Below are 576716 nucleotides of genomic sequence, written 5' to 3'. Positions count from 1 at the left end.
TCCAGAACATGTATTGCCAATACCAGCGGTGCGTTTGTCATAAACCTGAAGTTTCAGGTGTTGGTGGGGTGAACCCAGGATCTGGGCGTCCCCGCTGTAGGTGTTTCCCTTATGAGGAGTGGTCTTGAGGGTCCAGAGGCCCCTCATTAAGGAGGGGGTACTGTCATGATCCAAGGTGGATCTGACAAGTAAATGGACAAAGTGAACTTTTTTTCCCTTTGGCTTGGTGCCAAAGTGGGTTGATTGCCCCCGGTGGCCATTAGAATTATTACACATGGTGTCATTTGTTCTTAGTTGCCCCGGTGGGGGTGAGTGGTATTACACTTTAATTTTAATGTGCACGTATTACAAATCAGGTATGAGGCTCTATAAAAGAGTTTCAGGTGTGTTTGATGATTGTTTAGTAATATTGATAGTTTGTCATTTGGGAAGCAAGCCTGGGTGATGAAAGAGCTGAATGAGAGTCCTGGGCAGCCCAGCCAGAGGGGTTGAGTCAGCTATGGAGTCTGTTATGAGTTCATTTTCTCCTTCACCTCTGATGTCTGATGAACTCCCTCTGCTGGTAAAAGGAGGTAGTGAAATTGATCTGGATGGGAAGAACCTGTCATCCGAACAGGTGGAGTGTGATTGGACATCCGGAATTTCTGAGTGGATATAAGGCAGCCGACGCCCTGCAGGGCTGCTGGTGATCCTTTCTGCTCTGAGCTCTGGCATCCAGTTTAGGTCCTGTCTACTAAAAGCTAAGTTTTTGCTCTGCTATTTTTCCATGAGATTTTGTCTGTTTACTTAGTGTTTGTGTTCAGCCTGCCCTGGTTGGGACGGACTGAACTCCATTTTTGTCTCTGATCAGTTGATCTCTTTGCTCTGTCTTCAGAATATACCTGAGTGCTGATAAAGTGATTTTGAAGTCTAGTGACATCAGGGCCTTTTCTATGAGACGTGTTGGACATTATTTTTGGCAGGGTTTTTTTTTGTGATTGCAGCCAGCATTTTTTCTGTCCTTTCCTATCTAGTTAGTTGGGCCCCATCATTTGCTCAGCCTGTCTTTCTGTCTGTGTTTGTGTTTTCATCTGTTTTTCACTGACAATACATGTTGGGGGCTGTCTATTGCTTTGGGGTCTGCTCTGGGGCAGTTTAGATTTCCCCTTTCTTTCTTTAGGTTTACTAAGCTCTCCGGCTGTGACGAGGGGTCTAGGGCACCGTAGGAACCCCCCACGGCTACTGTTAGTTGTGGTGAATAGGATCAGGGGTCTGCAATCCGCTAGCTACCAACCTCTCCAGTTTTCTGGACTTAGCTTGTGTTTTGTTTTTTCCTCCTCCGGTGACTCATTCATAACAGGAGTCTGCATGGAGTGATGGCATGGATTGGTGGAGTCCAACGATGGGGTCTGCAAGAAGGGCTGGCATGGCGTGGTGGAGTCACAGCTTATGGTGTCTGCAGGAAGTGCTTGCATGGCTTGGTGGAGTGGCGACTATGGTGAGAGTTGCACTCAGCATGCTGGACTTGGTTGCTGAAAGCTGGACTCAAGCATGCTTGACTTCTTGGCAGAAAAGTTGGACTCAAGCATGCTGGACTTATTGGCAGAAGCTGGACTCATCTTTGGGACTCTGTCTACTGGGCAGCTGCAGCTAGGGTGGACTAGGGTGATGGATCTGGTTATGGTGATGGATCCGGTTGGAGGAGAAGATGCACGCAGGTGGTGGGCTCTGTTGCTAGGAGCGTACGCAACAGAGCAAAGCTAAGTGGTGCTCCCCCTGTATTGTCATTATCCCTTATGTGTGTTTAGTTCAGTGGTGGCATTAGTTTCCGCACTGACCAATTCCCTAGTGAGGATTTAGGTGCAGGGCGAGTCAGGGTTTGAGGTACGCGTGCATCACCCGGTGCGGAACCGGCATAGGGAACGTTAGGAGTGCAAGGACATTGGCTCAGGGGAGTACAGGAGGTCTTCACATCCCTATTTCCTATCGCAGGGCCCGCCATTGTTATTGTTACCCAGGTTTCCCCTTTATTATTTAAATTCACCTTACTGAAGGCGGGGTTTCCAGACTACTGTATATATATATATAACGTGTATTACCTAAATTCGCCAGTTGGAGGTGGTGTATCCAGCTGCACGTATTATTATTTAAATTCGCCCTACTGGAGGCGGTGTATCCAGGGTCACGCGTGTCATGGGTTCGCCTTGCGGTACTCGCTGTGTCCAGACACACGTGACCGTGACACTATATCAACATGGTTTGAAAGGCCAGGAAGAAGCCATTACTCCAAAATAAACATAAAAAAGCCAGATTAATGTTTGCAAGTCCACACAGGAGCACAGACATTAATTTTTGGAGACATGTCCCGTGATCTGATGAAACTAAAATTGAACTTTTTGGGTATAATGATCGTTACGTTTAAAGGAAAAAAAAAAGGAGAAACTTGGAAGCCTAAGAACACAATCCCAGCTGTGAAACATGGGGGTGGCAGCATCATGTTTTGGCTAGTTTTGCTGTAGGAGGGATTGTTACACTTCACAAAATAGATGGCACCATGAGAAAAGAAGATTATGTGGCAATGCTGAAGCAAAATCTCAAGATATCAGTCAGGAAGTTAAAGCCTTGGCAGAAATGGGTCTTCCAAATGGACAATGACCTGAAGTGGCTTAAGGATAACAAAGTCAATGTTTTGGAGTGGCCATCACAAAGCCCTGATCTCAATCCTATTGAAAATTTATGGACAAAGCTGAAAAGGCAGGTGCGAGTAAGGCAACCTAAAAACCTGGATCAGTTACACCAATTTTTTCAGGAGGAATGGGTCCAAATTCCAACCAACTATTGTGTGAAGCTTGTGAAAGGATATCCCAAACGTTTGACCCAAGTCATTCAGTTTAAGGGCAATGGTACCAAATAGTTAATGAAATGTATGTAAACTTTTTACTTTGCAGTAAGTAATAAAAATGCCTTGAAACATTCTCTCTCTCTCATTATTCTGGCATTTGGCAAATATTAATAATTATGGTAATCCTAATTGACCTAAAACGGGAAAAGTTTTTTCTGATTTAATGTCAGATATTGAGAAAAACATGCATGGGTGTCTTTTTATATAGTGTATGGAAACTTCTGGTTTCAACCGTATATAACATGCAAGGCGGGAATATTTACCTTTAGGGAATATAATGGGGTGAGGGTTTATTTAACCTTGATGAGATTCCCAGTAACACTGACGCTTACTGGCTTTGTGTAACCCCATCAAGGTATAGTTGCAGCTTAACACATTTTCATTACAAAGTTTCAGATGCTGCCAACTGCACTATGGCACATCCTCATATTTCCATGAATGAATATGCAATGAGGCTGCAATAATTTAAAGCACATATTTAAAATGTGTGCTAAGTCCATTTGGCACAATGTGTTGGCTTCCTTTTGTTGAAGATGTCTTCATAAAACTGTGCAGAACATAATGAGTAAAATCCAACATTCTAGGCCAAAACCTCTTACAGACGCAGATAATAACTACTCAAGAGAGATCTCCTGGCACACGGCATTGAGGAAAATGCTACAAAGGCTTTCTCTCATTGTTATTTATAAATACAATAATAGGAATATTTCCATTTATTGAAGGCAAACTGCACCTTTACCATGGGGATACTCTAATCCTGCAAGCAATTTTTATGTTCACTTATTGGTGTTTTGTAACACAGCAGCACAACTTTATGTGTTCTTTTTGTTGTTCTATATCATGTCCTAAAATAATAGCACAAAAGCAAAGTTGTAAATCTCTAAAGTCGCCACCAGAGTCTGGCTAAAGTATACTAGCCCACCAAATAATTTTGAGAGCCCACATTTAGTGGCATAACTTCAACTTTGGACTTTATTGCAAAATCTGTAATACATGTATAATACACAGCAATGGTTTCTAAAAAGGAGAAACACTTTGAAGACCCCATTAAGCTTTGAGCCCTTTGTTCCTGCCAGTACTTCAGATGCACAAAACTCTTACTTTAGAAAGTTCATGGAAATGTATTAAATTATATATTTATTATTTTTCAGCAATTTCGTATATTGTGTCCCCAATTAGCTCATAAAATACTTTGAGGGATATTTCAATATAAAAATTCCTTTTTTATTTTAACTGATTTTTCCTGTAACTGGAGCTGGTATTTTATTCCCAGTTGAAGTGGAAATACAGCCTCCTACAGTGCCTTGCGAAGGTAGTCGGCTCCCTGGAACATTTCAACCTTTTTCCACATATCATGCTTCAAACATAAAGAGGCCAAATGTAAATTTTTGGTGAAGAATCAACAACAAATGGGACACAATTGTGAAGTTGAATGAAATTTATTGGTTATTTTAAATTTTTGGGGAAATTCAAAAACTGAAAAGTGGGGCATGCAATATTATTCAACCTCTTTAACATAATACTTTGTTGCGCCACCTTTTGCTGCGATTATAGCTGCAAGTTGCTTGGGGTATGTCTCTATCAGTTTTGTACATCGAGAGACTGAAATTCTTGCACATTCTTCCTTTGTAAACAGTTCGATCCAACAGGTTTGATGGATATCGTTTCTAAACAGTAGTTTTCAGCTCTTTCCACAGATTCTCAATTGTATTCAGGTCTGGACTTTGACTTGGCCATTCTAACACCTGGATACGTTTATTTGTGAACCATTCCATTGTAGATTTTGCTTTAAGCTTGGGATCATTGTCTTGTTGGAAGACAAATCTCCATCCCAGTCTCAGGTCTTTTGCAGACTCTAGGTTTTCTTCAAGAATGGTCCTGTATTTGGCTCCATCCATCTTCCCATCAATTTTAGCCATCTTCCCTGTCCCTGCTGAAGAAAATCAGGCGCAAACCATGATGCTGCCACCACCATGTATGACAGTGGGAATGGTGTGTTCAGGGTGATGAGCTGTGTTGCCCTTACGCCAAACATATCATTTGGCATTGTTGCCAAAAAGTTCGATTTTGGTTTCATCTGACCAGAGCACCTTCTTCCACATGTTTGGTGTGTCTCCCAGGTGGCTTGCTGCAAACTTTAAATGGCACTTTTTATGGATATCTTTGAGAAATGGCATTCTTCTTGCCACTCTTCCATAAAGGCCAGATTTGTGCTGACTGTCCCACCTCAGCTGTAGATCTCTGCAGTTCATCCAGAGTGATCATGGGCCTCTTGGCTACATCTCTGATCAGTCTTTTCCTTGTTTGAGATGAAAGTCTAGAGGGATGGCCGGGTCTTGGTAGATTTGCAGTGGTGTAATACTCCTTCCATTTCAATATGATCGCATGCACAGTGCTCCTTGGGATGTTTAAAGTTTTGGAATTCATTTTGTATCCAAATTCGGCTTTAAACTTCTCCACAACAGTATCACGGATCTACCTGTTGTATACCTTTAGTCTTCATGATGCTCTCTGTGCTTCAAACAGAACCCTGAGACTATCACAGAGCAGGTGCAGTTATACGGAGACTTGATTACACACAGGTGGATTATATTTATCATCATTAGCCATTTAGGACAACATTGGATCATTCAGAGATCCACAATGAACTTCTGGAGTGAGTTTGCTGCACTGAATGTAAAGGGGCCGAATAATATTGCACACCCCACTTTTCAGTTTTTGAATTTCCACAAAAATTTAAAATAACCAATAAATTTCGTTTAACTTCACAATTGTGTCCCACTTGCTGTTGATTCTTCACCAAAAATTTACATTTGGTATCTTTATGTTTGAAGCATGATATGTGGGAAAAGGTTGAAAAGTTCCAGGGAGCCGAATTCTTTCGCAAGGCACTGTATACATGTCATTGAGACACATACAGTATTATATATATTTATATTTCATAGAGTTCTATATAGCATAATAGCTGCTACATCAACTGTGTAAGAGAGTTGACTGGGTCTTCTTGACTAGAACCCAGCAGCTCCTTCTCGCTCCGTATACCCAGCAATCACATGACTGACCACTAACTTAGAAAATGGAAACACCATTAGTGTTTCCTATATGCTGTATACAAAGCAAGAGAAGGCAGAGACAGTAAGGCTAGGTTCACATTGTGTTAGGGCAATCCGTTTAACGGATTCGTTTGTAAGCAGCACTTATGCAATGTAACAGACATGTTAACGCACCCATAGACTTCGTTTAGTGTAACGGATCATAACGCATGTCCAAAATTGGCATGCGTTTGCAATGGTCCATTAGTTTGTGACACACCTTCCAACACAGACTACCTCGTTTTCGGGTCCGGTACGGCGAACACACAGTGAACGGAAGCATTCATTCTGCCATAGAACTCTATTGCAAACGCAGGCAGGCGCATATTGACCTAACGCAGCCACATGCGTTAACGCATGCGTTAACGCGATGGCAAAACTACACCACAAAAAGAATTTGGGGCTCATTTTTAGCGCATCCGTTTAACGTGGAGCTCGACTGTATTTGAAAATCATTGTAGCGCAGAATGTGGATGCCTGGATGTTCAAAGTTTATGGGCTTTTGGGAAAGAGTTGTAGGGGTTTTTCCACGAACAAAAGCACATTTTAATAAATACAGGGTGGGCAATTTATATGGATACACCTAAATTAAATGGGAATGGTTGGTGATATCAACTTCCTGTTTGTGGCATATTAGTATATGGGAGGGAGAAAACTTTTCAAGATGGGTGTTGACCATTTCGCCCATTTTGAAGTCGGCCCACCCAGGTGTATCCATAGAAATGGCCCACCCTGTGTTCTTGGAATAATAATAATTAACACAATTAGATGTGTTTAAATAAAATGTTCCTGTGCTGAGATACTCTGATAAATGTGGCCCTGCTGTGTACTGTGTAATGGATGTGTCTCACCGCACAAGAACAAGGTCTGATCATACCACAACTACTGGGCAGGTGCAAAGGGGGACAGGTATACAAACATTACAGCATGGGATCACAAAAAAATTATTTTTTTGAAATAAAACATTGTTTAAAAATATGCATGAAATTGTTTTACCTCACAAAAAGAATCAGCTGCAATCCCCTGCTGTAATGTATATATACTCATTTTGCATCTTCCCCTGCCTAGGAGCTGTGGTACGATCAGACCATGTTCCTTTATTATTGTTCCAAAATCTATTGATCAAAATGAACTTTTATTCATGGGAAAACCTCAAACCCCTTCCAATCATTTGCAGTATATTAACGTCATGGTGGGGAAGTACTTCCCGACCGATGCAGTATATATACATCATGGCGATCTCTTGCTCACAGGTGATTATGCACAGTCAATCATCCTGGGTGTCAGCTGATTCTGACCGCAACTCAGAGCCGGTAGGCACTTTAACCCACTAAATACTCCAAACGACATCGATCGCAGCCTTTAGTAGTCATGCAGAGGGAGGGAGCCCCCTCTGCTCTCCGATTTCCCATCGACGCCCCAGCAAGGGGCCGATCGCTGTCATGGTGACTCGATTTTGTCATCTGGGTCACCTGAGCTGGCATACTTGCTAGATCATATTCGGAGCATGGTGTAGTAAGTTTGTCTGTCAATGAAGCGCTGACAGTTTGTAAAGCATGACAAAGTTTCTGTGATCAGACTGTAAAAAGTGAAAGAGCCATAATGGAAAAAAAGTTAAAAAAGTAAAAAAAAGTGAGAATTTTTTTTAAATATTTAAAAAAAAAAAAAAAAAAAAAATCACAAAATAATGGTATAAAATTCTGTGACCCACTTTTGTCAATATGATCACTGCACCCCTAGATGGGAGGTGTTGGGAGGAGGAGTTTGTAAAATTGGGTCACTTATGAGGGGGGGGTTCTGCTGTTCTGGCACCTCAGGGGCTCTGCCAATGTGACATGGCACCCTCAACCCATTCCAGTAAAATCTGAACTCGAATATGGCGCCTCTTCCCTTCTGAGCTTTGTACTGTGCCTCAAAAGTAGTATTTCCCCACATATAGGGTATCAGCATACACAGGACAAATTGCACAATAACTTTTGGGGTCCAATTTCTCCTGTTACACTTGGTAAAATAAAACATTGGGGGCGATAAGATCATTTTTGTGGAACAAATATGATTTTTTTATTTTTACGGCTCTACGTTATAAACTTCTGTAAAGCACTTGGTGGTTCAAAGTGCTCACCACACATCTAGATAAGTTCCTTTGGGGGTCAAATTTCCTATATGGTGTCACTTGTGGGGAGTTTCCACTGTTTAGGCACATCAGGGGGTCGCCAAACGCGGCATGGCGTCTGATCTCAATTCCAGCCAATTTTGCGATGAAAAAGTAAAATGGCGCTCCTTCCCTTCCGAGCTAAGCCAAACAGTGGTTTACTCCCACGTATGGGGTATCAGCGTACTCAGGACAAATTCCTCAACTTTTGGGGTCCACTTTCTCCTGTTTCCCTTGGTAAAATAAAACATTGGGAGTGAAAAGACAATTTTTGTGGAAAAAATATAATTTTTTTATTTTTACGGCTCTACATTATAAACTTCTGTGAAGCACTTGGGGGTTCAAAGTGCTTACCACACATCTACTGTAGATAAGTTCCTTTGGGGGTCTAGTTTCTTAAATGGTGTCACTCGTGGGGAGTTTCCACTGTTTAGGCACATTGAAACTCTCCAAACGCAACATGACATCCAGTCTCAATTCCAGCCAATTTTGTGTTGAAAAAGTAATACGCAAATGCTACTTCCAATAGGTGGCACTAGGGTTCTAGTCCTTTTCCTCTCTGAAGAGATAATTTGCATATTTCCAAGAGGAGCATTGCGGCTTTAAGTCTCCTCATCTTGGCATGCTTAGCTTGTCAATCTCCGCAAGGAGAAACGATACTTCTTGGACATTTTTTTTTTCAAACAGTCCAAAAATTCCTGTGAAGCACTACTTATTGAATGTGGTTTTGACCACTGTAAAGGGCGCAGTTTTTAGAATGGTGTCACTTTTGGGTATTTTCTATCATATAGACCCATCAAAGTGACTTCAAATGTGATGTGGTCCCTAAAAAAAACGGTGTTGCAAAAATGAGACATCGCTGTTTAACTTTTAACCCTTATAATTTCCAAAAAAATGTGGTTGCAAAATTGTGCTGATGTAAAGTATACATGTGGTAAATGTTACTTATTAAGTATTTTGCGTGACATGCAGTATCTCTATGATTTAACCCCTTCCCAACCTGTGACACAGCGTATGCGTCATGAAAGTCGGTGCCAATCTGACCCATGACACATATGCTGTGTCATGACTTCAAAGCCCCCCTGCAGGTCGGGTGACCAGGGTTACTGAAAGGTCACCGACCTGCAGTGACAGGAGGCTTTGTGCTTTACCCCAAGGGGGGTGGCTTAGCCCCTCCGTGCCTACGATCGCTCTGATTGGCTGTTTCACTTTCAACAGCCAATCAGAGCAATAGTAATATTTCATCAATGACAATTGGTGAAATATTACAATCCAGCCATGGCCGATGCTGAAATAGCATCTGTTATGGCTGGAGACAGTAATTTAACCCCTTCATGACCAAGCCTATTTTGACCTTAATGACCAGGCCATTTTTTGCAATTCTGACCAGTGTCCCTTTATGAGGTAATAACTCAGGAACGCTTCAACGGATCCTAGCGATTCTGGGATTGTTTTTTCGTGACATATTGAGCTTCATGTTAGTGGTAAATTTAGGTTGATAATTTTTGCGTTTGTCAAAAAATCAGAAATTTGTTGAAAATTTAGAAAATTTTGCAATTTTCAAATTTTGAATTTTTATTCTGTTAAACCAGAGAGTTATGTGACACAAAATAGTTAATAAATAACATTTCCCATATGTCTACTTTACATCAGCACAATTTTGGAAACAAAATATTTTTTTGTTAGGAAGTTATAAGGGTTAAAAGTTGACCAGCGATTTCTCATTTTTACAATAAAATTTACAAAACCATTTTTTTTAGGGACCACCTCACATTTGAAGTCACTTTGAGGGGTCTATATGGCAGAAAATACCCAAAAGTTACACCATTTTAAAAACTGCACCCCTCAAGCTACTCAAAACTACATTCAAGAAGATTATTAACCCTTCAGGTGTTTCACAGGAACTAAAGCAATGTGGAAAGAAAAAATGGACATTTTAATTTTTCCAACAAAAATTTTCTTTTAGCATCAATTTTTTCATTTTCACATTGGAAACAGGATAAAATGGATCCTAAAATTTGTTGGGCAATTTCTCCTGAGTACAACGATACCTCATATGTGGTCATAAACCACTGTTTGGGCGCACGGCACGGCTCAGAAGGGAAGGAGCGCCATTTGACTTTTTGAATGGAAAATATGCTGGAATATTTAGCGGTTGCCATGTCGTGTTTGGAGAGCCCCTGTGTGCATAAACATTGGAGCTCCTCCACAAGTGACCCCATTTTGGAAACTAGACCCCCCAAGGAACTTATCTAGATGCACAGTGATCACTTTGAACCCCCAGGTACTTCACAAATTGATCTGTAAAAAAAAAAAAATACTTTTTTTTCACAAAAATTTTCTTTTAGCCTCAGTTTTTTCATTTTCACATGGGCAACAGGATAAAATGGATCCTAAAATTTGTTGAGCAATTTCTCTTGAGTGCACAGATACCTCATATGTGGTCATAAACCACTGTTTGGGTGCACGGCATGGCCCGGAAGGCAAGGAGCACCATTTGACTTTTTGAATGGAAAATTAGCTCCAATCGTTATCGGACACCATGTCGCATTTGGAGAGCCCCTGTGCACCTAAACATTGGAGCTCCCCCACAAGTGACACCATTTTGGAAACTAGACCCCCTATGGAACTTATCTAGACGTGTAGGGAGCACTTTGAACCCCCAAGTGCTTCACAAAAGTTTATAACACAGAGCAGTGAAAATAAAAAATAATCTTTTTCCCTCAAAAATGATTTTTAGCACACTATTTTTAATTTTCACAAGGCTAACAGGAGAAATTGGACCACAAATCTTGTTGTCCAGTTTGTCCTGAGTATGCTGGTACCCCATATGTGGGGGTGAACCACTGTTTGGGCACACGGCAGGGCTCAGAAGGGAAGGAGCGCCATTTGACTTTTTGAAATGCAAATTACTTCCAATCGTTAGCGGACACCATGTTGTGTTTGGAGAGCCCCTGTGTGCCTAAACATTGGAGCTCCCCCACAAATGACCCCATTTTGGAAACTAGACCCCCTAAGGAACTTATCTAGATGTGTAGTGAGCACCTTGAACCCTCAAGTGCTTCACAAAAGTTTATGACGCAGAGCCGTGAAAATAAAAAAAAAAAATTTTCCCTCAAAAAATTATATTTTAGTGCGCAATTTTTTATTTTCACAAGGGTACCAAGATAAATTAGACCCCAAAATTTGTTGTCCAGTTTGTCCTGAGTACTCTGGTACCCCACATGTGGGGGGGAACCACTGTTTGGGCACACGTCGGGGCTCGGAAGGGAAGTAGTGACATTTTGAAATGCTGACTTTGATGGAATGGTCTGCGCAGGGGTGGATTAAGGGTAGCCAGGGCCCGGGGCAGTTCAGACTCTGTGGGCCCCCCTCGTCACGTGACTGGGGTCACGAATCGTAGAGCCACACTCTACATAGAGAATAATGGGGCCTCCAGCACCGACCTCCACCCGCAGAGCCGCACTCCACAGAGAATAATGGAGCCTCCAGCACCGACCTCCACCCGCAGAGCCGCACTCCACAGAGAATAATGGAGCCTCCAGCACAGACCTCCACCCGCAGAGCCGCACTCCACATAGAGAATAATGGAGCCTCCAGCACCGACCTCCACCCGCAGAGCCTCACTCCACATAGAGAATAATGGAGCCTCCAGCACCGACCTCCACCCGCAGAGCCTCACTCCACATAGAGAATAATGGAGCCTCCAGCACCGACCTCCACCCGCAGAGCCCCACTCCACACAGAGAATAATGGAGCCTCCAGCACCTACCTCCACCCGCACTCCACATAGAGAATAATGGAGCCTCCAGCACCGACCTCCACCCGCAGAGCCCCACTCCACATAGAGAATAATGGAGCCTCCAGCACCTACCTCCACCCGCACTCCACATAGAGAATAATGGAGCCTCCAGCACCGACCTCCACCCGCAGAGCCACACTCCACACAGAGAATAATGGAGCCTCCAGCACCTACCTCCACCCGCACTCCACATAGAGAATAATGGAGCCTCCAGCACCGACCTCCACCCGCAGAGCCACACTCCACATAGAGAATAATGGAGCCTCCAGCACCGACCTCCACCCGCAGAGCCCCACTCCACATAGAGAATAATGGAGCCTCCAGCACCTACCTCCACCCGCACTCCACATAGAGAATAATGGAGCCTCCAGCACCGACCTCCACCCGCAGAGCCGCACTCCACACAGAGAATAATGGAGCCTCCAGCACCTACCTCCACCCGCACTCCACATAGAGAATAATGGAGCCTCCAGCACCGACCTCCACCCGCAGAGCCACACTCCACATAGAGAATAATGGAGCCTCCAGCACCGACCTCCACCCGCAGAGCCGCACTCCACATAGAGAATAATGGGGCCTCCAGCACCGACCTCCACCCGCAGAGCCACACTCCACATAGAGAATAATGGGGCCTCCAGCACCGACCTCCACCCGCAGAGCCCCACTCCACATAGAGAATAATGGGGCCTCCAGCACTGACCTCCACCCGCAGAGCCGCACTCCACATAGAGAATAATGGGGCCTCCAGCACTGACCTCCACCCGCAGAGCCCCACTCCACATAGAGAATAATGGGGCCTCCAGCACCGACCTCCACCCGCAGAGCCCCACTCCACATAGAGAATAATGGGGCCTCCAGCACTGACCTCCACCCGCAGAGCCACACTCCACATAGAGAATAATGGGGCCTCCAGCACCTACCTCCACCCGCACTCCACATAGAGAATAATGGGGCCTCCAGCACCTACCTCCACCCGCAGAGCCACACTCCACATAGAGAATAATGGGGCCTCCAGCACCGACCTCCACCCGCAGAGCCGCACTCCACATAGAGAATAATGGAGCCTCCAGCACCGACCTCCACCCGCAGAGCCCCACTCCACATAGAGAATAATGGGGCCTCCAGCACCGACCTCCACCCGCAGAGCCACACTCCACATAGAGAATAATGGGGCCTCCAGCACCGACCTCCACCCGCAGAGCCCCACTCCACATAGAGAATAATGGGGCCTCCAGCACCTACCTCCACCCGCAGAGCCACACTCCACATAGAGAATAATGGGGCCTCCAGCACCGACCTCCACCCGCAGAGCCGCACTCCACATAGAGAATAATGGAGCCTCCAGCACCGACCTCCACCCGCACTCCACATAGAGAATAATGGAGCCTCCAGCACCGACCTCCACCCGCAGAGCCCCACTCCACATAGGGAATAATGGAGCCTTCAGCACTGACCTCCACCCGCAGAGCCGCACTCCACATAGAGAATAATGGGGCCTCCAGCACTGACCTCCACCCGCAGAGCCACACTCCACATAGAGAATAATGGGGCCTCCAGCACTGACCTCCACCCGCAGAGCCACACTCCACATAGAGAATAATGGGGCCTCCAGCACCTACCTCCACCCGCACTCCACATAAAGAATAATGGGGCCTCCAGCACCTACCTCCACCCGCACTCCACATAGAGAATAATGGGGCCTCCAGCACCAACCTCCACCCGCAGAGCCGCACTCCACATACAGAATAATGGAGCCTCCAGCACCGACCTCCACCCGCAGAGTCACACTCCACATAGAGAATAATGGGGCCTCCAGCACCGACCTCCACTCGCAGAGTCACACTCCACATAGAGAATAATGGGGCCTCCAGCACCTACCTCCACCCGCACTCCACATAGAGAATAATGGGGCCTCCAGCACCAACCTCCACCCGCAGAGCCGCACTCCACATACAGAATAATGGAGCCTCCAGCACCGACCTCCACCCGCAGAGTCACACTCCACATAGAGAATAATGGGGCCTCCAGCACCGACCTCCACCCGCAGAGCCGCACTCCACAGAGAATAATGGAGCCTCCAGCACCGACCTCCACCCGCAGAGCCGCACTCCACATAGAGAATAATGGAGCCTCCAGCACTGACCTCCACCCGCAGAGCCACACTCCACATAGAGAATAATGGAGCCTCCAGCACCGACCTCCACCCGCAGAGCCGCACTCCACATACAGAATAATGGAGCCTCCAGCACCGACCTCCACCCGCAGAGCCACACTCCACATAGAGAATAATGGAGCCTCCAGCACCGACCTCCACCCGCAGAGCCCCACTCCACATACAGAATAATGGGGCCTCCAGCACCTACCTCCACCCGCAGAGCCGCACTCCACATAGAGAATAATGGAGCCTCCAGCACCGACCTCCACCCGCAGAGCCCCACTCCACATACAGAATAATGGGGCCTCCAGCACCTACCTCCACCCGCAGAGCCGCACTCCACATAGAGAATAATGGAGCCTCCAGCACCGACCTCCACCCGCAGAGCCGCACTCCACATAGAGAATAATGGGGCCTCCAGCACCTACCGCCACCCGCAGAGCCACACTCCACATAGAGAATAATGGAGCCTCCAGCACCGACCTCCACCCGCAGAGCCACACTCTACATAGAGAATAATGGGGCCTCCAGCACCGACCTCCACCCGCAGAGCCTCACTCCACATAGAGAATAATGGAGCCTCCGGCACCGACCTCCACCCGCAGAGCCACACTCCACATAGAGAATAATGGGGCCTCCAGCACCGACCTCCACCCGCAGAGCCGCACTCCACATAGAGAATAATGGGGCCTCCAGCACCTACCTCCACCCGCAGAGCCGCACTCCACATAGAGAATAATGGAGCCTCCAGCACCGACCTCCACCCGCAGAGCCACACTCTACATAGAGAATAATGGGGCCTCCAGCACCGACCTCCACCCGCAGAGCCGCACTCCACATAGAGAATAATGGAGCCTCCAGCACCGACCTCCACCCGCAGAGCCGCACTCCACATAGAGAATAATGGAGCCTCCAGCACCTACCTCCACCCGCAGAGCCCCACTCCACATAGAGAATAATGGAGCCTCCAGCACCGACCTCCACCCGCAGAGCCCCACTCCACATAGAGAATAATGGGGCCTCCAGCACCGACCTCCACCCGCAGAGCCACACTCCACATAGAGAATAATGGGGCCTCCAGCACCGACCTCCACCCGCAGAGCCCCACTCCACATAGAGAATAATGGGGCCTCCAGCACCGACCTCCACCCGCAGAGCCGCACTCCACAGAGAATAATGGGGCCTCCAGCACCTACCTCCACCCGCAGAGCCACACTCCACATAGAGAATAATGGGGCCTCCAGCACCGACCTCCACCCGCAGAGCCACACTCCACATAGAGAATAATGGAGCCTCCAGCACCGACCTCCACCCGCAATCCACATAGAGAATAATGGAGCCTCCAGCACCGACCTCCACCCGCAGAGCCCCACTCCACATAGGGAATAATGGAGCCTTCAGCACCGACCTCCACCCGCAGAGCCACACTCCACATAGAGAATAATGGGGCCTCCAGCACCTACCGCCACCCGCAGAGCCACACTCCACATAGAGAATAATGGAGCCTCCAGCACCGACCTCCACCCGCAGAGCCACACTCTACATAGAGAATAATGGGGCCTCCAGCACCGACCTCCACCCGCAGAGCCTCACTCCACATAGAGAATAATGGAGCCTCCGGCACCGACCTCCACCCGCAGAGCCACACTCCACATAGAGAATAATGGGGCCTCCAGCACCGACCTCCACCCGCAGAGCCGCACTCCACATAGAGAATAATGGGGCCTCCAGCACCTACCTCCACCCGCAGAGCCACACTCCACATAGAGAATAATGGGGCCTCCAGCACCGACCTCCACCCGCAGAGCCGCACTCCACATAGAGAATAATGGAGCCTCCAGCACCGACCTCCACCCGCAGAGCCGCACTCCACATAGAGAAGAATGGAGCCTCCAGCACCTACCTCCACCCGCAGAGCCCCACTCCACATAGAGAATAATGGAGCCTCCAGCACCGACCTCCACCCGCAGAGCCCCACTCCACATAGAGAATAATGGGGCCTCCAGCACCGACCTCCACCCGCAGAGCCACACTCCACATAGAGAATAATGGGGCCTCCAGCACCGACCTCCACCCGCAGAGCCACACTCCACATAGAGAATAATGGGGCCTCCAGCACCGACCTCCACCCGCAGAGCCGCACTCCACAGAGAATAATGGGGCCTCCAGCACCTACCTCCACCCGCAGAGCCACACTCCACATAGAGAATAATGGGGCCTCCAGCACCGACCTCCACCCGCAGAGCCGCACTCCACATAGAGAATAATGGAGCCTCCAGCACCGACCTCCACCCGCAATCCACATAGAGAATAATGGAGCCTCCAGCACCGACCTCCACCCGCAGAGCCCCACTCCACATAGGGAATAATGGAGCCTTCAGCACCGACCTCCACCCGCAGAGCCGCACTCCACATAGAGAATAATGGGGCCTCCAGCACTGACCTCCACCCGCAGAGCCACACTCCACATAGAGAATAATGGGGCCTCCAGCACTGACCTCCACCCGCACTCCACATAAAGAATAATGGGGCCTCCAGCACCGACCTCCATCCGCAGAGCCGCACTCCACATAGAGAATAATGGGGCCTCCAGCACCGACCTCCACCCGCAGAGCCGCACTCCACATACAGAATAATGGGGCCTCCAGCACCGACCTCCACCCGCAGAGCCGCACTCCACATACATGGCTGCTCTCAGTGCTCTGTGCTGTGCGCACAGGACCTGTGATGAGGTCACAGGAGGGGAGGAGACAGGGGTCACATGATCGGGGGCCCTGACACCTTACCTCCTGTGATCTCATCACAAGCCTTTGCACGCTACCAGCAGCATCAGCGTTCACGCTACTTGTAGATGCTGCTGGTAGCAGAGCACATAATGCCGCCCCCACGGTCACTCACTTTTAGGTGGGGAGAAGATGGAGTGCCATTGCAGCAGCCAGCAGGAATGTGGTGGGGGCCCCCTTAGAAGCTATTGTGGTGGGGGCCCCGGGGCTGAAGCCCCGCCTGCCCTGCCTTTAATCCGGCCCTGCACGGTGGCGGATTATAATGGGGCAATTTACTGGCCTGGGCTGTGGGCCCCTTAACCCCACTGGGCCCGGGGCAACTGCCCAAATTGACCTCATTATAATCCGCCACTGGGTCTGCGGGTGTCATGTTACATTTGCAGAGCCCCTGATGTACCTAAACTGTGGAACCCCCCCACAAGTGACCCCATTTTGGAGACTAGACCCCCCAAGGAACTTATCTAGATGTGTGGTGAGCACCTTGAACCCCCAAGTGCTTCACAGAAGTTTATAACGCAGAGCCGTGAAAATAAAAAATATTTTTTTTTTCCACAAAAAAAAAATGATTTTTAGCCAGCAATTTTTTTTTCACAGGGGTAGCAGGATAAATTGGCCCCAAAAGTTGTTGTCCAGTTTGTCCTGAGTACGCTGATACCTCATATGTGGGTGGGGACCACTGTTTGGGTACACGTCGGGGCTCGGAAGGGAAGTAGTGACATTATGAAATGCTGACTTTGATGGAATGGTCTGCGGGCATCATGTTACATTTGCAGAGCCCCTGATGTACCTAAACTGTGGAACCCCCCCACAAGTGACCCCATTTTGGAAACTAGACCCCCCAAGGAACTTATCTAGATGTGTGGTGAGCACCTTGAACCACCAAGTGCTTCACAGAAGTTTATAACGCAGAGCCGTGAAAATAAAAAATATTTTTTTTTCCTCAAAAAAAATGATTTTAAGCTAGCAATTTTTTTTTTCACAAGGGTAGCAGGATAAATTGGACCCCAAAAGTTGTTGTACAGTTTGTCCTGAGTACGCTGGTGCCCCATATATGGGGGGGGAACTATTGTTTGGGCACACGTAAGGGCTCGGAATGGAAGTAGTGGCGTTTTGAAATGCAGACTGATGGAATGGTCTGCGGTCGTCATTACGTTTGCAGAGCCCCTGATGTGCCTAAACAATAGAAACCCCCCACAAGTGACCCCATTTTGGAAACTAGACCTCCCAAGTAACTTATCTAGATGCCTGGTGAGCACTTTGGACCCCCAAGTGCTTCACAGAAGTTTATAACGCAGAGACGTGAAAATTAAAAAAAAAAAAATTTTTCCACAAAAATATTTTTTAGCCCCCAATTTTTTATTTTCCCAAGGGTACCAGGAGAAATTAGACCACCAAAGTTGTTGTGCAATTTTTCCTGAGTACGCTGATACCCCATATGTTGGGGTGAACCACTGTTTGGGCACACGTCGGGGCTTGGAAGGGAGGAAGCACCGTTTAACTTTTTGAACGCAAAATTGGCTGGAATCAATGGTTGCACCATGTCACGTTTGGTGACCCCCTGATGTGCCTAAACAGTGGAAACCCCTCAATTCTAACTCCAGCCCTAACCCCAACACACCCCTAACCACAGCCCTAACCCCAACACATCCCTAACCCTAATTCCAACCCTAACCATAACCCTAACCCCAACAGACCCCGAACCCTAATCCCAACCCTAACCATAACCCTAACCACAAGCCTAACCCTAATTCCAACCCTAACCCCAACCCTAACCCTCTTTCCAACCCTAACCCTCTTTCCAACCCTAACCCTCTTTCCAACCCTAACCCTCTTTCCAATCCTAACCCTAACCCTCTTTCCAACCCTAACCCTCTTTCCAACCCTAACCCTAACCCTCTTTTCAACCCTAACCCTCTTTTCAACCCTAACCCTAACCCTCTTTTTAACCCTAACCCTAACCCTCTTTTTAACCCTAACCCTAGCCCTCTTTTCAACCCTAACCCTAACCCTAACCCTCTTTTCAACCCTAACCCTAATGGAAAAATAAAAATAAAAATATTTTCTTTATTTTATTAGTTCTGCCTACCTATGGGGGTGATAATCGGGGGGTTTATTTACTTTTTCTTTCATTTTGATCACTGTGAGAGTGATCAAAATGAAAGAATGGAATCTGCAGCCGGCAGATTCGGGCGGGCGCACTGCGCATGCGCCCGCCATTTTCAAAGATGGCGGCGCCCATCATTCGGACCCGAGGGACACCGGGAGGGACGGGGGGACTCAAGAGGTACCGGGGGGGTGAGGGGGGGATCGGAGGCTGGCGGGGAGCAGAGGGAATGGGAGGGCGGCAGATGATGACAGCGGCGGCAGATCGCCGCTGTCATTCAGTTGCGGTGGGCGATCGCCGGTGGGGGGGTGGAATCGGTGTCTCCAGCCATGTCCGATGCTACAGCAGCGTCGGACATGGCTGGATTGTAATATTTCATCAATTTTCATTGATGAAATATTACTATCGCTCTGATTGGCTGTTTCACTTTTAACAGCCAATCAGAGCGATCGTAGCCACGTGGGGGTGAAGCCACGCCCCCTGTGGTGAATTACAAAGCCCCCTGTATCTGCGGGTCGGGTGACCTTTCAGTGACCCCGGTCACCCGACCCGCAGGGGGGCTTTGAAGTCATGACGCCACATAGGCGTCACTGGTCAGATTTGAACCAGGTTTCATGACGCCTATGTGGCGTCATTGGTCGTGAAGGGGTTAAGTCCCCAAACACAGATTGACGGTGCCGAACGACAGCGATCGGCCGCCGCTGTCATAGTCTGCCCCCCTCCCCCTTCCCTCCGCTCCCCCATCTTCCGATCCCCCCTCACCCCCCACGATACTTACAAAGCCCCCTGGCCGTCCTGGTGTCCCACCGTCCCGCTTCATGGGCGCCGCCATCTTGGAAAATGGTGGGCGCATGCGCAGTGTGCTCTCCGGCATTTCCCGGCTGCAGATTCATTTTTTTTTTTATTTTGATCACTGTGATAAACTCTCACAGTGATCAAAATAAAAAAAGTAAATCACCACCCCCCTTATCACCCCCCATAGGGACAAATAATAAAATAAATAAAATATTTTTATTTTTCAATTAGGGTTAGGGTTAGAAATAGGGTTAGGGTTAGAGCTAGGGTTAGGGCTAGGGATACGGTTAGGGTTGGAATTAGGGTTAAGATTAGGGTAAGGCTTGAGGTTAGGGTTAGAGTTGGGATTAGGGTTAGGGGTGTGTTGGGGTTAGGGTTATGATTAGGGTTGGGATTAGGGTTAGGGGTGTGTTGGGGTTAGGTTTGGACTTAGAATTGAGGGGTTTCCACTGTTTAGGCACATCACGGGGTCTCCAAACACGACATGGCGCCACCATTTATTCCAGCCAATTTTGCGTTCAAAAAGTCGAACAGTGCTCCCTCCATTCCGAGCCCCGATGTGTGCCCAAACAGTGGTTTACCCCCACATATGGGGTATCAGCGTACTCAGGAAAAATTGCACAACAACTTTGGGGGTCTAATTTCTCCTGTTACCCTTGGAAAAATTAAAAATTGGGGGCTAAAATAATTATTTTTGTGGGAAAAAAATTATTTTTTATTTTCCCGGCTCTGCGTTATAAATTTCTGTGAAGCACTTGGAGGTTCAACGTGCTCACCACACATCTAGATTAGTTCCTTGGGTGGTCTAGTTTCCAAAATGGGGTCACTTGTTTAGGTACATCAGGGGCTCTGCAAACGTAACATGATGCCCGCAGACCATTCCATCAAGTCGGCATTTCAAAACATCACTACTTCCCTTCCGAGCCCCAACGTGTGCCCAAACAGTGGTCCCCCCACATATGGGGTACCAGCGTACTCAGGACAAACTGGACAACAACTTTTGGCATCCAATTTATCCTGTTACCCTTGTGAAAATAAAAAATAGTGGGATAAAATTCATTTTTTTAGGGGAAAAAACTATTTTTTAATTTCACGGTTCTGCATTATAAACTTCTGTGAAGCACTTGGGGGTTCAACGTGCTCATGACACATCTAGATAAGTTCCTTGGGGGGGACTAGTTTCCAAAATGGGGTCATTTGTGGGGGAGCTCCAAAGTTTAGGCACACAGGGGCTCTCCAAACACGACATGGTGTCCGCTAACGATTGGAGCTAATTTTCCATTCAAAAAGTCAAATGGCGCTCCTTCCCTTCCGGGCCCTGCCGTGCACCCAAACAGTGGTTTATGACCACATATGAAGTATCAGTGCAGTCAGGAGAAATTGCCCAACAAATGTTATGATCCATTTTATCCATGTGAAAATGAAAAAACTGAGGCTAAAAGAAAATTTTTGTAAAAAAAATGTACTTTTTTTTTTTTACGGATCAATTTGTGAAGCACCAGGAGGTTCAAATTGCTCATTATGCATCTAGATAAGTTCCTTGGCGGGTCTAGTTTCCAAAATGGGGTCACTTGTGGGGGAGCTCCAATGTTTAGGCACACAGAGGCTCTCCAAAAGCGACATGGCAACTGCTAAACATTCCAGCATATTTTCCATTCAAAAAGTCAATCTCCGGTGATCACTGCATCCAAGACAAAAGTAGGATTTTTTGCTGAAAAGGGTAGACCTCCAGTCTTGCCTCCATTTCAGTCTTGCTCTGCACCATGATAACCTTTAAGAGAAGTGGTGTCAGATCATTGGAACACAGGTAGCTGGACATCTGGTCTGTAGCTCAATAGAGTTCAAACACCTTCTGATGGTTTGTGTAGACACTGTTTTACAACTTATGCTTTGTAAGTGACTTCTAATTGCACTAGCAGTACACAATGGAACAATCCTCAAATTTAGTTTTACAGCCAATTGGCCAAAGTGTTTAAGGAGCCAACTCAACATGACAATTCCAGGCCACATGTTGTTCCTGCTACTGTGAGAAGTCCACATGGTCCAATCGTGCTATTATGGCCTGCAGCGTCTTCAGACTTGTCTCCTATCGAGCACATCTATGACGCCATTGGATGGTGAATGCAGAGGGAGCTGCCAGCAGTAGATCTTGAGGATTTACTTGTTCATGTGTATTCAACATGGCAGAACATCTCTAAGACAACCTCATTGATAGCAGCCAAGGCATTTATGTGTTTGTCAATAGTCAGTCAAAAAAAAAGCACTGTCCCTGAGAAAGAAATACCCGCAAAGTCACTTATAACCGCTATCAGTGTGACACCTGTAACCCTTGCTGAACGGGTGCTCTATCCATGTGAAGAAAAAACATGAAATATCATAGTAGAAAAAGACAGCAGGATGGCACTCACCGTTCTCTTGAAATGATTCACTTTATTTCATATTAATAAAGCATAGGCAATGGCACGGGAGAAATGCAAAAAGACGGACGACAGCCGTTTCATGCACAATGCACTTCAACAGGTCCCATGCTCAGGCTCAAGGAAACACTAATTTATACCACATGTGTGAACAAAAGAAACTCCACCCTTTACCTGAATGTGTCTTAAAAAAAACCCAAAATAAAAAATAAAAATAAAAACAAGCATAATTTACATACACCATATGCAATAAAACTAGCAATCATAACCGCTTCAGAGAAATACGGATATATCCACTTTTTCATTTAGACCCAAAGGACCTGTGGCTTTTGTACGGAGGATCCATTTAGCCTCTATTTGTAAAAGATGTTTTTTATGACTCCCTCCATGCTGCGGTGCAGACACCCTTTCAATGCCAGTAAACCGTAATGCTTCCGCATTCCCTCCATGTACCTTCCTCATGTGTTCTATAAGTCTAGGGACACCCTTTCCTGTGCTGATAGAATTGAAATGTTCCCTGAATCTTACACAGAGGGGCCGGATCATTTTCCCAATGTAGAAAAAACCACATGGGCAAAACAATGCATACACTACAAAGGAGGTCCTGCAAGTAATGAGTTTCGTGACTTCATGAAATATAGGTCCCATTTTTAAAGTTTTGCCACTTAATTTAAATGGGCACAAGAACAGTTTTTACATATATAATTTCCCTTTGGGGCACTAGATTCCAACCAATTATTTCGTTTGTTTTGAAATCTGTTCTTGACTAATAAATCTCGAAGGTTAGTACTTATTTTACTCGCAAATAAGGGACCCCTACTGACCACATCTGTGAGGTCTCTGTCACTTTCCAGTAGGTGCCAATTCTGTCTGAAGACTGTTCGAATGTGTCCATTCTTTTAAGTGAAGAAATTTCAAAAGGGAGAACACAAAATCACGACACAATAAAAGGGATTATTTGACTACTGATTCAGACTCTAGCGCTAATGAGGACATTATTCTGTCTGCATGTCCAGGTGATAGGAAGAATATTGCAGAGTCTACGTCATTCCCTTTAGACATAGAATCCGCAGAGGAAAGAGGAGGCCCAAGCTGCAATTAACGAAAAAGGAAACAGGTGTCTTGGAAAACATAGAGGAGACTGATTCCATGCAAAATTTGGTCATCAATTTAACAGACCGTGTCCTGGAAAAGAGACATTTAGATGTATTGTCCAAGGGTCTTAATTATTGCATTCCTCAGGACTTTAATATGGTTGATTTCCAAATAGATCTTTTCAAAGCACTGAGAAAAATCCATTTGCATAAATCTTTTGCATCTAATAATGCTTCCTCTGAAATCAGTAGTTACCCTGGAGAGATTCCATGCACCATTGGCCCTTTGGGGTTTATGACTGGACATGGATCGCTAGCGGATATTAGAGATGACGCATTAATTCTGATGGATATTGATCCTGTAACTCAGTCTAATGTAACCACCGCACATAGTTATGTTCCTTTTTTGGGAGGTTGTAATTCCTCATACATGCCTCCCATTTCCCCTGGAAATGTGGTAGATGTATTTGGAACAAAGGTAGTGAAGGATTTAGAGGCATTGATACATTCAAAACAGACCGCAAATCTAACTTTGGAGGAAAGACAGGCCATTAAAGAAATTCAGGGCTGGTCAGATGTAATCCTGCGTTCAGCAGATAAAGGAGGTAACGTGGTTCTACTAAATAAGGACAGTTATGTTGCTGAGGCGAATAGGCAGTTATCCGTTTCTTCAACTTACTGTGTCTTAAAAAGTGATCCCACCAATAGATACAAAGAAGAACTGCGGTCTCTTTTAAGACAACAGGTCCAGAATAATGTACTTTCAAAACGTAAAGCTGAGAAATTGTTTCCAGAATTTCCGACAAAGCCTCATTGGTATCATATACCTAAAATACTACAAGTCCATTAATAATCCTCCAGGCCGCCCTATAGTGTCTGGGATAGGGTCTCTCATGGAGCCCCTATCCCAGTACATAGACTGGCTTCTGCGTCCTCTCCTCAAGGAGATTCCTTCGTACATAAAAGATTCGAAAGATTTTGTGACAGTTCTAAAAGAAATTGATTGTCAGGATAATTTCCAGATGACATCCATAGATGTGGAAAATCTATACACCAGAATTCCACATGAGGGTGGAGCAGACGCAATTAGACAAGTGCTTTTGAGTTCTGATAGAGATCTGGGAACCATCAATTTCATCATAGATGGTCTTGATTTTATTCTTACGCATAACGCGTTCCAATTTGACAATGTCTGGTATAGGCAAACGGAGGGTACAGCGATGGGTACGCCCGTCGCGTGCACCCTCACTAACCTGTTTTTGGCAGTTTTGGAGGAGAAAGTAGTTTATGCGGTCACCAATCCTTTTTTGAAGTATATAAAATTATTTATTCGCTATGTGGATGACATTTTCATTGTGTGGGACGGGTCAAAAGAGGATTTCAATTTATTTGTGGAGTTTCTTAATTCACATAATATGAATATGAAGTTTACTTCGCAATTTGGAGGCTCAGAAATAGATTTTTTGGATGTCAGATTAAAGTTAACCAATGGAGTTTTGTATACAGAAATTTTTCGTAAATCTTCATCCACAAACTCCCTCTTACATTATAATAGTGCACACCCCCATTATGTAAAGAATTCTTTGCCTTATGGCCAATTTTTGAGATTAAAGAAATTTAATAGTCATAATGAAGGTTTTCAGAGACAAGCGAATGAATTGCATAGCAGATTCAAAAAAGAGGGTATCCTGATTCTGTTCTAGATTCCGCCTTACAGAGGGTTAATAGTGAACCAGTTATTACCAAGCAGATCAAAAAAGGAAAAGAGAAGCGGTTTGTTTTTAGTTTTACATATAATTCTATGGATAGACACATTAGAACAGTCATCAGACAGAATTGGCACCTACTGGAAAGTGACAGAGACCTCACAGATGTGGTCAGTAGGGGTCCCTTATTTGCGAGTAAAAGAAGTTCTAGCCTTCGAGATTTATTAGTCAAGAACAGATTTCAAAACAAACGAAATAATTGGTTGGAATCTAGCGCCCCAAAGGGAAATTATATATGTAAAAACTGTTCTTGTGCCCATTTAAATTAAGTGGCAAAACTGTAAAAATTGGATCTATATTTCATGAAGTCACGGAATTCATTACTTGCAGGACCTCCTTTGTAGTGTATGCATTGTTTTGCCCATGTGGTTTTTTTCTACATTGGGAAAATGATCCGGCCCCTCTGTGTAAGATTCAGGGAACATTTCAATTCCATCAGCACAGGAAAGGGTGTCCCTAGACTTATAGAACACATGAGGAAGGTACATGGAGGGAATGCGGAAGCATTACAGTTTACTGGCATTGAAAGGGGGTCTGCACCGCAGTATGGAGGGAGTCATAAAAAACATCTTTTACAAATAAAGGCTAAATGGATCCTCCGTACAAAAGCCACAGGTCCTTTGGGTCTAAATGAAAAAGTGGATATGTCCGTATTTCTCTGAAGCGGTTATGATTGCTAGTTTTATTGCATATGGTGTATGAAAATTATGCTTGTTTTTATTTTTATTTTTTATTTTGGGGTTTTTTTAAGACACGTTCAGGTAAAGGGTGGAGTTTCTTTTGTTCACACATGTGGTATAAATTAGTGTTTCCTTGAGCCTGAGCATGGGACCTGTTGAAGTGCATTGTGCACGAAACGGCTGTCGTCCGTCTTTTTGCATTTCTCCCGTGCCATTGCCTATGCTTTATTAATATGAAGTAAAGTGACTCATTTCAAGAGAACGGTGAGTGCCATCCTGCTGTATTTTTCTACTATGATATTTACGTGTTTGTATTTGTGCAAGTGGTACTCATACCCGTTACAGGATAAATCAAGTTGTTTTGAAAATTTTGTATTCATTTTTTTCCATAATTTACATATCATTAACATGTCTATCCACCCTGTCACTTCTATAATTCCACAACATTTCCTTTTTGGTATTAAAGGGGCACATCATTCACAACCACAACGCATCCAGTTACCTCTTACAAATAGGAAAAAATAGTTTATTTCACAGCAGAAGACCAGGAGAATCACCCCTGACACCCCTGCAATTCTGTCAGATAATACTCAGTTTCTTCCTGAAAATGATTGCAAACACAAATTCTTTGGTATTATTATCTTCATTTAATTTGTCTTAAATGGAAAAAACACAAAAGAGAATGACGCAAAAAGCAAAACATTGATCATTTCACACAAATCTCCAAAAATGGGCCAGACAAAAGTATTGGCACCCTCAGCCTAATACTTGGTTGCACAATCTTTAGCCAAAATAACTGCGACCAACCGCTTCCGGTAACCATCAATGAGTTTCTTACATTGCTCTGCTGGAATTTTAGACCATTCTTCTTTGCAAACTGCTCCAGGTCCCTGATATTTGAAGGGTGCCTTCTCCAAACTGCCATTTTTAGATCTCTCCACAGGTGTTCTATGGGATTCAGGTCTGGACTCATTGCTGGCCACCTTAGAAGTCTCCAGTGCTTTCTCTCAAACCATTTTCTAGTGCTTTTTGAAGTGTGTTTTGCATAATTGTCCTGCTGGAAGACCCATGACCTCTGAGGGAGACCCAGCTTTCTCACACTGGGCCCTACATTATGCTGCAAAATTTGTTGGTAGTCTTCAGACTTCATAATGCCATGAACATGGTCAAGCAGACCAGTGCCAGAGGCAGCAAAGCAACCCCAAAACATCAGGGAACCTCCGCCATGTTTGACTGTTGGGACCGTGTTCTTTTCTTTGAATGCCTCTTTTTTTCTCCTGTAAACTCTATGTTGATGCCTTTGCCCAAAAAGCTCTACTTTTGTATCATCTGACCAGAGAACATTCTTCCAAAATGTTTTAGGCTTTTTCAGGTAAGTTTTGGCAAACTCCAGCCTGGCTTTTTATGTCTCGGGGTAAGAAGTGGGGTCTTCCTGGGTCTCCTACCATACAGTCCCTTTTCATTCAGATGCCGACGGATAGTACGGGTTGACACTTTTGTACCCTCGGACTGCAGGGCAGCTTGAACTTGTTTGGATGTTAGTCGAGGTTCTTTATCCAACATCCGCACAATCTTGCGCTGAAATCTCTTGTCAATTTTTCTTTTCCGTCTACATCTATGGAGGTTAGCCACAGTACCATGGGCTTTAAACTTCTTGATGACACTGCGCACGGTAGACACAGGAACATTCAGGTCTTTGGAGATGGACTTGTAGCCTTGAGATTGCTCATGCTTCCTCACAAATTGGTTTCTCAAGTCCTCAGACAGTTCTTTGGTCTTTTTTCTTTTCTCCATGCTCAATGTGGTACACACAAGGACACAGGACAGAGGTTGAGTCGACTTTAATCCATGACAAATGACTGCAAGTGTGATTTAGTTATTGCCAACACCTGTTAGGTGCCACAGGTAAGTTACAGGTGCTGTTAATTACACAAATTAGAGAAGCATCACATGATTTTTCGAACAGTGCCAATACTTTTGTCCACCCTCTTTTTTTTGTTTGGTGTGGAATTATATCCAATTTGGCTTTAGGACAATTCTTTTTGTGTTTTTTCATTTAAGACAAATTAAATGAAGATAATAATACTAAAGAATTTGTGTTTGCAATCATTTTCAGGATGAAACTGAGTATTATCTGACAGAATTGCAGGGGTGTCAATACTTTTGGCCACAACTGTAAAATCAGTGATGGAGCCAGTTATCTACAACTGTAACCCCTAACCAGATCCTTGTTGGTTCACAGAATTCAGATCTTACTAATAAATAAATTGAGTACGGGCATACAGTGGGGGAAATAATTATTTGATCCCTTGCTGATTTTGTAAGTTTGCCCATTGACAAAGACATGAACAGTCTATAATTTTAAGGGTAGGTTAATTTTAACATTGAGAGATAGAATATCAAAAATAAAATCCAGAAAATCACATTATATAAATTATAAAAATTTATTTGAATTTTACCGTGAGAAATAAGTATTTGATCCCCTACCAACCATTAAGAGTTCTGGCTCCAACAGACCAGTTAGACGCTCCTAATCAACTCGGTACCTGCATTACATAGTCACCTTTATAAACACTCCTGTCCACAGACTCAATTAATCAGTCAGACTCTAACCTCTACAACATGAGCAAGAACAAACAGCTTTCTAAGGATGTCAGAGACAAGATAATAGACCTGCAGAAATCTGGAATGGGCTACAAAACCATAAGTAAGACGCTGGGTGAGAAGGAGACAACTGTTGGTGCAATAGTAAGAAAATGGAAGAAATACAAAATGACTGTCAATTGACATCGATCTGGGGCACCATGTAAAATCTCACCTTGTGGGGGTATCCTTGATCATGAGGAAGGTGAGAGATCAGCCTAAAACTACAAGGGGGAACTTGTTAATGATCTCAAGGCAGCTGGGACCACAGTCACCAAGAAAACCATTGGTACCATATTACATCGTAAAGGTTTATAATTCTGCAGTGCCAGCAAGATCCCCCTGCTCAAGAAGGCACATGTGCAGGCCCATCTGAAGTTTGCCAATGAACACCTGGATGATTCTGTGAGTGATTGGGAGAAGGTGCTGTGGTCAGATGAGACAAATTTGAGCTCTTTGGCATTAACTCAACTCACCATGTTTGGTGGAAGAGAAATGCTGCCTATGACCCAAAGAACACCATCCCCATTGTCAAGCATGGAGGTGGAAACATTATGTTTTGGGGGTGTTTCTCTGCTAAGGGCACAGGACTACTTCACCGCATCAATGGGAGAATGGATTGAGCCATGTACCGTAAAATCCTGAGTGACAACCTCCTTCCCTCCGCCAGGTGATTAAAAATGGGTCGTGGCTGAGTATTCCAGCAAGACAATGACCCAAAACATACAGCCAAGGCAACAAAGGAGTAGCCCAAAAAGAAGCACATTAAGGTCATGGAGTGGCCTAGCCACTCTCCAGACCTTAATCCCATAGAAAACTTATGGAGGGAGTTGAAGCTCTGATTTGCCAAGCGACAGTCTCAAAATCTTAATGATTTAGAGATTATCTGCAAAGAGGAGTGGACCAAAATTCCTCCTGACATGTGTGCAAATTTCATCATAAACTACAAAAAAGTCTGACTGCTGTGCTTGCCAACAAGAGTTTTGCTACCAAGTATTAAGTCTTGTTTGCCAGAGGGATCAAATACTTATTTCTCACTGCAAAATACAAATAAATTTATATAATTTATACAATGTGTTTTTTTATATTTTATATTCTGTCAATGTTAAAATTAACCTATTCTTAAAATAATAGACTTATAGACTGTTCATGTCTTAGTCAGTGTGCAAACTTACAAAATCCACAAGGGATCAAATACTTATTTCCGTCACTGTAACTTAGAAAAGGTTATTACTTTCTACAGTTGAAATAATCCTTTGCAACATCCATTAAAAGGAACCTGTCACCAGGTTTTTGCCACTTAATCTGAGATGAGCATACTGTATGTAGAGAAAGAGCGATTCCAGCTATGAGTCACTTACTGGGTTGCTTGCTGTAGTTTTGATAAAATGACTGATCTATAAGCAGGAGATTATCACTAGAGAACTAGGAACCCTGCTGCCATGTAGTCCTTTATAGTCATGATTTCTGTATAACCCCATCCTCCACACTGATTGGCAGTTTTCTGCTTTTGCACAGTGTACACAGAAAGCTGCCAATCAGTGTCGCAGGCGGCGCTATGCATAGTTCAGCATTCAGAGAACTGGTAGATCTACAGCAGATAACACAGAGATTGAATCAATAAGCAGCCCAGTAAGTGATATATCACTGGAATCGGGGTCACTGTCTCTGCATCATGCTGCTGACAGATGGGGTAGGTAAGACTTGGTTACCAATTTCTTTTTAAATTTCTGGTATCGTATAAAGGTACTTGCATATAAACCTACATCGCACCTTCAGCCTTCTATACCATTAAACACTGATGTTACTGTAGTAATGGAGACTTAGACCCAATTCTACTTACATAACACATTGGCATCTCTGATACTTAGTAGCTTAAAAGTTTATTCCAAAAATAAAAATAAATTATCCTTTTTCCCCGACTCCAGTCCTCAAGAACCTCCAACAGATCATGTTTTGGGGACTTCCTTAGTCCTGTGTTGTCCAGATGATAGAATTATCACCAGGGCAATTCTATAGAAATCCTGAGAGCATGATGTGTTGGTGGCTCTTGAGGACTGGAGTTGGGGAACAACTAGTACAAGGAATAACTTGCTGATTGCTGGGAGGCCCAGTGATCAGACACTTCAGACCCTCTGCGATCAACAAGTTATCTCCTGTCTCTTGGAAAGGGGAAAATGACCTGTTTTTTTTTCAGAATATTCCTTTAATATTATGACCCTCTACTGTATGAGACAAAATGAATCAGTCTGATTGAAGGACACCAAGGGCAACATCTGCAAGGAGTTTGTATGTTCTCCTTGTTTTTGTGTGGGTTTCCTCCGGGTTCTCCGGTTTCCTCCCACATTCCAAAGACATACTGATAGGGAATTTAGATTGTGAGCCCCATCGGGGACAGCGATGATGATGTGTGCGAACTGTCAAGCGCTGCGGAATATGTTTGCGCTATATTAAAAAAAAATAAAAATAAATAAATTGAATTGAAGCGTTATAAAAATGAATTGTTTTACGTATTGTCACTGATCATAAATAATATATTAATATTGACATATTAATATTGCTTATCTACAGATAAAACTCATTTATGAAGTTATAAATTAAAGCTCTAAATTAATTGGCTCTTTTTGGTATATTTTTAGAATTACTAAAACGCAGCCATATATTTTTTTCATTGTGTGAGCAGCTCATTGTTACCTTCAAGCTATTGTGGATCACATGAGAAGTGTTGCTGGAAGTTCTGCAGGAACACAGTGCAATGAAATAATGGGCGATGGTCACAACACTGCCACCGTCTGGACATTCCTATGAAAACCTCAGTATTTAGGATGGAATTCTTCAACCATCAGGTTATTCAACATATTTTCTGCCAGTTTTTCTCTACCCAGAACTCTCTCTTTCTCTACTTACAGTTTTATCTTTATCTAGAAGCGCATAGAAAATATACAGGATGGCATACATTTCAATAACTGCAAAAAAAAAAGTAATAATACCACTTCCAAAGGAAAAATACAAGGGAATAATGCATACATATTGTCCATGTTCCCATATATTTTTTTCGCTGCATATTTGTATGCAGGAAATCTGTTGCATTTACCTGTCCAAAAAAAAAAAAGGTATGAGCTGAGATATAAATTGGTGTGCATGCAGCATGTAAGCGCACGTTCACACTAGCCACTAAACAAAAAAAAGCAAAGACAGCAATAGACAACGATTAACCCCTTAGTGACAGAGCCAATTTGCAGCTTAATGACCGGGCCAATTTTTACAATTCTGACCACTGTCACTTTATGAGGTTATAAATCTGGAACGCTTTACCAGAACCCACTGATTCTGAGACTGTTTTTTCATGACATATTTTACTGCATGTTAGTGGTAAAATTTCTTCGCTATGACTTGCGTTTCTTTATGAAAAAAATGGAAAAAAAATTTAAAAATTTTGCAATTTTCAAACTTTTAACTTTTATGCCCTTAAATTAGAGAGATATGTCACAAAAAATACTTAATAAATAACATTTCCCACATGTCTGCTTTACATCAGCACAATTTTGGAACCCAATTTTTTTTGTTAGGAAGTTAAGGGTTAAAAGTTGACCAGTGATTTCTCATTTTTGCAACACCATTTTATTTTTACGGACCACATAACATTTGAAGTCACTTTGAGGGGACTATATGATAGAAAATACCCAAAAAGTGACACCATTCTAAAAACTGCACCCCTCAAGGTGCTCAAAATCACATTCAAGAAGTTTATTAACCCTTTACGTGCTTCACAGGAACTGAAGCAATGGGAAGGAAAAAATTAACATTTAACTTTTTTTTTTTTTACAAACATTTTACTTCAGAACCATTTTTTTTTATTTTCACAAGTGTAAAAAGAGAAAATGAACCACAAAATTTGTTGTGCAATTTCTCCTGAATACGCCGATTCCCCGTATGTGGGGATAAACCTTTGTTTGGGAGAAAGACAGAGCTCAGAAGGGAAGGAGCACCATTTACAGAATTGGCTGGAATTGAGATCGGATGCCATTTTGCGTTTGGAGAGCCCCTGATGTGTCCAAACAGTGGAAACCCCCAACGAGTGACACCATTTAGGAAACTAGACCCCTTAAGGAACTTATCTAGATGTGTGGTGAGAACTTTGAACCTCCAAGTGCGTCACAGAAGTTTATAACGTAGAGCCATGAAAATAAAAGATCATATTTTTTCCACAAAAATGATCTTTTCGCCCCCAAATTTTTTATTTTTACAAGGGTAACAGGAGAAATTAGACTCCCAGAGTTGTTGTGCAATTTGTCCTGAGTATGCCCATACCCCATGTGTGGGGATAAACCACTGTTTGGGCGCACTGCAGAGCTCAGAAGGGAAGGAGCGCCGTTTTACTTTTTCAATGCAGAATTGGCTGGAATTGAGAGTGGATGCCATGTTGCGTTTGGAGAGCCCCTGATGTGTAAAAAAAAAAAAAAACCACAAGTTACACCATTTTGGAAACTAGACTCCTTAAGGAGCTTATCTACAGTAGATGTGTGGTGAGCACTTTGGACCCCCAAGTGTTTCACAGAAGTTTATAACACAGAGCAGCGAAAATAAAAAATCTTTTTTTTTCCTCAAAAATGATTTTTTAGCCCACTATTTTTTATTTTCACATGGATAACAGGAGAATTTGGAAACCAAAAATTGTTGTGCAATTTGTCCTGAGTACACCGATTCCCCATATGTGGGGGGGGAGGGGGACAACTGTTTGGGCCCACGGGAAAGCTCGGAAGGGAAGGAGCACCATTTTGGAATGCAGACTTTGATGGAATGTTCAGCGGGCGTCATGTTGCGTTTGCAGAGCCCCTGATGTGCCTAAACAGTAGAACCCCCCACAAGTGAACTCATTTTGGAAACTACACCCCCCAAGGAGCTTATCTAGATGTGTGGTGAGCACTTTGAACCCCCAGGTGCTTCACAGAAGTTCATAACGCAGAGCCGTGAAAATAAAAAGTATTTTTTTCCACAAAAATGATTTTTTAGCCCCTTATTTTTTTTTATTTTCCCAAGGGCAACAGGAGAAATTAGACCCCCAAAGTTGTGCAATTTGTTCTGAGTACGCTGATGCCTCATATGTTGGGGTAAACCACTGTTTGGGCACATGTCTGGGGTCAGAAGGGAGAGCGCACCATTTGACTTTTTGAAAGCAAAATTGGCTGGAATCAATGGTCGCACCAAGTCACGTTTGGAGACCCCATGATGTGCTTAAATAGTGGAAACCCCTCAATTGTAGCTACAACCCTAACCCCAACATACCCCAACCCTAATCTCAACCCTAACCCTAATCCCAACCCTAACCCCTAATCCTAACCCTAATTCCAAACCCTAACCCTAGTTCCAACCCTATTCCCAACCCAAACCCTAATGGAAAAATGAAAATATATTTTCTTTATTTCATTATATTTCCCTAACTAAGGGGGTGATAAAGGGGGGGGTTATTTACTTTTTTTATTTTGATCACTGTGATAGGGTTTATCACAGTGATCAATATGTACATTGAATGAAATCTGCCGGCCGATCTCGGCGGGCGTACTGCTCATGCGTCCGCCATTTTCTAACCGGAAGAAGATGGCGGCGCCCATGGAGGTGGGAGCACACGGGCCGATGACCGCCAGGAGGTATCGGGGGAGGATCGGGGACCCTATTTCTCTCTCCTCTGATGTGCGATCACATCAGAGGAGAGAGGAATTAAATGGCACATCAGACTTTTTTTCCGTGGTCGCCGTTATACAGTTAATAACGGCGATCGCAAAAGCGGGGTCGGTAAAAAACGAACAGAATCATGTTCTCTGGGGTCTCGACTACCCCCAGGAACCGAGACCCTGGAGAAAATATGACTCTTGGGGGTGCTATACACTTTTTCCACAGCGCCGTTAAGTACCCTAAACTACCGCCGTTAAAAGGCCTATCGGCAGTCGTTAAGGGGTTAAATACCCTGCAGTAAAAAAATAGCATAGTGCATAAAAAATAATATACGATACTTAGCATGTTTTTTGATTAAAAAAAATGTGAAAGCCATCCCACCTCGTCACGGCGGCCGTAATTGGGACAGTCTAAACACTAATATTAAAAACCTTACCGTTTGTCAAGTGAAATGCATGTAGATAAGGGCTGAGACGGACTGAGCCCAACTAGTGGACACACATCCATGGGAGACCACATCAATAATGCCCAGCTCAAAGTAAAGGCAGGGTATTTAATCATTATATTTACCTGTCCAAGCAAAGTGGATATGATTAATTGAAAACTCTGACCACTGTGCACTGTCCATAGGCGCTGATGAATTGTGCGTTTTGTTGCTGTGTTTTTTAATCTATTGGCTTCTAATGGAAAGCAGAATAAAACATAAAAAAATAAAATAACTCATTTGTGTTTTTAATAACAGAATCTATATATATATATATATATATATATATATTACACACATACATACATCAGAATGTATTGTCTTTTTTTTTTTTTTATAAAACTTCCATATCTCTGGTATGGCAACACTCAAGATTAAGGTGTTAGCGTGGCTGGTCTGAGCCGGAATCTCCAGGAGTGGACCCTCTGGACCGTGGCACTGAGGGGCCCCGGGCGAGCTGCCAGGTGGAACCGACCCCTATACAGGGACCGTTAAGAGCAGGCCCAGGGGTTCGAGTACCACGGTAGCCGGTACCAAGAGGGGCGGCTCAGGATGGACTGGAGTAGGACTATGGGACTGAAGTGTAGATGACAGAACAGGGCTGGAACACAGGAGACAGGAATGGAGTAGGACTATAGACTGGAACATGGAGGAACTGAAGTGTAGATGACAGGACGGAGTTGTAACACAGGAGACAGGAATAAAGGTGGATGGAAGGACTGGAGTAGGATGGAACTGGAACACCGGAGGCAGGAATGGAGTAGAATGGCAGGACTGGAGCAGGATGGAACAGGGACACCAGAGGCAGGACTGGAGTAGGACGGCAGGACTGGAGCAGGATGGAACAGGAACACCGGAGGCAGGAGATGGAGGAAACAGGAACACTGGAGCAGGACTGAGAACACGGAAGACAGGCTGCGAGGCTGCTGCAGGAAACACCGAGGACGGCACTGAAAGGCTCCAGAGAGCACAGGAGGAAGCAGGGCCCAGTGTGCAAGGTAACAACGATCAGGAGCCTCCCTCAGGGGGAAGCAGCCTGATATGGCCCCGTCTGGTCTGCCATTGGTCTGAAGGTGCTTCCGGGTCAGGGCACAGCCGGAACACAAGAAGCAGAAGGGAGGCCGCGGCCTATGGCGCATGCGCATTGCATGCAGAGATGGCGTAGGCCACGAGCCTGTCAGAGGTGACCGCCGTCGGTGTCGGGTGGCGAGAGGCTGCGGCGTGGGAGCGGAGGCCGGGTGAGTATGCAAAGACGGCGTGGGAGCGGAGGCCGGGTGAGTATGTCGGAGTGGTGTAACATAAGGGTTTTGCTATATACAAAATTACTTGGCACTCAAAATCGGAGAAGCAATTTTTTCTTTATTGTGCATCCAGACAAAAAGACTCATATCATATGAACATTTTCGGTCCAACAACGGACCTTCATCAGAAAGGTCTTTTTGTTCCTTTAGTGTAGACTGAAAGAGATACAGTAGGGTAAAAGATATCCTAAGGCAGGAATTAAATCCTGTTTATTTTGTAATGACTGGAGCTCGAGTCTATCAAAACTTTCATATGATATGAGTCTATTTTTGTCTGGATGCACAATAAAGAAAAAATTGCTTCTCCGATTTTGAGTGCCAAGTAATTTTGTATATGTCTATGGGTTGGAAACCTTACTTGAGCACCAATTCTCCTCTGTTTTTCTCTGGAGTGCCGTGTTTTTTTGTATAAGGCTGGAGTCACACTAACCTGCGCAAAATACGGTCCGTAGTTTACTTGCGTAATACGGATGAATGACCACTAAATAGTGCTCCGTAGGTCATCCGTAAGCAAGGTGAGGTCGCATATTTTGCGCATGTGTGCAACCGTATGTAATCCGTGTGGCATCCGCATGCAATCCGTATGGCGAGATTTTCTCGCAGCCTTGCAAAATGGACATTTAACGGTTTTGAGGCCTGCAAACAATTTAAATCATTAACCTGCACCCTATTTAGACACTCAGAAACAGGTGGATGCCTACATTCTGTACATTTGTCACCTTGCTTTCACGAGGTGTGTTGGTGTTCTTTGTGCAGCATGGCAGAGGGTCTGCGATTCAATACAACTGAGCAGGTTCTCTGTACCTGGCTTTTGTCACGGCGCTTTGGGCAACCATATCCTGTTATAGTGGATCCGCGGAGGAGGAGACGCATGTGGGTCCATCCACTTTTGAGGCAACGATTCACAAGCGGTCATTTTCACCGCCTCTATTCTTCTCTGCGGGAGCATCCGGAGAAATTTTACCAGTACTGTCGCATGAGCATTTCCACATTTGATCGACTCTTGGAGACAGTGCGCCCTGGGATAACCTTTCAGGACACAAGGATGCACAAAGCCATATCTGCAGAGGAGCGACTTCTACTCACAATACGGTATGTACTACCCAACCACATTCTCTATGTTCATAATGTGTGTGCTAATTTAAGTTTTTTGGCCTTCTTGGACAAAGTTTAATGCCCTCATCTTACTCAAAATATGTTTCACCGGACACAGCAGAATGTTAGATGTAATATGTCCTGCATATCACTTAGTCATTGTGCCACCAAATATGTGTGTGTTCTTCACTATCATTTCCTAACAAGTTTGGTCGGCATGTAACTGATTTTTTTACTTTAGACATTCTAAACTTTACTATTTCTGTTGTTCTACAGCTTCCTGTCCACTGGCCTGTCTTATGCCGCCCTCCACCATGAGCTTCTCATTGGAAAGTCAACCATTTCAGGCATAGTGAGGTCTACATGTGCACAAATCTGGACAAGACTCCATCAAGTGGTCATGCCCGAGCCAAGGGTGGAAGACTGGTTAAGGATATCAAGGGACTTTGAGGAGGACTGCCAGTTTCCAAATTGTATTGGGGCCCTGGATGGCAAACATATCAGGGTGTGTAAACCGGCGAACTCTGGCTCCCAATTCTTCAATTATAAACAATACTTTTCTGTTGTATTGTTGGCTCTGGTAGACCCTCAATACAAGTTTCTAATTGTTGACATTGGGGCCTATGGAAGGACGGGAGACTCTAGAGTCTTCAATACTTCCATAATGGCTCGGCGGCTACGCACCAACCAGTTGGATCTACCACCGCCACGCCAGCTACCAGGCTCCCCCGAACAATCAGTCCCTTATGTCCTTGTGGCAGATGAGGCTTTTCAGTTATCGCTCAATGTCATGAGGCCATATCCCCGGCGCAACCTTGACCACAGGCGCAGAATTTTTAACTTGTGCATATCACGTGCTAGGCGACTGGTGGAGTGTTCCTTTGGGATTCTTTCTGCCAAATGGCAGGTACTCCAGTCTGCCATTCAGTTGAGTGAGCAAAATGTGAATGAAGTTGTGAAAGCCTGTGTTGTTCTGCATAACTTCACCAGGATACATGATTGCTCCTCCTCTGATGGTGTTGTGCGTAGGCCGGACAATGTGTGCAGGGTGAGACCACCTATGAACCCTCAACGTACACCGCTCTCTGGCCTAAAAGTGCGTGATATTTTCACTAATTACTTTATCTCACCTGAGGGGGCAACTTCTTGGCAAGAGCATGCTGTGTCTATGTTATAATTTGTTGCTTTAAGTGTGTCTATATATATATATTACTCAAGCCTTTATGATTCTATGAGTGTTACATTGCATTGGTTGGTGTCTGTTAGTATGTTGTGAGGGATTGTGAAAAATCACACAGAGATGTTAACTATAGTAGACAAATTTTTAGTTTTGCTTTTTTTTTTTTTTTTTTTGCTTAAAGGCAAACATAATTTTGCCATAAGACAAATTTGGCAATGGCCAAAATGACCCTTTGTGCCTTCTTTAACTTGTTGTAAAATGAACATTACATAACAAAACAGCAACAAACATTAGGCAAAAACAACATTGCTGCATGACTAGATTAACCGAGATTTGGCAACAAAAGGTGAGCTCCATCACCAAAATAAAGGCAACAAGATAACACTCACATTTCCTCATAATGTTATCCAATCATAGAAAGATTCCACCATGACAGGCAAGGCTACCTCACAGCTTTCACACAGATATTACCTGTCTGTAGAACAGACAATATTTAAGCATGCTATACTGGAAAGGATGAAAATACAAAACTCACTTGTTAAGACATAGAGAGAGCGTGATATTCTGAATGCTGGTCGCCTCGAAATTTTGTACTAGAGATTGCTAACAAAAAAGGTGACTACTTAACTAAGGCGAGCACGCCTTTCCTAGGCGTTAGCAAGTGAGTAGTGTATTTTCATCCTTTCATTTTACAGCATAGCGCATTTAAATATTCTCTTTTCTACACACATGTAATATCTGTCTGAAAGGCGGGAGGTAGCGTTGCCTGTCATGATGGATTGTTTCATGTGTTTGGAAAACATAGTTTAAAAATGTGAATGTTAAATTATGTTCTAAATGTTGGTGAAGGAGAACACCTGTTTTTTCATTTATATTAGGAGCACCAGTTACATCTCACTGGACATCTCCACCCATCAGAATCATAAATCCTCATATGTTGGGGATGGGGAACGTGGAAGAACAGCCTGTGGGTGCTGCTGGACATTGTGGCCAACATCGCCCTGTGTGGGGCCATACTGTTGCCCATAATGCTGGAATTGTCCAGCCTCCTGGGACTGTTGGGGATACTGGCCAGAGTAATGATGATGGTGAGGGGCTTCTTGTTGGCTCTGGTAGGCCCGTGGCTCATACCCACCAAGATAGCCAGATCGTCCCCAACCAGGTTGGGACCAGCCTCCAACACTGGGTGGTTACAAGTGGCCATATTGGTGGGGTTGGCTTGAGGAAGACATTTGGGGCTGCGGAATAGACGGTTGGGTAGGGGGAGGAAGGGGTTGAGGTGTTAGCCCACGTATTAGGGGCTGTTCAGACCCTGCTTGAGCAAGCATCTGTGTGGATGGTCTCATGCGCATTAAATTTCATGGTGAGAGCTGCCACCTCTCCAGAAATTCAAAAACCTCATATGGGGTATTGGGGGGGGTGCTTGCATCAAGCAGGATCTGAATACATCCTTTAATACGGAGCCTGACCTCACGGGTAAGGGCACGGAGATAAAGGGTGAGGCTACGTGCATAGGCCTCCTCCCCATCATCTGTAGTTATTCTGGACAAATAATTGAGCACCCCTGTGTCCACATTGGTCCTGCTCTCTTGAATAGTGACCTGGCGCCTTCTTCTTGTTCGCCATGATGCTAGAGCAGCCTGTGGGGAGGACCTGATCTGGGCAGTTGGGCTGCTGCTCAAGTTGCCCGGCTCTTCCAGGATGGGTGAGGTGGCAGCAGCAGACCGTCCTGGTGGTGTGGTGTGTAGGCCAGCCATTGTGTGGTCTTGTGATGCCTCATCTTCAGCCATCCTTCTTGTAGGGGGAGAAGATGGGCCAGCCACCTCTTCCCCTACAGGATCTATAATGGGCTTTGCCTCTGAGGCCGTTCCTCGATCCGTAAGGTTGGATTGAGTTCTGCTATGAAATAGAACAGAGGCAAAAATACATAAATATTTTTGTCCCTGTAAAGTATTTGTGTAATGTATTTGTGTAATGTGGTGTGAGGTATGTACCAGAATTGGGGCGAGGAAGTTCAGCCGGTCATAGTATATATTTTCTTTTCACATGTCCAGCATCCCCACTCCTGGACCGCTGCTGGCGTTCCCGGCGGAACTGGTCCCGGATGCTTCGCCAGCGTTTCATCACATCTTCCACTGCAATGTGACAGGAAAGATTGTCAAAATCACATATTTGAAAGGTCACATTTTCTAACAGTAGTCTAGGCATGGGGCCTTCTGGGGTGTGCTTTCTACCCATGGTGGCATATGTAATAGGGCCGATACACAGGGTCTCATTAGCTACACTTAAACTAATTTTATTGGCTAGGAGGATGAGGAGCTTGTGGCCTAACCCCTAATTATGGCTGTGTGAAGCCACGTGTCACATCCAAATTTAACGGCCTCATGAGGCTAATAAAATTACATGCCCAGGAAGGGGGGTGCTGATTGTAGAATCATTTTTTAGCGTGCGCTAAGGTTAATTATGTTTTTATGGCTGCACTTACGAATTTTATGCTGCTCATCACGTGGTCTGTCACCAAAGTCATGGTACATCTGGCGACAGATGCGCCTCCATGACGCCTCCTTTCTTGTCCGGTTCACATAATTTGCATCGCGTGGGTCCCATATTTCGGGACGCTCCTGCACCAGCACAATTAGCATCTCAACATTAATGTATGTGGACGCCATGCTGCTGCTGTACTCCGTGGAGGCGTACTTCCTGGATGTATGGAGCGGTTTTTGAGCTCATTTGCATGTCTAGGCTTCCTGATGATGGATTGGCCCATTTCCTGTCACCAGCCAAAAGACCTGCGTATTGCTCGCAGGTCACACGTGTGTTCCGTGTGTAATCCGTATTTTTTGCGCACCCATTGACTTGCATTGGCGTACTACGGGCGTAGTACGCTGACAATCGCAGCATGCTGCGATTGGCACGGCGCATAGGATACGGATGAAAAATATACGCCTGGTGCGAGTGACCCCATAGAAAGTCATTTGTCCGTGTCTAATGCGTGCTTTTTGTGACTCTCTCGCCCGTATTCCTCGCCAGTGTGACTCTGGCCTTAGGGTTTTGCTAAGCATCCTAATCTGAAGGACATGAACCATATGGATCATTTGTTGCAACCAAAAAGCTAATCATCTTAGAACACTTGAGGATATGTCATGTTTTAAATAAAATTACTTTGTTTTGATACTTCCTGAAATTTGGCTTTGACAAAACATAAATGATAAGGTTTTGCGTGGATTAGAAGTATTAAGAGAATTTCCACAGCGGAAACACACTAAATATGTGTAGAGGTGGGCCGAGCTGGGGGGGGTGGTCCCTCTTTATACCGCGCAGAGATGTAACAGAGACACGATGGAGGCAAATGTTGGGTACAACAGGTCCAAGCTTTATTCTCTGGCTGCCCACTTGACGGCCTCCGCAGTACACTGCACTTCAAAGCAATACACTTTACTTCGCTTTACTTGTCGGCCCTCCGTTTCCAGAGCCGCTTCCCACACACCGTACTTCACACTGGGGACGTATGTATACACCGTTCCCTCTTCACTCGTTGACACTCCTGTCAGGTCCGTCACTGTGGCCGCCCTAGGCCTATAACCAACAGTGCTCTCACTGAACAGTAGTCTCTTTCAGTACGGTGTGCTTTACCTCATCGCCTCGTCTATTCTGCGGTACTTTCCTGTCAGGACCACCCCCCTGACGTTCTCTCTCCTCAGTCACCCTGGTTTAGTTTTCCTCAGAGTGCACAGACTGACGTAGTCCTCCTGTCATTTGGGCTCCCCCTGGGGACTGGAACCTTCCCTCAGTATTTATATCTCCCCGGTCCCCTGTCACTGTAGCTCCGCCCCCCCATGACCAACGGTTTCTAAAGCCCTAAGATGATGTCAAGTCCTTTGCTCACACTCCTCCCTGCCATCTAATGGTCAACCCAAGGTACTGCACGTCCACTACACTTTCCTAGCTGTTTCCCCACTGTAATAACTGACACCTGTCTAAACTGTGCAAACCTATCTTTCTCTATTCTGACACGTCCGTCCGGTCACCTTCCCTACACTCCCCCTTCCTTTGTCTATTGTTGTCCTCGACAATTCGTAATCCCTGCCTTCGTCGTTCTGAAGCTTCACCTACATTCTGTTGTCGGACCAGCTGTTGGGCCATACCCACATCCTGCGGGGGCTGAACCATACTGGGAGCACCATGCTCTGAGCAGCCTACTGCCACGCGCAAGCACGCATGCCACATGACAACGTCTTTCAAATTGGGCTAGGTACACTCATATTCTCTCTATGGCGTGTACCTTCCCCTACTGTCACCTTCCACTATTTGGTACGCCATGATCGAGGTCTCACATCTACCAGATCATTACCAGCGCCCGCCTTCCTCCTTCAGGGGTGTCCGTGGTGTTGGGGACCTGACCTAGGACGGCTGTCTCTCTCACGTCTTCCATCTCTTTTACCTTTCTTTCAGTTACATGTCATGGTCGGCGTCTCGGGCTCCAAGACCTTCTCCAGACATAGACCCCTCTCGGATCTCACGCTTCCCTTTGGTCCCTCAGACCTTCTTTTGCCCGGACCTGTTGCATTAACTTGTGCATATCATACAACAAAATAACTTTACAATATCACAATTACCCCATTTTTTTATAGATTTTTTTTTCATTTTGTTTTGCTTTAAAACTCAACATATAACAGTATAACATCCCAAGTTCTCCTCCCCCCCTTCCTTGGACCTGGACACTCTTCCGCTTCTTCGTACCCCCGCTCTGTCAAGCAAACATTTTTTCTTTTCCACATTTTCCTTTAAAAGACATACATAGGAGAGAAAGAAAGAAAAACGACATAACACATTAAACCAACAAAATTCTCTCTCTCCACGTCGCTGTCCATAGGACCTGCACAACGGTGCATCATACTCTTAACAGCTTTTTTTTTCTTTTCACTCTCAGTGGTCAGAGGTGAGGGCTCCACAGCCGTGGAACTCCTGGGGGAACCGAGAGAGTCCATACCAGTTCTTTTTCACGGGGGTCTGCTTTCCTTAGACTCCGCCAGTACTGCCACCGCATAATACCCGCGGGGGCAGTAGTCTATATAATAGGAGACAAAGTCCCCTACTTCCAGGGCCCGGCCGTGGCGTATGGAGGCTACGTTTACATACACCTTTTGGCCAGTCTGATCGCGGATAAAACCATACCCCCTGTCCACGTTGGTGTACACCAGCCGCCCCCGGGATCTTTCCACTGCCATGCCAGCCTCCCCTTTGAGAGAAGCAGGCTCCATACCTCCTGCTCTCGATCCTTCTTCTGTTTTATCACCTTCGCAATCCAAACGGAGGGTGCCGCGCCAGTCCCAGAGTCCGGTGGGCGGGACCTTGTCGAGAAAGGGCGTGGGGCAGAGGTGGCCGATGGTTTCTGCGGCCCAGCAGCCGCTGGGGCCAGGTGGCGTATGGGAGCAGCCGTGTTTCTGGAGGGCTGGTCCACAGGGCCTGTCAAACAGGCCGCAGCCGGTTCTAACGTTGGCATAGCCGCGGTCGCAGGGTAGGCCGCATCCAAAACCTCCAGCAGAGCCGGAGTGACGGCCGTTTCTGGTGATGGAGCTGTTACTGGCCGAGGGAGCGCAGCCGCATCTTCTGTAAACGAGCTCCGCACTGGTGACTCCAGGCGGGATGGCTCAGGGACGGGGACAGGGGCCTCGCTCAACTCCGCATATACCATAGGGCCCTCTGCAGCCAGGCCTTCCGGTATTCAGGAGGCTGCGTGCTGTGGCAGACTGATAGGGGCCGCTTGTGAAGCCACCGGCAGAGCCGGGGGAACTGTCACCTTCTCCAGCGCCGCGGCCTCCGTCACGTCACCACGCAGCTCCTCCCGCAGCCTCCGCTCTCCAACCCGCTGCTCAGCGGGCCTAGCCTCCTGGCTCAGGGGCTCCGCGGGGAAGCTCTCCGCCGGTACCAATGGCGGCCACTCCTTCTGGCTCCGTCAGCACGGGCTCCGCACAGGCTGCACTCCTTGCCCATGGACCTGAGGATGGCGTCTTCCGGCTCAGTTCGTTCTCCTGCCGCCACTGCCACTCCAGGCAGCCGATGCCCCGACACCTGCAGCGTCTCATACCGACCGGTGGGCAGCAATCGAATGGCGCCAAGCAGCCGCACCCAGCTTTTCTTCTGTGTCACTCCCTCTGTGGGGTGGGGTGTCAGCATATGGAAACGTTGGTCCCTGGGCACATACTGCTTCCTTTTGGGGTATGTTGGAGGGGGTCCCAGTCCATTCTGAACACCTTCAAACACCCGGACCTCTCCTCTGCGCTGAAGCAACACCGCCATACTGCACAGTACCTGGTACCGCCCTGGATCCTCTGCTGGCAACACAGATCCATCACAACGCTTCCAATTCATATTCCACAGGCAAGTTATTTGTAATCCACAGGTGTTTTTATTCCAAGCAGCATAGTCCAAGTTCTTTTCCATTATTTGAGGCAGGCCTGCCGCAGAAGATGAGGTATTAGCGGCAGCGATCCTGCTGACTACGCCAAATGCAGAGGTGGGCCGAGCTGGGGGGGGTGGTCCCTCTTTATACCGTGCAGAGATGTAACAGACACGATGGAGGCAAATGTCGGGTACAACAGGTCCAAGCTTTATTCTCTGGCCGCCCACTTGACGGCCTCCGCAGTACACCGCACTTCAATGCAATACACTTTACTTCGCTTTACTTGTCGGCCCTCCGTTTCCAGAGCCGCTTCCCGCACACCGTACTTCACACTGGGGACGTGTATGTATACACCGTCCCCTCTTCACTCGTTGACACTCCTGTCAGGTCCGTCACTGTGGCCGCCCTAGGCCTGTAACCAACAGTACTCTCACTGAACAGTAGTGTCTTTCAGTACGGTATGCTTTACCTCGTCGCCCCGTCTATTCTGCGGTACTTTCCTGTCAGGACCACCCCCCTGATGTTCTCTCTCCTCAATCCCCCTGGTTTAGTTTTCCTCAGAGTGCACAGACTGTCGTAGTCCTCCTGTCACTTGGGCTCCCCCTGGGGACTGGAACCTTCTGGAACCCTCCCCCAGTATTTATATCTCTCCAGGTCCCCTGTCACTGTAGCTCCGCCCCCATGACCAACGGTTTCTAAAGCCCTAAGCTGATGTCAAGTCCTTTGCTCACACTCCTCCCTGCCATCTAATGGTCAACCCAGGGTACTTCACGTCCACTACACTTTCCCCACTGTAATAACTGACACCTGTCTAAACTGTGCAAACCTATCTTTCTCTATTCTGACAGGTCCGTCCAGTCACCTTCCCTACATATGCATATAGGTTTTTTCCCTGTCCCTGCTGCTGAAAATCATCCCCAGAGCATGATGCTGCCACCAGCAAGTTTCAGTGGTAGCTGGCATTCTTGGGGTGATGACCTGTGTTGGTTTGGCACCAGACATAGCTTTTTCCTTGGAGGCAAAAAAGTTCAGTTTTGGTCTCATCTGACCACAGCATCTTCCTCTATACATTTGTGGAGTCTCCCATATGTCTTTTGGCAAACTCAAAGCAAGCCTTAAAATTTTTATGTGTAAATAAAGGCTTTTTTCTTTCACTCTTATGTAAAGGCCACCTTTATGGTGTGTCCGGCTTATTGTGGTCATATGGATAGATGTTCCAGTCTCTGTTTCGGGACTCCGCAGCTCCTTCAAGGTAACTTTTGGTCTGCGTTCCCTCTCAGATTAATGCCCTCCTTGCCCGTGCTGAGAGTTTTGGTGGGTGGCCTGCTCTTGGCAGGTTTGTTGTGGTATCATGTTATTTCCATTTGATGATAATGGATTTTATGGTGCTCCGGAGGATCATCAGATATTGGGATTTTTTTTTTTTATAACCAAAATCTGACTTGCACTTCTCAACAACTTTGTCCCTGACTTGTTCGTAGATCTCCTTGGTCTTCATGGTGGTGTTTGGTTGGTGGTGCCTCTTGCTTAATGGTGTTGCAGCCTATGTGACCTTTCAGAAAAGGTGTGTATATACTGACAGACATGTGACACTTAGATAGCACACAGATGGACTTCCTTTCACTAAGCATGTGACTTATAAAGGTAATTGCTTGCAAAAATTTTTTAGAGGCTTCATCGCAAAAGGGGTGAATATATATGCACATGTCAATTTATAGCTATTTATCTCATAAATTTAGTTTATGCCTATATTTTTCTCATTTCACTTCACCAACTTAGACTATGTAGTGCTGATGAATCACACACAAATCGGATTTCAAAAATATTTTAACACAGGTTGTAATGTAAGAAAAGAGGTAAAAAGCCAAGAGGGAGAACACTTTCACAAGTCACTGTGCAACAGCCCTGGTATGGGGCCATTCCGTTCACTGTTATCCACCCCCACGCAGTGTCCACAGCCGATAGAATAACCACAGACAACAGGTCTCAGGGATAGCAGCTGCTTTACTTCAGCAGAACGGGGTGATATAACATGGAGTAATGGTAACAGTTCATGTGGGGAATCCACGACCAATACAGTTCAAGATTGGATTCTGACACAGAATTGAGGTTCTGGAGCTTTAAGAACCTGTATTAGTTAGGGGCAGTACTTGCAGGTAATTATGAGAGAGTTCAAAGTCTCTTGGTGGCATAAGGCAGAAGAGGGAATATTTGGCAATATTTATAGACCTGAAATCCCGTATTCACTTCCTTAGCTGGTCACGGTACGTGCAGAAATATACTTGAAGTAAATAACAGATAATTTGCGGTGAGGCTGGGGACCCTCAATTTCCTCAACACGCAGAGCAATAGGTTATTCTGTACACATTTAGTGCGACCTAATGCTGGAGAAGCACGCCTTAAACCGGACAGCGGGGATCCAGGGTTAAAAAAAAGGTTAAAAGTCTTCAGCCATCTTGACTGTAGAAGTCAGATGAAGATCCAAGGCACTAGGCCTGACTGTGTAAGTCTTGAGATGAAGAGAAGGATGAACCTCCAGGCTTAGAGCCTGGAGAGGGTCAGGAGACCCCTCACATGAGGTCTGCTCTGGGTCACATCTTGAACCAGACTCCTCAGGGAGCTTTCCAGAACCCTGTCTTGTCTCCACAGAGACTGGAGGTAGCTCCTCCCATTGAGCCTTGGTGACAGGGTCACCGACCAATAGGATAACTCTCAATTCTTGTGTCAGACTTCACAGTGTGAGATTAATATATAAGTCATGAATATATGAGATTAGTGAGTAATGGATTCATTTAACCCATATAACACTAAAAGGATAACTTAGGGGTGACTTGAAGTGCACAAAAGCTACTCACAGTCCAGGGTTACTTAAAGGGATACACCCAGTCTGGATAGGGTCACTACAACTGTATCTATGCGCAATTTATGTGGTTTATGTAAATTCACCATTTTATTTCATTTTTTACATTTTAGTTTGAAAAATTAAAACCTTTGTGAAAAAAAATAGAAAAATGATATACCCACAATCTACTGTGATTGAAATAACCACAACAGAAGAAAAAACATTTGATAAAAACTTAAGAAATATCTGGCTTCAAATATGTGAAAAAGACTCAAAAACAACAATAAATGTGGCTAAATCTGTCTGCAGCTAGCATTAGGCCTCGTAACGACAGTGTACACAACTATATACAGTATGTCATATACGCGACTGTACGCAACTAAACATGGATCAAAACATACTTCCTTGACCTCATACTGACAATGCTGATTTTTTTCTTTTATCTATTAAACTAATTTTCCAAATGCCTTCTGTTGCCATTCAGACTGTGACAACTAATACATCAAGGCAAAGCTGATTTTGCTTATAGTATTAAAAACACTTCCTTACTTTGAATAGTTCACATAAATTGACTTTATCCTAGAAATTGGTGAATACACCCTATAACCTCATCACACAAAGCTTTGATTCTTTTTATTACATTATGTTAAACTTTCACATAATTCATGAAATTGCTAATGATAATCGACATGAACCTCAGCAAAAATGAGTCTCACTTAGAGATGATTAGTGCACATTTGAAGCTACATTGTATCTTTATACCATTAACCTTGGAGCTTTATTTAAAAGGTGTGAGGCAGTGTCTGGTGTTATTTGCGAGGGTTGTTATGTGTCCCCCTGGATGCGCTCAGAAGCGTATTAGATCCGCTGGAGTGCCTTGTGGTCACAGCAGGACGCCTGTGAGTCACAAGGCAAAATAAAAGTAAGCATGAACCTGGTCAAATTATTAGGCCAAGGAATTGTTCAGGAAAACTCGGTATGGGCTTTTATTTTTGAAATGGACTGCAGGAAGGTAGTGGGGCTGATCCGTTTCCGCCAGGCCGGATCTTGCAAGTGGCTCATGGCCACAGATTCTAGTTTAGAGAAAATCCCTGCAGAAAGGGTTTGGGTGTGTCAGTGAGGAGTCTGCAACAAGCAGAGCGGATAGCCCTGCAAAAGCTCAACCTGTGTAAGGGAACACAAAGCCTAGAAGAGCGAACTCCTGGCTCCCCGCAGCAGGATATGGTGGTGAAAGTGCCCTTGGCGACTGGTCAAATTTATGGACTGTCTCGATTCCCAGCTGGGATCTGGAGGATATCGGGTGCTGTGCATTGTGCGAGTTTGGACATTAAACACGTTTTGCTGTGAACTTTCCTGTGGCCCATGCCTGTTTGTCACACTGCACAAACCCTACTGCACTACAAGGGCTATTCCCAAAATATTTATCCACTATAAATAGGGGAGAAAAATGTTATGCTGCATTGTCATCAATGGTGAGAAGATGTTTGATTTCTGCTTCAGTCATTGCTTATGGGACTTCTTCAGAAAATTGAGCACTATTCATGGCTATTTCTGGATGTCCCATTGATAATAAATGAAGGGGTCAGGAATTTGAACTTCTCTCTCATTCAAGCCCCATTTTGGGTGACTGAAACCCTGACTCAGATGGATTTTCCACATGTACGTATATAAACTATACATATGCATTGCAATTAATTTAACCAGTTAAAGAACCTGATAGCTATCAAATTAACAAACTTGAATTTGTCAAGTCCAACAAATTAAAAAAAATTCTAGAAAGTCAATTCAGCATGATAAATCCCAATACTGAAAAGCCTCCAGTAATGATAAAAGGACATGTATAACACTCTGAGGTCTCCTTGGACTATATACAACCCCTTGAAAGTTCTTTACCAAACACAGTCTGTGTAAAATCAAAATGACCTTACAATATAAACAGATTGTAACCAGTAATAACCAACAGCCCATTTATTAATGCAGATTTTTCATGTTTTGGTAAAGTTAAAAATGGGTACAAAAAGGATTCCTCTTAGTCATTTGTATTCTTTACAGACTACTGACTAACTGATTATGTTCGGGCTCATTCCCAATTGCGATGAAATTGGATGAAATCATTTACATAAAAAAATCGGAGTGAATTCGGACCAATGTTAATCTATGATTGTGTCTTCATCTGCGGTTTTTTTCCTGCTCGGATCAGATCATGATCGGCCTGGAAAAGGAAAAAAAAAAAAAAGCTGCAATTGCAATCAGAAATCGGATCGCAACCCACAATAGAAGTCAATGTGTGCAGGAAAAAAAAACAAAAAAAAACAACAGCACTAGCACCAGTTTATTTTCCCAGGCTCCAGAGTTCAGTGTGGGTCGGGTTGTGAGGCAGCGCAGCATCAGTGACATCATATAATTGACACCTATCCATTGCTAAGCCTTGGGCATGATGTCACTTTGCAATACAAAGGTGACATCAACCCCACAACTATTACCCCACTTGCCACCTCTACAGGGCAAGTGAGAGGCTACAGGGAAGAGAGAGGCTAAGTGCTGGAATTGGCGCATCTTAGAGATGCGCCATTTCTGGGGTGGCTGGGGGCAGATGTTTTTAGCTAGAGGGGGGCCAATAACCATGGTCCCTTCCTAGGTTTTTAATATCTGCCCCCAGTCGCTGGCTTTCCCTTTTCTGTTTTTTAAAATTGGACGGGAGCCCACACCATTTTTTCCCCCAAAAACAATCTTTTATTAATTACATACATGTCCCCAAATTTGCACACACATACACTACTAATTGTATTGGACATATATATATCTAACTATTATGCATCTATTTAGTGTATGTAATCCATGTCTTCTATCCTGTCGGCTCCTGCATTGATTTTATAGACGCGGACAAATGAAGTACCGCCTAATCTTCTCTCTATGAAATATAAATACATGTATATATACACATATTGTATATGGCTCAAAAATAAAGGGAACACTAGGCACTCTTACTGAGCAGACAATGGATGTTAGTGACCTACCTATCATTTCCACCTGTTTATTTCATTGGCACAACAGCAGGAGAAATCGAATCACAATCAGTGTTGGTTTCACAGAATTGTGACAGACTTGGAGTTACATTTTGTTGTTTAAGTGTTCCCTTTATTTATTTGAGCAGTATATATATATATATATATATATATATATATAATACACACACACACACACATCTATTCTGTGTGTATATATCATAGTGCTGCCGTAGCACCGTCCGCAGTGAAGAGGCAGTGACCCACAAAATTCAAACACAAAAGTCTCTTAAATGTATTTCCTCACAGCATTAAAAGTCCAATCCACACAAGTGCATATAACTTCAGTTCATATAATTAGTATCCATTTCACCATTTGCAGAATATATATTATACGGCATCCTTCATTTTACAGACAATAAACATGCCAATCTTCCTCTGACTAGTTCCTGTGGGTGTCTGTGTGCTGTATCCAAGACTCTATTCACACAGCATTACATCTTGCAGGCACTACACACACTAGTCCTCCTCTGACTAGTTCCCGTGGGTGTCCTGCACTGCTCCATCACAGTCCCTTTACTCACACAGCTGTATACAGTCCAGGATATCCTCCAGAACGCAGCTGGGCACCATATCCACCTGTTTTGCAATCGTTACACACCCCAGTCCTCTTTCGGACACAGGCCATCCACCTCCGGGAACAGGACTGTCCACATCCATGACCAGTTACCGTGGACAACTTGCATCACTGTGTACACTGCGGGTGCAAGGCTATTCAGCTGCCCTGGCTGCTGGCTCCACTGGCCTGCGCTGTTTCACACACACAGCCAGCGCTTTGCAGGCCTCTGCTCTGCACATCAGCACACACCAGACTGATTCTGCACCTGACACACCCATACCCCTTACTACAGGGATTTTAACCCAGAACCTGTGACCTTCAGCCACAAGGAAAACCCGGACCAGAAATGAAATGGACTGCACCACTAACATACTGCAATCAGTTTCAAAACACCCATTCCAGAGCAGGTTTTCTCTACATCTGTCTTGGACAATAGGATGTCCAAGACTACACTTGGTTTTTTTTATTATTAAACTGCATTACAGTCACTGCTAAGCCCATGACTGCCATGCACACCTATGGACTTCAAACGTCTCCATGGACAATCTGGGGAGAACACACACAGTGACCCCTACCTGTGACATTGGTCACTGCTTCACCATTGCAATCCCAGCTACACCTATGACCGCAATCATGCCCCATAGGTTCAATATGCCTCCATGCGTATCCTGGGGAGAACATACAGCACCCCCTAGCTGTAACAGGGGTCACTGCCTCACAGTATCTATTCTATCTTTTCTTTTGTAACCTGTCACTCTGTGATTATACTGTACACGGCAGATCATTTGCCACCTTTTAATCTATCTATCTATAAAAAAGGCACAGCAGCACTCTGTGAATGTCAAGACATATAATGTCAATGGAAATAACAACATCCAAATACTTTGTCCCTAAGCAAGATGTACTTATAAAAAGTGTGACACCATTGTTCTCAGCAGCGATCTGGGAGTCAGAGATGCTGCCAGGGGTCTTCCTCATGCTGTTCTCCTTCCATTCAGCACTTTTTCTATCCATTTCAACATTTTCACTGCCCCACAGACCTCCTTATAGGGTCTGCCAGAAAAATACTCAGATTTCCCATTGACTGTCATTCTATTCGTTACTCGTTACATTAGGAATTGCTCGATTCGAGTAATGAGCATCCAAGCATTTAGAGCTTGCTCGTCACTAGTGTATATGTATTAGAAAAAAATATTATAGACAATAAGAAATTGGATTTTAGACTTGAAGTCTGTTGCTTCATTTCTTTCTTTGACTATAGATGAGCGAATTTGTTCGGATTTGGTTCCGAATACGATCGGAATTGAATATTGTTTTTGCAATATTCATCGAACACAGCCGAACATCATTAGAGTCAAAGGGAGTAGAAATTACCGAATATGTTCGGAACCGATCATAAGACATACATTCGGCACAAATGGTGTTCGAATATGGCCCAAATATGTCAAAATCAGATTCAGGGCCAAAATCCGAACAAATTCGCTCATTTCTACCTGTGACCCAGAGTTACTTCCAGACATGTTCTCAGAGATGCTGTCATATTTCTGGATGTTTCTGTTTCCCTTTGTCAGATGCCAGCATGGCTTGTACATTGATACGTTATCTCACTGAGCGCACATTGCATACAGAGAAAATGTAAATATATGAGAAGTGAGTCAGCAGGTTGACATCAAACAAGAAGTAGCATGTCAAATGATCTAATTGTGATAACATCAAAATAAGGACCAAGGCAGGATCCACATTTCAGAAATTCTTGTTATTAATTTGATTGCTTTTGATTGCTAACATGGACCTGAGTTATTTTTGCAGATTACATCAGTAGGGGTCTGCTGGCTGTGACTTTCCCAATGCAACACACAGAGTTGTGAAGGGACTATAGTGATAGTCTTCACTTCAGTGCAGGGGGAGGACACAGACTGCAGAGGGCCCCTGTGCAAGAAATCTTCCCGGGCCCCCTCCCCATAATACCGCAACAAAGTTAAGTAAACATATACAATAGATTGTGTGAGCACGGGACTATGGGATGGAGGATAATCATTATAATTTGTTATAGCTAACCACAGTTAGTTATAACAAATTAGTTAGTTACTATATGTCTATGGGTGCGAGTGACAGCGCACATCACTCGGATATCATCCGAGTGCTGTGCACTATATGCCGACGCCGGCAATGGAGGAGATGGAGAAATTAGTTTCTCTGCTTCCTCCGCATCTGTGCTCCGATCCGCTCTGTGTGAGAGGATCCGGAGCACAGTAGCGTGACACTTGGCTCCCGTATGCAGCAGAGCAGGAGCCGAGAGTCATTAGGATATCGCATCGGATGTTCTTGCATCAGATGCCATACGCAAGTGTGACTCCAGCCTAACAGGTTCACTGAAATATATGAAGCAGTCACTCTCAAGCTGCGAGATCCACAGCCAGTCAGTGTATTGCTGTCCAATCTTGGAGCAATTTGAATGGACGCCTGAATGCGCCCAAAGAAATACGAACTGAAATAATCATGCAGCTTTCACCTTTATTACTTGGGAGCTCCTGCACTTATTAAGGATATTTTTGTACCATCTTTGCAAATAACCACACCATTGTAAATCTGCTATTACTATTGTTAGGCCATGTGTACACATTGAGTATTTGGTGAGTTTTTTACCCCAGTATTTGTAAGCCAAAACCAGGAGTGGAACGGTCAGAGGAAAAGCATAATAGAAACATTTGCACCACTTCTGTATTTTTCACCCACTCCTAGTTTTGGCTTACAGATACTGAGGTAAAAAAATCACCAAATACTGAATGTGTGCATGTGGCCTTACTGTGCTTTCAAGAGTATTACATCTGCATTACATTTTTGAAAAACTGAGGTATTTAAAGGGAACTTCTATAAAAAAAAACTTAACCTTCAGATATGGGGTATCAGCGTACTCATAACAAATTGCACAACAACTTTTGGGGTCCAATTTCTCCTGTTACCCTTGCGAAATTAAAAAATTGGGGGTGAGAAGATCATTTTTGTGGAAAAATTATGATTTTTTATTTTTACGCCTCTACATTATAAACTTCTGTGAAGCACTTGGGGGTTCAAAGTGCTCACCACACATCTAGATAAGTTCCTTAGGGGTCTACTTTCAAAAATGGTGTCACTTTTGGGGGGTTTCCACTGTTTAGGCGCATCAGGGACTCTCCAAACGCGACATGGCGTCCGATCTCAATTCCAGCCAATTCTGCATTGAAAAAGTCAAAGCGGTGATCCTTCCCTTCCGAGCTCTGCCATGCGCCCAAACAGTGGTTCTCCCCTATATATGAGGTAGAATCTCCTCCACCACCCCATCATCATTTCTTTTCCCCCACTGCCCCATCATTGCCCTTTCCACCACCTCCATCATTGCCTTCTCCCCTACCACCCCATCATTGTCCTCTCCATCACCCCATCATGGCCTTCTCCCCATCATTCCCATCATTGCCTTCTCCATCACCCCATCATTGCCTTCTCCCCATCACTCCCATCATTGCCTTCTCCATCACTCCATCATTAGCCCTCTCCCCATCACTCCCCTCTCCCCATCACTCCCATCATTGCATTCTCCATCACCCCATCATTGCCTTCTCCATCACTCCCATCTTTGCATTCTCCATCACCCCATCATTGCCTTCTCCATCACTCCCATCATTGCATTCTCCATCACCCCATCATTGCCTTCTCCATCACTCCCATCATTGCATGCTCCCCATCACTCCCATCATGGCTTTCTCCCCATCACCTTATCATGGCCTTCTCCCATAACCCCATCATTGCCTTCTCCCCATCACTCCCATCATTGCATTCTCCAAATCACTCCCATCATTGCCTTCTCCATCACCCCATCATTATCCCTCTCCCCATCACCCCATCATGGCCTTCTCCATCACTCCCATCAATGCCTTCTCACCATCACTCCCATGATACCATTAATGCCTTCACTCCATCACCCCATCATGGCCTTCTCCCCATCACCCCATGATGGCCTTCTCCCCATCACCCCATCATGGCCTTCTCCCCATCACCCCATCATGGCCTTCTCAATCACTCCCATCATTGCCTTTTCACCATCACTCCCATGATACCATTAATGCCTTCACTCCATCACCCCATCATGGCCTTCTCCCCATCACCCCATCATGGCCTTCTCCCCATCACCCCATCATGGCCTTCTCCCCATCACCCCATCATGGCCTTCTCCCCATCACCCCATCATGGCCTTCTCCCCATCACCCCATTCATGGCCTTCTCCCATCACCCCATCATGGCCTTCTCCCATCACCCCATCATGGCCTTCTCCCCATCACCCCACCATGGCCTTCTCCCCTTCATGGCCTTCTCCCCATCACCCCATCATAGGCTTCTCCCATCACCCCATCATGGCCTTCTCCCATCACCCCATCATGGCCTTCTCCCCATCACCCCCATCATTGCCTTCTCCCATCACCCCAGGGCCCAGGTTTCATGGCCTTCTCTCCCCATCACTGCCTTCTCCTCATGCCCCCATCATTGACGGTTGACCTTCTCCTCCAGGGCCAGGCAGCTCCACCTACACACTCACACAGACACACACAGACATACACTGACACATACACAGTCACACTCACACAGACACACGCAGATACACAGACATACACACACACACTCACATTGACACACACACTGACACACACACACTCACACACACACACTCACACAGACACCACGCCACCTCTCTCCGCTCTCACCTGTCCACCGCCCACGGTTCCTCGCTCTGGCACAGCAACGGCCGCTGAATGATGATGTCATTCAGCAGCACGCTCCTCTCTGTGTCAGAGACGGCAGGCAGGAAGCAGGATGGATACTTGCAGCTCCGCTCCTGCAATTTTCTCTTGCAGGCAGCGGAGCTGCTTGGATCGCTCCTTGCCCATCGCTGCAAGCCTGCTGCACATGAGGCCCTCCTCATTAGCCACCTTTCAGGGCCCCCTGGAGGCTCTGGGCCCCTGTGCAGGCGCACAGATTGAACCGGCGGTATGTCCGTCCGTGCTTCAGTGCTACATGACAACAATGTTTTGATGTTATCAATGCCTATAAATTAGTTTGTCAGGCTACATTTTCTTCTCTCACTAGGAATCAAGCTTAAAGGAGTTATCCAGTGTCAGAATACCACTGTCACAAGGCACAGTTTGTTTAAATAAACAAAACCCTCTGTCTGGGTCCAGCAATGAATCTCCACAAGGGATTAGTGTGGTGCCCCTGAGGCTTCAGTTGCCACAGAGGTACTGCACCTTCTCCTAAGGTGTAGTACCCCACCATCCAGGTAAGGTGGGAACTACTTTCCACACTCCAACAGCTTCATGCTGGGGGTTAGCAGAGCACCCCTCGTGGAACCCTGCTTCGTAACACGAGATGTGCTGGGAGGTGGGTGGAGTTAGTATAAAAGAAGGTGAAGGTCAGGAAGAAAGGGGAGAAAGGGAGAGAGAGAAGGAGAGAAGATGGATGTCTGAAGGACGTGCTGCAGCAGGTCCCAGTGATCTGGGCTGCTGGCACGAGAAAGACAGAGAAAGATTGATAAGATTGATAGCCTAACCTTCCAGAAGAGGGAAAGAACAGATCGGAACAAAGGAGAATAGAAGGACGGTGGGAAGTAGGTTGAGAAAGAGAAAGAACCCTTCCAGTCCAGAGCGCAAAGGCCGGGGCCCGGTCCCCGAGGTTGAACAGATCTTTATGTCCAGCAACAGACACCGGTGGAGCAGTGAGCCGCTAACGCCTTGTTCCCATCAAAGACTTGGGACACAACAGCACTTGGATAGTGAGCCATGACACAGTGGAGTTCCCAAAGCAGGCTACAGCTGTCTGTCATACAAGTAGAGACTAGGAACACCTAGAGAGAGGCATTCCAGGGTAACTAAGTACTGGAGTGCTTCACACCTAAAGGCGCATTTGAGGAGTCGTTCAGACAGGTACATGTTGGCAGAGTGTTGGAGAGGAGAGCCTACCTTGCTTGGAGGTTGGCTGGAGTCTGGACCTGGAGAACACAGTGCGGAGGCCGGCGTGTGTGTGAACTGCAAACAGTGAGTAAAGCCTTGGAACCGCACACCCTGGTGTCCTCCAGTTATTCCGCACCGCTACATCTGAGTACCTGTACTTACACCATCTACGCCTCCCCGCCATCATTCCATCTACACTGCCCTGGGACTACAGCTCCACCTGTGGGGAGCTTCACCATCTATGCTGCACATACCATCAGTCCCAGTGGATCTGCCTGCAGCGTCGGCCCAACACCCCACTTGCCGAGCACCACAGGTGGCGTCATGAACTTTCCTTATAAACTATTCTGCCAGTAATTACATCTCCCCATTACTTGGGCGCCCAGGGCCACGGACCGGGTCACTGCTGCTGTGACACATTCCCCTGACACCGGCCCAGTACCGAGTACCCCACCGCCCTGGGAGGGCGACCCAATTTTGGCGTCACGAACAGGATGATGAGACCCGACACTATCGGGTTCAGTGCGCCTATAATTTGCTGAACTTTGAACTTTTGAAAATGTGTAGAAGACCAAGTTTAATAGACTGTGACATGAATCCTAAAAATGGCCGCGGGCGTGGAGAAGAAGGGCGTGAAGAGATGGGAGGTCCTGAGAAAAGAACGCGAAGAGTATTGGGCCTTCCCCGCCTGAATTATTACGTGACAGATGCATGGCCCACCCCCCGAGGGGTTCGTCTGCTGGCTTGGTATGGAGGCGCTGGAAGAAGGCGCCACCCCCAGAAGGAGGGGCAGAGGAAGCCAGAGGCGAGCAGAAGGGCAGAGCAAGAAGAAGAACGCCAGAACACCATTTTGGGAAGCAAGGGAAGGAGGCCTGTGGAGCGCGGGGAAGTGCAAACCCCCGGCGCCATGGCTGAAGGCTCCAACCCTGATTCCGGAACAATATGCCAGCGGTTGCAAGACGACATCATAGCGTTGACCACCCGTCTGCAGCTGAAGAGGGAAGCGTTGGAGAAGCTGAGACGGCAGTGCGCCCCGGAGGGGCCTACACCTGTGGTACCCTCTTCACCGGTACCTGCCACCACTGCACTGGACTGTCCTCCAGCAGCGTTGGTTTTCACTTCCACGCTGTCTGTGCAGCTGAGTGCCGCTCGCCCTAAGAAGTTACCTGAGGCCCGGGAGCTGAGATGGTGATCCCGCCCGGACCTGTTGCGGCTGCGCAGGTCCCGACTGAAGCCCCCGCGGACCCGGAGCCGCCACTGGCTACACCACCACCGGCACCCGGACCGCACCACCGGGAAGCCTCAGGTACGTCCGACAACCCTTCACCCGAGAAGGCCCTGGGGTGCCCCACCGTTGCAGCGGCCGGCCAGGTTGTGCTGGACCTGGTGTGGGACCGGGAAGCCAGTCCCCGGGGGGAGACACCGGAACCCCCAACCATGGTACCGCAGGCCCCAACAGGCAGCAGTAGATCCCGGGAGGAGGAGGAGAGTGAGGCCTATTGCCGAGCCACTATCAAGAAGCTGGCAGCTGAGTATCGGGAGAGGGACCAGCGGAGGCTGGCTGTAGTGGGCCCAGATATGGACAGAAAAGAGAGGGCCCGTGCTGGGCATTACGGTCCCCGGGAAGCAGCTGGATGGGGACAGGTTCTCAATGTGAACCAGGAGAAGGGGTTCGGTTTTATAGCGGACCCCAAGAGGATCAGCGACCTTTTCTTCAGTCAGCGGGATGTTGAATCCCACCTGCACAAGGGACACCCCGACAGAAACCTGCAGCCTGGAGAGTATGTGACTTTTACCCGCCATGAGAGGCTCATGGGATGGTACGCCTTGAATGTACGACGTATCCCTACAGAGTTCATCGAGAGGTACCTGCCATCGAGGCCTGTCAATACTCCCCCATCTACAGTTACCACCCAAGCTGCTCAAGTACCTACGCCCAGGAATCCGACCACTATCACATCTACTCCAACCCGGCAGCCTAAGAAAATCTCTGGCTTGACACCGTGGGAAAAAGACTACTTGAAAATGGCCAATGAATACTTTGAATCTGGTTCCAGTACCAGTTCCAGAAACCCAGGAGGGAATCACCATCACCAGCACTAAAGAAAATTTCCAAATATCGTTATCCAGGAGGGTCTTGTTGCACTAGTTGTGCCTTTCCTATTTTTGCATCATGTTGCCTAGTTTTTGATTGGCAGCATTATTTTTTAAATTAAACTGTGGAGACCATAGGCGCTGATTGGTCCAAAACTTTGCTTGTAAATAGTTTGCACCCCTTTGGGTGCTCTCTCTTGGTTTTACATACAGAAGCCTTTGTGAAGATATCCTTTACATATAGACACTTTGCGAAGATGATGTTTTTGAATGGACACTTTTCGAAGAATGATGTCTACCTCAACGGACACTGCAAGAAATCCCGGCTGGGAGCAGTGTTCAGCACTTTGCAAGAATCTTTGAATGTTTTATGATAAAGTATTTGATAATGTTGTGTTTTATGAAAAGTAAATGTCTTTTATGGAATGTTTGATACAGAGAATTAGGAAAATTTTGAGATAGAATGTGAAACTTGAATAAAGAGTAAAGAATTGAAAGTGACAGGTGACAGACCAAATGTAGATGGTCAGTGTCTTGCGTCCAGTAGAAAGAGAGTAACTAAAAGAAGAAACATAATAAAGAAAATGTGTTGAGTATAGCACTTTGAATTAAGAATTGCACTTAAGGTAAAAAATTTTGATATTCAGATAGGAAGTAAGCCTGTTTGTAACGTTTAAGAAATGTGCCTCCTATGTTCGAGGCCCCCGAGCAGATTCTCAGGGACCGCATTCTTGGGCAGGGAGCTGTATTTTGATTGCCACAATCTCATTAATTTCTTCTTGCTCTGTTAGCACACACACGCAGTGTTCACTACTGAACATTGAAGGGCATGCAATGAAAGATTAAGTCATGAAACCAGTGCCAGAGTCAGGATGTACTTTGTGGGCGGAGTTTGTACGGCCCCCGAAGGATGGTATAAATATCCAAATGGCCCTTGGCAGAAAAAAGATTCCCCACCCCTGGTCTTAGTAGTGGACAACCCCTTTAACAAAACTAAAAATAACAGTCTAGAACCAGGAGGCATAGGTCCAAGTGGAGGAGGAGGTGGATGTGGTGATATAGGTGGAAGAGGAAAGGGAGCAGTAATTCAACACTATTTTTGTTGGTTTTTGTATTTTTTTTTCTTTTAGAGTTTTTTCTCTATTTTTTTTCTTTTATGGAATTGACTTAAAACAACCTACAATTAACAAAACTAAAATAGCAATCTAGAATCAGGAGCCATAGGTCCAATTGGAGGAGGAGATTTACGTGCGGTGTAGATGGAAAATACAAGGGAGGAATAATCCATCACTGATTGAGTTTTTTGGATTTTTTTCTTGCTTTTTTGTGGTGGGGGTTTAGCAATCTAGAAAAAGGAGGCGTACGTTAAAGTGGAGGTGGATGTGGACACGGTGGTGTAGGTGGAAGAGGCAAGGGAGAACTAATTGAATATTGTTTTTTGAAGTTTTTTGTATTTTTAGTGTTTTTTATGGAACTGACTTAAAACAACCTGAGGGTACGCACGCCGCACGCCGATGGAGGAGGAGCTGATGGGAGGAGGTGCGGCCATGGGCTGAGCTTCACGGAGGAAGTCTGCATCCCTCCACAGCTCCTCCCTACTGTGACGTCCATCTGTGGTTCTGGGCTGCAGCCAGACAACACCCGAGAAACACTGATACCCTTTACCCCTATACAGGGATCTGGATTAACAACAGAGCCCAGAAGGTAGCTGTCTGAATATGAGCAGCGGCCAGAGCAGGATGGTCGTCAGAGAGGGGTTATAAAACGGGACCAAAAGCGTAGTCGGGAATCCGAGTCTTAACCGGGCAGACAGCAGAAGTACAAGAAACGGCAGGCAATAGCAGAGTCAAATTCAGGCCAAGGTCAGAGTCAAAAACCAGGAGGACGGCAGAAGTACAGAATCGTTAGGCAGTAGCAGAGTCAGAATATCCAGGCCAAGGTCACAAACAGGGAGAATAGCAGAAGTACAAAATCGTCAGGCAATAGAGGGGTCAGAAATCCAGGCTGAGGTCAGAGTCAAACAATAGTCAATCACCAAGTAGCGCACAGGGGAACCAAGAATATATCCGGCGGCTTGCAAGACCAGTCCCAAGGTATTTGAGGGATCAGGTCGCCCCTCACAGGTTCCTGGACTGATGATGTCATCAGTACCGCCCCCAGGACCAGGCCAGATGATGATGCAGTAACCTTCTGATGACTGACAGAGGGGCGGAGCCTGCGTCCACCAGATGCCTGCGCAGGTGCCCTTACTCTGTCAGCACCATAACTCATGGGCGAGCCATGGCGCCTCCTAGTGACCGCGACCGGAACAGCAGACCCCAAATTTAAAGACAACGTGACAGACCGGCGCCTCCTAGAGGCTAAAGCCGGGACAGTAGACCCTGAGTCTGATGTGACGGAACCATGGCCCCTCCCAGTGGCCGAGGCAGGAACAGCCGTCCCTGAGTCTGACGACGAAGTGGCGGTCCGGCGCCTCCTAGTGGCCGCGACCGGAACAGCAGGCCCCAAGTCTGGCGGCGACGTGACAACTACACTACTGTGAAACTAGCCTTAGAGTATAGCTCCGCTGCATGTCTGCAACTCCTGTGGATGTCAGCGTATCGGCCCTGGCTGATATTGCGACCAATTGTGGCAGATTAACCCCTTAAACTCCGCTGTCAATAGCGACAGCGGTATTTAAGTTGCTACAAAAGGGTCACAAGACCCCCTTGGTAACAATTAGACTCCCGTGATGAGAATCCAAATAGTTACCATGGTATCTTGTGTTCATGTGAAGACACCATGGTACGGTGAGTCACTGACACAGCAGTGTGTAGGGAAGGTGACCTGACGAACGGACTGACTGGTCAGATTTCAGAAGGGAAAACAGCTAGGAAAGTGTAGGTGATGTGCAGTACCCTGGGTTAACCACTAGATGGCAGGGAGGAGTGTAAGTTCAGGACTTGACATGACCTTAGGGCTTTAGAAACTGTTGGTCATGGGGGGCGGAGTCACAGGGAACTGGGAAAGTTATAAATTTGACAGGAGGGTTCCAGAAAGTTCCAGTCCCCAGGGGGAGCTCAAGTGACAGGAAGACTATGACAGTTGGTGCACTGTGAGGAAAACCTAACCAGGGGACTGAGAAGAGAGAAAGTTAGGGGGGGTGGTTCTGACACGGAGTACCGAAATACAGACGAGGACCCGGGGGCATACAATTACGTTTCTGGTGAAAAGTACGGTGTGTGTGTAATGGGGCCTGGAAAGGGAGGGCCGAGAAAAGGGATTGCGGTGTATCGTGAGGGCCATCAGTCGGACAGCGGAGAATAAACTTGGACCTGTTGCACCTGAAACCTGCCTCCATCTTGTGTCTGTATGTCACTGCGCGGTATACAGAGGGATCACCCCCCAACCTGGCCTACGACCCTACAAGTGCATGAGACAAGTGATCAAAATAAAAGCTATACATGTCCAACAGTAAAAAAGTGAAAAAAAAAGTAAAATGAAATATGTAAAAAAGTTAAAAAAACATCAAAAAGAGCACACAAATAACTAAAATCCATTTTGCTACTCAAAACGTAGTTTGTGATAAAGCAAAAATAAACAAAAAAGTACCACATATAATTGGTATTGCTGCATTCTGAATGACCCCCTCTATAAAACTGGCACATTATTTATTCCGCTTGTCGAATGCCATAAAAAATGATAAAAAACATGCCAAAAATGTCCCTTTTCATCAAAGTGGCTCACAAAAAAGTGAATAAAAAGCGATCAAAAAGTCTTACAGAAAATAAAATTGTATGAATGAAAGCGCCAAACCATTCCCGAAAAAACAAGCTCTTATATGGCAAAAGAAAAGTTGCAGCTCTCAGAATATTATGATGCAAAAAGAATTTCATTTTGATAAAATATTGCTTTTAGTGTGTAATAATAGTAAAGCATAAAAAAGAAATATATCTGGTATCGCTGTAAACATACTGACTGGAATAACAAATCGGTCTAATCAATTTTAATGCAAGGTGAACGTCGCAAAAAAATAAAATAAAAACAATAACTGAAATGCTGGGTTTTGTTCATTCTGTGTCTTCTGACTCAAAAAAAATATTATGTGCCAAAATGGTACCAAAAATATCTATAACTCGTCCCACAAAAAATAAGCCATCATACAGCTCTGTTTGCGGAAAAATAAAAAATGTCCAACTCTCGGAACATGGCGTCAAAAAAACAACTTTTTTATAAAAAAAAGCATTTTTACTGTGTGACAGCAGCAAACCCGAAAAAAAACTTGATATACCATATTTTTCGGATTATAAGACGCACTTTATTCACCTTACTGGCCGTGGTGGAGCAGGGTCCCAGGGTCGCAGCTGGAGGAGAAAAGAGTGGAGCGTTGCTGCAGGCTGGGATGAGGGGGTGTTCGGATGTGCGGCGCACCGCTGCGGGTATTCGGTGCTGCTGCGGGTGTCCAGTGCTGCTGCGGGTGTCCGGTGCTGCTATGGGGGGGCTCTGCCGACATTTTGTGAAAGGCCAGAGCCCCCGCAGTTCCATGGTTTCCTCTACGGTGGACTCCGGGAAAACGGCTGCCGGGGGCGGCGCATGCGCAGATACAGATCTCAGTGCTCACTATACCCCTGGATAAAATCCTTGAAGAGTGTAATTTCCAAAATGAGGTCCCTAAAAAAATAGGTTTCTAAATTTTGTTTAAAAAATGAGAAATTGCTGATCAACTTTTAACTGTTGTAGCTTCCTAACAAAAAAAAATTTAAACAATTATGGAGATATAAAGTAGACATGTGGGAATTGCTATCTATCAACTTTTTTGTTGAACATAACTTTATGATTTAAGGGCATAAGAATTAAAAAATTAAAAATTGCAAAATTTTCAACATTTTCGCCAAATTTCCAATATTTTCACAAATAAACGCAAGTCATATCGAACAAATTTTACCACTATCATGAAGTACGATATGTCACAAAAAAGTCTCAGAATCACTGGGATCTGTTGAAGGGTTCCAGAGTTATAACCACATAAAGTGACAATGGTCAGGTTTCAAAAATGTGGTCTGGTCATTAAGGTAAAAATTGTCTCGGTCACTAAGGAGTTATATTTATCCTTGTTATTTTTTCTGTTTTATATGACGTTTTGTTTTGTAATTATATTTACCCTTGTAGTAACTGAAGAAGGTCACATTGACCGAAACGTCTTTTTTCGTGTACTACAATAAACCGCCTTACAAATACCTTTAAGTTGAGTGCTAGGTTCATATTTGTTGCTGTACCGGAGACACTGACACACGTAGACACATTTGAATTAATGTGTCTATGCAGATGTCAGCGTGTTTTCACGGACCGTGTGTCCGTGTGCAAAACACGCTGACATGTCCGTTTTTGTGCAACAGCACGGATCACACGGACCCATACAAGTCAATGGGTCTGTGTAAACACGTACCGCACACGGATGCTGTCCGTGTGCGATCCGTGTGCGTTTTTAAAAGTCAAAGGGTTAACATTGAAAATAATTTTTCAAAGACACGGACACACGGACAGCACACGGACAGCACACGGACAGCACACGGATGGTACACACGGACATACAGATAGCACACGGACACACGAACACGGATAGCTCCGGTATCGTTTTTTCCGGTACCGGAATTATCTGGACGTGTGAAACTGCCCTTAGGTAGCTATTTTTTGTTTTGTTAATTCTAGGTTACTTTAAGCCAGTTCCATAAAAAAAACACTAAAGAAAGAAAAAAAACAGCAAAAACAATGTTGAATTACTCCTCCCTTGCCTCTTCCACCTCGACTGCCACGTCCACCTCCACCTCCACTTGAACTTACGCCTCCTGGTTCTAGATTGCAATTTTTAGTTTTGTTAATTGTAGGTTGTTTTAAGTCAGTTCCATAAAAGAAAATAAAAGCACTAAAAAAAAACAAAAAAAAAAACAGTGTTGAACTACAACTCCTTTGCCTTTTCCACCAACACCACCACCACTTGGAATGACGCCTACCACTTAGAACTACACCTCCTGGTTCTAGATTAGTATTTTTAGCTTTGTTAAAGGGGTTGTTCACTACTTGGACAAACAGTTGATGTGACATGTGACCCAATCAGCGACAGCGTCACTGTCCCTGCCTATGAACATGAAGGGGAAGTTCAGGCTGCAGCAGCTCTCTCACTTCCTCTTTACGTTTAATTCGAAAGGAGGTGGGTACAGTGACACCAGCGCGAATTGGGAGCCGGGGTCACATGTCACAACAATAGCACAGATGCCCAAGGAGAGCGAATTCTGACACTGTGAGAACAGTGCTGGCACAGGAGCTGAGTATAAGCTTTTTTATTTTATCAGGGCCAAGTGGGGGTATGAGAAGACATTATCCAAGTAGTGGACAGCTTCTTTCATTCTAGGTTGTTTAACCCCTTAGTGACCAGTCCCAGGGACCATTGTCTGCTCACTCCCACCCCATTCAATGTATCTCTTGAATTCTGCTTTCCAATCTCCCTACCAACAATATATAGCATCCCCACACATAACCGCTATTATTAGCATGTGTTTCTCCACATTTTGAGCTGGCATTATGTCTTTCTTCTGGTGGAAAGCAAGCTCTCTGTACTGTGGAACACACGGCCATATTCTTCCTGTTAGTCACTTCCTGTTTACTGGAGCTTACAGCTCCCATTGGCCGCCCACTACTAAGTATCCCTCCCCCTCCCCTTTTTAAACCTGCATGTCTGCATGCAGGATCAGATGGCCGGTGGACACCGCATCTGGAGGCACGGTTGCCCCTCTCCTATATACTGACAAGGTAAATACTTAGTGCTGATATGTACCTAGTAACAGGGGAGGTGATACTATTTATGCACACATTGCAATAATGCTCCCCCTTGCTATATCCTCCACAGCTCATTACCTTAGAGAGATCATTCTCCTCAGGAAGTACTCTTTTTTTTTTTTTCTTTTTCCTGCTATATGATTCACAACTACTATCATACGCTCCATTTCACCGCATCTTGTTTTTTAGATGCCTAAAGCACCATCGTCCTTTCTGATAGATGCCTCTAAGCTCTACACAATCTATATACCACACGGTATGTTTGACATTCTTATGGATTGCTTCTATATATTTTCTATGGCTCTTTTTAAATTATTTGGCATGATATGGGCAGTGTGGGATACCTGGCGTTATCTGCGACCAATTTATCCTATTTTTGTATGACCATTTTGACTATTGTATGTATATACTTCTGTTTTCCTTTGTTTTTTTCCTTTTTGTTTTTCCTTTGTTATTTTTTCTGTTTTATATGACGTTTTGTTTTGTAATTATATTTACCTTTGTAGTAACTGAAGAAGGTCACATTGACCGAAACGTCTTTTTTCGTGTACTACAATAAACCGCCTTACAAATACCTTTAAGTTGAGTGCTAGGTTCATATTTGTTGCTTTAATGGTTTGGCAACCTAACCTTAGCACCATCTTGAGTTGTGCTCACGGTGTTCTTTCTATAAGTGTCTCCGGTACGTGAGAAAACTGTCACTACGCGTACCGGAGACACTGACGTGTGAAACTTCCCTAAAACCAGGAAGCGTAGTTCCAAATGAAAGAGGAGGTACATGTGGCAGTACAGGTGGAGGAGGCAAGGGAGGAGTAATTCAACATGGTTTTTGTTGTTTTTTTAGGGTTTTATGTATTTCTTTTTTAAGGGTTAAACTCCGATGTACTCATCTACCAACCTAACAAGTGGTTGAGCATTAGTGCACTCAGTCTCTTCCACTTCTGGGGAAGGACCAGGTGGATGAGCCCCAGCCAGCAGTGTCATCAAAAAGCAGAAGAGATTCCTGCATGAATTGGGACTCAGAATGCTTGGTTGATTTGCAAGGTGGTGAGTGGAAGCAGTGTACCGGGTGGAAGAAAATGTAAGCCATCCAATCTAACACCCACTTAACATGTTCTAGCCTCACCATTCGCATAGCGGTACTTGGCCCTATTAAATTATGCAAAACATACTGTCGCACCAGAGGAAGGTGTTTCATTTGGGCACTTAGCAGGCACAGAATGACCACATGATCTTCCTGCTACACCAACAGCAGTAGCTACGACGGCCACGTCCACGTCCCCTATTTGATGCTCTCTTCATTTTCGGAAGTGGTTTTTAAGCACACTTCTTGAACAAAGATGGGGGCATAGTATACATTTTTTATGCCCATAATTGGCACTGACAGAGTGGAATTATTTTTTTGCAACATTACTCGCAAAGAGACAGAAGAAGAGTATAATTATTTTTAGGCACACTACTCATACAGACACAGCAGTAAAGCAAAATTATTTTTTTAGGCCCGGACACAACTTGTACAGACACAGCAGTAGAGTAAAATTAGTTTTTAGGCACAGCCACAATTCGTACAGACTCAGCAATAGAGTAAAATTATTTTTTAAACCTAGCCACCACTTGTACAGACACATTGGTAGAGTAAAATAATGTTTTTAGGCAGAGCCACAACTCATACAGACACAGCGGTGGAGTAAAATTAATTTTTTAGACCCGGTTTACAACTTGTATGTACACAGCGTTAGAGCAAAATTATTTTTAGGCCCAGAAATGGCATAGACACAGCAGCAGAATAGAATTATTTTTTATGCACACTACTCACAAAAAGACGGCTGCAGATTATAATTATTTTTTTAAAAAGAGTGCAGAGTACAAACACAGGCATAGCACTCCAACAGATATGTGTGCAGAGTACACACAGCAGTTGTTTGGCACAGTACTCCCTGTCACGATCCAGTCCAGAGTTTGTTTTCTGCTGTCCTCTCTCTGGACTGGTCATGCGGGGGTTGAATCTCCTCTGCCTTGTTTTGGAGCTGGCTGGGCTATTTCAGTCTTCTACAGTCTGAGGACCAGTGTCAGCTATAGTCCAAGCTTCCAGGCTAGAGCCGCTGACCTGTATACTTAAGTGATCCTTAGTGATCCTTAGTGAACCTATGCAGGTGGGGGGATGACTCGTTTTATCGGTCATCTTGCAGTTCGGTGAAAAGAGGGACTATGTTTTTTCTGTGGTAAGAAGGGTCATTTTGTGGGTACTTGTCCATCCATATGTAACTGTAAACATCTGCCGGAAAACTAAGAAGCCTGGGTTGCGGGGAGGATATCCACCCTGGTGTACATATTTCCTCTATGGGTAGGTCATAAATCTTTTTACTGACCGAGATTCATTTTGGCAAAAGTAAGGTGATTATTAGTAATGAGCAAGCATGCTCATAATTGACTGCTTGTCACTCACCCGAGCATCAAAGTGCTCGAGATGCTTGTTACTCGGCGAGTATTTTTGAATGCTTGCTCACAAACTCAAGTCCATGCCCTGCATGATTGATGCTTCTTAGACAGCCAATAAACATGCAGGGATTATCTGCCAGTCACTGTAATGCCGTAGTCATCTTGGCTGTGGCATTACTGTGATTGGCTGTCCGCATAGTGCCATCGGATCTATATAAGACCCATGATGCAATGCTCGCCACAATGTACCAACGGACACAGGCAGAATAGTGAGAGGTGCAGCGCTGCTAGAGATAGGATTATTGCTGCATATAGGCAGGGATTACACATGTAGTCAACAGCCCTAATTAAGGCTAATTATAATCAATATTCATACTGCGATAGCAGCACTTAAGAAGAAATTGTCCAAAAGAGATAACATAGGAGAGGATAAAGCTAATTGCATGTCCTTTCAGCTGCAACTCATACCAAAAGCCCTTCAAGTTCTCAGGGTTCTAATAATATTATTTTGCAAAGCAAAGATGGACAAATACAGGAACATACAAAATTTTTATAATGCTAATTAAACAGTTCTTATCTAAACTTCCCAATGTGGGAGGCACTGAGTCTTGAACGTTACAAACATTTTAACTACCTATCTATATCTTACTACGATTCCTAATTCAAAGTGCTATTAGCAGTAAACACACTACCACTTTCAAATATTATCATCATCACATTTCTTCATCATCTCCTCTTTCACATTTTCTACTTTCTTTTATTAACCTTAAGTGACAACCACTGATGCCTGGTTCGTCACCTGCATTTTTCAAATCTTTATCTTTATTCAAATCCTTCATCTCTTTATTAAAACATTCCTATTATTCATTGCTATTAACTAGATTCTATATAAAAGCTGTTCTCTAACTATTAAGACTTTCATAAGGTACATTATAAAATACTTCACATCAAAACTTCAATAATTCTTGTAAGTGCTGGTCACCGCTCCCAGCCGGGATCTCTTGCAGTGTCCTTTTGGTAGGAGCCATGCTCCAAGTGAGGTAGTCCTTATTCCAAAAAGGGCTATGTAAAACCAAGAGAGGGCACCTAAAGAGGTGCAACTATATACATTAAAGTTCTGGATCATTCAGTGTCCATGATCTCCACAGTTCAGTAAGAAAAACTCTGCCAATAAAACTGGGCAACAAAACGGGAAAAACATGATGAATAAACAAAAATAACTTTAAGGCACAACGGTGCAAATACACTCCTGGGTAACAAAGTTCGTTAGTTATCTTTAGTGTTAGTGGTCCCCTCCTGGGGTACTGGAAGCTGAGGACTTGGGCTGCTTCCAGGGGAGAACTTGTGAGCATCCTCTTCCTGCTGACTGGCCACAAATTGCCGATACTCCTTTTCTCCTGGAGTAATATTGGCATCTGTCTGTGTAGGTAGCACATCAACTGCTGCTGGTGATATCTCTGCTGCCTGTACTTCTGCAGAAGTTGCAGCTGGCACCAATGGTTGTGGTCCCTCAATTTCAGGCGGTTCTGCAGTTAGCGGCACTACTATCTATTGCTGCCGGTATAGCGCCATTTTGGTGCTGTCGCTTAATGCCGGTGCAATCATTGGACCATTTCTGTCCACAGGCACCGTCCCTAACATCAGGATCATGGTCGGGGCCTCGACCGTACCTGGTGCTTCTCGATGAAGCTCCGGTTCCTGCGCGGGTACAGGGTGGCGAATGATGGCAGCCATATCCCCTGAGGCTGCCTGGTAGACGGATGGCAGCGGGGCCTGTACTGGGGCAGGGTTGACGTCTGCCAAGACCTCCAGGGTGGACATGCGCGGCCGCGCCAGGTCCGGGTAGGGCCTCAGCCCCTGCTCCACCGCTTGCTCCGGAACTCGCATGTATCTCCTTCTGGCAGGTCGCATCCAGTGGCAGCACCGGTTTGGAGGTGGAGGTGGACGCTGTAGATGGTATCGCAGCTGTCGTATGCCCCGCAGGGGCTGCCTGGGAGCAAATGATTTTTCTACATCGCGTTCTCCATCGTGTCCTCCCATCTTCCATGATGGCGTTCTCTCTTCCTTGTTCTTGTCTAGACTCTTTTCCCACACCGGCCCTCACTCCTCCTTCTGAGGGCCGCGTCTTCTTCCTACTCCTCCATACCAGGCCAGTATACGAACCCCTCAGGGGGTGGGCCATGTTGCAGTTGCATAGAAGTTCAGGCAGGGGAGGCCCAGGACAGTTCACAGTCTTTTCTTAGGACCACCCATATTGTCACGCCCCTCTTCTCCGTGCCGGCGGCCATTTTTAGAGTCCATTTTACAGTCTATGAATTTGATTATTCTGCACATTTTCAACAATGTTTAAGTCCAATAAATCCTAGGCACACAGAACCCGGTGGCACCGGGCTTTGTCATCCTATTCATGACGCCAAGTTGGGTCACCCTCCCAGGGCCGTGGGGTACTCGGTACTGGGCCCGATGAGCTTCAATGGGAGATGTCACGGCAGCTGGGACCCGGCCCGTGGCCCTGGGCTCCCATTGTAAAAGGGGGGAATGTTCAGTGTGAATGAGTCGTGACGCCATCTGTGGTGTTCGGCAATGAAGGTGTTAAGCCAACGCTGCAGACAGATCCTCTGGGACAGATGGTGTGGTGCAGCAATGATGTTATAGCCCTCCACAGGCAGGGCTTTAGCCCCAGGGCAGAGTAGGTGAAGTGACACTTAGATGGTGTAGTGTCGGGCGCAGGGGATGTAGCAGTGCCGGACAGGTTGACACAGGAATAAGTGGAGGACACCAGGGCATGTAGTTCCAAAGCTTTACTCACAGTCTGTTGTGGCACAAGAGCCTGCATCCGTGCCGTATCCTTCGGGTCAAGAGCTCAGCCAACTTCCAGGCAAGATGAAGTACTCCCTTCCAACACTCCGCCAACTTCTGTGCCTTTTCTGAACGTCTCCCTCATAGCACCTTTAGTGAAGTACTCACAGTACTGAGTTACACTGGAGTTCCTCCTGTCCGATGTTCCTATGAACTCTACTTGTATGGCAGACAGCTGTAGCCTGCTTTGGGGACTAATTACTACCTAATCCCGGCTCACTATAGATGCTGCTGTGCCCCCCAATCTTGTGTGGGAATAAAGTAGTGACAACTTCTATTCCTCCGGTGTCTACTGCAGGACCATTAGTATCCATACAACCTTGGGGACCGGACCCCGGCCATGCGTTCAGACCTTGGGAAGGGTTCTCCTCTAACCCTAATCCTTAGTTCTCTTCTTCTCCTCACGTTCCGTACTATTCCTTTCCTTCTTATGGAGAGTCAGGATTTCTATCAAAGTTCCTTTCCTGTGCCAGCGGACCCAGGTCACTGAGGTCAGCAGCAGCACTTCCTTCATCCATCCCACTCAGGGGATCTTCTCTCACAGACTGACCTCGTGAGACTCCTGTGACAAACTGACTAAATCCTAAACTCTTCCCGCTCTTTTAGTGCAGACTAAACTCCACCCGCCTCCCAGCACGCTTTGTGTTCCAAGCAGAGAGCCACCAAAGGGTGCTTTGCTACACTACTTTGTTGTGTGGGATGCAGGTGTTGGAGTGTGGTCAGGTGTCTCCATCTTACCTGAATGGTGGAGTACCACACCTCAGGAGGAGGTGCAGTACCTCTGTGGCGACTGAACCCTCAGGGGCACCACACTTACATTTGGCATAGTCGGCAGGATGTCACACGAAGGCGTGGATGGAGCGGACCAAGCAGTCAGGGACTGCCCCAAGACTAGCATTTCCCTGGGAGCCATGTTAAATAATCTGCTGAGGTTTATGGGGAACAATGTGATGCTGTGGAACTGGACTGAGAGAATTCAGGGGTTACTGCGGATGCACCCCTTGGCGCCAGCACTTGAGGCAGAGATAGCATTGATGGCCCTAGAGGGGAAGGCACAGGACTCTGTCATGCATAGACCCCCCCCTCGGGAAAGAAATTCCCTGGACAAGGTGTTGCGCATTCTAGAGGAAACACATGGGGACCCCACTGACGTAGGGGAACTCCGTATGTGACTGTTCCATCGGGTGCAAAGAGAGGGGGAGACAGTGACTCAGTTTATGAATGCCCTACAAGAGCTCCACACTGCTATTAAACGGAAGGACGGGGTAGGCATAGGGTCAGTGGACGTGGTGCTCAGGGATCAGATGGTGACGGAGCTGCATGACGGAATGATGAAGCAGGCTATGCGGGTAAAGCCAGACATGACCTTCTCTGAAGTTGGTAGTGAGGCGCGCTAGAACAGGACGTGACAGGGTCAGTGGGGAAGGTGCGGAGCGGGGAGGCAACCACCACTGCAGACAAAGTCCCCCAATAGGTAGAAGACCTGAGAATGGAGATCAGTCAGTTCCGCAAAGAGATGGCGGCTTCAAGGAGGACTCGTTCACTGGGGCAAGATAAAGGAGATTTTCCCCAAAGAGAAGTGGCAGCCACACAGTGGAGGCGTCACTTCACCTGCTATACTTGTGTAGAGCCCGATCACATTGCCCGGTGGTGTCCCCAGCGGAGCCAACCATCCCCACGGCCTCCGTTAAACTAGGTGGCTCCAAGCACGAGGGACACCGCCCGGAGTGTGAAGAGCAGAGGAGGAGTGAAAAGAGTCCCACCAACCTTGTTTCTATGTGCCCCTTGGACTGGGCCGAAATCAACGGGAGAGCTGTGCGGTGCCTGATAGACACTGGCTCGCAAGTGACCACCATGCCCGAAAATTTTTTTCGTAGACACGTCACGGAGGCGCTGCGGCCTGAATGGGGCCCAGTCATTAGGCTTACGGCTAACACCTGGCTATCCCGGTCGCAGGGGTGGTGTGGCTGAACATAGAAGTCTGTGGAAAAGAAGTGGGGAGAAAAGGAGTAGTGTTGGTAGATGGAGAAGCCGCCAGGGATCATACTGTAACCCTGGGCATGACCGTGATTAAAGACCTCGGGAGTATACTTCTCAATGAGTTCTCAGACCAATTCCTTCGACAATGGAGCGACCAGGCCCCACAGAAGAGGGTTTTTCAACAGCTGATTCAGACAGCCCAGGTCCGGGAAATATGCAGCAGCGGAAGAGAACTAGGCAAGATCATCGTCCCCGCTTCTTTGAATCGAGTGTTGCCCCTGGACAGACCGTGCTTCCCCTGCCTGTGCAGGCGGGTGTCCCTCTAGAGGGAGTGGAGGTACAAGTGGAGCCCAGCAAAGAGGATCAATTGTCGTCAGGGATACTGGTCAGACGGACCTTGGCAACTGTGACTTGGCACCGTTCTCGTGTGCTGTGTGAATTTGAGAGAGACTGACGTGACTCTGCCCCCCAAAGGTGAAGTGGCCCACATCCTAGGTGTACCAGATGAGCTGGTGCCCTCCGAAACAGTACATTTGACTTCAAAGCCGGAAGACCCGTGGCTGGTGACTGTAAAGGCAGAGACTACCCCAGATCCAAGGTTGCTGCAAGAAAGCCGACGGATTCTAGAACAAATGCGGGCAGAACTCTCAGAACTGCCTTCTCATCAAGTTCCTCAGGTGGAGACCTTGTTAGGAAAGTACCAGGAGGTGTTCGCAAAAGATGAAGATGATTTTGGGCACACGACGGCCATCACCCACGAGATACCCACTGGGGATGCGACATCGATACGAGAGAGATATTGCCAGATATCCCCACAAATGTATCAAGAGGTAAAGGGAATGCTGTTGCAGATGCTGAAGGGAGTGATCCGTGAGAGCCAGAGCCCGTGGGCTGCTCCCATCTTCTTGATGCGGAAGAAGGATGGAACTTTACGCTTCTGTGTGGATTACCGCCGGCTCAACGCTTGCACGGTGCGAGATTCATATCCACTGCCATGGATAGAGGAGTCTCTGTCGGCGCTGGGAAATGCCCGGTATTTTTCCACGCTGGACCTGGCCAGCTGGTACTGGTAAGTACCCATGTCTGAACAAGATCGAGCCAAGACAGCTTTCATTCTTCTGATGGGATTATATGAATTCGACCGCATGCCTTTTGGGCTAGCCAACGCCACGGGAACATTTCAGCGTCTCATGGCAAGCAACTCTGATTTACTTAGACGATATCATCATCTTCGCTCCCACCATTGAAGAACATCTCTGGAGACTGGAGCAAGTTCTGAGTCGGCTACAAAAGTACAGGTTGAAAGTGAAACCCAGAAGTGCCACCTCCTCCGGACTCAAATCGATTATCTGGGGCATGTTGTCTCTGCCAAAGGAGTGAGACCCTCTCAAGAGAAAATCGTTGCGGTGCAGGAGTGGCCGACCACCAAAAACCGTGAAGGATGTGCGAGCATTCCTGGGACTCACGGGATACTTCCGGTGCTTTGTCAAAGATTTTACCCGCATCGCAAACTCCCTCCTGGAATTGTTGAAAGGAGTACCCTCATCTGCGAAGAACAGGAACATACACTGAGGAGAGAAACAGGAGAAAGCATTTCAGGCCCTGAAGAAAGCCCTGACCGAGGCCCCTGTGTTGGCCTATGTCGACTTCACGCAGCGATTTATCTTACATACTGATGGAAGTCTACAAGGACTCGGGGCAGTACTCTTGCAGATGCAGGATGGAAAGGAGCATGTCATTGGATATGCCAGTCGCTCCTTACATGACTCGGAAAGAAATCCAGATAATTACAGCTCATTCAAGCTGGAGTTGTTAGCGCTGGTGTTGGCAATGACTGAGAAGTATGCAGAGTATCTGGCCGGCTCGGAAGTCCACGTGCGGACAGATAACAGTCTGTTGGCTCACCTCGAAACAGCAAAGCTGGGGGCCCTAGAGCAACATTTGGTGGCCCGAATGGCAAAATTTCAGTACAAGATCTCCTACAGGAGGGGAGTGTAGAATACCCATGCTGATGCCCTTTCCCGAGAAAATTACCGTCCACCAGCGCCCAGTCAGGATGAAGAGTTGGAGGCTGTAGAGATCCCAGAGTTTGGAGGAACTGCCAGGATGGTGGCAGCGACGCAGAAAACAGTTCAAGAAAGGACACAGGAGAATTTGTTGGAGCAACCCTGTGATGAGTGGGTCCGAATACAGCAGGAAGATCGAGCGATAGCTCAGCTGAGACGGCGGCTCGTAGTCGAACAAGTGACTGGAAAGAGTGCGAGGACAGCTATGTCCCCTGAGATGTTACGGATGCTGCACCAGTGGGAGCGGCTACAGATGCGGGATGGTACCCTGTACAGGAAAGTGTACCTACAATCCGAACTGAGTGTCGTTTGGCAGACAATCATCCCCTCATCCCTGGTGGAACAGGTGGCTAAGGAGGCGCATGAGAAAGGAGCACACTTCGGGCCAGAAAAAACATTCCAGTGGCTGCAATGTTTATTCCATCATCCCCTCTTGAGAAACATCGTGGAGAGAGTATGTCAGCAATGCCGGAATTGTGAACTAGTCAAACCGCCAGAACAGCGAGCCCCCACAGAGACAGTGAGATCCTCTGCTTCCATGGAGCTACTGGCCATAGACTACTTGACGATTGGGCCAGCGCATCAGGGCTGTGAGCATTGCCTAGTGATGATCGACCACTATTCCAAATTTGCTGTGGTCACGCCCACTCGGGACCAGACTGCTGAGTCTGCGGCCTATGCTATCTGTAAACATTTCATCCAAGTGTACGGGTGTCCCAAGCAAATCCATTCTGATCAAGGAGACTGCTTCCTTGGGAAGGTGATGGAAGAGTTACATCAGCTGTACAAAATCGATAAGTCTCAGACCACCCTTACCATCCACAGGGGAACGGAGCTTGTGAGAGATTTAACCGTACCCTGATTCAGATGCTAAAGACACAAGAAGAAAATCAGAAAGCGCGCTGGACTGAGTCTGTCCCCGAATTAGTGTGGGCATACAACAACCGTAGGCACAGTACCACAGGATTCACAACCTATTCACTGTTCTTCAGCCGGCCTGGAGAGGGACTGACTGAATTGGCGCTGGAGCCTGAGGAGGACTACCCGCGGACGGGGGTGTACTCCTGGGTTTGAGAACATCGTCGTCAGCTACGGACCATTCAACAGCGGGTGCAAAACCGACTCCGTGAATTGGAACACCCTCAGGTCACTCCCCAGAAGGGGACAGCCCTACGACCGGGGGATCGAGTCTTAGTAAGGGAGAAGCGCCCCCACAACAATTTGGAGTTTCGGTGGGAGAAGAGCCCGTACAGGGTGAAGCGACGACTCGGTGGACGGGGACCCGTCTATGAGATTCAACCTGAAACAGGTGAAGAGCTTCCCACCCGTACACTACATCGGAATATGCTGCGACCCTGCTTGTCTCGAGACCCTCCAGTGGTACCATCTGCCCCGGTATCCCCGGCAGCTAAACCAGTGATCACTGCTGATGACGAAGATGAGGGAGACTCTCTACCCCTTCAGGGAAACCCGGACACAGAGTTGGTGCCTGAGACTATGGAAGTAACCGAGGAAACCTCAGCTTCCACTTTCCCAGTGGCTGATTCCACAACCTCTACTGATCTAAGACGCTCTGAACGGTCAACGGAAGGTGTACCCCCCATACGCTACAACCAGGACGAATTCATCTGGCAGCAAATTGTACAAGGTCTGGAAGATTGTCAACAGGAGCTCCAGAAACTCTCACACATGGAATGGCGAGCTCACAGAGAGGGAGAATGTAAGGGGGTGAAGCACAGAAGGAGACGAGGGAGGGTTGTCTCCTGTGCTCCATGCCCGGAACCATTGAGCAGGGCAGCAGGTTTGCCAGGGGACATTTTAGCAGTCTGTTCAGCAGCCAGGAACAGGATGAGAGGAGAGCTGAGAGCGGGAAAACAGCATGCGCTTGGCTCAGATGAGCGCGGATATCAGACAGGGGAGGACGCTGACGCAGGCGGGGAGAGAACTCTGGTACAGCCGCCAGAGTTAGAGAGACCGTGGACAAACACTGCAGACTGTGAGTACGAGAAGTCTGGGACTGCAGTGTCAGGAAGGTTGCGCACTCCCCCCTGTGACAGGATGCTGCCCCGCAGAGAGACTGTGTTCCATGACAAGACGCTGCTCCGCAGGGAGACTGTGTTCTGTGACAAGACGCCCCCTTACAGAGAGACTGTGTTATGTGGTGTAAAGCAGCAGTATCCATGCTGTACAGTTATGAGGCAGTGACCCAGCAAGTTCAAAACAGAAAGGTTTTTAATGTCCAACAAAGCTCACTCAGTGCACAGCATGCTGTATCTTCCGGATCGCAGCTGGGTAAACAAAACGCCAGTCCAGGGCAGTTTCCGTGAGCACCTTTGGCTCCACTGGCCCTGTGTTAACTTACACAGGGCGTGCTCTGCAGATCACCTGCTCTGTTTCCTCACCAGAGCAACACTGACTAAATCAACCCTCCCAGCAGGGTTTTTTTACCTTTTCCAACCAGTGGCCATAGGCCACTCATAAGACCTGGGCTGGAGGAAACGGACCGGACCCCACTACCTTCCTGCAGTCCATTTCAAAAATAAAAGCCCATACCGGGTTTTCCTAAATAAACTCCTTGGTCCAAATAGCTTGCACAAAGCACTCCAGCGGATCTAATACATTTCAGAGCACATCCTGGGGGACACATAGTGACCCTCACATATGACACCAGTCACTGCCTCACAGTGGCAAGATGCTTCCCTGCAAAGAGGCTGCATCCAGTAATGGAACTGTGACCTGTATAAAGAGACTGAGCCACGTACAAGGTTGCGGTGACTTATGTGTTAAGGCAGAGCCCCTGATTGTGGTGAGAGAGCACTGCTGCAGAGTAAAAGGACTTGGAGCAAAGAGGATATTGTCAGTCTGGTACCCCTCTGGCTCCCGTGTTAACCCTCGTACCCCGGTTGGACAACGTTAAAGACTCAGGACACAGAGTACTACGGACTACAAGCGCCGCTGGTGATTCGTTGCCAACGTTGGAGAAGAGTGACCCCTTCAATCAAGATCCCTGCAGACTGATAAGTTTTCACCATAGGAAAATAACTCTTATTGCCGTTGAATACTGTTTATGCTTTTCTCTGCTGTTTGCTAAACCCGTTCACATTATATTCGTATTTTAAACTGTTAACTTCACCATTATTAGTCCCTGTAAATAAACCTCCCCTTTAACTCCGTCTGCATCGTGATGACATACCTATTCCTGCACGCTTCTTACAGCTGCATAGGCAAACACTATGGGAGACCCACTTCCAAATAATGGGAACATTTTTTCATGATGCCCTCCTCTACGTCTCTTCAAAGGAGCTTTGAAGTACCTCCAAGTTTTTGACAGCCCTTGCATTCACTGCATTGACAAACAGTATGGGAGACCCACTTCCTAATAATGTGAACATTATTTTCAGGAGACCCTCCTGTACGTCTCTTCAAAGGGGTATTGGGGTACGTCCAAATTTCGAGCAGCCGTGCCACTCACTGCATACGCAATAACAGTATGGGAGACTCACTGTTTAATAATGGAAACAACAAAGCATAGCCGGCTGATGGCTCTCTAAGAATAGTGAGGGTTGACTGCTGGCCCTTTAAGAATAGTAAAGGCTGCCTGATGGCCCTATAAAAATAGGCTTTGCAAATTTCAGAGTCCCTCCTTCATAAATGAAACAAGATGAGTCTGATGATGTGTCACACACCACATGGCCAGATAAGGTTGTAAAATGTTAAAATGACATTTCCCAGTGAATGCATTTGTCTTGGTTGAAAGGAATGCTAAAGTTCAAAAACGCATCAAAAACGCTCCATGTGAACATAGCTCAAGGTGTAGAGGAGAATTTTTGTTTATGGTTATTTATTTTGCCTTATATACAAGTCATTACCCTGAAAAGGATGTTCCTTAACATATTTCCCAGGAAAATCCATTTTGGTTTCGTTTTTGTATGTTTAATTGTGAGTCTGTAAAACTGGCGTAAAACTATTATTATTATTATTATTATTATTATTATTATTATTATTATGCATTTATATAGCGCCATTTATTCCATGGCGCTTTACATGTGAAAAGGGGAAATATAGACAAGTGTAATATAAACAAGAGTAATAAACAAGTGTAAGACAAGGGACACACAAGTACATAAGGAGAGGGGACCCTGCCTGCGAGGGCTCACAGTCTACAGGGATGGGTGAGGATACAGTAGGAGAGGGTAGAGCAGGTCGTGCGGCGGTTCAGTAGACCGAGGATCATTGCAGGCTGTAGGCTTGTCACAACAGGTGGGTCTTCAGGTTCTTCTTGAAGGTTTCCGTTGATGGTGAGAGTCTGATGTGTTGCGGTAGGGAGTTCCAGAGTATGGGGGAAGCACGGGAGAAGTCTTGTATGCGGTTGTGGGAAGAAGAGATAAGGGGGGAGTAGAGAAGGAGATCTTGGGACGATCGAAGGTTGTGTGAGGGTAGGTACCTAGAGACCATGTCACAGATGTATGGAGGAGACAGGTTGTGGATGGCTTTGTAGGTCATGGTTAGGGTTTTGAATTGGATCCTCTGGGCAATAGGAAGCCAGTGAAGGGCCTGGCATAGGGGGGAGGCTGGGGAATAGCGGGGAGACAGGTGGATTAGTCGGGCAGCAGAGTGTAGGATGGACTGGAGCGGTGCTAGAGTGCTAGAGGGGAGGCCAGAGAGTAGGAGGTTGCAGTAGTCGAGGCGGGAGCTGATAAGAGCGTGCACTAGTGTTTTTGTGGTTTCGTGGTTGAGGAATGAGCGGATCCGGGAAATATTTTTGAGTTTGAGGCGGCAGGAGGAGTCGAGGGCTTGGATATGTGGTTTGAAAGAGAGCACAGAGTCGAGGATCACCCCAAGGCACTGGGCATGCGAGAATGGGGAAAGAGAGCAGCCGTTGACATTGATGGATAGGTCTGGTGGAGGGGTAGAGTGAGATGGGGGAAAGATGATGAATTCTGTTTTGTCCATGTTCAGTTTGAGAAAGTGAGCAGAGAAGAAGGCTGAGATAGCAGACAGACATTGTGGGATGTCAGTCAGTAAGGAGGTGAGGTCGGGTCCAGATAGGTAGATCTGCGTGTCATCGGCATAGAGGTGATACTGCAAACCGTGGGATTCTATGAGCTGTCCCAAGCTGAATGTATAGATGGAGAATAGTAGGGGTCCTAGGACAGAGCTTTGGGGAACACCGACAGACAGGGGGCGAGGTGAGGAGGTGGTGTGTGAGAGGGAGACAGTGAATGTACGGTCCGTTAGGTATGATGAGATCCAGAATAGGGCCAAGTCTGTGATGCCAAGAGATGAGAGAATCTGTAGCAGGAGGGAATGGTCTATGGTGTCGAAGGCAGAGGACAGGTCCAGGAGAAGGAGGACAGAGTAGTGTCGCTTGCTCTTGGCGGTTAGTAAGTCGTTAGTGACTTTAGTTAGGGCAGTTTCAGTTGAATGATGCGGTCGGAAGCCAGATTGTAACTGTGACAACATTGTTCACAGCAGTGACCTGGGAGTCAGAAATGCTTCCAGGGGTCTTCCCCATGCTGTTCCCATGTCATTTGAGCACTATTCCCATCGATTTCCGCACTGTCGTGTCCCTCTGCAGATCGCTGGGGGGGCTGCCGGAAAAATGCTTGAGAGTCCCATAGACTTACATTTGGCTCGCTGTTCGGGTCGAACACCCGAGCATTCCAATTTGCTCGACCAGAGCAACGAGCACTCGAGCATTTTAGCGCTCGCCCATCACTAAATGTGAGGTTATACAGCAGCGCCATGGTACAGGCAGTTCCGATCACATGTAAGGAGGAAGACCGGGCTGTGGGTACCTGGTTCATGCCGGGTCTGGAACTGTCGAGGCTGCATCCAGTGTTGCCGGGGGGGAAAGAATGGGGAACCGGACAGGTCCCATGACCCAGGGACAAGGGGCATGGCTAGGCCGGGCTGTGAGCAGGAATCACGGGAAAGAGACAGAGTTTTCCCGCCGGCAGCGAGAGCGGGAGCAAGTGTGCGATGCGCTTCACAGCGTGAGAGACAGCGTGGATTCGTGCCCAAGCAGAGCTTACGCAAATGCCCCAGTAAGTCAGTGAGTGTGCAGAGCGCCGTATGCCCAGTTAAGCAGAGTTCAGTATTTGCACGGAGGAGTAGGTGGCAGATGCAGAATCCTGAGGTGCGTTCCCAATTGTTGACAAACACGCAGCACCACAATTGTTGGACAAAGACTCCTGCAGCGCTCCCCACTTTTGCTGCACAAAGTTATGGACTAGGGGCTCAGCGGGCAAAACCGGTGACCGTCCGTTGCCGCCACAAGCTGTACTGTGATTTGTGAATTTCACCTGAGAACACCGCGCTGGCCGTTGCCGGTACTCCAACGCCCATAACACTGTGTGTGGATGAGGACCAAAGAAGACTATGTGGCGCCCCTGAGGCTCAGTCGCCACAGAGGTACTGCACCTTTTCCTCTTGAGGTGTGGTACCCCACCATGCAGGTAACGTGGGAACTCCTTTCCACACTCCAACACTCACACCCCACACAACAGGGTAGTTCTGCACAACCACATTGCGGCTCAGTGCTTAGAGAGTAGCACAGCACCTTTGGTGGCTCCCTGCTTGGAACACTGGACGTGCTGGGAGGTGGGTGGAGTTGAGATACGTAAAAGAATGGGGAAATGGGGAAGTGTAGGAGTCAGTCAGTTGAGTTCAGACCGGGAGGTCAGGCAGTCAGAGTGGTCTGACCGCAGGTTGGAGAGATAGAAGCCACTCAGAGAGAGGAGTGGGGATCCCTGGAAGAAGGGATGGAGAAAGGAGTGCTGCAGCTGCCTCAGTGATCTGAGTCAGCTGGCACGGGAAAGGAAAGAAGGAAGAAGGACACTGATCTGTAACCTAAGCATCCATAAGAGAGAGAGAGACAAGTACGGAACGAAGGAGAATAGAACAGAGAGGACATGGGTTGGAAGGAAGCACCCTGCCTATAGGTTCTAAGCGCAAGGCCGGGGCCCGGTCCCCGAGGTTGTATGGACACTTATGGTTCTGCAGCAGACACCGGTGGAGTAGTTGGCTGTAAATGCACTACTCCCATCTAAGACTTGGAGCACAACAGCGACTGTATAGACAGCCGGGACTCAGGAGAAGGGAGTCCCTGAAGCAAGCTACAGCTGTCTCCCATACAAGTAGAGTTCTTAGGAACATCTGTCAGGAGGAACTCCAGTGTAACTCAGTACTAGGAGATCTTCACACTTAAAGGCGCTATAGAGGAGACGTTCAGAAAGGTACATGTTGGTGGAGTGTTGGAAGGGAGCATCCTATCTTGCCTGGAGGTTGACTGAGTCCCTGACCCGGAGGACACGGCCCAGAGGCAGGCACCTGTGTGTGCTATAGACTGTGAGTAAAGCTTTGGAACTGCAAGCCCTGGTGTCCTCCATTCATTCTGCGCCTTTCTGCATCCATTGCACCTACACTGCCCTGGGAATAATGCTCCGCCTGTGGGGAGCTACACCATCTTTGCTGCACCACACCATCAGTCCCAGCGGATCTGCATGCAGCGTCGGCTTAACACCTCCCTTGCCAAATACCACAGGTGGCGTCACAAACTATTCACATTCCATTAACTATAACTACAATTTGGGCGCCCAGGGCCACGGACCGGCTCACCACTGCTGTGACTCATCCCACTGACACCGGCCCGGTACCGAGTACCCCACAACCCTGGGAGGGCGACCCAATTTTTGGCGTCACGAACAGGATGACGAGACCCGATGCCATCGGGTTCTGTGTGCCTGAGATTTGTTGGACTTTACACTTTTGAAAATGTGCAGAAGACCTAATTTGATAGACTGTAAAATGGACATTAGAAATGGCCACTGGCGTGGAGAAGAAGGGCGTGAAGAGATGGGAGGTCCTAGGAAAAGACCGCAAAGAGTCTTGGGCCTCCCCTGCCTGAATTACTATGTGACAGCAACATGGCCCACCCCCCGAGGGGTTTGTATACTGGCTTGGTATGGAGGCGCTGGAAGAAGACGCCGCCCCTGGAAGTAGGGGCAGGAGAAGCCAGTGGCGGGAAAGGGGCCGAGGCACGAAGAAGAACGCCAGAACGCCATTTTGGAAAGAGCCTGTGGGGAGCTACACCATCTTTGCTGCACCACACCATCAGTCCCAGCGGATCTGCATGCAGCGTCGGCTTAACATCTCCCTTGCCGAATACCACAGGTGGCGTCACGAACTATTCACATTCCATTAACTATAACTACAATCCCCCATTGATTTGGGTGCCCAGGGTCACGGACCGGGTCACCGCTGCTGTGACACATCCCACTGACACCGGCCCGGTACCGAGTACCCCACAGCCCTGGGAGGGCGACCCAACTACTATAAGTGCCGTTTAAATACCAGACTGTCACGTTAACCCTTTACTTCCCTTGTTTACTGTTTATTGTTTACTATCTCCCTGTGAGGAGACCATTGCCATTCTTTTTGTTAAAAATTAATAACATTGTTATACAGCATTGTTCTGCAATCCCTGCGTTACTGTATTCTTGTACCTGCTTACATTTGGCATATTCGGCAGGATGCAGTCTATGAACGCAGAAGCAGCAGAACAATCTGTCGTGGGTGCCCCGCAGTTCAGCATGGTGCTGGCGGCCATGCTCAGCAATCTCCCTAAATTCACGGGGGATAATCTATTGTTGTAGTACTGGGCAAAGCGGGTTAAAGGCATGCTGAGGATGCACCCTATGACTCCTGCTATGCAAGCGGAGAGTGCTCTGATGGTCCTAGATGTTGAGGCTAGATGTTCTGTAGTGTTTCGTCCCCTTCATGAACGGGACACGTTAGCCAAGGTGTTAAAGATTCTGGAAGAGATGCTTGGAGACCCCACTAATGATGGGGAATTGCGGATGTGCTTGTTCAGCCGTGTCCAAAGGGAGGGTGAGTCAGTGACGCAATACATTAATGCGCTACAAGAGGTGCACACACATATCGCCTGATGGGATGATGTGGAGGTAATAGGAGTGGGGCCCCCTGATGTGATATTGAGGGACCAGTTTTTTGCATGCCTCAGGGATGCGTTGCTTAAGCAAGCTTTACAGGAGCTCCTGTGTGCTAAGCCATGTATGACTTTCTTAGAAATTAGGGCAGAAGCACACGTAAGAGAACAAGAGCAGGGGTCAACAGCCTTGGCAGGGATGGTACCCGCCCCGTCCGAGGCTGAACCAAAGTGGGCCCAAGAGATTCGGAAGGAAATTCGGGAAATGCTGGAAGAGTGGTCCAGCCTTATATGAGTGCCCACTTCAGCCCAACATATATCAAGAGAAAGCAGTGAGTCAGAGTCCCGCTTATTTAATGAGCCCCATGCTGAGTGGAATCCAACTTGTTTCAAGTGTGGGCACACTGGACACTACGCCCGAGGGTGTGCGAGACGGGGACGGTCCCTACCTCAGCAGTCGATTAAACTAGTTGGCTCTGTGGATGGGGGACGCCGCCCGGAGCCAGAGAGACTAAGGAGGAGAGAAGGCAGTCCTGAAAGTTAAATTTCTACGAGTCACCTCGTATGGGCTGAGAAGAATGGGTGCACAGTTCGCTGCCTAGTTGATACCGGATCGCAGGTAACCACCACCATGCTGGAAACTTATTTTAGACGTTATTTTCCTAAGGTGGCGCGGTGTTGTGAATTCGCTTTCTGACCTACCTATGGTTACTAGTGAAGGTAGTGGAGCTGGTTGTATTGACAGAGGGGCCGCGAGTTCTCTTTCCTCGCTCCCTCTGGTGGTTTCTGGAGGTAGTGGAGCTGATCTAATTAACAGAGGCCTGCCACCTGATAATGAGGAGGATGACTGGAGATCTGCAGTTTCAGACTGGATTTAAGACAGCCTACTCCCTCTATCCCTGCTGGTAATATTTGCCTGCCTCCTGAGGTCTTAGTTTCCAGCTCAATCCCTGCATGCTCAGCTAAGTGTTCTTTTGCTATTGTTCACATTTGATCTGGTTTTGTCTATTTCAGTTTTGAGTGGTCAGCCAGCTCCGGCTGGGGCTGTGCTGAATTTCATCCTTATTTTACTGCTTGTGCCAGTTTGTTATTGTCCCTTACATTGGCCTCTTTTGGCTCTGCTTTCAGAATATACCAGAGTGCTGATATAGTGGGTGAAGTCTAGTGACTTCAGTATTTTTCTATCAGACGTGTTGGGCATTTTTTGCAGGGTTTTTTGCGTGATTACAGACAGTCTTTCCTTTCCTGTCCTGTCTAGTTAGTGTGGGCCCCATCGTTTGCTCAGTCTATTTTCCTACCTGCATTTGTGTTTTCATCTTGTCTCACCGACAATATGTTTGGGGGCTGTCTATTCCTTTGGGGTCTGCTCTGGGGCAGTTTAGATTTCCCCTTTCTTGCTTTAGGCTTATTTAGTTCTCTGGCTGTGTCGAGGCATCTAGGATCATTGTAGGTACGCTCCACGGCTACTGCTAGTTGTGTGGATAGGATCAGGGGTCTGCAATCCGCTTAGTTACCAACCTCTCTGGTTTCCTGTGGCTTAGCATGGTCTTGCTTTCCTCCTCGGTGACCCAATCATAACAGCGCGGCCAGAATGGGGCCCAGTAATCAAGATGATAGCAGCCAATCAGTTGCCCATCCCAGTCGCAGAGTGGTCAGGATGCAGATTACGGTGTGTGGCAAGGATGTAGGCCGGAAAGGAGTCGTGTTGGTCGCTGGAGACACTGGCAACGGTCCAGCGGTGACTCTGGGGATGAATGTGCTAAAGGAACTTGGATCCCTTCTCATTAGTGAGTCACAAGATGCTTTTCTTGACTGGTGGAGCCCATGAAACCCCCAGAGGAAGGTGTTTCAATAATTGATATGGGTTGCCCAGTCCAAGGAAACATCAAGCGGAGGGAAGGTTCTAGGAACGGTGATAGTCCTTGCCACTGCTAAACTCATTCTACCGCCTGGTCAGACTGTGCTCATTGGGCTTGTATGCCTCTCGAAGGAGTGGAAGTGCACATAGAGCCAACCATAATGGATCAGATACCCTCAGGTCTGCTTGTCGCTCGGACATTAGCCACAGTCGATGGTAATGTGGTGGTGCGGTGCATTAATCTGGCAGAAGAAGACCTCACCATCTCGCATAAGAATGAAGTGGCTCATATTCTGGGAATGCCTGAAGAGCTAGTACAACCGGAGGTCACACAGTTGACCCCTGGACCCTAGCCATCACAATGACACCGGAACAACCGCCTGGAGGCCTGAAGGAGGGTCGTCGAATTCTGGAACAGATGAGGGCCGAACTGGCGGAACAGGTGCAACAGGTGGATGCTGTACTGGAGCGCTACCAGGAGGTCTTCGCTCGTCATGAAGATTTTGATCTTTGGGTGCACCACTGCTATAACCCACGAAATTCCTACAGGAAGTGCTGCCCCAGTCCGGGAAAGATATCAGCAGACACCGTGTCAGATGTACAAGGAAGTAAAGGAGTTGCTGGCTCACATGCTGCAGAGTGGAGTCATATGGGAGAGTCAGAGCTTGTGGGCGGCTCCCATTGTTTTAGTCCGGAAAAAGGACGGAACCCTGCGCTTTTGTGTTGATTACAGACGACTGAATGCTTGTACGGTGCTGGACTCCTATCCATTGCCCAGAATCGAGGAGTCGTTATCTGCCTTAGGAAAGGTGAAGTATTTTTCGTCCCTGGATCTGGCCCGCGGGTACTGGCAGGTGCCCATGGCTGAACATGATCGGCCGAAAACAAAGCTCATACTGCCCATGGGGTTGTTTGAATTTAATCAGATGCCCTCCGGGCTGACTAACGCTCCTGGAAAGTTTCAGCTATTGATGTAAAGATGCCTGGGGGACCTGAACTTCAAAGCAACACTCATCTATCCGGGTGATATCATTGTCTATGCAGCCACCTTTGAAGAACATCTTTAGTGGCTGGAGCTAGTATTCTGTCGACTGCAGAAACACGGCCTGAAGGTGAAGCCCGAAAAATGTCACCTTTTCCACAAACAAATTGAATACTTGGGACACATCGTATCCACTGAGGGAGTGAGACTTGATAGATAGCGGCAGTACAGGACTGGCCCACCCCGAAGACAGTGAAAAACATTCGGGCCTTTCTGGGGTTTACGGGTTACTACCAAAAGTTTGTGAAGAATTTCACCCATATTGCTAATCCGCTGCTGGAACTACTAAAGGGAGTGCCATCTGGCTCAAAGAATCAAACTATCCAATGGGGAAGTAGCCAGGAAGAAGCCTTCAGAGCCTTGAAGATGGCCTTGACTGAGGCCTCTATACTCGCTTATGCGGATTTCTTGCAGGCCTTCATCCTTCACACCGATGGAAGCTTACATGGCCTGGGGGCCATTCTATCGCAAATGCAGGAAGGGAAGGAACAAGTGATTGCCTATGCGAGCCATACTCTTCATGACTCGGAACGGAACCCGGACAATTACAGCTCCTTCAAGTTGGAATTGCTGGCGTTGGTGTGGGCGATGACCGAAAAGTTCGCAGAATACTTGCGGGGTCCTAAGTCTTGGTGCGCACCGATAACAATCCCCTAGCCCACCTGAAAAATGCAAAATTGGGGGCCTTGGAACAACGATGGGTGGCCCGCTTGGCAAAATATTGGTACAAGATCGCGTATCGGGCCAGAGCCAAGAACACGCATGCTGATGCCCTGTCTAGAGTCACCCGTGAGCAGCCGGAACATGATCGAGATGAAGAGTTAGAAGCAGAAGAGATTCATGGTTTTCGGGACCTCGTTATGTCGTTGGTGGCTATGCAGGGACAGATCGGAGAGGCATCTGGAGAACAGGTACTCGGATGACCTCGGGATGACTGGGTGCGACTCCAGCAAGAAGATAAGGAACTTGCCCAGTTGAGACAGTGGGTGGCTCTGAAGTGACTTCCCAGCTGGTACGAAAGAGACAATCTGTCTCCGGGGACTCTGCAGATTCTGAGGCAGTGGGAGAGACTTCAGTTGGAGAACAACTTGCTGTAAAGAAAAGTGCAGTTGGTGTGGGAGTTGGGGGTCACCTGGCAAGTGGTGCTTCCAGAGAGGTTGATCCGTGTAGTGGCTATGGAGGCCCATGAGAGAGGTGCTCACTTTGGTCCAGAAAAGACATTCCAGTGGTTACTGAAGCTGGTATATCACCCCCGATTGAAGAATGCAGTAGGGGTCTGTCAGTGATGTCGGAGATGTGAACTAGCCAGACAACCCCGACGCAGACCATCGTGACTTCTGCCCCCTTAGAGTTATTGATGATCAATTACTTAACCATGGGCCCAGCTCATCTCGGGTATGAGCATTGTCTGGTGATGACTGACCAAGTTCGCTGTGGTGACTCCAGGCCATTTGCCGAGACTTCATCTGGATGTATGGTTGCCCAAAGAGGATCCATTCTGACCAAGGCGCTTGTTTCCAAGATCGAGTGATGGAGGCATTACATTGTCTGTACCGGATTGAGAAGTCAAGGACAACGCCCTATCATCCTTAGGGGAATGGAGCCTGTGAATGCTTCAATCGGATGCTAATTCAGATGCTCCAAACATTGGAGGAAGATACAGTGGCCTGAGTACGTGGTTGAATTAGTCTGGGTGTACAACAATCGAGCGCACAGTGCAACAGGATACACTCCGTATACCCTGCTATTCAGGCGAAAGGAGCGGGAATTTACAGAGCTGGAGTTGGATCTGGAAGAAGACTATCCACGGACAGGAGTGTCTTCCTGGGTCGAAGAACATCGACATCGGCTGCAGACTCTTCATTGGCTGGTGCAGACAAAACACGAAGAAATGACGCCTAGTCAAGTAGTCACGTGGTACCCGCTCATTAAATATGCGCATATTTAATGAGCGGGTGCCATTTGACAGCTGAAGCAGGAAGAGAGCAGCGCCGACAAACATGGAACAAGCAGGGGAGCTGCAGAGAAGGGTGAGTATGATCTGACACCCCCGCTCCCCCTTCCCCGGCCGACACCCGGTATATGACTCGTGCATAAGCCGAGAGGGGGACTTTCAGCCCAAAAAAATGGGCTGAAAATCTCGGCTTATACACGAGTATATACGGTATCTTTTACTTCTTTCTCCCATATGTTCAATTGGGCATCTATCTCCTTGTTAAAGGTTTCCACCTCTGATCCTGATTTTTCAAGTAATTTAATTCGAATCTGTTCAATCTCAGAATCTATTTTATCCAGACTCTTTTTGTTGTTACTGATAACTAATTCTATGAGGGATCTTGAGCATATATTGCAGACATCTTCCCATCTTGTACGAAAAGTGGAATCCTCCACTGGATATGATGGCATAATCCTAACCCTTAAACCTCGAGGTATAAGATTTTTCGCCAAGTAATTCTCTAATGATGCCTTTGTCCACCACATCCTGGTTCTTTTCTTTAACAGAATTTTTATAGAACTTTTGAGGTCTGACCTTTGCCCACTCTCTGTAGTGCTATTGGATATACCATCTCCATTAAAAACAGTATCCATAGAGGTTAACCAGCATTGATCTCTAGCTTTAGTATCCATAGTGGCCACACAGCACTGTAACAAAGTACAGGAACCAATTACAAATATATTTCCACAATTTGGGCCTGAAGAAAATGGCACTTCCCAACGAATATATGTACCAAACAGATCAAGGAAGCATATTGCCATAAAATACACATTGCTTTATTGAAATACGTACAAAAGACACAGACAATTGTAAAAAGAGATGGATATCCAAATAGATATCACAGGTACATATGTCTTCATAAAGTATTAAACATACACCAAGGGGTACAGATCATGTATGAAAAAGTCATAGTATAGTACACCTAGTATAGGACATAAGGGGCACAAAAAACATATAACCTATGCAATGTGTGCACTGCAACAAATATCACCAACATGTGTGTCACCAGCATGGAGATATATAAGTAAATGAATCATAGGCAGAGAGGATATAATGCACTGCATTGGCAATGATGCTAGGCCAAAGTGCTCTAATGGCATCAAAAGTATAAAACTGTGTTTTAAAAGTTAAATTTGGCCAGAGCAATAAACATTGAAATAAAGATAGGAAGACTCTCTGCAATCTACGTAAGCATGTCACTAGATTCAGTCTGTATAACTAAATAGATTATGAGCACAGAGCATATAGTACAATACACTATACACAGAAGAGGACCTTCTTAGCTTCCTGAACATACTTAATAACAACTCTATCAATGTCAGGCTCACGTGCAAGTACAGTCAGTCTGACATTGATTTTTTGGATATCAAAATTTTCAAAGGACCAGATGGGTTTTTACACACTGATATGTATCGGAAGGAAACAGCGGTAAATTCTATTCTGCACTCTGCTTCCTCACATCCTAAACCCTTGGTGGAAGGAATTCCAACTGGACAATTCCTTAGGGCAAAACGCATATGTTCAAGTGAAGAAGCATATCGGGGGCAAGTGGAGGATTTAACCCTAAGATTTGCATCTAGAGGTTACTCTAGACGCAGTATCAACAGAGGAATGAGAAAAGCCAGTCGGGCTAAGCGGGTAGATTTACTCGTTCAAAAGAAGAAGCCAATAGAAACACAAAAAGTGAGATTTATCTCTTCGTTTATTGATAAGGCTGAGTTCACATATTGCATTTTTTTCGCGCTTCCGCGCCAGTTTTAACCACGCGATTTTGCCGCGAAAACGCGAAAATAAGCATCCCATGCATTCCTATGGGATTCCGCAATGCTGTGCTAATGCTGCGGTTTTTACCGTGGTGGAATCGCTTCGCTGTAAAAACCGCAGCATGCTCATTAATTTTGTGGAATCGCGGCGATCCCGCACCCATAGAAATGCATTGTTCCGCTTACTTCCCGCATGTGGCTGTGCCCACCATGCGAAAAGTAAGCAGAACATTTGCGGATGGTACCCACTGTCTGGAGGAGAGGAGACTGTCCTCCGGGCTTTGGGTACCATATCCCTGTAAAAAATAGAATTTAAAATAAAAAATATTGTTATTCTCACCTTCCGACGTCCCGCGCAGCCTTCCCGCCTCTCTCCACGCTCCCGGTCCCAGTAAGCCTTTGCGAGTGATGACGTCCGTTCTCGCGGGATCGCGAAGTGTCGCGGTCATTCGCGCGACATCATCGCGAATGACCGCGAGACGTCGCGATCCCGCGAGAACAGACGTCATCGCGGTAATTCGCTCAAAGGATTACTGGGACTGCGAGCGTGGAGAGAGGCAGGAAGGCTGCGCGGGACGTCGGAAGGTGAGAATAACAATATTTTTATTTTTTTTATTATTTTTTACATGCTATCTTTACTATTAATGCCGCATAGGCGGCCTCAATAGTAAAAAGTTGGTCACACTCGTCAAACACTGTGTTTGACGAGTGTGACCAACCTGTCAATCAGTTCTCCAAGCGATGCTCCAGATTGCTTGGAAAACGCTAGCAATTCTGAAAGCTAATTACGCTTGCAAAATGCTAGTTTTTCCGCGGGAAAATCACGGGAATTTAAAATGCGACTTTCCCGCGGAATGGAATTCCGGAATTCTCGCAGTAATTTCCGCGAGAGTTCCGGTACGTGTGAACTTAGTCTAAGTGGCATGAAATGAGGCAGGCCTTGGAAAAATATTGGCCAATCCTCATGACCAATAGAACTTTGGAAAAATATGTCCCCAGACATCCCCCCATCACATATAGGAGATCAAGCAACCTCCAGGACAAGTTAGTGCACAGCTAACATGGTGGCCAAAGGCCTGAGAAAATATTTGGGTCTAAGGGTCCCAAGTGGGGATTTTTTCCCTGCAAAGAATGTATCGCATGTCCTAACATGACCCAGGCATTTTCCTTTCTGTCCAGCGATGGTTGCAAAACATACAACATCATGCAGCACATTACTTGCAACTCTATCGGTGTAGTGTACTATGCCGTGTGCCCGTGTGAAAAAATATATGTTGTCATGACCTCTAGACCCCTAAAAACTAGAGTAAGAGAACATTACAGGGACATTAAAAATGCCTCTGAAACTGAGGATAATACCACTCTCAAACCAGTTCCGAGACATTTTAAGTTGTTCCATGAGAGTAATCCTAAATTACTTATGGTCTGTGGTATAGATAAGGTCCATATTGACCAGCGTGGTGGAAATTGGAGGAAAAAACTGGCCCAAATAGAAGCTGAATGGATATACAAGTTGGGAACAGTTCAACCAAAAGGACTCAATGAGGTTTTGAGCTTTGCCCCGTTTCTGTAAGAAGTCTGTAATTGTATGTTTTTGGTCTACATGTTTTTAACTTTTTTATTTGTAGTTTCATTTTAGTGTATCGTCTTTTATCATTCTGTAATGTGGAGTTATACCGCAGGACCATGGCACAGGCAGCTCCGATCACATACATGTAGTGTGGGGTTATACTGCAAGACCATGGCACAGGCAGCTCCGGTCACATACATGTAATGTGGGGTTATACCATATGCCATGGTACAGGCAGCTCCGGTCACATACATGTAATGTGGCATTATACCATGTGCCATGGCACAGGCAGCAGGAGTCACATACATGTAATGTGGGGTTATACCATATGCCATGGCACAGGCAGCACCGGTCACATACATGCAATGTGGGGTTATAAAATATGCCATGGCACAGACAGCACCGGTCACATACATGTAATGTGGGGTTATATCATGAGCCATGGCACAGGCAGCACCGGTCACATACATGTAATGTGGGGTTATACCATGAGCCATGGTACAGGCAGCACCGGTCACATACATGTAATGTGGGGTTATACCATGAGCCATGGCACAGGCAGCACCGGTCACATACATGTAATGTGGGGTTATACCATGAGCCATGGTAAAGGCAGCACCGGTCACATACATGTAATGTGGGGTTATACCATGTGCCATGGTACAGGCAGCACCGGTCACATACATGTAATGTGGGGTTATACCATGAGCCATGGTACAGGCAGCACCAGTCACATACATGTAATGTGGGGTTATACCATATGTCATGGCACAGGCAGCACCGGTCACATACATGTAGTGTGGGGTTATACCATGAACCATGGTACAGGCAGCACCGGTCACATACATGTAGTGTGGGGTTATACCATATGCCATGGCACAGGCAGCACCGGTCACATACATGCAATGTGGGGTTATACCATATGCAATGGCACAGGCAGCACCGGTCACATACATGCAATGTGGGGTTATACCATATGCCATGGCACAGGCAGCTCCGGTCACATACATGTAATGTGGGGTTATACCATATACCATGGCACAGGCAGCTCCGGTCACATACATGTAATGTGGGGATATACCATATGCCATGGCACAGGCAGCTCCGGTCACAGACATGTAATGTGGGGTTATACCATATGCCATGGCACAGGCAGCACCGGTCACATACATGTAATGTGGGGTTATACCATATGCCATGGTACAGGCAGCACCGGTCACAGACATGTAATGTGGGGTTATACCATATGCCATGGTACAGGCAGCTCCGGTCACATATATGTAATGTGGGGTTATACCATATACCATGGCACAGACAGTACCGGTCACATACATGTAATGTGGGGTTATACCATGTGCCATGGCACAGGTAGCTCCGGTCACAGACATGTAATGTGGGGTTATACCATATGCCATGGTACAGGCAGCTCCGGTCACATACATGTAGTGTGGGGTTATACCATATGCCATGGTACAGGCAGCTCCGGTCACATACATGTAATGTGGGGTTATACCATATGCCATGGTACAGGAAGCTCCGGTCACATACATGTATTGTGGGGTTATACCATATGCCATGGCACAGGCAGCTCCGGTCACATACATGTAATGTGGGGTTTTACCATATACCATGGTACAGGCAGCTCCGGTCACATACATGTAATGTGGGGTTATACCATATGCCATGGTACAGGCAGCTCCGGTCACATACATGTTATGTGGGGTTATACCATATGCCATGGTACAGGTAGCTCCGGTCACATACATGTAGTATGGGGTTATACCATGTGCCATGGTACAGGTAGCTCCGGTCACATAAATGTAGTGTGGGGTTTTACCATATGCCATGGTGCAGGCAGCTGCGGTCACATACATGTAGTGTGGGGTTTTACCATATGCCATGGTGCAGGCAGCTCCGGTCACATACATGTAGTGTGGGGTTATACCATATGCCATGGTACAGGCAGTACCGGTCACATACATGTTATGTGGGGTTATACCATATGCCATGGCACAGGCAGCTCCGGTCACATACATGTAATGTGGGGTTATACCATATGCCATGGTACAGTTAGCTCCGATCACATCCATGTAGTATGGAGTTATACCATGTGCCATGGTGCAGGCAGCTCCGGTCACATACATGTAATGTGGGGTTATTACATATGCCATGGTACAGGTAGCTCCGGTCACATACATGTAGTATGGGGTTATAACATGTGCCATGGTGCAGGCAGCTCCGGTCACATACATGTAATGTGGGATTTTACCATATGCCATGGTGCAGGCAGCTCCGGACACATACATGTAATGTGGGGTTATACCATATACCATGGCACAGGCAGCACCGGTCACATACATGTAGTGTGGGGTTATACCATATGCCATGGTGCAGGCAGCTCCGGTCACATACATGTAATTTGGGGTTATACTATATACCATGGCACAGGCAGCACCGGTCACATACATGTAGTGTGGGGTTATACCATATGCCATGGTGCAGGCAGCACCGGTCACATACATGTAGTGTGGGGTTATACCATATGCCATGGTGCAGGCAGCACCGGTCACATACATGTAATGTGGGGTTATACAATATACCATGGTGCAGGCAGCTCCGGTCACATACATGTAATGTGGGGTTACACCATATGCCATGGTGCATGCAGCTCCGGTCACATACATGTAATGTGGGGTTATACCATATACCATGGCACAGGCAGCTCCGGTCACATACATGTAATGTGGAGTTATACCATATGCCATGGCACAGGCAGCACCGGTCACATACATGTAATGTGGAGTTATACCAAATGCCATGGCACAGGCAGCACCGGTCACATACATGTAATGTGGAGTTATACCATATGCCATGGCACAGGCAGCACCGGTCACATACATGTAATGTGGAGTTATACCATATGCCATGGCACAGGCAGCTCCGGTCACATACATGTAATGTGGAGTTATACCATATGCCATGGTAGAGGCAGCACCGGTCACATACATGTAATGTGGGGTTATACCATATGCCATGGTACAGGCAGCACCGGTCACATACATGTAATGTGGGGTTATACCATATGCCATGGTACAGGCAGCTCCGGTCACATATATGTGATGTGGGGTTATACCATATGCCATGGTACAGGCAGCACCGGTCACATACATGTAGTGTGGGGTTATACCATATGCCATGGTACAGGCAGCACCGGTCACATACATGTAATGTGGGGTTATACCATATGCCATGGTACAGGCAGCACCGGTCACAGACATGTAATGTGGAGTTATACCATGTACCATGGCACAGGCAGCACCGGTCACATACATGTAGTGTGGGGTTATACCATATACCATGGCACAGGCAGCTCCGGTCACATACATGTAGTGTGGGGTTATACCATATGCCATGGTACAGACAGCACCGGTCACATACATGTAGTGTGGAGTTATACCATATGCCATGGCACAGGCAGCACCGGTCACATACATGTAGTGTGGGGATATACCATATGCCATGGTGCAGGCAGCACCGGTCACATACATGTAGTGTGGGGTTATACCATATGCCATGGTGCAGGCAGCACCGGTCACATACATGTAATGTGGGGTTATACAATATACCATGGTGCAGGCAGCTCCGGTCACATACATGTAATGTGGGGTTACACCATATGCCATGGTGCAGGCAGCTCCGGTCACATACATGTAATGTGGGGTTATACCATATGCCATGGCACAGGCAGCACCGGTCACATACATGTAGTGTGGGGTTATACCATATGCCATGGTGCAGGCAGCACCGGTCACATACAGGTAGTGTGGGGTTATACCATATGCCATGGTGCAGGCAGCACCGGTCACATACATGTAATGTGGGGTTATACAATATACCATGGTGCAGGCAGCTCCGGTCACATACATGTAATGTGGGGTTACACCATATGCCATGGTGCAGGCAGCTCCGGACACATACATATAATGTGGGGTTATACCATATGCCATGGTACAGGCAGCTCCGGTCACATACATGTGATGTGGGGTTACACCATATGCCATGGCACAGGCAGCACCGGTCACATACATGTAGTGTGCGGTTATACCATATGCCATGGTGCAGGCAGCACCGGTCAAATACATGTAGTGTGGGGTTATACCATATGCCATGGTGCAGGCAGCACCGGTCACATAAATGTAATGTGGGGTTATACAATATACCATGGTGCAGGCAGATCCGGTCACATACATGTAATGTGGGGTTACACCATATGCCATGGTGCAGGCAGCTCAGGACACATACATGTAATGTGGGGTTATACCATATGCCATGGTGCAGGCAGCTCCGGACACATACATGTAATGTGGGGTTATACCATATGCCATGGCACAGGCAGCACCGGTCACATACATGTAATGTGGGGTTATACCATATGCCATGGCACAGGCAGCACCGGTCACATACATGTAATGTGGGGTTTTACCATATGCCATGGTGCAGGCAGCTCCGGACACATACATGTAATGTGGCGTTATACCATATGCCATGGTGCAGGCAGCTCCGGACACATACATGTAATGTGGGGTTATACCATATGCCATGACACAGGCAGCTCCGGTCACATACATGTAATGTGGGGTTATACCATATGCCATGGCACAGGCAGCACCGGTCACATACATGTAATGTGGGGTTATACCATATGCCATGGTGCAGGCAGCTCCGGACACATACATGTAATGTGGGGTTATACCATATGCCATGGCACAGGCAGCTCTGGTCACATACATGTAATGTGGGGTTATACCATATGCCATGGCACAGGCAGCACCGGTCACATACATGTAATGTGGGGTTATACCATATGCCATGGTACAGGTAGTTCCGGTCACATACATGAAATGTGGGGTTATACCATATACCATGGTGCAGGCAGCACCGGTCACATACATGTAGTGTGGAGTTATACCATATGCCATGGTACAGGCAGCACCGGTCACATACATGTAATGTGGGGTTATACCATATGCCATGGTACAGGCAGCTCCGGTCACATACATGTGATGTGGGGTTATACCATATACCATGGTACAGGCAGCTCCGGACACATACATGTAATGTGGGGTTATACCATATGCCATGGTGCAGGCAGCTCCGGACACATACATGTAATGTGGGGTTATACCATATGCCATGGCACAGGCAGCTCCGGTCACATACATGTAATGTGGAGTTATACCATATGCCATGGTACAGGCAGCACCGGTCACATACATGTAATGTGGGGTTATACCATATGCCATGGCACAGGCAGCACCGGTCACATACATGTAATGTGGGGTTATACCATATGCCATGGCACAGGCAGCTCCGGTCACATACATGTAATGTGGGGTTATACCATATGCCATGGCACAGGCAGCACCGGTCACATACATGTAATGTGGGGTTATACCATATGCCATGGTACAGGCAGCTCCGGTCACATACATGTAATGTGGGGTTATACCATATACCATGGTGCAGGCAGCACCGGTCACATACATGTAATGTGGGGTTATACCATATGCCATGGCACAGGCAGCTCCGGTCACATACATGTAATGTGGAGTTATACCATATGACATGGCACAGGCAGCTCCGGTCACATACATGTAATGTGGAGTTATACCATATGCCATGGTAGAGGCAGCACCGGTCACATACATGTAATGTGGGTTTATACCATATGCCATGGTACAGGCAGCACAGGTCACATACATGTAATGTGGGGTTATACCATATGCCATGGTACAGGCAGCTCCGGTCACATACATGTGATGTGGGGTTATACCATATGCCATGGTACAGGCAGCACCGGTCACATACATGTAGTGTGGGGTTATACCATATGCCATGGTACAGGCAGCACCGGTCACATACATGTAATGTGGGGTTATACCATATGCCATGGTACAGGCAGCACCGGTCACATACATCTAATGTGGGGTTATACCATATGCCATGGTACAGGCAGCACCGGTCACATACATGTAATGTGGGGTTATATCATATGCCATGGTACAGGCAGCTCCGGTCACATACATGTAGTGTGGGGTTATACCATATACCATGGTGCAGGCAGCTCCGGTCACATACATGTAATGTGGGGTTATACCATATGCCATGGTACAGGCAGCACCGGTCACATACATGTAATGTGGGGTTATACCATATGCCATGGTACAGGCAGCACCGGTCACATACATGTAATGTGGGGTTATACCATATGCCATGGTACAGGCAGCTCCGGTCACATACATGTAATATGGGGTTATACCATATACCATGGTGCAGGCAGCTCCGGTCACATACATGTAATGTGGGGTTATACCATATGCCATGGTACAGGCAGCTCCGGTCACAGACATGTAATGTGGAGTTATACCATGTACCATGGCACAGGCAGCACCGGTCACATACATGTAGTGTGGGGTTATACCATATACCATGGCACAGGCAGCACCGGTCACATACATGTATTGTGGGGTTATACCATATGCCATGGTACAGACAGCACCGGTCACATACATGTAGTGTGGAGTTATACCATATGCCATGGCACAGGCAGCACCTGTCACATACATGTAGTGTGGGGTTATACCATATGCCATGGTGCAGGCAGCAGCGGTCACATACATGTAGTGTGGGGTTATACCATATGCCATGGTGCAGGCAGCACCGGTCAAATACATGTAATGTGGGGTTATACAATATACCATGGTGCAGGCAGCTCCGGTCACATACAAGTAATGTGGGGTTACACCATATGCCATGGTTCAGGCAGCTCCAGTCACATACATGTAATGTGGGGTTATACCATATGCCATGGTGCAGGCAGCTCCGGACACATACATGTAATGTGGGGTTATACCATATGCCATGGTGCAGGCAGCTCCGGTCACATACATGTAGTATGGAGTTATACCATATGCCATGGCACAGGCAGCACCGGTCACATACATGTAATGTGGGGTTATACCATATGCCATGGCACAGGCAGCACCGGTCACATACATGTAATGTGGGGTTTTACCATATGCCATGGTGCAGGCAGCTCCGGACACATACATGTAATGTGGGGTTATACCATATGCCATGGTGCAGGCAGCTCCGGACACATACATGTAATGTGGGGTTATACCATATACCATGGTGCAGGCAGCACCGGTCACATACATGTAATGTGGGGTTATACCATATGCCATGGCACAGGCAGCACCGGACACATACATGTAATGTGGGGTTTTACCATATGCCATGGTGCAGGCAGCTCCGGACACATACATGTAATGTGGGGTTATACCATATGCCATGGTGCAGGCAGCTCCGGTCACATACATGTAATGTGGGGTTATACCATATGCCATGGTACAGGCAGCTCCGGTCACATACATGTAGTGTGGGGTTATACCATATACCATGGTACAGGCAGCACCGGTCACATACATGTAATGTGGGGTTATACCATATACCATGGTACAGGCAGCACCGGTCACATACATGTAATCTGGGGTTATACCATATGCCATGGTACAGACAGCACCGGTCACATACATGTAGTGTGGGGTTATACCATATACCATGGTGCAGGCAGCTCCGGTCACATACATGTAATGTGGGGTTATACCATATGCCATGGTACAGGCAGCACCGGTCACATACATGTAATGTGGGGTTATACCATATGCCATGGTACAGGCAGCACCGGTCACATACATGTAATGTGGGGTTATACCATATACCATGGTACAGGCAGCACCGGTCACATACATGTAATGTGGGGTTATACCATATACCATGGCACAGGCAGCTCCGGTCACATACATGTAATGTGGGGTTATACCATATACCATGGTAAAGGCAGCACCGGTCACATACATGTAATGTGGGGTTATACCATATACCATGGTACAGGCAGCACCGATCACATACATGTAATGTGGGGTTATACCATATACCATGGTACAGGCAGCACCGGTCACATACATGTAATGTGGGGTTATACCATATACCATGGTACAGGCAGCACCGGTCACATACATGTAATGTGGGGTTATACCATATACCATGGCACAGGCAGCACCGGTCACATACATGTAATGTGGGGTTATACCATATGCCATGGTACAGACAGCACCGGTCACATACATGTAGTGTGGGGTTATACCATATACCATGGTGCAGGCAGCTTCGGTCACAAACATGTAATGTGGGGTTATACCATATGCCATGGTACAGGCAGCACCGGTCACATACATGTAATGTGGGGTTATACCATATACCATGGCACAGGCAGCACCGGTCACATACATGTAATGTGGGGTTATACCATATACCATGGTACAGGCAGCACCGGTCACATACATGTAATGTGGGGTTATACCATATGCCATGGTACAGGCAGCACCGGTCACATACATGTAATGTGGGGTTATACCATATACCATGGTGCAGGCAGCACCGGTCACATACATGTAATGTGGGGTTATACCATATACCATGGTACAGGCAGCTCCGGTCACATACATGTAATGTGGGGTTATACCATATGCCATGGTACAGGCAGCTCCGGTCACATACATGTAGTGTGGGGTTATACCATATACCATGGTACAGGCAGCACCGGTCACATACATGTAATGTGGGGTTATACCATATACCATGGCACAGGCAGCACCGGTCACATACATGTAATGTGGGGTTATACCATATGCCATGGCACAGGCAGCTCCGGTCACATACATGTAATGTGGGGTTATACCATATGCCATGGCACAGGCAGCTCCGGTCACATACATGTAATGTGGGGTTATACCATATGCCATGGCACAGGCAGCACCGGTCACATACATGTAATGTGGGGTTATACCATATGCCATGGTACAGGCAGCTCCGGTCACATACATGTAATGTGGGGTTATACCATATACCATGGTGCAGGCAGCACCGGTCACATACATGTAATGTGGGGTTATACCATATGCCATGGCACAGGCAGCTCCGGTCACATACATGTAATGTGGAGTTATACCATATGCCATGGCACAGGCAGCTCCGGTCACATACATGTAATGTGGAGTTATACCATATGCCATGGTAGAGGCAGCACCGGTCACATACATGTAATGTGGGTTTATACCATATGCCATGGTACAGGCAGCACAGGTCACATACATGTAATGTGGGGTTATACCATATGCCATGGTACAGGCAGCTCCGGTCACATACATGTGATGTGGGGTTATACCATATGCCATGGTACAGGCAGCACCGGTCACATACATGTAGTGTGGGGTTATACCATATGCCATGGTACAGGCAGCACCGGTCACATACATGTAATGTGGGGTTATACCATATGCCATGGTACAGGCAGCACCGGTCACATACATCTAATGTGGGGTTATACCATATGCCATGGTACAGGCAGCACCGGTCACATACATGTAATGTGGGGTTATATCATATGCCATGGTACAGGCAGCTCCGGTCACATACATGTAGTGTGGGGTTATACCATATACCATGGTGCAGGCAGCTCCGGTCACATACATGTAATGTGGGGTTATACCATATGCCATGGTACAGGCAGCACCGGTCACATACATGTAATGTGGGGTTATACCATATGCCATGGTACAGGCAGCACCGGTCACATACATGTAATGTGGGGTTATACCATATGCCATGGTACAGGCAGCTCCGGTCACATACATGTAGTTTGGGGTTATATCATATACCATGGTGCAGGCAGCTCCGGTCACATACATGTAATGTGGGGTTATACCATATGCCATGGTACAGGCAGCTCCGGTCACAGACATGTAATGTGGAGTTATACCATGTACCATGGCACAGGCAGCACCGGTCACATACATGTAGTGTGGGGTTATACCATATACCATGGCACAGGCAGCACCGGTCACATACATGTATTGTGGGGTTATACCATATGCCATGGTACAGACAGCACCGGTCACATACATGTAGTGTGGAGTTATACCATATGCCATGGCACAGGCAGCACCTGTCACATACATGTAGTGTGGGGTTATACCATATGCCATGGTGCAGGCAGCAGCGGTCACATACATGTAGTGTGGGGTTATACCATATGCCATGGTGCAGGCAGCACCGGTCAAATACATGTAATGTGGGGTTATACAATATACCATGGTACAGGCAGCTCCGGTCACATACATGTAATGTGGGGTTACACCATATGCCATGGTGCAGGCAGCTCCGGTCACATACATGTAATGTGGGGTTATACCATATACCATGGTACAGACAGCTCCGGTCACATACATGTAATGTGGGGTTACACCATATGCCATGGTGCAGGCAGCACCGGTCAAATACATGTAATGTGGGGTTATACCATATACCATGGTACAGACAGCTCCGGTCACATACATGTAATGTGGGGTTACACCATATGCCATGGTGCAGGCAGCACCGGTCAAATACATGTAATGTGGGGTTATACAATATACCATGGTGCAGGCAGCTCCGGTCACATACATGTAATGTGGGGTTATACCATATGCCATGGTGCAGGCAGCTCCGGACACATACATGTAATGTGGGGTTATACCATATGCCATGGTGCAGGCAGCTCCGGTCACATACATGTAGTATGGAGTTATACCATATGCCATGGCACAGGCAGCACCGGTCACATACATGTAATGTGGGGTTATACCATATGCCATGGCACAGGCAGCACCGGTCACATACATGTAATGTGGGGTTTTACCATATGCCATGGTGCAGGCAGCTCCGGACACATACATGTAATGTGGGGTTATACCATATGCCATGGTGCAGGCAGCTCCGGACACATACATGTAATGTGGGGTTATACCATATACCATGGTGCAGGCAGCACCGGTCACATACATGTAATGTGGGTTTATACCATATACCATGGTACAGGCAGCTCCGGTCACATACATGTAATCTGGGGTTATACCATATGCCATGGTACAGACAGCACCGGTCACATACATGTAGTGTGGGGTTATACCATATACCATGGTACAGGCAGCACCGGTCACATACATGTAATGTGGGGTTATACCATATGCCATGGTACAGGCAGCACCGGTCACATACATGTAATGTGGGGTTATACCATATGCCATGGTACAGGCAGCACCGGTCACATACATGTAATGTGGGGTTATACCATATACCATGGTACAGGCAGCACCGGTCACATACATGTAATGTGGGGTTATACCATATACCATGGCACAGGCAGCTCCGGTCACATACATGTAATGTGGGGTTATACCATATACCATGGTACAGGCAGCACCGGTCACATACATGTAATGTGGGGTTATACCATATACCATGGTACAGGCAGCACCGATCACATACATGTAATGTGGGGTTATACCATATACCATGGTACAGGCAGCACCGGTCACATACATGTAATGTGGGGTTATACCATATACCATGGTACAGGCAGCACCGGTCACATACATGTAATGTGGGGTTATACCATATACCATGGCACAGGCAGCACCGGTCACATACATGTAATGTGGGGTTATACCATATGCCATGGTACAGACAGCACCGGTCACATACATGTAGTGTGGGGTTATACCATATACCATGGTGCAGGCAGCTCCGGTCACATACATGTAATGTGGGGTTATACCATATGCCATGGTACAGGCAGCACCGGTCACATACATGTAATGTGGGGTTATACCATATACCATGGCACAGGCAGCATCGGTCACATACATGTAATGTGGGGTTATACCATATACCATGGCACAGGCAGCACCGGTCACATACATGTAATGTGGGGTTATACCATATACCATGGTACAGGCAGCACCGGTCACATACATGTAATGTGGGGTTATACCATATGCCATGGTACAGGCAGCACCGGTCACATACATGTAATGTGGGGTTATACCATATACCATGGCACAGGCAGCATCGGTCACATACATGTAATGTGGGGTTATACCATATACCATGGTACAGACAGCTCCGGTCACATACATGTAATGTGGGGTTACACCATATGCCATGGTGCAGGCAGCACCGGTCAAATACATGTAATGTTGGGTTATACCATATACCATGGTACAGACAGCTCCGGTCACATACATGTAATGTGGGGTTACACCATATGCCATGGTGCAGGCAGCACCGGTCAAATACATGTAATGTGGGGTTATACAATATACCATGGTGCAGGCAGCTCCGGTCACATACATGTAATGTGGGGTTATACCATATGCCATGGTGCAGGCAGCTCCGGACACATACATGTAATGTGGGGTTATACCATATGCCATGGTGCAGGCAGCTCCGGTCACATACATGTAGTATGGAGTTATACCATATGCCATGGCACAGGCAGCACCGGTCACATACATGTAATGTGGGGTTATACCATATGCCATGGCACAGGCAGCACCGGTCACATACATGTAATGTGGGGTTTTACCATATGCCATGGTGCAGGCAGCTTCGGACACATACATGTAATGTGGGGTTATACCATATGCCATGGTGCAGGCAGCTCCGGACACATACATGTAATGTGGGGTTATACCATATACCATGGTGCAGGCAGCACCGGTCACATACATGTAATGTGGGTTTATACCATATACCATGGTACAGGCAGCTCCGGTCACATACATGTAATCTGGGGTTATACCATATGCCATGGTACAGACAGCACCGGTCACATACATGTAGTGTGGGGTTATACCATATACCATGGTACAGGCAGCACCGGTCACATACATGTAATGTGGGGTTATACCATATGCCATGGTACAGGCAGCACCGGTCACATACATGTAATGTGGGGTTATACCATATGCCATGGTACAGGCAGCACCGGTCACATACATGTAATGTGGGGTTATACCATATACCATGGTACAGGCAGCACCGGTCACATACATGTAATGTGGGGTTATACCATATACCATGGCACAGGCAGCTCCGGTCACATACATGTAATGTGGGGTTATACCATATACCATGGTACAGGCAGCACCGGTCACATACATGTAATGTGGGGTTATACCATATACCATGGTACAGGCAGCACCGATCACATACATGTAATGTGGGGTTATACCATATACCATGGTACAGGCAGCACCGGTCACATACATGTAATGTGGGGTTATACCATATACCATGGTACAGGCAGCACCGGTCACATACATGTAATGTGGGGTTATACCATATACCATGGCACAGGCAGCACCGGTCACATACATGTAATGTGGGGTTATACCATATGCCATGGTACAGACAGCACCGGTCACATACATGTAGTGTGGGGTTATACCATATACCATGGTGCAGGCAGCTCCGGTCACATACATGTAATGTGGGGTTATACCATATGCCATGGTACAGGCAGCACCGGTCACATACATGTAATGTGGGGTTATACCATATACCATGGCACAGGCAGCATCGGTCACATACATGTAATGTGGGGTTATACCATATACCATGGCACAGGCAGCACCGGTCACATACATGTAATGTGGGGTTATACCATATACCATGGTACAGGCAGCACCGGTCACATACATGTAATGTGGGGTTATACCATATGCCATGGTACAGGCAGCACCGGTCACATACATGTAATGTGGGGTTATACCATATACCATGGCACAGGCAGCATCGGTCACATACATGTAATGTGGGGTTATACCATATACCATGGCACAGGCAGCACCGGTCACATACATGTAATGTGGGGTTATACCATATGCCATGGCACAGGCAGCACCGGTCACATACATGTAATGTGGGGTTATACCATATACCATGGCACAGGCAGCATCGGTCACATACATGTAATGTGGGGTTATACCATATACCATGGCACAGGCAGCTCCGGTCACATACATGTAATGTGGGGTTATACCATATACCATGGTGCAGGCAGCTCCGGTCACATACATGTAATGTGGGGTTATACCATATGCCATGGTACAGACAGCACCGGTCACATACATGTAATGTGGGGTTATACCATATACCATGGTGCAGGCAGCTCCGGTCACATACATGTAGTGTGGGGTTATACCATATGCCATGGTACAGACAGCACCGGTCACATACATGTAGTGTGGGGTTATACCATATACCATGGCACAGGCAGCACCGGTCACATACATGTAATGTGGGGTTATACCATATGCCATGGCACAGGCAGCACCGGTCACATACATGTAATGTGGGGTTATACCATATACCATGGCACAGGCAGCATCGGTCACATACATGTAATGTGGGGTTATACCATATACCATGGAACAGGCAGCTCCGGTCACATACATGTAATGTGGGGTTATACCATATACCATGGTGCAGGCAGCTCCGGTCACATACATGTAATGTGGGGTTATACCATATGCCATGGTACAGACAGCACCGGTCACATACATGTAGTGTGGGGTTATACCATATACCATGGTGCAGGCAGCTCCGGTCACATACATGTAATGTGGGGTTATACCATATGCCATGGTACAGGCAGCACCGGTCACATACATGTAATGTGGGATTATACCATATACCATGGCACAGGCAGCATCGGTCACATACATGTAATGTGGGGTTATACCATATACCATGGCACAGGCAGCACCGGTCACATACATGTAATGTGGGGTTATACCATATACCATGGCACAGGCAGCACCGGTCACATACATGTAATGTGGGGTTATACCATATACCATGGTGCAGGCAGCTCCGGTCACATACATGTAATGTGGGGTTATACCATATACCATGGTGCAGGCAGCTCCGGTCACATACATGTAATGTGGGGTTATACCATATACCATGGCACAGGCAGCATCGGTCACATACATGTAATGTGGGGTTATACCATATACCATGGCACAGGCAGCACCGGTCACATACATGTAATGTGGGGTTATACCATATACCATGGTGCAGGCAGCTCCGGTCACATACATGTAATGTGGGGTTATACCATATACCATGGTGCAGGCAGCTCCGGTCACATACATGTAATGTGGGGTTATACCATATACCATGGCACAGGCAGCATCGGTCACATACATGTAATGTGGGGTTATACCATATACCATGGCACAGGCAGCACCGGTCACATACATGTAATGTGGGGTTATACCATATGCCATGGCACAGGCAGCACCGGTCACATACATGTAATGTGGGGTTATACCATATGCCATGGCACAGGCAGCACCGGTCACATACATGTAATGTGGGGTTATACCATATGCCATGGTACAGGCAGCTCCGGACACATACATGTAGTGTGGGGTTATACCATATACCATGGTACAGGCAGCACCGGTCACATACATGTAATGTGGGGTTATACCATATGCCATGGTACAGGCAGCTCCGGACACATACATGTAGTGTGGGGTTATACCATATGCCATGGTACAGACAGCACCGGTCACATACATGTAATGTGGGGTTATACCATATACCATGGTACAGGCAGCTCCGGTCACATACATGTAATTTGGGGTTATACCATATACCATGGCACAGGCAGCACCGGTCACATACATGTAATGTGGGGTTATACCATATGCCATGGCACAGGCAGCACCGGTCACATACATGTAATGTGGGGTTATACCATATGCCATGGCACAGGCAGCACCGGTCACATACATGTAATGTGGGGATATACCATATACCATGGCACAGGCAGCTCCGGTCACACACATGTAATGTGGGGTTATACCATATGCCATGGTGCAGGCAGCACCGGTCACATACATGTAATGTGGGTTTATACCATATACCATGGTACAGGCAGCTCCGGTCACATATATGTAATGTGGGGTTATACCATATGCCATGGTACAGGCAGCTCCGGTCACATACATGTAGTGTGGGGTTATACCATATACCATGGTACAGGCAGCACCGGTCACATACATGTAATGTGGGGTTATACCATATACCATGGTACAGGCAGCACCGGTCACATACATGTAATGTGGGGTTATACCATATGCCATGGTACACGCAGCACCGGTCACATACATGTAATGTGGGGTTATACCATATGCCATGGTACAGGCAGCTCAGGTCACATACATGTAATGTGGGGTTATACCATATACCATGGTACAGGCAGCACCGGTCACATACATGTAATGTGGGGTTATACCATATGCCATGGTACAGGCAGCACCGGTCACATACATGTAATGTGGGGTTATACCATATGCCATGGTACAGGCAGCACCGGTCACATACATGTAATGTGGGGTTATACCATATGCCATATCACAGGCAGCACCGGTCACATACATGTAATGTGGGGTTATACCATATGCCATGGTACAGGCATCACCGGTCACATACATGTAATGTGGGGTTATACCATATACCATGGTACAGGCAGCACCGGTCACATACATGTAGTGTGGGGTTATACCATATACCATGGTACAGGCAGCACCGGTCACATACATGTAATGTGGGGTTATACCATATGCCATGGTACAGGCAGCACCGGTCACATACATGTAGTGTGGGGTTATACCATATGCCATGGTACAGGCAGCACCGGTCACATACATGTAATGTGGGGTTATACCATATACCATGGTACAGGCAGCACCGGTCACATACATGTAATGTGGGGTTATACCATATGCCATGGTGCAGGCAGCACCGGTCACATACATGTGATGTGGGGTTATACCATATACCATGGTACAGGCAGCACCGGTCACATACATGTAATGTGGGGTTATACCATATACCATGGCACAGGCAGCTCCGGTCACATACATGTAATGTGGGGTTATACCATATACCATGGTACAGGCAGCACCGGTCACATACATGTAATGTGGGGTTATACCATATGCCATGGTACAGGCAGCACCGGTCACATACATGTAATGTGGGGTTATACCATATGCCATGGCACAGGCAGCTCCGGTCACATACATGTAATGTGGGGTTATACCATATACCATGGTACAGGCAGCACCGGTCACATACATGTGATGTGGGGTTATACCATATACCATGGTACAGGCAGCACCGGTCACATACATGTAATGTGGGGTTATACCATATACCATGGCACAGGCAGCTCCGGTCACATACATGTAATGTGGGGTTATACCATATACCATGGTACAGGCAGCACCGGTCACATACATGTAATGTGGGGTTATACCATATGCCATGGTACAGGCAGCACCGGTCACATACATGTAATGTGGGGTTATACCATATACCATGGTGCAGGCAGCTCCGATCACATACATGTGATGTGGGGTTATACCATATACCATGGTACAGGCAGCACCGGTCACATACATGTAATGTGGGGTTATACCATATACCATGGTGCAGGCAGCACCGGTCACATACATGTAATGTGGGGTTATACCATATACCATGGTGCAGGCATCTCCGGTCACATACATGTAATGTGGGGTTATACCATATACCATGGCACAGGCAGCTCCGGTCACATACATGTAATGTGGGGTTATACCATATACCATGGTGCAGGCAGCACCGGTCACATACATGTGATGTGGGGTTATACCATATACCATGGTGCAGGCAGCTCCGGTCACATACATGTAGTGTGGAGTTATACCATATGCCATGGTACAGGCAGCACCGGTCACATACATGTAATGTGGGGTTATACCATATGCCATGGCACAGGCAGCACCGGTCACATACATGTAATGTGGGGTTATACCATATGCCATGGTACAGGCAGCACCGGTCACATACATGTAATGTGGGGTTATACCATATGCCATGGTACAGGCAGCACCGGTCACATACATGTAATGTGGGGTTATACCATATGCCATGGCACAGGCAGCACCGGTCACATACATGTAATGTGGGGTTATACCATATACCATGGTACAGGCAGCACCGGTCACATACATGTAATGTGGGGTTATACCATATGCCATGGTGCAGGCAGCACCGGTCACATACATGTGATGTGGGGTTATACCATATACCATGGTACAGGCAGCACCGGTCACATACATGTAATGTGGGGTTATACCATATACCATGGCACAGGCAGCTCCGGTCACATACATGTAATGTGGGGTTATACCATATACCATGGTACAGGCAGCACCGGTCACATACATGTAATGTGGGGTTATACCATATACCATGGTGCAGGCAGCACCGGTCACATACATGTAATGTGGGGTTATACCATATACCATGGTGCAGGCATCTCCGGTCACATACATGTAATGTGGGGTTATACCATATACCATGGCACAGGCAGCTCCGGTCACATACATGTAATGTGGGGTTATACCATATACCATGGTGCAGGCAGCACCGGTCACATACATGTGATGTGGGGTTATACCATATACCATGGTGCAGGCAGCTCCGGTCACATACATGTAGTGTGGAGTTATACCATATGCCATGGTACAGGCAGCACCGGTCACATACATGTAATGTGGGGTTATACCATATGCCATGGCACAGGCAGCACCGGTCACATACATGTAATGTGGGGTTATACCATATGCCATGGTACAGGCAGCACCGGTCACATACATGTAATGTGGGGTTATACCATATGCCATGGTACAGGCAGCACCGGTCACATACATGTAATGTGGGGTTATACCATATGCCATGGCACAGGCAGCACCGGTCACATACATGTAATGTGGGGTTATACCATATACCATGGTACAGGCAGCACCGGTCACATACATGTAATGTGGGGTTATACCATATGCCATGGTGCAGGCAGCACCGGTCACATACATGTGATGTGGGGTTATACCATATACCATGGTACAGGCAGCACCGGTCACATACATGTAATGTGGGGTTATACCATATACCATGGCACAGGCAGCTCCGGTCACATACATGTAATGTGGGGTTATACCATATACCATGGTACAGGCAGCACCGGTCACATACATGTAATGTGGGGTTATACCATATGCCATGGTACAGGCAGCACCGGTCACATACATGTAATGTGGGGTTATACCATATGCCATGGCACAGGCAGCTCCGGTCACATACATGTAATGTGGGGTTATACCATATACCATGGTACAGGCAGCACCGGTCACATACATGTGATGTGGGGTTATACCATATACCATGGTACAGGCAGCACCGGTCACATACATGTAATGTGGGGTTATACCATATACCATGGCACAGGCAGCTCCGGTCACATACATGTAATGTGGGGTTATACCATATACCATGGTACAGGCAGCACCGGTCACATACATGTAATGTGGGGTTATACCATATGCCATGGTACAGGCAGCACCGGTCACATACATGTAATGTGGGGTTATACCATATACCATGGCACAGGCAGCTCCGGTCACATACATGTAGTGTGGGGTTATACCATATACCATGGTACAGGCAGCACCGGTCACATACATGTAATGTGGGGTTATACCATATACCATGGTGCAGGCAGCTCCGGTCACATACATGTAATGTGGGGTTATACCATATGCCATGGTACAGACAGCACCGGTCACATACATGTAGTGTGGGGTTATACCATATACCATGGTGCAGGCAGCTCCGGTCACATACATGTAGTGTGGGGTTATACCATATGCCATGGTACAGGCAGCACCGGTCACATACATGTAATGTGGGGTTATACCATATACCATGGAGAAGGCAGCTCCGGTCACATACATGTAGTGTGGGGTTATACCATATACCATGGTGCAGGCAGCTCCGGTCACATACATGTAGTGTGGGGTTACACCATATGCCATGGTGCAGGCAGCTCCGGTCACATACATGTAATGTGGGGTTATACCATATACCATGGTGCAGGCAGCTCCGGTCACATACATGTGATGTGGGGTTATACCATATACCATGGTACAGACAGCACCGGTCACATACATGTAGTGTGGGGTTATACCATATACCATGGTACAGGCAGCACCGGTCACATACATGTAATGTGGGGTTATACCATATACCATGGTACAGGCAGCTCCGGACACATACATGTAATGTGGGGTTATACCATATACCATGGCACAGGCAGCTCCGGTCACATACATGTGATGTGGGGTTATACCATATGCCATGGTACAGACAGCACCGGTCACATACATGTAATGTGGGGTTATACCATATACCATGGTGCAGGCAGCACCGGTCACATACATGTAATGTGGGGTTATACCATATACCATGGCACAGGCAGCTCCGGTCACATACATGTAATGTGGGGTTATACCATATACCATGGTACAGGCAGCACCGGTCACATACATGTAGTGTGGGGATATACCATATACCATGGTACAGGCAGCACCGGTCACATACATGTAATGTGGGGTTATACCATATACCATGGCACAGGCAGCTCCGGTCACATACATGTAATGTGGGGTTATACCATATACCATGGTGCAGGCAGCACCGGTCACATACATGTGATGTGGGGGTTATACCATATACCATGGTGCAGGCAGCTCTGGTCACATACATGTAGTGTGGAGTTATACCATATGCCATGGCACAGGCAGCACCGGTCACATACATGTAATGTGGGGTTATACCATATGCCATGGTACAGGCAGCACCGGTCACATACATGTAATGTGGGGTTATACCATATGCCATGGCACAGGCAGCACCGGTCACATACATGTAATGTGGGGTTATACCATATGCCATGGTACAGGCAGCACCGGTCACATACATGTAATGTGGGGTTATACCATATGCCATGGTACAGGCAGCACCGGTCACATACGTGTAATGTGGGGTTATACCATATGCCATGGCACAGGCAGCACCGGTCACATACATGTAATGTGGGGTTATACCATATACCATGGTACAGGCAGCACCGGTCACATACATGTAATGTGGGGTTATACCATATGCCATGGTGCAGGCAGCACCGGTCACATACATGTGATATGGGGTTATACCATATCCCATGGTATAGGCAGCACCGGTCACATACATGTAATGTGGAGTTATACCATATACCATGGCACAGGCAGCTCCGGTCACATACATGTAATGTGGGGTTATACCATATGCCATGGTACAGGCAGCACCGGTCACATACATGTAATGTGGGGTTATACCATATGCCATGGCACAGGCAGCTCCGGTCACATACATGTAATGTGGGGTTATACCATATACCATGGTACAGGCAGCACCGGTCACATACGTGTGATGTGGGGTTATACCATATACCATGGTACAGGCAGCACCGGTCACATACATGTAATGTGGGGTTATACCATATACCATGGCACAGGCAGCTCCGGTCACATACATGTAATGTGGGGTTATACCATATACCATGGTACAGGCAGCACCGGTCACATACATGTAATGTGGGGTTATACCATATACCATGGTACAGGCAGCACCGGTCACATACATGTAATGTGGGGTTATACCATATACCATGGCACAGGCAGCTCCGGTCACATACATGTAATGTGGGGTTATACCATATGCCATGGTACAGACAGCACCGGTCACATACATGTAGTGTGGGGTTATACCATATACCATGGTACAGGTAGCACCGGTCACATACATGTAATGTGGGGTTATACCATATACCATGGTACAGGCAGCTCCGGACACATACATGTAATGTGGGGTTATACAATATACCATGGCACAGGCAGCTCCGGTCACATACATGTGATGTGGGGTTATACCATATGCCATGGTACAGGCAGCACCGGTCGCATACATGTAATGTGGGGTTATACCATATACCATGGTGCAGGCAGCACCGGTCACATACATGTAATGTGGAGTTATACCATATACCATGGCACAGGCAGCTCCGGTCACATACATGTGATGTGGGGTTATACCATATGCCATGGTACAGACAGCACCGGTCACATACATGTAGTGTGGGGTTATACCACATACCATGGTACAGGCAGCACCGGTCACATACATGTAATGTGGGGTTATACCATATACCATGGTGCAGGCAGCACCGGTCACATACATGTAATGTGGAGTTATACCATATACCATGGCACAGGCAGCTCCGGTCACATACATGTGATGTGGGGTTATACCATATGCCATGGTACAGACAGCACCGGTCACATACATGTAGTGTGGGGTTATACCATATACCATGGTACAGGCAGCACCGGTCACATACATGTAATGTGGGGTTATACCATATACCATGGTACAGGCAGCTCCGGACACATACATGTAATGTGGGGTTATACCATATACCATGGCGCAGGCAGCTCCGGTCACATACATGTGATGTGGGGTTATACCATATGCCATGGTACAGACAGCACCGGTCACATACATGTAATGTGGGGTTATACCATATACCATGGCACAGGCAGCTCCTGTCACATACATGTAATGTGGAGTTATACCATATACCATGGCACAGGCAGCTCCGGTCACATACATGTGATGTGGGGTTATACCATATACCATGGCACAGGCAGCTCCGGTCACATACATGTAATGTGGAGTTATACCATATACCATGGCACAGGCAGCTCCGGTCACATACATGTGATGTGGGGTTATACCATATACCATGGCACAGGCAGCTCCGGTCACATACATGTAATGTGGGGTTATACCATATACCATGGCAAAGGCAGTACCGGTCACATACATGTAATGTGGGGTTATACCATATACCATGGTACAGGCAGCTCCGGTCACATACATGTAATGTGGGGTTATACCATATGCCATGGTGCAGGCAGCTCCGGTCACATACATGTAATGTGGGGTTATACCATATGCCATGGTGCAGGCAGCTCCGGACACATACATGTAATGTGGGGTTATACCATATACCATGGTACAGGCAGCACCGGTCACATACATGTAATGTGGGGTTATACCATATGCCATGGTACAGGCAGCACCGGTCAAATACATGTAATGTGGGGTTATACCATATACCATGGCACAGGCAGTACCGGTCACATACATGTAATGTGGGGTTATACCATATACCATGGTACAGGCAGCTCCGGTCACATACATGTAATGTGGGGTTATACCATATACCATGGCACAGGCAGCTCCGGTCACATACATGTAATGTGGAGTTATACCATATACCATGGCACAGGCAGCTCCGGTCACATACATGTAATGTGGGGTTATACCATATGCCATGGTGCAGGCAGCTCCGGTCACATACATGTAATGTGGGGTTATACCATATGCCATGGTGCAGGCAGCTCCGGTCACATACATGTAATGTGGGGTTATACCATATACCATGGTACAGGCAGCACCGGTCACATACATGTAATGTGGGGTTATACCATATGCCATGGTACAGGCAGCACCGGTCACATACATGTAATGTGGGGTTATACCATATACCATGGCACAGGCAGTACCGGTCACATACATGTAATGTGGGGTTATACCATATACCATGGTACAGGCAGCTCCGGTCACATACATGTAATGTGGGGTTATACCATATACCATGGCACAGGCAGCTCCGGTCACATACATGTAATGTGGAGTTATACCATATACCATGGCACAGGCAGCTCCGGTCACATACATGTAATGTGGGGTTATACCATATGCCATGGTGCAGGCAGCTCCGGTCACATACATGTAATGTGGGGTTATACCATATGCCATGGTGCAGGCAGCTCCGGTCACATACATGTAATGTGGGGTTATACCATATGCCATGGCACAGGCAGCTCCGGTCACATACATGTGATGTGGGGTTATACCATATACCATGGCACAGGCAGCTCCGGTCACATACATGTAATGTGGGGTTATACCATATACCATGGTACAGACAGCACCGGTCACATACATGTAATGTGGGGTTATACCATATGCCATGGTGCAGGCAGCACCGGTCACATACATGTAGTGTGGGGTTATACTATATACCATGGTACAGGCAGCTCCGGTCACATACATGTAATGTGGGGTTATACCATATACCATGGTACAGACAGCTCCGGTCACATACATGTAATGTGGGGTTATACCATATACCATGGTACAGGCAGCACCGGTCACATACATGTAATGTGGGGTTATACCATATACCATGGTACAGGCAGCACCGGTCACATACATGTAATGTGGGGTTATACCATATACCATGGTGCAGGCAGCACCGGTCACAGACATGTAGTGTGGGGTTATACCATATACCATGGCACAGGCAGCACCGGTCACATACATGTAATGTGGGGTTATACCATATACCATGGTACAGACAGCTCCGGTCACATACATGTAATGTGGGGTTATACCATATACCATGGCACAGACAGCTCCGGTCACATACATGTAATGTGGGGTTATACCATATACCATGGCACAGGCAGCACCGGTCACATACATGTAATGTGGGGTTATACCATATACCATGGTACAGACAGCTCCGGTCACATACATGTAATGTGGGGTTATACCATATACCATGGTACAGACAGCACCGGTCACATACATGTAATGTGGGGTTATACCATATGCCATGGTGCAGGCAGCACCGGTCACATACATGTAGTGTGGGGTTATACTATATACCATGGTACAGGCAGCTCCGGTCACATACATGTAATGTGGGGTTATACCATATACCATGGTACAGACAGCTCCGGTCACATACATGTAATGTGGGGTTATACCATATACCATGGTACAGGCAGCACCGGTCACATACATGTAATGTGGGGTTATACCATATACCATGGTACAGGCAGCACCGGTCACATACATGTAATGTGGGGTTATACCATATACCATGGTGCAGGCAGCACCGGTCACAGACATGTAGTGTGGGGTTATACCATATACCATGGCACAGGCAGCACCGGTCACATACATGTAATGTGGGGTTATACCATATACCATGGTACAGGCAGCACCGGTCACATACATGTAATGTGGGGTTATACCATATACCATGGTACAGACAGCTCCGGTCACATACATGTAATGTGGGGTTATACCATATACCATGTTACAGACAGCTCCGGTCACATACATGTAATGTGGGGTTATACCATATACCATGGCACAGGCAGCACCGGTCACATACATGTAATGTGGGGTTATACCATATACCATGGTACAGGCAGCACCGGTCACATACATGTAATGTGGGGTTATACCATATACCATGGTGCAGGCAGCACCGGTCACATACATGTAATGTGGGGTTATACCATATACCATGGTGCAGGCAGCACCGGTCACATACATGTAATGTGGGGTTATACCATATACCATGGTGCAGGCAGCACCGGTCACATACATGTAATGTGGGGTTATACCATATACCATGGTGCAGGCAGCACCGGTCACATACATGTAATGTGGGGTTATACCATATGCCATGGTACAGGCAGCTCCTTACACATACATGTAGTGTGGGGTTATACCATATACCATGGTACAGGCAGCACCGGTCACATACATGTAATGTGGGGTTATACCATATACCATGGTGCAGGCAGCACCGGTCACATACATGTAATGTGGGGTTATACCATATACCATGGTGCAGGCAGCACCGGTCACATACATGTAATGTGGGGTTATACCATATACCATGGTACAGGCAGCTCCTTACACATACATGTAGTGTGGGGTTATACCATATACCATGGTACAGGCAGCACCGGTCACATACATGTAATGTGGAGTTATACCATATACCATGGTACAGGCAGCACCGGTCACATACATGTGATGTGGGGTTATACCATATACCATGGTGCAGGCAGCACCGGTCACATACATGTAATGTGGGGTTATACCATATACCATGGTACAGGCAGCACCGGTCACATACATGTAATGTGGGGTTATACCATATACCATGGTGCAGGCAGCACCGGTCACATACATGTAATGTGGGGTTATACCATATGCCATGGTACAGGCAGCACCGGTCACATACATGTAATGTGGGGTTATACCATATACCATGGTGCAGGCAGCACCGGTCACATACATGTAATGTGGGGTTATACCATATACCATGGTACAGGCAGCTCCGGTCACATACATGTAATGTGGGGTTATACCATATACCATGGTGCAGGCAGCACCGGTCACAGACATGTAGTGTGGGGTTATACCATATACTATGGTACAGGCAGCTCCGGTCACATACATGTGATGTGGGGTTATACCATATACCATGGTACAGGCAGCTCCGGTCACATACATGTAATGTGGGGTTATACCATATGCCATGGTACAGGCAGCACCGGTCACATACATGTAATGTGGGGTTATACCATATGCCATGGTACAGGCAGCTCCGGTCACATACATGTAGTGTGGGGTTATACCATATGCCATGGTACAGACAGCTCCGGTCACATACATGTGATGTGGGGTTATACCATATACCATGGCACAGACAGCTCCGGTCACATACATGTAATGTGGGGTTATACCATATGCCATGGTACAGGCAGCACCGGTCACATACATGTAATGTGGGGTTATACCATATACCATGGTGCAGGCAGCTCCGGTCACATACATGTAATGTGGGGTTATACCATATGCCATGGTACAGGCAGCACCGGTCACATACATGTAATGTGGGGTTATACCATATGCCATGGTGCAGGCAGCACCGGTCACATACATGTAGTGTGGGGTTATACTATATACCATGGTACAGGCAGCTCCGGTCACATACATGTAATGTGGGGTTATACCATATACCATGGTACAGACAGCTCCGGTCACATACATGTAATGTGGGGTTATACCATATACCATGGTACAGGCAGCACCGGTCACATACATGTAATGTGGGGTTATACCATATACCATGGTACAGGCAGCACCGGTCACATACATGTAATGTGGGGTTATACCATATACCATGGTGCAGGCAGCACCGGTCACATACATGTAATGTGGGGTTATACCATATACCATGGTGCAGGCAGCACCGGTCACATACATGTAATGTGGGGTTATACCATATGCCATGGTACAGGCAGCTCCTTACACATACATGTAGTGTGGGGTTATACCATATACCATGGTACAGGCAGCACCGGTCACATACATGTAATGTGGGGTTATACCATATACCATGGTGCAGGCAGCACCGGTCACATACATGTAATGTGGGGTTATACCATATACCATGGTGCAGGCAGCACCGGTCACATACATGTAATGTGGGGTTATACCATATACCATGGTACAGGCAGCTCCTTACACATACATGTAGTGTGGGGTTATACCATATACCATGGTACAGGCAGCACCGGTCACATACATGTAATGTGGAGTTATACCATATACCATGGTACAGGCAGCACCGGTCACATACATGTGATGTGGGGTTATACCATATACCATGGTGCAGGCAGCACCGGTCACATACATGTAATGTGGGGTTATACCATATACCATGGTACAGGCAGCACCGGTCACATACATGTAATGTGGGGTTATACCATATACCATGGTGCAGGCAGCACCGGTCACATACATGTAATGTGGGGTTATACCATATGCCATGGTACAGGCAGCACCGGTCACATACATGTAATGTGGGGTTATACCATATACCATGGTGCAGGCAGCACCGGTCACATACATGTAATGTGGGGTTATACCATATACCATGGTACAGGCAGCTCCGGTCACATACATGTAATGTGGGGTTATACCATATACCATGGTGCAGGCAGCACCGGTCACAGACATGTAGTGTGGGGTTATACCATATACTATGGTACAGGCAGCTCCGGTCACATACATGTGATGTGGGGTTATAGCATATACCATGGTACAGGCAGCTCCGGTCACATACATGTAATGTGGGGTTATACCATATGCCATGGTACAGGCAGCACCGGTCACATACATGTAATGTGGGGTTATACCATATGCCATGGTACAGGCAGCTCCGGTCACATACATGTAGTGTGGGGTTATACCATATGCCATGGTACAGACAGCTCCGGTCACATACATGTGATGTGGGGTTATACCATATACCATGGCACAGACAGCTCCGGTCACATACATGTAATGTGGGGTTATACCATATGCCATGGTACAGGCAGCACCGGTCACATACATGTAATGTGGGGTTATACCATATACCATGGTGCAGGCAGCTCCGGTCACATACATGTAATGTGGGGTTATACCATATGCCATGGTACAGGCAGCACCGGTCACATACATGTAATGTGGGGTTATACCATATGCCATGGTACAGGCAGCTCCGGTCACATACATGTAGTGTGGGGTTATACCATATGCCATGGTACAGACAGCTCCGGTCACATACATGTAATGTGGGGTTATACCATATGCCATGGTACAGGCAGCACCGGTCACATACATGTAATGTGGGGTTATACCATATGCCATGGTACAGACAGCTCCGGTCACATACATGTGATGTGGGGTTATACCATATACCATGGCACAGACAGCTCCGGTCACATACATGTAATGTGGGGTTATACCATATGCCATGGTACAGGCAGCACCGGTCACATACATGTAATGTGGGGTTATACCATATACCATGGTGCAGGCAGCTCCGGTCACATACATGTAATGTGGGGTTATACCATATGCCATGGTACAGGCAGAAGCGGTCACATACATGTAATGTGGGGTTATACCATATGCCATGGTACAGGCAGCTCCGGTCACATACATGTAGTGTGGGGTTATACCATATACCATGGTGCAGGCAGCACCGGTGACATACATGTAATGTGGGGTTATACCATATGCCATGGTACAGACAGCTCCGGTCACATACATGTAGTGTGGGGTTATACCATATGCCATGGTACAGACAGCTCCTGTCACATACATGTAATGTGGGGTTATACCATATGCCATGGTGCAGGCAGCTCCGGTCACATACATGTAGTGTGGGGTTATACCATATGCCATGGTACAGACAGCTCCGGTCACATACATGTAATGTGGGGTTATACCATATACCATGGCACAGGCAGCTCCGGTCACATACATGTAGTGTGGGGTTATACCATATGCCATGGTACAGACAGCTCCGGTCACATACATGTAATGTGGGGTTATACCATATACCATGGCACAGGCAGCTCCGGTCACATACATGTAGTGTGGGGTTATACCATATGCCATGGTACAGACAGCTCCGGTCACATACATGTAATGTGGGGTTATACCATATGCCATGGTACAGACAGCACCGGTCACATACATGTAATGTGGGGTTATACCATATGCCATGGTACAGGCAGCACCGGTCACATACATGTAATGTGGGGTTATACCATATGCCATGGTACAGGCAGCACCGGTCACATACATGTAGTGTGGGGTTATACCATATGCCATGGTACAGGCAGCACCGGTCACATACATGTAATGTGGGGTTATACCATATGCCATGGTACAGGCAGCACCGGTCACATACATGTAGTGTGGGGTTATACCATATACCATGGTACAGGCAGCACCGGTCACATACATGTAGTGTGGGGTTATACCATATGCCATGGTACAGGCAGCACCGGTCACATACATGTAATGTGGGGTTATACCATATGCCATGGTACAGGCAGCACCGGTCACATACATGTAATGTGGGGTTATACCATATGCCATGGTACAGGCAGCACCGGTCACATACATGTAATGTGGGGTTATACCATATACCATGGTGCAGGCAGCACCGGTCACATACATGTAATGTGGGGTTATACCATATGCCATGGTACAGGCAGCACCGGTCACATACATGTAATGTGGGGTTATACCATATACCATGGTGCAGGCAGCACCGGTCACATACATGTAATGTGGGGTTATACCATATACCATGGTACAGGCAGCACCGGTCACATACATGTAATGTGGGGTTATACCATATACCATGGTACAGACAGCTCCGGTCACATACATGTAATGTGGGGATATACCATATACCATGGTACAGGCAGCACCGGTCACATACATGTAATGTGGGGTTATACCATATGCCATGGTACAGGCAGCATCGGTCACATACATGTAATGTGGGGTTATACCATATGCCATGGTACAGGCAGCACCGGTCACATACATGTAATGTGGGGTTATACCATATACCATGGTGCAGGCAGCTCCGGTCACATACATGTAATGTGGGGTTATACCATATGCCATGGTACAGGCAGCACCGGTCACATACATGTAATGTGGGGTTATACCATATGCCATGGTACAGGCAGCTCCGGTCACATACATGTAGTGTGGGGTTATACCATATGCCATGGTACAGACAGCTCCGGTCACATACATGTAATGTGGGGTTATACCATATGCCATGGTACAGGCAGCACCGGTCACATACATGTAATGTGGGGTTATACCATATGCCATGGTACAGACAGCTCCGGTCACATACATGTGATGTGGGGTTATACCATATACCATGGCACAGACAGCTCCGGTCACATACATGTAATGTGGGGTTATACCATATGCCATGGTACAGGCAGCACCGGTCACATACATGTAATGTGGGGTTATACCATATACCATGGTGCAGGCAGCTCCGGTCACATACATGTAATGTGGGGTTATACCATATGCCATGGTACAGGCAGCACCGGTCACATACATGTAATGTGGGGTTATACCATATGCCATGGTACAGGCAGCTCCGGTCACATACATGTAGTGTGGGGTTATACCATATACCATGGTGCAGGCAGCACCGGTCACATACATGTAATGTGGGGTTATACCATATGCCATGGTACAGACAGCTCCGGTCACATACATGTAATGTGGGGTTATACCATATACCATGGCACAGGCAGCTCCGGTCACATACATGTAGTGTGGGGTTATACCATATGCCATGGTACAGACAGCTCCGGTCACATACATGTAATGTGGGGTTATACCATATACCATGGCACAGGCAGCTCCGGTCACATACATGTAGTGTGGGGTTATACCATATGCCATGGTGCAGGAAGCACCGGTCACATACATGTAGTGTGGGGTTATACCATATGCCATGGTACAGGCAGCACCGGTCACATACATGTAATGTGGGGTTATACCATATACCATGGTACAGGCAGCACCGGTCACATACATGTAGTGTGGGGTTATACCATATACCATGGTACAGGCAGCACCGGTCACATACATGTAGTGTGGGGTTATACCATATGCCATGGTACAGGCAGCTCCGGTCACATACATGTAATGTGGGGTTATACCATATGCCATGGTACAGACAGCTCCGGTCACATACATGTAGTGTGGGGTTATACCATATGCCATGGTACAGGCAGCACCGGTCACATACATGTAGTGTGGGGTTATACCATATACCATGGTACAGGCAGCACCGGTCACATACATGTAATGTGGGGTTATACCATATGCCATGGTACAGACAGCTCCGGTCACATACATGTAATGTGGGGTTGTACCATATGCCATGGTGCAGGCAGCTCCGGTCACATACATGTAGTGTGGGGTTATACCATATGCCATGGTACAGACAGCTCCGGTCACATACATGTAATGTGGGGTTATACCATATGCCATGGTGCAGGCAGCACCGGTCACATACATGTAATGTGGGGTTATACCATATACCATGGTACAGGCAGCACCGGTCACATACATGTAATGTGGGGTTATACCATATACCATGGTACAGGCAGCTCCGGTCACATACATGTAGTGTGGGGTTATACCATATGCCATGGTACAGGCAGCACCGGTCACATACATGTAGTGTGGGGTTATACCATATACCATGGTACAGGCAGCTCCGGTCACATACATGTAGTGTGGGGTTATACCATATGCCATGGTACAGGCAGCACCGGTCACATACATGTAGTGTGGGGTTATACCATATACCATGGTACAGGCAGCACCGGTCACATACATGTAATGTGGGGTTATACCATATACCATGGTACAGGCAGCACCGGTCACATACATGTAATGTGGGGTTATACCATATACCATGGTACAGGCAGCTCCGGTCACATACATGTAGTGTGGGGTTATACCATATACCATGGTACAGACAGCACCGGTCACATACATGTAATGTGGGGTTATACCATATACCATGGTACAGGCAGCACCGGTCACATACATGTAGTGTGGGGTTATACCATATGCCATGGTACAGGCAGCACCGGTCACATACATGTAGTGTGGGGTTATACCATATACCATGGTACAGGCAGCTCCGGTCACATACATGTAATGTGGGGTTATACCATATACCATGGTACAGGCAGCTCCGGTCACATACATGTAGTGTGGGGTTATACCATATGCCATGGTACAGGCAGCACCGGTCACATACATGTAGTGTGGGGTTATACCATATACCATGGTACAGGCAGCTCCGGTCACATACATGTAATGTGGGGTTATACCATATACCATGGTACAGGCAGCACCGGTCACATACATGTAGTGTGGGGTTATACCATATGCCATGGTACAGGCAGCACCGGTCACATACATGTAATGTGGGGTTATACCATATACCATGGCACAGGCAGCACCGGTCACATACATGTAGTGTGGGGTTATACCATATGCCATGGTACAGGCAGCTCCGGTCACATACATGTAGTGTGGGGTTATACCATATGCCATGGTACAGGCAGCACCGGTCACATACATGTAATGTGGGGTTATACCATATACCATGGTACAGGCAGCACCGGTCACATACATGTAGTGTGGGGTTATACCATATGCCATGGTACAGGCAGCACCGGTCACATACATGTAATGTGGGGTTATACCATATACCATGGCACAGGCAGCACCGGTCACATACATGTAGTGTGGGGTTATACCATATGCCATGGTACAGGCAGCTCCGGTCACATACATGTAGTGTGGGGTTATACCATATGCCATGGTACAGGCAGCACCGGTCACATACATGTAGTGTGGGGTTATACCATATACCATGGTACAGGCAGCTCCGGTCACATACATGTAATGTGGGGTTATACCATATGCCATGGTGCAGGCAGCTCCGGTCACATACATGTAGTGTGGGGTTATACCATATGCCATGGTACAGGCAGCACCGGTCACATACATGTAGTGTGGGGTTATACCATATACCATGGTACAGGCAGCACCGGTCACATACATGTAATGTGGGGTTATACCATATGCCATGGTACAGGCAGCTCCGGTCACATACATGTAGTGTGGGGTTATACCATATACCATGGTACAGGCAGCACCGGTCACATACATGTAATGTGGGGTTATACCATATACCATGGTACAGGCAGCTCCGGTCACATACATGTAATGTGGGGTTATACCATATGCCATGGTACAGGCAGCTCCGGTCACATACATGTAGTGTGGGGTTATACCATATGCCATGGTACAGGCAGCACCGGTCACATACATGTAGTGTGGGGTTATACCATATACCATGGTACAGGCAGCACCGGTCACATACATGTAATGTGGGGTTATACCATATACCATGGTACAGGCAGCACCGGTCACATACATGTAATGTGGGGTTATACCATATACCATGGTACAGGCAGCTCCGGTCACATACATGTAGTGTGGGGTTATACCATATGCCATGGTACAGGCAGCACCGGTCACATACATGTAGTGTGGGGTTATACCATATACCATGGTACAGGCAGCACCGGTCACATACATGTAATGTGGGGTTATACCATATACCATGGTACAGGCAGCTCCGGTCACATACATGTAATGTGGGGTTATACCATATGCCATGGTACAGGCAGCTCCGGTCACATACATGTAGTGTGGGGTTATACCATATGCCATGGTACAGGCAGCACCGGTCACATACATGTAGTGTGGGGTTATACCATATACCATGGTACAGGCAGCACCGGTCACATACATGTAATGTGGGGTTATACCATATACCATGGTACAGGCAGCACCGGTCACATACATGTAATGTGGGGTTATACCATATACCATGGTACAGGCAGCTCCGGTCACATACATTTAGTGTGGGGTTATACCATATACCATGGTACAGACAGCACCGGTCACATACATGTAATGTGGGGTTATACCATATACCATGGTACAGGCAGCACCGGTCACATACATGTAATGTGGGGTTATACCATATACCATGGTACAGGCAGCACCGGTCACATACATGTAGTGTGGGGTTATACCATATACCATGGTACAGGCAGCACCGGTCACATACATGTAATGTGGGGTTATACCATATACCATGGTACAGGCAGCACCGGTCACATACATGTAATGTGGGGTTATACCATATACCATGGTACAGGCAGCTCCGGTCACATACATGTAGTGTGGGGTTATACCATATACCATGGTACAGACAGCACCGGTCACATACATGTAATGTGGGGTTATACCATATACCATGGTACAGGCAGCACCGGTCACATACATGTAGTGTGGGGTTATACCATATGCCATGGTACAGGCAGCACCGGTCACATACATGTAGTGTGGGGTTATACCATATACCATGGTACAGGCAGCTCCGGTCACATACATGTAATGTGGGGTTATACCATATACCATGGTACAGGCAGCTCCGGTCACATACATGTAGTGTGGGGTTATACCATATACCATGGTACAGGCAGCACCGGTCACATACATGTAGTGTGGGGTTATACCATATACCATGGTACAGGCAGCACCGGTCACATACATGTAGTGTGGGGTTATACCATATGCCATGGTACAGGCAGCACCGGTCACATACATGTAATGTGGGGTTATACCATATACCATGGCACAGGCAGCACCGGTCACATACATGTAGTGTGGGGTTATACCATATGCCATGGTACAGGCAGCACCGGTCACATACATGTAGTGTGGGGTTATACCATATACCATGGTACAGGCAGCACCGGTCACATACATGTAATGTGGGGTTATACCATATACCATGGTACAGGCAGCACCGGTCACATACATGTAATGTGGGGTTATACCATATACCATGGTACAGGCAGCTCCGGTCACATACATGTAATGTGGGGTTATACCATATACCATGGCACAGGCAGCACCGGTCACATACATGTAATGTGGGGTTATACCATATGCCATGGTACAGGCAGCACCGGTCACATACATGTAGTGTGGGGTTATACCATATACCATGGTGCAGGCAGCACCGGTCACATACATGTAATGTGGGGTTATACCATATGCCATGGTGCAGGCAGCTCCGGTCACATACATGTAGTGTGGGGTTATACCATATGCCATGGTGCAGGCAGCACCAGTCACATACATGTAATGTGGGGTTATACCATATGCCATGGTACAGGCAGCACCGGTCACATACATGTAGTGTGGGGTTATACCATATGCCATGGTGCAGGCAGCACCAGTCACATACATGTAGTGTGGGGTTATACCATATACCATGGCACAGGCAGCACCGGTCACATACATGTAATGTGGGGTTATACCATATACCATGGTACAGGCAGCACCGGTCACATACATGTAGTGTGGGGTTATACCATATACCATGGTACAGGCAGCACCGGTCACATACATGTAATGTGGGGTTATACCATATACCATGGTACAGGCAGCACCGGTCACATACATGTAATGTGGGGATATACCATATACCATGGTACAGGCAGCTCCGGTCACATACATGTAATGTGGGGTTATACCATATACCATGGCACAGGCAGCACCGGTCACATACATGTAATGTGGGGTTATACCATATGCCATGGTACAGGCAGCACCGGTCACATACATGTAGTGTGGGGTTATACCATATGCCATGGTGCAGGCAGCACCGGTCACATACATGTAATGTGGGGTTATACCATATGCCATGGTGCAGGCAGCTCCGGTCACATACATGTAGTGTGGGGTTATACCATATGCCATGGTGCAGGCAGCACCAGTCACATACATGTAATGTGGGGTTATACCATATACCATGGTACAGGCAGCACCGGTCACATACATGTAGTGTGGGGTTATACCATATGCCATGGTACAGACAGCACCGGTCACATACATGTAATGTGGGGTTATACCATATACCATGGTACAGACAGCTCCGGTCACATACATGTAATGTGGGGTTATACCATATGCCATGGTACAGACAGCACCGGTCACATACATGTAATGTGGGGTTATACCATATACCATGGTGCAGGCAGCACCGGTCACATACATGTAATGTGGGGTTATACCATATACCATGGCACAGACAGCACCGGTCACATACATGTAATGTGGGGTTATACCATATCCCATGGTACAGACAGCACCGGTCACATACATGTAATGTGGGGTTATACCATATACCATGGTACAGACAGCACCGGTCACATACATGTAGTGTGGGGTTATACCATATACCATGGTACAGACAGCACCGGTCACATACATGTAGTGTGGGGTTATACCATATGCCATGGTACAGGCAGCACCGGTCACATACATGTAATGTGGGGTTATACCATATGCCATGGTACAGACAGCTCCGGTCACATACATGTAATGTGGGGTTATACCATATGCCATGGTGCAGACAGCTCCGGTCACATACATGTAATGTGGGGTTATACCATATGCCATGGTGCAGGCAGCTTAATCGTCCCCTGCCAGTGTGCTCAGCATGGCAACATGCTCCATGCCCGACCTGCACACTGGCAGAACAGCTGTTCATCGTTGCGGTCCTGAGACTTTCCCTAATTCCAGCCCCTGCAACTGACAAGAGGGAGGAGATGAGGAGTGAGCAGGAGGAGACGAGCACTTGCAATGCGGGATGAGGGGGAGGAGTAGTGAGCGCAGCCTCCTCCCCCACCGCACTCTGCCTCAGACCTGCTGCCATCCCTGCATGCTTCTCATTATCACCCCCTGCTCATGCCGACCACTGCTGTGTCCTGATGCCAGGCAGCGCTGCCCCCCTCGCACGCAGGTCCCCATGCTGGCATTACACCCGGCAGCACGACTAGATTGCAGCGAGCTCCTCGGATGTGCGACCTCCTGAGACAACTTTCTGCTGCTCCTTGGCCACCTTTGCTGGGAAGAGGCTGATGCTGAGGGACTTGCTGCACTGAGTGAGGGATCACTGGAGCTCGCTGTGCCCAAAACCAGGAGCTGAGCCACAGTCCGGACTGGAAAATGCACTTGCTGGAAGTCGCGCTCCTCTTCCTATACACAGCGCTCATCCAGGGGGACGTCGCGTATGAGTCGGGACAGGGCTACTACGACGAGCCGGAATTTGGCGACTTCAAGGTAAGAACTGGCTTGGAGACTGTGTCCAGTGTGGGGGGATGCTGGGTGCCAGCTGTGCCAGCCCAGGGCACCCAAACCCGGCTGACAGCACAGTGGCACTCACTGACAGGGCACCATAAGCAGCTGTGCCACCCCAGGGCACCCAGCCTCCTCTGACACCACATTAACGCTCACTGTCAGGGCACCAGATGTAGCTGTGCCACCCCAGGGCACCCAAACCCGGCTGACAGCACAGTGGCACTCACTGACAGGGCACCATAAGCAGCTGTGCCACCCCAGGGCACCCAGCCTCCTCTGACACCACATTAACGCTCACTGTCAGGGCACCAGATGTAGCTGTGCCACCCCAGGGCACCCAGCCTCCTCTGACAGCACATTAACGCTCACTGACAGGGCACCAGATGTAGCTGTGCCACCCCAGGGCACCCAGCCTCCTCTGACAGCACATTAACGCTCACTGACAGGGCACCAGATGTAGCTGTGCCACCCCAGGGCACCCAGCCTACTCTGACAGCACATTAACGCTCACTGACAGGGCACCAGATGCTGCTGTGCCACCCCAGGGCACCCAGCCTCCTCTGACAGCACTCTGGCACTCACTGACAGGGCACCAGATGCTGCTGTGCCATCTCAGGGCACTGAGACCGAGCTTATAACATATTGTCACTTACTGACAAGGCACCAAATGTTGCTGTGCCAGCCAAGGGCATCGAGACTCCTTTGACAGCACAGTGGTACTCACTGACAACACTAAATGCTGCTGTGCCACCCCAGGGCACCCAGCCTCCTCTGACAGCACAATGGCACTCACTGACAGGGCACCAGATGCTGCTGTGGCACTCCATGGCACTTAGCCCCAACTGACAGCAGAATGGCGCTCACTGACAGGGCACCATAAGCAGCTGTGCCACCCCAGGGCACCCAGCTTCCTCTGACAGCACAGTGGCACTCACTGACAGGGCACCAGATGAATCTGTGCCACCCCAGGGCACCCAGCCTCTTCTAACAGCACAGTGGCGCTCACTGACAGGGCACCAGATGCTGCTGTGCCACCCCAGGACATCCAACCTCCTCTGAAAGCCCAGTGACAGGGCACCAGGTGCTGCTGTGCCACTGCAGGGCACTGAGACTCAGCTTATAACACAGTGGCACTTACTGACAAGGCACCAGATGCTGCTGTGCCATCCAGGGCACCTAGGCTCCTCTAACAGCACAATGGCACTTACTGAGTGGGCACCAGATGCTGATGTGGCACTCCAGGGCACTTAGCCCCAACTGACAGCACAGTGGCGCTCACTGACAGGGCACCATAAGCAGCTGTGCCACCCCAGGGCACTGAGACTCCTCTAACAGCACAGTGGCGCTCACTGACAGGGCACCAGATGCTGCTGTGCCATCCCAGGGCACCCAGCCTCCTTTGACAGCACAGTGGCGCTCACTGACAGGGCACCCAGCCTCCTCTGACAGCACTCTGGCATTCAATGACAGGGCACCAGATGCAACTGTGCCACCTCAGGGCACCCGTCCTCCTCTGACAGGACAGTGGCGCTCACTGACAGGGCACCATAAGCAGCTGTGCCAGCCCAGGACACCCAGCCTCCTCTGACAGCACTCTGGCACTCAATGACAGGGCACCTGATGTAGCTGTGCCACCCCAGGTCACCCGCCCTCCTCTGACAGCACAGTAGCGCTCACTGACGGCACCATAAGCAGCTGGTACAGACAGTAGGAGCTGAATTCGGAGTCTCAGGGCAGAACTTTTGGGTTTTTCTGGATTCAAAGACATTACAAAAGAAACGAAGCTCAGAAATTGCAGTTTGGCCTGATGCCATAAACTGAGCAGCTGTTATTTGTTTGTTTGCTTGTTGATGTAGCATTAGGTTTATTTGTTTATTTACTTGTTGCTTTTTATTAGCAAAATATCTGCAGCTCCTCTAATGGCTGAGTTCACACAATCGTTCATCGTTCTAGTTTTCTTTTCGTTTATAGGAACCATAAAAACATTCTGTAACTCTCGCCAAAGTGCGTCCTTTTTATGGATACAAATGGCTGCATGCGGAGCCCGTTCACTACAAGAGGCTTCTGTTTGGTTGTCACCCTGATGGCCGTCATTTTACCGGGGAAAAAGCACAAAGAAAAGGACAGTAACAAAAGGCCAAAATAACGTAAAAGAATTAAGTCAGAGGAGATGGAAGAACGGTGTGAGATGTGTGGGTCGTTGATGGCCATGACGCTGGTGGAGGTGTTTGATGGGCCGTGTTCATTTGGGGCACATCTGGTAGCGCACAGTTTATTGACAATGGCGCTCTTTTGTACTTTGTAGTAAATGGAGCAGAATGACGTTTAATAATTTGGAAAGATTCGCTAATCTCTCTCTATAGTAAGTGGCTATTTTACTAGGGAGTGCAGAATCCCGATCACTCTTAGGCCTCATGCAGACGTCCGTGTTTCATTTAGAATTTCTGTGTTTTTAGTAGATAGAACATGTAACCCTTTACAGTTTCTGTGGCTGTTCACACATTTGTGTTTTTTTGTGACCGCATAATCCACAAAAAAAGATCAAAAGCGTGCATGCCCATGTTTTATCTAAGTCACTGATCCAAATCACCATATACTGTAAGTCAATGGGTTACATACGGGAATATAACTGATGGTAAAAGCCGATCCATGGACCAAACGCTGATGGAAATCGAGGTGTTTTTTGTGCATGAGAAAACTCACTGACGTCTGAATGAGGCTTATAGTATTTTAGTACGGTGTCGTTCTCACAGCCGATGCATCAATTTAGTCCAAAGTGTTTTTGAAGAAAATGATAATAATTATGTTTTCCGGTACACTGTAATTAATAGGAGATATCCTTTCTTTGCACAGCATGTGCTTTTTGGATGTAATGGACCATGGCTGCACTAGTGATACTCAATACAAGCAGCAGGCTCAATTAGAATTTAAAGGGATTCTCCAATTTGTTATTTCATGGCTTATTTACAATGTTAGTGTATGTGCCCACAGTACTCATATCCAACAGATTTTCCATCCCAGTTTCTGAGTCTGGAAATCGGCTGCGTGTTATAGTTGCAGCACTGAGGATGAGATTTTATGAAAATTTACAACATAAATGGTCGAGAGCTGCAGATTCGAAATATTAAAAAAGTCGATTTATGCTGCAGATTTTCCCTTTAGTAACATAAATGGTGTAAATATACTATATGTCAAGTCAGCTGCATTTTCCACAACTGTATCTGCAGAGGTTTTTGATGGCTGTGTATTTCTTACTGATTGGTGCCTCAGTAATGTCCTTACACGTTGGCATGGCTTTCAGGAGTGTACTGTACTTTCGGATTGGCGTGTGTGTAAGTATGCCTGTGTGGAATAAGGGGATTAGATTCGGAGTCCCACCAGGGACAGGGACTGATGTGAGTGATGACAATCTCCATACATCCTAGCTGGGTCCAAAGGCCATTATGTCAGGGCATCAGTGGGGGTCCGAGCTGGGGGGGAACCTCCGCTATATCATTTTCTGACATTCCATGAGCAGCGAGCTAGCAGCGTGCCTCCATACACAGTGCATCCATTTGTCCACACACAGGTTAACAGGCATTTTATGACATGCTAAGAATTCCTCGCACTATAGCAGCACGTGTTTTCACTCACTTCAGCCTTTCAGACACAATTTGTTTCCATAATATGAAAAGCTTTTATGTTTTTTTTTGTGAACTGCTCAGTAAATGAAGTAGGACCGGTTGCCCGAATCTACAATGTGCCTTGGTGGGGTGGTGCGCCTTGTGAGGTTGATGTGCATGTTATATTGTGGAGATCTAGCTCCCAGACCAGGGGGCACAGTATTACTATTTCCTAATGCTAAGTAAACATAGACATCATAGACATCAGGAGATAACAGTATTTATTCTTCAGTAGCTACAAAGGTGTAGACACAGAGCTCACCTTCCTCCTATAAGGTCTGACTTGTTTTTTTGGGGGATTGATATTTTCCTTTATGTTTTCCGTATTATATGTGGTGTTGATTCACTTTGTGGTGCATTTTATGGACAAATGGATTTGTGCTATAAGGTTATTGCCTCTTTTGTAGAAATGTTGCACAAATTCTCGATTCGTTACATCATCGTATCGTAAACAGAATGATGATTTCTATGTGACAGTAAACTATGGCTTAGGCCCCTTTCACACATCAGCTTTTTGCCGTCAGTCACAATCCGTTGGCTCGACGGATCAAGTATTGTACCTTGTTACCCCAAGTATTGTACCTTGTTACCCCAAGTATTGTACCTTGTTGCCCCAAGTATTGGACCTTGTTGCCCCAAGTACTGGACCTTGTTACCCCAAGTACTGGACCTTGTTGCCCCAAGTATTGGACCTTGTTGCCCCAAGTATTGTACCTTGTTGCCCCAAGTATTGTACCTTGTTGCCCCAAGTATTGTACCTTGTTGCCCCAAGTATTGTACCTTGTTGCCCCAAGTATTGTACCTTGTTACCCCAAGTATTGTACCTTGTTACCCCAAGTATTGTACCTTGTTACCCCAAGTATTGTACCTTGTTACCCCAAGTATTGTACCTTGTTACCCCAAGTATTGGACCTTGTTGCCCCAAGTACTGGACCTTGTTATCCCAAGTATTGGACCTTGTTACCCCAAGTACTGGACCTTGTTACCCCAAGTACTGGACCTTGTTACCCCAAGTATTGGACCTTGTTACCCCAAGTACTGGACCTTGTTACCCCAAGTATTGGACCTTGTTACCCCAAGTATTGGACCTTGTTACCCCAAGTATTGTACCTTGTTACCCCAAGTATTGTACCTTGTTACCCCAAGTATTGTACCTTGTTATCCCAAGTATTGTACCTTGTTACCCCAAGTATTGTACCTTGTTACCCCAAGTATTGTACCTTGTTACCCCAAGTATTGTACCTTGTTGCCCCAAGTATTGGACCTTGTTGCCCCAAGTACTGGACCTTGTTATCCCAAGTATTGGACCTTGTTACCCCAAGTACTGGACCTTGTTACCCCAAGTATTGGACCTTGTTACCCCAAGTATTGGACCTTGTTACCCCAAGTACTGGACCTTGTTACCCCAAGTATTGGACCTTGTTACCCCAAGTATTGGACCTTGTTACCCCAAGTACTGGACCTTGTTACCCCAAGTATTGTACCTTGTTACCCCAAGTATTGTACCTTGTTACCCCAAGTATTGTACCTTGTTACCACGAGTATTGTACCTTGTTACCCCAAGTATTGGACCTTGTTACCCAAAGTATTGTACCTTACACGGTGATGGTGGCACATGTAGCAGGTTGTGCTGTGGTTTCCCAGTTTAGGATGTAAAACGTTGTATATGGCATCCCTGGTGTTTATCTGTGGTATGTGAGGAAACAGAGCTATCAAACAGTGGATTAAAGAATTCATAGGAAATCCCAATGTGAAGAATAGTCTTTCACCGCCTGTTTACAAACAGATTACTTCATTCTCCCATTCCAAACATTGCATGTATGAGTAACTAGCTAGCAGCAAACAGCAGTGACAGCATGTAGGAATGGCCTCCGGACCTGTCAAACCGCACCAGTTGCTTGTACCATACACTCGCTAGGAATCACGAACTTGAGGAGACTGGGATTACAGTGCTTATTATACAGTACCACAAAGCTAGAGGAATAATCCAAGGCTTCACGTCTTTAGTAACGCTTACACTCCTCTTCCAAAAAAAAGCATTTTGACATTTTGCAACTTTTATTTTTTCATTTTGGATTTTTGGCAGCTTTTTACATCCCCGATCTCCCAATGCCGCGGGTTTGTGTGTCATTTGGCATTATTAAGATTTCATACAATTATTGTCCCAAATTAATCATTGACTTTCGAAAACAAAACTACTTTAAGATTTATTTTTATTTTTTTTAGAAAAATGTAAATTCCATTTTCCTATCACTCTCACATCCTTGTACTGCTGACACTTCATTCTCTACTGCACAGGCATGAAATGTATCCCGGTCCCCTATCTGTATTAGTCAACTTAACTCGGATGACTTCACATAACTGGGAGTGCCAGTTGGGTTCCAGCTCGGGATTGTCTCTCTTTTTTTTATTCCTTGGAGAGTAAAGCCAATTAAGACGTTGAAAAAGTCATCCAATTGCAGTAAAGTAGTTGGCCAGAAAGGAATGCCGAATGCGATTAAGGAATAGTTGCAGACAAAAGTCAGATGCGTGTCACGCAGCGTATGGAACCTGCTCTCCTCCCGAGCAGAAATGTAGCAAAAGATCAGCGACTACATTATAGACATTCAGACAGAACAGATACGTGACCCACGGATATCAGTGTTCTTCACGGTTAGCATATTATATTCTGCTGGGCTCTTCACATGTCCGTGTACCCATAAATCATGGGGACATATCTGTTTTTGATTCTGAAGAAAATGACTCATACAAGTCTATGGTTCCGGGGAAATGATGGACTGCACGTGATGGTACCAATGCACAGTCCATGTGCTGTCAGTCACTAACATTGTACTGGGTAGGAAAAGCTTTCAGGATTTATTTTTGGTCAGAAAAAAATACCAATGGGGAAAAAAGTAACACAGTGACCAATCACTGATGATTAGAGATGGCAGACCCCAAACTGTAAAGTCGCAGCTGAACTCCGAACACGAGATTCTGCTGGAAGTCCGGAAAGAGAGAGAGTTTCCTCATTGGGGTTCGGGTTCAGTTTCAAGTTCTGGTACCCGAACCAAACTGTGGACTAAAGTTCGGTGGGGTACTAAATCCAGAACTTCCACAGATCTGTTCATCTCTACTGATCCAATTCACTGGATTAAAAACACATGTGACATGTACAAATGTGAACAAGTCTGTGGGACAATGTTCACACCACCCACTGACTGAAACACAAACAAAGCACAGAATGAAAAATGTGCAAAAATACCTTACAGTAAGACATATAATAGTAGTCAGCAAGTGCTGATAAAAAGATGACAACAAATACAGGGTATTTAGTCGATACTTTTTTGCAAAAAAATGTATGCCAAGCTGCTCCACCACGTCAAGGTAACCCCTGCTTCAATAGTGGTTACCTTGATACCCTGATACCCTGTACTTGTTGTCATCTTTTTATCAGCACTTGCTGACTACTATTATATGTCTTACTGCAAGGTATTTTTGCACATTTTTCATTCTCTGCTTTGTTTGATTCAATTCACTACAGAATCACGTGCCCTGTTTTTACGCGCGAGAAAACATGGCAGACGTGCGAATAAGGCCTTGATTGTAGCTTTATCGGGATATTATTTCTGTGATATACAAATAACAAAAATCATAACTTTCAGAGGTACCTAGGTCTACTTGTGTCTAGGTGTGCATAGTCACAATGTCACAGTGATATTTAATTGCTCTATTAAATTATTTTGCAGTAGATATGTTCATTTTAATTTCTTTCCATAATATACCCTGTATTAAATTATTCATATTTTTTACCATGTTCGTTTTAAATACTGAAAACAATTACCAAATCTTATCCTTTAAATGTTATTCCCTCATCACCCATCAAACCCAATCCCACCTGCTATCAGAAGAGAAGGGAAAAAAAGATCCCAGATATTTAATGCAACATGTCGCTCATGAAGTTCTTTATACAATGGAATACCGTACATTATATTGATACTATATAATATACTGTGTCGGGCAGTGGCGGATTAAGTGGACTATGGGCCCGGGGCTGTTCATAAAACCTGGGCCCCTGTACCCCCCTTCCCACCTGAGCGCTGCGGTCCCCGTGCGGGAATTGACAGCCGTACGGACCGCAGCACTTGGTTTGCTGCGGGTCCATACGGAAAACCCGCCACCATTCCACCACGTGTGGACATGGCCTAAAAAGACGTTGCACATAAGCTGTAGGCCTACGGCCAATACGCACAAAATCGCCCAACGTGATTCTGGCCATAGGGGATCCACTTTAATGTCCCCACTTTAATTTGAAGTCCCCTTACTTCATCCATTGCAGTCCCCTATCACCCACTCACTTCATCTGCAGTGCCGCTTCATCATTTGCAGCCCCTTATCCCCCCTTCCATTTCATCATGTGCAGTCCCCTTCCCCCCCAACTTCATGTGCAGCCCCACTCCCCCATCATCATGTGCAGTTAATTTTACCCCCACATCATGTGCAGTCCCCCTTACCCCCACTTCATGTGCAGTGCCCCTTACCCCCAATTCATCATGTGCAGTCCCCCTTATCCCCCACTTCATCATGTGCAGCCCCACTTATCCCCCACTTCATCATGTACAGCCCCACTCACCCCCCCTTCATCATATGCAGCCCCACTCACCCCCCTTCATCATATGCAGCCCCACTCACCCCCCCTTCATCATGTGCAGCCCCACTCACCCCCCTTCATCATGTGAAGCCCCCACTCATCCCCCCTTCATCCTGTGAAGCCCCCAGTCACCCCCCTTCATCATATACAGCCCCCAGTCACCCCCCCTTCATCATATACAGCCCCCAGTCACCCCCCGTCATCATACACAGCCCCCAGTCACCCCCCCGTCATCATATACAGCCCCCAGTCACCCCCCTTCATCATATACAGGCCCCAGTCACCCCCCGTCATCATATACAGCCCCCAGTCACCCCCCCGTCATCATATACAGCCCCCAGTCACCCCCCGTCATCATATACAGCCCCCAGTCACCCCCCTTCATCATATACAGCCCCCAGTCACCCCCCGTCATCATATACAGCCCTCAGTCACCCCCCCGTCATCATATACAGCCCTCAGTCACCCCCCCGTCATCATATACAGGCTCCAGTCACCCCCCCTTCATCATATACAGGCTCCAGTCACCCCCCCTTCATCATATACAGCCCTCAGTCACCCCCCCCGTCATCATATACAGCCCTCAGTCACCCCCCTTCATCATATACAGGCTCCAGTCACCCCCCCTTCATCATATACAGGCCCCAGTCACCCCCCCTTCATCATATACAGGCCCCAGTCACCCCCCCTTCATCATATACAGGCCCCAGTCACCCCCCCTTCATTGTGTACAGCCCCCACTCACCCCCTCCCCCATTTAATTCATTTTATAAATAAAAAAAAATAAAAAAGGTTCCCCATACTTACCTCACAGCCGGCTCGCTCCCCAGCAGCGCCTCTGCTTTCAGCATCCTCCGGGACATGTCGGCGCGTGCACGATGACGTCATCGCGCACGCCCGACATCTGACCCGGAAGTACAGCCAGAGGGAGCCGGCGCTGAGCAGCCGTCAAGGTGACGGCCGTGCACAGCTCCCGGCCCCTCATAGAATGTGACGCGGGCGGCTGTCTGCTGCCGGCGGCGTCACAGCACAGGGCACGGCCGGCCCTGTACAGGTGCTGGGGGAGCGGTCCGGGGGGCATTTGCCTCTGCCACCCGGCCCAGCCCGCCCCTGCCCCTGGGCCCCCAAAAAACCTTGGGCCCGGGGCGACCGCCCCATCCGCCCCTATTAAGATCCGCCATTGGTGTCGGGCACTTGCTGTGGACTGAGCTCCATCCCACATATTGGCATTACAAACAGTGTAGAGCAGGGAAGCAGAAGTGTCGCAGACAAAAGAACTAAATATGTGGCTAATTAGTGGTCTGTGTGTATAAGGAGCTAAGAAAGCGCAATAAATTGCTAATAATCATTTATGAACGGTAAACAGATGTCCACAAATGTTTAGCTATTAAAGGGTATTTTAGCTAAAACATTCATCATTTATTTGCAGGCTAAATAAAAGAAAAGAGACCCCCATCATATGGTAGAATGAAGGAAGTGGAGAATGAATCTCTGGGACTGATGAAAGCATAATTTGTTGTGAAGCTTTTTCTGCCTTTTTTTAAAGAAATAAAAAGTCCCAGAAATATAAGAAAAGTCCACAGCACTATAGAGAAAAGCAGCTGTATAACTTAGGCCTCATTCAGACATCAGTGAATTTTCTGGTACACATCAGTATTTTGGATAAGATTTTACCATTAGATTTTCATCATTGATTTTCTATAAGCGTCTCTCACCCATTGCAAAGTTGTGCTGGACTTGGATGAGAATGCGCGCTGTCAGTCATTCTTCACCTGCCCACAGACTTACAGGTGCTTCTCTCAAAATTAGAATATCGTCAAAAAGTTAATATATTTCAGTTCTTCAATACAAAAAGTGAAACTCATATATTATATAGAGTCATTGCAGAGTGATCTACTTCAAGTGTTTATTTCTGTTAATGTTGATGATTATGGCTTACAGCCAATGAAAGCCCAAAAGTCATTATCTCAGTAAAGTAGAATAATTGACAAAAAAAACCTGCAAAGGCTTCCTCAGCATTTAAAAAGGTCCCTTAGTCTGTTTCAGTAGGCTCCACAATCATGGGAAGACTGCTAACCTGACAGATGTCCAGAAGGCATCATTGACACACTCCACAAGGAGAGTACATTTTGCATTTCATTTGGAAATCAAGGTCCCAGAGTCTGGAGAAAGAGTGGAGAGGCACACAATTCAAGCTGCTTGAGGTCCAGTGCAGTGTGAAGTCTCCACAATCAGTGATGGTTTTGGGAGCCATGTCCTCTGCTGGTGTAGGTCCACTGTGTATTATCAAGACCAAAGTCAGTGCATCCGTCTACCAGGAAATTTTATAGCACTTCATGCTTCCCTCTGCCGACAAGTTTTTTGTAGATGGAAATGTCATTCTCCAGCAGAACTTGGCACTTGTCCACACTGCCAAAAGTGCCAGAGGGGTTGGTATATTCTCTAACTGGGTCGCTGTGACCAGTGGGGTACCGCAGGGGTCGGTGTTGGGACCTATTCTCTTCAACATATTTATTAACGATCTGGTAGAAGGTTTACACAGTAAAATATCAATGTTTGCAGATGATAAAAAACTATGTAAAGCAGTCAATACAAGAGAAGATAGTATTCTGCTACAGATGGATCTGGATAAGTTGGAAACTTGTACCGAAAGGTGGGAGATGCGGTTTAACAATGATAAATGTAAGGTTATACACATGGGAAGAAGGAATCAATATCACCATTACACACTGAACGGGAAACCACTGGGTAAATCTGACATGAAGAAGGAATTGGGGATCCTAGTTAATGATAAACTTACCTGGAGCAGCCAGTGCCAGGCAGCAGCTGCCAAGGTAAACAGGATCATGGGGTGCATTAAAAGAGGCCTCAATACACATAATGAGAGCATTATACTGCCTCTGTACAAATCCCTGGTTAGACTGCACATGGAGTACTGTGTACAGTTTTGGGCACCGGTGCGCAGGAAGGATATAATGGAACTAGAGTGAGTACAAAGGAAGGCAACAAAATTAATAAAGGGACTAAGGGAACTACAATACCCAGAGAGATTAGCAAAATTAGGATTATTTAGTCTAGAAAAAAGACGACTGAGGGGCGATCTAATAACCATGTATAAGTATATAAGGGGACAATACAAATATCTCTCCAGGATCTGTTTATACCAAGGAATGTGATGATCACAAGGGGGCATCCTCTGCGTCTGAAGGAGAGAAGGTTTTTCCACCAACATAGAAGAGGATTCTTTACTGTTAGGGCAGTGAGAATCTGGAATTCCTTGCCTGAGGAGGTGGTGATGGCGAACTCAGTCGAGGGGTTCAAGAGAGGCCTGGATGTCTTCCTGGAGCGTAACAATATTGTATTTTACAGTTATTAGGTTCTTTAGAAGGACGTCGATCTAGGGATCTATTCTGACGGAATATAGGCTGAACTGGGTGGACAAATGTCTTTTTTTGGCCTTTCTAAATATGTTACTATGTTACCTGGTTTAAAAACAATAGTATCACTGTTCTTGATTGGCCAGAAAACTCACATGACCTTAACCCCATAGAGAATCTATGGGGCATTGTCAAGAGGAAGACGAGAGACACCAGACCCAACAATGCAGATGAGCTGAAGGCTGCTATCAAAGCAACCTGGGCTTCCATAACACCTCAGCAGCGCCACAGGCTGATCGCCTCCATGCCACACCGCATTGATGCAGTAATTGATGCAAAAGGAGCCCCGATAAAGTACTGAGTGCATTTTTTGAACATGCATTTCAGTAGGCCAACAATTCGAATTTTAAAATCATTTTTCAAGCTGGTGTTATAAAGTATTCTAATTTACTGAGATAATGATTTTTGGGTTTTCATTGGCTGTAAGCAATAATCATCAACATTAACAGAAATAAACACTTTAAACAGATCCCTCTGTTTGTAATGACTCTATCTAATACACGAGTTTCACTTTTTGTATTGAAGAAATGAAATTAACTAACTTTTTGATTATATTCTAATTTTGTGAGAAGCACTTGTATATGAGTAATTTTGATTACCGTACATTCCTGCTTTTTTCCCTAGAACACTTGGCCCACAAGAAAAGGGATTATGATGAGTACATGTTCTATCCTTCAACAGCCCAGATCGAATACATGCATGAAAAACGGATGTCTGAAAAAGGCTTAAAAATACTGCCCAAGACTCTAGATCCATTTCTCAGCTTTTACTTTATTGCAGACACATATACCTACAGTGTAGGACACATATGACAATAGATTAGCCTTTTTCAAGACGAGTAACAACCAGATACTGTGGGTATATGCATTTAGACCATAAAAAGGGAATCTGTCGCCAGATTTTTGCTAACCTAATCTGAGAGCAGTGTTATGTTGGGGCAGATACCCTGATTCCAGTGATGTATCACTTACTGGGCTGTTGGTGCAGTTTTGATCCAATAACCGTTTTATCTACTGCAGATCTACCAGTTCTCTGAATCTTGAGCTCTGCATAACCCCGCCCGCACCACTGATTGGCAGCTTTCTCTGTGCTCTGCATAGGCAGAAAGCTTCCAAACAGCAGTGGAGGAGGGTTATGCAGAAAACATTAATGGGAAGAACTACATGGCAGCAGGTTTACTAGTTTTCTAGTGATAATCTGCTGCAAATAAAACTTTTTTAAAATTACAGCAAACAGCCCAGTAACTGAAACATAACTGGAATGAGGGTCGGGTCTGTAATCAATATTATCCTGCTCTTAAATTAGGTGGCAAAAACCTGGCAACACTTTCTCTTTAATGACCACTAGTCATTCACCATGCTTTACTCACTAGTGTATGGCCATGTTTTCTTCAGGAGCCACGTACACAAGACCCCTGAAAAACAGGTTAATTTTTGTAGTAGCCAAGCAGTAAAATTCCACTGACAGCAAATTTCTGTGCATTTTGGCTACCTGAGGCTGGTTTCATACTAGCGTTTGACCACGCAGCGCATCGTGCGCTATCGGGCGCACGCGCAATGTTCCCCTATCTTTAACATGGTGATCGCAGGGTCTTGCGAATGTACGCGCTCATCAGCGTTTAGCGTGCGCTGCGCATTTTACAGGTGTGCGCCCACACGCGCCGTACGCTACATGTTGCATTTTTTGTTCCGCCTACATACTTAAAAAAATTGCGCGCGCACGTGTGCGCTCGATGTGTGCCCAAAAATAGCATTACAGTCTATGTGATCGCTGACGAGCGCTTGGCACCGTGCACGTCAGCGCCTTGTGCGCGCACGCGCTTTGAGTAAACAATGTCTAGACACTTGTCTAAAACTCCCCCTAAACAAGCAACATTGTTTGGGAGGAGTGTAGATAAAAGAAGGTATCTTCAGGGTCAGACAATTACTCTACAGACAGCCTTGCAGAGAGCAGACAAAAGCCCAGAAGAGCCTTCCAAGTGTGGATTCAAGCTTCAGGAGCCAAAATGTGAGTATTCTTCAACATAATGTCTGTGTGTCCTGTACAATTTTATAAAGTACTAATGTTTAATTTGTTTTCATTTCAGCATGTCTTCTTCTGGATCGGTCTATTCGTCATCTCGGCAAGAACAGGCCCAAGCTGATCGTGAGGTGACAATCTTGCTGCCTTTGGGTAAGTATAGCTGCCTCTAGAAATGTGTTTTAATTTTTTATTTCTTTACAGACATCGGACACGGGCAGTGAAGATGGAGTGCGGGAGCAGTCTGAGCGAGAGCGTTCTGAGCAGGAGCAGTCTGAGCGGGAGGATTCAGAGCGGGAGCAGCGTAGTCAAGTTGTGGCGAGGAGACCCAATGTGAATATATAATGTGCCTTTTTTTTTCTGTTTTTATATTCATCTTTTAGCTTGCTTCTTTGTTTCTTTTTCTATCTTTTTCATTCTCTAAAATTACAAACATTCTAATATATTTCTTTTTTTCTAGGTTCCACAACGGGATGACAAAGAAGTCTACATCGACAACGAGCACCTGATCCACCTTGTTGAGGAGCGTATCCCGTTGTGGGACAGCCGTGACCAGCAGTACAAAGACACAGTGGTGACCCGGCAGCTCTGGAATGAGGTGGCCACAGCGATGATGGATGGCTGGGACAGTGCCTCTGCATCTTCCAAAAGGGCGTTCAGTAAGTATAAAGATGCTCTGTGATACTGCATTGATTTTTTGTCCTGATCGTGCTGGTGTTTTTTTGGCAAGATGTATTCTTGCATTAAAAACACCAATGCCATGTGGCACACTGTGATTGATTTTGGTCTTCAACTGCTGCATTGATTTTTGGTCCTGATGGTGCTGGTGTTTTTTTGGCAAGATATATTCTTGCATTAAAAGCACCAATGCCATATGGCACACTGTGATTGATTTTGGTCTTCAACTGCTGCATTGATTTATGGTCCTGATGGTGCTGGTGTTGTTTTGGCAAGATATATTCTTGCATTAAAAACACCAATGCCATGTGGCACACTGTGATTGATTTTGGTCTTCAACTGCTGCATTGATTTTTGATCCTGATGGTGCTGGTGTTGTTTTGGCAAGATATATTCTTGCATTAAAAACACCAATGCCATGTGGCACACTGTGATTGATTTGGTCTTCAACTGCTGCATTGATTTCTGGTCCTCATGGTGCTGGTGCTTTTATGGCAAGATATATTGTATTGAAAAGTTCAATCTGTTGTCTGTGCTGATATTTAAGTTGCCATAAGTGCATTTTATAATTTTATTTTGTTTTTGTTTTTTGTTTTTTCCCAACAGTGAACAAAATACGCACACATTGGCGCTCGATGAAGGACCGCTTCAACACTGATGTTCGTACTGAGGGGCAGGTTCAGAGTGGTTCAGCGGCAAGGCGCAGAAGAAAGTACCGCTACTATCGAGAGTTGGCTTTCCTGAGACCGGTCCTTGCCAGCAGAGCGTAAGTTTTTTTTTTTTTGTTTTGTTATTACTACGTGCTTTTCAATTCAACAGGTGATGCTTCTTGTAAATACATGATACTAATGTTTTCCCTTTCTTTCCACAGCACTTGGAGCAGCACCCTGCAACCTGTCCCGGGAGCGGTTCTTCATCGATCGACCTCGGACCCGTCCCAGCCATCCGACAGCCAGGAAGCATCTTGCAGGTCAGCAACACAGACAGCTGGTGACCAGGAAGCTGGTCCATCAAGTGTTCCCCTGTCCCAGGTCTCTGTCACTGGTTATGCGGGCACTACCCGCCAGCAGCAGAGGACCTCGGACAGGCCTGTCATGCCCGAGTTCATGCACTTGAGTGAGGCCTTTCAGGCCAGCCTCAAGGCGCTGTCCGCCAGAACGGAAAGCGGTTTTGCCCTGATGGAACGTGGTTTTAACCACATGGAACACCGCTTCCACTCTGTCGACCAGCGCCTTGACCATCTGGAGGCCGACCTCAACAGACCGGCGCACCATTATGTCAGTAAAATTGAACAGGGCATGGCAGGCTATGCAGCAAAATCGGTATGTTCAGCAGTCAGTGGTGTCATTTATAACAGTTCCACTGCTGACTCGCTTTACCACACTTCCGACTTCTGCTGCATACCACTGCACGGCCACCTGCATTCCCAGCGAAGCCGGACACCACTACTCCACCCCAAGTCTGAGTGCTGCTGGACACTCCTCCGCCACCACCACTATGTCAAGCGCTGCTCCTGTATGGAGCACCACCACCTCCAAAGCACCACCAACTTGGAGCCAAACCACCACAGAACCTGCTTGGGCCACTGACACCACCAGTCAACACCAAAGGAGCACCGCCAGCACTCCTCAGCAACAGAGCACCGCCAGCACTCCTCAGCAACAGAGCACCGCCAGCACTCCTCAGCAACAGAGCACCGCCAGCACTCCTCAGCAACAGAGCACCGCCAGCACTCCTAAGCAACAGAGCACCGCCAGCACTCCTCAGCAACAGAGCACCGCCAGCACTCCTAAGCAACAGAGCACCTCCAGCACTCATCAGCAAAAGAGCACCACCAGCACTCATCAGCAAAAGAGCACCGCCAGCACTCCTCATCAAAAGGAGCACCAGCAGCACTCCGCATCAAAGCACCACCACCACTCCTCATCAAAGGAGCACCACCACCACTCCTCATCGAAAGATAACCGCCACCAATTCTCCTCCTCGGAGTCCCCAAAGAGCTTTGGCTGAGATCCCAGACAGGCAGCCTCCTGCTTGGAGCACCGACCCAACTTTCTCCCCTTCTAGGAGCACCGCCACTGCCACTTGCAGCAGCACCGACACCGCCACCACAGAGCAGCAAAGTGGGGATCCGCATTCCCTTTTTTACAGGGCAACGCCACAGTCCACCGTCACCAGGCGGTCAACAAAAGTAAGGCGTTCACAGGCTGCCAGTCGGTCCGGGCAGGATATTCCTGCGCCAAAGAAAAAAAACAAAAAACTTTGTTCGTCCATCCACCCTCTCCTCCTAATGTCTCTCAACATGCCTCCTTGTCCATTCCAGAGCTCCCTTCCCCAAGTACTTTCATCGCCCCTTCTCCTAGAACCCCTTCCTCAACCTCCAGTCGTTCCTCGTCTCTCCACACACCCAAAGTATCCCAAACTTCCCCCAAGCGTCATTCCTAATAAAATATATATATATTTTTTTGGTACAAAATAAATGTGGACTTGTGCTTTCACAAAATCTGGATTGGTTACTGTGTCGATCGCCAACTACACACACTGCTCCGTACACACACTGCACCGTACACTTAGCGTTTTTGCCACCAGATATCTCCATTACTGACATGTTTCTTGTGTCAGTCTTGGAGATATGTGTTGTCAACACAACAAATCTACATGACTTGTCTTTTCCACAGCAATCTCTACATTCTTGTAATATTGCACGGTTCTCCAACTCCAGTCCTCATGGGCCACCAACAGATCATGTTGTATGGAATCCTCTTTTTATTTCATTACAACCTGATCTGTTGGTGGACCTTGAAGAGTGGAGTTGGGGAACCCTGGTGGATCCAGTCTGTGCAATATACAAGAATGTAGAGACTGCTGTGGAAAAGACAAATTATAGATTGGTTTAAAAAAACCAAACCAATCTACATGACTTGTCTTTTCCACAGCAATCTCTACATTCTTGTAATATTGCACGGTTCCCCAACTCCAGTCCTCATGGGCCACCAACAAATCATGTTGTAAGGAATCCTCTTTTTATATCATTACAACATGATCTGTTGGTGGACCTTGAGGACTGAAATTGGGGAACCTTGCTGTATCCAGTCTGTGCAATATTATACAAATGTAGAGAGTTACCTACTCAGGAGTATTAGTGAATTCATGATGCACAAAACACAGCATCATAAATTCACTGATACACCTGGCTACTTGCTAATGGTATTGGGAGTGTAAAAACTGAGAATGCACTCAGTACAGGTATCAAAACAGTTTTTTTTATTAACATACCAACAACATGCAATAACATTTTTTTACACCATTTGCTCTTGCCATACCACCGGTCCTATATCTGAGTTGAAGTAGGCCGCAAATTGGTCCCTCATTTGGCCAACTTCAACGGATGACCTGAGAGGGTGCTGAGTAAGTTCTGGCAAAGGATTAGGAGCAACATCATCAAGATCAAAGTTCAGGTGCTCTCGAGAAATTACAAAATTATGTAGAGCAACACAGGCCTTGACTACCTCATCCACTGTTTCCAGTTTAAGATTAATAGCTGTGCCAAGAATGCGCCATCGCGATACAAGTATACCAAAAGCACACTCTACTGTTCTCCTGGCCTTGGTCAGCCTGTAATTAAAAATTCTTTTTTGTCGGTCCAAGTCCCGGCTGGAGTATGGTTTGAGGAGGTTTTGGCACATATGAAACGCTTCATCACCAACCATTACAAATGGCTGTGGCGGACCTTCGGTGTTGGGAAGAGGACGTGGCATGGGGAAATCGAAGTTGTTGCCATACAACCTCCTGCCCATGTCCGATGTTTTAAAAGCCTGGGGGTCATTCCCACGGCCAAATGCACCAATGTCCACTGCAATAAACTTACAGTCTGCATCCGCAATGGCCATCAGTACAGTAGAAAAGTACTTTTTGAAGTTATAGAACTCAGAGCAAGTTCTTTTGGGCTTGATAATCCGGATGTGTTTCCCATCCACCGCTCCTAAACAGTTTGGAAAATTGCATACAGTCCAGAATCTTTCGGCGATTTCCAACCACTTTGCTGCAGTGGGCATGGGCATGAATTCGGGACAAAGAACGTTCCAGAGAGCCCGGCAGGTGTCCGCTACAATTCCAGACAACATAGAGATTCCAATCCAGTACTGGAAGTGCAGTGACGAGAGGGTCTCTCCAGTAGCCAGGAATCTGTAACACAAAGAAAACAATAATTAATATTTGTGTATACGTAATTTTTTTACACATGTTTAATTAAAAAAACAACAAAAAAAAATTCTGCAGCCTTTGGTTTATGAAAACTACGTATCTTAATGTGACCAGGAGCCGTTCCTCAGGAGTAATCGCACGCCGGAGCTGCGTGTCCTGTCTCCGGATGACTTCTTTTACCCGACCAAGCAAATAGTGAAAGGTTTCTTTGGTCATCCGGGTATAATCTGTAAATTTCTCCGGGTTTGCCTGGAGCTCGCTGTAGAGGGTGTGGTATGCTCCACGGCTTTCCCGGAGTTCAATAATGGGATGTATCCACATACGCCGCTGCTGCTGTCTTCGCTGCCTCTTTCTCTCTCCCTCTGTTCATGGCAAGCAGCTGCATAAGCCTGAGCCATCCTCATGTCCAGATCCAAGTCAAAGTGAAAGCTCTTCCAGCGCAGATCCATGTTTCTCAAGTCAAATTCAAGCAAATGTGAAGAATTCAGCTGTAAAAAGGGGCTATATAAAGAATTTCCATAAGACACGCCCACTGCTTTCCCATTGGTGGAGTGTGTTGCAAGAATTTTCCAAGGATTTTTTCTCTAGTTTATTGCGCATAAAAAATGCAAACGCATGAAAAACGCTTACAAACGCATAAAAATGCTGCGATTTTTGTCGTTATGCGCACAATAATGCTACAAAAAAAGCAGCGTTTACAAGCGTTTGTATGCGCTTTTCATATGCGTTTCATGTGCGCTCCTAACGCAGCGCAATAAAACGCTAGTGTGAAACTAGCCTGATTCCTCGGATTCTTCCTTCCCTGACTGTTTTTTCTCTTTCCTTTTACTCTTCCAAGCATAATTGACTTTTGCAGTGAACCGCGTCCTCTGTATATCCAAGAAATATTGCTTCAATGTTGTCATTTTAACTTCAAGTGTTTTCGTGAAAGATTCATTTGTTAGTTTTCCTTGTAGTTCTTGGTGCTGTCAGTTGTCCTTGCCAGCATTAAAGCTGTTACATCTTTAAATAGACACATCAAATACCATCACGAAAACATATTCTTAAAGGGATATTCCAGGGAATAAAAACAGCTTCTATACTGACAGGAAATGTTAGAAGAGCAATCTATGTAATGTACAGCTAATAAAATGTCTGAATTATATTTCTGGCTCCTCACTTTACAGAGGATTGGTGCCTATCTACTGTGACGAAGTCACTGACAAAGTACTGTAGATGTGTATCACTGATGTTCTTAGCCTCAGTTATATGTACCTAGGAAAATTCTCCAGCACACTAAGCGCTGAGAGGGGTTAATCAGCCATGTTTAAGGGCTTGGTTTAGTGAACAGCTGTAAAGTGGGTGGGAGGCTGCTCACCATATCTCCACCCCAAGGTGGAGTTCAGAGGATGAATACACAGCCTACAGGCTCAGTCAGTGTTCGGTGTCTCTGTAGACGAGATCTCCAGAGCTGAACCTTGTGTTTGTTTTTTTCTTCTTCCTTTTATATGACACTTTGCTTGAGTAACCCAGTGCATGCTGGGATGCTGAAAAGGAGCGTCATCAAGGGGCAGTGACCTCACTTTCAGAGGCTGGGCTAGTCCCTGCTCTGTCACTGTGTGTTGTACACAATGTCACTGCGCTCTTTCACCAGCTCTGATTAGCAGTAACAAGCCGACAACAGAGCGCACTGTCAGTCACTGTCAAAATACCTGGCGTGCAGAGACTTGTAAAATAATTCAGAATTTTTAATAGATGTATAGTACAAATATTATTGTTTTAATAATTTCTGTCAGTTTTAAAAACATATATTCCTTGAAACACAACTTTATATTAAAGGAACACTTAAGTCCTTGTGTGATATTATTCCTATGTAAGTAAGTGTATGACTTTCCTAGTGGCACACATTGAAGATGGTAGGTTTTAGGCTGAGTTCACACGTGGCGTTTTTTTCGCATTTCCGCGGCAGTTTTAACCGTGCGATTTTGCCGCGAAAACGCGAAAAATAAGCATCCCATGCATTCCTATGGGATTCCGCAATGCTGTGCTAATGCTGCGGTTTTTACCGCGGCGGAATCGCTTCGCGGTAAAAACCGCAGCATGCTCATTATTTTGCGGAATCGCGGCGATCCCGCACCCATAGGAATGCATTGTTCCGCTTATTTCCCGCATGTGGCTGTGCACACCATGCGGAAAGTAAGCAGAACAATTGCGGATGGTACCCACGGTCCGGAGGAGAGGAGACTGTCCTCCGGGCTTTGGGTACCATATCCCTGTAAAAAATAGAATTTAAAATAAAAAATATTGTTATTCTCACCCTCCGGCGTCCCGCGCAGCCTTCCCGCTTCTCTTCACGCTCACGTTCCCAGTAGTCCTTTGCGAAAATGCCCGCGATGGCGTCCGATCTCGCGGGATCGCGAAGTCTCGCGGTAATTCGCGCGACGTCATCGCGAATTACCGCGAGACGTCGCGATCCCGCGAGAACTGATGTCATCGCGGGAATTTTCGCAAAGGACTACTGGGAACGGATGCGCGGGACGTCGGAGGGTGAGAATAACACCGTTTTTTATTTTTTTTTTTACATTCTATCTTTTACTATTGAAGCCGCATAGGCGGCCTCAGTAGTAAAAAGTTGGTCACACTCGTCAAACACTATGTTTGACGAGTGTGACCAACCTGTCAATCAGTTCTCCAAGCGATGCTACAGATCGCTTGGAGAACGCTAGCATTTTGCAAGCTAATTACGCTTGCAAAATGCTAGTTTTTCCGCGGGAAAATCGCGGGAATTTAAAATGCGATTTTCCCGCGGACTGGAATTCCGGAATTCTCGCGGTAATTTCCGCGAGAGTTCCGGTACGTGTGCACTTAGCCTTACACTCTCCCTACCCCTCCTTATCTATAAATTACACGTTGCCCATTTCATCTTATGTTTTTTTTTCTTGTACTAAAATGATATAAGGTCTGGTTTCTGGCATACATGTCTAGCTAACTATCCATAGCCAGAGGATGGGCGCTTTCCAGTATCACAGAGCACGCTCCTAAATACCTGTAGAACACGTATATGTTTATTATGCTAGCCACATTTACAGTGACACAATGGACATATCACATTCTTTCTTGAAAACATTCTGCAATTAATTTGCCTTGAAACATAATTCGAGGAGCTTTAGCCTGTGCCTGCTTTGACTTTAGAGGACTTTGAAGTGGTACAGTAGTTTCTTACATCATGATCATCAGGTACCACGTAAGGAAAACAGACAATACGTTCTTGGTGGCTGTTTCTAATCAGATCCGAGTGATCAGTTTATGTGGGTTCCCATGAGGATTGGATAGTAAATCAGCTGTAAAATCTAAACCTAGGCCTTAGTGCACATGGGGTTTTCTGTATCTTCTGTAGCAACCCTCATACAGTAGATTTGTAAGACCTACTCAAAGACTAAGACTAATCTTATTTAGTAACAAATGTGCTAAAAAAGGAAATGTGCAAATAACTTTTTTTCATTCAAATTGTGTCCCCCCCAAAAAAAACAAACTAAAATAAAGTCACTCCAAAGTACCAATTATTAGGTGTCCTCCTTCTGCCTCACTTGCTATCCACTGCCTGTTGTCAAGTGTAATCCATTTCCAGTAGAGGAGGCACCGAGTCGGATTACAGGAATTGTGAGTGAGTCTATGTCTGCCCTCCTAGAAAGTTCTAGCTCCTACAGTGCTGGCAGGATTCTGAAGAGGTGTGACCCACTCAAACAAAGTGGATGGCGAGTTTAAGTGCAGGAGAATTGGGCCAGTTTCTGTAAATATTAGAATGTCTTGTTTTGTATGAACGGACAGGCAGGCTTTAATGATAGCGTGTGATCTCTACATTACCAATTTGCATAGTAGCTAATAGGTTGAGTATATTAGTACTATTTCTGCTCTAGAGTAAGGCTGTTTGCACATGTTGCGTATTGTTTTTTTTTCTGCGCAGTTTTATCACGAAGCTTGAAGGGTTTCATGATGATGCAGATGTAAATCCTCAGCATGTCAAGTCTTACAGCGTTTTTGCAGCAGATTTCACTTATACTAATGAGTGGGCAAACATCTGCAACAAAAACTGGCTGCAGCCGCCACATGATATAATCAGTGGCCTCTGATCATCTGCAGCCTTTTTAGTATTCAGTGAGAGCGGATGTGACAGGAGCGGCGCCAATGCGGGAGGTAAGTATATGTTGTTTTTTTAATTTTATTACTGCTACTTAGCTGTTATAAAGTGATTTCCATTAATGGACAACCCCTTTAAATGACCAACTCATCTTTCATTCTAATCACATTTCCCACCTCAGTGGAGCTACAGCGCGTGCTTCCTGAATATAATGCTCCATATTGGATATACACAGGGTATCAGAGCAGAAAGTGGTCGCAGTTACATGTGAGAGGTAACGCGGGGCTGGCTGTGTTAGTAAGAGGGGAATAAGGCTGTGATTACATTACCATGACAGTGCCGCTATTTGTTGGAAAGCAAGTCATGGCTGTGTACGAGACCATCCCATCATGTAAGGGTGGTACAGCGAGGAATGGAACAGTGAGGGTATGTACCCACGTATGCAGAAAATTCCTGACTGAAAACCAGACTCCTTCCCAGAAAATGAGCCTTTTTTTCCTGCGCGTTTTTTATGCGTTTTTTTCCAGAGCGTCCCCAGTCTCATAGAAAATAGTTAGAAATGCGGATTTTTCTGCAAAATTAATGAGCATGCTGAGTTTTTTTATCGCGATGCGTTTTTTTCTCGGAAAAAAACGCATCAATATGCACGAATAGTGCGGAATTCATTAAAATGAATGGGATGCCTCTTGTAAGCGTTTTTTAAGTTTTTTTGCCGGTAAAAACGCTTAAAAAACACGAAAAACACTTACATGTAAACATACCCTAAGTCTGCATGTGAGGAAAACTTACAGATCGGCCATAAACATTTCTACAATTATTACCTTAAAAAAAGGTAAAAGTCAGAGGAAGAACCGGACACAGCAGCCATCATGGACACTCTCCACCCCCAGGAAAAGTGGAACCACAAATACTCGGCTTGTCCATCACATCATATGATGAAGAACTAATAGAGGGATTATGAGTGATAGCTAATTAATAAACAGTGGGCACCTTAAAGTGGTTGTCCCATTTGGGTTCACCGCACACTTTAACGACTCTGCAAAGCTGGCCGGGAGAGCAAGAGCAAGATGTCACTTGACTGCAAGTATATGATTTGCATACATACGGGTCACATGCCGACTAGACGTGCCTGGCCTCACTTGTATGGAACGAGGCCGGTCAGGTCAAGTCGGAATATAGTTGGATATAATAGTATTCTTGCGGTCATGTGATTGTCCGATCTCGGCGTCAGCCTAGGAGATTCCTGACAGAGTTCATTCTGGAAGGATTCAGAACAGACTTATATCCCAAACTTGGACAACACCTTTTAAATTATTTTTTCGATGCATTTGTTTGAATACTGTTGGTTTAACATGCCATGCAGATTGTCTCATCGCAGGATTTGGCTGCTCAGTTATATTTGACACTTCTGCTTATACCGATAACTGGAATATCGTCATCAGATGATCAGACCTGGTTAGATAACGCACCAGTGCCCCCTACCTGGATGACATACCTGTCCGGGGATCCCACCTCTGTAAATTTATTTTAAATCAACCAGTTGGGATGAGCCAACTTTAGTCTAATATGTATGGGGGCCTTTACTACATTTTGGAAAGATTAAATTTATCAACACTAGCGTGTCTCACTAGGAGATGGGATCTACAGTGAGACATGTGGAAAGACTGACCAGCATCATTTATTGGACTATTCCCGGCAGTGAATCTCTGCATACGGTGGAGCGTGTATAGATGTCACGTGGCCCTTTTATAGCTAATTGTTCTCAAACATATTCTGCCTATTTTTAAGATTTTGTGGTAGCAATATCCCATGAGATGAAAGTCCTTCCAGTAAGCAGCTAATTGGTCCTGAATAGTGTTGAGCATTCCGATACCGCAAGTATCGGGTATCGGCCGATACTTGCTGTATCGGAATTCCGATACCGACTTCCGATATTTTTTCAATATCGGAATTCGGCATCGGAATCGGAAGTTCAAAGTTGATTGACAGACTGACGTCATCATGATGCGCGGTGTGTGCGCATCATGATGCGCCGTCATTTCGGGCCTGCCGGGGGTCTCTGCCGGCCTGCCGGGGGGCTGTGCCGGCCTGCCGGGGGGCTGTGTGGACTGCCCGGGGTCTGTACCGGCCTGCCGGGGGGGCTGTGCCGGCCTGCCGGTGGTCTGTGCACCCTGTGGGGGTCTGTACCGGCCTGCCGGGGGGCTGTGCCGGCCTGCCGGTGGTCTGTGCACCCTGTGGGGGTCTGTACCGGCCTGCCGGGGGGCTGTGCCGGCCTGCCGGTGGTCTGTGCACCCTGTGGGGGTCTGTACCGGCCTGCCGGGGGGCTGTGCCGGCCTGCCGGGGGGCTGTGCTGATGTCCGGGGGTCTGTGCAAGCATCGTCCGATGGGACTACAAGTCCCATCGGGCGATGCCTGCTACCATGACAGTGATTGACACATTAGCCAATGATGGGACAGTAGTAGTCCCATCATCCGGCTAATGTGTTAAATGTTAAAAAAAAAAAAAAAAAATACTACATGCATGCTACATACATACTACATATATACTACATACATACTACATACATGCTACATACATACTACATGCATGCTACATACATACTACATGCTACATACATACTACATGCTACATACATACTGCATGCTACATACATACTACATACATACTACATACATACTACATACATACTACATGCATGCTACATACATACTACATGCATGCTACATACATACTACATGCATGCTACATGCATGCTACATACATACTACATGCTACATACATACCACATACATACTACATACATACTACATACTACATATATACTACATGCATGCTACATACATACTACATGCTACATACATACCACATACATACTACATACATACTACATACATACTACATGCTACATACATACTACATATATACTACATGCATGCTACATACATACTACATGCTACATACATACCACATACATACTACATACATGCTACATATATACTACATGCATGCTACATACATACTACATATATACTACATGCATGCTACATACATACTACATGCTACATGCATGCTACATACATACTACATACATACTACATGCTACATACATACCACATATATACTACATACATACAATACATTCATACAATACATACATAGACATACAGTACATATAACATAGAGTAACATACTTACCAATACTTGTCACATTGTTCCCCGAAGCCATTGTCTTTTCCGGAATAAATATTAACATAACAAACCACAAAAATACTCACCCACGATCCGAAGCAGTCCACGAGTGTGTCCCATGACGATCTTGGGTAGAGAACTGCAGCATCAGATGATGCTGCCGTTCTCTACGGGCTGCAGGAATCCAATGACGGAAGGTAGGTATCCTTCCGCACTGTATTCCTCCGCCACTTAAAAAAAAAAAAGTCCCTAGTCTCACTTTATGCCATTGCTGCGTGGGAATTTCCCACACAGCAATGGCATAAAGTGAGACTAGGGACTTTTTTTTTTTTCAAGTGGCGGAGGAATACAGTGCGGAAGGATACCTACCTTCCGTCATTGGATTCCTGCAGCCCGTAGAGAACGGCAGCAACAGCTGATGCTGCAGTTCTCTACCCAAGATCGTCGTGGGACACACTCGTGGACTGCTTCGGATCGTGGGTGAGTATTTTTGTGGTTTGTTATGTTAATATTTATTCCGGAAAAGACAATGGCTTCGGGGAACAATGTGACAAGTATTGGTAAGTATGTTACTCTATGTTATATGTACTGTATGTCTATGTATGTATTGTATGAATGTATTGTATGTATGTAGTATATATGTGGTATGTATGTAGCATGTAGTATGTATGTAGTATGTATGTAGCATGCATGTAGCATGCAGTATGTATGTAGCATGCATGTAGTATATATGTAGTATGTATGTGGTATGTATGTAGCATGTAGTATGTATGTAGCATGCATGTAGTATGTATGTAGCATGCATGTAGTATATATGTAGTATGTATGTAGCATGTAGTATGTAGCATGCATGTAGTATATATGTAGTATGTATGTAGCATGTAGTATGTATGTAGCATGCATGTAGTATATATGTAGTATGTATGTAGCATGTAGTATGTATGTAGCATGTAGTATGTATGTAGCATGCATGTAGTATGTATATGGTATGTATGTAGCATGTAGTATGTATGTAGCATGCATGTAGTATATATGTGGTATGTATGTAGCATGCATGTAGCATGTATGTAGTATGTATGTAGTATGTATGTAGCATGTAGTATGTATGTAGTATGTATGTAGCATGCATGTAGCATGCAGTATGTATGTAGCATGCATGTAGTATATATGTAGTATGTATGTAGCATGTAGTATGTAGCATGCATGTAGTATATATGTAGTATGTAGCATGTAGTATGTATGTAGCATGCATGTAGTATATATGTTATGTATGTAGCATGTAGCATGCATGTAGCATGCATGTAGTATGTATGTAGTATATATGTGGTATGTATGTAGCATGCAGTATGTATGTAGCATGCATGTAGTATATATGTAGTATGTATGTTGCATGTAGTATTTATGTAGTATGAATGTAGCATGTATGTAGTATGTAGTATGAATGTAGCATGTATGTAGTATGCATGTTGTATGTATGTAGCATGTAATTTTTTTTTTTTTTTTTTTTTTTTTACATTTAACACATTAGCCGGATGATGGGACTACTACTGTCCCATCATTGGCTAATGTGTCAATCACTGTCATGGTAGCAGGCATCGCCCGATGGGACTTGTAGTCCCATCGGACGATGCCTGCACAGACCCCCGGAGCCTGCACAGACCACCGGCAGGCCGGCACAGCCCCCCGGCAGGCCGGCACAGCCCCCCGGAGCCTGCACAGCCCCCCGGCAGGCCGGCACAGCCCCCCGGCAGGCCGGCACAGCCCCCCGGCAGGCCGGCACAGACCACCGGCAGGCCGGCACAGACCACCGGAGCCTGCACAGACCCCCTGGCAGGCCGGCACAGCCCCCCGAAAGGCCCGTACAGACCCCAGAGAGGCTGTACAAGGGCAGGAAAGGGTTTTTCTTATTCCGATACCGGAAGTCCCATAGACTTGAATGGGACTTCCGGTATCGGAATCGGCGATACCGATACTTTTTTTAAAGATCGGCCGATACCATCCGATACGATACTTTGAAGTATCGGACGGTATCGCTCAACTCTAGTCCTGAATGAAATGGGACTTCCTTCATTTAAGGTTTGTCATTATTTACTCAGGAAGCACAAGTGTGAAAAAAGAGGAAATGACTCACAAAAAACTTGGGGAAATGCACAGAACCCAGTGTGGTGTAGTGCTGCCGTAAAGCGCTGCTGTCTTCAGAAGTAAAATCTTGTGTTGTAACATTTATATGCAGATACTAATGCACATAATCATATTTGGGATTTGGACAAATTCTGTGTGTTGCAGATCCATAATATACATAGTGCTATTATTGTGTGGAGATTTCCGTAACTCGCTGTGACACTTGGTCAAAGACGGCATTGTTTTTTTTCTGCTGTCTGTCGTCCTCAGGTGCTAGACTGGAGCTCATTGCAGACTCAAAGTCGGTCACTCAGTTTTCCTGACCTGTAAGGCTGTGTGCACACGCTGCGGATTTTGCTGCGGTTTTGGCCGCTGCGGACCCGCAGCAGTTTCTGCTGCGGTGTACAGTACCATGATTCCCTATGGGAATCAAAAACCGCAGTGCAGACGGTGCGGAATTTTCCGCGCGGATTATCTGCGGTTTTCAATCCGCAGAAAGAATTGACATGTCAATTCTTTCTGCGGATTCTCCTGCGGTTTGCCATCTCTTCTATTGAGGAGATGAAAAACCGCAGGACAAAACCGCAGAGCAATCCGCAGGTAAAACCGCATGTCTTTTGACCTGCGGTTTCACCTGCGGATTTTTCAGAATCCGCACCTAATCCGCAGCGTGTGCACACAGCCTTAGGCTAGTTTCACAGTAGCGTTTTTTAGCGCTGCACTTCGTGCGCAATAGAATCGCATACAAAAAACGCATCCTGCGTTTTGTATGCATTTGCTTTTTTTAGGCGCATGCGGTTTAACCAGTTTGTAGCCATGTTAACTCTTAAAACGCATGCGATTTTAAACGCAGGCATGCGTATGTCCATGCGCACACCTGCGTTCCCATAGACTGTAATGTGATTTTTTTTGCGCATTCCGTGCGCAAGCGTGCGCATGCGTTTTTTTGAGACAGGTCAGATGGACCAAAAATGCAACAGGTTGCGTCCGGCGCGCCTAATCGCACACTACAAAAAACGCATGCACACGAAAACGGATACGAACGCGTGCATACGCTAGACCATACGCCCCCATGATAAAGATAGGGGCGCAGGACGCATGCGCATGGACGCACACAAAGTGCAGCGCTAAAAAACGCTAGTGTGAAACCAGCCTAATATCTAAGAAATTCTTGCATTCGTCATGAAATAGTATTTCTCGAGCATATTTTCTTTTAACACTGTTTTGCAATCTTCCTCTATCATTCCTCCTGGAAATTATTCATAAATTGCAATAATTACACATGCTGAGTCTGCTGGCTCATGGACATTTCACAAGAAGAATGATAGGACTCTGTTGCCAATGTATTTCTACATTTTGCAAAGGAATAAATGAGGAATTACACAATGCATGTATTATGAGATAAGATGCTCCAGAAATGTGACTTGTGAGGAACTCAGAAGAGACATATGAGCTGGTGACAGATTTTATTTAAATATTTTGAAAGCTGTTGTGTGACTAGATGCTAACTCATGTTTCCTTAGAACAGGAGTAGGAATTTTATTTCAAATATTAGAACAGAAAGACCTGGTGGACAGCAGTGTGAGCAGCCTCTTCTTACCTCAGTTCCCTTGAATCGCAATTGTTAGATCAGATAGAATCTTCACTGTTAGATCAGATAGACAGGGTGGACAGCAGTTTGTGCAGTCTCGTCTTTCCTCAGTTCCCTGGAATCTCCACTGTTAGAACAGATAGACAGGGTGGACAGCAGAGTGTGCAGCCTCTTCTTACCTCAGCACTCTGGAATCTCCACTGATAGCTAAGATAGACAGGGTGGATAACAGTTTGTGCAGCCTCTTCTTACCTCAATACCCTCGAATCTTAGATCAGATAGAATCTTCACTGTTAGATCAGATAGACAGGGTGGACAGCAGTTTGTGCAGTCTCGTCTTTCCTCAGTTCCCTGGAATCTCCACTGTTAGAACAGATAGACAGGGTGGACAGCAGAGTGTGCAGCCTCTTCTTACCTCAGCACTCTGGAATCTCCACTGATAGCTAAGATAGACAGGGTGGATAACAGTTTGTGCAGCCTCTTCTTACCTCAATACCCTCGAATCTCCATTGTTAGCTCAAATAGAATCTCCATTGTTAGATCAGATAGAAAGGGTGAAGAGCAGTATGTGCAGCCTTGTCATTCCTCAGTACCCTGGAATCTCCACTGTTAGTTCAGATAGAAAGGGTGGACAGCAGTGTACGCAGCCTCGTCTTACTTCAGTACCCTGGAATCTCTACTGTTAGAACAGATAGTGTGGACAGCAGTGTTTGCAGCCTCTTCTTACCTCAGCACCCTGAAATCTCCAGTTTTAGATTAGGTAGAAAGGGTGGACAGCAGAGTGAGCAGCCTCTTCTTAGACTGGGTTCATATATCATTTTTTCCTATGTTCAGTGACCCATTCGGGGATTGCTTCCAATGACCCTTACAAATCGGGATTTGGGAGTATGTGCTGATTGGGCCATTTACTGTAATGATGCAGATGGAGTCCCCATGTACTCTGTTGTCGTCATTTTTGCTTATATATACCTTTTGGAGACAGGCACTAAGATGTAGCTTACTATGTCTTGCTGTCTGCCTCCAATAGGCTTATAAGGCCGAAAATAATGCACGACAGAGCACATGGTTACTCCATCTGCATCATTATAGTTAATGGCCCCATCGGCGCATATGCCCAAATACTGTTTTGCGGGGATTTCAAACATAAGTTCTGACGGCGCCACTGAATGTAAGAAAAAAGTGCTATGTGAACTTAGCCTTACATTGGTATACCTAGTTATCTCCAGTATTAATACAAAAAGACAAGGTGGACAGCAGTATGAGCAGCCTCTTCTTACCTAAGCATTTCTAGTTTCTCATGTTCTAGATAAGAATGACATGGTGGAGATCAGTGTGTGCATCCTCGTCTTACCTCATTACCCTGGTATGTCCAGTATTAGATCAGACATACCGGGTGGACAGCAGTGTGAGCAGCATCTTCTTACCTCTGTACCCTGGAATCTCCATTGTTAGATCAGATATACAGGGTGGACAGCAGTATGAGCATTCTCTTCTTATCTCAGCATACCTAGTATCCCCAGTATTATTACCTCTTAGATCAAAATATCCATCTGGAGAACATTTTCCTGCACATGAACAGGGCGGCAGAGTTTTTCACATGCACTGGTCATACTAATATTCTAGAACAGGTTTCTGTCTTAGTAACAAGCCAGTGGCCATTTTAATGTACTAGTGATTACTAGACAAAACAAATGGTTTTTTGGGGGGGAATTCTCGATATTTAGGAATTTATTAGTAATTCCATTTTCTTGCTTTCTTTTTTTTTTATTTCCAGGAAACCATTTTAATCATTGACCGTTCAACAGTTACCATATTGAGCTGTAAGTTACAAGAGAGGGGTGCATTCTTATTGCACCGACTTGGGTACAAAGACGGCTTGTCCAATCCTTCTTTTTGCGATTATTTTTCATTTTTCTGCTTCCACACTTTCTTTGAATATACAACTTTATAGGGGAACTATATGATGAGCAGTCTCCTTTTATGTTCACCAAGAGCTGTTGTATGTCTTATTTTGGACATCTTTTGCATTGGTAACTTTCCCCGCAGTCCAAGGAAGTAGAGGTTTATATGGAAAGAAACCCAAACCGCTACTATACCATTCTTTTGCCTGTGAGAGGTTTGAGTGAAAAATTTCCATAGCAGATTGTTAGTAAGTGAGCCAAGTTCAGTGACTGCAGGAAGATTTATGGAGTAAAAGGGGAAGTGGTCATGTACTGAGAAATTTGTTGTGGCCTAAAGGAGAAACCAGCTAAAGTCATTGTGTGACGGGACTTGGTAGATTGCCAGAAGTGTTGTATGGTAGAATTAGAGATAAAGCAGCCTCAGAGCAGGTAGAATTACTCCATAAGTGAGAGGACCTCACCTTCACCAACCAGCGGAACAGGTCAGCAGATGAAGGGAGATTGGGGGCCTTCAAGATAAATTGCAGTGCTATTCACTGGTTAAATGGACCATGGAAACATTTAACTCAATATCTCATCAAGTATTTATGGCTTCTTTATGTTTAGAATTTAAGAAGAAATGTCCTATGTGCTACTTGTGTTAGGCAAGGAATAACATTGAAGCATTATGGCATTTGGTGAATTTTTACAAATGGTTGCACGTCTCCATATCAAATGATGAATACATGTTGTGATGAAGCAAATTGTTTTTTGGATTGTCTTGACAATCATAAAGAATTACCAAAAGTTGCAATATATTCTTTTAGCTAATGCTAATATTTTGTGACAAGCAATTGTGTATCAATCACAGTTAAAATATTTGTAATATGTCAGTGAGCTGAAATGTGGTCAGCCACTCAAGTCTTGCAACGATCATCAATCGTAAAAGGATTCTGTCAGCAGGTTTTTGCTATATAATCTGAGAGTAGCACTATGTAGGGGCAGATGCCCTGATTCCAGTGATGTATGATTTACTGGACTGCCTGGTGCAGTTTTGATAGAATCCTTGTTTTTCTGCTATAAATATAGCAGTGCTCTGAATGCTGAGCTATGTATAACCCCACCCACACATCTGAATGGCAGCTTCCTGTTGACACAGTACATTCAGATATCAACATGAGCAAAGTCCAAAAATATATGGTTCAATTAAGAATACTCAAATCAACAAGTGTGAACATGGACATATCAACATTGTCCAGTGCACAACATAAGAACCAGAATATCAATTAAGTTCGTTAAAAAGTCATATTTATTAATATATTTTAAAATAAATGAACCAATTTCATACACAATTATATATAAGGTGCCTCACAAAATGGAAAGCCACCAAAGCACAAAAAAAAATAAACATTAAGAGAAATATCCCAATTTAGACCACGGGTAGGATTGCAATGTGCCTGCTATAACAATCATTTTGGCATATACATAGGAAACTACTTCTATTCTAATATGACATATACGTAGGGAAGGAGGTACCAGTGACTTAATCACAAATCCCATATGACTATCTATTAGATATATATTAATTATGAAAATAAGGTATATTGCACATTACCTATATTAAGATCGAATTCCCAGTGGTACAAAGGGGTCCAATAAAGTGCTGCAGTGCTGGTAGCGTTTCTCCCACCCCAACGCACGTTTCGTTATTCCTTCCTCAGGTGGCGTGTATAGGTATGGGGAATCACATGATATAAAATAGGGGTATGTAGTCATTTGCGTGCCAGTATAATAATTAGCCACAATGAACAGCTACGTCGGGAAGCCAGCCGTCCGGGTATGTGCGGCACACCATCTGTTGTGCACATGACCAAATAGGCACATTATTATATTACAATCGGTATAATAATAAACCAAATATAATATATTAATTAACATAGAATCATAGAATCGTAGAGTTGGAAGGGAGCTCCTGCGTCATCTGGTCCAACCCCGTGCTCAAAGCAGTATTCACTAAATCATCCCAGACTGATGTCTGTCCAGCCTCTGTTTGAAGACTTCTATTGAAGGAGAACTCACCTGAAAGCTATGACTGGTCAGTTAACTTACAGGGTTACAGTCTGTTTAGAAAGGATCGTAAAAATCGGAGAGGAGGAGGGGTTTGTCTTTATGAACAGTCTTGTCTAAAGTCCACTTTAAGGGAAGATATTAGCGAAGGGAATGAGGATTTCGAGTCCATATGGGTCAAAATACATGGAGGGAAAAATATTAACAAAATTCTCATTGGGATCTGTTACAAACCCCCAAATATAACAGAAATCATGGAAAGTTTACTACTAAGGCAGATAGTGAAGCTGCAACCCATAATGAGGTCCTTGTTATGGGGGACTTTAACTACCGGGATATTAACTGGGAAACAGAGACCATAAAGGCAACAGGTTTCTGCTAATAACCAATAATAATTATCTTTCACAATTGGCGCAGAGTCCAACCAGAGGAGCAGCACTTTTAGACCTAATACTATCTAACAGACCTGACAGAATAACAAATCTGAAGGTTGTAGGGCATCTAGGAAATAGCGACCACAATATTGTACAGTTTCACTTGACTTTCGCTAGGAGGACATGTCAGGGAGTCACAAAAACACTGAACTTTAGGAAGGCAACGTTTGACCAGCTTAGAGATGCCCTTAATCTGGTTGACTGGGACAATGTCCTCAGAAATAAGAATACAGAAAATAAATGGGAAATGTTTAAGAACATCATTAATAGGCATTGTAAGCGGTTTATACCTTGTGGGAATTAAAGGACAAGAAACAGGAAAAACCCAATGTGGCTAAACAAAGAAGTAAGAGGGGCAATTAACAGTAAAAAGAAAGCATTTAAACTACAGTACTAAAGCAGGATGGCACCGTTGAAGCTCTAAAAACCTATAAGGAGAAAAATACTTTATCTAAAAAAATAATTAAAGCTGCCAAAAAGGAAACAGAGAAGCACATTGGTAAGGAGAGTAAAACTAATCCCAAGCTGTTCTTCAACTATATCAATAGTAAAAGAATCAAAAGTGAAAGTGTAGGATCATTAAAAATTGTGAGGAAAGTATGGTTGTAGATGATGAGGAAAAAGCTAATATATTAAACACCTTCTTCTCCACGGTATTCACGGTGGAAAATGAAATGCTAGGTGAAATGCCGAGAGACAAAGAAAACCATATATTAAGTGTCACCAGTATAGCCCAAGAAGAGGTGCAAAACCGGCTAAGTAAGATTAAAATAGATAAATCTCCAGGTCCGGATGGCACACACCCACGAGTACTAAGAGAACTAAGTAATGTAATAGACAAACCATTGTTTCTTATATTTAGAGACTCTATAGCGACAGGCTCTGTTCCACAGGACTGGCGCATAGCAAATGTGGTACCAATATTCAAAAAGGGCTCTAAAAGTGATCCTGGAAATTATAGGCCATTAAGTCTAACCTCTATTGTTGGTAAAATTTTTGAAGGGTTTCTGAGGGATGTTATTCTGGATTATCTCAATGAGAATAACTGTTTAACGCCATATCAGCATGGGTTTATGAGGAATCGCTCCTGTCAAACCAATCTAATCAGTTTTTATGAAGAGGTAAGCTATAGACTGGACCAAGGTGAGTCATTGGATGTGGTATATCTTGATTTTTCTAAAGCGTTTGATACCGTGCCACACAAGAGGTTGGTACACAAAATGAGAATGCTGGGTCTGGGGGAAAATGTGTGTAAATGGGTAAGTAACTGGCTTAGTGATAGATCTGGGTCACTGTGACCAGTGGGGTACCGCAGGGGTCGGTGTTGGGACCTATTCTCTTCAACATATTTATTAACGATCTGGTAGAAGGTTTGCACAGTAAAATATCGATATTTGCAGATGATACAAAACTATGTAAAGCAGTCAATGCAAGAGAAGTTAGTATTCTGCTACAGATGGATCTGGATAAGTTGGGAACTTGGGCCGAAAGGTGGCAGATGCAGTTTAACAATGATATATGTAAGGATATACACATGGGAAGAAGGAATCAATATCACCATTACACACTGAACGGTAAACCACTGGGTAAATCTGACATGGAGAAGGACTTGGGGATCCTAGTTAATGATAAACTTACCTGGAGCAGCCAGTGTCAGGCAGCGGCTGCCAAGGCAAACAGGATCATGGGTTGCATTAAAAGAGGTCTGGATACACATGATGAGAGCATTATACTGCCTCTGTTCAAATCTCTGGTTAGACTGCACATGGAGTACTGTGTACAGTTTTGGGCACCGGTGCTCAGGAAGGATATAATGGAACTAGAGCGGTTACAAAGGAGGGCAACAAAATTAATAAAGGGAATGGGGGAACTACAATACCCAGAGAGATTAGCAAAATTAGGATTATTTAGTCTAGAAAAAGACGACTGAGGGGCGATTTAATAACCATGTATAAGTATATAAGGGGACAATACAAATATCTCTCCGAGGATTTGTTTATACCAAGGAAGGTGACGGTCACAAGGGGGCATTCTCTGCGTCTGGAGGAGAAAAGGTTTTTCCACCAACATAGAAGAGGATTTTTTACTGTTAGGGCAGTGAGAATCTGGAATTCCCTGCCTGAGGAGGTGGTGATGGCGAACTCAGTCGAAGGGTTCAAGAGAGGCCTGGATGTCTTCCTGGAGCGTAACAATATTGTATCTTACAGTTATTGTTAGGTTCTTTAGAAGGACGTAGATCTGGGGATTTATTCTGACAGAATTTTATAGGCTGAACTGGATGGACTAATGTCTTTTTTCAGCCTTACTAACTATGTTACTATGTTACCACCTCTCGTAGCAGTCTGTTCCACTCATTGATCACTCTAACTGTCAAAAAGTTTTTTCGAATATCTAATCTGTGTCTCCTCCCATTCAGTTTCATCCCATTGCTTCTTGTCCTTCCTTGTGCAAATGAGAATAAAGATGATCCTTCTACAATGTGACAGCCCTTGAGATATTTGTAGACGGCTATTTAGTCTCCTCTCAATTTTCTCTTCTGCAAGCTAAACATTCCCAAATCCTGCAACCTTTCCTCATAAGACAGGGTTTGCAGACCGATCACCATTCTGGTCGCTCTTTTCTGAACTTGCTCCAGTTTGTTGATGTATTTTTTAAAATGTGGCGCCCAAAACTGGACACAGTATTCGAGATGAGGTCTGACCAAAGAGGAGTAGAGGGCAATAATGCCTTCACGTGATCTAGACTGTATGCTTCTGTTAATACATCCTAGAATTACATTTGCCTTTTTTACTGCTGCATCACACTGTTGACTCATATTCAGTCTGTGATCTATTAGTATACCCAAGTCTTTTTTACATGTGCTGTTGCTGATGCAGCTTATCAAATAAGAGCTAAAGTGCACATAAGTGCATGAATATAATATCGCATATTCAATCATATATAAACATAACAATTATAAACATGTGTTTTAAGAAAAAATGTTTTTGTTTTTATATTGTTGAATTATATGGTGCAGAATTATATATATATATATATATATATATATATATATATATATATATAAATCTTTATGTAGGGCAAATATAATAGTGCATATCATAAAAAAACAGGATGCAAGACATAAATTGATAAAATCATCAGAAAGGCTACAGCATATACTGATGTGATAATGTCCATATTATTTAATTATCATCTTCAGCCTCCTGGCCATATAGAAGAGGACCCTCCAGAAAAACCATTCAAAGATGTATGATGCATGAGAACATCACCCTCTGTATATTGGCAGTATATATCTATAGAGTAAAAACAATATCAATTAGGTTAAAAAAAACCTCACAGACAGTGGTAAAAAATGATTAAAATAAACCCAAGATGAACCTCACCCATAAAAAGAAAGATGCTACTGAAGGATTATACATAAACAGTATATATACACATCAAAGAAATGCACTAAAGCCAAAATTCTCATTCAAACCTATAGGGGCCAGGGTACCTAACCTAAAAATCCATTCACTCTCCATTTGGGCAAGATTTTTGCCCAAATCTCCCCCCCTCGAACCCAGAGAAACTATGTCAATACCTTTTACCTTAAGTAGGCTAGAGTTGCTCTGGTGATGGGTAAAAATAGTGTCTTGGGAGTGTTTTAAGACCAGAAGGATCTTCTACGGATGCACTTTTGTCAATTCAATTCAAAGAAAGCCCATATTAACGGCACCGAGGCTCTAATCCACCAGCAACAAGTCGAGGATCAGTCACAGGCACAGTGTATAAAACACTGCTGGGAATAACGGTGCTCAGCATCAGAAGAAACATGCTAAATTTGTAAAAGAAGGAAAAAGATGCGGCACTCACCCAGATTTGCAGTGCAGTGTTTCTTTATTCAACCATTAAAGGTCACACAATAAAGGACGGGCAGATAACATGAGGCATGCGGGGAAAAAGACGGACATCTTTTTCCCCGCATGCCTCATGTTATCTGCCCGTCCTTTATTGTGTGACCTTTAATGGTTGAATAAAGAAACACTGCACTGCAAATCTGGGTGAGTGCTGCATCTTTTTCCTTCTTTTACAAATTTAGCACTTTTGTCAATGTCTCTCACGTGTTCTCTGGTCCTTATGCGCAGTTCTCTTTTGGTCAGGCCGATGTATATTTTGCAACAAGGACATTGTGCATAATATATTACTCCCTTAGAGTAGCAAAATAGGTGGTGTCTGATATTGAAGACCCTGTCCCCTTTAGCATTTGTAAAGGTTTTGCTCTTCTCCATATTATTACAGGCATTACAATGGCCGCACGGAAAAAAGCCTTTAACCGCCAACCAATTGCGATCTTCATTGCTTTTAGATGGCTCGTAGTGACTTCTCACCAACAAGTCCTTTAAATTTTTTGAACGTCTAGCAGTTAGTGGTTTCTCCGGAAGGCATTTTCTCAAAATGGGGTCAGACCAATACAGGCCAGTGTTTATGAACAATACTGACCAGATCGAACCACTGGGTGTTGTATGTAGTTATCAATCTGATGTCCTAACACTGTGTGCAGAATTATTAGGCAAATGAGTATTTTGATCACATCATCCTTTTTATACATGTTGTCCTACTCCAAGCTGTATAGGCTTGAAATCCAACTGCCAATTATGTAAATCAGGTGATTTGTATCTCTGTAATGAAGAGGGGTGTGGTCTAATGACATCAACAACCTATATAAGGTGTGCTTAATTATTAGGCAACCTCCTTTCCTTTGGCAAAATAGGTCTGAAGAAAGATTTGACGGACTCTGAAAAGTCAAAAATTGTGAGATGTCTTGCAGAGGGATGCAGCAGTCTTGAAATTGCCAAACTTTTGGAGCGTGATCACCGAACAATCAAACGTTTCATGGCAAATAGCCAACAGGGTCGCAAGAAGCGTGTTGATAAAAAAAGGCGCAAAATAACTGCCCATGAATTGAGGAAAATCAAGCATGGAGCTGCCAAGATGCCATTTGCCACCAGTTTTGCCATATTTCAGAGCTGCAACGTTACTGGAGTATCAAAAAGCACAAAGTCTGCCATACTCAGGGACATGGCCAAGGTAAGGAAGGCTGGAAAACGACCACCTTTGAACAAGAAACAGATAAAACGTCAAGACTGGGCCAAGAAATATCTTAAGACTAATTCTTCTAAGGTTTTATTGACTGATGAAATGAGAGTGACTTTTGGTGGGCCAGATGGATGTTCCCGAGGCTGGATCAGTAAAGCCAGAGAGCTCCACTCCGGCTCAGATGCCAGCAAGGTGAAGGTGGGGTACTGGTATGGGCTGGTATCGTCAAAGATGAACTTGTGGGACCTTTTCGGGTTGAGGATGGAGTGAAGCTCAACTCCCAGGCCTACTGACAGTTTCTGGAAGACACCTTCTTCAAGCAGTGGTACAGGAAGAAGTCGGTATCGTTCAAGAAAAACATGATTTTCATGCAGGACAATGCTCCATCGCATGCATCCAAATACTCCACAGCGTGGCTGGCCAGTAAAGGTCTAAAAGAAGAAAAAATAATGACATGGCCCCCTTGTTCACCTGCTCTGAACCCCATAGAGAACCAGTGGTCCCTCATAAATTGTGAGATCTACAGGGAGGGAAAACATTACACCTCTCCGAAGTGTCTGGGAGGCTGTGGTGGCTGCTGCACGCAATGTTGATCGTAAACAGATCAAGCAACTGACAGAATCTATGGATAAAAGGCTTTTGAGTGTCATTGTAAAGAAAGGTGGATATATTGGTCACTGATTTTTTTTGTTTGTTTTTGAATGTCAGAAATGTTGTGTTATATTGGTTTACCTGGTGAAAATAAACAAGTGAGATGGGTATATATTTGTTTTTTATTAAGTTGCTTAATAATTCTGCACAGTAATAGTTACCTGCACAAACAGATATCCTCCTAAGATAGCCAAATCTAAAAAAAAAACCCACTCCAACTTCCAAAAATATTAAGCTTTGATATTTATGAGTCTTTTGGGTTGATTGAGAACATAGTTGTTGTTCAATAATAAAAAACATCCTCTCAAATACAACTTGCCTAATAATTCTGCACACAGTGTAGATTTTTCCTTACACGGATTGTTATTGTATAGGAGCTCTTCACGTGTCGTGTTTTTGGCTCGATTATAGCCATTTTGGATCGAGCGACTCGAATATCCCCTATTTTGAAACCGCTATCGGAGATCTGATGCTTGACTTTCAAAAAGCTCATTATTGGAACATATCCGTTTGGCATGCAAAAATTGCCCAATAGGAAGTCCTCTTATGGTAGAGGGAAGATGAGAGGATGAGGCCTCCAATAGAGAGTTGGTGGCCGTAGGTTTTCGGTACATATCTGTTGTGAGTTCACCACCAGATGTAGTACCAATCAGAACATCCAAAAACAACGTTGCGTTTGGCTCAAGTCGGCGCACCATCAAAAGGATGCATGTGGCGGCAAAAGCATACCTGCGTACCCAATGCTAAAGATAGGGTACGCAGGTCGCATGCAGCGGCATGCGCCCATAGGTGGAGCTGACAGGAGGAGGCACGGCAGGGGGCAGAGCTTCACGGCGAACATCTGCTGCGCCTCCAAAAGCTAGTGTGAAACTAGCCTTATTTTGCCCATGGATGGCATTGTTTTGATCATATGTTGTATAGTGCACCTTATAAGTAAGCATTAGGTGTAATCGATTATTTGTATATTCTAAGACACTACACCAAAGGATTGAGAGAAGAGAGCTGATAAAGTACCACATAAAGCATTACTCAGTGTCAGACACGATATAACAATTGCTTTGTTATTGTATCAGCAGCATCTGATAGCATCAATTCGTCTTTATTCACACATCAGTATTTTTTATCAGTATTTCATCAGTATTTCTTTGCCAAAATCAGGAGCATCTCCAAATCACAGCACACATGTCAGTGTTTTATTTTAAGCTTTCCTCTGAAAGTTCCACTCCTGGTTTTGGCATATAAACATTGATGAAAATACTGACCTAAAAAAAGCCCTAAATCTGCAGCTGCTCAGTGATTCTGGCCACGAAACAGGTTGGTCACGTGGCCAAAAAACACTATGCCTCTGCAGCATCACAGCAGGGGAATGGGGTCACATGGCACCGATGTTTTGTAACTTGGTTGTTATTGTCACGGTACCCTAGCGGTTGCAATGTGATCCCATTCACCTGCATTATGATGTGATATAGCACAACAGAGCGATCTTTGACATTATAACCTGATAAGTGTGCGTTTACACTGGAATGCTAGTTTCCCAGGAATCACAGTGCCAAGAACGCACCCTAAGTGGATGTGACCATGATCAGTAAACGCTGTGGGTTGGGTGCTGTGTACTTGCGTAATGTCCAACCTGCAGTGTCCAGATGTTACAGGATAGTGGATGGGATTTCAAGAAATCCCATGTCCACTATGCGTGCATCAGTATCTGCGGCCTAGCTGCGGAGACGATCATGTGGCGCGTCTTTCCAGACCGCAGCATGTCCAGGCTCAGACTGGCCCACAGGAGAACAGGAGAATCCTCTGGTGGGCCACCACCCTCTTACTGTATATGAGCAGTATTTTGTACAATATACTTAAATCACTATGTACAGACAAAGGCAGAATCTTCATTTATCAATCTACCCTGGTCATTGTTATATAAATTAATAATTGAGGATCATGTCACGTTTGCATGTAGTTGAAAAGTGGGGCCGTGGAGTTGGTTACTGGTGGACCCTTGGCATCCCAGTCTGACAATGAGCATGTATATTTCTCTGCAAGAGATATTTCACTAAGGGTATGTGCACACGCTGCGGATTCCGCTGCGTTTCCGCAGCGGTTTTGGCCGCTGCGGACCCGCAGCAGCTATAGCTGCGGTGTACAGTACCATTCAAATGAATGGTAAAAAAAAAACGCTGTGTAGACGTTGCGGAAAAATCCGCGCGGATTTGCTGCGGTTTTGAAACCGCAGAAAGAATTGACATGTCAATTCTTTCTGCGGAATCCGCAGCGGGTTCCTATCTCCACCATTGTGGAGATGGTGAATCCACAGGACCAAACCGCAGGCAAAACCGCAGATAATCCGCAGGTCTTTTGACCTGCGGATTATCTGCGGTTTTTGCAAAATCCGTGCAGATTAATCCGCAGCGGATTCCGCAGCGTCTGCACACACCCTAATAGAATGTATTGGATGCAGTAAATCAGCATGGTTCAGTGATCACATGTGGATTCACGTGCGTTCAGTAGACGGTAGCGCTTTGGAAGTGACGAACATGCACTGCATCCAAAGCGCTGCCACTTCCACATTGTGGGCACCCGGAGTAAGAAGTAAAATACAAATCTTTAATAATACCAACCACATATGTGCTACTTTTATCGGTGCAGCCAATACTCAGTGCAGACATTATTCTATACGGCCACGTCTACATCTTATTTTGACATCTGGTCAAATGTATTCAACTTATTAAAAAAAGTAGATTTGTATGTGTAGCTGATACTTCATGTAAGCTGGAAACATGAAAAGTGACCTTCCCCAGTACATTAGAGCCTTCTAGTGCATTTGAACTAATTTTAGCACTTCGCTGTTGTAAATTCTTCTTTTCTGTGCGTATTATTCCAGCACTTGACTCATTACTGCCTGTACGCTCTGGTTCCTGCTGTAAGCGAGCCAGATCATTTTATATAGTGAGCCAAACCATGTAATATTGAGTGTACGAAAAAGACTGGAAAATGCAATGCAACAATTTGTATTGTGTGCCCACTAAGAGGAATTGGACAATATATGATTGCCTAATGAAACGATTGTATTTTGTGACCCAGCCGTTGGATTTGATGAGAGCTGAAGATACTCCAAAATCATCCATACGCACCCTGATCACAAGGGACAATTAGACAAATCATCCCTTTCTAGACCTTTTTTTTGCTCTTCCACTCTGCATTTTTACATTTGCTCTTTTCAAATCAATTTTGTTTTTTTGTAGCATTTGACGAGCTGCTGATTAACCACTGATGATGCTAAATACTTTTTTTCCCTTTCTCTTAAATATAACATCCACATTGTAACTCCAAACCAGACTGTGTTGTTATTGAACATTATTATTATTTATTATTATCATTATTATTTATTATAGTGCCATTTATTCTATGGCGCTTTACATGTAAGGAGGGTATACATAATAAAAAGTACAGTAATCTTAAACAATACAAGTCATGACTGGTACAGGAGGAGAGAGGACCCTGCCCGAGAGGGCTCACAATCTACAAGGGATAGGTGAGGATACAGTAGGTGAGGGTAGAGCTGGTCGTGCAGTGGTTTAGTGGATCGGTGGTTACTGCAGGTTGTAGGCTTGTTGAAAGAGGTAGGTCTTTAAGTTCTTTTTGAAGGTTTCCATGGTAGGCAAGAGTTTGATATGTTGTGGTAGAGAGTTCCAGAGTAGGGGGGATGCGCGTGAAAAATTATGTATGCGATTGTGGGAAGAGGAGATAAGAGGGGAGTAGAGAAGGAGATCTTGTGAGGATCAGAGGTTGCATGCAGGTAAGTACCAGGAGATGAGGTTGCAGATGTATGGGGGTGCAAAGGTTGTGGATGGCTTTGTATGCCCATGGTTAGAGTTTTGAACTGTAGTCTTTGGGTAATGGGGAGCCAGTGCAGGGATTGACAGAGGGGAGAGGCTGGGGAATAGCGGGAGGACAGGTGGATTAGTCGTGCAGCAGAGTTTAGAATAGATTGGAGGGGTGCGAGAGGGTTAGAAGGGAGGCCACAGAGCAGGAGGTTGCGGTAGTCAAGGTGGGAGATGATGAGGGCATGGACTAGGGTTTTTGCAGATTCTTGTTTGAGGAATGTACGGATCCATGAAATATTTTTGAGTTGAAGTCGGCAGGAAGTGCAAAGGGCTTGGATATGTGCTTTGAAGGAGAGATCAGTGTCAAGGATTACCCCGAGGCAGCGAGCTTGTGGGACTAGGGAGAGTAGGCACCATTTACTTTAATGGATAGGTCCGTTGGGGGGGTTGAGTAAGATACGGGAAACATGATGAATTCTGTTTTGTCCATATTAAGCTTTAGAAATCTAGCGGAGAAGAAGGTTGAAATAGCAGACAGACACTGTGGGATTCTGGTTAGTAGAGAGGTGATATTTGGTCCAGAGATGTAGATCTGTGTGTCATCAGCATAGAGGTGATACTGAAAGTCGTGAAATTCTATGAGCTGTCCCAGGCTGAAGGTGTAAATGGAGAAGAGCAGGGGCCCTAGGACTGAACCTTGCGGGACTCCGACAGATAGGGGGTGAGATGAGGAGGTGGTGTGCGAGTGGGAGACGCTGAATGTCCAATCTGTTAGGTTTGACGAGATCCAAGATAGGGCCAAGTCTGTGCTACATGTTAAAATGTATATAAATATGCAAAACTAGGACATTTTTGTGACAATTCTAGTTTCAGTTGCCTTTTTCCTAAGCACTAAAAGGCTGCATACACATCAGATGACTGAAAGCTTCATCTCTTTGCATGCCTTCATAAACAATCACACTCCACTTGGCCGGTGGTGCCTGCATTTTTCTATTGGTTGAAGAAAGTTAGTTGTGGTGAAGACTTATTAAAGGGAATCTGTCTACAACTTTTTGCTTTGTATTCTGAAGACAGCATGCTGAAGAGGTTAAATCACAGATTTTAGCATGCCTCTCTTTTCGTCCTCCATGTTTTTGTTTGCTTACAATGGGACTAGTGCCTTCTGGTCTGACGCACCCCCTCCTGTGATAGGCCGCTCACTGTCTATAGCCCTTGTATATACAGAGGTGTGGCTGGTGTTAGCTTTTTCAGCTCTGCTTCAAGCTTAATCTAAAAAATTTGATTGCATCTGAACAGCTAAACTCAGTAATCTAAGTTATTGTGACGGACTCAGCTCCTGCTGAGCCCATTTATTGAGTGGACCCTCTGGGTCGTGGCACCCACCCACCGAGGGCGAGCTGACCTTGTGAGAATCCACCCCCTATTCAGGGAGTGTCAGGGGCAAGACCATGGGGGTGAGCCACCACGACTGCTGGGACCAGACGGCCGGCTCAGGGGGACACTATGGGAGTGTCTGACGACCAGAGACAAGCAGGAAACAAGACAAGAGGTAAGTGCAAGGTATCTTCATTAAGATCTTCAGGATCACATTCAGTGCAAAAGTGAAAACAAGCAAAACGTGCAAAGTGCGTGCGTGGGCACGCCAAGGTCCATAGCATGGTACGTGCTAGGTGGCACGCCTAGGTACAGGTAAAGGCACAATGGCATCGGACTCCGGACCGCTGGCGACGATCGACATGATCAAGGCATCAGGCTGCGGACATCAGCTCCGGACATCAGGCCGCAGTCATCCAGCTTACGATCTCTGGCAGCGATCGGCAGGTTCCGGGCATCCGGCAGGCAAAGCAGGGTTCAGGCAAAGAGGCACGACAGATATCCAGGCATGGTGCGTGTTAGGGAACACACCAAGGTCCAAGGCTAGGTGCAAGACAAGGTGCGTGTGTAGGGGACACGCCAGGGTTCAAGGCTAGGTGCGTGTGTAGGGGACACACCAGGGTTCAAAGCGAGGTGCAAAGCAAGGTGCGTGTGTAGGGGACACGCCAGGGTTCAAAGCGAGGTGCAAAGCAAGGTACGTGTGTAGGGGACACGCCAGGGTTCACAAAACGAGACAGGGTGCGTGTGTAGAGACACGCCAAAGCACAAGGTACAAGACAAAGTGCGTGTGAGACACGGCAAAGCACAAGGTACAAGACAGAGTGCGTGTGAGACACGCCAAAGCACAAGGTACAAGTCAGAGTACGTGTGTAGAGACACGCCAAGGCACAAGGTACAAGACAGAGTGCGTGTGTAGAGACACGCCAGGGTCAGGGTTCAAGGCAGGGTGCGTGCTAAGAGCCACGCCAGGGTTCAAGGCAGGGCTGCGTGCTAGGAGCCACGCAGGGACGCACACCTCACTGGCCAATGCACACGGCTGTAACGCCAGCACGAGGCACGACTAAGGCAAAGGAACCTTCGTTCTAGGAGCCACGCCAGGTTCAGGGCAGGGTGCGTGCTAGGAGCCACGCCAGGGTTCAAGGCAGGGTGCGTGCTAGGAGCCACGCCAGGGTTCAAGGAAGGGCTGCGTGCTAGGAGCCACGCAGGAGGCACGCCTCACTGGCCAGTGCACGCGGCTGTACACAAACATGAGGCACTTACCACGGCACAGGAGACGGCCAAGGGGAACCTACGCCGGGGTTCAAGGCAAGGAACAAGGCAAGACTAGGCAAGAAACAAGGTACGGAACACGGAGCGGAACATAGGCAGAAACAGAGCCAGGTCAGAGCGAGGACAGAGTCTAGCAGCGGAGCGTAGGCCGAAACCCAGAGCCGGGCCAAGGGAGAACCTTGGGACTAGACTTGGAAATGTGCAAGAGAGCACCAGGGGACAGAGCTCGTAAAACCAGGCTGAGACAAGAACATGAGAAGTACTACAAGGCTCAGAATAGCAAAGACCAGACATGGCGAAACAGGCAAGGCAGAGAACAGAGGAAGGACTACAAGTCAAAGAATAGCTAAGGTGAGACATAGCAAAACAGACTAAGACAGAGACCAGCAGAAGGACTACAAGGCAAAGCAAGGCAAAGACAAACATGGCACGAGAGACAACACAAGACATGACACAAGACAAGAGACGGAATACGAGCACGGAGCGTGTGCAGAGAAGCACTACAGAGCAAAGTGTAAGGGCACAGAATAGAGGGAGCAACCCCACAGACCAAGAGCCGTGCAGGGAAGCAACACAATAATCAGGCCCTGAGCAAAGGAAGGGGTGGTCTGATATAGGGCACAGCACCTCCTCTTCCGGGTCAGGACCAGGGGAGAACTTCCTAGTTCAGATGCTCCAGGATCACAGAGCGCAGTCACATGATCAGGGTTTCAGACATGACGAGATGATCACCGAACCAGACAGTGCAGGATCCTAGGAAGAACACATGATCAGGGATTCTAGACATGAGATGATTGCAGAACTAGACAGTGCAGGATCCTAGGAAACGTCACATGATCAGGGATTCTAGACATGACGAGAAGATCACAGAAAGCAAAGCCGAAACGCAGGCATCTTGCAGCTCAGCAGACATGAGGTGAGTGTGCACACTGCTGTAAGGAACAAGCAGGATAGCAGACACAAGGTGCGCGTGCACACCGCTTCAGGGGTTCATGAGGCAAAACAGACATGGCAGACGTGACAGTTATACATCATTAGATTTAGCTTCTTTTTGTCTACATCATCCTGCCCTCAGAAGAGATAGCAAAACCTTGCTGACAAATTCATTTTACTTGTTGTTTGCGAAGTTAGGAGGTGCTGAAATACATTACATGATCAACTGGTCACAAAATTGTCAACTGATTTTACTTAAGGTACAGCTATATTCAGAAAATAACCTATAGTTTAAAGACTACTTAACAGCTGATCCAATCTGCCTGATCCACGGACAGCATGTATGAGACACTCTGCATTATTTCAGCAAGGCATTTTTGACTCTGAAAACACTAAAGGTACTGTCACACTTAGCGATGTACCAGCGATCCCGACCAGCGATATGACGCGGTCAGGATCGCTGGTACATGGCTAAGTGGTCGCTAGTGTGCTGCCACACAGGCAGATCTCACCAGCGACATCGCAACGACCCCCGTCGCTACTTACCTGTCACACTAGGCGATCCTGCGTCCTCCCGCCCGGCTCCACGCTCGTCTCTCCACAGGAAGCGCCGCAGGAAGCTGACGACGAGAAACAGTCCAGGACGTTCTCGCGCGATCAGCGATAATCAGCGGGGGAGCGGTCGCAAGTAAGTATCACACACAGCGATATCGCTAGCAATATCGCTATAATGTCACAAGTTATAGCGATATTGCTAGAGATATCACTTAGTGTGACAGGCCCTTAAGACGCTTCAGAGAAAAGCATTTTTATATGTCCGCTGGAGACCAAGTCGTACAGCAAAATTGCTGCCCTCTTCCAGTGATTGACAGATTTCTTTCTGTCTCGTATAGGAAGAGGCCTCCTAGTCTTTGGTAACGGGCTGGGAGAAGCCGCTGGTGACCCACTTGTCTGACTAGTCTCCTGTGCAACTTGGTCACCAAGCAGATTTTAATGTATGTTTTCTATGAAATGTTATAGCATACCTGGCTGAAATAATGCAGCTAGTGTCTGATACATGCTGCCTGTGGATCGGGCAACATGTATCAGCAGTCAGGTTCCCTTTAAATTAGATATTTGGATTGCATGTACAGTATTTTTCAACATTTTTGGCAATGTTTGTTATTCATATCACAATCTTGAAAAAAAAAAAAGTAATCTTACAATTTTCACACTGGTCACTGGGGTGCTTTTTAGACTTGTACTTCTGGTTCTTTCAGGAAACAATTTCAGGAACGTTCCTTATTATCAGAGGCAGGATTACAATAACAGGTAACTTCCTTCACAGTGAACTTTGCACAGACTCATTAGATTCTTCAATACATAAGATAAGGTCGGCTATGTACATGTGTTGTTTCCTGACAAAAATCATGATATAAAAAAATAAAATAAAAAATATTGTCTCTCCTTCCTCTCAAAATGAAAAATACATGGAACCGAAAAACCCTATTTAACCAACAGGTCATCTTCTGATGATAGCTCGTTTCCCTTTAGGGCCGGATGCACACTCTGTGGATTGAATACAGTATTAGGGCATACATTGTAACCCTTATGGGGTTTTCTATCCCTTCAATCTGTTACATATTATCTTTATGCTTGAATGAATCTCTTTTTTAACTTGTTAATTATGTAATATAGTAACATAGTTAGCAAGGCCGAAAAAAGACATTTGTCCATCCAGTTCAGCCTATATTCCGTCAGAATAAATCCCCAGATCTACGTCCTTCTAAAGAGCCTAATCTGTAAGATACAATATTGTTACGCTCCAGGAAGACAATCAGGCCTCTCTTGAAATATGTTGAAAAGAATAGGTCCCAACACCGACCCCTGCAGTACCCCTCTGGTCACAGAGCCCCAGTTAAGAGAATTTACCATTTATAACCACCCTCTGCTTTCTATCACACAGCCAGTTACCCATTTACACACATTTTCCCTCAGACCCAGCATTCTCATTTTGTGTACCAACCTCTTATGTGGCACGTTATTAAGCGCTTTGGAAAAATCAAGATATACCATGTCCAATGACTCACCTTGGTCCAGTCTATAGCTTACCTCTTCATAAAAACTCATTAGATTGGTTTGACAGGAGCGATTCCTCATAAACCCATGCTGATATGGAGTTAAACTGTTATTCTCATTGAGATAATCCAGAATAACATCGCTCAGAAACCCTTCAAATATTTTACCAACGATAGAGGTTAGACTTAATGGCCTATAATTTCCAGGTTCACTATTAGAGCCCTTTATGAATATTGGTACCACATTTGCTATGCACCAGTCCTGTGGAATAGACCCCGTCGCTATAAAGTCTCTAAATATAAGAAATAATGGTTTGTCTATTACATTACTTAGTTCTCTTAGTACTCGTGGGTGTATGCCATCTGGACCCCGAGATTTATGTATTTTAATTTTATTTAGCTGGTTTCGCACCTCTTCTTGGGTTAGATTGGTCACTCTTAATATAGGGATTTCTTTGTTTCTTGGCATTTCACCTAGCATTTCATTTTCCACCGTGAATACCGTGGAGATGAAGGTGTTTAATATATTAGCTTTTTCCTCGTCATATACAACCATTCTTTCCTCACAATTATTTAAGGGGCCTACATTTTCACTATTGATTCTTTTACTATTAATATAATTGAAGAACAGTTTGGGATTAGTTATACTCTCCTTAGCAATGTGCTTCTCTGCTTCCTTTTTGGCAGCTTTAATTACTTTTTTAGATAAAGTATTTTACTCCCTATAGTTTTTTAGAGCTTAATCGGTGCCATCCTGCTTTAGTGGTTTAAATGCTTTCTTTTTACTGTTAATTGCCCCTCTTAGGGTGTGCTTCTATGGTCCGGATTACATCAGGATTAGCTGCGGATTGAACGCTGCGTACAGCCGCAGTGTTTAATCCGCAGCGTCCAGATGTTACAGCATAGTGGAGGGGATTTTTAAAAATCCCAACTCCACGATGCATACTAAAATGGGGTGACACACCCACGAATCCGGACATGCGGCGCATCTTTATAGAACGCAGCATGTCTATTTATCTTGCGGAGACGCTCCGTCTCCGCAAAATAAATAATACAGTCTATGGATATAATGTGGTGATTCCGCATGTGTTCAATGAACACTTGCGGAATCACCGCGCGTAGAAAGGGGGCTTTGCACTGCGTCCAAAGTGCCGGCAATCTGGACCGTGGAAACACACCTTTACTTCTTTGTTTAGCCACATTGGGGTTTTCCTATTTCTTGTCCTTTTATTCCCACAAGGTTTAAACCACTTACAGTGCCTATTTAGGATGTTCTTAAACATTTCCCACTTATTATCTGTATTATTTCTGAGGAAATAATTTGTCACAGTCAACCAGATTAAAGGCATCTCTAAGCTGGTCAAACTTTGCCTTCCTAAAGTTCAGTGTTTTTGTGACTCCTTGACAAGTCCCCCGTATTACTTTCATACCTGAATTAATTATTTTTACCTACCAGTCATATGAATTATTTATATACAGTATCATTCGTGCATAATTAGTTGCTATAATGATGGGACATTACTTTGTGGTGCCTCTTGCTTTTTAGGGGAATTTTTGTTTGTGGCTTATATTTATCTCTGTGTCCGTCATGTTGGATATATATTTGTCCTTTTAAGCTATCTAATAGAAATATATTTTTAGCCTTTATATTCAAAATACAGTATTAACTAAATTAATGAGCTTTTAAAACTCTCCTTTACACGTTGCTGAAAGTTTCCTAACATAAATTGATACGCCGCTCTGATTCTAAAATCCGCAGCATGTCAATTCTTTGTGTGGATTTTATTGTGGTCTTTGCTCTGGTGATACATAGTGTGAAATTCCCCTCAAAGTCAGCAGGTGACACGTGCAGATTTTTCTGCACAAAATGCTGTGGAAACGCTGCAAATAGGCAGTGGAAAGTCCACATCTAATCCACAATATATGTATGTAGCGTAAGTCTAACAGAGGTGTAATGCTCCTTTTTCATCTTTAGTGTCAAATTCCATTTTTTCCCCAAAAATATCAATTGATATAACTTATTTTTCATTGTTTCCTGTGTAACGGCACTTGTATACAACCACCTAGTAAATTGTGCCTCTTGATGAGTGATGTGTTCAGTGTGTTTTGAGCTGTGAGGATAGTAGAAATGTAGCCTCTTTGCATGCAGGGCTGTGGTGTTGGAGTCATAGAGTCGGAGTCGGTGTCCATTTTGGAGGAGTCGGAGTCGGTGTTGGTGTCAGTATAAAATGGACAGACTCCATCTCCTAAAATGTATAATTAATTGGGTACACTAGCGCAATGCAGGATGTGCTTGTAAATGTTTTCATAAGTATTTGAGAAAGTTATGAAATGTGCTTTAACCCCTTCACCCCCAAGGGTGGTTTGCACGTTCGTGACCGGGCCAATTTTTACAATTCTGACCACTGTACCTTTATGAGGTCATAACTCTGGAACGCTTCCATGGATCCCGGTGATTCTGACATTGTTTTCTGGTGACATATTGTACTTCATGTTAGTGGTAAAATTTCATTCAAATAACTTGCGTTTATTTGTGAGAAAAATGGAAATTTGGCGAAAATTTTGAAAATTTCGCAATTTTCCAACTTTGAATTTTTATGCCCTTAAATCACAGAGATACGGCACACAAAAAACTTGATAACTAACATTTCCCACATGTTTACTTTACATCAGCACAATTTTGGAACCAAATTTTTTTTTTGTTAGGAAGTTATAAGGGTTAAAAGTTGACCAGCGATTTCTCATTTTTACAACACCATTTTATTTTTAGGACCACATCACATTTGAAGCCACTTTGAGGGGTCTATATGATAGAAAATACCCAAAAGTGACACCATTCTAAAAACTTCACCCCTTAAGGTGCTCAAAACCACATTCAAGAAGTTTATTAACCCTTTAGGTGCGTCACAGGAATTTTTTTGAATATTTAAAAAAAATGAACATCTATCTTTTCATAAAAAAAATAATTCAGGTTCAATTTTTTTTATTTTACCAAGGGTAACAGGAGAAATTGGACTGCAAAAGTTATTGTGCAATTTGTCCTGAGTACGCAGATACCTGATATGTGGGGGGGAACGACTGTTTCGGCGCATGGCAGAGCTCAGAATGGAAGGAGCGCCGTTTGACTTTTTCAATGCAAAATTGGCTGGAATTCAGATTGGACGCCATGTCACGTTTGGAGAGTCCCTGATGTACCTAAACAGTAGAAACCCCCTACAAGTGACCCCATTTTGGAAACTAGACCCCCCAAGGAACTTATCTAGATATGTGGTGAGAACTTTGAACCCACAAGGGCTTTACAAAAGTTTATAACGTACAGCGGTACAATTAAAAAATCATATTTTTTCCACAAAAATGATCTTTTCACCCCAATTTTTATTTTCCCAAGGGTAACAGGACCCTAAAAGTTATTGTGCAATTTGTCCTGAGTACGCTGATACCCCACATGTGGGGGTAAACCACTATTTGGGCGAATGGCAGAGCTCGGAAGGGAAGCAGCGCCATTTGACGTTTTTGGCTGGAATTGAGATCGGACACCATGTCGCGTTTGGAAAACCCCTGATGTACCAAAACAGTGGAAACCCCCCACAAATGACACCATTTTGGAAACTAGACCCCCTAAGGAACTTATCTAGATGTGTGGTGAGAACTTTGAACCCCCATGGGCTTCACAGAAGTTTATAACATAGAGCCATACAATTAAAAAATCATATTTTTTCCACAAAAATGATCTTTTCACCCTCAATTCTTATTTTTCCAAGGGTAACAGGACCCTAAAAATTATTGTGCAATTTGTCCGGAGTACGCTGATACCCCACATGTGGGGGTAAACCACTATTTGGGCGCATGGCAGAGCTCGGAAGGGAAGCAGCGCCATTGACGTTTTTGGCTGGAATTGAGATCGGACACCATGTCGCGTTTGGAAAACTCCTGATGTACCAAAACAGTGGAAACCCCCCACAAATGACACCATTTTGGAAACTAGACCCCCTAAGGAACTTATCTAGATGTGTGGTGAGCACTTTGACCCCCCCAGTGCTTCACAGAAGTTTATAACGCCCGGGCGTGAAAATAAAAAATTCGTATTTTTTCCACAAACATGATCTTTTAGTCACCATTTTTTTATTTTCCCAAGGGTACCAGGAGAAATTGGACCCCAAAAGTTGTTGTCCAATTTGTCCTGAGTATGCTGATACCCCATATGTGGGAGAAAACTACTGTATGGGCACACATCGGGGCTCGGAAGGGAAGTAGTGATGTTTTGGAATGCAGACTTTGATGGAATGGTCTGCGGGTGTCATGTTGCCTTTGGAGAGCCCCTAATGTACCTAAACAGTGGAAACCCCCCACAAATGACATCATTTTGTAAACTAGACCCCCCACGGAACTTATCTAGATGTGTGGTGAGCACTTTGAACCCCCCAGTGCTTCACAGAAGTTTATAACGCCCGGGCGTGAAAATAAAAAATTTGTATTTTTTTCCACAAACATGATCTTTTAGTCACCATTTTTTTATTTTCCTAAGGGTAACAGGAGAAATTGGACCCCAAAAATTGTTTTGCAATTTGTCCTGAGTAGGCTGATACCCTACATGTGGGGGTAAAACACTGTTTGGGCGCATGGCAGAGCTTGGAAGGGAAGGAGCACCATTTGACTTTTTCAACTCAGAATTGGCTGGAATTGAGATCAGACGCTATGTTGCATTTGGAGAGCCCCTGATGTGCCCAAACAGTGGAAACCCGCAATTCTAACTCCAACCCGAGCCCTAACCCGAGCCCTAGCCCTAACCCTAACCCTACCCTAACCCTAGCCCTAACCCTACCCCAACACACCCCTAGCCCTAACCCTAGCCCTAACCCTAATGGAAAAAAGGAAATAAATACATTTTTTTTATTTTATTATTTTTCCCTAACTAAGGGGGTGATAACGGGGGGTTTGATTTACTATTTATGGCGGTTTTTATTTTTGGCAGCTGTCGCACGCTAAAAGACGCTTTTTATTGTAAAAATAGTTTTTGTATCACCACATATTGAGAGCTATAATTTTTCCGTATTTTGACCCACCGGGTCATTTGAGGTCTTATTTTTTGCGGGACGAGTTGACGTTTTTATTGGTACCATTTTCGGGCACGTGAAATTTTTTGATCGCTTTTTATTCTGATTTTTGGGACGCAGAATGAAGAAAAACCAGCGTTTCATGAATTTCTTTTGGGTGGGTGCGTTTACACCGTTCCGCGTGCGGTAAAATTGATAAAGTGGTTTTATTCTTCGGGTCAGTATGGTTACAGCGATACCTCATTTAGGTCGTTTTTTTATGTTTTTGTCGGTTTTATGCAATGAAAACTATTTTATATAAAAAATAATTATTTTTGCATCACTTTATTCTTCGAGCTATAACTTTTTTATTTTTTCGCTGATGATGCTGTGTGGCGGCTCGTTTTTTGCGGGACAAGATGACGTTTTCAGCGGTACCATGGATATTTATATGCGTCTTTTTGATCACGCGTTATTACACTTTTTGTTTGGCAGTATGATAATAAATCATTATTTTTTGCTTCGTTTTTTATTTTTATTTTTTAAGGGGTTCGCTAAAGGGGTTAACTAATGGGACAGTTTTATAGGGCGGGTCGTTACGGACGTGGCGATACCTAATATGTGTACTTTTATTGTTTTTTTTTTTATTATTTCCAAAAAATGGATTTATTGGGGAATATTTTTTTTTTTTTCTAATTTATTTGGCGATTTTTTTTTTAAATTATTTTTACACTTTTTTTTATTTATTTTTTTACTTTATTGAATAGTCCCAGGTGGGACATCACTGTCCTGTGACAGATCGCTGATCTGTCACATCACAGATCACTGTGACAGATCAGCGATCTGACACAGGCACTGCAAGCCAGCTTCCTCAGGCCCCCGAAGGCCCCCGTCGCCATCTTGGATTCGGGGGCCTGGAGGAAAGGAGTCCCCCGCAGCAGCGCTGCACATTGCGCTGCCGTGGGGGACTCAGGGAAGCACGGAGGGAGCCCCCTCCCTGCCGATGCTTCCCTTTAACTCCCGGTACACCGCGATCATGTTTGATCGCGGTGTGCAAGGGGTTAACGTGTCGGGGGCGGTCCGTGACCGCCCCTGACACATTGTGCCTGGTGTCAGCTGTGATAATCAGCTGACACCCGGCCGCGATCAGCGGCGCTCACCACGTGGGCGCCGCTGATCGCGCCCGACGTACTATCCCGTCCATGGGCATAGGGGCCCAGGTCCCATGGATGGGATATACCGTCGGATGTCAGGAAGGGGTTAAATGGCTTCTGTTTCTGATTTCAATATCTTGGTTTTTAGTTCAGATAAATCTGTGTTGCACTTTATGTACATGCTCAGTAGTGACCAGTGCTGTGGAGTCAGAGCTGAGATGAATCTGCTGCACTTTATGTACATGCTCAGTAGTGAGGCAGTGCTGTGGAGTTGGAGCTGAGATTAATCTGTGCTGCACTTTATGTACATGCTCAGTAGTGACCAGTGCTGTGGAGTCAGAGCTGAGATGAATCTGTGCTGCACTTTATGTACATGCTCAGTAGTGAGGCAGTGCTGGGGAGTCTGAGCTGAGATTAATCTGTGCTGCTCTTTATGTACATGCTCAGTAGTGAGGCAGTGCTGTGGAGTCTGAGCTGAGATGAACCTGTGCTGCACTTTATGTACATGATCAGTAGTGAGGCAGTGCTGTGGAGTCGTAGCTGAGATGAATCTGTGCTGCACTTTATGTACATGCTCAGTAGTGAGGCAGTGCTGTGGAGTTGGAGCTGAGATTAATCTGTGCTGCACTTTATGTACATGCTCAGTAGTGACCAGTGCTGTGGAGTCTGAGCTGAGATGAATCTGTGCTGCACTTTATGTACATGCTCAGTAGTGAGGCAGGGCTGTGGAGTTATAGCTGAGATAAATCTGTGCTGCACTTTATGTATATGCTCTGTAGTGAGGCAGTGCTGTGGAGTCGTAGCTGAGATGAATCTGTGCTGCACTTTATGTATATGCTCAGTAGGGACCAGTGTTGTGGGTCGTAGATGAGATGAATCTGTGCTGCACTTAATGTACATGCTCAGTAGTGACCAGTGCTGTGGAGTCAGAGCTGAGATGAATCTGTGCTGCACTTTATGTACATGCTCAGTAGTGAGGCAGTGCTGTGGAGTTGGAGCTGAGATTAATCTGTGCTGCACTTTATGTACATGCTCAGTAGTGAGGCAGTGCTGTGGACTTGGAGCTGAGATTAATCTGTGCTGCACTTTATGTACATGCTCAGTAGTGACCAGCGCTGTGGAGTCTGAGCTGAGATTAATCTGTGCTGCACTTTATGTACATGCTCAGTAGTGAGGCAGTGCTGCGGAGTTGGAGCTGAGATTAATCTGTGCTGCACTTTATGTACATGCTCAGTAGTGAGGCAGTGCTGCGGAGTTGGAGCTGAGATTAATCTGTGCTGCACTTTATGTACATGCTCAGTAGTGACCAGTGTTGTGGGGTCATAGATGAGATGAATCTGTGCTGCACTTTATGTACATGCTCAGTAGTGACCAGTGCTGTGGAGTCAGAGCTGAGATGAATCTGTGCTGCACTTTATATATATATATGCTCTGTAGTGAGGCAGTGCTGTGGAGTCGTAGCTGAGATGAATCTGTGCTGCACTTTATGTACATGCTCAGTAGTGAGGCAGGGCTGTGGAGTCATAGCTGAGATGAATCTGTGCTGCACTTTATATACACTCACTGGCCACTTTATTAGGTACACCATGCTAGTAAGGGGTTGGACCCCCTTTTGCCTTCAGAACTGCCTCAATTCTTCGTGGCAGAGATTCAACAAGGTGCTGGAAGCATTCCTCAGAGATTTTGGACCATATTGACATGATGGCATCACACAGTTGGCGCAGATTTGTCGGCTGCACATCCCTGATGCGAATCTCCCGTTCCACCACATCCCAAAGATGCTCTATTGGATTGAGATCTGGTGACTGAGGAGGCCATTTGAGTACAGTAAACTCATTGTCATGTTCAAGAAACCAATCTGAGATGATTCGAGCTTTATGACATGGCGCATTATCCTGCTGAAAGTAGCCATCAGATGTTGGGTACATTGTGGTCATAAAGGGATGGACATGGTCAGCAACAATACTCAGGTAGGCTGTGGCGTTGCAACGATGCTCAATTGGTACCAAGGGGCCCAAAGAGTGCCCAGAAAAAATTCCCCACACCATGACACCACCACCACCAGCCTGAACCGTTGATACAAGGCAGGATGGATCCATGCTTTCATGTTGTTTACGCCAAATTCTGACCCTACCATCTGAATGTCGCAGCAGAAATCGAGACTCATCAGACCAGGCAACGTTTTTCCAATCTTCTACTGTCCAATTTCGATGAGCTTGTGCAAATTTTAGCCTCAGTTTCCTGTTCTTAGCTGAGAGGAGTGGTACCCAGTGTGGTCTTCTGCTGCTGTAGCCCATCTGCCTCAAAGTTCTACGCACTGTGCGTTCAGAGATGCTCTTCTGCCTACCTTGGTTGTAACGGGTGGCAATTTGAGTCACTGTTGCCTTTCTATCAGCTCGAACCAGTCTGCCCATTCTCCTCTGACCTCTGGCATCAACATGGCATTTCCGGCCACAGAACTGCCGCTCACTGGATTTTTTTTCTTTTTCGGACCATTCTCTGTAAACCCTAGAGATGGTTGTGCGTGAAAATCCCAGTAGATCAGCAGTTTCTGAAATTCTCAGACCAGCCCTTCTGGCACCAACAATCATGCCACGTTCAAAGGCACTCAAATCACCTTTCTTCCCCATACTGATGCTCGGTTTGAACTGCAGGAGATTGTCTTGACCATGTCTACATGCCTAAATGCACTGAGTTGCCGCCATGTGATTGGCTGATTAGAAATTAAGTCTTAACACACAGTTGGACAGGTGTACCTAATAAAGTGGCCAGTGAGTGTATATGCTCTGTAGTGAGGCAGTGCTGTGGAGTCGTAGCTGAGATTAATCTGTGCTGCACTTTATGTACATGCTCAGAAGGGACCAGTGTTGTGGGGTCGTAGATGAGATGAATCTGTGCTGCACTTTATGTACATGCTCAGTAGTGACCAGTGCTGTGGAGTCTGAGCTGAGATGAACCTGTGCTGCACTTTATGTACATGCTCAGTAGTGAGGCAGTGCTGTGGAGTTGTAGCTGAGATGAATCTGTGCTGCACTTTATGTACATGCTCAGTAGTGACCAGTGCTGTGGAGTCAGAGCTGAGATGAATCTGTGCTGCACTTTATGTACATGCTCAGTAGTGAGGCAGGGCTGTGGAGTCATAGCTGAGATGAATCTGTGCTGCACTTTATGTATATGCTCTATAGTGAGGCAGTGCTGTGGAGTCGTAGCTGAGATGAATCTGTGCTGCACTTTATGTACATGCTCAGTAGGGACCAGTGTTGTGGGGTCATAGATGAGATGAATCTGTGCTGCACTTTATGTACATGCTCAGTAGTGAGGCAGGGCTGTGGAGTTGTAGCTGAGATGAATCTGTGCTGCACTTTATGTACATGCACAGTAGAGAGGCAGTGTTGTGGAGTCGGAACTGAGATGAATCTGTGCTGCACTTTATGTACATGCTCAGTAGTGAGGCAGTGCTGTGGAGTCGTAGCTGAGATGAATCTGTGCTGCACTTTATGTACATGCTCAGTAGTGAGCAGTGCTGTGGAATCGTAGCTGAGATGAATCTGTGCTGCACTTTATGTACATGCACAGTAGTGAGGCAGTGCTGTGGAGTCGTAGCTGAGATGAATCTGTGCTGCACTTTATGTACATGCTCAGTAGTGAGCAGTGCTGTGGAGCCGTAGCTTAGATGAATCTGTGCTGCACTTTATGTATATGCTCTATAGTGAGGCAGTGCTGTGGAGTCGTAGCTGAGATGAATCTGTGCTGCACTTTATGTACATGCTCAGTAGGGACCAGTGTTGTGGGGTCATAGATGAGATGAATCTGTGCTGCACTTTATGTACATGCTCAGTAGTGAGGCAGGGCTGTGGAGTTGTAGCTGAGATGAATCTGTGCTGCACTTTATGTACATGCACAGTAGAGAGGCAGTGTTGTGGAGTCGGAACTGAGATGAATCTGTGCTGCACTTTATGTACATGCTCAGTAGTGAGGCAGTGCTGTGGAGTCGTAGCTGAGATGAATCTGTGCTGCACTTTATGTACATGCTCAGTAGTGAGCAGTGCTGTGGAATCGTAGCTGAGATGAATCTGTGCTGCACTTTATGTACATGCACAGTAGTGAGGCAGTGCTGTGGAGTCGTAGCTGAGATGAATCTGTGCTGCACTTTATGTACATGCTCAGTAGTGAGCAGTGCTGTGGAGCCGTAGCTTAGATGAATCTGTGCTGCACTTTATGTATATGCTCTGTAGTGAGGCAGTGCTGTGGAATCGTAGCTGAGATGAATCTGTGCTGCAGTTTATGTACATGCACAGTAGATAGGCAGTGTTGTGGAGTCGGAACTGAGATGAATCTGTGCTGCACTTTATGTACATGCTCAGTATTGAGGCAGTGCTGTGGAGTCGTAGTTGAGATGAATCTGTGCGCACTTTATGTACATGCTCAGTAGTGAGTTTGAGTCAGTGGGTGGTATGAACAGTGTCCTACCGACTTGTTCATATGTGTGCATGTCACATGTGTTTTTTATCCAGTTTTTTCCATGCCTATGCATGATTTGAGAGACCCCACCCCTCTTTTGTGTGACATGCACATAAAGAGCTGGCTTACACCACGTGCCCATACCAGGAAGCGCCTGTCTTCATCCTGTTCATTTAGACACTGTTCACATGTTCAGGTTTTAAATACATTAGATAAGGACTGCTTCAATAGGGGTTACCTTGACGTGGTGGAGCAGCTTCGTATACATTTTTTTGCAAAAATTCGTATCGACTAAATACCCTGTATTTGTTATCATCTTTTTATCAGCACTTGCTGACTACTGGTATATGTTTTACTGCAGGTTATTTCTGCACAATTGTCATTCTGTGCTCTCTGTTTGTGTATGCTCAGTAGTGAGGCAGTGTTATGGAGTTGGAGTATGATGGCGCTCAGCAATTCTCCCAAGTGAATCTCACTGAACTTTATATCCAATGATATAGCAGTTTGTGGGTGTACTTACTTATGTTTATTTATATCACGTATGGTTCTTTCGAGTTTATAGAACAGTATCTAATTTTATAATGTTACCAAAAGCAGATCTGTTTAAGTGAAACGTACTGAAGTAAGATACATTTTAGACTTATGAACCTTCCATACATTGTCCATCCCTGTGACTTACAATCTAATCATGTGCTAGCCTGGAACTTTCCTATAAATTTTGATTTAGTGAGAATTGCTCCATGTGCCACATGTCATGTAAGAGTAATGAGGTGTATATTACACAAGAAAGCCTTGGCGTCCCTCACTCCTCTGTATTGTATTCTCTTTTGGATGTACACATAATGGCAAAACTTGCAAAAAATTAAACTAATGAAAATAAGTATCTAGTTACCATGGATTGTGACTTATTTATCCCTTTTTCCACAATAAGCTTTAACTAGCTACAGAATCCTTTTACTAAGCTATTTATTATGGATTTCTAGGTCATATGTTTAAAGCGGATCTGTCTGCATATTTCACAATATAAATTGCATGCATTATTTAATAGGTCTCTTAGACCTGATGTCCATGGTGTACTTATTTTAAAAAATTCTTGTTCCAGTGACTGTATAATCCTCTGTGAAAGTTTATCTTGATCTTTGCACACCCAGCCTAAGTAACGAGATGGAAGGAGATGGAATATCCCTGTATTTAATAAGATGCACAGTTTGTCTTGTTATATCTGGTGACAGATCCACCTTAAATACAATATTGAGAGGGAGATTGTGCCTGATGTAGAAGACTCCATACTTGTACTGACGGCACCTCACATCTCTTATAAAAATTAGCATCTACAATATTTTTTCTTTCTTGTCCAGGTAAGCAATTTTCACAGCAGCAAACATTTTTGAATGTGTATCAATATCAAATGCTCATTTGCACTTTTCAATAATTGGCAAAAGAGTATTCATAATAATTTTCATTCGGGATTTCTGACAGGGCTGGTATCAGCACCTGACGCACCCCCTAACTGCCAGGACCATAAGCAGGCAAGGGGGCCCACTAGCCGTCGGAGACACCGGCACACTATGAAGGGACCTGGTGCCAATGCCCGCAAGAGGCCCCCCACTTGCTCAGGGCCTTGGTACTTGCAATACTTACCTCTCCCAATTCCTGAGCTGCGGCGTCTTCCGTGTCTCCTGACTCTGACGTTTCAGGTCAGAGTGCGCAAAGACGTCACATCTGTGCGCCCTCTGCCTTAGCAGTCAGGACAGAGAGCCAGAAGAGGCAGACGCTGAAGAGTCTGGAGCAGAGCAGCGGCCAGCGAGGAGAGGTATTTCATTTTTTTCATGTTTGAAGCATTATATGGGGCCTATCATATACTGGAGCATCATATAGGGCTGGTGTTATTAGCTTGGCAAGGGGCAAATATCCATGGCCCTTACCAGCCTCTTAACCCCTTTACCACCCAAGCGAGATTTCACCTTCATGACCAGGCAAAAATTTTACAATTCTGACCAGTGTCCCTTTATGTGATAATAACCAGTGGTTCTGAGTCTGTTTTCATGCGACATATTATATTTAATTCTAGTGGTAAAATTTGTTCAATATGACTTGCGTTTATTTTTGAAAATATCTGAAATGTTGCAATTTTAAACCTTTTAATTCTTATGCCCTTAAACCAGAGTGCAGGTCATGCACTTCATGCACTTGGGTCATGCACTTGGGTAGAACGAACAAGTTGTATAATTATGTGCTTAATTGTAAAACACTGGGCAAAACAGTCACTGAAAAAGACCTGGGTGTATGGGTGGACGACAAACTCACATTTAGTGGCCAGAGTCAAGCAGCTGCTGCAAAGGCAAATAAAATAATGGGATGCATTAAAAGAGGCATAGATGCTCATGAGGAGAACATAATTTTACCTCTATATAAGTCACTAGTGCGACCACACTTAGAATACTGTGTACAGTTCTGGTCTCCGGTGTATAAGAAAGACATAGCTGAACTGGAGCGGGTGCAGAGAAGAGCGACCAAGGTTATTAGGTAACTAGGGGGTCTGCAATACCAAGACAGGTTATTACACTTGGGGTTATTTAGTTTGGAGAATCGAAGGCTTAGGGGTGATCTTATTACAATGTATAAATATATGTGGGGACAATACAAAGACCTTTCTAATGATCTTTTTACTCTTAGACCTGTGACGGGGACAAGGGGGCATCCTCTACGTCTGGAGGAAAGAAGGTTTAAGCATACTCACAGACGCAGATTCTTTACTGTAAGAGCAGTGAGACTATGGAACTCTCTGCCATATGATGTTGTAATGAGTGATTCACTACTAAAATTTAAGAAGGGACTGGATGCCTTTCTTGAAAAGTATAATATTACAGGGTATATACACTAGTCTCGTTAATATTGCGTTGATCCAGGGAGCTAGTCTGATTGCCGTATGTGGAGTCGGGAAGGAATTTTTTTCCCCAATGTGAAGCTTACTGTTGCCACATGGGTTTTTTTTTGCCTTCCTCTGGATCAACATGTTAGGGCAAGTTAGGATAGGATATGGGTTGAATTAGATGGACTTAAAGTCTCCCTTCAACCTTAATAACTATGTTACTATGTTACTATGTTACTATGTTACTATGTTACTTATGTCACACAAATTAGTTAATAAAGAAAATTAACCAGATGCCTACTTTACTTCTACATCATATTTTTTTTAAGACTTTAGAAGGGTTAAAAGTTGATCATCAATTTCTCATTTTTCCAACAAAATATACAGAACTATTATTTAGGGACCACATCACATTTGAAGTGACATTGGGGGCCTATATAACAGAAACTACACAAACGTGACACAATTCTAAAACCTGCACCCCTCATGTTGCTCAGAACTTCATTCAAACAGTTTATGAACTCTTCAGGTGCTTCACAGTAATTAATGCAATGTCGAAGGAAAAAATGAACATTTAACTTTTCTTTTATTAAAATATTTAGCCCCAATTTCTTTTTATTTTCACAAGGGTAACAGTAGAAAATGGACCTGAAAATTTGTTGTGCAATTTCTCCTGAGTACACCAATACCGCATATGTGGAGGAAAATTATTGTTTTAGTTTACAACTTTTGACTTTTGGAGCACAAAATTTGCTGGAATCATTAGCAGACACCATGTCCCATTTGGAGAGCCTCTGATGTGCCTAAACAGTGGAAACTCCCCACAAGTGACCCCATTTTGGAAACTACACCTCTCAAGGAACTTATCTAAATATGTGGTAAACACTTTGAACTTCCCGGTGCTTTACAGAAGTTTATAACATAGAGCTGTGAAAACAACTTTAGCCCCAATTTTTCTTTCACAAGGGTGACAGAAGAAGATGTACCCCAAAATTTGTTGTGCAATTTCTCCTGAGTATGCTGATACCCCATATTATTGAGAAAATTATTGTTTGTGCGCCTTGCAGGGCTCGAATGGGAAGGAGCACTGTTTGACTTTTTGAAGGCAAAATTGGCAGGAATCAAGCGATACCACATTTATATCACTTTTTATGTTTTGTCGCTTTTACACAATAAAAACTACCGTATACACTTCTGTATAAGCTGAGTTTTTCAGCAAATTTTTTTGTACTGAAAACACACCCTCAGCTTATACATGAGTCATTGTCCCAGAAAGACGGCAGGGGAGGGGGAGCGGCGGAGCAGCAGATCACAGGAGACAGGAGCTGGCGGCTGCTGCTGAAACTGTGCTCGCTGCTAAAGAGAAATGCGCTGGCAGTGAATATATTATTTCTCTTATAGCGCGCACAGTTACAGCCACGGCTGCTGGCTTCCAGCACACATCCTACTTACCTTCCTGCGCACCCACGCTGCATCTCGTTAGTTCCGGCACCAGCAGCTCTTCTGGCCCCGCTCATTAAGGTAATGAATATTCACGCCTCTCCACTCCCATAGGCATGAAGTTAATATTCATTACCTTAATGAGTGGGGCCACGTGATCACTCGGCAGGAATAGCTGCTAGCGCCGAAACAAGATGCAGCGAGGGTGCGTAGGAAGGTGTAGGATGTGTTGTTTTTTTTTTCTTATAGGAACCATGCATACAAGGATAGGGGATAAGGACCCATGCATACAAGGACGGGGATAAGGAGCCATGCACACAAGGACAGGAATAAGGAGCCATGCATACAAGGATAGGGGATAAGGAGCCATGCATACAAGGACAGGAATGAGGAGCCATGCATACAAGGATGGGGATAAGGAGCCATGCATAGAAGGATAGGGGATAAGGAGCCATGCAGACAAGGACAGGGATGGGGGAACCATACCTACCAGGATAAGGATCAGGTGACAATGCATTCCCGGCTTATACTCGAGTCAATAAGTTTATCCAGTTTTTTGTGGCAAAATTAGGTGCCTCGGCTTATACTCAGGTTGACTTATACTCGAGTATATACGGTATTCTACAGAAAAAATAATTATTTTTGCATCGCTTTATTCTGAGAGCTATAACTTTTTAATTTTTCCACTGATAGAGCTGTATGGCGGCTTGTATTTTTGCATCGATACCCTTTTTATGTACATTTGTCTTTTTATTTGCATTTTATCCTACTTTTTGTTCAGCAGTATGATGACAAAGCAGTTTTTTGCCCTTTTTTCAATGATTTTCACTGAAGGAGTTAACTAATGTGACCATTTTATGGGGTGGGTCCTTATGGACGCAGCTATAACAAGCGTGTACTTTTTTGTTTTTTTAATTTATTTTTGTAACATAAAATTACATATTTATGGGTGCAATATATTTTTATTTTTTATTAAATATTTTTACACTTTAAAAAAAATTTTTTTAAGCTTTTTTACTTAGTCCCTTTATGGGACTTTCACTTTTTACAGTGTGATTGCTGGTATAAAGCACTAGCAATGCATTGCTATATAAGGCTTGTGTCACACTGCGAGAGCATCGGATGCGATATGCTAATGACTCTCGGCTCCTTCTCTGCAGCGAGTGGGAGCCGAGTGTCAGTGCTCTATGCCCCGATCCCCTCGTATGAGAGAATCACAGCACAGTTGTGGAGGAGACGGAGAAATTAATTTCTCCATCTGCTCTGCTGCTGGCATCGGCCGGAATGGCACTGCATGCAGGTGATATCCGAGTGCAGTGTGATATTTCACACGCACTCATAGACTTATATGGGTGCATGCAATCCGAAATTTGCATGCAATCGCAGCATGCTGCATTTTCTTTTTCTGTCCGATCCTGATCCGATCAGTGTAGGGAAAAAAAGAACCCCATTGAGAACAGAAGCATAGGATTCAATTGGTAAAAATCGGATTGCATTTGTCCAATTTAATTGCAAGTGGGAGCGAGCTCTAATGGTCAGTTCTGCACTGGCAAGCAAGCTTGTTAGACCAACCCTGAGTATGGTCTAGCAAGCTTACTAGCCTGGTGATCTGAGACTCATCATGATGACCTCGGAGCACCATGGCAACGGTCAGACCCTCGCTATGTGATCGCATGGGTGCCGATCAGAGGGCAGAGGGAGCCCCATTTAGGGGGTTCAACTGCCAGGAGAAGTGCGATGTGTGACTGTCCATGTAATAAAGAGAAAGAAGGGTGGCACTCACCGTTTCTAAAATCCAATCTTTATTGTAGCAAGTTAAAACATCTTCAGCTGGGGGGTAAAACGGGAAGAAAAAGTCGGGCGACGGCCGTTTCGTGCTCCCTTTGCGCCTTTACGGTATGACTTGTTTTGGTGGCCAGGAGGTTTCTGGCTGTGAACTTCCTGTGTTTGGCTGATGCAATTTACTGTTTCTCTTCAGATGTCTACGTATAAATTGGACACTATACGGATGGTCCTTATGACATCTGTTTCCTTTCTCGAACACAATGACTTATATTGGTGAGTCTTGGCCGATTTACGCATCCACTCACAGCATGCTGCAAGTTTTTATCATTTCGAATACCCTAACAATCTTCATGACCATGCTCCACAATGTTTCAGAGTCAAAAGTACATGGCTGAGTTGGTACAGCCAGTGCCTGACACATGCTGTCTGTGTATATGGCAGCAGGTACTGGCTGTCAGGTTCCCTTTCACTTACGGTATGTCTATTGCAAACATTGGACACACAGCTCCAAATAATATGCAGTATATTTATGTTGGTCAAACGTTCACTGTAAAGATATATTGAGGAATTAATTGACAACAATTTAAAAACTAAAAACAACTTTTTTTTTTACCTGCCCGGGCCTTTCTATAGTAATAGTTGGTCTCGCCATAAATTCTTTGCATTCTGTCAATGAGACAAATGACTAAAACTGGAAATGTTATTTACATTCAGTTCATTAAAATCTTGTTAATCTACGGTAACTTTCCTTTTCCAAAAATGTAATCTTTCTAAAATGAAGGCGATGAAACAATGTGAAATGTATACCGTACTTTTTCCATTTCCCTGTTTGCCATTTGTATTTTCCACTTGTATTAAAGTACCGGTTCCACGCAGTAATATTTCACTAGATTAATGAAGTCCATGCTACTTCCGAGGAAATAGCACAGGGTTATGTTTACTATCTGGGATGGGATCTATAACCCGACATCACTCATATGTATATAAAAATGTTGGAAAAATCATTAGCTCACTAGGATGCATCGATCATTGTAACAAACACTGTGTTTTCCTTGGTGAAACTGCAGCTTGCCATTTGTCATGTAAAGGAACTCCTGCTTCTTTCAACACATATTTTTCTTTCCATTTATTTTCCTAATTACATTTTTTTATGTGTTAAAACCATGGACCCATATGTAGATGCAAATAATATTCAAATAGTATTCAAATTTGTCTATTTTATATACAATATTTTATGCTTTTTATTCTGAAAACGTTCCAGTTTGGCATCATCAATTATGCCCAAAAAGAATATAGCAATCCAATAAAATATGAAAATATGGAGTATACAGAGTCCATGCTACTTAACAACATGTAAATTTTATTAATCAAATACTGTGAAATAGTGTATACTATGCTAAACTATATATACTATAAATAATTTATAGTATTGATTTAAGAAAATTTACTTTTACTCACACATCTGTTCTGGAAGTTACATTCCGAGCTTTTGGCACCACTTCCAATAGAAGAGAGCGGCCTACATGTCTATCGTCAGAATGATTGCTCCCCAACGGATCTTCTCATAAGCGCCATTAGGATCTGTCCTAAACTTTATCCAGAACAATATTGGGCCTTCTGTTGTGACTGAAACCACCGATCCAGATGTGAACATAGCCCAATATTTTACCCAACAGATTATACTGTACGTTGGATTTCAGGCCATACAACGCAATAACGTGTATGAAGTAGCACATAGAATGAATAGTTCACACTGGGTTTAGTGTACTGCACCCCACTATGATGAAATGCGTGTTACTATCTAAATTCAGGTTTTAATAGTAGTTTTTAAGTGCTGACATTTTTTTTTCCTGAAAGACCCAGTTCCAGAAAGTTAGGCTTCTTTAAAGGCTGTTGTCTCAATATCAACAGTTGGGTCCTGTAAAAATTTGCAACTTTTCAATTTTATTCTTATTACAAAAACATCTCCACTCTATTTAATGTTCATAGGTTTCTGGCAGTCTAGGAACATGGTCGAGCATGCGCAGTGCTTACAAATTCTAGTAGCGCTTGTAAGCACTGATCAGATGTAGTGTCTCTTTGCTGCAGCATTGGAGAACACATAGTTTGTATTAATGCAATGATGCCACTGGTCCAGACCGTCCGTGTTCTGCAGCGCACTTCGCCCGCAAACAGGAAGCTCGGAGGCAGTGGAGCTGTGCTTTCCCGAGGATGAAACTTTAGAACAACCCTTTAAAATCAATGTAATGTCTCCGCATTTAGCGTCCGTATTACAGTGTCCATGGCCAGGTCTGCAGTGATTCTGCAGATGCAGACTTTGGTCACCATAGAGCTCAATTTTACTTCAGAATTGGGGACATATTAAAGTGTCTCTACTGTTGGAAATGCCATTATCTCACAAACTGCAGTATATGTGTGGCACTACTATCCTGCTGGCTCACGCTGTATGCTGTGATGATCAGGTGTGGATGGCAGCTCTTTTGAAAGCTGACACGCTGCAGGAACATCCACGATTGGTGCTAGCACCGATCGCGGATGTTTAACCCATCTAATGCCACTGCCAATAGTGACAGCGACATCGAGGAGATTCGCACAGGGAGTGAGCTCCCTGTCTGCTCCCATCAGCACAATGCAATCCATAGTGACCCCCCAGTTACAAGATCACCACAGGGTCCTCAGGGTCCTGCAGGTAAGGTGACTTGAGAGTGACTGCTGAGAGCAGGAGCAGACATACCCTCTCCCCTACATGTCAGACACTGCTCTGATGCCCTGCAGTGCAGAAGCATTGCAGAGTATCATATCAGGCATCTGTCAGTATAAGGATGATGTCCTATAGGGGGACAGTGTAAAAAAAGTCACTAAAAAGTGTAAAATTCTAAAAAGAAAAATCACTAAATAAAGAGCAAAAAAAGAGAAAATATTCCAATAAATATATTGATTTATGTAAAAAAAAAAAGTTCACTATTTTGATGTCACCGCGTCCAGAACTTCTCGCTCTGTAAAACTGTCCCACTAGTTAACCCCTTCAGTGAACGGTATAAAAAAATAAATGAAAAAATAGTCAAAAAACTATGCTTTATCATCCCAATAAAAGTTTCAACTCAATCCACTAAAAAAGCAAGTCGCCACTCAGGTCAGTCATCTGTTAACGGAAATATTGGAGGCTTCCACGTTACTAGTAGCAAAAAGGCTGTGGAAAAGCTAAATGGCTCCTCGCCCCTCAGAAGAAATTCAGCAAATTCTGCGCTCCCAAATCCAATATCCTCCCCTTCTGATAGTGAAGAGAGCCCACCTAATATATGGGTGCGTGTCTCCAGAAGTGCAAGCTGGGGATAATGTACTGGTCACTACAATGTACTGTTCACTTCAACATACCGGTCACTACAATGGCAGTTTGCAATTTTCATTCAGCGACATCCACTGCTGCTTGTTTCTGGAAAACACCCATGGAGCCAAAATCATCACTACATCTGTAGATAAATTCCCAAAGGGGTATAATTTCCAAAATGGGGTCACTTGAGGAGGGATTCTGCTTTTCTACCACTTAGGAGCACTTAGTAGCTCTGTATATGGAGTCCGTAAACTATTCTAAGAAAATCTGGGCTCCAAGAGGCACATAGCGCTCCGTTCCTCCCGAGTTTCTCTGTGTGGCTAAGCAGTACTGTCTCGTGGGACAAATTTTGGTGCCATTTTTACCCATTTCCCAGTATGAAAAGGTTAAATTTAGGGCTAACACAATCTTGATGGTAAAAATGTACATTTTTTTCTTCACTGCCCAATGGTATAAAATTTTGTGGCCCACCTGTGGTGTCAATATGATTACTTCACCCCTAGATGATTTCATTGAGAGGTTTAGTTTGCAAAATAGAGTCACTTATGGGGGATTCTGCTGCTCTGGCACCTCAGGGGCTTTGCCAATGTGACATGGCACCCTCAAACCAGTCCAGCAAAATCTGCACTGAATATAGTGCTCCTTCCCTTCCAAGCCCTGCCGTGAGCTCAAACAGTAGTTTTCTGTTACATATTGGGTATCAGCGTACTCAGAAGAAATTGCACAACAAATTGTATGGTGCAGTTTTTCTTGCTACTCTTATGAAAATGTAAAAAATTTGAAGCTAATAAAACATTTCTGTGGGAAAAATTTTATTTTTTTTGTTTTCACGGCTCAACATTATACGCTTCTGTGAAGCACCTGTGGGTTCAAGGTGCTCAATACACATCTAGATAAGTTCCCTGAGGGGTCTACTTTCAAAAATGGTCTCACTTGTGGGGGATTTCTACTGTTTAGGCACATCAGGTGCTCTCCAAACGCAACATGGCGTCCGCTAATTATGTCAGCAAATTTTACATTCAAAAAGTCAAATGGCGCTCCTTCCCTTTCGAGCCCTGCCCTGTGCCCAACAAATTTTATGGTCCATTTTATCCTGTTACCCTTGTAAAAGTAAAAAAAAAAAAATGGGTCCACAGGAACATTTTTGTGAAAAAAAGTTACATTTTTATTATTTCCTTCCATACTCAATTAATTCCTGTGAAGCACCTGAAGTGTTAATAAACTTCTTGACTGTGATTTTGAGCACCTGGAGGGGTGAAGTTTTTAGATTGGTGTCACTTTTGGGTATTTTTAAAGTCGCTTCAAATGTGGTGTGGGCCTAAAAAAAATGGTTTTGTATATTTTGTTGTAAAAATGAGAAATCGCTGGTCAACTTGTAACCGCTGGAACTTCCAAAGAAAAAAATATATGTTTAAAAAATTGTGCTGATGTAAAGTTGACTTGTGGGAAATGTTATGTATTAACTATTTTGTGTGACATAACTCTCATTTAAGGACATAAAAAATTAAAAGTTTGAAAATAACAAAATTTTCTAAATTTTCACCGAATTTCTGATTTTTTTCACAATTAAACATAGGACATATAAAATAAATGTTCCTACTGTCATGAAGTACAATATGTAATGAGAAAAACGTTCTCAGAATCAACAGGATCCATGAAAGCGTTCCAGAATTATTACCTCAAAAAGTGACAGTGGTCAGAATTGAAAAAATTGGCCTGGTCTGGAAGGTGAAAACAGGCTTCAGAGTAAAGGGGTTAATATTGAACAACTCTTCTACAATACATTGATTATATTTTCTGTGAATGTCACAGCTCTTATCTGCATCCCAAAAATGCAGTAAAGTCATATGTAATTTCCTAACATTTTCTTAACTGGTCCTGAACATGGGGAATTTTTATGTAATCCTTGGAGACAATTCTCGCTCACTTGGGGATATAGTAATACACTGTCTCATGCCTCAGACTTGCATGGAGTCTTACAAAAACAAGCAGTTGACAAGTGTTTTGTTTTATGTCAGACTCTTGTTGTTTTAAACGTCCCTTTGTTCTTTTTATGGAACACAAATATTTTTTTGAAAACCACAAACTATTTGGCTGTTATATGTGATCTTTCAGAAATATCAGCAGTGTGTCTCATAAAATATTTTTTTTTTTCTAATATATGAGACCACATTAGTAATGTGTGGGACGTTTGTGAGATGTGGTGGGACATTTTAATTGTATTCTTCGGAATAAAATATTACACCCCGGCTAGGGGTAATTTTAGGTCATGTGTTTTACAATATATATTTACTTTTACAAAAGGGATGCAAACTGTTTTGCTGTGTTGATTCTTTTCTAAAATGGATCATATTAGATTCTATTTTCCAGTCTTATTCTATGCCGCCTAGCGCTGTCCTATGCCAATAGCTGCCAGTTTTATTTAAAATCATCTTGCATCATGATGTTTCATAGGCTTGGTCCATTTATTGGGAAGAATGATGTGTTGTGTTTCGGAATCCTTCTAGTAAGGTAAAGGTGATGAACACATACTGTACACAGCCATTTTCTTTTACTGTCCTGATGTATTTAAAATGTATGATATGAAGAAACTTTTCAATGAGTGTTTCAAAATTTTCTAACGCCTATGAAAACCTATGCATTCCAGTGGTAACATTACCTGAGAGATGGAGGGAAGTATGGCTGCAGGATGGGACCCCAAAGGGTTTGTTGTGTTACCATGGCTAAACAAACTGTAAGGGCTGAAGAAACAAAACAATAGGACTTTTGAACACTCATTCTATTACCAATTTTTTTCTTTTTTTTTTTTTTAGCAACTTCCAGGCCACTCATAATCGCTGATTCATTAAGATGTGTGTATTCCAGAATTCAGGCGTAAATCATCTTAATACATTGCTATACTTTTGTGCATATCAGAAGTGAATGATATTCTCCTTTTTGTCAATTTTCTATTTTTTGCTAACATGTTTGATCGATTTAGATGTATTAAAGGATCAGTGGATAATTTTTAGACACATTGTTAATGGGCCCGGGATGAGTCAAAAGTAAAAAAAACACCATACCAACCAGACAAGCTGTGATCCTCTGCTCTGCTGTCAGCGTGTCAAACCAGGCTTCACATGACCTCTGGAGCCAATCAACAGCTGCTTTTACATTGTGTTAAAAAATGAAGAAATACTGACCCCAAATCCATGAAGACTGGTAATTTTGTTGCCATTCTTCATGTGGGGACAAGCTGGAGTCCAACCATCCTGATTCATGAAGAGGTTCACGCCTCTTAATGAATCGGGAACGTATGATGAGTGGCGTATGGCTCTGTGTGCTATGCCAAAATTCTAAGATTTGAGGTGTAGGAAAACCACAGCTGATCGTGAATTAGAGGAGCGGTGGTGTCGTGCCCCTGCTGTGCCCCTGTCCCCTCCTTCCATGCCCCAACTCTACCTGTTTTGATGGAGCTTGGAGAAGTTGGCATGAAAATGATAAAAGTGGCAAAATGTTTGTGCACCTCTGGGTTGCGCAAAAAATTTGCCACTTTTCAAAGCAAACACACTGCGATATCGCTAGCAATATCGCTGTAAAGTCTCCGATTTTGTGACGTAGCAGCGATATTGCTAGCGATATCACTGCATGTGATACTTACCACCAACCGGTTCCCCCGCTGGTTATCGCTGATCGCGCGAGAAGCTCCTGGACCATTCCTCGTCGGCCACTTCCTGCTGGGGCTTCCTGTGGTGCCGGGCGGGAGGACGCAGGATCGCTGCGTCTGACAGGTAAGTAGCGACCCCCGACCCCAGCGATGTCGCTGGTGAGATCTTCCTGTGTGGCAGTTCACTAGCGACCACCTAGCGATGCACCAGCGATCCTGACCGCGTCATATCGCTGGTCGGGATCGCTGGTGCATCGCTAGGTGTAACGGTACCCTTACACCAGAATTCTGGAAACATTACTTTGATGCATCGGAGCCACTGTTTCTTCTCTCAGAGTGCAGACACCAATGTTACTTCCATTGTGAAGCTGACATACAGTTACGTTCTAAGCCTAATATTCACAACATATCACACATTTGGTATTAACGCAGATTTAGATTTCTTAGCAGATAATCATAGATTAGTATTTATTTGTGTGAATTTATTCAGGTTTGCATTTAGACAATTTTCTACATCCTAAACTGGCAGTAATAATGTAACTTTTCATTTTATTTCTATTTGCATTTTTCTGTTAATGCTTTAAGCATAGAATTCAAATGGGACTAAAGAAACAGAATGGAAATACACAATATCATTCCGACCTGACCTCTATGATCTGACCTCTAATTATTAAAAACGAAAAACCAACTCTCTTACCCTTTCTAAACAAATCAATCTAGTAATATTATACTTTTCTAAAAAGCATTGAATTGTTTGTCCACCTCGTCAATTTCCAATCTAAATGGTCATTATGCGGAATGACTAACCATAATCCATATAAAAATAATTTATTTCTATAAGAAGACAAAAAATGGACAAATTTATTTTATACTTCCTAGCAATTAACAAATGTGCAGCTGCCAAAATTCTCCAAACTACCCACCAAATATAAAGGACCAATGAAGCAACTGCAGTATGGAATCCAAGTTCTGGTTTAGGCAGTACGCAATGCTGGACAATCGCTGAGATTATTCACTTTACGTTCTGCATAGGCCCAATCCCACCACATACAGTATGTAATCATTTTTTTTTTTTTTTGAAGGCAGATTCTAAAACTCTGGGTATATCATAATGGTGAAAATAATGCAGATTTTGTTTAAGGGTGATTCCAAAACAATTATATATTATGTATATTGTTAACACAAAATGCGTACATTTCATGGGATATAACTTGATGCCAAGCATTTTTAGTGGAAGCCGCATTCCAATTTCTCCTCAAGTTCCAAATAGATTTTTTTATTTTTATGTTTCACAGTCCTTATATCAACGCTTTACCATTTAATGACTATAGTATGAATGCTGCACTATATAACACTACATACGAATCTCCTAAGGTGAAGATACTAACAAAAAAGTTCTTATTTTTAAGATTCCCTTTTCCAGGTCAGAAGGCTCCCTCTACCGTTTCCACCAGAACTTAGAAATAAAGATATACGGCTCAGAACACCCGATATTAAAGGGAACCTGTTGCCAGGTTTCTCCTACTCCATCTATGAGCAGCATTATACAGGGACAGAGGCCCTGATTCCAGTAGTGTCACTTACTGGGCTGCTTAGTGTAGTTTTGATAAAATCATTGTTTTATCAGCAGGCGATTATCACTAGATGACTATAAAACCTGCTGCCAGGTAGTCAAGCATATTCATGAGCTCTGTGTAACCCCGCCCACACCATTGATTGCCTGCTTCCTGTGTAAACTGTGCATAGGCAGAAAGCTGCCAATCAGTCATGCGGTTATACAGGGCTCAGCATTTAGGAAACTGCTAGATCTGCAGCAGATAAACAGGGATTGCATCAAAATGACAGCAAGCAGCCCAGCTGGAATCAGGATCTCTACCCCTATATTATGTTGCACTCAGGTGGGGTAGCAAAAACCGAGAAGTGACAGATCTCCTTTAACACTATCATTGTAATCCTCTTAATGCTAGAGATCTTGTCTGCCATTAGATTTGCCTGATGACACATGTTGCCTATATCCTGCCCATATTCTGCCAGCCTGATGCAATTTCCACAAACAAATATGGCGGAGATCAGCGCTTTTGGCCGTTCTCTAGCAGCATTGGAAGAATTTTATTATACATTGTCTATGGTAATGTTTACCAGGTAGAAACCATAAAATGGCATTGTAACATGTGTTTGTATAAAATATACGCTGGAGGTCAAAAGGCTTTAAATAGATTTTCTGCAAATCTGTGGCATTGATCATTGCCTTTTACTCAATCCAGGGAAATGTGATGGCTAGTTTGAGGAGCACTGAGCATAGTCACTGGGTTTTGTCTGGGCTCAACACCTTGGTAGCTGCATGTGATAGTATGAGCTTCCAGTAATGAAGTGACACTGGCAAGGGAGACTAAAAGCAGTGAAGTGGTCAAAATGATGTTAAGATGGTCAAACTTTTAAATGTCTATTTTGAATCTGTGTTCTCTAAGAAAGCAATTGTAACATTAACTGATCTTTGTGGTGTCATCAAAGGAATAAAAGAATCCCCACTATCTATACAGTTGTGGCCAAAAGTATTGACACCCCTGCAATTCTGTCAGATAATACTCAGTTTCTTCCTGAAAATGATTGCAATCACAAATTCTTTGGTATTATTATCTTCATTTAATTTGTCTTAAATGAAAAAACACAAAAGAGAATGAAGCAAAATGCAAAACATTGATCATTTCACACAAAACTCCAAAAATGGGCCAGACAAAAGTATTGGCACCCTCAGCCTAATACTTGGTTGCACAACCTTTCGCCAAATTAACTGCGACCAACCACTTCCGGTAACCATCAATGAGTTTCTTACAATGCTCTGCTGGAATTTTAGACCATTCTTCTTTGGCAAACTGCTCCAGGTCCCTGATATTTGAAGGGTGCCTTCTCCAAACTGCCATTTTTAGATCTCTCCACAGGTGTTCTATGGGATTCAGGTCTGGACTCATTGCTGGCCACCTTAGAAGTCTCCAGTGCTTTCTCTCAAACCATTTTCTAGTGCTTTTTGAAGTGTGTTTTGGGTCATTGTCATGCTGGAAGACCCATGACCTCTGAGGGAGACCCAGCTTTCTCACACTGGGCCCTACATTATGCTGCAAAATTTGTTGGTAGTCTTCAGACTTCATAATGCCATGCAAACGGTCAAGCAGTCCAGTGCCAGAGGCAGCAAAGCAACCCCAAAACATCAGGGAACCTCCGCCATGTTTGATTGTAGGGACCGTGTTCTTTTCTTTGAATGCCTCTTTTTTTCTCCTGTAAACTCTATGTTGATGCCTTTGCCCAAAAAGCTCTACTTTTGTCTCATCTGACCAGAGAACATTCTTCCAAAACGTTAGGCTTTTTCAGGTAAGTTTTGGCAAACTCCAGCCTGGCTTTTTTATGTCTCAGGGTAAGAAGTGGGGTCTTCCTGGGTTTCCTACCATACAGTCCCTTTTCATTCAGACGCCGACGGATAGTACGGGTTGACACTGTTGTACCCTCGGACTGCAGGGCAGCATGAACTTGTTTGGATGTTAGTTGAGGTTCTTTATCCAACATCTGCACAATCTTGCGTTGAAATCTCTTGTCAATTTGAGGTTAGCCACAGTGCCATGGGCTTTAAACTTCTTGATGACACTGCGCACGGTAGACACAGGAACATTCAGGTCTTTGGAGATGGACTTGTAGCCTTGAGATTGCTCATGCTTCCTCACAATTTGGTTTCTCAAGTCCTCAGACAGTTCTTTGGTCTTCTTTCTTTTCTCCATGCTCAATGTGGTACACACAAGGACACAGGACAGAGGTTGAGCCAACTTTAATCCATGTCAGCTGGCTGCAAGTGTGATTTAGTTATTGCCAACACCTGTTAGGTGCCACAGGTAAGTTACAGGTGCTGTTAATTACACAAATTAGAGAAGCATCACATGATTTTTCGAACAGTGCCAATACTTTTGACCACCCTCTTTTTTATGTTTGGTGTGGAATTATATCCAATTTGGCTTTAGGACAATTCTTTTTGTGTTTTTTTCATTTAAGACAAATTAAATGAATACAGTAATTAGCCAGAGCCAGCTTGAGTTGGTAGCAAACAAGTCATGCCAGACTAATTTAATTTCCTTCTATGAAGTAATCACTGACTGGGTGGATCAGGGAAAAGCGGTAGATATAGTATATCTCAACTTCAGCAAAGCATCTGATAAAGTATCTCATGCTTGGGCATTATTTCAATAAATATAGTATGGGAATGACAAGGCTACAGTTAGGTGGATTCATAACTGGCTCAGTGATCATATTCAAAGAGTGGTAATAAATGGTTGCACATGCAATTGAAAGAGTGTTTTAAGTGGGGCACCACAAAGCTCTGTCCTGGTCCCTGTATTGTTCAAAATTTTTATATATGATTTAGATAAGGGAACTGAAGGTAAACTGACAAATTTGCAGATAATGCAAAACTAGGAGAACACTAGAGAAGACAGATAAAGGATTCTGAAGGATCAAGATAAGCTTTAACAATGGGCAGTTACTAATAGAATGGTATTTAACAGGGAGAAATGCAATATTCTACATCTGGGCAAGAAAAGCACAAATTACATCTACAGAATGGGAGGAATAGAACTAAGCAGCAGCACATGTGAAAAAGACTTGTTTATACTAATAGATCACAGGCTTTAAATCAGTCAACAGTGTGATGCAGCAGCAGCAAAAAAAAAAGCAAACACAGATCTAGGATGTATTAAGAGAAGCATAGAGTCTAGATCATGTGAAGTAACTATTCCCCTCTACTCCTCCTTGGTGAGGCCTCACTTGAAATGCTGTGTCCATTTCTGGGTTCCACATTTTAAAAAAGACATTTAAAAACTAGAGCAAGTTCAAAGAAGAGCTACCAGGATGGTGAGCAGATTGCAAAGTATGTCCTACGAGGAACGGTTAAAGGATCTGGGAATGTTTAGCTTGCAAAAAAGAAGGCTAAGAGGAGACTAAATAGCTGTCTACAAATATCTGAAGGGTTGTCACAGATCATTATTTTCATTTGCACATATAATTTCGAGAAACAATGGATTGAAACTGAAAGGGAGAAGATGCAGATTAGATATTAAAAAAAACTTTGATAGTGAGGATGATCAATGAGTGGAACAGGCTGCCAAGAGAGGTGGTGAGTTCTCCTTCAATGGAAGTCTTCAAACAGAGGCTGGACAGAAATCTGTCTGGGATGATTTAGTGAATCCTGCATTGAGTAGGGGGTTGGACATGATGACCCTTGATGTCCCATCCAACTCTAATATTCTATGAATGTATGACATTTGGCATTTCATGCCTATTTCTCCCAGCTTTGACAAAACGGTTGGAATGAGATGGGGTAGGACCCCACAACTTGTTTAACTTCTGAGCTTTAACTGGAGTAAGTTTTCAGACTTGTTGAACCTCTTCATGAATCATCACACCCCAGTGATTTTCTTCCCAATATTGATGAATCGGGGCCCTAATGTCTCTAAAATTGCATCTAAAGGATCAAGGTAACTTAGAACGGTAGATTGCTGACAAGACATAGGAAGGATTTTCTCTGCTGAGCCAATTGAGAGCAAGGAGCCCATTTACTGCTCAGACACAGGGACCTCCCAGTGTCTACACCACCTCCCCCAATACATGCAAAGCTATAGTAAAATAATGGATATGTTTGGTCTATTTGCAGATTAAAGCATTAATTTCAAAGGTCATTTGGCTGATTAGTTCTTTTGCAAATTGTGTATTTTTTGGAAAATTATGACTTTTAGAAATGTAATTTGCAGGGTTCTTCTCATTCTCTGTGTTCAGGAGTTCATTGTTCCCCAGGCTTTCTGCCTTCTGTGTGCTGGAGCAGCGTGCTTATGATTAATCAACTCCTCAAACCAGTGGCAATGTTGGGGCGCAGTCAGACGGCCGAATAAGCGGGACTGTGATCAGACCGCCGTGCTCGGACTGGCCACGGCTCTCCTGACCCGAGAGTGAAAGCTACATATATTTCTATGCAGCAGTCAATCTTGGGGTGGAAAAGCCGCCCAGCAGTTTGTGCATTGTGGTCAGTCCTCGATCCGATTTATTCCACCATTATATTGCCATCTGTTTGCGTCCTTACACCACTAAGCCGAACTGTGCTCTTTGCATCATGCTAGACTAGAATAGCCGGTATCCTATCACCTAGTTAAGGTGGCTAAATTATGGAATGCTTGAGCAATAAAAAATAAAAGTAAAAATCCCTTCATTCATTCTTGGGAATGAAGCCCCTGACCCTGGATGTAGATTACAAAGTTGTTTTGTGGTTTTACCCTTTTAATACACTAGGAATAACCACTAGCTAAAGTATGTTTTGTTGTTTTCTAAATCCAGCATACAATTCCATGGATAAAGACCTTTTTGCTTAGTATTGATTTCTCTTGTCTTTACAAAGAGGGCGTAACTCATAGGGTAATAATGCAGTGCAGCCTAAAGTCACGCCCCAGGGAATAATGTGAGCCACGCCCCCTTGTCAAAGGCCATAAAAAATTGTATTACATATAAAGGATAATATCCCTGAAACTGTAAGGTGAATTTAGGAAAATCAGAGCAGAAAAACACCCCAGGAAACTTGGGAGCAGCAGATGTAAAATAAGAGCAAAAACTGATCACTTGTGACGTAGCCCCTAATGTTACAATGTTTAGCAAAATTCCTATACTAAGTGCCACCTTTCATGCACATTTTTAAGCTCTTCCCTTTGTGTATACAATGAGTGTATACAATATACTTGCCCGCGGAGGGTTACTGTTACAATCTGACCTCTAATCTAAAGAGCTGATGGTGAACCTCTTTAATAAGCTCTTACCTCTTGTACTTGTTACTTAATGGAAGAACACCAATGTTATGTCTCAACAGTATCACAAGTGCCGAGCAAATACCATGTAGCAGCGTAATAAAGTCTTTAATATGAAAGACTTTGACTTTCTTTCTTGGTGATAAGGACTTCCTTCCTTCCTTTATTTGTCACTAGCAGGGGTCACAGTTACTTAAAGAGCAGTCAATAGAAGTCAGACTTTTTCTAGAACATTCATTATTGTGTCTAATACTTCTAAAAGCTGCAAAAAACTATTCAAAAACTACAGAATTTGCCTTCAGCATTTTAATGATAATTTACATTTACAGTGTTAGACCTTGATTCGGTTTCCGTGTTGGAAAATAACACTTCAATAATGTATTGTCCTGACATGTCCAAAAGTTACAAACCTTGTATGAAATCATTAGAGAAAGTGTGTTATCAAAAAATGAGCTGTTTGTTTAAATCAGTTCCTTGCTTTAAATGTATCCTCTAAAACTTGTTGGCAATGTTTTTTTCTACGTCACACTCTTATGTATGTTAGCCGCAATAGTGCCATTGCTCAGACTCTAACTTTTGTACTGAAGCATCCAGTGAGCGTGTGAGAAGGTCCTTCTGAAGGGAAGGGGAGCTGGGTCAGTTGTGACATCACCTACTGTGATTGGTGGATTCTGTGTTATCAGCTGTACTGCATGGAGAGTTGTTACCTGTCATTGTAATCCTGTCTCTGCTGATAATGAGCTGCAACAGAGAGGATGATAGGTCCGTCACTCGTGTCAAAAGGAATCTATAGGTGGTAGATCGTGGACGTGTGGTCCATGACCTGAGGTGATCCAGTCTTGAGCCGATGAATTCTCGCAGAAACAAATGTTTGTCCTCCCATTGCATACTATAGAGGTCAATAGAGGCTAAAAATATCCATCTCCCCCCAAAAAATCACTATCTCATAGTACAATAAAAGGAAAAACTCTGGAAACCTCTGCGGCGAATAAGCCTCCTTACCTTGACAAGCCAGAGCTGGTATGTCACTCTCCACAAGGAGAAACCTTACCCCATAGATCTCAGTCCAGAACCTCTCACCTAGCCAAATCAGTTCTCATACTTTGCACTGACGAGGGCCAATAGCCTGAAACACTGTGTCTGCAAATTGAGATTCTGATTTGGCTTTTATCCTAGGTCATATTGCAAGACTCGTTAAAGGGTTGATTGTGACTTGTAGGATCGCTACTACCAACAGGTGGCACTATAGAGTTCAAGTCCTCTTTTTCTCTCAAGAGGCAATTTGCATATGTGATAACCATGATGAGGGAAAGTGCTTCTTTCTGAAACTTGTAGGACATTTTTGGTCTCTCCTGACCTCCATAGATTACTGTGACGTCACTTATGCCACTCGAAAATTTGTTTTTTGAGAGATGCCACCCGCCAGGGAACTCTCAGTGTTGGATCCCATCATGGTGTTTGACCACACAACCACCCTCTACTAGTTCGTACCTATATACATTATGTATTCTTGGCGTATCACTGGAGCAGTGATATAGAGCGTGGATTGCCTGATACTTCTGTAGAGTGCGGGGCACACATTGAGTTAGTCTAAACTTTTATACTATTGATAATAATTTTTAAGTAAGTAGATACTCTCTTATTGCCCGCTTCTACCTGAGAGAGTGTGGATCCCTATCGTACACTCACACCCAGCATTTCTATTGTTAGTGTGTTGACTTATGACCATGAGGGATGGTGATACGGGGCTTCTTGTATAAAACTGGTCAAAGAATCGGTTGGCAACGGACAATTATTCTTACAGCAGTTTGCATGTACGAGTCCCATTACTTTATATCACTTTATACTGACTCAAACCATGTGTGCTATGAATTTCTATATTTATAGTCCTTGAAGCCAATCTGATTAGCGATTTTTTCCTAGTATGCCGACTTTAGGTGTTATCTATAACCAGCATAATTTACCATTTCCCAGAAATGGCACCTTTGTGAATCAGGCAAAGGAATGCCGCTGCCTCTATATCAAGCGCTGCACAATGTCACAAAAGCCAGATGTTTTTCACATCACAAAGCAGACAAAGCTGATACTAGAAATGATTGATAAAAAGTGATTGCATCCTCTACCCTTACATTGCACCTCTCCAGACCTATGGATTTCATTATTAGGTTTAGCACAACAAGCTGTGCTCAGTGCAAAAGTTCTTATATTATGGGGAATAATAAGCTGGGAGACACCTCAGTAGATTAAATAAGATAATGGTGCACTTTAGTATGGAATTTTATCTTTAGGCTGAATATATCAATGTAAAATAACATACTTGAATAGTAACTAAAGTTTAAAAAAATGTTGTAGCCACCCTTTGTAGATTTTATCAATGGAAATCCACATCCTTAGTGGTGACAAGTCACTCAAAAGATGCGGTGGAAGTGCTTAGAAGAGTCGTATGGGCAAAAAATGCTGTTACTTAGTGGTTGGATTTTGTAAAAATAACAAAATAAATTATATTCACGTGCAGTCACCCTCCAGGTTCCAACTCAGGCCGCTCCATGATCGGTGTCAGAATCTTTAACCTCACATTTCAACCAGCCACAGGACCACTATGTCACGTAATAAGCAGCAGTGGTCAGGTGACATGAACTGCTTGTCATTGGATGCTTTTCTGGTGACATGCGCTCAGATGACCTTACCGCAGCAGCCTATCACAAGCTGCATTGGTTCTGTGGCTAGTTGAACGGCATAGTCATCGCCTCAGTTGCTTGTGCAGACTACGGAGTGGCTTGCATTGGATCCAGGAGAGTGGCAGCAGGTAAGTATCATTTTTTTTTAAATTATTTTTACAGAATCCAATTCCTTAGGTATTAAGCATCTTTACCTTATACTTGAACAGTGGAAAAAAACATATCAAAACTTTTTTAAAACTTTAGCTCCTCTTCTAATTATGGAAACCGCTGGTGTTCCAAGAAAATTATTATTATTTGGCTGTCTATTTTATACTTATAGGGGTTGTTCATTGAGGACATATCTTTTCCCTATGCCTTATTAGGGAATTGGATTTTATAGGAGAGGAGGTCCCCTTTATTTCATGGAAAGCCTCTAATAAAGAGCATCTCCTACTATAGCAGACCTAGCCTGTCTCTGTATTTTACCTGGTATGTATTTCTATATTACCATTTCTGCTGTCCCGGTGTATAATTGGCCTCTGTTTCCCCTGGGCATAACAGCTGATGACCAAGATTTCTGAAGGTAGACCCATGAAGAACAACTAGTAACTAGGATTCAATGTGAATAGGGCAAGTTTTAGGGACAAGAGTGAAGACAGTTTCTTGTACAGTGCCCCATCAGTCCATGTGAGTTGGTCTATTCAAGTCTCCAGGAGCAGAAGGTTTAGTTTCCACCTTGTTGTTGGGGGATTATAGTCTGAGGCTAATCTCTTTTAAAATGAAGGTTTTCCATTGTTTGGCTCATAGAATACTATAATAATTTATACATTATCCTTTCCTATTTCCTAATCAAATTGTTTTTTTTTCAAAGTCATAAAATCTCTGCATCTAAACTCCATTCACTTCCTCCGAACAGTGATCTCAGTTTTGGATGCCATTGGATGTATCTGTTGGGAATTGCACATTAGAAACCTTTTATTATTGAGTAGAAAGATGTATTTATATCACAGAGCTCTGATCTAGTTATGGCCTTCTGAAATGAAAACAATACTTATCCTAAAAATTCTGGCAAGCGGACTTACAAAAGATTACAAGAATGAAGGGTATGATTTCTGTAAACAGAAGATTACAGTAGTACAAACTGGATAAAATCTCGGTTCAAAACTTCAGTGAAAGAAAACGCCGTATGCTGTAGGCTGCCTGCAAAATGACGATAAGAAGCAAAAGCGCCAGAAAAATTCTAGGCAGATTGTAGTAAATATCACACATATTCAATGGGCAAATGTAGGAAAATTGAACTTGTCAGTGCAACTTCAGGTTTTGGGTCTATAACTTTAAGAAATCATTTCTCAGCCAAATTCCCAATCTGGTTCTAGCAAATTGCCTAAAGAGGTTGTTCCAGTTGCAAGTCTTAGGGTTCTTTAAAGTTTTATCCACCTCTGAAAAACACACACTTATATCTAAGGTACACAGCGGGTAACTAAGTGACCCGCTCACTTAGTTACCCGATATTTACCCTGGATACCAGCGTCCTCGCTGGTCCTGATCGCTGGTGAGTCTGCCTGTTTGACAGGTCACCAGCGATCATGTAGCAAGGCACCAGCGATCCTGACAAGGTCGTATCATTGACGGGATCGCTGGTGCATCATTTAGTGTGACGGGGCCTTTAAACACACAAAGCTGTCAATCACTGATAGGACTTATCACTATCATGATTCCTCCCCTCAGCGTGTCATGGGCACAGCTCAGTTATCCAATCTGGTGCAGAGGTGTGCTGAGCTGTCGATACTTTGATATACAGCTTGGATGTCCAATCAGAGACTGGGAGGTGCTGAGCTTCTTGCAGGTGCTCCCTGTTTCTAATTAATTCCTTGCTACTTAGCTCAGCCAGCTCTCTGCCAATCGAATGATGCTGTTTGCCTGCTTTCTGTGCTCTGTTAATTGATGTATTGCTGCCTGATTTGCACCTAGTTCTGACTATCCACTTGCTCAACCGCTTTGCTCCACTATCCTCCTGGTATTCTGACTTTGGACCGTAACCTGACTTTATCTTTTCCCCTTTGCTTATTACATGCTCTCTTGGTATCTGACCCTGGAACATTTGACTATCCTGCCTCACGGCACTCGCTACACCAGAAGTCCCAGACAAAGCTTAAAAACGGTTTACATGATTAAAGGACAGGTTTTACTGAATCTTTTATTGCAATTCTATATATCAATCTACTCTACTTCCCTTGCTCCATGACATGGGGCCTGCAAACTGTCCTGTATTTTCATGGTGAGAGGTTCCATAATGGTTCCAGTAAGGTGGAAAAGTACAAAATAAAGATAATCAATGCTCATCAAATTTCAGTACCACTACTTCATACTCAGCGCTTTATTCCTCCAGTCTCTTGAGCTAAACATCTAGCGGAAAAGTCACATGAACACTGCAGCCAGTCAGCAGCCACTGATTGGCTGCAGTACTCACATGATACCACCCTACTGTCCTCGTTTTTTTTATACCATGATCCAGACATTAGCCATCATTTAGATTGTAACGTTGAGTCACAGCAAACACTCGCACCACAAACAAAAACCAATAAGTTTATATATTTTACACCATGCCTACATATTCTCTGCAAGAACTTTAGTCTGAAAAATGCAGCTCTCTTCTCTAATAGTACTCGTTACACACTATAGGCATAGCAATAATGATTATCACTAGGGAAGAATACCTGGATATTTTATGATGGACAATCAGTTTGGTCATTTTTTATAGGCACGCACCTGTGGACATGTGTGGAATGCGTGCACTCCTCACATCTTATTATCTCTTCCAGATGGTTTTTTTTGTATATTTATATTGAATTTCACTGAGTTTGCAATTTAGCCCCAAATAAAAATTTTTGTACAATTCTTAGTTACAACAACTTTACGATGTTTGTGTGTAACAATTCTTTAGTTATATTTTTGTACGTTATGTTCTACACTCTCGGAAAATGTTGATTTTGGTATAATAGGTTCGATTGGCAGTGAACAGTGTCAATTGTAAAACATTTTGATTGCATGGCCCTGCTTTAGTATTTTTAAGAGTGCAAACTCTCGATGGTGTAGATAATTGAGCTATTATAGCTTTTGTGTGTATACCTTGGCTTGTTTGTGAATTTTAGGTGTAAATATACATTTAGAGAAAGGGAGACAAGCTGATTAACAACAATCATCAGATTTGGGTATTGGGCTGCACTTTGTTTTCAAGGTGTATAATTTCTGTGTCCAAAGTAAAACCAGATTTATTATCCCTAGCGTTCTGATAATTTTATAAAAATATGCATATATACTGTAGACATACCCCCATATGTTTGGATTTTATACTTATTGAAGTTTTATTTTTAAGTGTGGTTATATCTAATTTTAAGTTACAAATAATACTTTTTGTCTCTAATATCAAAATGTATGCTTTTTTAAAACCAAATTGCCTCTTCAGTGGAAGAGGACTAGAACTCTAGTGCCACATATTGGATGTAGCGATCCTAAAGGGGGTTTTACACATAACGATATCGCTAGCAATATCGCTAAAGCACCACCGATTTTGTGACGCAGCAGCGATATTGCTAGCGATATCGCTATGTGTGATACTTACCTCCGACCTGTTCCCCCGCTGTCTGTCGATGATCGCGCGAGACCGTGCAGCTCCATTTCTCGTCAGGCGCTTCCTGCTGGGCTTCCTGCTGGCGCCGACGAGCGACACGTGGACGCAGGCGGGAGGACGTCAGGATTGCCGCGTCTCATAGGTAAGTAATGACCGCTGCTGCGTCGCTACATCGCTGTGAGATCTGCCTGTGTGGCAGCTCCCTAGCGACCATTTAGCATTGCACCAGCGATCCTGACCGGGTCGTATCGTGGTCGGGATCGCTGGTGCATCGCTAAATGTAAAGGGGCCTTAAAAGTCAGTGTCGACCCTTTAATCAGCCTTTTCACATGATTTAGGATTAAAACCAAAACCAAAATCTCAACTTGCAGACATGGGGTTTCGGGGTATTGGCCCTCATTAAATTTTTGCTATTATTCAAATTGCAGGAATTTGTGGAGTGGCATTTTGACAATGTACCAGGTTTCTACTTTCAGAAAATAGATGAACATGGAGATTAATGTCATTCATTATTTTATAATTTAGGTATTATATATACATATCAAAAATGTGAAGAATATTCTGCCTTCCAAAGCTGCAAATGTACAAAAATCTCTGGTAGCTAACATTTTTTTAAGAGCACCTATCAGTATGCACTAAACATAAGAAATTATAGGAGAGCCAAAAATAAAAAAAAAGACTTTTCTCACATTAAATTATTTATTTCACCAGATTTCTCAAAATCTCAACTGTAAAGTGGGGTGCTGATTCTTTACAGCATCTGGATGATAATAATGAGCCCAGTGCACACAACTGGCAGGATTTGGCTGGCAGGGTTAATCTGGGCCTCTCACCATTACAGTGGATCCAGTGCCTGAGCACTGACTCTCCAGTGCTTTAATTTTTGTACATTTTAGTTAACGAATATTTTATATAACTAGCTCTACTTAACTGCGTCATCAAGCCGACATCTCAATTCATGTGTGCCAAGGGCAGTCTGGGTTGGCTCACCAGAAGCTGTTGGGTATTCTAGATAACGTATTAATAATGATGGTTCAGCACTAAAATGCTCGGGTGCTCGTTACTCGAATCAAGCAAATCGTAATGCTAGAGCATTTTTGTTGCAGACCCTACCAGGAGGTCTTGGGGTGGCGGAAATGGAAGGAAATACTTCTGAAATGGAATTTGAACAGCATGGTGAATACCCCAGGACACATCTCTGATTCCCAATATTACGTCACTTTACAGACTGACAATAAAGAAAAAAAAAGCAAACAAACCGCCATCTCTCAATGCATTTCCCTTTAGCAATAAATAAATCATTTTAAAAAATGACGTGTTGTTTCCACTATTTTTTAATTAACCAGCTAAGGTAAAGCAGACAGCTGAAGGCTGATATTATCAGACTGGGAAGGGCCATGGTTATTGGCCCCTTTCCCAGCTTTAAAATACTAGCCCTCAGCTACCCCAGAACTGACATATCATATTACAGTTGTGGCCAAAAGTATTGACACCCCTGCAATTCTGTCAGATAATACTCAGTTTCTTCCTGAAAATTATTGCAAACACAAATTCTTTGTTATTATTATCTTCATTTAATTTGTCTTAAATGAAAAAACACAAAAAGAATTGTCCTAAAGCCAAATTGGATATAATTCAACACCAAACATAAAAAAGAGGGTGGACAAAAGTATTGGCACTGTTCGAAAAATCATGTGATGCTTCTCTAATTTGTGTAATTAACAGCACCTGTAACTTACCTGTGGCACCTAACAGGTGTTGGCAATAACTAAATCACACTTGCAGCCAGTTGACATGGATTAAAGTTGACTCAACCTCTGTCCTGTGTCCTTGTGTGCACCACATTGAGCATGGAGAAAAGAAAGAAGACCAAAGAACTGTCTGAGGACTTGAGAAACCAAATTGTGAGGAAGCATTAGCAATCTCAAGGCTACAAGTCCATCTCCAAAGACCTGAATGTTCCTGTATCTACCGTACGCAGTGTCATCAAGAAGTTTAAAGCCCATGGCACTGTGCCTAACCTCCATAGATGTGGACAGAAAAGAAAAATTGACAAGAGATTTCAACGCAAGATTGTGCAGATGTTGGATAAAGAACCTCGACTAACATCCAAACAAGTTCAAGCTGCCCTGCTGTCCAAGGGTACAACAGTGTCAACCCGTACTATCCGTCGGCGTCTGAATGAAAAGGGACTGTATGGTAAGAGACCCAGGAAGACGCCACTTCTTACCCCAAGACATAAAAAAGCCAGGCTGGAGTTTGCCAAAACTTACCTGAAAAAGCCTAAAACGTTTTGGAAGAATGTTCTCTGGTCAGATGAGACAAAAGTATAGCTTTTTGGACAAAGGCATCAACATAGAGTTTACAGGAGAAAAAAAGAGGCATTCAAAGAAAAAAACACTGTCCCTACAGTCAAACATGGCGGAGGTTCCCTGATGTTTTGGGGTTGCTTTGCTGCCTCTGTCACTGGACTGCTTGACCGTGTGCATGGCATTATGAAGTCTGAAGACTACCAACAAATTTTGCAGCATAATGTAGGGCCCAGTGTGAGAAAGCTGGGTCTCCCTCAGAGGTCATGGATCTTCCAGCAGGACAATGACCCAAAACACACTTCAAAAAGCACTAGAAAATGGTTTGAGAGAAAGTACTGGAGACTTCTAAGGTGGCCAGCAATGAGTCCAGACCTGAATCCCATAGAACACCTGTGGAGAGATCTAAAAATGGCAGTTTGGAGAAGGCACCCTTCTAATATCAGGGACCTGGAGCAGTTTGCCAAAGAAGAATGGTCTAAAATTCCAGCAGAGCATTGTAAGAAACTCATTGATGGTTACCGGAAACGGTTGGTCGCAGTTATTTTGGCTAAAGGTTGTGCAACCAAGTATTAGACTGAGGGTGCCAATACTTTTGTCTGGCCCATTTTTGGAGTTTTGTGTGAAATGATCAATGTTTTGCTTTTTGCTTCGTTCTCTTTTGTGTTTTTTCATTTAAGACAAATTAAATGAAGATAATAATACCAAAGAATTTGTGTTTGCAATCATTTTCAGGAAGAAACTGAGTATTATCTGACAAAATTGCAGGGGTGGCAATACTTTTGGCCACAACTGTAGATGTACCAATTTTGGTGCCCTTTCTCAGCTCTTCCCACTTGCCTTGGTGCGGTGACAATTAGGGTAATGGGATTAGGGATGGATGTTAGCAGCTGGAGCTGACACCAAGCCCTAGGTTAAGAAATAGAGAGGTGTCAGTCAGACACCCCATTACTAACCCTGTAAATAAGAATCAATAAATACACACACACACAGAAAAATCCTTTATTTTGTAAAAAAAATACCCAGACACCCTCTTTTGCCAATTTATTTCCCCCAAAGATCCAGCGCCAGTCCGTTGTAGTACAATAGATATGCCATAGTCAACATCAATGTCTAACAATGAACCCCATCCAAAATTCCAGTATATGGACCCCCGTTCTCATCTGGGCTTCATAGGCTGTCACACCAGCACACACTGCCGGATCTTGTAGTGCTCTGCAATAGCCGGCTGTATCTTTGACTGGCAGTGATGCTGTCAAGCAGCGTCTATGACTAGCAGTAACCTTCCTGACATCACAGTGGCAGGCTCATGTGCTACCCCCAGCGTGAGAACCGGTATCAACTGCTACAGCATATAAAGCTTTGTTCTGTGAATGAGGCTTCATATGCTGCGAACGTTCAAATGGTGGTCGTGGTGCCTTGAACTACATCAGACTCGCGCGAGACCTATACTTTCTAATGAATGGGTAAATAAGGGGTATTATCTGGGAATGTTTTTTAAATAAAGAATTCTTGTGTGTTTATTTGTTTTTTAATAACTCATCTGCCAGTTAAGCAGATGTAAGCTGCAGATGTTAAGATGCTTAATGAATATTCACTGGTTACCCCCCCATCTCTCGGCACCAAGAGATGGACAGAGGAAGCAGCGAATATTCATTTTATTCTCTGATTTCAGAGGTCAGTGGGCCGAGCATCCAGTCCCTCCGTTCTTAGATAGACCCAATGACGTGATGCGGCCTGACAATCACAGTTACGCCAATAGCCAACATAGCTACTTGATTATGGTATATACTGTGGAAAGAGATTGCGTGGCACTCTGAAAGAGTGGGGTTCACGAATAGGATACCACTCCTAATCAGTATAAAAGAAAATTCGGCATTCCCAATTATGATGCAAAAAATCAAAGATTCAGATTTTATTATTGATCTTCTGTAGACAAAAAATAGTTGACGTTTCAGCCAATACCTAGGCCTTCCTCAGAACTATTTGTCTTCAGTGTACATGGACCGCAAGAACAAATTTTAGAGCTAATGGCGTCGCATGCTGGTGCGCTTAGAGTGAAAGGCACAGAAGTGCAGGAGGAGGTAGCGACCACAGCAGTCACAGCAATGTAGACGTCACTAATCTTGGTGTGGAAAATCCTGGATAGTCTTACAGGGTTTTCCACACCAAGTCTTACACATACACAGACAAGACCTATAATCAAGCCGGAGCATTACTATCGTTAATTTCCATGTTTGTATTTCTAGTGTAATTTAACATTTTTTTATATTGAGTATTTCTTTCAAGTAACCAGTCTCCGAGTAAGTACTGGATGAGCAGCTTTCTTTTCAACATATCTCTCATACCTGATTAATGGTGAAGCCTGCAAAACATGTAAAATGGAAAGAAAGTACAAAAAAATTATATAGGAAAGACAATATAGACAAAGTAACCACCATGGAGCAACTCCTTGTTCTCTGCCAGGCATTAAACATTTATTTTCTGTCCAAAATCTCAAATTAATTGTACAATTTCATTTCAAACCAAACGTAATGTATTAGAATGAGGTTGTTTGTTGCTGAAGTGGAAAATAAGTAGTAGATAATGATACATATTCATCACAATTTAGTGCGAAGTTCATCGCTCTTCACTGTATACCCAAATGTAGAGACATGGATTGAAAGCAATGTCTGGATCTGCTGACTGTGCCAAGTAATACAATAGGTGGAATTCAGAGGAAGATGTAAAAGCGTTACATAATGACAGGATGAGGGATGGGGGCGATATATAGCATATTAAACAAAATCGAGATAAATGATTTGCAATGCACCAGGGTACCTAAAAAGGATATTTTTCAGGAGATTCTGGATTAATATATTGGAGAACGAAAATGTTTGAATCATGCCAAGCAGACTTGATGAATGCTAGTGTGATTGAAATATGGTGAAAAGTATCATGTCGCCGTCCGCAGAACATATAAATCCTCTCTCTGAACAGAAACAGACTGTTATGATAATCATTACCTTTAGAGAATACCCAATTCCCTCCGGATCCCTTACAGAAAGTGTATTGTGAGGATAAGACACACAAGTATTTCTGAATATATTACCATATCAGATTTTTGTGTACAGTCAATCCTTAGAAATTGAAAGAGAACTATACCGGTACTTCCAAGGCTGGTATTGTGCACGCCAGTCATAATGAACGTGAGGGGTGGAGTTAAAGGCACTTGATTCATTAAAAGACATATGCCACTTTATGAAAAGTGACAGCACTAAATCAAAATGATTGGCACTCCATGTGTTAGGGTAGTGCACGTGGAAAGCCAGAAAGTAAAATTCCAAAAGTGTCTCGGCACTCACTGTGTACCACAAATTTGTTTGACTTTTTTTACGTGACTGCAGACTTTTGAATCCTTACAGTGTACACACTGCATGCTGTCTGGATTATCCAGTGATTTGTATACTTCCGGCCACATTCTGACTAGCATGCTCGGTCTCACTTCACGTGTATTGAGTGAGGCTGAGCATGTCTAGTTGGGATGTAGTCACACACTTGCAAGCCGCATACTTGCAGTTACGTGAATGCTTGCTTTCACCGTGAACACCTGAGAATCCTGACAGCCTCTCGGTTCTCTACTCTCTTAGAGATAAAGAGCCATAGGTTTGTGTCAAGTCACAATAGCGCGTAAATTGTTTTCTCACTGCACCCAGTGTGTTTCTGTGGATTGCAGCGGTTATACCATCGTATGTACCGCCACTGAGGATTGATCTTTGGAATGTCTTCATGATTACTCCAAAATGTCTCATTAGATCACGGCAAGGAATTCTGTTAACATGGCTTTACTATATATCATAGCTTCTTACTCTAGTGAAAGTCTTGTTAAACTGTCTATTCTCCTTAAATGTCTTCTTTTGTGAAACCCCAATTAACCTTGCATTTGGCAAGTGCTGGAAAATTGACTGTGAGTAATTGTATCACATTTTTTTTCCTACAGAGTCCAACTAAGGTTATTTCCCCCGTCAGAGATTCTTGTAATTCTGCTTAGCTAATCTTCACACCCTTAGGCTGCTTCAGCTTTGTGAGATGGTTTATGTGCAGCGCACGTTACTAGAGCTATGGGAGAATTGGTAGGGGTAATGGCTGAATTTCTGTAATACTGTTCGCACTACGGAGGAAGGGACAACTTTATTCAAAAACATTCCAGATGATAACATTGGTAGGTGACACTCACCGATTACGAGAACCAAGTGGAATCAATAGCTAGAAAATGTATCCCATGCCCAACTCCCTTTGGACAACTGTTCAGAAATGGCAAATGTGTCAGAATCTAAGGATGCGCCCCCTTCAGTTGGCCTCCTTACTTGTACAATTATATCTATAGAACAAATAGTCGTTACATATAATGATTACCCATTAATCGTGGGCTGCACTTCTTTGAAACAATATATACATATATAATATATAATTATAACAGTATACCTATGTATGTTGGATAAAGAATAACATTGTAATAAACTTATTTATTAAAAGGTTCTTCCATCTCAGCTGTTCATGGCTGAATGGCGAAGCTGTTTCTATAACTTGGGATGACAAATAACCCTTTAAAGAGTCTAATAAGGAGTGTAATCTTGGTTAGTGACATACAGAGCTGTATTAAAGCCTTATTGCATGTCTATGGGTGCCCTCTTACCGCTATGTGAAAGGAGCCTTAACATTATGATCTGGGTGAGGTTTTCCGCTCTTACAGTGGGTGAAATATTCTTATATTCCTAGGAGCGTTGAGGTCTGATATTGTCACGTTTTTGCAGGTGTGCCTAGCTACCCACCCATCATTAATTCAAATTAACTATAGGATCTATCTACAAAATTTACTTTTACGCCTCCTCTGAAAAAAGATAAACACATTTATGTATTCTCATTTGTTCATTAAAAATATCGTAACAGACTGATATTCTTTAATGAACTCTAATACTTATAATCCAGCACTAGGGACCATATAACCTGCATTTCTTGTAAATGTGTTGGTAACAAAAATCAACACCATTAGCCATTATTTGCTCCTAGGTGACATCTCTATAAGGGTGTAGAGACTTACCCGTGTGGTAGTTTGGAGGACTTTGTTGCTTATTAAGGCACCGCCTAACTGCTGATACTGCAGGGATGTGCACTTTCACTGAATTCTGTCAAGGATGCAATGGGTAGAGCTGGGATGGTGCCTGAGGGAAGGTGCTCTGGACTGTGAACCACCACCCATGGTGAACCAAGCACCTAAATTGTATACATTAGGCTCTCTTTATATCTATAAAAAGGACTTGGGGATAAAAGATATAATTATTCTTAGGAGAAGGTACTCTATATTGCGATGTGCGTCATTAAATTGGTTGTCCACTTCACTACTTTAACATTGATGGCCTATCCTTAGAATAGGTCATCAATGTCTGACTGGTGGTAGTGCAGCACCATCAATAGGAGGTGAATGTGCAGTACAAGGCCAGGGCCACGATACAGAAGACAGAGCTGCGCTGCGCTGCTCCATAACTGGTCAGTTCTGGCCAACACTGAGAACAGCTGATCAGTGGGAGTTCCGGGTGATCCACTCACACCAATCAGACATTGGGGGCATATCCGAAGGATAAGTTAGTGAAAAACCTCTTTAAAAAAGTCATTTTGACATGATAGATTGTATTGAAGCTTTATTCATGTTTATTCAGGAAACCTCATTATTCATTTATTAACTGATCTATTTTTGGCCTTTAAATCTGATTTTTTTTTTTTAATTAGGGCATCTCAAGGGTTTAACTGTCGTTGAAACATAGGATTTTTTTATCACAATGTGTAGCATAATGGACTGATAGAGGAGCCCCATTCCCTCTGCCAAGATGCATAGTCTCTATTATCCATGGTTTCTAAGGTCAATCAAGGTGATCTGTTTCCCCCTTCCGGCTCACTCTTCACTAATGTGTTTGTACTTGTGAAAATAAGGGTGATTGGTTAGATGAATCCCAGAACTAGAAGACGTCTAGTCATGTTCTAATGATAATTGGGACTTTCTATAAGGATGCATTTAAGTTTTTTTCATTATTGTTGGCAATTTTTTTTTAAATTCCAATTTTCTTTAAGAATAGCTTTAGCAGTAACTTCTCATATAACACAGCAAAGCAGATGTTTAAGTTTACTTACTATTGCAAAAAATTTATATGCAAAAAAAAGTTTGGTACTATATTAGTTTAGTTAGTTGACAAAAGAGTGTACATGATTCTATGATTCTACATATACATACATGGGGAAAAAAAGTTCTGTTAAACAGCAAGTTTTCCATAATGTCTAGGAGTCCAGAAGGTGTGGTATAAAAATATATCTAAAGAACTATATTATACATACTGTATATAGTACTGTGCAATTGGACATGTGTGGAAAAAATGCTGCAAATTTATAATAATTCTTAAAAAATAGAAGTGTTAAGAGTTTATTTTGTATTACTTAGGTGAATGAATAAAAGAGAAGTATAAATAAATGAATATTTGGTATGACCGGACTTGCCTTCAAAACAGCATTAATTCTTCTAGGTACACTTGTACACACTTTTTTGAAAGAACTCTTGTAGAATTATGGTAACCACTGATCTGTGGATGTAGGCTTGTCCAATTCCTTCTGTCTATTCATGTAATCACAGACTCAATGATGTAAACGGGAACTTTGTCAGCAGGTTTGGCAGCTATAAGATGCGGCCACTGCCTTTCAGGGCTTATCACAGCATTCTATAATGCTGTAGCTAAACCCCCTTATCTTTCATTGGGGACTGCCGTAATTATTGAGTATTGTACTCTCATTGTTTCTTTGTTCTAGGCTTGCAATAGACATGAGATGATTACTACACTATAGGGTAGACATCACTATAAGATGCGCCCCATGTTTAAACAGCAGAAAATAGGAAAAACATATTTCCTACTAAATAAAACATCTGTGGTGGTGTAAGAAAATGGAGGGATCAGTACCACTACACTTAATGTACTATTGTAGAATAAGGAGGTAATAACTCTCTTATAAGTGTTTCTCTGCAGCATGTGTATTATACACACTCCAATTGTGTATAAATAGAAAATAACCAGATCACCCGGGCTCCTGGCGTCCTGAAGCACAGAACTCAAGGGACCACTGGCAATAGAATACGGAAAAGAAAGGAAGTTCCAGCTTCTTCAATGTGCAAAAAAATGTGTTATAACTAGGGATGAGCGAGTAGTGAAATACTCGGACTCGCTGTACTCGTTACAAGTAGCTCCTAATATTTGGGTACTCGTAACGAGTAGCGAGTCCAATGTAAATCTATGGGAAATGCGAGTTATGGGCAGAGAATGTGTGTGGGCGGAGACTATGTTTGCGTGGAGAATGAGTGCGGAGAATGTGTGCGGGGAACTGTGGGGCTGTGTGTGTTTATGCCGGGCTCTGCCGGACCTGTGCAGGGCTGTACCAACCTCAGCCGGTGCTGTGTGGGGCTGTGCGGCATCATCAGATGGGACTTCTTGTCCCATCCGGCTATTCCCGCTACAGTGACAGCATTAGCGGATGATTGGAAAGTAGTATTCCCATCATCCGGCTAATGTGAATGTAAAAAAATAAAAGACATACAGAACATACAACATATAACATACAGTACATAAACATAACATAGAGTACATACACACCTAATTTCTTGAAGCAATCGATCACCTGTAAAAAAATTAAAATAATAAAGCAACCTATACTCACTTTTCCACCATAGTCCAATTAATAACGAGGGTTCCATGTCGATCTCCTGTGGAGAGCAGCCGCATCAGCTGATGCGACCACTCTCCAGGGACTCCAGCGATACAGTGACGCTGCACGGCCAGCCAATCACAGTAATGCCACAACAAAGAAGGCGGCGTCTTTACTGTGATTGTCTAACACATGCCGGGCGGGAAATCTGAATATTGCGAGGCGAGTAGTGAAATTTACTTGCTAGGATTCGAGTACCGCGAGTACCTCATTACTTGCCGAGTACCAAATCCTAACGAGTATTCTCGCTCAACCATAGTTAGAACATTAATAGGATTTCATAATCAGGATAGTCATTACATTGTCTAGCCTGATTATGTAATTCTTTAAAGTTCTAATAATTTTTTTGCACATTGAAGAAGCTGGAACCTCCTTCCTTTCCTTACTGTATTATACACACACTACTAAGTACACTCTCTGCAGCGAGCACATATGCACAATGCTGCATGCAAAGTACATGCACACTCAGCCCAGCTATATATTTACACAGCTCTGTTCCTTACACACACAGCTCTGCTACATAAAATACAGCTGTTACCTACACTCAAACACATAGCTTTGATACACACGACTCTGCTATACTGTCACAACTTTGCTTCACCTACACAGCTCTGCACACTCCGCTACACTCACACACAGACACAGCTCTGTACACTCAGCTCTCCTACACTCACACAGACACAGCTCTGTACACTCTGCTCTCTTACACTCACACACAGACACAGCTCTGTACGCTCAGCTCTCCTACACTCACACACAGACACAGCTCTGTACACTCAGCTCTCCTACACTCACACACAGACACAGCTCTGTACACTCAGCTCTCCTACACTCACACACAGACACAGCTCTGTACACTCAGCTCTCCTACATTCACACACAGACACAGCTCTGTACACTCAGCTCTCCTACACTCACACACAGACACAGCTCTGTACGCTCAGCTCTCCTACACTCACACACAGACACAGCTCTGTACACTCAGCTCTCCTACAGTCACACACAGACACAGCTCTGTACACTCAGCTCTCCTGCATTCACACACAGACACAGCTCTGTACACTCAGCTCTCCTACACTCACACAGACACAGCTCTGTACACTCAGCTCTCCTACACTCACACAGACACAGCTCTGTACACTCGGCTCTCCTACACTCACACACAGACACAGCTCTGCACACTCAGCTCTCCTACACTCACACACAGACACAGCTCTGCACACTCAGCTCTCCTACACTCACACACAGACATAGCCCTGCACACTCAGCTCTCCTACACTCACACACTGACAACTCTGCACACTCCGCTCTCCTACACCTACACACAGACACAGCTCTGCACACTCAGCTCTCCTACACTCACACAGACACAGCTCTGCACACTCAGCTCTCCTACACTCACACACAGACATAGCCCTGCACACTCAGCTCTCCTACACTCACACACTGACAACTCTGCACACTCCGCTCTCCTACACCTACACACAGACACAGCTCTGTACACTCAGCTCTCCTACACTCACACAGACACAGCTCTGTACACTCAGCTCTCCTACACTCACACACAGACACAGCTCTGTACACTCAGCTCTCCTACACTCACACGCAGACACAGCTCTGTACACTCAGCTCTCTTACACTCACACACAGACACAGCTCTGTACACTCAGCTCTCCTACACTCACACGCAGACACAGCTCTGCACACTCAGCTCTCCTACACTCACACACAGACACAGCTCTGCACACTCAGCTCTCCTACACTCACACACAGACATAGCCCTGCACACTCAGCTCTCCTACACTCACACACTGACAACTCTGCACACTCCGCTCTCCTACACCTACACACAGACACAGCTCTGCACACTCAGCTCTCCTACTCTCACACACAGACACAGCTCTGTACACTCAGCTCTCCTACACTCACACACAGCTCTTCTGCACACTCAGCTCTCCTACACAGAGACACAGCTCTGCACACTCAGCTCTCCTACACTCACACACAGACACAGCTCTGATATATGGACTCATTGCTTCAGTTCTGTGGGTTTTTTGCCCTACAACCTGCAGCCTGTTGTCATTCAACATTTACCTATTTTAGCTATGTACAGTCGAGAAAACTAATCCTCGCTGCAGGGATTATTTGTAAGTGCATAAAATATTTCTGTAATTCTTTCTAAATAACAATTGCACTTTTGTTCATGGCTAAACTGGCAATATCAAGTGTCCTTTGCTGTAAAAACTCATTATAGTATCAGCAGTAACAAGCATTTAACTGAAAAGAATGAAAGCAACAAGTGGACCTTCAGTGTCACCTGTGTTATCTTAGGAAATGGGGTTTAATACATTTAGTACCCCTAAGGGTACCATTACACCTAGCGACTCACCAGCGATCCCGACCAGCAATATGATCGCTAGGTGGTCGCTAGTGAGCTGCCACACAGGCAGATCTCACCAGCGACATCGCTAGGGACGGGGATCGCTACTTACCTGTCAGACGCGGCGATCCTGCGTCCTCCCGCCCAGCTCCACGCGTCGCTCGTCGGCGCCACAGGAAGCGCAGCAGGAAGTGAGCGACGAGAAATGATCCAGGAGCTTCTCGCGCGATCAGCGATAACCAGCGGGGGAGCCGGTCGGAGGTAAGCATCACATGCAGCGATATCGCTAGCAATATCACTGCAACGTCACAAAATCGGTGACTTTACAGCGATATTGCTAGCGATATTGCAGTGTGTAACGGGGGCTTAAGAATTGCTATACGTTAAAACCTGCACAGATGGCCACATTAAAACTCCGGCACCCTATTACTTATCCCAAAGCATACTGGCTGAACAATGTAGGCTCTAAATGTGTATATAAAACATCATACTAAAATCGACCAGAACTAGTTCGAGAATAATCTGTATCTTTCCTTTTGTCAAATAAAAGCATAGGGACTTAACAAGAGTAAAATCTCATTCAGACATTCGTGAAACACGGTTGGGAGCATTGATCGCAATGCACATACTGGCCATAGGTGTCCTTACCCGAACTTGGCATCCTCATAGGCATATTCAACGGGTGAAATAAATATTGAACGCGTCACCAAATACATTTCTACAGGTGCTCTTGGCATTAAATTCTCACCAGATGTCGGTAACAACCCATACAATCCACACAGACAAAGAAATCAAACCACAGATGTCCATAAATTAAGTCATGCATAATAATGAAAAATGACCAGGGAATAAGTATTGAACACGCTTACTGAAATGTCATTAATACTTCATACCAAACCCTTTGTTGGTGGTGGCAATTTCAAGATGGAGATGGAGAAACCATTACTCAGGTGTGATTTTGGCCTATTTTTCCACACATAAACTCTTCAAATCCTGAAGATTCCACGGGCTCCTTTTATGAACTCTTGAGCTTTAGTTCCTTCCATACATTTTCTATTGGATTCAGGTTAGGTGATTGGCTGGGCCATTCTAGCAGTTTTATTTTCTTTTTCTGAAACCAGTCTAAAGTTTCTTTGGCTGTGTATTTGGGACCATTGTCCACCCTCATTTCATCATCCTGGTAGATGGTAGCAGATTTTTATCAAGAATGTCATGTTGCATATGTCTATTCATCCTTCCTTCAATCATTGGAAGTTTGCCAGTGCCATAAGCTGAAAAACAACCCACACAATGATCTTTCAACCTCCAAACTTCATTGTTGAGATGTTGTTTTTGGGAGGATATGCAGGGCCTTTTGGTCTGCAAACATGGTGTTTATTGTGGCATCCAAAGAGTTCCATTTTGGTCTCATCTGACCAGACTATATTCTCCCAGTATTTCACAGGCTTGTCTAAATCTTGTGGAGGAAACTTAAAACGCGCTTGAACATGCTTTTTGTTGAACAGTGAAGTCTTATGTGGTAAATGTGCATACAGGCCATGGAGGATGAGTGAATTACTTATTTTTTTCTTTGAAATAACTCGTTGGCCCATGCAACATTTTCACACATTGGTGTTCAGGGGCGCAGGCAATTTCAGAAAAAGCAAGCTGGTCAAATGTAAATGTATTTCATGAGATGATGAACACAGACAGGTTTTTATATATGTATATTGGTAATACAATAAATTGGTTTGATAAGTAGAGGCCATAAAATGTCTTCCGGTTGAGATGCCACCTGCAGGTCATTGTGTCTTTCTGCAGGCTTATGAAATTGAATGTTTAAACTGTATTTAGTGATAAAATTGTGAATGTGTGATTTGGTTGGCTCTTTTTTTGCGGAAGGGGGCAAGTTTACCTTTCAAATGGTGTATCATTTGTGTGTGGGGCGAAGTAATCACTGATAAAGCAGTGCATGTATACAAATGTTTGCATATGTGACTCACCTGCAGTGAAGTGTGCAATCCTCCAATGTGCCTGAAATAGACTGGGCAAGCACTTGAACAAGCTGAAAAGACCCCAAGGCAAATGTTTGGATTTGTTTGTAATTTCTGTAAGCAGCTTTGTGGTAGTGTGCTTTGGGGTAGTGTGCTGCCACTTGCAGTTAATTTGACCTTTCAGACGGTGTATCATTTTTTTGTGTGGGTGGAGTATGAGCGGAACAAGTGTGCAATTCAATAGGCAGTGCATGTTTACAAATGTGTTTTGCATATGTGCCTCACCTGCAATGATGTGTGCAATCCTCCAATTTGTCTAAAATAGGCTGGGCAAGCTGTTCAGCCAGCTGGAAATCCCTCAAGGCAAATGTTTAGATTTGTTTGTGATGTCTGTAAGCAGCTTTGTGGTAGTGTGCTTTGGGGTACTGTGGTGCCACCTGCAGGTCATTTTTCCTTACTGCAGGTTTATGAAAATTAATGTTTAAACTGTATTTTGTGATCAAATCGTGGATGTGTGGTTTGTTTAGCTATTTTCTTGCAGAAGGGGGAAAGTTTCAAATGGTGTATTATTTGTGTGTGTGGGTGCAGTATGAACGGAGATACAAAGTAATCACCGAAAAACTGTTTAGAAATAATAGAATAGATTGTACCTGCTGATTCCATGTCTTTCTGTAGCTCTCCACTGGTGGTCCTTGGCTCTTATACAACTTTTATGATAATTATTTTCTCTCCTCTGTCTGAAATCTTGCAGGGAGCACCTGGTCATTGCTGGTTTATGGTGAAATTATATTTTTTCCACGTCCAGATTTTGGCCCCAACAGTGCTCACTGGAGCCCTCAGTAGTCTAGAATTCTTCTGTAACCAATTCCATCAGTATGTTTTGCAATAAAAAGTTGCAAAGGTCTTGAGACACCTCCCTGGCTTTGCCCATTATGAGTGTTTCTTCTGTGACACCTTGTTAATAAGACACCTTTTATAGGTCATCTGTCACGATCCATTTTTAGATCTGTGTCAGAGTCTGAACTCTCTTATATAAAATCTTATATAAACCTTTTTCCTTTCTGGTCCCCGGGGGTTAATATGGGTTTTTGCCCCCAGTGGCCACTGGTGTTACTTCAAGTTTAATGAGTTTGCTGCTGGGTTCCCCCCTCCAGTGGCCGCTGGTGTTACTGCATGTTTAGCCAGTCAGCAGGTGTGACCACTCCCTCCTCCCTATAAAGGGTCATCAGGTGCTGCACTCACTGTTGGTGGTATTATTCATTTGGAGACCAACCAAGCTGGACTCAGGAGCAGGCTGTGTTGCAGTGGATCTCCAGCTATCCCCTTGTTCTGGTGCCTTACTCTGCTGCTCGGAGCATTAGCAGCAGAGAGAAGCTAAGTCTTGTTTTTTAGTTTATTTTACTCTTAGGTGTCTGTCGTATCTTTCCTTGTTTGTTATTTAGTGCAGTACACGTTTTCCCTGTCTCACCTCCTGGGGAGGGGGTTGGGGTTCAGCTCAAGGCTAAACAGGAGATAGGGACAGGTCAGGGACTTGGCCTCACTACCATCAAGTGTACCCCCAAGTTAAGGAGAGTCAGGGCCCCCCCTTAGCCTGAGGGGCAGTTCAGGGGCCCAGGTTCCATGTCTCCTGTTTTCTCCCTACTGCCCCGTGACATTATCACCAACCACACTTTTTTTTTCTGGTGAGCCATGGCCCAAATGCAGGCCTTTGCCACTCTGCTTCAGTCCCTCGCTGATGAGCTTAGGGTTCTGCGTGGTGAGGTGGTGCAGCAGCAGTTGTTGGGGTTTGGGGCCTTGGTACAGGTGCAGGTTCAACGAGAACCCAAAATATCTCTCCCTGACAGGTTTTCTGGAGGGAGAGATAAGTTTTTGTTTTTTCAGGAGGCCTGTAAGTTATACTTCAGGCTCAGTCCCCCAATGGGTGGGAATCATTAAGTCCCTTCTTAAAGGTGATCCCCAATCCTGGGTCTTCTCCCTGCCAGTCAATTCACCATCTTTACGATCAGTGGACGAGTTTTTTGCGGCGTTGGCGCTGGTGTATGGAGATCCTGATGGTGTCTCCCTGGCAAAAACCTGACTCCGTAAGATCAAGCAGGGGGGCCGGCCTGCTGAGGAGTACTGCACAGAGTTTAGGAGGTGGGCCACTGACACACAGTGGAATGACCCTGCCCTTAGGCGTCATTTTGTGCAGGGTCTGTCCCCAAAGTTGCAGGATACTCTGGTGCAGTACGTTGCCCCCAGGTTGTTGGAGCCTGCCATGTCCCTTGCCATCCGGGTGGATAGACGCCTCAGGGAGAGGCATACACCAAATGTGCCCCCTGTTGTCCTTGCTATGGAGGAGGACACACCAGTGCGGACAGATGAACCCATGCAAGTGGGAGGAGCCCAACCGGTGTTACCTGCAGTTCGCCGTGGTGGAGGGGCATGTTTTTACTGTGGGCAGACTGGTCATTTCATCGGAGTCTGCCCATTGCGTGCCAAATCTTCTGTACCAGCTAAGAAGCCATGTCCCCCTGGTCGTGTGGAGGTAGGCAACCAGGGAGTGTATGTTTCCTCCATTTCTTCCCCTCAGTGTAACCTGACTGCGGAGGTGGTGCTGGGCGGGGAGACTAAGGGACTACCAGTGCTTATGGACAGTGGAGCAGGAGTCCATCTGGTCGAAGCTCACTTTGTCCGCACCCATGACCTGAGGTGTAGGATGCTAGCCAAATCTCTAAGTGTCCAGGCCATTGACTCTGTCCTCTGAATGAGTATGTATGGGTGTCCACCAAACACATCCGATGGAAGTGTGCTGCAGGGGTCTGGAGTTCTCGGGTGATCGGGCCGTATCGGGTGTCGACCATTCCCGGCCCGGGGACTTATCAGCTGGAGTTGCCCCCAGTAATGCCCATACACAACTCATTCCCCAGGTCGGCGCTCTGGAGATTCATGGCGCCTCTGGAGCATACGTTGCCACCTCCATCAGCCCACATTTGCCATGAACCAGAAAGTCAGGTGGTCGCTGAGGTGAACGCTGGTGGACCTAGGCTTCCTCACCGTAGGTGTTTTTCTGGTGAGGTGCAGTGTTTTGAGGGTCCAGAGGCCCCTCATTGAAGGAGGGGTACTGTCACGATCCATTTTTGGATCTGTGTCAGTCTGGACTCTCTTATATAAACCTTTTTCCCTTCTGGCCCTCGGGGGTTAATATGGGTTTTTGCCCCCAGTGGCTGCTGGTGTTACTACAAGTTTAGTGAGTCTGCTGCTGTTTTTCCCCTCCCAGTGGCCGCTGGTGTTACTACATGTTTAGCCAGTCAGCAGGTGTGACCACTCCCTCCTTCCTATAAAGGGTCATCAGGTGCTGCACTCACTGTTGGTGATATTATTAATTTGGAGACCAACCAAGCTGGACTCAGGAGCAGGCTGTGTTGCAGTGGATCTCCAGCTATCCCCTTGTTCTGGTGCCTTACTCTGCTGCTCGGAGCATTAGCAGCAGAGAGAAGCTAAGTCTTGTTTTTTAGTTTATTTTACCCTTAGATGTCTGTCGTATCTTTCCTTGTTTGGTATTTGGTGCAGTACACATTTTCCCTGTCTCACCTCCTGGGGAGGGGGTTGGGGGTTCAGCTCAAGGCTAATCAGGCGATAGGGACAGGTCGGGGACTTGGGCCTCACTACCATCAAGTGTACCCCCAAGTTAAGGAGAGTCAGGGCCCCCCTTTAGCCTGAGGGGCAGTTCAGGGGCCCAGGTTCCACATCTCCTGTTTTCCCCCTACTGCCTCGTGACACCATCAGTTGAACCAGCTGATATTTTTCACTAAGTGACATAATTTTTTTCTAATTACTGCACCTCTCTTTCTTCATGTGTTCAATACTTTTATCCTGTCATTTCTCATTATTACACATAACTTAATTTATGGACATCTGTGTTTATATTTCTTTGCTTTTGTCAATTTGAAAGGGTTATTACCAAAATCTGGTGAGAATTTCATGTCAATGGCACATTAGAAATATGTTTACTTAGAAAATAGGTGTTGTGTTCAATACTTATTTCACCTGCTGTATAAAGCTATCAGGTTAGGTTCAGGAGTCCGACTACTAGTCTGTGCATTGCAGTCTTTGCTCAAATTGTGTTTCATGGACATCTGAATGATGCTTAAAAGCAATGTCTTTCTGTCATCATGCATCACAAACCAGTCTAATATGTCCAGGAACTCATCTCATTATCATGCTTTATAATTTTCCATTCCTTCTGTTTCAGTTTCTCAGTCAGATTCTCTTAATGAGCATTCTGTCAGCTTTTTATGTGTTGGAACTTCCTTTCCGTAGCTTTTCTATATTAATCGTGATTGCTACAGTTCAATGGATACTTTTCTGTTATCAACTGGAAAGGAGAAAAAAGGTAGATATCGTCCTGGTGCTGTGAGGTAGGACTCAACTAGGTGAAGGAGAAAATGACGTTTATTGACACTACGCGTTTCAGGGACGGTCCCTCTCTTTCCTCAGGTGCGAACAGATGGAAACCTCTCTCAGCATTTTACACAGATCAGCTGTGACGTAGATTTACAGTTAAAAACAATGTGATATGTTAGACAACAAAAAACACGTGTTATTAGTACGGTACTTAATCTTATACCCAGTAAGTCAAGACACGTTAAAAATGAATTATAATAATAAGACTTGATAAAAACATGCATAACACTTATACCTGCATTCTTTGACTATTTAACCATTTAGATACTAAACAAAGAACACGTCCAACCAAATAAATGTTATAACTTGTATCAAAAATTACAAATTGCACATGTACAGTTGTGGCCAAAAGTATTGACACCCCTGCAATTCTGTCAGATAATACTCAGTTTCTTCCTGAAAATGATTGCAAACACAAATTCTTTGGTATTATTATCTTCATTTAATTTGTCTTAAATGAAAAAACACAAAAAGAATTGTCCTAAAGCCAAATTGGATATAATTCCACACCAAACATAAAAAAGAGGGTGGACAAAAGTATTGGCACTGTTCGAAAAATCATGTGATGCTTCTCTAATTTGTGTAATTAACAGCACCTGTAGCTTACCTGTGGCACCTAACAGGTGTTGGCAATAACGAAATCACACTTGCAGCCAGTTGACATGGATTAAAGTTGACTCAACCTCTGTCCTGTGTCCTTGTGTGTACCACATTGAGCATGGAGAAAAGAAAGAAGACCAAAGAACTGTCTGAGGACTTGAGAAACCAAATTGTGAGGAAGCATGAGCAATCTCAAGGCTACAAGTCCATCTCCAAAGACCTGAATGTTCCTGTGTCTACTGTGCACAGTGTCATCAAGAAGTTTAAAGCCCATGGCACTGTGGCTAACCTCCCTAGATGTGGACGGAAAAGAAAAATTGACAAGAGGTTTCAACGCAAGATTGTGCGGATGTTGGATAAAGAACCTCGACTAACATCCAAACAAGTTCAAGCTGCCCTGCAGTCCGAGGGTACAACAGTGTCAACCCGTACTATCCATCAGCGTCTGAATGAAAAGGGACTGTATGGTAGGAGACCCAGGAAGACCCCACTTCTTACCCCGAGACATAAAAAAGCCAGTCTGGAGTTTGCCAAAACTTACCTGAAAAAGCCTAAAACGTTTTGGAGGAATGTTCTCTGGTCAGATGAGACAAAAGTAGAGCTTTTTGGGCAAAGGCATCAACATAGAGTTTACAGGAGAAATAAAGAGGCATTCAAAGAAAAGAACACAGTCCCTACAGTCAAACATGGCGGAGGTTCCCTGATGTTTTGGGGTTGCTTTGCTGCCTCTGGCACTGGACTGCTTGACCGTGTGCATGGCATTATGAAGTCATAAGACTACCAACAAATTTTGCAGCATAATGTAGGGCCCAGTGTGAGAAAGCTGGGTCTCCCACAGAGGTCATAGGTCTTCCAGCAGGACAATGACCCAAACACACTTCAAAAAGCACTAGAAAATGGTTTAAGAGAAAGCACTGGAGACTTCTAAGGTGGCCAGCAATGAGTCCAGACCTGAATCCCATAGAACACCTGTGGAGAGATCTAAAAATGGCAGTTTGGAGAAGGCACCCTTCAAATATCAGGGACCTGGAGCAGTTTGCCAAAGAAGAATGGTCTAAAATTCCAGAAGAGCATTGTAAGAAACTCATTGCTGGTTACCGGAAGCAGTTGGTCGCAGTTATTTTGGCTAAAGGTTGTGCAACCAAGTATTAGGCTGAGGGTGCCAATACTTTTGTCTGGCCCAGTTTTGGAGTTTTGTGTGAAATGATCAATGTTTTGCTTTTTGCTTCATTCTCTTTTGTGTTTTTCCATTTAAGACAAATTAAATGAAGATAATAATACCAAAGAATTTGTGTTTGCAATCATTTTCAGGAAGAAACTGAGTATTATCTGTCAGAATTGCAGGGGTGTCAATACTTTTGGCCTCAACTGTATACACAGAGAATCCACACGTAAATCAGAGCGCATGTTCAATATTTACGCCCTCCGGAGACAGCGTTGCCAGTTTAAAAATCCAGAAGGATTCTCTGTTAATTACCGTATTTTTCGGACCATAAGACGCACTTTTTTCCCCCAAAATTTTGGGGGAAAGTGGGGGGTGCGTCTTATGGTCGCAATGCACGGTACCTGGTGCGTTGGTGGCAGCGGGCGAGGCTCTGCGGTGCGGTGGAGGCAGCGGGCGGCGCTCTGCGGTGCGGTGGTGGCAGCGGGCTGTGCTCCGGTGCAGGGGCGGCGGCTCCGCCGGCGTTTCTTCGCAGCCCGGAGGCCCCCCACACACCCCTTGCTGGGCGCCGCCATGTTGCGGTGGCCTCCGGGAGCATGGACGCCGGGAGATTTTAATCTCGTCCCCCGAGATCTCGGCACGAGATCTGAAGCTGCGCATGCGCCGTCCCCGGACCGGCGGCCATCTTGCCGGCGTCCATGTTCCCAGAGGCCACCGCAACATGGCGGCGCCCAGCAAGGGGTGTGCGGGGGGCCTCCGGGCTGCGAAGAAACGCCGGCGGAGCCGCCGCCCCTGCACCGGAGCACAGCCCGCTGCCACCAACGCACCGCAGAGCGCCGCCCGCTGCCACCACCGCAGAGCCCACCTGCCCCAGCACAGCTGCCCCAGCCCACCTGCCCCAGCACAGCTGCCCCAGCCCACCTGCCCCAGCACAGCTGCCCCTGCCCCAGCCCAGCTGCCCCTGCCCCAGCCCAGCTGCCCCTGCCCCAGCACAGCTGCCCCAGCACAGCCCACCCGCCCCAGCACAGAGCCGCCGCCACCGCACGAGCCTGGACCACTGAATGACCCCTGTGACTACTTCTCCTCCTGTGCCGGATTCCTTCCCAGGTAAGCTGAATTCGGACTGTAAGATGGACCCCCATTTGACACATTATTATTTTTTTCCCTATTTTCCTTCTAAAAATTGGGGTGCGTCTTATGGTCCGGTGCGTCTTATAGTCCGAAAAATACGGTAACCAATGAAAACGATTAGGAATATTTTCAGGTGTTTGCTCTAAACTGGTAAGGAGAAAACACTCAGGACTTTTTGGGGATCTATAAGAAAATGTTTTGAGACGCTGTGATTCAATACCCCATTCCTAATACTGTGTCTGTGTTTATTCATTCTGTTGTGGACAGGTTAAATAGTCTGACCAAAATATTGAAAACCTCAGCTGCATTCTAATAAATAGACTACAAAACGTGTGTTGTAGTTTAACAGTTGTTTAACAGGAAATATTTCCCCAGTTGTCTTTGACCGAAAACTATTACAACCTTGCTCAAATATAGGGACATTTGGGGTCCCCAATACGAAAAACCCTGCTCAATTAAAAAAAAAAAAAGAAGTAACTGTGATTGCGGAACTTATTGGACACCTAATTTTGTTAATCTGACTGGGTGCAATATAATTTTTTTAAATTTCTATTCCACCTGAATTGGATATTGGGTATTTTTGGTAAGTTATATGCCGGAACAAGATTATTCCCTAAAATTAACCAATATTTATTCAATAGCCGTCTGTCCACAACAGAATGAATTCACACAGCACACAGACACGGTATTAGAAATGGGCTATTGAATCACAGCGTATCAAAACATTTTTTAATAGACCACCATAAAATTCAGAGTGTTTTCACCTTACCATTTTAGAAGAAATACCTGAAAATATTCCCAATCATTTTCATTAATTAACAGAGAATTCTTCTGGATTTCTAAACTGGCAACTCTGACTCCAGAGGGCCTGAATGTAAATATTGAATATACGCTCAGGTTTATGTGTGGATTCTCTCATTGGGGGGAGCACTAATAGCTTGGGGCCACTGTGCAAGAAATGTGTCTGGGCCCTGAGCCCTGTTCGGTACACTGCTTATGTTGAGTGCAATCTGGCAATGGGACCCCTGGATCCTCGGGCTCCGAGAAACAAGGCAGATCGCCCTCATTATTACTGTCCTGTAAACAGGGACATACATAGGAATCACAGGGCCCTGTACCAAGAGTTCTATTTGTGCCCACACACCTCTAAAAAATATATTTACCGTATTTTGCGGTTTATAAGACGCACCGGATTATAAGACGGACCCCAAATTTTGAGAAAACTAGGGAAAAAACCTTTTTAATAAAATGGTGCTTCTTACAATCCGGACGTCTTATTGCTTACCGGGGGTGGTGGCTGCGGTGAAGCGGGGTCCAAGGGTCGCTGCTGGTGGAGGCAGGAGTGGGTCGATGCTGCGGATCCCAGACTGGGAGAAAGGGGTGTTCGGATGTGCGACACTGTGGGTGTTCGGTGGTGCGGGGGCTCTGCTGACATTTTGTGAAAGCCCCCGCATTTCCATGGTTTACTATTTTGTGGACTCTTGGAAAATGGCTACCGGGGTAGGCGCATGCGCAGATCGAGATCTTGGCAATGAGATCTCATCTCCTGAGATCTTCGTGCCGAGATCTCCATCTGCACATGCACCGCCCCTGGCAGCTATTTTCGCCGGAGTCCACCGCATAATAAACCATGGAAGTACGGGGGCTTCAGACATTCACAAAATGTCGGCGGAGCCCCCCGCACGACCGAACACCCGCAGCGTCGCACATCCGAACACAACCTCATCCCCTCCTGCGGTCTGCAGCAACACACCACTCTTGCCTCCTCCAGCAGTGACTCTGGAACCCTGCTCCACCGTGGCTGGTAAGGTATATTCGCATTATAAGATGCACCCCCATTTCCCCAAAAAATTTTGGGGAAAAAAGTGTGTCTTATAATCCGAAAAATATGGTATTTATATTTTTTCACTGTATGTGTAAAATTACATTTTGGCCATTTTTCAGGGAGTATGAATGATATCACCAAAATCTTTTCTCCACTCTTGGTTAGTGGTTGGGTGAAGCCATTTATTGTCAAATTACTATGTTTTCTCCTTTTAAATCATAATGACATCCCAAAACATCCAAATGACCCTGATCAAAAGTTCACATACCCCATTTCTTAATACCGGGTATTGCCCCCCTAACATCAATGGCAGCTTGAAGTCTTTTGTGGTAGTTGTGGATGAGGTTCTTTATTTCCTCAAATGGTAAAGCTGTCCACTCTTCTTCGCAAAAGGCCCCCAGTTCCTGTAAATTCCTGGGCTGTGTAGCATGAACTGCGTGCTGGAGGTCTCCGCAGAGTGGTCAGGAGACTGAGATGGCCACTCCAGAACCTTCACTTTGTTCTGCTGTAGCCAATGACAGGTCAACTTGGCCTTGTGTTTTGGATCGTTGTCATGTTAGAACGTCCAAGTACGTCCCATGCGCAGCTTCCGGGCTGATGATTGCAAATTTGCCTCCAGTATTTGCTGACAACATGCTGCATTCATCTTTCCTTTTCTGTTTTTTGTGCCTCTGTAGCTAACGCATCCCCAAAACATCAGCGATCCACCTCCGTGCTTTGCAGTAGGAATGGGGATCCTTTCATCATAAGCATTTTTTACCTCTCTCCAAATGTAACATTTATGGTTGTGGCCAAAAAGTTCAATTTTGGTCTCATCACTCTAAATTACCTTGTTCCAGAAGTTTTGAGGAATTTCTGTGCTGTTTTGTGTATTGTAGGCAAGATATTTTGTGGCCTTTGCACAGTAAAGGCTTTCTACTTGCGACTCGACAATGTAGCCCTTTTTTCTTCAAGTGCCTACTTATTGTGCAGCCACACCACTAGTTTTCAGAGAGGCCAGTTTTTCAGCTGATGTTATTTGTGGGTTTTTCTTTGCATCCTGAACAATTTTCCTGGCAATTTTTTTTGGTGTACCTGACCTTGGTTTTGTTTTTACACAGCCCCTGTTTTTCTATTTGTTAATCACAGTTTAAATGCTGCTGACTGGCATTATCAATTCCTTGGATATCTTTCTGTATCCCTTTCCTGATTTATACAGTTCAACTACCTTTTCCCATAGATCCGTTGACAATTCTTTTGCTTTCCCCATGACTCACAATCCAGAAAGATGAAAGAAACTCTGGATCCCAGAAACTCACTCAGCTTTTATGCACACACACTGATTACAAGCATTAGGTCACAGGAAAGGATGTTTTTACCTTTAGTAGTCGTTCAAAACCATTTGTGTCAATTTCTGTGCATGTTATCAGGCCAAAATCACCAGGGTATGTGATCTTTTGATCAAGTTATTTGGATGTTTTGGGTTGTCATGATTTAAAAAGAGAAAACACAATAGCTTGACAATAAATAACTTCACCCAACCTCTAACCATGAGTGGAGAAAAAGTTTTGGTGTTATCATTCATATTCTCTGAAAAAGGCCAAGAAAGTAAAAATTCTGCCGTGATATGTAAACTTTTGAGCACAACTATATATATATATATATATATATATAATATATATATCACACAAAAAAAACCTTCCTTCTCACCTCCCAACGGGGGTGGTCTTTTTTGTCCTTTTTCATTCTCGGGTCCAATACCAGAGGCCTACAGTTTGAGGGTTTTGCGCAGGATCTTAGTTGTCCACAGCATTGCGCTTTTCTGGACAGAGAGTTAAGATGTTGCTCCTGGGACCTGGGATCTGTTGTAGTCATTTTCCCAACTTAGGAGTCACTGCCCCAAGTGCTCCCATCACCACTGGAATCACTGTTGCCTTCACCTTCCACATCTTATTCAGTTCTCCTTTGAAGCCCTGGTATTTCTCCAGTTTCTCATATTCCTTTCTGATGTTGCTGTTACTTGGCACTGCCACATCTATTTTCATTGCTGTCTTCTGATTCTTGTCTACTATCACAATGTCTGGTTGATTAGCCAACACCTGCTTATCCTTATGGATCTTGAAGTCCCACAGGATTTTAGCCCTTTCATTCTCCACTACTTTCTCTGGGGTCTCCCACCTGGATTTAGGAGGACTTAGCACATATGCTGCACAGATGTTCCTGAATACAATTCCCGCTACTTGGTTGTGACATTCAGTATACACTGTTCCTGCATTTTGCAACCTGCCACTATGTGTTGGACTGTTTCTGAGGGTTTTTTGCATAGTCTGCACCTTGGGTCTTGTCTTGTGTGGTAGATTCCTGCTTCTGGATCTGGTACTTAGTGCTTGCTCTTATGCATCTATGATTAGAGCCTCTGTTGTCTGGGAGTCCAGCTTTCTCAAGCCATTGGTAGAGTCAGACAGAAGGCAGTCAAAACCTCCAATAGTAAACTGGTCAGGTTTGTTACTAGTGTTTACTATTGGTGGCTTTGACTGCCTCCTGTCTGACTCTTCACTCCTCCCATTAACCCATTGGTGATTTTAATCAGTTCAACTTGCCCATTTAAATTGTAGGCTTATGCTCAAGAGAGACATGTTTGTCCATGTAATTATAGGCATTTTAGCCTGAGAGTGGCATGTTCAGTAGGTTAGGAAAGTGGCATGTCCAGTAGGATAAGACCCACCAGAGAAGTGTCACCTTGCTGAGGTTGATGGACACACATGAATTGGCCAATTAATGCTCTAAGAACCTTCATTTTTGTAAGTATTTCTTATTGAGTAACAATACAGCTTAGATTTAATGCTACCAGTGTTTCCACATATCTTGGCCCTTACAGAGTGCTGCTGTGTTTTCTTTTTATGTATCATGCAGTCATTGCAGCTTGCACTTGTTTACATTAAGGAGGTGCTGGTCAGGTTCTTTTTTTTACTATAGATAGATAAAACACTCTCTTGGCATTTTCACATAAATTAAATAATATTATTCCAATGTGAGCTCATTTGTTTGGGAGCACATACTTTGGATATGACAATGCATTGTGGGGAAGCTTTCCAAATAGAATAATCTAATTCATTGTTTATTGTAAGGCAGTAAAATGTAGTAATAAATATTTCCAGCGCTAATGATTTATTTGTGTTATTCTTATTGTCATGTTTCAGTCTCAGGAAAAACAACACTTTTCCTTATTTTCCGACTCTTGCGGAATGGTTGGCTGTAATTGACTTCAGATCAGTATTTCGACCTTTGCTCCACTCCATTTGCAGCTTTCCGCACGTCTTGACAAAATTCAGATTGTTGTTTTAATTATTGAAATGTTCAAGGCGTACATGTGCTGGAACGCAGGCATCAGACAGCAATAATTACCACATTTATTTAACTGTGAATTGACTCCGCTTTAATGTGCACATCCTAGTAGGAAAATTGTCGTTCCAGTCAAAGATAAACAGGAAAAAGTATTTATATTGTGATGTTTTATGGAAATGTACCAGACAATTTATTGGATAAACTGAGTGATGTCAATTTAGAGTGGACATTCCAAAATGAACGCAGGAGGACAGCACCAGCACCGGTAAACAGACACTGTATGAAAGTGCTTCATTCTCCGATGACAGCTGTAAACACATTACATGGTGAATTGTGCAATGATGCATCACCATCCAGATACAGTTCAGCTTCTTGTGCCTGCAACATTTCATTCTGAAGATACTTTACATAACTTGCAAGACCTATTTCCTTTATGTGAAGCAGTATGTTTCTTTCGCCTGGGCCCAGATGAGATATTGTGGGGCAATAGGCAGACCAGGCAAATTGACCTCCACTGCACACACACTCCACTCCTAGAATCAACTCGAAACAACCTTACTTATGTAAAACCTGCTGTATAAAATCTGAAAATAATTCTGTTCATGAATAGTCATTTAAATTGCTAAAATAATGCCTGCCGACACTACCTTAAAGGGAACCTGTGATCTTAAAAACTCTATTAACTTGCAGATACCGTATGGGGTTAATCTGCAGGTTAAAAGCGTTCTAACGCCATGCGGCACCAGCACTGAGAGCCCCGCTGCCAGGAGGAAATGAACTTTATTCCTCCCGGCAGTGTTAGACTTTACTATTTAAGGACCAGGCTCATTTGGGTCATAACCATTTCCTTCCATTGAATGTGCAGGTACATCCAATGTCAGGGTTCTTGTGTATGATGCAGGCTTAGTAGCTAAGCAGACACTGATGTGTTATATAGCCAACATCTGCCTCTAACAGCATCTCACTCCTGTTAACCTCTTAAACCTCTGAAATCTCTGAAAGCTGTTCCACGTGCACAGAGCTTCCCACTATGCATTTTTGGAGTGCTGATGAATTTCCACATGCAAATAGATTCTTCAGACGTGATGTCTAGTGCAACCTTTTGGATGTAGCATTTCTAAAAGTCAATTTAACGAGCCTTACCCCATGACTTGTGATAAGAAACAAAACTAGAAACTCCATTTGCAGATGTGTTTTGGAGTTTTCAGTGCAAAACTCTTGGCTAGGTGAGAGGCTTCTGACTGGAGGAGGAACGCTGGATGGGTTTTCTTAGCAGCCAGGGCCTGTTGAAGGCCTCATATGCCTGCCATAATTGTGCTCCTTTGAAGAATCGCCTTTTCCTCTAATAAAAAATAAAAACAAACAAATATTTGATATCTTTGCATTTCTAAAGCTTAATCTATCAAAATCTGAAGTTAAAGAAGCACTCGTCCCATCGATATTTGTATCCTTTTAATATATTGCAGTCATCATATTATATAACACTGTGTACTTACAATTGCTCATTTTGCCTTTCTACCCGGCTAATTCTTCTCTTTTCCATAAGTTCAATGACATCCCATGATTAAAAACTGACTAGCTGAAACCTTCTAAGCTCTAAATAGAAACAGGAGGTCAATTTTCCCTGTATGAGTCACAAGACACTGCAAAAGTCCCTGATGGGGAGGAGGGAGCCGCTGGGCCAAGAGCTGAAGAGGGGAATGATAAATGCAGGGACAAGAGACTTCTTGTTTTTACATAGAGCAGAGGAAAGAGAAGAATTACCTCGATACAAAGATAAAATGAGCAATTGTAAGTACACAGTAATATATAATATGATGACTGCAATATATTAAGAAGATAAACACACAACTCCCTTGAAATAGAAATGAGGGACACTGTAAAACCAGACCCCTGAAAATCATAACGGAATTGCATTTTTTTTAATTAATTTTACCATAGTTGGAGTTTTTTTTTTCCTGTTTTCCAACCCATTTTACTTTAAAATGAATGGTGTCTTTCAGAACTATAACTTGTTCCACAATAAAACCAAAAGAAAAATTAAGGCTCTTGGAAAATGTCAAGGAAAAAATGAAAGTCTTTGACTGGAGGAGAAGCATTACTGGTGTAGAGCACAAAGGTTTATGCCACTTACTGGAGGCCCTAAATTCATTGTGGCGGGTGCCTTTTAATGAAATTGGTGTGGTATACTCTGTCAAGACTGGTGTAGCGTGAGCTTGCATTATGCTAGTCGTGATCAATTGGCGCAAAGGTTACGTGTTTCACCCACTTACTGGATCTATAGACATAACTGCTAGCTACACATTATGTGGTATGCTGTATGTGCTACCAATATCAAGAGCACATGGTAGACATGCACCACTTACACTTAGAGCACAAAATGCACAAGTGACATTAACACGCAGGACATATACCATAAAATGGCCACTCACAGTACACATTAATCAAACATACTTCCAGTTCTATTATTTCCAAATTCTAATCCTTAGTACAACCCTAGGATTCAACAACACCCCACCTCCAAGTTTGTAAGTCCCATCCACTTTCTGATTAAACCATGCCTCCTTTGACTTTTGTTAAAGGGATTGTCTCATCTCGGTGAATGGGTAAAATTGCAAAGTACATATTTTATCTCTTATTAAAAATCCTCTCCATTTGCAAAAGATGAAGAGATTTTTTATTCTGTTATGTACTGCTCATTACCTAGGTTGTCAGCCGCCTCTGTATTGTATTAGAAGTGGCTTGCTTTATAGGCAAAGAGCACATGGTTGCCAGCTACTTGTATTCTAAGCCATCAATCAAGATGGAGCCCACTGCAACCTGGCAGCACTCCTGAAGAAAGAATATGAGACAAGCCCTTTAAACTGACTGCTAATTGTATCAAGACTCTTACTTAGTGACAGAATCCCTCCTTAAAGTGGACTTGGGCTGTCTGTATGAGATATTCCTTCTGAAGATAGTCTAGGAAAGGTGCCAGTAGTTGATCACCCTCTATAGTGAGAACCGAGTACTGCACTGAGAGCCCCAACAAGAAGCCACGTGACAGGGTAAATTTTATCATAGCTGTTTATTCAGTCTCCTCCAACATAAGGCACTTAACTGTTTTAACATAAACATTTACTGTTTTTTTACATGACTGATAGCTGCACCCTGGCAAACTGGAAGACGTTAAGTTCATGGCACATACAGAGGCCACTTTAGTGTACACCAGACTTGCATCCCCTCTTATGGAAATTCAGCACTCTGAAAACCTCTCAGCAGAACTCTGAACATCTCTTAATTGCACCTTAGGCTCTTGTTACTGCAGTGACTTTTTCATTCCTCATCGTGCTGTCCTCCCCCTGCAGTCTTCCAAACTTGGGCTTTGTTTCCCTGCTAATTACAGTGGTCGTCAATCTTTTGTGGCATGGCGATTGGTCATGTGATTGATGGACAGTATGTATTGCAGAGGTGGGTAGCCCTGTGATGGAAGCCTGGATGTGTTTTGCTCAGCAGATCTACTGCTGAGGGTTTTTGCTATACATTGGGAGGCTTCCAGGTGACTTGGAGAGATGGGTGGGTCCAGTCACTTACATATCCACCCAAGGGGTGTGTGTCTGAATAACCAAGATGAAGCCTGTATGTGGTTGTGTATGTTTAAGGACCTGTGGTGATGTCATGATCACCTGACCAGTGCATGTGATGTTACCTCACCTGTGGGTGTGGTTATGGCTACCTAATGGATCCTGTGTGTTTGAGCACATGTTGCAATGCTGGCTAGGCTGAGCCATAGGAAGGAGGCCTGTGAAACACCTCCGGAGTGGACGGTCTGAAACCGTGAGTGATACTGACCGGGGTCAGTGAGAGACATTGTGGGATACCTCTGAGGAAAGGAGGCATCCGGGAACCTGTGTGGCCGATGCTAACAGGTAATGGACAGGGATCCCTGTTATGCTGACCGGGGTCAGAAAGAGACTGTGTTTATTGGATACCTCTGAGGAAAATAGGCATCCGGGAACCTGTGTGGTCGATGCTAACAGGTAACGGAGAGGAATCCGTGTTATTCTGACCGGGGTCAGTGAAAGACTGTGTTTAGGCTACAGAGCCAGATGGTTGTCCTGTGGCATTGGGCAGCATTTTTAGGGTGGTAAGAAATGTTACAGTTTACCACATTTGTTTTACAAATTGTTCTAATGTTGAATCTTTCTTCACGTAACTTACTGAATCCTGCATTTGTAATCTGACAAATCACTCTGCCTGGCTCATAATACATATCATATTGTTTGTGTTTTAAGGACATCATTGTTCTCTTGAGGCCATAAAGTGGCCATTAATCGTACAGTTTCACATAAAGTCATATCACCGTTTTGTCAATGATGGTATAATGTTTATTGATATCTTATATATCATTTGTAGCTTGTCACAATATAATTATAATAAATGAGGGGTAATTTAAAGTTAAGCTTTACATGTGTAGCCTATTAGCTGAACATTATTCAAAAATCACATTCATCCATCTCATAGACAGGTCTGGTGAGCAATACAATGATGTATAAGCTGTAAAAGACTCTTCAAGCAAAAAAGAGTAAAGTTTGAATACCTTCTTAAAGGGACACTTAGGCTATGTGCATACGTCCGGAATTCCCGTGGAAATTTCCGCTGCAATTCCACAACTCCCTGCCACTGGAAATCCGCGAGAAATCCGCATGTGTAATTCCCGCATATATCCCTCGAAAAACTAGGGTTTTGCAAGCGTAATTAGCTTGCAGAATACTAGCGTTTTCCAAGCGATCTGTAGCATCGCTTGGAAAACTGATTGACAGGTTGGTCACACTTGTCAAACAGAATTTGACTAGTGTGACCAACTTTTTACTACTGAGGCTGCCTATGCAGCCTCAGTAGTGAAAAAAATATAAAGTTAAAAATAATGAAAAAAATAAAAAATAGTGTTAGTCTCACCTTCTGGCATCCCTAGCAGCGTCCCCAGGCCTCAGCAATGCTCCCGGCAAGTCCCATTCCCAGCGACGCCTTGCGACAATGACCCCAGATGATGTAGAGGTCTCGCGATTCCGCTACATAATCAAAGGTCATTGTCGCAAGGCATCGCTGGGAACGGGACTTGGTGGGAGCACATGGAGGCCTGGGGACGCTGCTTGGGATGCCGGAAGGTGAGAATAACACGATTTTTTATTTTTATTCTTTTTTTAACAGGGATATGGTACCCAGAGCCTGGAGGAGAATCTCCTCTCCTCCAGGCCCTGGGTACCATCCGCACATTTTCCGCTTACTTTGCGCATGGTGGGCATAGCCACATGCGGAAAGTAAGCGGAACAATGCATTCCTATTTGTGCAGAATTCCCGCGATTCCGCAAAAAGAATGAGCATGCTGCGTATTTTTCCGCGATGCGATTCCGCCGTGGAAAAATACGCAGCATTAGCTCAGCATGTGCGGATTGCCATTGAATTCAATGGGTTGCTTATTTTATGCGTTTTTGCAGCGATTTTGCGGCAAAAACGCATAAAATCCGCGGGAATTCCGGACGTGTGCACATAGTCTTAAACTAGAAATAAATTATAAAAGTAAACAGGAAACCCCTGCGGAGAACCCAGGGGATGGGGTCTTCTGAGTTTAGTGGTGAAACATTGTAATTGCACTGGCGCGTCGTAATCAAATCTATCCCCAGTTGTGTGATCTTCCCATAGCACCATTTGGTTTATAGATTTTTGTTAATATGTCTTCTGATCTCTTCTATGTTTAGCTAGCAGAATGATTAGAGGTATGTCTTATCTAAAAGCTTCAACTTTTGTGGTTAGGAAATGCAAACCTATCTAATAATTAACTTCTTAATGGTACTTGACGTTCATATCTGCCATGATCACATGTCACTTAGAGTTCCTTGATGGATATAGATGTCATGTGATGTCCCAATACAGCTTCTGTACTGAAGTGATCAACTGCAGAAGCCCAACTGCAATACACATCTGGGCTCCTGCTGTAACTGATAAGATCAGCATTCTCACAGTTTCCAGCAGGACTGTACTGGAACAAAAATGTAGGCCTGGCCCACATACTATTACAATCTCCACCCCACTCAGTGAATTTTGCTTTACTCAATCATAGAATCATAGAATGTTAGACTTGGAAAGGACCTTGAGGGTAATCATGTCCAACCCCTGCTCAATGCAGGATTCCCTAAACAGATGTCTGTCCAGCCTCTGTTTGAAGACTTCCATTGAATGAGAACTCACCACCTGTCGTGGCAGCCTGTTCCACTCATTGATCACCCTCACTGTCAAAATTTTTTTGCTAATATCTAATCTGTATCTTCTCCCTTTCAGTTTCATTCCATTGTTTCTCATGTTTTCATGTGCAAATGAGAATAATGATGATCCCTAGTCAACACTGAGACAACCCTTCAGATATTTGTAGACAGCTATTAAGTCACCTCTTAGCCTTCTTTTTTGCAAACTAAACATTCCCAGATCTTTTAACCGTTCCTTGTAGGACATAGTTTGCAGTTCACTCACCATCCTGAAAGCTCTTTTCTAAACTTACTCCAGTTTTTCAGTGTCTTTTTTTTGTTATGTCCAGAACTGGACACAGTATTCCAGATGAGGCCTGATCAAGTATAATTACTTCACTTGAACTATACTCTTTGCTTCACTTAATATTTTCCAGAACTACTTTTACCTTTTTCTGCTGTTTAATCATACGGTCTTATGACTCATGTACAGTCTGGTATCTATTAGTATACCCAAGTCTTTTTCACAAGTGCTGTTGCTTAGTTCTGTTCCTCTGATTCTGTAGATGTCATTTTCGTTTTTCTTGCCCAGATATAGAATCTTGCATTTCTCCCTATTTAATACCATTCTATTAGTCACTGCCCATTGTTCAAGCATATCTATATACTTCTGAGTCCGTTCTCTGTCTTCTATAGTGTTTAGGCCCCGTCACACACAGCGAGATCACCAGCAAGATTGCTGATTTTGTGGCGCCACAGCGATCTCGCCAGCGACATCGCTGTGTTTGACATGTATTAGCGACCGGCCCCCCTGCCGGGTATCGCTGATCGCGCTCGAACGTCCTGGGCTATTTTTTGAACGTTGGTCTCCTGCTGGCCAGTTCGTATCGCTGCGTGTGACAGCGAGAGACCAACGATCAGCGACGCTGGGAGCTGGTTTCCAGGGTAAACAGTGGGTATCTAAGAGCCGCGCGGCTCTTAGATACCTGCTGTTTACCTTGGATACCAGCTTGCTCGCTGGTCCTGATCGCTGGTGGGTCTGTCTATGTGACAACTCACCAGTGATCAGCTAACTATGTCCCAGCGATCCCATCCACGTCGGATCGTTGGTGGGATCGCTGGGACATTGATGCGTGTAACGAGGCCTTTAGCTATCCTGCCTAGCTTTGCATTGTCTGCAAATTCAATTACCGTAGTTTACCTTCAGTTTCCTTATCAAGCTCATTCATGATAATGTTGAACAACACTGGGGCAAGGACAGAGCCTTCTGGTATTCCATTTGAAACATCCTTCTAATTGGATGTGCAACCATTTATCACCAGTCTTTGAGTAAGATCACTCAGCCATTTATGAATCCACCTAAATGTAGCCTTGACAATCCCATACTTAAGGCCCCTTTACATTTAGCGATGCACCAGCGATCCCGACCATGATACGACCCTGTCAGGATCGCTGGTGCATCGCTAAATGGTCGCTAGTGAGCTGCCACACAGGCAGATCTCACAGCGATACAGCAGCGATACAGCGGTCGTTACTTACCTTTCAGACGAGGCGATCCTGACGTCCTCCCGTCCGCATCCACGCGTCACTCGTCGGCGCCAGCAGGAAGCCCAACAGGAAGCGCCCGACGAGAAATGGAGCTGCGCTATCTCGCGCGATCAGTGACAGACAGCGGGGGAGTCGGTCGGAGGTAAGTATCACACATAGCGATATCGCTAGCAATATCGCTGCTGCGTCACCAAATTGCTTTAGCGATATTGCTAGCGATATCGCTATGTGTAAAACCCCTTTTAGTCATTTTTTCAGTAAGGATAGTATGAGTCTAATATGAGTCTTGGTCCTGTCTCTCAACACTCTCTAATGGTGCAGCAGCATCAGTGCATATTTACTGTATATTTATATGGTGCTCTTCAGAACTGCAGTTCTTGGGATTGTGGTGGTCCAAGCAGTCGGATCCCCATCGATTGGATAACTTCCAAACTTGGAATAATCTATTTAAACAGGTTTTCTAAGATTATTTTTTATTTTCCCATAGGAATATTGAAATTAATAAACCAACCTGGATACTCCCGAAGTTCAATGCTGCCTCTGCACCCACATGACAGGAAAATAAATACTGAGAGTTATACCCAGTATATGGGACAGGAAAAGTGGTACTCTGCAATGTATATGTACATAATAAAATAAATATTGAGAATTACACCCAGTATACAGGACAGGAGAATTAGTACTGTGCGGCGTATATTATGGAGACTGAGAATTACACTCAGTATAAGACAGGAGAAGTGATATTGTGAAGTGCATAGAAATATGCATAGACCATGAGGAAGGCACATAGTGCTGAAACATGTAGTCCCTTGCTGGAATGCTACTAATTGATTGGAGTTCCTCATACTTTTTATGACATAATGGATTAATAAAGAAGAAGTTTTTACAAATCTGGTGAACTTTCATCCTTTTGCTGGATCCCAATTTCCTCATATTTCTATTTGTTGGGGCATACTCCCTGCCTGGATCCGTGCAAAGCATAGGGTGAACACCGATTACTGCATCAAGAGGAATTCCTTTATGGTGAGCTGGCTATATGTTTTTCACATTGTTTGAATATTGTGAAGTGCATATATACAGAATAAAGGCTCGCTCATATGACCTAATAACACGGGCAAGTATTATCCAATTTTTTATCGGCTAGCACTCAGTCCAATCTTAGACTGTGGGGCAGTGCACGCCACAACTTTTCAGAGCACCATAGAACAATGGGACCAAAAGTAGCTATGTCTCATCGACGCCTGTGCGCAAGAAAATTGAAGTCACAGCCGTAAAAAGGGCAGAACAGTGCACAGAAGAGATGGCAGGCAAAATACACAGGTGCAGGATTTCTGGCCATTCACCTGACGTCAAAGGCAAGCAGGAAAAAATGGTTAGAAGTCTAGTATTAAAAGAGAGGAGGCACTCTTATCTTCCGGGCAGCATACGCCCCATAGCCTGGAAGATCAAAATGAAAAAAGTTTATTTTTAATGAACAAAGCATCACCAAGGAGGCATACAGATATGACTGGTTTCAGCTTTATACAACTTATATGCCAATATTATTAGCTAAAAACACTCAAATGGGGTGACAGATACCCTTTAACTTCTTCATCCCCCAAGCCAGATTTCACATTCATGGCCAAGCCAAATTATGCAATTCTGAGCAGTGTCCCTTTATGTGGTAATAACTCTAGAGCACTTCAACGGACCCCAGTGATTCTGAGAAGGTTTTCTTGTGATATATTGTACTTCATGATAGTGGTAAAGATTGCTCAATAAGACATGCATTTATTTGTGAAAATATCAAAAATTTGTAGAAAATGAAGAAAATTTTGCAATTTTCAAATTTTAATTTTTATGCCCTTAAACCAGAAACTTAAACCAGAAAATAGTTAATAGATAACATTTACCACATGGCTGCTTTACATTTGCATCATTTTTAAACATACGGTATATTTTTTTTATTTGGACGTTAAAAGGGTTAAAAATTGATCAGCAATTTCTCATTTTTCCCAAAAAATTTACATTACCATGTTTTTAAGGCCCACATCAAATTTGAAGTGACTTTGGGGGCTATATGACAGAAAATTCTAACAACTGCACTCCTCAAAGTCCTCAAAACTACATTCAAGAAGTTTATTAACTTAATAGGTGCTTCACTTGAATTAATGCAATGTGAAATTTTACTTTTTTCACCAAAATTTTACTTTAGCCACTTTTTTTTATTTTTACAAGAGTAACAGGAGAAAACGGATGCAAAATTTGTTGGGCATGTTCTCCTGAGCTCGCCCATATGTGGTGAAAAACTATTGTTTGGGCACATAGCAGAGCTCGAAGCATTGGTTGACTTTTTGAACGCAAAAATAGCTGGAATTGAGAACGAACACCGTGTTGCATTTTGAGGGCCCCTGATTTGCCTGTACAGAGCAAACTAGGAATTTTATCTAGATGTGTGGTGAGCACCTTGACCCCCAGGTGTTTCACAGAAATTTATAGTGTTGAACCGAGAAAATGAAAAATCAAATTATAACGTCAAAAATGTTGTTTTAACCCAAAGTTTTGCATATTCACAAGGGTAACAGGAGAAAATACACTATACAATTTGTTGTGCGGTTTCTTCTGAGTACGCTGATGCCCAATAAGTGGAGGAAAACTACTGTTTGGGCGCACGGCAGGGCTCCGAAGGGAAGGATCCCAATTTGACTTTTGGAGCACAAATTTGGCTGGAACGGATGCCATGTCATTTTTGGAGAACCACTGATGTGCCTACACAGGGAAAATCCCCACAAGTGACCCCATTTTGGAAACAACATCCCTCAAGGAATTTATCTAGACATGTGGTGAACAACTTGAACCCACAATATTGAACTGTGAAAATAAAATATCTAATTTTTCTTATTTTGACAAGGGTAACATTCATTGCTGTGAAGCAGTGGCCTCCGGGAAAATAGCCGCCAGGTCGGTGCATGTGCAGATTGAGATCTCGGCATCAAGATCTCATCTCCCGTTGCCTAGATCTCAATCTGCGCATGCGCCGCTTCTGGCAGCCATTTTCCCGGAGGCCACTCATCACAGCAATGGAAGTGCAGGGGGTCCAGGCTTTCAGAAAATCTCGGCACAGCCCCGCACCACTGCGCACCGCCAAATACTGCTGCATCAACCTGGGAAGGGAGTGTGATCATTGCCCTGCAGCTTCGGACCGCTGCAGAATCGCCCGACTCCTGCTGCTGCCACACTACTTGTAAGTATAGGCCAACTATAAGATTCACCACCAATTTCCCCCAAAAATTTTTGGGGAAAAAGTGCATCTTATAGTCCGAAAAATACTGTACATTTTTCCTGCTAAAATGTTTTTTAACCTCAATTTTTTTAATTTTTATAAGGGCTAATAGGGAAAAAGTATTTCTCGTTAACATGTAGGGAAAAATGTACCTCTCAGATTGCTGTGCAATTTCTCCTGAGTGTGCCAATACCCTACATGTTAACGAAAAATACTTTTCAGGCACATTGGAAAGCACAGAAGTGAAGTATCACCATATTATAATGCAGATTTTGCTGTTATGGCTTGCAGTTGCCATGACCCACTGGAAGAGCCCCTGAGGTGCCAGAACAGCAGAACGCCCCCCCCCATAAGTGAACCCATTTTGCAAACAACACCTCTACATTAGTTAATCTAGGGGTGCAGTGATCATATTAACACCACAGGTGTGTGTTGGCACCACGCCGGATCCCTGTTCTGACAGGCAGGGTCTCTGGAGTGTCACTTCACTCACCCATGCTGCGGTCGGTTCCTTCCTTCCCCATGCTCTGCATGCATCCACAGAGCTTCCAGCCAGGCTCCCAACCATGTCCTTACGGCACGCGCGCTCTCCCGCCCTCTTAAAGGTCCATGCGTGCTCTTGCTATTTCCTCCCCAGTCAATGGCTCTGGGGTATTATGTATACATTGCTTCCTCCTCACTGGGGAGGTGCCTGAGCAAACTTCCTGTTCTGCTGTCTAAGTTGCGTACGAGTACCTGCTGCACTCTGGTGCAGATCCTGCCTGCTGCACTCTGATGCAAACTCTGCCTGCTGCACCATCCAGTCTGTCCTACTGGGTCCAGCTGCTGCGCGTCCATTGGTCTGTCCTGGAGTAGCACCTGGCGTTCATCGGGAGCCATGTCTAACCTCACTATCAGAGGCTGTAGTGAACAGTCCAGTGCTCACTTAGTCACGCCCTTCCAGGCTTTCCGCGGTCTGAGGCACAGTGGTTCCACAAACCACGTCCGTGACAGTGTGTCACAAAATTGTATACCATTGGACAGTGAAGAAAAAATAATTACATTTTTACCACAACATTTTGCTTTAGCCCCAGATTTTACATTTTTTACACAGGGAAATGGGTAAAAAAGGTACTGAAATTTGTCTCACATTTTCTCCTGAACATGGAAATATTGCATATGTGGCTGTACGGCACTGCTTAGCCACACGGCAAAGACTCGGGAGGGACAGAGTGCTATTTGACTCCTGGAGCAAAGAATTTCCTAGAATAATTTGCAGACCCCATAAATGGAGCCTGTAAGTGCCTGAAGAGCAGAATACCCCCTCAAGTGACCCCATTTTTAAAATGATACCCTTTTGGGAATTTATCTACAGGTGTAGTGATGATTTTGTTTCCGTAGGTGTTTTCCAGAAACAATCAGCAGTAAATGTTGCTGAGTGAAAATTGCAAATCTGCCAGTGTAGTGCCCGTACATTATAGTATCCATACATTGTTGTGCCCACTATGTTGTAGTGCCCAGTACATTTTGCCCAGTTCATGCTTCTGGAGATATGTATCCATAAATTAGGGGGGCTCTCATCACTACAGAAATTACAAAGATGTAGATGCTAAATGTGGCTTAGGGGCTCAGAAGGGAAAGGGACATTTGGATTTAGAATTTGCTGTATTTCTTTTGAGGGATGAGGAGCAATAGCGCTTTTCCAGAGTCTTTGTACTACCAACACCCTGAAAGCTCCCTATATTTCCATTGACATAACATTTACATAACATTTACATAACATTTTGGATCACATCTATCCTGAGATAAACTTAACTGAGAACTTAAATCGGGGTTCCCATCTAAATCTTAAAGTGACATGATTCAGATGAAACTCCAGAAGGATCCATTCACTATAATGAGGCAGCAGAATTACTCTGGAGGACTTCATCTGGCTTCTTTTCAGTGGTGTCTTTCTTCTCAGAAGTGCATAAACTGTGGCAGAACACATTTTTATGCATGCTTAAAAAGACAGAAACTGCCGAACCACATGCTAGTCGAGGTCCGCAGTTCCTCCAACTGCCTCATTATACGGAATCTTCCAACGGGTGTTCCATCTGAATCATGTAATTCATAGATTTAAATGGAAAACCAGGTGTAAGTGCTCAGCATAGATCGCAGGATAAATGTGAGCCGAGCCTTTCTGTTATCTTTGGAAGGCAGAATAAACAAAGCACTCTTTCTCGTGCTGTATAAGTAATTATTTCACTTTATTCTTCGGGTCGGTGCGATAACAGCGATACCAGATTTATACCGGGTTTTTTTGTTTGGCTGCTGTCACACACTAAGGCTGCTTTTACACTTACCATGTTTTTGCTGGCCGATTTTGCGGCTCCAATAAATTCCTATGGGCCAGCAAAAATTACACGGTGCGCCGTGTGCTGTACGGGCATGGGGGCCGTTTTTGCGACCGTGATAAAAAATCGAGCTTGCTTGATCTTTTTTACGGCGTACGGACACTGCCCCCATTGAAAAACAATGTGGCCACAAAAGCAAACGAAGTTGTTTTTGCGGAGCACCGTGACTTCAGGTTTTGCGGAACGCCGTTTTTTTCCAATACTATTTCAATAGTATTGGAAAAATTAAAAACTGCGATCCGCAAGCTTTTCTGCGGCCTGTTATTGCGGTGGCCCGTAAAAATTGCGGCGATACGGCCGCAATAATGGGCCTCAAAAAATGCGGTAAGTGTGAAAGTAGCCTAAAAGACTTTTTTTTCCCCAAAAACTAGTTTTTGCATCGCCATATTTTGTGAGCTATAATTTTTCCATATTTCTGCCGACAGTCATGTGAGGCGTTTTTTTTTACGGGACGAGTTAACATTTTTATTGGAACCATTTTCAAGCACATGAAATTTTTTGACCACTTTCTACTCCGATTTTTAGGTGGCAGAATGAACAAAAAACAGTATTTCGAGTATTGTTTTTTTTCCTTATGCCATTCCACGTGTAGTAAAATACAAAAGGCAGCTTGAGGCTATGTGCACACGTGCGGAAATGCCGTGGAAATTTCCGCGGCAATTCCGCAACTCTCTGCCGCGGGAAATACGCATGCGGAATTCCCGCGAAAAACTAGCGTTTTGCAAGGGTAATTAGCTTGTAGAATGCTAGTGTTTTCCAAGCGATCTGTAGCATCGCTTGGAAAACTGATTGACAGGTTGGTCACACTTGTCAAACATAGTGTTTGACAAGTTTGACCAACTTTTTACTATTGATGCTGCCTATGCGGCATCAATAGTAAAAGATATAATGTTAAAAATATTTAAAAAAAAAATAAAAATCGTCATATTCTCACCTTCCGGCGGCCCCCGCAGCCTTCCCGATCCTCGAGATGCGCCCGGCAAATCCCATTCCCAGCAATGCCTTGCGACAATAACCCCAGATGACGAAGCATCACGTGAGACCGCTACGTCATCAGAGGTCATTGTCGCAAGGCATCGCTGGGACCGGAAGATGCTGGCAGCGTGGTGAGAGGCGGGAAGGACTCTGGAGGACGCCGGAAGGAGAGAATATCGCGATGTTTTATTTTAATTCTTTTTTTAACAGAGACATGGTACCCAGGGCTTGGAGGATAGTCTCCTCTCCTCCAGGCCCTGGGTACCATTCACAAATGATCTGCTTACTTTGCGCATGGTGTGCATAGCCACATGTGGAAAGTGAGCGGATTAATGCAATCCTATGTGTGCAGAATCCCCACGATTCCGCACAAAGAATGAGCATGTGGAAAAATACGCAGCATTAGCATAGCATGTGCGGAATGCCATTGAATTTAATGGGTTGCGTTTTGTATGCGTTTTCGCAGCTTGAAAACGCGGCAAAAACGCTTAGGCTATGTGCACACGTAGATTTTGGTCCTGCGGATTTTTCCGTGAGGATTTGGAAAAATCCGCAGGTAAATCCGCAGGTCAAGAGACCTGCGGTTTACCTGCGGATTAGCCTGCGGTTTAGCCCTGCGGTTTCACACCTCTACAATGGAGAAGGTGTGAAACTGCTGCGGATTCCGCACAAAGAATTGACATGCTACGGATTTGAACCCACAGCAAATCCGCACGGAAAAATCCGCAGCATGTGCACAGCGTTTTTCAGATTACCATTGAAAACAATGGTACTGTACAACGCAGCTAATTCTGCTGCGGTTCCGCAGAGCCAAAAACGCTGCGGATCCGCAGCAGAATCCGCAATGTGTGCACATAGCCTTGCAATCCGCAACATGTTTGCATACAGCCTTATTCTTTGGTTCTGTACGGTTACAGTTATACCACTTTTATATAATTTTTTCATGTTTTCACACTTTTCAAAACTAAAAACTATTTTATAGAAAAAAATAATTATTTTTGCATCACTCCATTCTGAGAGCTATAATTTTTTTATGCAAATTTTATCCTAATGGAGCTGTATTGAAACTTATTTTTTGTAGGACAAGATGATGTTTTCAGCGATACCATTAATTTTTACATATGTCTTTTTGATCACTTTTTATTCCACTTTTTGTTTTGCGGTCTGATAAAAAAAGCATAGTTTTTTGTTCTTTTTTTTTACTATGTTCACCGAAAGGGTTAACTAGTGTGACAGTTTTATAGGATGAGCTATTCCTGACATAGCGATACTAAATATGTGTACTTTTTTTGTTTATTTTTTTTTTTTTTTTACATATAAACAGAAAAGTGGAACAGCACAATGCTCAATAGTGGGTGCCAGGCATCCCAGGCAAAAAAGTCCAATACTTGCCCAAAATCAGACAGAAAAATAAAAAGGAAGGCAGCGCTCCATAATCTTCTAGATGAAAAGGTGATAGAGTTTATTCGGACTCACATGTCTGGGCGACGTTTCGGCTCAGGGCAGAGACACACTGGCGTATTTCTCGTGCGAGAATCGCATGGTAAACCTTTTCCTGGCCGGCACCTCTCCTGACCTGAGCTTGACAGCTGCATAGTAATCCATCATGCTGTCATGCTCAGGTCAGGAGAGGTGCCGGCCAGTCCGTGGAGTGCGATGCGATTATAGCAGGAGAAATTCGGCAGTGTGACTCCAGCCTCACACTGAGCCTTTCTCAAGCCTTCCTCGAGACTTTTTAAAATATTTTTACAATTTATTTTTACTTTTTTAACTCTTTTTACTTAGTCTCTCTATGAGACTTTAAGACTTTAATTTTTAGCAGTCTGATTGTTGTTGCAAAGCTTTGCCATGCAGGAGCATTAGGGGATCAGCATTTAGTGGGTTAAACTGCAGGGACCGGTTTCTCCTTGCAGTGGGAGCCAGGTGTCAGCTGTTATGTTCGCTGAACACATGGCGACGATCATGTGCGCACAGCTTCTGTGCTCGCAAAAATCACCAGGACAAATCCAAACATCCAAGGTTGACAAAAGCAACTCATCCTGTTGAATCAAGCCCACATAATGCTGCATCGACTAAAAATGGCTCCTGGAATGTGACAATGAAGAAATGAAAAAAAAAAAATGTTTGTCCTAAAGGCCCAAAGTAGGCAAGTCACTTGGGGTATGTGCACATGTTAAATATTTGCTGCAGAAATCTATGCATCAAAACTGTGTCTTTTGCAGGAGAAATTCTGCAAAAAATGCACTTTTTGTTGCGATTTTGAATATTTTTTTTCCATGTGTTTTTTCCCATTCATTAAAATTGGTGAAAAGCCCGTCAGAAATGTGTAAAAAATTGTCATGCCTCAGATTCAAATCTGCAATGAGAAAATAAGCAACCAGTGCATGAAAAACGGGGAAAACTCAGTACAAATCTGGCAAAAACATGGCATGTAAACATACTCTTAAGAGGCTACATTAAGTGTTTTTGTTACCGTACATGTATTTTTTTTCAATATATTCCTTCCATATGACAACCTTAGTTAAAATAACAAAATGAATAATCATACAATCTTCACACTGGCCGCTAGGACTACTTATGCTATTTAAGGCAATAAGTACCGTTATTTTTCGGACTATAAGAGGTACTTTTTCCCAAAAAATATTGGGGGAAAATGGGGGTGCATCTTATAATCAGAATATACTTGCAAATGCTGCGTCAGCAGTTCTCTGTGCGGCGCTCTGTGCTGGGGCGGCGGTGGCGCCGCCCCAGCACAGAGCGCTGTCCCTACAGCACAGAGCACCATCACCCCAACACAGAGCGCCACTGCCGCACCAGCCTGGGATTTCCCGGAGGCCACCGCACCAGCCCCGACCACCGAACAAACTGCTTAATTCGGACTGAAAGACGGACCCCCATTTGACACATAATTTTTTTTTCCTATTTTCTTTTTGAAAATTTGGGGTGCGTCTTATGGTCCGAAAAATACGGTATTTGTTGAGTTTTTGATGTTGCAGATTTTCTGCAACTATTAGTTCTTATAAGTTTTATTTTTTCATTACTTTTTTAGAGAATTTTTACATGAGTTTATATCATGTTTTTGACACTGTGTTTTTTCGCTCTTTTGGTATGTAAAGTTTTAAATAAAGCTGATTTTGTTTTTGATAACATTTACTGATACACTCGTGTGTGGTTAACAAGCATGTGCCTTTTTTACTTGCAGATTTTCTGCATCTAATGCAAGTCTATGGGAAAATTTGTACATAAAACTCAAGAGCACTTGCAAGAGAAATTGACATGTTGTGGATTTCAAACATGCACCGCAGGTCAGTTTATGCTCAGGGTTGGCAACCATCCAAAAATTCCTGGACTGTCCATAAAATAGGGAACTTTTTCCTGCCCCTAAAAAAATGATATGTCCGTAATTTTCTGCAAACTTGAGAAGCTTGTTCAGATTTGATATGACTGGAATTATCAACATTGTACAGTTCACAGTATATGCAGCTGATGTCTTCAGATCATAATTATGGGCTTTAGACATACTCTATATCACTTACAATTAGAGTTGAGCGATACCGTCCGATACTTCAAAGTATCGTATCGGATGGTATCGGCCGATCTTTAAAAAAAGTATCGGTATCGCCGATTCCGATACCGGAAGTCCCATTCAAGTCTATGGGACTTCCGGTATCGGAATAAGAAAAACCCTTTCCTGCCCTTGTACAGCCTCTCTGGGGTCTGTACGGGCCTTTCGGGGGGCTGTGCCGGCCTGCCAGGGGGTCTGTGCAGGCTCCGGTGGTCTGTGCCGGCCTGCCGGTGGTCTGTGCAGGCTCCGGGGGGCTGTGCCGGCCTGCCGGGGGGCTGTGCCGGCCTGCCGGGGGGCTGTGCAGGCTCCGGGGGGCTGTGCCGGCCTGCCGGGGGGCTGTGCCGGCCTGCCGGGGGGCTGTGCCGGCCTGCCGGTGGTCTGTGCAGGCATCGTCCGATGGGACTACAAGTCCCATCGGGCGATGCCTGCTACCATGACAGTGATTGACACATTAGCCAATGATGGGACAGTAGTAGTCCCATCATCCGGCTAATGTGTTAAATGTAAAAAAAAAAAAAAAAAAAAAATTACATGCTACATACATACAACATGCATACTACATACATGCTACATTCATACTACATACTACATACATGCTACATACATACTACATATATACTACATGCATGCTACATACATACTGCATGCTACATACATACCACATACATACTACATACATACTACATGCTACATACATACCACATACATGCTACATATATACTACATGCATGCTACATACATACTACATATATACTACATGCATGCTACATACATACTGCATGCTACATGCATGCTACATACATACTACATACATACTACATGCTACATACATACCACATATATACTACATACATACAATACATTCATACAATACATACATAGACATACAGTACATATAACATAGAGTAACATACTTACCAATACTTGTCACATTGTTCCCCGAAGCCATTGTCGTCTACGGAATAAATATTAACATAACAAACCACAAAAATACTCACCCACGATCCGAAGCAGTCCTCGAGTGTGTCCCACGACGATCTTGGGTAGAGAACTGCAGCATCAGCTGTTGCTGCCGTTCTCTACGGGCTGCAGGAATCCAATGACGGAAGGTAGGTATCCTTCCGCACTGTATTCCTCCGCCACTTAAAAAAAAAAAGTCCCTAGTCTCACTTTATGCCATTGCTGTGTGGGAATTTCCCACGCAGCAATGGCATAAAGTGAGACTAGGGACTTTTTTTTTTTTAAGTGGCGGAGGAATACAGTGCGGAAGGATACCTACCTTCCGTCATTGGATTCCTGCAGCCCGTAGAGAACGGCAGCATCATCTGATGCTGCAGTTCTCTACCCAAGATCGTCGTGGGACACACTCGTGGACTGCTTCGGATCGTGGGTGAGTATTTTTGTGGTTTGTTATGTTAATATTTATTCCGTAGACGACAATGGCTTCGGGGAACAATGTGACAAGTATTGGTAAGTATGTTACTCTATGTTATATGTACTGTATGTCTATGTATGTATTGTATGAATGTATTGTATGTATGTAGTATATATGTGGTATGTATGTAGCATGTAGTATGTATGTAGTATGTATGTAGCATGCATGTAGTATATATGTAGTATGTATGTAGCATGCATGTAGTATATATGTAGTATGTATGTAGCATGTAGTATGTATGTAGCATGTAGTATGTATGTAGTATGTATGTAGTATGTATGTAGTATGTATGTAGTATGTATGTAGCATGTAGTATGTATGTAGCATGCATGTAGTATATATGTAGTATGTATGTAGCATGTAGTATGTATGTAGTATGTATTGTATGTATGTAGTATATATGTGGTATGTATGTAGCATGTAGTATGTATGTAGCATGCATGTAATATATATGTAGTATGTAGTATGTATGTGGTATGTATTGTATGTATGTAGTATATATGTGGTATGTATGTAGCATGTATGTAGCATGTATGTAGTATATATGTAGTATGTATGTAGCATGTAGTATGTATGTAGCATGCATGTAGTATGTATGTAGTATTTTTTTTTTTTTTTTAACATTTAACACATTAGCCGGATGATGGGACTACTACTGTCCCATCATTGGCTAATGTGTCAATCACTGTCATGGTAGCAGGCATCGCCAGATGGGACTTGTAGTCCCATCGGACGATGCTTGCACAGACCCCCGGACATCAGCACAGCCCCCCGGCAGGCCGGCACAGCCCCCCGGCAGGCCGGTACAGACCCCCACAGGGTGCACAGACCACCGGCAGGCCGGCACAGCCCCCCGGCAGGCCGGTACAGACCCCGGGCAGTCCACACAGCCCCCCGGCAGGCCGGCACAGCCCCCCGGCAGGCCGGCAGAGACCCCCGGAAGGCCCGAAATGACGGCGCATCATGATGCGCACACACCGCGCATCATGATGACGTCAGGCCGTCAATCAACTGAACTTCCGATTCCGATGCCGAATTCCGATATTGAAAAAATATCGGAAGTCGGTATCGGAATTCCGATACAGCAAGTATCGGCCGATACCCGATACTTGCGGTATCGGAATGCTCAACACTACTTACAATATAAATGATTTATTATGTTTTCCAATGTATCGATAAAAAATGTTGGCTGATTTTTTGATAATCTTTTAAGAAAAGCAAAGTGGGCTTGAGGTTTCTATAAATTCCACCACTTTGCTTGAACTGTAAGGTGCTGCATTTTTTGTGTAGCCAAAACATGCAGCGTAAAAACACACCAATAACTCATTGTAGGAACTTAACCTTAGACTCCTACTTCCCGTCCTTTATGGGACAGTATATGGTAGTTTCCTCAGCATCAGAGGCAGGATTACAATGACTGATAACTAATTATGGGCGAACGTGCTTGGATAACGTGTTATCCGAGCATGCTCAGGTATTATCCGAGTATCTTGGGCATGCTCGTGTAGAGGTCAGGGCAGGGCTGAGGGAGATGTGGCGATGATGCGGTGGTACTGCTGCTGATAGGCGGGAGTGGTGTGCTGGTCCAACAGAACGGGGGGGTGACCCACTTCTTAGCGCAAACAGACTGGAGACTGAGACAGTGCTGTAGTTCAACAGGTCTAATTTTATTCACCAACTTTGCCGATGTCCACACTTTAATACAGGACTGTTCACTTTTCCTCCTCACACAGACCCGGGTACCTTAGATGCCTCGTTGACACTGTAGTGGTGTCCTCTGTGGTTCTCCTCACTGTAGCTGCCCTAGGCACTTCCACCACAGCGCTTCCCCGTTCAAAGTACACCGGTACCTATTCCGTTCAGACTGTCTCCGTCTGATGCTCCTGTATTCCTGAGTCACCCCACGTGACCGTCTGTACTGTCTGGTGCTCTCTGAGGGCTCTCCACTGCGCATCAGACCCTCCTTTCTTAGTGAGCTCCCCTGGCTGACTGACCCTTCCGGAAACTTGCCTCAGCCTTTATACTGCCAACCTGGGTAGCCCAGCCCACCGTCACCTGACAGTCTCCTTTGACCAATGAGAGTGACCTTGACCTATGGCAGTTACATAACAACTTTGTCCTGTGCTCCCCACTGCCCTGGTCACTCTCATTACGGCACCCTTTTCTCCTCATCTCAGTGTTTCTATTCCTACACTGAGCTATTCCCTCTACCTCTCACTACAGGCAGATCCCTACGTCAGGTCAACCTCCCCACACTCGGATAATATATTTGAGTCCTTAATAATAATAATAAATTTTATTTCTATAGCGCCGACATATTCCGCAGGACTTTACATTTCAGAGGGGACTTGTACAGACAATAGACATTACAGCATAACAATAATCACATAGCTTATAACAAATACCAAGAGGAATGAGGGCCCTGCTCACACGATTACAATCTATGAGGGAAAAAGGGAGACACGAAAGGTATGTGGTAACAGTTGCCCTGATTGTATGGACCAGCCATAATGTTTAGTGTGTAACAGTACAGACACAGAGGGCTAATAGATGTATAAAGCATGTGGGAACATGATGTGGGGAACCTGGTTATGGTAAAAACTTTTGGCTGTGCCACACAGGGATAGATTAGGTTAATGTGTTGAGGTGGTAGGCCAGTCAGAATAAATGAGTTTTAATTTCACGCTTAAAATTGTGGGGATTGGGGACTAATCGTATTGACCTGGGAAGTGCATTCCAAAGAATTGGCGCAGCACGTGTATAGTCTTGGAGGCGGGAGTGGGAGGTTCTGATTATTGTGGATGCTAACCTCAGGTCATCAGCAGAATGGAGGTCACGGGTAGGGTGGTATACTGAAACAAGGCAGGAGATGTAGGGTGGTGCTGAGCCATGAAGAGCTTTGTGGGTGAGGGTAATAAGTTTGTACTGGATTCTGGAGTGTATGGGTAGCCAGTGTAATGACTGGCAAAAGGTAGAGGCATTGATGTAACGATTGGCGAGGAATATGATCCTGGCAGCAGCATTCAAGACAGATTGGAGGGGGGAGAGTTTGGTAAGAAGGAGACCGATTAGAAGAGAGTTACAATAGTCAAGACGAGAATGAATAAGAGAAATAGTAAGAGTTTTTGCGGAGTCAAAAGTAAGAAAAGGTCGAATTTTAGAAATGTTTTTGAGGTGCAGATAACAAGAGCGAGGAAGTGATCATATGTGGGGGACAATGGAAAGCTCGGAGTCAAGTATGACCCCAAGACAACGGGCATGTTGCTGGGGAGTAATAGTGGAACCACACACGGAAATGGCAATGTCGGGTATAGGTACATTAGTAGCGGGAGGAAACACAAGGAGTTCAGTCTTTGACAGGTTCAGTTTCAGATATAGTGAGGACATGATGTTAGACACAGCGTTTAGACAATCGCTGGTGTTTTCTAGAAAGGCAGGCGTGATGTCAGGAGAAGTGTATAATTGGGTGTCATCAGCATAGAGATGGTAGTGGAAACCAAATCTACTGATTGCCTGATCAATAGGGGCAGTGTACAAAGAGAAGAGGAGGGGGCCTAGGACTGATCCTTGAGGAACCCCAACATTAAGGGGAAGATGAGAGGAGGAGGAGCCAGCAAAAGATACAGTAAAGGAGCGGTCAGAGAGATAGGAGGAGAACCAGGAGAGAACGGTGTCCTTGATGCCAATGGAATGGAGCATAGTGAGGAGGAGCTGATGATCCACAGTGTCGAATGCTGCAGAGAGATCCAAGAGAATTAGCATGGAGTAATGACCATTTGATTTAGCTGTTAGTTGATCATTAGATACTTTAGTGAGGCCAGTTTCAGTAGAGTGTAAAGAGCGGAAACTGGATTGGAGAGGGTCGAGAAGAGAGTTATCAAAGAGATAGCGGATAAAACGGGAGTGGACCAGGCGTTCCAGGAGTTTAGGGATGAAGGGAAGATTAGAGACAGGTCTATAGTTAGCGGCACAGTTTTGGTCGAGGGATGGTTTTTTAAGTAGTGGATGTATGATGGCATGCTTAAATGAGGAGAGAAAGATACCAAAAGAGAGACAGAAATTAAATATTTTAGTTAGGTGAGGGGTGACAGCAGGGGAAAGGGACTGGAGTAGATGTGACGGAAATGGGTCACTGTTGCAAGTGGTTGGGCGAGAAGATGCAAGGAGCCTGCTTACTTCTTCTTCTGCGACTGGTTCAAAATCAGAGAGTGAGCTAGATGCAGTGGGGGAGGGAGGACAGTGCATGGCATGAGGTGATTGGGAGATAATTTCCTGTCGGATCTGGTCAATTTTTTCTTTGAAGTAATTGGCCAGATCGTCAGCTCGAAGCTCCGTGGTTGGGGCCTGTACTCTTGGGTTGAGTAGAGAATGAAAAGTGTCAAAGAGACGTTTAGGGTTATTGGACAGTGAGGTGATGAGGGTGTTGAAATAGGTTTGTTTTGAGAGGTGAAGGGCAGTGTTGTATGTTCGAAGCATAAACTTATAATGGATGAAATCTTTGGGTAGGTTGGATTTTCTCCACAGACGTTCGGCGCACCTGGAGCACCGCTGCAGGAAACGTGTTTGCAGGGTGTTCCAGGGTTGTCGCCGTCTGTGTTGTGGTGTTCTATGTATAGGAGGTGCAAATTCATCCAGGGCACTTTGGAGTGTTTCATTGTAATGCTTCAATGCAGAATCAGGACATGAGAGGGAGGAGATAGGGGCCAATGAAGACTGCAAGTTCTTCATAACTTTCTGGGTGTTACTGGCCTGTATGTTTCTATAAATATGGACAGTGGGGGTGATCTGAGCAGCCTGGCAGTTCTTGATAGAGAATGAAAGAAGGTTGTGGTCAGAGAGCGGGAGAGGGGAGTTTGCAAAATCATCCACTGCACAAAGCCGAGAGAAGATCAAGTCGAGGGAGTTTCCGTCTTCATGCGTTGGAGAATTAGTAAGCTGCAAAAGGCCAAACGAGGAGGTTAGAGATAAAAGGTGAGTAGCAGATGGGGAGAGGGGAAGAACAATTTGGATGTTGAAATCGCCCATGATGAGGGTAGGGATGTCACAGAAGAGAAAATGTGGAAGCCAAGTAGCAAAATGATCCAGGAACTGATGGGAGGGGCCGGGAGGACGATATACCACCGCCACTTGCATGGAGAAGGGGGTGTAGAGTCTGATGACATGGACCTCAAAAGAAGGGAAGACAAGTGAGGGTACTTGAGGGATAACCTGAAAGGTACATTTTAGTGATAGGAGCAGACCAACGCCTCCACCTGCTCTATTGTCTAATCTTGGGGTATGAGAGAAGTGTAGTCCACCATATGAAAGAGCAGCTGCAGCGGTAGTGTCTGACTGCTGGATCCAGGTTTCAGTAAGAGCCAGAAGGTTAAGAGAATTAGAAAGGAAAAAGTCATGAATGAAGGAGAGTTTGTTACACACTGAGCGAGAATTCCAAAGGGCACAATTAAGAGAGACAGCTGGCATGCAGGGATTATTAATAAGATTAGAGGGGTTTCTGAGTGTAGCAGTTGGGGGGTTTGACTTTCTATAACATGGGGGACCAGGGTTGGGAGCAATGTCTCCTGCGACTAGGAGAAGGAGGATAGAAAGAGTGAGCAGATGGTTAAGTGATTTGTGAGAGCGTCTCTGATGTTGAATGGTGGGACTGAATGGATCTCTGCTGTGTAGCAATGTGAAAAGAGTGTGAGTGCTATACATAGGAGAGGAAAGGAGTGAGGGGCCAATATGGATGGAGTGTAGAGAGTTAATGCTAGCAGGGCAGTGGATGTGTGTGAATGCAGCGGCCAGGATATAAATTATACAAATGCATATGGTAGATATTTGTGGTAGTCCAAATGTACAGGGAGTAGATTTATTTATTTGTCTTACCTGTCTCCTGCCCTGTCTAAGGGTACCGTTACACCCAGCGACTCACCAGCGATCCCGACCAGCGATATGACGCGGTCAGGATCGCTGGTGAATCGCAAGGTGGTCGCTAGTGAGCTCACCAGATCTCACCAGCGACATCGCAGGGGACGGGGATCGCTACTTACCTGTCACACCAGGCGATCCTGCGTCCTCCCGCCCGGCTCCACGCGTCGCTCGTCGGCGCCACAGGAAGCGCCGCAGGAAGTGAACGACGAGAAACGGTCCAGCAGCTTCTCACACGATCAGCGATAACCAGCGGGGGAGCCGGTCAGAGGTAAGTATCAGACACAGCGATGTGGCTAACAATATCGCTGCAACGTCACAAAATCGGTGACTTTACAGCGATATTGCTAGCGATATCGCAGTGTGTAACGGGGGCTTAACTGCCATGTTATAACTGCCAGCGTACTTTGATATATGTACTTAGATTACATGTCCTTGTGGCTGATTTTTTTGTGGTGGTGGACAGACGCAACACATACAGGGATTTCCTGTTTGTTTAGCTATCCCCGCATGTGTTGCTGCTGTCTACCAATGCAAAACATGCAGCAGCAGGAACTCGAATATATTATCTGAGCACTCCCGAGATACTTGGATCATGCTCGAATAACATTTTATCTGAGCCCGTTTGCTCATCACTACTAATAACATCTAAATACATAGCTGATAACACAGGATCCACCAATCACAATAGATTTTTCACTGCTCCCACAATTTACTCTCCCTTCACAATGACTACGGTGCACATGCACATTCATCAGATGATTCAATGCAAGCGATATGTTCTGAGACTGTTCATTGTGTCTTTGTACATGTGTTGTTTCCTTAAACATCATGAAATTAGAATTTAAGAAAGCCCCAGTAGTCATTGTAAAAATAGTAAGACTTCTCATTTTTATTTGTAACAAAAATCAAGATATGGGGGGACAAACACTGACAAAAATGTATAAAAATACATTAAAGACAAAACCTGATTTAAACAATAGGTAATTTTCTGATAAAACATTTCCCTAAAAGTACCCATAGACATTAGATAGCTGTTGGCTGAAGTATCGAGAAATATAGCTGATGGACAAATGAGCTAATGTGTATGCCGAGTATGTTGTAAATTCGTGGTATATTTGCCTCCTGTAAATCCTATACTTGTGAAGATCATTTGTGGCAGAAATCCACAGCAGAAACTCAGATTTCTTCCTTGTATTAGCACGCAAATTTGAGAGATTTGTTGCATTGTAGGTTGTTGGAGATAATAAGCAGCTTTTCAGCGTCTGTGACAATAATGATTATGTTGATGATTATGTTTATAATTCCACGTTATTAAAGCATGTGATTGGCGAGAAGTATTTTGACTGAATCCATCATGTGTGTACTAAGCCTACAGTCAGACACGTTTATAGAAGAACTGGATAGCGGCTGCTCTCTTGGCACATCAATAGAAGAGTGTGTGGTGGTAGTTCATTAGATTGCAGTATTAAATCCCTTTTACATGGGACTATGGTTGGTCGCACCAATAGGATCATTATTTAGTGAACAGCCAACAAAGAAGCAAATATTTGCTTGTCAGCTTATCATCACATCTTTTATGCAAGCATAAAAATCATTGATTGTTGGCAGCACACACCCAGTGTAAAGCGTGATGCTAACAACAATGACAATGTGGATAAAAGAATCATTCAAACCTATCTCCCAGACATTGCTAGGTTAAAGGGGTTCTTTTTTTCTTTTAAACTTCTTTTTATTAACAGTTTTAACACAGATACAACACAAAATATCCATGTAGAAATATAATAATAAACGTCAAGACATAAAACGATTGGGATATCAAAACATGGAAATAACGATGCAAAGCATAATCTGATATGAGGGGATAAGAACCCAAACAAGATAACAGTCTAAATCAGACAGTAATCAGCGTATTTTGTTTGAGGAAGAAAGGAAAATTGGGACTGAAAGCATAGAACATTAGAGAGGAGGGATGGAAGAAGGGGGGTGGAAAGGAAAATCTGACAAGTACTGAAACAGGAAGATGGTCCACTAAAGCGGATCGTAATATGGAGGGTAAAACTAAGGTATAGATTATCATGATCCAGACATTAGACCGTTCCAGAGAGTCGACCTAAAAGTGAGGTTTGCATATTGTGCTAGGGAGACAATGTGTCTATGAAGCTCAAGTGTTTTCTATGTTCCCAACTTGAGAGCTCTTCCATTTTGTAGATCTGTTCAACTTTAGTTATCCAGTGATGGATAGTGGGAGGGGATTCAGATTTCCACAAGGTGGGATTCAGAATTCTAGTTGAGGCAAGAAGGTGTCTGAGGAGGGTTAGCTTATCTTTTGGGATTTGGGCTGGGAAAAGATGCAAGAGGCAAATTTCTGGAGATGCAGTCAAATGTGTTTTAAGGATTTGATTTATGATGTGAATCACCTCTAGCCAATATGGCACAATTTTTGAGCAAGTTCACCACATACAGTGGGGAAAAAAGTATTTAGTCAGCCACAAATTGTACAAGTTCGCCCACTTAAAAAGATGAGAGAGGCCTGTAATTGACATCATAGGTAGACAACAACTATGAGAGTCAAAACGAGAAAAGAAATCCAGACAATCACCTTGTCTGATTTGGCAATATTTATTTTTTAAATTATGCTGGAAAATAAGTGTTTGGTCACCTAAAAACATGCAAGGTTTCTGGCTCTCACATACCTGTAACTTCTTTAAGAGGCTCCTCTGTCCTCCACTCATTACCTGTAGTTGTGGGGAGGTGGACCTGACAGAGAGATCTTCTTTTAGTGAGAGGCAGAGGAATAGCTCAGTGTAAGAACGGAAAACACTGAGATAAAGAAAAAGGGGTGTCGTAGTGAGTGTGGCCATTAGAGGGCAGTGATGAGCTCAGGAGAGAGTGGTTACATAACTGCCAGGGGTCAAGGTCACCGTGATTGGTCAGAGGTGTCTGTCAGGTGATAGTGGGCGGAGCTACCTGGGCTGATAGTATAAAGGCTGAGGGAAGTTTCCAGAAGCTTCAGTCAGCCAGGGGAGCTCACAAGAAAGGAGGGTCTGCTGTTAAGAGGGAGGCAGCAGAGAGCCCTCAGAGAGAGCCTGACAGTGAAAACGTTCACGGGGGTGACCCAATAGATGGTGGCAGCAGACAGTGACACCCTGAAGGTGAGGACAACGGTGTACTCTGGGTGGTGAAGCGCTGTGGTGAAGCCACAGTGAAGAGAACCACAGGGGACACCACGACGGTGACACACAGAAAAAGAAGGTACCCGGGTCTGCTTAAAAAGCAATTGTCAAAAGTCCTGTCAGGGTTTGTGGAAGTTGACAAGGAAGTTGATGAATAAAGCACAGACCTGTTGAATACGCTTTCCTGTCTCAGTCTCCAGTCTGTCCGCGCTAAGAAGTGGTCACCCCCCCTCCAGTTCGGTTGGATCAGCAAACCTCCCCCGCCTATCAGCCTCAGCAGCACCACCTAAGTTACCCTTTCCTCGCCACCCCTACATAGTAATGGCACCTGTTTGAACTTGTTATCAGTATGAAAGACACCTGTCCACAATCTCAATCAGTCACACTCCAAACTACACTATGGTGAACACCAAAGAGCTGCCAAAGGACACCAGAAACAAAATTGTAGCCTTGCAACAGGCTGAGAAGACTGAATCTGCAATAGGAAAGCAGCTTGGTGTGATGAAATCAACTGTGGGAGCAATAATAAGAATATGGAAGACATACAAGACCACCGATAATCTCCCTTGATCTGGGACTCCATGCAAGATCTCACCCCGTGGGGTCAAAATGATCACAAGTACGGTGAGCAAAAATCCCATAAACACACGGGGGACCTAGTGAAGGACCTGCATAGAGCTGGGACCACCGTAACAAAGGCTATCATCAGTAATACACTACGGCGCCAGGGAATCAAATCCTGCAGTGCCAGACGTGTCCCCCTGCTTAAGCCAGTACATGTCCGGACCCGTCTGAAGTTCGCTAGAGAACATTTGGATTATCGAGAAGAGTATTGGGAGAATGTCATATGGTCTGATGAAACCAAAATAAAACTGTTTGGTAGAAACAAACTTGTGTTTGGAGGAGACAGAATGCTGTGTTACATCCAAAAAACACCTTACCTACTGTGAAGCATGGAGGTGGCATCATCATGCTTTGGGGCTGTTTCTCTGCAAAGGGATCAGGACGACTGATTCGTGTACATGAAAAAATGAATGGGACCATGTATTGTGAGATTTTGAGTGCAAACCTCCTTCTATCAGCAAGGGCATTGATGAAACGTGGATTGGTCTTTCAGCATGATAATGATCCCAAGCACATCGCCAGTGCAGCGAAGTGGCTTCATAAGAAGCATATTAAGGTCCTGGAGTGGCCTAGTCAGTCACCAGATCTCAAACCCATAGAAAACCTTTAAAGGGATTTGAAAATCCGTTTTGCCCAGCAACAGGCCCAAAACATCACTGCTCTAAAGGAGGTCTGCATGGAGGAATGGGCCAACATACCACCAACAGTGTGTGCCATCCTTGTGAAGACTTACAGAAAACGTTTGACCTCTGTCATTGCCAAAAAAGGACATATAACAAAATATTGAGATGAACTTTTGTTAACCTCCTTCTCTCTCACCACTACCGGAGATATCATCTCAACCAACACCGGAACTGCTTCAACCCACCAACCTACTGTCTCCTTCCCCACCATCCTGTAGCATGTAAGCCCAAAAAGGCAGGGTCCTCTCCCCTCTGTATCAGTCTGTCATTGTTATTTTATTTACTGTAAGTGATATCTGTAATTTGTATGTAACCCCTTCTCATGTACAGCACCATGGAATCAATGGCGCTATATAAATAAATAATAATAATAATAATAATGACCAAATACTTATTTTCTACCAAAATTTGAAAAATAAATCTTGCCAAATCAAACAAGGTGATTTTCTGGATTTGTTTTCTCATTTTGACTCTCATAGTTGTGGTCTACCTATGATGTTAATTACAGGCCTCTCTCATCTTTTTAAGTGTGAGAACTTGCACAATTGGTGGCTGACTAAATACTTTTTTCCCCACTGTATGATAAAAGGTGCCAGCTGTTGGCACGTGCAACAATTAGGGCTGTAATATTTATCAAAGTGATGCAGACCTGCTGGAGTGAAGTGCCATCTTGAGAGAATTTTATAACCACTTTCTTGTACTCAAATACACTTAGAAGAAAGTTTGAGAAAGGTGTGAGAAGGATATTATCAATTCCCGAGGATGAGAAGGATCTGTTGAGATCCTCTTCCCACTTGATCAGAAAAGGAAGTTTACTGGATAAACTACATGGCACGGTGGCTCAGTGGTAGCATTGCAGTGCTGGGGTCCTGGGTTCAAGTCCCACCTAGGACAACATCTGCAAGGGGTTTGTATGTTCTCCCTGTGTTTGTGTGGGTTTCCTCCCGTTTCCTCCCACACTCCAAAAGACATACTGATAGGGAATCTAGATTGTGAGCCCCATCGGGGATAGTGATGATAATGTGTTCAAACTGTAAAGCGCTGTGAAATATGTTACCGCTACAATATAAAGATTATTATTATTATACAAAGTTGCAACAACTTCTGGGGCTTGGTCAAAGCCATTAAGGTTTCAAATTTTGTTAGCTGTCTATTTAAGTCTGGATCCATGGCAATCGTTTTAAAGAAAAGTGAGAATTTATGAAAGTGGAGAGGATTGAGTGTAGAGACATATAATATTATCCCTAATTTATCTCTGGAGGGAACAAAACCTTTCTCCAGTAAATCATGTAAAAGTACACTTATGTTACCTAAGGCCTCTTTCACACATCAGGTTTTCGCCGTCAGGCGCGATCCGGCACTTTTGACAGAAACCGGATCCGGCGAAATGCAATGCCGGATCCGGTTTCCCCCCCCATTGACTTGCATTTGCGCCGGATCGGGCCGGATGGCCATGCGTTTCATCCGGTTTTCGCCGGATCCGGCAATGTGTCTCGATCCGGCGTCTGGAAAAAACGGCTACTGTAACGTTTTTTGTCTCCGGCGAAAAAGCCGGACACGCCGGATCCGGCACGTCCGGCTTTTTCACACAATGAAAGCCTATGAGCGCCGCAATGCGCCTGATCCGGCGAAAGCCGGATCCAGTGGCCAGATCCGGTTTTTTGGTCTGAGCATGCTCAGTAGCTCTGCCCACAAGACATATATAAAAGCAAGACAGTGGGACCCACAGCCACACCCAACATGCCACCCAAGAAAGCAACCAAGCGCAGCAGGAGAAGGCAGGAGACCACTGCAGCACCATCAGCACCCCCAAATGGAGCAGCAAATGGAACATGCTGAGGAGGGGAGGCCAGCAGCAGATGAGAGACGGTAATTGTCAAATCCCCCATTCCTCCAAACTAGGGCTATTGAATATCAAGATATTCATTGGCCCTTTGTTTCTCTTTATTCAACAGCCGCCCAATAGATGCAGCAGCAGCAGCAGCAGCAATGGCAGCAGCTGGAACACCACCCACAGCCATGGAGTCTGGCCATCAGGAAGACAGCACATCTTCTTCTGGGAGCCCTCCCTCGCATCGTCAGCGTTTGACGGTAAGTTTTTATTTCCAAAATCCATCATCTCTGTAATATATGTCTATTCATTGCCTTTTATTTCAAAACAGGATTCACAAGATGAAGAGGAGCTCCCAGAAGAAGAAGGAAGGGGTGGACAGACACTTGGAGTGGGCTCACAATTGGTAAGTTTTTTGCATCAAACGCAGAAACACAACATCACACTACACACAACACATAGAAAACAATGTTCTGCAGACCACACACAGCAAACAAATGCCTACATCCAAAGACATAACATTTTTTGTTTTCTTCTCTAGTCTTCCCAATCTGGTGCTCGGCCAAGAGGTCCTCGCAGTGCCTCCCAGGGTCGTCGGCGACAGCAACGCGGCGGTCACCAGCGTGTAAGTATAAATATTTTTGCTTTGTTTTTTTGCACTTTTTATTTCATTTCTTTTGTGGAGGCTAATTATGTTATTTTTGTCTTTTTCTTTAACAGCCTTCACAGCGTGCTCCCGACTCTGACGGTGAGGATGGAGGACTCGATGTGGACCACCTCATCGATCTCGTCAGAGAAAGGGAGCCGCTCTGGAATATGGCTGACCGCCGCCATGCTGACCTTATCGTTACCTGACGACTCTGGGAGGAAATCTTTTCGCTCCTTGTGGGCCGCTGGGAGGACCTCGATGTTCGGGCCCAAATTAAAGAGCGTAAGTATATACAGTACCGGTTGCTTGATGTAAACCAGTGTTTCCTGAACTCCAGTCCTCGTGGTCCCCACGGATCATGTGTTCAGGATTTCTATTTACTATGGAAATCCTGAAAACATGACCCCTGGGGACCATGAGGACTGGAGTTTGTGAAACACTGATGTTGTATACTAACCACTCCTTTCTCGTTTCAGGGAACAGAATTGTGAATCGGTGGCGGTCTGTGAGGGATCGTTTCAAGAAGGAGTTCAATAAAGAGATGCGGGCCCCGAGTGGATCTGGAGGACGCAGGAGCAAGTACAAGTACGCACAAGCCCTGTCGTTCCTCCGGGAAACAATGGTCACTAGAAGGTAAATATTACACACCACATGTGAAAAAAATGTAACTTTTTTTTTCAGCCAGGGCCATACCATGTCAGTATTTTAATTGTTTTTTTTTCGATTTATTCCACAGCACGGTGAGCAGCACTCAGGAGCCTGCACGATTGGACCCTTCTGAGGCGATCCCTGAGGAGACCGGCACCGAGGGACACTTCGACCGCCCCGGTACATCTGCACCTTCCCAGCCTTCCCACACATTCGACCCATCTGTCCCATCCACCAGCACAGGAGCATCGTGGCCGCCTACATTACATGAAGCTGCTGGTGAGGAGATCGCTTTCCCTTTACCCCACCCTTCTGCCCCTGCCACCTCTAGTACACCTGCGGGTACTGGGCGGCAGCGGCAGAGGGGTCAGGAAAAGAGTTATGCGCCAGAGTTCTTGCATCTGAATGCATCTTTCCAGAACTGTCTAAAAGTCTTGTCAGAGCAAATCTCCGCAGGCTTTCAGCAGATCAACTCCAGCATTCTGGAGGTGAAGACACTTCTGCAAACCATGCATTCAGAAGCAAGATCTTCGCCAAACCACACCTTTTTCAGGTCTGTTGTGGAGCGCATGGCAACACTATCTCCTACCCAGCAGATGCATGTAATGCATTCGTGCCACGGTGCTCTACAGCAGGTTACCTCCCAACCTCCACCTCCCACCACTGTAGTTCCTCCACCTGCACCCCCTCCAGCCACTTTCCATCCTCCCCCTCCTATTACATCTGCACCCCCTCCAGCCACTTTCCATCCTCCCCCTCCTATTACATACCAGCAACCTCACCAGTACCAGCAACCTTCCCAGTACCAGCAACCTCCCCAGTACCAGACATCTCCCCACTTCCAGCAACCTGCCCCGTACCAAACTCCTTCCCCGTACCAAACTCCTTCCCCATACAACTTTCCATCAACATCATCTGCTCCTACAGTCCCTGCCCAACCCTCCACTCCACCGCCCACCACCTCTTCTGCCTCCCACATGTCCACCCATTCTGTAGCTTTTTCCACACCATCACCTCTAACTGTTCCTTCCCCACCACGATCCCAGTCCTCTCTCCACACTCCCATTGTCGAAGTGTCCCGCAGCCCCTCCAGCAGTATTTCCACCCCACACTACACAGATTTATGATGTGTTTTGTAATAAAAATGCCCTGTTGGTTTCAAACCTTTATTAAAAAAGTTTTTTTTAACTTTAAAAACAGTTTACAAAAAAAAAATATTTTAAATAAAAGTTAAATTATTGTTTAAACTGGTTGTCTGTCATTTCTTTCTGCGGCGAAATATGTTTAAAAAAAAGGTTAAATACAGGGTATTTAAAAGGTATTCAAAACCAGGTATATAACTGTGGGTAAATTTTAGCTTTTTGCCACAGTTGTGTTCCTGGTTGTGTTTGAAGCAAAGTATTTCACCTAAAAAGTTGTGTTTATTGTTGGTGATTTCCTAACAATGTACACAACTTTTGTTAAAAGGTGAAATACTTTGCATAAAACACAACCAGGTACACACCTGTGGCCTAAAGCTAAAAATAGTAAGACCATGACAAGATAGCCAACTTTGGTTGGCAAAGGTATATACTGTTGGTCTAAAAGGTACACAAGTTTTAGGGCACAAATCTTTCACACTCTGTCATCCTGCCAGTGTACTCTGCCTTGAGGTGACATAAAGTATAGTGCAAAATTGTCCCTCATTACTGAAACCGTCACAGAACTTCTAGTGGTAATATTTCCAATGACAACATCCATCTTCGCCAGTAACTTGCTCTTCTCTCCAACCTGCACTTTCTTCTCTACAACCTGTCAAAGAAGGGCTGTAGGAACATGCTATATATAGTTTTCCAGTAGCCAATCCCGTTCGGAAGGCCACAAGGGTCAATTTTAAAAACCAGATCCGGCGTAATCCGTCGAAAAACGGATAGAAAAACGGATGAACCGGATGAGACGGATCCGGTTTTGTCTGTCAAGAACAAGACGGATCCGGCAGAAAACCGGATCCGGCACATCAGGTTTTACTAAACATTTGCCGGATCCGGCATTCCGGCACGACGCCGGATCGCGCCTGACGACGAAAACCTGATGTGTGAAAGTAGCCTAAGGCACTATGAATCGTAGTATTATGTATTTGTGATGGAGAAAGGAAAAGGTCTCTTATTTGTAGGAGGAGATGGAAAAGGGGAGCAATGTCTCCCGATGTGGGGTAATGACCATATTTTGTAAGTGATTGTGGTGAAATGGCTTTTAATATGTTTAGGGTTCACGACATTGGCAGGAGGAAAAATAAGCTGAAATCCCAAACTATTTTCTTCGATCTGGACCCAAGTTTTGTGTGCAGGGCACCTAATACAGTCAGAAATTCTCTGTAGATGGATAGTTTGTTGAAAAAGACATGGATTGGGAAGGTCAATACCAGGTAAAAGGGGTTCTTAAAGGGTTTCTTATCATAGAAACCTGTTCAAATCGAGTACAGAGGCTCTGAACACCCATGGCGTGGTCACACATTTAAGTGCACCTTCCCACCTACATGTGTTCCATCTATTTCCACCATTCTTCTATGACTGACAGCTCTGGCTACATATAAGGCCTGTTTCACACATCAGTTTTTTGCTTCAGTTAAAATCCGCTAAAATGGCGGACAACGGATCCGTTCTTGGACTGATGACAACGTTTGTTACCGGACCGTTATTTTAACAGATCCGTCGAAGGAAGAATTTTTAAAGGAACCACTGCCTGGGGAGGAGAAGGAGGGAGAGAGAGAGAGAGAGAGAGAATTTTTTCACCACCAGAACAGAGTTTAGGGTTAAATTTCCGAGCGAGCCAAATCCTCTGGGCATGCGCAATGTCAAATGCGGATCCGGCCGCCGAAAAAACGTTGCATGGTCCGTTCAGGCATGTCGGCGGACGCAAAATTTTTTTGGCGGATCCGCAAAAAAACGGATTGAACGGATGGCCATCCGTCAATGCAACTCAATGGGAAAAAACGGATACGCCAAGCAAAATGGCAGATCCGTTTTTTTGCACAACGGCGGATTTTGACGGATTACAAAAAACTGATGTGTGAAACAGGCCTAACCTGAAAAGGGTGAAATGTTTGGTCACACCAAGGGTGCAATGAGCACCTGTACTTGGTTTTAACGGTCATTCTGTGTTCACAGACTCTCCTTAATGAGTTTCGATTGAGTTCCTATATCATTGAATGACACTCATTATGAACAGTTTATTTGATGATGGTGTAAAAGGTCCATATGAGAGAAGAAGCCAGTCAGGATGTAAACATTCACATGTGTTCTGTAAATAACTTTCTTGTAAAATGTTCAGTTCAGACATACAATGTGACAAAGAAGTGTTGGCATGCTGTGGATTGTCTGCATAATTATCTGCAGCTGAGGCTACTTTCACACTTGCTTTTTTTTGCAGCGCGTTTTTCCCGCAAAAAAACGCATTGAAAAAACGCATACAAATGCATACAAATGCTGCGTTTTTTTCAAGCATTTTTATGAGCATGCATGAAAAAAACGCAGCGTTTTTATGCGTTTGTATGCGTTTTTAGTGCGTTTTTACCGCGTTTGCGTTTTTTTCCAACATTAGGTGGCCCCTCACACTAACCCAAACCATGACTTTACTAACCCTAACCATAACCCTAACCCTTAACCAAACCATACCCTGATCCTAACCCTAATCCTAACCCTTAACCAAACCATACTAACCCTAACCCTTAACCAAACCTAACCCAAACCCTAACCCTAAACCCTAGCTAACCCTAAACCCCCTTAACTAACCCTAACTCTAACCCAAATCCCTAAATTCCATTGTCTAAGGCTGGTTTCACACTTGCGTTTTTTTGCGCTGGATTTTAGCGCTAAAAAACGCATGCGTTTTTTTTCCCCTATATTTTGCATGGGATGCGCTTAAGTGCGCATACACATGCGTTTGTATGCGTTTTTCCGCGCATGCGTTTTTTTGCGGTATGCGCTCGGGCGCACAAAATGCATCCTGTTGCATTTTTTGGGCGTCCGACTTGCCTCAAAAAAACGCATGTGCGCGCAATGCGTTTTTTTTACAGCAAGACACCCATTATAAGTCTATGGGTGCGCATATGTGCGCATTGGCATGCTTATGTATGCGTTTTTTTGCGCATGCGTTTTTTTTTTTTACCATTAGTTAGACAATGGAATTTAGGGGTTTGGGTTAGAGTTAGGGTTAGTTAAGGGGGGTTAGGGTTAGCTAGGGTTTAGGGTTAGGGTTTGCGTTAGGGTTAGGTTTGGTTAAGGGTTAGGGTTAGTATGGTTTGGTTAAGGGTTAGGGTTAGGATCAGGGTATGGTTTGGTTAAGGGTTAGGGTTAGGGTTAGTAAAGTCATGGTTTGGGTTAGTGTGAGGGGCCACCTAAACGCACTAAAAACGCATACAAACGCATAAAAACGCTGCATTTTTTTCATGCATGCTCATAAAAATGCTTGAAAAAAACGCAGCATTTGTATGCGTTTTTTCAATGCGTATTTTTGCGGGAAAAATGCGCTGCAAAAAAAGCAAGTGTGAAAGTAGCCTAACTAATGGTAAAAAAAAAAACGCATGCGCAAAAAAAGCATACATAAGCATGCCAATGCGCACATATGCGCACCCATAGACTTATAATGGGTGTCTTGCTGTAAAAAAACGCATTGCGCGCACATGCGTTTTTTTGAGGCAAGTCGGACACCCAAAAAATGCAACAGGATGCATTTTGTGCGCCCGAGCGCATACCGAAAAAAAACGCATGCACGGAAAAACGCATACAAACGCATGTGTATGCGCACATAAGAGCATCCCATGCAAAATATAGGGGGAAAAAACGCATGCGTTTTTTAGCGCTAAAATCCAGCGCAAAAAAACGCAAGTGTGAAACCAGCCTGACTAATGCGTATTACACTGTGCTGTGACTCACTTCTGTGCTAGGGGCAAGAAGATCTGCTTTCTTCAACATTTGTTTACCTGGCACACGCTGAGTCACAGAAAACACTGATGAATTAAAAGGAAAAGCTGATCAAAATAGTCTGTTTTCTTACAAATTACAAGAATGGACATCTTAAAATCTTTAGACCAGAGATGAATTTAGGAAAACGTATGTATTTGAATTACCAGTACAGTGCTAGTTTATTATAATGAATAGTTATCACTAAATAATTGTTGTTAATTTCTCATGAGTGGTGTAAACATTTGGTAATAGTATTCTGCATGTGTATAAGGAAGATATACCTTTGCAAAGAAAAAAATAGCAGTGTATCCTATAGGAACCGAGTCCTGTTTTCATCTTTATTATGCGAGTTTAAAAAAATAATGAACATTTATTTGGTTTCTGACATACTTTTTTACATAAATGCATCATAGTTTATAACAGTCACAATAGTGTATAACAGTTAGTAACACTCTAAGAAAAAATAAGGTGATTTATGTTGGAAAAGTAAAAGTGCTCACTTGGTTGTGAGGAAGGATACTTTATTGGTTGAAAGGAAACTGGACATGTCAGAAAATACTATTTAACTATTTATATAGGGTTAGTGTCATGGTTTCATAACTGACTGTGGCCTATGGATGCTGTGAGTGACAGCTCAGCTGCCCCATGGAATCTGGAGTGTGCTGGACTGTCGGTTTTGTACGTGAAAGTCCAGTCATCCAATCTGATCCTGGGGCATGCTGGGTTGTCAGCATTTTGATTGACAGCTCTGCTGCTCAATCTGGTCCTCTAATGATTTGCTAGGTATTTAGCTGGCTTGCTGTGAGCAGGAGATTTTCTGTTGTAGTTTGGCTTTAATTAGGTGTGTGTGTTTTCTCTGTGTCAGACTTCTGATCTTGTTTATGACCTAGGATCTAAGTGACAATTCTCGTGGATTATTCCTTCTGGCTTTTGACACTTTTTGACTTTAGGTATCTGACCCCAGACTTGGCCTCTGACTAACCGTTTGTTTCACTCCCTGGTTTTGACGTACTCTTCTGGCATTTGACCACAGACTGTTTCCTGACCACGCATTTGACTTACCCCTCTGTACTATGAGCCCTTATGGCATCTGATCTCAGACCTCCTGACTTTGCTGCCTGTTTATCTTACTGAGAGTATGGCTACTGGGAGAAAATAGATTTATTGTGAGCCACCACGTTTCAGTCATAGCTGAATGCAGGGTGCAATTACACTTACCAGTCACAGCATGGCTCAATTTACTGGTGTGCTACAGAGCAAGCTGTCAATCAAAGTGCTGGGGCGTGTTTATAGTTGTTGTTTACAGCACATAGTGTGGTGCTGTGAGTGTTGACTGAAATCACTCCTTGCACCTGCCCCTATGACTATCAGCCAGCGTGTCCCGGGAGGAAATAAGTTCATTTTCTCCCAGTAGCCTTTCAGTAAGGCAGTCAGGCAACAGAACTGAGGTGACAGTTTCCATTTAAGTGGTTACTCTTATCTTTAGAAGTTATCACCTATCCATACAGATGGCAGTCTGATCCCCACCAATCCCGAGAGCAGGGTTAGGAAATGCTCTGCCTCAATGGTGAGTCGGTTGGACATGCACAGCATGGATCCTTTGTACTGCCAGAAATAGCAAATAACATAATTATTATTTTTCCAGCAGCTCCATAGAGGATTAATGGAGCCCAGGTTTTCATCTTACATTTTAGGACGATTCATTATTCATGTGAAAAATAAACTTCATAAAACTTTAATGATTATTTTTTTTAGTACCAGTAATATAGATGATCCTTATGGTAGATGTGTGTTTATGTATGAAAGCAGGATAATGCACTGTACCAAAGAGAAGGTGCAACGTATCCATAACAGATATCAGACAAACACTCCACATCAGGGGATGTCATAAAGTGTAGAGCCTCTTTTTCCCCTTGAGAGAGCTCAGATGTCTCCATTTGGCTGGTGGCATTATTAAAAATAGTTCTCCAGACCTTACCCTCTCATAAAAGCTGCAATATTTATGTTGTAAATATATTATGGAATTGCTAAGAATGACTGGATCAATAAATCAAATGTATCTCCACATCGGACCGGACGGCGGCGATTTACATACATCTCAACCAAGATAAAAAAGTTATTTTTGCATCAAAGGTGCGAGGTCAGGGGGAATCAAAAGTCCTAATAGAATCCTTATGTGACATACAATTAAATGATATCTTTACATATCACTAAAAATGGGTGACAGATTCCCTTTAAGTGGATCAATAGTTTCTTTTTCCCAAGTGGTGCACTATCCATGATGGGAGGTAGGAACTTTGAAAATCCAGCAGAAAAAAAGCAAAGATGTTTACCTGCCCAGGCTTCCAAACAAATGCACTAACCGGATGCAGTGGACCCTTTTAAAACAGGTGCAAAAATGCTGATAAGACAACCACTCACAGCCTGCCAATCCATGAAGGGGGTGGTTGTTTGGCATATTAATGCACAAAATAAGTCTGTATGCAGCGCTGTTCACACACAGGCGATGCAGAGCATCTGACTTACAGCCTATTGGTGACGCCCATACTTTTAGATTAGGCGGGCTGCCCAGTGCTATCCAAAATGCAGTTGGTCCCATTTGGCTCTGTAAACTGTGGGGGGGTCTGTTCACCTGGGATGCATTTTGGATAGCACTGGGCAGCCGCCTAATCTAAAGGCCCCGTCACACATAGAGATCTCGCTAGCGAGATCGCTGCTGAGTCACAAGTTTTGTGACACAACAGCGATCTCACCAGCGAGATCGCTGTGTGTGACAGCGATCAGCGACTGGCCCCCCTGCCGGTATCGCTGATCGCTGCAAGAAACCTCTGGACATTTCTTTCGTCACTGATCTCCCGCTGGCCAGCACGCATCGCTGCGTGTGACAGGCGGGAGACCAGCGATTAGCTGGTAACTAACGTACACATCGGGTATCCAAGGGACGTGCGTCCCTTAGATACCCGATGTGTACGTTAGTTACCAGCGCGCTGATGCAGGGAGCTGGTAACTAACGTACACATCGGGTATCCAAGGGACGTGCGTCCCTTGGCTACCCGATGTGTACGTTAGTTACCAGCTCCCTGCATCAGCGCGCTGGTAACTAACGAACACCGCGCGCTCGGCGTCGCTGTGCTGATCGCTGGTGAAGCTGTCTGTGTGACGGCTCACCAGGGATCACATAGCGACTTACCAGCGATCGTGACACATTGATATCGTTGTCAGGATTGCTGGTAAGTCGCTATATGTGACTCAAGCTTAATAGTATGGGCGTCACCAATAGGCTGTAAGCTAAGCCAGGTGCTCTACATCGCCTGTGTGTGAACAGCGTCGCATACAGACTTTTTTTGTGCATTAATATGCCAAACAACCACCCCTTCCATGGATTGGCAGGCTGTAAGTGGTTGTCTCATCGGCATTTTTGCACTTGTGTTAAATGGGTACACTGCATCCTGTTAGCGCATTTGTTTGGAGGCCTGGGCAGGTAAACATCTTTGCCTTTTTTCTGCTGGTTTTTCAATTTTTTGGAGGATCTTCAAGTCCTCTTTTTGCTGCTTAGCGATAGAGATAGGAACTTTGAATCGGGGACCTCCACTCCATAACTGTGGGCATAGCATCTTCTATTTAGGCAATGACGGAAACAATTCTCTTTATATTATTACAATTACAGTATAATTAGAGAATAAGCTCTAAGCATCAAACTATCCAATTATGTTTTTGGGCAACTGCCACACATGTAGTAAACTAAATGAACTCCAGTGAGAGGAAGACACAAGTACTTTATTTTATGAAGCTGTGAGTCTACATAATTGAAAACAGTGTTATATAGTTACTTGTAGAGTTGAGCGAAACGGGTCGAAAAATTTCAAAAGTCGCCGACTTTTGGCAAAGTCGGGTTTCATGAAACGAAACCCGACCCTAGGATGAGGTCGGCCACGAGGTCGGCGACTTACGCGCCAAAGTCGCGTTTCAAAAGTTTGTTTTGCGCTCTTTTTCAGCCAATCAGGATCCACGGACACTGTGGGCAACGTGATGACATAGGCACGGGTCACCACCATCTTTCAGAAGGGCATGCAAGTGATTGGCTTGCTTTGGGGGGCGTCACAGGGGGTATAAAAGGGCGTGCACGCCGACCACCATGTTACTCATGCTGATCTCAGAATAGAGAGAGCTGCTGCTGCTGCTGCTGATTTTGTAGGGAGAGCGTTAGGCAGGGAAGAAGACACCAAAAACTGCTTCTGCTGCTAGCGATTTTGCCTGTACAACACATCAGTCACTGTGTGTGCAGTGCAAGGGGAGGCTATATAGTGGTGTATCAGTGGTGTTGGTTGTTGGGCTGCCTTCTAAGGCTTCCTGACATTCCTGCATTGCTGTTTACCCACTGCTCCGCAAACTGCTTTTTTAAAAGCAATCCCAATTTTTTTTTTGTCCTGCTGAGGTACTAAGCGTGCATTTTTTCACACCATACAGCGGTGTACGCTCCTCACACAGTACCGTGTAACGGCTGTTATCACAGCCACAGTGAAGCTATCAGTGTGTCACTCTGTGAGAATAAAACGAGGACATGTTCCGTTCTTACAGACCTGCACTCTAGGGAGATTCCTATTCTGCCCAATTCTACATACACCTTGTAGTTTGTGATACACTAGCCAATTTCTGCCTGTGACATAGCGCTGTGATATTCAGTGGGCCTCACACAATCCATAAGTGTCCAGTGTCCACAAGTGTGTGCAGAAATTCAAAATCTCCCTTATCCTCTAGTCACTTTGGTCACAGCTGTGCCATCGAGCCTGTGACAGAGCGCTCAGATATTCAGTGGGCCTCACACAATCCACAAGTGTCCAGTGTCCACAAGTGTGTGCAGAAATTCAAAATCTCCCTTATCCTCTAGTCACTTTTGTCACAGCTGTGCCATCGAGCCTGTGACATAGCGCTCAGATATCAGTGGGCCTCACACAATCCAAAAGTGTCCAGTGTCCACAAGTGTCTGCTGAAATTCAAAATCTCCCTTATCCTCTAGTCACTTTGGTCACAGCTGTGCCATCTAGCCTGTCACATAGCGCTCAGATATCAGTGGGCCTCACACAATCCAAAAGTGTCCAGTGTCCACAAGTGTCTGCAGAAATTCAAAATCTCCCTTATCCTCTCGTCACTTTGGTCACAGCTGTGCCATCGAGCCTGTCACATAGCACTCAGATATTCATTGGGCCTCACACAATCCAAAAGTGTCCAGTGTCCACAAGTGTCTGCTGAAATTCAAAATCTCACTTATCCTCTAGTCACTTTGGTCACAGCTGTGCCATCGAGCCTGTCACATAGCGCTCAGATATTCATTGGGCCTCACACAATCCAAAAGTGTCCAGTGTCCACAAGTGTCTGCTGAAATTCACAATCTCCCTTATCCTCTAGTCACTTTTGTCACAGCTGTGCCATCGAGCCTGTCACATAGCGCTCAGATATTCATTGGGCCTCACACAATCCAAAAGTGTCCAGTGTCCACAAGTGTCTGCTGAAATTCAAAATCTCACTTATCCTCTAGTCACTTTGGTCACAGCTGTGCCATCGAGCCTGTCACATAGCGCTCAGATATTCATTGGGCCTCACACAATCCAAAAGTGTCCAGTGTCCACTAGTGTGAGCAGAAATTCAAAATCTCCCCTGTCCTATAGACACCTTGTACCTTGTTTTACATTACTATATAGTTTGTTGGATTTTGTCTACATTTTTACCAAAAATGAGGAAGGCTGGTGGAAGAGGCCGTGGAATTGGGCGGGGGTTGGCAGCTGGTAATGATGGTGTTGGTGGTGGATCTGATGGTAGTGGCAAGAGCAAAATAGGACCAAATGCAGGAGGTGTTGAGCCTGCGTCATCGTCTGGCTCCATAAGGCTTCGAAGGCTTAGTTTTCTAGGAGTTGGCAAACCGCTTTTAAAGCCAGAGCATCAGGAAAAAGTTTTGTCTTACATTGCTGACTCAGCCTCCAGCTCTATCGCCTCTTCTTCAGTTGTAAAAAGTAAAAGCACTGAGTCGTCATTGGAGGCTCATGTTCATGAACCACACCTTTCCTTGTGTCCTTCACCCCAACCAAGATTGAAGGATGACGCAGGCCATACTACTGATTACTCCATGGAGCTGTTTTCACATACCATGCCTGGATTATCAAGTGAAATGGTGAATTACCCAGGCCAAGATGAATCTGACATGGAGTGCACTGATGCACAGCCGCTGATGGATGATTCTGCTGGTACATTCACTCAGAGCACTACATTGTCCTCGCAGTGTACAGAGCCAGATTCTGACCCTGATGAGACTCAGGTGCCCCTTCCCGCACACTATACCACCATACACGGTGACACAGAGGAAGGTGCACATGACATTGAAGAGGAGGTGATGGATGACCCAGGTGTTGACCCAGATTGGCATCCATTGGGGGAAGAGGGTGCCGCTGCCAATAGCTCAGAAGAGGAGGAGGAGCATCCGTCGCAGGCATCGACATCGCAACAGCTGTTATCTGGCAGGCACGGAGCAGTCCAAAAACGGGTTACAAAAAGCCGAAAAGTTGCTGGACTGCTTGGCCAAACGGTCAAAATAGCACAGACGCAAGGACGCAAAATGTCTTCCATAGTAGAAAGAGTGCAGTGTGGCACTTTTTTTAACAAAATCCTAATGACCAGGCCAAGGTTATCTGTAAGAAGTGCGCAAAGACCTTTAGCCGAGGGAAAAATCTGAAAAATTTGAATACCAGTTGCATGCTTAGACATTTAACCACCATGCACTTGCAAGCGTGGACACAACACCAAACCTCATGTGCAACTGATCACAACGAAGGTAGTCAGCAACGCTACATTGTTTCCCCCACTGTAAGCCCACCGGTTAGCACAGCAGCAAATGTTGAGGTGTCGTTGCAAGGCCACAGCAGTCAGGGAATCCCACTGTTATATCAACGAAAGACTGATTCTAGGCCATCAGAAAGAACACCAACTCCATCACCATCATCAACCCTCTCTCAGTCCGCCCTGTCCACCGCTACTTCCACCATATGCAGCTCTCAAGTCCAGCTCACCCTCCCAGACACTATGAGTAGGTCAAGAAAGTACTCAGTCTCTCATCCGCGTACACTGGGTTTGAACGCCCACATTGCCAAACTAATCTCGTTTGAGATGATGCCCTTTCGGTTGGTGGAAAGCGCAGCTTTCCGCGAACTCATGGCCTATGCAGTACCACGCTATGACCTACCCAGTTGCCACTTCTTCTCTCGCAAAGCCATCCCAGCCCTCCACCATCATGTGAAAGACCGCATTGTCCATGCACTCAAGCAGTCAGTGAGCGGAAAGGTGCACCTCACAACTGATGCATGGTTCAGTCGGCATGGCCAGGGCCGTTACGTGTCCATCACTGCGCACTGGGTTAATGTGGTGGATGCAGGGTCCACAGGGGACAGCGGTGGTGGGACAGTGCTGCCTAGCCCACGGTATAGGAAACAGTTGGCTGTAGGCGTTCGACCCTCCTCCTCCTCCTCCAGAAGCGAAAGCTCGTCCACAGAGCGCAGTCGTACGAGCACTCCATCTGCAGCTGCCACTGTTGCACACGAGGTGTCCCCCTATCGAGCAGCTAGTGGAAAGCGTCAGCAGGCAGTGTTGCAGATGATGTGTTTGGGCGACAGACACACCGCCGAGGTGCTGGCCGAGTACTTTCAGCGACAAACTGAGTCATGGCTGGGCAGTGTACATCTTGAGTCAGGCAAGTTAGTTAGTGATAACGGGCGTAATTTTGTGGCAGCCATAGCCCTTTCAAAACTCAGCCACATACCTTGCTTGGCTCACACCTTGAACCTGGTGGTGCAGTGCTTCCTCAAAAATTATCCGGAGTTAACAGCCCTGCTCCAGAAGGTGCTAAGACTGTGCGCGCACATCCGCCGGTCGCCTGTACACTCCGTATGCAAAAGCTGCAGCGATTGCTCCACCTTCCCAACCACCGCCTCATTATCGACATTGCAACAAGGTGGAACTCCACCCTGCACATGGTGGAGCGGCTGTGCGAGCAGAGGCAGGCCATAATGCATTTGTGGGAGGATACACGGCCAGGCACTTTGAGAGCAGACATGGAGTTGACCGGTGTGCAGTGGTCGAAGCTGAAAGACCTCTGTAAAGTCCTTCAGTGTTTTGAGGAATGCACACGGCTGGTAAGTGCAGACGACGCCATCCTAAGCATGAGCATCCCACTTATGCGTCTGCTCATGCAAACTTTGACGCACCTTAAGGAGCAGGCTTCTGCAGCCAATGTTGATGAGGAGGAAGAGGAGGAGGGAATCCTTGATGACATTCAGCCATTGTCTGCTCAGGGACCTCTCCTGGACGAGGTGGAGGAAGAGGAGGAGGAGGAGGAGGATGATGGGGATGATTACTTAGGGGAGGAGGATGCATCTCGTGGGGCAAGTGAAAATGTTGGCGTGGCAAGGTCTGGTACAGGGTTTGTGCGTGACTGGAGGGATGTGGATTTGCCAGAAAGTGCTCCTCCAACCAGCACTCGCAGTGCATCATTGACACCGGGAACATTGGCCCACATGTCAGATTATGCCTTGCAGATCCTAAAAAGGGACCCCCGCATTGCCAAAATGATGAACGATGACGACTACTGGTTGGCCAGCATCCTGGATCCACGCTATAAAGGCAAATTACAAAACATCATGCCACAGGAGAACCTTGACCTAATATTGGCTAATAAACAAGCAACTCTGGTAAATCGGTTGCTTGAGGCATTCCCAGCACACAGCAGCGGTGATGGTTCTCACACGAGCCGTACGGGCCGGGGGCAGCTTGGCAGAGGTGTTCGTGGTGCACACAGCAGAAGTGGCGTTGGAGACAGGGGTTTCATGACAATGTTGTGGACTGATTTTTCAAGTACCGCTCACACAACTGGTAATACTGCATCGATGGAAAGTGACAGGAGACAGCAGTTGTCAACTATGGTTACAAACTACTTTTCCTCCCATATCGATGTTCTCCCACACAGGTCATTCCCCTTTGACTATTAGGCCGCTAAACTGGACACCTGGCCTGAATTGGCCCAATATGCCTTACAGGAGCTCACTTGCCCAGCTGCAAGTGTGCTATCGGAAAGAGTCTTCAGTGCAGCTGGATCAATCCTGACAGAAAAAAGGACCCGTCTGTCAACCCAAAATGTGGATGATCTAATCTTCATTAAAATGAACTACGCATGGGTTTCCAAGGATTTTGTCCCACCTTCCCCTGATGACACATAGGGTGACAGAAAAATGGCTTGCTTTGGTCCACCTCTTCCTGTGACTTGACCTATTTCACCTTTTGCATCAGCTGAATGTCCAACATCAACATATGCCACTTTCTAAAACTCCCTAACTGTGCTGCCTCCCCCCCCATGGCCGGGGTCACCACCTAGCGCACGACACCGTGCGAGTGCCGTTGCCCTGGACAGGTGGGTAGGCCGAATCTTGGGCGCGGGCACTGGCACAGGGTCCTTCATAGTGCAATCAAGTGTCTCTGACGGTGGTGGTGCACACCCGCCATCAGACACACCGCCGTACTATGAGGGGCCCAGTGCCAGTACCGACGCCCACGAGTGGGCCCCCCTTGCTTGGGCAGGGCCCCAGCATTTGCAATCTTTACCTCTCCCTGCTCCTCCGCTGTGTAGTCTGGGCTGTCAAATCCATACTGTGCCTGACACCGTCTGAGCCTGCCTCCTGATGTATAGACATATATTTTGAATGTGTACGCTATCCATACATGTTATCCGGGGATACGGTACCCTTTCTAACCTTTGTGCAATCACGTGCAATCCATACTGGGCCTAACACCGTCTGAGCCTGCCTCCTGATGTATAGACATATATTTTGAATGTGTACGCTATCCATACATGTTATCTGGGGATACGGTACCCTTTCTCACCTTTGTGCAATCACGTGTAATCCATACTGGGCGTGAGAACGGCTGGCGAGCTGTTAAGCAAGCTACAGCACCTGTGGTTTGCACACGTAAGTTTTTCATTTTTTCAGGAATGACGGTTAGGTCTAATTCCGGAACTGCGGTTGACCTGCACTTACTGGGAAATCATTGTTCGCGGGTAATAATTGTAATCAGTGATCCCCATCACTAATGTTGTTCAGCGGGTTATCTGCACCTGTAAGCAACAAACGCTGGCCTTTTCAGTGTAGCGCACATGCAGCCACGGACATGTAAGGGCATGACACACCAGTTATTGGCCAATCTCATGTGCCAGAGCCTCACGTGTCCCTCTAGTAAGCCGGACTCGGACCGCGGGGCATGATGGAGTCTCGTTCGTTAACGGAATTAAGCTTGCAATGTGTGCATCTGTTCTGTAGCTGGCATGGTTGAGGTTTCCCTGGTGGAGTCGAATTTAACCGTAGGCTCCACTCCTGGTGGTGCCCTTCTGGACATTCCTTTAAGGTTCAGCTTTGCAACCATACTGCCCACGTAAAACAAACACTTTGCCTTCATGAACGCTGTTTGGAGGGTCATGACTCGTGGGAATAACGCCGCCCAATCAGTTAACCTGCTAGAGAGATCGTTCGTTGCTCCCAAGCATGACATCACAATCCCTAGGAAGAAGGTAATGCCACTGTGGCGACCATACTCCTGGGGGTGACACAAGTGCACTGATGCCCAGCCACTGCTCGATGAATCTGCTGGTACATTGACCCAGACCACTACATTCCCCTTGCACGCTACACGACCTGAATCTGACCCTGATGAAACTCAGGTTACCCTTCCCATATACAGTTCCATCTTACACGGTGACAAAGAGGAAGCTGCAGATGAAAGTGCAGGTTCGGCCCACCCGCCATCAGACACACCACCGTACTATCAGGGGCCCTGTGCCAGTGCCATCGCCAACGAGTGGGCCCCCCCTGCTTGCTCAGGATCACAGCACTTGCAAAGTTGAAATACTGTGCAGTGAGATGGAAGATGGGGACGACGAGGAGTCCAGACAAGTACAGGGATTCCCTAGCGAGGAGACTTATTTGATTGTTTTCAATGTTGGGACAGCAATTTTTGGGGAGCACTATACTCTGGAGAATGATAGATGGGGCCCACCATACACTGGAACATTCCAAAGGTGGACATCAGACACTGGAGCAGCATTTACAGGGCCCATTATACACTAGAGCATTAGAAATGGGGCCCATTATGTTTGGAGCATTATTTGGGCCCATAAGACAGTGGAGCTTCATCCATGGGGACCAACATATACTGTAGCATTATGTGGAGCTCATCATATACTGTTTCAAACATTATATGGGACCAATGATTCTGTATGGAGAAATAGATGGGCCTCGTCATGAGATGTAAAAAGTGAAGTATTTTTCATTGTACTATACCGCTATTTCTCTGCCATATCGGAGCATGATGAGTTGTGGTATGTGTTAAAGGGGCGCTCTTTCGCCCAGGGCACATGAAAACCTGCAGCCAGCCCTCCCCCCCACAACTTTAGCCAAATAACCCCCATTTTTCAGTGCGTAACTTGTATTATGAAGTTAATTAAGGTTGACAAGCTTAAGTAAGAAGAATTGATGCTTTTGGCATTCAAATGGGCACTGTAGGTGTGTTTCCTGTCCTCCTCTCACTGCCGACTTTTATTCCCCATTGACTTACATTGGGTTTCGTGTTTCGGGACGACCCCGACTTTTCCCTATAATCGGACGATCTTGCTCGACCCGACTTTTGGAAAAGTCGGGTTTCACGAAACGAAACTCGACCCTAAAAAACCAAAAGTCGCTCAACTCTAGTTACTTGTGTTAATGTCTCCATTTAAAGGTTAATTTTTGCTATGAGTCATTTTATCTTATTGATGTTGTGCTAGTAGTCGGGGATTCCATTTTCTCAAAAATTAAAGTATAAAAGTTATGTTATGTTCTTGGCATAATAAGGATTTTTTTCTTCTTTGCAGGTATTCTGCCCTGAGCAATTAGCCCATGCATTTATGTAATGCTAATCATCATCAAATGCAATCAGTCCTACTGGGACATTGCACTAAAGAACATTAAATGAAGGTGCCACTTCATAACCTTGTGCTCTTATAATTATATGGGCCACATTTGATCAATTTATTTATCCATCTTTTATCTATGAAATTCTAAAAAAATGCAGCACTGCAAATGTTTAGTGTCAAAGAGGTGGATCCTTTGCTAATTTTATGTAATGTTTCAACTATCTTATCTGAGGTTTTTCTTATCTATCTATATTTGACTATATAAGAGCTACTAAAACAAAAGAGGATTGCCTGAAAAATCACTTTTTTTTTACAAGACGCTGTATTAGGCTGGGGTCACACTTGCGAGAAACTCACACTAGTCTCGCGTCTCAATACTTGGCACTGCTGCCGGCGGTTCGGACCGGAACGTTCAGCTGCATAGAAACACATGCAGTCGCACACTCCGGTCCCGAGTGCCGGCTGCAGTGCCGGGTATTGAGACGCGAGACTCACGCAAGTTTCTTGCAAGTGTGACCCTGACCTTAACGTGACAGTTCAAAAGTTGTGATTGATATGGGTGTAGCCATATCAGTCACCAATCCTGGTTAATTTTTTTCTGAGTTTTTATCAAGCATGTAGACATCTCTTCTCTGATGTCTGATACCTGCAACAGTTTTTTCTAAGGTTCAGACTTTGGTTGGGGCCAGACAAACATATGAATATTCGTCTGATTTTCATCCAGAAATCTGGGAAGATTTTCTTCCACCACTGTTATCTATATGACATCCAGCTGACTGTATTTGCCATCCATGTAACATCCATGTGGCATCCATACTTAAACATCAACTTTTAAAATATACATGAACAACTAGTTTCCTAGGTTAATAGTTGCAATGTATCCATAAAAATCCGGTGCTACACAGATGTTCAATTGGGGATCAAATTAAAGATGAGCAGATCAGGAAAAATTCTAATTTCCCTGTTCATATTTTTTTCCAAAAAATGTAATCTCCCTTATTATGCTTTGGGATCTTGTTAGACTTGAGAATATAATAAAAAAATATGTAAAAAAAATGAAAAAATACTTATACTAACCTTACCTCTCTGGCCTGTCCACTGCTCACAACCACCCATCTGGTCTTTGCCATCTGATGACCCTTTATAGTTCAAAAAAATTTGGCCAGCAGCCACCATTTTGCTGAATCTGCATGAAAGAGAATTTAAAAAATAAATCAGCGTTTTGGCGAATGCAGATTTTTAGAAAACAGACTAGAATTAAATTCCACGCCCATTTATTCACTCAATTCTTGAACACCCATAGACTGAAATGGACAAGTCTCATCCAATATACAGTGGCATGTAAAAGTTTGAGAACCCCTGGTCAAAATTACTCTTATTGTGAACATTTGAACAAGTTGAAGATGAAATGATTTCTAAAAGAGCTAAAGTTAAAGATGACATACTGTATTTCCTTTGTATTTTTGGCAATATACAGTATATATATTGTGAGGCAGTGACCGGAGTCATATATGAGGGTCGCTATGTGTCCCCCAGGATGCGCTCAGAAGCGTATTAGATCCGCTGGAGTGCCTTGTGGTCACAGCAGTGTGCCTGTGAGTCACAAGGCAGAATAAAAGTAAGTTTGAACCTGGTCAAGTTATTTTTGACCAAGGAGCTTGTGCAGGAAAACCCGGTATGGGCATTTTTTTTTTTTTAAACAGACTGCAGGAAGGTAGTGGGGTCCAGTCTGTTTCCTCCAGCCCAGATCTTATAAGTGGCCTATGGCCACAGAGTGGAGAAAAAAAACCCTGCAGGAAGAGTTTGGGTGTGTCAGTTTTGGGTCTTGCAAGCAGACAGCAGTTGGTCAGCAGAGCGGAGCTAAAAGGTCTGGCACCCCCTGCATACATGGCAGTGCGGTCGCTCACAGCAACTAGCCCCGGACTGTCTTTTTGTTTTCCCGGCTGCGATCTGGAGAATACAGCGTGCTGTGCACTGTGTGAGTTTTTGGACATAAAACACGTTTTGTTTTGAACTTGCTTGGGTCTATACAGGGTATATACACTAGTTTCCTTACTATTGCGTTGATCCAGGTAGCTAGTCTGATTGCCGTATGTGGAGTCAGGAAGGATTTTTTTCCCCAATGTGATGCTTACTGTTTTCCACATAGGTTTTTTTGCCTTCCTCTGGATCAACATGTTAGGGGAAGTTAGGATAGATATGGGTTGAACTAGATGGACTTAAAGTCTTCCTTCAACCTTAATAACTATGTTACTATGTTATTGCCTCATCACTGGACAGCGTGGACACCGCTGCTTTACAAAATATATACAGTGTGTATATATATATATATATATATATATATATTCATCTTTTACACTTTAAAAATTGCCAAAAGGAAGATTGGCCAATGCAAAAGTTTGGCCCCCCTGCATGGTTAGTACCTACTAGCACCCCTTTTTGCAAGTGTCACAGCTTGTAAACACTTTTTGTAGCCAGACAAGAGTCTTTCAATTCTTGTTTGAGGGATTTTCATCCAGTTTTCCTTGGAAAACTCTTCCAGTTATGTAAGATTGGTTTTGCATGCACTGCTATTTTGAGTTTAGCCATAGATTTTCAATGATCAGATTTGGGGACTGTGAGGACCATTGTAAAATTTCAGCTTGCGCCTTTTAATCCCTTAGTGATAGAGCCAATTTGGTACTTTGGTGCCAAGTCTATTTTTACAATTCTGACCACTGTCACTTTATGAGGATATAACTCTGGATCCCACCGATTCTGAAAATGTTTTTTGTGACATATTGTGCACCATGTTAGTGGTAAAATTTCTTTGATATGACTTGTGTTTATTTATGAAAAAAATTTAAATTTAGAAAAAATTTTGAAAATTTTGCCATTTTCAAACTTTTTATTTTTCTGCCTTTAAATCAGAGAGTCATATCGCACAAAATAGTTAATAAATAACATTTCCCACATTTCTACATTACATCTGCACAATTTTGGAAATATAATTTTTTTTTAGGTAGGACGTTATTAGGGTTAAAAGTTGACCAGTGATTTCTTATTTTTCCAACAAAATTTACAAAACCATTTTTTTAGGGACCACCTAAAATGAGTTTGGGGGGTCAGTATTACAGCAAATACCTAAAAATAAAACCATCCTAAAAACTGCACCTCTCAAGGTGCGCAAAACCACATTCAAAAAGTTTGTTAACCCTTCAGGTGCTTGACGAGAACTAAAGCAAAGTGGAAGGAAAAAATGAACACTTTACTTTTTTCACGAAAAATTTACTTTGGAACCATTATTATTGGTTTTCACAAGGGAATCAGGAGAAAATGGACTACAAAATTTGTTGTGCAATTTTGACTGAGTACACCGATATGTGGGAAAAACCCACTGTTTGGGTGCATGGCAGGGCTCAGATGGGAGGGAGCACCATTTGACTTTTTGAACGCAAAATTGGCTGGAATCAGTGGTGGTGCCATGTTGCGTTTGGAGACCCCCTGATGTACTTAAACAGTGGAAACCCCCCAATTCTAACTCCAACCCTAACCTCAACACACCCCTAAACCTATTCCCAACCCTAACATAACCCTATCCACAAACCTAACACACCCCTAACCCTAATCCCAATCCTAACCGTAATCCCAACTATAACCCTAGCCCAACCCTAACTTTAGCTCAACCCTAACCCTAGCCCCAACCCTAACCTAGCCCAACCCTAACCCTAACTTTTGCCCAACCCTAACCCTAACTTTAGCTCAACTCATTTTAGCCCAAATCACTTTAGCCCAACTGTAACCCTAATGGAAAAATGGAAATAAATATATGTTTTTTAATTTATTATTTTAGCTAACTAAGGGGGTGATAAAGGAGGGTTTGATTTACAATTTTTTTTAAAATTTTGATCACTGTAATAGGATCTATCACAGTGATCAAAATGAACCAATAGGAAAAATTTCCTTTTGGTGCTGGGTGCCGGCCGGCAGATCTCGGCGGGTGCATTGCGCATACGCCGACCATTTTCTCCTGGAAGAAGATGCTGTTGGCCCGGGAGACCTCATGGGGGGTTGGAGGGACAACGGAGGTACCGGGTGGATCGGAAGACCCTATAGCTCTCTCCTCTGATGTGTGATCACACATCGGGGTTGGTAATAACTGACCTGAATCATGTTCTCTGGGGTCTCAGCTACCCCCGTTAGCTGAGACCCCAGAGAAATTCCGACTCTGGGGGGTGCTATACCCTTATTCCTTAGCACTGTTAAAAAGTGGTGCTGTGGCATAAGTACCCTTAGCTGCCGCCGTTAAAAGGCGCATCGGCAGTTGTTTAGGGGTTAAGGTAGTTTACTGTGGATTTTGACATGTGTTTAGGATCATTATCCAATTGTAGAAGCCATCCTCTTTTCACCTTTAGCTTTTTTACACATGGTGTTATGTTTGCATCAAGAATTTGTTGAAATTTCATTGAAGCCATTCTTCCCTTTAATTATGAAATGTTCCTCTTGCCATTGGCTATAACACAACCCCAAAGCTGATTGATCCACTCCCATGCTTAATGGCGAGATGTTCTTTCCTGAAATTCTTTCCTTTTTTCTTCACACATATACATGTGGTAAAAATTATTGGCACCCCTCATTTAATGACAGAAAATCTCACAATGGTCACAGAAATAACTTGAATCTGACAAAAGTAATAATAAATAAAAAATCTATGAAAATGAGCAAATGAAAGTAAGACATTGCTTTTCAACCATGCTTCCACAGAATTTTGTAAAAAAAAATAAAACTCATGAAATAGACCTGGACAGAAATGATGGTACCCTTAACTTAATATTTTGTTGCACAACCTTTTGAGGCAATCAGTGCAATCAAATGATTCCTGTAACTGTCAGTGAGACTTCTGCACCTCTCGATAGGTATTTTGGCCCATTCCTTAGCAAACTTTTCAGTTGTCTCGTGTTTGAAGGTTGCCTTTTCCAGACGGCATGTTTCAGCTCTTTCCAAAGATGCTTAATAGGATTTAGGTCAGGGCTCATAGAAGGCCACTTCAGAATAGTCCAATGTTTTCCTCTTAGCCATTCTTGGGTGTTATTAGCTGTGTGTTTTGGGTCATTATCCTGTTGCAAGACCCATGACCTGCGACTGAGGCCAAGCTTTCTGACACTGGGCAGCACGTTTCTCTCTAGAATCCCTTGATAGTTTTGAGATTTCATTGTACCCTGCACAGATTCTAGACACTCTGTGCCAGATGCAGCAAAGCATCCCCAGAACATCACAGAGCCTCCTCCATGTTTCACAGTAGGGACAGTGTTCTTTTCTTGATATGCTTCATTTTTCCATCTGTGAATATAGAGCTAATGTGCCTTGTCATCAAAAAGTTCCATTTTTGTCTCATCTGTCCATATGACATTCTCCCAGAAGCTTTGTGGCTTATCAACATGTAGTTTGGCAAATTCCAGTCTGGCTTTTTTATGATTTTTTTTTCAACAATGGTGTCCTCCTTGGTTGTCTCCCATGATGTCCACTTTGGCTCATACAACAACGGATGGTGCAATCTGACACTTATGTTCCTTGAGCTTGAATTTCACCTTTTATCGGTTTACAAGTTTTTCGGGGCTCTTTTGTTATCATTCGTATTATCCGTCTCTTTGATTTGTTATCAATTTTCCTCCTGCGGCGACCTCCAGGGAGGTTGGCTACAGTCCCATGGAGCTTAAATTTCTGAATAATATGTGGAACTGAAGTCACAAGAACATCAAGCTGCTTGGAGATGGTCTTATAACTTTTACCTTTTAACATGTTTGTCTATAATTTTCTTTCTAATCTCCCGAGACAACTCTTTCCTTTGTTTCCTCTGGTCCATGTTGAGTGTGATCTGCACCATGTCTCCAAACAGCACAGTGAGTATCTGTAGCCCTCTATACAGGCCCACTCACTGATTCCAAGATTGTAGACACCTGTGATCATCAGAGGGACGCCTACTAACACTAAACTGGGGCTAAACCTGTCACTTTAGCCTTTCCGTAGCGCCCATTAAGTGTAATGGAGAATCCCCATATAATCATAGACATCCTAAATAGTGATTTTTGTGATTATTTATCTAATCGTTTCATTCTTAGACCATAGTTTTGGTCGTCATCGCAATTACATAGATTGGTTGGTCCTCAATCTGGATTACTAGATCAGTTTATGTGCCGATAGATATACAATACATTATCAATCATAAGATAAACCATTACATTGATATTTTAAGAACAAGACATGACATTTTTCAAAATGCTCAAAAGTAATGTCATCTATGCCAGATGAGCGGATGTGTCACATTCAGAACGCTTGCAAGGTATCTAACAGGTTATCAGTATATTATTACTCATGTCAAAAATGAGAACTTTATGTATTCCCAAATTTATCAGTTCATTCAAAGACCTAAATGTCTGTGGGAGGAAACATGCTAAATCATTTCAAAATGATTTCTTTTCTGATGAGTGAAACAAATGTGGTTACATCTTGTGTGACTAAACCAATATGCAATTGGATGAAAAATTCTCTTTTGCTATAAAAAAAATCCTGTAAGAATTTCCTGTGGGAGGATGTGGTTCATTGCTGAACTCCTTAGTAATTTGCTTGTAAGTACAGTAAATGAACACAAGGGATGCATGACACACCAGCCTTACTGCAAGTCATAAAAGTAAGGAACTGTAGAGGTGACCGAATGTAAATTCCTACATTCACACAACTTTTAGTGACCTTGTTAAAACTTCATGTTAGATATTGTTATTCCTAGCTTATGTTTCTCAAATACTTCTCAGGGTTGTTCATCAACCATGTAATGATCTGGTAACCCAGTACTGGTGTGAGATAAGGATGTGGATATAGTGTGTTGAGGTGAACTCAAACAATGCTTTGCATTAAAAGGGCTGTCCAGACTGAGTCAGTGAATCTAATTCATCATTTTCAAGGGGTTTTAAGTCACTTTCGTTTTCTGTCAGGTGGTATCAGTTGTTGTTTTTTTTTTTTTTTAATTCTTCAATTTGGTGCTTTCATTCATGAATTTGATGCAAAATCAAAAATGTTTTTTTTGTCCTGAACTGTTTTCACAACTTCAAATCTCAAAAAGACCCTGGTTTCACAAAACAGCGCCAAAATACTCGTGTACTCAAAATCGACCAGGGAGACTGGAGTGGATTTGCACCAAATTTAGCCACTTTTTAAAAGTGGCAATTGATGAATCATGTGAAAGCATCTGGAATTGCTAGACTCCGCTCATAAAGCGGAAAAAAGGCAAGTGCATCTAAAATACTGTAGACTTCAAAAAAGCCTGAAATAGTGATTAGATACTTCATCCCCAGTGTTTCCTATTTGATGTAAATGCTGCAGCCCCAATATCTCCTATATGATGTACATGCTCCTGCCCCAGTGTCTCCTATGTGCTATATATGCTGCAGCCCCAGTGTCTACTATATGATGTATATGCTCCATCTCCAGTGTTGAGGTATATTCTCTAGCCCTAATGTCTCCTATGTGATGTGTATGCCCCAGCCCCAGTGTATCTTATGTGATGTTTATGGTAGAGCCCAGTGTCTCCTATATGATATATATGCTCCAGCCTCAGTGTCTCCCATGTGATGTATATTTTCTAGCCCTAATGTCACCTATGTGATGTGTAGGCTGCAGCCCCAGCGCATCCTATGTGATGTATATGCCAAAGCCCAGTGTCTCCTTCTCCTATCTGATGTATATGCTCCAACCTCGGTGTCTCCCACGTGATGTATATTCTAAAAACATATTAAGGATAAACAACCCATAAGAATGGAAATTGATGACATAGGATACATACATAAGTAACAATATATAATATGGGATTAACTTGATAGGATCAATGGGGACAATCGCATATTACATATAAATATCCACCAGAAAAAGAAGCGATCGAAAAAGTCCAAGAGACTCAGTATTGGAAAAGATAATATAAACACTTTATTGAAATGTGAACAGGGACAAGGAAAAAGGAGGAAACGGAGTCAAGATTGACCATAGCAGCACAAAGGCAAACACCTGGGGCATACATGGGATGAAGGGAATGAAAAGGGATAAGGCATAACCAAAGCAATATTGCAATATAGTAATAGATGATACATTGCGCCAATCCCGAATGGTAAAAAATGCCCAAACAGGTTATGTTGATATAGACATTATCATTATGTATAAATAGACAATGGTAAAACTTTACCTGTTGGGACAGCATGTAGAGGTCCACCCATGTACATACATGGGGGTACATACATGGGTAGACCTCTACATGCTGTCCCAACAGGTAAAGTTTTACCATTGTCTATTTATACATAATGATAATGTCTAAATCAACATAACCTGTTTGGGCATTTTTTACCATTCGGGATTGGTGCAATGTATCATCTATTACTATATTGCAATATTGCTTTGGTTATGCCTTATCCCTTTTCAGTCCCTTCATCCCATGTATGCCCCAGGTGTTTGCCTTTGTGCTGCTATGGTCAATCTTGACTCAATTTCCCCCTTTTTCCTTGTCCCTGTTCACATTTCAATAAAGTGTTTATATTATCTTTTCCAATACTGAGTCTCTAGGACTTTTTCGATCGCTTCTTTTTCTGGTGGATATTGTGATGTATATTCTGTAGCCCTAATGTCACCTATGTGATGTGTATGCCCCAGTGTATCCTATGTGATGTATATGCTAGAGCCCAGTGTCTCCTATGTGATGTGTATGCTTCGGCCTCAGTGTCTCCTATGTAATGTATATGGTCCAGCCTGTGTATCTGATGTGATTTTAATACTGCAGATGTCATATTGCTTGTGTTCTATAAATGTTATGTGAGCAGTGATTAATTTCCCTTTGTGAGGAAATATTCAGTTATTTACAAAAGTTATCATCACAAAGAGTTCACTGCACACAAGACTGATGCAAACCTGGAGAAGCAGTTGCAATCAATACACCTATCTTCACACGTCTCACCAAAAAGAAGTAGTTCCATCACATTACTGGTGAGTTAATTAATTGTTTAACCAAATATAGCAGGTAATGTTCAAGTTGCTAAGTTTTTGCGGCACCCGAATGATTATATGAATATCAACATGGCCCTTGGTCAGAAAAAAGGTTCACGACCCCTGACCTATTAATGTCCTTTAGCTTTTCTTATCTGTTTCAACTCCCTTCACAAATTTGTTGTCTGAAATTTCAATTTGAACACCTGCTTTATATAATCCATGTGATATCTGTTAATATTATGGTTATTAAATAGTAAGAATTTTATTGATATAGCGCCAACATATTCCAAAGCACTTTACAATTACACTTTACAATTTGTCTATGTTATACATACTAGCTATTGATAACAGGAAAATGGACATTACTTCAACATTACAACAGTTCAACTTTTTTTCGTCTCTGAAAGAAAGAAAAACATTTCATTACAGCATAAAAACCTCATGCAGTCTGTGAAACACACTGGTGGTGGTGGTCAGGGCCGCCATCAGGGCATTACTGCCCATACTGGTGTATGCCTCAGATTGGTCCCCCCTATGCGCACCAGGCCCTAGGGGCAGGAGGATCCTGCCAGTTCAGTAGCTAAAAGTGCGTCCTCTGACCCACGTTCAGTTGAAATCCGCCACCCAATCACAGGCCAATAGCTGACACTGGTGCACACATCGCTGGCGTATGACATCACTGTCATGCGCCAGCAAGTCCGCTGCTCAAATGGATGGGGCGTCAACGCCACTGGACTGCGACCAGGTAAGGAGAAAGGTTTTTTTCTTTTTACTGAAAGCGGCAAGCTGCAATATATAGACTAATGGGGCCGGATCATGGAACACATGGGTGTCCATATTTATTTTGTCACTGCCCCAAAAATGCACTGATGGCAACCATGACAAAAGAAAATTTTTGCAAGCATATTATGGTAGTTTTTATATGATATACGCAACTTATAAAAGAGCCTTTTTATTATTCTGCTATTTCTGCCAATATTATTTAATTCATATTTTATCAAATTGTAAATATGATTTGATTCGGCCTGTGTGGTAATGTGAGAAAAACAGCTATTTTCTGGTATTTATACTGTAAGTTAGTATTACGCTTGAGTACAACTTTTTCACAATCTTAAAGAATTCATATCCAAGAATTATTATTACATGCATTATGTTACAGCTAACCGTAAAGGAACAAATTAGTGCAGAAAATTTTTGCACACATTAAACTTTTGCAAGCTTTTCCTAAGAAAATATTAGTTTTAGGAATTTGAAAGGTTTTGAGGAGCTAAGTCAATTATTATTCTTCATCTTTCTTAATGGAGAAAAGGACATTCAGTTATTAAGCCAGAAACCAAGTATATTCTGTATTTGTTAAATAAGATTGTTTAGTCTAGCTAAACAGGGTTGTCGTCCATCACATCTAGCCACCGGCAAAGGGTACAGATGTTTGTCGGAGGTGCCAGGTGTCACAGCCCCACCAATCTGATATCGATGACCTATCCTAAGGATAGGCCAACAGGACTGGACAACCTCTTTGAAGTGATACCTCTCTAATGATACAGTTAATCATGGTAATGGTACCACATGTAGAATAATAGGTGTGAATGTTTTCACTGTAGTTTTTTTCTGGGTTGATTGCACTCATGATTTTGGTTTTTAAATATGACTGTGTGATAGAAGGACTTCAAGAAGTTAGACTGACTCTCAGGAAATCATGGTCTCTTGTGAGCAAATTCTCTGGGGAGTGGACTATATCAGCTCTAGAAAAACAGAGGATACTAGATAAAAAAGTGTAGAAAACTTCGCAGTGATTTCTATAGCTGATGGCCGACAGAGTAGAGTATTGTTTAAATAATTTTTACCCAGAAATGTGCTCAAACTAATTGTCAATCCTTCTTGGTTATACAGGGTGCAGGTAAGTCACTGAGCTAATTAGGATGATCCCCCATGTTTTAGCTAGCTGTCTTACACTCAGAGCCATGATCGAAGTAATTTTGGATTTTTTTTTCTAAAAACTATGGTTCTACTATCTGTCATTCAGAAGCCGTGTTTTTCAGTACGTGTGGCATCTGTCTTTTTCACGGATACCACATGTGCACATTATAACCTTTGCTACTATGCACATCTGTGTTTTTTCAAGGACTATGTATCCGTGCAAAACATACAGATATGTCCATTTTTTCTGTCAGCCAATACAAGTTTATGGGTCCTTAAAGTGGTTGTCTGGTCTAAATTCGAAAAGTCTGCAATCATTTGTATTGAGCAAGGCTGCGCCGCGACTCATGATGTGGCTGTCCAATGGGTGGGAATGACTAGCGGGTGCGGCCTCACTAAATACAAGTGTATGGAGCGAGGCCGCCCTCACTGGATGGACTTTGGCCATGAGTATGTATAATTCATACATACTCTCCGTCCCCAGCTCAGAAACCGGTGAATCCTCACAACACACAGTGCGATCGCTGGGGGGATTCATAAGTCTCCAGTCTCATGACTGCAAACTTATTGATTTGGACTGGACAACCCCTTTAACATTGCAAAGCAGAGGAGAAGCATTGTAATTTCTTTCTTTCTGTGTCCACACCGGAAAAACAATGATGACACACTGATGGTAAAAACGAACACACCTGCCAAACACTGATGTCACTGATGGAAAACACTTTTGACACCGGTACCATTTTTTCACATAAATGTTTTATATGAATATGTAAAGGAAGCCTAAGGTTGGTTTCACACTTGCGTTTTTTTGCGCTGTTTTTTAGCGCAAAAAAAGCATGCGTTTTTTTCCCTATCTTTTACATGGGTGCGCATAGGTGCGCATACTCATGCGTTTGTACGCGTTTGTATGCGCATGCGATTTTTTGTAGTGTGCGCTCGGGCGCACAAAATGCATCCTGTTGCATTTTTTGTGCGTCCGACTCGCCCCAAAAAACCGCATGCGCACGCAATGTGTTTTTTTTACAGCAAACACCCATTATAGTCTATGGGTGCGCATACGTGCGCATGGTAATGCGCACGTATGCACAAAAAAAGCGGGTTTTTTTTAAACGCACCAAAAACTCGCAAAAAACGAACACAAACGCATGATGCGTTTTTTATGTGCGTTTGCACTGCACACGGTGCACAGCGCAAAAAAACGCAAGTGTGAAAGTAGCCTAAAACAGAATTTTTTTTTACAAATATCATTAATGCAAATGAATAAGGTAATTGGAGTTGCACTCTAAAAGTGATTAGAAATTCCACAAGTAAAATAAAAAATCAGGTAGGTATTTTGCTCATAATGTGCAATTAGTAACATCAGGTTATTAGTTGTGTACAGATTATACCCATGACAAAGGATAATTTCTTTCTTTCTTGTTAATATTCTGTCGTCTGCTGTTTTCCCCGTGGAGTTTAGGTTTCGCTTGCCAGTTATCCCCTGTTGTGCCTCTGTTAGGAATTATTTTAGGACAACATTTTTGGTTCTGTTTTCCAACTTGCTGTAGAAAGTTTTATTTTTAGAAAACGCCTCCTTGATTTTGCATAACAATAACTGTTACTTTCATTATTTATATGTGCAAGCCACAAAAGTCAGCAGTTCTGGAACACACATGGTTTGCATTCTCTGCCACATTACAAAACATAAACTAATCTGATCCACATTAAATCCCACTTAGTTAAGTGTCGGTGGTCAGATCTATCTCAAGTAATGAATGCTAAGTGCTCATTAGGAAATGAATGCTTAGTGCTTGCAGACTGTGGGCTAGCATTTCTCCAACTTCATTTGCTCTATGCCCAAAGGTAAATAGCTGAACACTTAACACAATTAAAATCTTACTTTTATCACTAACCAGACATTTAGAAATAACATTACAGTCAAAAAGTATTTATGCCTTGATGCAATTAGTGTCCATACATGAATACAGCACTGGGACAATTAAAAGAATACTTCAAAATATTATAGTCATAGATTGGGTCACCCCAGGACATATAATGCAGCTTATCATTTTCTTAAAGGGGTGAGTCACTTATTAATGGCCTATCCATTGTAGAAGCTATCAATATCTAATTGGTGGGGTTTGACTCCTGGCTTCCCCGCCAATCAGCTGTTAGAGGCACCAGACGGAGGTTCACAATGCTGCCGAAAAACACAACAGCTCTGTCATTTCTATAGTGGTCATGGCCATATCCTGCAGATCTACCATATTTCTAGATTCAAGTCTGTAGTACCGGGGCCGAGGCTACTATGGTTTTGACAGAGCTCCTTTGCATCCTAGAATTTCCAGCCGCCGCCGGTAAAAGCTAATTGGGTGGGTTGCAAGGAGTTGAATCCTCACCGATCTGATATTGATGGCCTAAACCAAGGCCTTCAATAATCAAGTAGTGACCAAACTCTTTAAAGCGAACCTGTCAGCTGTTTTGGCCATTATAAGATGCGGCCACTGCCTTTCAGGGCTTATCTACAGCATTCTATAATGCTGTAGATAAGCCCCCGATCCGACCTGCAAGATAAGAAGATAAACTTTTATTATACTCACTGGGGGGTGCCAGTGCGGTCTGGTCCGATGGGTGTCGCAGGTCCGGGTCCCCGGCATCGTGCTCCTGCGCAGGTGCAATGATCTGCCCTGTTGAGGGCAGAGCAAAGTACTGCAGTGTGCAACCGGGCAGAGAAATACACCTGCGCAGGAGCGTGATGCCGGGGAGCCATGAATCCAGCAGGAGGGCGGCATCGCAAGAAGATGGGAGGTGCCAGATCTGGAACTGCAACACCCAGAGGACCGGACCGCACTGGACCACCCCCCCGGGTCAGTATAATAAAACTTATTTTTATTATCTTTCAGGTCGGATTGGGAGCTTATCTACAGCATTATAGAATGCTGTAGATAAACCCTGAAAGGTAGTGGCCGTATCTTATATCGACCAAAACAGCTGACAGGTTCCCTTTAATGGTTAAAAGCTCTGTCTTCTCCATTCTTACCCCAATGCTATAACTGCTCACAGCTATAGCATCTTTTTAGCCAAAGTCCAGTGAAAACTAAACTACAATTCTAGTGAATGTCCACTTAGAAAGTGAAAATCTGGCTTTGCTATTTAATTACAGAACGTTCAAATAAAAGTATTTATGAACATATTTTCAATATATTATAATATTTTTATCACTTAAAGAGATTTGCAAAATTTACGACAGCTTAACATCAGCCATACTGGCATTATGTAGTACCTAAATAATAGCAACACAAACACTCAAGATAACAGTTTCATACAGTGCATAAATTAAAGAAAAGGAACTATATACTAATACTGTCCGACTCTGCGGGGGGTAGGGGTTGCCATCATACAGGTGTCTGAAGGGGCCCAAAGGTCTTAAAAAGACATCTGTAATGTAAATTATACAACACACGGTAGGTGGGGGGTCTTCGTACAGGTTTTTCATTGCGTCCATAAAGCTTTAGGTTACACATCTGTGCTAGACAGTAGACTGACAAATTAACAATTGACAATATTTAAGATGTGATACTTGTTTGAGTCTTGTCATGTCACTTAAAAGGTATCACATGGAAATAATCCTTAATTTTATCTCTGTATCTCACTGGTTTACAGGCCTTTAAGCTGCTCTTAGTTCACATTTACCAGAATTTCACAATAGATTGGCCAGCAGATTAGCATATAGACAAACCCCAGTGTACCTGGAGCTAATCCATGAGTTTTACTGCACAATTCTATAGCACTAATTAAAGTGGATGTATAGTGGAGATATGTGTGGGTCTGACCTCTGGAACCAGCACCGATCACTAGCATGGCGCTCCTTTATCCTTATTAGAATACAGCTGCAGTGCACATGCTCGACCACCGATCTATTCAGAAGAAGAAACTATAGATTAGTTATTAGAAAAAACTTTTTGACAGTGAGGGTGATCAGTGAGTGGAACAGGTGTAACAGGCTGCCACAAGAGGTGGTGAGTTCTCCTTCAATAGTCTTCAGACAGAGGCTGGACAGACATATGTTTGAGATGGTTTAGTGAATCGCATTAAGCAGGGGGTTGGACACGATCACCCTGGAGGTCCTATCCGACTCTAACATTCTAGGATTCTATGATTTCCTATGGGGCTGACAAGTGCTGTACTCGGCTGTTTTTTGCAGCCCCATAGAGAATGAATGGCATGCACGCTGCTGCTCCATTTTTTAGGGATAAACGTGCCCCATTCTGCTGATTAGTGCTGGTCCAAGTGGTCGGACCTTACTGATCTATCAGTTATCACCTATCCTATAAACAAGTGATAAATTACTTTCATCAGACAATCCCTGTAAGAATAAAATAATACAAAAAATAATGAGTTAATATTAAATAATGAAATTCATTGTGTGGTTACAGATATTTTCCTGAGCATGTGTCTGGATATTGGCAGATTTGGTCTGGATTTCGGTACATATTCCAACAATTAGGCTCTTTCATCCTTCTTCATTCTTCTGTTTTACTCTGCAATAGGAGCTGAATAATGAAAATGAAGGTAGCACCTAATGTGTCAGATGACAAAATAGGCACCTGATGATTCCTGTTGACCATAATGGGTCCGTCTGGTTTCTGTCATTGTGTCCATCTTTTTACCAGAAAAAATAACCTAGTATGCCAGCAGAGTAGACTGAACCGAAGCCTAAACTGCTCTTTCTATTAAATACATCCACAATCTAAACATCTGTACGTCACAGAGTCATGCTATATCTTCAAACCTGTTGTAGACACCTAAGGATATTATCGGTCTACCACAGAAGTCTATAGGAGAAAGGGATAATCCTTAAATCTCTGACCATAGAATAAGGAATTTGTGGCATCAGGTTTTATCCCCTGTGATAAGTAGTATTTTGGTTATCTTATACTTGACCTTTGCACTATGAAGGTCAAATATGTCTTAAGGTGACCAGTAGGGCATCGATAAGTAAAATGTCAATGTCAGCATGTTTGGATTTCTTGTCATGATTAAAATACTTTTTAATTACACAGGGAAACATTTGGATTTCATGTGCAAGGAACAGCGTGTAGTCAACAAGTCGAGCACATGGAGATAAGTGCCCAGAGACATGCTTATAATTCCTGATGATATAATGTTAGCATTTGCATATGTAAGGTACTGAGAGAAATATTAGTCCTGATTTTAGAATATTTTAAGTAGCAGTGATTGAACATTTCACAGCTTGCTCTTCATGTAGCGGTGGCATTACTGAACCTGACAGACGCTATTACACAGTGTCAACATCCGTCCAGCGTGTCGTGGACCACTGCCAGGAAGCTAAGCATTTTAACCTTACAGTACTTGTTGAGAGGTCATCAAGAAGAAAAGTGAGACTGCAGCTATTGAAACAAATAGCATCTACATCAGGATGTCAGATTTTTTTCTTTCTCCAAGCAAATTCATTTTTCAGAATCTAAGTTCTGGGTTTAAACGTCCAGCTCAATTTGTTGGGACATTACATCTGGAACCTACCAACAACCATGCTAATTTTACAGTGAATAGCACACTGTGTAACTTTTTATTTTTTTGGCATCTCCTCTCCTTATGTTTAACACATTTTGGCATAGTCTGAATATGCACCAACAATATAAGGAGAATTAATTCCAGCATGTGTGGTAAACGCGCAAAGCCAACATCTCAGTCTTTTCTGGAGATCCAGCCCTTTGTGTGCAGAGACGTGACTAAACTGAGATTTCATGCAGACATTTCCAATCCTCTCTGGAATAAACTCTCCAAATGACTGTGCACTTCTGAGATGAGGCAACCACATGAAGACACATACTGGTAGCGCAAATGTCAAGAACTAGCAAGAGTGTATTGCGGGATATCCCAATCATCTCTGTCCTAAGTATCCTACAGAGTGTTCATGTTCTTTTATTAGACTATCCTCTACGGTGAGTTTGGTTGCGGGAGCTTTACTATTGCAGCCAGAAGGAAAATTCAAGTTAGATCTGCCATGACTTCTATCTGATGGCATTGAATCATATTCTTCTATGGTTTGATTCATTATTTTCCTGTAAAAAAAATGTTTTCATTCTGCCACGGCACATGAAAGCCTGAGAAAGCTACATATGCTCGAGCTCAGCGATTTCCCTTCTGTCCTAGTCTGTCTGTGAATAGGATAGACCAGGAGGCAGATCCATGTTATGGTATACCTTATATATCAGTGGGGCCGCTATAGAAGGTGCAGAGAACCGCAGAGCACAGCAGTGCTGTGGTTGTGCTCAGTGGTGTGAGGCATGATGACTTATCGTGATCACTGATAGCAATACAGATTTAATTCAAGGTTCAATCACAGGAAAACTGGCTGATTATCGTGAATACAGTTGTGGCCAAAAGTATTGACACCCCTGCAATTTTGTCAGATAACACTCAGTTTCTTCCTGAAAATGATTGCAAACACAAATTCTTTGGTATTATTAACTTCATTTAATTTGTCTTAAATGAAAAAACACAAAAAGAATTGTCCTAAAGCCAAATTGGATATAATTCCACACAAAACATAAAAAAGAGGGTGGACAAAAGTATTGGCACTGGTTGAAAAATCGTGTGATGCTTCTCTAATTTGTGTAATTAACAGCACCTGTAACTTACCTGTGGCACCTAACAGGTGTTGGCAATAACTAAATCACACTTGCAGCCAGTTGACATGGATTAAAATTGACTCAACCTATGTCCTTGTGTGTACCACATTGAGCATGGAGAAAAGAAAGAAGACCAAAGAACTGTCTGAGGACTTGAGAAACCAAATTGTGAGGAAGCATGAGCAATCTCAAGGCTACAAGTCCATCTCCAAAGACCTGAATGTTCCTGTGTCTACCGTGCGCAGTGTCATCAAGAAGTTTAAAGCCCATGGCACTGTGGCTAACCTCCCTAGATGTGGACGGAAAAGGAAAATTGACAAGAGGTTTCAACACAAGATTGTGCGGATGTTGAATAAAGAACCTCGACTAACATCCAAACAAGTTCAAGCTGCCTTGCAGTCCGAGGGTACAACAGTGTCAACCCGTACTATCCGCCGGCGTCTGAATGAAAAGGGACTGTAAGGTAGGAGACCCAGGAAGACCCCACTTCTTACCCCAAGACATAAAAAAGGCAGGCTGGAGTTTGCCAAAACTTACCTGAAAAAGCCTAAAACGTTTTGGAAGAATGTTCTCTGGTCAGATGAGACAACAGTAGAGCTTTTTGGGCAAAGGCATTAACATAGAGTTTACACGAGAAAAAAAGAGTCATTCAAAGAAAAAAACACGGTCCCTACAGTCAAACATGGCGGAGGTTCCCTGATGTTTTGGGGTTGCTTTGCTGCCTCTGGCACTGGACTGCTTGACTGTGTGCATGGTATTATGAAGTCTGAAGACTACCAACAAATTTTGCAGCATAATGTAGGGCCCAGTGTGAGAAAGCTGGGTCTCCCTCAGAGGTCATGGGTCTTCCAGCAGGACAATGACCCAAAACACACTTCAAAAAGCACTAGAAAATAGTTTGAGAGAAAGCACTGGAGACTCCTAAGGTGGCCAACAATGAGTCCAGACCTGAATCCCATAGAACACCTGTGGAGAGATCTAAAAATGGCAGTTTGGAGAAGGCAACCTTCTAATATCAGGGACCTGGAGCTGTTTGCCAAAGAAGAATGGTCTAAAATTCCAGCAGAGCATTGTAAGAAACTCATTGATTGTTACCGGAAACGGTTGGTCGCAGTTATTTTGGTTAAAGGTTGTGCAACCAAGTATTAGGCTGAGGGTGGCAATAATTTTGTCTGGCCCATTTTTGGAGTTTTGTGTGAAATGATCAATGTTTTGCTTTTTGCTTCATTCTCTTTTGTGTTTTTTCATTTAAGACAAATTAAATGAAGATAATAATACCAAAGAATTTGTGTTTGCAATCATTTTCAGGAAGAAACTGAGTATTATCTGACAAAATTGCAGGGGTGTCAATACTTTTGGCCACAACTGTAAGTGTTCAAAGCCTTTTCATGATAAGGTGTTAACAGTCTGTCAATCACCTGACAAATGAGAAAAACACTTATTCATGGGGTGTAATGATTTTTAGGCAAGGTAAAATATCATCTTTCTCATCAGCACATTTTGTGCTGCCAATAACAACGACAACCTTTGCACATGGAAAAATCCTTTAGTGATCATTATGTGTGTGATGCGCCTCAGAGGCTATGGGGGGTACTCGGTGACGGGCCCATTGACTTCAATGGGAAATGTCACAGTGGCAGTGACCCGGTCCGTGGCCTCAGGCGGTCATGTAAAAGGGGTTGAATTGAATGGGGATAGAGTTTATGAAGTGATTCATGACGCCACCTGTGGTTTCTGGTCAGATTGACCAGCGCTGCAGTGTTGCTTCTCTGGGACAGATGTTGGGTGCAGCTGAGATGTTGAAGCCCTCCACAGGTAGAGCTGTAGTCCCAGAGCAGTTGAAAAGAGTTAGTAGATGGTAAGATGTTGTGGAGTGGAGGATGTAGCAGAGCCGGGTGAGAGGCGCAGGAAGAAAGTGGAGGACACAATGGCATGTAGTTCAATGGGCTTTACTCACAGTTCTGGCATGCACAGAGGCCCGCTTCGGTGCTGTGTCCTCCAGGTGAGGGGTCCAGCCAACTTCCAGATAAGATGAAGTGCACCTTTCCAGCCTTTCCTGTCAGTGTGTTCCTTTCCTGGCCGTCTCCAAACTATACGCTGCTTAAACTCGTTCTTCCACTCCAGCGCTTCACAATTATCGTTCTGGGCCAGCCGCTGCGAATCCTGTTCAGACAGCGCCTCACCATTTCTGTGACTCTATATAGCTGCCTTTCCAGTCGGACTAACTGTGGTAGGGGCGATGGTCCATAAAGTAACCAAAGCTGTCGGCTTGCTAGTGGCACCCAAAGGAATGCGATCTAGGCTAAGGGTCGTTCCTTTTGTGACCAGTCCAGTTCCTTCCTCCACCTGACGGCGGTTAGCGTGGAACGGACCCATGGGATAACTTTCCATCCGTGTCCCTCGAAGAACCGATCTTCCCTGTGAAGAATCTCCTGTTTTAGTCCAAACGTCTGGCAACTCAAGTCTGGAGCTGCTCCAGACACGTCCTTCACCTTCCCTCCCTCTGAGGGGACTCCACCTACTTCTGCCTAGATTCTCCCTCTTAAACTGTGCTCTGCCCACCTCCCAGCACTCTTTGTGTTCCAAACAGGGAGCCATAAAGGGTGCTCTGCTACACTACTGGTGTGTGTGGGGTGTGGGTGTTGGAGTCTGGTCGGGTGCACCCACCTTACCTGGTCGTGGGGTACCACACCTCTGGGTGAGGTGCAGTACCTCTGTGGCGACTGGACCCTCAGGGGCGCCACATGTGCATATTATTATGCGGGCTGCCTGCCTGACCAGGCTATTAAACAACCACTGGTCAGCTGTTACTTAACACCCCAAGTTGGTGGCGTAAACCCACCCTAGCACTGTACTGTTGTGTATTTCAGGGAATTTGTAGTGAGCATTTAGTAAAGGACATTGTGAAATATTTATATAGGTTGAGAAAAATCACTGATGTCCCACATTTGCTGTAGCAAACAGTCATAATCTACATTTCAACTTTTAGGCTTGGCTGAACTGCAACTTTGGCCACAACACAAGTTGCACAGCCAAAAATTTCCATCTGCCGCTGCTACAACTTTTTTCTCTCTTCATGCAATTCACAAGGTAATGCAACAAGCAAATCTCAGAAAATTGACTTTTTGTGACTTGCTTACATCTTGCGGGTAAAGGTGCGACCCCCATTACTGTTATATGTTGTAGCTGCACCATACAGCAATTTTTGCCCATGACTTGTGTCGTGGCTACATAGCCACAAGGCCACAAGTGTCACATGGCACAGATTGCTCTGTCGCATTGCGCCATCACAGATAATGATTCTATATGGTGTCATATTGTGACTTGGAACCAAATGTTTACAAATTTGCTTTATTTTCTGTGTTTAGTCGCAAATCATATACAAGTCACTTGCCACAGACTTCAGTGTAAGTCATTTGTGACTGCGATTTGTCGGTGATTGGCTGTCATGTTAGGCAAAAATGTAGCTGTAAAATAGCCACATGTCAACATGTTGCATTAATATCTTTAGTCGCGAAACTTATATGCAGAAATACCAATTTTCTACTATAATACTTATCTAAAACACTTTGATCAAAAACAGGACCATGTGTTCTTCACTTTGTGTGTATGAGCTTTCAAAAATAAGGCTAAAAGTTATTACAGTATATAGAATATGTACAGCTCTGGCAAAAATTAAGAGACCACTTCCAAATGTTTAGTTTGTCTGATTTTTCTCTTTATAGGTATATTTTTGAGTAAAATGTAAATTGTTCTTTTAGTCTACAAACTTCTGACAACATGTCTCCAAATTTCCAAGCAATAAATTTTGTATTTTTTTTTTCTGAAAAGGAGAAATGGTGAAAATTAACAAAGCAAAAATAAAACAGTGCTTTCAGACCTAAAATATTGCAAAGAAAACAAGTTCATAATCATTTAGAAACAACAATACTAATTTTGTAACTTAGGAAGAGTTCAGAAATCAATAATTTGTGGAATAACCATGATTTTTAAAAACAGCTTTCATGTGTACTGGCATGCTTGCCACCAGTCTTTCACACTGCTTCTGGTGCAAAAATGTAAGCAGTTTTGTTTGATGCCTTGTGACTATCCATCTTCCTCTTGATTACATCCCAGAGGTTTTCAATGGGGTTCAGCTCTGAGGAATGGGCTGCCCATGACAGGGATTTGATGTGGTGGTCTCTTAATTTTTGCCAGAGCTATATAATCCCTGCTATATAAACTTTATTTTCATCATTTCCAAGAACTCCTTAATGTGGTCATATGAGGCAGAACCTCCTTTTCTTCTATTTTTTATTGGTGATCAGCTGATTGAGCAGGATCATCAGCTGACACTGCTATTTCCGACCCCACATTTTTCTCTTTTACCCACTACTGTGCTATATAATACATCTCCAGGCCAAACCTTCCAGAGCAGGACATCGTTTAGATCTTTGCTGATCATCCAAAACACATTCAACCATTCATCAGATCCCCACCATCATTTATGATAGCACACCACTTCCGTGATACAAAATAACTTAGTTTTGTCGTTTCTCTTTACAGGATCATCCAGACAAAGAGCTGGAAGAGCAACTCCGATCTGTATCCAGTGTGGATGAACTAATGACATTACTCTACCCTGAATCCTGGAAAATGTTCAAGTGTCAGTTAAGACAAGGACAGTCCAGCTTTGACACCAGGAGAGATGGCAATCTTAAATTTGCAGCTGCACATTCCAATTACAATGCTGAAATCTGGAAAAGTGAGTGAACCCAAAACTCCGTTTCACCCATTTTGTCAGGCAGTTTCTGATTAGAGGACAAATAATCATTCCAAAATCCAAAAATTGAGCCATTATATGAAAATTACTGTTACATTAAAATAAAATATTTTTGAAGCCAATCTAAAATACTAATATGTTTGTATTAGTTGACTATTCAGTTCTTTAAAGCTGCATTACCGTCTGGAAGCAGAAAATACAATGTACAAATTAGAAAATTACATGCTGAGATATTTTTCATTCGTGCCTGTTTTAGGATTTAAATTCCCTTCAGTATGTTGTCTGATCTCCATGGAAAATGCTCCTCACTGCAGGAACCCCTATGAACTTGGCTCTGCTTGCCTCTACCTCGCCATGCATACACCGGATGGTGGAAGGCTCATGAATGTATGTGCATTATTCCACTGACTGCCGAGGAGATTGTGACAGCATCCTGACTGACTTACTAGTAATAAAGAGCAGAATTGTCAAATATATATATGGGAAAAAGGAAACACTGCAATGAAGGTAGAAGGTCTATACTGTCCTTGATGACTTTCCCAGACAGCAATGCTGGTTTAAGGTTTGAATTTGTATGACGTTGTATGGTCTGAGTTGTTGTATGTAAAGCAAAAGGGTTAACCTACCTCACGCTAGTTTAACAGTGGAAATGCTTAGTGTGATGAGATGGGGTATAATAGTATTTTTTTATTTATTTATTTTCTGAAGACACGGGGCACAATGATATATATGGCATCAGCTCGTTAACAGTTCTCCTAAGACTGGCACGATGCAGTATGGCAATTATTGTGCCCCCCAAAATTGGCAGGCATCTTTTTCTACTATATCTTAAATAAACTACCTTGTGAACTGATGCTACAGGCCCCCATACACATTACACTAATGTCATCTGAAACTGTCAATATTGGCGGAATCAGCCAGAAGACCAATGTGTATGGGGACTTTGTGACTCTGCCCCGACCGCCTGTTGGGTTTCGCAGAACATGCGTGTTTCACCAAGCTAAGCATTCTTACGTATGCAGGAATCGAAGGAGATATGTGTCGACCCATCGATTGTTTGGCTGGCAACTGTCGAATGTGCATAGGGCACTTTATACCTCCAGTTAATCTGAGGACTTGTTACTTACCTTAAATTCAGATATTTAATTACATTTCTAATGTGCGTATTTCATGGCTAATTCCTGTTCTCTCTAGCAACCAGAGGATTAACATGAGATCAAACCACATACAAGCTTTGCATGGCAACCTTAATGCAATCAATCCACCCTGAATCAGTTAAAGTCTCGTTCCACAGTTGTACTTTTAAAACACTCTATAATTCAGTCATAAAAGAATATTTCACTTTTTCTGTAGATAATTAGATATTTTGATTAATACACATAATATGTAAGAAACATAATCTCCAGAAGTCAAAATCAAGCTATCAGCACTTCATAATACGGTATTATGCATATTTTCATGCCTCTTTCTTTGCTGTGTTCTTGATGGAAATTCATTCTGGCAGGTTGCCTTCACACTATGATATTGATATTCTGCTGTCCCAGAACTTCTGATCAGAAAACCTCTGGATGAATTGGCATAAGCTTGTCCATCATATCTGTGAGGTCAATATTCTGAAATCTGGATATAGGGTAGGAACAACCTGTGCTGTTGTACTAAAGTCATTGGCGCAGGCAGGATTTAAACTATTTGTTTGGTCCCACTACTATAAAGGGAGATTGTCTAGATGGGTAAGACCATATTGAAAAGTTTCTTCCCATCTTTGTTTTTGCTCATAAAACTGAAAATATTTGTCTTTTTATTTTAGAAAGTATTTTCTTATTATTCTATGCATTATTGATCCCCTCAATCTATCAATTGCTGTAACTTTTACTGAAACAAAGTCCCCGGCTAGATGAAATTGACTCAGGAAGACAAAACATATGTATGATGACTGCTAATGAGGTATTTGACATCCCGTCACCATGGACAATGTGATTATCACTCCCAATTTTTATGTAGTAATATTGTTATGAATTCAAAATTATATTTCATATTGTACCATTGAGTATATGGACTGTGTACACCATACATTATACGGACAGTATTAACCACTTTGGGACCTGCCAATCTTTCATTTTTGCAATTTTTGTTTTTTTCTTCTTCTTCCAAAAGCCATAACTTTTTTTATTTTTCAATGAATATAGCCATATAAGGGCTTTATTTTTGCAGAACCAATTTTAGTTTTGGATAAACTATTAATTTTAATGTACTATATACTGAAAAACCAGAAAAAAATTCCAAGTGGGATGAAATTGTGAAAAAAAGGCAATTCTGACATGATACTTTTCCACTGATGGAGCTGTGTGAGGACTTCTTTGATATAATTTTAGTGTTCATAACATATTTTTTCTATTTTTAACGGCCTTCAACTTGATCTTGAGGTATGGTGACTTGATAGATGAAAGCTCTGTAGGAAGATTGATCTTGTGCAAGGCTAGATAGGTCCACCAATGTGTCCTCCGCCATTATCTTGATAGTGTCATGCCATCGGATTACTGGTCTTCCTCTTTGCCTTGTTCCTACTAGTCTTCCAAACAAGATGTTCTTCTCCAGTGATTTATGTCTGAAGTGTCCAAATAGGCAAGTCGTTGCTTGGTGATCCTTGCTTCGAGTGTCTGCTTTGATTTATTCCAAAATTGATTTGTTTGTTTTTCTTGCCATCTATGGTATTTTTAAGGTATCATTTCTTCTTCTGTCTTGTTTCATTATCGTCCAGGTTTCACATCCATATGTTACCACTGAAAAGACCAAACTATGTACAAGCCGTGTCTTCGTCACCAGTGAAGTGTTCCTCAGTTTGAAGTCCTTGTCCAGTGACTTTATTGTTGATTTGACTATAGCTCTATTGACTTCCAGTATCGTTGCTGCATCTTGAGTTATCATCGATTTGAGTAGGTTGAAGTCCATTACACTTCTAGTTCCTTGCTGTCCATCTCAAACTTGATTTCGGTCTCACCTGGCAATAGTCAACATCTTTGTTTTCTTTGTGTTAAGTAGTAGTCCCATGTTTGAGCTTTTCATCTTGACACTCCGTAGTAAGTCCTTCATTCCATCTACGCTTCTTTCTATCAATCCTGTATCATCTATGTATTTAAAGATTGTTGATGATTCGTCTAGCAATTTTAATTCCTTCTTCTTTTTCTGCAAGTCCAGCCTTCCTGAAAATAGCTTCTGCATATAAATTGAAGAGAAGCGTTGACAGGGTATGGTCTTGTCTGATGCTTTGCTGTAGTTGATGAAGCAAAAAAAGATCTCCTTATTGTTTTCTTTGGCCTTTTCCATTATCCATCTATTGTTAGCAATCACATCTCTGGTTCTTCTGTCTTGTCTAAATGCTTGTTATTCCTCTGGCAGCCCTTTGTCAAAGTAAGACTGTAAACATCTTTATAGGATCTTCAGTAGTATTTTGCTGGCATGAGTGCAATAGTCCGATAGTTCCCTCAGTCGGTAGCATCTCCCTTCTTTGGATTAGAAATAAACACTGATCTTGTCCAGTCTTTGGGCCATTTACCTGTTGTCCATATCTGTTGGCACAGGCTTATGATGACATCAAATGCTGCTTCAGAAAACTTTATTAGCCCTATTGGAATATTGTCACATCCAGGCTGTTTGACAGAACCTTTATCACAGCAATGATTTTGTCTTTCATCATGTTCATTTATCATTTTCTTGATTGCACTGGCAATCTTGCTACTTAAATGCTGCTGTCAGTGACTAAGATTGATGTTTAAATATTTAAGCGCCATATATGGCCAGGTGCACAAAGCAGTTAAAAGGAACCTGAGAAGACATTTTTAAGCATGGAAATAGAATTCATACCTTTTTAGCTGAGATCCAATTTACCAATGATGAGAAATTTATAATATAAGACATATACAAATCAAGTTTAAAATGCAGTACCTGTTAGTGGCCACTAAACAGTGTTTAGCTGTGATAGTTTGCCATGAATGAATGGAAATATACAGTAAAGATGTATATCTTTGTACCATGTTAGCCAGTAGATAGACGAATATTTAGAATTGAGAGTCTTCAGTGGTTGATACCTTTTAATGGCTAACTGAAACAAGACAGCGTATAAATATGTGATTCTTCAGATGTTGTATTAGTCTAGCCTTATGAAGAGACCTGAGTCGTCTCGAAAGCTTGCAATGTGTTACCATCTTTTCAGTTAGCCATTAAAAGGTATCAACCACTGAAGACTCTCAATTGTAAATATTCTTCTGGAAATATACATGATTTAAATTCAAGAGCTGCAAGAGTTTCCATTTTTGGAAAGCAAGTAAAGCTAGAAAAAATTGGAAAACAAGCTTATTAAAAAGTTTTATAGCTGTACAATGTTGAAAATACACTTTACATGGGGTACCCGTCTCTAGGGCCCAGTATAGGATTAATATAAGAGTTGAATTATACGTTGCATTTGAAATGCCAAGTTGGTGCCTAAGACCTATGAAAAATTAATCTGCGGTCGAAGGTGTTCTTGGATGTGACCTCTTCTTTCCTTCTGAATTGTTGAAGGAAGAGGGGTAACGTATGTATTGCAAGTAATTTCCAGCCCCTCATTGGGTTTTAGAATTAAAGTAATCCATGAATATTCTTCTATCTTAGGTATTGAAAGTGAATGGAGAAAAACCCAGTGCATGCCCCGAGAAGTATGTGTAGATGTGGGAAAAGAATTTGGGGCATCAACAAACACCTTCTTTAAACCACCATGTGTATCCCTGTACAGATGTGGAGGATGTTGCAACAGTGAAGGCTTACATTGCATGAACACCAGCTCTACGTACGTCAGCAAGACAGTAAGTTTTAATCACACTCAGACTGTGACCAGAAACTGCAATGGGAAATAAATAAGAAGATGTAGAATCTGCTTAAATCATAGACGTATTTTTGTTGAAATAGATTCAACGTCTTTTTGGTTATTGAGGATATTGCTGTCACATCACTTTTGTCGCTTTGATCCCAGAGCTCAGTAGTTATAAAGCCGCAGTAGATCTTGTATTAGGAGAGAGAAGCGTTTAGTGAACCTCAGATTTGGCAGTGATTTGTGGGCTCATTGACATCAAAAGAGAAGGAAATCTATGATGTATGTTTCTGCGATACGGCGCTCCCACTCACTGACGCTCTCCCTGGTATCCCTATTAATCCCTGTCAAGGAAAAAATGTCCCAATACACTGTTACCCATGAAATAGAAAAAAAGTAATCTAGTGAGATAGAAAATTCTTTTAGAAAAAAGGGTGCAGATCTGAGTGACTCTGCACCTCTGCTAGAATCAAGAATATAAATGATTAAAAAAAAAATAGTAATGGTTGGATGGTATAGAAAATCAATAAAGCTTGTGTATTAGATTAAGGAGTTTAACCTTTATCTGATTATTAATAATAATAATCTTTATTTTTATATAGCGCTAACATATTCCGCAGCGCTTTACAGTTTTGCATACATTATCATCGCTGTCCCCGATGGGGCTCACAATCTAGAATCCCTATCAGTATGTTTTTGGAATGTGGGAGGAAACCGGGGAACCCAGAGGAAACCCACGCAAACACAGGGAGAACATACAAACTCCTTGCAGATTTTGTCCTTGGAGGGATTTTAACCCACGGCTCCAGCGCTGCAAGACTGCACTGCTAACCACTGAGCCACTGTGCTGCCTGTGATTAGAATAGCAAAGATAGGGGCAAACAAAATTGACCTCCAAGGCTAGGATATCGAGATCAATATACAGTATGCGTCAAGGCAAATAAAATGTAATGATAGTGTGCTCATCTGGTTGTTCTATTCGGGTCCGTCACCTCAAATGGCAGGGATTCCCATTTAATAATTCAAACCTTAATCAGGCACTATACATACAGGTATAGAACAACATCAAATATCAAAACCCTCAAAATCAATACACAGTATGCAGAGTGATATATGTGGCAATACCAAAAAGTAATGAAAAAGGGAATTGTAGGTAAGCAGGATGCAATAATGATGTACTCATCTGATTGTCCTATTGGGGTTCATCAGCTCAATGGCAGGGATTCCCATTTAGAAGTTCAGGCCTTAATCAGGCACTATCCACAATTGATCAGTATGCAGCAACGTCTCATTTCAACACCCGAGGCATTTCCTCCCCCCCCCAGGGAATTCATGGGGGTTCATCAGGGGATCAAAAGGCCACATCAAAAATAAGGTAGGCTATGGTCGAATCAACTCATCACCTCTCTTTATATAAGGCCATGTTAATGAATCCGGTGTGAGGCACATGTTGGATGTCCAGAATTGCATCCAGGTATGGAGCGCACGCTGTGTTCACCGCTCCATACGTACCGGAAGTGACTCGGCGATGCTCAAATATCACATCCCGTATAATGTTGGCATGGAGCACACTCTGCGTTCCAACATTCAGTGCGCACCGCATGTGACGCCACAGGTTTTGCGACCAAGCCAGAATGAGGCTTGAGACACACCTCAAGTTGCAACAGAGCATGCCTTGTGTCCCTGACCCCTATGCATGCAGGAAGTGATACAGTAAACACCCCATCCCCTTTAGAGGAAGCAAAACTGTGTCATGCTGACCATGTTTAAGTAGTCAGAGGATCGACGTAATAGTTTTTATTTTTATGTTAAAGTATTAAAAACCTGCTGCTTTCTAGGAGAAAATGTAGACACAGACTTTTTGCATTACCAAAGGCTTATGGAAGTTTTTTTATTCAAACAGTTATACAATAGTGTTGTCCTGGGTTCATTTTGTTATTTTGTTTGCCAATTTTCTTTTTATCCTCACGTATAAAATTATTTCTTTTGTAAGACCAAACTATGATCTAAAGTGCCCTCTACTGTCCAGCAACAAACATGCACATATAAACGTATATAATAGAGAGAATGAATGCTATGGATGATATAGTGACCATGTAAAAGAGAGCACTGACATTGGTTGGAGCCATTCTCCCTCCTTCTCGGTATATGAACCTTCTCCAAGCTCTCCCTCTCTTCTAAAGGCCCACAACATTTTAATAATGCAGTTTTCATAATAGAATCAACTATATTTTGTATCCTGTTCCACATAAAAATCAACATTTGATATTAATAAGGATCTATGGCCTCAACGGATTTACAAAGTCTGTGAAATTGTTAGACATCATTAAACTAGAAAGTCTTAAAATATACCAAAATTACCACAGTGACTTAGGCTGAATGGTGTATTTTTTAGACTATCCAGTCCAACCTTATGCCAGCTATTAGTTGGATTACTTGTTAAGCCAAAAAACTGGACCACAACATCAGTACATTTCATAGTAAGTAGAATCCAGCACTCTGGATGCTTTGTTTCATAATGCATATACAGGAACCATACGGGTAATAAAACCATTGACATCTGTTTCAAAATCCATATTCTTAGTCTTTGCATGTATTGCCGATTCCTATGTTTGCACCATGTGAATACAGTGAGCACCTTGAGTAGAGTGCCAGACTTTACTTTCTGTGCTTCGGTAGAGCTGCCTTGGAATCACCACTTGATTATTTCCTGTTGAATGTGTGGTGAATACATTTGGTGAATTTGGCAAAGACACTTAGCCAAACATCATTTTCTATATGCTTTTTAAAAGTTTTTAGTGAAGCATAAAGGGGTCAAAACCCTTTTTTCTAGTTTTGTGTGTTTTACACCTGTTTTTTTTTTTTTTGTTTGTCCCTTTTTTGTAATTATTTTATGTGTTTATTATCTTTTATTTTAAGTTTATTACCATTGTTAGGAGGTTTTAGGCTTTCCAGATATTTTTGGCTGATTCATCATTTTTATTTCCAAGAAAGTCGCTGATTTTTTGCTCTATCACACTCCAGTCCCCTACTGAAGAGATTTAATGTATGCCAGTAATTTTTGGCGCACATTTTTGCAGCATTGTGTGAAACATGCTAAATAGTTGCAAAAAAGGTTAAGGACAATAATAAAGATGATTTTTCAATTTGATCAAAATTCATAAACCCCGTGCTCCATTTTAAAAAATCTAGAGCAAAACATGACAATGAATACTACAAGACAAAAAAAAATGAGTTTAAAAAATGCAAATGATGAATCAGGGCCAAGTTGTGAAAGACCCTTAGTAAATGTGTCACATCGTACAGTATGAGACCCAGAATCCTGTCTCAATTTTTAACAAAATTGTGACATATTTTCGTTAGTAACGTGGTGTATTTAGACCAGCCAACATTTGATCAGATTGATGCATTTCTCCCATTGTTGTCCTTGAGGAAAAATATGCCTCCTACTAGTTTCGTTGACTGCCATATTTTCAATGACAAAGGTTTTTTTTAAGGATGTAAGACAAAAGGGCCAACATGATGGCTCAGTGGTTACCTTGAAGCACTTAGATCTTGGGTTTCAATCTGGCTGAGGTAACACCTGCATGAAATTTGTATGGTTTTCAAATGTGTGTGGTTTTCATTTGGATGTTTCCTCCCACTCTGCAAAAACATTGGTGAGGCGTTATACTATTAAATTAAACCTAATGAGTTTGGCTTCCATTGTAAATAGAGTATGACCTCCATTGCCCTAAACTCAACTAGCTTCTGTTATTACCTGATAGGTCCCATTGACTTCAGTTTTTTTTTTGTAAAACAGTAGACTCCTGTATTCTCCTCTACCTGGACCCAACTATTCTTTTGTCCCCTTTTAGCCATGTGAACAGGATCTTACTGACTTTAAATAATATGTGAAAGTTTCATTCATCTTTATTTATTTTCTCAGTTTTAAGAGATAATAAGATGTAGTCACTGACTCTGACTGAATATATATATATTCTTTCTTTTGCAATGTATTCAGCTGTTGCTTAAAGTGAAACAGCAAGCAGTGACAAAATCGATGTGGTATGTTAATCCAAATCCAAGAGCTTCTGATCTGTGTGTACAGGCTCCTTTCTAGTAGCCCGTTCCTCCTTAACATTCCATTGTTTGGAAAACACATTACCTGCACTGTACTAAGTGTAACGTGTGATAGCTTTAAGTTTTGACAACAAAACTATGATGCCAAAATTGTTAATTCCTTTTAAAGTTTCCATTAAAGAAGTTATATATTAAAACCCCAATTCGTGGCATGATTGCTTTGAAAAGTTGAAAAAAAATTGAACAAGGAGTTGCGCAAAAATGTTGTGACTCTTGGTGTTTTTATGCCAGTTTTGCCTTTCTCCACCAAAATGGGCAGAGCTAGGGTGTGACGGGGGTGTGACGCCCTACTTATTTAATTCATGACAAGTTGTGCTGTATATTATGTCAGTCCTTGACGGAAATAAAATTGGTGGTGAGGCAATGGGGAGACAAAAAAGCGCAATAGGGTCTTATCCATGTTACAAAGGAAGGAATATATCAAGAAACTTGCTCACCTGGTTAGGGTGAGATAAGAGCATATAGTCTGGCAGCTGCTGCAGATCCACAGGTCCTCAAGGACAAGAAGAAATCATGTATTCAATGGGGATTTGAAGTTAAAACTCTGCGCTACCGCAAGGATAAATTCCATGAGAGAGATGTCATAGATTCACAGTGGCTTTATTCAATGCGTTTCAGGGGTTTCATGCCCCCTTCATCAGGAAATACCACACAGATGTACAGGCATCACAAGTATATATAGTTCTGAGAGGACGCTGAGTTTCAAAAAAATGAGCGCCAAGAAATCAGATGACACAATGTCAAAGTTCAATGACATCACGGGGTTAACTAATCCAATAGGTTATATTACAGAGATGTGTAAAATGAAAAAAAAATTAATACAAGAATTATTAATATCATTAATAATATGAGAATTGAAGATATTATTGATTTTAATAATTGTTGTATTAAAAAATTTTTTTTCATTTTACACATCTCTGAAATATAACATTTTGGATTAGTTAACCCCGTGATGTCATTGAACTTTGACATTGTTTTATCTGATCTCTTGGTGCTCATTTTTTTAAAACTCAGCGTACTCTCAGAACTATATATACTTGTGACTAGATGGTGGCCCGATTCTAACGCATTTGTTATTCTAGAATATGTAGTTTATTTATGAAGTTTTAATAATAATGCAATAATGCACCCCCCAATCTTGATATGCATGGTCCTCTCACCCCCCAATCCTGATATGCATGGTCCTCTCACCCCCCAATCCTGATATGCATGGTACCCCTCACCCCCCAATCCTCATAAGCATGGTCCCCTCACCCTCTAATCCTGGAATGCATGGTCCTCTCACCCCCCAATCCTGGTATGCATGGTCCCCTCACCCCCCTTTCCTGGTATAAATGGTCCCCCTCACCCCCCTTTCCTGGAATGTATGGTCACCATCACCCCCCTTTCCTGGTATGCGTTGTCCCCCTCACCCCCTTCTCTTGGTATGTGTGGTCCCCCTCACCCCCCTTTCCTGGTATGCATGGTCTCTGTTAAAATAAAAAATAGTTATATACTCACCTTCCGACAACCCGCGATCTCCACTTCATGCTCCACGCGCCCGGCATCTTCTGGCCCCAGTAATGCTTTGCGCGAAACATCGCTGATGACGTCGCGCTCTCGCGAGAATGATGTCATCTCCGGACCTTCATGCAAAGCATTACTGGGACCGGAAGGTGCCGGGAGTATGGAGTGGAGATTGCGGGCCGTCGAAAGGTGAGTATATAACTATTTTTAATTTTAATTCTATTTTTTACATATTTCCACGCACCCGGCTTTGCGGTCCCAGTAATGCTGATGACATTGCGCTCTCGCGAGAGTGACGTCATCTCCGGTCTAAGGCGCAAAGCATTACTGGGACTGCGAGGCCGGGCGCGTGGAAAGGAGATTGGAGGCCACCGGAAGGTGAGTATAACCTTTTTTTAATTTTAATTCTCTTTTTTTTACAGATTTAGCCCTGCGCCCGATTGAGCACTGCGCCCGACTGAGCGCTGCGCCCGACTGCGCCTGTCGCTGATTGGTCACGGCCTAGCGGCCGTGACCAATCAGTGGCAGGCACAGCTTACCGTTACAAACAGCTGCGCCTGTCGCTGATTGTCGACCAATCAGCTACGTGGGATTTTGGTTACAGACAGACATGATAAGGCAATTGTGTATATATATATAGATGCCTGTACATCTATGTGGTATTTCCTGATGTAGGGGGCATGAGACCCCTGAAAAGCTTTGAATAAAGCCACTGTGAATCTATGAGTGACAACCCACGCTAGGCCACTGAATTGAAGTAATTAAATATGTTTAACAAAAATTTTACATTCAGTTTTGGTCCTCACTAAATATAAATTGACGTATATATCTCCCTATTACTATATTAATATTCTTATTCTTATTTTGTAGCAAAATCTTTAACATTACACAATTGGTGAAAAGTCTCAGGAAGAGCACTATTTACTCAAAGTTCAACTCTAATTTTTTTTTATCTGTTTCATTTATTTTCTGTCTTCCCTTGCTGTCTGGAGTGGTCTGCTGACAGGTCTGAGAGTTTTAAGCAGTCCTCTTTAACAGAAAAACTATATCTCTAGAGCAGACATAATTATTTCCCAAGGAATTTAGAGGGTCACAATATTCCCATAGAGAAATTCTGTTTCAGTAATAAAGAATAAAGAGATAAATGTGATGTATCTCCTGAATTCATTTTAGGAAATTGTATGTGAAAAGAAGAAAAAGGAATAGGATGGCTGCTTCTGTAAACTTTTCGTTTCACATCCTGCTTTTCATCCATTCAATGTCTGCAATTAACATCTTCATCTTTTAAAAGTAGTGCACTGGTCTTCTTCTCTTTAAAAATCCTTAGTGGCTACCGGATAAACATAAGGTCATTCATTCTTTTATCTTCAAAGCTCTTCATGTAGCTACTCCTCCTGAAATCTCAACCTAAATCTTTCCATGGAAAGGTAGACATCTCCTCCACTCAACATCTAAGTGCTTGCTTTCTGCACGTCCAACCCCCACAGAAAAACCATGACTTTCTTCTTGCTTGGATAAGACCCCAGAATGATAGTGTATTTTGAGAAATATCTATCACACATACATCTACGATTACATCACCCGTAAAATGCAACAACTCACTTGTAGTATGTACATGTTGGCAAGATATTATGCAGTTCACAGTAGCAGGTCTACAGCACTGCACAATGTGATCTAAGACCATGACCTTACCCAGATCATCAATTAAGCAATCCCATTGTAGAGGTGAGTATCACAGGCTTTGTTTTCCATTGTGTCTGGATTTACACCAACTTTAATTATACAGTATATGTGTGAATGATATGTTACTGATATTTACATGTAGGATGTTTTGTTTGAGTTGTGACTACCCAAGGTCTGTTCTACTTGATCTGTACAGTGAGATGAATAATTAAAGATTTTGTAGATGTCATTTGCCTTGCCCCACATTGTGCACTCATGGTATTTGCTTAATGAAGGCCGATGACAACTGTTATGGTTGCACTTCCTTTCGTTCCTTGTTCCCAGTAAAATTTAATTAGCCGCCCAAGAAGTACAAAAAAATCTTTCCATAGCAAATCTAATATAATTGTCTAAATCGATGGGACTTTTAATTTTCGAATATGTGGCCAATTTAGCATTTCATCGTAACTCCTGGTTAAATAAGCATTGGCAGCAAAATATTTTCAGAACTTAACGTAAAACCACATTGCAGTATTGCATGTAAAAATCAGTATTTTACAAATTTGGCTTTTAGGATGCAGAATATAGCTTTTTTTGCCTCTCCGCATTCTGACAGCATTTGGTTCAGGCTGTGTAGTCTTAGTTTTAACTTTGTATTTGTTTTTTAATTATTATGGTATTATGGTGTCATAGGATAAAGAAAATCAATCACAAATGACAACTACTGTGACAACACTACTGGAATTGTACATCACTGACTTTAATGCTTCCAGCACTTTCCCTAGTGTCTTCTGGAAATGAATTAGTTAAAACAACAAAATAATGAGGATTAAGGATGGGTTCACACTGCGTTATGGCATAACGAGATGTAATGCAGTCCGTTAACGCTGCCATTCCCTCCTATTGTCGGGCGCATTGTTAACACATGCCATAATCGGCATGCGTTAGCGATGTGCCTTCATTCTGTGATGGAGCCTCGGACACAGTCTGCAGTGTACGAGGCTCCGTCATTGCTAGCGCAGATTAAGCATCTGCGATAGCGGTATAGCATACCGCGATCGCGTTATGCTATAGCATTAACGCAGTCCGTCAGCGCTATGCGTTGAACGGACTGCATTAACGCAGTGTGACCCTAGCCTAACAAGTCCACTTACAGCTCTCTTTGGCGGTGAAGTTTGAAAAATGTTAACTTTTAGGAAACAGTGTCTGCAAGTGCCTTACAATTAATTTATTGAGGTTGATGGTGTTTTCCATATTGAAAACCATGGCAGTTTTTATAAAGCTAGGATTGTCGTGTTTGCTACACATTAAAACAAAAACCGATATGTGCATAGTGATGCAGAAGATTTTCCCCTGCTCAAAACATTCTCTAATTTGCTTATCTTTATATGCACTTTCCAAAACATGAAGTTATTCTCCATGCATTTGAGGCTCCAGCATTGCGCATCCGCTGCAAGAAAGAGTGCGTGAGCCTGTCCATTAATGTGACACTACTTGATGGCTAGGGACAATGGGGATGTCAAAAAGGAAAAATCACAGGCATGATGTATGTATTTATTTGATTCACTTACAGTACATAGCGCCATTAATTTCACATCGCTTTACAGGCATCATCACGCATGGTGCAAGATCGTACATATTGCTGGAAGAGGGAACAGAAGATATGAGTAAAAGGTATATTGCAAACCTACATGACATTAGGATATAATGATATTAGGAGAAAATTATTGCAATAAAAAATTTAAATGGTCTAGTTTCCATCCCCAAAAATGTATGAACATTGGAGACTGATCTAAAGCCTAATGAGCACCCACATACCATTTGTTTACATTTTGTCCTTCCAGACCTTAAATTCCCAGATGTACGCTGCATGTTATCACCCCATGGTTGCAGCGGCAGGAGATGTCTGTACTGCACATCTCAGTCTGCCTTGCACACTGCTCCACTTCTGAATGTTCAACGGTTGTGTCACTTTGTTCTTGCCAACTCACAAATGCATCACCCAGAATGGGCGCATTACTGCTTATTAGCATGTACAGGGTTGCAATGAACGTCTAGTCATGACTTTGGCTAGGCAAATGCAGAGGTGAAAAAATTGCATTACTGCCAAGGACAGTGGTGAATGATACTATATTGGTAGCAAAAGTATATTGAAAAGTCGTATTTTAATTTGCTATTTTACCATAAATGGAAAAAGTTCGAAGACTCATAAACAAACCCTTTAATTTATCATGTGTGCCTAAATCTGTCCAAGCAGCATAATATTGGATCTTGGCTCCAGTTCTGATTTTGGTTTATAAAGCCCATGCAATTATTTAATCTGATCCGAGAACAACATTTATGGTTTACCAAGCAAGGAACATTGCAACTATTTACCCAATATTTTAGCAACCTGTCCTTATGGCTACGTGATGTCAAAGAAAATAGTCTTGCTCACCACAATAAAGCACATTGCTGGCATAACTTTGTACTTGTATGCAAATTGTCTCTTCAGAGAGGAAGAGGACTTGAACTCGATAGCATGACTTGTTGGAAGCAGCGATCCTACAAGTCACTATCAACCCTTTAACAAGTCTTGCAATATGACTAAGTCATATCATCGACCCTTATCAACTTTGTCATATTGCAAGACTTGTTAATGGGTCGATAATGACTTGTAGGATCGCTGCTTCCAATAGGTAGCACTATAGAGTTCAAGTCCTCTTCCTCTCTGAAGAGGCAATTTGCATATTAAATTTCCCCGAGGAGCATTGCACAGCGAATGAGCCTCCTGACCTTGGCATGCCAGAGCCGGTATGTCACTCTCCATGAGGAGAAACGTCACCCCTCTGTACTTGCATTCAGTCTGCAGACAACGGGAACCCTACTTGGTTTGAATAATCCAAAATTCCCATAAGAAGTAACCTTGCAAATGGACTAGTACTGCCTTAAAATGCAATCTCTATATTATCTACAGTGTATAGACCCTATATATTTTATATGGCAAATTTTGTCTATAAAGAACAATTCTAGTCAAAGATCATCTGAGACCTGTAAATCGAATAAATGTCCAGATGTGATGATCAGAGATCTTCAGTACTTGTTAGTGGCTGAACAGTAATGCTTCCATGTGGATAAGCTTTGCCAGAGCAGATCATAAACTGGGAAAATTGGAAATCTATTACCTATTATTTTTTATCATTTTTGGTTTATAAAGGATTTTGTTTGACTTGTAGGGTCTTTTATGTCTGGGCTACGATATGAAAACCTGATATTTAAAAAAAACAAACCAACAACCGATTAAAATAGTGGAAGGTCTATTCTGTGTAGGGAAACCATATGTCAAGGAAGGAAGACTACGATGAAAGCAGACACGGAGATTAATTATTTCCACCAATGATCTGTTCCTGTTTTGTGTCTTATGGAAACATTTTACAAAAGGGTTTTTTTTTATTCTAGGAACAGAGAATGTTCCAGGGTCTTACTTTGCCAGGTACTCTACCATAAATATGATATGGGTTTATGACAGAAATTTCACGCAGCCGTGGACCATCTGGTTTTGTTTGCAGAGACTTAATGATTACCCATAGTCATTGCTTATTGCCTAGTCTTGGGATCCTTTCACGTATCGCCGTAGTACTGAGACAGAATCTATCACACCACTAAAACTGCAGCAAAGAATGTCTCACAGAGAATTTTTACCTAAACTATATAAGATCAGCAGCAATGTGGTAATCTCGGAGCATAGAAAAATTCTTTCTACATAAATAACAGTGCACTCAGTGACAGCGTGTGTCTCGTCCAAACCACCGCAGAAGTAGGAAACATAAAAGTAATGGCGGCAATTGCCTCCTAAATGCAGTAAAATCTAAGAAGCTTTATTCTACAAATGATGTGGCATTTCCACCCTGTTGTGGATCTTCCGCAAGCAAATAACTTTACTGCAAATGTGATATGAGAACATGACGCTAATCAAATATGCAAATCGGCGCACAAGTTTCATAGTGCATGTTGTCAGCAGCACATCCCCACATGTGAATGATCATTTTTATTTACGCTTAAAGGGGTTGTTCGACCTTGGGGTACAAGTCACTCCATGTGACTTCAGACTTATGAATCCTCACAGCGTGCACAATGTTTGCTGTCAGGATTCTCCGGTGCCAGCAGTGATACTGAGCGGTCATGTGACCACAAGTATGCAAGTTGCTTACTTCTGGCCACATTCTGGCTACAGGTGTCCAGCCTCGCTCAATCCACTTGTTTTTATTGAGGCCCCGCAGTATGCGCACTGTGAGGATTCATAGGTCTGCAGTCACAAAGAGTGACTGCAGACTTTATATTCACGTCTGGACAAGCCCTTTAAAAGTTTCAGTGATTTGCATTTGATCACTAAACCAGTTTACACTGAGCAGTAAACATTTGTATGAACGATCATTTGGATGAACACCACCCTACATAAAGGCTCTATCAGTCCATATTTAAGGGTGACTTTTCATAATAAGCTGTTGTGCGTGTACATGAGGAATAACACTACTGTATTTCTGGCCATTACATGACTTGGATCCTGCATTTTCACCAGTTTTCCGGCTATAGGCGCTATCTCTAAAATTGTTTATTGACTCAGCTGACTGGAGGAGACTAATTGCTATAATCTCTCCCATACACTGTAACAAAAAGATGGATACCCACTTTTAATTTTTTTAGATAACACTTAGAGTGAAACTGTAGCTGAATAGAGGAGATTATACAAAAGTATTGAGCAATGTAGGTATGAATCCAGATCTGGGTGAGGTAATAGACAAGTTTGAAAGCTGTATACAATATCTCTGTATTTTTTTCTGCTTGTTTTCTTACGCTGCTTCTTATGACTCTTCCCTTTTCACCAATCCATAGAGTATCCACAGTGAGCTGACAGTCCTTGTCTTGAGCAAGAAGACCTAATTTTTTATGAGTTGATAACAAGTTAAGGAGGCAGGGGAAGATGAAGAAGTGTCTCATAAGTGGAGAAATCTGATAATATACCGGTATTATCAGAATTCACTGATATATTACAAATTTCTTTTATTCATATGATTAATTGATATTTGCTATGTTTATTGAAATGGCACTAAGCCTACGGCCACACTATCAGTATTTGTTCAGTATTTTTTCTCAGCATTTGTAAGCCAAAACCAGGTGAGGAACAAGCAGAGGACAAGGTATAATAGAAACAAGTGCCCAATTCTGCATGTTTGACCCACTCCGGGTTTTGGCTTACAAACACTGATGTGAAATACTGACTAAATACTGATAGTGTGGCCATAGCCTAAACCATCATATCTACTGTATCTATACCAGCCATACCTGGGCCAATGAACTATGTTCTGCTTCACATGTGTCTAAATACACTAGAAAAATTAAATATTCAATTCTATAGTGAGATGCATTCAAAGAATAATAATTCTCATCCTTTGTACACCCAACTGTGCAATCCCTAAAGATACAGAAGAGCCACCATTTTAACATTTTTCGCCAACATGTCTATTGAATTCCAAGCTGCCGCTTGGGGCTTAACTTTTTAAAGCTTGTTTTCCAGACTATAAAAATATTTTCAGACAAATAAATTCCAACATACTGAAACAATCACTGACAATGTGCTTAAATAATGTCTTTTATCAGCGTTCGTGTCACCACATATGTAGCATTGCATTTTTCTATTATGAAGTGATAATGCAAACAGAATAACACATCTGGGCTCGTTCTTCTCTATCCAATGCAATGTTTCCCTGTAATATATTCATGTTTTAGGAATCTTAAGGTTTCGCTTGTCGTATACAATTATCATGAAGCACTTGATTCCAATCTCATTTTATTTTTAAACTTTTGATTTTCACCATGTGTCTCAATTTGGATGGTGCTAAAATCAATTTCAGTATGGCAACAAATACATATAGTACATGTCAGGTTTACTTCAGAATTCATTAAGGGGTGATCATCTGAATATGATTACAAACCACTTTTAGGGCAACTTTGCAATTGCATGTAAAATAGATCAGAAATTAATATTTTCTATATAATCTATTTATTGATTTAGATTTGTTGAATGCTGTTTTGGAATTCACATAATTTATGTGGTCGTTTAATTGTGATGTGATAGTCTGGTGGTAAATCGCAAAAAGTACCATAGAATAGTATGATTCTATGTTCATCATTTTTTTCTGAATTATTAGGCAATTTTATGATCTAACACAATTTACATTAAAAATTACCATTTAGGGTGTAGGGATTCCCTGGCTTTGCTACATTCCTTCCCCTCAGCTGGGCACCATCTGCCAACACTTAGAGCCTGCAGGGCTTTAAAATGACCTGAACGTGAGGTTCATGCTTGATGACATGAGGGTGACCTAGTACCTGCAAAATCTTGCCTCTATTTTTAGGCACTGAATTCAGCTGTGCTGATTTTTAGAAGGAGGCAACGTTCCTGCCAAGTTGACAGCCGCAAGATTGACTTTTGACTGGGCCAACCAGCAAGGGGTTTTGAGCGTTTCAGTAGTTTGTTATAATATATGTGAAAGGCCTTCCTTTTCTATGGTTGGTGCACCTTATATTTACCCTTTCCTTCTTTATCGACCAGCCTATAGTGCCTTGATACTGGGTAAGGAACTTGCTCTCTCATGTGGGCAATAACACAAGTACCTGATCCCCATGCTTAAATTGTTTCACTCGAGCTGACTGATTATACCTCTGAGATTTTTCCTCTTGGGCCTTGAGAAGACACTTTTTTTTTACCTGTTCTTTCACTTTGTTCCCATGACACAACAATCATTATACCTGGCCCCTTGCAGAAACCTATCATCTCCCGCGGAACCTGATTTACATTTTTCACAGTACCTTTTACTGTTACATTTTTGAGCTGAGCAGTCTTAGAGTTGTCCTGAAACTCCTCCAGGTCAGGGATATTGGCTTCAACGGATGCTTCCTCATCCTCCTTTCTAGCCTGTACAGTGAATGGAAATTCACACTATACATCATGTAACTTTGATATCACCGCTGACTCTATGCTGGACTACTGGGTGCTGCAGATTTAGTCCATAAGTCCAAGAACAAAGGAAAGCCTTGACCAATAATAAAAATGGGACGCCCTCACACCCAGGGCTGTGGGGTACTCGGGACCGGGCCGATGAGCTTCAATGGGAGATGTAACGGCAGCTGTGACCCGGCCCGTGGCCCTGGGCGCCCATTGTAAAAGGGGTTGTTTCAGTGTGCTTATGGTGATGAAAGTTTATAAGTGATTTGTGACGCCACCTGTAGTGTTCGGCATATGAAGATGTAAGCCGACGCTGCAGACAGATCCTCTGGGACAGATGGTGTGGTGCAGCAGTGATGTTATAGCCCTCCACAGGCAGGGCTGTAGTCTCAGGGTAGAGAAAGTGAAGTGACACGTAGATGGTGTAGTGTCAGGCGCAGAGGGGGGGTAGCAGTGCTGGTCAGGTTAGCACAGGGAATAAGTGGAGGACACCAGGGCATGTAGTTCCAAAGCTTTACTCACAGTCTGTTGTACAAACAGGTGCCTGCCTCCGTGCCGTGCCCTCTGGGTCAGGGACTCAGTCAACCTCCAGGCCAGATGGAATACTCCTTTCCAACACTCCGCTAACATGTGTCTTTCTGAACGTCTCCTCTTATAGCGCCTTTAAGTGAAGTACTCCCAGTACTGAGTTACACTGGAGTGCCTCCTGTCCGATGTTCTTATGAACTCTACTTGTACGGCAGATGGCTGTAGCCTGCTTCGGGGACTCCTTGTTACTAAGTCCCGGCTCACTATCCAGTTGCTGTTGTGCCCCCAAGTCTTGTGTGGGAATAAAGGGGTCACTACTTCTATTCCTCCGGTGTCTGCTGCAGGACCATTAGTATCCATACAACCTCGGGGACCGGGCCCCGGCCTTGTGCTTAGAACTTCTAGGAAGGGTTCTCTTCTCACCCACATCCTCTGTTCTCTTTTACTCCTCACGTTCCGTACTGATCTTCCTCTCTATGGAGAGTCAGTCTTTCAGTCTATGTTGCTCTCTCTCCCTTTCCTGTGTAAACTAACTCCACCCACCTCCCAGCACGTTTCGTGTTCCAAGCAGGGAGCCACCAATGGGTGCTTTGCTATACTCCAAGCAGGGAGCCGCCGAAGGTGCTTTGCTACACTACTTTGTGATGTGGGGTGCAGGTGTTGGAGTGTGGTCAGGAGTCTCCACCTTACCTGGATGGTGGGATACCACACCTCAAGAGGAGGTGCAGTACCTCTGTGGCGACTGAGCCTCAGGGAAGCCACATACCCCCCCGTTAAACACAGCATGTCCGCGAGCTGCAAGGCAAACACAGTTGACAATACAGGAAAATACAAAATTTTTATATTGCATAATAAACAGGTCTTATACTAAACTTCCCAATGTGGGAGGCACTGTTTCTTGAACGTTGCAAACAATTTAACTGTCTATCTATACTTAAAGTTATGCTACCTAATTTTAACGTGCTATGGAAGCAAATTCACTATCAGCTTGGGTAACACATTTTCTAACATCACATTTCTTTTCTTTGTCACATTTTCTACTTTCTTAAGGAGTGACAACCGTCAACACCTGGTTCGTCACCTGCATACTTTTACTCAATTTTCACATCTTTATTCATGTATTGTAAAACATTCTCTATATTTCTTTCTCAATTGGACCCTATAAAATCTGTCATTAATACTGTTACTACACATTATCACTTTCTAATTTCTTGTTCAAAAATACTAAGTATTAGTCATAAGTGCAAAGAATAGACATTGGTCCGGCCATCATGTCTGGAAATGTCCTTATAACGAGGTGGTCCTTGTTCCAAGGGAAAGGTTCCTATGTAAAACCAAGAGAAAGCACCTAAAGAGGTGCAAACTATTTACAATTACAGTTCTGGATCACTCAGCGTCCATGATCTCCACAGTTCAAGTATGAAAAACGCTGCCAATAAAACTGGGCAACAACAGGATCAACAAATAAACATCATAATCAAAAATAGAAAAACTGGAACTTGCTAATACCCTCCTGGGCAACAAAAGTTAGTTTAGATCAACATCATGGCTGGTTATCCCCTCCTGGGTTTCTGGAAGCTGATTGCTTGGGCTGCTTCCAGGGGAGATGCTCTTGGTGTCCAGATGGGTTGATGAATCGCTGATCCTCGGTAGGAATTCTGGGAACAGCTGCTGCCGGAGGTACAGCAGGGGTAGGCATTTGTACCAAGGGACGCTGTCTTGGTGCAGACATAGCTTGGCTTACAGGCGTGGGTACCAACACAGTGTTGGTGATCACTGTGGGAGGTACCGGGGAAGCGCTAGCCTTTTCCTTCCTAAAGGTGGTGAGGAAATCCTCGGGTATCCGGCGTACGTTTAAAGCATACCAGCCACAAAGCCCTTCATGCTGGGTGAAGGTCACATATTCCCCCGTTTGCAGATCTCTAGCAGGGTGTCCCTTCCTCAGGTGTGACTTGACATCCCTCCTGCTGAAGAACAAGTCACTGATCCTCTTGGGGTCTGCATTGAACCCAAATCCTCTCTCATGATTTACATTAAGGGCCTGGCCCCATCCTGCTGAGTCCCAGGACCCATAATGACAAGCACGGGCTTTCTCCTTGCGGTCCAGGTCAGGGCCCAGCACAGCCAACCTCCGCTGTTCTCTCTCCCGCTGCTTGGCTGCCAGCTGGCGGATGGTCTCCTGGCATCGGGCGCTCGTTTCCTCCTCTTCTTCCCGGGACCAGCCCCTGCCCACTGTGGACCGTGGCACCACTGTCAGGGGTTCGGGTGTCTCCCCCCAGGGACTAGTAGCCCGATCCCAGACCAAGTTCAGCACACCTGTCCGGCGGCGGTGGCCGGCAGGCACCCAGTGGCTTCTCTAACCTCAGGGCCGACGGCCATACCTGGTGCCTCCTGGTTCCGGTGCAGGCCTAAGATGGTGGGCAGCTACAGGGGTATCCACAGGGGTAGCGGGTCCAGATGCCGATGTTGCTGGAGTAGATGGCGGCTCCGGGTCCGCGGGAATGTCCGGTGGGACCTGCGCAGCCGCATCAGGTCCAGACGGGAGCTCCCCTTCCTCCGCTTCAGCTCCCAAAGCTTCACACAGCGGCGGTGGTAACGTAGAGATTACAGGGGTCGCTGCCAGTGGTATTGCAGCAGTCGCAGGCTCTACGGGGTTTGCCTGGGGAAGATCCGGTGCAGTGACGGCGGGTACCGGTGACTGGGGTAGCGTGGGTGTAGGCCCCTCCTGGGCGCGCTGCAGATTCAAGGTCCATAAGGCTTCCTGCCTCAGTCGTAAACGGTGCGACAGTTGGGCAATCTCGTCTTCCAGCTGCTGGCGGTTCATCCTGGAAGCCGGGTCAGAGCCTTCAGCCATTGCGCCGGGGAGATTCAGCTCAACCTCCTTGCGCTCCGCAGGCCTCCTCCCTTCTCCTTCCAATATGGCGTTCTGGCGTTCTTCCTCCTTCCTGGGTTCTTTTCCCGCCACTGGCTTCCGCTCCTCCTTCTGGGGGCGGCATCTTCTTCCAACTCCTCCATACCAAGCCAGTATACGAACCCCTCGGGGGGTGGGCCATATTGCTGTAGCATAGGGTCTACTACTGTTTGTGGTGTTTTTGCTGCACCTTGATTAATTGCTTAACATACTCCCCCATGCTTTCAGACTTTCACTTAGCGACGCACCAGCGATCCCGACAGCGATACGACCTGATAGGGATCGCTGGTGCATCACTAAATGATCGTTAGTAAGCTGCCAAATGTCAGAGACACCGCACTGCACTTGCTCATAGAGCCAGTGCGCGTGTCCTGAGTACAGAAGCAGTGCTAAAAGATACCTGTGGGCAGGGCAGCAGAGGTGACCATGCGTGCTTCAGGCTAATAGTGTCAGGGTCCAGTCAGCGCTGGAAGGTAAAGAGGCACGGGACCTGCGGACACTGAAAATGAGTAAGCTTGCACGGGACCTATGGTCATGTGACTGCAAGGGGGCGGGGCTTAGCGTCCTGTATTCAGATAGGGCAGGACACCATACAACAACTCAGAGTCAGGCAAAACAGAGGTCACAGCAGTACGGGCAAACGAGGTACAGGAGGGACAGACAGACGGGTAGTCAGACAGAGCCAAAGGTCATACACAAGAGGGCGACGTGGTACCAAGGGAACGAGCAGAGAGAAGTCGGGTCACAAGCAGAGAGTTATACACGAGAGGTAGCGCAGTACAAGAGGGTCAGGCAGAATTCGTAACAGGGACAGAACCAGATCACAACCGAACAAGCAAGCAAGATATCAGGCGCAAGGCAGACGTATATAAGAGGTCACTTAACTCAGCCGAGGTCAGGAGTATAACTGACACCGGACCCAGGTCCAGTGAGCACTAAATAGCCTCCTGCTGCCAGAGAGAGGCAGCACAATTAACCCATAGTATAACCAGGACGGGTCAAAGCGAAATCCCGTCCTGGATCATGACAGTACCGTCCTCTCAATGGGGGGCCACCGGACCCCCAGGTCTCTCAGGGTACTTGGCGTGAAAGGCTTGGATCAACCGATTCGCATGAACTGATCGAGCAGGAACCCACGAGCGTTCCTCAGGTCCGTAGCCCTTCCAATGTATCAGATACTGAAGGGCGCGACGGACCAACCTGGAGTCGACAATTCGTTCCACCTCGTACTCAGCCTGCCCATCTACCAGAACCGGTGTCGGGGAAGATGATGATCCCTCCCCACCAGACCTCACAGGTTTCAAAAGGGCCTTATGGAAAACATTAGGGATCCTTAGAGATGGCGGAAGACTCAACCGAAAAGCCACCGGGTTAACTGCTTCGGTAATTACATAGGGACCTATAAACTTGGGTCCAAGCTTCGCAGAGGGGACCTTGAGCCTTATATTTTTGATGGATAACCATACCTTATCTCCGACCTGAAACACTGGACCCACGGATCGTTTTTTTGTCCGCAAAAAATTTAAATTTGTCCTGGGCCTTCGTAATGTTATTCTGGACCTCCCGCCATACCTCCCCCAACCGCAGGATCGTCTCGTCCGCCCCAGGACACCCAGAATTCAAGCGGGAAAATTCTCCAAAATGAGGATGAAACCCATAATTGCAAAAAAAAGATGTACCCGTAGACTGGTTAGTGCGGTTGTTAAATGCAAACTCAGCCAATGGTAACACAGAACACCAATCATCCTGTCGGGCTGAGGTCAAACAACGCAGAATTTGCTCCAGAGACTGATTGGTCCGCTCAGTCTGCCCATTAGTCTCTGGATGGTAGGCGGATGAAAAGGATAGACCAATACCCAACCTCCTACAAAAAGCTCTCCAAAATCTGGACACAACTTGCACTCCCCTATCAGACACCACATTCAGGGGTACCCCATGCAACCGCACCACATGCTCCACAAACAATCTGGACAATGTTTCCGCATTAGGTAGAGCTGCCAAAGGTACAAAATGTGCCTGCTTACTAAACCTGTCCACTTTGACCCAGACCACGGTATTACCCTTGGAGGGGGGAAGGTTGGTGATGAAATCCATGGACAGATGAGTCCATGGTCTCTCAGGAATTGGCAGTGGTACCAATTCCCCGGCCGGTTATGGGGAGTTTTTGCACGAGCACAAACCTCACAAGCAGACACATACTCCCCAACATCAGAGGCTTAAGAAGACCACCAGAATATTCTAGCAATGGCCTTCCAGGTTGCTGAGATCCCTGGATGTCCACCCAGAACTGAGTCATGGAACTCCTGGAGGACCTTGAGACGAAACTGAGCTGGCACAAAAAGTTTATCCACCGGCTTAGCTGGAGGTGCAAGAGCCTGGGCTTCTCGAATCTCCCGTTCCAACACATTAGATACCTCTGCCACCACCACCCCAGGCTGAAGAATGGAGTATGGAGGTTCCGGAGGGGGACACCGGATCAAGACTGCGTGACAACGCATCCGCTCTGATATTCTTGGATCCTGGTCGAAAAGTGATCGAGAAGTTGAATCGGGAAAAAAAAAAATGACCATCTAGCCTGTCTGGGAGTCAACCTTTTAGCTGACTCAATGTAAGCTAGGTTTTTGTGGTCCGTGATTACCGTTATAGGATGAACAGCCCCCTCCAAAAAATGCCTCCATTCTGCAAAAGCCAATTTTACGGCCAGAAGTTCCCGATTCCCCACATCATAGTTTCTCTCCGCAGGGGAGAACTTCTTTGAGAAAAAGGCGCAAGGTCTTAAAATGGTCAAAGTGGCGGGTCCCTGGGACAATACCGCCCCCACCCCCACCTCTGAGGCGTCTACCTCAACAATAAATGGTTCAGAGGGGTCCGGTTGGATAAGAACCGGGGCCGACATGAAACATTTTTTCAAAAACTGAAATGCCGCTACCGCTGCGGTTGACCAATTCTTGATTTCGGCCCCCTTTTGAGTCATGTCTGTGAGGGGTTTAACCACCTGTGAAAACCCCCTTATAAATTTCCGATAATAATTAGCGAACCCTAGGAAACGTTGCAGACCCTTCAAATCACACGGTTGAACCCACTCGAGAATGGCCTGCACCTTATTAGGATCCATGCGATACCCTTCAGCAGACACGATGAACCCCAGAAAGGACAGTTCCTGAACAAAAAATAAACATTTTTCAAGTTTAGCAAACAGACAGTTCTCCCTGAGCCTTTGGAGAACTGCCCGAACATGACCAATGTGAGTCTGTTTATCAGGCGAGTAGATTAAAATGTCATCCAAATACACCACCATAAAACGTCCAATCAAATCGGAGAACACATGATTTATGAAATTTTGGAAGACCGCTGGAGCGTTGGTCAGGCCGAAGGGCATGACCAAATTTTCAAACAACCCTTCAGTAGTGAGAAAAGCGGTCTTCCATTCATCTCCGTCCCGGACTCGGATAAGGTTATACGCTCCCCGTAGATCTAATTTCGAAAACCACTTAGCTCCGGACAACTGATTGTATAAATCAGGAATAAGTGGAAGGGGATACGTATTCCTCACAGTTATTTTATTTAACTCACGAAAATCGAGGCATGGGAGCAAACCACCGTCTTTTTTTTTTTTACAAAAAAGAACCCTGCCGCCACAGGAGAAACAGAAGGACGAATATGTCTCTTACGGAGTCTCTCGGAAATATATTCCTTCATCGCAGCCCGTTCCGGACCCGAGAGGTTATACAGGCGGGCTTTGGGCAATTTAGCACCTGGAACCAGGTCAATGGCACAATCAAATGGGCGGTGTGGTGGTAAAACCTCAGCCTCTTTTTCGGAGAAAACGTCAGTATAATCTATCAGGCACTCCGGAATGCCTTCTAGACCAACGGACGACACAGACACAGAAACAAGACATTTCTCAGAGCAATAGGGACCCCATTTAACAATATCCCGAGATTCCCAATTAATCACAGGATTATGCAGCTGTAACCAGGGGAGCCCCAACACCAGTCCCGCAGGCAGGTTGTTCATTACAAAACATGAAATACGTTCCTGATGTAAGGAACTCGCTTTAAGGAGAAACTCTTCAGTACAAAACACAATGTCATTCTTAACCAGTGGTGTTTTGTCAATAGCGACAAGGTGAATCGGAGTCTCCAACCTAACTGTCCCTAACTTACACCTGGCCACCAAGTCAGAGTCAATAAAGTTCAATGATGAACCGCAATCCACGAAGGCAGAAGTGGATGTGGAGACACTCCCACAACAAAGTTCCACTTGAAATGACATTTTAGAAAATGCAGAAAAGGTTACATGAGAGCCTGGGTGACCCCCACGAATATCACCCGGGCTCAGTCTCTTGTTGGTTAGTGGCCGGGAGGGGCAATCCTTTTTCCCATGTCCAGACTCGCCACTGTGAACACAGCATTTTCCCACGTGCCGTTGTCTCCTTTCTTCCTCCTTAAGGTTGATGGTTCCCATCTCCGTGATTTTCAATGAAGAACTGGCTCCCCGTCCTCGGGAGAATAATGATGTCTCAGTTTGTATCACTCCCCTTGCCCGTAACCTGCGATCCATTCGGACGGCCTGTGTCATAGCTTCCTCCAGGGCATCAGGTGGGGGGTGGAGAGCCAAGGCGTCTTTCAGGTGCTCAGACAAGCCTCTACGGAACAACCCCCGGAGAGCGGCGTCGTTCCAGCAGACCTCAGCAGCCCAGCGTCAGAACTCTGAGCAAAACCACTCGGCTGAGTGTTTCCCCTGGCAAACATTCATCAGCCTGTCCTCAGCCATACGCACCCGATCAGGCTCATCAGAAATATGCCCCAGGGCCTCAAAAAATGCATCCACAGTCATACGCTCAGGGGCCGTGGTAGGAAGGGAGAAAGCCCAAGCTTGGGGGGCTCCCCTTAACAGAGACATAATGACCCTCACTCTCTGACTTTCATCCCCAGAAGAGTGTGGTCTTAAGGAAAAAAAAAGCTTACAGCTCTCCTTGAAAACTCTGAAGTCATTTTTATCTCCAGAAAAGGTATCTGGTAACTTCACTGGAGACTCAGGGGAAATTAATGTAACATCCCGAGCCCCCAATGAAAGAACCCCCTGCACAGTGTCAGCGATCAGCTGCTGAGACTGAGCCAGGACTCTTTGTTCTCCAAAGAGTTTCTGAGACATCTGCGTCAGATGCTTAACCTGCTCAGAAAGAGCATGCATAGGATCCATCACACACACAGGTGAATGGGAGCAGAGAAAAGAAAAAAAATGGTATGGGTCAGTTATAATGTCAGAGACACCGCATTGCACTTGCTCATAGAGCCAGTGCGCGTGTCCTGAGTACAGAAGCAGTGCTAAAAGATACCTGTGGAGCAGGGCAGCAGAGGTGACCATGCGTGCTTCAGGCTAATAGTGTCAGGGTCCAGTCAGCGCTGGAAGGTAAAGAGGCATGGAACCTGCGGACACTGAAAATGAGTAAGCTTGCACGGGACCTATGGTCATGTGACTGCAAGGGGGCGGGGCTTAGCGTCCTGTATTCAGATAGGGCAGGACACCATACAACAACTCAGAGTCAGGCAAAACAGAGGTCACAGCAGTACGGGCAAACGAGGTACAGGAGGGACAGACAGATGGGTAGTCAGACAGAGCCAAAGGTCATACACAAGAGGGCGACGTGGTACCAAGGGAACGAGCAGAGAGAAGTCGGGTCACAAGCAGAGAGTCATACACGAGAGGTAGCGCAGTACAAGAGGGTCAGGCAGAACTCGTAACAGGGACAGAACCAGATCACAACCGAACAAGCAAGCAAGATATCAGGCACAAGGCACACGTATACAAGAGGTCACTTAACTCAGCCAAGGGCAGGAGTATAACTGACACCGGACCCAGGTCCAGTGAGCACTAAATAGCCTCCTGCTGCCAGAGAGAGGCAGCACAATTAACCCATAGTATAACCAGGACGGGTCAAAGCGAAATCCCGTCCTGGATCATGACACCAAACAGGCAGATCTCTTCAGCGATGCAGCAACGACCCAGCGATCAAACACAGCGATGCATGCTGGCCAGCGGGACGCCGACGAAAAAATGGCCCAGGACATTCCTGCACGATCAGCGATATCAAGCAGGGGGGTCGGTCGCTGCTGCGTATCACATGTAGCGAGATCGCAGGCGAGATTGTTGTTGCATCACAAAATCGGTGACGCATTAGCGATCTCGCTATGTGAGACGGGGCCTTACATTCAACGTTTTGCACTGCAATTGCCTGTGCTCCTTGGGACTTAATACCAGCATTACGTCTACCAATTGTAGGTATTCATGCTCTTTAGGCATTAGGCTTTGGGTAGCGTTCACACAGGTAATGCAGCTTTGGTCCAAGAACGTGCAGTTTTTATTGCTTTCCAAAGGTTTCACAGCACTAAAACTTGACTCATAAACACAAATCCCTAGCCTTGTCCTGGTGCTAACTAAAAAGAAAAGACCCTGGCTACTCATACATGGCTGTGCAAGCAAGACAGCTATTGTCCATAGCAACCACTGTTACTTGCAGTTATCTGCACATGGCCTATGCTGACTCTTCTCATAGAGGGATTCTGACATGTCTCTCTCTTTAGCTCCAAAACACATCCAGTCTGGTCAGCTTCCCTGAACTGACTGACTAATGAAAACAGCTAGTCTGGTTATATGCAGGGCCAGCCAGGTGATCTAATCAGAGCGTGTAGCATTAGGATTTAATCCTAGCCTACCTGGCTTTGTTGCAAGGGACAAAAACTAAATAACTTTCATACTTAAATTGCAAAAAAACACAAATCCATACAAGTATAACCTATTATACTGTAATTTTGGTCAAAGTGGAGGAAAAAAAAACACACAGTAAAATATTTGACAAATGTTTTATATCGGAGAAAAAAATATTTTTGATTCCCAATTTGCCACTCAGAATAAATACCCTGGCAAGTAATCCCCCCAAAATTTAGTATAATTAACTTGTAATACCATTTATTTCCAGAACGGTATCCACACCAAGGATGACAGAATCTGCTGAGATTGTCAGCCAGAAAATTTCGATTCGAAGTACATTTACATGATGCACCTCAAACGTACGTTATTACGAGCTGAACATAATAAAAATAAGGTTCAAAAAATAAATTATACTCTTATCCCCCTTACCTTCACCTGTCCCATCATGTAGCTCGCTGTCCAGTCCTGTGCACAGCTACCTCCCTCTGATCCAGTGTTCTGTCTTCACACTATTCTTGGATACTACTGGCACACAATAGGCCTTACAAGTTGTCATGGGGTGACCTGTGACTTTGTGTGAAACCTTAAGGGTATGTGCAAATGTTGCAGATTTGGCTGCGGATTTTTCCACGCAGATTTGGCTGAATCAGCAGTTAAAATGACCTGCGTTTTACCTGTGGATTTAGTGCAGATTTTCTGCAGATTTTGTGTGGATTTCACCTGTATTTTTACACCTGTGGATTCCTATAATGGAAGAGGTGTAAAAATGCTGCAGATTCCGCACAAAGAATTGACATGCTGTGCAAAATAAACCGCAGGAAAGCTGCGTGCAATTTTCCGCAGCATGTGCACAGCGGATTTGGTTTTCCATAGGTTTACATGGTACTGTACACCGCATGGAAAACTGCTGCGGATCCGCAGGGCCAAATCCGCTGCAGATTCGCAGCCAAATCCGCATTGTGTGCACATACCCTAAGGAGCTAGCTGCACGGATAACTGGGAAAGGCTGTACAGGATAGATGAGGGCTGCAGTGAGGGGAAGAGGATTTTTTAACCCCTTGCCAGCCCCAAAACAAATCGAACAAGATGGCTGCCAGAAGAATTTTGTTAGATTTGAGCGAACAGCGAAATATTTGGATTTTGGCAAGTTAATATTTTGTAAAATTTGAATTGGTTTGGTCTATTGTAAAATTATTATTTTTAATTATATTCCCACTATATTTATGGTTGCTTAGGTTGATAAAAGACACATTCCTGTTAAGCATAATCTATAAAAAAAAAAAATAGTTGTTTTATCTAATTGAAATAGAGATCTCCTGGACAATTGATGCTAACCTTACCTAACAATATTCAGCCAATTTCCTTCAATTATATATTAATAATCTAATATGGGCGGCACGGTGGCTCAGTGGTTAGCGCTGCAGCCTTGCAGCGCTGAGGTCCTGGGTTCGAATCCCACCAAGGACAACATCTGCAAGGAGTTTGTATGTTCTCCCCGTGTTTGCGTGGGTTTCCTCCGGGTACTCCGGTTTCCTCCCACATTCTAAAGACATACTGATAGGGAATTTAGATTGTGAGCCCCATCGGGGACAGTGATGATAATATGTGCAAACTGTAAAGCGCTGCGGAATATGTTAGCGCTATATAAAAATAAAGATTATTATTATTATTAATATATAAAGCTCAATGTGGATGTGTGTGTATGTATGTGTGTGTGTATATCCGCTATTGGCATCCGCACCGTCGCAGCTACAGCCAAAAAATTTGGCACAGTCACACGTCTGGACCCCGAGAGCGTCATAGGCTATGTTGTGAGGCAAAATTTTAACCCCGCGCGTTCCAATTCACCAAATAATTTTGCCCCTATCTACATAATGGGGAAAAAGTCTATGTATGTATTGGCATCTGCACCGTCGTAGCTACAGCCACAAAATTTTGCACAGTCACACGTCTGGACCCCGAGAGCGTCATAGGCTATGTTGTGATGTGAAATTTTAACCCTGCGCGTTCCAAATCACCAAACAATTTTGCCCCTATCTCGTAATGGGAAAAAGTGAAAGGAAAAGTGTTGGAGGCAAATTGACAGATGTGAATAAGGGGGACTTAAAGAATGACAGCGATGGCGCCAAACAGTATATACCGTGCAGTTGCTAAGGTGGGGCCCTGAGATGGGATACTCACCACACACGGGGATATGAACACACACAAAATGCGCCACACACTACCACATTCTTCAACAAATATACCACCCTCAGCACACATTTCACCACATATACACCAACCTCGCCACATCAAAGTCGAAACACAAAAGTCGCCACTCAAAATTCACCACGTTGTCCCAGAGCTGTTTAAAAGATGAAAAATGAGCTGTGATTGGTTGCTATCAGCAACAGTTTTCCTTGTAGACAGTTGTGGTAACTGAGGCTTATTATTATTATCATTTCTATGGTGTTATCGTCCTTCTGTAAAGCTGGAAATAACACAGTTTATTACCGTGCCAACACAGACCACCCTCTGACACAGACTGCAGGGGAGCCCAGTATCACACAGGATAGGATTAGATACACGGCTCAGCAGTCAGTATCACACAGGATAGGATTAGATACACAGCTCAGCAGGCAGTATCACACAGGAGAGGATTAGATACACAGCTCAGCAGTCAGTATCACACAGGATAGGATTAGATACGCAGCTCAGCACACAGTATCACACAGAATAGTATTAGATACACGGCTCAGCAGACAGTATCACACAGAATATGATTAGATACACGGCTCAGCAGTCAGTATCACACAGGATAGGATTAGATGCACGGTTTTTATGTGCAATATAATCATTATAATTTGTTATAACTAACCACAGTTGGTTACTATGCCCAGGCAACGCCGGGCTCTTCAGCTAGTAGCTTAATAAATTGTAATCCCGAATGCTCTTTGTTGCATGTTGTCATTATAGCTCCCATCAGTATCCATTGAATTCGGACTGTACAGGCCCCCGAAATCCACCTAAAAACACACACAGAAATGCTCAAAAAAATAACATATGAATTTCTATGAGAACACAACTTACTGTTTGTATCTTCAGTCTTTTCAGCATCTTTGGTTTGGTTTTCAAAAGATACCAAGCGGTTGAAGAAGTGACCTGACCATTCTTTATTTGAGCGTCCTCCTTGGTTGATATCTTTTAATGGCTAGCTGAAAAGATGGTAGCAAATTGCAAGCTTTTGAGACAACTCATGTCTCTTCCTCAGGCATAGTATAACACAATCTGAAGAATCCCATATTTATACACAACAGGACATAGAATAGTGCAGTAAAGAACATAAGTGACATGAGAGACAGGACAAAAGCATAGACCAAAGATTAATTCTCATGGCCAAACAATTAAAGAAAAAAAGAATAGATCTATCTGTGGCCCAATTTTTTGTAGTCCTGATCACAGCGGCATGGGCATGAAATTGCTGGTATTGAAATGTAACTGCAAATCTCAGAGAGACATAAGAGTCTGAGAGTGTAATCTTATCATGATGCTTGACACATTCAGTGCAGGAATGAATGTGTCCAATGGATTTATGTCTTTACATCAATGAAGAAATGTGCTCTTCACATCATTTGGGGGCATCACAACCCTGGTCCAGATCTCAGTCAGGGAATGATAAAACTTTCACACTCCTTACCTGTGAATTGCTTCAATATTTACTGCCACAACTGTTTTCTCCCACTGAGGACTCTCACATTTTATTAGCTACTGACTAACACAGTATAAAGATATGTATTTCCTGGAACATTCTTCGGGCATTTTCTGCTTTGTAGACGCACTATACAATACACATCAATTGGAAGTATTAAAAGACATCTTTTGGAAACTACTAGTGGTTTCTTCATAGTTTTAAAAAAAATACTGAAATTGATCAGCCAAAATGATGCTACAGGCATATTAAAACCGGTCAGAAAAACTGCTGGTGGTTAAACACATCAAAAAGCACTAAAGAAACAATAAAAATGCTAAAAAAAATATTAAAAAAATGGTTCGGGGAAATAAAATTCCAGAATTTCCTGAAGCATCTTCATCTTGATATACTCAGATGGTTCACCCACCTGAAGAAGGCGATGTGTTCAGATACTCTAATTCTGAAATACCATTGCCTGAATGTTATGATCCAGGTTGGATCTGAGGAAGGCGACCAGGGAGTGTATTTTTCCTCCATTTCCCAGGCCCCTCCCTCACTGGTGTGAGCAGCAGGTGTGCTGCAGGGCAGTAGGGGCAAATCTCAACCCTCGCCATTAGCCAACCCTGGGAGGCGCAGACCTCGTGGTGTAAAGGGTTGGGGGGGTGTACCCCTTGGTGGAGTGCGGGGGTGTGAGTGTGGTGACACAGGGGGACGCCTCTGTTGTCGATCCTAGAATGAGTTCACTAAAATATGACAAGCGAATGTGTGGCAATAAACGTTCAGGTCCGGACCTGTGTGTGAACGAGCATGTATGGGTGGCCACTAAAAAAAATCTTGGAAGTGTGTTGCGTAGTTTTACCAGCTGATACCGAACATACACATACTCATACATAACTTGTTCCCCAGGTCGACGCTTTGGAGATGAGTGGTGCCTCCAGAACTTACTTTGCCAATACCAGCAGTGCTTTTGTCATAAACCTGATGTTCAGGTAGTGGTTGGGGTGAACTCTGGATCTAGGCATCTCCGCTGTAGGTGGTGCCCTGATGAGGAGTGGTTTGAGGGTCCAGAGGCCCCTCATTAAGGGGAGGGTACTGTCATGATCCAGGTTGGATCTGACAGAGTAAATGCACAGAGTAACCTTTTTTTTTTCCCTTGGCTGTGTGCCAAAGGTGGTTTTGCCCCCAGTGGCCATTAGGGTCATTGCACTGTGGTGATTTCAGTTGTAGTTTTCCCCCCGGTGGCCATTAGGGTCATTGCACTTTGGTTACCTTACATAGTAACATAGTAACATAGTAATTAAGGTTGAAGGGAGACTTTAAGTCCATCTAGTTCAACCCATATCCTATCCTAACTTGCCCTAACATGTTGATCCAGAGGAAGGCAAAAAAACCCCATGTGGCAACAGTAAGCTTCACATTGGGGAAAAAAATTCCTTCCCGACTCCACATACGGCAATCAGACTAGCTCCCTGGATCAACGCAATATTAAGGAGACTAGTGTATATACCCTGTAATATTATACTTTTCAAGAAAGGCATCCAGTCCCTTCTTAAATTTTAGTAGTGAATCACTCATTACAACATCATATGGCAGAGAGTTCCATAGTCTCACTGCTCTTACAGTAAAGAATCCGCGTCTGTGAGTATGCTTAAACCTTCTTTCCTCCAGACGTAGAGGATGCCCCCTTGTTTGTGCACTTAATTATGTAACAGGTGTGGTAGCTCTATAAGAGAGTATCAGGTGTGTTAATCACTGTTGGTGTTAAAGTATTCATTTGCAAGCAAGCCTGGGTGAAGGAGGGAGCTATATGAGAGTCACGGGCAGCTCAGTGAGATTCCTTGAGTGTCAGCTATGGTGTCTGCAAGGAGTGCTGGCATGGCGTGGTGGAGTCACAGTTATGGTGTCAGCAAGGAGTTCGTGCATGGATTGGTGGAGTGGCAGCTGCGGTGTAGAGCTGCACTCAAAATGCTGGACTTGGTTGCTGAGAGCTGGACTCAAGCATGCTGGACTTTTTGGCAGAAAAGCTGGACTCATTTGCGGGACTCTGTTTCTGGACAGCTGCACGCAGGTGTGGACTCTGTTTTCTCCAAGGCTGCACTATGATGCTGAGAAGGTCCGTTTCTGGACAGCGCACCCAGTTGTCGGACACGGTGGAGGAAAAGATGCACGCAGTTGGTGGGCTCTGTTGCTGGGAGCATAAGCAGCAGAGCAAAGCTAAGTGGTGTTCCCCTGTTTTGTCACTTTTCCTTATGTGTGTTTAGTGCAGTGGAGGGATTAGTTTCCGCACCGACCAATTCCCTAGCGAGGGTTTAGGTGCAGGGCGAATCAGGGTTTTGAGGTTCCTGATCATCGCCCGGTGCGGAACCGGCCTAGGGAACGCTAGGAGTGTAGAGACACTGACTCAGGGGAGTGCAGGAGGTCTCCACTTCTCCGTTTCCCTATTGCAGGGCCACCATTGTTATTGTTACCCAGGTTTTCCCTTTCCCTTTGTCTTGTTGTATTAGTTACCGGCCTGCAGGCCGCGTCACATAGGACAATTACACGTGCCGCGTCCTGTTGTATCAGTTACCGGCCTGCTGGCCGTGTCACTCAGGACGGGGCACGTGACATTATCACCAACCTTACTTTTTTTCTGGTAAGCCTCAGGCCATGTTCAGACCTGTGAGTATTTGCTACTGGGCCTCACTGAGGTGAGTGAGGAGCTGCATGGTGTGAAGCAGATCAGCAGCATTATCAGGGTCTGGGGTCTCCCATTTGGCTCAACCAGGAAATCAAATAGCGGCTGGCAATTAAGCCCCTAGAGTCGCGGCTGGGGATCGGGACTTGCTTTTACAGGCAGATGTACCCAGACAGGTGGGTGGAGTTGGTCCCCATGGTGCTGTCTGGGGTTCCCCGAGGTGAAGGGGTGCGTCCCTGTAGTTAGCAGACTGGTGTGATAGTCCATGGGGTTTATGCCAAATCTTACTTACCACCGAAGTAGCCGCCCCTCCTGGTCGTTCGGAGGAAGGCGACCAGGGAGTGTATTTTTCCTCCATTTCCCAGGCCCCTCCCTCACCGGTGTAGCAGCAGGTGTGCTGCGGGGGAGTAGGGGCAAATCGCAACCCTCGCCATTAGCCAACCCTGGGAGGCGCAGACCTAGAGGTGTAAAGGGTTGGGGGGTGGTGTACCCCTTGGTGGAGTGCGGGGGTGTGAGTGTGGTGACACAGGGGGATGCCTCTGTTGTCATTCCCAGAATGAGTTCACCGAAATATGACAAATGAATGTGTGGCAATAAACGTTCAGGTCCGGACCTGTGTGTGAACGAGCATGTATGGGTGGCCACCAAAAAACATCTTGGAAGTGTGTTGCATAGTTTTATCAGCTGATACCGAACATACACATACTCATACATAACTCATTCCCCAGGTCGACGCTTTGGAGATGAGTGATGCCTCCAGAACTTACTTTGCCAATATCAGCGGTGCGTTTGTCATAAACCTGATGTGCAGGTAGTGGTTGGGGTGAACTCTGGATCTAGGCATCTCCGCTATAGGTGGTGCCCTGATGAGGAGTGGTCTTGAGGGTCCAGAGGCCCCTCATTAAGGGGAGGGTACTGTCATGATCCAGGCTGGATCTGACAGAGTAAATGCACAGAGTAACCTTTTTTTTCCCTTGGCTGTGTGCCAAAGGTGGTTTTGCCCCCTGTGGCCATTAGGGTCATTGCACTGTGGTGATTTCAGTTGTAGTTTTCCCCCCGGTGGCCATTAGGGTCATTGCACTTTGGTTACCTTAGTGTGTGCACTTAATTATGTAACAGGTGTGGTAGCTCTATAAGAGAGTATCAGGTGTGTTAATCACTGTTGCTGATAAAGTATTCATTTGCAAGCAAGCCTTGGTGAAGGAGGGAGCTAAATGAGAGTCACGGGCAGCTCAGTGAGATTCTTTGAGTGTCAGCTATGGTGTCTGCAAGGAGTGCTGGCATGGTGTGGTGTAGTCGCAGTTATGGTGTCAGCAAGGAGTTCGTGCATGGATTGGCGGAGTGGCAGCTGCGGTGTAGAGCTGCATACAAAATGCTGGACTTGGTTGCTGAGAGCTGGACTCAAGCATGCTGGACTTTTTGGTAGAAAAGCTGGACTCATTTGCGGGACTCTGTTTCTGGACAACTGCACGCAGGTGTGGGCTCTGTTTGCTCCAAGGCTGCACTATGATGCTGAGAAGGTCCGTTTCTGGACAGTGCACCCAGATGTCGGACACGGTGGAGGAAAAGATGCGAGCAGGTGGTGTGCTCTGTTGCTGGAATCGTAAGCAACAGAGCAAAGCTAAGTGGTGTTCCCCTGTTTTGTCACTTTTCCTTATGTGTGTTTAGTGCAGTGGTGGGATTAGTTTCCGCACCGACCAATTCCCTAGCAATGGTTTAGGTGCAGGACGAGTCAGGGTTTTGAGGTTCCTGATCGTCGCCCGGTGCGGAACCGGCCTAGGGAACGTTAGGAGTGTAGAGACACTGACTCAGGGGAGTGCAGGAGGTCTCCACTTCCCCGTTTCCCTATCGCAGGGCCACCATTGTTATTGTTACCCAGGTTTTCCCTATTCCCTTTGTCTTATTGTATAAGTTACCGGCCTGCGGGCCGCATCACATAGGACAATTACACGTGCTGCATCCTGTTGTATCAGTTATCGGCCTGCTGGCCGTGTCACTCAGGACGGGGCACGTGACACTGAATATCTTTCCCTTAACAAATAATGATTTATAATTCTTTGTAAAGCTCTAGGAGAAATCATGTTCTAGTTGTTGGTGGAAGGGTATCATTTTTTTTGCCAAGTTTAAGAAGCATATTATTTCTTCTGCTTAAATCTCCTATGCCATTGGTAAGGCGCCATACACATTCCTACATTTCATGTATGCGATGTAACAGTTTTTGTTTGTTTTGGGGGGTTTTTCAGATAAAATGCAAAAAAAGCCTTTATAGTCTATATATGTTTTTTGAGAACTGATTGCATTAAAAATAACAAACTAAAGCTAAAAATACATTCATTTCAAACTAATCTGTCAGTCACCTCGATGAACAAGCAAAATGCTCATTCAAAGGGTGATATGATCTTTTGCACAGTGCAAAAGATAATAGATGTTGATTGTGCATCGTGCTGTGTACACAGGACTTGTGCTGCTGAGGACCTTGATACCCTATGTGCACTGAGCGATCTATTACACATCACTCAGTGAGCATCATTCAATTCGGTCTGCATGTGTGAACATGCTATAGAGCGACTGCTGTATGGTAAAGGTTTACCGATTGGCTTCCGTTCACCTCTACTGGTCAGATTGTGTTAACAGACCTTTAGCCTTGTTCGATTTTGATTTAATTTACATTTCAAAATCAATAATTAAAGTCAATTGTTTACTGGAAAAAATGGACAAGACCTAGATTCCATCAAGGGTGTTGTGCCACTGGTAAACCAGTTTCAAAACCGACTTCTCTATTTTTCCACTCTCCAGTAATAACTCCAGTTCTTACTCCCTTCATAAATAGCCAATGATTAGTAACAACAAAGTTAATGAAGTAAAATAATATCAATGTATAACTTTTTTTAATAGAATATAAAATACCTATGTTATTAACAGTTCTAAACATGTCTTCATTTCTATGAAATGTAATAAATTCACTAAACAAAATTAATTAATGAATACTATTTCAAACTCCACAAATCTGATTTTACTTCCCCGACCATTTCTGCAGGATTCTAGTGCTATCTGTTTTCCACTGTCTAATAGGTAGTAGAAGCTTGGAAACCTTCATATTTATTTTCCAATTTTTTTTATATAGCATATAAGAAAAATGAACGCATACCAAAAAGCAAACAAAAAATGGGCTCAAAACAGTGTTCAATAGCTATCAAAATAAAAAAATGATACTCTGTGAATGAACCTTTAATCTCGTCCACTCTATATCCTCTTTACAGTGTGGTCTTACTATTAAGAATTTAATGAGTATTTTTTATATAGTATAGACTGACCCGTATTGCTTAACTATTGTTTTGTGTGTCATTTATGCCCTTTTTGGATATAAGTCTACGATGACTTACCTGCCAACATTTTGCAAACATTTTTTTGTGTGTATCTTTTTTTCACTAACCCATTTTTAATAAAAACAAAAAGAAGGAAAAAAAAAAGTATTTTAGTGACTAACGTATGGTGATGTATAAAGCTATCTCATGTGTTTACATATGCTTGCTACATATACATTTTTAAACACATTTATTGCCATTTAATATTTTTTTAAACAAACTTACATCTCCACAAACATAGTGTCAAAAGACCTGCGGTTTATCTGCGGATTAGCCTGCAGTTTGATACCTGTACAATGGAGCAGATGTAAAACCGCTGTGGATTCCGCACAAAGAAGTGACATGCTGCGGATTTGAAACTGCAGCAAATCCGCACGGAAAAATCCGCAGCATGTGCACGGCGATTTTCATTTTCCAGAAACTGCTGCAGATCCGCAGGGCCAGATCCGCTGTGGATCCGCAGCAGAAGCCGCAGCGTGTGCACACACCCTTACAGATTTTCATCTGAGATAAGTAATACTTGTATCTGGGTTAGTTCAATAACTTTTACGATCAACGTGTTTTCTCTTATTTCTCTAATAATAAAACAAAGCTTCATTACAACTGAGAAACTCAGTGCTATAACCAGGGCTGTGGAATCGGTAAGCCACAGTTGCGACTCCGACTCCTGGATTTTATCAGGCTCAGACTCCGGCTCCGACTCTGGCTCCGACTCCTTCATAAATGGCCAATTCATAACAACAAATTTACTGTTGTAAAATATTAAACATCGTGCTTATTCAGTTTCTCACCATCATATAAGTAATCAGACCACTTAGAGCAAAAACTAAATTTATTAGAATACAATTAGAATATAGCAAATAACTTTTATAAACTTTTCTAAACTGTAAGTAAATATGCAATAAACACTTTTATGCAGTTAATAAGAAGAAATCTATAAATTTGTCCTCAGAAAAAGTATTGCCTCTGTCAGATCCTCCTTCATGGATGCCCTCAAATCTGATCTATTTATTTTGAGAGCAGAGAACAACCTCTCTACACTAACTTGTGTTGGTGGCAAAGCAGTAACCACTTGGGCAACATCTCTGACAATGTCAGGATACAGAGGAATCGCTTGTTGCACTGTTATTTTTGATGAACGGTCAAATTTCTCAATTTCTTTTAGTGCACATGAAAAATTCTGCTGAAATGTACTGGCTGTGTTCCTTGATGGGGATGACTCTTCTTCTATGCGGGAACGCTTTGCACGGTCCTTGTGATCCAAATATTTTTCGAAATTAAATTCTTCATCAGTTGATGATGAGGGTGAAGATGTGGCAGGACGACCAAATTCTTCTTGTTCCTCCTGACTGTTCTGCAACCCTTTCATCCTTACTGCTATTTCAAACAGAGCTTCTTTTCCTTTACTTAGCTGTTGATCATCTAGAACAGGGGTCCTCAAACTTTTTAAACAGGGGGCCAGATCACGGTCTCTCGGACCATTGGTGGGCCGGAATATAGTTTAAACAAAATTAGCACCAAATTCATATGCACACTGCACATATCTTATTTAGAAATCATAAAACAAAATAGGAACAAATACAATATTAAAAATGAAGAAGTAAAGTTAAATCATCAAAGTTACCGATTCTTTTCGGTTCTTCGAATATCCTACACTTCGAGTCAATTTTTTCTCTTTGTTGATATCATTGTTTCCTAGGGATTCAAAATTGCTATTAGTAAAATACCAACATATATACAGCGCTACAAAAACAATATACCAACAATAAAATTGACCATACAGAGACATACAGACTGCACTGCCCAGCAATGCAGCCTGATCAGTGCCCAGCAATGCAGCCTGATCAGTGCCCAGCAATGCAGCCTGATCAGTGCCCATATTGGTGGAACTCCACTTTTACCTCAGGCTCAGACTAGTGTGGTGCAAGAATTCCCAAGAGGCAGCATTGGTCCCTAAAAGGCAGGTAAATGTCCCCAGTAAGCATCACAGGTCCCAAATAGGTAGCACAGGTCCCCAATAGGCAGGTAAATGTCCCCAATAGGCAGCACAGGTCCCCAATAGGCAGCACAGGTCCCCAATAGGCAGGAACAGGTCTCCAATAGGCAGGAACAGGTCCCCAATGGGCAGGAACAGGTCCCCAATAGGCAGGAACAGGTCCCTAATAAGCAGATAAATGTCCCCAATAGGCAGCACAGGTCCCCAATAGGCAGGAAAATGTCCCCAACAGGTAGCACAGGTCCCCAATAGGCAGGTACAGGTCCCCAATAGGCAGGTACAGGTCCCCAATAGGCAGGTACAGGTACAGGTCCCCAATAGGCAGCACAGGTCCCCAATAGGCAGGTAAAGGTCCCTAATAGGCAGCACAGGTCCCTAATAAGCAGGTAAATGTCCCCAATAGGTAGGTACAGGTCCCCAATAGGCAGGTAAATGTCCCCAATAGGCAGGTACAGGTCCCCAATAGGCAGGTACAGGTCCCCAATAGGCAGGTACAGGTCCCCAATAGGCAGCACAGGTCCCCAATAGGCAGGTACAGGTCCCTAATAGGCAGCACAGGTCCCTAATAAGCAGGTAAATGTCCCCAATAGGCAGGTACAGGTCCCCAATAGGCAGGAACAGGTCCCCAATAGGCAGGTACAGGTCCCTAATAGGCAGGTACAGGTCCCCAATAGGCAGGTACAGGTCCCTAATAGGCAGCACAGGTCCCCAATAGGCAGGTACAGGTCCCTAATAGGCAGCACAGGTCCCCAATAGGCAGGTACAGGTCTCTAATAGGCAGCACAGGTCCCCAATAGGCAGGTACAGGTCCCTAATAGGCAGCACAGGTCCCCAATAGGCAGGTACAGGTCCCTAATAGGCAGCACAGGACCCTAATAAGCAGGTAAATGTCCCCAATAGGTAGCACAGGTCCCTAATAGGCAGGTAAATGTCCCCAATAGGCAGGTACAGGTCCCCAATAGGCAGGTACAGGTCCCCAATAGGCAGCACAGGTCCCCAATACGTAGCACAGGTCCCTAGTAGGCAGGTAAACATCCCCATTTTGCAGCACAGGTCCCCAATAGGACCCGGAGTTTAAAAAAAAAAAAAAAAAAAAAACAGTACTCACCTATGTCCCCCGCTGTTCTGAAGAGGCGCCCGCTCGTCTCAGTCTTCTTCCGGCACAGGCGGCGTGACGTCATTAGGCCGCGCAGCCGGCGTGATGACAATCACGTCGTCTGTGTGGTCTCTGCTTGAGGGCTTCACAACGCCTTTCCTCGGCGCCTCGTCCCGCCCGCGAGTTTGCACTCTAGTTCATTAGTGGGCGTGTCAGGGGGGGTGGCAGTGTTTGTGAGCTGCAGCGCTGATTGGTTCATCACGGCTGCAGCGCTGATTGGTTCACCACGGCAGTGAGGGCGGTGCAATCAGTGCGGTTAATGTCAGCCTAGCCAGGGGCCGGGTAAAAGTCCTTCGCGGGCCGCATGTGGTCCGCGGGCCGTAGTTTGAGGACCCCTGATCTAGAAGAATCCGATGCATTGGGTCTACATAAACAGCTGCCAAAAGAATGTTATTTTGTAATAGTAGCTCCTCTCTCCGTTTCATTGATGTAGCAATGCCACTTGCAATTAACCCTCCTCTTTGGGACAGGTGAAACATCAGGTTCTTCCACTCCTTTAAGAAAATACCTGGAGTTAAGTCCTCTGCTTGTAATTTTTTAGTCACTGTAAATGGGTGCTCTAGCAATTTTTCCAGCTCAGTCACCTGATTCCACTGACTTTCATTTAGCGTCAGTTGAGGGTTAGCCATGTCTACAAGAAAGGTTTTCAGTTCAACCAAGCGCTGAATCATTAAGTAAGTACTGCCCCATCGTGTGGCTTGATCAATAATTGCCCCTTTTCCAGCACGTCTCTTCAAAATTGAGTCAACTTTAGGGGTTCTGGCAACAGTAGCCAATTTTCTCACCTTGCCAATCAGTGCAGCAGCATGTCCTTCTTGCAGACTGTCTCTTATAGCCAGCTGTAGCGTATGCACAACACAGCGCATGTGATGAATGAAAGAACATATTGACACAGTTTCAACAAGATCATCTAAACTATCATGTTGCTGTTCATCTGAAGCAACTTCAGTTTGCTCCTCAGTTACAATGCTGTGTTCCTCTATTTCAAACATTTCTGTGTCTGTGGACCCAGAATGTTCTTCTAGCTGCTGGTCACCATCATTACTCTCATTCATTAGCTTAATAGTACTTATCATATTTGAAGCATTGTCAGTTACGACAGAAAGAACTTGCTATTTTTTTAAGTTCATAGTCTTGCAGAACCTTTTCCACCAAGACCTGGAGAAACTCACTGGTGTGATGAGCTTTGGTGTCTTTTACTGCCAATGTCTTGGTAACTATTTCATTTTTGTCACAAACAAATCGGACATTGATGGCAAAATAGTTCACTCTGTGACGTGTGCAGGCATCCATTTTAAGAAACAGAAAGCGTCCCTTGAGAGTTTTTTTAAGTTCTATCTTTTTTGTTTAAAAGCTTCTTCGATTACTAATTTTCTAATACTCTCTCTCTCCAGAGAAACACCAAGCTTGCGGGCCATTTCCCCATTCAGACACATAAAAGCTGGTCGTGAAAATAATGAAATAGGCACACTATCCTTTACAACAAGCTCTATGATCTGTTTTTTAAATGTATCTACTGTCATTGTCACAGTAACTTTGTGACTGACAAAATATCTTGCAACTGATGGCTGCAAAGTTCTCTGCTCCTTTGTTTGGCTGGAAGAGCTGGTCACTGGTTCATTGGTTTGGATGCAGTCTTTCTCATCCACTGCTTTCAGTACTTCTGGATGAAAGCGCTGTAAATGTCTCTTTAGATTAGAAGCTCTGGCAGGAGCATTTTTATCTTTGCCTGAATATGCACTCATCTTGGCTTCACAGCATTTGTTTTCGTCTGGATCATTTGTCATACACTGACAGACATAATGTTTTCTATCTTGAGTGATGGTGAAATGTTCAAATACAGCTGATTTAATGTGATGCTTCTTTGACATTCTCAGGTTTTTAATTCTGCATTCACAATCCAAATGACAATTGTTTTTCCTAAAAACAATTGTACAAAATTATTGCCAGGTCGTACAACTGATATAGTGGTCAGTAATACTGTTATTATTCCTCATGTACTCACAGTTAACTGATGCAAAGTTTGTTGAAAGGATAATACTTCTTACAGTCTTCCTCTTCTGAGTAGCAGGCAGCTGTGAGATGCTTGGAAGACGCACACCTAGTATGATCTAGTTAGTCTAGAGGAGGAGCTTTACTACTAAGAATTTGCAACACATTTTCACTTTCAGTTTCATACATTGTAAGTAGGGGGGTTGGGGCAGCATGAGGTTAACCAAGTATAAGATTAGATAAGGGCAGTGGAGAACAGTGACACACACGAAGTAAGAAATGTCTCTATCTCCAGCAGAACTGCTTATCACTGTTGTTCATAGTTTGATAGAACATATATATTTGAGTAACATTTATAAATTTCATATGAAAGTTCAATTATGAAATATTAATAAATTTTTTTTAAAGCTGGAGTCGGTACATTTCTACCGACTCCGACTCCAACCAAAACTAACTCCAACTCCACGACTCCGACTCCGACTCCACAGCCCTGGCTATAACATCTATATATTTCACTCTTTTTACATTATCTACTAGAATTAACCTAAAATGTCTTTATTGTTTCTTTTCTCTCAATTTTCCACAGCCCAGCAAAAACCTGCTACACTCATTAGGACAGGCATGTATTCAATAGCACCAGGCTAGCCTCAAGCAAATCTATTCATGGAACAATATATTGTGCACCGCTAGCACTTTCCTTTCTCACCTTTTTCATGTTATTACATTTACAGTAATAATAAACTTGGGATCATACAGCAAAATCAATACATTACATTGTACATTATACCTTGTGTATATATATACGGTATATGTTTGTATGATATTTAAGTTACCTTTACTTTGTTAATTATTTATACCAAGACACATGCTAGTCCTTTTCATCATGACTCTTTCTACTTTTACGGATTCCTTTGTGCCTGTTTTTAGAAAACTATTTGTATTCCGGATTTGACCCTATAAAATGATGCCGTTTCTTTAAGACAAACAGTGACCACTTTGCATTCCAGAAGGGTCAGTTGTATAATCACAGCCATGTCCTGAGAATTACTCACCGTAATTAACTTTCTTTTTTTTATTAGCGGTAGGCGCTTTGTATTAACTCACAGATGGAGGAGTAGCTTGTAAAAACTTACTAACTGTTATGCTTCAATTCTATCTACGAAGCCGCTCATGGACTCAATTTAGAAATCTCATAAGATACGTTCTTGAAAAATACCGGACATTGTAACCTGAGACTCGAGGACTCCAGATCTAAAAATAACATATCACAGTATCGCAGTGTTTTACTTTGTGTTCTGAACATTTATACCACAGATATACAGTATGTATAATGTCTTGTATCAGGAAACAAACCATATGGTGGTTGAGTTCATACGCCGAATGTCAAGAAGTCATTTTAGTCTTGTCATCTGGGAATCACTGTAATACCGGTATGTGGTGTGTGTACACCAAGTTATCACGCTTTACTGAATATGTGGCATCAGGGACATCACTTTTCTAAGTGTGAAAAAAAATATTAACTTGATTAACAGTTTATATAAAAATTCAAGTCTCTAAAATCCTGTTCAGCTTTACTGGTTAGTATGCTGTTGTGGTAGGCCAGGAGTGGTGCAGAAGCTGAGTATCTTGCTGGTCATTAAAATGTGTCTCTTTAGTGTGATGTTCTTTGCATGGTTCTTAGCTGATCAGAGTGGTGGATGGGCTTGAAGAAAGTCGATGAGTTTATAGGCTGCTAATTGCACCTCTCTAAGGATGAGCCAAGCAGAGCCAACACAGCCACAAATTATGATACTTTCAACATGCTTTAGTGGTCTCCTCTGCCTGATGTCCACCAAGCGACACTTCTGACATATCACTATGACTTATCTAAGTTTTACTGGACCAGCAATTTCATATTACAGAAGTAGATTATTCTGACATGTGCCGTAGCATTTGGAGACTTGAGGACACAGGTACAGTTGCCTGGTCACAAAATTCTTATAGATGCAAATTTTCGAAAGGAAAAAAAAAAAAGAAACTAGAAGATGTGAAGCACTGTACAAACTTAGATTTGAGGCACTATACAAGCCCAATATTTCTGTCCCGGTACGCAGGAGGATTCCACTTTGAACTGGATTGGTGCTAATACATGGCACCAATGTAGTCGGATTTTGTGTTAGAACAGAGAGACTACAAGACAAGACTCTTTGTCTTGTAGGCGGCAGGCAGTTGGCATATGCGGTTGTTATAGACTTACAGCTTACAAGATTGCCACTTTCAAACTCATTTAGCACAATGACATCGCTGCATTGCGCCGAGTTGCTCTGGGTGTAGGGGAGATCTGGACTTAGTGACTATGATTCACACAGCATATTCTTGTTTCGTTTTTTTGAGGGTGGTGTCACAAAGGTTGCATTATTACTTTTGAAAGGGGCACTAAAGAGACATCATTACTTTTTAAGGGGCATTAATATTTTCTAATGGGGCAGTTTGGGGGCATTAATTGTTGTAAAGGTCTATTACTACGAAAAATTGTTGGCACCTTTCCAAAAACCTGGGTAAAAAAAATATGTTTCAAGCTTGTGATGCTTGTTCAAGCTCACCTGTGGAAAGTAACAGGAGTGGGCAATATGAAAATCACACCTAAAACCAGATAAAAAGGGGCGATGTTGACTCAATCGTTGCATTATGTAGCTGTGTGTGCCAAACTAACCATGGAGAATAGAAAGAGGAGAATAGAAAGAGGAGAAGCAGAGTCTGAGGACTCTATCAACAATATTAGTATTACAAGACCATCTCCAGAAATCTTGATGTTCCTTTGTCCATGGTGTGCAACATAATCAAGAAGTTTACAACTCATGAAAACTATCAACAATATTAGTATTACAAGACCATCTCCAGAAATCTTGATGTTCCTTTGTCCATGGTGTACAACATAATCAAGAAGTTTACAACTCATGACACTGTAGCTAATCTAACTGGACATGGAGGATAGAGAAAAATTGCAATGCTGGATAGCCCGGATGGTGGATATGCAGCATTAATCAGGTTCCAAAGAAATTCAAGCTGTCCTGCAGGCTCAGGGTGCATCAGTGTCATCACGAGCTATCCGTTGACATTTCAGTGAAGTTAAATGCTATAGCAGGAGACCCAGAGGGATCCCAGATTTTTTGGGGTTGACTTGCTGCCTCTGGCCCTTGGTTGCCTTGACTGTGTCCAAGGCATCATAAAATCTGAAGATTACCAAAAGATTTGTGTTCGTAATGTAGCGACCACTGTCAGAATGTTGGGTTTGCGTCCTAGGTCACGGATCTTCCAGCAGGACAGTGACCCCAAACATACCTCAACAAACACCCAGAAATGGATGGAAACAAAGCGCTGCAGAGTTCTAAAGTGACCAGCATTGAATCCGGCTCTAAATCCCATTGAACACCTGTAGAGAGATCTTAAAATTGCTGTTGGGAGAAGGTACCTTCAAATATGAGAGACCTGGAGCAGTTTGCAAAAGAAGAGTGGTCCAAAATTTCAGTTGAGGAGTGTAAGAAGCTTGTTGATGATTATGGAAAGCAATTGAATGCAGTTTATTCCAAAGGGTGTTGCGGGTGCCAACAATTTTGTCCTTTCCATTTCTGGAGTTTTGTGTGAAACTATGTCCAATTGGTCTTTTTTCTCAGATTTTTTTTTGTGTTGTTCAAATACACACAAAGGAAATAAACATGTTTAAAACATGTGTAATTGCAATAATTGTCAAGGAGAAATACCTCATTTTCTGGAACAATTTCAATCGTGCCAACACTGTCGTCCATAACTGTATGTAGAGAGAAAATACATTTTTAATTTTTGGTTGGAGCTATAATGTAGTAAAAAATAACTTAAAAGTTGTGAAATTGTACAATATTTTGTGGTTTGCTATATATTTTTATCCTTAAACAGATTAATTGTAAAGTTTCTGTCTCTGATATATGCTTACAGTATATATTTTTAGAAATTTCTGAGCAAAGCTACAAGAATTCTACAAATACCCCCAGCAGCTAAAATAAATCAGTACTACATTATTCATATACAGTATACTGACAGGATACCATAACTGTTCCTACACATACAATTCACAAATGCCGTACTGGGAAATGTAGAATGTACAAAACTGCCTAAAACCAGCCATTGCATGTTCTGCCAAAGCATAGGAAATAAACTGTACATATATTTTGGGCTGTAAAAGATTCCTGCTTCCTACAGAAACAAATACATGAGTGACATATTTTGGAGAAATATTTTGAGCACCCTAAGTAAAGAGATCCCCTTTGTTTCCAACATGGTGTCAATGTTTCAACCTTGGTTTAGCCATTTCCAGTGTGAAGAAATGTTCCTGGCGTGTGTGGTTTTAATCTTCCCTGCTTATGATCCGTGTCAAATTTAAAAGCTCCTAACAGGCTTCTCACATCGGACACAGCTGCTTTCAGAAATGTCAGAAATGTCTTTGTGCCAACAATGAAAAAAAACTCTACTCCGCAACTGAGTAACAAGAATTCCGCGTTCCCCTGCTCTCTGCCGTGGAAAACTAATTTGTTCTGTCTAAACACCTTTGTGGCGTTAAAGTCGTGAAAATTAACCGCTGGGAGAGCGAACCTACAAAACATTATTACATATGCAGTATGAGCAACAGGAGGGGAGCTTGAGTAGGATTCGTTCAATCCGGAAGTTGCTAATCAAAATGATAGTAAAGTGTATCATTCTTAGTGTCTTCTGTATATACACGGCTGGAGTACACATCTAACAAATCAGTAAATGGTATTCAAGTTGATTTATGTGCACATGTTCCTGCCTTGTATGAATTTTAGGCCAATTTGTTAGGGTTTGAGGCATTTTTTAAGGTATTGTGATTTTTATTTTTTAGTTACACTTTTTTATAGGTGCACTTTCAGGAACAGCTGTTATAATTGCTCCTTTCATTCGAAAAGGGTCCTCATGTAAACCATTAATTTTTCCATTAAATGACAATAAATAGAGAGGCTAAAAACTGGGATACATAACAGCAGAAACTAAATGAAAATGTTGTGTAAAAGTTATTTATACAAAGACAAACGTGCCACTGTCATGAGATGCTGGAAGACACTCACTCAGTCCCCTGAAATGACTTTTTAAGGTGCCCTCACCCTATCAGTGGAGGTCATCGGCACCATTAATTGTAGGAGAGTAAATCCCCCGTTGCACATAGCGATATCGCTAGCAATATCGCTGTAACGTCACTGGTTTTGTGACGTAGCAGCGATATTGCTAGCGATATCGAAACATGTGATACTTACTTCCGACCGGCTCCCCCGCTGGTTATCGCTGATCGCGCGAGAACATCCTGGACCATTTCTCGTCGGGTGCTTCCTGCTGGGCTTCCTGTGGCGCCGACGAGCGGCGCGTGGACACGGGCAGGAGGACGTCAGGATCGCCGCGTCTGACAGGTAAGTAGCGACCCCCGACCCCTGCTATGTCGCTGGTGAGATCTGCCTGTGTGGCAGCTCACTAGCGACCTCTTAGTGATGCACCAGCGATCCATATCGTTGTCAGGATCGCTGGTGCATCGCTACGTGTAACGGTACCCTAAGTGATGGACTCCGCACTCTGCCACACTCTTGTAATGCAGATACACGTAACAAAAGTCAGGCTAATTAGAGGATTCTGACCATTTCAAACTATCACCATTTGGGATTTTGTACAAATTGTCATTACTAGGGATGAGCTGACTCATGGAAGTTCGGGTTCGACTGAACTTTGGTCCAAAGTTTGGAGCAAGTACCAGAACAGTAACCAAAATTGACCCTGAACCCGAACCCCATAGAAATCAATGGTGAACTGAACTTTGGAAGTGGAAAATGTCTCTCTCTCCTCAGACTCCCAGATTGTAAACCGGACATCCAGGAGAAATCCTTGTTCAGAGTCTGGCACCAGCACTTTACAGATCGGGTTCGCTCATCTCTAGTCATTACATTATCCAGTAACAGATTACTAGTTACCAAAATTATGCCGCTCAATGTGCCATTATCCTATAATAATTATTCATTTTACGTTTTTCATATGACTTTGTAACTTGCAGAAACTAAAACATTATTCAGTGCAAAATGATAAGTCACGCAATCTATCCCTCAATGTAGACACTGCGAAAGCATTGGATACCGTCATTGAAATCATATTAAAAGGGACTGACATTTCCTTACACGTCACATATTCAGCCAAGTTATTCATCCAGACTGAAACTAAATTTGTAAAACTTCAAGTTTTTCAACCATGAAAATAAGAGTCAACCTTGCTTTATGTATTCTTTAGAATATTAGAATTCTAGTGATGGTTAAAGTTGCACTTCCACATTATTACGTATACAGGTGACCACAGATCTCATCTACTGACTGTTCATAAGAACTACTGGTCCCCAGCTATACAGCAAGTCATATAGCCAATTGTAGATGTCAAAATCAGAACTTAGTCATGTGTTATTAACATGTTTAACTCTGCAATTCTTTCTAATATACCATTATACTATACTTGACTAATTACTGTTATCTACATGGCTAATTAGTAAATGCTTGGTCATTAGTAGCCTTAAACCTTCTTCTTTTTTCCTTAGCTCTTTGAAATCACAGTCCCACTTTCTCAAGGGCCGATAAAACCAGTAACCATAAGCTTTGCCAACCATACGTCTTGTCGGTGCATGTCGAAATTGGATGTTTACAGACAAGTCCATTCAATAATTAGAAGATCACTGCCAGCAACTCAAGTACAGTAAGTTGAAATGTTTTAGCATATTCCTCTTCTGGGAAGGTTTCTATGATGTCACTGAGTAATTGTGAAGAGGTTCATGTAAAGTTCAGCACTTTAGTAACCTGTGAATACTGTGGATTTGGGAATTTAAAAAACATTTACATCATAAAAGACATGTAAAGAACCAACTGCACAAAGTGTATGGTAATAGTCAACTGAGTAATATAACTGCATCCAGTTATGGTAAGTCTACCATTGGCCCTTCAGGTTCATCACTTGTTATACAACATAACAGTCCAACGATGTTGGGAGAACTTGTGGGATCATGTAAGACAGGGCACATTCTGCTATGCTTTGGGATCCAAGCCAAAAGTAAGGTAGCTTTCCTTTTCTTGATCATAAAAGTCAAAACTAAAACCATACAACCTTCTTGGCTGTACAAGTTTACATATCGGCGTTTATCAAGTCCTCAATATATGGGCTCAACAACTTCTGGAGAGATTTTTTTTAGATAGAATATTTCCTTACAGGTTAACCATTGCATGGAATACTCTAATTGCTGTCTATGACTACCCCATAGCTAGTCCATATATTATCCTACAGGCAAATATACAATGCCTCCCCCACTAAGCTGTGATGTGTGAAGAATTCAGATCTGTGAGCACTTTACTTTTATCAAAAATCTAATTTATAAAGCTCCCTGGGATTGGGACAGTATGAGGCTCAGTCCGCACGGAATCTGTGCCCTGTGTCGGGGCATACGCTCAGGAGGTGTGCACCCGATAGTGTGCACAGTCAGGATGGATGCTGAAACATCCGTCTACCATAAGTATCCACTGTAAAGAAATGTTTACTGCTTTCTATGTTTCTTTGCAGTGTCCCTCTGTATAGGAAAGCAATATATATGGTTAAGCAAATGGTATGTATGCGTATACTGGCCACATGGAGGCAAAAAGCAGACAACGTCGGCCTCCGTCTGGTGAATGGATGCCTAAGGCGATGTTACAGTATACTGTATGTCAGGAAAAGCCCTATACTATAGGCTAGGAGCACAAGTGCAATGTGCAAGAAATCAATGACAACTAGAAATGTTTGACCAAGGTATCCAAAATAATCACCGCATAAAATCATAATATTTATTAAATAGGCTTTTAAAAGGATCACTTAATAAATGATCCAACCACACAAAAAGGTATAAAAAACACCAGGACAAGGATGACCATCGTAGTATCCAAGACATATACTTAGAATACATTACTTGTGATGGGGGATAAGAAGGTCAGTAAAATAGTGGGGGTCTTGTGACTCCTTCAGGGCTCACTAATCATACACAATTATCAGCATTTCCCCAGTGGGATGTGTCAGGGGCTTTAAGGAGACCAGATCAATCGGCATCTCTGTCGGTTATACACGCTATAAGCCATGACCTGTGCAGACACAAAACATGTCAGTAATACACAGGTGAAGCCTTCGTCCGTCCCTATTTTTCAGTGAGTTAGCCGTACTTGGTCATTATCAAGCATCATACGTTTTCTGCTATTGGAGTGGAGCCCTCGCTGTTTTAGGACTCCAATGTCCTGACTTGGTTTATTGTAGCACAGATGGTTTGCAGGAAGCCTTTGATTGACTGCAGTCAAACTCTGACAGTTGCTGCCTGTACCGCGCTTCAGTTGATATTCCAGTGGCTGCTCTCCACTATTTGAGTCTCAGCACTATGGACCCAATTCATCGATATCAGAGTTATTCATACCAGTCTTGATGAGGGAACCTACTGGAGTTAGGTGCTGCTGATTCATGAAGAGACGTACACTTCTTAATGAATCGGGAGCACTGGATAGGTGGCTTTCACCTCCGTCACCTACTCCAATCCCTGCTGGTGGAAGATTTGTAGCATAACACATGCTGCCCCTCATCATGAATTTGATTACCCCATTCCTGCCCCAGCAGAGCTGGGAGAATCTGGCATGAAGATGTCAGAAGCCATAGATTCATAGAACGGTAGAGTTGGAAGGGACCTCCTGGGCCATCTGGTCCAACCCCCTGCTTAATGCAGGATTCGCTAAACCATCTCAGACAGATGTCTGTCCAACCTCTATTTGAAGGCTTCCATTGAAGGAGAACTCACCACCTCCCGTAACAGCCTGTTTCGCTCATTGATTACCCTGTCAAAAAAGTTTTTTTAAGTGCAAGAATTCTAGCGTGAACGCTTTGATGGATCAGGCCATATTTCCAATGTCCAGTAACAATTTATCCCTTCTTTCATTGGAGATAACCCTATAGCATTAAACTCATATTTTAGCTTTTTTCAATTTATAGAAATTATGAAACAACTACTTTATATTAAGCTCTGGAGAGTCACAATCTACATATTAAAGGCTAAATCATACTCTTGTCTTCTGCAGCCAATGACAAACTCCTGTCTGGAACATCTGTGCTGAGTTTGAGAAAAATGATGTTCATTCAGGGCAGCGACATGTGGGATATTGACAGGAGAGTCTCCCACGGCTTCAGGAGCACTTCATACATGTGGATCTTGAGATTTTCACGTTACTTTGTGCACAATAAAAGAATGTTTAAAGTGTGACCTGATTTATGCTGATGTTGCATTTATAGACAAATACCTCAATGTGCAATACATGTAAAGCGCATTTGTAGCCGCGCTGGTTTGGTCAATGCTGCATAGCTGAGTGTCACATTGTACTGTGACACTACAAGTGCAATCAGGGGATTTCAGCAGATAAATAGATTCAACAGCTTGAACTTCAGCGCTGGAAAGAAAAACATTAGTTTCATGACTTTTCTGAAAACTTTTCATGACTTTTCATGAAACTAAAGTCATTAGTTTCATGACTTTTCTGAAGTTTAGTATATAAATTAATAATGAGTAATACTTGATGACACATTTTATTGGGGCTGATTTGTAGGTTATGTGTGATATAAAGCTTGTAAGTCCTTATTTTAGGACTGTTTTGGTGGCTCATAGGTTGATAGACTAATTTTCAGTATGTCTGTCCTATATAAGAGAGATTTACTGTTTGCTGGAATCTGTTAAGAACTAGCTGAAAATTCTGTGGAGTAACAATGATACATTCACATAGTAAAATAAACTACATAAAAATGTATCCATTGTGTGTCAATGCAGTGTGAAATGTGTAACAAACATTAATGAGATAATATTATCATATCAGTGATTTATACCTAGTGGTGGTACCCAGTGATTGTTAGTAAGTGACTATTATAACTTGATAATCATCTTTTTAGCCGCAAAGCTTAGAATCTGTCACCTCAAGGTTTATAAACTACATTTGAACAGCCAAAAATGTGTACGCCGTGGCTTAGGCTGGTTTCACATTTGCGTTTTTTTTCGCGGTAATTTAGCGCTAAATAGTGCATGCGTTTTTTTTTCCTATACTTTGCATGGGATGCGCTTATGTGCGCATACACATGCGTTTGTACGCGTTTTACCGCGCATGCGTTTTTTTGCGGTATGCGCTCGGGCGCACAAAATGCAACTTGTTGCATTTTTTGTGCGTCCGCTTTGCCTCAAAAAAACGCATGCGCGCGCAATGCGTTTTTTTACAGCAAGACACCCAATATAAGTCTATGGGTGCGCATATGTGCGCATTGGCATGCTTATGTATGCGTTTTTTTGCACATGCGTTTTTTTTTGTTAACCATGGAATTTAGGGGTTTGGGTTAGAGTTAGGGTTAGTTAAGGGGGTTTAGGGTTAGGGTCAGGGTTAGGGTTAGGGTCAGGGCTAGGGTTAAGTATGGTTTGGTTAAGGGTTAGGGTCAGGGTTAGGGTCAGGGTTAGGGTTAAGTATGGTTTGGTTAAGGGTTAGGGTCAGGGTTAGGGTCAGGGTTAGGGTTAGGGTCAGGGTTAGGGTCAGGGTTAGGGTTAAGTATGGTTTGGTTAAGGGTTAGGGTCAGGGTTAGGGTTAGGGTTAGGGTCAGGGTTAGGGTTAAGTATGGTTTGGTTAAGGGTTAGGGTCAGGGTTAGGGTCAGGGTCAGGGTTAGGGTTAAGTATGGTTTGGTTAAGGGTCAGGGTTAGGGTTAGGGTCAGGGTTAGGGTTAAGTATGGTTTGGTTAAGGGTTAGGGTCAGGGTTAGGGTTAAGTATGGTTTGGTTAAGGGTTAGGGTCAGGGTTAGGGTCAGGGTTAGGGTTAGTAAAGTCATGGTTTGGGTTAGTGTGAGGGGCCACCTAATGTTGGAAAAAAACGCAAACGCGGTAAAAACGCACTAAAAACGCATACAAACGCATAAAAACGCTGCGTTTTTTTCATGCATGCTCATAAAAATGCTTGAAAAAAACGCAGCAGTTGTATGCTTTTGTATGCGTTTTTCAATGCGTTTTTTTGCGGGAAAAACGCGCTGCAAAAATAAGCAAGTGTGAAACAGGCCTTAGCCATCTTTTTTTAAAACAGAATTTTTCAGTTTGAACGGAGATATATTTCACCATTTGTTAAAGAGGTGGTCCACTATGATGTATATTGTGCACACCGATTGAAACTTGTGAAATAAGTCTTTTTGCAAACACCATATGTTGACATATTTGCCTGTGAGTGGCGCTATCGCTGCTCGCTTAGTCCTGATCTTGTGACTCTCGGCTGCAGCTGCCACTGACATCTGCTGAAGCCACGTCAAATTTCAGACACTGAAAGTTGACCTTGTATCACCGAGACGTGACCCAGTCTCATGCACTTCGCTTGATTGACTGGGCTTTGTGCCGTGTTTCACCGCACGGCACAGCACAGAATCAAGCGTGCGCTTGGGGGCCCTGCCAATGAAAGCAGAGGAGAGAGGGAAAGATTCTACAGCGCGCGCTGGATACTGGGCTGTGGCGTGCGGTGAAACACTGCCCACAGCCCAGCCAATCAGGAAGAGTGTGTGACTGGGTCACGCCTCTGTGATGCAAGGTCAACTGCCAGAGTCCAGAAGTTGATGTGACCTCACCGGATGTCAGCGGCGGCTGCAGACGAGGATCACGTGATTGAGGCGATAGCGCCGCTCAGAGGCAAATATATCAACATGAGGTATTCGCAAAAAGGCTTATCTGAAAGGTTTAAATCAATGTGCACAATATACATTGTAGTGGACCGCCTCTTAAAGTCTCTGCAACCCCTAGGAGCACCTCACAACGTGATTTTTAAGAAACATGTTTTTAGAAGGATTGAAGTCTTTCTAAAATGTTATCATTTTTTATCCTTGATGGATAATAAATCTATAAAATATGTGTATTCTTAATCCTTCCCTTGTCAGACTGATGCACATTAATGTCTGCTTGAAATAGTTATTACAGTTTATGGTGATGAATTAAAGAGATTTTTCAGGTTTTATTGCTGGTAATCATAACTTTTGCTATTTGTGCCTTTTTTGCAATTTTTGAACGTAATTACTTTTTCAGGATTCACCTCCTAGTTTGGTACAGTAGGGTTCCTGCAGGAAACATGGAATATTAAGTCCAGTTTATAGCATAAAGGTATTTTAACCTCCTACCATGTCATCCGCACATCTCTAATAAGTCATCTCTGATACATGATACCTCCTGCCTTAGTAATGATCTCCTTATAGCACTTTGATCATTTGATGGATGTCTGTTCTGGTAGGTTTCAACAATGCAAAATCTATTTTTAAAAGAGATCCATAATGACATCATCCTGATTAATGTCCTCTGTTATGGCATACAGAAAAATTAGACTGCATAATGTGCATAGGCCATAGGATAATGTGGACTGAGAAACATTTTAATAATACTAGCGTAACATTGAACTAAAACATTACTGTATCCTGAACTACACAATGACAATGTTTTCCTTCACGATTTTACCCTTTAAATATTGTGAATTCATCCAACCTGCAATACTAAAGACAGCCTGAAGAACAGAGTGGTGCTGTTTCAGCCATGTTTTTCTAACTCCTAATCCAGTGACCTTTTTCTGTAAGAATATATAACATTTTACTTTATCTCTTTTCAGCTGTCAAGTAGCAAATAAGACTTGTCCCCGCAACCATATTTGGAATAACCATTTGTGCAGATGTATACAGCATCATGACGTTTCATCGTATCACGAGGGATCAGGTAAGAGATTTCCCCCATGCGGAACACATTAGGAGAATATGCTCTCCGAATCTAATGAATTGTTTGTTCTTATTATCTACATCTCCAAGGATCTCTGAGGTCATTTTCTTGCTCATAAGTTATGTATCGCATAAATCATGTCTTGTATGGGATAATTGTACTTATTAGTAATGACGTAATATCATGTTAGGGCTCTATGGTTTCATTATTATGAATAATGTCGCAGTGTGACAACTTCTTATATTATCAAGATAAGAAAATTACAACAGTGCAATATGATCTCCATTGCAATAACATACAGTATATGCTTGATGTCAGAAGGATCTGTGTGTGTCTTCCATCCATCCATTTACAGCTGTAGGATTTCTATGAATCTGATGACATTTTTTTACTTCACTGCTACAAATCTAAGAGCATCTTTCATTAGACTCATCTTTATCCTTTTTACTTATTACATTACTGCATAGTGTATTTTGCAGGATATCGAACCCAAAAGCTAACTACATCAAATTCTAACCTGGGTCATACCTATAACGTCCGTAACGTCAGCGGATCCTTTGTGTGTCTTCAATCCATCTCTTTAGAGCTAACAAATTTCTATCAATCTAACGTTGGTCGTGGATCATATCTTCAACACGTGTTCTAGGGAAAACATAAAATTATGCCCCGGAATTTGAAGGGAACCTGTCGCGTAAACAAATGCTATTAGCCAGCAGATATGGGGTTCATTTAAAGGTTAATAGCCTTCTGAACTTATCTGGTGCCCGCACAGAGAGCCCCACTTCCGGTAGAAAATGAACTTCATTCAAAACATCAGCGTTCGGCATTCAGCCATGGGAGCAGCAATGGTGTGGGTCCAGCCACCACTCTGTGAATAGAGAGCAGTTACTGTAACCACGTCCCCAACACTGACTGACAGCTTGCTCATCATTAGGGCCGGCTGTCAGTGATTGTCAAGGACGCGGTTACAGTTGCCGCTCTCTATACACAGAGCTATGATTGAATACACAATGGCGCAGCCCCCGTAACTTAACGCCTAATGCTGCCAGGAGTGATAAAGTTAATTTCCTCTTGGCAGAGGTTCTCAAAGTGCAGGCACCTGGAAGGTTCAGAACACTATTAACCTCCCGATTCACCCCATAAGTACATGTTAATAGCATTATTTTACATGGCCGGGTTCTTTCAAATGATCATTGTTCAAGAATACCCATTGGTGTCCCCTCCATCTTGATATAATCTCCGAGTCACAGTTTGTGAGATTTTTCAAGCTAAATGCATCCAGAATCTGGAGTAATTTGTGCCCCAAAAATTGTCTTTCATGACTTGCACCATATTTACACTACCTTGAAAAAGTATTCATAGCTTGCGAACATTTCCATTTTTTTATGTTACACACACAAACTTAAATGTATTTTATTGGGATTTTATGTGATGTAACCACAAAATAGCACATATTTGTGATGTGTACAGGAAATGATATATGGTTTTCTAATTGTTTTAAAAATATAATTCTTCTGAAACTTGAGACGTGCATTTGTATTGAGCCCTCTGCAGTCTGATACTTCTTAATAAAATCCTGAGTGACCAGCATCATGAACACGAAGGAGCACACACGACAGGTGAGAGATAAAGTTGTGGAGAAATAAATCAGGGTTAGATTGTAAAAACATAGCCCGAGCTCTGAGCATCTCGCTGAGCGCTGTTCAGTTCATAATCCAAAAATGGAAGGAGTATGACACAACTTCAAACCTGCCAACACATGGTTGTCCACTTAAACTGACATCCCAAACAAGGAGGGCACTAATTAGAGAATCGGTCAAGGGGCTCATGGTCACTCTGGAGGAGCAGAGAGCCACACCTATTAATTGTATATTCCACAAACCTGGCCTTTTTAAAGAGTGGCAAGAAGAGAGCATTTTTAAAAGCAAGCCATAAGAAGTCCCATTTGCAGTCTGCAAAAAGCTATGTAGGAGACACAAATAGAAGAAGGTGCTGTGGTCAGATGAGACCAATGTAGAGCTGTTTGGTGTCAATACAAAATTGTAAGTTTGACAGACAAATAACATTGCACATGAAAGCAACAGCCCACAGCATCAAGCATGGTGGTGGCAACATCATGCTGTGCAGATGATTTTCTTCAGCAGGAACAGGGAAGCTAGTCAGATTTCATGAGAAAATGGATGGAGCTAAATACATGGAAATCCTGGAGGAAAACCTGTGAGAGGCTGCAAAAGACTTGAGACTGGGGTGTAGGTTCACCTTCTTGACGAACAACGATCTAAAACATACTACCAGAGCAACAATGGAATGGTTTAGTTCAAAGCATATATAATCATGTGTCAAAGTCCAGACATACAGTAAATACTACTGAGAATCTGAAAAAGACTTGACAATTACTGTTCCCAAATTATCTCCCTCCTATCACACTGAGCTAGTGAAAGTTTGCAAAGAAGAATGGAGGTATACAGCAAAAATGCCAATAGTAATCAGGGATTGACAATAAATTCTCACCCAACAATGTATAATGTATAACAGCAAGTAAGATAAAATATAACTTTTACGTTTGTATATATGCTTTCCATATTTGTACTTTACATTGTCCAACATTATTCCCCTTTTTGATATTAGTGAGGGGGGCTTTAGCCTTTCTCCCCGCCCTTTCCATATTGGTGAAGTGTATTGTGTTCCCCTAAGGACCCCTTGAAGTGATTTCCATTTAGGTGGTGTTGCTGCATCTATTTCATATGTGATCAATCGTTGTTTTTTGATGTATCACTGAACTACCACTATATTCGGATGCTATTGATATTCATCTCTGCTCCGGTGGACCGGGGGTGTGTTTATGTCCCCTTGCCAGCGTCACATTTGGGTGCTGTTGCTGTGAGTGGCACTTTTTTCCAGGAGGTGTGGCTTGATGCGGTTCCACTTATTGTAAGTGGGGCGGCACCATTATTCATGTTTCCCCGGTTTGGCTTATTGATAGCGCTACGGCACCGCGCTATGTGCTTCTATGAAAGCGGGGCATAATGATCCACCTATGAGAAATGGGGCGCTCCCAGAGGCGGCTTTTCGCACGTCAACCGGAAGTGGGGCACCCACCATTTTGGTTTTACCGGAAGTGGGGCATCCTGAAGGGCGTCTATAGTGTTTTGAGACGTCACCGGAAGTGGGGCATCCGCCATCTTGGTTTCACAGGAAGTGTGGCGTCTGTGACCAGTCAGTGCTCTGTACCCATGACGCTTTGCGATGTCATGGGGGGCGGAGTTAATTTGAACTGTGGCGCGTTCCTTGAGGAAGAATCACTTAATGGAGGACAATTGATATGTAAAGTGAGAGTGAGTATACATGTGTGACTCACTGAATTAATTATGCTGGGGCTGTGTAGATGGCCCTGATGATATAAATAAGCCCTCTTTCCTCCACTCACTGCAGACAGCAGATAGTATTGAGAGCAGGAGGATGTATCTCTTAGCTTTAGCACTGTAGCACTTTTGAACAAGTTAGTCCCCTGAAGAATTACTTGGATGAAACGCGTTGGGACGCTCCTTGAAGGGAAAGTGTAGGGCTTGTGCAATCTAGGGCTAGTTGTGGACTGCCCTTGTTAGGGCAGGAGTCTGGGGATCAGGTAATGGTCAGCTTATGAGGGTTGTGACAGGGTATTGTACTCCCACTGCTGCCTATCCATATGTACGATGAGTATCCCTGGAGACTCCTGACCGTCTGCAAAACATTGGTGAGATTGTTCCTTTTATTATTCTCATCTTTTTGTGGCTATGAACCTCTTCCCCCTCCTTTGGTTTAGCCAGTATATAAACATATAAGTGCAATTGGCTATGGCATTTTGCTGCTATTTTTTATGCTGTATCCAATATATATAGATTGCTGTTTGGATATTACATTAGCTGCATTCTATATTCCTATCTGATGCTTTTGGGTGTATTCAATTATCCCTTGGGGATTACCCAATGTATGGGCATCTCGTTTTAATCATTTTTTGGTGACACTTTAGGTTTGATTTTTTAGAGTCATGTATTAAAAGTTATATTTTATCTTACTTGCTGTTATACATTATACATTGTTGGGTGAGAATTTATTGTCAATCCCTGATTACTATTGGCATTTTTGCTGTATACTGATATTGATTTTTGTCGAAGTGATATGGCAGGTTTTTTATCTGTGGGTTTAAATACTGAAAATTGGTTATCAGAGGCTAAGGAGGTTTTCTCTGAAAACGCCTTCACTCAAAAGAAATACCTTCCTACATTTAACGTTGCTTTCAAAGAGTTGCAGCAGGTATATAGGGATCAAATTACTTCTTGGTGGGAAGTACAAAGCCTAGAAAGCTATCTTAAAGCTAAGATCGTTCCTCGACATTTGAGAATTAACCTATTGGCTGGTAATAGACATAAGAATCCAGCCTTTGTACTCAAATGGGAACGTGAAGCCACTGAGAGCTCTTTATGCAATTGCTGCTAGATGAAGAAAAGACTACCCTGAGTTTATTGAATGAAAAGCTTAAAGAACATATTGAGGTTACCAAAAAGTTTTCTACGGAAACAGACTTTGGATTAAAAGAAACAAAGCTTCAGACATATATTGAACGTTTTCAGTATCATCTTAAGGAGAGAAAACATAAGCAGTATTTGCGAGACGTTCAAGACTTTAAAGATAATAAAGCTTATTTAGTTCTAACCCCACGTATAGGTGGCCCCGATAGAGATACTGAACTCTCTTCAACAGATACGAACTTCTCCGAATCAGAAAGTAGAAGTCGTTCTAATAGAGGGAGAAACAGAGGGCGGGGTAGGGGTCGAGGCTCACGGGGACCTTCTGATAGATCTGATACATCTAGTGGGCATTTTTTAGATCAAGTTTATGCCCTAAGGAACAGACCACCACAATCCAAGAAGTGATGAGTTGTGTATCTAATGATTTGTCCCTTTCTCAGGATATTCAGATTATTAACCTCTCAGAGAGGTTGATTGATGGTGCAGAAAGATCTGTTTTGAGTAAGGGTCTTTCATTTGTCCCTAATACAGATTTTGATCTTTTCCGTATAGTGAAGGATCTTAATCTGTTTTTACGCAAAGTTAGGTGGAAGAAGTTCTACCAGAAACAAGATTCTCGTGTAAGTTTAGAGTTGGGCATTCCGGAAGACATGTTACCTGATGTCAGATTGCTCAACTCTCTTTCAGAGATTGACCCTAACACTTTGGGTCAAGGTCCTTTTACTGAATTGAGAAATAGAAGTACGAAAATGCCGCCATTGACTGGTGATCTGTCCGCGATTGATGTTTTTTCTAATCTAGTCACTGATGATTTAATTAAGCTTTCACAGGATCGGCTCTACTGCCATTACAATTGCTCGAAGGAGGAGATGGATGCGAGTGCGCGTCTGGAACAGGACGACAGCATTGTGATTAAGCCCTCAGATAAGGGTGGCAATGTTGTCGTCCTGGGAGTCGATCATTACCAACAGATGTGTGATGCTATCCTTTCTGATGGTGACACATACGAGGTGTTGACATGCAATCCCATGAATGTGTATCGAGAAGAATTGCAACAGATCCTATTAGAGGCTATGAGTAAAAAGCTCATTAATAAAACTGAATTTGAATTTATGCTCCCGAAACATCCAATTACTGCCACCTTTTATTGTTTACCCAAGGTCCATAAGGGACTTCGTCCCCTTAAAGGTAGACCAATTGTCTCGGGGGTGGGTAGCCTTTGCCAGAATATAGGAATCTACCCAGATCAGATTTTGTCTCCCTTTGTTTCCTCATTACAATCTTTTGTCAAAGATACACCGGATTTCCTCCGTCGATTGGATGGGCTTAATGTGGATCCTAAGGCACATCTTGCTAGTATTGATGTGGAGGCATTGTATTCATCTATTCCGCATGTATATGGTTTGGAAGCAGTGTCACATTTTTTGAACATGAGAGGGTGCCAATATCGAGAACATAATCTTTTTGTCTTGCAGCTCCTCCGGTTCTGCCTTACCAGGAATTTTTTTGTCTTCAATCACAGGGTCTACCACCAGCTGAGGGGGACCGCTATGGGGTGTCCCTGTGCACCGGCTTATGCTAATCTCCTCCTCGGCTGGTGGGAGGAGACCTTGGTTTTTGGTGATGACAAGGATGAGGGGTCGTCTATGTGCCGTGTCCCTGAGTTATGGACGCGGTACATAGACGACATTTTCGTTGTATGGAGGGGCTCTGTAGAGGAATTTAAGGAATTTGTTGTCGCTCTTAATCATAATGTTATAGGCCTGTTTTTCACTTCAGTTATTGAGACATCGAGACTGCCCTTCCTTGATATTCTGATTGAAAAGGATGAGAAAGGGGAAATAGTGACTTCGACATATAGGAAACCAACATCAACAAATTCTTTATTACATTGGGATAGCCATCATCACCAACATTTGAAAAAAGCCATCCCTAAGGGACAATACCTCAGGGTCCGGAGGAATTGCTCCGACATGTCGAGTTTTGAATCCCAAGCGAGGGATTTGAGGGATAGATTTTTAAACAGTGGCTACCCCAAATATGTGTTGAAGCAGGCCTATCAAGGAGCTAAGGACAGCAGACGATCTGAATTGTTGAGTACTGGCAGAGTAAAGCCTCCGGTTAATGATACCCTCAGATTCATAACTACATTTGACAATGGTGCGGTTCCGGTGAGGAACATCATTAAGAAGCATTGGTCCATCTTACAGATGGACAATGATGTTTCCCCATACTTGAGTGCCTCCCCTATGATTACATATAGGAAAGCACGCTCTTTGATGGATAGATTGGTGCGGAGTCATTTTTCATCTCCGGTGAACAAAACATGGCTCCATAGTGATGTCACGGGCTGCTTTAAGTGTGGCCATTGTGTGGCTTGTTCACACATTGGTGTGAGTAAGACCTTTACTAGCAATGTGACTGGTAAGAAATATACTATCAAACATTTTATGAATTGTAGCACCAAGGGCGTTATTTATAAAGTCACTTGTGAATGTGGGTTGGAGTATGTTGGAAAGACAATTCGTGAATTCAGGAGAAGGATCGGTGAACATGTGGGAGACATAACACATAAAAGGGACACTTCTATCTCAAGGCATGTTCATGGTATGCATGATGGACAGATTACGTACCTTACTTTCACTGCGATTGATAGGGTCTGTAAACCACAGAGAGGCGGCAACTGGGATCAGTTGTTGTTACAATGTGAGGCTAAGTGGATCTTCTATTTGGATACGGTAACACCTAAAGGCCTTAATGAGCAAATTAATTTCAATTGTTTTATTTGAATTTCTTCTTTCTTTCGCCTCCCAATTTTCAATCCACTGATAGGATTGTTTTATAAGCCTAAATCACTATTTTTGTCACCAATTACTAGGATTTGCATTGTACGTTTGTATATATGCTTTCCATATTTGTACTTTACATTGTCCAACATTATTCCCCTTTTTGATATTAGTGAGGGGGGCTTTAGCCTTTCTCCCCGCCCTTTCCATATTGGTGAGGTGTATTGTGTTCCCCTAAGGACCCCTTGAAGTGATTTCCATTTAGGAAATTTGTGTGCTGTTGCTGTGAGTGGCACTTTTTTCCAGGAGGTGTGGCTTGATACGGTTCCACTTATTGTAAGTGGGGCGGCACCATTATTCATGTTTCTCCGGTTTGGCTTATTGATAGCGCTACGGCACCGCGCTATGTGCTTCTATGAAAGCGGGGCATAATGATCCACCTATGAGAAATGGGGCGCTCCCAGAGGCGGCTTTTCGCACGTCAACCGGAAGTGGGGCACCCGCCATTTTGGTTTTACCGGAAGTGGGGCATCCTGAAGGGCGTCTATAGTGTTTTGAGACGTCACCGGAAGTGGGGCATCCGCAATCTTGGTTTCACAGAAAGTGTGGTGTCTGTGACCAGTCAGTGCTCTGTACCCATGACGCTTTGCTTTGCGATGTCATGGGGGGCAGAGTTAATTTGAACTGTGGCGCGCTCCTTGAGGAAGAATCACTTAATGGAGGACAATTGATATGTAAAGTGAGAGTGAGTATACATGTGTGACTCACTGAATTAATTATGCTGGGGCTGTGTGGATCGCCCTGATGATATAAATAAGCCCTCTTTCCTCCGCTCACTGCAGACAGCAGATAGTATTGAGAGCAGGAGGATGTATCTCTTAGCTTTAGCACTGTAGCACTTTTGAACAAGTTAGTCCCCTGAAGAATTACTTGGATGAAACGCGTTGGGACGCTCCTTGAAGGGAAAGTGTAGGGCTTGTGCAATCTAGGGCTAGTTGTGGACTGCCCTTGTTAGGGCAGGAGTCTGGGGATCAGGTAATGGTCAGCTTATGAGGGTTGTGACAGGGTATTGTACTCCCACTGCTGCCTATCCATATGTACGATGAGTATCCCTGGAGACTCCTGACCGTCTGCAAAACATTGGTGAGATTGTTCCTTTTATTATTCTCATCTTTTTGTGGCTATGAACCTCTTCCCCCTCCTTTGGTTTAGCCAGTATATAAACATATAAGTGCAATTGGCTATGGCATTTTGCTGCTATTTTTTATGCTGTATCCAATATATATAGATTGCTGTTTGGATATTACATTAGCTGCATTCTATATTCCTATCTGATGCTTTTGGGTGTATTCAATTATCCCTTGGGGATTACCCAATGTATGAGCATCTCGTTTTAATCATTTTTTGGTGACACTTTAGGTTTGATTTTTTAGAGTCATGTATTAAAAGTTATATTTTATCTTACTTGCTGTTATACAAAGAAGAATGGAGACATACCCCAAAAGATTTGAAGCAGTACTGACTTGGGGAGCTGAATACAAATGCACGACACAATTCTCAGATTTAGATTTTTAAAATTTAGAAATCTGTGTATCATTTGGTTTTTCACTTCACAGGTTTTTGCTATGTAACCTGAGGATAGCATGAGGTAGGGGTTTACTTACACTGAAGGATTTATTACTAGAGATAAGCGAACTCAAACAATAAAATTCGGCATCCGTACCGAACACCTACTGTTCAGGCACGGACACCGAACATGGACTTCACCAGGAAGTCCGTGTTACTGATCGGGTTCAGCTGCCCGAACACCGGGTGTTTGGCACACTGTCATATGCATGACAGCACGGCAAACACCGCTTCTGATTGGCGGGGAAATCATCCCTGCCGGTCAGAAAGCCGCAGTTCCCATGATGTCAAAAGACAGCGTGAGCGTTCAGCTGTGATCTTATGTATAAAGTTTACCTCTGGTCACTGGCATCAGCTGATGGTACTACAGCTCCCATCATCCTACGCCTGCTGCTGCTAATAACAGCGAGAGTAGGAGCGGCTGATGGGTGTATTCATTAGCCGGCTCCTGTGCAATAAATAAATAATTTAAAATAACAGTGTGGGTTCCCCTGTATTTTTGATAACCAGCCAGGCAAAAATAACAGCTGGAGGCTGCAACTCTCAGCTGTAAGCTTTGGTAAGGCTGGTTATCAAGAATAAAGGAAACCCCACGCCGTATTTTTCAGCTATTTAAATAAATAATTTTAAAAAACGACGTGGGGTCCCCCCCATTTTTGCCAACCAGCCTTGCTAAAGCAGACAGTTGGTGGCTGGTATTCTCAGGCTGGTAAAGAGCCATGGATATTCCCCCCAGCCTCAAAATAGCAGTCTGTAGCCCCCCAGAAAAGGCACATCTATTACTATGAAAAACTCTTACACTGCTAGCGAGGATCTCACTGAGGTTACCGCATTTCAGCCCAACCAGAATCGCAGCCTCTGTGATCGGTGATAACCTCAATGATGTCACCACCAGTCACTGAGGCTGCGCTCACAGCAGTTCAGTCACCAGTAGTTCTTACCCTGGACGGTTGCATCTTGGAACCGTCCAGGTTGAAAACTGTTTATCCCCCAGACATGGATTATGGCGTAAGACAGAAAGACACAGGTATGGTGTATTGTTTTTTTAATTTTAGTTTTATTACAGGAGAATGAGTGCTTCGGTGGAATAAACGTTAGGTGAGTATAACTGTGTTTGTTATTTTTAAATAAAAAAGGAAAAGTGTGTTTTGCTTTATTTCAAATAAAAGACTTTATTCTGGCTGTGTTTTTATTTACAATACAACTATAGGATTAGTAATGGATGGGAGTCTTATAGACGCCTCTCCATTAGTAATCAGTGGGTTTGATGTCACCGGACAATACAAAGGTGACATCAACCCCACAAATATGAACCCCACTTGCCACCACTGCAGGGCTAGTGGGAAGAGGCGGGCAAAGTGCCAGAATTGGCGCACCTAATAGATGTGCTTTTTCTGGGCAGCTGTGGGCTTCAGGCTGCTACTGCTAGGCTGGGAGGGGCCAATATCCATGGCCCCTTACCAGCCTGAGAATGCCAGCCCCCAGCTGTCTGCTTTATCAAATTCTGGCTGTCAAAAATGGGGGGGACCCACGTGTTTTTTTAAATTATTTATTTAAATAATTAAAAAATATGGCGTGGGGACTCCTTTATTCTTCATAACCAGCCTTGCCGAAGCTGACAGCTGAGGATTGCAGCCCAAAGCTGTGAGTTTTGTGTGGCTGGTTATCAAAAATACAGGAAGCCATGCTAGTATTTTTTTCAATTATTTATTTACTGCGCAGGAGCCGGCTAATGAATACACCCATCAGCCGCTCCTGCTTTCGGTGTTATTAGCGGCAGCAGGCATTGGGTGATGGGAGCTGTAGTCCCATTAGCTGATGCCAGTGCCCAGAGGTAAACTTTATACCTCCGATCACAGCTGAGAGCTCACACTGTCTTTTGACAGGGTGGGAACCGCTCACGCTGTCTTTTGACCGGCGGCCGATCATAAACGGTGTTTGCCACACTGTCATGCACTTGATAGCATGGCAAACACTAGATGTTCGGGCCCCCCATTCAGGAGAATGGGGTTCGGGTCCAGGTACTGTTCTGGTTCCCAAACCTGAACTTCTTGTAACTGTTGGGCCGAACCCGCTGGACCCGAACATCCAGTTGTCCGCCCATCTCTATTTATTACGTTGTGATTATCATTCTCAGGACTATTGAAGTGCCTTCTGGTCTAACTCCACCCCTTTCTGTGATAATCAGCTTACATTCTGAAGCTATATAAGGGGGCCAGGTGTGGGTGGGGCAGCTTTCTCAGCTGTTTCATGCTTTATCTGAAAATTCTGATTGAGTCAGAATGGCTGCACCTAGCAAACTAAGTGATGCATCATTGGATTCAGGTTCTATTTCCCTGCATTAGGCTGCTCTCAGATTCCCTTTAAGGCCTTTTATATTGAATGAAGGTCACCCAAACAAATGTTCATGCCAGTGTTCTCTTTCAATCATTTCACAGTGTAAACATGCCCAGCGATCAAACAAGAAAACATTCAGTGTTGTTCATTACATTTTTAAGTAAACAGGGAATGTGCTGACAACATGAATAAAATTGAGGGAAAGCTAATGATCATATGAACAAACTTTCACACAAATGCACTCACTATTATTGTTACCTGAATTAAATAGTAATAATACATGTAAATAACATATGTTACTTAATTAGTACTAGTTTGATAAAAAAAAGTGTAAAAGACGCCCCACCGTGACAAGGTATACCCAATCAGAACAGGTCTGTCTGTAGCATTAAAACCTTACTTTGTGTCAGCTGACCTAAATGTGAATAATGACAGAGAATGACAGGTGCTCAACTGTTGAGACACTTTTCCATGGGAAGCTAAATAGATAAAATGCCTCGCTCAGAAAGGGGGGCAACTCTGTGTAGAAAGTGCAAGAAACCACAGCAAAACCAAAGAAATGAGCCAGAGCATAAGTTGGAATACATGCAATGTGTAATGGCACGCTCACACTGTGACCATTTCACAGATCACACCCTCTTGATGACACAGACTTGTCTCAGTGCTCCTGTGAAATTACTACATGCAGGTGCACATGTGGTTGGCATTATGTTTTGACAGCCAGCCATGATGCATGCATGCCTGCCATCAGTTTGTCAAATACTCATTAGCATTCAATGGTGATGCGCCACATGTAGATGCCGTGATGCAAATAACATCTACTGTAGCTCATACAGCCATCTGGGAAAATGATGTTCTCAATGCAAAATTAATATTGAATGGTATATTTTGCAAAATGAGCTAGTATATTAGCTTTATATTTATTTTTATTTTTCACAGACTCCTCTGAAGCTTTCCATGACGTTTGTGGTCCAAACAAAGAATTAGATGAAGAAAGTTGCCAATGTGTCTGTAAAGGTGGTTTGTTGCCTTCAAGCTGTGGTCCTCATAAAAAGCTGGATCGAACATCTTGTCAATGCGTCTGCAAAAATAAACTTCTTTTATCTTCCTGTGGAACCAACAAAGAGTATGATGAAGAGAGGTGCCAGTGTGTGTGTAAAAAGACCTGCCCAAAACACCAGCCACTGAATCCTATTAAATGTGCATGTGAATGCGTAGAAACGCCAAACACATGTTTCCTTAGGGGAAAGCGATTCAGTCATCAGACATGCAGGTATATGAACTTTTCACTGTAGAATTCACGGCAGCGCTGGTTTCACATTAGCATTTGGAGTTGCAGCGGACGCTCGCCATGAAGCTCCACCCCCTGCCGCTCCTCCGGTCAGCTCCACCTATGGGCGCATGCCGCTGCATGTGGCCTGTGTACCCTATTTTTAGCATTGGGTACACAGGCCGTGCGCAGGTATGCTTTTGCCGCCGCATGCGTCCTTTTGATGGTGTGGTGACCTGCGCCAAACGCAAGGTGTTGCATTTTGGTGCGATCGCTGCACCGTCAAAAGGACGCATGCGGCTGCAAAAGAATACAGTACCTGTGCACGGCCTGTGTACCCAATGCTAAAAATAGGGTACACAGGCTGCATGCAGAGGCATGCGCCCATAGGCGGAGCTGACCGGAGGAGGCACGGCAGGGGGCAGAGCTTCACGGCGAGCATCTGCTGCACCTCCAAACGCTAATGTGAAACTAGCCTAACTTTCTAGTGTAAACTATATTTTTATCATGCATAACTTCTGTTTTCTCCTGAAGTCGTTTCTGATTATTATAGCCATATCACATACTGTATGTGAGGAGCTGGCCTTGTTCTATAGACTATGGGACCAATGCACATAGAGTGACGTCCACGGCTGTAAGGGATGCAGACTTTTTCCAGTACAGAGCACCTGTTACATTGACCCTATTGTTGTGTTTTTATTAGAGATTTGCTCACTCGTCAGTTCATCCTCAGGAATCAATGTTTCCATTCAATGACAGTAAGCAGAGGAAGACTTGCAGGCTGGATCTTATGCATAAATAAGGCCAGATCCAAGATTGGTAATCAATAGAATGATAGTTCTCCCAGTCACTTGTCCCATTGTGTGGGTGGAGATAGTAGACCCAGCGGAGCTGTCACCGCAGAGGGTCTCACATTCAGTCCCAGGTGATGAGTTTGTCCTGAGGAACATATCTCCACCAATGCACAGTTAGCTTTCGGGGGTGTGTGAACACTTCTGACCTTTCAGAGGGGTGATCCCAGGGAGGGAGTACAATAAGCCACTTGCTTAGAGAGGGTGGGGAGAGAAACGTCGAGGGGCAAGGATCGATTGCTGAGGTCCTGGTGCCCATGGATGGATAGCCTATGGAGTTTGGAGATCAGTTGCCAGCTGGGATGGTTCCCCCAGCTCTGGATGAGGGATCCGTCTACTGGATTGGAGGAACTTTCTTAAGGACTGTTGCTGCAGAATACATGGGCTTCGGTTGTGTTATCTGTCATCTGGAGGAGCATGAACTGTGACTACAGACTATACTGGAGGGAGATGCGAAATTTGTGGGCAAAACCAAAAGTTGGGAGACAGTGAGTATCGCCTGGTACGGGGGCAGTGGGACTACCCACCCCAGGGAGTGAAACTTGTGGACTCGGGGCAATGAATTTTGGCCATCCACTGCAGTTATTGTAAAACCATGGACATAAGGAATAACAAATAGTTGCATGGTTAACCTGCCTAGGTGATTATTACATCCCACAAATTCAGATCTTTACACTGTACAATGTATAAGTCTCTATCAATATGTACAAATGCAATTTGGTATATTGTTATGACTAGAGTTGAGCGATACCGTCCGATACTTCAAAGTATCGTATCGGATGGAATCGGCCGATCTTTAAAAAAAGTATCGGTATCGCCGATTCCGATACCGGAAGTCCCATTCAAGTCTATGGGACTTCCGGTATCGGAATAAGAAAAACCCTTTCCTGCCCTTGTACAGCCTCTCTGGGGTCTGTACGGGCCTTTCGGGGGGCTGTGCCGGCCTGCCAGGGGGTCTGTGCAGGCTCCGGTGGTCTGTGCCGGCCTGCCGGTGGTCTGTGCAGGCTCCGGGGGGCTGTGCCGGCCTGCCGGGGGGCTGTGCCGGCCTGCCGGGGGGCTGTGCCGGCCTGCCGGTGGTCTGTGCAGGCTCCGGGGGTCTGTGCAGGCATCGTCCGATGGGACTACAAGTCCCATCGGGCGATGCCTGCTACCATGACAGTGATTGACACATTAGCCAATGATGGGACAGTAGTAGTCCCATCATCCGGCTAATGTGTTAAATGTAAAAAAAAAAAAAAATTACATGCTACATACATACAACATGCATACTACATACATGCTACATTCATACTACATACTACATACATGCTACATTCATACTACATAAATACTACATGCAACATACATACTACATATATACTACATGCATGCTACATACATACTGCATGCTACATACATACCACATATATACTACATATATACTACATGCATGCTACATGCATGCTACATGCTACATACATAACACATATATACTACATGCATGCTACATACATACTACATGCTACATACTACATATATACTACATGCATGCTACATACTACATGCTACATACATACTACATATATACTACATGCATGCTACATACATACTGCATGCTACATACATACTACATACATACTACATACATACTACATGCTACATACATACCACATATATACTACATACATACAATACATTCATACAATACATACATAGACATACAGTACATATAACATAGAGTAACATACTTACCAATACTTGTCACATTGTTCCCCGAAGCCATTGTCTTTTCCGGGATAAATATTAACATAACAAACCACAAAAATACTCACCCACGATCCGAAGCAGTCCACGAGTGTGTCCCACGACGATCTTGGGTAGAGAACTGCAGCATCAGATGATGCTGCCGTTCTCTACGGGCTGCAGGAATCCAATGACGGAAGGTAGGTATCCTTCCGCACTGTATTCCTCCGCCACTTAAAAAAAAAAAGTCCCTAGTCTCACTTTATGCCATTGATGTTAATATTTATCCCGGAAAAGACAATGGCTTCGGGGAACAATGTGACAAGTATTGGTAAGTATGTTACTCTATGTTATATGTACTGTATGTCTATGTATGTATGTAGTATATATGTGGTATGTATGTAGCATGTAGTATGTATGTAGTATGTATGTAGCATGCATGTAGCATGTAGTATGTATGTAGCATGCATGTAGTATATATGTAGTATGTATGTAGCATGCATGTAGTATATATGTAGCATGTATGTAGTATGTATGTAGCATGTAGTATGTATGTAGCATGCATGTAGTATATATGTAGTATGTATGTAGCATGTAGTATGTATGTAGTATGTATGTAGTATGTATGTGGTATGTATGTAGCATGTAGTATGTATGCAGCATGCATGTAGTATATATGTAGTATGTATGTAGCATGTAGTATGTATGTAGTATGTATGTAGTATGTATGTGGTATGTATGTAGCATGTAGTATGTATGTAGCATGCATGTAGTATATATGTAGTATGTATGTAGCATGTAGTATGTATGTAGTATGTATGTGGTATGTATGTAGCATGTAGTATGTATGTAGCATGCATGTAGTATATATGTAGTATGTAGTATGTATGTAGTATGTATGTGGTATGTATGTAGCATGTAGTATGTATGTAGCATGCATGTAGTATGTATGTAGCATGCATGTAGTATGTATGTAGCATGCATGTAGTATGTATGTAGTATGTATGTAGTATGTATGTAGCATGTATGTAGTATGTATGTAGTATATATGTAGTATGTATGTAGCATGTAGTATGTATGTAGCATGCATGTAGTATATATGTAGTATGTATGTATGTAGCATGCATGTAGTATGTATGTAGTATGTATGTAGTATGTATGTAGCATGCAGTATGTATGTAGCATGTATGTAGTATGTATGTAGCATGTAGTATGTATGTAGCATGCATGTAGCATGCATGTAGTATGTAGTATGTATGTAGCATGCATGTAGTATGTATGTAGCATGCATGTAGTATGTATGTAGTATTTTTTTTTTTTTTTTTAACATTTAACACATTAGCCGGATGATGGGACTACTACTGTCCCATCATTGGCTAATGTGTCAATCACTGTCATGGTAGCAGGCATCGCCCGATGGGACTTGTAGTCCCATCGGACGATGCTTGCACAGACCCCCGGACATCAGCACAGCCCCCCGGCAGGCCGGCACAGCCCCCCGGCAGGCCGGTACAGACCCCCACAGGGTGCACAGACCACCGGCAGACCGGCACAGCCCCCCGGCAGGCCGGTACAGACCCCGGGCAGTCCACACAGCCCCCCGGCAGGCCGGCACAGCCCCCCGGCAGGCCGGCACAGCCCCCCGGCAGGCCGGCAGAGACCCCCGGAAGGCCTGAAATGACGGCGCATCATGATGCGCACACACCGCGCATCATGATGACGTCAGGCCGTCAATCAACTGAACTTCCGATTCCGATGCCGAATTCCGATATTGAAAAAATATCGGAAGTCGGTATCGGAATTCCGATACAGCAAGTATCGGCCGATACCCGATACTTGCGGTATCGGAATGCTCAACACTAGTTATGACAAAGCTAGATTTCCTCCCAACTTTTGAAGACTGGAAATGAGGACAAATCAAGTAGTGTGTCCAGTGTGACTCATCTCTTTTTTTCTGTTAAAGAGGTTGTCCATTTTCAGAATATCCCTGCCTGTGGTCAGTGGACCTGATAATGTACCCAGACCTCAGGTCCACTTACCTTGGCTTAGGGCCACTGACCTCAATGATTGACTGTTGTACTATTGACGTGATATCAGTGTTGCAGCCAATGTCAAGCACCAGGAGCAGAAGCCGTAGACTCACTTTTGGACCCAGGGATAGGGAGAAAAGCGTGATTTGTCATTTTTTTAATGACAAACTTCAGCTAATACCGGGATTTTCAGAATTGAGACAATCCTTTTAAGGAATTTAGGAAAACTACAAATTCTAGAATGAACCAAGCAGCCTCCAGGGGATTTTTAAAAGTTGTATTTTAGAATTTTGTATTCGTTTGGCACTATAATTATGTCATGCCCTATAATTACATTTGTGTTCAAAAGTTTACATACCCCGGCAGAATTTTTGCTTTCTTGGCCTTTTTTCACAGAATATGAATGGTAACACCAAAACTTTTTCTCCACTCATGGTTAGTGGTTGGGTAAAGCCATTTATTGTCAAACTACTGTGTTTTCTCTTTTTAAATCATAATGACAACCCAAAAAATCCAAATGAACCTGAGCAAAAGTTCATGTACCCTGGTGATTTTCGCCTGATAACATGCACAGAAGTTGACACAAATGGGTTTGAATGGCTACAAAGGGAAACATCTTGACCAGTGACAAATGCCTCATGCTAGACAGAATTTACAGGAACTGGAGGCTTTTTGCGGAGAAGAGTGGGCAGCTTTACCATCTGAGAAAGTAAAGAACCTCATCCACAACTACCACAAAACACTACAAGCTGTCTTTGATATTAGAGGGGGCTAAACATTGTATTAAGAAATGGGGTATGTGAACTTTTGATCAGGGTCATTTGGCTTTCTTCTGGCGACTCGACCAAGCAGTCCATTTTTCTGCCTCCTTATTGTGCATCTTGAAGCAGCCGCACCGCTAGTTTTCAGAGTCCAGTATTTCAGCTGATTTATTTGTGAGTTTTTCTTTGCATCCCGAACTATTTTCTTGGCATTTGTCACAGGTCACAGGTGAGGATATTACCTTTAGAGAAAAGGAAGGGATGGTATTCTATACATCAATAGATATAATCAAAAACCTCTATTTGGCATGTCTAGCCATGTTAAAATAGTAGAAAAACCTGAAGCGTTTCAGGCACATTAAAAGCACTGTTAGTCATAGGATACAAGAAATTGACAAGTCACAAACATACCGTATATATAGAAAAGGAACCCATCACAAAATAGCAACACATAATTGCATTAGTATACATAAGGTGTGTGTCGTGCTGACATCCTAAATGATCAAAAGTGCAAATACCGCAACAATAATAATGAAAGAAAAATTCAGATAATTAAAAAGAAAAAAGTATGTAGAAATTGATTATAGTCAATATATGTAGAAGAAGTTATTCATGAAATTCATCCCATTAGGGTGTTTGGTATTTCATTTCAATATCCCAGAGAGCTTCCCTCATAGTGAGGAATTTGCGTCTGTCACCTCCACGAATGGGGTTTTTAACCTTTTCTATACCATAAAACACATAATCCGAAATGTCACCTTTATCACCTTTTTTCATTTTTTTGCAACCTTTATGGACTTTATCAAACTACTTAGAGGCCCTGAATGTGATTTATTTTATTAATAATGTTGGAAAGATGTTCCGCTCGTCTCTTTTTTAATTTGTGTATAGTGCAACCAATATACTTGAGTTGGCATTTCTGGCAGTAGATGCAATATACGATGTATTGGGTGTCACAGTTGATGAAAGAGTTAATATCATGAGAAATACTGGAATTTCTAAGAATATTGTTGACTCCGCTTGTAATTCTGGACTCATTTTTCTTATCTTTTCTAGCTGCAGCAGACCACCCTGTCCACCTCGACTGAAACGCTGTGACCCTGGATTTTACTATAGTGAAGAAGTTTGTCGCTGTGTACCCACGTTTTGGAAAATACCGCATATGAACTAATAACCACAGAGCACATGATTCATTTGCCTCTGAAAAGAAGGAACTCTTAATTTTATTCAAACTTTTGGATCCAGTTTTGCATTGGAAACCGTATGTGGAGCACGGACATGTGCATTGTACAGTATGTAAAATGGGACCCGAAGTGAAAGATCGACCAAGATTTTATTTTTTTTTAAGGACTTTGATGGGTCTTGTGCAATGACAAAGCAAGTCCATGGTTTTCCTGTGATTTTTTTTTTTTTATCAAGATATTGACTATATAATTTATTTCCACTAAAAATATTGTGCAGCATTTCTGTTTATAGCAATAGCAATGTAAAGGTGCACTGTGATTAATATTTTTATATCATGTAAAATATGTTTAAATAAAAAAACTGAAACTTGTGCTAAAAGCCACCAATATGTTCAGTTGGATTCTGCGTCACACGTCAAGAGTATCCATGCGTAAGACAATATATTTTTTTATTCTAACTATTTTTGGAGTTTGCAGTTGAGATTCTGTTTCATAATGCAAAGTTGCCATCAGTATTGCACTGGCTTCACGTTTCCAGGTCTCAAGTTAATTGTAAAGAAGCATTTGAAAATGGAAGTCTACTAAGTACTGTACTTTATTGTACTTTATTGTATGTCAGTATAGACCTCTAATGTGTTATCAGATACATAATTGACGTTAGGATTGGTGCGCACACAACTAATGCAAACTAGGTACATGTCAGTGATGGTTTCTGTGATATAGCCAGCACGTGAAATATTCTTTCTTCGTATTGGGGGGTTTCATAGAATTTTAAAATATTTCCCTAACCCCAGAAACTGCTGTTTCAGCGTTGAAGCTCTGGGGTCCTCCACTGACCTTGTTTAGCAGCAGTGTTGCAGCCGTGATATCATGTGACTGCTGCAGTCAGTTGTTGGCTTTAGTGGTCTTGTGCCATACATGCAAGCATCACCACTAAAGTCAGTAGTTGACTGCAGCAGTCACATGAATGTCAAGCATGACATTACATTTTTTTCATTTTAAAACAATTTATATTACTTTTTTGAAACTCCTGACAACTTCTTTTGTCTAGATCGATATACTGGTGAAACAGTATGCTTTAGGTATATGCCAGATTTTGTACTAAGTATGACCAATTGAATGCAGAAAGTCAACTTTAATATTTAAAGGTAAATTTATTGGTGAATTAATGTACTGTAGTAGTGGTATACCTAAAAACCCAGCTAAGGTTCCAAGAAAACTTTTTACTGCATATGCCGTCTATGTGTGACCCTTCTCATCAGAAGATCTGAGCCAAAAGTGGTCACATGGACTTCTTTGGACCTCTTTGCTGGCTCATTAAAAATTGTTGAGCAGATAAAATTGTGTTAACTAAATCATCTCTGATATAACAACAACAGATGGGTAAGACAATCAGCGACAATTAACAGGAATCTGAGCCCAAGTTTTTGTGATAGCGGAATGATGTAGGGAAAGAGACCCTGTTTCCTGCGATGTATAAGTTATTGGTCTGCTTGTTGAACTTTTGATAAAATCACTGTTTTATCTGCTGGTGATCTTCCAGTTCTCTGAATGCTGACCTGTATAACACCGCTCACACCACTGATTGGAAGTTTTCTGAGTACAATGTGCATAGGCAGAAAGCTTCCAATCAGTAGTGGGGCAGTGTTATATAGAGCTCCCAACTATGGAATTCTATGTGGCTGTGAGTTTACAAGTCCTCTATTGATAGTCTCCTGCTCATAAAACTTTGATATAGTCAACGCTACAGTAAGCAGCTCAGTAAGTGACACATCACTGGTGTCGGGATCTCTGTTGCTACATTATGTTACTCTCAGATTACGTGGCAAAATCATTGTTACAGATTCCCTTTATGAAATGACATATCCTAGCAATATTCCAGCATAGCCCTATAACACCATATAATTTTTAAGTATAATAATAAATGCCAATAAGTTTGCTTGGAAGATGGATGCTCATCCTTGAGTGATACTTCTGTTGAGTAGCTACAGTCTGCTACTACACATTCATGGTCTGCCTGTGTTTGTTCTGGGTCTACAGTTTTATCACTATGTTTGCATATAGATATAAATAAGCCTTTGAAATACCAGATGGCTCAGAAAACTGAGAACACTGATTAGGAGAAATACTCGAAAAACTGCTGATGTTATGTGTCGGGATGTTTCTAATTCTGCAGGACTGATAAGAGCCCTGTCAGGAGTGAAGGGGAGAGAGATGAGCAGCTGCATAGCAATCTATGGGCAGGAGAGAGCTGACTGGAATGCTACGAGTTAACTCCTCTCCTGTAATTCAAGTACTGCACACACTTGGCAAGGATCTGGGGACCAATCTCCATGGAAACAAGCTGTACATTATGTAAGATAAAAGCTCCCACGGCAGGAGAATGATAGCAGATAGGAAAAGCTAGTCAATTGCAAAAATTTTTTTTCATGCTGTCGAACTAACTAAAGCAATTTAATAACATAAGAATACCCCTTTAATTTATGTATAACATGATTGTTGCTTTGTTAGTTAGGACTATATCTCTTCATCACTTGCATAGACAGTGATAAATATAAAGGCAGCAAGTGATAAATATAAAGGCAGCAGTCATTACTTGTGGGGAACATGGGAGCTTACTGGTTACTGTTTTTTATGTTATTTATTATTTTACATTATGGCTATACAAAGATATTGGATCCTGTTCAGTAAGTGCTCCGCTCACTATAAAGATATATTTTGTAGTTAATCAGTGCAGAATATCAAAATTATTTAAGATTAATTTATATTAAAAACAAAGTGGTACAGAGAATTCTTGGAAAACAATGATGTAAAAAAAAGTATGTATATGGCCAATGTCCAATGACCTGAATAGCAAATATGAGAAATACATTTAACGAGAATGCTCTCTTGTTTAAATTGTATGAGATCCCATCAGAGAAAATGGATAAAATCATTTCTGAAAGTAAAATTTGCAAGTAATTTCTCTACTTTCAAATATTAGAATTAGTGATGAGCGAGTATGCTCATTACTCGAGATGCTCGGGTGATCTCCGAGTATTTTGGTGTGCTCGGAGATTTAGTTTCGGTCGCCGTAGCTGCATGATTTGCAGCTGCTAGCCAGCCTGTGGGGGTTGCCCGTTAGGAAATCTGCACATGTATTCGGGCTGTCTAGCAGCCGCAAATCAGGCAGCTGCGGCGACACAAGCTAAATCTCCGAGCACGCCAAAATACTCGGAGAACACCCGAGCATGCTCGGAAATCACGATTAACGAGCATACTCGCTCATCACTAATTAGGATCTTTTCATGTAATAGTTGATTGCAATTTTTTTTTACATTTTTTTTAACTTACACATGTAATAGACGATTACATACATGTGAGTTGCTGTATTAATATGTGTTATAAATTCCTTTTGTACGTCTCCTATATGTTGTATTTTATGCATTCGATATCTACAGTGTGACATTGATGAGCTTGTGCTTTATTTCAAGATGAACAACCAATTGTTCAGTGTCCTTGGACTCGCTTTGTGGGTATGAGATTTTGCTTTTAGACTTGTGACTATGCTTCCTACGCTTGTAAAGTGTGAACTATTAATTCCTAATGTGATGCTGGAATACATTAGAGGCTCGAATTAGTAAAGTGTGATGTTATAAAAGTAGTGAAATATTCACATATAGTCTTAGCCAAAACGAAAGAGGAAATTTTAGTATTTTCTACTCTTGGCGAAAATTTACACTTTAAAATAGATTTTGCTCTTAAAAAAACTAAGGGTATGTGCACACACTGCAGATTCACCTGCGGGTTTTTTCCCGCGGAACCGCAGGTAAAACCGCAGGTAAAGTGACCTTCGGTTTTGCTGCGGTTTGGCCTGCGGTTTTGCCCTGCGGTTTCACACCTCTACTATGTTAAAGGTGTGAAACCACAGCAGAATCCGCAGAAATAATTGACATGCTGCGGAAAAAAAAACGTAGCTTTTCCGCAGGTAAAAAACCGCAGCATGAGCACTGCGGGTTTGAAAACCCATAGGCTAACATGGTAAAGTACCATGTCTGCGGAACTGCTGCAGTTCTGCAGGGCCAAAACTGCAGCAAAACCGCAGCGTGTGCACATGGCCTAATGGCGACGTGTAGTCTTAATGTAACACAAATAATTGCACTTTTGTAATTAACATATCGACAAGAAGCATTTCATAAGATTGGAAGCCGATCACAATTTTTTTAAGTGGGCTGTTGCCTTTGCTTTGTTAAACTTATGAAAACATGAATGTATGGTTATCACTCTCTGTAGTTTTTATCGCCTGATGATAACCACACTAAGGACATTCTCCCATATTTTTTTATTCTCGTACCCGGATTTTATGCAAATATTGCTGATATGCTTCAGCTATCTGAAATTTGCAATAAATTTTTTAAGAATGAAAATTTATATGTTTGTTATTGTTTTTGTGCCTTTAGTTAATATCTTCGATGCATTTTTTTTGTACAGTGAATATGTTTTCTACCTGTTCTGATTAAAACACAGTGATATGTTATATCCGTAATATTTTGTGATGTCTTCCTGGTAGCTCCTTACTATTAAAAGTAAATTTTGAATAATTTTTAATAACCATTGAACGATTATTTGATTAGCTCGCTGAAATACTGTATTATAAATGGCACATGGGATGCAGGAAACCCTTTCCCCAGATTTTAGGTTGGGACATCATAGATTCAGCTCACACCTTTCTATATGTAATAATTTTTCATCTTCTTGAAGGGGCTATCCAGTTAAGCAAAGTATACTTAAATATGTCCTTAATAGTAAGTTATAAAGCATACAAATATGCTTCCATTATCAAAGGATCATCAATTTTAAGGTTTTCCTTCCTGGATACAAATTTATCAGCTTAACTTGCAACCCAATTTTTCATACAGAAGGGGCTAAACAAATCACCAGCACTGCATGTGAAGGGGGTAGCTGACTAGCCAGCTCCCTTACCACTTAGCATTGATGAATTACTGACACAGGGACAGTAGTGGAGCTGCACATTTAAGCACCTTAAAGGTGTTGTCCACTACTGGATAGCTTTTGTTAACGAGCCAATGGAGGTAAAAAAAAGATTGAGATGCTCACCTCTTGAAATGTTAGTGCTGCCTTCCATTTACTGACATTAACATTTAGCGGGTGCGTCACATGAGCACACATGGTGTAAAAATCTTTTTCTCTTCATGTATACTACAAAATACAACATGTTCTCACATTCCCTTATAGTTCAGTATGTTATTAGGTTTTCCAAGTGAAATGTCATTGGTTCAAATCGAGGAGCAGCCATAAAGAATATATCCCAAGAAAAGAGAAACAGCATCATCCAGCTCATCGATAGCGGTCTCTCGGCCAAGAAAATTGACAAAGTGCATCATGTGAGTGCCATGACAGTTGGAAGAATATGAAATGAAGTCCATCTATCTGTTCAAAAGCCGAGAGGTTGACATCAAGCCAAAATATCAGAGTTAACAATTAGGGTCATCACAAGGGCTATCAGTTCTGGTACAACAAACACTAGTGCAGGTGGCTCATATGCTTCGTAAAGGTAAGATCACAGACATCCATGCAAGCACTATATGACGTACGTTACACAAGACTGGAATGGTGGCTCGAGTTTGCAGAAAAGTGGACAGTAGAAGATTGTTGACCCCTATCAACAGTGAGACAGTAGAGGATTGGAAAGGGGTGGTTTGGAACGATGAGATAAAAATCAATAGAATAGGTTCTGATGGATGCAAATGGGTCTGGAAGAAATGGGGCTAATGGATCAAGAACTTGAAGGAACTGTCAAATTTGGTGGAGCAAGCCTGATGATATAGGGTTTTTCACAAAAAACTATACATACCCAAGTGAGTCGACCAGTATGCATCAACTTTGGGAACGTGTAGAAGAGACCTGGGATTAGATTTCGATCGAGACATGTTTGAATCTGATCGCTAGCATGCCCAGAAGCATTCAGGCAGTGTTTGAAAGCCAAAGGTGGATTTACAAAATCATATAATCATATGCTAAATAGTTGCAAGTCAAATTTATGTAACAGCCAAGATGATTTGTCTATAAAATAATGGTAGCCTCACGTTAGAAGCAGTAGTGTATGGTGAGATATCGAGTCTGAAAGTCAAATGTTCCAAACATTGTTACCCTTTTGCTTGCCAGTGTATGCTGTATAGGGGATGTCACTTTAATGTACTCATAGATGGAAATTCCCATATTATGTAGTCATAGATGTAAAGAAGAGCTATGTGTCAAAAAATATAGGACAAGCAAGTGTCATTAGTCGGTTTTTTGTGTGTGGACCATGATCCCCATCATTCTTGACGTACAAGGGAGATGTGGTTTAGAACTATAATATATGCCAAAAATATGTGCAGCCTTGATGTCTTATGGTCCTGATATATGATGAGTATGGCAACTCAAAGCTTATGGATATGATGGAAGCCAACATTACAACGTCAGCTGCGCAGTGTTTGTGGTGTTGCTTTAGACACCTTATAAATGTTTTTTTATAGGGTACAGTTTTTCTCATGTTTAATTTTCATACATTTTTACCAAGCTTAAACTAGAATGTCAGCTCTCCTGGGTATAATATTCTCCAAAAGTATTTACACTACGTAATAAAGATGGCAAAATGCCACAGTCCAATGCATATATTTTCTTGCCAAAACATTCTTTAGCTGGGAAGGTGTCATAACAAAATGCCATGATAGTCCCCGTGCCTCACGTATGTGCCGTTGCTGTACTGCTAAATTTGTATCAAGCACATTTTGACTGTGAGGATCTCAGTAATTAGTCAGTAGAGATACATTACTATTCTTAAGGCCCAAAGAAAACTTGCTCCTGATTATCTGTCTAAGGCTACTTTCACACTAGCGTCATGTGACGTACGTTGCAATGCGTCGTTTTGGAGAAAAAACATCCTGCAAAGTTGCCTGCAGGATGCGTTTTTTCTCCATAGACTTGCATTAGCGACGCATTGCGACATATGGCCACACGTCGCATCCGTCGTGCGACGGATGCGTCGTGTTTTGGCGGCCGCGACGCACACAAAAACATTACATGTAACTTTTTTTGTGCGTCGTCTCTGCCATTTTTGACGGCGCATGCGCGGCCGAAACTCCGCCCCCTCCTCCCCAGACATTGCAATGGGGCAGCGGATGCGTTGAAAAACTGCATCCGCTGCCCCCGTTTGCACAACTTTCACAAAGTGCGACGGTATGTCGCCCCGACGCAGGGCGACGGCCGTCGCACGACGCTAGTGTGAAAGTAGCCTAAACAGGTAGGCCAATACGCAACAAACAAGTGAAACGCTCCTCCGATGTTCTGCAGTGCAGAGTATAAGATCAGCGATCTCTCACAATACAGTGATGTCCCATCCTAGGACAATGTAAAAAAGTTGAAAAAAGTGTAAAAATATTTGTATTTTAAAAATCCCTAAATAAAGAAAAAAAAATATTTTTCCAATAAATACATTTATTTATGTAAATAAAAAAATAAACAATAAAAGTACAGATTTCTGGTATCGCCACGCCTGTAACGACCCGCTGTGTAAAACTGTCCCATTTGTTAACCCCTTCAGTGAGCATCATAAAAAAATAAAAAGCAAGATAAAAAATAATGCTTTATCATCATACCGCCGAAGAAAAAGTGCAATAAAATGCGATCAAAAAGACGAATGTAAATAAAAATGGTACCATTATAAATTTTACCTCTCAGAATAAAGGGATGCAAAAATAATTATTTTTTCTATAAAGTAGTTTTTATTGTGTAAAAGCACCAAAACATAAAAAACTATATAAATAAGATATTGCTGTAATAGTACTGACCTGAAGAATAAAGCTGTTTAAACAATTTTACCACACGTGGGATGGTATAAATAAAACACAAACACAAAGCAATTCCTGAACTGCTGGTTTTTGCTCATTCTGTGTCACAAAAATCAGAATAGAAAGCGATCAAAAATTGTTATGTGCCCGAAAATGGTACCAATAAAAACATCAGCTTGTCCCACAAAAAACAAGCCATAATATGACTCTGTCAGCCGAAATATGGAAAAATTATAGTTCTCAAAATATGGTGATGCAAAAGCTAGTTTTCACAATAAATAGCGTCTTTTGGTGTGTGACAGCAGCCAAACATAAAACCCAATATAAATCTGATATTACTGTAATCGCACCGACCCGAAGAATAAAGTCTCCATATCACTTAGAAGAACAGCGTAAAAAATAAATAAAATCAATTCTTCACATGCTGTTTATTTTTTTTTTCTGCCTCCCAAAGATTGCAGTAAGGCTCAGCGCACGTTTATCCTGCTCTCTGCGCTGAGCACTTACACCGAGGTTTCCATGTAAATCTCTGAAATACGTGATTCAGACAGAACCCCCGGTGGAAAATTCCCTATAATGAGGCAGATGGAGGCACTGTGGACACCATCTGACCTGTGGAGCGGCGGTGTCCGTCTTTCTAGGACTGCATAACAGTGCCGATGGCCACAGTTTTGTGCACATCTGAAAGAAGAACTCCACTGAACAGAGACCAGACGGAGTCCAGAGTAACTCTGCTGCCTCATTATAGTGAATGGTTCCCTCAGGGGTTTCATCTGTCACTCGGAGATTTAGATGGAAACTCCAAAGTAAGTGGTCAGCATAGAGTGCCGGATAAATGTCATCCCAAATGTAATCTAAAATGTTTCCAATAAAAGCTTCAACTCAGTCCACAAAAAAAGCAAATCCCCAATCAGGTCTGTCATCTGTTAACGGTAATATAGGGGGCTTTCACGTTACTGGTAGCACAAAGGCTCTGGAAAAGCAAAATGTCTCCTCGTCCCCCCAAAATAAATTCAGCAAATTCTCCTCTCCCAAATTCAAATGCCCTCTCCCTTCTGAGACCCAGTGTGCATAAACCACATTTAGCTCCCACATGTTTGGCATTTCGATAGTGATGAGAGCCCGCCTAATTTATAGGTGTGTGTCTCCAAAAGCATGAGCTGGGCATAATGTACTGGTGACTGCACCGTACTGGTCCCTACAGCATACCGATACTGCCACAGCAGTTTGCAATTTTCACTCAGCAACATCCACTGCTGCTTGTTTCTGGAAAACACCCATGGAATCAAAATCGTCAATACATCTGTAGGTAAATTCCCAAAGGGTTATAATTTCCAAAATGGGGTCACTTGAGGGGGGATTCTGCTTTTTTTTTTTATCACTTATGGGCTCTTTATATGGTATCTGCAAACTATTCTAGGAAAATCTGCATTCCAGGAGGCAAATAGTGCTCCATTCCTCAAGTGAACTTCAATTCTACTCAAATTTTACAAATATCCACATTTGCCAAAATGTAGATAGTTTGTAATTTGCATTAACTCGAATTTAGCAAAAGATAAACTGCTGGTCCCGGCTTTTCTCAACAGTGAAAGGCCATAAGAAAGCTTAATAAAAAAATCCATACACCCACCTCTCCGTTCACCTCTCACACATAACGTCACAGCATGACATCGTGACCTTCAGTCAGACCGGCAGTGATCAGCAGAGGCCGTGAGGACTATATAGGTGCTTTGTGAGGAGTTGAGGGGCTGAAATGATGAGCAGTGAGTTGAGGATAAGGATTGGTTTTTACTTTACAAATGACGTTTATTGTGCTCTGGAGTCTACAGACTTCTCAGACCATAAAAACGGGTAACTTCTCTGCAAATCGAATTCCAGTGAAAATCCACGTAGACAGGCAAATTTGAATTTTGCCCGATCCACTCATCTCAAATTCCCATAGTTACTAAAGACTGATGCAGTGAGCGTGATGAAGTAATTAATTAGGGTTTGTCACTCAGTTCACACAACATATAAATTTGCTTACACATTTCCCCGTAAAATAACAAACATCACAAATTTTTATAATTTTTCATATAGAAGTATTTCATTAGGGTCCTGTAGAAGTAGTCAGACTATGGAATGCCCAACCACCAGAGGTAGTAATGGCAGACATTACCACAGCTTTTTAAAAAAAAGGCTCAATGACTTCCAAGATACATATAACATTGTGGGTTATAGATAATTTAGTGACAAAATATTTAATTGGTTGAGAAAGGTTGAACTTAATGAACCTAGGTCTTTTTCAACCTATGTAACCATTTAGCAGACATGAGAAAATGCATTAAAAATTAATCGAATTTTCAGGTCATACAAATTGTAATTCAATTAATGGGAATCCCCAATAAAATGATCTCTGCCATTTTAAACATTGTAGAAGATTTCATCAGCCACAGAAGACCTACATCACCCATAATGCCTTTCAGCTATTACATTACCTGGTATAGCACAGCCAATCAAAAGAGACTATCATAGCCTGTATAAAAACTGAGGCAGGGAATATGATTTTATGGTGATTTAGGATAGTGAGAGGACGCCAGAGCTCACAGCTCAGGAAAGAGATAGGAAAAGAAAACCCTAAAACATTACACAAATACTCCAGACAATAATGTGTTGTACAACTGCAGCAGTGAAGAAGATGAGAGTAGTAGTCTGTGAATAAGGTCACATTCACACTTTCAATATTTAGTCAGTGTTTTACATCAGTATATGTAAGCCAAAATCAGAAATGGAACAATAAGAGGAAAAATATAATAGAAACACGTGCAACACTTCTGCATTTTTCACCCACTCCTGGTTTTGGCAAAATACTGATATAAAATACTGACTGAAAACTGAACATGTGAACATGACCTAATTCAGAGATTCAGTTGATAGGGGAAAAGAGACAAAGGAGAGGTGGCAGCTGCAGCATCAGACTCACTGTGATAGATCAGTGATATTGTGTAGCTGCCTTTTGACCTTCTGAATTTAAATTACAAATACACCTTTTTTATTTCTAATGTACTAGAAAGCAGCAGCAAGGTAGTGCAATCATTTTTACAGAAAGAAAATCTTCAATTAGTGTCAGTCAGAGACGGCATGCTTTCTTGTCAGAAGCGACTGTACTGAGTATTGAGTTTTTCCATTTCCTGTACAATCCTTTTTGTGAAGGAGGATTAGCAAATACAAAATAACATTCCCCCAAATCCAGGCATTCAACCCTGATGGTCTTCCTTACAAAGTGTGAGACGGGGCAGCTCGGCAAATGAGTACTTCCAGCCGATAGGCGACAACATCGATAACAGCTGAACGGTGGGGGTGTCGGACCCCAGCCAATCAGACATTGATGACCTATCCTGAGGATAGGTCATCAATGTAAAAGTAGTGGAAAACCTCTTTAAGTACAGTGCTGTCTGCCTTATCAAAAATGGCTAAAGGTACTGTCACACTTAGCGATGCACCAGCGATCCCGACCAGCGATATGACGCGGTCAGGATTGCTGGTGCATCGCTAAGTGGTCACTAGTGAGCTGCCACACAGGCAGATCTCACCAGCGACATAGCAGGGGTCGGGTGTCGCTACTTACCTGTCAGACGAGGCGATCCTGACGTCCTCCACCCGCGTCCACGCGTCGCTCGGCGCCACAGGAAGCTCAGCAGGAAGCTGATGACGAGAAATGGCCCAGGCCGTTCTCGCGCAATCAGAGATAATCAGCGGGGGAGCCGGTCGGAGGTAAGTATCAGACATAGCGATATCGCTAGCAATATAGCGATATCGCTATAACGTCACAAAATCGGTGACGTTATAGCGATATTGCTAGCGATATCACTTAGTGTGACAGGCCCTTTAGATGGATCATTTTATTTATTTTAAAGGTCTGTTACTAAACAGGCTGTTGGTTACTAGTGGGTTACCACCCTTTTTTATAGTGAGGTCACTTTGACATTGCTAAGGATATGCAAAACCAAAAAAATGAGCCGGACTACACTTTTGTCATGACACAGCATTTCTTCTTAATTATGCCAGAGGTAAATTTAAGTAAGGATGGAGACATAAACTATTATTTTTATGTTGACTTTTGAATTTATGTGTTTGCCTTTGTTTTGTCAAGAAGTAAAGACTATTGTTCGTTCTAGCTGGATGTTGACGTTTGAGTTGCTGTTTGTTGTATCTTTTTGTCTGTTATTTCTGCAAGACAGGTGTGTGGGGTTATTGATTGAACAATCGGTGTTTGATAATATGTTGATTGATCATTGTGTGTGAACCTGTAGCTTGTTGACCTGAAAAACAGAGGACAAACTATGCATACTGATTAAATACTCAAACAATGAGAGTTAAAATAATCCTACCTCATTCTGACCTGTATAAAAGAGAGATTTTCTGTCCTTATGGGGATCGGAGAGACTTTACAAAACCACAGCCAGGAATATTCTACAGGATGTCAGCTTATGGGACCAAGGCCCCAGCTGGAAGAACACAGATTTGCTCCGTTGACCATCACTGCACCCTCAGAGATGTCTTCAATTCAGGGTGGGACAAAGAGTTCATCTGGCCACATACCTCACTGCTCTCGGTCACCTTCCTACACTTGTCGTCACTGCTATTATCCTGGCCGATCAGCAGAAGGATGAAACTCTGTAATTTTGCACCATCTTGAGTATTTTGCTGGGACTGTTCTATATGTTATTATCTGATTTGTGGCTCAAAAAAGTATATCCACACTGTTTTACCTTCACCCTGTGTTGTCTGAGTAATATTATGCCCACAGGAAAAAAAAGAGAGCAGGCGTTCAGTGTGATGAGCAGATGTCCATGTGGACTTTTTAAAGACAGCGGGGCCGGTGGACGAGAGCACCCACTGACCCACGTGTTACTACAGTTGGTATAAATGAAAAGTGTAAGAGCTGATTCACATATCAGCCATTTCACAGACACAACCCAAGAAAAAAAAATGAGCATATACTCTACAGAAAGTAATTAAGTAAATAGTAATAGTACATGTAAATAACATTTTGATGAAAAAAACATAAAAGCCATCCCACCGAGACAAGGTGAACCCATCAGATAATTCCTAACCTGTCTCTAGTATTAAAACTTTCCCTTGTATCAAACAACTTCATTGTGAATAAGGGCTGAGCAGGACTGGATGTCGACAAAGACACTTTCCCATGGGAAGCTATATAGTTTAAATACTTAGCTCAGAAAGGAAGGCCAGATCCCTGTTTAAACAAAGTGCAACAGATTATAGCAAAACCAAAGAAATAAGACAGATTATAAGCTGGTATACATGTAAAGTGTAAGAGCACGTTCACACTGTGGCCATTTTACAGACAAAACCCAAGAAAAAAGACATGAAAAAAACAACAAAATGAAATGTAAATAAGTAAATAGTAATGGTACATGTAAATAGCATGTACTATTACTAAAGATTAGGGATGAGCGAACGTGCGCAGTGATATTCGGATATCACTCAAGTATCTAGGTGCTTGGTGTTACGCCTAAACATGGTACACATGGATTTGTGGACTCACTGTGCCACAGGGCCGGGTCTACCTAGGAAGGGACGTAACTAAGCAGCTACCTTGGTGTTCACTGGAGCCTCTATTTGGGAGGTCAGGCTTGTGCTGAAAGTATCCTCCAGGTACCACTCCTGGGAAGAACTCGGTACTGCAGCTGCTGACCCCAGGGGTCAGGCATGCTGATACTAATTTAGGGCTGAGTTCAGACACAGTTCTAGGATAGAGGATCAGAGTAAGGTCACTTATGGACCGGGGAATAGTGTTTATGCACTGGCCGCACTGGGACCTGGGGACTTCAGGAACAGTGCTGGATGCTCCAGGACCAGGGGATAATGTTCAGATACTGGCCTTTCTGAGATCATGGGACAGGGTTCAGGCGCTGGCCGCTCTAGGACCAGGGGGTGAGGTTCAGGCACTAGCCGCTCCTGGACCAGGGGACCAGGTTCATGCACTGGCCACTCCAGGACCAGTGGATGAGTTTCAGGCACTGGCTGCTTCAAGACCATGGGACAATGTTCAGGCACTGGATGCTCTGGGACCATGGGGCAGGGTTCAGGCACTGGCTGCTCCAGGACCAGGGAATGTGGTTGAGCCACTGGCCACTTTACGATCAGGGGACGAGGTTCAGACACTTGCCGCTCCGGGACCAGGGGACGAGGTTCAGGCACTGGCCACTATGGGACCAAGAGACAGGGTTCAGGCACTGGACACTCCCGAGCCAAGGGACAAGGTTCAGACACTGGCCACTCCAGGACCAGGGGACAAGGTTCAGGCACTGGCTGCTACAGGACCAGGAGACGATGATATAGGACTCGCCACACCGGGTCCAGGAGACAATGATACAGGACTGGCTGCACCGCGACCAGGGGACCTCACATGTCACTAGCAGTCCACCTTACAATGATTCAATACTTTGCTTGGCGACTCTATAGGGGAGAAGGAGACTTTTATACAAGATGTCCCCCCAGCCATTGGCTAAGAGCCACCTTGCAGGTGTACTACTTATTCTAAAAACCTCTCAGAAACAGGCGGAGAACATTTAGCATAATGCGCGTGCTACCCCTTTAATAATGGAGAAGCATGGGCACGTGTGTACTAGGCACGTTGCCGAACTGCAGCACAGACACACAGACCAGGAAGTAACAGAGCAGCAGGAGGACACCAGGGACCATGCCTTCAGGTTGGAGCGGTGATTAAGCTGACGTCCCTGCATGGAGGGGGAAGGGGACTTGACACACGACGAGCATTGGCTGGTGCTTGGATTTGAAGCTCCAATACCCACCTGCATGTTTGGTGCCTGTTGCACAGCCAATAAGTATGCGGGGATTGCCTGCCAGTCACTGTAATGCCGTAGCCATCTTGGTAGTAGCATTACTGTGATTGGCTGGCCTCGTTACCTTATCACTGACGCTATTGCACAGCAAAGGGACTGTTCTGATTGGAGGGAGAGAGCAGTTATCCAGGCCTGTGTGCACACAGTTTAACTAATCGGACTCTTCAAGTGTTGATTCTGGTGCTGATGTTGAACCATCATACTAAGCCTATGTGCACACGTTGTGAAGTCTCCTGCGGATTTTTCTACACAAAAACCACAGCTCTTGGCAGAAAATGCATGTGGTGTTTTGCTGCGGCTTTGCTGCGGTTTTTTAGTGCGGTTTTCCTGCGGAATTGTCTGCGGTTTTATCACAGAAACAGATAAATAAGTTTGACAAACTAGACTCCATAAAAAAAAATGATGTCATTTCCTTGTCCAACCCCTCCTTTTCCATTCTCCATTTTGCTTTTACCAAAGCAACAATGATGAGTGCCAGAAATGAGCAGCAGAGTGCCCAGCAGAGTGCCCATCGGGCTGAAGAGTATAGCGCGCAGTGCCTATACGTCTGCAGGCCATTCAGAATACTCATGCTGGGCTGTTTGCTGCAAATCCTGATGCAGCACAGAGAGCAGGTAAGATAAAGTAGATTAGGGTTGGATTAGTTTAGGGTTGAGATTTTTTGGGATTAGGGTTAGGAACGTGATTATGGTTCAGATTATGGTCATAGTCTGGATTAGGTTATGGATGGTATTAGGGTTATGGTTGTGAATAGGGTTATGGTTGGGATTCAGATTAGGGTTGTGATTAGTGTTTGGATTAGGAATAGACTTGTGATTGAGTATGGGATTAGGGATTGGGTATGGGATTAGGGTTATGGATGTGATTTGGATGAGGGTTGTGAATAGTGTATGGATTAGGAATAGACTTGGGATTGGGATTGGGTATGGGTTTAGGGTTATGGTTGTGATTCGGATGAGGGTTGTGATTAGTGTATGGATTAGGAATAGACTTGGGATTGGGGTTATTGTTGGAATTAGCCTTTTGATTATGGGTTGGATTAGGAATATTTTTGGGATTAGGGTTGGGATTCCGAAAATTCTTGAGATGTCTTTGTTTTTGGAGTGTGTTGTGTACTAAAACTATACATTTTTTTAGGTGCAGCAGCGCTGAAGGAGAATGCGAGGCCGTAAATTGTGGGTGTACCCACTCATAATGGAGAGAACTGACAAAGGGCATTTTTACGTTCTTTATAACAATTTGAGGAGGTAAGTTGCCAAATATCTCAAGATATTTTATAACTTAACATGTGTCATAAAATATATTATCATTAACTAACCATTTATTTTATGTCTACTTTGCAGATATCCGGAAAAGTTTGTGTCGTTCTGCCGGCTTCCAATCACCGCCTTCAATAATCTTCTAGAAATCTTGTGTCCCCATCTTACATTGGCTGATACGGTCATGAGGAAGGCGATCACTGCTGTGGAAAGGCTGCTCATCACCTTGCGGTTAGTAACTAATTTTCTGTTTGTATGTCATTACGCCTCTGTCACACATCAGTGTTTCCTTACGTGTGATTAAAGTTTTCACATGTACCGGAGACACACACACAGGTAGACCCACTCAAATTAATGGGTCTATGTTCATGTCAGCGTGTTTTTGCGGACCTTGTGTCAGTGGTAAAAACACGCTTCCATGTCAGATTTTTAGCTGTTGCATGGTCCACAAAGTGTCATTCACATGTGCACACGGAAAACACACATTGATGTCCTCTGTGTGATATGCATTGCACTGTTGAATAAGCACTACAGGAAGCGCTGTTCCCTAGCGGCAGGTGATGAAAACTCTGGCATCATTCTCCCATGCTCTACATGATTTCACCACCATCAGGGAAGAATGGGATTTGTCTTCAGCACCTGCCACCTTGGAACTGGACTTTCTATAATGCTTGTTCCCTGCCAGCAATCTGTGTGGTAATACTGCAGCACATGGGTGGTACACGGTTGCCATATATGTGCCACGCACACACTCACACATTGACATGGATATGTTTGGTACAGTCTTTTACGGTACCACAAATATCCAGATCTTAAAAACACACCTGGAACCGGTCAGAAATTGTTGCTGCTATAAGATGCCGCCACTGTCTTTCAGGGCTTATGTACAGCATTCTATAATTAAGCCCCCGGTTAATGCGCTACCATTCTCCTACTTGCTTCCTCGCTGTACTGCGCAGGCATACTTTTATGTTCTGATGAGTATATAACAAAGTCTGGAGATGTGCATGTGCTGGGCCTTGCAGACCTTTCCTGTTGCTTGATCACAGGAGGAATTTTTTCTGGCCTCAACAGGCCAGATAACACCGGCTGAGCAGTAGAGTGTTTAAGCAAGCAGGAGTGCGGTGGCGGTGTGAAAACATTGGAGTGGCCGTACACGTACCTTAAACTCACATCTGACATGAACGCCCCATGCATTTTTTGGTAATATTGAGTTTATTTACAGCTTTCAAGTCAGACCGGGGTGTTAGCGACCCCATATAATGGTTCTGAGAAGACCTGAAAGGCGGTTTACGCATCTTATAGCGGCCATAACTGTTGACAGGTTCCCATACAATTTTTTGTGTCATTTCTAATTTTTTTTTTGTTTCTTTGCAGATTTTTGGCCACAGGAGAGAGCTACACATCCTTAGACCTCCAATTTAGAGTTGGTAAATCCACCATCTCTAAAATTGTGAGGTGCACATGTGCCGTCATCTGGCAGAAGTTGCAGCCCATGGTGATGCCTTCCCCAACCGAGGAGACGTGGCTGCAGGTTGCAGCAGGCTTTCAGTCTGTGGCCAATTTCCCAAATTGCGTAGGTGCTGTTGATGGCAAACGTGAGAGTGCAGAAGCCACCACGATCTGGATCACGCTTCTTTAATTATAAGAAGTATTTTTCTGTGGTCCCGATGGCGGTGACTGATGCACATTACAAATTTGCCATTGACGTTGGTGCCTATGGCAGTACTGGGAATTCTCGGGTGTTGCGAACATTACATATTGGTCAGCAAATTCTTCGAGATGGCGGAACGTTCCCAGCCCCAAGACCTTTGCCGGGTTCCACACATCCAGTGGCCTTTGTGATGGTATCGGATGAGGTGTTTCCCTTAATGACAACCCTGCTGCGCCCATACCCATGACTGATTGACCGGCGAAGGATTTTTAATTATCGGCTGAGTCGTGCACGCAGATATGTGGATTGCACCTTCGGGATCATGACTAGTCAGTGGAGGATCTTTCACACAGCCATCCAGTTAGATCCAGACACCATTGACACTGTGATTAAGGCATGCTGTGTACTCCATAACTACGCTCGTGAATACAGCTCCGAGGTAGATGTGGAGTACCAGCAGCCACAATGTAATCCAGTGCGCAACGTTGGTGTGGGAAGGCCATTCAACTCCGGTGTGCGTGTGAGAGAAACCTTTACTGACTATTTTATGAGTCCAGAAGTTGCCGTGCACTGGCAATACTCCTGTGCTGGTGTTGGGCAGCCTGAACAGCAGTGAAAGATCAAAGAAGAAGATTGAGCGGCACCAAAGAAGGACCCGTCAAGCAATATTGTTTTTTATTTTTTTTTTTGAGAAACACATATTCTATATGTATCATAATGCAATAAAAAATATTGGATTGTTAATGTTATGGTCATAATTTTTTTATTTTTACTATGTGTGGTTTATTGAAAAAAATTTTCAAGAATCTTCTACTTCTCATAGTTCTGTGACCTTACACCATCATACATATCCTCTACCCAATAGTCCTGTGCTCATGTACCCATGACGCAGTCCGTATCTAGCCGTTGTATAGCCCCCTTATTATAATTTTTAGAAACAACACAAAGTAAATTTGTCAAAAAAAATGTATTATATAAACAAGAAACTATTCATGACAAACATTGTCATTCATTTTTCAATTTGAAATATAACTGATGGGCACATATGAAACATTTTGGACCAACAAAAAAAAGGTCAACCACAAAAGTAATTATTTAATTCAAGTTATGGTACTGCGGGTAGTAGCCATAGGGTGTTGAAGCATCTGGAGGGTAACGTGCATTCGGTGCGGGTCCCGTCATTTCACTGGTGTATGGTTTCACGGGTGTATTCATGCTGGGTTTGTTGTTGGCCTTGGGTTTTTTTACAGAATAATCCGAAAACATATAGAGTATTTAAGCGGGCACCATTATTCAATAATAGGGGAAATATGCCCCACTGGGATCACTAAAAATGCATGTGAAAAATCTGTATCAAACAAATAGAGAAAGACATGCAAGAAGTTTTTTAGGATCACGACACACAATACCAATAGATATAGCAAATATATTTTATTGTTTACAGAACCAAAAAAACACTGCACACAATTAAAAACACTTAAAAACAATTTAAGGGGCTGAAACAAGTGTAATCCCCATAATCAAAGATGGTCATGATAATAATATAGCCACTAGCTGCTTAATGGATAGATATATGATAATGTTGGTATGCTGCTGTTATAGGCCCCCAAAAATATTATTTGGCAAGATAATAAACAACCAAAAAAAATGAGCCCATGGGTACTAGAATAAGACGGTATGCAACATGATGTACAGCAACATTCCTAAGTCTGCAAACAGTCAGTAGGAAAATACAACATTGTAATAGATAGCACACAAATGAATATAATGATATTAGTATGTTGCTGGTATAGGCCCCCAAAAAGTCACAGATAAATACAGTTTGTTTGGCAAGATAATGAGCAGCCAAAGGGTCAGGACCTAGCATATAGTGATAAACCCATAAGTACTAGAATAAGACAATGTGCAACATGATGTCCTAAGTCTAAAAAACGGTCAGTGGAAAGATACATCACCGCAGCTAAGTCCAATTAGTAAGAGGTCATAGTCGCCCCGTCACCCATGTACAGCAGTCAGACAGGCAAGCAGGCAAAGTAGCATGGTAGGACCCACGCGTTCCGACACTCAAGGTGTCTTCTCCAGGGTGAATGTAGCTAGTTCTGTTAACCCCAACTATTTATACAGATATCGTTAAAAATAAATCATTACCAGCTGATGGCTGTCAGCACAGGAACGGCGTGAGGCATACTAACCAGAGTATTCACCCGGGCAGGGTCATAGTGTCCAGAGCGCCCGCGCAGCCAGGGTATCATGGTGTATGTAAGACGCTTGCGCAGCAAAGAATGGAGTGCGACTGCGCAGGGCAAGTGTCTCACAAAGGAGACTACACCAATGCTTGACGCTTGTGCAACAGAGATCCAAGCGTTATCGCCAGTACAACAAACACGTATGCATGTTGTCAAGGATAGATGAATATGTGATTTCAAACACAACGCTTATAGAGGTAACTTGAAGGCCTGAAAGTTTGTTATAATAAAAACTAATACGCATACCCACAGATGGAAAATTATTATATAGAAAATTAGCATATACACGAATGTTATTGCTAAAAAGATGTTAGTCAAAAAAATACAATATAATATGTAGTAATTATACACATGAGTAGCGAGCATATATAAACTGTTTTGTAAAAGATACAAAACTAAGGTGCATCAGCTAGCAAGCAAGAAAATCTATAGTGAGCGAGCCCAAGCTTCGGAATATTATTCGTGATCGACCTAGGGTGGTAGCAAGGAGGGCCAAAAACCTTAAAGATCATTTATCCAACAGCCATTTTAGGTGCCTCTTACCAGATTAAGGACTGGACATGATAATAGGGGGTCTTTCCCTTGTGGTGGCTCCTCAGTTTGTCCTTTGGTCATCTCTAATCGTGCTGCTTCTTTGCTTCACTTGCCCACACAGCTACAGTTGAAGGCGTACTTCAATTGCCGTTCACATAATCTGGTTTACGCGTTGGTCTGTGGATGTAAGAAACCCTATGTGGGGCAGACGATGCAGGAATTACGGCGTAGAACTCAACAGCATCTTTCGAATATATCCACTGCCCTTACGGACAAGTCCAAAGGTGAACTCATTTCCTCGGTGGCGGCCCACTTCTTACATCATGGGGGCTCCCCTGACTCCTTAAGAGTCATGGGCTTAGAGGGGGTCTATACCAACATTAGGGGGGGCAATGTGGTTGATGAACTTCTCCAACGTGAAGCTAGATGGATTTTCCATTTAGGTAGTCTCTCACCTGATGGACTCAAATTCCAGTTTTCTTCCTTTTTCTTTTCTTTTACAGATCTATATCCTCATTTTTTTCAGGTCTTTAGGACTGGAAACTATAAAGAATTGGTGGCTCGACTGCTCCAGTTGCATCAATATGAAGATCTATGTCTACCACCAAATGTTTTTTAGGCTACTATATTGTACTTATTTCTTGCCCAATGGACAGTCTCTGTGCTGACTGCTGAATGATTATTCTTGTATAATGTAGGGCCATTTTGTACATGTACCTATTATTGGGGCTGTGGATATTGTGTGTGTTTTTTTAGGGCTTTTGGTGTGCAGGTATGCTGCGGATATATGGCATAAAATCCCCTTTTTTTGGTTACCGGTATATGCTGGAGTGTGTTTGTACACATCTGTGCGCTCTGAGTGTATTTATGTCAGTATGTTTAAGCCTGCACTGCGGAATTTCCCTACTGGGCACTTTCATTGCCTATTACCATCTTGATTAACACTATCCTCTATAACTTGATTTTTGGCCTACATCATACTCTAATGTGCTATGAGGGGACATATAAAGTAGGCATTTATGGAGTATATACTGCATTAACATACTACTCCATTAGACAATTTAATAAATGTATTTATTTAAAATACTCTCCTTTTTTTGGGGTCCAATGTAGAATGTGTCCTGTCACCTCGCTCCATGGACCTAACACTTGGATGTTTTGTCTGTACGTTTATATATATATATATATATATATGGTGTTTTTAGAAACTTTAGCCTACATCGACTGCCTAGTAGCGTGTGACCGTTTTGCAGTGGTTTCTTTCTAGGTCATGTATGTGTTGGTTATTTTTGGTATATAACTTTGTGGGTGAATAGTGTTACATGCCAGAGTGTCATATTGCTTTTTCAAATAAATGCTTGTATACAAAACAATTTTCCTGTTAAGAGGTCTAATATGGGATTTAGGCTACTTTCACACTTGCGTTTTTTTTGCGCTGCGCACCGTGCGCAGTGAAAACGCACATAAAAAACACATCATGCGTTTTTTGCGTTTTTGTGCGCATTTTAGAAAAAAACGCATGCTTTATTTGTGCTGACGTGCGCATTACCATGCACTTGTCAGCGCACCCATAGGCTATAATGGGTGGTTGGGTGAAAGAAAAACGCATTGTGTGCGCATGCGTTTTTTTAGGACAAGTCGGACGCACAAAAAATGCAACAGGATGCATTTTGTGCACCCGAGCGCACACTACAAAAAAACGCATGCACATACAAACGCGTACATGCGCACCCATGTAAAGTATTGGAAAAAAAACGCATGCTTTTTTTGCGCAAAAAAAACAGCACAAAAAAAGCAAGTGTGAAGCCAGCTTAAGTCTGTTTGGGTGCTTTATTGGTATAATATCCTGATTCTTCTGCTGTACTGCTACTTAACAATACAGTATGCATGGTGTTTTTGGGGAAAAAGAAAAATCTTTTACCATCTGCAGAGCAGCGTGTGATTGCTCCGATGGACGCGTCTTTGAGTTTGCTAATTTTGGTGTACTTTCAAGTATGTATAGATTTTCTTGCTTGCTAGCTGATGCACCTTAGTTTTGTATCTTTTACAAAACAGTTTATATATGCTCGCTACTCGTGTATAATTACTACATATTATATTGTATTTTTTTGACTAACATCTTTTTAGCAATAACATTTGTGCATATGCTAATTTTCTAGATAATAATTTTCCATCTGTGGGAATGCGTATTAGTTTTTATTATAACAAACTTTCAAGCTTTCAAGTTACCTCTATAAGCGTTGTGTTTGAAATCACATATTGATCTATCCTTGACGACATGCATACGTGTTTGTTTTACTGGCGATAACGCTTGGACTCTGGCTGATCTCTGTTGCGCAAGCGTCAAGCATTGGTGTAGTCTCCTTTGTGAGACACTTGCCCTGCGCAGTCGCACTCCATTCTTTGCTGCGCAAGCGTCTTACATACACCATGATACCCTGGCTGCGCGGGCGCTCTGGACACTATGACCCTGCCCGGGTGAATACTCTGGTTAGCTAACCGCGCGCCACCTTGCTGCCTCACGCCGTTCCTGTGCTGACAGCCATCAGCTGGTAATGATTTACTTTTAACGATATCTGTATAAATAGTTGGGGTTAACAGAACTAGCTACATTCACCCTGAAGAAGACACCTTGAGTGTCGGAACGCGTGGGTCCTACCATGCTACTTTGCCTGCTTGCCTGTCTGACTGCTGTACATGGGTGACGGGGTGACTATGACCTTTTACTAATCGGACTTAGCTGCGGTGATGTATCTTTCCACTGACCGTTTTTTAGACTTAGGACATCATGTTGCACATTGTCTTATTCTAGTACTTATGGGTTTATCACTATATGCTAGGTCCTGACCCTTTGGCTGCTCATTATCTTGCCAAACAAACTGTATTTATCTGTGACTTTTTGGGGGCCGACACTAGCAACATATTAATATCATCATATTCATTTGTGTGCTATCTATTACAATGTTGTATTTTCCTACTGACTGTTTGCAGACTTAGGAATGTTGCTGTACATCATGTTGCATACCGTCTTATTCTAGTACCCATGGGCTCATTATTATATGCTAGGCCCTGATGTTTCTGATTTTTTTTGGTTGTTTATTATCTTGCCAAATAATATTTTTGGGGCCTATAACAGCAGCATACCAACATTATCATATATCTATCCATTAAGCGGCTAGTGGCTATATTATTATCATGACCATCTTTGATTATGGGGATTAAACTTGTTTCAGCCCCATGAATTGTTTTTAATTGTGTGCAGCGTTTTTTTGGTTCTGTAACCAATAAACTATATTTTGCTATATCTATTGGTATTGTGTGTGGTGATCTTAAAAAACTTCTTGCATGCCTTTCTCTATTTGTTTGATACAATAATCCGAAAATACCCATCAAAATTTCATCGTATGGCAAAATGGGACTTGGATCCTGAAGAGCTGTCAGCGACATTTGGACAAGACTTGTGAAAATGGACTGGCGATCCGGTGTCAGCGAGCGAGCCAAAAAAATCAAACTCGTCTTCGGTCGTCGACTTTTGGATCAATGCTAGAGTCTCATTAGCAGCTTTGATCGTTTTGTCCTCGTTTTTTTTTTTGTATGTTTTTTGGTTGGCTCTGCTGACACCGGACCGCCAGCCTTTTCTCTAACAACCGCTTCTGCTGCACCAGAATCTTCAGCAGTGGCGGCCGCCGATGTGCCAGCATCTGCTGACAATGGGGCACCAGCAGAAGCATCTTCAAGAGCAGAAGATGTCACGCCAGCTCCATTTGCAGTTCCTGATGGTTCATCCTCAGCCGGAGGTAAAATGTTCCCTTGAGTGCTGTTTGAAAACCAAAAAAAAAAAAAAATTAGGGTATGTTGACATGCTTCAGAGGAGCAACGATTTTGAGGCAGCCAAAAGAATGCTCTTCCGCAAGCGCTGTCACTTTTTTTTTTTTAACACATGGTGATAATGCAGGTTTAAAACACAGGCAGAATCAACGCATGATATCAATATACTGTGCTACTTATCTTGCGTAGACAGAGTGCAAATGCAAGACAAGTGACATGCTGTGGTGACAAAAGACGTGCTACATGTTCGAGGACATAGGTTAGCCACCTCCAATGTTTGTACGCATAGTGGAGAGGGGATTTCATCACATCTCCTCCACTATGCTGTTCTATCTGGGCAATACAAATAGAACGCTGCAGTTGTATGAAACCCGACTTTTCCAAAAGTCGGGTTGAGCAAAATCGGCCAACTATAGGGAAAAGTCGGGGGTCCGACCGAAACACGAAACGCAATGTAAGTCAATGGGGAATTAAAGTCGGCAGTGAGAGGAGGACAGGAAACACACCTACAGTGCCCATTTGAATGCCAAAAGCATCAATTCTTCTTACTTAAGCTTGTCAACCTTAATTTACTTCATAATACTAGTTACGCACTGAAAAATGGGGGTTATTTGGCTAAAGTTGTGGGGGGTACGGCTGGCTCCAGGTTTTCATGTGCCCTGGGCGAAAGAGCGCCCCTTTAACACATACCACAACACATGATGCTCCGATACTGCAGAGAAATAGCGGTATAGTACAATGAAAAATACTTCACTTTTTACATCTCATGACGAGGCCCATCTATTTCTCCATACAGAATCATTGGTCCCATATAATGTTTGAAACAGTATATGATGAGCTCCACATAATGCTACAGTATATGTTGGTCCCCATGGATGAAGCTCCACTGTCTTATGGGCCCAAATAATGCTCCAAACATAATGGGCCCCATTTCTAACGCTCTAGTGTATAATGGGCCCTGTAAATGCTGCTCCAGTGTCTGATGTCCACCTTTGGAATGTTCCAGTGTATGGTGGGCCCCATCTATCATTCTCCAGAGTATAGTGCTCCCCAAAAATTGCTGTCCCAACATTGAAAACAATTAAATAAGTCTCCTCGCTAGGGAATCCCTGTACTAGTCTGGACTCCTCGTCATCCCCATCTTCCATCTCACTGCACAGTATTTCAACCTTGCAAGTGCTGTGATCCTGAGTAAGCAGGGGGGCCCACTCGTTGGCGACGGCACTGGCACAGGGCCCCTGATAGTACGGTGGTGTGTCTGACGGCGGGTGGGCAGAACCTGCACTTTCATCTGCAGCTTCCTCTTTGTCACCGTGTAAGATGGAACTGTATATGGGAAGGGTAACCTGAGTTTCATCAGGGTCAGATTCAGGCCGTGTAGCGTGCGAGGGGAATGTAGTGGTCTGGGTCAATGTACCAGCAGATTCATCGAGCAGTGGCTGGGCATCAGTCCACTTGTGTCGCCCCCAGGAGTACGGTCGCCACAGTGGCATTACCTTCCTCCTAGGGAGTGTGATGTCATACTTGGGAGCAACGAAGGATCTCTCTAGCAGGTTAACTGATTGGGCGGCGTTATTCCCACGAGTCACGACCCTCCAAACAGCATTCATGAAGGCAAAGTGTTTGTTTTACGTGGGCAGTATGGTTGCAAAGCCTAACCTTAAAGGAATGTCCATAAGGGCACCACCAGGAGTGGAGCCTACGGCGTAATTTGACTAAACACGGGCAACCTCAACCATCCAGCAACAAAAAAGATGCACACATTGCAAGCTTAATTCCGTTAACGAACGAGACTCCGTCATGCCCCGCGGTCAGAGTCCGGCTTACTAGAGGGACACGCGAGGCTCTGGCACGTGAGATTGGCCAATAACTGGTGTGTCATGTCAAAGGCCAGCATTTGAAGCTTACAGGTGCAGATAACCCGCTGAACAACGATAGTGATGGGGATCTGGGATTACAATTATTACCCGCGAACGATGATTTCCCAGTAAGTGCAGGTCAACCGCAGTTCCGGAATTAGGCCTAACCGTCATTCCTGAAAAAATGAAAAACTTACGTATGCAAACCACAGGTGCTGTAGCTTGATTAACAGCTCGCCAGCCGTTCTCAGGCCCAGTATGGATTACACGTGATTGCACAAAGGTGAGAAAGGGTACTGTATCCCCGGATAACATGTATGGATAGCATAGTGTACACATTCAAAATATATGTCTATAGATCAAGAGGCAGGCTCAAACGGTGTCAGGCCCAGTATGGATTACACGTGATTGCACAAAGGTGAGAAAGGGTACCGTATCCCCGGATAACATGTATGGATAGCATAGTGTACACATTCAAAATATATGTCTATAGATCAGGAGGCAGGCTCAAACGGTGTCAGGCCCAGTATGGATTACACGTGATTGCACAAAGGTGAGAAAGGGTACCGTATCCCCGGATAACATGTATGGATAGCATAGTGTACACATTCAAAATATATGTCTATAGATCAGGAGGCAGGCTCAGACGGTGTCAGGCCCAGTATGGATTACATGTGATTGCACAAAGGTGAGAAAGGGTACCGTATCACCGGATAACATGTATGGATAGCATAGTGTACACATTCAAAATATATGTATATAGATCAGGAGGCAGGCTCAAACGGTGTCAGGCCCAGTATGGATTACACGTGATTGCACAAAGGTGAGAAAGGGTACCGTATCCCCGGATAACATGTATGGATAGCATAGTGTACACATTCAAAATATATGTCTATAGATCAGGAGGCAGGCTCAAACGGTGTCAGGCCCAGTATGGATTACACGTGATTGCACAACGGTGAGAAAGGGTACCGTATCCCCGGATAACATGTATGGATAGCATAGTGTACACATTCAAAATATATGTCTATAGATCAGGAGGCAGGCTCAGACGGTGTCAGGCCCAGTATAGATTACACGTGATTGCACAAAGGTGAGAAAGGGTACCGTATCACCGGATAACATGTATGGATAGCATAGTGTACACATTCAAAATATATGTCTATAGATCAGGAGGCAGGCTCAAACGGTGTCAGGTCCAGTATGGATTACACGTGATTGCACAAAGGTGAGAAAGGGTACTGTATCCCCGGATAACATGTATGGATAGCATAGTGTACACATTCAAAATATATGTCTATAGATCAGGAGGCAGGCTCAGACGGTGTCAGGCCCAGTATGGATTACATGTGATTGCACAAAGGTGAGAAAGGGTACCGTATCACCGGATAACATGTATGGATAGCATAGTGTACATATTCAAAATATATGTCTATAGATCAGGAGACAGGCTCAAACGGTGTCAGGCCCAGTATGGATTACACGTGATTGCACAAAGGTGAGAAAGGGTACCGTATCCCCGGATAACATGTATGGATAGCATAGTGTACACATTCAAAATATATGTCTATAGATCAGGAGGCAGGCTCAGACGGTGTCAGGCCCAGTATAGATTACACGTGATTGCACAAAGGTGAGAAAGGGTACCGTATCCCCGGATAACATGTATGGATAGCATAGTGTACACATTCAAAATATGTCTATAGATCAGGAGGCAGGCTCAAACGGTGTCAGGCCCAGTATGGATTACACGTGATTGCACAAAGGTGAGAAAGGGTACTGTATCCCCGGATAACATGTATGGATAGCATAGTGTACACATTCAAAATATATGTCTATAGATCAGGAGGCAGGCTCAGACGGTGTCAGGCCCAGTATGGATTACATGTGATGCACAAAGGTGAGAAAGGGTACCGTATCACTGGATAACATGTATGGATAGCATAGTGTACACATTCAAAATATATGTCTATAGATCAGGAGGCAGGCTCAGACGGTGTCAGGCCCAGTATGGATTTGACGGCCCAGACTACACAGCGGAGGAGCAGGGAGAGGTAAAGATTGCAAATGCTGGGGCCCTGCCCAAGCAAGGGGGGCCCACTCGTGGGCGTCGGTACTGGCACTGGGCCCCTCATAGTACGGCGGTGTGTCTGACGGCGGGTGTGCACCACCACCGTCAGAGACACTTGATTGCACTATGAGGGACACTGTGCCAGTGCCCGTGCCCAAGAGTCGGCCTACCCACCTGTCCAGGGCAACGGCACTCGCACGGTTTCGTGCGCTAGGTGGTGACCCCGGCCATGGGGGGGGAGGCAGCACAGTTAGGGAGTTTTAGAAAGTGGCATATGTTGATGCTGGACATTCAGCTGATGCAAAAGGTGAAATTGTTCTAGTCCCAGGAAGAGGAGGACCAAAGCAAGCCATTTTTCTGTCACCCTATGTGTCATCAGGGGAAGGTGGGACAAAATCCTTGGAAACCCATGCATGGTTCATTTTAGAATCATAGAATCATAGAATTGTAGAGTTGGAAGGGACCTCCTGGGCCATCTGGTCCAACCCCCTGCTCAAAGCAGGATTCGCTAAATCATCCCAGACAGATATCTGTCCAGCCTCTGTTTGAAGACTTCCATTGAAGGAGAACTCACTACTTCTCATGGCAGCCTGTTCCACTCATTGATCACTCTAACTGTCAAAAAGTTTTTTCTAATATCTAATCTGTGTCTCCTCCCATTCAGTTTCATCCCATTGCTTCTAGTCTTTCCTTGTGCAAATGAGAATAAAGTTGATCCTTCTACAATGTGACAGCCCTTTAGATATTTGTAGACTGCTATTAAGTCTCCTCTCAGTCTTCTCTTTTGCAAACTAAACATTCAAAAATCCTGCAACCTTTCCTCATAAGACAGGGTTTGCAGACCGGTCACCATTCTGGTCGCTCTTTTCTGAACTTGCTCCAGTTTGTTGATGTCTTTTTTAAAATGTGGTGCCCAAAACTGGACACAATATTCCAGATGAGGTCTGACCAAAGAGGAGTAGAGGGAAATAATGACTTCACGTGATCTAGACTGTATGCTTCTGTTAATACATCCTAGAATTGCATTTGCCTTTTTTGCTGCTGCATCACACTGTTGACTCATATTCAGTCTGTGATCTATTAGTATACCCAAGTCTTTTTCACATGTGCTGTCACTTAGCCCTATTCCTCCCATTCTATATATGCTTTTTTCATTTTTATTGCCCAGATGTAGTACTTTGCATTTCTCCCTGTTAAAAACCATTCTGTTAGTTGCTGCCCACTTCTCCAGTTTATTTAAATCTTTTTGAATCCTCTCTCTCTTCTCTAGTATTAGTTATCCCGCCTAGCTTTGTGTCATCAGCAAATTTAATCAGTTTACCCTCAATTCCTTCATCTAAATCGTTGATAAAGATGTTGAACAATACAGGGCCCAGGACAGAGCCCTGTGGTACCCCACTTGAGACATTCTTCCAACTGGATGTGCAGCCATTTACGACCACTCTTTGGGTCCGATCACTAAGCCAGTTATGAATCCACCTAACAGTTGCCTTGTCCATTCCATACTTAGTCATTTTTTCAATAAGGATTGTATGAGAGACTTTGTCAAATGCTTTGCTGAAGTCAAGATATACTATATCTACAGCATTTCCTTGATCCACCCAATCAGTGACACCGTCATAGAAGGAAATTAAGTTAGTCTGACATGACTTATTAGTTACAAACCCATGCTGACTCTGTTTAATCACTTCATTCTTATCCAGGTATTGACATACATGTTGTTTAATAATTTGTTCAAAGATCTTTCCTGGTATAGAAGTCAGACTCACCGGCCTATAGTTGCCTGGGTCCACCTTCTTCACTTTTTGAAGATAGGAACAACATTTGCTCTTCTCCAGTCTTCTGGCACTTCTCCTGTTCTCCAAGAATTTTCAAAGATTATGGAGAGGGGTTCAAAAATTTCTTCTGCTATCTCCTTCAGTACTCTGGGGTGTAATTCATCTGGACCTGGAGACTTGAATTCATTTAGGTTAGCTAAGTGTTTCCTCACTATCTTTCTGTTTATAGATATCCTGGATTCTTCTATTCCCATAATAGGACAGTGAAGAACAGTTGATGTTACATTTCCTTTCTGAGAGAAAACAGATGCAAAATAGGAATTTAAAAGTTCAGCCTTCTCAACATCCTGTCTTACCATTTCATCATTTTCATCCTGTAAAAATCCTAGCATCTTTGACTTTTATTTTACTTTTGACATATCCCCAAAATCCTTTATTATTGCTTTTGACATCTCTTGCAAGCCTCAATTCATTTTCAGCTTTAGATAATCTGATTTGTGCACTGCAGGTTCTGCAGACAGCATTATATTCTTCTTTAGATATGCCTCCCTCTTTCCATTTTATAAACATTTTTTTCTTCCTTTTTAGCATGTGCTTAAGTTCTGTGTTCATCCATCCTGGTTTCCTTAAATGCTTCCTATTCTTCCCTCTTTTCGGAATTGTTAACAACTGTGCTTTTAATGAAGGTTAGATCATCCACATTTTGGGTTGACAGACGGGTCCTTTTTTCTGTCAGGATTGATCCAGCTGCACTGAAGACTCTTTCCGATAGCACACTTGCAGCTGGGCAAGCGAGCTCCTTTGGCATATTGTGCCAATTCAGGCCAGGTGTCCAGTTTAGCGGCCCAATAGTCAAAGGGGAATGACCTGTGCGGGAGAACATCGATATGGGAGGAAAAGTACTTTGTAACCATAGTTGACAACTGCTGTCTCCTGTCACTTTCCATCGATCCAGTATTACCAGTTGTGTGAACGGTACTTGAAAAATCAGTCCACAACATTGTCATGAAACCCCTGTCTCCAACGCCACTTCTGCTGTGTGCACCACGAACACCTCTGCCAAGCTTCCCCCGACCCGTACGGCTCGTGTGAGAACCATCACCGCTGCTGTGTGCTGGGAATGCCTCAACCAACCGGTTTACCAGAGTTGCTTGTTTATTAGCCAATATTAGGTCAAGGTTCTCGTGTGGCATGATGTTTTGTAATTTGCCTTTATAGCGTGGATCCAGGATGCTGGCCAGCCAGTAGTCATCATCGTTCATCATTTTGGCAATGCGGGGGTCCCTTTTTAGGATCTGCAAGGCATAATCTGACATGTGGGCCAATGTTCCCGGTGTCAATGATGCACTGCGAGTGCTGGTTGGAGGAGCACTTTCTGGCAAATCCACATCCCTCCAGTCACGCACAAACCCTGTACCAGACCTTGCCACGCCAACATTTTCACTTGCCCCACGAGATGCATCCTCCTCCCCTAAGTAATCATCCCCATCATCATCCTCCTCCTCCTCTTCTTCCTCCACCTCGTCCAGGAGAGGTCCCTGAGCAGACAATGGCTGAATGTCATCAAGGATTCCCTCCTCCTCTTCCTCCTCGTCAACATTGGCTGCAGACGCCTGCTCCTTAAGGTGCGTCAAAGTTTGGATGAGCAGACGCATAAGTGGGATGCTCATGCTTAGGATGGCGTCGTCTGCGCTTACCAGCCGTGTGCATTCCTCAAAACACTGAAGGACTTTACAGAGGTCTTTCAGCTTCGACCACTGCACACCTGTCAACTCCATGTCTGCTCTCAAAGTGCCTGGCCGTGTATCCTCCCACAAATGCATTATGGCCTGCCTCTGTTCGCACAGCCGCTCAACCATGTGCAGGGTGGAGTTCTACCTTGTTGCAATGTCGATAATGAGGCGGTGGTTGGGAAGGTGGAGCAATCGCTGCAGCTTCTGCATACGAAAGGAGTGTACAGGCGACCGGCGGATGTGCACGCACAGTCTTCGCACCTTCTGGAGCAGGGCTGTTAACACCGGATAATTGTTGAGGAAGCACTGCACCACCAGGTTCAAGGTGTGAGCCAAGCAAGGTATGTGGCTGAGTTTTGAAAGGGCTATGGCTGCCACAAAATTCCGGCCGTTATCACTAACTACCTTGCCTGCCTCAAGGTGTCCAGCCACTGTACTGCCCAGCCATGACTCAGTTTGTCGCTGAAAGTACTCGGCCAGCACCTCCGCGGTGTGTCTGTCGCCCAAACACATCATCTGCAACACAGCCTGCTGACGCTTTCCACTAGCTGCTCGATAGGGGGACACCTCGTGTGCAACAGTGGCAGCTGCAGATGGAGTGCTCGTATGACTGCGCTCTGTGGACGAGCTTTCGCTTCTGGAGGAGGAGGAGGAGGAGGAGGGTCGAACGCCTACAGCCAACTGTTTCCTATACCGTGGGCTACACAGCACTGTCCCACCACTGCTGTCCCCTGTGGACCCTGCATCCACCACATTAACCCAGAGAGCAGTGATGGACACGTAACGGCCCTGGCCATGCCGACTGGACCATGCATCTGTTGTGAGGTGCACCTTTCCACTCACTGACTGCTTGAGTGCATGGACAATGCGGTCTTTCACATGATGGTGGAGGGCTGGGATGGCTTTGCGAGAGAAGAAGTGGCGACTGGGTAGGTCATAGCGTGGTACTGCATAGGCCATGAGTTTGCGGAAAGCTGCGCTTTCCACCAACCGATAGGGCATCATCTCTAACGAGATTAGTTTGTCAATGTGGGCGTTCAGTGTACGCAGATGAGAGACTGAGTACTTTCTTGACCTACTCAAAGTCTCTGGGAGGGTGAGCTGGACTTGAGAGCTGTATATGGTGGAACTAGCGGTGGACAGGGCGGACTGAGAGAGGGCTGATGATGGTGATGGAGTTGGTGTTCTTTCTGATGGCCTAGATTCAGTCTTTCGTTGATATAACAGTGGGATTCCCTGACTGCTTTGGTCTTGCAACGACACCTCAACATTTGCTGCTGTGCTAACCGGTGGGCTTACAGTGGGGGAAACAATGTAGCGTTGCTGACTACCTTCTTTGTGATCAGTTGCACATGTGGTGCTTGAGGTTTGGTGTTGTGTCCACGCTTGCAAGTGCATGCTGGTTAAATGTCTAAGCATGCAACTGGTATTCAAATTTTTCAGATTTTTCCCTCGGTTAAAGGTCTTTGCGCACTTCCTACAGATAACCTTTGCCTGATCATGAGGATTTTGTTCAAAAAAGTGCCACACTGCACTCTTCCTACTTTGGAAGACATTTTGCGGCCTAGCACGCTGTGCTATTTTGACTGTCTGGACAAGCTCTCCAGCAACTCTTTTGATTTTTGGAACCTGTCTTTGGAGTGCTCCGGGCCTGCCAGATAACAGCTGTTGCGATGTCGATGTCTTCTGTGGATGCTCCTTCTCCTCATCTGAGCTATTGGAAGCAGCACCCTCTTCCCCCAATGGATGCCAATCTGGGTCAACAACTGGGTCATCCATCACCTCCTCTTCAATGTCATGTGCACCTTCCTCTGTGTCACCGTGTATGGTGGTATAGTATGTGGGAAGGGGCACCTGAGTCTCATCAGGGTCAGAATCTGGCTCTATACACTGCGAGGACAATGTAGTGCTCTGAGTGAATGTACCAGCAGAATCATCTATCAGTGGCTGTGCATCAGTGCACTCCATGTCAGATCCATCTTGGCCTGGGTAATTCACCATTTCACTTTATAACCCAGGCATGGTATGTGAAAACAGCTCCATGGAGTAATCAGTTGTATGGCCTGTGTCATCCTTCAATCTTGGTTGGGGTGAAGGACACAAGGAAAGGTGTGGTTCATGAACATGAGCCTCCAATGACAACTCAGTGCTTTTATTTTTTACAACTTCAGAAGAGGAGGCGATACAGATGGAGGCTGAGTCAGCAATGTAAGCCAAAACTTTTTCCTGAAGCTCTGGCTTTAAAAGCGGTTTGCCAACTCCTAGAAAACTAAGCCTTCGAGGCCTTGTGGAGCTAGACGATGACGCAGGCTCAACACCTCCTGCATTCGGTCCTATTTTGCTTTTGCCACTACCATCAGATCCAACACCATCATTACCAGCTGGCAACCCCCGCCCAATTCCACGGCCTCTTCCACCAGCCTTCCTTTGGTAAAAATGTACACAAAATCCCACAAACTATATAGTAATGTAAAACAAGGTACAAGGTGTATATAGGACAGGGGAGACGTAGAATTTCTGAACACACTTGTGGACACTGTTGGATTGTGTGAGGCCCAGTGAATATCACACCGCTATGTCACAGGCTCAATGTCGTAGGTGTGAAAAATGTCACAATAGGACAGGGGAGATGTAGAATTTCTGAACACACTTGTGGACACTGTTGGATTGTGTGAGGCCCAGTGAATATCACACCGCTATGTCACAGGCTCAATGTCGCAGGTGTGAAAAATGTCACTATAGGACAGGGGAGATGTAGAATTTCTGAACACACTTGTGGACACTGTTGTGTGAGGCCCAGTTAATATCACACCGCTATGTCACAGGCTTAATGTCGTAGGTGTGAAAAATGTCACAATAGGACAGGGGAGATGTAGAATTTCTGAACACACTTGTGGACACTGTTGGATTGTATGAGGCCCAGTTAATATCACACCGCTATGTCACAGGCTCAATGTCGCAGGTGTGAAAAATGTCACTATAGGACAGGGGAGATGTAGAATTTCTGAACACACTTGTGGACACTGTTGTGTGAGGCCCAGTTAATATCACACTGCTGTGTCACAGGCTCAATGTCGTAGGTGTGAAAAATGTCACTATAGGACAGGGAAGATGTAGAATTTCTGAACACACTTGTGGACACTGTTGGATTGTGTGAGGCCCAGTTAATATCACACCGCTATGTCACAGGCTCAATGTCGTAGGTGTGAAAAATGTCACTATAGGACAGGGCAGATGTAGAATTTCTGAACACACTTGTGGACACTGTTGGATTGTGTGAGGCCCAGTGAATATCACACCGCTATGTCACAGGCTCAATGTCGCAGGTGTGAAAAAATGTCACTATAGGACAGGGGAGATGTAGAATTTCTGAACACACTTGTGGACACTGTTGTGTGAGGCCCAGTTAATATCACACCGCTATGTCACAGGCAGAAATTGACTAGTGTATGACAAACTACAAGGTGTATATAGAATTGGGCAGAATAGGAATCTCCCTAGAGTGTAGGTCTGTAAGAACGGAACATGTCCTCGACTTATCCTTACAGAGTGACACACAGATAGCTTCACTGTGGCCATGATAACAGCCGTTACACGGTACTGAGAGAGGAGCGTGCACGTACACCGCTGTCCGGTGTCCGTAAAATTGTCAAGCTCCGTGTTTTTTAAGTATACGGACTGACACACGCTGTCTCTCTATAGTTTTGAATGTGATCAAACAGCAAATATACTTAACTGTTTGAAAAGCAGACAAAACTAGAAGGTGGAGGTCTGTAAGAATGGAACATGTCCTTGACTTATTCTTACAGAGTCACACACAGATAGCTTCACTGTGGCCGTGATAACAGCCATTACACGGTACTGAGAGAGGAGCGTGCACGTACACCGCCGTCCAGTGTCCGTAAAATTGTCAAGCTCCGTGTTTTTTAAGTATACGGACTGACACACGCTGTCTCTCTATAGTTTTGAATGTGATCAAACAGCAAATATACTTAACTGTTTGAAAAGCAGACAAAACTAGAAGGTGGAGATCTGTAAGAATGGAACATGTCCTCGACTTATTCTTACAGAGTCACACACAGATAGCTTCACTGTGGCCGTGATAACAGCCATTACACGGTACTGAGAGAGGAGCGTGCACGTACACCGCCGTCCAGTGTCCGTAAAATTGTCAAGCTCCGTGTTTTTTAAGTATACGGACTGACACACGCTGTCTCTCTATAGTTTTGAATGTGATCAAACAGCAAATATACTTAACTGTTTGAAAAGCAGACAAAACTAGAAGGTGGAGATCTGTAAGAACGGAACATGTCCTCGACTTATTCTTACAGAGTCACACACAGATAGCTTCACTGTGGCCGTGATAACAGCCGTTACACGGTACTGTGTGAGGAGCGTACACCGCTGTATGGTGTGAAAAAATGCAGGCTCAGTACTTCACTAGGACAAAAAAAAAATTTGGATTGCTTTTAAAAAAGCAGTTTGCAGAGCAGTGGGAAAACAGCAATGCAGCTATCAGGAAGCCTTATAAGTCAGCCTAACAACCAACACAGCTGATCCAGCAAAATATAGCCTCCACTTGCACTGCACACACAGTGACTGGTGTGTTGTACAGGCAAAATTGCTAGCAGCAGAAGCAGTTTTTGGTGTCTTCTTCCCTGCCTAACCCTCTCCCTACAGAATCAGCAGCAGCAGCTCTCCCTATTCTGAGATCAGCATGAGTAACATGGCGGTTGGCGTGCACGCCCTTTTATACCCCCTGTGACGCCCCCCAAAGCAAGCCAATCACTTTACCAAAAGTCGGCGACTTTTGAAATTTTTTGACCCGTTTCGCTCAACTCTAATGCAGCGTTCAAGACACAGCCGATTGTGCTATACTAGCTTGAAAAATAGAGGATAGATGTAATTATAATTTTTTTTTTAAATAGCAATTATTTACCTCCGCAATGTCCTGCCTGTTGTCAAAAATTGAAGCTCTTCAAAAAATGGGAATGTTTGCCGTGTGGGAGAGGAGCCACTTTTGGCACAGCTAGACACAAATTTGTTGAATCTGTCCCTCACGGACCTCCACCTTTGCTTTACATCTTTCTCTAAGATAAAAAGCAAAAAAAAATAAATTAATAATATATTTCAAAAATAGTAGAAAAAGTTTTAGGAACATTATAATTACCAATTTGCAACTGTGTTGCATTGGGAAGAGAATTTCATTCAGGATACAGCTGCCGTAAAACTTTTGTCCAGCAGTGGTCACAGTAGTAGCGGTCCTTGTATGACTCGCCTGAGGGGTCCCATATGGGCGGAAAATCACGTACCTAAAAATGTATAGATTATTTTTATTAGATACTATATCCAACAAACGTATATAAAAATAAAAAATACAAATTAACCCATAACATAACAACAGGGAAAAGCATAACACAAACAAACCAAAAAAAATCCCTACCCTAATCATAATCCCAGCCCAAACCCTACCCCTATCCCTACCACTAACCCTACCCCTAACCCTACCCCTAAACCTACCCTAATCAAATTCCCTACCCTAATCCCTACCCTTATCACAATCTCTACCCTAATCCCTACCCTTATCACAATCCCTACCCTTATCCCTACCTTAATCACAATCACTACCCTAATCCCTACCCTAATCCCTACCTTAATCACTGCCCTAATCCATACCTTATTTACAATCCCTACCCTAATCCCTACCATAATCCCTACCCAAATCCCTACCTTAATCACAATCCCTACCCTAATCCCTACCCTAATCCATACCTTATTCACAATCCCTACCCTAATCCCTACCCTAATCCCTGCCTTAATCACAATCCCTACCCTAATCCCTACCCTAATCCATACCTTATTCACAATCCCTACCCTAATCCCTACCATAATCCCTACCCAAATCCCTACCCTAATCCTTACCTTAATCACAATCCCTACCCTAATCCCTAACCTAATCCCTACCTTAATCCCATTCCCTACCCTAATCCCTACCCTTATCACAATCCCTAACCTAATCCCTACCCTAATTCCTACCATAATCCCTACCCTAATCCCTACCATAATCCCTACCTTAATCACAATCCCTACCATAATCACAAATACGGATGAGGTCAACAATTATTTGTTGCCTGGGAAGGGGTTAATAGCCATGTATTTCCAAGGCTATGAATATCAGGCTTCAAGTGTCTGCGCAGCCTTTCTGTCAAAAAAAACATGCAAACCCCCCAAAAAATGACGTGGGGTCCCCCTATATTTTATAGCCAGAAAGGCTACGCAGACAGTTGCAGGTTAATATTTTTAGCCTGGGAAGGGGTTAATACCCATGACCACTTCCCAGGCTATGAATATGAGCCCACAGCTATCTGCATAGCCATTCCGGCTATAAAAATAGGGGGAACCCCCCCAAAAAATGACGTGGGGTCCCCCTATATTTTATGGGGAGAAAGGCTACGCAGACAGCTGCGGGCTGATATTCATAGCCTTGGAAGGGGCCATGGATATTGCCTCCCCCCGGCTACAAATATCACTCTGCAGCTGCCCCAGAAATGGCGCATCTATAAGATGCGCCATTTCCGGCACTTAGCTCCTCTCTTCCCACTCCCGTGTAGCGGTGGGATGTGGGGTAATAAAGGGGTTAATGTCACCTTTGATTGATAGGTGACATTAAGCCTGGTTAATAATGGAGAGGCATCAATAAGACACCGATCCACTATTAATCCCATATAAAAAAAAAAACACAGAGACAATTAAAAAATTTTTTTTAATGAAATAAAACACATTATCTTTGACCATTTTTTTATTATACAGCCAATCCACTGCAAAGCCATCGATCTCCTAGAAAGAAAAAAAAACAAACAAATTTATACTCCCTGGTCCGACTCAGTCTATTAACGAGTGTCCCACGACGATCTGCCATGGAGAACAGTCACATCAGGAGATGTGACCATTCTCCATGGCTGCAGAAACACACTGACAGGAGCTAAGCTCCTGCAGTGTGTTACTGCGCATGCACCAGAGTTTACCGAAGTTCATTGACTCCGGTACTCTCGCTTTACAGCACTGCTACGTGGGAAAGTTCCCACGCAGCTCTAGTACTGTAAGCGAGGTACCAGAGCGCCAGAACGCTGGGAAACTCCGCGATACAGTGCAGGAGCATCGCTCCTGCTACTGTATCGCCGGAGGACAGAAGAGATCACCGCGGGACACTCAATTATTGGATTTCTGCGGACAGGGAGTATTTTTGTGCTTTTTTATTTTTTTTCCTAGGTGATCGAGGGCTTCGGGGACCAAGATGTGCTTTATGTGGTGAGTATGTATTATTTGTTGTATGTTGTATGTCATGTATGTTACATGTACTGTATGTACAGTATATTGTATGTGATTTTTTTTTTTTTTTACTTTACAATTGTGTTCGGTCTTCAGACACAGGGACTACTCTCCCATCCTATAGCTGGATGGGAGCAGCAGTCCCATACGGCGACTGAGCACAATTGTGGAACTACCGCTGCATTGGGACTGACGCACACACACTGATGCACACACACTGACGCACACAGACTGACGCACACACATACATACATACATGCATACATACCAAATCAATGAGACGGCCCACATCGATCCCCATGCGACGGTAGCCTTCCATGGTGGTAAAGATGGCGACTTCTTCTTCCCTACACTACACTCCGCCCACACACTTCCTCTTCCTCCTGCCTGACATCACTTCCCTCTGCAGCATTTTTTCACCCCATTCCACAGCAAAAACCGCAGATATTGTTCCCTCTGCGGTTTTGCTGTGGAATTGCATGACTCAATGGAAGTCAATGGGTGCAGAAATGCTGCAGAACCGCAAAAAGAATTGACATGCTGCGGATTTGAACCCGCAGCATGTGCACAGCAATTTACCATTGACTTTTATGGTACTGTACAACGCAGCTAAATCTGCTGCGGACCCACAGGGCCAGAAGCACTGCGGATCCACAGCAGAATCTGCAATGTGTGCACATAGCCTAACAATTCTTCTAAGGGCTAATCTTGTGCTGTTCTTTTTGTATCAGATACATTCTGCATTTGGCCTAGAGAGAGTTGCAAGTGCAGTGAGAGTGACAGAATACAGCGTCTAGGCAGGGTTTAAGGCTTTGCAGTTGTGGTGCCCCTGAGGGTCCACAGATGCTGCACCTCATCCAGAGGTGTAGTATCCCACAACCAGGTAAGGTGGAGACACCCGACAACATTCCGTCCCACATCCCACACACACGTAGTGTAGCAGAGCATCCCACACACACGTAGTGTAGTAGAGCACCCTTTTAGACCCCTGCTTGGAACACGAAGAGTGTTGGGAGATGGGCGGAGTGTAGATTGAGAGAGGGAGAATTGTAGGAAGTAAGATCAGATTCCCTCAGAGGGAGGGAAGGAGACAGACGTGTCTTGTGCAGCTCCAGTCAGCAGGAGTTGCCGGACTGAATAGCTTGACAGAAAGCTCCCTAAAAGGAAAGGTGGTTCTTCTGAGACACGGTTGAAGCGTACTCCCCATGGGGCTCATTTCCACACTGACAGATGTCAGGTGGAAGTAGGACTTGGTCACAAAGGGTCACGGCCCCTAGCCTAGTTAGCGTACTTCAGGGCGCTACTAGCAAGCTGATATCTGTGGTGACTTCATGGACCACAGCCCCCTACCACAGTTACTCCGACTGGAAAGGCAGCTACCTAGGATCACAAAAACGGAAGGGTATGCGTTGTCTGACAGGATTCGCAGCTGCTGGCCTGGGATGATAATTGTGAAGTGCTGGAAAGGAAGGAAAGTGGAAAGCAGCGTATTGTGTGGAGACGGCCAGGAAAGGGTACATACTGACAGGGAGTGCTGGAAGGGTGTACTTCATTTTACCTGGAAGTTGTCTGGACCCCTTACCTGGAGAACACAACACTGTGTGCACCAGAACTGTAAGTAAAGTCTTGGAACTGCATTCAACTGAGTCTTTGCCTGCTTCCTGCGACTTCAACCCAGCATGGCTACATCCGTTACTCCACACTACATCATCATCTCTAAAGTCATCTCAACTGCCATGGGACTACAGCTCTGCCTGTGGAGAGCTATTACACCTCAGCTGCCCCATATCATCTGTCCCAGAGAATCTGCAGTGCAGCACTGGTCACCTCTGACCAGAATATCACAAGTGGCATCACGAATATACACACAAACTCTATTCCTATCCATTCCACCTCTTTTACATGAATGCCTGGGGCCACGGACCGGGTCACTGCCACTGTGACACATCCCTATAAGACTACCGGCCCGGTACCGAGTATCCCATGGCCCCTGGGGTGCATCACAGTCTGTTGCTAAATATATAGCTGCTGCATGTGACCACATTGTTTTTTTGGGGAGTGAAAAAATGTTCTATATTGTCATCCATAGAGTATTACGTGCTTTGTGTGACAATACGGTGGTATATAAAACTCTCAAAAAGCATGCAAACATTTTTCTAGATTCAATTAGTCATCCATAGAGTATTACGTGCTTTGCTTGACATTTCAGTTGTAAATAGCACTCCGAAAAAGCATTCAAAAATTTTTCTGGATGGAATTTGTCATCCATAAAGTATTCCATGCATTGTTTTACATTTTTTGGGAAGACTCCCTTAATGCCTTATCCTTGCTGTTGAAAATATAAAATTGGCAGAATGCCACCTTTTGCAGTAGTCACCAGTCTACATATACAGTAGTTAGTTTTACATCTGTGTCCAAAATACTAAGCATATAAGATAACATCAATGTTATATTTCATGGCCCTTTAGAAAAATAGAAATGAGCTCTTCTCTTCATTTTATTGCACCAGAAGTGCCTTATGAATATGATGTAAAATATATGTTTGCTTAATCATCTCAGGTGTAAAGATCATAATCTTCCGTTACACCTTTATATAGTAAATGCGGAGTCCACCTCATGTCTGTTCTTGCATAAGAAGAGCTGAGTCATTGGTTCAATATTTTTTCTTAAAGGCATTTATATTATTAGATTTAATTACATATTCATAATAAAGGTGCTGTGCATTTTTAGAAAAGTGAACCCCAAACAATTCCAGTGATATAAAATAACAAAGGCAGCTAGCAATCGCCATCCCTCATAGTAGTGCTCCTGTTGCTGCTTCGGTCTCTGTGTTAGGCTGCAGGGGTGGCTTCACGTCGACAGATCTCATCACCTCTGCACCCAAACACTGAGCTCAGCAACTTGTGCTATGTACATCTGCCGAGCCGCTGGGCTGACTGACTGGCTGCAGCAGAAGAAGAAACGTTCTTAATTATCCACAGTTCACCTGGAATAAATCAATAAAAATACTGTAGGTTTCCAAAAAAAATAAACTATCATTAAATATAATTATTAAACCTCATTTAGTGTCTGGGACTAAACCATAGCAAATAATCAGATCAGTTTTAATTTCTCATCACGAAAGCTGAGCTTTGCTTGGTTGCTGAGCACAAGACGCCTTGGTACTGGTGTAATTTAGAACTTCTTAGCGTATGTATAAAACACATAGCATTAATAATACTGGTTTGGCTCTGCTGAGGCTCCAGAGCCGGAGGGCCACTTCTACCTCTGCATGACCTATCGCTATTTCACTGCAATCAATTTGCTTCTTTTGTTCTAAAAAGGAACGTTAAAAAATTAGAACTGAAATTAAATTGGATATTATGTGTAACTGTTCCACTTTCCTTATTAACTCCCTGCAGAAGTTTCCATCAGTTAGAATGAGAGATGAGTGGATCAGGCAAAATTCAGATTTGCCTGTTAGTGCAGATTTTCCTGCGTGAAGTTATTCTTCATGAATGTAATGCCCCTCATTATGTATTATGTTCTCTCCAGACCCCAGAGCACAATAAAAGTAATATATAAAAAATAAACTCACTTCACTGTTCACCTCACTAGTCCATGTGCTCCTCACCATCATCTGGCCGTTCCTCGCCAGATCTTCTGATCACCACTGATTGTGATGACATTCCCAGGTCTCTCACACTAGGCTGGGACTTCTGGATTTGATGAGGCCAAGGACAAATCTTCTCAAACATGCAGAAGGTTACAAAGTCACGATTTTAAGAATGTATAAGTATATTTCTATTTAACCTTTTGATGGCCCTTTACAGTTCAGCTCAGAAAAATGGAGGCTGCCATTTTGCTGAATTTGTGGGAAAGCAAATTACAAAAAATCTGGATTTTGAAGAATGATATTTTTTGTAAAATTCAAGTTCAATTCAATTCCACTCAAATATATTCGTTCATCTCTAGTGAGGATCAACGGAGAACAGTTAGATTGGGGTCATTTTCAGTTCAAGCATTACTACGTCCCAGTGAATAAAGAAAAGTCCATAATGAATAGCTAGGTGAGCTTCATGTGAACTGCGAGCCAGGCCCTCTCATCAAAACTCATTGTCTGACCTCATGAATGCTCTTCTATATAAATCAGCAAAAATTTCCAGATACACACTGCAAAATCTTACTGAAAACCTTCCCAGAATCGGAAAATGTTTTGGGCTGCAAAGGAGGATAAGCGCCATATTAATGCCTAAGGAATTAGAATCAGATGACATAAAAGTGCATATAGGTGTAACGTGCAAGTATCCCAATACTTTTGCATATATAGTCTACATGGTGCAGTCATATTACGGTACTTGGTACAATTTTTACAATATTATTAGTGCAATCTTTTTTGGAAGGCTGGTTTTGAGCAATATTAAGTGGGAAGTAGTCACCAAAATTGTGCCACATGCATAATGCAAATTGTACCAAAAATACAGGTCGAACAAAAGAATAAATATAAAACTAAATGACAACATGTCGAGATGGTTTAACGTGACATTTTGTGATATAGGGTCAAATGGACACCAAACCGTCTTTGCGGTACTATCTATAGCAGAATACTTAGTAAAAGGACTTCAAACACCACAGATCACCCAGAAGATGATGAGCATTGCACGAGGGCATCCTCTACAAATCTCCACTGTGTTTAATAAATTTTGCTCGATTGCTATGAGGTGGATCATATTTGCAGGGATTTAATCTGATTCTTTCATATTTGAAGTCAGCAGGATTATTTTATCCCTTTCATTATACTTCGAATACAATTCCGTTGGCCTTGAAGGCTGGTTGTAGTGATGTCAGCATAATCACCGTGTGATGTAATGCTACACAGTCATTATCCATGAAGTAACTTTCTGCCATTACCTATTTCACCATATGTCACATATCTGATACATGAGGAAATGCTTATTTATAATGAAAATTAAGAAACTGATGAGCCAAAATATTTTAATGCAAGGCATCTGTAGAAACGATATTTCAAAGTCATTCAGCGCAAACAATTGACTCTATTTTCACGTCTAATCCTGACTATAGACTCGGTATGTCAGCCATGTTCACCTGTTAGCGTCAGCGCTTAGCAGAATGTGTATAGACTTTGGGATTTGATGGAAGTAATCCTCCTTACAAGATCCATGGCTCCGTCAGCCCAGACTCCACACCTTCATCTTACAAAGCATCTAATGGATTCCACTTGAATAGATGGAATCTGACAGCTATGATCCAAACTATCCCTTTTAATTAGTTGATAAATGTCTGAATCATTTTCATCGAATCGGTGAATGTGATTAGATGATACTGTGCACAGGACCATTTTTGACATGAGGATGCATGGCTGATGGGTGACATCCCGCTCCAGCACATGGTCCTCATAACAATATTTATATCTTAGGTGTGGAATGTCTGATGTTCAGTTTGTATTAAATCATGCTTATAGTTACTGTGTTACCACAATGGAAGAATTTTTTCTTCTGCTAGTAATTAGGTGGATTCATTATACACTACAGCTACCGACCTTGACACCATGTGTGTTTTATCAGAGCAGAACCAGACTGCATCTTGTGCGCATTACTATGTATGTACATGAAGAGCCGAACGGACAGGAAATGTCACATTTCTAATAGTTATTTTCTAATATTTAATGAATCTTGATTGCATTAAAGCTTTACTAATGGGAACTGTATTAAAAATGAAATAAGAATTATTTGCACCAAAAGACCCCATGCACATTGCAGTTTAAGAAAAATCCTGTATAGCATGGCATGGAGGCCAACCAGCTTCCCTAGCATGGAAATGAACTATCTCCATCTTTTGCCATACGCGTTTCATCTGATGCCACAATTCCTGCTATATTCCATCAGATACTGTAAGTATGGAGCCTCCTTATGCCTCTATATGTATTCAGAGGATGATAGAGGTACAGTTGAGGGCTCACAAACCTGTGTTGGGGTTCCTAGAGCTCAGTATATAATTGACCCATCATATTGCTACGTGTCTTATCCAATTTTAGTTGAGCACGTGTCAAGGAAGTTTCGCCCCCAGCAGTTCGCCCCCAGCATTTCGCCCCCAGCAGTTCGCCCCCAGGTACACTTCGCCCCCGAATATTTCGCCCCCAGCATTTCGCCCCCAGGTTGTTTCACCCCCGCACATTTCGCCCCCGCACATTTCGCCCCCAGCAGTTCGCGCCCGGATGTTTCGCCCCCAGCAGTTCGCCCCCGGATGTTTCGCCCCCAGCAGTTCGCCCCCGGATGTTTCGCCCCCAGCAGTTCGCCCCCGGATGTTTCGCCCCCAGCAGTTCGCCCCCGGATGTTTCGCCCCCGGATGTTTCGCCCCCAGCAGTTCGCCCCCGGATGTTTCGCCCCCAGCAGTTCGCCCCCGGATGTTTCGCCCCCAGCAGTTCGCCCCTGGATGTTTCGCCCCCAGCAGTTCGCCTCCAGCAGTTCACCCCTGGATGTTTCGCCCCCAGCAGTTCGCCCCCAGCAGTTCATACCCGGATGTTTCGCCCCCAGCAGTTCGCCCCCGGATGTTTCGCCCCCAGCAGTTCGCCCCGAATGTTTCGCCCCCGGATGATTCACCCCCAGCAGTTCGCCCCTGGATGTTTCGCCCCTAGCAGTTCGCCCCCGGATGTTTCGCCCCCAGCAGTTCGCCCCCGGATGTTTCGCCCCCAGCAGTTCGCCCCCGGATGTTTCACCCCCAGCAGTTCGCCCCCGGATGTTTCGCCCCCAGCAGATCGCCCCCAGCAGTTCGCCCCCGGATGTTTTGCCCCCAGCAGTTCGCCCCCAGCAGTTCGCCCCCGGATGTTTCACCCCCAGCAGTTCGCCCCCGGATGTTTCGCCCCCAGCAGTTCGCCCCCGGATGTTTCGCCCCCAGCAGTTCGCCCCCGGATGTTTCATCCCCAGCAGTTCGCCCCCAGATGTTTTGCCCCCAGCAGTTCGCCCCCGGATGTTTTGTCCCCAGCAGTTCGCCCACAGCAGTTCGCCCCCGGATGTTTCGCCCCCTGCTTTTTGCCCCCAGATGTTTCGGCCCCAAATTAGGCAGGGAATTTTGGCCTTGTGTTTTAGCCCTAAGACCGCTTTCACAGTAGCCACTTTCCCAAGTGCTAAGCACTGGAAAATCGCTAAGAAGATTGCCAATTTTGAATATACTACATGGTTGCCCGATTCTAATGTATCGGGTATTCTAGAAGGCACAGCCACGTGGTATGTTGCACAGGTTATGTAGTATATTGGACAGTCCACGTAGTACATTGTACAGGCCACGTAGTATATAGGACAGCCGACGTAGTATTTTGGACAGCGCACGTAGTAAATTGCACAGTCCACATAGTAAATTGCACAGCGCACATAGTAAATTACACAGCGCACATAGTATATTGGCCAGCCAACGTAGTATATTGCACTGGTCACGTAGTATATTGCACTGTCCACGTAGTCTAGGAATGTGGGCACTATATTCGTGTTAAAAAAAAAATAATGAAGATATACTCACCTCAGCCACGGGCCCTGAAGTCCTCGCGCCTCTCTGCAGTGCTGGCGGTGGCTTCCGGTCTGAGCGTAGGACCTGCGATGATGTCTCGGTCACATGACCGTGACATCATCGCAGGTCCTGGACGGTGTGCATTGGAGAGAGGCACGGAGGACAGCGCGACGTTGGAGAGGGTGAGAATAACTTTTTTTTTTATCATTATTATTTTTAGCATTACATCTTTTCACTACTGATGCTGCATAGGCACCATCAATAGCGAAAAGTTGGTCACACAGGGTTAATAGCAGCGTTAACGGAGTGCGGTACAACGCGATCCGTTAACGCTGGCATTAACCCTGTGTGAGCGGTCAGCGGTGAGTGCAGGGCAGTGAAGCAGCGGCCATTTTTATGGCAGACTGTGACCGTCGCTGATTGGTCGTGGGCGTTTTGCCAAGACCAATCAGCGACTTGGATTTACATGACAGACAGACGCCGCAACCAATGAATATACGAATAAAACGTTACAGACAGAAAGACGAAAGTGACAATTATATAGTAGATAAGTCAATGGCTAGAAAAGCGAGGTGTAGTTTTGGCCAGCTCTTTTTATTTTATTACAGGAGCTATTTTTGAGCACTTAGCGTTCATCAATAGCCTGTATCTTATGGGTCATTACCGAGAGCGCTCACAAAAGCGCTCTGAAAAATGCCAGTAAAGCACGTGCTTTGGAGTTCTAAAACAGTGGCAGCATAAGGGTGCTTTCACACTTCCACTACATATGCACTACAGGCCGCCGTTCGCTTCTGTAATGCCGCATTCCGCTAACCTGCACCGGAACGAAAAGAAGAAAATGCTCTTCTTTTTGTTCTGACACTGATAGCGGAATGCGGCATTACGAAAGCGAACGGGCGTCTGCAGATCGTGGAACCCAGCCGTTCACTTCTATGGGCAATGCAAGCGGAATGCCAGCATTCAGCCAGCATTGCCCTGGGGTCAGCTGGATGTCAGATCCAGAGCGGATCGACCTCTGGCGGCCACAAACACAAGTGTGACACCACTCTAAATTACAGTGTGCAAGAGGCCTAAAATCTAAACAATTTTGAACTTTTACCTGACCCAGCACTGACCTGCTTTGTTGCAAGTTTTGTTGCAGATGTAACAAGTAGCAGGTCACATGTCCTGCAAGTTACATTAGACTAGCTTTTATTCCATCTGTATATCAGAATATAGCAGTGTCTGAAATCTCCACAAAGAGAGAAGTGTACTGCCACAAAAAAATCAGTCAGCTTCCACAGCAATTCACTTTCTACAACTATGAATTCAGTTCTGTCCAAACGTGGAAGGAGCAAGTTGGTCCATGAGAATCACATTTACTTATTTTCCAAACGAACCGCTGACGATGTTCATTCCATCTGGGTATGTGAAAAACGGTCGACTTGCAAGGGACGTGTTTGGACCAATGAAGAATCTGGCGAAGTTGTGAAAGTAGTCAATCTTCACAATCACGCAGCACAAGCTGCAAGACCTGAAGCAATCCGACTTGTTAATGAGGCTGTGACCAGGGCAAGGACAACACAGGAGACACCACAACAGATTCTCACAGACGTCGTTTCAGGAGCCCATTCTAATGTTGCAGCACTTCTCCCAAGGAAAGCATCACTGAAGAGGACAATACGATTAGCAAGGCAACTTGGCAATATCCCAAGGTTACCTCAAACCCTTGATCAACTTGTTATCCCCCTCGAGTTCCAGGAGATCAGTATTGATGGTGTCCAGCAGCAGTTCCTTCTGCATGACTCTGGTAAGCTACTTAACCATTTAACATTGTATTAAAGCAATTCCATTATGCATAATTATTGTAAAGTTTATTTTGCACAAATGTGAAAAATGCTACACTATAAGGTGCTGATATAAAATACTATGTGATTTTTGCCTTCAAGGGAAACTTTGAGGGTAATATAATGTAGTGAGGCCTACTGATTCCAACTAGTGTTGGCCGATCACTGGAAAGATAGGATCAGATCGGGCTGATCATACCGAAAGATTGGAATTAATTCAGATCCAATCTCCAGAGCTAGATGTAGATATATATATATATATATATATATTAATATGCACACTGTACGCCTGAACAGTGTGTGTGTGTATATATGCATATATGTGGGTGGGTGATGGTGGTCTGGCACTTTTGGAACTTTGAAATGCAATAAAGGATTTGTATAGGACTTCAGGAGCGCGGAGGTCTTTCTTCATGGATGCATGTTAAGTACGGGCGGAAGCCAACCCCTGCTCTAGCAGCACACTGAGTCCTCAGCAACAATCTCAGTTGAGCCACTCTTCTTCCAGCTTTCTTGCATATATATAATGGCCCCAAGCTGCGCTGTTAAAAAATAAACAAACCCAGTTATTCAACTCTCTCTCCGGTGTCCAGCACTGTCTCCGGCGGTGCAGGGAATTCCGAAATCCCAATGCTATGCATTCTGGGTTGTGCATCACCACCTCTGCACATGTGCCGGGCTGTTCTGTGACGTGATGTGGTGCTTTCCCAGGACCGTCTAGTGAGCGGTCCTGGGATCACTCTCCACTGTAGTTATAGTACGGCAGGCACAGAGGCGGCGATGCGCCGCCTGGATTTCGGGATTCCCTGCACTGCTGGGCTAGGAGCCGGAGCCAGTACTGGACACTGGAGAAAGAGGTGAGTAACTGGGTTTGTTTATTTTTTAACAGCGCAGCCTGGAGCCATTTACTAAAGCTAAATATGCACACACGCTGTACACCTGTATAGTGTGTGTGTGTGTATGTGTGTGTATATATATATATATATATATGCGCACACTGTTCGGGAGTGTATGCCCGGACAGTGTTTTCAGATTACGGAGGATTCTGATTTCTAATTCAGATCATCATCATGATCTGGCTACAAATCGGATCGTAATTTAAAATAACGATCAGCCTGAAAATCGTAATAAATTACGATCTTCAGTGATCGGACCGGCCAACACTAATTCCAAATATGCAGCATTGTACTGGCCATACCTGTCCTGGATGCTGCCCCGGAGTTCAGCCTCGCCTGTCTGTGGCATGCACGGACTGAACTGCCATCGCCGGCTGATTCCTTGGCTCTCGTAGTTCAGTCCTGCAGATCCGTGGACAGGTCGGGCTGAACTCTGGAGCTCAGGTGAGATACGCCATGATTTGCAGATGCGTTTTGCCTGCTGCTTCCAAGCACTTTTTAAGCACTTTGCAAGCGCTTTGGCAAAACGTTTCTGCAAATAGGGGACGTGGCCAAGCTCTGCTATGGGCATGGCCATGCCCTGCTATGGCCTAAACCGAGCGTATTTGGCGTGGTTTGCAGGCATTTTTCGGGAGGTTTCCCTCTTGCCCATTCCCATTCCTTCCGGGATCCACCGGAAAATAGCTTTGAAGCTATTTTCCGGTGGGGCGTTTTCCGGCCCCGGCCGGAATCCGCCCGTAACCCGCACCATAGACATGAAAGGGCGGGTTTCAGGCAGGAAACACAGCACGGAATACGCCTGTAAATCCAGCTTGTCTGGATAAAGCCTGAGGCCTCGTGCCCACTGACGGAAGGGGATTGTGGAGCGGCATCTCCGCAGCGGCTGTAATTGCGGTAGCAATTGGAGATCCCTCAGGAATCTATTTGTGCCTGCAATTGTGGCCACTATTGTGGTACCCTAATTCTGTATCAAAATCTTCACTTAACTCTATGGATTTAGGTGCAGGTTTTAGTGCAGGATTTCAGCCCCTTGTCTGAATGGCTGGAATTTTGTTTGTATAATGGCAGCATACATTGACATGCTGCACTGCATGTTTTTTTTTGTAAACAAAATTTTTTCATCAGCATGTGGATGGGATTTACACATTAATGCTGCATATGACCCCAGCCTAATGGACCATTCAGTTATGCCTTAGGCCAAAAGCACACTGGTGATTTTACTGGCGTTTTTTGCGTCCTGCACAATCCTCTCAATGAGACAGCATAGGCAGCGCGGACGTCACGAACGTCCGCGCTGCCCACCCGACGACTAGTGTGCCTATCCGCCTGAATGGAATGCCCCATTCAGGCGGGCGGACCGCCCAGTCGTTCATTCAGACGTCCAGCCGCACGCCGCGTCTGGATGCGGCTGTCAACTAGACGGCCCGTTCAGCATAGTGGCGATCGGCCGTGCTGAACGGCCGTATAGTTGAAGGGTCTAAAGGTACCCTAAAAATGTGACCTATTTCAAGTTTGGAAGTAATTTTAATTTTAAACAAAAATATATAATTTTCCACTGGGACAATATATGTTGTAAAAAACTATTGGTTGGCCCCTTCACACTAGATTTTGCTTCAGTTTTTTATTATGAAATCAGAAAATCTGGAGCAAAATGTGAGTATTTAATGTGAGATATGAACAGAGTCTTCTGATTAGGATATTTTTTTGTGAATTTATCCCAAAACTCTGTCTGCTGCTTGTTACACTTTTTCTGTTATTTCCTCTACTAATACTTTCATTTTAAATTAGGAAATGGACACAGCCGTATGTTGATATTTGGAACAAGAGACAATCTCCATCTACTGGCACAAAGTAAAGAGTGGTTTGCTGATGGCATGTTTTTCACTACACCAGCCTTGTTTAAGCAACTTTACACAATCCATGTAGTCCACAGCGGCCTTGTTGTTCCTGTAGTGTACACCTTGCTGACAGACAAGAGCCGTTCTACATACCAGAGGTTGCTGCAAGAGCTGAAGAACTTGCAGCCTGGACTGCAGCCAGACAACCTGATGTTGGATTTTGAACTAGCTGCAATACAGACATTTGAGAGTGAATTCCCCAACCTTGTGAAGACTGGTTGCTTTTTCCACCTATCACAGTCGGTTTGGCGTAAAGTTCAAAATGAAGGACTCAAGATGCAATACCAAGGTGACCATGAATTTGCCCGTTGGATACGCATGATACCTGCCCTGGCCTTTCTACCACCACAGAATGTTGTGCAATCATTTGAAGAATTGGTGGAAGATCCTGACTTTCCACAAGAAGCTATACCCATTGCCAGCTATTATGAAGATACGTATATCGGTCGAATGAATCGCAGAGGACGTCAAGCACCTTTGTTTCCAGTTGAATTCTGGAATGTGTATGAACGAACATTGAATGATCAACAGCGAACAAATAATGATGTCGAAGGATGGCACCGTAGCTTTCGAGAAACATGTGGTACTCTTTTCCAAAATATATACCGGTTCATTAACTGTCTGAAACATCAGCAAGAGCTCCATAGTTTTGAAATTATTCAGATAATAGCAGGAAATCCCATCGCTGCAAGAAACAAAAAGTATGCTGCAATTTCAGCAAGGGTTAAACGTATCGTGCAACATTTCGATAATAGAAGCTTGATGGATTATCTGAGAGGCATTGCCTACAGCTTTGATTTTTAGTTCATGGTCACATATTGTATGTTTTGAGAGCAGTGTTTTTAGCTGTAAAATAATTCAAGCATTATAACCTGCAATTTGTATTTTCTCTTTTTCTCTAATCCTTCCCCTCTATACCTTTTTATGTTTCTTGTTAAAACAGTTTTGATATATACAGTTAAAGCATAACTCTGCAAAAAACATGTTATGTTATAGTACCTGTGCCCATGATATTCATTTCCAAAGGAGACCTTCCAGCAGCTTCACTTCTGTGTGAAAAGTCTCATCCAAGTTAAAGCTCCATGTGCTGCAGGATTTCAGTGGTTGCTAAGGAGGTTGTTTCTCCTTAGTAGCAGTACTTGTGGATGGATTCTAGAGGGCGTGGCTGCACAGGAGCATGCAGCTAACAATATATTCCCTATGATGTATAAAGGACTGCTGGTTTACAGCCCTCTGCAAAGCCCCCCCTATGTGTTCCGTCCTGTAACGGCTTTACACAGGCAGGGGGGAGCCCTCCTCTTGTCCAGGACAGAGCACATGAGCGGAGGGTGAAGGGGAGCTTTGCAGAGGGCTGTGAACAAGCAGCCCTGAATGTATCATAGGGAGCCAGGAACCGTTCTGCTCCCAAGGGGGCACGACCTCCTTAGTAACCAATGAAATCCTACTATTTTCCTGTCTGTTTGTAAAATTACTCATCTAGACAACAAAGTTTGAGAATAAAAAAAACTAATTTGATCAGAATTGTATATCTTAGACTCATATGGTGTATTATTAGTGATAAGCAAACCTGCCAATGTTCAGTTCAGGCAGGTTTTTCCTGGATGCGAAAGATCCAGGAGCAAATTGCTAGAGGCAAAACATCCAGGGATGAACTGCTGGGGGCGAACTGACAGGGGGCGAAACATCCGGGGGTGAAACATCCGGGGGCGAACTGCTGGGGGCGAAACATCCGGGGGCGAACTGCTGGGGGGGAAACATCCGGGTACAAACTGCTGGGGGCGAACTGCTGGGGGCGAAACATCCGGGGGTGAACTGCTGGAGGCGAACTGCTGGGGGCGAAACATCCGGGGGCGAAACATCCGGGGGCGAACTGCTGGGGGCGAAACATCCGGGGGCGAAACATCCGGGTACGAACTGCTGGGGGCGAACTGCTGGGGGCGAAACATCCGGGGGTGAACTGCTGGAGGCGAACTGCTGGGGGCGAAACATCCGGGGGCGAACTGCTGGGGGCAAAACATCCGGGGGTGAACTGCTGGGGGCGAAACATCCGGGGGTGAACTGCTGGGGGCAAAACATCCGGGGGCGAACTGCTGGGGGCGAAACATCCGGGGGCGAACTGCTGGGGGCGAAACATCCGGGGGCGAACTGCTGGGGGCGAAACATCCGGGGGCGAACTGCTGGGGGCGAAACATCCGGGGGCGAAACATCCGGGGGCGAACTGCTCGGGGCGAAACATCCGGGGGCGAACTGCTGGGGGCGAAACATCCGGGGGCGAACTGCTGGGGGCGAAACATCCGGGGGCGAAGCATCCGGGGCGAAACATCCGGGGGCGAACTGCTGGGGGCGAAACTTCCGGGGGCGAACTGCTGGGGGCGAAATGTGCGGGGGCGAAATGTGCGGGGGCGAACTGCTGGGGGCGAAATGTGCGGGGGCGAAATGTGCGGGGGCGAAACAACCTGGGGGCGAAATGCTGGGGGCGAAATGTTCGGGGGCGAAGTGTACCTGGGGGCGAACTGCTGGGGGCGAACTGCTGGGGGCGAAACATCCGGGGGCGAACTGCTGGGGGCGAAACATCCGGGGGCGAAGCATCCGGGGCGAAACATCCGGGGGCAAACTGCTGGGGGCGAAACTTCCGCGGTCGAACTGCTGGGGGCGATATGTGCGGGGGCGAAATGTGCGTGGGCGAACTGCTGGGGGCGAAATGTGCGGGGGCGAAATGTGCGGGGGCGAAACAACTGGGGGCGAAATGCTGGGGGCGAAATGTTCGGGGGCGAACTGCTGGGGGCGAACTGCTGGCGGCGAAATGCTGGGGGCGAACTGCTGGGGGCGAAACTTCCAACTCCCCAAATAATTTGCATTGTGGAATTATGCTAAGCCCCCTTAGGAATTGGCATAAGATGTTTTTATGTGCAGAAAAGTGGTAGTTTTTGTTCAATTATTGGTGAATGATGCTTTTATTAATGATCCAATTTGGTGATGAGCAATGCTTTTTCCAGCATTATGGAGCAACATGTCACAAGACAAAAGTAGCTTGGTGAGCAAAACATTGAAATTTTGGGCCAATTGTCAGGAAACCTCCAGATCTAAATCACTTCTGAAACCAATAGTCAAACCTAAAAAAGCAGGTGAAGAAACAAATACAGAAAAATTGTGATAAATTCCAAGCATTGATTAGACAACAGTGGGTTGTCATCAGTCAGGATTTGGCACAAAAGCTGAAATGCAACATGTCAGATGAATTGCAGAAGTCTTGAAATACACTGCTCAAAAAAATAACGGGAACACTTAAACAATAGAATATAACTCCAAGTAGATCAAACTTCTGTGAAATCAAACTGTCCACTTAGGAAGCAACACTGATTGACAATCAATTTCACATGCTGTTGTGCAAATGGAATAGACAACAGATGGAAATTATTGGCAATTATCAAGACACACTCAATAAAGGAGTGGTTCTGCAGGTGGGGACCACAGACCACATCTCAGTACCAATGCTTTCTGCTGTTTTGGTCACTTTTGAATGTTGGTTGTGCTTTCACACTTGTGGTAGCATGAGACGGACTCTACAACCCACACAAGTGGATCAGGTAGTGCAGCTCATCCAGGATGGCACACCAATGTGTCTATCAGCGTAGTGTCCAGAGGCTGGAGGCGCTACCAGGAGACAGGCCAGTACACCAGGAGACGTGGAGGGGGCCATAGGAGGGCAACAACCCAGCAGCAGGACCGCTACCTCAGCCTTTGTGCAAGGAGGAACAGGAAGAGCACTGCCAGAGCCCTGCAAAATGAGGATGGTCTGAGTGCCCAATGTCCACAGATGGGGGTTGTGCTCACAGCCCAACACCATGCAGGACGCTTGGCATTTGTCACAGAACACCAGGATTGGCAAATTCGCCACTGGTGCCCTGTGCTCTTCACCGATGAAAGCAGGTTCACACTGAGCACATGTGACAGATGTGACAGAGTCTGGAGATGCTGTGGAGAGTGATCTGCTGCCTGCAACATCCTTCAGCATGACCAGTTTTGCAGTGGGTCAGTAATGGTGTGGGGTGGCATTTCTTTGGAAGGCCACACAGCCCTCCATGTGCTCGCGAGAGGTAGCCTGACTGCCATTAGGTACTGAGATGAGATCCTCAGACCCCTTGTGAGACCATATGCTGGTGCGGTTGGCCCTGGGTTCCTACTAATACAGGACAATGCCAGACCGCATGTGGCTGCAGTGTGTCAGCAGTTCCTGCAAGATGAAGGCATTGAAGCTATGGACTAGCCTGCCCATTCACCAGACCTGAATCCGATTGAGCACATCTGGGACATAATGTCTCCCTCCATCCACAAATGTCACATTGCACCACAGTGTCCAGGAGTTGGCGGATGCTTTAGTCCAGGTCTGGGTGGAGATCCCTCAGGAGACCATCCGCCCCCCCTTCCCAGGAGTATGCCCAGGCGTTGTAGGGAGGTCAAACAGGCACATGGAGGCCACACACAAAACTGAGCATCATTCTGACTTGTTTTAAGGACATTACATTCCACATGGGATCCACACACTCTCAGCATTCCACTTTAATTTTGTGTGGGACTCCAAATCCAGGCATCCATTGGTTAATAAATTTGATTTTCATTGATGATTTTTGAGTGATGTTGTTGTCAGCACATTCAACTTTATGCAGAATAAATTATTCAATGAGAATATTTCATTCATTCAGATCTAGGATGTGTTATTTGAGTGTTCCCTTTATTTTTTTTGAGCAGTGTATAAAAGCAATGCTGAAAAAATTGAGTATCAATGTGTTAACACTGGAAATCTGGCACAAAACACTCTGAAAAGTCACCAAATGTTTGTGCACCACAAAGTTGTTAAAATATTTGGAGAATATCTAGGGCAGTTTTCGTTCTCTCCTCCAAAGTCGGTGGAACTGTAGCAGGATTTGTGTGTGAAGGCGTCTGCTCGTCTAATTCATGATGTAGCAAACCTTACACAATAGCCATAACCCAAACAGGCTAATTAAGGTCTGAAACCTTGGTCAAAGTTATCTGAGCACACAAATCTCCAAGGATGCCCAAACATTTGCAGTTTACTTATCCTCCGATTCCCCCCTCCCCAATTCCTCAGCATATCCAGTTCAAATTACTAATACTGACCTACAAAACCTTCCATAACCTGTCTCCTCCATATAGCTCTGAACTAATCTCCTGATATTTTCACTCGCATAATCTCCAGTAATCCCAAGACCTCCTTCTCTCCTCCACACCTATTTGTTCCTCACCTAATGCATCCAAGACTTTTCCCAAATATCCCACATCTTGTGCAATTCTGTGCAACAAGATGTACGTCTATCTTCCACATTCGGCTTCTTAAGACGAAGCTTGTAAACTCACCTCTTCAAGAAACCTTACAGGCTGCAATGTCCCCGCTGCCTCACCACCAATATTGGAGCTGCCGCCATAAATACAACTGGATCTGCTGCAACCCCCCAGCCTACTGTCTCCTTCCCAATCATCCTGTAGATTGCAAGGGCAGGGTCCTCTCTCTCCTCTGTATCAGTCTGTCATTGTTAGTTTGTTTACTGTAAGTGATATCTGAATTTTGTATGTAACCCCTTCTCACGTACAGCACCATGAAATCAGTGGTGCTATATATATAAATAAATAATAATAATTTTTCCTTATATGGTATTGAAAGACTTAGCCACCCGGCATGTTGAGGTGATTGACAAAAGCATCTTGCTTTGTGTGAAGCCTTTTGGATCTTACAACTAGATACAAAACACACTCACAGTATGAACTATGAGAATGATTTGTTCTATATCTATTTGATTTGTTTTTCACATGTATAATTTGAATATACTGTATATCATGTCCCATTATACAAGACAGGGGTCCAGGACAGGACATGTTATCCATGGAAGGAGCCCAGGATGGGGCACGTTGTACCAGGAAGAAGCCCAGGATGGAGGACATTGTTATAGGATGTGGGGCATTATTATAGGAAGGGGCCCAGTACTGGGGACATTAATTCAGAAATCGGCCAGGAGGGGGACATTTTAACTCTAATGGTCCCAGGATGAGTTCCAGGATGGGAGACATTGTTATAGGAAGGGTGCGCATTATTACAGGAAGGGACCAAAGACACGGTACAGTAATTCAGGAAGTGGCCAGGAGCAGGACATTATTACGAGAAGGTGAGAGGACAGGAGCCATTAGAACATGGGAATGTAACAATGAAACAAAAAGTTTTCCTATGAAAAATGTTATAAAGTGTAATACCTATGGCATTATATATGTAATAGAATGCACTGCTTGTAAAGTCCAATATGTGGATTGTACTATCGGTCCCCTGAAAAAACGTATTAGGAGACACATCTCTGATGCGGGAAATCTGTCAGTCTTAAATGCATATGCAGCTTCTAAACATTTCTTCCACGTTCATAAAGGAGATATTTTTACATTTAAATCTGTGGGCCTAGAGAAAGTTTACAAACCAACTTGAGGGGGTGATTTCAGAAGAAAAATTCTAAACAGGGAATCGTATTGGAATTTCAAACTACAAACGATACCGTTGGGTCTTAGCATCAGACATGATTTTATTCTACAATATACATGAACTGCTTCTTTGACCTATGTCTAAAAAATATATTTTTTTCATTGTTCACTTGTTTTTATTTATAGAAACTTTAATGTATTTAATGTGATTGGTTACCAAAAGGACATGTGATCTAGACAAGTATGTATTTAATAATAGCGAGCCATTGATTGACTATATCATGATTAAGGCTTAAAGACGAAATGCGTTGATTTTGTTTATAATATCCGTGATTTGCCATCTCCATACCATTTTAAGAAGTTTAAATAAATGTAAAGTTTTCTACTTACATCTTTCCATTATATGATTCGGTTCTTCCCATATGTGTCTTCGACCCTGACCTGGAACGGTGGACTACATTGGTGTTCCAAGCCCATACTGATTAGGTAAAATGACTCTCCTCTCCCTTTTCCATATGAGGGCAGAAGTTCAGATAAGGGCATTTAGCATTAACTATAAGTGTTTAGACATCTAGAATATTTTCCAGAATTATATTCATCACACAATAGTATTCTCTCAGGAAGATTTACACTATAAACTAATGTGTCATGAATTATAAATGTATTAATCTCGTGTATATCATAATAACTCTCACTATTCCACTGAGGGAGCTACAATATACAGTAGTTTGAGTAGTTTGCTTGTGGGATTAAAGCAAGGTCACCCGATATCATGCAACAACAGCTAAGAAGCAGCTGACTGCTCATGGAAAGCTACCCTGGGAGTCATTACCCAGACTAGAGAGTTCCTTTTATTTCAGTGCAATTTATTTGTGTTTGATGAGTTATAAAATTTATTTACGTCTCATGAATTATTATCATGATGAAAGCTGAGAGAATAGTCAATGGAGTCTAAAGTAGTATATTGTGGGAAAGGAGCAAAGGTGAAGTAGAGTTTATTCTGGGCTTGCAGTTTGACATGTTCTCCCATCCAAAAGGTCCTAGATTTTTTTTTCAGAATTATACTTAGTCTGTCAATATAACGTACAGTACTATGCAAAAGTTTTAGGCAGATATGGAAAAAATGCTTTAAAAAAATAACAGCATTAATGGTTTATTTTTTATCAATTAACAGAACGCAAAGTATAATTAAAATTAATATTTGGGGAAACCGCTTTCTGCCTTCAAAACAGCATCAGTTCTTTCAGGTACACTTGATTGCAGTTTTTGGAGGAAACTCGCAGGCAGGTTGTTCCAAATATTTTGGACTAACCACAGATTTTTGTGCGGATGTAAGCTTGCGTAAATCCTATATCCACATCATGCAACCCCAGACAAACTTGATGGCATTTTAATTGATGGAAAAGTTTCTGCCTGTATGTCTGAATACAGATGACACCATTAAACCTGATCAAGTCCCAAACTTCATGTAGTGAACTGTAGTCCCAAACTTGCAGGAGCCTCCACCATGTTTCACTGTTGCCTGCAGACTCACATTATTGTACCATTCTCCAGCTCTTCAGTGAATAAACTGCCTTCTATTACAAGCAAATATTTTCAGATTTTGACTGATCAGTGCTGGACACCTACTGTCATTTTTCTGCATCCCAGTTTTCAGACATTGTTGAGACTCTTGGCTCTGCTTCCATTTTAACGGTATGGCTTTTCGGCTGCAATTTATCAATAAAGATCACTTATATTGAGACCACTCCATCAGTAGATGGCTGCTGCCAGTTCTCAGCTGATGGCACTGCTGGACAACTTCCAATTTTGAAGAGAAGAAACTATAATGTGTCTTTCATCTGCTGCAGTAAGTTTCTTTGGCTAACCACTGTATCTATAGTCTTCAACATTGCCCATTTCTTGGTGTTTCTTCAAAAGGGCTTGGCCAGCACATATTAAAATCCAAGTCTGCGTCATAATCTTTGCTTGAGAGAGACTTAGCTGATTCAGTATAACTACCTTGTGGCTTTTGGCTGTACTTAGTCTTGCCATGGTGTATGACCTGAGACACGGAACTCTTTTATCACACCCTTTGTAGCAGAGTTTGTCTGTTTCTCACCAAGTTTATGGTCTCGTACACAGCTGTTTCTGTTTTAGTAAATTACTTAATTTCAATTTATGTATGAAAATGATGATCATTATCACCTGTCTGCTCATATACCTGACCTAGAAGAATTCCTGTTGTTTTTAACTCAAAGCATCATCACATAATATTGAATTTATTTAGATTTTTCTTTTATAAATTCACTTTGTACTTTGTTAATTTATAAAAAATAAACTATTAAGTATTTCCATTTTATAAATAATTATTACTTTGCAGCATTTTTTCCACACCTGCCTAAAGCTTTTTTTTTACAATATTGTATGCCTCCTGAGAAAAATGCAAGGGTAGAATTGCATAGAGTAAAGTGCGTAGATCACACTATACAAAATCAGAAAGATCTTTTACCATTTATCTGAAATGTGGAGATAATATACATTGAACAGCAATAACAATAAAACATGTTATAGGCCCACACACCAAACAGATCTGAATCAAAAAACCATACACAAAAGTCCTCCTAAGGCGTCTTCTGGTAACTAGCACCAAGATGTTAGGAGCAGATCCTTTAAGCCTTGAGAATTGTAAGGTGGGGCTTTAATCTCATTAAGAATTTGGGAAAATAGAGGAGGCCTATTCATTACATCAAACTCTTTGTTATGTTCCTGAAATCATTTTAATAATATTTAGAACAGAGGCACAAATAATCTCTAGCATGCCCAAATCTACACTATGTACTAGAATGCTACATACTAAATATATTGAATTTAGGAGACGTTACACAAGGAGAGTTTATACGAAAATAAAATTACCATCTAGTAATATTGATATTATTACTTGTCCAGGGCATTTGCTCTTTCGATTAGATTCATGAAGGCATTGTCTGGACTAGGGATGAGCGAGTAGTGAAATACTCGGACTCGCTATACTTGTTACGAGTAGCTCCTAATACTCGGGTATTCTTAACGAGTCCAATGTAAATCTATGGGAAATGCGAGTAATGGGCTGTGTGTGCGGGGCTGTGCTGGCCTGTGCCAGGCTCTGCCGGGTATGTATGGGGCTGTGCGGGGACTGTGCTGGGATGTGCGAGGACTGTGCCGGGCTGTGCGGGGCTTGTGTGGGCTGTGCAGGGCCTGTGCGGGCTGTGCCAAATATTGCGAGACGAGTAGTAAAATTTACTTGTTAGGGTTCGAGTACCGCGAGTACCGCATTACTCACCGAGTACCGAATCCTAACGAGTATACTCGCTCATCCCTAGTCAGGACTATAAAGTATGGTTTTCTAGTAATTCCATGTTTTAATTAAATGTAACAGTTCAAATATAAATAATAAATTAAATTGTCAATTTTATTTTTTACTCTATTCAATGGGCAGGGCAGTCACTCAGTGGTTAGCATTATTACTTTGCAGTGCTGGGGTCCAGGGTTTGAATACCTCCAAGTAAAACATCTGTAATGAGTTTGTATGTTCGTCTTGTGTTTGTTTCTTCTGGGTTCTTCCGGTTTCCTCCCACATTCCATTGACATTCCATTTTATTTATCCTTCTATTACCTACGTGCCCAAATCGATGGGCAGAAGAGTTGATCCTTGTGACAGATTCCCTTTAAATAACTGGTATGTGATATTAACTTTAACCTACTGTGACCAACAACAGCTGCTATCACTTGCAACTATTTACAATAACTTTTTAACAAATATTTTAGAAATTATTAGAAATTATTATGACCATTAGGATTATCCCCCTAGTTCTCCCATGCATCTAGCTAATAAGTCGACTTAGGTGTATATCACATTTTTAGAATAGGAAAAATCAAGGACTAGCAACTTCACAGGTGATTTTTTTTTACATGGGAAATACTCTCAGAGTCTCAGTGGTATGCAGACACATAAATTACGTGATGTGACATGTGCTGTTTAAACAATGATCTCCCATTTATCTGGACTGAATATGTGCCTTGAATGACCTGCAATGAGAGTGTGTGCCAGCTCTGGACTATGCAGAGAAGTTTGGAGATAGTCCTGTGCACACCCAGCCTTGATATGTTCGCGTAACCAGGATGGAACCACCTCCGCTGTTTAAACATTTGCTAAATGATTTTAAACAAGGCATTGTTGAGTCTTTTTGTCTGTGTATTATAAGTACCACGGCTGCCATGCTTTGTTATTATAATTTACTTATGAAATTGTCTGAGGAAGAAAAAACAATATCAGTGTATCTGTCTACCTGACATGGATAGATATAAGCAATGTGTGGCCATCTGCATGGTTACAGACATATCCTGCATACTATTCCATGGAAATGATCTTAACCTTCTGAAAATGGCTTTTCATATGAAGCTCATAGAAACCATACAATGCAAAAAATAAAAAAGCAACCCGTAATTTCTGAAGGTAGTCTGTATAAAAATAATTTTTTTATGGTTGTAAAAAAAAAGTGTTAATTTCATGCATATTTTGTGAGTTGTATTTTGTGGATTTTTAATTAATTTATTCATTATTATTAACTTACAAAAAATATCTGCCTGCAACGACATACGTAAAACAGCTAAAAATGTACTATATATACATGAAACCTCCCTAGGTGTAATGCATTATAAATTAGTATTATTATTATTTAAAGGCCTTCTGCTCGCTTGATCAGTTAGCTTGATAGTATGAAATAACCTCCGATAAGCAAATGGTCAGTGTGAACCCAACATTATAGTGGATACCTGCATATAAATCTCAGAGGACAGCTCATGGACTTTTATGGGAGTGCTGTGAGCATTCTCTGTGACATGCTCAGAGGCCACTATGCAGAAAAGATCTGAGTAGTGTGCATCAATTATTGTCAATGGTGGAATCCAGTTTTATTTTCCTCTTTTTTAATAGAGGCATTATCTTTCACTCTAGTCTTACTTCCTATTAAATGGCATAGGATTATTTAGTGACATTATTAATGTCATGTGAGCACCGCAGCCTTTCAACATCCTCTGAAGGACTTCAGCCTTCAGAGTTCCATCAGGGCAGCACAGTAAATAGCTAAAAATTGAATCCAATAGGACAGGAAGTAACATTCCTCTAAGGCAGGGGTGGGGCCCGCGATATCATCTGGTGCGGTCTGCAGCCACTTTGCCCATTTTTTGGCCACGAGCCCTTAATTCTTCAGAGGTCGCGGATGGCAATATGAGGCCCGGCACCGCCCCATCACCCATTCAACTTATCGGCATCATAGACACCGATACAGTTGAATGCAGTGATGGAGGAGAGAGCATCAGCTGACGCTCCCTCTCCCATCACTCTCCCTCTGCTTGTGTTGTCACTTCATCATGCGCCTTGCTTTACCAGCAGTGGAGCAGATGAGACACAAGCAGAGCCTGGAGCAGCGCAGGGAACAAGGAGAAGTGGTATTGTGTGTGTATGCATCATTGTGTGCGTGTGTGTATGCACTATATTATGTATTGGGGGAGCTGTGCCTGCACTATACTGTGTGTTAGTGTGGTGCTGCACCGTACTGTGTGTTGGGGGAGATGCACTATACTGTGTGTTGGGGGAGCTGCACCTTACTGTGTTTGAGGGGAGCTGCACTATACTGTGTTTGGGGGAGCTGCACTATACTGTGTGTTGGGGAGCTGCACTATACTATGTGTGGGGGGAGCTGCACTATACTTTCTGTGGGGGCTCCACTGTATTGTGTGTGTGGGGGGAGCTGCACTATACTGTGTGTTAGGGAGCTGCACTATACTATGTGTGGGGGGAGCTGCACTATACTGTGTGTGGAGGGAGCTGCACTATACTGTGTGTTGGTGGGGTGCTGCACTGTACTGTGTGTTGGAGGAGCTGAACTATACAGTGTGTTGGGGAGCTGCACTATACTGTGTGTTGGGGGAACTGAACTATACTGTATGTGGGGGAGCTGCACAATACTGTGTCGGGGAGCTGCACTGTACTGTGTGTGGGGGCTGAACTATACTGTATGTGTGGGGGAGGCTGCACTATACTGTGTGTGTGGGGGAGCTGCACTATACTGTGTGTGGAGGGAGCTGCACTATACTGCATGTGGGGGGAGCAGCAAGTTATTTAAATGTTTGAATAGATATAGTTTGATATAGTTTGTTAATGTGTAAGTTAATAATTTTTTACAGCCCCCGAACGCTATTAGAAAATACCAAATGGCTCTTGGCAGAAAAAAGGTTCCCCACTCCTACTCTAAGGGCTCAGTGGCCAGTGTGAAAAATGTAATATTTTAGATTTTTTTTACATAGCTAGCTAGTAACACTTTTTTCAAATATATAGAAAAAATGTATTCAAAAATATTCTGCAAATACTTATAATGACATATTTAAAAATGCTCCATTTAGCATATTACATATTAGATGTCATTTTTCTGGGCAGAGAACTAATTATTGGTTGCTGGCACAACGTTTTAGTTTAACTACATGTTCTAACATAGATATTCTTGATTTTGACATTTGCTGGCAGCCTGATAGATATTAGCTAAGAAATGTTTTTAGATACAGTTTAAAAGAGCAGACTTTCACTGGCAATGTTTGAAGCCCACCCTGAAGCAGGAAGATCCCTGACCGTGCGATGAACATATTGCAGGAGTCAGACCAGAGTATCAGGATTGGGGTAATATTTTACCCAACTCCAGTGGAAATGTAATCTACAGTTTTTCTGCTATATCTACCTCCCTCTATGCAATCTTTGCCAAATAATATCTTTCAAAAATTGAGAAGGCTTAGGAGACAAATAATGCATATGTGTAATAAGAAAAAGGGCCAATTCCCTTTCATCTTTTGCTGGTGTTGACTACCAAAAGCACAATCCCTTCTCCATGATTTCTTTACTTCAATCTGTGTATATCCCCTCTGGTTCTCTTATTTTGTAAGGAGGTGGACCGGACCATGGGTACCTGCATGCCTGGTCCGGAACTGAAGGGGCTGCATCCTCTGTTTCCAGGGGGAAGCATGAGGGAGGTGGACCTTCCCTTGCTGCAGGAGGGAAGGAGAGGAGAGATGGAGTTTCCTGCTGACAGAAGGGGGCAGGGAGAGCCCAGAGAGAGCACGCTGACACAGGGTTATAAGAAGGAAAAGCGCGCGCTGCAGCAGGAGTTGGCGCGAAGTAAGTGCAGCGCGCAGAGCAGAGGAGAGCGCACTCTGCTTCCCCCTCCAGAGAGTGCTGGCCCTGTGACAGGCTGTGCTGCTGCTGTCCAGAATAGGAGCTGTGGTGCTGGGGGAATTAGCCGTGTCAGCAAAGTGGAGTGTGCAGAGCTGTGCAAGCAGAGCGGAGTGTGCAGAGCTAAGCCAGGTGCTGTATGCTAGGAGACAGTGAGTAGCGTATCCGCTCCACCCAAGAGTGACCGTATACTCAAAATGAGACCTCCTGCTTAGGACTGAGACAGACCGACAGTACGCGGTGAGTGCTCTCTGTGTAAATGTGGACCCGCCAGCCTCTGTGACTGGAGGAGACTCCCTTGACAAACCTGAGACAGTCGCTGGTGTGGCGTGTGACAGATCTGAGCCCCTGAGAGTGGTAGCTGGACTGACCGAGGAGCGTGGCTCTGTCCCTGCGGTGACATGTTCTGAGTGTGGACTTGTGACTAAGAGTGGTGAGAGCAGGACTCCCTCTCACCTCCCAGCATCCTGTTGTTTTCCCCGGAGGCTGTTTCTTTATCGTGGACAGAGACTTGAGAGATTGCATGTGCCGCTCTTGTTGGTGCCACTGTTGGATTCCCGCCTGACAGAGACAGGGACGAGACGAACCGCTGCGCTGTTGTCGGTGCCACCTTTGGAACCCTCTACTTTCTCACATCAGAAGACTACAGTCCGATAAGTTTAACCTCTTTATTACTAAACTCTTGTTCGTCCCTCACCTATCCTGCCAGCCTTCCAGTTCTGCCCCATTCCTTGCCATCACCCTACATTCCCTCACTCCCTGCATGGAGCACATCCCCCTGTAAATAAACCTGTTTAACCCTTGCTCTGCCTCCACGTGCATGACTGCATCCCACGTTTCCTGCAGGTTATTTCAATTTGACACTATGAGTTATCAGTAACGACAATGGAAACCTCTCGACAAAGTTGCTTCTTGTTGTTTTTGGTGAGTAGCTTGTTATATCTGCATGTGAGAATAGCTTAAATCTCTTTGAGAATTTCTGGCTATTTAAGGTAGAAAGGAAAGCTAATCTTAGCTTCGTCATTTGGTTGTCCTTTATTCCAGTTCCAGATGTACTTAGCACAAATCAGATCTGATGCTTTCATGTGCACTCAACCTGGATTCTTCAAAATATTTTGGGAAATGTTCATTAATGCCACATAAAATCAATGGCACGTTTTTGTCTTCTCATATAATACAATATTATTTCTGCTTGCATGACTGCCTTCTTGTGTATGCAGCAGAAGAACAGGACCATTGCATGGTCATTACAAGGAGTTGATAGGTAATTGGAAAATTTACTTAAATTTTTGAAAATCTGATTTTTTTTATCTAATAAATTGACAGAAAAAATTCACAAGAGGAAGCTTTTCAAGGGCGTTTGTGGTAGAATTGTCCATTTTACCTAGCAAAACAATTTATTAATCTTGGTAGTCCATAAAATGTCAACAATGTAATAGATTTCATTCTATGGTTCATTTAAGATAACAGATCCCTGAGGAATATTTCATTTGATAATCCAACTCCTAATGTCCCCATACTGTACATAGTAACATAGTTTTGAAGGCTGAAGGAAGAACTTATGTCCATCTAGTTCAGCCTATTTTTAGTGCAGCTGTTCTGCATTGTTGATCCTGGGGAAGGCAAAAAACCCATAGAGAAGAAGCCAATTTTCTCCATAGAGAAAAAAATTCCTTCCCCTAAGCTGGGTCAACCATCTACCTATAATATTATGTTATTCGTAACCTTCTATACTGTTACAAGAAAATCATCCATTCCTTTCTTAAATTCATTCAGTGAGTTGGCCATCACCACTTCCTCAGGAAGAGAATTCCAGAGCCTCACTGCTCTTACCATGAAGAACCCTCTTCTATGCTGGTGCAGAAATTGTCTTTCCTCCAAACAAAGAGAATGCCCCCTTGTTCTTGTCACAGTTCTTGGTACAAACAGTTCATTGGAGAGATCTTTGTATTGCCCTCTGATATTGTCAGGGTCCTGACAGCGCCGGCGTACAGCCTCCGCTAAGCAGGGACTCACCCGCACCGTAGGGACCCCTGGGGACAAGAACAGCCGGACAATAAAGATGCACGGGACCTGAATGTAGAAGATTAGAAAGCCGGCACAGGACCTGCGGTCATGTGAACGGTCATGTGACTGCAAGGGGGCGGAGCTTAGCATCCTGCTTTCAGAGGAGGAAGAAAACTCTAAGTCGGGCAAAGCAGAGGTCAGGCACAATACAGGCAAGCGAGGTACAGGAGGGATAAACAGACGGGAGGTCAGACAAAGCCAAAGGTCATACACAAGATATCAATACAGTATCAGGGATGAGACAGAACGGACAGTCAGGGCCAAGCAGAGATCAAAAACCAAACGGACATAGAAGGTACCAAGCAGAATCCAAAGCGATATCCAGAGAACAGACCGAGTCATACACAGGGAATCAAGCAACCAGAACACAGCACTAACACACTCAGGGGTCACCACACAATGCCAAGGGCGAAAGTATAACTGACGGGGGATGGGAGCTTCCTGAGGCTATAAGAAGCCTCCCCAGAACCAATGAGAGGCCACCCTAATAGGTCCCAGGTGTGCAAGTGAGAGTCTGCACTGCGATCAGAACATTAACCCCAGAAGTGCCGGTCACCCAGCACTGGTATCATGACAGATATACTTGTACATATAGTATATATTAGGTCTCCCCTAAGTCTTATCTTTTATAGAGTAAATAGACCTAATTTTGATAACCTTTCTGGGTATTGTAGTGAACCAAATCATTTTAGTAGCCCACCTTTGAACCCTTTCAAGTTCAGTAATGTCTTTCTTGAGCACCGGCATCCAAAATTGCACACAATACTCCAAGTGTGGTCTGACGAGTGATTTGTACAGAGGGAGAATTATGTTTTCATCTCGTGTCCCCAGACCACTTGTAATGCATCCCATGACCCTATTTGCTTTGGTGGCAGCTGCCTGACACTGGGCACTCCAATTTAGCTTCTTATTGACTAAGATGCCTAAGTCTTTTTCCATGTCTGATTTCCCCAGCAGTTTCCCATTTAGTAAGTAATTGTAGCATCTGTTTCTCCTTCCCATGTGCATAACCTTACACATATCTGTGCTAAACCTCATTTGCCATTTTTCAGCCCAATTCTCCAATTTACTCAAATCTGTCTGTAGTTGCAAACTGTCCTCCTTTGTGTTAACTACCTTACATAGTTTTGTATCATCTGCAAATACTGATATTTTACTGTGTAAGCCATCCACTAGATCATTAAAAATATATTAAATAGTAGGGGGCCCAATACAGAACCCTGTGGTACCCCACTAGTAACCCTGGCCCAATTTGAGTATGCACCATTAATAACCACTCTTTGTTTTCTATCACTAAGCCAGCTACCTACCCATCTACACACATTTTCCCCTAGCCCAAACCTTCTCATCTTACTTACCAGTCTTTTATGTGGGACAGTGTCAAATGCTTTAGAGAAGTCGAGATAAATGACATCCAATGATTCTCCTTGGTACTTTTGAGAGGTTACATCCTCATAGAAGCTGATCAGGTTAGTTTGACAGGAGCGATCCTTCATAAATCCATGTTGATATGGAGTTAAACATTTATTAACATTGAGATATTCCATAATGGTATCCCTTAGAAACCCTTCAAAAATTTTACCCACAACAGATGTTAAGCTTACCGGCCTATAGTTTCCAGGTTCCCTTTTACACCCCTTTTTGAATATTGGTACCACATTTGCTTGCCGCCAATCAAAAGGAACAGACCCTGTTTCTATAGAGTCTTTAAATATAAGGAATAGAGGCCTGTCTATCACATTACTTAACTCCCTTAATACCCGAGGGTGAATGCCATCAAGGCCTGGTGATTTGTCAATTTTAATCTTACTAAGGCGGTTCTGCACTTCTTCCTGGGTTAGGCAGGTAATACTTAATGGGGAGTTTACATTATCACTCTGCATTTCCTTTGGCAAATCCTTTTCCTGTGTGAACACTGTTGAGAAAAAAGTATTTAAAACATTTGCTTTTCCCACATCGCTTTCCATGATTTCACCCTCATTGTTCTTTAAAGGGCCGACACCATCAATTTTAATCATTTTACTGTTTATATAATTAAAGAATAGTTTGGGGTTTGTTTTACTTTCCTTAGCAATGAGTCTCTCAGTTTCCACTTTTGCTAAATGTATTTGTTTTTTACACATTTTATTTTTTTCTCTATAACTTTTTAATGCTTCTTCATTGCCTTCTTGTTTTAGCTTCTTCACCCCTTAGCGACAGAGCCAGTGTGCAGCTTAATAACCGGACCAATTTTTACAATTCTGACCACTGTCCCTTTATGAGGTTATAACTCTGGGACGCTTTAATGGATCCCGCTGATTCTGTTCTTTCATGACATATTGTACTTCATGTTAGTGGTAAAATTTCTTAGATAAGTCTTGTGTTTATTTATGAAAAAAATGGAAATATGGTGAACATTTTGAAAATTTTGCAATTTTAAAACTTTAAAATTTTAAGCCCTTAAATCAGAGAGATGTGTCACACAAATTTCTTAATAAATAACATTTCCCACATGTCTACTTTACATCAGCACAATTTTGGAAGCAAAATTTTTCTTTGTTTGGAAGTTATAAGGGTTAAAAGTTGACCAGCGATTTATCATTTTTACAACAAAATTTACAAAACCATTTTTTTTAGGGACCACATCATATTTAAAGTCATTTTGAGGGGTGTACATGACAGAAAATACCCAAAAGTGGCACTATTCTAAAAAATAGACCCCTCAAGGTGCTCAAAACCACATACAAGAAGTTTATTAACCCTTTAAGTGCTTCACAGGAACTAAAGCAATGTGGAAGGAAAAAATTAACATTTAACTTTTTTTGCAAAAAAATTTACTTCAGAACCAATTTTTTTTAATTTTCACAAGTGCTAAAAGAGAAAATCAACCACAAAATTTGTTGTAAAATTTCTCCTGAATATGCCGATACCCCATATGTGGGTAAACCAGTTTTTCAGCACACGGCAGAGCTCGCAAGGGATGGAGCGCCGTTTGACTTTTTCATCGCAGAATTGTCTGGAATTGAGATCGGATGCCAAGTTGCGTTCGGAGAGCCCTTAATGTGCCTAAACAGTGGAAAACTCCAACAAGTGACCCCATTTTGGAAACTAGACCCATTAAGGAACTTATCTAGATGTGTGGTGAGCACTTTGAACCTTCAAGTGCTTCACAGAAGTTTATAACTTAGAGCCGTGAAAATAAGAAATCCATTTTTTTCCACAAAACTGATCTTTTCGCCCCCAAATTTTTATTTTTACAAGGGTAACAGGAGAAATCATACCCCCACAGTTATTGTGCGAATTGTCCTGAGTATGCTGATACCCCATATGTGGGGGGAACCACTGTTTGGGTGCATGGGAGAGCTTGGAAGGGAAGGAGTGCCATTTTGGAATGCAGACTTTGATGGAATGGTCTGCGGGCATCATGTTGCGTTTGCAGAGCCCCTGATGGGCCTAAACAGTAGAAACCCCCCACAAGTGACCCCATTTTGGAAATTAGACCCCTTAAGGAACTTATCTAGATGTGTGGTGAGCACTTTGAACCCCCAAGCGCTTCACAGAAGTTTATAAACGTAGAGCCGTGAAAATAAAGTCTTTTTTATTTCCACAAAAGTGATTTTTTAGACCCCAATTTTTAGACCCCCAAAGTTGGTAAATAGTGGAAACCCCTCAATTCTTGCTCCAACCCTAACCCCAACACACCCCTAACCCTAATCCCAACCCTAACCCTAATCCCAACCCTAATCCCTAATCCTAATTCTAACACTAATCCTAGTTCGCCCTAACCCTAATTCTAACCCTAGCCCTAACCCGATCCCTAACCCTAACCCTAGCCCTAACCCTAGCCCAACCCTAACCCTAGTCCTAACCCTAGCCCATCCCTAACCCTAACCCTAGCCCAACCCTAACCCTAGCCCAACACTAACCCTAGCCTTAACCCTAGCCCAACCCTAACCCTAGCCCAACCCTAACCCTAGCCCAACCCTAACCCTAGTCCTAGCCCTAGCCCTAACCCTAATGGAAAATGGAAAAAAAAGTATTTTCTTTATTTCATTATGTTTGCCTATATAAGGGGGTGATAAACGGAGGGGTTATGTACTATTTTTTTTATTTTGATCACTATGATTGTTTATCATAGCGATCAAAATAATGAATGGAATCTGCCAGCCGGAGCCGACAGATTCCCAGCGGGCGCACTGTGCATGCGCCCGCCATTTTCAAGATGAGGCGCCCATCGGAGGACACCGACGGGACGCGGGACCACCGGGAGGGGACGGAGGACCACGGAGAGGTACTGGGGGTGGATCGGGGACCCTATTTCTCTCTCCTCTGATGTGCGATCACATCAGAGGAAAGAGAAATTGAATGCATAATCGCGGCTTTTTTTTGCGGTCGCCGTTATAGGGTTAATAACGGCGATCGCAAAAGCGGGGTCGGTAAAAACTGACCGATTCATGTTCTCTGGGATCTTGGCTACCCCTGGCAGCCGAGACCCCGGAGAAAATCCGACACTGGGGGGCGCTATGTACTTTTTCCACAGCGCCGTGAATTAACGGCGCTGTGGTTTAAGTACCCTTAACTACCGTCATTAAAAGGCGTATCGGCAGTCGTTAAGGGGTTAAATGCCTTGTTCTTGCTATTTATTGCCCTTTTTACATCCTTATTTAGCCACATTGGTGCTCTCCTGTTCCTAGCCCTTTTATTTCTGTATGGTATGGCTAGCTCGCAGTGGGTGTGTAAAACTGATTTAAATATTTCCCATTTATTTTCTGTGCTCCTATTTTTGAGGACATTGTCCCAATCAATTCGACGAAGGTCCTATCTAAGCTGATCAAACTTTGCTTTCTTGAAATTCAGTGTTTTTGTAACCCCCTTCCAGGGCACCTTACTGAAGGACAAGTGGAATTGTATTATATTGTGGTCACTGTTCCCTAGGTGCCCATCGACTCTTACTTCTGTTATTCTATCTGGCCTGTTGCTTAAAATTAAGTCCAGAAGGGCTGTCCCTCTAATTGGGCCCTGCACAAGTTGTGACAAATAATTATCCTTGGTCACTGACAGAAATTGGTTTCCTTTCTGAGATGCGCAGGTTTCAGTTTCCCAGTCTATGTCGGGGTAGTTAAAGTCCCCCATAATAATCACCTCATTGTGATTTGCTGCTTTTTCTATTTGTTTCAATAATACATTTTCAGTGGTTTCTGTTATATTTGGTGGCTTATAACAAACCCCTATGAGGATTTTATTACTTTTCCCTCCTTGTATCTCCACCCATAGAGACTCCACCTCTTCATTTCCCTCTTGTATATCTTATCTTAGTATGGGCTTTAAAGTGGACTTAATATAAAGATAGACTCCACCCCCTTTCCTTTTTTTTCGAGCCCTCCTAAACAAATCATATCTGTTATGAATGGTCACCGAGGAGAAAAAAGCAAAACAAGCTAAGTCACAGAAAACCAGAGAGGTTGGTAACTATGCAGATTGCAGATCCCTGATCCTAACCACACAACTAGCAGCAGCCGTGGAGCGTACCTACGATGGTCCTAGACGCTTCGTCACAGCCGGAGGACTAAATAAGCCTGAAGCATGAAAAGGGGAAAGCTAACTGCCCCAGAGCAGACCCCAAAGGAAAGACAGCCCCCACACATGTATTGATGGTGAAACAAGATGAAAGCACAAACACAGGCAGGAAAATAGGCTGAGCAAATGATGGGGCCTAAACTAGAAAGGAAAGGAAAGACACTGTCTGCAATCTGCAAAAAACCCTACAAAAATAATATCCAACACTTCTGATAGCAAAATTAACCCTGAAGTCACTAGACTTCTCCCACTATTTCAGCACTCTGAAATATTCTGAGACAGAGCAAAAAGAGGCCAATCTAGTAAGGGACAAAAAAGCAAATTGGCAAATACAGATAAATAAGAGTGGAAATTTAGCACAGCCCCAGCCGGGGCTGGCTGACCACACAAAAACTGAATAGACCAACAAAATCAAGTGTGAACATTAGCAGAAAAACTTAACTTTAGATGACTGGAACAGAGCTGAAAACCAAGACCAGACAAGCCAGAATGAATCACCAGCACCAGAATAGGGCGTCAGCTGTTTTAAATCCAGTCTGAGATTCCTGAGGTCCAATCGTCATCCTCATAATCAGGTGGCAGATCCCTACTGATTAAATCAACCTCATTACCTCCTGTTACCACCAGAGGGAACCTGGAAGGAGAACTCACAACTGGTGAACCAGAGAATGAACTCACAACAGTACCCCCCCTTGAGGAGGGGTCACCAAACCCTCATCCACGCCACCAGGCCGATCAGGATGGGCCCGGTGAAAAGCACGAACCAATCTATTGGCATGAATATCAGAGGCAGAGACCCAAGAATTATCCTCCTGGCCATAACCCTTCCATTTGACCAAATACTGGAGTCTCCGTCTAACCAAACGAGAATCCAATATTTTCTCTACCTCATATTCCACATTGCCTTCAACCAACACAGGGTCAGGAGGTGCTGCCATAATAACCACTGGCTCAACAAACCTCTTCAACAGAGATTTGTGAAATACCTTATGGATCTTGAAAGTAACTGGAAGAGCCAATCGAAGCGAAACAGGATTAAGAATCTCCAAAATCTTATAAGGTCCAATAAATCTTGGCTTAAATTTTGGAGATGCAACCTTCATAGGAATATTCTTAGATGACAACCAAACCATATCACCCACTTTAAACCGGGGACCAATGGTCCTATGCCGGTTGGAAAATCGCTGGGCCTTTTCCTGAGGGAGTGACAACTTATCCACCACTTGGTCCCATATCTGCTGCATTCTCTTAACCACAGTGTCCACATCTGGGCAGGACGAAGATTCCACTTGCCCTGAAGAGAATCGAGGATGAAACCCAAACTTACAGAAAAAGGGTGACATCAAAGTGGCAGAACTAGCTCTATTGTTCAGTGCGAATTCGGCCAAGGGCAAAAATGAGACCCAATCATCCTGATCAGCAGATATAAAACATCTCAAATAAGACTCCAAGGTCTGGTTTGTTCTCTCAGTCTGTCCATTGGTCTGGGGATGAAACGCGGAGGAGAAGGATAACTGAATTCCCAGACTGGAACAAAAGGCTTTCCAGAATCTGGAAACAGACTGGACTCCTCTGTCGGACACAATGTTCTCAGGAATCCCATGTAACTGAACCACCTGTTGTAAAAACAAGGGCACCAACTCAGTGGAAGATGGCAACTTTGGGAGTGGTACAAGATGGACCATCTTCGAAAATCTATCACAATTTACCCAGATAACAGTCATTCTCTGAGAGACAGGAAGATGAGAAATAAAATCCATTGAGATATGGGTCCATGGCCTCTTGGGCACTGGCAAGGGCATCAGCAACCCACTAGAACGAGAACAGGGTTTAGACCGAGAACAAGTCCCACAGGACTGTACAAAATTCCTGACGTCACGAGATAAGGCAGGCCACCAAAAAGACCGAGTCACCAAATCTCTGGTACCAAAAATACCTGGATGACCAGCCAATGCGGAGCAATGAATTTCAGACATCACTCTCTTTCTCCACTGGCCAGGAACATACAATTTTCTCCTAGGGCAACGCTCAGGTTTATTCTCCTGAAATTCCTCTAGGGTGCATCTCAAATCGGGTGAAATGGCAGAAAGAACTACCCCCTCACCTAGGATGGTAGTAGGCTCGGTCACACTAAGAGAATCGGCAAAGAAACTCCTAGAAAGGGCGTCTGCCTTAACATTCTTAGTGCCCGGAAGAAAAGAGACCACAAAATTAAAATGCGTGAAAAACTTGATGTCTAGCCCCCTCCAACCAATGTCTCCACTCCTCAAATGCCCATTTCATGGCCAACAATTCCCGATTCCCCACGTCATAGTTGCGTTCAGATGGGGAGAACTTTCGAGAAAAGAAGGCACAGGGATTCATCTTAGAAGTCACAGGGTCTTTTTGGGACAAAACAGCTCCTGCACCAATCTCAGAAGCATCTACTTCCACCTGAAATGGAAGTGAGACATCAGGTTGCCGTAAAACTGAAGCTGAAGTAAATCTCTGCTTAAGTTCCTGAAATGCTGAGACAGCCTCAGGAGACCAATTCAGCACATCAGCGCCCTTCTTGGTCAGATCAGTCAGTGGTTTGACAATACCAGAAAAGTTACCTATAAATTTACGATAGAAATTAGCAAAACCCAAAAACTTCTGAAGGGCCTTCAAAGAAGTAGGCTGAACCCAATCATAAATGGCCTGTACCTTGGCCGGGTCCATTTCAATAGTCGATGGAGACAAGATAAATCCCAAAAATGAAATCCTCTGTACACCAAAGAGGCATTTCGATCCCTTAACAAACAGGGAATTCTCCCTCAAAATCCGGAACACAGTCCGGACGTGTTCCACATGGGAATCCCAATCACTAGAAAAGATCAAAATATCATCCAGATAGATGATCAAAAACTTATCGACAAAGTCTCGGAAAATATCATTCATAATGGACTGGAAAGATAGAAGGGGCACTAGAGAGCCCAAAAGGCATCACCAGGTACTCAAAATGTCCCTCCGGAGTATTAAACGCTGTCTTCTATTCATTCCCGTGCTTGATGCGAATATGATTATACGCCCCCCTGAGGTCAAGCTTAGTAAACCAGCAGGCACTCTTAACTCTGGAGAATAAATCGGAGATTAGAGTTAACGGGTACTGATATTTAACCGTCATCTTGTTAAGGTAATGATAATCAATACACAGTCTTATTGAACCATCTTTCTTGGCCACAAAAAAAAACCCAGCACCTAAAGGTGACGAGGATGGTCTAATATGACCTTTCTCCAACGACTCCTTAATATAGGATTGCATAGCATCATGTTCGGGCACTGATAAGTTGAAAAGCCGACCCTTGGGAAATTTACACCCAGGCATCAACTCAATTGCACAGTCATAACTCCTATGAGGAGGCAAAGACGCAGACTTGCTCTCACTAAATACATGAGAAAAATCGGCTAGATAATCAGGAATATCATGAGACTGAGGAGAGGTGGAGAAAACAGGAGCATCCCTAAGAACACACTGACAACCCCAACTCACCACAGACCCAGATTTCCAATCCAAAACTGGATTATGAGTTTGCAACCAAGGAAAACCCAGAACAATAGTACCATGCAAATTATGCAGCACCAAAAATTTACAATTTTCTTGGTGGCCTGCGGCAACTCGCATTGTAACCTGGGTCCAAGACTGAGGTTTATTCTCCACCAAAGGAGTAGCATCAATACCCCTCAAAGGAATAGGCATCCGCAGAGGCGTCATGGAAAAACCACGTTTAGCAAAGTCCAAATCCATCAGATTCAACGCTGCTCCTGAATCCACAAAAGCCTTCATGGAAAACATGGATAAGGAGCAGATCAGAGTAATTGTCAAAAGAAACTTAGGTTGTACACTGCCCACAGCAAATGTGTGTGCAAAACGTTTCTCTCGTTTAGGGCAGACAGAAATAGTATGAGAGACATCTCCACAGAAAAAACACAGCTTATTACGCCTTCTAAACTCCTGACGTTGCGCCCTAGACAAAACCCCATCACATTGCATAGGTTCAGACGTTTGTTCAAAAGGTGGCAGCGCCTCCCGTGTAGTTTTACATTCATGTAAACGCCGATCAACTTGAATGGCTAATGACATAGAATCATCTAGACCAGAGGGAACAGGAAATCCCACCATGACATCTTTTACGGTCTCTGATAAACCCTTCTGAAAGAGAGCTGCCAATGCACTATCATTCCATGTAGTAAGGACCGCCCACTTTCGGAATTTTTGACAGTATAACTCTGCAGAATCCTCACCCTGGTTTAATGCCAACAGGGTTCTCTCAGCTTGATCAACAGCATTAGGTTCATCATACAACAACCCCAAGGCTTGAGAAAATGCATCCATATTAGTCAGAATAGGATTTTCAGGTGTCAGAGAAAAAAGCCCAATCCTGGGGATCGCCGCGCAGCAAGGAGATTACATTTTTAACCTGCTGCACAGAGCTCCCGGATGAGTTAGGCTTCAAGGCAAGAAATAATTTACAATTCTTAAAATTCAGAAATTTAGACCTATCCCCAGAAAACACATCAGGAGTAGGAATCTTAGGTTCAGCAGCATGTGACTGAATGAGGTAGGAGGAAATTCCCTGCACTTCAGTAGCAAGTTGCTCCACACAATCAGATACTTGCTTAATCTCCATTAGGAAAAAGAAAAAAAAATCCTCCTACGGCCCCAGAAAAAAAAAGGAGAAAAAAATATAAAAAAAAAAAAAAATTCTGACACTTTTTTCTTTTTTTTTTTTCTTTCTCCCAACAACTTTTTCCTGCTTTTGAGTACCCTAGAATCTGCGGTATGGCTGGTGATTCTGTTATGAATGGGTCACTGAGGAGAAAAAAGCAAAACAAGCTAAGTCACAGAAAACCAGAGAGGTTGGTAACTATGCAGATTGCAGATCCCTGATCCTAACCACACAACTAGCAGCAGCTGTGGAGCGTACCTACAATGGTTCTAGACGCTTCATCACAGCCGGAGGACTAAATAAGCCTGAAGCATGAAAAGGGGAAAACTAACTGCCCCAGAGCAGACCCCAAAGGAAAGACAGCCCCCACACATGTATTGACGGTGAAACAAGATGAAAGCACAAACACAGGCAGGAAAATAGGCTGAGCAAACGATGGGGCCCAAACTAACTAGAAAGGAAAGGAAAGGAAAGACACTGTCTGCAATCTGCAAAAAACCCTACAAAAATAATATCCAACACTTCTGATAGCAAAATTAACCCTGAAGTCACTAGACTTCTCCCACTATATCAGCACTCTGAAATATTCTGAGACAGAGCAAAAAGGGGCCAATCTAGTAAGGGACAAAAAAGCAAATTGGCAAATACAGATAAATAAGAGTGGAAATTTAGCGCAGCCCCAGCCGGGGCTGGCTGACCACACAAAAACTGAATAGACCAACAAAATCAAGTGTGAACATTAGCAGAAAAACTTAACTTTAGATGACTGGAACAGAGCTGAAAACCAAGACCAGACAAGCCAGAATGAATCACCAGCACCAGAATAGGGCGTCGGCTGTCTTAAATCCAATCTGAGATTCCTGAGGTCCAATCGTCATCCTCATTATCAGGTGGCAGATCCCTACTGATTAAATCAACCTCACTACCTCCTGTTACCACCAGAGGGAACCTGGAAGGAGAACTCACAACTGGTGAACCAGAGAATGAACTCACAACACATATCCTTGCAAGTTAGCTGACCAGTCATAGCTGTCGTCTAACCATGTCTCAGTTATTCCTACTATGTCGTATTTTTCCTCATACATTACCAACTCCAGATCTTCAATCTTATTGGTCAGGCTTCTTGCGTTGGTCAGCATGCAGGAAAGAAGTTTTGCTTCCTTTTTCTTAGCTTCCTTCTGACTACCCTGTCTTGGGTCCTCTTTGCCACATCTAGTATCCTTGATTAGTTTGTCCTTCTGCTGCATGTTCTTGTCTGCTGTTTTTCCTCCCATCCCCTCTTCTTCTAGTTTAAAGCCCTCCAGATGAGTGTGGCAAGTCTTCTGGCGAATGTGTGTTTCCCAGGTTTTGTGAGGTGTATGCCATCTCTTGCGAGAAGTCCATCGTAGAGGTAATTCACGCCATGGTCCAAGAATCCAAATCCTTGTTGCCTGCACCACCGTCGTAGCCAGTTGTTCACCTCTAGTATCATATTCCATCTTCTGATGCCATGACCATCGACTGGGAGGATTGATGAGAAAACAACCTGTACGTTCTGTTCCTTTATTTTCTTCCCCAGAATTTCCCATATCAGATTAAAGTCGGCAGGACCCAGAGATGTTGGCATGGATGGGCAACTATTTAATGTTGCGGGATAAAAAGAATGTCCAAACCTTTTGTTCTCATTGGGGAAGGGTCTCAGCCAGAGGTGTCTGACTGCAGCTTACTTCATTGAAAACACATGAACACTAAATGCACTTAGTGCTCACGTCTATGGGAGGGTCTGGAGGGATAGCTCAGTTTGACCCATCTTCATCTCGATCTTCATGCTGATCTTTTAAGGTGTTTAAAAACAGTTAATGGACAACCCCATTCAAGTTGTCCATGACTTTCTTAGAGAACTTTGTAATCATGGACAGGCTTTACAAATGATAGAAACAAGCCCTTTCGGGTTGAGAAGAAATTCCCCCTAATTCCTCCATGACTTATCTTCTATAACTTATCAGTCATCTTTAATAATTCTTAAAATGTATGTGTGGTGCAAGTATCTTGATTCATGACTGTCTACTTAGGGCTCACGTCACAAACTTCAAGATTTCCCCTAAGAGATTTCATAGAACAATTAATCCCTGTATCAGGAAGTGAGGAGGAAGCTCCAGCCCAGTGGAAATTGCACATTAAATTTTGCATTCAGTGACTGCTAAAATAACAAATATATTACTTATTGAGCAAGAGAGCAGTGTAAGTGGTCATGACATTTTACTAAATTGCTTACTGAAGGCAAAGAATTGGTTAACACAACTGGAAATAAAAGATGAAAAACCACGTACTGACTAAAGAGGCTCATACATCTAAGAAAAAGTAAAGCTGTCTGTGACTGACTGCATACTAACATATAATATGTCGTTAACTAGTATAGAAAAAACTATATTAATGTATTTTGATAGACATTCTGAGTTTATAAAGGCAAGTAATTGAGAACTATATTATTTAGGTAGATTAGAGAATAAAGAATACCTTTTTTGGTAAGGTCCAGAATGTCTATGTATTATACGAACAGTCTTTTTATTATGATACTTCATCATCATTTTCCCTATTGTAGCACTGCATGAAAAATAAACATGTACTGTAGGCCCAATTCATCGAAAACGGCATTGTTCACACCATGCTTTATGATGCAGCATTCTGGAGTCAGAAGCATCTGATTCGTTAGGAATCGCACGCCTCTTAATGAATCAAGCACATGTTAAAAGGGAAGTGGCTGAAGTTAAATTAGAGGGGTAATGCATGTCACATCTAATCATGAATTTAAAGAGCTGCTTTCACCACACCCTGTTCCACCCCTGTCCCTCCCCATCTCTGCTTATTTTGGTGCAGCTGGCTGAAACTGGCATGAAAACATCAAGTCACAAAATTTTTGCATAACTTCACATTCTGCAAGATTTTTCCAACTTTTCAAAGCATTTTACATCAATTTTCCAGAGTAAAAACTTTGATGAATTGGAACCTTTCTAATAAGTTTGTCTATAAATTACTGCTGATCTATGGGATCCTAGTTGTTGGACACTTTACAACAAAATCGTTTGTAAGAAATTAGCAAATGTTTCAAAATTTGGACCTGGGCCCCAACCTGCATGCTTGTCATGTGTATATACCCTTCTAGTTTTCTAGATCTTGCGAAGACAAACGTGTTTGCCTTCTCATGTAACAATGTCCCACATCCTGTAATAATGTCCTCAATACTGTGACCATTTCCTGTAATGATGTCCCCCATCCTGACCCCTTCCTGTAATAATGTTGTCCATCCTTTCCCCATTTCCTGTAATAATGTCCCCCATTCTGGGCCCCTTCAAGGTATAATTTCCTCCATCTTGGACATTTTCCTGGCATAATGTCCTGCATCCTGGACCCCCCAGTAATAATGTCCCCCATCCTAGGCCCTTTCCAGGTATAATATTTCCATTTCCTGGTATAATATCCTCCATCCTGGGCTCCTCCATTGTATAATGTCCCCATCCTGGGCCCTTTTCAATGATATATGTCCCCCATCCTGGTATAGTACACCCCATCCAGGGCCCCTTCCAGAAATATATGTCCCCCATCTTCCTTTAACCTCTTTCTGCCATTGGACGTACTATCCCGTCCATGTGCCCTGGGACTTAATTCCCAAGGATGGGGTAGTACATTATGGCAATCAGCGGCGCCCCCCCCGGGGAGAGCGCTGTTGATCGCGGCCGAGTGTCAGCTGATTATCACAGCTGACACCCAACACTATGTGTCAGGGGTGGTCACGGACCGCCCCCCAGCACATTAACCCCTGGCACATGATCGCAGTGTACCGGGGGCATAGGAGAGAAGCGCGCATGGAGGGGGCTCCCTCCGTGCTTCCCTGCGACCCCCGGGCGTAGCTCCGAGGGTCTCTTCTCTGCAGGCCCCTGGATCAAATATGGCCGCGGGGGCCTTCGGAGGCCTGCAGAGAGGCTGCTTCCACAGTGCCTGCTGAGAGCAGGCATGAGAAAGCCTGCTGCAGCGCCTGTCAGATCACTGATCTGACATAGCGTTGTGTGAAGTGTCAGATCGCTGATATGACACCTTATAGTGATGTCCCCCCGGGACAATATAATAAAGTAAAAAAAAACAAAACAAGTGTAAAAATAATTTATAAAAAATCCCCAAATAAATTTAAAAAAAAAAATCCCCAATAAATTCTTTATTTTGTAAATAAAAAAACAAAAACAATATAATTGCACATATTTAGTATCACCGCATCTGTAACGACCCCCCCTATAAAACTGTCCCACTACTTAACCCCTTTAGTTAACCCCTTCAAAAAAAAAAAAAAAACGAAGCAAAAAACAATGCTTTATCATCATACCGCCGAACAAAAAGTGCAATAACGCACGATCAAAAAGACGAATATAAATAAACATGGTACTGCTGAAAACCTCATCTTGTCCCGCAAAAATGAGTCATGACACAGCATCATCAGTGAAAAAATTAAAAAGTTATAGCTTGCAGAACAAAGCAATGCAAAAATAATTTTTTTCTATAAAATTGTTTTCATTGCATAAAAGCGGCAAAACATAAAAAAGACATAAATGAGATATCGCTGTAATCGTACTGACCCAAAGAATAAAACCACTTTATCAATTTTACCACACACAGAACGGTGTAAACGCACCCCCCTAAAGAAATTCATGAAATGCTGGTTTTTATTCATTCTGCGTCCCCAAAATCAGAATAAAAAGTGATCAAAAAAGTCATGTGCCCGAAAATGGTACCAATAAAAATGTCAACTCGTCCTGAAAAAAATATGATCTCACATGACTCGGTGGGTCAAAATATGGAAAAATTATAGCTCTCAAAATGTGGTGATGCAAAAACTTATTTTTACAATAAAAAGCATCTTTAAGCATGGGACAGCTGCCAAACATAAAAACCTGCTATAAATAGTAAATCAAACCCCCATTTATCACCCGCCTAGTTAGGGAAAAATAATAAAATAAAAAAAATGTATTTATTTCCTTTTTCCCATTAGGGTTAGGGCTAGGGTTAGGGTTAGGGCTAGGGTTAGAGCTAGGTCTAGGGTTAGAGCTAGGGCTAGGGTTAGAGCTAGGGCTAGAGTTAGGGCTAGAGTAAGGCTGTGTGCACACAAAGCGGATTCTGCTGTGGATTTTTCCGAACAGATTTGGCTAAATCTGCAGGTAAATCCGCAGGTCAAGCGACCTGCATTTTACCTGCAGATTTAGTGCGGCTTAGCCTGCGGTTTTCTCCTGCATTTTGACACCTGGTAATGGAGCAGGTGTCAAACTGCTACGGATTCCGCACAAAGAAGTGACATGCTGCGGATTTAAAGCAGCAGCAAATCCACGTGGAAAAATCTGCAGCGTTTTCCATTTGCCATTGAATATAAAAATACTGTACAGCGCAGCAGAAAGTGCTGTGGATCCGCAGGGCCAAATCTGCTGTGGATCTGCAGCAGAATCCGCAATGTGTGCACACATCCTTAGGGTTAGGGCTAGGGTTAGGGCTGGAATTAGGGTTAGGGGTGTGTTGGGGTTAGGGTTGAAGTTAGAATTGGGGGTTTCCACTGTTTGGGCACATCAGGGGCTCTCCAAATGAAACATGGCATCTGATCTCAATTACAGCCAATTCTGCGTTCAAAAAGTCAAACGGTGCACCTTCCCTAACAAGCTCTGCCATGCGCCCAAACAGTGGTTTACCCCCACATATGGGGTATCAGCCTACTCAGGACATATTGCACAATAAGTTTTGGGGTCCAATTTCTCCTGTTACCCTTGGTAAAATAAAAAATTGGGGGAAAAATATCATTTTTGTGGAAAAAAATATGATTTTTCATTTTTATGGCTCTATGTTATAAACTTCTGTGAAGCACTTGGGGGTTCAATGTGTTCACCACTCATCTAGATAAGTTCCTTGGGGGGTCTAGTTTCCAAAATGGGGTCACATGTGGGGGATTTCCACTATTTAGGCACATCAGGGGCTCTCCAAACGCAACATCACACCCGCAGACCATTCCATCAAAGTCTGCATCCAAAGCGTCCCTACTTCCCTTCTGAGCCCCGACGTGTGCCCGTACAGTAGTTTTCTCCCACATATGGGATTTCAGCGTACTCAGGACAAATTGGACAACAACTTGTGGGGTTCAATTTCTCCTGTTACCCTTGGTAAAATAAAAAAATTGGGGACTAAATGATCATGTTTGTGGAAAAAAATATGATTTTTTTATTTTCACGCCCGGGCGTTATAAACTTCTGTGAAGCAGTTGGGGGTTCAAAGTGCTCACCACACATCTAGATAAGTTCCTTGGGGGGTCTAATGTCCAAAAATTGGGTCATTTGTGGGGGTTTCCACTGTTTTGGCACATCAGGGGCTTTCCAAATGCGACATGGCATCCGTTCTCAATTCCAGCCAAAAAAGTCAATTGGCGCTGCTTCCCTACTGAGCTTTGCCATGCGCCCAAATAGTCGTTTACACCCACATATGGGGCATCAGCCTCCTCAGGACAAATTGCACAATAACTTTTGGGGTCCTGTTACCCTTGGGAAAATAAAAATTGGGGGTGAAAAGATCATTTTTGTGGAAAAAATATGATTTTTTAATTGTACGGCTGTACGTTATAAACTTCACCACAGATCTAGATAAGTTCCTTGGGGGGTATAGTTTCCAAAATGGGGTCACTTGTGGGAAGTTTCCACTGGTTAGGCACATCAGGGGCTCTCCAAATGTGACATGGCGTCCGATCTGAATTCCTGCCAATTTTGCATTGAAAAAGTCAAACGGCGCTCCTTCCATTCTGAGCTCTGCCATGCGCCGAAACATTGGTTCTCCCCCACATATCAGGTATCCGCATACTCAGGACAAATTGCACAATAACTTTTGCAGTCCAATTTCTCCTGTCACCCTTGGTAAAACAAAAAAAATTGGACCTGAAGTAATTTTTTGTGAAAAAAGTTAAATGTTCATTTTTTTTAAACATTCAAAAAATTCCTGTGAAGCACCAGAAGGGTTAATAAACTTCTTGAATGTGGTTTTGAGCACCTTGAGGGGGGGCAGTTTTTAGAATGGTGTCACTTTTTGGTATTTTCTATAATATAGACCCCTCAAAGTGAAATGTGATGTAGTCCCTAAAAATAAATGGTGTTGTAAAAATGAGAAATCGCTGGTCAACTTTTAACCCTTATAACTTCCTAACAAAAAAAATTCGGATCCCAAATTGTGCTGATGTAAAGTAAACATGTGGGAAATGTTATTTATTAAGTTTTTTGTGTGCCATATCTCTGTGATTTAAGGGCATAAAAATTCAAAGTTGGAAAATTGCGAAATTTTCTAAATTTTTGCCAAATTTGTTTTTTTCACAAATAAACGCAAGTTATATGAATGAAATTTTACCACTAACATGAAGTACAATATGTCATGAGAAAATATTGTCAGAATCACCGGAATCCATGGAAGTGTTCCAGAGTTATTACCTCTTAAAGGGACAGTGGTCAGAATTGTAAAAATTAGCATGGTTATTAACATGCAAACCACCCTTGGGGGTAAAGTGGTTAATATATGTCCCCCATCCTGGTATAATGTCTCCCATCCTAGGGCTCTTCCTGTAATATATGTCCCCCATCCAGCTATAATGTCCCCCATCCTGGGCCCCTTCCTTTAATATATGTCCCCCATCCTGGTATAGTGTCTCCCATCCTTGGCCCCTTCCAGTAATACATGATTACTATCTAGGCATAATGTCCCCATCCTTGACCCCTTCTAATAATATATGTCCCCCATCCTAGTATAGTGCACCACATTCAGGGCCCCTTCTCGTAATATATGTCCCCCATCCTGGGTCCCTTAAAGTAATATACGTCTATCATCCAGGTATAATGCCATCCTTCCTGTGCCCCTTCCAGTAATATATGTCCCCATCCAGGTATAATGCCTCCCATCCTGGGTCCCTTCCAGTAATATATGTCTACCATCCTGGTGTAATGTCCCCCATCCTGGCCCCCTTCTAGTAATATATGTCCCCCATCCAGGTATAATGCCTGTCATCCTGGGCCCCTTCCTGTAATATATGTCCCCCATCCTGGTATAATGTCTCCCATCCTTGGCTCCTTCCAGTAATACATGATTCCAATTGTGGTATAATGTCCCCCATCCTGAGCTCCTTCTAGTAATATATGTCCCCCATCCTGGTGTTATGTGTGTTATCCTGGGCTTATTCCAGTAATAACGTTCCTGTTCTGCTGCTCTTCTCGAGCAAATATTTAAAAACTAAAAGCCGGCAGCTGACTAAAGTCACTGGTAAGTGCCACCTATTATCTGCATGCCAACGTCAGCTATCTGCCTCTAATTGTCTGGCAGCATGTGGGTCTCTGCATCGCAATACATTTCATTGAATGTGTCCTCAGATGCGACCATGATTATTATGCTCCCACTTCCAGGACCAAATGGATTTTGCATCACTGAGAAAATAAACTGTTCGACTTTATGCAAATGAGACCACAAGTGCACTGAAGCTGGTCCGGTTCCAGTAAGTACATGCTATTAACGCAGTTACTGTAATAACAGTGACATGAGAACACTACATCAATCAAGCAAACTTGGCTAATAATACAACTATCAGTCCACTTGCCAGAAATTGGTCTGGGATGCTAAATGAAACTAAACGTAACCCTATGATACACTTGGTGTAGAATCTTATCTGTTCATTGTTGCAGCTATTCCAAACTATTCCATACTGTGAAGAAGATATAGTGTCCCTCACAAAACTGTGTGCTCCCATGAGCGTAATTCTACCTGACATATACGAGAACCTCGAAGAACCTCCAGAAATAGTTAGCTACATATGTGTGAATGGTATTAGCAGCTCTTTTTCTGAGATTTACTTTTATAAGCTGTGGAATTTAGGTTTAGTCCTCCTATAGAATATAATATTACAGCAAAATAAACACTGCAATCCTTACAACACAAGTAGGGAGCATAAAACACACTCAGACTCATGTCTGTTAAATGGGACCTTTGAAGCTGCAGATAAAGCCGACTTTCCTAACTAACCCAGCCTGAGTTGACCTAGTCCCCTTATTAAAGTGAAATATAAATACTTCAGAGTCAGGTATTTTATTTAGTTCTCTAATACACGGGATTGGACATATATCGTATTCATCAACTCTGTGTCTCTTAGAAGTAAATTCCATGCTGCTTTATTTGGACGTTAACATGAAGTTTTTTTCTTGGACAGTATGAGAGAAATGCAATTGAAAAGAGATTTTACAGTTTATTTTAAACAACAATTGTAAAGACGCTCAAGAGAAAAGTTCTTAGATCCAAGTAAAGATTTTCTCCCGGAGCACTGGTGAATTGTAGATTGTATAATGTTCTGGAATGTAACAGTACTTTGTCCAAGTAGGACAAGCCTGTAAAAAGCAAACTGCTTCAGTATCCATTATAATAATTAGCAAATACAATTTATAGTGCAAAAAAAGCAGCTGGACAGGTCCTGGATGGAGTATATGTGTCATCGAGGTGCCTAGCCTCAGTGATGTGAAATTCGGAGAAGCAGGCTCCAACACACGTAGGGCTGAGAGGTGATTTAAAGGGCCTAGATTTGGGGTCCAGGATTTAGGAATGACTGGAAGGCCTGGGGAGTTCTGACTGTTCCCGTCCTCCAATTCTGAGGTGCAGCTGGTGTAACAGAGCAGTGCAACTTCTCAATAATAGTCTGTGAGTGGAAGTGGAAAGACCTTGGCTGTTGTTTAGTCTCTGCCAGAAACTAAGAGTGTGGACCATAATATGAGCAAGTGAGCATGTATTGCTTTATAGACCATTTTAGTTTTGTTGTACCTTTTATGCCGATTAAAAGCTATTCTGATTTGTGAGCTGTCAACTGTTTTTGGACATTTGATCAGCCGCTTACTCTTTGATACAAGAATCTTGTGTTGTGTGAATGGTACTAGCTGCCAAAGAGAGCCGATCCTCACAATTGGTGGTTTTGAATGTGGGTAACAATTCTCAAGGAACGCAGTTATTTGCTATGTGGAAACTGTATGCCCTGCAGGCAGCTGCAGCAGTATAAGCAAGATTGGGCGACATGGAGGAGTCTACAGCTGAAAAAAATCCTCATAAATAGGTATGGTGATCCCTTCTAATATGAAACATGAAAACAGGGGCTGGCTGGCAATTTTTAGCCTGGGGGGCGAGCACACAGCAGTGGCCCATGAGTAGCAACCCATCGTTAAAAAGGTCCGATCTTCAGCTACAAGTTTAAAGTCACTATATCCTCACATCATGTGCGCTGTGAGGATTCTCTGGTGCTGGTGGTGGGAGCGGCCAGTTATGTAATCAAGTATGTGATATGTGTATTCCCGGCCACATTACAACTAGACTGTTTCTGGCCTTGCTCAGTACAGGTGTAATAAGTGAGGCCGAGCAAGGCTAGTTGTCATGTATGCAAATCACATACCTGAAGTCACGCGCCCGCCGAATCACCACAGCACTGCGAGCAATGTGAGGATTCACGAGTCTGCAGTCACGCAGTGATTTGTAACTTAAAACTGGACAACCCCTTTAACATGTTTACCTCCGGCTGCTTCATTGGCTATATTCCTACTACTGTATTTACTGCCTGAGAGCTGCTCAATGAAAAACCTGATGGTACTTGGATCAGCTCAGATGAGCGTTTGTATTGATAAGACAAATCACATATTTTGCTCATGTATTATTTTTAAACTGGATACACATTTTCAGATATGCAGTAAAGCAAAGTATGTTATGTTTCTCATCATTACCTAAGAATTGGTTTGCTACATGTGTGCATGATCAGAGCCAGTAGTAGAATGAAGTGACAGAATCGTCAGTAGATAAATGCAGCGCCAGAGTCACCATCAGATGAACGCAGGGACAGAACCACTATCAGTAGATGAATGCAGGGACAGAACTACCATCAGTAGAAGAATGCAGGGACAGAACCACCATCAGTAGATGAATGCAGTTACAGAACTACCATCAGTAGATGAATGCAAGGGACACAACCACCATCAGTAGATGAATGCAGGGTCAGAACCACCATGAGTAGATGAATGCAGTTACAGAACTACCATCAGTAGATGAATGCAGTTACAGAACTACCATCAGTAGATGAATGCAGGGACACAACCACCATCAGTAGATGAATGCAGGGTCAGAACCACCATCAGTAGATGAATGCAGGGTCAGAACCACCATCCGTAGATGAATGCAGGGACAGAACCACCATCAGTAGATGAATGCAGTTACAGAACCACCATCAGTAGATGAATGCAGGGACAGAACCACTATCAGTAGATGAATGCAGGGACAGAACCACCAACAAGTAGATAAATTCAGGGACAGAACCACCATCTGTAGATGAATGCAGCGATAGAACCACCATGAGTAGATGAACGCAGGGCGAGAACCACCGTCAGTAAATGAATAAACTATTAGAACCACAGTCAGTAAATGAACACAACATTAGAACCACCATCAGTAGATGAATGCAGTGACAGAACTACCGCCAGTAGATGAACGGAGGGTCAGAACCACCATCAGAAGATGAATGCAGCACCACGCTTATTACAGTGGTCAATTTCAGTGTTAGATCAGCCCCATGATACACTTGTGTGACATGAACATGTACCTCCCAGTATGTCCTTAACTATGGTACGGAGATACTGGGAGTTGTTGTTACCTTTATCATCAGACTGTGGACCAAACAGCGACCTTACTACTTATGAGATGTCTGCAAACTTCCCTCTTTTCCATCTTCAGCAGCATTTGCTGACATGGTGCCCTTAAAAATAAAAAGTATCACTATAGTGCCAACAAATTAATAAATAATTGCCCCTCATTGTGCTTCCTGCACAAAATAATCCCTCCTGTCTCTCTCCATAATATCCCTCCCACACCACCCTTCTCCATAATATACCCCCTACACCACACCTCCACACAGTGTACCCCATACACTGTCCCTCCCCATAATATACCTCCTATACCGCACCTCCCCATAATATACCCCCTACACCACCCCTCCCCTTAATATCCCGCCTACACCGTCCCTCTCCATAATGTCCCCCACATACTGTCCTTAGTCTCTATAATGTCCTCCCTCCACACTGCCCATCTGAACACTTAGGATATGTTCCCACGGTCAGTATTAGCAGAGAACCCAAGATAGGAGGGCACCATCAACAAATTAGTAAACGGGTTCAACCCGCCGCATGTCACTGAAGATCAATGAGAAAAGTAGAGAATATACCATCGTGCATTCAGGCAGAGATCACCATAAAAAAAATATAAAATTTTATTAGACTATATGTAAACCACACAAAAATACTAAAAACATTTAAAAAACACAAAAATTTAAAAACATGCCCTGTGAGGACTGGGGCTGCGGAACACCGGCCAACACCCGAAAAGTTTAGCCCCCATGGGCTTAGTACCAAACCATGCCATTTAAATAGCAAAAACCATGATTATACAGTATTAGGCCGGGGTTAGACTTGTGAGAAACTCGCACGAGTCTTGCACCTCAATATCCGGCACTGCCGCCGGCACTGAGCGTTCAGTTGCATAGAAATACATGCAGCCGCACACTCTGGTCCCGTGTGCCGGTGGCAGTGTTGGGTATTAAGATGCGAGACTCGTTCGAGTTTCTCACAAGTGTGACCCTGGCCTTATATACATTATCTTTACATGATTTAGAAAAGAAAGCACCAATGAATAATGTCCGACCAATAAGAAGGTAATGATTGGTACCCAATATAAATATGTTACCTAACATTGAGCGCAAACCTAAATCATGCTATCAATAGCCCGCATAGTCAGGTGCAAAACATCCAAAACTTATTGGGTACAAGACTTCATTAGTCCACAACATTCCCAAACCTATAAGGGTATGTTTCCACGGTCAGTAAACGCTGCGGATTGGACGCTGCGTACAGCCGCAGCTTCCAATCCACAGCATCCAGATGTTACTGCATAGTGGATGGGATTTTATTGGTTGGACATTATTCATTGGTGCTTCATTTCTACTTAGAAATCATGTAAAGATAATGTGTATAATCATGGTTTTTGCTATTTAAATGGCATTGCAATGGAGCTATACTGTTTAATTGCCACTAAACAATAACAGCCTAATTATTTGGTACTAAGCCTATTGAGGCTAAACTTTGAGTGTTGGCCGGTGTTCTGCAGCTCCTGTCCTCATAGGGCATGTTTTTGTATTTTTGTGCTTCTTAAATGTTTTTAATTTTTGTGTGTGGTTGACATATAGTCTAATAAAATTTTATATATTTTTACGATGTTCCCTGCCTGAATGCATGATGGTATATTCTCTCCTTTTCTCATAGTCAGTATTGGCAGCGCTTTGGATGCAGCACATGTCCGGCTTTTGAATGCAGGTGATTCCGCATGTGTTCATTGAACCGTGCGGAATCACCGCGTCCTATACTTTGTACGGGTGACATTTACATCTGGATGCTGCGGGTGTATGCAGCGTCCAACCCGCAGCGTTTACTGACCGTGGGAACATGCCCCCTCACTATCATTCACACACTGATACACACACAGTCTTAGGGCTCATACTCACATGCGAGAAACTCGGACGTGTCTCACAAGTTAATACCCGGCACTGCCACCAACACTCTGACCAGAGCGTTCAGCTGCATGTGTTTCTATGCAGTTGAGCGCTCCGATCTGAGTGCCGGCGGAAGTGCCGGGTATTAACGTGTGAGACATGTCCGAGTTTCTCGCATGTGAGTATGAGCCCTTACATACTCATACACATACCCTCATGTACACACTCATACACACACTCATACATGCAGTACATACACACACAGATACACACTCATACACACACATACATACACACTCATACACACACACTCACGTACATACTCACACACTCATACATACATACACATAGATACACACTCATACACACACTCACATACATACAGATACATACACACTCATATACACACACTTACACATACATACACACACTCATATACATACATACACACACTCATGCACACACACATACACACATACATATACAGTACATACACACACATACACACACACTCACATACATACACACACTCACGTACATACACTCATACACAAACATACATACACACACTCATGCATACACTCATACACACACACTCATACTCACATACACACACATACTCTCATACATACACATGCACACACTCATACACACACACAATGCTGTGACTACTAACACCATGGCTCATTCCCTATACACAGCAAAAGTCAGATTATTAATCTTCAGCAGCTCAGCTCCTGCTCCTGAGCGGAGAGCTGCTCAACATTCTTCACGCCGGCCGCCGCATCCCCGCCTCTTCTGCTCCACTCTGCGTTGCCATGCCAGCAGCAGCAGTGTGACGTGGTCGCAGCATGATGATCTCATCACTCTGCTGCATGCTAGGCCGCAGCGCGATGCTCTGCTCTCAGTGCCAGAGTATAGATATCATGCATTCAAATGTATTTGTGTCTCAAAGACGCGAATACAAGTGGATGCATCATGCATGATTAGGAATGAGTCTGCCAGGCAGCCCTGCCGCAAGTGAAAGTACAGTGCTGGTCCTCTGGCGGCCCTGAACAGCAGCCTGGGGACCGGCCCAGGGGGCAAATGCATCCCTGCCACCTGGCCCAGCCCGCCACTGCATGCAACTAATAGCAACAATGAAGGAACAGATGATCAAAATAAATAGAAAATATAACAAATTTTATTACGGTAACGTATTAAAAATATAATACATAGATATACACTACTGTTCAAAAGTTTGGGGTCACCCAGACAATTTTGTGTTTTCCATGAAAACTCGTACTGTTATTAATCAAATGAGTTGCCAAATGATTTTAAAATCTAGTCCAGACATTGATAACGCTCGAAAAAAAGATTTTTATTTGAAATAATAATTTTCTCCTTCAAACTTTGCTTTCGTCAAAGAATGCTCCCTTTGCAGCAGTTACAGCATTGCAGACCTTTGGCATTTAGCAGTTAGTTTGCTGAGGTAATCTGGAGAAATTTCACCCCATACTTCCAGAAGCCCCTCCCACAAGTTGGTTTGGCTTGATGGGCACTTTTTGCGTACAATACAGTCAAGCTTCTCCCACAACAGCTCAATGGGGTTGAGATCTGGTGACTGCCCTGGCCACTCCATTACAGATAGAATACCAGCTTCCCGCTTCTTCCCTAAATAGTTCTTGCATAATTTGAAGGTGTGCTTTGGGTCATTGTCCTGTTGTAGGATGAAATTGGCTCCAATCAAGCGCTGTCCACAGGGTATGGCATGGCATTGCACAATGGAGTGATAGCCTTCCTTATTCAAAATACCTTTTACCTTGTACAAATCTGCCACTTTACCAGCACCAAAGCAACCCAGACCATCACAATACCGCCACCATGCTTGACAGATGGCGTCAGGCACTCTTCCAGCATCATTTCTGTTCTTCTACATCTCTTAAATGTTCTTCTGTGTGATCCAAACACCTCAAACTTAGCTTAGGGGTGATCTTATTACAATGTTTAAATATATGCAGGGACAATACAAATACCTTTCTAATGATCTTTTTACTCTTAGACCTGTGACGGGGACAAGGGGGCATCCTCTATGTCTGGAGGAAAGAAGGTTTAAGCATACTCACATACGTGGATTCTTTACTGTAAGAGCAGTGAGACTATGGAACTCTCTGCCATATGATGTTGTAATGAGTGATTCCCTAATAAAATTTAAGAAGGGACTGTATGCCTTTCTAGAAAAGTATAATATTACAGGGTATATACACTAGTTTCCTTAATATTGCGTTGATCCAGGGAGCTAGTCTGATTGCCGTTTGTGGAGTCGGGCAGGAATTTTTATCCCCAAAGTGAAGCTTACTGTTTGCCACATGAAAAATATTCAGGATTGAGAGTCCTCAGTAGTTGATACCTTTTAATGGCTAACTGAAAAGATGGTAACACATTGCAAGCTTTCGAGACTACTCAGGTCTCTTCATCAGGCTAGACTAATACAAAATCTGAAGTCACATATTTATGCACAATACAGCCTAGAAAAAATGCAATAGATAAGACAAGTGACGTGAAGCAGAACTATCAATATGGGAGAGGGAGAAGCATAAATATAAACATTGGACCAGTTCATAGATAAGGAGTCTGGATGTTTTATGGTCCTCTGATTGGGGTCTAGTTCTGTGTTGTGATGCCCCCACAAGGTTTTAAAAGGCTAACTGGCTAACACGGTACAAAGATATTCATCTTTCCTGTTTGCCACATGGGTTTTTTTTGCCTTCCTCTCTATCAACATGTTAGGGCAAGTTAGGATAGGATATGGGTTGAACTAGATGGACTTAAAGTCTTCATTAAAGAAGAAGCAAGAAGCGAAACGCGCATAGGGGTCTCGCTGTCCACACTATAGATAGGTTGGTAGTTGTTTATACACTTATAATTGACTCTGAGGCATTTATATATCTCTGGCTCTCTTCCCTCCAGTATTTATTGCTTTTCTCATATTGGCTGACAGTCTTTTTACCCGTGGCTATCAGATTCCTATTTGAGGATTACTTATATGTTATGTATACTATATATTATATATATTTTTCTGTGACCGCTTTTTATGCATTATGCACTTTATGGAAGATACTGTGTGCCGCTGCATCTAAGGGATAGCTAAGAGAGAGTCGGCTTTTTCATTGTTACTTGCCTTTGTTTAGGTAATATTATTTGTACCAGTATCCTAATCTATGTGTGGTAACTGGGTGTCACTGATTCCCTTATTTTGTATTTTCTATACTAATTTTTCTATATATTGTGTTTTATTGATTGAGTATAATAAAAGATTTTGTATTTTATCTATTGCTCTTGATTCCATTTTTTTCTTTGGTTTGTATGTTCTCAATCAACCAAAAAGACTCATAAATATCTAAGCTTAATATTTGTGGAAGTTGGAGTGGTTTTTTTTTAGATTTGTCTATCTTAGGAGGATATCTTTTTGTGCAGGTAACTATTACTGTGCAGAATTATTAGGCAACTTAATAAAAACTAAATATATACCCATCTCACTTGTTTATTTTCAACAGGTAAATCAATATAACAATACATAATTTAGAAATAAACATTTCTAACATTCAAAAACAAAAAACAAATCAGTGACCAATATAGCCACCTTTCTTTACGATGACACTCAAAAGCCTTCCATCCATAGATTCTGTCAGTTGCTTGATCTGTTTACGATCATCAACATTGCATGCAGCAGCCACCACAGCCTCCCAGACACTGTTCGGAGAGGTGTAATGTTTTCCCTCCCTGTAGAGCTCAAAAATTAAAGAGGGACCACAGGTTCTCTACGGGGTTCAGATCAGGTGAACAAGGGGGCCATGTCATTATTTTTTCTTCTTTTAGACCTTTACTGGCCAGCCACGCTGTGGAGTATTTGGATGCATGTGATGGAGCATTGTCCTGCATGAAAATAATGTTTTTCTTGAACGATACCGACTTCTTCCTGTACCACTGCTTGAAGAAGGTGTCTTCCACAAACTGGCAGTAGGTCTGGGAGTTGAGCTTCACTCCATCCTCATACCGAAAAGATCCCACAAGTTCATCTTTGATGATACCAGTCAATACCAGTACCCCACCTCCACCTTGCTGGCGTCTGAGTCGGAGTGGAGCTCTCTGCCCTTTACTGATCCAGCCTCGGGCCCATCCATCTGGCCCATCAAGCGTCACTCTCATTTCATCAGTCCATAATCCTTAGAAAATCAGTCTTAACATAATTCTTGGCCCAGTCTTGACGTTTTATCTTATGTTTCTTGTTCAAAGGTGGTCGTTTTCCAGCCTTCCTTACCTTGGCCATGTCCCTGAGTTTGGCACATCTTGTGCTTTTTGATACTCCAGTAACATTGCAGCTCTGAAATATGGCAAAACTGGTGGCAAATGGCATCTTGGCAGCTTCACACTTGATTTTTCTCAATTCATGGGCAGTTATTTTGCGCCTTTTTTTTATCAACACGCTTCTTGTGACCCTGTTGGATATTTGCCATGAAACGCTTGATTGTTCGGTGATCACGCTTCAAAAGTTTGTCAATTTCAAGACTGCTGTATCCGTCTGCGAGACAGCTCACAATTTTTGACTTTTCAGAGTCTGTCAAATCTCTCTTCTGACCCATTTTGCCAAAGGAAAGGAAGTTGCCTAATAATTAACCACACCTTATATAGGGTGTTGATATCATTAGACCACACCTCTCCTCATTACAGAGGTGCAAATCACCTGATTTACATAATTGGCAGTTGGCTTTCAAGCCTATGCAGCTTGTAGTAGGACAACATATATAAACAGGATGATGTGATCAAAATACTCATTTGCCTAATAATTCTGTATACGGTGTAATATTCAAGAGCACATAACATGACAAATTCTAATGTAGCCTGTTACAGTGATCAATATTTCATGACAACGCTAATAAATAATGAACAATGTCTCTATAACAGGAGGATCATAATATGAGGACCCTAAATGACGTAATGTTCAGGTAAGGGACAAATAAATAGGAATAGTGTCAAAACTGGTCATGCAATGTAAGGATGTACCAAAAATGCAGCAGTGTAGATACATAACTTTACATTATAATGGATAGAGATACTGCATTACCTGTAGCCATTTTGCAGGGTATAAGTGTGCTCAAGCTCACACCACGACGCACGTGTCACCGCCTCTGCAGCTTCGTCAGAAGGTAGGGTATCGCGATATTAGGCTGTAATATATAGCGTCGTAAATTGATTGATCAGGCATTTGTGTTGGTGCGTCCCCGGCATGTTGCCACATCATAGCGGGGATGGCACTCAGTGCCTGTAAGGAAGGATATATGATGTGAGATAGATTGTATAGGAGTCAGTTGTGACATGTACTAAGACCCTGCACAAGTGTATAGCAACTAAACTTACATATGTAAGTAGCAACCATGTGATTCATAATGTAGGATTAAGCTATTGCATGTCTGTGTAATATGGATAATAACTATATGACAATAGTCAAGTAGTCTTAAAATATTACCCTAAGATGATTAAATGTGTATAGACATCTAATAATTATAATAGCAAATAGAAAATATAAAAATACAAAACACTACAAATTATAAACCTCCTATACATTGAATATTGAGGGTAACATATGTAGATATAATATCATTACATTGCAATGTTATCTAGAGAAAAACAATTAATTGTTAATCATATCTGTGTTATACATATAATTATGGTAGTATTGTTAATTGAGCAGTGCCGCTATAAACTATGGGCAAATCTTACATAAAAAGGAGACATTAGTCAGTGATACTGGCAGATGTCATCCCATAAAGGTGTCATAGATGTGTCATTACAATAAAGACATAGAGCCGTGTTTCTCAACTCCAGTCCTCAAGACCCACCACCAGGTCAAGTTTTCAGGATTTCCTTAGTATTGCACAGGTTATGGAATTAATGCTTGAGTAGGTGATGATATTATCACCTGTACAATACTAAGGAAATTCTGGAAACTTGACTTGTTGGAGGGTCTTGAGGACTGGAGTTGAGAAACACTGACATACAGTATTAAATGTGAACATTTGATAAATATAGTGAGTACATACTGCGTGATATAATAGTACATATAGGAAAAATCATTAACAATGTGATATGGAGTTGTGGTCATGTATTAATCAAAACCACGTGAAGTTTGTACGAATAAAACAGTCTAGAGAATGTATATAGGGCAATTATAGTTATAACTTTAATACATAATTTTTCAGAGGGTTGGCGTTATTCTTCAATCATGTGTAAGGCCTGGACATTCTTCCTCACTTGCAGATGTATGCAAAAATAGAGGCGCTTGTCAAGCATCTGGTCCAGGCCAATATCCAGAATCAGCAGGTCCAGTAGGAGACCAACAAACTCCTGATGCAACAGTTACATCAGAAACAGCAGATGGCACTCCTAACTGAGACCATCCGAGCCAGGGAGGTGGCACCTTTACCAAGCCAAAGTGACATGACCCCGGGAAGGAAGACAGTAAAAGGGACATTGCAAAAAACAACTACAGATGATGGTGTCAAGGTGTTTCTGATGGCATTCAGGAGGATGACAGAACAGGAGAAGTTGCCTCAGGAACAGTGGGTGGAGGTTCTGGTGCCATATTGGTCTGGAGAACCTCAGCAGAGTTGGAATATGTTTGGTGCAACAACTCCATTCCTGTCTATGAGTGTTTAGTTGCTAGATTTGTATGCTGTTTATAAAGTTAGAACAAGAAAAAAACTCCCAGAGGCTCACGCAGGGAGAGCATGTGACTGTATTTCCTGGTTTCCTGTGTCTATGTATGAGAGAAGCAGCCTGCTGTTGATGCTGATCAGATAGAGACACACAAATGATTTATTCCTGATCTATTAAGCTAATCATATATTGTTCCTGTTTGTTCCTGAATAAAGAAGCTCTGTTTTCACACGCTTGGAGAGTATCCTGAATAATCTGCTGCTAACAGGTTATGGCCCCAGAGTGACATAGATCTCCAGAGTAACACAGGAACAGAAGCCCAAAGAAAAAGCAGTACACAGCAACAGAGAAGATGTCCGCTAGCAGCAATCCTGCCAAGTTCTCAGTGCTAAGCCTCGCTAACCAGAACTACCAGTCTTGGAAATTCAAGGTGAAGATGCTGCCCATAAGAGAAGGTACGTGGAAATATGCTCAAGAACAAGTGCCTCATCCATTACCAGATGATTGGCTAGAGAAGGATCAGAAAGCACAAAGCACGATATCCCTCAGTGTAGATGATAATCAGATATGCATATACGCAAATGTGCATCTGCAAAGGAGATGTGGGATGAGTTACAGATATTGCATGAAAGATAAAATCTCAGCAATAAGCTTTATCTCATGAGAAAGCTATATCAGTCTAAGCTAAGTGATGGACAGAATATGCAGGACTATATAAGAAACACCCTAGAGATTGTGGAGCATCTCAGGGGTATTGGAGAAGAAATTAAAGATTTTCATTTTGTTGCACTTCTATTAAGTGATCTTCCAGAAAGTTATGGCCCACTTGTGACTGCACTAGATGCATGGCCAGATGATGAACTGACACTAGAGTATGTTAAAGGCAAACCTGAGGATGAATTCAAGAGAAAAAAGCAGCATGTAAGCAGCAGTAATGAATCCAGAGCAGAAACAGCAACAAAGACACAGGATTTCCCTTAATATAAGAGCAATCTAAGAGAAACTGGTGAATGCAGAATTTGGAAAGCAAGAATGAGTCAGCTTAAATAGCAGAACAGTCATCAAAGGGTTAAAACAACTGTAAAGGAAGATTCTGCATGTGTTGAAACTGCATTTAATGCCAGTACAGGCCCATCAGCAAAGCATATATGGTGTATAGATACTGGTGCAAGCAGTCATATGAAAAATAACAAAGATTTCTTCACTAACCTTAATGAAAGTAAGTCAGAAAAGGTCATCTTAGCTAATGGTCACTATATGACTTCAGAAGGAATAAGAGACGGCTACCTCCACTGACATGTTTCCTCAGCACAAAGCAGAAAGATCCCAATAAAGGATGTTCTTTATGTTCCCAGCCTTGAAAGCAATCTTCTGTCAGTAAAGAAGCTCACGTAAAAGGGGAATGTAGTTACTTTTAGAGATAACAGCTGCATCATCTCAAATAAGGGTCACACTCTTGCAAAAGAAGAAATCCAAGATGAACTTTATCAGCTAAAATACAAAGAAACAGTGTACGGTGCTAGACAAGATCTACATAAGAACTGTTTGGCACAGACACCCAGAAGCAGTAAGGAAGCTAGCTCAACTTGCAAATGGTATTGAAATCAACCAGTGTAGTCAAATGATGAAGTGCACTAGCTGTCTTAAAGGGAAAATGTCCAGAAAATCCTTTCCTAAAATAAGCACCACTAGATCTGCACAGCCACTGGATCTTATTCATACAGATGTATGCGGCCCAATGTGTGTTCAAACTTCTAGCAAGAAGAGATATTTTCTCACATTTATTGATGACTACTCCAGATATACAGTTGCCTATCTGCTTCACAGTAAGGATGAAGTTCCACAGAAACTTGAAGAATATCTTGCTGCAGTGTTTAACAAATTTGGAAGAAAGCCAAAAGCCCTGTGTGCAGATAATGGAATGGAATATGCAAGTGATAAGGTGCAAAAAATTTTGAAAAAGGATGGAATCGTGTTCCAGACTTCCATTCCATACAACCCAGAACAAAATGGCATTGCAGAGAGAAAGAACCGTACTCTCAGTGAAAGTGGAAGAAGTATGTTGTTTGAATCGAATCTACCTACAATGTATTGGGGTGAAGCCATCACGACAGCTTGCTATCTTCAAAACAGAGTGCCAGGTAAGAAAGAAAGAAAATGAATGAATCACATTTGATTTGTCTAGGGAGGTAATTGCTATTACAACGGCCATCATCTTGTTATGTTAAGGCTGGGGTAACACAACCGTTTTCGCTCCATGCTAGAAAAATGGTCCGATTATTCTAATCAGGCTCTTCCCAGACTGTGATGAGAGTGTGATCTGTTTACCTCGGAGGTGGAGAGAAAAAAATAAAAGTTCCTCTACCTTCTCTGTTCAGTCAGTCAGTGAAAATCAAACTGCATTCAGATATCATCCGTGTATGGTCCGATATTTTCCAACCAACTCATAGATTTGCATGGCCAATTTTAATCAAACACTCAGATCAAAATCATACATGTCAATGGTCCAAGAAAAATATCAGATTTGCACAGCTTCATAGAATAATGGGTACAAGTGCTATCTGTCAAAACCAATGATAGCACCGATTTAAATGGTCGTGTGCATGAGCCCTAACCCAAAGACAGGTTGCAGTCATTGTAAAAAAAAAAACAGTGTCCATGTTAATGTTGTATAGTGATTACTTCCCAAGACAACACAAATATAATTTACTAAATTTGCAATTCTGACCAGTGTCATTTTATGTGGTAATAACTTTGGAACGCATCAATGTATCCCAGTGATTGTGAGAATGCTTTTTCATGACAGGTTGTACTACATGTTAGTGATAGAATTAGGCATATATATTTTTTGTGTTTATTCATTTTCAGGAAATATTAGAATTTTGGTGGAATTTTTTAAAATTTCGCAAATTTCAAAGTTTTAACTTTTATTCTCTCAAACCAGATAGCTTTGTCACACAATGTGATGAGTGGCAAGAGTGGACCCTCTGGGTCATGGCACCGAAGCTCCCAGGGGCGAGTTGACCAGGTGGTGCCAACCCCTATACAGGGAGCATTAGGAGCAGGCCAGAGGGAGTCGAATACCGCGACAGCTGGTACCAAGAGGGACGGCTCTGTGTGAACGAGATTGCCTAACCGGCCTGGGGAAATGAGGCTAGCAAGGCGGAGGCTAAGACAGGCGGAAAGGAATACGATGTGGAGGTGCAGGGAACTAAGCTGGAGGTCACACTAAGCAGGGATCAGGGGCAACTGGAGGCAGGGTGACCGGAGTCAGGAGTGACCGGAGTCAGGAGCGACCGGAGTCAGGAGTGACCAGAGTCAGGAACGACCGGAGTCAGGAGTGACCAGAGTCAAGAGTGACTGGAGTCAGAGCGACCAGAGTCAGGATGACTGAAGTCAGAGAGCGTCAGGACGGGGCCAGAGTACCGTACAGGATGCACACGATAATCAGGCGCCTCCATGAGGGAGGAGCCGCCTGATATACCCTGTGCTGGAGCTTGTTTGGAGATCGCTACACCGGGATGGTGCAGAAGGAGTTAATGGGGAGAGGAGCACGCGCCCGCGGCCTAAGGCGCATGCCCAGGACAGGAGCAAGACAGGGAGGAGGATTAGCATGCTGGATCCCCGTGGGCTTCTGGACGGAAGGCTGAGGACGCAGCGCGGCGGCAGGAGCGGTGAGCGGGGAGACGGGAGGAGATCTGGGGACCAGCAGCAGGGGGAGCAGGGCCCAGCCTGACAGTGCGTGCCGGTACCGACCTGACAGCCGGCGCCGGCATGACAGGGAGCGCCGGCACCGGCCTGACAGGCGGCGCCGGCATGACACACAAAATAGTTAACATTTACCAAAAGACTAAATTACATCAGCATAATTTTTGAAACATAGTTTTTTTGTTAGAATTTTACAAGGGTTTAAAGTTGATCAGCAATCTATCAACGTCCCAACAAAATTTACAATAAAAAATGCAAAATTTGTACCCACATATTACCATATTACCGTAGTCACCACATAGCTGTCGGGTGACCCGGGACCAGGGGCTCCTTCCAGCAACAACCCAGAAGCGGGACTGCTACCTCCGCCTTTGTGCAAGGAGGAACAGGAGGAGCACTGCCAGAGCCCTGCAAAATCATAGAATCATAGAATCATAGAATCATAGAATCGTAGAGTTGGAAGGGACCTCCTGGGCCATCTGGTCCAACCCCCTGCTCAAAGCAGGATTCGCTAAATCATCCCAGTCAGATGTCTGTCCAGCCTCTGTTTGAAGACTTCCATTGAAGGAGAACTCACCACTTCTCGTGGCAGCCTGTTCCACTCATTGATCACTCTAACTGTCAAAAAGTTTTTTCTAATATCTAATCTGTGTCTCCTCCCATTCAGTTTCATCCCATTGCTTCTAGTCTTTCCTTGTGCAAATGAGAATAAAGTTGATCCTTCTACAATGTGACAGCCCTTTAGATATTTGTAGACAGCTATTAAGTCTCCTCTCAGTCTTCTCTTTTGCAAACTAAACATTCCCAAATCCTGCAACCTTTCCTCATAAGACAGGGTTTGCAGACCGGTCACCATTCTGGTCGCTCTTTTCTGAACATGCTCCAGTTTGTTGATGTCTTTTTTAAAATGTGGTGCCCAAAACTGGACACAATATTCCAGATGAGGTCTGACCAAAGAGGAGTAGAGGGAAATAATGACTTCACGTGATCTAGACTGTATGCTTCTGTTAATACATCCTAGAATTGCATTTGCCTTTTTTGCTGCTGCATCACACTGTTGACTCATATTCAGTCTGTGATCTATTAGTATACCCAAGTCTTTTTCACATGTGCTGTCACTTAGCCCTATTCCTCCCATTCTATATATGTTTTTTCCATTTTTATTGCCCAGATGTAGTACTTTGCATTTCTCCCTGTTAAAAACCATTCTGTTAGTTGCTGCCCACTTCTCCAGTTTATTTAAATCTTTTTGAATCCTCTCTCTCTCTTCTCTAGTATTAGCTATCCCTCCTAGCTTTGTGTCATCAGCAAATTTAATCAGTTTACCCTCAATTCCTTCATCTAAATCGTTGATAAAGATGTTGAACAATACAGGGCCCAGGACAGAGCCCTGTGGTACCCCACTTGAGACATTCTTCCAACTGGATGTGCAGCCATTTACGACCACTCTTTGGGTCCGATCACTAAGCCAGTTATGAATCCACCTAACAGTTGCCTTGTCCATTCCATACTTAATCATTTTTTCAATAAGGATTGTATGAGAGACTTTGTCAAATGCTTTGCTGAAGTCAAGATATACTATATCTACAGCATTTCCTTGATCCACCCAATCAGTGATACCGTCATAGAAGGAAATTAAGTTAGTCTGACATGACTTATTAGTTACAAACCCATGCTGACTCTGTTTAATCACTTCATTCTTATCCAGGTATTGACATACATGTTGTTTAATAATTTGTTCAAAGATCTTTCCTGGTATAGAAGTCAGACTCACCGGCCTATAGTTACCTGGGTCCACCTTCTTCCCCTTTTTGAAGATAGGAACAACATTTGCTCTTCTCCAGTCTTCTGGCACTTCTCCTGTTCTCCAAGAATTTTCAAAGATTATAGAGAGGGGTTCAAAAATTTCTTCTGCTATCTCCTTCAGTACTCTGGGGTGTAATTCATCTGGACCTGGAGACTTGAATTCATTTAGGCTAGCTAAGTGTTTCCTCACTATCTTTCTGTTTATAGATATCCTGGATTCTTCTATTCCCTTAATAGGACAGTGAATAACAGTTGATGTTACATTTCCTTTCTGAGAGAAAACAGATGCAAAATAGGAATTTAAAAGTTCAGCCTTCTCAACATCCTGTCTTACCATTTCATCATTTTCATCCTGTAAAAATCCTATAGCATCTTTGACTTTTCTTTTACTTTTGACATATCCCCAAAATCCTTTATTATTTCTTTTGACATCTCTTGCAAGCCTCAATTCATTTTCAGCTTTAGTAATCTGATTTGTGCCCTGCAGGTTCTGCAGACAGCATTATATTCTTCTTTAGATATGCCTCCCTCTTTCCATTTTATAAACATTTTTTTCTTCCTTTTTAGCATGTGCTTAAGTTCTGTGTTCATCCATCCTGGTTTCCTTAACTGCTTCCTATTCTTCCCTCTTTTCGGAATTGTTAACAACTGTGCTTTGAGAATTTCATTTTTCAAGATTTCCCATCCTTCCTGGACATTTTTGTCTTTAAGGATATCCAGCCATTGGATCCCTCCAATTCTCTTTCTGAATCCCTTAAAATCTGCCTTTCTGAAATCTAACCTTGATGTCTGAGTCTTCACAGGTCTTCCGCCTCTAGTTATCCAAAATTCTAAAATAGCATGGTCGCTACCTCCTAGGGTCCCAGCCACTTTTACCTCCTCAACCATTTCCTCCCTGTTTATAAGGATTAGATCCAAGGTAGCAGTTCCCCTTGTTTTCTCCCTTACCTTTTGGAAGATAAAGTTGTCAGCAAGAGAGGATAAGAATTTCCTTGACCTGTTAGTTTTGCCTGAGAGAGATTCCCAACAAATGTCTGGATAGTTGAAATCTCCCATGACAACTATGTCATATTTTTTGGAGAACTTGGCCATTTGATGCATAAAGAGTTCATCCATAGCTTCAGCTTGCACAGGCGGCCTGTAGTAAATGCCTACAATGGTGTCCTTTCCATTGTTCTGTCCTTGTATTCTTACCCAAACAGTTTCCACAGAACTCCCAGTCTCTGAAGCTTCAATCTCTGTGCAGATATACGCGTTTCTAACATACAATGCGACACCCCCTCCTCGTTTATCAAGTCTGTTTCTTGCAAATAAGTTGTATCCTTCTAGTCTTGTATTCCAATCATGTGTATTGTCCCACCAAGTTTCAGTGATTCCAATGACATCATATTTCTTTTCCTGTGTTAGTAGTTCCAATTCTCCTTGTTTGTTGCCCATGCTTTGTGCATTAGTATAGAAACATTTTAGTTTGTGATTGGTTTCTCTTTCTCCAATATTTTTATTAATTAGATTCTTTCGTCTTTGTTCTTCCTTTCCACTTCTAATAGCAGAGTTCTCAATAGCATTTGTCAGGTGTATGGCTTTTTCTGGTCTTTTGCTTCCCTTCCCATGTTGTTCTAGTTTAAAGCTCTCCTTACAAGTGTAGCAAGGCGACTTCCAAATACATGTTTTCCAGTCTTCGTAAGGTGCACCCCATCTCTAGCAAGTAGTCCATCGTATAAGTAGTTCACTCCGTGATCCAGAAATCCAAATCGTTGCTGACGGCACCATCGACGTAGCCAGTTATTCACCTGCAGAATCTTATTCCACCTCCTTGTTCCATGGCCATCCACTGGGAGGATGGAAGAGAAGACCACCTGCGCTCCCAGTTCTTTCACTTTCTTGCCTAAGTCTTCAAAGTCTCTGCAGATGGTTTCCAGGTCGTTTCTTGCAGTGTCATTTGTCCCCACATGTAGTAGCAGGAATGGGTAGTCATCTGTAGGTCTGAAGAGTCCTGATATCCTGTCAGACACATCTTTAATTTTTGCACCTGGAAGACAACACATTTCTCTTGAAGTTATATCCGGTCTGCAGATAGTGGCCTCAGTTCCTCTCAACAGGGAATCCCCCATGACCACCACTCTCCGTTTCTTCTTCACAACATTTTTCTTTCTCCATCCAGGAGGACTCTGAAGGCGTACAAGGTTGCTGCTTGTTGGCAAAGTCTTATCCTGATGTATTTCTTCATTGTTTTCCTGCGTGAGAGCCTGGTACTGGTTTCTGAGCAGTATGGGTGCTGACTGCCTCCTGATCCTCCTGCTTCTCTGGGTCACATGTCTCCATTCCTCTGTTTCTTCAGGTGCACTTCGAATTTCTTCTCTTTCTGTAACATGAAGAGATAATTCTGCTCTGTCCAAGAACTCTTCACCTTCCTTAATGATCTTCAACGTAGCTAACCTCTCTTCGAGATTTTCCAACTTTTCCTCCAACAGGGACACAAGCTTGCATTTGTGGCATGTGAAGTTTGGCTTTTCCACTGGTAAGTCTGTGAACATGTAGCAAGAAATGCAGCTCACCAAATGGCTCCTGGCCTCTTCCATCTTGAGATTTCTTAAAAACGATGAAAGATGAGCCCAAATTCGCGCGCCTATCGGCGCGCGGTTTTTCCGATTTCCTCTTTTCAGCTGCAACGGCCAAAACCCAGTGATCGTTGAGCTCGCGGAGACTCTTCACTTATCCCAGAAGGCACTGGGAATATGCAAATGATCTCCTCAAGATCTCCTCAAGACTCTTCCCCTGTGATCTCCAGCAGGCCACAAATGTGCATGTGTCTGCACAGACGGTTAGAAACCGACTCCATGTGGATGGTCTGAGTGTCCGACGTCCACAGATGGGGGTTGTGCTTACAGCCCAACACTGTGCAGCCCTCCAAAGGAATGCCACCCCACACCATTACTGACCCACTGCCAAACCGGTCATGCTGTCGTACCGGTATGTGTAATATATCTGTGCACTATGGTTCACATGTGTATAGTGCCTAGCACGTCTCATGGATAGCGGTCCCCTTTTATTGAGATATAATTGGACACCAATTTCCCTGGCTATTATTGCAATATGTTCTTTTAGGGCAGTTTATATTATAAACTAGGTTACTGGTTTGTGTGTCCTTCTCATATGTATCATTGGATTGCTTATTTGTAATATTATATTGAGTGGTATTTTTCCAACGTTGCACTTCTAGTATATTACCCCGGTGGGTCTGTATAAGTGCGGTATCCTATGGTGTTGTAGTCCCTCATCATTGGTCTTGCACCTTTTGTTTGTAATTGGTTTTAATTGTATTTAAAATAAAGGAAATGTTTTTATATGTAATATACAATTTGCTTGTACCATTCTTTTCATTTTTTGATCACCATAGTAGTGATGATATTGCTTGTATTATGGCATATTTGCCCTCATTGAAGGGGATGAATAATTTAGGGCGATATTTGTGATTACATTGTTACTGCTGTTGTTTATCAGAGCCCATTCATATGGATTTCAAAGCCAAAGAAAGCTCTTGGCAGGTTAAGGCTGCTAATATTTTTAAGAAGGGTGCTGGACCACATCCTACTTCCACTTCTAAGAAAAAGTATAAAAATGCGCTACATAAAAAGATCAAAATACCCCAACAGTAAGTAGTTTACCTGTGAAATTGATCAATAAGTCCAAAAATTTCCACCATTAACATCAGTTCCTGCGATTGATACTTTCACCAAGATGGTATCACTTGATATTGAGAGATTGAGGATGTCCAGGAAGATGGGATACAATAATCTGTCACGACAAGAGACAGCAGCCTTGAGTGAGTTAAGGGAATGGGATGATGTTGTCTTCAAAATGGCTGATAAAGGTGGCAATATTATTATATGGCCAAATTCAATGTATGGAATCCAGGCCTATAAATTCTTGAACAATTCTCAGGAATATAAATTGCTCACGTTTAATCCTATGACTAAATTTAAAATGGAGTTGATTGATATTTTAACAAAAGCCTATAAGGACAACATCATCGCTAAAAAGTTTTTAGAGATTCATCAGAAACTAAGTCCTAAATTGGCTATATTTTATCTGATCCCAAAAGTCCACAAAAATCCTTTGAACCCACCTGGGAGACCCATCATTCCTGCTAATGAGGGTCTATGTGAGATTATTTGTAATGTGGTTGAGCATTTTTTTAAACCTTTGCTCATACAATTACCCTCATTTATCAAGGATACCACAGCTGCCTTTGGTCATTTGGAGGATATCCAACTAACACAAGAGATGGTGCTAGTAACGGCTGACGTTAAAGTCCTATACTCATCAATTAGGCATGCCGACAGATTGAATGCAGTTCATAAATATCTACGGCATAGCAATTTGGATAGGGATATGTCATTGTTTATTTTGGTATTATTAAGGTTCATTTTGATCCACAATGCATTTACCTTTGATGGAAAAATATTTTTACAACAATGAGGTACAGCAATGAGGGCTTCATGTGCCCCCTCCTATGCCAACCTATTCATAGAGGCATGGGAGTGGTCTATATTCCAAGAGGAGGGCATCCCAAATGTTGAACGGGTCCACAACTGGATCCATTATATTGATGACATTATGTTCATCTGGGAGGGTCCAGTTGAAGATCTAGAATTGTTTATGAGTAAGCTTAATGATAACAATCAAAACATTAAGCTGTCATATAAATTTGGACATAACATCGAATTTCTGGACCTATCCATTTCAGCACTTCCAAATGGTCGGCTGTCTACAACAGTATTTTGGAAACCTACGCCAACCAACTCATTATTGCTTTGTCTGCGCACCCCAAATCTACAACTCATGGTATACCTATTGGGCAGTTTTTACCCTTTAAGAGAATATGTTCTGAAGAGTTTCAGTTTTTCGGAGCAATCCAGGATTTTGAGGAAACGATTTCAGGATCGTGGCTATACCCACAGAGTTATTCAAAAAGGGTATATGAGAGCAAAAAATGCACCGAGAAAACATCTGTTTCATAAAAATGAGCCCATTGTATCCCAGGAGGATGAAGAAAATCAGGTAAGATTCATTACAAATTATAGTAATAGTAATTATAGTAATAGATGGTTTGACCTCAAAAATATTGTTGAAAGGCATTGGCAGATTCTTTTTACTGATTCCACCCTTAAACAAATTTTGCCAATATGTCCTTCCTTTGTGGCCAGGAGAGCCCTAAATTTGCAGGATATTTTAACACACAGCTCCTATGATCCAGAAAGGAAAAACAGGATGAGGAAAAGTTTGAAACGTAAAGGGTTTTCCCATGTGGAATATGTAAGGGGTGTGCCAACATTACAAGATGTTCTACCTTTTACAACTTTGATCAATCAAGGAGGTTTGACATTAGGGCCCATATCACATGCCCAACTAAGGGAGTAGTGTACTATGCAGAATGTTCATGTGGAAAAATTTACATCGGTATGACCAGTTGTGAATTAAAAGTTAGGGTCCATGAGCATTGATGGATATCGACAAAGCCAAGACTGTGACTGATGTTACTACCTTGAAAACTCTCCCTAGACACTTTAGGAGGTATCATCAGAGCAATCTCTCCATTAAAAAGATTGATTTGGTTGACTTAGGGTCTCATTTCACATAGCGAAACACCAGCGATCCCGACAACAATACGACCTGGTAAGGATCACTGGTGCGTCGCTACATGGTCACAAGTAAGCTGCCAAGCAGGCAGATCTACTCAACGAAGCAGCAACGATACAGCGATCCATATAACGACCTCGGTTGTCGTTGGGACCTTGTCACACAGCATCTGTTGTGATGACGCAGACCTCGATATTCGTGATTCAGTGCTGCCCCACTGCTCCGATTGGAGGCCACTACTGCGCTATCATTCTCTGATTGGGCAACCTCATCATAAAAGACAATGTAGTAGCGCTCCCATTCATTGTTCCAGAGCGCTGTGGATCGTATTATACGGTATCCCTGCAGCGTTCCCGTGTGAGTTGCTTGTGTGTTCTTCGTGGATTTTAAAGCTCGGTTTGCTTCAGCTTCCCTGTCTGAGTCGCTACTGCACTATTTATTCATGGATTTTCCTACACCTTCTGGTTGCTCCGTCTTGCAAGGTAGGCATTGTTTGGGGTCTCAAATTAGGATCTTTGTTGCGTTTCCTTTTTTAGGTCAGCTAACTATTATATTTAACCCTGCTGTTCTGTTCGGTCAAAAATGACTGTTTTTGAACTTTGATATTTTTGAAAAAATTAATTATGCGGTCCTGAAACTTGTGGTTACTTCTATTTTCCTAATTTGAGGGGTTCTTTCTAAGGGTACTTTTTTTTTGGCTTAGTTTTTGCGCCACATTTTTTTTTACACTGTTCCGGTCAATAATGACCGAATAGCATTCTATGCTAATTTGAGCCATTTTTTGAGTAAAACAAATGAGTTATAATTTATTTTGAGACTACTTATTGCATCTACTATTGTTTATGAAGTAAACAGTTGCTTTAGGTGCAGATTTACACATGCTTTCAGTACAAACCATACGCATTGGCTTTCAGTACAGTTCTGTGCAATTTTTTTTCTCTGTATGTTATTTACCCTGCTTTTCCTCTAAAAATAAATAAATTCAGTTGTCAGTTTTGTTTTTTTTTAATTTTTTAATTATTTTTACTATTTTTTTCAAAAAGTTTGCACGCATTTTATACTATAGTTAATTTTAGTTATAGTTATAGTTAGTTATATTTGTTATAGTAGTAGTAGTAGTAGTAGTTGTTTTAGTTAGTTAGTTAAGCTCAAATTTGTAATTTCTGTGCAGAATTCAATAAGCCCTTGTAACCTTTATAAACACAAAGTAAATAAAAAAATTGAGTTTTTTACGTATTTTTTTTTATAATGACCAACCAAGTTCACATACAGTATAATAATGCAACAGTTATTCAAAAAAAAATTTTTAAGTAGCTAAAACAGCATTTTAATTGGTCCGGTCAAAAATGACCGGAGCAGTACAAGTGTATAGTGGAAACAAACAGAACAGCAGGGTTAATCATAACTTTATTCTACATTGTGGTCATGTTTTGACACTTGCAAGCAAATGGGGGGCTGCTTGGCTTCTATCTGTGTACATATGCTTTGGCATGGGCAGCCATTTTAGTTTTCCTGCCCCACCTGCCCACCATTGTAGGATCTTTGTAGCATTTCTTTTTATAGGTCAGCGATCATGTGCCATCATAACTCTATTCTACATTGTGGTCATGATTTAACACTTGCAAACAAATGGGGGGCTGCTTGGCTTCTATCTGTGTACATATGCTTTGGCATGAGCAGCCGTTTTAGTTTTCCTGCCCTGCCCAACAAACACTAGTGCATTTCAAACGTCAATTTTGAGTTTTCAAAAATGTTACATGTATTGTGCCGTTCTCACTGTTTGCTTTTATTTTTCTTCAGATGTCCTCTGATAAACAGGAATTTATTCGGGAATTGATCAAAATGTATCGCTCTCTGCCCTGCCTTTGGAAGATAAAATCTGCTGACTACAGCAATAAATATAAAAAAGGAGGCTTATGATAAGCTAGTTGCCCTCTTCAAACAGCACAGTCCCAGTGACACGGTGGATGAGACTGTGGTGAAGAAAAAATTCAGGGCCTACGCACAGTCTACAAAAAAGAAATAAGGTCGAGAAGTCCACAAAGTCTATTGCCAGTACAGAAGAAATCTATGTGCCCAAATTATGGTACTACGACTTGATGGCCTTCACACGTGACCAAGAGGTACCACGCCCAATGGTATCGACGATGCCTGAGGAATAAGAGCCAGGGATCCGGCCTGACTCCCCTGTCAGGGATGTAAGTACCTTATTTGCTTCCCTCTAAATAGCATTTAAATTAAGTATGCACATGGCATAGTTGAATAGAATATAGTAACTCCGGTTTTACATGATTAATTTTGCAGATTACAAAAGTTATCCCTTCCAGTACAGATAAGTATACTCCTTTCCTTGTTTAGGTCCACTCAGTTTTCATACCGTTGAATGCCATTTCATATCCTGTAGTACTAGTCCCTCACATTTGTTTCCAGTGCACGTGTACGCTTGTGACTGCTGCTCATGATATCCAGTGCAAACGCTTTACTATATTTGGGTGTTGCTGTATGAAGTACAATAACTTTTGGTTTTTGCTTTAACATGCATTTTGTGTTCACGCAGGAGCGTTGTGAAGCAATGTCAACACCAACATGTGGCAGTGATGACATCGCCAGTACAGCAATCAGTACTGAGGAGGCTAGTCAAGAAGCTGCACCTTCATCTATACCTCGGCGACTAACATCATCATGTCGCAAAAGAAAGGCCACCACCTCGCCTTCTCCTGAGTTCATCGAACTGGCAAAGAAAGTTTTAACCTAGCAGAACAAACCCGCCATTAGCGACATTGCACACTATGTGGATGACAAACTTCGTACGCTGGATGATATCCAAAGGGTGCATGCCGAAAGAGTAATGTTAGAGGCATTAAGTAAAGCAGCAACAGGGAAACTGACTGACACGTCTGCTGTGTTCGAGAGAAATCCATGTTCACAGTACACATGGACATCTATACAAGAGCCTCTTGAGAGCACACTGAGGAGGAGGATTGAGCCTCCTCCAAACCTGAACCTTGGGTCCCCACAGTATCCCATGTTACCTCAGGCTTCCCAGTTTTTTACTCCCCCCAGGCAACGATTTAATGATTCTGACCTGTATCGCCAACAATTGTAGTTCGAGTGATCTTTCCTTTTGTTTACTGTTTACTTATAACTAGTGTTGAGCATTCTGATACTGCAAATATCGGGTATCTGCTGATATTCGCTGTATCGGAGTTCTGATACCGAGTTCCGATATTTTTACAATATCGAATACCGGAATCAGACGTTCCCATAATGCAATGAGCCAGTTGTGTTAGCCATGTTAGCTAATGGCATTGCTGTGATTGCTGCTGAAATGATGTCACCATGATGCGCGGTCTGTGCGGGTCTGCCGGGGGTCTGTGCAGGCCTGCCGGGGTTTTTTACGGGCCTGCCGGGGGTCTGTGCGAGCTTCCGGGGGTCTGTGTGGGCCTGCTGGGGGTCTGTGCGGGCTGCTGGGGGTCTGTACGGGCCTGCCAGGGGTCTGTGCGGGCTGCCAGGAGTTTGTGCGGGCCTGCCGGGGGTCTGTGGAGGCCTGCCGGGGGTCTGTGCAGGTTGCCGGGGGTCTGTGCGGGCCTGTCGGGAGTCTGTGCGGGCTGTCCGGGGTCTGTATGGGCCTGCTAGGGGTCTGTGCGTGCTCCGGGGGTCTGCGCGGGCCTGCCGGGGGTCTGTGTCGGCTGCCGGGGTTCTGTGCGGGCCTGCCGGGGGGGTCTGTACGGGCCTGCCGGGGGTCTGTGCGGGCTCCGGGGGTCTGTGCGGGCCTGCCGGGGGTCTGTGCGGGCTGCCGGGGGTCTGTGCGGGCCTGCTGGGGGTCTGTGCGGGCCTGCCGGGGGTCTGTGCGAGCCTGTCGGGGGTTGTGTGTGTGTGCAGGCATCGTCTGATGGGACTACAAGTTCCATCGGGCTATGCCTGCTGCAATGACAGTGATTGACACATTAGCTAATGATGGGACAGTAGTAGTCCCATCATCCACCTAATGTGTTGAATGTAAAAAAACCAAAACATACATACTGCATACATACTACATATGTACAACATTCATACAACATACCTACATACTACATACATACTTCATATATACTACATTCATACAACATACATACATACTACATATATACTATATTCATACAGCATACATATATACTACATAATACATACATACTACATATATACTACATTCATACAACATACATACTACATACTACATATATACTACATTCATACAACATACGTACATACTACATATATACTACATTCATACAGCATACATACATACATACTACATACTACATACATACTACATATATACTACATTCATAAAACATACATACATACATACTACATACATACTACATATATACTACATTCATACAACATACATACATACTACATAATACATATACTACATATATACTACATTCATACAACATACATACATACTACATACTACATACATACTACATATATACTACATACATACTACATATATACTACATTCATACAACATACATACTACATACTACATACTTACTACATACATACAACATGCATACAACATGCTACATACATACAACATACATACAACATACATACTACATACATACTACATACAATACATTCATACAATACATACATATAGACATACAGTACATATAGCATAGAGTACATACTCACCATCACTTGTCACTTTTATTCACAAAGCCAGTGTCATCTCACTGTAAAAAATATTAAAATAACAAACAACCAATATACTCCCTGATCCGCAGCAGAAATCCACGAGTGTCCCACGAAGATCTCCTGCAGTGCATCGCTGAGAGGTTGCTATAGTTCACTGGTCTCACTTTATGGCAAAAGCTGCGTGGGAACTTTCTCTCACAGCAATGCCAAAAGTGAGACTAGGGACTAATTTTTTACAGTGGCAGAGGAATACAGTGCGGAAGGATACCTACCTCCCGTCATTGTATTCCTGGTGCCCCTAGAGAGCGGTTGCATCAGCTGATGCTGCTGTTCTCCACGGGAGATCATCGTGGGACACTAGTGGATATCTGAGGATCAGGGAGTATATTGGTTGCTTGTTATTTTAATATTTTTTACAGATGACACTGGCTTTGGGGATCAAAGTGACAAGTGATGGTGAGTATGTACTCTATGTTATATGTACTGTATGTCTATTTGTATGTATTGTATGAATGTATGAATGTATTGTATGTGCGGGCTGCCGGGGTTTGTTATTGTTTACATATTTTTGACTCTAATAAAAATGTTATCTTGCTTCATATTTGTGGCCTGCTTTACTAAATTCTGCTTACAGTTATTAGCTGGCCTACTAAGGGGGGTAATGGGGTGGGTGGAGGTCAGGTCAGGATCGCCATCAGGGCAGTACATCCTGGGGGAGGAAGAAGATGGAGGCGCGGTTCCATCTAGAGACGGGGTTGTAGCAGGTGAAGGGGTAGTCGCGGTAACACATGGAGATGGCGGTGCTGGTGGAGACGCTTGTGCTGCTGGAGATGGTGGTCCTAGTGATAGGAAAAAAATTCTATTGCGCGAAATACTCCTTCAACTAAGTTATTTGATTAGGGCTTTTGGGGCTGGTCTTTGGCAACATTAAATTAAGCGTTCGCTACTGTTATGTGTTATGCTATGGTGCATGGTGAGAAATAATAATATTTCAATATTGAAATGCCCCCCTCTTTTATGAACTTATGGGGGCACAATGTGTAAAAAAAAAGGAAAAATAAAATGAAAAAAAAAGGTAGAAAATAAAAATGTCACTGTCAATCCAAATCGCTTTATGGCTTTTACAAACCGCCCCATTGGGAAAAAAAAGCAAAAAACTGTGCCCGATTTATACAAATAATTGGGGAGCTGATTTTTAAATATATTTTAGTGGTCCTGTGTGGTCATAAAACAAAATGAGAAAAACAAAACAAAAAAGGCCTTTTTCTTTCCACCAGTATAGCCTGATAACAGAAAAAAAAATAACAGTGACATAAAAATGAATGTAAAAAAAAGACCCAAAAATGACCTAAATGTCTGACTTAAAATAAAATTGACAGCTCTTGTTTGGCACAGGTAGATAACCAACAAAACAGAACCTCTCCAGATCTGCTCAACAACACTCACCACGATCCCTTTGATTTTGCACACTGATGTTGGCGATGTGCTCGCTGGACTGGAAGCGCAGGTCCACCAGTTTCTTGTGGATCTGGGTCGTGGAGCGCTCGACACCAAATAGGCGGAAAAGACCTCTCATTCTCCGCAGCACTTTTCGCTTGTGGATCATGGGATGTTGATGTAAGAACATTCATAGTCCCGTGCATCCACCTCCCTGACTAGGAACCGCACCTCTGCATCCTCCCAATGGAGCAGAACGCCTGGCCGCAATCTTCTCACAGCTATGGGCATCACGCCGCATCAACAACGCCCACCAGAGTGTTGTGACGTCACAATGTATGTTCGACGCCGTTGGGGCCGCTAATGCATCCTCGAAGGTAAATTCAGCGTATCCACCTGATCGGAGACGCAACTGCGTTCGCAAAGTGTTGCTTCCTCGATACAGCGTCTATGGTCAGATGGGAACGCTGGTGTGTGCACTGTTGCTATTTTGTATGGGTCTCTATACATCTAATTGTTAACATAGGTGTATAGACATTAAAACAGGTATATATTTGTATGCATATTGGTATGTACACCATGTTCCTAATTATGATTCAATTGTTCTTTTTCTCTTTTTTTCCTATACGGTTGGTGCAAATGACAGTCAGTGTAATATAAGCCATCACGCGTTGGAGTATATATCGAATTTTAGCAGCTGCTGAAATATATAATTATATATATAGAGAGAGAGAGGAGAGAGAGAGGAGAGAGAGAGTGCACAAAGGGCTGCACATGTGTACAGCCCTGTTAAAATCAATGTGGCTGCCACACGTATGCGCATAGTAGACCACTGCATGCACGGGCCCTTATTAGTGAAAGAACGACAAAGCTTTTGTAAAGTAAAACGTAAAGTTTATTACAGAAATTAATACAGATAATGAAAGATAAATGTATAAATGTGGCCAGTAGTCCACTAGATCTGATGATGCCAAGTAACAGCACCAGGACCATTAAAATATTGGCAGTAGTTGTCTCGGCAGGCCTTCGCATCATCCTTGGTTCTGCCATGTACGACTGGCTGAAGTCCTGCAATTGCGGGATCATTTGCATGCCAGTCACCGAGCACCACTTCACCATTAGTTTGGTTGTCAGAGTCAACGAAGCCAGGCAGACTGTATGCAATTGCATCGTGCCGCCAAAGGAAGTTGTGCAGCACGCAACAGGCCAAAACTACAGAGTCTATAGATTCAAGCTTCAGGTTAATTGACATGTGGAAAACTCTGAAGCAGTTGGCCATGATGCCAAAGGCATTTTCTACAACCCGTCGTGCCCTTGACAACCGGTAATTGAAAATTCATTTTTCCTCCATAAGACTTTTTTGGGGGTACAGTTTTAGTAGATTGGCAGGAAGGCTTCATCACCGACAAAAACAAAATTGAGGTTGCCTGTTGTCTCCGAGTTGGGAGGCAAGTGCCGGTCACAGTTGTTCAATCGCTCTCCAAAACATGTGTACTCTAAAACACCACCATCAGAAACCCTGCTGTTCATGCCAACATTAACATTTATAAATTCGTAATTGGCATTAACAAGGGCCATCAGGATGATGCTGAAATAGCCCTTACAATTGTAGAAATAGGAGCTGCTGTTTGGTGGTTGAGTGATCCGCACATGTTTCCCGTCCAAAAGCCCCACCACAGTTAGGGAACTGTCAAAGCTGCTCAAAATCTGAGGCAATTTTTTTCCATTCTGCCTCCATTTTGGGAAACTGAATGTAGCTCCATAGACTGTGGACAATTGCATTACATGTCTACGAAATTAAAATGCTGAGCAGGGACTTTGAAACAGCTGAAGAAATTTGTAAGTCTTGCAGTGAGTGTCCGATGGCCAGGAATTGCAGCGTGACTGACAATCTTTCGTCTGCTGGGACAGCAGCACGCATTGCTGTATCCTTCCATTGAATAAGTGGCTTAACACTTTCCAGTAACAGTTTGAAGGATTCCTCTGACATCCGCAGATAGTTGCGGAAATCATGAGGATTCTTCTCCTGAAGCTCTCTTGCAAGTTGCATGTGGGAGAATTTGGACCTCTGCTCCAGCCATTCTCTGGTCCACATGTGACGCTTTCATTTGGAACACCTCTCTAGCATCCGTGCCTCATCTTGTTGCCGAGCTCCCTCAACCAGCAATGCAGCAACCACAACAGCATGCTCCGCGTCGTTCATGATGTGCAAACTGCAAAATAAAAGCTAAAGATGAGAGAAGTTTATAAAAAACAATAACGTGATTATTATAACTGGACATGTTAAATGTTAGGATTGCATATAACTGATAGCTGACGTAATAAGTAATGGAAACTCTACAAAGATCCTACAATGGCAGGGCGGGCGGGGCAGAAAAACTAAAATGGCAGCCCATGCCAAAGCGTATCTACACAGATAGAAGCCAAGCAGCCCTCCATTTGCTTGCAAGTGTTAAATCATGACCACAATGTAGAATAGAGTTATGATTAAATATAATAGATAGCTGACCTAAAAAAGGAAATGCAACAAAGATCCTAATTTGAGACCCCAAACAATGCCTACCTTGCAAGACGGAGCAACCAGAAGGTGTAGGAAAATCCACGAATAAATAGCACAGTAGCGACCCAGACAGGGACGCTGAAGCAAGCTGTGTAGAAAAATCCATGAAGAACGCACTAGCGACTCACACGGGAACGCTGCAGGAATACCGTATAATAGGATCCACAGCACTCAGAAACAATAGATGAGAGCGCTACTACGTTGTCTTTTATGACGAGGTCGCAGTAGTTGCCACCAATAAGAGCTGAGGGGGGGTTGAAAAGAAAAAGCAAAATCACGCCTGCGCCGCTGAGTTCTGAGTCGCCAACGAGGTCGCTTGTCGTTGATTATAGCGTCAAACACAGCGATGCAGGCTGGCCAGCGGGATGCCAACAATCAAAAAATGGCCCAGGACATTCGAGCACGATCAGTGACATCGCAGCGGGGGCCCTGTCGCCGCTGCGTGTCACACGTAGCGAGATTTTTGGTGAGGTCGCTGTTGCACTATTTATTCATGGATTTTCCTACACCTTCTGGTTGCTCCGTCTTGCAAGGTAGGCATTGTTTGGGGTCTCAAATTAGGATCTTTGTTGCGTTTCCTTTTTTAGGTCAGCTAACTATTATATTTAACCCTGCTGTTCTGTTCGGTCAAAAATGACTGTTTTTGAACTTTGATATTTTTGAAAAAATTAATTATGCGGTCCTGAAACTTGTGGTTACTTCTATTTTCCTAATTTGAGGGGTTCTTTCTAAGGGTACTTTTTTTTTGGCTTAGTTTTTGCGCCACATTTTATTTTACACTGTTCCGGTCAATAATGACCGAATAGCATTCTATGCTAATTTGAGCCATTTTTTGAGTAAAACAAATGAGTTATAATTTATTTTGAGACTACTTATTGCATCTACTATTGTTTATGAAGTAAACAGTTGCTTTAGGTGCAGATTTACACATGCTTTCAGTACAAACCATACGCATTGGCTTTCAGTACAGTTCTGTGCAATTTTTTTTCTCTGTATGTTATTTACCCTGCTTTTCCTCTAAAAATAAATAAATTCAGTTGTCAGTTTTGTTTTTTTTTAATTTTTTAATTATTTTTACTATTTTTTTCAAAAAGTTTGCACGCATTTTATACTATAGTTAATTTTAGTTATAGTTATAGTTAGTTATATTTGTTATAGTAGTAGTAGTAGTAGTAGTTGTTTTAGTTAGTTAGTTAAGCTCAAATTTGTAATTTCTGTGCAGAATTCAATAAGCCCTTGTAACCTTTATAAACACAAAGTAAATAAAAAAATTGAGTTTTTTACGTATTTTTTTTTATAATGACCAACCATGTTCACATACAGTATAATAATGCAACAGGTATTCAAAAAAAAATTTTTAAGTAGCTAAAACAGCATTTTAATTGGTCCGGTCAAAAATGACCGGAGCAGTACAAGTGTATAGTGGAAACAAACAGAACAGCAGGGTTAATCATAACTTTATTCTACATTGTGGTCATGTTTTGACACTTGCAAGCAAATGGGGGGCTGCTTGGCTTCTATCTGTGTACATATGCTTTGGCATGGGCAGCCATTTTAGTTTTCCTGCCCCACCTGCCCACCATTGTAGGATCTTTGTAGCATTTCTTTTTATAGGTCAGCGATCATGTGCCATCATAACTCTATTCTACATTGTGGTCATGATTTAACACTTGCAAACAAATGGGGGGCTGCTTGGCTTCTATCTGTGTACATATGCTTTGGCATGAGCAGCCGTTTTAGTTTTCCTGCCCTGCCCAACAAACACTAGTGCATTTCAAACGTCAATTTTGAGTTTTCAAAAATGTTACATGTATTGTGCCGTTCTCACTGTTTGCTTTTATTTTTCTTCAGATGTCCTCTGATAAACAGGAATTTATTCGGGAATTGATCAAAATGTATCGCTCTCTGCCCTGCCTTTGGAAGATAAAATCTGCTGACTACAGCAATAAATATAAAAAAGGAGGCTTATGATAAGCTAGTTGCCCTCTTCAAACAGCACAGTCCCAGTGACACGGTGGATGAGACTGTGGTGAAGAAAAAATTCAGGGCCTACGCACAGTCTACAAAAAAGAAATAAGGTCGAGAAGTCCACAAAGTCTATTGCCAGTACAGAAGAAATCTATGTGCCCAAATTATGGTACTACGACTTGATGGCCTTCACACGTGACCAAGAGGTACCACGCCCAATGGTATCGACGATGCCTGAGGAATAAGAGCCAGGGATCCGGCCTGACTCCCCTGTCAGGGATGTAAGTACCTTATTTGCTTCCCTCTAAATAGCATTTAAATTAAGTATGCACATGGCATAGTTGAATAGAATATAGTAACTCCGGTTTTACATGATTAATTTTGCAGATTACAAAAGTTATCCCTTCCAGTACAGATAAGTATACTCCTTTCCTTGTTTAGGTCCACTCAGTTTTCATACCGTTGAATGCCATTTCATATCCTGTAGTACTAGTCCCTCACATTTGTTTCCAGTGCACGTGTACGCTTGTGACTGCTGCTCATGATATCCAGTGCAAACGCTTTACTATATTTGGGTGTTGCTGTATGAAGTACAATAACTTTTGGTTTTTGCTTTAACATGCATTTTGTGTTCACGCAGGAGCGTTGTGAAGCAATGTCAACACCAACATGTGGCAGTGATGACATCGCCAGTACAGCAATCAGTACTGAGGAGGCTAGTCAAGAAGCTGCACCTTCATCTATACCTCAGCGACTAACATCATCATGTCGCAAAAGAAAGGCCACCACCTCGCCTTCTCCTGAGTTCATCGAACTGGCAAAGAAAGTTTTAACCTAGCAGAACAAACCCGCCATTAGCGACATTGCACACTATGTGGATGACAAACTTCGTACGCTGGATGATATCCAAAGGGTGCATGCCGAAAGAGTAATGTTAGAGGCATTAAGTAAAGCAGCAACAGGGAAACTGACTGACACGTCTGCTGTGTTCGAGAGAAATCCATGTTCACGGTACACATGGACATCTATACAAGAGCCTCTTGAGAGCACACTGAGGAGGAGGATTGAGCCTCCTCCAAACCTGAACCTTGGGTCCCCACAGTATCCCATGTTACCTCAGGCTTCCCAGTTTTTTACTCCCCCCAGGCAACGATTTAATGATTCTGACCTGTATCGCCAACAATTGTAGTTCGAGTGATCTTTCCTTTTGTTTACTGTTTACTTATAACTAGTGTTGAGCATTCTGATACTGCAAATATCGGGTATCTGCTGATATTCGCTGTATCGGAGTTCTGATACCGAGTTCCGATATTTTTACAATATCGAATACCGGAATCAGACGTTCCCATAATGCAATGAGCCAGTTGTGTTAGCCATGTTAGCTAATGGCATTGCTGTGATTGCTGCTGAAATGATGTCACCATGATGCGCGGTCTGTGCGGGTCTGCCGGGGGTCTGTGCAGGCCTGCCGGGGTTTTTTACGGCCTGCCGGGGGTCTGTGCGAGCTTCCGGGGGTCTGTGTGGGCCTGCTGGGGGTCTGTGCGGGCTGCTGGGGGTCTGTACGGGCCTGCCAGGGGTCTGTGCGGGCTGCCAGGAGTCTGTGCGGGCCTGCCGGGGGTCTGTGCAGGCCTGCCGGGGGTCTGTGCAGGTTGCCGGGGGTCTGTGCGGGCCTGTCGGGAGTCTGTGCGGGCTGTCCGGGGTCTGTATGGGCCTGCTAGGGGTCTGTGCGTGCTCCGGGGGTCTGCGCGGGCCTGCCGGGGGTCTGTGTCGGCTGCCGGGGTTCTGTGCGGGCCTGCCGGGGGGGTCTGTACGGGCCTGCCGGGGGTCTGTGCGGGCTCCGGGGGTCTGTGCGGGCCTGCCGGGGGTCTGTGCGGGCTGCCGGGGGTCTGTGCGGGCCTGCTGGGGGTCTGTGCGGGCCTGCCGGGGGTCTGTGCGAGCCTGTCGGGGGTTGTGTGTGTGTGCAGGCATCGTCTGATGGGACTACAAGTTCCATCGGGCTATGCCTGCTGCAATGACAGTGATTGACACATTAGCTAATGATGGGACAGTAGTAGTCCCATCATCCACCTAATGTGTTGAATGTAAAAAAACCAAAACATACATACTGCATACATACTACATATGTACAACATTCATACAACATACCTACATACTACATACATACTTCATATATACTACATTCATACAACATACATACATACTACATATATACTATATTCATACAGCATACATATATACTACATAATACATACATACTACATATATACTACATTCATACAACATACATACTACATACTACATATATACTACATTCATACAACATACGTACATACTACATATATACTACATTCATACAGCATACATACATACATACTACATACTACATACATACTACATATATACTACATTCATAAAACATACATACATACATACTACATACATACTACATATATACTACATTCATACAACATACATACATACTACATAATACATATACTACATATATACTACATTCATACAACATACATACATACTACATACTACATACATACTACATATATACTACATACATACTACATATATACTACATTCATACAACATACATACTACATACTACATACTTACTACATACATACAACATGCATACAACATGCTACATACATACAACATACATACAACATACATACTACATACATACTACATACAATACATTCATACAATACATACATATAGACATACAGTACATATAGCATAGAGTACATACTCACCATCACTTGTCACTTTTATTCACAAAGCCAGTGTCATCTCACTGTAAAAAATATTAAAATAACAAACAACCAATATACTCCCTGATCCGCAGCAGAAATCCACGAGTGTCCCACGAAGATCTCCTGCAGTGCATCGCTGAGAGGTTGCTATAGTTCACTGGTCTCACTTTATGGCAAAAGCTGCGTGGGAACTTTCTCTCACAGCAATGCCAAAAGTGAGACTAGGGACTAATTTTTTACAGTGGCAGAGGAATACAGTGCGGAAGGATACCTACCTCCCGTCATTGTATTCCTGGTGCCCCTAGAGAGCGGTTGCATCAGCTGATGCTGCTGTTCTCCACGGGAGATCGTCGTGGGACACTAGTGGATATCTGAGGATCAGGGAGTATATTGGTTGCTTGTTATTTTAATATTTTTTACAGATGACACTGGCTTTGGGGATCAAAGTGACAAGTGATGGTGAGTATGTACTCTATGTTATATGTACTGTATGTCTATTTGTATGTATTGTATGAATGTATGAATGTATTGTATGTGCGGGCTGCCGGGGTTTGTTATTGTTTACATATTTTTGACTCTAATAAAAATGTTATCTTGCTTCATATTTGTGGCCTGCTTTACTAAATTCTGCTTACAGTTATTAGCTGGCCTACTAAGGGGGGTAATGGGGTGGGTGGAGGTCAGGTCAGGATCGCCATCAGGGCAGTACATCCTGGGGGAGGAAGAAGATGGAGGCGCGGTTCCATCTAGAGACGGGGTTGTAGCAGGTGAAGGGGTAGTCGCGGTAACACATGGAGATGGCGGTGCTGGTGGAGACGCTTGTGCTGCTGGAGATGGTGGTCCTAGTGATAGGAAAAAAATTCTATTGCGCGAAATACTCCTTCAACTAAGTTATTTGATTAGGGCTTTTGGGGCTGGTCTTTGGCAACATTAAATTAAGCGTTCGCTACTGTTATGTGTTATGCTATGGCGCATGGTGAGAAATAATAATATTTCAATATTGAAATGCCCCCCTCTTTTATGAACTTATGGGGGCACAATGTGTAAAAAAAAAGGAAAAATAAAATGAAAAAAAAAGGTAGAAAATAAAAATGTCACTGTCAATCCAAATCGCTTTATGGCTTTTACAAACCGCCCCATTGGGAAAAAAAGCAAAAAACTGTGCCCGATTTATACAAATAATTGGGGAGCTGATTTTTAAATATATTTTAGTGGTCCTGTGTGGTCATAAAACAAAATGAGAAAAACAAAACAAAAAAGGCCTTTTTCTTTCCACCAGTATAGCCTGATAACAGAAAAAAAAATAACAGTGACATAAAAATGAATGTAAAAAAAAGACCCAAAAATGACCTAAATGTCTGACTTAAAATAAAATTGACAGCTCTTGTTTGGCACAGGTAGATAACCAACAAAACAGAACCTCTCCAGATCTGCTCAACAACACTCACCACGATCCCTTTGATTTTGCACACTGATGTTGGCGATGTGCTCGCTGGACTGGAAGCGCAGGTCCACCAGTTTCTTGTGGATCTGGGTCGTGGAGCGCTCGACACCAAATAGGCGGAAAAGACCTCTCATTCTCCGCAGCACTTTTCGCTTGTGGATCATGGGATGTTGATGTAAGAACATTCATAGTCCCGTGCATCCACCTCCCTGACTAGGAACCGCACCTCTGCATCCTCCCAATGGAGCAGAACGCCTGGCCGCAATCTTCTCACAGCTATGGGTATCACATCACGCCGCATCAACAACGCCCACCAGAGTGTTGTGACGTCACAATGTATGTTCAACGCCGTTGGGGCCGCTAATGCATCCTCGAAGGTAAATTCAGCGTATCCACCTGATCGGAGACGCAACTGCGTTCGCAAAGTGTTGCTTCCTCGATACAGCGTCTATGGTCAGATGGGAACGCTGGTGTGTGCACTGTTGCTATTTTGTATGGGTCTCTATACATCTAATTGTTAACATAGGTGTATAGACATTAAAACAGGTATATATTTGTATGCATATTGGTATGTACACCATGTTCCTAATTATGATTCAATTGTTCTTTTTCTCTTTTTTTCCTATACGGTTGGTGCAAATGACAGTCAGTGTAATATAAGCCATTACGCGTTGGAGTATTTATCGAATTTTAGCAGCTGCTGAAATATATAATTATATATAGAGAGAGAGAGAGGAGAGAGAGAGGAGAGAGAGAGTGCACAAAGGGCTGCACATGTGTACAGCCCTGTTAAAATCAATGTGGCTGCCACACGTATGCGCATAGTAGACCACTGCATGCACGGGCCCTTATTAGTGAAAGAACGACAAAGCTTTTGTAAAGTAAAACGTAAAGTTTATTACAGAAATTAATACAGATAATGAAAGATAAATGTATAAATGTGGCCAGTAGTCCACTAGATCTGATGATGCCAAGTAACAGCACCAGGACCATTAAAATATTGGCAGTAGTTGTCTCGGCAGGCCTTCGCATCATCCTTGGTTCTGCCATGTACGACTGGCTGAAGTCCTGCAATTGCGGGATCATTTGCATGCCAGTCACCGAGCACCACTTCACCATTAGTTTGGTTGTCAGAGTCAACGAAGCCAGGCAGACTGTATGCAATTGCATCGTGCCGCCAAAGGAAGTTGTGCAGCACGCAACAGGCCAAAACTACAGAGTCTATAGATTCAAGCTTCAGGTTAATTGACATGTGGAAAACTCTGAAGCAGTTGGCCATGATGCCAAAGGCATTTTCTACAACCCGTCGTGCCCTTGACAACCGGTAATTGAAAATTCATTTTTCCTCCATAAGACTTTTTTGGGGGTACAGTTTTAGTAGATTGGCAGGAAGGCTTCATCACCGACAAAAACAAAATTGAGGTTGCCTGTTGTCTCCGAGTTGGGAGGCAAGTGCCGGTCACAGTTGTTCAATCGCTCTCCAAAACATGTGTACTCTAAAACACCACCATCAGAAACCCTGCTGTTCATGCCAACATTAACATTTATAAATTCGTAATTGGCATTAACAAGGGCCATCAGGATGATGCTGAAATAGCCCTTACAATTGTAGAAATAGGAGCTGCTGTTTGGTGGTTGAGTGATCCGCACATGTTTCCCGTCCAAAAGCCCCACCACAGTTAGGGAACTGTCAAAGCTGCTCAAAATCTGAGGCAATTTTTTTCCATTCTGCCTCCATTTTGGGAAACTGAATGTAGCTCCATAGACTGTGGACAATTGCATTACATGTCTACGAAATTAAAATGCTGAGCAGGGACTTTGAAACAGCTGAAGAAATTTGTAAGTCTTGCAGTGAGTGTCCGATGGCCAGGAATTGCAGCGTGACTGACAATCTTTCGTCTGCTGGGACAGCAGCACGCATTGCTGTATCCTTCCATTGAATAAGTGGCTTAACACTTTCCAGTAACAGTTTGAAGGATTCCTCTGACATCCGCAGATAGTTGCGGAAATCATGAGGATTCTTCTCCTGAAGCTCTCTTGCAAGTTGCATGTGGGAGAATTTGGACCTCTGCTCCAGCCATTCTCTGGTCCACATGTGACGCTTTCATTTGGAACACCTCTCTAGCATCCGTGCCTCATCTTGTTGCCGAGCTCCCTCAACCAGCAATGCAGCAACCACAACAGCATGCTCCGCGTCGTTCATGATGTGCAAACTGCAAAATAAAAGCTAAAGATGAGAGAAGTTTATAAAAAACAATAACGTGATTATTATAACTGGACATGTTAAATGTTAGGATTGCATATAACTGATAGCTGACGTAATAAGTAATGGAAACTCTACAAAGATCCTACAATGGCAGGGCGGGCGGGGCAGAAAAACTAAAATGGCAGCCCATGCCAAAGCGTATCTACACAGATAGAAGCCAAGCAGCCCTCCATTTGCTTGCAAGTGTTAAATCATGACCACAATGTAGAATAGAGTTATGATTAAATATAATAGATAGCTGACCTAAAAAAGGAAATGCAACAAAGATCCTAATTTGAGACCCCAAACAATGCCTACCTTGCAAGACGGAGCAACCAGAAGGTGTAGGAAAATCCACGAATAAATAGCACAGTAGCGACCCAGACAGGGACGCTGAAGCAAGCTGTGTAGAAAAATCCATGAAGAACGCACTAGCGACTCACACGGGAACGCTGCAGGAATACCGTATAATAGGATCCACAGCACTCAGAAACAATAGATGAGAGCGCTACTACGTTGTCTTTTATGACGAGGTCGCAGTAGTTGCCACCAATAAGAGCTGAGGGGGGGGTTGAAAAGAAAAAGCAAAATCACGCCTGCGCCGCTGAGTTCTGAGTCGCCAACGAGGTCGCTTGTCGTTGATTATAGCGTCAAACACAGCGATGCAGGCTGGCCAGCGGGATGCCAACAATCAAAAAATGGCCCAGGACATTCGAGCACGATCAGTGACATCGCAGCGGGGGCCCTGTCGCCGCTGCGTGTCACACGTAGCGAGATTTTTGGTGAGGTCGCTGTTGCGTCACAAAATCGGTGATGCTTCAGCGATCTCGCTATGTGAGAAGGGGCCTTTAGGTCCTAGAGGGGGGATATGTCCAAAAGATTAGCCAAAAAAGAATGTCAATGGATTTATAAGTTGGGTACACTCACTCCTCAGGGACTGAATGAAAATTTTGGATTTGGCGCATTTCTCTAATAGTCTATTGGAAGGAAATGGGTAGGGGTTTTTTAGGTTTATACAGTATGTTTTGTCTTGTTTTAACTCATTCTGTTTATCTTTTATTTTTTAGTTCCGTTTTTATCATCTTATTGTCTTTTCTGGAGAAATGTCAGTTATTGAGCTCCTGGTGCTTGGCTATGAATGAATATGGAGAATTATTGGATTTATTTATGTACAATCTAACTTTCTCCTGGCTATTTTTCTGTTTACCCTGTCATTCATATCATTGTGGGAGAAGAAATTAATTATTTTTGTTGGGGGGAGGGTTTCAGAGTAGGTTCCATAATGGAACCTAATGATGTCATTTGCACTATCAATTTATATTTATATGTATTTTTTATTCATCAGTATCATTATAATTGTAATTTTTCCTGTTTAATTTTTTTATTTTTTCTTATTATTTTTTTATTTTTATATTTATTTTTCATTTTTTCATTTTTATTTTTTCACATTTTTCACATTCATATTTTTCCTTTTTTATTTTATTTTCTCACATCCATTTTTAGAATTATTTATTTTTATTCTTCTTTATTTTTGTTTATTTTTAGATATATTGGTTGTGTTTTATCCACATGTATTGTCATATTGATATCTAATATATAAAGATCAAGTGTGTGTATGTATGTATGTATGTATGTGTGTGTGTGTGTGTGTGTGTGTCTGGGATTGGCATCCACACCGTCGCAGCTACAGCCACAAAATTTGGCACAGTCACATGTCTGGACCCCGAGAGCATCCTAGGCTATGTTTTGAGGCAAAATTTTAACCCCGCGTGTTCCAATTCACCAAACAATTTTGCCCCTATCTACATAATGGGGAAAAAGTGTGTGTGTATCAAGCCCCGCCCATCATTATGATGTCATAATGGTTGCCATGGCGACGCTGATGTCATCATAGGTTGCAAGCCCCGCCGCTCATTATGATGTCATAATGGTTTACTATGGGATGGAGGATGTGTGATGGGTATATGGGCACTGGACTATGGGATGGAGGATATGTTTGACGGGTATATGGGCACGGGACTATGGGATGGAGGATGTGTGATGGGTATATGGGCACTGGACTATGGGATGGCCGATATGAATGATGGGTATATGACATGGGACTATGGGATGGAGGATGTGTGATGGGTATATGGGCACTCGACTATGTGATGGAGGATATGTATGATGGGTATATGGGCACGGGCCTATGGGATCATGGATATGTATGATGGGTATATGGGCACGGGACTATGGGATGGAGGATAATTATAATTTGCTATAACTAACCACAGTTAGTTACTATGCCTGGGCAGCGCCAGGCTCTAGGTTGCAAGCCCCACCGCTCATTATGATGTCATAATGGTTGACTATGGGATGGAGGATATGTGATGGGTATAAGGGCACTGGACTATGGGATGGAGGATATGTATGACGGGTATATGGGCACGGGACTATGGGATGGAGGATGTGTGATTGGTATATGAGCACTGGACTATGGGATGGAGGATATGTATGACGGGTATATGGGCACGGGACTATGGGATGGAGGATGTGTGATTGATATATGGGCACTGGACTATGGGATGGAGGATATGTTTGATGGGTATATGGGCACGGGACTATGGGATGGAGGATAATTATAATTTGCTATAACTAACCACAGCACCGGGCTCTTCAGCTAGTCTAATATATAAAGGTCAAGTGTGTGTATGTATGTATGTGTGTATGTGTGTATGTCCAGGATTGCCATCTGCACCGTCGCAGCTACAGCCACAAAATTTGGCACAGTCACACGTCTGGACCCCAAGAGCATCCTAGGCTATGTTGTGAGGTGAAATTTTAACCCCGCGCGTTCCAATTCACCAAACAATTTTGCCCCTATCTACATAATGGGGAAAAAGTGTGTGTGTATCAAGCCCCACCCCTCATTATGATGTCATAATGGTTGCCATGGCGACGCTGATGTCATCATAGGTTGCAAGCCTCGCCGCTCATTATGATGTCATAATGGTTGACTGTGGGATGGAGGATGTGTGATGGGTATATGGGCACTGGACTATGGGATGGAGGATATGTATGACGGGTATATGGGCACGAGACTATGGGATGGAGGATGTGTGATGGGTATATGGGCACTGGACTATGGGATGGAGTATATGTATGACAGGTATATGGGCACGGGACTATTGGATGGTGGATATGTATGATGGGTATATGGGCACGGGACTATGGGATGGAGGATATTTATGATGGGTATATGGGCATGGGACTATGAGATGAAGGATGTGTGATGGGTATATGGGTGCAAAATGCAAAATGCCATCCAAAACTCGGAGACAAACTTCACCCCCGATCAGAAAAAATATCAGTCCTGATCCCATGCAATCTAATTTCCCTTACGAAAACTAGCCCCAAGAATTTGGAGTTTGGTAAAGCTGGTAAAGCAATAAAATTAGACATTTTGCTGAATCTATGTACCACCAACAGTATTACATCATTCCCTTCCGACAGAGGAAGATCCGTGATAAAATCAACCGACAAATGAGTCCAAGGTCTACTGGGAATCTCCAATGGTTGGAGAGCCTCTGATGGGCAAGCATGAGAGGTCTTAGAACTCGGACAGACACTGCAGGCGGTTACATACTCCTGGACATCCTGAGGAGCACCTGGCCACCAAAAACGCTGAGTAAGCAGATCATTGGTGGCTTTAATACCAGGGTGTCCGGTCAACACTGAATCGTGATGTTCAGTAAGGACTCTAATACGGAGATTAACAGGAACAAATAGTTTACCAAGTGGACAGGCAGCAGGGGCGTCCCCCTGATTCCAGATCGGAGCATATAGACTTCATAACCACCCCTTTTTGAAGAATACCGGTTCATACTTATCTCCTCCCTCAGGAAAGCAACGGAATAAGGCATATTCTTTAATGTTTTTGTTCCCAGGCCTATATGTGACAAAAAGACAAAAAAGTTAAACCTGGTAAAGAACAATGACCATCTTGCCTGTTGAGGTGTTAGACGTTACACTAATTCCAAATAGACAAGATTCTTAAGATCCGTGATTACCATAACTGGGTGAATGGCTCCCTCCAAAAAATGAAGCCACTCTTCAAAAGACCATTTGATTACTAAGAGTTCCCTGTTACCAATGTCATCATTTTTCTCAGCAGGTGACAGTTGCTTAGAAAAATAAGCACATGGTTGTCATTTACCAGGAGATGCACCCTGCGACAATACAGCTCCCACTCCCACCTCAGATGCATCGACCTCAACGATAAAAGGCTGTGAGACCTCAGGCTGTATAAGGATTGGCGCAGAAGAAAAACACCTCTTCAATGTATCAATTGCCTCCCTGGCAGAACTGGACCACTTGGAAAAGTTCTTCCCCTTCCTGGTCATATCTGTAAGAGGTTTGGCTACTACCGAAAAATTCTTTACGAATTTACAGTAGTAGTTGGTGAAACCTAAAAGCCTTTCTAACGCCTTCAAATCCTCAGGAAAATACAATACAATACCGCCCGGACTTTCACCGGATCCATGCGAAAACAATTGGAAGACAACACATATCCTAGGAAAGGGATCTCCACAATCTAGAACATACACTTCTCGGGTGTGACATAAAATTTATTGTGTCAGAGTATACGTAAGACCTGTCTGACATGTACCTGGTGTGACTCAAGATCAGGCGAATAAATTAATATGTCATCCAGATAGATAAGCACAAATCTGCTTACTAAGTGACTAAATATATCATTTATAAAATGTTGAAAGATGGCATGCCCCTCTGAGGAAGTGACGAAATATCAAGCGAAACGTGCGTTGGGGAATGTGGTCACAGCACGGACAGTCACTATGGGTAATTAACCTCTTCATTCTTTACTTAGCCATGTAGCGGTCGTTGCATATGTATACATATATACTCATTGTTGATACCATGGTGATATTTATGATTTAGGGGCACTTGTTCAGCATACCATTGCACTGCATGGTTGGCTATATGAGCCACCTGATACTGAGTGAATCAGCTGCCTGATGTTTACATTAACTCTTTCTATCACCATTGGTTTGACATAGGTTATTTTTTGCTCTGTCATGCTATTATGTTCTGCTCATAGTCTGTGGCCATCAGTCTTGTGGATCATGTGTAGCCATACATACTAATATGATATGATATATTTTATTGTACATTTTACTTTTTATGAAATTGATAAACTTTTGTATTAATAAATACTTGTTTTTCATTGTATATAGTAAACTCATTTTTTCTCCGTATTTTTTGATATGTATCTCTGAGTTTATATACATGAAATTTTCTTGACTTTGTGCTGGTACTTTTTATGTTCTTAGTTTTCCTGGCAGTTGTTTATCATGTGATCAGGAGGACCACGTGCCCACAAAATGGCCCTTTTTACCACAGATGAAACACACACGCCCTTTACACCGGACTAAAGGGAATTTACCCGAGTGAGGCGCCCCCCACCTGCATGGGTTACACAGTAGGCTCAGTGCTGACCTCCCTTGACCTCGGACCTCCCGCACATAAAGGTGACTCCCTATGTCTCTGATGAATTTTACCACAGTTGAAACACACACGCCCTTTACACCGAACTAAAGGGAATTTACCCGAGTGAGGCGCCCCCCACCTGCATGGGTTACACAGTAGGCTCAGTGCTGACCTCCCTTGACCTCGGACCTCCCGCACATGAAGGTGACTCCCTATGTCTCTGACGAAGACAACGATCAAGCCAGATTACCAGAGACATGGTTGCCTCAAGGGAGTCAGGAGTCTCTTACAGAGCTAAGGCATCCTTCACCCTTACTGTGAGCCCCTCACAGAACTGACTACGGAGTGCGGGGTCATTCCACTTGTTGTCCATAGCCCATCTCCAGAACTCAGAGGAATATTCCTCTGCTGGACCGTCTCCTTGCTGAAGTTGGCGCAGTGTGGACTCAGCTAAGGAGACGCGATTGGAGTCATCATATATAAGGTCTAGTGCCAGAAAAAAATCCCTCCACCATCTGAAGCGAATGAGAGTCAGATGGGAGAGAAAATTCCCATGGTTGGGGATCCCCCTGGAGGAACGAGATTACTATTCCCACCCGTTGCTCCTCTGTACCTGAGGAAACCAGACATAACCTGAAATACAGTTTACAGGCCTCCCTGAACACAGCAAACTTGTCACGCCACCTAGAGAACCTGTCAGGCAACGTGATCTTGGGCTCCACTATGGTTTGCTGGGGAGATGGGAGTCCCACACCAGATGTATCAGGGTGCTGCAAAACCACCATGTGTAAATCTGCCACGTCTAGACTGAGCTGCTGCAGTTGCCCTGTCAGAGCAATGATTGGATCCATAATGTATCAGAAAAAATGGTTACGGTCAGAGTAAATGTTGCATCACAGCTGTCGGGTGATCCGGGACCACGGGCTCCTTCCCTGTCCCTAACGATATCCCCGGAAATACTTCAGATGGCGAAGATGCTGGGGCCTCCGCCCTTGCCTTATCTCCTGAGTTAGCCCTCCGTCTGTTCTCTTCCCCTACTCAGGGTAGATGGGGAGCAACTGTGCACCTTGGTACACCAACCCTACAAACAAGGCAACACAGACAAACGTTAAGAGAAAACTCCAGGCATGCAAAATATTCACTCACATGTAACAGAGGAATGCACCAAGGTCTGAAGGTATGGGAATAAACAAAAACAGAGAAGGATAAGCAATTACCATGCATACAAACCAAGCAATAGTCACTGATAACTCCTTCAACTCTCCTTCTCATATGTACTCCTCTCCCATCATTAGCCATGCAGCAAATGCTAGCTCTGACAAGGATTTGTAACAGAACCCAGATTATAAGAGGAAGGGAGTGGCTAACCGAGCTCAGCTGTGAATACAGGGATTCCCAACATGGACGATTAACCCCTGTTCTGCCAGAAGAAATAAACGCATTTAAAATGAAGAAGTGTTTCTTCTTAGCACCAGAGTAGGAGCAATCAGGCGCTGCGGTCTTCTGGCTCCACACTGTCGTGGTAACTCCGTGACAGCTGCATGCCAAACACAAATCAGGATTATATTGTCATGGATTTCTTTTCATGTACAAACTCCAATGTGGTGTACATGATACAATATACAAGGTGCCCTGAAGGTATCTATTACAGATGAGCGAATATTTAAATGCTCGGTTCGTATTATGATAATGGATTTTGAAATATTCGCGGCTTTATTTGTCGAATATTTACTGAACATAGCTGAACATCATTAAAGCCAATGGGAGGCAAAAACAAACACATACATAACACCTTCAAACGTTCCCAAAAACTGCCAAAGCACATCAAATTAGGGCAAACACCAGGAAAGTGGCCTCAATTCACCCACTGTACAAATTTTAGAATGTCATGACAGCAATCAGCCATGCATGAGGTATCAAGGTCTAGGCCAGCAATTACAATGGATGGTGGCCACATCTCAGACCACTGTCTCTGCCATTTCTTCCTAGGATGCACCGCCTTCGGTTTTCGCGCCTCTGACCACTGTCTTCTTGTCAGTGTTCAGTGCGGTCTTAAAGTAACTATCAGCCACCATCTTTATCTTTCTTACAACTGTTATTTCTAGGGCTCCTCCGCTCTTTACAAATAAGGTATTGGCATCCTGCCAACTACACCAATTGTGTAAGGTGGCCAGGGTGGTATTCGTGGCAACTGGCTTTACTGTTCCCACACCCTGATGCCCTACAGATGAAATACCATGTTCTTTTGCTGTGTGTGTGATGGATGTGACCAAGTACTCACTTCCGTTGCTGGAATCCCTTCAATCTCTGTCACTCCAGCTTCTGGATTCAAAGTTCCATGAAACACTGCAGAGTCATAGTCCTTTTCCAACAGTTGAACTTTACTAAACAATAAGGCATCCATCACATCAGCAGCACAGTTCACACAGGGCAATGTTTCCTGTACTTTCCCTGCCTTCAGGGCAGATCCTATTCTCTCTATAATCTCTCTTTCTTCGCTCCTGGCAATCTCTGCCATCTCTTTGGACAATCCATGTCCAGCCCATTTCTCTCTTGTACCTGCCATTCGGGCAGCCTCTTTGGACAATTCGTGCCCATCTGTACGTTACATGTCATTAGCTCCCTGTCAGGCCCTCATCTGGTTCCATTAGGGAAAGGTGCTGGGAGCGCCATCTGAGCTGCTCTCACCACAGTCTCAGACCCTGAATCCTTCCTGGGGGTGATTTTGTTGAGCTGGTGCTCATTTACGCTGCTCTCAGCAGCTTTATCTCCACAGCCTGTAACTGTCTTACTATATGCATCCTGCCCTTGGGCAGACTGCCCAGGCTTCTGACACAGCCAGGAAGTGTCTTTCCTATATCTCCCTGCTCTGTGCTGCTCTGCTTTGTGCCCCTCCCATTTACTTAACCCCTATGCTACCTATACCTTACTAACTCTTACATCTATTCAATGCTATCCTATCTCTATGATGCCCCCCTTGTAGTCTAATCCCCTATGGTCTTATACTATGTCCTAATCTATCCCTAAGATAAAGCACAATACATAACAAATGCATCACATTACAGTACATGACAATAACATTAGGAAACCACACATTAACAATGAAGTGCCACATGTAACCGTGTGAACAGTGTCCAGGAGAGAGAAGGCACCGGAGGATCCCCGCCACCTCCTTACACATGCATTATACCCAGCTCATGCTTTTGGAGACATGCACCCGTAAATTAAACAGGCTTTTATAGCTATATAAATGCCAAACAGGTGGATGCTAAATTTGGTTTAGGCACACTGTGGGGCTCATAAGGGAGGACGGCATTTGAATTTTCAAGTGCAGAATTTTCTGGATTTCTTTTATTTGGTGAGGAGCCATAGCACTTTTCCAGAGCCTTTGTACTACCAATAACATGGAAACCGCCTATATTTCTATTGACAGAGGAAGGACCTGAGTGGGGACTTTTTTTCTGGATTCAGGTTTTTTATTAAAGTTTTTTAAGTGTTCACTGAAGGAGTTAAATGGTGTGATACCAAACATAAGTATTCATTATTTTTTTTTTTTGCTTTTTTCATACATATACCTATTTATTGGTGCCATTTTTTCATTTTTATTATTTATTTTATGATTTTTTTTATATTTTTACAATTTCTTTAAACTTTTTTTTTTTACTTTTGTACTTTTATTAGTCTGATCGCTGGTGTAATGCATTGCAAAGCACCAGCACTGACCAGTGTTGCATTGACAGAAACCTGTTAGACCATGCTCAGAGCATGGTCTAACAAGTTTTCCATAGCTGGATGACCCAGATGTCATCATGACAATCAGGCTCTCTCGATGATGTTGCAGTGATGCCAGTCTGAAAGGATACGGAACCCCTTTCCTTTCCCTGCCTTCTAAATGCTGCTGAGGATTAAATTTGTGTAAGCAAGTGATCAGAATGCAACAGCTGATACACCAAGCAGGGATCAACAATCTACTGCTACTTTATTTACTTAACAGGGTTAATAGAAGAAAGATTATTATCGCAAGTAAATCAAATAAGCAAAGCATTCACAATGCTATTCACTGTCAATTATATATATATATATATATATACATTAATTAATGCACAACATGAGATATGTCTTCAATGACAGTTCAAGATTTATAAGTCAATTTCTGTCTGGCATGGTGGTGACAAGCACTGTATTGGTGGGAACAGTCACTAAGGTACCGGTGATTATCCGGCCTCTGACAAGGGCCAATGCTCCATCTCACTAGCCACATGTTTTCCTAACAAAATCTATCAACTTTTTCTGAGCCACTCTTGTATCAGAACACCCCGTCTGGCCTGCAATTCTCCCTCTATCCACACCCTGTACCGTAAGTCTCTGCTGAAAGTGATGGCCTGTCTCACACGTCAACTCCGATCACCAGCCCAGGCTCAGGTCTCTGGCTGGATGTCCTCAGGGCCTCTTCGGCACTTGACTGCTGATGAATGTCTCCTTGGTCCGTAATGATGGGGACTGGTCCTCGGCTGTTGACCGGTGTAGTCTGGGTCGGGAGCCTTGACCGGCGTTGTTCAGGTCTTTTGTGCTTGACCATTGATGGGTGGAGTCTGGACCTTGACTGGCGTAGCACTGGTCTTTAGTGCTTGGTTGTCGTTGTGTGAGTCTGGGCTTTGCTGGTAAACACAGCTGCTGCCAACTGTCTCTGCTGCTGGAGCTGCAACAGGAGCAATTGTCACTTCCCTTGACACCAAATCTTCTGTATCCAGGAATGGCTTTGTCATCCTCACCTTCCTGCAACTTCTCTCTTTCTGATCAGTTCTGCAAGGTTTTGATCAGGCCTGGAAGCCACATTGCATTGCAGCATTCTATCCCCTGTGCTCTGTTCTCCGACATTTGCTCTTGGTGGGTCAGGCACCACTCCTGGCAGTGAGAGTCGAGGCTCGGCTTTCACTTAAGCTGAGCTCCCAGCAGCAATGGGGGCACTACTCCTCTGCTCGCATGATAGCCATGATGGAAATTTACGGTATTTTTAGCAATCCCTTCCCAACCATGACGTAAACTTACGTCAAATGACGTGAGGGGGTTAAGTGTATTTAGGAATGCATTCAAAATGATATCTTCTTTTATTTACCTTCTACATACCCAAAAACCAGCTTAAAAAAAATTCAAAGCTCAAGCAATCACATTACAATGCATCGATGTGTAATATGATTCCAAATTATTTTGGTTCCCGTGTTAATATCACTATATGAAAGATTGAAGAACACAAAGTTATCAATGTCTGTTGTAAACAAATAATATGGATAAAAAGATTGATACAATGTAACAACCTTGAGCCAAATGGTTACAAATGAAATATTGTACAGCCATTACTTGCAATCTCAATGCAAAAAAAGTGTAAGACCATTGATTTTACAGGTTATCAAGGCCAGATAAGGCTTAAAACCACACAGTGTGCCAAGAAGTATTTGTAAACAGCATATGTATTTTATCTACAGCTTCCCATGGAAGATAGACAGCCTGCAATGGTTAAATCTAAAAATCTAGCTTAAATTAATTACTGAACTGTTCATGCCTAATGATTAATGGCTCTGAATTGATGATATTAGATGTGTTGAGTTCTACAATGCTTTGTTATTTTGTCTGGGCTGTGTTTGCTTTCACAAAAAAATAATATGGAATACTAAGATAACACATGGAAACATACATATGCTTATAATGCTTTTTAGGTTGCCATCTTTTGCCACACTTTGATTGTGTGGCCCAGTGGGGACAGTGATGTTGTATCTAAGGTGCAGGAGAATATGACTGTGTTATATAAGGAAGCTAAATAATTAATAATGTCCTAAAATGTTGGATGACCAACTGAGTTAGACAAATGACAATGAAAGGTTTCCAGATCAAATATGAAATACCAACTAAAGGTTTAGTGAAGGAGAAAGACTTTTTTTTCTAATATTGTAGAGAGTCTTTGGTCTTTGGCCTTTGTCATTAATTATTTTGTGACCATTTCAGTCTCCTAACCAGTATCTTTATTTCATGGCAAATGTTGTAAAGTGAGATGTAAACCTTTTTAGAAATCTTATCAAAGATCAATTATATTATTTGCACTGACTTATGCTGGAGTCAGACATAGCAGCTTACCAGCGATCCCGACAACAATATCAACGTGTCAGGATCGCTGGTAAGTCGCTATGTGTTTGCTGGTGAGCTGTCACACAGACAGCTTCACCAGCGATCAGCACAGTGACGCCGAGCGCACAGCGTCGCTGTGTTCGTTAGTTACCAGCGAGCTGATGCAGGTAGCTGGTAACTAACGTACACATTGGGTATCCAAGGGACGTGCGTCCCTTAGATACTCGATGTGTACGTTAGTTACCAGCTCCCTGCATCAGCGCACTGGTAACTAACGTACACAGCTCCCTGCATCAGCGCGCTGGTAACTAACGTACACATCGGGTATCTAAGGGACGCGCGTCCCTTGGATACCCGATTTGTACGTTAGTTACCAGCTGATCGCTGGTCTCCCACCTGTCACACGCAGCGATGCGTGCTGGCCAGCGGGAGATCAGCGACGAAAGAAATGTCCAGAGGTTTCTTGCAGCGATCAGTGATACCGGCAGGGGGGCCGGTTGCTGGTCGCTGTCACACACAGCGATCTCGCTGGTGAGATCGCTGTTGTGTCACAAAACTTGTGACTCAGCAGCGATCTCGCTAGCGAGATCGATATGTGTGACGGGGCCTTTAGTGACATCACCAAAATATCAAATGGGAGAGCGATGAGCTGGCAAAATGAATTGAGCCTTTTTAAGTGACGGTAAAACCATGAAGGCTATCTATAAATACTGTAGGCCTAGGAACAAACTATATTTGCATATCTAATAAATGATGGTCGAAATACATTTATCTGCCTCCTTTTACAAACCTCTACAAACTGGTGCTCCATCTTTTTCCATGGCATTTATTTTTTTGCAAAGCTTTTGATTGAAATCTTACTAAGCTGATAAAGATTTTGGACGCAGAAGTCTTTTCTCACAAACTTAATCAAAACCTTGTCCTAACTTCCTCATCCTTGCTGAATGACCCACCTAGAAAAAAAAACCTCAGGCATGGAAAGTAATAAGATGTGTGCTATTTCCAGCCAAGTGTATCATATCCTCCTGTTGGCAAACCCCAGTTCTATCTTTGGGGAAAAAACAAGCTAAAATATTGAGATCCTCCTTAAAAAGCAAATGCTTATCATTGTGATAATTCCACAGATCTATATAAAGAAAAAAACTTAGATTTCAGGTTTAACCCCTTCACTCCAAAGTCTGTTTTCACCTTCCTGACCAGGCCAATTTTTTTAATTTTGACCACTGTCTCTTTATGAGGTAATAACTCTGCAATGTTTCAACAGATCCCACTTATTCTGAGAATGTTTTTTCATGACATATTGTACTTATGTTAGTGGTAAAATTTACTTGATATGACTTGTGTTTATTTGTTAAAAAAATGGAAATTTGGATTAAATTTTGAAAATTTGGGAATTTTTAAATTATTAATTTTTATACCTTTTAATCAGAGTGTTCTATCACACAGAATAGTTAATAAATAGCATTACCCACATGTCTACTTTACATCAGCACAATTTTTGAAAAATAATTTTTTCTCATATTTCCAATGTTCAAAACCATTTTGTTAGGGACCATATCACATTTGAAATGACTTTAAGGAGCCTATATGACAGTGACATCATTCTAAAAACTGCACCCCTGAAGGTGCTCAAAACCACATTCAAGAAGTTTGCTAACTCTTTAGGTGCTTCACAAAACTTTTTGAAATGTAGAAAGAAAAAATGACCATTTAACTTTTTGAACAAAAAATTTACTTTAGACTCAATTTTTTTTATTTTCACAAGGGTAAAAGTAAAAAAGGACCCCGATATTTCTGTGCAATCTCTCCTGAGCATGCAAATACCCATTATGTGGGAGAAAATAACTGTTTGGGAACACGGCAGGGCTCTGAAGGAAAGGAAAAATAGCCATGACAATAAAAAAATCACTTTTTCCAACAAAATGATTTTTAGCCCCAAATTTTGAATTTTCATAAGGATCACAGTAGAAATTGCACCATAACTTTATTGTGCAATTTCTCCTGAGTAGACTGATACCCAATATGTGGAGGAAAACTACTGTATGGGTACACAACAACGCTTGTAAGGGAAGGAAGGCCATGGAAGGGAAGGAAGACTTTTTGAATGCAAAATTTGCTGGAATAAATAGCTGACGCCATGTTGCATTTGGAGAGCCCTTAATGTGCCTAAATAGTGGAACCCCCCCTCACATGTGACACTATTTTGGAAACTAGACCTCTCAGGTAACTTATCTAGATGTGTGGTGAGCACTTTGATCCCCCAGGTGCTTCAGAGAAGTTTATAATGTTGAGCCATGAAAATAAAGTTTGCATTTTCACAAGGGTAACATGAGACAATGTACACCAAAATTTGGTGTACAATTTCTCCTGAGTACACAGATACTCCATATGTTGTCAAAAACTACTTTTGAGGCACAGTGCAAAGTTCAGAAGGGAAGAAGCACCATATTGTGCTCCCAAATCTGAATGCCCCTTTCTAAAACTCTGATTACCACAATGTTCCTAAACAATAGCTAGAATCCACAGAATCCACATACAGTCATGGCTGAATGGCTGAAAGTATTGTCACCCTTGAAATTGTTTCAAAAAATGAAGTATTTCTCCCTTAAAATAATTGCATTGCAAATACACAATTACTCTGTGTAATGCTGTTTGTAATGTAATGTATTAATGCTGTTCGTAATGTTTTGTTTGTAATACTGTTGTAACGCTGCTGTGATGCCATAATTTCCCTCTGGATCAATAAATTGTATCGTATCGTATCGTAGTTATACACATTTATTTCTTTTGCATGTATTGGAACTACACAAAAAAACTGAGAAAATAGGCAAATTGGGCATCGTTTTACACAAAACCCCAAAAATGGGCTGAACAAAATTGTTGGTACCCACAACTTAATATTTTTCTGCACACCCTTTGGAATAAATGACTGCAATCAATCGCTTCCTATAACCATCAACAAGCTTCTTACACCTCTTAACTGGAGTTTTTGGCCACTTTTCTTTTGCAAAATGCTATAGGTCTTTCATATTTGAAAGGTACCTTCCCCCAAAAGCAAATTAAGATCTCTTCACATGTGTTCAATGATATTTAGATGTGCTTTGTTTCCATCCATTTCTGGGTGCTTCTTGAAATATATTGGAGATCATTGTGCTGCTGGAAGACACATGATGATGCAAACCAAGCTTTCTGGCACTGGCCACTACATTGTGACCCAAAATCCATTGATAATCTTCAGAATTTCATTATGCCTGCACACAGTCCAGAAGCAGCAAAACAACATCTTTAATCAGCCACCATATTTGACTGTAGGTACTGTGTTCTTCTCTTTGTAGGACTCATTCTAATTTTGGTAAACAGTTGAATGATGTGGGGTCTATGTTGGTCTCATCCATCCCAAGACGCTTTCCCAGAAGGATTTTGGCTTACGCACATTTTGGAAAACTGCATTATAGCTTTTCATGTCTCTGTGTCAGCAGTGTGGTTCTACTGGGTCTCCTGCCATTGCTTTTCATTTCACTCAAATGCTGATGGATAGTTCAAGCTGACACTGATGCACCCTGAGCCTGCAGGACAGCTTCAAATTCTTTGCAAATGGATTGGGGCTGCTTATCCACCATAAAATTCACAGTTTATTCAAATCTAATGGTACTGGTATTACTTTAAACAGTTATTTCACTGTAGAACCACTGTACTTTTCGAGATATAAATATAAGTTTTATTATTTTAATCTAAAAAACATATGTGACAGTATTTATAGCCACCACCATAAATTGCTGAAGCACAAAACGGCACAAAAAATATATACACACCAAGGGCCTGTGCCTCACTTTGCTTTTAAGCTACAGTATAGCTGCCTTGCCACGGAGGTTGGCACCCTATGGCGCCCCCACTCACCGATGACTGACCACAACTGTCGAAAACTGATTATTAACCCAAGAGTATTCCAGACACAGACAAAATGCAAAGTGCTTCCATATCACTCTATAGATCCTAGACACTTAATAGATGATAAAGCAACAAGCAAATATAAAATACAATAGTGTCTTCATTCAGCAACCATTTATTTTGTCAGGACAGTGCAAAAATACCTATCGGGGAAGGGGGCAAATGCCTCCCCCTATTTTAACCCTTTTGTGTCCCTGCCTTGCTGTGGAGATTGGCACCCTATATCAGCGCAAATGGCACTCTAGCTCACCGTCGGCTGACCCTGCCCTATTTGGGCCTATTGAGCATGACCAAATTACAACTGTAGAAATTGCTATTAAAGAAATTGTTTCCATAAGCAGAAAAAGTGCCAAGTGCATAACACACAAATGTAAGAACCAATAATAGCTTCATATAACCAGCATCTATTTGGCCAAAAAACAAGGCAGGCAGACAGTGAACAATCAATTGTATTTAACACAAGGTGAAGTCATAACACTCTACTGCCATAGTGCTATTATACAAAATCAATTATTATTTAAGGCTTTATCATAATTCATAATACTCTATTACCATAACACTCAGTTGATATTCAAGGCTTTGTCATAATATTCTATTGCCATAACACTCAAGTGTTATACTCAATTGCTTTTGAAATTATTTTAGATTAAAATAATAAAAGTTATATTTTAGTGTATCTTGAAAAGTACACTGGTTCTATGGTAAAATAACTGCTTGTCCACAATCAGGACTATCAACCTTTCATCAATTTCTTTCTGTTGTCTTCATCCAAGGAGATTAGCGTTAGTGCCATGGTTAGAATCTTATTGATTATGTGGCGCACCGTAGACAAAGAAACATCAAAATCTCTGGAGATGTACTTATAAACTTGAGATTGTTGACATTTTTAAACAATTTTGATTCTCAAGTCCTCAGACAGTTCTCTTCTCTTCTTACTGTTCTCCATGCTTAGTGTGGCACATACAGACACACAATGCAAAGATTACATAAACTTCTCCCTTTTTTATCTGGTTTTAGGTGTAATTTTCATATCGCTCACACCTATTACTTGCCATAGGTAAGTTTGAACGAGCATTTTGGAAAGGTGGCAACAATTTTGTCCCTCCCATTTTTGGCAATTTGAGTAAAATTATGTACAATTTGCCTTTTTTCTCTGTTTGTTTTTGTCTTGTTCCAATACACACAAAGGAAATAAACATGTGTACAGCAAAACATGTGTAATTGCAATAATTTTCTGGAAGAAATACTTAATTTTCTGGAACAATTTCAAGTGTGCCAACACTTTTGGCCATCACTGTAAATGTCGTTACTGTAACAACCCACTTTGCAATTTTGACTCTGCAACCTTAAATCCATACTTTTTTCTGGAAAACAACCGTGAGACCAAAATAGTCACTGCATGCATAGATAAATTCATTGATGGGTGTAATAGGTCTTCAAAATGTAAAGTGTTTACTCTGGCACCTCAAGGTCTTTGAAAATGTGACATGGTCATTAGCAGTTTACTGTGTCCAAAATTAATTATGCTGATGTAAAGTAGACATGGAAAATGTTATTTATTGACCATTTTGTTTGGTATGTCTATCTGCTATAAGTATATAAAAACGTATAAATTTTCACCAAATCTCCAATAATTTCATACTGTAAATAAATGCTAATTTTTGTAGACCTAAATTCACCAATGTCATAAAGTACAATCTTTCATGAAAAAACAATCTCAGAATCACTGGGATATGTTGAACCATTTCAAAGTTATTACCACAAAAAGTGACAAATGTCAGAAATGAAAAATGGCACTTCGTTATTAAGGCATGAAAAAAGAGAAAAAATGCCAGCAAAAGCAAAATGAATAAATTTAAACATCACAATGTTATTGAAGTACATAATAATGCAAAAAGAAGTTTAAAAATATATACAAAGAGTGAGACACTGGGTCTATGCATTTCGAGATACACTATCTTGACCAAGAGACAGTAATCTTGAAATGCGTAGACCTCGTGTCTCATCTTTTGTATGTATTTTTAAATTTTATTTTGGATTTTTATGTACTACAATAAAATTGTGATGTTTTAGTTTACTCATTTATGTAGTTGCTAGCAATTTTTCTCCTTTTTCATGTCTCACATACTCAGGAACTGGGCTGAGGCTGCCGTGCACCACACCCTACTTTGAGCTATTTCGCTACCCGGTGAGCTGATGTTTTTGTGCTTTTTTTTTACCTGGTTATTATGACCAAAGGTGGCTTTGCCCATAATGGGTTACACTAGTTACATCATGGAAAAGTGGCTGATGAGCTCAGAAAAACGTAGTTTTGATTTATTAATGTCTCCTCTCCTCCTTTGCAGAGATATTAGCTTGTAAAGTTTAGGCTATAAATTATGATAAATCCAAGGGGGCATTACCAGAGTTTTTGACTTTGCGAGAGTGTAGCTTTTCCACTATTTGACATTGACCAATCATAAGCAGACAGCAACATATAGAGTGAAAATTAACATACTTGCACAACATCTTAGAGCAGACTTTCTCCTGTGTGAAACATGTAAAGACAGAGAGTTTGCTTTTCCCACTGGTCTCTCTGCAGAGCTATGTGTGATCACAAAGTACCAGAGGCAGAACAGAGATGAGTACGGTTGAATACTCCCTTCTGCTTTCATCTCATTGCAGTTAGTGTGGGGAGAGCTGCACAGTGCTGTCAGCTATGTTGTATCCCTGTCTCCCTATACTAACTGTGTTCAACCACCAAACCACTTTTATCTAATATGTATGATCACCATTAGCGATGAGCAAGCACTAAAATGCTTGGATAGTTGCTACTCGATTTGAGAAAATCGTAATGCTCAGGTGCTCCACTCAAGTAAGGACTACAATGGAAGTCAATGGGAAACTCAAGCATTTTTCCCGAGGGCCCCTGGAGGTCTTGAGGGAGTCTAAAAATTGCTGTAAACAATGTAAACAGTGCTGAAATAACATGGGAACAGCATGGGGAAAACCCCTGGAATTATCTAAGAATCCTAGGTCGCTACTGGGAACAATGTTGTCAGAGTATTACGCCACTTTTACGGACTAACAATAAAACCTACAAAACCACAGTTAAAATGGATTTGACTGGAAAAAATGTTAAGAAACATTCTTTCCAGATTAATAAATAGTATATAAGGCGAAAAAAAATGCTCCTCCACAACTTGTGCTAAGTTCACACACAGTGTTTTTGCATGTTTGTATTGCTTTCAATGGTGAAAAAAACATTTCACAGGAATTGTAATTTTATTATTTTAATACCTTATCCAGCCATGGGGTGTGAGAGACATGATCAGACACATTGAAAGTCTTTTTTTTTTTTTTTGCAGGGTCATCTTCGGCCATAACTATTTGCAGAGGGCCATCAGGTGGCCCTTTCTATTGTTAGAGGGCGAGCAGGTGTTTGTGGACAGATGAGACCAAGATAGAGTTTTTTAGCAAAGAACATAATTCTCCTGTTTAGTGTGAATGGATTGAGGCCTACAAATAAAATAACACAGTAGTTACGGTCAAATATGGTGTAAGTTCAATGATATTTTGGGATTTTTTTGCTGCCTGTGTTCTTGGGTGCCTTGAAATGTGAAGATTCCCAAAGGATTTTGGGTTGCAATGTAGTGTCCGGGGTCAGAAAGCTGGAATATGCATTGTAGTAGGTCAAGGGTCTTCCAGCAGGAGAATGACCTCGAACATACTTCAAGAACCACACAGAAATAGATTGTATAAAAGCACTGGAGAATTCAGAAGTGGTAATTCCAGCTCTAGTAGCGTAAAGTTTCCCACCACTACCTCTGACATACAGATGCTACAGAGAAGCTGTGAATGGACACATTGAATCATTTAATTTTGACGGCTTTGATGAATTTCTGAGTACAGAACACCTTAAAAACATGAATCGGTAAGCTAGTGCATAGTAAAAAAAAGCATTTTGCACTATAGGAACAAAAAAGTGCAAACAGGGTCTGTGATAAAACACTCCGGGATCGCCTTTGCTGGGGTCAAAGGTCACGTGCGTTCAGCATGAAACTCAGGCGCACAGCCGGGATTCGGGTATAACTGACACTGGGTCAGGATTATTAACGGTGAAAGCAATGCATAAAGGAAATAAAACATAAAACAAATCCTTGCCTGCCCGGCACCAACTAAACAAGGTACAACCTAACTACCAACTGGCGGGCTTCTCCCGTCCAGCCAAACCACAGTTGCAGTGAGCACTGCTTTCACTCACGTGTGTTTCTCACACAGACAGGCTCTCTGTGTCCCCAGGCTGAGACACTCACACAACCACCTGGCATCCTTTTATATCCGCCTCCCATTATTCATTAGTCACCAGGTGAGATACTGACCAGACTAGGCCACATAGGAAAGGTATCTGGGCGAGATATACCTGCCCTCATCCACTATTCCAACATGATTCTCACATATCCCCCCCTCTGCTCAGACCACTCTGGTCGATCAATGACACCCGCCAAACAGTGCACTCGGGACAGGGCATCTGCATTCCCCATCTGTACCCCTGGGCGGTGCTCCACCGTAAAAGTGTAGGCCTGCAGGGCAAGGAACCACCGGGTCACCCGGCTATTCCGTTCCTTGTGCAAGTGCATCCACTTGAGAGGGGCATGGTCAGTGATCAGCCTGAACTTTCTGCCCACCAGGTAATATTTGAGGGCCTCTAGAGCCCACTTAATGGCTAGGCACTCTTTTTCTACTATCGCATACTTTTTCTCATGTTTATTCAGCTTCCTGCTGAGATAGAGGACTGGGTGTTCCACTCCGTCCCTCGCTTGTGAGAGTACAGCCCCGATACCGGTATCAGAGGCATCCGTTTGTACCACAAACTCGCTGCGGAAGTCCGGAGTCACCAGTACGGGTTGAGAGCAAAGTGCCCGTTTTAGGCTATGGAAGGCTTCTTCAGCCGCTAAATTCCATTTAATCATGATGGAGTCTTTCCCTTTGGTAAGATCCATCAGGGGGTAGCGATGGCTGCAAAATTGGGTATGAACCGGCGATAATAGCCGGCGATCCCCAGAAAGGCTTGCACCTGCTTCTTGTTGACAGGTTGCGGCCAGTCCTGAACCGCTTGAATCTTATCAACCTGGGGTTTAACAACACCCCTTCCAATTACATACCCCAAATACTGGGCTTCTTCTAGCCCGATGTGACATTTCTCGGGGTTCGCGGTTAGACCTGCCTCCCACAGGTCGTCAATAACAGCTTGTACTTTCTGGAGATGAGTCTCCCAGTCCAAGCTGTAAATGACAATGTCATCCAAATAGGCCAAAGCGTACTGCCTATGTGGCCTCAGGACTCGATCCATCAGTCTCTGGAAGGTCGCCGGTGCTCCGTGCAGTCCAAATGGCATATACACATACTGAGATAGACCTTCCGGCGTAGCAAATGCCTTCTTTTCTCTGGCAGCCTCCGCCAGAGGGATCTGCCAATACCCCTTTGTTAGGTCTAGGGTCGTAATATACCGGGCTTTTCCTAACCGATCTATTAACTCATCAACCCGGGGCATAGGGTAGGCATCAAATTTTGAGACCGCATTCAGTTTCCTGAAGTCATTGCAGAAGCTGATTGTGCCGTCCGGTTTAGGAATTAACACAGTCGGGCTGGACCAAGCACTGTGCGATTCCTCAATTACACCTAACTCTAACATTGCCTTCACTTCTCGGGAAACGGCTTCACGGCACGCTTCCGGAATTCTGTAGGGTTTCACATGAACTGTGACACCAGGTTCCGTTACGATGTCATGTTTCATTAGCGTAGTCTGCCCGGGTTTTTCTGAGAAAAACTTTTGGTTGTGAAGTAGAAACTGCCTGACCTCAGTCTTTTGCCGCTCCGAGAGAGTCTCTGCAACCCGTACCTCCGGTACGGTATGCGAGCAGACGGGACGGGCCAGCTCCGCTGACAAGGCAGACCGATCTTTCCAGGGTTTTATCAGATTTACATGACAAACCTGTTCAGGTTTCCGTTTACCTGCCTGGTATACTTTGTAGTTTACTTCACCAACTCTTTCCTTAATCTCAAAGGGGCCCTGCCACTTTGCTAGGAACTTACTGTCCACCGTGGGGACCAGGATCAATACCCTATCTCCGGGTGCAAACGTACGGATCTTGGCGCCCCTATCATAGATTCTTTTTTGGGCTCCCTGGTCCTACATCATGTGTTCTTTGATGATAGGCATAACAGCCGCAATACGGTCCTGCATTTGGGATACGTGATCTATCACCGTTTTAAACGGAGTGACCTGACCCTCCCAGGATTCTTTGGCGACGTCTAACAGTCCGCGAGGACGTCGGGCGTACAATAACTCGAAAGGCGAGAACCCCGTGGAAGACTGGGGCACTTCCCTGATGGCAAAAAGCAAATACGGAATTAAATAGTCCCAGTTCTTCCCATCCTTGTCTATCGCCTTTCTCAGCATCTGCTTCAGAGTTTTATTGAACCGTTCGACCAACCCGTCTGTTTGAGGGTGATACACGGATGTGCGTAACGGTTCGATTTGTAACAACCGGCAGAGCTCCTTCATTACCCTGGACATAAAGGGGGTCCCCTGGTCGGAGAGTATCTGTTTTGGTATACCGACCCGACTAAACACATGCACCAGTTCCTTGGCAATCGTCTTGGTGGCCGGGTTACGCAAAGGGATGGCCTCCAGGTAACGAGTGGCATAATCCAGGATATGTTGGTGTCCACGTGCAGACCGTGGAAGGGGCCCAACTAAATCCATCCCAATCCTCTCAAACGGGACCTCAATAATAGGTAGGGGTACCAAAGGGCTACAGAACCGGGGCTTAGGTGCAGAGGCTTGGCAGTCAGGACAAGACTCACAATATACACGAATATCGTGATGCATGCCTGGCCAAACAAAACAGTGTAATATCCTTTCGGTGGTTTTCTGGACACCCAGGTGACCTCCCATCACATATCCGTGGGCCAGGTCCAGCACCTGCCGCTGGTAGGGTTTTGGCACGACTAACAGTTCATAGAATCGTAGAGTTGGAAGGGACCTCCTGGGCCATCTGGTCCAACCCCCTGCTCAAAGCAGGATTCGCTAAATCATCCCAGTCAGATGTCTGTCCAGCCTCTGTTTGAAGACTTCCATTGAAGGAGAACTCACCACTTCTCGTGGCAGCCTGTTCCACTCATTGATCACTCTAACTGTCAAAAAGCTTTTTCTAATATCTAATCTGTGTCTCCTCCCATTCAGTTTCATCCCATTGCTTCTAGTCTTTCCTTGTGCAAATGAGAATAAAGATGATCCTTCTACAATGTGACAGCCCTTGAGATATTTGCAGACAGCTATTAAGCCTCCTCTCAGTCTTCTCTTCTGCAAGCTAAACATTCCCAAATCCTGCAACCTTTCCTCATAAGACAGGGTTTGCAGACCGGTCACCATTCTGGTCGCTCTTTTCTGAACTTGCTCCAGTTTGTTGATGTCTTTTTAAAATGTGATGCCCAAAACTGGACACAATATTCCAGAGGAGGTCTGACCAAAGAGGAGTAGAGGGAAATAATGACTTCACGTGATCTAGACTGTATGCTTCTGTTAATTCATCCTAGCATTGCATTTGCCTTTTTTGCTGCTGCATCACACTGTTGCTTAGCCCTATTCCTCCCATTCTGTATCTGCTTTTTTCATTTTTATTGCCCAGATGTAGAACTTTGCATTTTTCCCTGTTAAAAACCATTCTGTTAGTTGCTTCCCACTTCTCCAGTTTATTTATATCTTTTTGAATCCTCTCTCTCTTCTCTAGTATTAGCTATCCCTCCTAGCTTTGTGTCATCAGCAAATTTAATCAGTTTACCCTCAATTCCTTCATCTAAATCGTTGATAAAGATGTTGAACAATACAGGGCCCAGGACAGAGCCCTGTGGTACCCCACTTGAGACATTCTTCCAACTGGATGTGCTGCCATTTACGACCACTCTTTGGGTCCGATCACTAAGCCAGTTATGAATCCACCCAACAGTTGCCTTGTCCATTCCATACTTAGTCATTTTTTCAATAAGGATTGTATGAGAGACTTTGTCAAATGCTTTGCTGAAGTCAAGATATACTATATCTACAGCATTTCCTTGATCCACCCAATCAGTGATTCCGTCATAGAAGGAAATTAAGTTAGTCTGACATGACTTATTAGTTACAAACCCATGCTGACTCTGTTTAATCACTTCATTCTTATCCAGGTACTGACATACATGTTGTTTAATAATTTGTTCAAAGATCTTTCTTGGTATAGAAGTCAGACTCACCGGCCTATAGTTGCACCGTGTCTTCCCCTTTTTCTCTATCTCATATAGTAAATCATTCTCCAGGACCATGTAAGGATATGCCAGCCTAGAGCCAGGTTCTACGGGTACCCCATTTATCACTTTTACATTTTTCCTAGCCTGAGAAAGGGTAGGATCCTTTATTTGCTCGCCTTGGAAGTCATCTTTCTGAACTTCCAAATCCGGCAAACGGGGAGGTGGACGGCTGTCGGCCTCCTCCTCTTCCCTGGTCTCCTCCGTATCAACCGCCATGACTGAAAACGGGAACTGCAGGTCATTTCCAGCAGACTCTTCCCCCCGAGTCTTCCGAGGAGACCTCTTCCAGGGGTTCGGGACCCACACGCGCCCTGGGAGAAGAATCATGTCCACTATTACCTGAGGGCATCAACTGATTCTCCCAAAATTGCCAGAAGTGGGGAAAATCCTGGCCCAAGATATCATCATGCAATAACGCAGGGACGAGCCCCACTTTATGTTGCACAGACCCATAGGAAGTAGTAATGCATATGACTGTGGAGAGGTACGAACAGGTGTCTCCATGCACACACGTTAGTCCCGGTTTCCTCCCCCACTGTCTTTGGGATTTTTCCTTCTCCCCTACTCCCTGGAACAGTCTTACTGGTTCAACGTGGAGATGATGAAGAAAGAGGAGGGGTAGCGTCGCCTCGGAGTCCTTCCACCACGGAGTAACTTTCAACCAAATCCACCAGTTGATCTGCCGTCGTAGGATTTCCATGGCTTACCCACTTCCTCAGGGCTGGGGGTAGAGCTCTCTGGTACTTGTCCATGACGACTCTCTGGATTATCTCTGGCGCTGTCAGCACCTCAGGTTGTAGCGACTTCTTCGTCACGTGGATCAGGTCGAACATCTGTGACCGCGGTGGTTTATCCGACTGATAAGTCCATTGATGCACTCTCTGTGCACGGACAGCGGTCGCCACTCCCAGCCGGGCCAAGATCTCGGCTTTCAGTTTGTCAAAGTCCTGCGCGGCTTCAGGTTCTAAGTCATAATAAGCCTTTTTGTCCTCACCGGAAAGAAACGGGGCAATCAGGCCGGCCCATCGTGCCTTCGGCCATTTGTCTCGCACCGCCGTCCGTTCAAACGTGGTCAGGTATGCCTCGACATCATCTTTGGTCGTCATCTTCTGCCAGTACTGACTCACGTGAATCACTCTTGACTCGGCTTCCAGGTTAACCTCAGGTAAGCTTGCCAGGCGCTGCACCACCTGCTGGAGAAGCGAAAGATCGGTAGCTGTCATGTCCACCAACTCCTTCAGCTGGGCCATCATCACCCGATTAGCTTCTTGCTGGACGGCGGTGGACTGTACCAGCGCTTTCACCACATCCTCCATGCTCATGTTTCCAACGTGATGCCCGTGTTCTCCACCACAATGTGATAAAACACTCTGGGATCGCCTTTGCTGGGGTCAAAGGTCACGTGCGTTCAGCATGAAACTCAGGCGCACAGCCGGGATTCGGGTATAACTGAAACTGGGTCAGGTTTATTAACGGTGAAAGCAATGCATAAAGGAAATAAAACATAAAACAAATCCTTGCCTGTCCGTCACTAACTAAACAAGGCACAACCTAACTACCAACTGGCGGGCTTCTCCCGTCCAGCCAAACCACAGTTGCAGTGGGCACTGCTTTCACTTACGTGTGTTTCTCACACAGACAGGCTCTCTGTGTCCCCAGGCTGAGACACTCACACAACCACCTGGCATCTGTCATGATCTCAGTGCGGGTTTGACTCGCACACGTGGGGTTAATGTTTGGAACCAGTGCTGATGACTGGCATTTCTGGGGTTAAAGGTTGTGATCCCGGTGCAGGCTTACCTGCACACCTGGGGCTATGATTGTGGCCTCTCCCTGGTTCCCATCCCTGTCAGTTATACTTTCGCCCTTGGCATTGTGTGGTGACCCCTGAGTGTGTCTGTGCTGTGTTCTGGTTACTTGATTCTCTGTGTATGACTCGGTCTGTTCTCTGGATATCGCTTTGGATTCTGCCTGGTACCTTATATGTCTGTTTGGTTTTGATCTCTGCTTGGCCCTGATTATCCGCTCTGTCTCATCCCTGGTACTGTACTGTGATCCTGTGTATGACCTTTGCAGGGGCGGGCTGGGCCGGGTGGCAGGGAGGAATATTCCCCCCGGGCCGCTCCCCCAGGCGCACACGTGGGCCCGCAGCTTTCTCTGAGCTGTGCATAGCTGTCTTAGGCTAGTTTCACACTAGCGTTTTTGAGCGCAGCGACGGCCTGCGCACGGCCGCCGCTAAGCCCTGCCCCCTGCCGCGCCTCCGCCGGTAGCTCTGCCTACCGGCGCATGACGCTGCATGTGCCCTGCGTCCCCTAGCTTTATCACTGGGGGCGCAGGCCGTGCGCAGTATGCGTTTGGCGGCGCATGCGCCTTTTTGACGGTGCGCCGGCGCAACCAAACTGCAGCACGGCCTGCGTCCCAGTGATAAAGATAGGGGATGCAGGGCGCATGCAGCGTCATGCGCCGGTAGGCGGAGCTACCGGCTGAGGCGCGGCAGGGGGCGGGGCTTAGCGGCGGCCGTGCGCAGGCAGTCGCTGCGCTCAAAAACGCTAGTGTGAAACTAGCCTTACCTTGACAGCTGCGCAGCTCCGACTCTCTCCCTCCGCCCTCCCTGGACTTCTGGTCATGTGACATGGCTGTAGCTAGAATGTAGGGGCTCCTTGCAGGTCCTGACTACAGCCCATACAGTCTAGCTGCTGAAAGTGATACAATGCATGGCGGGCTCCTTCCAGGTACAGCGTCTGCCATGACAAGAGGAGCTGCAGCTGTGCCTGCTGGGGATCACTGGTGAGGTAAGTATGAAAAACGTTTTCTTTATCTTTATCAAATGAATTAAATGGATGAGGGGGCTGCAAATGATGAAAGGGGGGCTGCAAATGATGGAGGGGCTGCAAATGATGGAGGGGCTGCAAATGATGAAAGGGGAGCTGCAAATGATGGAGGGGGCTGCAAATGATGGAGGGGGCTGGAAATGATGGAGGGGGGCTGGAAATGATGGAGGGGTGCTGGAAATGATGGAGGGGGGCTGGAAATGATGGAGGGGTGCTGGAAATGATGGAGGGGGCTGGAAATGATGGAGGGGTGCTGGAAATGATGGAGGGGGGCTGGAAATGATGCAGGGGGCTGCAAATGATGGAGGGGCTGCAAATGATGAAAGGGGAGCTGCAAATGATGGAGGGGGCTGCAAATGATGCAGGGGGCTGCAAATGATGGAGGGGGTGCTGGAAATGATGGAGGGGTGCTGGAAATGATGGAGGGGGGCTGGAAATGATGGAGGGGGGCTGGAAATGATGCAGGGGGCTGCATTCGATGGAGGGGGTGCTGGAAATGATGGAGGGGGTGCTGGAAATGATGGAGGGTGCTGGAAATGATGGAGGGGGCTGCAAATGATGGAGGGGGCTGGAAATGATGGAGGGGGCCTGGAAATGATGAAGGGGGTGCTGGAAATGATGGTGGGGAGCTGGAAATGATGGAGGGGGTGCTGGAAATGATGGAGCAGGCCAGCAAATGATGGAGGGGGTGCTGGAAATGATGGAGGGGGCTGCAAATGATGGAGGGGGTGCTGGAAATGATGGAGCAGGCCAGGAAATGATGGAGGGGGTGCTGGAAATGATGGAGGTGGCTGCAAATGATGGAGGAGGCTGGAAATGATGCAGGGGGCTGCAAATGATGGAGGGGCTGCAAATGATGAAAGGGGAGCTGCAAATGATGGAGGGGGCTGCAAATGATGCAGGGGGCTGCAAATGATGGAGGGGGTGCTGGAAATGATGGAGGGGTGCTGGAAATGATGGAGGGGGGCTGGAAATGATGGAGGGGTGCTGGAAATGATGGAGGGGGGCTGGAAATGATGCAGGGGGCTGCATTCGATGGAGGGGGTGCTGGAAATGATGGAGGGGGTGCTGGAAATGATGGAGGGTGCTGGAAATGATGGAGGGGGCTGCAAATGATGGAGGGGGCTGCAAATGATGGAGGGGGCTGGAAATGATGGAGGGGGCCTGGAAATGATGAAGGGGGTGCTGGAAATGATGGTGGGGAGCTGGAAATGATGGAGGGGGTGCTGGAAATGATGGAGCAGGTCAGCAAATGATGGAGGGGGTGCTGGAAATGATGGAGGGGGCTGTAAATGATGGAGGGGGTGCTGGAAATGATGGAGCAGGCCAGGAAATGATGGAGGGGGTGCTGGAAATGATGGAGGTGGCTGCAAATGATGGAGGGGGTGCTGGAAATGATGGAGGGGGGTGCTGGAAATGATGGAGGGGTGCTGGAAATGATGGAGGGGGGCTGGAAATGATGCAGGGGGCTGCATATGATGGAGGGGGTGCTGGAAATGATGGAGGGGGCCTGGAAATGATGGAGGGGGTGCTGCAAATGATGGAGGGGTGCTGGAAATGATGGAGCAGGCCAGCAAATGATGGAGGGGGTGCTGGAAATGATGGAGGGGGCTGCAAATGATAGAGGGGGTGCTGGATATGATGGAGCAGGCCAGCAAATGATGGAGGGTGTGCTGGAAATGATGGAGGGGGCTGCAAATGATGGAGGGGGTGCTGGAAATGATGGAGCAGGCCAGCAAATGATGGAGGGGGTGCTGGAAATGATGGAGCAGGCCAGCAAATGACGGAGGGGGTGCTGGAAATGATGGAGGGGGTGCTGGAAATGATGGAGCAGGCCAGCAAATGATGGAGGCAGTGCTGGAAATGATGAAGGGGAGCTGGAAATGATAGTGGGGCTGCCAATGATGTAGGGGGCTGCAGTGCAAATGATGGAAAGAGGTGCTGCAGTGCAAATGATGGAGGGGGTGCTGCCAATGATGACAGCGGGGCTGCCAATGATGAAGGGGGGCTACAAATGATGGAGGGGGTGCTGAAAATGATGAAAGGGTGGATGCAAATGATGGAGGGGGGTGCTGCAATTTGCAAATTATGGAATGGGGCCTGCAAATGTTGGAAGGGGCTGCAAATGACGGAGGGGGGCTGCATATGATGATGTGAGTGAGGGGGATAGGGGACTGCACATGAACGAAAGGGGACTGCACATGAAAAGGGGGGAGAATGGGGGACTGCAAATGATGAAGTGAGGGGGTAAGGGGGACTGCAAATGATGAAGAGAGGGGGGAAGGGGGACAGCGAATGATGAAGTGAGGGGGACTGCAAATGATGAAATGAGGGACGGGGACATCAATTGAATTGAAGGTGGGGCATGGGGAGAACAAATAAGGACCTGGGGGGGAGCAAATAATGAATTTTCACGGTGATGGGAGTAAATGATGTATTGAATGTGGGGTAGAGCAGTTGATAATGAATAGAGGGTGGGAGAGAAAGACATGACAATGAATTGGGGCGGAAGGGGCATATAAATATAATGAATTGGGGGAGCGGGAGGCACATATTGGGGGACATTGAGGATGCAGTGACTGGTAATGAATTGGAGGAAGAGTACAGGGGCTAATTAATGTATATATTAGGTGGGGAAATTGCTATTTATTGTTGGTGGGGGCGCAGTGTTGAATTATAATTTATATTTGGAATAGTGGATTATTATATATTAATGGTGGGTGCACGTCTGTATTTAGATGTGTAGTGTAGAAGAAAGGGGAAAAATGGGGAATGTCCTCTGGAAGCCCTGCTCTAGGTAACTTTGTGTTATTTTATGCAGAGACGAGTCCTGGCTGAAAGAAATGATGGCGGTCTGCGCTGCATAAAAAAGAAAAGCAAAGATGAGGGACTTCAGCTGGAGACGTCACTGGTGAGTCAGTGTGCTACCTGTACACTGACACTATACACTATAACCTGTTCACTGTGCACTATATACAGAGCTTCTGTGTATAATGTCACAGGTAATCACTGTATTACCTGGACACTGACACTGTATACAGAGCTCCTGTGTATAATGGCATTAGTGTTGTGTAATTTTTTATTAATGATCTGTATTGTAGTCATCGGTCACTATATGGTGGTAGTATGTGATCTGGTTATGGTGTGGCGATATTTATCCCTGTATGTGGTATTATTTGGCACTATGTGATGGTAATATGTGGTCTCGTCATGGTATGGAGGTATTTGTTCCTTATATATGGTATTATTCGGTTGCTATGTGGTGGTAATATATGGTCTGGTCATGGTGTGACAGTTTTTGTCCCTTGTATGTGCTATTAATGGTCATTCTAAAAAATATATGCCACTCATTCCCTTAAAGAAAAATAAATAGAAATAAACCTAAAAAGAGTATTGGATATTTTAGGAAATGTTTAATAAGTAAGACTAGAATATGGCCCGGCCAAAAGAGTCTACCTTGTTGTGGTGGTGGCTTAAAAATTCTTTTGGCCAAAACAAAAGCTGCTGGTTATGTATGTGATCTGGTGTTTGCTGGGAACTGTTAATAGATTGGTGAGGACGTGGTGTAGAAGATGAGTTTGAGGTGTGGAGGCAGAACTGGGGTGGAGCCTGGGTGGAGTCTCAAGGGGTCCCGAAAATGTTGCCAGTATGGGGCCCCGAAATTCCTAGTCGCAGCCCTGACTGTAATCATGTGTGTGTTCTTCAGGACTGGTATCTACCAATATAGGGTTCCTGTAAGGTGGGACTAGTGCTCTTTTTAGTAGCTTTTGTTTTTTTTATTTATTTAGTAACAGCTTAATGTGGTCATTATGTAGTAGAAGGTGTATGGTGGTATCATTGGTCTGATTAGAGTGCTTTGTTATGTAGAGGTAATGGTCATATTATATTATGTATTCGCGGTGTGGTGGTGATGGTGGTGAGCATTGTGCAGACGTATTGTTTTGGCCTTTTATAGTAGTAATATTGATCATATTGGTCTTTGCATTGTGTGTTTTTGGGTAGCAACAGTGGTATACTGTAATTATATATACATGCTATTTTAAATGGATAAAGGTTAGTCTTATTGGGAGACATGCTTTTTGGGGCTTGGGCCCTTGAGCTTTAAGGACCCTGGCAATGCCCCTGCCATATTGTGTGTTTAAATGTCCGTGTTTCTGGAGATGTATGTTTGTAAGTAAGCTCAGTTATGGTACCATATCTAAGCAGTAACCTTGGTTCTGATACTGTATTGATGTAGTAATCTGGATTCTGGTACAATATGTATGCCATAAGCTTGGTTCTGTTTCTGTATCTTGTAGTAGACATAGTAAGCTCTGTTCTGCTTCCATATCTCTGTAGTAAGCTTTGTTCTGTTTTCTTATCTCTCTCGTAAGCTCGGTTCTGCTCCCAGATCTCTGGAGTAAGCTCGGTTCTGCTCTCATATCTCTGGAGTAAGCTCCGATTTGCTTCCATATCTCTGGAGTAAGCTCGGTTCTGCTCCCATATCTCTGTAGTAAGCTCGGTTCTGCTTCCATATCTCTGGAGTAAGCTTGGTTCTGCTCCCATATCTCTGTAGTAAGCTCGATTCTGCTCCCTTATCTCTGTAGTAAGCTCGGTTCTACTCCTTTATTTCTGTAGTAAGCTCAGTTCTGCTTCCTTAGCTCTGTAGTAAGCTCGGTTCTGCTTCCATACTTCTGTAGTCAGCTTCCTTCTGTTACAGTATCTATGTAGGCAGCAAGCTTGGTTCTGCTCCCATATCTCTGTAGTAAGCTCGATTCTGCTCCCTTATCTCTGTTGTAAACTCAGTTCTACTCCCTTATCTCTGTAGTAAGCTCGGTTCTACTCCTTTATTTCTGTAGTAAGCTTGGGTCTGCTTCCATAGCTCTGTAGTAAGCTCTGTTCTGTTCCCATATCTCTGTAGTAAGCTGGGTTCTGCTTCCATATCTCTGTAGTCAGCTTGCTTCTGTTACAGTATCTATGTAGGCAGCAAGCTTGGCTCTGCTCCCATATCTCTGTAGTAAGCTCTGTTCTGCTCCCATATCTCTGTAGTAAGCTCCGCTCTTTTCCCATTTCTCTGTAGTTAGCTCGGTTCTGCTCCCATATCTCTGTAGTAAGCTCCAGTCAGTTTCCTTGTCTACGTAGCATTCTTGGTTCCGGTCTCGTGTCTATGTAGTCAGCTTGCTTCTGTTACAGTATCTATGTAGGCAGTAAACTTGGTTCTGCTCCAATATATATGCAGCTAGCTCCATTCTGTTCCCATATCTATGTACCAGCCTGTTATTAAAGCCTGTTATCTCTGCTGCTTTAATGCAGCGGCAAGAGACAAGCAGGGCAAAAGCACCGCAACTGGAGGGCCACTGGCTTGTGATTGCCCCCCAGGCTGAAAAGTGTCAGCCAGCCCCTGGACCTTTGGCTTTGTCTGACCTCCCGTCTGTTTATCCCTCCTGTGCCTCGTTTGCCCGTACTGTTGTGACCTCCGTTTTGCCTGACTCTGAGTTGTTGTACGGTGTCCTGTCATATCTGAAAGCAGGACGCTAAGCCACGCCCCCTTGCAGTCACATGACCATAGGTCCTGTGCAAGCTTGTTCATTTTCAGTGTCCGCAGGTCCCGTGCCTCTTTACTTTCCAGCACTGACTGGACCCTGACACTAATAGTTGAAGCACGCCTGGTCACCTCTGCTGCCCTGCTCCCCAGGTAACTCTTAGCACTGCTTCTGTACTCAGGACATGCGCACTGGCTCTATGAGCAAGTGTAGTGCAGTGTCCTTGACAGCATCCTTTTATATCCGCCTCCCATTATTCATTAGTCACCAGGTGAGATACTGACCAGACTAGGCCACATAGGAAAGGTATCTGGGCGAGATATACCTGCCCTCATCCACTATTCCCACATGATTCTCACAGGTCTTATCCGATGATAAAATTATAAATGTATGTAGAATCTACTCTCCTGCTGTAGAAGAGATAAAGCACATAAAGTTAGTGATCAGCTGCTGCACGTCCAAGGGTCAAACAAGTGACCATCGACACATCAAATCCTATGGAACTTTTTTGGACTTTGTGCGCTGCTTGACATAGTACACAATTACTGTTATGGTAAAAGATCAATGTTTTATTCCCAACACGTTTCGAAGTATAGGCTACTTCTTCCTCAGGGGATGACAGACCACAAAAAGTAAAGTAAAAAAAAGCAGCAATGATTAGAATTTATAAGGCAATAATCCCTGACTAAATGTCTGTCATACGTTATTCCCAATTCCCCACCTCATCATTGACGAATTGCAGGTAAGAGCTGTGTTATTGTAGAATATTGAAAGGGACTTGAATCGGCCCTGAATTTTATTTTCTGCACATGGCAGCAACAAACCGTGGAGTAACGCAAATAACAATGCAAGCTTTGATGAATTTCTGAGAACAGATGACCGTAAAAAACATGAATTGGTCAATGAGTGTAAGGAAAAAAACCAGCGGCAAGGCTTACAATTTATAAGGCAATCATCTCTGACTAGATGCCTGTCATATGCTATTCCTACTGCTACACCTCACAGTTGTTGAATTGCAAATAAGATCAGTATGATGGTGTGTGCACACGTAAGCGTTTTTTTCACTTTTTTTAAGCATTTTACTGGCAAAAACGCTTAAAAAACGCTTACAAGAAGCATTCCATTCATTTTAATGAATTCTGCACTTTTTGTGCATATTGATGCGTTTTTTCCGTGAAAAAACGCATCGCGGTAAAAAACTCAGCATGCTCATTAATTTCGCAGAAAAATCCCCATTTCTAACTATTTTCTATGAGACTGGGGACGCTCTGGAAAAAAACACGTGTTTTCTGGGAAGGAGTACGGCTTTCAGTCAGGAATTTTCTGCATACGTGGGTACGTAGCCTTATTGCAGAATATAGAAGGGATTTTAATCGGTCCTGTATTTTTTTTTCTTGTACGTGGCAGCAGGAAACTGTGGAGTAGAGTTGAGCAAATATGTTAGGAATCGGATGCCGAATTTGAATTTGCTAAATTTGTGCTATATTGGTACCCTATTTGTGTCAAATTTATGTTTGATGATCATTTCCGAACATACTCGGTAATTTCTACTTCTATTGACACCAATGACATTTGGCTATGTTTGGTGAATATTGCACAAACAATATTCGACGCTGATCGTAATTGGAATCAAATTTTGAAAAATTTGCTCAGCTCTACTGTGGAGTAACGCAAATAAAAATGCCAGCTTTGATGAATTTCTGAGTACAGATGACAGTAGAAGCATGAATTGTTCAGTAAGTGCATGGAAAAATACAGCAGCAGGGCTTACAATTAATGAGGCAATAATCCCTGGCTAGATGCCTGTCATATGCTATATATGCTATAGTTATTGCCACACCTCACCCTACACTAATTGCAGATAAGAGCGGTATTATTATAACAGAATAAAATCTATTTGAATTAGCCCTGAAAAAAACAATTAGTTTAATGTAACAGAATCAAGGACTGTTATTTCATCAATCCTGCTGGGTAATATAGTGGAGCGTCTCGTTCCTACTCAGTCTGATATGGAGGTTAGCAGGATCTTATGTTTTTACTGTACAAACACTCCTGTCCCGGCTCTGATATCCTGTATGCAGTATGAGAACTCCCTATGTGACAACCACTTGATAGCCCACAACAAGGCACTGGATCATATACTAATAGAACCCCATGGCTCTTTTGGTTTAGAAAAATGTTCCCTCAACTAGAAGGTGGATCCACAGAAAAGCATTTTTTCCCATTACTAAGGAGTGGGTCTCCTACACTGGTAAAGTGTGTGCACGAAGTGCAAGGAATGCCCAAAATTAGAAGGAGGGACTCCAATACCCCTCTGAAGAAACGTAACGGAGAAGCTCAGAAAACATTTTTTCCTATCATTAAGAGGTGGAATGGTAAAGGTAAGGTCTCTAAAAATTGTTAACGTGGGCATCATAAAGACCCTTTAAAAATTGATAGCAAAGGTAATGTGATCACCCAGTTGATATGGTGGTGGAGGAGAAGGAGGAGAACGAAACAAAAAAGAAGAAATCCTGAAGTGTATACCCATGTTTGGGTGGGAAGGGGCGCATGCGACTAGACCAGAAAAAAAAACAAAACACTGGATTTGAGCTTATGTTCTGCTGCTGTCATCCAGCGGTGAACAGAAGTCTGGCCCAATCCAGCCCTTGTTCATTTTGATAAGTTAGCCTGTCAGCATTTTCGGTTGGCAGGCGGATGTGTCTATCGGGTATAATACCCTCGTCAGCACTGAAAACCCGCTCAGCTGTAGCTGACTTGTGGGAATGGGCACACATGTGGCATACTTTCACAAATAGCTCAGACAGATCTGTTTATGCTTTGAGAATCCTCTAAACCACTAAGTTGAGCACGTGGGCCAGGTGTGGTACGTGTGTGATGTTACGAAGCTTCAGAGCTGCCACCACCAGGTTATGGCCATTGTCACCCATGACCATGCCTGGTTTTAGGTTCAGCGGTGATAACCACATCTCAGTCTGGTCTGTTAGACCTTTCAACAACTCCACAATGGTGTGTGGTTTGTCACCTAAGCAGATTAGCTTCAGCACAGCTTGTTGCCACTTGGCTGAGGCAGTGCTGCAGTGCTTCCAGCTTCCAACTTGTGATTGATGTTGATGTTTGTGAGATGGAGGGGGACGAAGAGGAGGAGGTGCAGGAATTGATGTAGGTGAGGACTACCCTGACTGAACCAGGGCCAGCAATCCTTGGTGTCTGTAGTATGTGTTCCGTCCCAGGGTCCGACAGGGATGTTATCAATGTTCACCCAGTGTGTTGTCAAGGAAATGTAGAGTCCCTGGCCACAAGCACATGTCCAGGTGTCCGTGGTTACATGGGCCTTCCCAGCCACAGCATTGATCAGAGCATAGCTGATATTATGGGACACGTGCTTGTGTAAGGCGGGGACTGCACACCGGGACTAGTAGTGGCGGCTGGGGAATGAGTACCATGAGAATGTGTAAAGGTTATGTCTCCACAAGCTTAGTCGGCAGACGGCAACATTTCCAGGGCAAGCAGTTTGGAAATAAGGCCATTTAGCATTTTAGCCTGTGGGTCATTGGCTGCGCAATTAGGCTTTCATTTCAGGGACTGCGGTAGGGACAACTGAACTCTGTGCTAGGACAAGGACATGGACATGGTTGCTGACGGTGGTTACAAGTGTGCAACAACAGGTGCAGGGTGTGAGACATCTTCACCTAACTCAAGGACAGGAGATTAGCGTGCATGTAAAACAGGGGAAGAGGCAATGGTGTCACCCGCAGGCACTGTTTCTGGACACTGGCCTTAGGCCCAAGTAATTGGGTGCATTGCATGTGCCTGAGCATGTTAGTGTTGTTCAGGCTGGTAATTGTGCTGCCCCTGCTGATACAGGCATGGCAGATGTTGCAAATGTCCTTTTGTAAGTCAACTAGACTGTCTTTAAAAAAGCGCCAGACTCATGAACATCTAAATCATGGCTTGGCAACTTCGCCCGTGATGGTGCTCTATGGATCAGTTGCCCGCCTTGATTCTCTGGCCACCCCAATGCCTCTTCCTGCCTACTTTGATGCTGCAGATCTCTTCCCCTGTGCACTACTCTCCTCACTCTGCATGTCACCTTCTCAGGTGGGGTTAGTGACTTCATCATCCACCATCTCAACTTCCACTTCCACAACCTGGTATTCCTCCTGTCAAGAGATGAGCAAATTTTCCAATGTTTCGTATGGATTACGATTGCCGATTTTTTGCAATATTCGCTGAACTATTTGTTGAATATTTGCTGAACACAGCTGAACATAGCCAAACACCGTTGGAGTCAATGGGAGGCAAAAACAAATGCATACACAAAACTTTCAAACGGGCCCAAAAGCTGCCAAAACACATCAAATTTGGGCACACACCAGGAAAGTGGCATCAATTGACCCACGGTACAAATTCTAGAAAGACACGGCAGCAATCAGCCATGCATGAGGTATCAGGGTCTGGGCCAGCATTTACAGCTTTGAAATGAACTTCAAATTAAGACGAGTTGGGTGAGGCCTCGGAGTAGGCCTGCTGTTTTGGGAGCCCTGACACCACATGCAACAGCTCAACCTGCTTTGATGCTTAGCCACACTCAGGTGGCACAAAGATCAGTTTCATAGACTACTATTGTGAGAAAAATATAAGGATAGTAACACAGGTAGTTGACTCAAATTGGGTGGAAGCCTGCTGTCTCGGAAGCCTACTGCTACAAGCAACACACATGTAGGAGAGCCAATCATGGGTTTACACATTTCCAAAAATTAGTGGCAGACAGTATAGTGGAGAGCTACATCGCTTCCACTACAGCCAACCCAGCAGATGGAGAGACTCAATCAGAAGTCTTCACCTTTCCAAAAATTAGTGGCACCAACAAAGTTGCATCAATTTCACGAGAGTAGAAATAGTATAAAAGGGATCAACACGCCTTCCACTACAGCCAACCCAGAACATGGAGACTAGTGATGAGCGAGTGTACTCGTTGCTCGGGTTTTCCCAAGCATTCTTTGGTGTCCTCCGAGTATTTTGGGTGCTCGGAGATTTAGTTTTTGTCAACACAGATGCATGACTTGCGGCTGCTAGACAGCCTGAAAACATGTGGGGATTGCCTGTTTGTTAGGGAATCAACACATGTAATAAGACTGTTTACCAGAGGCAAAACATGCTGCTGCGTTGACAAAAGCTAAATCTCCAAGCACGCCAAAATACTCGGAGGACACCCGAGCATGCTCAGGAAAACCCGAGCAACGAGTATACTCCCTCATCACTAATGGAGACCAAATCAGGAGTCTCCACATTTCCAAAAATTATTAGCAGACACTAACAAAGTGGCATCAATTTCACAAGAGTGGAAATAGTATAAGAGGGACCAACACCTCTTCCACTACAGCCAACCCAGCAGATGGAGACCCAATCAGGAGTCTCCACAGTTCCAAAAATTAGCGGATGACACCAACAGAGTGGCATCAATTTCATGAGAGTAGAAATAGTTTAATAAGGACTGACACGTCTTCCACTACAGCCAACCCAGCAGCTGGAGATCCAATCAGGAGTCTTCAAATTTAAAATAATTAGGGGCAGAGACCACAAAAGTGGCATCAATTTCACCTGAGTAGAAATAGTATAATGGGGAGTGACATGTCTTACACTACAGCCAACACAGCAGATAGAGATCCAATCAGAAGTGTTCACATTTCCACATATTAGAGTTAACATCGGCAGCAGCAGCAGCAACAGCAGGCACAGAAGCCCCACTAAAGATATCACAGACCTCAATTATGCAAGATCAGTTCAGCACACTAAAAGCTACAACATCTCTTAGTTTGTAAAGTCTGTGATTGGGGTGCAAAAGTCCATGGAGATCCATGACTTGATGAACGTTAGGCAGTCTACACTTTCAGGGGACAGCTGACTGCTCTTATTTGTCAGAACACCACCAGCAGTGCTGAAGTCACATTGTGAGAGAACACTGGCTGCTGGGCATGATAAAACCTCCAAAGCGTGAAAAGCAAGCTCAGGCCACTCATTAACTTTTGAAGACCAAAATGTAAAAGGGCCCAAACCCTCCTTAATGGTATTGATATTGACTTCTAGATAGAATCCTCTCCAGTTGTTTACCACGTGTCAGACTTGGACTCTGTTGTGCTGGTGCACTAGCTGGTCTAATAAATGTGTCAAAGGACTCACAGAACTTACTTCTGCCACTTACGCTATTGCTGCTGCAGCTAATGTTTTGGCATTGACAAATTGACGTGCCAGAGGTTGGAAGTCTAGAGCTGTGATGCACACTGTGTGCCTCACTGCTGTCTTGGGGAAAACTTATCTTAAGTTTGTGTAAAAGCATGTTTCGATATTCCAGCATTCACGGGTCTCTTTCCAGGGTTTAAAGCATCTGGCAAAATTTACTCTTCAGGATTTAACAGAGTCGCAACCCAGTAGTCAGCACTATTTCGAATCATAACTATACAAGGATCATGTTGCAGGTAAAGGCACTCGTGAGAATTCAAGCCTATGCTGAGTTGGAGGCTAGGTTACCTGATGCTTGTTTCCTCTGTCCCCTCCCACCAACCTCGACCAACAGAGAGGGGATGATTATCCTCTTCATCTGACAGTTGCTCGCCCTTCACCTTTCTCCTCCATTTGTTCCTTGGCTCTTGCATAGTAATTCACCCTCTTTTGACGACAGTATGGAGCTTAGAGACAATGTTCCGCATCCTCTTTTGCTTCCTCCTTTCTCTCTGGGACCACCACCTCCTTCCTCCTGCAGGCTGTTCAAAGTTTGCTCCAGTATGTAGATGACTGGAATAGTGATGCTGATGACAGTGTTGTCAGAGCTAACCATCTTAGTAGCCATTTCAAAACTGTGCAGAAGGGTGCAGAGGTCCTTAATCTGTGCCCACTCTGTAAAGGTGATATGCACCATGTTTGTATTGCATTGGCCCATGCTATACGACAAGACCTACTGAGTCCGGGCTTGTTGCTGCTGCCGCAGTCTCTGCAACATGTGTAGAGTGGAATTCTACCGTGTTGGCACACTGCATATCAACCTGTTAATTAGCTTCGACACAGACCTTTGTATCGATGCAAGTCGATGACCTGAGGGGTGCGAATGGTGGAAGTGAGCACACAGCTTCCATGCTTTCTGAAGCAGCTCACCTAGGCCAAGATAGTGACGTAGAAATCGCCACCAGGTTGAGGACATGAGCCATGCAAGGCACGTGTGTGAGCTTGCCTCAGCGTAGGGCTGCCACCAGATTCACACCATTATTGGACATGGCCTTCCCTAGATCCAGGTTCAGTGAAGACAGCCATTGCTCAAACTTGGACTGGAGAGCTCTCCACAACTCTTCAGCTCTATGACTGCGATATCCAAGGCATATCAATTTTAACACTGCCTGATTGTGGTGAGCCCTGGCTGTGCAGTACAGAGGTGGTGGGGATTCACTCTGCACTGTTGGAATGCGAGTCTCATTAAGGCAGAGGCTGAGGGTGCAGGTGTAGATCCTAGAGGAGGTTGAGGAGGCAGTAGCAGTGGAGGAAGTGTGAAATACAGAGGTTTGTCCTGCAAGCCTTGGGAATTCCAAGATTTGTGGAGCAGCCCCTTCCTCGCTTGCCCCCACAGCCACCAGTCACCAAGTGACTAGTCAACGAGATGGAACGCCCTTGGCCATGCTAACTCATCCAAGTTTCTGTGGTAAAATGCACCCTTGCAGACATAGATTAAGTCAAGGACCAGGTGATGTTGTCTGCGACATGCTGGTGTACCACAGGCACAGCTTTCTTAGAGAAGTAATTGCGATTGAGCAACTGGTACTGGGGGACTGCGACAGCCATCAGCTTTCGAAAACCGTCTCTATCTACCAAGCGGAAAAGCAGCACTTCCGTGTGTGATGTACAATGTCGGCAAGATATGTTTTCTGTTGCAATGTGCTAACAAATCCTCCATCCTAGGACATTGTAAACTGTCAGTAATAGGAATTCCTTCCCCCCAGGTTTTATCAACCCTACCACTTCCTCTGGAAGAGCAGGAATGTTAATTAGCTAGACCATCTTCCTCACACCATTTGGCTTCTCTCAGCTGAAAGAGAAAAAAAGTGCGGGAACTAAACTCTTTGTTTGAAACCAGGAGTTTGAATAAAACAATAAGGGATTGTCCCGCGAAAACCATACCCAGCAGAAATATAAAAATCATATTTCTGCGATCCGAGCAGACCCAGCTTCGCTGTGGTGCCTGTTGCAAAACTCTCGGATGTCCAGAACCTGAGATATGATTTGCGCCCAAATGGACGGTCATATCGCATAGATGTTTGATGTTTTCTTGATGGGCTCATTACGCTGGGAAACATGATACCACTGATGAGTCCATACCAGCTTCTCCCATAAAGTTATAGCTAATCTAAGTTTGGTAGCCAAAACATAACTTGGATAAGAGAGGTGGGATCAACCCAGAATGCACCTCTCTGTGATGTCACATAGGAAAGTCTATAAGGCATTCCCTGGCAGAACCAGCTCAGAACAGCTCAAGTCGTCGTGCTAGAAAGATCCAGATGAGCGGAGAAGTGCAGCTCCGCCTCCACCCACCTTAGCCGCATGGTCTGCCTAAGGAACAATATGGAACTGTGAGTGTAATCTCTTTGTTTTCTCCACTTTTATTTTATACCTGTACTGTACATATTTTATGTCTCAATTTTATAGCAACTTTTATCTGTAATCACTGTCCTCTTTCGGAAAATAAATGAAATTATTTAGATCTGTCTCCATGCTCTAAGAATCGAACTATACGCCTTTGATAGATAATCGCTACTAATTCAAGGGGTTTGCCACGGACCCTCTTAATTTAACACTGTGAATTAAGTAACCGTGACTGGTGGCAGCGCGTTGTGTACGGCTATTACGGCTTGCTGGCAGTCTAGAAGGGTCTTATATTGCTGAGTAAGGGGCTTCAGCCACAGCATTGATAATTCCCTTACTGCAGAAGCCTAATTGCCGGTTCACAACAGGCAGCCCGTCCGGCGACTAATTATCCTAGGTGCAGTTCCCTGACTGACCTGAGGGTAAGGGGGGCGCCGGAGAGCTGCGAGTTCCAAAGTGGAACTGAGAAAGTGGGATATACATAAATCCCCGCAGTACTTGGAAGATTGATAGCAGTGGTGGGGCATCCAAATTAAACTCCCCCTGCGGCAAATTGTAGAGCGAGATTAGCTTGCTGGATATTTTTGTCACATGGTGCCAGTGGTGGGATAACTAAGATAAGCCCCACTGCGCCTGTGATAGCCGTGTGCCGGCATTGTGTCACGTCCCTCCGTCCGCTGATACACCGGTGTCAGTGGTGGGATCGTGACATAGTGGTGACACAGGGTCCGCTGTCCGTCGCGTTTTGGTGGCAGCGGGACCCCCGTTAGTCGTCGCCCGTAAGTGGACGAACGGCGGTGGGCTGTTCGTCACATATTGGTGGCAGCGGTGGGATTGTGACATAGTGGTGACACAGGGTCCGCTGTCCGTCGCGTTTTGGTGGCAGCGGGACTCCCGTTAGTGTCGCCCGTAAGTGGACGAACGGCGGTGGGCTGTTCGTCACACCGTGGCTAACAGATTGGATATAGTGGAGATCAACCTCTTAGAGTTGTCATGTGTAGGAGGAAGCAATCTTTTACATGACCACAACAGTGGCACTGAGGACTCGCTGCCATGCTGAGAGAGGGCAGAGCACGGTTGTTAAGGGGAGAATATATGGCATATGAATATATACAAGAATCAAAACTGTACCACTATATAGACGCTTTGCTGAATATTAGGATCATGTTGCTTTAAGATACTTCTGATTTTCCGCTGAGTTGTTTCTGTGGATGACCCACCTAGGCTTCATGAAATACCGCAATACTGGGTGGACTAGGGTGGATCGGGCTAAAGAACAATACTTATGTACACGGTGATTGTGTATCGATATGGGAACAGTAAACAGTAACTTGGAAACGTACATAGTGATTGTGTAGCGACATGAGAACAGTAAATAGTAACTTAGAAATGTACCCATGATGTAACACGATGAGATAGCACAATATCTGTATAAAAGCTGCTCACTTTGGATTAAAGACAGAGAAGAATCATACTGACATGATACACCTTGTCTTGTGTATTCTTTTCTCCGTGCACGTAAAATCTCTACCAAAGATCCAATTTGGCCACAGACAATTAAGACGGGCCACACCCTAGTGCGGCAGAATCAACAGTTGGCGCCCAACGTGGGGCTCAGGACGATACCAGATGATCACAGCCGCAACAAAATCTCCCCCAGAACGGACGTCTTTCCAGCAGGACGAGGCTGCAGCTCGAGACCTGGTGAGAAAATATATCATCTTACCTACCCTTCTGTATTCACGTCCGGCTGGGAGGAGATAGTTGGCTGTCTTCTCTGAACCCTTAAACTGACCACATTTGAAAGTCCTGAGCCTACGGACCCGGTCAGGTATATAATTCCTGAATTGTCTGTGTGTATTATCCGGTCTAACCAATTCGGAGGGTGTGTCTAGAATCTGTCTAGTATCTGTTAAAAACTATTTCATACTGCGCTAGGGCTACTAGAAACAAAACAGAGCAGAGTACAAAGGGGCCATTTCCACTGGGTTATCACCCTGGTTCCGACCTTAGACGGTCGAAGAAGTTATATATATATTATATATATACACATATAGGTGCTCACGTCCGGCCATACGCCCACAGTATAAACTGGGCCCGGTGACGTGAATGACACGGCATATACATATTTTTAAGGAAAGAGGTGATTACTATTTTTTCCCCCCTCTGCTGAAATATCAACCACCTATCTAAAGGTGATTACAAAAAGCCCAACCCTGATGCAGGGGCCTGATGCAATCAGAAGAGTAATCAGGGATATTGATCTACTTGCTGAAGAAGTATGTAGTCTTTTCTTTTTTACAGGACACATCTGTAGATCATGTGGGCGTTGAACTAATGGCACTGATCCCAGACTCAATATTGGCAGGCTGAAAATCCAGTTTGTAAAGGTGGGGCCGAAGCCAGTAGCCCTGCTACCAAGGAAATTGCAATATTCACCCTCCATTTCATAATTTGTAATTATTTTTATCAAGTAATAGATGATACATGACTTGTGTGCTGTCAATGAAGTTATAGTACTGAACACATCTATGGTGCCAAACCCACACACTATGTTTTGTTTTTATCAATTCTATTTATTTTTCTATGGTTTACGGTGATTGACCTGGCCAATGCTTTCTTCAGTTTATTTCTACATGCTGCAAGCCAATACCTGTTTGTTTTTACATATGGTGCCAGCAATATATATGGACTATGATGCCTCAAGGGGCACAGTATAGCCTCTCTATGTTGACCCGAGCCATGACCACGGTCCTGGAGCCCTGGAAGAGGATACATCCCACAGTCACTTTTTTTTACAATACATATGGATGACCTCCGACCCTGACTGAAGACAGCCAAGACAATACTGCTCTTCTACACATGCAACCTTTTTATGACTATTTTAAGGTTAACCAAAGAAGGCATCAGTGGGTTTTATATGCGAAATTGCAATCACATTTTCACAGCTCTAGGACTGCCACGCTATACTGAACTGTTTTGTCTGTTTGTCATGAAGAAGCCTGACCATGTAAATGGAGTCCTAACACAGCTTCACGGAGGAAGACAATGCCCTCCTGGCTTCTACTCTCCAAAACCTGACCAAGTGACTCGTGAAGTCCAAACCTGCATAAGAACTGTGTTTGCAACCCACCTGTGCTGGATAAAGCTTCTGATATTTTTTGGGTCACCAGTTGATGATCCTGGCCCAAAGCACCTGTCTGCAATGCCCTACTCTGCTCCTGGACAACGTCACCATCTCCAGATGTGCTGTCCATAATCCAGCTACTCTTCTACCTCTGCCAAAGGGGGGAGGAAGATGGAGGATGAAAACCACATCTCTGACACATTAGTGGAAGAGGTAGTCGACTCTGAAATGGCTGAACGCGATTGTCTTGCTGTCATGAGGCAAGAGAACACCTGGAAGATCCTGACCTGATGCTCTTTGTGGATAGACCAAGGTATGCAGACCAAGAAGGCCGTTCGCACACTGGTATAGCAGCAGCCTCAGAAGATACATGCTGCCAGCAAAACCACTGCCTACATCAAAAGGCAGGACTGCGGGCCTTGACAGAAGCATACGAGAGGTCCACTCAACATGAAGCTATCAAGATCAATCTGGAGGGAAAGAGACTTCATCACATCACGTCTAACAGAACGCCGGTCAGACACCACAAAGCCATACAAGAACTAATGGAGTCCTTGTTGATGCCAGGAAGAGTTGCGGTGGTAAATTAAAAGCACACACTGGAGACACTTCAAGGGAAGCAGTGGGCAACAGACTAACTGAAGTAACAGCAAAAGAAGCAGCAGTAATACCGGTTGACACGGAAACAGAGGAAAAGGGATAACCCTGGAAAAAGATGTTCTGACACTCCAGAAACAAGTATCCAAGGAAGAAAAGAAGAAATGGACCTAAGATGAAGTTATACAGGATGAAATACGCCTAAGGATGAACAAGGAAAATTTAAGGCCTCGAACAAAACTCTACATACTTGATGCTATACAGGAAACAGGGGTCATAGCATAAGAGTTTAGGCTTTCCCTTGGGTCACATACACGCACAAATACACACACATAATAGCAGGTCCAACAAAACTCAGCCCTATAAGATCCTACTTGTAAATATTCACAGTTTAGGATTATATTTTGTTCTTTATAATTGCCTATATGTAGACTAAGTTTAAAAACATGACTAAAATGCATTTTCGAGTCTTTTCATCCATCCCAGATCCTGAGGACATAGGAGCCCACCAGATCCTGCCCGGTGACTGAGTCCTCATCACCAAGAGGTTCAACAGACGTACCCTTGAACCTAGAGATGACAGCCTGTTCCAAGTCCTGTCAACTATCGCAGCAGTCCATGGGTCCTCACTTCCCACTGCAAGGAGATGACGGATCCAGAGTCCAGTAGCGGCTGCCACTCTTCATCCATCTGGCACTTATCCTTTTCCTAGCTCAAGGGGTAGTCAGTCACCAAGGGGTAGTCACTCATGAGACGGGCATACTGACTTTCTGGTATAATGTCTCCACCCCAAGAGTAACATATCAACTTGACTACTGTCCCACAATAAGAATGTCCAGGCCCCATGGTACAGTTTCATATCGGGTTAAATACACAATTCATCTGTGTCACTACTGCTGAAATAGGGGAAGGTTCAAACTGGGAGGATTAGTCTCTTGCTGGGTGGCACACTGGTGAAAGTGACTGGAGACATCAACCAGCCCAGGCCCTACAGCGAAGGGACAAATGGGGAATAAGCCTATTAAGTCGCATGACCCTGTCCAAAGCCCATTTTAAGGGTCAGAGTGGCCTTCCAGATTCAATACTCCCCGTCACTGCCGCTCACTGCCCCAAGGAGGGATGCATAGTTCTGTACCTCACCATTGAGAACCCCTCAGAGAATGAGCAAGGGTTATATGTACTAGGCTCAAGTACTAAACTTGGGAGGGAAAATGGTGACACAAAAGGTAAATTTTGGCTAAGAAGCATAGTTACCAGTGGGGGCACACAGGGAGCACTTGACAAATTCAAAGTCAAGAACGAGACAATAGTTGTGTTTAAACCACCATCCCCGTAAATAAGAATGCAAAGCGGATAAACTATTTATACAATAAGCAACAACGGTTTATAAAATACACTGGGGATGCCATAAAGGCAATTATTGACCCATTAAGTTTGCAAAAGTTATTTTTTGTCGATCATATTTTCCTTAATTCTTTGCTGCATAGCTCCATGCCTTAAGAAAATGATGACGATGACCATGGAAACCACAGTAATGACCATGCATGCCATTTTTGAAGATCCCCTGTATGAAAACATGCAAGCACCACCTCCGGAATATGTCTGCCTGAAGCAAACCAACGAGGGAAAGTCAAGGATCTGACTTCCTCCTGTGCAAAGTCCGTTAGGAGGGGGTCCATCTACTAGAGATGGGTCGTCTCGTATATACGGTGAAGATTAGTTAGTTAGGTTCCAGCATTGTTGAGATAGGTAGGCCGGGAGGACAGATCGATAGGTTCGATGAGATTAGGATTTTGATTTTGCATATCTCCAAAGGAGGGACTGTTAAGGGGAGAATATATGGCATATGAATATATACAAGAATCAAAACTGTACCACTATATAGACGCTTTGCTGAATATTAGGATCATGTTGCTTTAAGATACTTCTGATTTTCTGCTGAATTGTTTCTGTGGATGACCCACCTAGGCTTCATGAAATACCACAATACTGGGTGGACTAGGGTGGATCGGGCTAAAGAACAATACTTATGTACACGGTGATTGTGTATCGATATGGGAACAGTAAACAGTAACTTGGAAACGTACATAGTGATTGTGTAGCGACATGAGAACAGTAAATAGTAACTTAGAAATGTACCCATGATGTAACACGATGAGATAGCACAATATCTGTATAAAAGCTGCTCACTTTGGATTAAAGACAGAGAAGAATCATACTGACATGATACACCTTGTCTTGTGTATTCTTTTCTCCATGCACGTAAAATCTCTACCAAAGATCCAATTTGGCCACAGACAATTAAGACGGGCCACACCCTAGTGCGGCAGAATCAACAGGTGAACCGGAAAAACTGCTGGATCTCATGAGTGAGGTGCAGGTGGAGATGATAAGCTGGATTGATAAAGTTGTGGTGTGGTCGTTCTCTGAGATGGGTCAAAAACAACAGGCATATTCACTTCCATTACAGTTGACGTCGGGCCTACGCTCAGCCAGACTGGAGAAGGTAAAGAAATGGAGGTTCTGCAGTCGGTGACCGCTGTGACAATACTTGGCACGGTAAAAGAAGAGGAGGAAGAAGCAGCAGACGCTGTTAATGGGATTGCTGATGGTTGTTGAGGCCCACTGGTCTGCACGTTATTGCAATGGGATTGCCAGAGTAACACATGTTGATTGCACATGTGAAGGTTCATGCATGTAGTAGTCAAGTTATTGCACTTTTTCCCTCTATTCAGACTTTTTTTGCAAAGTTGGCAGATAACGTGAGTTGGCTCAACCTCTGCGGTGTCAAAAAAGGACGAGGCTAGGCAACCCTTGTAGCTCCTGCGAGCTGTAGACCCCAGAACACAACTAGCTATAGCAATGTAACCTCCTCTTCTTCCTCCTCCATGCTTTTTTTTGATGAGGGGATTGAGGCACTATTGTAGCATGCTAAATGGCATATAAAATTTTACAGCTCCAAAATAAGGCTGTATTACAATGCCATGCAAATTTCCAGGGCTCTGATGGACGTATCAGACTGCAGTATAATTATAGTTATGCAATTTTGTAATAATTTCTTTTTGAGGGGTTTTGAGGCACAACTGTAGGATGCTAAATGTCATATACAGTGGGTACAGAAAATATTCAGACCCCTTTAAATTTTTCACTCTTTGTTTCATTGCAGCCATTTGGTAAATTCAAAAAAGCTAATTTTTTTTCTCATTAATGTAGACTCTGCACCCCATCTTGACTGAAAAACAGAAATGTAGAAATTTTTGCAAATTTATTAAAAAAGAAAAACTGAAATATCACATGGTCATAAGTATTCAGACCCTTTGCTCATTATTGAGTAGACACCCCCTTTTGAGCTAGTACAGCCATGAGTCGTCTTGAGTTTTTCACATCTGGATTTGGGGATCCTCTGCCATTCTTGCTTGCAGATCCTCTCCAATTCCATCAGGCTGGTTGGTGAACGTTGGTGGACAGCCATTTTCAGGTCTCTCCAGAGTTGCTCAGTTGAGTTTAGGTCAGGACTCTGGTTGTGCTTAAGGTCATTGTCTTGTTGGAACTTTGGGAGGTGAATCTTCAGCTAAGTCTGAGGTCCAGAACACTCTGAAAGAGGTTTTCATCCATGATACCTCTGTACTTGGCTGCATTCATGTTTTCTTCAATTGCAACCAGTCATTCTGTCCCTGCAGCTGAAAAACACCCCCATAGCATGATGCTGCCACCACCATGCTTCACTGTTGGGATTGTATTGGCCAGGTGATGAGCAGTGCCTGGTTTTCTCCACACATACTGCTTATGTGGCGTCCCTGAGGCTCAGTCGCCACAGAGGTACGGCACCTCCTCCTGAGGTGTGGTGCCCCACCATCCAGGTAAGTTGGAGGCTCCTGACCACGCTCCAACACATGCACCCCACACAACAGAGTAGTTCAGCAAAGCCACATTGCGGCTCCCTGCTTGGAGTGTAGCAGAGCACCTTTGGTGGCTCCCTGCTTGTAACACGAAATGTGCTGGGAGGTGGGTGGAGTTGAGAATACATAAAAGAGCGGGGAGGTTTAGGATTACAGGTCAGTCTGGGGAGGAAGCTGCTCAGAGAGGAGTGAGGAAAGAAGATCCCGGAGAATGGGATGAAGGAAGGTGGTGCTGCAGCAGACCTCAGTGACCTGGGTCTGCTGGCATGGGAAAGGAAAGAAAGAGTAAGACATTGAACTGAAACCTGATCTTCCATAAGAGAGAGAGAGATTAGTATGGAACGAAGGAGTAAAAGGGAACAGAGAGGACGTGGGTTAGGAGAGAACCCTGCCTAGAAGTTCTAAGTGCAAGGCCGGGGCCTGGTCCCCGAGGTTGTATGGATGCTAATGGTCCTGCAGCAGACACCGGTGGAGAAGTGGGCTGTAAATGCACTACTCCCATCTAAGACTTGGGGGCACAACAGCAACTTGGATAGAGAGCCGGGTCAGGAGTAAGGAGTCCCCGAAGCAGGCTATAGCTGTCTGCCGTGCAAGTAGACTTCTTGGGAACATCTGTCACGAGGCATTCCAGTGTAACTCAGTACTGGGAGTACTTCACACTTAAAGGCGCTATAAGAGGAGACGTTCAGAAAGGTACATGTTGGCGGAGCGTTGGAAGGGAGCACTCCATCGGACCGGGAGGTTGGTTGAGCCTCTGCCCCGGATGACACAGTACGGAGGCAGGCACCTGTGTGTACTACAGACTGTGAGTAAAGCTTTGGAACTACAAGCCCTGGTGTCTTCCATTGATTCTTGCGCCAACACAACCAGCACAGCTACACCTGGGTACCAGCTACTACACGCTTGTGCCTCTCCTCTACCCCTACATCTACACTGCCCTGGGGCTACAGCTTCACCTGTGGGGAGCTTCACCATCTTGGCTGCAACACACCACCAGCCCCAGAGGATCTGCAAGCAGCGTCGGCTTAACATCTCACTTCCCGAACACCACAGGTGGCGTAACAAACTATTCCATTAACTACATTACACCATTTCCATTCCCCCATTACTTGGGCGCCCAGGGCCACGGACCGGGTCACCGCTGCTGTGACACATCCCGCCGACACCGGCCTGGTACCGAGTACCCCACGGCCCTGGGAGGGCGACCCACTTACAATTATCACCAAAAAGTTCTATCTTTGTCTCAGACCAGAGAATCTTATTTCTCATAGTCTGTGAGTCCTTCATGTGTTTTTTGCAAACTCTATGTGGGTTTTCATGTCTTGCACTGAGGAGAGGCTTAAAGGTCCGACTTGTGGAGGGCTGCAGTGATAGATGACTTTATGGAACTTTTTCCCATCTCCCTACTGCACCTGTGGAACTCAATCACCGTGATCTTGGGGTTCTTCTTTACCTCTCTCACCATGGCTCTTCTCTCACGATTACTCAGTTTGGCAGGACTGCCAGGTCTAGGAAGACTTCTGGTGGTCCCAACCTTCTTACATTTAAGGATTATGGAGGCCACTGTGCTCTTAGGAACCTTGAGTACTGCAGAAATTCTTTTGTAACCTTGGCCAGATCTGTGCCTTGCCACAATTCTGTTTCTGAGCTTGTTGGCCAGTTCCTTTGATCTCATGATTCTCATTTTGTCTGACATGCACTGTGAGCTGTGAGGTCTTATATAGACAGGTGTGTGTCAAGTCCTATCAGTTTAATTAAATGCAGCTGGACTCCAGTGAAGGAGTAGAACCATCTCAAGAAGGATCACAAGGAAATGGACAGCATGTGACTTAAATATACAGTCATATGTTAAAGTTTGGGCACCCCTATAAATGTTAACCTTTTTTCTTTATAACAATTTTGGTTTTTGCAACAGCTATTTCAGTTTCATATATCTAATAACTGATGGACTCAGTTATATTTCTGGATTCAAATGAGGTTTATTGTACTAACAGAAAATGTGCAATCTGCATTTAAACAAAATTTGACCGGTGCAAAAGTATGGGCACCCTTATCATTTTCTTGATTTGAACACTCCTAACTACTTTTTACTGACTTCCTGAAGCACTAAATTGGTTTTGTAACCTCATTGAGCTTTGAACTTCATAGCCAGGTGTATCAAATCACGAGAAAAGGTATTTAAGGTGGCCACTTGCAAGTAGTTCTCCTATTTGATTCTCCTATGAAGAGTGGCATCATGGGCTCCTCAAAACAACTCTCAAATGATCTGAAAACAAAGATTATTCAACATCGCTTTTCAGGGGAAGGATACAAAAAGTTGTCTCAGAGATTTAACCTGTTAGTTTCCACTGTGAGGAACATAGTAAGGAAATGGAAGAACACAGGTACAGTTCTTGTTAAGCCCTGAAGCGGCAGGCCAAGAAAAATATCAGAAAGGCAGAGAAGAAGAATGGTGAGAACAGTCAAGGACAATCCACAGACCACCTCCAAAGACCTGCAGCATCATCTTGCTGCAGATGGTGTCACTGTGCATCGGTCAACAATACAGCGCATTTTGCACAAGGAGAAGCTGTATGGGAGAGTGATGCGAAAGAAGCCGTTTCTGCAAGCACGCCACAAACAGAGTCGCCTGAGGTATGCAAAAGCACATTTGGACAAGCCAGTTACATTTTGGAAGAAGGTCCTGTGGACTGATGAAACAAAGATTGAGTTGTTTGGTCATACAAAAAGGCATTATGCATGGAGGCTAAAAAACAGAGCATTCCAAGAAAAACACTTGCTACCCACAGTAAAATTTGGTGGAGGTTCCATCATGCTTTGGGGCTGTGTGGCCAATGCCGGCACCAGGAATCTTGTTAAAGTTGAGGATCGCATGGATTCAACTCAGAATCAGCAGGTTCTTGACAATAATGTGCAAGAATCAGTGACGAAGTTGAAGTTACGCAGGGGATGGATATTTCAGCAAGACAATGATCCAAAACACCGCTCCAAATCTACTCAGGCATTCATGCAGAGGAACAATTACAATGTTCTGGAATGGCCATCCCAGTCCCCAGACCTGAATATCATTGAACATCTGTGGGATGATTTGAAGCGGGCTGTCCATGCTCGGCGACCATCAAACTTAACTGAACTGGAATTGTTTTGTAAACAGGAATGGTCACAAATACCTTCATCCAGGATCCAGGAACTCATTAATAGCTACAGGAAGCGACTAGAGGATGTTATTTTTGCAAAAGGAGGATCTACAAAATATTAATGTCACTTTTATGTTGAGGTGCCCATACTTTTGCACCGGTCAAATTTTGTTAAAATGCAGATTGCACATTTTCTGATAGTACAATAAACCTCATTTGAATCCAAAAATATAACTGAGTCCATCAGTTATTAGATATATGAAACTGAAATAGCTGTTGCAAAAACCAAAACTGTTATAAAGAAAAAAGGTTAACATTAATAGGGGTGCCCAAACTTTAACATATGACTGTATGTGTCTGAGCAAAGGGTCTGAATACTTATGACCATGTGTTATTTTAGTTTTTCTTTTTTAATACATTTGCAAAAATTTCTACATTTCTGTTTTTTTTCAGTCAAGATGGGTTGCAGAGTGTATATTAATAAGGAGAAAATGAGCTTTTTTGAATTTAACAAATGGCTGCAATGAAACAAAGAGTGAAAAATATAAAGGGGTCTGAATACTTTCCGTACCCACTGTAATATTTCACTGTTCAAAAAAATTGCAGTATTACTATGCCAGGCAAATTTACCCAATTGAGATGAACGTATAAGACTGCAGTATCAATATAGCAATGTTACTGAAATCGAACCAAGTGTAGTTGTATGCTTTTAACGCACAATTGCCCTTGTAAAAATTATCTATATATATAAAACTGAGTGTATGAATGTATGTATGTGTGTGTATTAAGCCACGCCCACTCCATATGGCAACCAATCACTAAGCATCTTTTATTTCACCAGAGCTGTTTAAAAGATGAAAGATGAGCTGTGATTGGTTGCTATTAGCAACTGTTTTCCTTGCAACCATTCACTAAGCATCTTTCATTTCACCAAAGCTGTTTAAAAGATGAAAGCTGAGCTGTGATTGGTTGCTATGAGAAACAGTGTTCCTTGTAGACAGTTGTGGTAACTGAGGCCTATTATTCTTATCATTTCTATGGTGCTATCGTCCTTCTGTAAAGCTGGAAATAACACAATTTATTACCGTGCCGACACAGACCACCCTCTGACACAGAGTGCAGGGAGAGCCCAGAGAGAGCCCAGTATCACACAGGATAAGATTAGATACATGGCTCAGCAGGCTGTATCACACAGGATAGGATTAGCTATACAGGTCAGCAGACTGTATCACACAGAATAGGATTAGATACAGTACACGGCTCAGCACACAGTATTACACAGGATAGGATTAGACACACGGCTCAGCAGTCAGTATCACACAGGATATGATTAGACACACGGCTCAGCAGACAGTATCATGCAGGATAGGATTAGATACACGGCTTAGCACACAGTATCACACAGGATAGGATTAGATACACGGTTCAGCAGTCAGTATCACAAGGATAGGATTAGATACACAGGTCAGCAGACAGTATCACACAGGATAGGATTAGATACACGGCTCAGCAGACAGTATCACACAGGATAGGATTAGATACACAGTTCGGCACACAGTCACACAGGAGAGGATTAGATACACAACTCAGCACACAGTATCACACAGGATATGATTAGATAAACAGCTCAGCAAACAGTATCACACAGGATAGGATTAGGATCCAAAAATGAAGGCAGCTCTCCAAAGAAGAAAAATACAAATGTAGTTGATTGGCCCATGTGCGACGTTTCGGTCCTAAGTGTGGACCTTTCTCAAGTGGTTACAAAGTGCAAGTGCATAACATTTTATAGCAAATCAATCACTTAAAACAATAACAATCAGTAAATTGTGCAATACATGATACATGATAATCATAGTTAAGTCACAATGACATGAATAGACCCATAATAGTGCAATAAAATGCCATACAGTGCATAAAGACTATGTGCATCACCAATCTCAATATAATGCAAAATAAAGACAATTGTTAATTAGTGGCAGCTGTGTATCATGATATACAGGAGGCATGACTCACCCCATATGCAGAAAAAGTTTGCGCCGATAATCGGCATTCACAGGAATACAATGTGCATGTCAGAAATTTGTTAAGCCACTTCAGCCATCATATCCAATCATGCGCAAATGACAGTTGTAGTTCCTAGTATGGTGCCATATTGGGCAACACACTGCGCGGTTAAAAATGTCTGCATATTACACAACAGCAACCTAAAAAAACCTATTCAAAATTACAAATATCGGACATATCAGTCCAAGAAACAATTATTAAATGCATAAATATGTGGAAAAGCATATAATTCTTTCCACAATGGAAAAACAAAGGGAATACCCCAATGGTATCGGGAGCACCCCCCATTAGCTGGGATTGGTCACCCTTAGCACCAAAGGTCGGTGGGAGAATCCGCCTTGTATGAAGGGCCCTCAACCTCCAACCAATTGAGTATAAACATCCACAAAAAGCCATTGACATTGTCATAAACATGTGCATAAAATGTGCTGATAAATTTTTTATTCTGGTTATACATGCAGATGGATGGCAAATAATGAGGCAAGAGAAATTCAAAAAAAGAAAGAGATATATCCAACAATACAAATGGGAAGAGTCATGCTTCCAATTGATAGGGTTCGTCATCAATTAATCTAAAAAAAGAGAAATAGAGAACATATTAAAATATGACCAGTGTATAACCATTTACACCATAGTGGATTTCTGAAATTAAGACCGAAACACAAAAAAGAGAGAAACCAACTCATAACGTAATACCGAGCTTATAGTCTACATTGAGACCCAAAGGTTTCAGTATATTGTCTCTTAATCCATTTTAATTCCTTTATTTTAAGTTTTAACTTTAGTATAGAATAGGATTAGATACACGGCTCAGCAGACAGTATCACACAGGATAGGATTAGATACATGGCTCAGCACACAATATCACACAGAATAGTATTAGATACACGGCTCAGCAGACAGTATCACAGGTTAAGATTAGATACACAGCTCAGCAGACCGTATCACACAGGAGAGGATTAGATACACGGTTCAGCACACAGTATCACATAGAAGAGGGTTAGATACATGGCTCAGCAGTCATTATCACACAGGATAGGATTAGATACTTCTATATTTTTAATTTTTTACAGATATGTATTGAATATTTATACTTCTATTTGTGTGGTGATATTAATTATTGAAATTTCCTGCATTCCCAGTTGGTATACTGAGATTTTTCATCCGGTTAGTTTGCAAAATGCCTCAGTTTTTAGTTGTGTAATTCCTTTTGTGATCTACATTGTGCTTTTTAATGTATGTCTTCTATTGCTATATTTTTTTACTGTTAATTGATATTTCCTCCATGGCTTGAACTTGCAGGGTTTCGGGCTTTCTTCCCCAGCGTCTAGACAGTTTTGTTCCCTCTGGCTTCTGACAGCCCGATAGCCTCTTTGGCTAGTGGTCTATGTCTCTAAGAACTGACTCTCCTTTCAAACAATTTAAATATTTGCCTGTATAAATAGATGAATGACTCATTATATACACTGCTCAAAAAAATAAAGGGAACACTTAAACAACAGAACATAACTCCAAGTAAATCAAACTCCTGTGAAATCAAACTGTCCACTTAGGAAGCAACACTGATTGACAATCAATTTCACATGCTGTTGTGCAAATGGAATAGACAACAGATGGATATTATTGGCAATTATCAAGACACCCTCAATAAAGGAGTGGTTCTGCAGATGGGGACCACAGACCACATCTCAGTACCAATGCTTTCTGGCTGATGTTTTGGTCACTTTTGAATGTGGGTTGTGCTTTCACACTCGTGGTAGCACGAGACGGACTCTACAACCCACACAAGGGGCTCAGGTAGTGCAGCTCATCCAGGATGGCACATCAATGCGAGCTGTGGCAAGAAGGTTTGCTGTGTCTGTCAATGTAGTGTCCAGAGGCTGGAGGCGCTAGCAGGAGACAGCCCAGTACACCAGGAGATGTGGAGTGGGCCGTAGGAGGACAACAACCCAGCAGCAGGACTGCTACCTCAGCCTTTGTGCAAGGAGGAACAGGAGGAGAACTGCCAGAGCCCTGCAAAATGACCTCCAGCAGGCCACAAATGTGCATGTGTCTGCACAAATGGTTAGAAACCGACTCCATGAGGATGGTCTGAGTGCCCGACATCCACAGATGGGGGTTGTGCTCACAGCCCATTACCGTGCGGCCCTCCAAAGAAATGCCACCCCACACCATTACTGACACACTGCCAAACCGGTCATGCTGAAGGATGTTGCAGGCAGCAGATCACTCTCCATGGTGTCTCCAGACTCTATCACGTCTGTCACATGTGCTCAGTGTGAACCTGCTTTCATCTGTGAAGAGTACAGGGCGCCAGTTGCGTATTTGCCAATCCTGGTGTTCTGTGGCAAATGCCAAGCATCCTGCATGGGCTGTGAGCACAACCCCCATCTGTGGACTAATATTTGTATCACTTTTTAATATTTATATACTATAATATTGTTATTTAATTTATAAGTATGCACAATATATGTTTCAATCAATTTTGTAATGATCACAATGTTATTTGAATATTTACATATCATAAAATTGTTTTGTAAAAATATATATGCACAATATATGCTGGACTATAATAGTCAGGCAAATATATAATGTTCTTTACACATGCACTTTGTTTATTTATCCATTATTATTTTTATATGTATCATTTATTATTTTTATTTTTTAATTTAAAAAATTCAGTTTTTCTTTTTTGCTCTTTCTGTATATGTTTAGTCTCGCGCCACGGACCTTCCGTTGTATTGCATTGAGATTCCTTGTCTCTGTCTTCTCCTCTATCCTCTTGTCTGTTTTACTGGGTGGTGTAGGGCTTGGCGCCGACCTTATCCCATCAGCTGCAGTATGACATGTTATTGGCTGTATCCAACCATGTGATTAGATCAGCTGGGTACTTAAGACCAGTGAGTTGGCCATTTAGACCATGCCCTCTTGAGGAAGCGAGAGCTTTTACTTGCGAAACGCGCATCGGGCCACATCGTGGACAAGAGGAGACAAAATATGGGTAATTAACCCTTGATTTATTGATGCATACTTTATGCTACTTATGCTTGATACATTGTAATGGTTTTTAGCAATGCATGTTAGCGCTAAACATGGTGATAGATGTAGGTGGAACTGATTAGTCTTGGTACTAACAAGTGACTAACTGATTGTCCTACCTGCTTATGTTACATTGCTTATAAGCATTGCTTTCCACATGTATATGTAATTCTTTAGCATAATATGTTGTCCTGACCCACCCTGTGACTGTTACTCCATTTTTTGGGCTCACACTATTTTATTGTATTTGTATTTAGTCTATGTGGTAAATATCTACCTTTAATAAATTATTTATATTTTGAGATAAATTACGACTCAAGTTCTCCTCATATTTAATTGATTTTTTGAGTGTATTTTTTGACATTTTTGATTGTATATATACTGGTGACCTATATACAGTCATATGTTAAAGTTTGGACACCCCTATTAATGTTAACCTTTTTTCTTTATAACAATTTTGGTTTTTGCAACAGCTAATTCAGTTTCATATATCTAATAACTGATGGACTCAGTGATATTTCTGGATTCAAATGAGGTTTATTGTACTAACAGAAAATGTGAAATCTGCATATAAACAAAATTTGACCGGTGCAAAAGTATGGGCACCTCAACATAAAAGTGACATTAATATTTCTCAGATCCTCCTTTTGCAAAAATAACAGCCTCTAGTCGCTTCCTGTAGCTATTAATGAGTTCCTGGATGAAGGTATTTGTGACCATTCCTGTTTACAAAACAATTCCAGTTCAGTTAAGTTTGATGGTCGCCGAGCATGGACAGCCCGCTTCAAATCATCCCACAGATGTTCAATGATATTCAGGTCTGGGGACTGGGATGGCCATTCCAGAACATTGTAATTGTTCCTCTGCATGAATGCCTGAGTAGATTTGGAGTGGTGTTTTGGATCATTGTCTTGCTGAAATATCCATCCCCTGTGTAACTTCAACTTCGTCACTGATTCTTGCACATTATTGTCAAGAATATGCTGATTCTGAGTTGAATCCATGCGACCCTCAACTTTAACAAGATTCCCGGTGCCGGCATTGGCCACACAGCCCCAAAGCATGATGGAACCTCCACCAAATTTTACTATGGGTAGCAAGTGTTTTTCTTTGAATGCTGTGTTTTTTAGCCTCCATGCATAACGCCTTTTTGTATGACCAAACAACTCAATCTTTGTTTCATCAGTCCACAGGACCTTCTTCCAAAATGTAACTGGCTTGTCCAAATGTGCTTTTGCATACCTCAGGTGTCTCTGTTTGTGGCGTGCTTGCAGAAACGGCTTCTTTCGCATCACTCTCCCATACAGCTTCTCCTTGTGCAAAGTGCGCTGTATTGTTGACCGATGCACAGTGACACCATCTGCAGCAAGATGATGCTGCAGGTCTTTGGAGGTGGTCTGTGGATTGTCCTTGACTGTTCTCACCATTCTTCTTCTCTGCCTTTCTGATATTTTTCTTGGCCTGCCACTTCTGGGCTTAACAAGAACTGTACCTGTGTTCTTCCATTTGCTTACTATGTTCCTCACAGTGGAAACTGACAGGTTAAACTTTTTGTATCCTTCCCCTGAAAAGCTATGTTGAATAATCTTTGTTTTCAGATCATTTGAGAGTTGTTTTGAGGAGCCCATGATGCCACTCTTCATAGGAGAATCAAATAGGAGAACTACTTGCAAGTGGCCACCTTAAATACCTTTTCTCATGATTTGATACACCTGGCTATGAAGTTCAAAGCTCAATGAGGTTACAAAACCAATTTAGTGCTTCAGGAAGTCAGTAAAAAGTAGTTAGGAGTGTTCAAATCAAGAAAATGATAAGGGTGCCCATACTTTTGCACCGGTCAAATTTTGTTTAAATGCAGATTGCACATTTTCTGTTAGTACAATAAACCTCATTTGAATCCAGAAATATAACTGAGTCCATCAGTTATTAGATATATGAAACTGAAATAGCTGTTGCAAAAACCAAAATTGTTATAAAGAAAAAAGGTTAACATTAATAGGGGTGCCCAAACTTTAACATATGACTGTAATCAGTCCTTGAAAGTAGTAGGGATCGATTTGCAATCTCCATGCTTTTCTCATAGTAGACTTTACGTGGCCTGATTAAGAGTTAGAACTGCCAAAAATCTGTTCATCTTTGCACTGAAAGAAAAAAACAAAAATGTTGTTCATCAAAAGGCTCTTGAATGAGTTGAAAATCAAATACTATCAATACTTGGGTAATCGTTTAGTTAATTTGGGTTGCAAATCTGTAGTGTTGAATATATGATGAGAAATGTTTTTATATGCAATATAATCATTATAATTTGTTATAACTATCCACAGTTAGTTACTATGCCCAGGCAACGCCGGGCTCTTCAGCTAGTGTATAATATTTCTCTGCTTAGAACAAAAATAATATTATTAGCCCTGAAAAGAGGACTTGGCATCAGTTATATGATGCAGGATAAAAGACATACAATTAACCCTATCCTGTCCTATGTCCTACACAGGGCCGGTTTTAGGCAAAGTGGGGCCCTAGGCAGAGTTTAAATGGGGCCCCAAATGCTAACATATTGCACACCACACAGAAACATTTTGATTGTATTTACATGCGCTGAGTTCAGGCAGCTAAATGAGTGTGATCAACAATACTGAAGTCACTCAACGCTTGTTTCCCGGCCTCTTTCCACGTCTGAGAAAAAATGATGGGGACAGAATGATCAATAATGGATCAATCTGTCCCCATACAGTATCATGTTATCAGCAGCACATCTACAGTTTACACCCCATAGTCCTACATATAATATAATGTGCCCCATAGTCCTCCATATAGTATAATACACTCCTCATAGCCTTCCATATATTAAAACACACTCAGTCCTCCATATAGTATAATACACTACTCAGTCCTCCATAGAATACACTCCTCATAGTCCTCCATATAATAAAATACACTGCTCAGTCCTCCATATAGTATAATACACTCCTCATAGTGCTCCATATAGTATAATACACCAGTCATCCATTTAGTACAATTCACATCCCATCGTATAATGCACCCCATAGTTCTTCCTATAGTATAATGTATTCCCCATAGTCCTCGATACAGTATAATGCAGTCACCCCATAGACCATAATGCAGCCCCACCATACAATATAATGTAACTCCCCATAGAATATAATGCAGTCCCCCTCTTATAGTATAATGCAGCCCCTCCATAGAATATATGGCAGCCCCCTCATAGAGTATAATGCAGCCCCCCATAGAATATAATGCAGCCCCTTATATAGTATAATGTAGCCCCTCCATAGAATGCAATGTAGCCCTAATCAAATAGTATAATGT

The 576716-nt window shown here is 43.8% G+C and overlaps 1 protein-coding gene across 5 annotated transcripts; it reads left to right on the top strand.

Moving 5' to 3' along the window:
* Positions 1-129319: 129319 nt before the first annotated feature.
* VEGFC (vascular endothelial growth factor C) lies at positions 129320-391350 on the top strand. Of its 5 annotated transcripts, XM_073577756.1 has the most exons (8): positions 259162-259358; positions 260401-260503; positions 314743-314941; positions 319607-319797; positions 365679-365833; positions 371789-371892; positions 384089-384422; positions 390840-391350. In XM_073577756.1, exons 3-8 carry the CDS (start codon positions 314803-314805, stop codon positions 390952-390954), a joined length of 1038 nt encoding a protein of 345 aa, XP_073433857.1. In that variant the 5' UTR covers positions 259162-259358; positions 260401-260503; positions 314743-314802; the 3' UTR covers positions 390955-391350. The 5 variants fall into 5 exon arrangements, with proteins under 5 accessions (XP_073433839.1, XP_073433849.1, XP_073433862.1 ...); XM_073577748.1 differs by lacking the exons at positions 259162-259358; positions 260401-260503 and adding an exon at positions 129337-129823; XM_073577761.1 differs by lacking the exons at positions 259162-259358; positions 260401-260503 and adding an exon at positions 246553-246725.
* The last annotated feature ends 185366 nt before the right edge of the window (positions 391351-576716 follow it).

This window comes from Dendrobates tinctorius, unplaced genomic scaffold (genome assembly GCF_039654945.1).
Source record: "Dendrobates tinctorius isolate UK_male_01 unplaced genomic scaffold, ASM3965494v1 ptg000008l, whole genome shotgun sequence".
In the NCBI taxonomy this organism is placed as follows: domain Eukaryota; kingdom Metazoa; phylum Chordata; class Amphibia; order Anura; family Dendrobatidae; genus Dendrobates; species Dendrobates tinctorius.
This window is presented reverse-complemented; position numbering and strand designations above follow the sequence as displayed.

Excerpts from the sequence above, each read along its gene's own strand:
- VEGFC (XM_073577738.1), top strand. The coding sequence starts at position 129,774 with ATGAGTCGGGACAGGGCTACTACGACGAGCCGGAATTTGGCGACTTCA. Across the intron at positions 143,923-144,049 it reads TTGTGGCGAGGAGACCCAAT|GTTCCACAACGGGATGACAA; the intron begins GTGAATATATAA and ends CTTTTTTTCTAG. Across the intron at positions 145,034-145,138 it reads CCGGTCCTTGCCAGCAGAGC|CACTTGGAGCAGCACCCTGC; the intron begins GTAAGTTTTTTT and ends TTCTTTCCACAG.